Here is a 413,846-nt window from a genome sequence, read left to right as displayed (position 1 = left end):
AATATTTGTGAGTAGGTTTGGTCACCTAACAACAGAAAAAATATCAATGCGATTGAAAGAATCCAGAGAAGACTTACTAGGATGTTGCCAAGACTGAGTTACAGGAAAAGGTTAAATAGGTTTGGACTTTATTCCCTGGAGTGTAGATAATGAGGGGAGATTTGATAGAGGTATACAAAATTATGAGGGGTATAGATAAAGTAAATGCAAATCGTCTTTTTTCCACTGAGGTTAGGTGAGATACAAACCAGAGGACATGGTTTAAAAGTGAAAGGGGAAAATTTCCTCATACAGAGTGGTGGAAGTGCCAGCTGAACTGATGATTGTGGGCTCAATTTTAACATTTTAAGAAAAATTTGGACAGGTCAGTGGATGGAAGGTGTATGGAGGGATATGGATTGGGTGCAGGTCAAAGGCACTAGGCAGAATGATAGTTTGGCAGAGTCTAGAAGGGCCAAAGGGCAGTGCTGTAATGTTCTTTGATAAAAAAAATAAACTCTCCTTGTTTCTCCACCGACACTGAATGACCTCAACAACTCTTCACTTGTCAGGAAGGCTGAAGTGGACAAGGCTACTTGCCACCATTATGTCAAACTTCTATAGAAGTTTTATTGAGAGCATTCTGGCCAGCTGCATCACTGTGCAGTACAGTTCCTGCAGAGAAATGGATTGTAGGTCAATCCACAGGGCCATAAGAGTGCTGAGAGGATCAGTGGAGTCTCCCTCCCCTCCATTGATGTAATGTACCAGGATCTTGTCTGAAGAGGGCATGCAAAATCATTGAGGACCCCTTACGCCCTGCATACAGTACATTTCAGCTGCATCCTTCAGGGAAGAGATACAGGAGTATCAGAGCCCAGCACCACCAGGCTAAGGAAGAACTTCCTTCCATGGGCAGTGAGAATGGTAAACAACCAAAGGAACTGCTCACACTGACCATCCAAGACTCTCATATGAACAAACAAAACTATTTATTTATCTGTATGGATGAAATACATGTATTTTGTCTGTATGTGTGTTATGTTTGGTTGTATGACTGCATGTTTTGCACTGAGAACCGGAGAATGCTGATTTGTCGGGTTATACTTGGCTTGACCTGCATTTTATATGTTATTTCACATTTTTTGCTCCAACAATTTTTTTTATTTTCAATGCCTGAACATTGTTGAAATTTTACTGAAAGTCAACATGGGCTCCAAGGTGAATCTCACCTGGTCTCTTAACACCAGCTCCCTACCCAAGAAAGCCCAGCAGCACCTCTATTTCTTGCAAAAGATGAGGAAAGTTCATCTCCATCAGAGGATGTATTGAGAGCATCCTGTGCAACTGCATCACTAACTGGATTGGAAGCTGTACCACCTCGGTCCTGTGCAAGACTATGCAGAGGATAGTGAAGTCAGAGGAAAAGATCACTGGGGCTCTCTTCCTACCATGCAGGACATCTACAAACTCGATGCAACTGAAAGGCAATAAACATTGTGAAGGACACCCCTCATGTAAACTGTTTTCCCTTCTGCCATCTGATAGGAGGTACCATTGCATTTGGGCCCTTATGTCCAGATTGGGCAACATTTTTCCCCCAAGCATATTTATGTAAATATGCTCCATGGTCCTGAAGAAATGCTATCTTGTCTTTACCATGCGAGCAAAGCATGGTATGAATGATAAATAAAGGTGACTTGAACTTGACAACTTGAATTCAATTGAATGGGACCGATCAGCAACTCACTTCACCTTTGACCTTATAATCAACTTTAGATGATGTCTTGAGTGTGATGGTTGACATCTTACATCCACAGCTAAATTTATTTGTCTGAGACATTACCTTCACCACTTGGCAATTTGCCATAGATTTGTGCTAACCACAGGTTCACCATGGATTCTTTGTTCCCCATCAGATCAAATACTGCCTTGATGTCATGGAGAGTTATTTCCAGCTTGCCTCTGGTATTGCCCTTTTTGTTTATGCATGGATCAAGGCTGCAATGAGAATTGAAACCAAACTGTCGTGAGAAAAACCTAAACTGTGTTATTGAGCAAATGTTGCTCAGGGGCTTTGTTGACAACTTCTTTCATTTTGCTCATGATTTAGACTAGACTGGATCGTAATTAGTTGAATTGGATTACGTTTTTTTAATAGCACAATATAGCTGGCAACTTATCACTTTGTCAAGTAGATTCTAATATTGTAACTACAGCTTTATTAGAATATGGCTAATTCTGGAAGTCTCAGTGTTATCAACCATTTCTTGACATCATGTCACATGAATTAAATTAGCCCTGTCTTTGGCTCTCACATGTTGTGTTCCATTTTTACTGATGTTGAGGACTTTCATTCTCCAGTTGCGGTTTAACTCTCTACAATTGGAAGTAGTAGAACCACTGAGGTTTAATCGGATCCATCGATTCTGGAATCATGATGTCCTGTCTATCACCTGCTAATTTTGCTGGTTCAAATAGAAGTCAATCTTTGGCAAGCAGGCACCCCAGTTTTTGAAAGGCCAATGCTGCTTCTTGCATTCTGTTCTCCAACTTGCATTGAACTAGATTGGATCTCTGGCAAAATAGTCATGGTAGAGTGGAGATGTCCTGGTTACTGACTTTGGAGATGACGATGGAATATAATTATGCTGTTGCCAATAGCTCATTAAGCCAATGTTAAGGTGTCAGTATGTTTCTTTTCATACAAGTACAATGTATCAATGCACCAATATTCTTACTTGCTGCAGTCATAAATGTACAGAACCACCATCTACAATAGAATATATTAAATTATCTCAACATCCCAAGACAGAAAATAGATAATAAATAAGTAAAGGATATATAAAAGGATGAATAAATAAACATTCACAGTTGCAAATAATACAAGATTTTTAAAAAGGTGATGGTTCAGTCATGCAGACAGATCTTTTGGTGGTCCCAAGCTAGTTTATGGTTTGGGTTAGGATAGTATGGCAAGGTTCAAGAGCCTGTTAGCTGTTGGATAAAAACCATTTTTGGACCAAGAGGTGCTAGACTTCAGGCTTCTGTACTTTCTGACTGAATAGAATGTGGAGAAGAAATTGTGACCAGTGTGATGGGGGTCCTCTATGATGTTGCCTGCAGCACTTTATTTCGATATCTTCAATGGACAGGAGGTTAGTTCTTGTGATGGCTTGACTAAATTTGCCACTTTCTGCAGGCTTCAGCATTCCTAAGCACTTGAATCACAAACTGTGATACAATCAGTCAAAACACTTGTTGAAATGGCAAAATTCAAGATTAAATTTATTGCCATGTAATAAAAACAATGTCATATTCCATGAAACTGCTTTTGTCTGCTATAAGGTAGACAGATTCGCCATGGGCAGAAATTGCCTAAAACACCTCTTACAGTAACAGAAAGAGAAACAAAAGAGTGTTCCCCCTTCTCAAATGGGGAGGGGGGAATTTTCCCCATTTTCTGCTTCCCTGGGGTTGGGAACACCTTGTGGCCTGCTGCTGATCATAGGCCCTACCATCTTGGGTCCAGACCCTGAGGTCCTGGGATTTTTAATTAAACTACCGTCAGCTCCTTTAATGGGCCATTCAAAGCCAGCAGTCGGACTCTGCAATTAGACCCCACAGGAGTGCTGTGACTCCACTCCCCACTTTTCCATGGGCCTGCACCACCGGCATCCCTGCCTCTCCAGCAGCACGCCATTTGATGGAGCATTTTACAACATGCCAAATCACTTTAGCCTTCTTAGAAAGTGTGCCTTCTTCATGGTTGACTCGATGTTTTGGCTCAGAAAACGACCTCTGATATGTTCCATGAACTTGAAGGTACTAACCCTGATGGATATGTAGTTTTAAGCTACTTGATTTGTTCTGATGTTGTCCATTTTAGCGCAATGCTGATACGGTGTCATAGAGTGGAAGGGAGTATTTGCAATGAATGCAAGACATTATCTTTATGGCATTATCCTTCAGGGCTCAGCCAGCTCAATCAATGATGCTGCTACTGAGAAACTCAAGGTAATAGACATTGTCAACCTGATCCAGAATCCATTGTGTCATTGCTTCTCTTAGTGTTTTCCTGTGGTGCTGTTCAACATGGTGGAGTGTTAAGGAGGACAACAGGTGATACTCAAGGGGATCAATGGGATGATGACTCTCACAACCATTTCTTCATACAACTCTGTCCAGTAAAATAGTATGTACCCAGCGTTGTGATGGTTCATATGACAGTGTGATTCTATGATAATGACCATGTCAGCCTGTTGCATCTGCTGTCTCAAATTAAGCATCTGGTCCTGAGATTAGACTGAGAATTCTGGAATGGCAATTGGATTAGAAGTGACTTTCCTAAAGATAAATCCAAATCCTTGGTGGATATTGGGTGTTCATTGATTTTATTGTGTATTAATTTAGTTTGTGGTATGACTCAGTGGTTTCACAGGCCTTTTCAGAAGATAGTTATAATTTTATGTCTAAAATTACATCAAGGCAAGGACAGCAGTTTCCTTTCCAGAGGGGCATTAGTAAACCAAATGAGGTTTTCTGACAATCCTGTGTTTATATGGTTCACTGTTACTGAAATTGTTTTTTTTTAAATGTCATTTGATTTCTTCCTCATGATCAGTCGTGTCATTTGAATCTATGCCTTTAGATTAGAGGTATCATAGAAAGAGGTAACTGAATAAAAACAGAAAATGCTGAGTTGATGAGGCAGCTGCAGTGAAGCTAATGTTTCAGCCCATTGATTTTTTATCAGTTCTAAGTGTGTTTTCTATTTTTGTTTTCTATTTCCAGTATCTTTTCTATTTTGACTGAAGTAAAAGCATCTGCAGAAACATTCTTACACAGGGAGGGATTCAAATAATAGGGATTGAAAGTTTTAAGCTGTATTTGCAAATCACTTGGGAACTATTTAACAGGGTAGAAGGAAGGGGAGTAGTTGGAAAGTTGAAGAGATGAGTGGTGATTATTTTTCTAGTGGACACAATGGACAGAACAATCAGAGAGACAATGGAGAATGATGATGCTGTGTTGCAGCTTACAAGGCCCCAGATTCCAACCACTTGCTCCATAAAAAAGAAAATACCTCATGTCATTCTTAATTTTCTCATGTACCTTTGCTACTTCCTTACTCTCTAATATGCCTCTGTTTTCAATATGGTGGTGAAAGATAGTATGCTACAGTTGTGGTACTTGTGGGTATATATGCAAATCGATGTAAATTTGCCATATTACAAAGAATTAAATCACATCTAAGAACACCAGTAACTTTCTGTCATTGATGTCACCTGACTGGCCCAAGAATCCAAGGCATTACTTCTCCATTGAAGCTGAAATAGGGAGATGTATTTTTAAAACCATTTATTTAGATACAAATTATAAATTATAGATATAGACACATACATGGCACAAAGTTGCCCATTTTAATTACACATCAATTTCAAAAGTTTGATCATTAAGAAATAAAATTATTATTTGTAAACACAAAGATGAAGAAATTTTACACAAGTACTACCTTGTTGGTGAGAGCACCAGCCACTACGGCGACAAGGGAATTGGTTCTCACTGATCTATTTAAAGCAAAATTCATAGAGTGTAGCATTTTCTGGATCTATCTCCCACCCTGATATCCCTTGGGAATTCTACAAACTGACATGATTTGATAACTTCCTGGTGGCTTACATGCAGTATTAGAATAAGTGCAGATCAGGAGCCTGATGATGAAGATACCACTGCTAAAATTGGACAATGCCTGCAACACTGCTTTTCTCAGTCTCGTGCTGTTTAACCATAAGTTGTTACAACAATGACTGACTGGCTGCAAATTATATAGTCGATTAACAAGGTTTTAATCAGTGGAAAAGCAATTTCTTTCCTAATTGTCCAGCAAGATCCCATGTCAATCACCAGTAAGTACAGGCACCAGCCCCTTTGTTACAGGGGCTCCAGTGACAAAGAAAGTGTACTATATTTAAAATTTTTGTTCTTGATTATCCAAATAGTCCTTTGACATTGGATGTGGAGAAGGTTGAATTTGACTGTGATGATAGAATAGCTCATCAACATTCACTTTTGTATCACATTCATGAAAAACCACTACTTGGGCAAAGTGCAAGATGGTCTTTGATCCCAGTGAAACAATACCTCATCAAGGGATTTTGAAAATAGAAAGGAAGGGGAACTACTGTGAGGAAATTGACCCAAAAAAAAAGGCAAGATTTTATTGAACTATAACGACTACTCCATGCTCACTTCTACTCAGTAGAAAGTGGGGCACACTTCAGGAGTACATTCCTGCACTTACTTCAGATACCACATGGGGAGCAATTTGCAACCTGTTCCTTTCTCTTGAATCATTAACTTATATGAGCTGTGACTTCATTGCATGCCTGTTCTTGAAAGCAGGACAACAGAGGGATAGGAAAAAAAATAATTAAATCACCTGATGTTAATGATACTGATTCATATTCAACAAATCAGCTAACAGTGGTCATCAGATGGGGATGGAAGTTAATCTAGCAGTGTCATTTTGCCTGAATAGCCTATCTACATTAATTATTTAAGCTTTATAAGGCAAGTTGTATTTTGCATTTTGCACTGCAAAATTTAGCCTGGATAGTAAAATTCATCTGTGAATGTGTTTGCCAAGAGTCAACATCTTTGGGCAAGGAGGAGTTTCCTTAAAACACAAAAAAAAATTTAAAACAAAGTTTGTCATTCAAGTGACATATAACTATCCTATATCACATCCAGTTAGCGAGATGGCATCTTTGATAACTAGAGTATGTTACAGGTGGTAACATCAAATCTCAATTGAAATAATATATTTTGTATTAACCTACCATTGCATACTTCAGAATTACCTTTAAACATTGGACAGACAAGAGCTAAAGATCCTTTTTCCCTTGTTGGCATTAAAATTAAAATACACATCATCTTACTTAGTTGTGGGTTCATCACAATTTTTTGCCCTGATTTTATCATGGTCTGTCTTTGACCTTGATGCTGAATGGCTGATGGAATTTCAATTAGGAATGTACTTGCCTCTCAACATTTGGCTCCACTGAAACCCGTGTCAGGGAAGTGGGAAACTGTCAGGGGAGGAAAGAAAAAAGCGAGAAAAATGGAGAGCACACCAGTGACTATCCCTCTCAGCAACAGTTATGTTGTGTTGGATTCTGTTGAGGGAGATGACCAGACAGAAGATGACCACAGGCACCAGGTCAATGGCAATGAGCCTGGCAGAGTGGTGCAAAAGAAAAGGAAAAGGAGAAATGCAGTAGTTATTGGAGACTCCATTGTCAGGGGTACAGACAGGAGGTTCTGTGAGCCAGATAAGTATACCTGCATGGTGTGCTGCCTCCCTGGTGCAAGGGTACGAGATATCACAAATCAGGTCCAAAATATTCTGAGAGGAGAGGGAGAGCAGCCTGATGTCTTGGTACATGTGGGTACAAATGACATTGACAAGAAAAGGGAGGTGGTAATGAAAAGGGATTACAGTGAGCTGGGACAAAAGCTGAAAGACAGGAACGCTAAGGTGGTGATCTCGGGATTACTACCTGTTCCAAATGCAAGTGATGAAAAGAATGTAAGGATAAGGAAAATGAACGTGTGGCTGAGGTGCTGGTGTACAGGGCAAGAATTTGGCTTCTTGGATCATTGGGATCTCTTTTGGGGAAGGCATGATCTTTACAAGAGGGACGGGTTGCACCTAAATCCAAAAGGTGGCAACATTTTGGCAAATATGTTTGGTACAGCAGTGGGGCAAGGTTTAAACTAATTTGGCAGGGGTATGGGAACCAGAGTGATAGGGAAAAGGGTAGGGAAGATAAAGTAATGGCCAGGAAAAGTAAAATAGGAAAAGTAATATTGTGAGGAGAAAGTAAAAAAATCAGATGGTGAGGTGAGTTTTCGGGTCAATGATAGTCTTAAGAAAATTACAAAGAAAAATAATGGGCAGAAAAATCAAAAGAAAAGGTTACAGAAGTCACTAAATATTAAAAGGACAAAGAGCATAAGGGCACTTTATCTGAATGCCCGCAGTATTAGAAATAAGGTTAGTGAACTTGAGGCGCAAATCGGTACCCATGCCTATGATTTGGTAGCCATCACAGAAACATGGCTAAAGGTGACCCTAAATGGGAATTAAACTTTCAAGGGTATCAGGTGGTGCAAAGAGATGGACAGGATGGTAAGGGAGGTGGAGTTGCACTCTTAATCAAAGATGAGCTCCAGGCAGTAGTGAGGAATGATATAAGATCTAAAGAGCATAATGTTGAGTCCATTTGGGTAGAGATAAAGAATAACAAAGGGAAAAAATTATTGGTGGGTGTTATCTATCGCCCACTAAATAACAATAGTTTAGTGGCACAGGAAATAAATAGAGAGATAAGTGAGGCATGTAATAATGATACGGCAGTAGTCATGTGGGACTTTAACTTCCACAAAGATTGGGAAAATCAAGTTGGTCGTGGGAGTCTGGAAGAGGACTTCATAGAATGCATCCGCGATAGCTTTCTTGAGCAGCATGTTAAGGAACCAACAAGAGAAAATGCTCTCCTGGATCTAGTGTTGTGCAATGAGATAGGTAGAGTAAATGATGTAATTCAAGAGACCATCTGGGAAATAGCGATCATAGTATGATTGAATTTCTCATTCAGATGGAAGGGGAAATAGTTAGATCTAAAACTAATATATTATGCTTAAATAGGGGTGACTACCATAGGATGAGGGAGGAATTGGGCAGAGTGGACTGGGAGCACAGGCTAATTGATGAAACAGTTGAGGAACAGTGGAAGATTTTCAAAGAAATATTTTGTAATGCTCAACAAAAATATATTCCGGTCAGGAAAAAGGGCAGCAAGGGAGGGAAAAATCAACCATGGTTAACAAAGGAAATAAAGGAGAGTATAAAATTGAAGGCGCAGATGTACAAAGCTGCAAAGAGCAGTGGGAAACTGGAAGGCTGGGAAAACTTTAAGAGACAACAAGGGGTTACAAAGCTGGTAATAAGAAATGGGAAAAAAGATTATGAAAGTAAATTGGCACAAAATATAAAAACAGAAAGCAAAAAATTTTATAAATATATAAAACGGAAAAGGGTGGGCAGAGTTAACATTGAAGGATGAGAAAGAAAAACTGGTAGCAAAAAATGAGGAAATGGCCGAGGCATTGAACAAATATTTTGTGTCAGTCTTCACGGTGGAAGACACGTCCAGCATGCCCAAGTGTGGAGTTAAGGATGCGATAAAATAGTTGTTACAAAGGAAGTAGTGATGGAGAAACTAATGGGACTAAAGCCAGACAAATCACCTGGTCCTGATGATATGCATCCAAGGGTTCTGAAGGAAATGGCAGAAGTTATAGTTGATGCATTGGTGGTCATATACCAAAATTCCTTGGATTCTGGGCAGGTCCCGGCAGACTGAAAGACAGCAAGTGTCACGCCACTTTTTAAGAAGGGATGTAAGCAGAAGACTGGAAATTATCGGCCAATTAGCTTGATGTCTGTAGTTGGAAAAATGCTTGAAGCTGTCATTAAAGATGAAATAGTGAAACTTTTGGAACTTAAGGGTTCAATCAGGCAGACGCAGCATGGTTTTAGAAAGGGAAGATCTTGTTTGACAAACTTGTTAGGATTCTTTGAGGATATAATGGGTGCGGTGGATAGAGGGGAACAGGTTGATATTGTATATTTGGATTTCCAGAAAGCGTTTGATAAGGTGCCACACAAGAGACTTATCAGTAAGTTACAGGAAAGTGGAGTCCGGGGAAGTATATTGGCCTGGATTGAAAATTGGTTGTGTGACAGGAGGCAGAGAGTCAGGATAAATGGGAGTTTTTCAGGTTGGCAGAGAGTGGTAAGTGGGGTGCCGCAGGGGTCAGTGTTAGGCCCACAACTGTTCATCATTTACATTGATGACTTGGAGGAGGGGACAAAATGTGGTGTAGCCAAGTTTGCGGATGACACCAAATTGAGTGGAAGAGCAAATTGTAATGAGGATGTGGAGAGTCTGCAGAGGGATATAGTTAAGCTGGATGAGTGGGCAAAGGTCTGGCAGATGGAGTACAATGTTAGTAAGTGTGAGGTTATCCACTTTGGCAAGAAAAATAAAAGAGCTGAATATTATTTAAAGAGTGAAAAACTACAGCATGCTGTTGTGAAGAGGGACTTGGGAGTGCTTGTGCATGAATCGCAAAAAGTTAGGTTGCAGGTGCAGCAGGTTATTAAGAAGGCAAATGGAATGTTGGCCTTCATCGCTAGAGGAATTGAATTCAGGAGTAGGGAGGTAATGTTGCAACTGCATAAGGTACTGGTGAGACCGCACCTGGAGTACTGTGTCCAGTTCTGGTCTCCATATTTGAGGAAGGATATACTGGCTTTGGAGACGGTCCAGAGGAGGTTTACTACGTTGATCCCTGGGATGAAGGGGTTGACTTATGATGAAAGATTAAATCGTCTAGGATTGTATTCGCTCGAGTTCAGAAGAATGAGAGGAGATCTTATAGAAACATATAGGATTATGAAGGGTATGGATAGGATAGATGTAGGAAGGTTTTTTGAGCTGGCCGGGGAAACTAAAATGAGAGGACACAGTCTCAAGATTTGGGGGAGTAGATTTAGGACAGAGATAAGGAAAAATAGTTTTCCCCAGAGAGTAGTGAACGTTTGGAATTCTCTAACCAGGGAAGTGGTTGAGGCTGCCTCATTAAACATATTTAAAATTCGGTTAGATAAATTTTTACATGATCGAAGAATTAGAAGATATGGGGAGAAGGCAGGTAGGTGGAGTTAGGTCATAAATTAGATCAGCCATGATTGTATTGAATGGCGGAGCAGGCTCGATGGGCCATTTTTGGCCTACTCCTGTTCCTACTTCCTATGTTCCGATGAAACCAATAATACTCAGAAGAGATAGCTGGTGATTAATTTGAAAGAAAGTGGTGAAAAAGAGAAATGTTCCATTTTTTAAACTTGATTCAGAAAGTGTATGGAATGATTCAATGGAATAGAATATTCCTGAAGTTAACTCATGCTGTTTGGGTCAGAGTGTGAGAGATTTGCTACTTATCTATCTGACCTTAGAGTGCTATTCCCCAACTTTCATTGCCATTGCCTTTAAGAACCACAATATTTATTTTATTTAAAAGGTGCTTAGCATCTGCTTTTGAAAACAACATATACTATATAGTTTATAGCCTAGATGGCATGTCATAGTAAGAATATTGCAAAATCAGTAGACAAGCATATCCAATGCCTAGCAGAAACTCTTCATAGATATCCCAATTAAATAATTTTATGCACTGCAAAATGTTTGGAATAAAATTATGAAGATAAAAAGCATCTCAATGAAAAGCAGTTAAAAGACGACCTGACAAATAACTATTCCATATCACATCCAGTTAGCTGAATAGTGTATTTGATGACAAGAGTATATCACAGACTGACCACATAAAGTCACCAATTGAAATAATACACTTTGTAATTTAGAATAATTTTAGTAAACATTCAACTGTCTGTATTTTGTTTAAATAACATTTGGCTAATAATACTATAAGGCTTTAGCAGTGGCAATACATGCTTACATTTAGGAGAAAAAAATGATCTGGAATCGTTAAATAAAAAGCATAAATTTCAAGGAAAATACACTACAATTTATTTTTGCCTGTAAACCTTCCACATAGATGGTTCAACTTGATCTCAATGATTCCTCAATGTTAAAGGGCTGGATACTGGCACTCTTGTCTGTTTCTGTCCCAGAAAATGTGTGCAAGATTCCCTTAGTCCTGAAGAAAAAAAAATATATATTCAGAAAGAAATGATCATCATATACTCCCTTCAGCCCACATTGCATTTTAAATCACAGTAGCCTATATGCATTTTAAATCACAGTAGCCTATACCCTGATTGAAATAAACTGAACAGTAATGGCATGATTCCTAGAGTCCATAGACTAAGCTTCTTCAACTAATATATTAGAGATAGGACAGGAAGCAGCAGGTTAATAAAAGGCAGGCAAGAAAAGTATTAAAAACCAAATGCTGTAGGCATCTTGAGAATGCGCAATCCAAACTTTGTCAAAGCCTTGGTGCCAAACAAACAATACAAGTATATTGCTCATAATAAAAAAAATATTATTTAGCCCTATTTTAACCCAATCCACACATCTTAATTGGAGTCAACAGAGTATAAAATCTAGAAAATGTTAAGAAAAATATCTGAACCTTCCCCAGCATTTTGGCTTAAAACAGAAGTGTTGGGTAATTGAGTCATCTAAAGTAATTAATCTTTGCCATGTGCTGAGCCAAAGATAAACTGCCAAGGTTTTTTAAAAAATGTGAATACATCCAAAAAAGTTAAAAAAAACACTAAGGCATGTTACCTCTGTTCCAGATGTAGCTGCAGTTAGTTGTGTTCCTCTGGGAGTAAGGTTAAACATTGGGTTCAAATCAGACAGAATGGAAAATGGATGAAGAAAGGAATGGGGAGAATAATACGAATGGGAAGAAGAGAAACAAAATGAGCAGCAAAGGAGAGAGAAGAAAAGAGATTAAAGGGAGAAAGTGATCAGGGCGAAACTGGGAGAAACCTGGAGGGGTGATTGTGGAAGGTCAAGAGGGAATCCAAGAGGAGAGATGAGGATGAACAGTGATGCAAAGGGCAGAGGAAGGCAAGATAACAGGCAGTAATCTGATTCTCTTCCTTGTCTCAATTAGGCCGGAGAAAATGTGACATGGGTCAACAAAATAAACATCTTACTGGTATTGTAAAACTGTAAGAAGATGGCTGTGGATAAGAATTCATACCAGACAAGAGTGTAGTTGACTCTGTGCATGGATGGGAGGTAGATCAATTGCTTCCTTTCCAGGAAATGAAGAAAGCAGAGTTGGGAAATTTTAATGGACTGTAGGTTAGAATGCCATGACTCATTCATTGATTTTAATATGTTGAACACATTGTGACTCTTGGTGCTTGTTTCATTTGGCTTCATGCAGAAGTAGCCAATCATCTCCCAGTTTACCCTCCCTGTCCTTTCTCAATTTGTCATGCTCCACACAGATCACTCTCCAACTCCTTTTGTTATTTTTCTCAGCTTCCTAGGGTGATCAGTTAGTTTGTTGTTCCAATCAATATTTCAAAGTTTGGTAGAGAGAAGAAGAAAAAGGGAGGGACTGATGTTGAATGATGGAGTGGTTCAGACACTGCTCTTCCACTTCCAAGACTTGGACTCCATGCATCCAGACTGATATGGCAAAGGTTTTCTTTTCTGATGTAGAAATCTCCACATGAAGCAGAGCACAACAAACAAACAAAAAACAAAAAATAGCAGTTTTCTGGTGGTAGCCATTTGCTGGGCCACATCCAGTTAAGGCACAGGTAATACTGTACCCATGATATTTTCCTTCATTTTCCAACTGGAAAACGAGTGCCAAAGGACCAATGCTTAACCCACATTGGTCATAAGTTTGCATTTTAATTTGTACCAAAATGATAGTTCCCCACTCATGCTGAAGTACACTAAGCTCTGACAGAATGTACTCTCAGCTGCAGTACACTACATTCCAACACATTTTCTCTATCTGGGTTGTGTCACAACTGAAAAATCAGTGAAGCAGTGCCAACACAAGGCTGAAGCTGGAAGCCACAAAGACGCTACAGTTTTCTTTCTGGACTGTGTCCAGACCAATTTGCATCCTTAGTTAAGATTTAATGAATGTGTTCAATCTCAAAGAAGGCACTTTCCCCCCCCCCCCAAAGATACTTGCTTTCCCAGTTTAAAGTAACATTGCTTTAGCAAGTACCTAGAAAATCTTCTTTCAGTGATGCAAAAATGTATTACACAAATGTTGCTTTCAAAATTATTGAAAAGTCATCCTCTTTTCTGCAGTGGAACAGGTAATATCAAGAAGTGATTTGTTTACAAGCTGTAGAGTCTCCTTCTCGCCTTTGGGAATTTCAATCAACTATTCTTTGTTAGGGCACCAAGATTTGCCAAAGATTTTAATTAGTTAAAGTGGTACATGGTAGAGTTCTAAGCAACACAGATTAATAAAATCCCATATCTAAATCAATATGCAATTTAATTTGACTGACTTCAGACAGAAGAGCAAGGAGAAAATTCTATTATTGGTCTTAGTTTATTCAATTTGAAAAACCAAAGATTCTGGTTTTGACCATTAACCAGTGAATCCTGCTGAACAAGGAACTGACATGGAACTGGGAGTGAAGATGGGACTGAGTTAATATGTGAAGCTCACAGAGTGGAATAAAATACAGGAACAGTATTGTTTCCACTCCTTTCCCCTCTGTTTCCATCCTTTTTCTCTGTTTCATTAAACCTAAATGTCTTTATTTTTTCCAGGGCCTCAAGCAACTGGCTAAAAATCATCAAGGAAAATAAATGTTAAAAATTCAAGAGGAAATACTTTTTGCAATTTCCTCCATACAATCTGGTAAATCATCAGAACCTGATGGGTACACTGTGGAATTTTATAAATCCTTTTCCAAACTGCTTGTGCCCGGACTAGGTTCTGTGCTTAATGACTCATTTAAACAAGTAAATCTTCCAACATCTCTTAATGAACCTTGTATTTCTCTTATTCTGAAAAAGGGAAATGATCAATTTGAATGTGCTAGATACAAAGATTTTGACTAAAATATTGACCCATAGATTGGAGAATATTTTACCATTAATCATTTCTGAAGATCAAACCAGTTTTATTTTTATTTTAATATGGAACATTTATTGAATATTTTATATTTACCTCCCATTCCTGTTGCTGAATGTGTTCTTTCTTTAGATGTAGAGAAGGCTTTTGATTGGGTGGAATTTGGTTATTAAATTGCCACTTTGGAAAAATTTAATTATTATATTTATGTCCCAATGCCTCAATTCATACTATTTCACAACAATCAAAACCTTTTAATTTTCAACAGGGTACTTGTCAAGATTGCCTTTAAATCCATTACTTTTTGACTTGGTATTAGAACCTCTAGCAATTGCTCTTCATGAAAGTAGAGATTTTATAGGGATCCATAGGAATGCCATTCAACACAAGGTTTCCTTATATGCAGATGATCTTTTAACTTTTTGTATCGAATCCAGATGTTTCTTTACCAAACATATTAGCTTTGCTTTATCATATTAGTTATTTTTTCTGCATACAAGTTGAATCTGCATAAAAGTTAACTTTTACCTTTAAATGGTTTTATCCCAAGATATTCTAATTTTCCTTTTAAGATTGTGAAGGATCAATTTACCTATATTGGCATTACAATTACTAGGGGCTTTAAATATCATTTTAAGGACATTTTTTCTACTTTATTAAATCAGGTCAAATTATTGCTATTGAGATGGTCACCTTTATCTTTTTCCATGATAGGTTGCATCAATTTCATTAAAATGAATATTTTACCTAAATTTTTATATTTTTTCCAATTTTTACCAATTTTCATTCCCAAATCCTTTTTTTTTTGACTCATTGGATTTGATTATATCTTCCTACATATGGCAAGGAAAACGCCCCTGCTTAAATAAAGCTCATCTTCATAAAAGTTAAAAGGAACTGTGGACTGGCATTACCTAATTTTAGATTTTATTATTGGGAAGTCAATATATGTAATTTGCTTCTTTTGTTACCCTTCGATAATGTACTTGACCACCCTTCATGGGTAGAAATGGAACTAAGTTTTACTAAAAGTGCTTCTATGATGGCAGTTCTAGTGTCTTTTATTTTTAATCTTCTTTATATAAACTAACTGATTATCCAATAATTAGACATAGTTTGATTTACAACTTTCTCATAAAGGTTTAACACCTCTTATTTATAATAAATTATCTGATTTAAGTATAGTCTTGTTAGTTATAATCAAGAACGACTGGGAGCAGGATTTGAATCTTTCATTATCAGATGAGGTTTGGGATTTTATTTGTAATCTGTTTAATACAACCTCCTTTTGTTAATGACACTGTTTGTTACAATTTAAATGGTCCATGGAGTACATATGTCTCAAGTTAAATTGTCTCATTTTTATTCAGATATAAATCCTCAATATGACAAATATAAAATTGGTGAAGCTTCTTTGGCTCACATGTTCTGGACTTGCCCTAGTTTATAAAATTTTTGGAAGGATATTTTTAAAACATTATCAGTGATTCTCAAGTTTAAATTAGAACCTTGCCCTTTAATTGCTCTATTTGGGTCATTTCAAGATGATGACATATTATTGACTTCAACTCAAAACCAAATTTAATCCTTTATATCATTGATAGCCTGATGTGCAATTTTGATTAAATGGAAAGATAATACTCCACCTACACATACACAATGGTTAAGCACTATTATGTCTTGTTTTAGAAAAAATTAGATATGCCATCAAAGATTCAAATATTAACTTTCAAATGACATGGGGCCCATTTATGGACTATTATCACAATCTTAAGAATTAGGGTTGTTCTGAAACATTGCTGCTGTGCTGTCCATTTCCAAATAGTTGTCACTTGATTCCTACGTGTTAACTTTTAACCTTGCTTAGTGGTAGGGGATTTTGATTTTTTTCTTTTGGGTTTTTTTGTGTGATTAATTCTATTTTTTAATATGATTATGCTCTGGATTAATTTTTTATCATGAGAAGTCTTTTTAGTAATAATATGTTTTTCCCTTTTGAATCTTATAGCACAATATATAACTGTACTGTTTAAATATTTATAATGTATAATATAAACACCAATTTTAAAAAAAGAAAAAAAAAGGATAAAATAATAGGGCTGATGAACAGGCCTCCTGTATAGCCGCAGCAGAGGTGAGGAGAACCTGATCCAAGGTGAACCCACACAACGCAGTGGGACCAGACAACATACATGTTCGGATTCTGAAGGACTGTGAAGACCATATGACGGACGTCTTCAGAGACATCTTCAACACCTCAATGCAGCAGTCTGTCATTCCCACAGGGTTCAAGACAGCCACCATCATCCTGGTACCCAAGAGGGCAACAACAGGTCTCAATGACTACTGCCCTGTGGCACTGACCTCAACCATTGTGAAATGCTTTGAGCATCTGGTGATGGAACACATCAATGCACACCTCCCAGGAGACACTAAACCTATTTAAATTTGCGGATAGAAGAAGCCATTCCACAGATTATGCTATAGCCTTGTCCCTTCTCTCTGTCCTGACCCACCTGGACAACAATGCCTCATATGCCAGGCTGCAGTTCATTGACTTCAGCTTGGCATTTAATATGATCGTTCCCCAGAGACTGGTGAAGAAGCTGTCCTTGCTGGAACTTGATTCTGGACTTCCTAACTGAAAGACCATGGTCTGTCCTGATTGTAGCAGAACATCCAGTACTGTCACGCTGTGTATTGGAACACCTCAGGCTGTGTACTCACCCGCTCCTGTTCATGCTACTCATCCACAACTGCATCCAACAGTGTCATCAATTTGCAGATGACACAACAGTAGTTGGCCTCATCAGTCCCTCTCCGGAGAAGAGGTGGAAAATCTCGTGAAATGGTGTGAGAGTAATAACCTGAGTTTCAACGTGGACAAGATGAAGGAGATAATCATATATTTCAGGAGGACCAGGAATGACCATCCTCCAATACACATCAACAACTCTATAGTAGTGAGAGTGGAGAGCACCAGAGAACTCCTTGAAGTTCACTTAACTGGTGACCTATCGTGGATGCTCAACATCTCCTTACTTACTCACTTGACAGAAGTTCAATTGATAGTGTCCTGGCCAGCTGCATCACCCTGTGGTGCAGTTTCTGCAGAGAAAGGGATCTGAGATCAATCCACAGGAACATAAGAGTGGCAGAGAGGATCACTGGAGTCTCCCTCCCCTCCATTGATGTATCTACCACGACCGTTGTCTGAAAAGGGCATGCAAAATCATTGAGGAACCCTTCCACCCAGTACACAGCATCTTTCAGCTGGTCCCATCAGGAAAAAGTATCAGAGCCACCACCACCAGGCTGAAGAACAGCTTCTTCCCACAGGCAGTGAGAATGCTGAACAACAAAAGGAACCATTCATTCTAACTATCCGAGACTCTCATATTCATGAATCGACATTTATTTATTTATTTATTTGTATTGACGAAATACTTGTCGTGCATATATATTGTCTGTGTGTATGTTATGACTGGTTGTATGTCTTTGGTTTTGCACCATGGACCGGAGATCGCTATTTCATCGTGCTGCACTTGTACAATCAAATGACAATAAACTTGTCTTGAATAGGTAAAAAATTACATAGGTTTAAAATGGTAAAATTAAATGTTCTCTGAAGTAGCACATAAACCTTTGGTGAAGATGGGATCAAATACTCAGCAGCAGAGTGTCTTGGTTGTGCTTTGCTCATAGCAGATATTTGAATAAAATTGTGTGAAACAGTAATAACGACACCCACTCATCATTGAGGTGACTCTCTTAAAGTGTCTCCTTTCTCTGCTCAGTCAATGACTTTATTTGCAAACTTTGGGGAGGGGCGAGGATTTATTATTTATAATGTTATTTTTTTGTCTTTTGGGCTGCTCCGTAGAGGGGGAGGAACTTGCAGATGCAGTCACGGATAACTGTTTTCAAAGAATGTGACTGAAAATAAAGTAAAATGCTTTAAGGTTAATATATTCATGCCAAGTGAAGTTGGTCCAGGATAGTACTTTTGCTTTTTGTCTTTTAAACTATTTATTCTTAATGTGGGTGCATTAGTTCATAGTTAGACTTTGTAAAAGTAAGTCTCAAGCAAATACACTAATCTGGCATCTGCCAATCCCCATAAATGTCACATACCAGGGGTTTTATTGAACTTCCTTTTTGGATTCACATGGTAAACACAAATTGGGAGTTTTTGCCAGTGGATTGTGTCCTCGAATCACTCCTTCCAAAGTAATAGCTCACAAGTCTGCAGAAAAAAAAACACACTCTGAAGGAGGAACTTCTCAGAACCTAAAAGAGGAAACAAGCACAAGGGTGATTTTTTGTTTTGTGCGTGTGGATGTAAAAAACTGAAATAAAAACTGGAAATGATGAAGATACTCACTTTGAAGATGTTGAATCCAGAAGGCTGTAATGTACTTTGCCAGAAGGTAAGATGCTGTGTTTGACGTCTGCACTGAGCCACCTGATCTCGAACAGCATGTTACTGACTTTTCACTCAATGCTGACTTCAGCAATTTCAAACCATGACCATGCCCAGCATTTTCTGTTTTCACTTCAGACTTACACATCCAGTTTTCCCAGTGCTGACAACTTCACCTCCTGTAGAGAGATCTCTTCCTCTCGTACCACCATCACCACCCTCTTTCAGTTTCCAGCACTATCTCTTCTTCCTTTCACTTCATTCATTGTTTCCACTCCTTTCCCCTCTGTTTCCATCCACTTTTCTCTGCTTCATTAAACCTAAATTTCTTTATTTTTCCCATGGCATCAACCTGAAACATGTTTTCTCACTTGGGCTCACTGCCTCCATTCAGACTGTATTCATCAATGTTATATGAAAATCAAGATATATTCCACATCCTAAAATACCCTAGTCTCTGACAAAACAAAGCAGCTCTCCCCATCATATTTACGCTCATTTTACACAAGGGAATTAATGAAATTCATTACATCAACCTGTTTAGTAGCTACTTATCTTGTAGAGTGACCTTGCTCTCTGATATGCTTATACAGCTTGGGCAATCTACAGCAGGCACCTCAAGGTACTGGGAAGTTACTACTGTCTACTGAAAAATCCTATGGAAAGAGAAGTGAACCAATTCAGTATCCTCTCCCAGGCCAACATCTGCAGCTTGGAATTTTGGTCACTCACTTGATTCTGTGAAGTTGGCCATTTCACTCACATGCTCCATACCAATCTCCCCATTCAAACCCTGTTATTGGATGACATTACCAGATTGTAGGTGCACACCTTAAAGCAATGAAACATCCTCACTGATTTCTAGAAGTCTTGGTCCAATCACCACTGAAAGTGAAAAAGGAGTATTTGTTAGGAATTGATAACCCAAGACCATGCACCAGAAGCACAATGAAGCCCCATGTAAGCAGTAAACCTTTTTCACAAGCTAATAATCCATCTGCCCTTTCAACACCTCTTGTCCCATCTGTGAAAGAAACTGTGGTTCCCATACTGTCCACATTTATTATTTTTTATTGAATTTTTTTTTAGTTACTCACAAAACCAGAGCAGAAGGACACCATGTATAATCGTGGTATTATCTATGGCCTTTAATGTGATCAGTAGGCCAATGGTTTTGGAACTGAACTACCAATCCCAGTTATTTGTGGGTAGCCAGGAAAGATGCCTTAGTCAAAATGAAATTAATGGAAACCATGGGAAAAGAGCCAAACTTCATATCCAATGGAGATATGACTGATGAAAATGGTCATCCAAGGATGGACATCAGTCGCAAGATATCTAGATATGAGTTCCTCAAACATCTGTGGTTTCGTGCATAATCTTTACTATGTCATGAGGTCTGTATGGAGCTCTTCTGAAACAATTTCGGAGTTCAGCATCATTAATAACACCTATACTGATCCAATTCAAACAGCCCAATTTGCTAAGGGATGAGTAATATTTCTCCAATGAACTTCAGTTTATGACTCTAGTCCAGAGTAGACTATCTGAAGTATGTGTATAGTATTGATTTCCTTTTTGAAGAAACTAGGTCAGATAAGTTTTACAAGATGCAGACCTAAAATGGGCAGGTTGATTACGAGGAAATGTAAGGCAAGCTTGGCTTCTATCTGGTGGAGATTACTTAATTGAAATATGCATGGTTTTTAAGTGTCAATAATAGGATGGATGTGGTAAAGATATTTTCCCTATGGAAGAATTTATTTAAAAATAAGGTGTTACCTATTGAAAGCCGAGACAAGATGTTTTTTCTGTCAGGAGGTTATTAATGTTTAGAGCTATCTTCCTGCAAGGATGATGATGTAGATCTTTCAGATTTTTAATGATAAGGAAAATAGATGATAAGCAAGTGGGTAAAAGAATACTGCATGGTGACAAGAATATGGAGATGTATTTACAATCGGATACAGAGTGAGCAAGAGGGGAGTGTAGTCCACATCTCCAATTTTATTTGTTCATCTGTTCTCTCCTGGTTTTCAACAGAAATACCATCAAGAACTCCCTTCATTGTCAACGTTCTCATTTCGGCACTGAATGTAATTAAACCTAGAAACATAGAATCACAGAACATTACAGCATAGAAAAAGGTCCTTTGACGTTCTTGTCTGTGCCAAACTATTTTTCTGCCTAGTTCTATTTGTACCCAGTCCATAGCCCTTCATAGACCTCTCATCCATGTACCTGTCAAAATTCACATTGACCACTTCAGCAGGCCGCTCATTCCACACTCCCACCACTCTCTGTGTGAAGTTCCCCTTAATGTTCCACCTAAACTTTTCCCTTTTCACCCTTAACCCATGTCCTCTCATTTGTATCCCACCTACACTCAATAGAAAAAGTCCATCTATATTTACTCTGTCAATAACCCACGTCATTTTAAATACCTCTATCAAATCTCCCCTCATTTTTCTACAATCCAGGAATAAAGTCCTAACTTGTTTAAACTTTCCCTGTAACTCAGTTCCTGCATCCAGGCAACATCCTAGTGCATCCTCTCTCTTCTCTTTCTATCTTATTGATATCTTTCCTGTAGTTAGATGACCAAAACTGCACACAATACTCCAAAATTAGCCTCACTAATGTCTTATACAACTTTACCATAACATCCCAATTCCTGTAGTCAATACTATGATTTATTAAAGCCAATATGCCAAAAGCTCTCTTTACAACCCTATCCACCTGTGACACCACTTTCAGGGAATTAAGTAACTGTTTTCCCAGATCCCTCTGTTCAACCTCACTCCTCAGTGCCCTACTATTCACTGAGTACATTCTTTCTTGGTCTGTCCTTCCAAAATGCCACACCTCACACTTATCTGCATTAAATGCTATCTGCCATTTTTCAACTCATTTTTCCAGCTGGTCCAGATCCCTCTATAAGTTACTGTCCACACCTCGGTTGTTGCTATCAGCAAACTTGCTGAACCAATTTACCACAATATCATCCAGATCACTAATATCGATGACAAACAACAATAGTTTCAGCATCAATCCCTGAGGCCTCCGGTCTGAGAAACAATAAGCCACCACCACTCTTTGGCTTCTCTTGTATAAACTTCTCCATTTTATTACCTCACCATAAATACCAAGCTTCTGAACCTTCCTTACTAACCTCCCATGTGCCAAAGGCCATGTAGACAACATCCATAGCCTTTCCTTCATCAACTTTTCTGGCAACTGCCTCAAAAAACTCTACGAGATTTGCTAAACATGACCTACCACGCACAAACCAAGTTGACTATTCCTAACCAGTCCTTAACTAACCAAATATTTATATATCTGATCTCTTAGAACACCCTTCAATAATTTACCTACAACTGATGTCAGGCTCACCTGCCAATAATTTCCAGAGTTACTTTCGGAGCTTTTTTTTTAAAAAACATCAGAACAACATGAGCTACCCTCCAATCATCGAGCACCACACCTGTGGCTAAGGACATTTTAAATATTTCTGCAAGAGGCCCCTACAATTTCTACATGAGCCTCCCTCAAGGTCCAATGTAACATCTTGTCAGGCCCTTATTTGCTCTAAGACAACAAACATCTTCTCTTTAATCTGTATAGGTTCCTTGACCTCTCTGCTTGTTTTCCGAACTTCTCTTTACTCTGTGCTAGTTTTCTGAGTAAATACATGCAAAAAAAAATGAAATCTTGTAGCAGCAGCTACACTGCTACTGGAAGAACACACAGTCAGACGGGTTGAGCTCAGTGAGCAGAAAAACTGGTTTATTGCTGGCTGCCAGGCTGGACTTATACTCCCAGCCCGGACCTGGCTGAGAACCACGCTGGGGGGCGCCGATGTCACTCGGGCATCACATGGTCCCCCAGCACGGGCTTTTGAGCCCGGTGCGGAGAAGGGGAAACCACCGATGGCGCCATTTTGGCCGGCTGCCCCGCCGCATGGATTACAAGCGGGGCCGGTTCGCCTGCCTCGTGGCATGCCACCACACAGCCCCCTCCCCAGAATCAGCACCAATGTCCTTTTTAGCTGGGCAGCCTCACTTCTTGGGCTGGGCCACAATCACTGATTCGGTGGGGTCAAGGTGAGCTGGCCTCAGCCTGTCCACAGTAAACAGCTCCCGCCTGTCCACAGTAAACAGTTCCCGCCTGCCACCGATGTCCAGTGTGAACGTAGACCCTGAATGCTGGACAACCCTGTATGGCCCCTCGTAAGGTCTCTGCAGGGGTGCCGCGGGCGGGTTCCACTGAATAAAAACTTACTCTGCGGAGTGCAGCTTGCTGGGTATGTAAGATAGCCGTGAGCTGTGTCTGGGCAGTGGTAGGGGTGCAAATGAGTCCAAGTGGGCCTGGAGGTGGGGAAGTAGCTCATGCGGTGACTACTGGGGTTTGTGAGGCATGTTGATGAACTCACCAGGCAGTGCCAGCAGTGCGCTGTAGACCAGCTCAGCTGATGATGCCTGCAGATCCTTCTTGGCCATTGAGCAGATGCCCAGGAGAACTCAAGGCAGTTCGTCCACCCAGTTGGGACCAGTGAGTCAAGGCATAAGTGCCGACTTAAGGCAGCAGTGCAGAAGCTCGACCAGTCCATTGGCCTGAGGGTGATAGGCCGTGGTGTGGTGTAGCTCTATCCCCAACCTGTTGGCAAGCTGTGCCCAGAGCACAGAGGTGAACTGGGCACCCCAATCACTGATGAAGTGATTCGGAATGCCAAACCGGGCGACCCAACCATGCAACAGCGCTCGGGATCAGGAGTTCATGGAGGCATCCGTCATTGGGATCACCTTGGGCTGAGTGGTGTGGTCTACCACCGTGAACAGGTAATGGTTGCCCCGGGAAACTGGTAAGGGCCCGAATATGTCCACATGAATGTGGCTGAACCATTCAAGGACGTGCTCAAACTCTTGCACGGGCGCCCTGGTGTGCCTGTGCACCTTGGACATCTGGCAATGGGTGCATGTTCTGGCCCAGCCCGCAATCTGCTTCTGCAGCCCATGCCAGACGAACCATTCTGCCACCATACAGACTGTGGACCTGATGAACGGATGCAAAAGGTCGTGGATGTGATGGAAGACTTGCCTGCACCCCTGCTGGGGTACCACTGGCCGCGGGGTGCCCATGGAGACATCACACAGGACGGTGCCTTCGGCACTAGGAGTCGGGAGGTCTCTGAACCGTAGGCCCGTGATGGCAGTCCTGAAGGCTTGCGTCTCCTCGTCGGACTTCTGGTCCCGGGCAAGCTGGTTGAAGTCGAGGCCAGATGTTAGCGCGCAGATGGCTGGTCGTGAGAATGCATCGGCGACCAGGTTGTGCTTCCCTGCCTTGTGCCGAATGTCGGTGGTAAACTCTGACACGAAGGAGAGGTGACGCTGCTGGTGGGCCGACCAGGGATTATTTGCCATCACGAGCACCTGAGTGAGGGGTTTATGGTCAGGGAAGATGGTAAAAGTCCTCCCCTCCAAGAAATGCAACACTGCCAGGTACATGCCCAGTAACTCATGGTCAAAGGCTCTATACTTGCACTCTGGTGGACGGAGAAGCCGGCTAAAGAATGCCAGTGGCTTCCATTGTCCATTCACCTGCTGCTTCAGGACGGCACCGACAGCTGTGGCAGAGGCATCGACGGAGAGCGACATATGCAGGTTGGTGTGCGGGTGGGCAAGCATGGTAGCCTTCATGAGGGCGTTCTTGGTGGCCTTGAATGCAATGAAGGCCTCTGGGGTCCAGGTGAGCGTTTTGTGCTTCGCTGTGATGAGGGCGAATAGTGGCTGTATGATGAGCGCAGCTCCTGGGATGAATCAGTTATAGAAGTTGACCATACCCGCAAACCCCTGCAGCCTCTTGAGGTTGTTCGGGCATGGGAACTCATTGATAGCAGCGAACTTCATAGCGGCGGGCATGGCTCCTTCAGCCGTGATGGTATGGCCCAGGAACTGCATGGACTCTTTCCCGAACTGGCACTTGGCAGGGTTGATGGTGAGGCCGAAGTCAGCAAGCCAGGAGAAGAGGGCGCGCAGGTGGGCCTCGTGTTGCGCCCGATCCCTGCTGGCAATGAGGATGTCGTCCAAGTAAATGAAGACGAATCCATGTCCACTGAGTTCATGAGGCGCTGGAAGGTCTGAGCTGCGTTCTTTAGCCCAAATGGCATACGAAGGAATTCAAAAAAGCCGAAGGGGGTGATGATGGCCGTCTTGGGTATGTCCTCATGATGCACCGGGATTTGGTGATGCCCGTGCACCAGGTCAACCTTGGAGAAAACCCTCGCACCGTGCAGGTTGGCCATAAAGTCCTGGATGTGAGGGATGGAGTAACGATCATGAACTGTTGCCTCGTTGAGCTGTCAATAGTCTCTGCAGGGGCGCCAGCCACCAGAGGATTTCGAGACCAGGTGGAGCGGCGAGGCCCATGGGCTGTCGGAGTGCCATATGATCCCCAGATCCAGCAGATGTGAAAACTCTTCCTTCGCCACCTGGAGCTTGTCAGGCAGGAGCCTGCATGGCTTGTCGTGAACAGGTGGACCTTGGATGGGGATGTGGTGGAACACCCCGTGGCGTGGTGAGGCAGCGGAGAACTGTGGCCTAAGGAGGGCCGGGAACTTGTCCAGGATTCGCTGGAACTTGTCTCTGGGTGTGCTGATCATGTCCATTTGTGGCTGCTCTGAGCAGGAGGTGTCAAGGCAAATAGCCTGGAAATTCTGGGCATCAACCAGGCACCCACCAGGAGGCCATGGGTGAGGAGGAAGTCGACACCCAGGATGATGGTTGGAAGGGACGAGACAGTGAACCTCCATGAGAACTTTTGCCGGCTGATCTGGAAATGGACTGTCTTGTTCCCATACGTCCGGATCTGTGTTGCGTTGGCCACACGGAGGGGGGGTCCTCTAGGTCGGTTCCTGGACTCGATGGCCATGGCCGGGATGACGCTGATCTTGGCCCCAGTGTCGATGAGTAAATGCTGGCCACTCACTGAGTCCCGCAGGTAGAGGAGGCTGTGTTCTTGGCCAGCCACCGCAGCCATTAACAGTCGCCGGCCTGCTCGTTTCCCTAGAACGAGCAGGAGTGACGACACTTCTGAGCCTTGGCTCCCCAGCACTGGTGGTAGAAGCAGAGGCCCGGTGCGGATGCCATGCCCCTGGTTATGCTCCAGGTGGCCCCTGCAGGGGCCAGGTGTTCCACTGCAGCGCTAGGGGCAGGCTTGGCATGGTCATGCCCGTGCCTCATGATGTGCTGGACCACAGAGCCCTCTGGGAATTGCTCAAGCCATAGCACTTGGGCCTTCTGAGCAACCTTCCTCAGGTTGGTAAAGCTCTCTTGGGCCAGTAATGGCCGGATGTCATTGGGCAGACGGTCGAGGAAAATTTGCTCAAAGAGTGGGCAGTTGGTGTGATCTCCCATGAGCACGAGCATTTCGTCCATCAGCTCCACCGGGGACAGGTCCCCCAAGGCGTCGAGGTCCAGCATCTGAGCAGCACACTGATGCCTGGATAGTCCGAGGGATCCGGTGAGCACTCGCTTGATGGTCCCGTATTTGTCTTCAGCGGGCGAGTGCTGAATGAGGTGCAGCACACGTTTGGCGGTGGCCTGGTTCAGGGCGGCGACCACATGGTAAAATTTGGAAGTGTCGGATGAAATTTGGCGGAGGTGAAACTGAGCCTCCGCGTGGCCGAGCCAGGTCTCCAGCTCCTGAACCCAGATGTCAGGCAGCTTGATGGCTATAGCACTGATCCCAGGTTCGCTCATGTTGGGTTTAAAGACATTTGAACCAGTCGGGGTCACCAATTGTTGCGGCAGCTACACTGCTACTGGAAGAACACACAACCAGATGGGTTGAGCTCAGTGAGCAGAAAAACTGGTTTATTGCTGGCTGCCGGGCTAGACTTATACTCCTAGCCCGGTGCTGGCTGAGAACCGCGCTGGGGGGTGCCGACGTCACTCAGGCGTCACGTGGTCCCCCAGCGCGGGCTTTTGAGCCCGGTGCTGAGAAGAAGGGGAAACCACTGATGGCGCCATTTTGGCTGGCTGCCCCGCCGCGTGGATTAAAAGCGGGGCTGGTTCGCCTGCCTAGTGGCATGCCACCACAATCTCTCCATTTCTTTTGGTTCCAAATATAGCTGAGCACTCTCGTCTTCTGGGGACCAATTTTGTACTTTATTATTCTTTTTCTCTTAATACATCTGTAGAAACCCTTTGAAATTTCCTTTACATTATCTGCTAAAGCAAACTCATCTTCATTTAGCCTTCCTGATTTATTTATTGTTTTTTCTTGCATTTTTTAATACTCTTCAAGAACATCTTTTGCTCCTTGTTGCCTATACCTACTATACACCTCTCTCTCTCTCTTCTTCCGAACTAGATCCCCAACATCCCTCAAGAAGCAAGGTTCTGTATGCCTGACCGGAACATATAAACTTTGTACTCAAAATTTCACCTGTGAAGGTCCTCCACTTACCATGCAAATCCTTCCCAGAAAACAACTTAACCCAATTCACACATTCTAGATCCTTCTTTTCATCATAATTTGCTTTTCTGCAGTTTAGTATCTCAATCCAATGACCAGACCTATCCTTCTTTATAATTAACTTGAAATTTTAGCGGCTCACCGGAGGCTAAATAGAACTGGTTGGGGAGGTTCCGAGTGACGTCATGACATCACAATGCAATGACGTCATTTGGAACGTTCGGGGTTTTCAAAAGTTGCGTGTAACTGTTTGAGAAAACGACTTTTACTGAACTTCAACTCGACCACATCTGATCATTTTCTTGTTCTTCATTTTGCACTGCAACACAGCTGTTACACTGGGGGCTCTGATGGGCCCAAACAGATTTTGGACCCAATATGGGCAACACAGCGGTTTCACTCAATCTGCATGTCTTTTCGACCACTCATCTTGAAGTTTGGTTCGGGCAGGCTGAGGTCCAGTTCCACATTCACAAGATATAAGTGGACACCACTATGTACTATCATGCAGTAAACGCCCTCGACCAGGACAGGGCCGGTTGAGTAGTTGATTTCTCAACAAGTATGAAGCCCTAAGAGCCCTCCTTCTCTGGATTTACAGTCTCTCATGACGTGAGCAAGCTGCATGGCTTCTCTAAATCGATGATTTGGGGCACCGTCCCCCTTTGGAGTTAATGAATGACATGTTGGCACTGCCAGATGGCCATAGACCTTGCTTGCTCTTTGAGTAGTTGTTTTTTAGAACATATGCCAGAAGACAGCCACCTCATGTTGGCTGATGAAGACTTTTATAACCCTCGAAACGTGGCCGCTCGTGCAGACATTCTGTGGTGTGCAAAAGAGCAAGGCCCACTGAAATTAGTGCTGCATCACAACCAAAGGCCCAGGCTCCGTGAGTTTTGGCAACGAGGGCATACGTTTCCCCAGACAAGCATGACTCCATGACAATAGCCTCAGAGGCTGGCCACCATAACAGTCTACTCTATGTCTGGGATGAACTCTCCCAGTGCAAATTTCTAGTTGGCATGGGTGCAGAGGTTAATGTCCTTCCTCCCTTGGGCTTTGACACCTGTACCAGGAGTGCGGGTCCGGCGCTCACTGCGATAAATAACAGTTCAATTCTTACATATGGCACACAAACTATACCCCTGAAATTCAGCGACAATGTTCACATGGAAGTTCATTCTTGCTGTTGTGTCCCGGTCATTGCTGGGTGCCGACTTCCTCAGAGCCCATTCACTGATGGTAGACTTAAAAGGGCACCTTTTAAGTGGACACCTTGGTGAACACCTTAGTGAACACCTCAACGTTTCAGACTTTCTGCCTTGGAAAAGCCGAACTACCTACTCCATATCTAGATGCCGTGGAGTACTCAACAACAAATTTGCCAAAATCCTTGTGGAGTTTATGGGCACTGCCACACTCAAACATGGGGTCACACACCACATTCTCACCCAAGGATCTCCTCTACATGCCCAACCGACACCTGCCACCCAATAAGTTGAGGCTTGCAAAACAAAAGTTCCACAAAATGGAGGAACTTGGAATCATGCGCAGGTCTGATAGCCTGTGGACTTCCCCATTCAATATGGTGCCCAAAGCCACAGGAGGCTGGAGACATTGTGGGGATTACAGGCATCTCAACGACGCTACCACTGCAGACTGAGGCCCTGTTCCCCACATACAAGACTTTACAGTTAATCTTTATGGGGCCAGGATATTTTTTTAAATTGATTGGTGTGCGGGTACCACCAAATACCTGTAAACCCAGAGGACGTGCCCAAGACCGCCATCATGACACCATTTGCCTCTGAATTTTTGAGAATGCCTTTTGGGCTCAAAAATGCTGCACAAGTATTCCAGCGACTGATGGACGCAGTGGACCGTGGTATGGACTTCCTTTTCATATACTTGGACAACATACTCATTGCCAGCCACTCCCACAAACAGCATCTGCAGCATCTGCATTTACTCAGCCACCGCCTACAGGAGTTCAGGCTAACTGTAAATCTTGCCAAATGCAAATTCAGACAGTCCTCTATCAAGTTCTTGGGACATCAGATCAGTAGACGGGGTGTCGTTCTAGCAAGGTGGAAGCCATCCTTGGACTCCCGAGGCCTGATACAATCAAAGGACTCCAGGAATTTGTGGGGATAGTCAATTTATTTAGTCACTTTCTACCCTCTGCATCTCATATTATGAAACCCCTCTTCAGCCTCATGTCCAGTGATGCCAAAGAACTCAAGCTGATAAAGGAGATGACGGTAGCATTCCAGCAGACCAAAGACACCCTAGCGAAGGCAACATTGCTGGTCTATCCACAAATGGATGCACAATTGCCTTGATGATAGACACTTCTGATGCGGCAATAGGCGAGGTCTTGGAACAGTATACCAATGGACAATGGAAGCCTCTAGCATTTTTTAGTGGGTACCTCCACCCTCAGGAAATACAGCACATTCGATAGGGAACTGCTGGTGCTGTATCTAGTGGCCAGATACTTCTGCTATTTTTTGGAAGGCAGAGACTTCATGGTTTTTTACTGACCACAAACCATTAATGTTTGCCTTCGCAAAGGCATCAGAACCCTGGTCAGCCCGCCAGGAATGCCACCCATCTTACGTATCCAAGTTTTCAACCAGGATTAAACACATCTCTGTAAGCGTTGGTTCAGTCATCACGTGCGTGGTGATGTCATAATCACCGTACGGCACCATCTTCCCAGGGCTTCCCCGCCACTTGATGTGTGCAGTCCTTACAATACTCAAGACACTTATTCAGAGCAGCAGCCCACCCTGCCAGTTGCATGATTGTCCATTTCTTTCACTTCCAATGAATGTGGCTGCGGTCAGAACACTCCAAGTCACGCAACCACACAATTCGGAGATGTTCCTAATTATTCATAGTTGACTCCGTCGGATACCTAGTACCCCTTCAGCCAGTTTCGAGCCAGTCTCCAGTAGTCCATAGCCTGGTGCAATTCTCTTGATAGCTGCCAATGACCACCCACCATCTTGGCCGCAGACCCCGCAGTTGTGGGATTTTAAATAAAATTATCGTCGGCTCCTTTAATGGGCCATTCAAAGCCTATACCGTCCTGACTAAACATTACCATAAGTGCAACAATGATTTGTAGAGAAGGCTACCACCATAAATAACTTCACTGGTAAACAAAGTCTGGGCAATAGAGTCAGCATTGACTACACACAGAAAACTAATATTTATCAATTCATAGAATCTCACTTTTGGCGATTGTCCCTTTTAAAATTGAAAATGATTTTTTCCTGTTAATTGTGATGACAATAATTGTTGATTTCTTTATTCATTCAACAGTTTGTTGTTCATTTGTTACCTCTATATTTATCCCAACTATTCCCTCCAGTAAACCATTCTACGTAATACCCCTGAGCTTATTAAATATCTTAGAGTAAATGAACCATTAGAGGGCAGTGATCACAATATCATTGAGTTCAATTTGAGATTTATCAAGGAGAAAATAAAATTAGATGGTTCAGTATTTCAGTGGAGTAAAGGGAGTTATAACGTCATAAGCGAGGAACCAGCCAAAGTAGATTGGAAGGAGGAACTAGTAGGGAAGACGGCAGAGCAGCAATGGATGGAGTTTCTCAAAGAATCGGGGAAGTGCAGGATAAATGCATATCTAAAAAGAGGAAATATTCAAATGGAAAAAAATCACAACTGGGCTGACTAAAGAAGTCAAAGCCTTCGTTTAAGCAAAAGAGAGAGCATACAGGCAAGCAAAAATTAGTGGAAAGATAGAGGATTGGGAATTTTTTTAAACTTACAGAAGGTAACTGGAAAAACTCATAAGATGAAGTATGAAAGTAGGCTAGCAAATAATATCAAAGAGGATACAAAAAGCTTCTTCTAGTACATAAAGAACAAAAGAGAGATGGGGGTAGATATAGGGCCACCAGAAAATGATGCCAGGGAAATAATAATGGGAGATGGCAGAGGAATTTATTGAGTCTTCACTGTGAAAAACACCAGCAGTGTGCCAGATGTCGAAGGGTATCAGGAAAGGGATGTGAGTGGAGTTACTATTGCAAGGGAGAAGTCGTTCAGAAAGCTGAATGTTCTCAGGGTGGGCAAGTCTCCCGGACCAGATGGATTGCACCCTTGCATCCTGAAAGGGCTAGCAGAAGAGATTGTAGAGGCATTGACAATGATCTTTCAGGAATCAATAGATTCCAACATTGTCTCAGAGGACTGGAAAATCACAAATGTCCCCGCACTATTCAAGAAGTGAGGAAGGCAGCAGAAAGGAAATTATAGGCTGGTTAGCCTGATGTCAGTGGTTGGGAAGATGTTGGAGTCCATTGTGAAAGATTAGGCATATGGCAGGAAAGGCAGAAAGGGAAAATCTTGCTTGACAAACCTACTGGAATTCTTTGAGGAAGTGACGAGCAGGCTGGATAAGGGAGATGTGTTTGGATTTTCAGAAAGCCTTTGACAAGGTACTGCATATAAGGCTACTTAATAAGATAAGAGCCCATATTATAACAGGAAACAAACTAGTGTGGGTAGAGCATTGGGTGATTAGCAGGAAGCAGAGAGTTGGAACATTAGGGTCATATTCTGATTGGCAGCCAGTTGTTTTGTGGTGTTCCACGTGAGTCGATGTTTGGGCTGCTTCTTTTTATGTTGTATATTGATGATTTGGATTAAGGAATTAAGGAATAAATGGTTTTGTGGCCAAGTTTGTGGATGACACGAAGGTAAGTGGTAGAGCAGCTGTGTGTTGAGGAAACAGAGAGGCTGCAGAAGGACTTTAACAGATTAGGAGAATAGGCAGAGAAGGGGAAAATGAAATATAATGTTGGAAAGTGTATAGTCATACACTTTGGTACAAAAACATAAGCTGGAGAACTATATTTTAAATGGGGGAAAAAAATTGAAAGTACCCAGATCCAAAGGGTCCTGGGAGTCCTCTGACAGGATAGCCTGAAGGTAATCTTTAATGATGAGACTGTGGTGAAGAAGGCAAATGTAATGCTGGCATTCATTTCAAGAGGAATAGAAAACAAAAGCAGGGATATGATGTTGTATCGTTACAAGACACTGGTGAGACTTCACTTGGAATGTCATGGTTAGTTTTGGGTTCCTCATTTAAGAAAAGATGTGCTGAACTTAGTGAGGTTCATGAGGATTATTCCAAGAATGAAAGGGTTATCATACGAGGAGCATTTGACATCATTTGGCCTGTATTCATTGGAATTTAGGAGAATGAGGGGGCGATCTCATTGAGACATTTTGAATGATGAATGGACAGAGGAGATGTAGAAAGGTTGTTTCCCATAGTGGGAGAGCCTTGGACAAGAGGGACAACTTCCAGATCGAAGGGCATCTGCTTAGAACAGAAATGTATAGAAATTTCTTCAGCCTGATGGTGATACATCTGTAGAATTTGTTACCACAGGTGGTTGTGGAAGTTAGGCCATTGGGTGTATTTAAGACAGAGACTGATAGGTTCATGATTAGCCAGAGAATCAAAGATTATGGGGAGAAGGCCAAGCAGTGGGGCTGGGCCGGAAAATGAATCAGCTCATGATTAAAGGTGGATGGGCTGAATAGCCTATTTCTGCTCTTGGCCTTCTGGTCTTATTTAGTGAACAATGGCTTAGTAGATCCTAAGTGGAAAAACAAGGTTGGACTGATTTTGCACATTTCAATATTATCTCAGACATAATTTAATAAATGCAATTTTTTAAAACTTATCATACAAGTCAAAACAAATTTCTACATCAACAAGCAAAAAAGCTTAATCAGCACTTGCACGCGAAAGGGGAGGATTGAATGGCATATTGTATTCTCCCACATGATTGATGAACCCATCTTGCATTGAGTCTCAAATGGAATGTTCAAGTGAATGACAAGATCAAGCTGGTAGATGCCATTAAGTCCCTCTACCTGTTTTTGAATCAATAAAGGATCATGTTATCATGAAATTATATGTTAGTAAAACCAGTAGGAGGAGCTATTCCTCAAAATCCTGAAATTCTTTTGGATATGACTAATTGAAAAGTTTATACCATTGTGGAACCCAGACCAGAAAATTCATGTACATGTTCAATTAGCTTTATTCCATTCAACACAAATGCATACAGGCACCACCTGCCCCTGTGACAGTGATTCCACATCCTCCACCTGCCCCTGTAACAGAGATTCTGTCGCCCTGACAGAATTCACAAATTACAATCAAAAATTTGAAATACAGAATAAAATTCACTATCACAAATATAGTGAAAATATATAGAAAAAAAAGTAAATAAATCAATACAAGATTTTCAATGCAATTGTACAAGTCCATGGCTGAGCTCCAAATCATCATCAACATGTAATGATTGAATGGAAAGAAGAGCCTGGCATCCACAAAACAATGGCCCTCTATGAACTGGCAGGACAACACAACATCCTGGAAAATGTGGGCCAAGATCCCACAAAAAAGCATCAATGAAGGCAGATATCAATAATGAAATTCACTCTTTGTTTCATTATATCAATGCAGATTTTGACATCTGAGATAAAGGGTGTATGATGACCTCAGACATGGGACAAAGGTCCTGGCTCATCAGATAGTAATGAATCATACATTTCCAAGAAATGGCTGACATACAGCAATTACCTCAAAATGTGTACTACAATACAGACATACAAAATCTCCATAGGATAAAGAAGACAACACGAGCATCCTCTCCCAGGCTAACATTTCCAGCAACGAGGTTCACATTACACTCAGTTGGGTCCAACACTGTTTATGTGCTGGACATCAGACTACTGTAAAGACACTCTATTCCAATGTCCCTCACAGCAAGAAGATAGAGTGTCCTTGAAAAAATGTAACATCCCCAGGCTCATGAATATGGCTCACTCAAAATGGAGACTTCAGGATAGCATTGAGAATGATTCATGCATCAGCACCAAAGTCCATTCAGTGAGACCACATCATGTCCACACTCCCCACTCCATCTATGGCAGATTCTATATTAGCCTCATCAGTACCCAGGGAATGGACAAAAGCAATTCACCACTAATCACAAGGGAATGTCCAAGCAGAAATCATTCAATGTATTTCTTCTCCCTGCAATTACACAGAGGAGAAATTATATTGCCTTATTATCTTCCACTATGGCTCAATTTCCTGAACTTTAAAGCTTTTCTCGTGTCTTTACTCCAGTCTACATTTAATAGGCTGTTGAAACAAGATATTTACATTACCCAATCACCATTTTCTGTTTCAACTTCAATTTTTAACAAGCCACACCTTACACTTTGGTCTTTCATCCAGATTGCTCAGTAATACCCGAGACTGTGATAACATAGAAGTTAAAGCACACAAAAAGCTGAGATACTTGCCATCCAGTAACCAGCTTTTGTCTTCCATTGACTTAAGCATTTCCAGCATCAGGTAAGTTGTTACATGATCTGGCTCCAAAACCTCTCAGTTCAGATAACCCAGTGGTTCTCACCCTTTTTCTTTCTACTCACATAGCACTTTAAGTATACCCTTTGGCATAAGTTCTTTTTGATTAGTAAGGGATTGCTTAAGGTGGTATGTGGGTGGAAAGAAAAAGTTTGAAAACCACTGTTTTAATCGTACCTAATTGACTCATTATGTGCATGGTTTCATAGCTCCAAAGGAAATGGGCCAATGACAATTTTTCTCAAGCAAAATATTTCAGTAACAATTGGGTCTAGAACAGTGGTTCTCAACCTTCCCTTCTCACTCACATACCACCTTAAGCAATCCTTTACTAATCACAGAGCACCGATGGCATAGGGATTACTTAAAGTGGTATGTGAGTGGAAAGAAAAAGGTTGACAACCACTGAGATAACCTTTTGGCAGGAGCCCAATTTCTGCAGGATATGAATAGAAAGGTTTAGTTTTAATGCAAAGGGGAAAAAACAAGCAGAAAGAAATTGGAATTTTGATTCATCAAAATCTAAGCAGCTGAGTCTTTGCAACATGTTACTTGGGAGAAAGTAATTTCAATTTATTGGGTGTGATCCCAGCTAATGTAGAGAATGGAGCATTACCATTGGCTTCAGGAACCATTGCTTGGTGCTCTCACCTTCCAGCATTTGAAAGAGATTGTTCCTTCCCTGCTCCAATCCTTAATCATTCCCAACATCTCGCTCTCTGACAAATGATATTTTCTTGTGCAAGTGTAGCAGTTTTAACACTTGCTATTTTTTCTCATTCCTGTTCTTCAACCTTTTCTTCATATGGGGACTTTTTTGGATGAGACAATAAGCTCCTAGTTTTCTTTTTAGTATTCAATATTCACACCTTCAGATTTTTTTTTATCTTTAAACACGAAAACAGAATCAAACTTTAACTTATCAATATTAACTTAAACAAGCCAACTTAAACCCCCCCCCCCTCTAATTCTACGCGCGCATGTATGTATTGTGTGTGTAAATTTAAAAAAGGTTCTTTGGTTCACAGTTCAATCTCACTTCTAAGTTCACTGGTTGCAGGCTAATTTTATACTGTGCACAGAATTTAACATGTATAAAGTTCACTAGGCTTTGGTGCTTGAAAGGTAAAGGTTTACCACTCAGGAAGGTTCTTGTAGGTTTGCAGAAAGAGATTTGTTGTTCCAGGATTCCCACAACTGAGGTACCACCATTAGTCACCTCAAATATCTTGCTGATGAAACTTTCCCCATCAGGGATCTCCAGATGATAACCTCTTTCTTTCAGGCTACTACAGAGTTCATTTCTGTTCCACTTATTCCAAGAGAAACATCAAACAGATAGTACTTCCAGCCATCTGCCACTCTGGAGCTTCTGTTTCAGTTCCAACAAACTTCTCCTGCCTAGTTACATAGTGTGTCTCTCTCATCTGAGATTCAAACTCCCAGCAGCATGTCCTTCTCTCTCTCTCACTTGCAAAAACCCTGACCCTCTCCAGCAAACTATAGGAGTTAATCTTCTGCTCCCATCTGTTGTTTAAGGTAAACAAGAACCTCTCAATGACTTTTGAGTGAGCACTTTGCAGAGAGGTCAAAAGCCTTGCAAAAAGGTCCAAAACAGACAACCTGACTCTGGTTGTTCTTCCAAGACAATAGTCTATTAATTTCAGGACATCATTTCAATTAGCACCTACCTGTAAAATCACTGAATATGAATTCTTCAGTATTTCAAATAAGATCTGTTTTAAAGTGTGTGTATGTATGTAACCTCTCATTTTTAACAATTTATCTCCCAAAAACATTCCTAAATATTCCATCACAATATTAACGGCAAAAGAATAACAAAGCAAAATGTAGGACCCATTTGGAACTACGTATATGGAGCCAGAAGGTACAGGTGAGGTTCAAAATCAAAACTGTTCAAAAAGAAAGTATTTAAACAGTAAATGGAACGTTGGATCTTTGTCCTAACATTGAATTTAAATGCAAGGATTAGGCAAGAACTGAGGTAGCTAGATAAAGAACGTGCATAGATTATTTCTAATGTTCTCTTCTATTTCAATCTTCTAATTGCTTTTAACATATGCAAAATGCATAGGAACATATGATAATAATGATAAAGTAAGTTAGTAATGAGTTACAAATATCCTATAACAGTGAACAATGTACATATGAATCCATATTATTAAATAATAAAAAAGGAAAGAGAAAAAAAATTCCTAAACTAAGAATCAAACCCCACCCTATGAGGGCTGCTGGCCAAGTTAAGGAGTCCACTACTAATAATAATAACAATGAGGTTAAAAAAAAAGACCAATAATCTCCAACTTTTGATAGTAATTGAGAAAAGGATCCCAAAGAGAAAGAAAGTTAAAATCCATTGCAGTAGTAGAACACCTAATTTTTTTCTATAGAATACATTTGAATGCCTTCTCCTGCTCAACAACACATCTTTACTATTCCTCTTCCTCATGTTTGCAAATAATGCAGCTGCTCTGGCTTCAGTTTAAAGAGAAGCAAGCCGCTCCAGTCCTAGATTTGATGGCTCATATGTTCCTGGCCAACATTCTCTCGGATTCAGAGCCATATATTGTTTTGTTTGCATCCACATAGACAACCATCAGAATGTAGGACCACATGAGATATTGAGTGGGCAGAATTGGCTGAGAAGCAACTGAGTCTCCACTTTTTGTCTGCATTTGTCATTAACCCTTTCATGGCTGTTTCATGGCTAATCTCTGCACATATCCAACAGTTAGTGGCATTAATACATACAGCTGTTCATGCTTCAGTTGACATTTCCCATCACCCCTAGAGCCTGTAATATTAGGCTTCAGCTGGTATCACTCTGCATCTGTTCAGAGTGAAGTCAGAACACCTTACATCAGATCAAATGTATTTTGCTTCTGTTTCAGAAGTATTTTCAGAACTGTTTATCAATACTTCCTGAGATGCAGTAAATCCACACAGATGAGCAAAAGCAGAACAGTTGTGTGGCCTCTAAATGGTCTCCATGTCTTCATTATCTGTTCTTTCTCATTTATGACATGTGAAGTACTAATATTTCTCACAAGGGCCCTGCCACGTTATGGGTATCAGGCTGGTGCACAGTCAACACAAGTCCAGTGATGCCTCCAAAGAGTTCTCCTCAACCTGAATATGGTCTGTCAGACCACTGAAGGCCCTATGGGAGAGTAAAGACATGATCTGAAACTGTCAAAAACAAAGGAGGAGAGTAGAGACAAGGGACAGCAGATGACAGAAGCTGGAGCAAAATAAAAGCACAAGGGTCAGCAGCTCAGATGGCACTTGTGGAGGCAAAAGGGTGGTTAATGTCAAGATCCTGTATCAAGAGAATAGGTCATTTAATCCATTGAGGATGCATCCTCATTCTCTGTGATTGTGGCTGATCTGGTATCAATTCCCAAATACTCCCATCATTAGGCACCTGGTCATTTTCACCCACAGCTGATATCAACATGAGGCATTGCATGGAATGTGTGGTCCTGAAGACTGTTAAGTCGGGTGGGAGGCCTCCTGCTTCAGAAACCACACAGGCTTGCTTGCTGCATACTTCCTGGGTGTCTGTCTCAGCAAATGCAGGGACATAGAGCTCCAAGGTGCTATGTATTTTCATTCTCAACAAGGGATAGAGATCTACAAGTGAGAAAAGTGACGTGAGATTATAATGAAGCATAATAAGAGTAAAACCCCTGGTGTCCAGCACATGGGGATTGGTAGATGCTGGATAAGTGAATTTTCCAATTGCTTGAGATTGCATGTTGCATGACTGGTGAACTATCGGTGAGGTGCGCCAATTTTAAACTCCTGTACTTTTAACCTATTTATTTTCTGCTATTTTTTGTCGGTTGCTTGAGGCTGCCAGTTGCTCGAATTCCAGATAACAGGGGTTTTACTGTATTGCAAAAATGTAATATTGTAAAGTAGAATTTTGATGATGGACAAAAGTAGGAATCTGTGAATATGCAGTCAGATAAAGGGATCAATGCACGAGTAAGGTGAATGTTGGAAGGAGTTATGTACTAGCTTGACTGTACTTAAAGGGCAGGGTGTTGTGGTTGGGAGAATGCACACAACAGGATGTTTATGAATATTGCCCAAACCACTCACATCTTTCTTTTACTGATAAGGTCATTAAACAACATTTGGCCTTGAGTTCACTATCATGGCAACACACTCCTACTGGTAATACCTCCGCAAACCTCCAGCCACACCTTCTTGGTGTCACTATAGCAGAAGGTGCCTCCAGTGTTATGACCACAGATTATCTAGTTGGCTGTTACCACACCAAAGCTCTTTTTTAAATATTTAATTTAAGAATTATAAAATTACATCAATGTATCTTTGGCTTGGCTTCGCGGACGAAGATTTATGGAGGGGGTAAAAAGTCCACGTCAGCTGCAGGCTCGTTTGTGGCTGACCAGTCCGATGCGGGACAGGCAGACACGATTGCAGCGGTTGCAAGGGAAAATTGGTTGGTTGGGGTTGGGTGTTGGGTTTTTCCTCCTTTGCCTTTTGTCAGTGAGGTGGGCTCTGCGGTCTTCTTCAAAGGAGGCTGCTGCCCGCCAAACTGTGAGGCGCCAAGATGCACGGTTTGAGGCGTTATCAGCCCACTGGCGGTGGTCAATGTGGCAGGCACCAAGAGATTTCTTTAGGCAGTCCTTGTACCTTTTCTTTGGTGCACCTCTGTCACGGTGGCCAGTGGAGAGCTCGCCATATAATACGATCTTGGGAAGGCGATGGTCCTCCATTCTGGAGACGTGACCCATCCAGCGCAGCTGGATCTTCAGCAGCGTGGACTCGATGCTGTCGACCTCTGCCATCTCGAGTACCTCGACGTTAGGGGTGTGAGCGCTCCAATGGATGTTGAGGATGGAGCGGAGACAACGCTGGTGGAAGCGTTCTAGGAGCCGTAGGTGGTGCCGGTAGAGGACCCATGATTCGGAGCCGAACAGGAGTGTGGGTATGACAACGGCTCTGTATACGCTTATCTTTGTGAGGTTTTTCAATTGGTTGTTTTTCCAGACTCTTTTGTGTAGTCTTCCAAAGGCGCTATTTGCCTTGGCGAGTCTGTTGTCTATCTCATTGTCGATCCTTGCATCTGATGAAATGGTGCAGCCGAGATAGGTAAACTGGTTGACCGTTTTGAGTTTTGTGTGCCCGATGGAGATGTGGGGGGGCTGGTAGTCATGGTGGGGAGCTGGCTGATGGAGGACCTCAGTTTTCTTCAGGCTGACTTCCAGGCCAAACATTTTGGCAGTTTCCGCAAAGCAGGACGTCAAGCGCTGAAGAGCTGGCTCTGAATGGGCAACTAAAGCGGCATCATCTGCAAAGAGTAGTTCACAGACAAGTTTCTCTTGTGTCTTGGTGTGAGCTTGCAGGCGCCTCAGATTGAAGAGACTGCCATCCGTGCGGTACCGGATGTAAACAGCGTCTTCATTGTTGGGGTCTTTCATGGCTTGGTTCAGCATCATGCTGAAGAAGATTGAAAAGAGGGTTGGTGCGAGAACACAGCCTTACCTCTCGCCATTGTTAATGGAGAAGGGTTCAAAGAGCTCATTGCTGTATCTGACCCGACCTTGTTGGTTTTTATGCAGTTGGATAATCATGTTGAGGAACTTTGGGGGACATCCGATGCGCTCTAGTATTTGCCAAAGCCCTTTCCTGCTCACGGTGTCGAAGGCTTTGGTGAGGTCAACAAAGGTGATGTAGAGTCCTTTGTTTTGTTCTCTGCACTTTTCTTGGAGCTGTCTGAGGGCAAAGACCATGTCAGTGGTTCCTCTGTTTGCGCGAAAGCCGCACTGTGATTCTGGGAGAATATTCTCAGCGACACTAGGTATTATTCTATTTAGTAGAATCCTAGCGAAGATTTTGCCTGCAATGGAGAGCAACGTGATTCCCCTGTAGTTTGAGCAGTCTGATTTCTCGCCTTTGTTTTTGTACAGGGTGATGATGGTGGCATCACGAAGATCCTGAGGCAGTTTACCTTGGTCCCAACAAAGCTTGAAAAACTCATGCAGTTTGGCATGCAGAGTTTTGCCGCCAGCCTTCCAGACTTCTGGGGGGATTCCATCCATACCTGCTGCTTTGCCACTTTTCAGTTGTTCGATTGCCTTATATGTCTCATCCAGGGTGGGAACCTCATCCAGCTCTAGCCTTAGGGGCTGTTGAGGGAGCTGGAGCAGGGCGGAATCTTGGACTGAGCGGTTGGTACTGAAAAGAGATTGGAAGTGTTCTGACCATCGGTTGAGGATGGAGATCTTGTCGCTGAGGAGGACTTTGCCGTCTGAGCTGCGCAGCGGGCTTACATATTCAATAAAACTACAAAACTATACATGTGGTATATATGTGTAACCTCCCCCCCCCCCACCTCCCTTCCTTCCACCCTCCACCCACTCTCCCCCTCAGAATATACTAAAAGAAGAGAGAAAAAAAAGTATATGAGAAAAAAAGAAAGACTGGAGAATGTCAAGAAAACATAAAATCTCAACACTAATAATGGAGCTGGGGGTTACTAACAGGATGGGCTTTCAGAGTGTCCCTCAAATTTTCAAACCAACATATTGTGAATATTGGCTCCATATTTTCAAAAAATATATATTTATTACACAAATTATAAGTTATCTTCTCAAATGGAATACAACTCTGTAGTTCAGCATGTCATCTCTCCTTCTCTAAATCTGTATCTGATTTCCAAGTAATAGCTATGAACATCTTAGAAACAGCTAAAGCAACTCAGAAAAATTCAATTTGATACATAATTTACCTCAATTTACGTCTAATCAGTTTAATATTACCCAACAAAAATAATATCTGATCCTGTGGGAGTTGAAACCCTATTATTTTCTCCAAATAATTCCCTACTTTTAACCAAAAAGGCTTTACAACAATTCCAAGTAGAATGCAAAAAAGAACCGACATCTAAAGTATTAATCTGATAATATTGGATTCAATTTTTTTTAAATTTTTGAGGAGTTCAGTATAATTTGATATAAAAAATTATATTGAACCAATCTATACCTAACATTAATAATTTTCTTTCCATAATTGCATCCAATCATTTTCATCTATTGATCTATTTAAATCAACCTCCCATCTTAATCTCGATTTATGCATTCCTAATTTGGGGGCTTCTTTTTGAAGTAGTTTATATATTAATGAAATAAACTTATTCAGACTGCAGTTACAAATCAATAATTCTAATTCATTCTGTCTTGGTAATATCAAACTAGGACCAAATTTATCAACCAAGAAAGCCTTAACTGATAATAACAAAAAAGGTATTATTTGGGACATTAAATGTATTCTTCATTTGTTCAAAGGTAATAAATCTGCCAGCTTCAAAACAATCTTCCATTTTCTTAATACCTATTTTACTTCAAATCCTCAAAAATTAATTATCCATAGAAAAAGGAAGAAGTCTATTCTTATATAAAGGCATTTTTTGAGAAATTAGACCTTTTTCACCTATTTCAGAATCTATTTTACTCCATAATTCAATCAAATGTTTCAGAACAGGCATATCTCTACTTCCTGGTAACAATTTTGAATTGCATTTATAAATAAAATCCTAAATACTATTTTCTCCTATTTTACTCAATTCTATTTTAACCCAAGATGGACTTTTATCTATATCAAACGTCACATTAATAAATTTCAATTGAGCTGCCTTCCAATAATTCTTAAAATGGGGAAGTTGCAAACATCCCAATTCAAACTTCCAAGTCAATTTTTCCAAAGAAACTCTCGCCATCCTTCCTTTCCATAAAAACTTCCTAATACTTAATACTTGAACATAAGTCCTTAAAATTTTTTGGGGGAAATCAAACAAGGAATTGACTGAAAAAGATATTGAACCTGTTATGTTTGACCTCACCCCACCCCTGCCATTGTAAATAATGACAGCCACAACGACAGTGCCAACTAACTCAATGCTTTACTAATTACATACTACAAGCATTACTACAAAGCATTCAGTATAAATAAGTTCCCCACATCATTGCATATACGTAATGGTGTCATATCCAACAGAACCCTTTGAAAAATATTCATCTTTATACAATTCACTCGACCTACCAAAGTTTTCCACCTATTCAAATCTTGTTTAATTTTATTGAGTAAAGGTAAATAATTCAGTTTATACAAATTATTTAAATCACAATCAACTTTAATCCCAAAATACTTAATTCCATCCTACGGCCACTGAAATTGAGCAAATTTTCAACTTTGAGTATTATCACCCTTAACCAGGGGCATAATTTCACTTTTGTCCTAATTAATCTTATAACAAAATATTTCACCATATTCTTCCAATCTCATATATATAATTGATGCAAAGAATGTATAGGGTCTGTCATATAAATGAAACCATCATCAGCAAATAAATTAATCTTATATTCCTCCTGATTATCCTTTATACCCTTAATCTTAGAATCTTGTCTTATTAATTCTGATAAAGGTTCTATTGCTAAAACAAACAAATCTGGTGATAAAGGATGTCTGTGTCTACTTGATCTAGGTAAATGAAAAGGAGAAGAAATTTGTCCATTTGTTACAACTTTAGCAGGGGAATTTTATATAAAGTTTGGACCCAATTAATAAATATAGATCTGGGGCATGGTCATGCTAATGAGCTGAGCAGGTGTTTTGAAAAGCTCTCCACAAAAAGTAATAAAAAGACAGTTTAAAAGCTGAAAAACCAGAATTTCATCATCAAATATGAATAAAACTAGTACTAAATGACCAAAGCAACAAAAAACAAAAACGGAAGAAGTAACAGTTCAGCCAGATGAGGAGCAACTCAGCAGGGGCCTTAGGTCTGACTAGAGCTAGTAGAGCTGGGGGGGTCAACCCAAGGTATAGCCTCCATCCTGAACATTCATTTTCTGAATGTGGAATCAGCAATGAGAGATATATCATAGAAGGCAACAAAAATTAAAGGAGTTGTGGAAAACTTGAATCAACGAATGAGCTGGACAAAACAAAAGACAGGCTGAAAGCACTGGAAGAAAAAGCAATAATATGGGACATAGAAAAGAAAGGATGGATGAACAAGATCCACCATATGGAAAATTTCAGCAGACGTAACAATGTAAGAATCATTGGACTGAGAGAAGGAATCGAGGGGAAGGATCCGATCCAGTGAGTTTCTTTGAAACATGGATCCCACAAATGCTGGGACAAAATAAGTTAAATGCAAAACTGCAAACTGAAAGGGCTCACCGGACACTCAGACTCAGAAGAATTGGGAACAGTGTCCGCGACCAGTCTGGTAAGACTTTTAAATTACTGGGAGAGAGATACGATCTTGGGAATAGCATATGAATATTTTTTAAAATAATAATGGTCCATTAGTGGTGGACAATGCAAAAATAATGTTTTTTCAGGACTTCAGCTCCACCTTGGTCAAACAAAGGAAGGCATTTGGTGAGGTAAAAAGACAACAGCGATCTAAAATATTTAAATATTCAATGATTTATCCTGCAGGAAACACATCTTACCAAATTGGAACATGATAAATGAAAAAAAGAATGGGTGGGACAAATAATATAATTTTCCTTTGGTTCAAAAGCAAGAGGAGAGGCTATTCTAATTAATACAAATTCACCAGTATTAATATAATCTTCTTACATACTGGAAGGTATGTAATAGCACATACAAAAATGTCCATGCTTCTCCATAAATTTATAAATATTTATGCCCCTAATTATGACTATGAAGCCTTTATGAAGGACATCTTCTTAAAAACAGCAGAGGGAAGACAAAATATATTAGTTGGAAGAGACTTCAATTTCTTCTTGGATCCAATATCAAATAAATAGGAAGAACAATAATGAGAGTGAAAGCAGCAAAAAAACACAATTTCAAAAATGAAAGATCAATGTATGGAGGCAATTAAATCCCACAGAGAGAGACTATTCTTTTTACTCAAGGGTTCATGACTCACATACAAGGATTGACTTATTCTTAATGTCTGACAAGTTAAAAAGTAAAGTGATAAAAACAGAGCATCTAGCAAGGCTTCTATCAGACCATTCTCCATTAATATTAACTATAGCAACAATGGAAAAGCAAGAGAATGTATACAGATGGCATCTCAATACTACATTGCTTAAAAGAACAGACTAGTGTTAATTTATAAAGAGGCAGATAGAAATATTTTGTGAAAGAAATCTGCTATCTACTAATAATAGTTTTCTGATATGTAATATGCTCAAAGCATATTAAAGGGGACAAATTATATCCTATACAAAGAATCTTAAGAGGGGACATATGGCAGAAGTAAACAGTTTGGAGAAGGACATTAAAGAATTAGAAAGAAAATCAAAGAGTAGGACAACAAGAATACAGATTACTGGAGAATAAAAAGTGAAGATATAATACAAAACAAACATATAGGACAGAAAAACCTATATTAAAAACTAAACAACAATACTATGAGATGGGTGAATGGGCACACAAAATTTTAGCTCGACAGATTAAAATAGAGGAGTCATCAACAATGATAAATGCTATAAAAACAGCAAAAGACACTCTAGTATATAAGCAAAAAGAAATTAATGACACTTTTAGACAATATTACACAAAACTATACAAATAGGAATTACTGGGAGAGGATAACAAAATGGAAGAACGTTTGCTAAATGTCAAACTTCCAAGGCTAGAAGAAAGAGAAAGGATAGAATTAGATACTCTCCTTCACAAGGGAAGAAATGGAAAAGGCTCTGTGCACCCTACAGACTAATAAATTACTGGGAGAGGATGGGTTTCCAGCTGAGTTTTACAGACAATTCAAAGAATTATTAATGCCCCTTTTAATGGATGTCCTGGACAGAGACCCTCCCTGAGTCATTCTCAACTGATATCCCTGTTAAATGCTGATTATAAGATACCAGCAAAAGCATTGGCTAATACTTGTCAAAACAGGACCAAGCAGGATTTGTTAAAGGAAGGCATCCCTCAAATAGTCTAGGAAGATTGTTTTAATACATTTGGCTAAATCTGAATGAAATCCAAGTATTACAGTCTCTTTAGATGCAGAAAAAGAATTCGACCTTTTGGAATGGCTCTTTTTAATTTAAAACTCTGGAAAATTTGGTGTAGGCAGAACATATATAAATTGGATAAAAAACTTTAAACCATAAACCACAAGCTAAAATAATAACAAATAATCAGATGTTGGTGGTGTTCCCCTTGAGCAGATCGAGCAAACAGGGATGCACCCTATCCCCAGCGCTTTTTATTTTAGTGAGTGAACCACTGGCGGAGATAATAAGAAGGATCCGGATATAAAGGGCTTCAAAGTCAGGCAAGAAGAACACAAAATCAGTCTATTCGCTGATGATGTGCTATTGTACCTATCAGAACTGGCTAAATCTTTGGAAAAATTACATAACACTAGAAAAATATGGAAGAATATCGGGCTACAAAATAAATATGGATCAAAGTGAGATAATGCCATGAACAAATTTTGAATATGAAAGATAACAAAAAGAAAGTAAATTTAAATGGAAGGCGGATGGAATAAATGATCTTGGAATAGCAACTGACAATAACTTGCAAAATTCATACAAACTAAATTATATTCCTCTTCTTGATAGAGGAGAGACCTACAGAATTGGAGAGACTTACCGATTACTTTGGTGGGAAGGGTTAGCTGCGTCAAAATGAAAGTGATGCCAAGAATGCAATATCTTTTTCAATCACTGTCTACTCTGTTAGATAAAAACTGTTTAAGCTACTAAACAACCATATTAGACAGTTCCTGGAATAATAAGGTACCAAGAATTGCATTATAAAAACTGACAAGGGACTTCAGGCTGGGAGGATTTAGACTTCCAAATTTAAAAAAATATTTTCTAGCTCCACAGGTTAGATTTTTCACAGCCTTCTTCACTGTAGACAACCCCCTGTCTTGGGTTCAAATGGGAAGGTACTCAATGGAGGAGGGGAAAATCAAAGGTCTTTTCATATATATTTAGAGAGAGAGAGAGAGAAAGAGAGTATCATATCACTAAAGAAAAAGACAGATAACCCCATTCTAATACATATGATTAGAACATGGCAAGAAATTAATGAATTCATAGGAAATAAAATAGGGATATCAATAAAAGCATCACTGTGTAAAAATGTGTTATTGCTTATGAACACGGGCAATAGAAAATTAAATTTGTGGTATAACAGAGATATAAGATATATTAAGGATTGTTGCACGAAAGGAACTCTTATGCCCTTTGAACAATTAAAACATAAATACGGAGTGGCCAATGAGACCTTCTTCTGTTTTATCCAGCTTAGATCATTCTTTTTTTTTTAATTTTTTATTTTTCACACCATAAATCACATTAACCATGGTACACACTTTTTCCTTTTCACACATATACAGTGCCATTTTCCCCCCCGCCCTCCCTCCTCCCATCCCACCCCCCCTACCTCCCCCCTCCCGTCCATTTAAGGTATACAATCTAGGATACATTAAACCAGTCAGATAATGTTGTCATTCAATAAAAATACACCAGAAATTCTACTGAGTCCATTCTTTTCATTTCCTTTTCCTTCCGTTAACTTAGGTAATGATTGTCCCCGGTAGGTTTTCGCTATTGTATTTAATGTAAGGCTCCCATATTTGTTCGAATATTTCAATATTATTTCTTAAACTATATGTTATTTTTTCTAATGGAATACATTTATTCATTTCTATATACCATTGTTGTATTTTCAAATTATCTTCCAATTTCCAGGTTGACATAATACATTTTTTTGCTACGGCTAGAGCTATCTTAACAAATCTTTTTTGTGCATCCTCCAAATCAATTCCAAATTCTTTGTTTTTTATGTTACTTAGGAGGAAGATCTCTGGATTCTTTGGTATATTGTTTTCTGCTATTTTATTTAATATCTGATTTAGATCTTCCCAAAATTTTTTTACTTTCTCACATGTCCAGATTGCATGAATTGTTGTTTCCATTTCTTTTTTACATCGAAAACATCTATCAGATACTGTTGGGTCCCATTTATTTAACTTTTGAGGTGTAATATATAGCCTGTGTTCCAGTTATATTGTATCATACGTAACCTCGTATTTATTGTATTTCTCATCGTTCTGGAGCATAACTTCTCCCATGTTTCCTTTTTTATCTTTATATTTAAATCTTGTTCCCATTTTTGTTTAGTTTTACCATTTGTTTCCTCATTCTCCTTTTCTTGCAGTTTAATATACATATTTGTTATAAATCTTTTGATTATCATTGTATCTGTAATCACATATTCAAGGTTACTTCCCTCTGGCAAACTCAAGCTGCTTCCTAATTTATCCTTCAAGTAGGATCTCAATTGGTAATATGCCAGCGCTGTATCTTGAGTTATATTGTACTTATCTTTCATTTGTTCAAAGGATAAGAATCTATTTCCTGAAAAACAATTTTCTATTCTTTTAATCCTTTTTTTTCCTATTCTCTAAAGGAAAGGTTATCTAAAAGGGAGTAACTTGTTTTGCGTCAATATTAGTTTTGGTAATTGATAATTTATTTTATTTCTTTCTACATGAATCTTCTTCCAAATATTGAGGAGATGATGTAATACTGGAGAACTTCTATGTTGTACCAATTTTTCATCCCATTTATATAATATGTGTTCAGGTATCTTTTCCCCTATTTTATCTAATTCTAATCTTGTCCAATCTGGCTTTTCCCTTGTTTGATAAAAATATGATAGGTATCTTAATTGTGCGACTCTATAATAATTTTTAAAGTTTGGCAGTTGTAAGCCTCCTTGTTTATACCATTCTGTTAATTTATCTAGTGCTATCCTCGGTTTCCCCCCTCTCCATAAAAATTTCCTTATTATTTTCTTTAACTCCTTGAAGAATTTCTCTGTCAGTTGTATTGGCAATGCCTGAAATAAGTAAAATATCCTTGGAAAAATGTTCATTTTAATACAGTTTATCCTTCCTATTAGTGTTAGTGGTAAATCTTTCCAATGCTCTAAATCGTCCTGTAATTTTTTCATTAGTGGATAATAATTGAGTTTATATAGTTGGCCGAGATTTTTGTTTATTTGTACACCTAGGTATCTTATTGCTTGCATTTGCCATCTAAATGGTGATTCCTTCTTAAATTTTGAGAAATCCGCATTATTCATAGGCATTGCTTCACTTTTATTTACGTTTATCTTGTAACCCGTCACTTCTCCATATTCCTTCAATTTCTTATATAATTCTTTTATTGATAGTTCTGGTTCTGTTAAGTACACTATAACATCATCCGCAAATAAACTGATTTTATATTCCTTGTCTTTTATTTTTATTCCTTTTATATTATTATCTGTTCTTATCAATTCTGCTAGTGGTTCTATAGCTAACGCAAACAATAAAGGTGATAGTGGGCATCCCTGCCATGTTGACCTGCTTAAGTTAAATTGCTTTGATACATGTCCATTTACTGTCACTTTCGCTAACGGTCCCTTTTATAATGCTTTAATCCAATTAATATACTTCTCCGGTAAACTGAATTTTTGCAATACTTTGAACAAATAATTCCATTCTACTCTGTCAAAGGTCTTCTCTGCGTCTAAAGCAACTGCTACTGTAGGTGCTTTATTCCCTTCTACTGCATGAATTAAGTTAATAAATTTACAAATATTGTCTGTTGTGCGTCTTTTTTTGATAAATCCAGTTTGGTCTAAATTTACCATTTTCGGTACATACTCTGCTAATCTGTTTGCTAATAGTTTAGCTATTATCTTATAATCTGTGTTAAGTAAAGATATTGGTCTATATGACGGTGGTGAGAGTGGATCTTTCCCTTGCTTTAGTATTACTGTAATTATTGCTGTTTTACATGAATCTGGTAAGCTTTGTGTTTTATCAATCTGGTTGATTGATAAAGGAGGGGCGGAATTAATAAGTCTTTAAATGTTTTGTAGAATTCTATTGGGAATCCATCTTCTCCTGGTGTCTTATTATTTGGTAATTTTTTTATTATCTCTTGTATTTCTACTATTCCAAATGGCTCTGTTAATTTATTTTGTTCCTCTATTTGTAGTTTTGGTAGATCAATTTTAGTCAGAAATTCATCTATTTTCCCTTCTTTCCCTTCGTTTTCAGTTCGGTATAATTGTTCATAGAATTCTCTAAAGTTTTCCTTAATTTCTTTTGGATTATATGTAATTTGTTTGTCTTTTTTCCTTGATGCCAATACCATTTTCTTAGCTTGTTCTGTCTTAAGCTGCCATGCTAGGATTTTGTGCGTTTTTTTCCCCAAGTTCATAATATTTCTGTTTTGTCTTCATTATATTCTTCTCCACCTTATATGTTTGTAGTGTTTCATATTTTATTTTTTTATCTGCCAATTCTCTTCTTTTAGTTGTATCTTCCTTCATTGCTAATTCTTTTTCTATATTTACTATTTCCCTTTCCAACTGCTCTGTTTCCTGTTTATAGTCCTTCTTCATCTTGGTTACATAACTTATTATTTGCCCTCTAATGAATGCTTTCATTGCATCCCATAGTATAAACTTATCTTCCACTGATTCCGTATTTATTTCAAAATAAATTTTTATTTGTTTTTCAATAAATTCTCTAAAATTCTGCCTTTTAAGTAACATGGGGTTTAATCTCCATCTATACATTCTTGGAGGGATATCCTCTAACTTTACTGTCAATATTAAGGGTGAATGGTCCGATAGTATTCTAGCTTTATATTCTGTTTTTCTTACTCTATCTTGCATACGAGCTGATAACAAAAATAGATCTATTCTTGAGTATGTTTTATGTCTAGCCGAGTAATATGAATATTCCTTTTCCTTTGGGTGTTGTTTCCTCCATATATCCAAAAGTTGCATTTCTTCCATCGATTTAATTATAAATTTGGTTACTTTGTTCTTTCTGTTAATTTTTTTCCCAGTTTTGTCCATATTTGAATCCAAATTCAGGTTGAAATCCCCTCCTAATAATATGTTCCCTTGCGTATCTGCTACCTTCAAAAAGATATCTTGCATAAACTTTTGATCTTCTTCGTTAGGTGAATATACATTGAGTAGATTCCAAAACTCCGAATATATCTGACATTTTATCATTACATATCTCCCTGCTGGATCTATTATTTCCTCTTCTATTTTAAATGGCACATTTTTACTAATTAATATAGCTACTCCTCTTGCTTTTGAATTATACGATGCTGCTGTTACGTGTCCTACCCAATCTCTCTTTAATTTCTTGTACTCCAATTCAGTTAAATGTGTTTCTTGCACAAATGCTATATCAATTTTTTCTTTTTTCAGTAAATTTAGCAGTTTCTTCCTTTTAATTTGGTTATGTATTCCATTAATATTTAAAGTCATATAGTTCAACGTAGCCATTTTATACTTTGTTTATCTTCCCTTTCCGTTTCTCCATCATCACCTTTCCTTCTTATCCAATTCTGCTTTCTTGTTTTGAACACTTTATAAGACAACATTTCTAAAACATCAAACATTTTCCTTATTCTCCTATTTAAAACTTCTTTAACCCCATTCTCCCCTCCCCCTCCTGAGTTGCCCTTTATCCCTTGTCGGGCAACCACATCTCCCCTCTCCATTTGGATTTGCGAATTCACTCGCAAACGTCAACTGATTTTGCAGTGACCGCAACTCCTCCCCACCCAGCCCCCCCCAGAAAAGATTTCACTTTTCATATGTAACAAAGGTCCCTCTTTTAGTTCCATCCTTATTCCCTTTATTCCATTTCCTTCCCTTATTAATTCTTGTCTATACTATCTATATTTTCCTCTAAATACGGATACATTCATGTATGCACATTATACATATACACACATATACCTCTTTACCCACATACATATAAATCGTGGTCATTTTTACTCTTATTACATACCTTCATCTCTCTGGTTGTTTTGTAGTTGTTCTGCAAATTTCCTTGCTTCCTCTGGATCCGAGAATAGTTTTTTTTTTCCCATAAGATCGTTTTCGATGTATTGAACTCCTTTCTCTTCTTCAGGAGTTGAAAACTTATGTGTCTTTTTAGTTCTCAGTCTTTTGTACTCTCGTTACACGTCTTCATCCCTCAGTCTATTTTGTAATTGTTCTGCAAATTTTCGTGCTTCCTCTGGATCTGAGAATAGTCTGTTTTGTTGTCCTGGAATAAATATTTTCAATACCGCTGGATGCTTTAGTATAAATTTATACCCTTTCTTCCATAAAATCGCCTTTGCTGTATTGAACTCCTTTCTCTTCTTCAGGAGTTCAAAACTTATATCTGGATAAATGAAGATTTTTTTGCCCTTTGTACTCCAGTGGCTTGTTGCCCTCTCTTACTTTTTCCATTGTCTTCTCCAGTACCTTTTCTCTTGTAGTATATCTTAGGAATTTTACTAAAATAGATCTTGGCCTTTGTTGTGGTTGTGGTTTAAAGGCCAAAGCTCTATGTGCCCTTTCTATTTCCATTTCTTGCTGTAGTTCTGGGCATCCTAGAATCCTGGGGATCCAATCTTTTATAAACTCCCTCATATTCTTGCCTTCTTCATCTTCCTTAAGGCCCACTATCTTTATGTTATTTCTTCTGTTATAATTTTCCATTATATCTATTTTCTGAGCTAACAGTTCTTGTGAATCTATAACTTTTTTATTAGATTCCTCTAATTTCTTTTTTAAGTCCTCTACCTCCATTTCTACTGCTGCTTCCCGCTCTTCCATCTTGTCCATTCTCTTTCCCATTTCTGTTAAGGTCATATCTATTTTATTCATTTTCTCTTCTGTATTGTTTATTCTTCTTCTTAAATCATTAAATTCTTGCGCTTGCCATTCTTTAAATGACTCCATGTATTCTTTAATAAGAGAAAGTATATCCTTTATCTTGCCTTTCCCTTCTTCTTCTATTTCACTGTATTCTTCCTCTTCTTCTTCCTCTGGGTTGGCCATCTGTTGTTTCTTTGTTGCCCTTTTCTTCTCTTCTTTCTTGTTTCCATTGTCTTCTGTGTTCTCTTCTTGCTGCAGGTGTTCTGCAGCTGTCGTTGCCGGCTGTGGAGATCGACTCCCCAGCTGGTCACCCCTCCCGTCGGTGTGTTTTTTTGCATGCGCGGTTGCGCACTTTTACTCGGCTCAGCGAGCCATTTTTGTAGTCCACTTTCTACCGACCTGAGGGAGCGGGTTTCTCTCTCCACCGCGGGCCTCTTCGAACAGGTAAGGCCTTCTCCTTTTTCTTCCGTTGTCTTCTCTTCCTCTCTTCTTACCGTTGATTTCGATTTTTCTTTTTTCGTCGCCATCTTCTTTCCACCTTTATACTCACTTTTCTTTAATTTTTATTTTTGTGCCTTTGTGTTTTCCTTTGTTTTTTCCGACTTTTCTGGAGAGGGCTGGAGTTCACCGGCCGGCCACTACTCCATCACGTGACTCCCCCAGCTTAGATCATTCTTAAGAGAAAGATGGGGACCAACATTGACCCGACCTGAAATTAGTGAAACTGAACAAATGGTCTGGAAGGAGAATAAACCCAAATTTAAAACAAAAATATACTATGCTCTCCAGAGCAAAAATATAAAACCAGGGTTGCAGAAGTCAAGGGAAAGATGGGAGTCGGTCTTCGGAGTAGTGATTTCAGAAAGAACCTGGTCAGATTAGTGTATGGACAGCATGACATCAATTATAAATGCAAGATATGGACTGGTTCAGTATAATTTTTTTTACACCAATTAAATCTTACCCCAGAAAAGTTAAACTGAAATTTCAGATGTGTTTCAGATGTGGGACTGAGACAGGAACTTTTCTACATGCCACATCATCGTGCATGATAGTGAGGCCATTTTGGCAAGAATTTGCAGAAAAATTAACCAGGATTTCTGGAGTGGCCTTCACAGGCGACCCAGAGTTATATCAACGAGGCAATTTTATGGAGCCTGAAAGAGACAAGCAAAACAAACACCATATTACATAATCCAAACGCAGTTCCAGCACTCTAGCATTTCTAAAACAATTTATTTCTAAACCAAACACAAAATTAAAGTTCTTATCACTGATATGCTCCTATATTTAAAGAGACTGATTCATTGCTTCAACTTTCACCACAGATGTCATATAGTACATTAAAGTTTTATCTAAACACAAACTTTCTCCACAAAATATTTAAAAACACTTATTCCACACATCTTCCAAACGTGGCATTTAAAATCACTAATTTCATAAACATGATTAAAATTGAAAAATATAGTTTTTATTAAAAATGTAATGCATCCCTTTTCTCTATAATCTCCTTTATATTTCTGTAATAAGGCAAAGAGGGATTAAAAATGAATTGTACAGATCCCAAAGAAAAAGAAAACTTTACCTGCAGAGAAATTGCATATTATTAGTCACCACAGCATTGAAGACACAGTTGATCTTATTGTGGTGTAAAAATCCTCATTTCTGGACCTCTTACTCAAAGTATACAGGCTCACGTCTCCTTAAAGCCACAGCAAACCCTGCAGTCACATGGAATCAATTGCACAGAGATGAAATTGTCAGTGTGTGTTGCAGTAATAACTGGCTGACTGTCTGGAGATGGAAGTAGCGCATGCGCTGTAGACTCTTCGCAGCAGTCCAGAACATTGGATCAGCTTTAAGGATCAATGTATTTGTTCCAGTTCAACAGGATAAAATCCAGAGGCAAGCAGTAAATTTGAAATTATTGCCTTGAAAATGAATCCATTCTTTGAGTTAAAATTGAAAGGCAACAGATTAATTAATAATATGAAGGGACAAATTTGACAGCCCCTTAAATATTAATATTAGAACAAAGGTTTAAAATTTGGGCTTTAAATCTTTCCTCCTTTCTCAAATCTCCAAGATCATGAAGCTTCTGTTGGATTGTTCAACTTCCTATGCTTTCAGTGCAAATACACTTTGCTAAAGATACAAGAAGGCCAAAATGGCTGGAGAAACTCGGCAACCAAAGGCAAATATCTATACCAAAAGTTTTGTGTCTGAGCTAACATCACAGCGTCTGCTAACTTTCTTATTTCAATACTAGGAGGCCATTTGGCAGGAGCATTACATGACTGTCTTTGTTTACAACTTGAATGAGAATGTAACATATGTTCCCCTTTTCTAATCAAAAGGCATGGCAACCAATTCATCTGCCAATTTTCCTGCTGCCAGATTTAAGACTGATCAAAAATTAAGCCTGGATTTGTGCAGAATGGTACTTTGATTGTGAGCCAGCAAAAGATCCCCCTTGAACCCATCCAAGTTGCATATTGTATTGATGAGGAAATATATTGTTATTCTTTTGTTGTCACTGAGCCTAGAACCTGGAACTTCCTACCCAAAGCTAATCCTGTTTGCTCTTATGTGGCCAGAATCCCTCTAAACTATTCCTAACCATGTACCTGACCAAATTTTTTAAATTGTAATTGTACCTTCCTCTATTTCCTCCTCAGGCAGCTTTTGCCACATACCCAACATGATGTGTTTAAAAATAAAGAACTTGCCTTTCAGATCCTTTTTAAATATTTCCCTGCACATCTTAAAAATATGCCTCTGGTTTGAGATCCCTCTAAACTAAGAAAAAGACTGTAATTATGTATGCTATCCATGTTCCTCATAATTTTAAAAAACTCCATAAGATCAGTCCTCAGCTTAGACTCCAAGGAAAACAGTTCCAACCTATCCAATCTCTCAAGATACTCAAGCTCTCCAGAGCATGCAACATCCTTGTGAATCCTTTCTGCACCCTCTTTAGCTAAATCAGACTAAATCATGAGAACATGGTGACCAAAGCTCCCAAGTGCTAAGTGTGGCACAGTCAATGACCATCCGAAGACACGAAGCAAATAGTCAGAGGTTTTATTAACCAGAAAACCTCGGCATGCCTCTATGTGCTGCTGGCTCAGGCCAAAGGCAGGTATGGATAGAGGAGACTAAGACTATCAGCCTTTATTAGGGATGTTATGGGGAGGAGCTACAGGGACAGAAGGCAGACCAGCCTTCCCAGTCCAGCAAGGTCATGCCTGCAATAACGTGTTCCATCACACTAAGCAAACAGCATTTTGTACATCAATGACATGATGTTGCAACTCGTGTACTCTGTCTGCCCTGACTAATAAAGGTAAGTGTGTTATAATGCCTTCTTCATCTCCCTGTCTACCTGTGCCACTACTCATATGTACCTTTACCCCTTAGTTCTGCAAATCACGCTTGGATCCATTATTTCCTGGCCTGGTTTAACTTTCCAAAATGAATCATTTTTCACTTGTCTGAGTAAATTCTAGCTGCCATTCATTTGCTCACTTTCCCAGTTCATCGATACCCTGTTCTAACCTTTGACTCCCTTCTTAGTTATGCCACCAATTTTGGTGTTTATCTGCAAATCATTGAAAGTAACCGGTCACGGTACTCCACGTAGGACTCTATGAGAGTTGAAAGTGCAGCTCAGACCATTACATAAACACCCCTCTCCTCCGTCAACTGCATTACATTGCCTTGACAAAACTTCCAACACATTAAAAGACTCATCTCATCACGACCACACTCACTTCAACCTTCTCCATAAGGAAGATCATTCATGAGTGTGAGATCATGCTCCAACTAAATTCAAAGATGGTTTCTTTCCTACCATTATCCATTTCCTAAATTTGCCTTACGCCAGTAAAATTATGTTGTCTTTGCTCACGCCCTGAAACTTCACTCTGTATTATGTTTTACTTGCTGTACTATGTATGATGACCTGGATAGCTTGTAAAACAAACTTTCGCACTGCAACTCTTGTGACAATAAATTTGAACTTGAATCATGCCTCCTACATTCTCATCCAGATCATTCATATACGTGACCAAGCAGCAGAGAACCCAGCATTAATCTCTGTGGCACACCACTGGTCACAGGCCTCCAATATGTAAAACAATCCTCCACTACCACCCTCAGCTTCCGACCACCAGGTCAAATGGCTAGCTCAACCTGAAACCCATATGTTCTAACCTTCTAGACCACCCTCCCATATAAGACCTCATCAAAGCTTCGTGCAGACAATGTCTACCTGCCCTGCTACCATCAATTCTCTCGATCTTCAGAAAATTCAGTCAAATTTGTGAGACATGACTTGCCACACACAAAGCTGTAACATCTCTCCCTAATCAATTCTTGTCTTTTCAAATGAAAGTAAACTTTCAAGTAAAGACCACAGACCGTCACTGACCTCAGTGGTGCTGGACAAGAACAGCCCTCACCAACTCACCCGCTGCATGATGGACATCTCCATGAACAACTAAATGACTGAATGCCTTTTTGATAGCAACCCTGTCCAATGTTACTCCCTTGAGGCAAAGCCAGTTGCCTACAAAGTCGCCATACCCTCAAAGTCTCACTCTGCAGAAATCCACAGCTACACTAAGGTGACGCAGAGCATGCGGGGTATGACATATAGAAACTTTAAGCTCCTCATTATGCCACAGCTCCACACTCTGGTGCTGATGGGGTTAGACTTCCAGTGCCACTTAAAGAGTGTCACTATGTAATATGACAATCCTTTCCTTCCCCTCATGGTCAGCAATCCACAGTTCCTCAACCAGCCGCTCTGTCCCTCCCTCATCCCCTCCTCCCCCACTGGCCCAACCAATGCGCAGTCTCTCTACCCTCTGTATCGACCCCCTGCTGCTGTTCACCAACCTCACCCCCAACAGTAAGCCAATTGCCACAAAAAGCAAGCAATACAATGAGGAGGACAGGTGTTTATAGAGGTACGATGACTCCTGGACGAGGGGATCATTGCGGCCTGCACCAGCCCCTGGAGAGCTCATGTAATGGTGGTCAAGGGTGGGGGTAAATGCAGAATGGTGATTGACTATAGTCAAACCATTAATCACTGCATGCAGCTGGATGCATACCCCCTCCCCCGCATCACAGATATGGTAAACCAAATTGTCCAGTATCATGTGTTCTCCACAATAGACCTGAAATCGACCTACCACCCTGAGGATTGCCAATTCACAGCTTTCAAGGTGGACAGCCACCTCTACCACTTCCTCAGGGTCTCCTTCGGTGTCATCAGTAATGTTTCCATCTTCCAACGGGAGATGGACTGGATGGTAGACCAAAATGACCTGCCCACTACCTTCCCATATCTGGATAACATCACAATCTGCAGCTACAACCTACAAGACCATGATGCAAACCTCCAGAAATTCCTCACCACCACCAAATGCCTGAATCTGACCAACAATAAGGAAATGTGTGTTTTCCAAGCTACCCATCTAGCGATCCTTGGCAGCGTCGTGGAGAATTGGGTCATTGGCTCTGACTTCATCTGCATTTGGCCTCTGCTGGACCTCCCCCTTCCCCACAGCCCCGAGGTTATGCCCAGTGGGTTCCAAATTATGCAGATAAAACATGTCCCCTTATCAGGTTCACTTCCTTCTCCCTTACAAATGAAGCCTCCTGCTGCATAAAGGAGGACATCATGAAAGCCACAATGTATGCGATGGATGAATCTGCCCCCTTCCAGGTGGAGAGTGATGCATCTGATTTCACCATGACCGCCACCATTAACCAGGCAGGCTGCCCCGTTGCCTTTTTCTCCCGCACCCTCCAGGGCCCTGGAGTCTGACACTCCATTATAGAGAAAGAGGCTCAGGCAATAGTTGAGGCAGTACGGCACTGGAGGCATTAGCTGGCCGGTAGATGTTTTACCCTGCTTACAGACCAATGGGCCATGGCATTCATGTTCAACAATAAACAGCAAGGTAAGATAAAGAACGATAAAATTTTGAGGTGGAGAATCAAGCAGGGTTCCTCATTTATGAGCAATGAGCTGCATCAATTCCTGCTGGCCAGGGGTAACGCCACAAGCAGGCCCATGAGTTATAACCCCCAAGGGAACGGTCAGGTAGAGGGAAGGCCATCCTCCTTGCCCTAAAGTCCAAGGGTCTGCTTGTCTTTCACTGGCAGGAGGTCCTTCCAGAGGCTCTCCATACTACTCGATCTCTGCAATGTACTGCCACTAATGCTACCCCCACCAAAGAATTTTCTCCTTCCCCAGGAAGTCTGCATTGGGGATCACACTACCCTCCTGGCTGACGACTCCAGAGCTGGTCCTGCTACAAAAACACATGAGGGGCCATAACTCTGACCCCCCTGGTTGAAAGGATTTAGTTCTTCCACATGAACCCCCAATACACATACGTGGCCTACCTGGATTAGCACGAGAAAATGGTTTCCATCGAGGTCCACGTGCATGCGGGGGACCCACCAAGCAGCACCTCACCACTTCCACGGACAAGCAATTCATACCAGTGCACCCTCCCCCAAACCAGTCACTCTGACTGAGCCATCATGCCCCCAGCAGGTCAATGCAGCACTGGAGGTCCAGGACGAGACAGCAGCCCCGGCGGCAACCCAACAACAGGCACTCTGCCGGTCAGCATGGAAGATCAAGCCACCGGACTGGCTTAACCAGTAAGACTTTGTGCCCCACGTCAACCCACAAACTAAATTAAAACGGGTGAATGTGGTGAACTGCTGTATTCCTGATTATCTGGTTCCGTCCCATTCTGTAACTGTCCCTATAGCACCTCCCTCTTTTGACCTTGTATAAAGCTTCTAACACCTTAACCCTTCCCCAGAAAGCCCAGGTCACAACACAGGATGAGGTGCCTGTCCATTGTGAATAACCTGTATATCAGTGACTCAGTCTCAACCTTTTGAGTTATTTACTGGGCGTCACTCTGATTACATCCAGGTACCATAGAAGTGCCATCACAACCCTGACCTTAACCCTGACACTTGGGAAGAACAAGCTTTATTTTCTCCAGGTGTCCGTTTGCATCAAGCTTTCTGATTGCATGAAAATGATTCAAGTTGTGCACAACAGGAGATGTCTGTTCTTTCTTGCTGATATCTAGCAGTCATACACTTGAAAAGTAAGTTTTGGGCTGCTTTCACTGCCTTACATGTTTGTCATCATTGCTCTAACTTCATTCTGTATATCTTGATGTAGATAGTTTGCTGTACCGGAACAATTTGACAGTTTCAAAATTTTCCATACAGATGAAAATGCCCAGCAAATGTCAAAGTTCTAAAGAGTCACCATTATTAGTGGCCTGCTCATCTTTCCAATGTGAATGTTGTGCAATATTCATGAAACAAATCGATTTTACTACTGCTCCCTTCTATCTTCAGTTTTCCTCAAATGGTTTTTGCATAAGTGGAATTTATGAAAATTTGTATGTTGGATACCTTTTATTTTTGAAACATACTTGGCCCAGTCTCCCATGATGCATTTATGTGGAGCAGCTGTGTTGTAGTTCTTAAGGGCCAAACTAACTTCCTTTGAATTCTTAAAACTATGAGGAAAGTGGCTTCATTTTTCCTCATTGTTTACCCCCAGGCAAAATACTGACAAGCAAAGCAAAATTTAGCATCCAATACAATCAACTGCTTCATCCAAAAATATTTTTGTACCAGCTATGATTAAAAATCTTGGCTTATTTGCCAAATATTTGTGAAAAAATATTTTTTAAGCTCACCACACAGCAATCCATCACTTGGAAAATCAATGGAGTTGGGGACGGAGAGGGGGGCGGGTGGTGTTGAGGGGGCTTTTGCAGTATGATCAGCAAAAGCATGTTTTAAAGGTCTGTTTAAAATAGTAACAGCAGGGAACCATAGAGCTTTACAGCACAGAAACCAGGCCCTCCAGCCAAACGATTATTCTGCCTCGTCCAACTGACCTGCACCAATTCTGTATCCATCCATACCCCTCCCACCTATGTTCCTGTCCAAATGTTTCTTCAATGTTAAAATTGAACCCACATTCACCACTTCAGCTGGCAGCTCATTCCACACTCCCACCTCTCCCTGTGTGAAGAAATTGCCCCCAATGTTCCCCCAAACTTCTCCCCTTCCATGTTTAAACCATCTCTGGTTTGTATCTCACCAAACTTCACCAGAAAATATATAACTTCAGTCGTGTTGTTTTCATCCTCTTTTAATTATCCAAATGAGGAAGAAATTCAAACTGTATTGGCAATCTGTACAGGGTTCTTGCTTCTGACTGTAATTTATTTAGCCCCTCTTCTATGGAATTGCAAATTAATCCATGGGAAGCTGATACTGATAACTCTCAGCCATCACAAGCAAGAACCTCGATGTCACTGCACCATTCTCTGATAGAGCCAACCAACAGTCATGTGACATACTATGAGATTATTCTAATATTTACCAATAATTGTGCAATGCTTAGCTTTGCAATAAGGCAGCACTGCATAATGCATACTCTCAAATACATAAGAAATTCAGAGTTACAGAGAAAGGTTTAAATAGGTTAGAGCTTTATTCCCTGGAGCATAAGAAGATTGTGGGGAAATTTGATAGAGGTATACAAAATTGCGAGGGGTATAGATAAATACAAGTAGGCTTTTCCCACTGAGGGTAGGTGAGATACAAGCCAGAGGACATGAGGGTGAAAGGGGCAAAGTTTAGGGGGAACCTCTTCACATAGAGAGTGGTAGGAGTGTGAAACAAGTATGGTGAACAGGCTCAATTTTCACATTTAAGAAAATTCTGGATGGGAGGGGTATAAAGGGCAATGGAGTGGGGGAAGGTCAGTGGGACAAGGCAGAATAATTATTTAGCACAGACTAGAAAGGCTGAAAGGCGTATTTTCTGTGTCTCAGGGTCATGGAGGATGGGGGAAAAAATGCCACTGACCTGCCCGCCTGGTTGAGAGTGGCGGCCAGCGTGAAGTCGGAGGCATCGCTTCCCATCTGGAAAGGGATGGATTCATCCATGGCATGGGGGAAAAAATGCCACTGGCCTGCCCGCCTGGTTGAGAGTGGCGGCCAATGTGAAGTCGGAGGCATTGCTTCCCACCTGGAAAGGGATGGATTCATCCATGGCATGCGTCATGGCTTTTGCGATGTCTCCTTTGATTTGGGTGAATGCAGCCCGGGCTTCTGCTAAAAAAGGAAAGGCTGTGGCTCTTACCAGGGGGTAGGTTTTATCGACGTAATTAGACACCCATCGGGTAGAGTACAAAACGAAACCCAGGCGCCTTTTGAGCACCTTGAGGTTGCATGGGACCAGGAGCTCCATGAGGGGACACATGCAGTCAGGGTTGGGGGCAATGACACCATGTGCCTCAATGCATCCAAGGAGAGCCAGGCGAGTAGTGCTAAACACACACTTCTCCTTATTGTAAGTCAAATTCAGGGACTCTGCTGTTCAGAGGAATTTAGCAAGATTGGAGCCATAGTCCTGCACATGGCTGCAGATGGTGACATTGTCCACGAAGGGGGAGTTAGTGGTATGCCAACTTTAGGTCAATATTTGAAAAGACCCTGTACTGAGCAATCTTATTGACCATGTCGGCGATCTAGGGCAGTGGGTATAAATCAGTTGATTGTCTGGCTGTAGTCGATTACTATTCAGGGCTTAGTTCCACCCTTGACCAGCATGACTTAGGCTGGAACTGTGGGCTATGATCCTCTCCGCCAGGAGTCGCTGTACCTCGGATTTAATAAATTACTGTCCTCAGTGCTATAGCACCTACTCTTTGTTGCAATGGGCTTGCAGTCCAGGGTCAGGTTCTCAAATAATGGTGAAGGGGGTACACAGAGGGTGGAGAGGCCGCAAGTGGGACTGGCCGGCTGGCCGGGAGGTGCAGTGGGTCGGGGGTTGTATACTGTTAATAGCAGTTGTGCTTCTCCAAATGCCACCGGGGACACTCCTGAACTGGCTCTGGAAGTCGAGGCCCAGAAGAATCGGCACGCAGAGCTGTGGCATTAAGAGTAAATAAAAGTTATCATAGTTCCCCCCCCCCCCCCCCGACTATTAATGATGCTACACAATATCCGTGGATTACTGCAGATTGGTCCGTAGCAGCCATCAAGGTGGTGCTGCTTGTGAGTCTAACCAAGAGAGAGAGTTTGCTGGATAAAACTCTCTGTGGTCCCACTGTCAAGAAGGCAGTTAGTTCCCTTCCTGTTTACCTCTATCTCCATCAATGAATGGGTGATCGGGTGGGGACTGCCTTGGTTAAGTATGATCAAAGCCAGGACTGGGTCATTGTCACTGTTGGAAGGGAGGCCCGGTCGGTAAGATGGCGGCCTCCATGTTGACCATGCAGTTGTCTCGGGCAAGAAGGAGGAAGACGGAGGTGACATCATCCACGAGGGAAAAGACGGCGGAAATGACCCACATGTAGAGGGCCTGTTCTTACTGGGGATCGCCTCAGCATTGCGCTGGGCTGAATCAAGAACTCTGGCCAGCTGAAATAATCTGTCCTTCTCGAGCAGGCACTGACAGATGTAGGCAAACCTCACCACAGACACAAAGTCATCCTGGACCAACTCTTCCACACACTGGGCTGCAGGCATGGGTGCCGACACAGCACTCCAGCAATCTCTCCCGAGGTTGTACAGGGCCCGAAGGAACTCGGCCATAGACTCCCCAGGCTGCTGCTTCTCAAGCCCAGGAGATACCGTGAGTACACCTCATTCACCCAGGGTTGGTAGAGGTGGTGGAGTTCAGCCATGGTCTCTGCATAGGATGTGCAGTTCCTGATTGCCTGGTACTGGTACGCTCAGTAGCCCACCCTCACCTATAGGACCCTAAGCCTCTTTTCATCTGAGTTCACCAGGCTTGCAGCAACCTCAAGGAAGTTGGAGAAGCAGGCTATTCAGCAGCTCCTGGTGCCTGAGGATCGATGTCTATCCTGTCGAGTCTCAGCAGATCGTCCATCCATATGGCAGGAATAATGTGTATTAAATTGATACGCTCTATCAATAACACCAAAGACTGAGTGAGGTGAACGATAGGCTTTAATACACATTAGATTGTAGTTGCCTCAACTCCATGTGCTCGAATGGAGAACAGGGGAACGGAGTTGACCTTTTTGGCCAGGTCACAAAGAGAGGAGTCACTAGGGAGTGAGTCATCTGTGGGCAGGCCAGCCACTCATACACAGCACATAATATACATATAACCACACACTAATTCTGGATCCTTGACAGTAATTTGTTCACCATTTGTGGTTGTCATTTGACTGCCAAGTTCTTCAGTTCTGGAACCCATTCCTTGGCCATCCACCTCTCTTTCAAGTTTAAGGTCTTCCTTTGTGATCAAAGCTTTTATGTGACTTAGACTGAATTTTACTTCTTAACACTCACATTCTAGTTCATTGGGAACTATCGGTTTAGCTGGACTGATTAATCCCTCTACTTTCGTCAGATTGACCAAAAATTGCCATTGAAACTAAATGTTTAAACTTTGATACAAATTACAAACTGAAAATAAAATTAAAAGTATTTTCCCTATCTCCAATTGCAATATTTAAAGTAATTACAACCTAGAAAACTTTAGTCTGTGTATTGTCATAGACATTCCATCTGTTCTCTCCACTCCTCCCCCTCTGCAACACAACCTGATTGTTTACTCACTTTCCCAATTCTGATAAAGGGTCCTTGTCCAGATACAAAATCTGTTTTTTTCTCCATTTATGCTGCTTGATTAGATGAGTGCTGTCTTTCTTTGTTTTTACCTAATATAGCCCAGGCGGTGCTCATCCAGAGCACTCTACAACTGAACCGGTACTTTTTTCATTGATGTTCCCAATGTAGTTTTCCAACTTCCCTCGTTTTCTGATTTCACTGTCTATTTGTAGTTGGGTTATTTTTATTATCTATTTCTTTTGTAATTCTATCAGTATCATGTTGCTTTTTCTCAGTCTTGACTTTATTTTTCAATTGTTTTCATTCTTTCTGCTGACCCCTAACAAGAGATTTTGACACAATGGTCTTCATAAATCAAAGAAAGAATTTGGGATGTTATGGTAAAGTTGGACAAGACATTGGTGAGGCCAAATTTGGAGTACTGTGTGCAGTTTTAGTCACCTAATTACAGGAAAGATAGCAATAAGACAGAAAGAGGAGATGACAAGGAAGTTTCAGGGACGTGAACAAAAGAGTTACATGGAAAGGTTAAAAAGGCTTTGACTTTATTACTCTGGAGTGTAGAAAAATTAGGGGAGATTTGATAGAGGTATACAAAATTATAATGGCTATATATAGAGTAAATGCATGCTGGTTTTTCCCACTGAGATTAGGAGAAATAAAAACCAGAGGACATGAGACAAGGGGAAAAGTTTGAAGGGGAACTTCTTCACACAGAGAGTGGTGGGAGAGTGGAACGAGCTGAGCTGCCGGATGAATTGGTAAATGTGGACTCAATTTTGGAATTTACGAAAATTTTGAACAGATACATGGATGGGAGGAATAAGGAGGGATATGGTCTGGGTGTAACTTAATGGAACTTGGCAGAATAATAGTTTGGCACAGACTAAATGGGCTGAAGGGCCTGTTTCTGGGCTGTAGTGCTATATGTTTTTATGGACCCTCTTTTTGACATTGTCATCCCTGTCCTTATTCTCTCATTCTCTCTTTCATCTTGCATTCCCCTTTTGCTTCTCCTCTACTCTACTGTTTGCCTTTTCTACTCTCTGACTTTTTTTTAGTCCTCTGCTCCCTCATTCCTGAATCCATTTTGTACTCAAAAAAATTCCCATATGTCCACAACTAATGAGGCGAATCTCACTTTCAGAACAGGGTGAAAACTACAAAATGTGTTCCCATATTCATGGATGGTGCATCAGGTGCATTACCCTTAATCTAAAAAAAATATACTAACAGTGTGCTGGGGTATTGGGGAGCAACGAAGAGTCTTCACCCTCTGATTATCAGTATAATTTAGTGTCAGTACACCCACTTTTGATCTCAAAGGTTACAGATTCAAGACCTTAGCTTATAATCTAAAATTAAGAACTGTAAAATTGAAGGAATTCTTCATTATTAGACATGCTACCTTTTGGAGGAGATACTAATTTTTTGCTGATTACCGTCCAGTCAGTCCTGCGATGGATCTCTTCTCTTACAGTCATATTCTCTCCAAGAGTAAATGTATTGTTGAAACTACCTGGGAAAACACATAAATAACAGTACATTTGGAATGTTTTAGAACAGAACAATTTGTTTAGAAAAGTATTCCAACAAGCATTTCTTAACTTTGGAACAAAGGATAAAAATGGGAAAATAAGAAAGAAAATCAAAGTATTTTGAAATTCTATTTATTTTATTTCCCTATGGCTTTAATTTTTTATTTCTTTTTGCCTCTTTGCATTCCTTTTTGATGTTTTCCATTTAATCTGAAAATTAGCCTTCATATGGTTGAGAAGGTTGCTGGCAAGACCACCATTTACGAGCCATTCTAAATTTCTATTAAGGATGCGATAGTGGTGGTGAGTTACCATTTGAACTGCTATGTCCAATGTATCGAATTATAAAACTTTGCAACATGGATGGAGGCTATTTGGCCTGCTGCACCAATACTACCTCTTTTGCATTAATTAAGTTGCTTAATTATTTCAATATAGACCTTGCCCAAATGGGAGTTACCCAGTCAGTATCATTCGGGATCTTTTGTCGGGACTTCCAGCATTTATTCCGTTCTTGAGTTACTCCGGTTCAGGCATCTGTTAAGCTCGCTTCTTTTTAATCTGTCACATTTTCCAGCCGATTTCCCTGACCTTTATTGTGATGCAAGCACATTCTCTAGTTGCAAGAGTATGGTGAGACCTTTTGTTTTCAGAATGTTGCCATCAGAGAGCAGCAGCAATCACCACCAAGAACACTTCTCGCAGCTACCATCAGCAAAGAGGTAGAGGTGCCACAAGACTCGCAGCAGCAGGTTCGCCAACAACTGCTATCCCTCTTCGATCAGACTCTGTGGTGGAACATGGTACTGCGGGGATGTCCTCACAGGCCTTCCTGTACCTGTAGCCTCTCCCCATAAGATCCCCTAAAGGCCAAGAGCCCTAGTCTCCCAACATGATCAATAAAGCCATTGACTGCCTGCTTCACGTCTGCGAATGGTCACTATTGGCGCCACAGCAACAGACTCGATCAGACTTATTGAAGGACTCTTACTTTTGCACTTGATCGATTTTTAAAAAACTCTCTATTGCACATTTCTTCATTTGTTTCCATGTGTAGTATCTTCTGGAGTACAGATATTTGTACTATCAATAAGAGGTCATTCTGCCTTGATTGAAAGGCGAAGAATCTCAGGGTCGTACGTGATGTGACAATCAATCTGAACTTTGAATCATAATTTCGTCCTTTCTCGGAATATTTTAACATTTTGAAAGGTTTGGAGTCCTCAAGCCTGACCAGAAGAAACCATGAATCATCTTTCAGAGAAACACACGTGGGCGAGGAAGCGTCCCAGTCGGATCCAGACAGAGCCAAGCTTGGCCGTGAAACCCGGCAATCATACGGCCCCGCCAACTGAGCTTAAAAAAAAGGGGGGTCTCTGCAAAGATCGCAACTTGGCACCGCTCATTGGAGAGAGAGAAGCCCCCGCAAAAATCATGATTGATTCACAGCAGTTGCAAAGTATCGTGCAAAGAGGCAGCGTTTGAAAAAAAGGTCGCGTTTCGCCGCATTCCTCACTCCAGGGAGGCAGAATGAGACCCGGAAGTTTTTTTTAGAAATATCACATGGCTATGAGCTTTAATAAAAACACAAAAATGGCGGCAGTCACATTGGGAGAGAGTATTTGCTGCGTCATAAAATAATATGCATGTAAACAAAGAGAGGAGAACGGGAGAGAGAGAGAGAGTCAGGGGAGCAGAGCCACGGGCGCCAGCGATACCAGAGCGCGGGCTCCAGGGACGGGGCGACCGCAGCTCCAGGGGGCTGGATGGGGTCTCGGGGGCGCCCCGTGCTTGAGCAAACAAGTCGGCGACTGCTCTCGGCAATTATGGCTTCCCCGTTTTGATTTCAGAGACGGTGTGATCCTTCGTGGAAGTTCCTTGTATTCCTCGCCGGAGCCCGTGAAATGTAATGTGATTCCTTGAAGTTAAATACCTTCTGCGTTCTATTCTGTAAACGGGATTTGATTGTATGTTGTTTTTATAGGTGTGTGGGTTGGAGAGTTTAAAAGGTATTTTTAATCCTGTTTGTTTTCCAAGGTTGGAACCCGCGTCCGAATCTAACTTGTTGACATGGAGGGTCGTGCATGGAGAGGAAGGGCGGGGGCAGCGGATTCTTCATTCCCTCCGTCTCTGCGAACATCGGCTCCTCCTCCTCCTCCTCGCCAAATATGTAGGCAATGCGTTTGCCACGGGAGAGTTACGTCTTTATGGTACGTATTAACGCGCTGATCAGAAATGCAATTCCTTTTTGATGTTTTCCATTTAATCTGAAAATTAGCCTTCATATGGTTGAGAAGGTTGCTGGCAAGACCACCGTTTACGAGCCATTCTAAATTTCTATTAAGGATGCGATAGTGGTGGTGAGTTACCAATTGAACTGCTGTGTCCAATGTATCGAATTATAAAACTTTGCAACATGGATGGAGGCTATTTGGCCTGCTGCACCAATACTACCCCAGAATAGACTCGATCGTTTAATCCCATTTCCCAGAGCTGTAACATTACACATTAACTGTGTTTCACTGCATGTTCGATTTTTGGTGTGGTGAAGGCTGCTGGACGGAAACCCGTGAATGACCAAAGAGGGCCAATTCTCGTTCTGTGCTGGGACCATGTGAGACTTGGTGGCATTCTCTCAAACTTGCCTTCCTTCTGGAACCCAGCAGTCTTAACATTTTGGAGGTGCTGCAGACTTAACTGATGAACTGCAGCCCTGGTCTGCTGGTGGTGGAGAATCCAAATAGGGACAAACTTCACCTTGATTTGTGTCTTTTGGATGATTTTGGAGAATCAATAAGTCATTTACCATAGTAGATACAACCAACACGATTTGTTTTATCCATTAAACTTATTGAACCAGTCCAGTTACTTTTCTAATAAATGATTACTGATACTTTAAAGGATCCAATGATAAATATTGGATTCTCTCCCCCCCCCCCCCCCCCAACTCAGTTTCCTCTCCCTTTCTGGCACTTCTGAACGTTTCTGGTGCCAATTTTAAACAGCATCTTTGGACATAGGAGCATTGTCAAATAAAATTCAGCAATAGAGGAGATATTGGGACTTGTGTCGGTTTTAAGAAATACATAGAGGGAGAAGAATTTGGTGGTTTTTAGAAAAAGAACTCCAAATATTACCATGTAGCTGAAAGAACATCTAAAATAATAGGGTAATGTATGAGAGATTAGATTTTTTTTAAAAAAGCAACATTTTAACAAAAGACAAATGCTGGAAGTCCTCCACCAGTCAAGCATTATCTATGGAAAGAAGAGCCAGGTAAAATTCCAGATTGAAGCCCATCAAGACTGAGGGAAAAAAAGAAAGCAAGTTTAAACTTTCATGGGGGGGGGGGGGGGGAAACAAAGAAAATGGATAGCAAAAGTGGGTGATGCATGAATGGAGTCAGAAAAGACAGCAGTTTTTGGAATGATTTTTTTACTAGAAGCCAGCTAGCACACTGTTGGATGGCTTCTGTATCAGCTGAACGAAGGGCAGGGGTGAGATTGGGTGATGTCACAGAAAGGCTCTGAATGTTGGATCAGAGCCACACAAAAGTGGCCCAAGAGCCTTTCTCAGTTATAAGCAATCAGAATTTTTTTAAAAATGCAACTGACCTCAGCCAATATCTAATCAGATATTCTCATAATTATTAGAGGTAAACAAGAAGACTTCAGATGCTGTAAAACTGGAGCAACATGCAAAGTGCTGGACGAACTCAGCCGGTCAGGCAGAATTCTTGGAAAGCAATAGATAGTGGACACTTCAGGCCAGAAGCTTCATCACGGAGAGCAAGAACTGGGTCGACGCCCTCAATCTTGTATTGAGCCATTATCTGATTTTTGCTCTTCTTGATGAAGAGTTTACAGATGCTCTCTGACCTGCTGATTTCCTCCAGAATTTTCCCTCTTTGACAACATGCACTTGTACAGCAACCATTGAAAGTCTAAATGTTTTGGGGAATCTGGCTATTGCTAAAAGGCTATCAAGAGGGAAGTAGTTAACTGTGTTCTGGAATTGGAACAGTCCTTTTGGTGAAGGTATCATGACACAATGTGAGAGTTTATTGTCATTTATGATAGTAGAGTGAACTGATCCACTGAAACTCTTAACTTGTGACTGAACAGATACGTGAAATGGGCAAACGGATACGTGAAATGGGCAAACGGATACGTGAAATGGGCAAACAGATACGTGAAATGGGCAAACAGATACGTGAAATGGGCAAACAGATACGTGAAATGGGCAAACGGATACGTGAAATGGGCAAACGGATACGTGAAATGGGCAAACGGATACGTGAAATGGGCAAACGGATACGTGAAATGGGCAAACAGATACGTGAAATGGGCAAACGGATACGTGAAATGGGCAAACGGATACGTGAAATGGGCAAACGGATACGTGAAATGGGCAAACGGATACGTGAAATGGGCAAACGGATACGTGAAATGGGCAAACGGATACGTGAAATGGGCAAACGGATACGTGAAATGGGCAAACAGATACGTGAAATGGGCAAACAGATACGTGAAATGGGCAAACAGATACGTGAAATGGGCAAACAGATACGTGAAATGGGCAAACAGATACGTGAAATGGGCAAACAGATACGTGAAATGGGCAAACAGATACGTGAAATGGGCAAACAGATACGTGAAATGGGCAAACAGATACGTGAAATGGGCAAACAGATACGTGAAATGGGCAAACAGATACGTGAAATGGGCAAACAGATACGTGAAATTAAATTAACCCAATGTTCCATAAGACAGAAAAAAGGATAACAAATATAAAAGGATAATTAAGTATTTCATAATTGCAGTTAATAAAAAAAAAAAGGTTTCATTAAAGCAGACTGATGTTTTGGAGGCCCCTGAGTACCTTAGGAACATAGCATAGTACAGACCCTTTGGCCCTCGATGTTGTACTGATTCATATATTCCTTAAAGTACTAAACTCTCCATACTGTATAACCCTTTTTTTGTCTTCAATCTATGTGCCTGTCTAAGGGCATATATGCCCCTAATGTTTCAGCCTCTACTACCATTCCTGGCAAGGCATTCCACACACCCACAATTCTTTGGATTTTGTATTTTAAAAACTTACCCTTGAGTCTCCCCTACACTTCCCTCTCTTCACTTTGTACATATGTCCTCTGGTGTTTGCTGTTCCTGCCTGGGACACTGGCATTGGCTGTCCATTCTATGCCTCTCATAATCATTTTTTTTTTAAATTTAGACATACAGCACTGTAACAGGCCATTTCAGCCCACAAATCCATGCCACCCAATTAACCAACACCCCTGGTGCATTTCTTGTCGATCTCTATTAAGTCTCCTCTCATCCTTCTACGCTCCAAAGAGAAAAGACCCTGCTCTGCTAACCTTGCCTCATAAGACTTGTTTTCAAATCCAGGTAACATCCTGGTAAATCTCCTCTGTCCCCTCTCTATAGCTTCCACATCCTTCATATAATGAGGTGATCAGAACTGAACACAATACTCAGTGATTTGTAGATTTTCAACATGACCTCTACTCTTGAACTCCATCCCCCTAATAATGAATCCCAGCATCCCATATGCCTTTTTAATTAACCCATCAACCTGTGCAACGATCTTGAGGAATGCATGGATTTGAATGCCAAGGTCCCTCTGTTCTTCCAAACTCTTGTAACAGACCATTATCCCTGTACTCAGCCTTCTGATTTGTCCTTCCAAAATGCATCACCTCGCACTTATCCGGATTGAACTCCATTTGACATTTCTCTGTGCAACTCTGAATTCTGTCTATATATTTTTTGAAAGTATTATTTTCCATATGCATCAAATAGAAAAATTAAGCATTCACCCAAAAATCCAATACATAAAAATAGAAACAAAATTTTATTTTTCTCCCCCTCCCCTCCCTTAACCCACCTCCTGGAATAGGAAAAAAAAGAAAAGAAGACTACCGCTTGGATATATATTTGTATATTGATCACTATTTATATTATTCTAACAAGATTATTTTATCTTCTAAATATTAATTGGGAGGAGCAGGAAATGTGGGTGACAAAGATGGACTTTTACCAATGAAATCCATATATGGTTGCCAAATCGCATAAAAATTCCCAAGTTAATTCCTTAAGCTATAAGTAATCCTTTCCCAAGGTATACAGTTTTGTATTTCAGGCTGTCACCTATCTGATCTAATAAAATTTTCCAATTTCCATGTTATTGCCACATGCTTCCTTGCTACTGTAATACTAATAAAATTTAATTTACCTGCCATTAAGCACCATCATTAAATCTCTTGTCCAACCATCCTCCCCCCTCTCCCATATTAACAACATGTATCTCAATACTCATAATTAATCCAAACAGAGAACAAAAATAAAAAAGACAGGAAAAACCCCTCCAGAGTTGCATGATGTTTTAAAGTCTCTGAAACCCTGATCTATCCAGTATGTGATCACAACCACATAGGTGCACATGATTCTGCAGTGGTTCGCTCCATATTCCCAACGAACTCACTCGAAATACTAAAAAATCCCATATTGCTTAATATTATACATTCTCATTTTGCTATAGATCTTTAAATATGTGTAGATCACTTATAGATTAAACTCTCTTCCCCATTTAAACTCTTGAATTTTTCCCAGTTACAGTTAATCTCCTAACAGATAATGTATTCACATGCCAACTACCACCTGTTCTTTATCAGGCAAAAAAATTGGTGTACACCTTTGCCTCATTCGGTTCCTTTTTTTAAAAAAAAAACTTATTTCTTCCCTCTGGGACAAAAACTTTCAGGACAAAGGCATAGCCTTTCTTGCATGCACATTTTTAGCTGCATTAAATTCTTTTCTCTTTTTAAAAAAATCAAAACATGTATCAGGATTTTAAAAAATCTTAATTCCCATAATATATCAAAAGGTGATTGTCTTTCTTTTCCCTGCTTTGCCGCCAGTTCCAAAATCTTCTCACCTACTTCATAACAAAGAAATTTAATCCATATAGGACGAGACCTTTGATCAGGCTGTAGCTTTGGTCTCGATGCTTGATGTGCTCTCTCGATCTCCAGGTCTCCTTGAAATTCAGCTGCCCCTAAAGATTCTGGTATCTAACGTTGTAGGAACTTATTCGTGCCTTGACCTTCATCACCTTTTTTTAAACCAGCAATCTTGATGTTGCTTCTTTTACTAAAATTTTCCAAAATGTCTATTTTATGCATTAACTCGTCTTTTGTAGCAACTGCTTTAGCTTGTACCTTCTGCATTTGTTCTTTAATATTTTGAATCTCAACTCACTTCCTTTAATTTTTTAATCTACTACTTCAAATCTTTTATCCACCTACTGCATTATTTTTTCAATTTTCTCTCCATTCTTGTTAACTTCAGTTAATATCACCATAGACTGTTGAAAAGTGTCCAAATTTTTTTTTCATTTAGAAATAGGCAAACAGAAATAGAAATTCCTTAGCTTTTCTTCTTCTCCTGCATCATAAGTCCATGTTCAAAATGTAATTCCTGTTCTTCTTGCTCTTCATCTGATCCAGTGGAGCTGGAAGCCTCTAAAACTTTTTAAAAATTGCCTCCTTTTAAGCGCAGAGCCACATCTTCACCTGATGTGTCAGGGGATAACTTGTAAAGCTATGTCCAAGGTCTCCCCAGCTCCAAGCTTGCCTCCCCTGGGTGGTACCTTCCAGACAGCTCCTTCTTCAAGATAAGCCTTTCTTCTTTATCTTGTTCTGCTTCTTGTATTGTTGAAACTGCTTTATCCTTCTTTGGTGGCATTTTGACTTCTACTCTTAACTTTTCAACACTTCTTACTTCTAGTTAATTTTTACAACTTTTTTTCCCAACTTTTTCGATGAGAGTAGGGATTCATACTCTAACCCCACATCATCACGTGGCATGCCCTCTATATCTTCTTGTAACCTTTGACAATCCTCAGCTCCATCCAAAAACTCCTCTGATCTTCATATCATCTGCAAACTTTCTTCATCCAGGTCATTTATAAAAATCACAAAGCTCAGAGGGCCCAGAACAGATCCACTAGTCAGAATATTTTCTTTTCACTACTATTCTCTGCTTTCTACCGGCAAGCCATTTTTTATCCACACAGCCAAGGTTCCATGGATCCCCTGCCTCATGACTTTCTGAACAAGTCTCTCATGGGGAACCTTGTGAAATGCCTTACTAAAATCCATGTAGACCACATCTACTGCTCTACCCTCATCAATTTCTTTTGTTACCTCAAAAAATGAGGCATGACTTTCTCTTGGGCAGGTTCATGAAAATGATAGCTGTTGGAAGGAAAACTTTTTGGACCTGGAGGTGCTGGGCTCCTGTACCTTCTGCCTGGAGGTGGCAGTGAGAAAAGATAGTAATCAGAGTGATTTAATATATTGGCTGCTCTTTAGATGTATTCAATGGATGGGAGGTTGGTGCCTGTTATGGACTTGGTTATAATTACCATCGCCAGCAGTCTTCTGCATTCCTGTGCACTTGAATTGGAGTTCCAAGGTTTGAACTTGGTGACAATTTCCAAGTCAGGAAATGGATAAGAACTTGTGAATGGCCTTCGTGTTGGAGATCCCAGGTTTGAGAGATATGTCAAATTATCTTTAAAAAATTCATAAAAACTATTTTCAATTTAAAAAAAAAATTAGCTAAAGGTGTAAGTCACTGAATCCATTTTGTAAATATACAGTCTTCAGCCAGGATACAGCTGTAGCGGAGGGAATTGCTCTTTAAGGTGGTGATTGGAATGCCAGATAAGCAGTGTTCTGTGAGTGGAAAGGTTTGAAATGCTTTAATATTGTTGGAACTGTAGTTATTCAAGAAGACAATATTTTGATCTCACCACTGATTTTCCTTGGAGGTGGGAGAAGGGAATTGACTTGCATGTTTCTGACTGGCTCTTGTCGCCACAGTATTTATATAGCTGGTCTAGTTTGGTTTTTCTCTGCTGACCCAAGGATTTTGATGGTGAAGGTCTTGCCAGTGATTTAAAATCTCTTGTTGTAATGTCATTTATAGGGTCATACCTATTGTTTTCAGTGGTTCTCAACCACTCATATACTACTTTAAGTAATCTCTATGCCGTCGGTGCTCTGTGATTAGTAAGGGATTGCTTAAGGTGGTATATGAGTGGGAAGGTTGAGAATCACTGCTCTAGACCCAATTGTTATTGAAATATTTTGCTTGAGAAAAATTGTCATTGGCCCATTTCCTTTGGAGTTATGAAACTGTGCACATAACAAGTCAATTGGGTATGATATTCAAACTTTTTCTTTCCACCCACATACCACCCTAAGCAATCCCTTGCATAGGAAATACTTAGTGGCACGTGAGTGGAAAGAAAAAGGTTGAGATTCTGTTTATGTGACTAATATGATGATAGATGTGAAGTTAGTTGATATTTGGTGAAGGTTTATCTCTATAGAGAAAGTTTTTTTTCATCTTTTTTTTCATGCTACAATTTTTTTTTAAGAATTGATTATTGTTTAAGAATTTTTGATAGATAATGTTACTAACTTTACTAATTTTTTATATTGAGTTAAATATATGTTTCATCTTAACTCTGTTAAATATATGCATTTAAGTTTGATTTAAATGTTTTTTAAGTCTGATATCTTAGTATTAATTACTTTTCTTTTTGTTAGTATTTTAATCGGTTATGTTTTTGTTTTTTTTGTAAGTGGGTTTTTTTTCTCACATATATTATTAACTATTAATTCTTCACTCTATTTTGGGGGGAAAAGGGGGGGTTGGACTAATTTGAGTTGGGTTATTAATGTGTAATAATTATTGGGGAGGGTATAGTTTATTTAGATTACTGATACTGTATTGTAATTTTATTATTTTATTCTTAATTTTTTTTAATGTAATCCTATATGTTATTCATGTTATAAAATTTTAAATAAAGTTTTAAAAAAAAAGGTTGAGATTCTACTAGTTTGCGTGTTCCTGCATGCAGGTATAATCTGCTTCATTTGCTGAAAAGTTGCAAAAGAATTGAACACCCAGGCTCTCAAAATCTTTACCATTATTTACAATGCTTAAATTATAAGTATGAAGAATACTTTCGATTTGACTGAATGACACCACCTCACAATCTAATGACTTTCAAAAATTGGAAGGATAAATGCAGCTAGCAAATCTCAAAACTTGAAAATGTATTCTCATTACTTCTTCTTTGGCTTGGCTTCGCGGACGAAGATTTATGGAGGGGGTAAAAAGTCCACGTCAGCTGCAGGCTCGTTTGTGGCTGACCAGTCCGATGCGGGACAGGCAGACACGATTGCAGCGGTTGCAAGGGAAAATTGGTTGGTTGGGGTTGGGTGTTGGGTTTTTCCTCCTTTGCCTTTTGTCAGTGAGGTGGGCTCTGCGGTCTTCTTCAAAGGAGGCTGCTGCCCGCCAAACTGTGAGGCGCCAAGATGCACGGTTTGAGGCGTTATCAGCCCACTGGCGGTGGTCAATGTGGCAGGCACCAAGAGATTTCTTTAGGCAGTCCTTGTACCTTTACTACTTTAGATTTAAATCCTGATACCCAATGTTGTAGCACCATAGGACTAAAGTTAGTGATATACATTAACTTAGAATCTTGATGTTGGGCAATAAATGCTGGCCTAGTTCATAATTTTGTTTTTTTTAATTGTCCTAAATATGTGGATGATTATTTAAAATGAGATTTGCGGAGCCAGGAACTAGTTAGGCTTTTTGGACAAATGGGATTGATGGTGATTGATTATTGTAAGCAGAACTTTGAATGCACTGGTGTTTACAATGAGGGGAGAATAAGAGGCAAAACTTTGTGTTTTAATAAAGAAAATTATGAAACCTTGATAATGGGTCAAGAAGTACAAGTTTTAAAAAAAATTGTGTGAAGGTACAATGCTGCATATTAGACTCATTTATGATTCTGTCATTAAATACGTGCCAATCCACAAAAATTGATGTGGATGGTCAAAGCACCAGTGGCTAACCAGCATGCATGAAAGTTGAGTCTGCATCTCTCAGATGGAAAGGGAGAGCAAAGAGTGGGTACCTGATATTCAACAGAATGGCTCTAATTTGCTTGGTGACAAAAGTGTTCTTAACCATTGTTTCCAATCTCCTTTAGTTGTTTGCAATTTACTTCAGTTGATTTTTGATTACACAGCATCAAAAAATGTAGGAATTCTCCTATTCTTCCTTTTCTCAAGAAGCCTGAGAATGGTGATCACCATTTTTGTAGTATGATATAAAAGTGACATCTCGCAGCTTTGTTCAATCGCCAATCATAATTTGAAGTAATACATTTCATCTTTTTTTTTTTACCCCTCTGGTTTGTTGATCGGTCTTGTAACATTGAGACAGAAAGCTTGTTATGGAGTTGCTGTCCTTTGTAGGATTTTTCAGTTCAATTTTCACAATATGAAAATTAAAAGATCAAGGTTGGGCTAAACTTTGGTTTGAAGGCCTTTGAAGAAAACGTTGCTCAATCTGAATTATTGCTTTCAGATTGACCTTCTCTTCCATCCTTTTTCAGCATTGGTGCTTTTAGGTTTGGACCTTTTTTGTCATTTGATAAAAAATTACCAATTAATTGTCAAATTGAAAGTTGAAGCAATTGCCTCTTTTTTTAAAAAAAGTAAAAATACCTGATTTTTGTCGGTTAATAACTGTAAAAGCCATGCTGAACTGAACCAGAATTGAAGATTAAACGTTCAAGAGTTCATTCTAAATGGGGGTGAGGCGAGGATTCTTTCAAAACAAAACTGAATGAGTATGCAAGAGAAAAATGAAAGATGGACAACTAAAAGGCTGAGATGGAGTAGACAAAATGAAAGTAAAAGTGTGTGGATACAAGTACCAGCACACACTAATTTCTCCAAATGCTACTGTGCGATACTTTTTAAGTAGCTGCACTCTCCACATTTTGAACCTTCAGATAGTGCCACTGGGGGCAAGTGAGTGACAGTATTGGCATTATATTCTTTAGTGTATATACAGTTACAAACCCCCCACCCCCCCCAGACTTTCTTAACTCCAGCCTTTTAGCCTAACATTGCTGGGAAATTAGGAACAGGATTCCCTTGGCTGTAAAGGTTCATCAAACCTCACAGAAAGGATTACTATTATCCACTAACATCAGTAAGCCTATTAGTTGATATCTTTTTTTTGTAATCAGTTGTGGATAAATAAATTGGAGACTTTACCCAGGGGTAACGTTTCTTTTTGGTTTTCCCCGAATTTAGAAGTGTTCTCCACTGCTTGTCTCCTCAGAATGTGATGAGGTCAGAATTTGCAGATTTATAAGATTGCTGATGAGAGGATATGCTCTATCGTGTTGGACTATTGACCTCCCTACTTTCTTTCCACTCTTTATTTTGAATGATCATTGCCTTTCTGGCATGTGGCCCAAGTGACCTGTTGCTCTGTGCATTGTTAGATCTTCAATTGCTGGAGCTGAAATTGCAACCATGATTAAATGCAAAGCAACCATGGGCTCGTTTTGTTTTTCATCCCTGCCCCAGGTCTACTCTCAAGCCACTGATAAAAACACATTGAGTATGAAAATGTGTAAGGTCAGAAAAATACCACTCTAATGAACATAAAAACCATGTTAAAATTGTGTTGTTTGATCAGCAGAGCTCCCAAGCAGGTTTATAATTAATTCAATAATTTTGTGTCCTGCAATCATTGCCAACTTCTGGGGCAGCAACCTTCTCCACAAAAGCAGTGTGCAAATGGAAGATAATCTCCTTTTATGATGTTTATGGAGGGATTTTAATTGGGTAAGGCCAGGAATAACAGAGCAGAGGGGTACGAGTTTAACATCTTACTCTAAAAACAGCAGCTCTGACAATGTAGTGTTCCTACAAGTCTGTGAACTGAAGCTTTGTCTCAAAGAAAAAAAATCGAAAAAAAAAATCTACTAGATGATTCCAGCAGTCTGGCTAATCTACATCTCAGACTTTGTTCGAGTTTGTTTGCAATAGAGCCAAGTACTCATTTGGTCTTTAAATCAGTTTCATCGGGGCAAATCTTTATAAATATCATTATTGAATGCCAGGATTTTACATATTTTAGCAAATACAAGCACATATTTTCCATCTAATGTCCCATATTGTTGGAGAAGCCCTGTTTAAATGTAACTTTTCTAACAAGCCAAAATTATGGCTGAAGAATCTGTATCTATGTTTGTAACCCTATAACTCCAATTATAACATTGTCACAAATTAAAAATTATCTGTTTCCTACTTGCACATATTATTGAGAACATCTTGTGGTTCTTTTGTAGTTGGAATTACTGAAGTAGCAAAAGTATAGATAATATATTTAAGTTATTAAAAGGATGATGTATATGATAACTTATAGGAAGTTGTTTACTAAAACATTGGAATACAACAGTGCATTAAATATTTGGCTCAGCATCTCCAACTTGAAGCTGTCTTGTGACCATGTGTGTTTGAATAAGGTCATCCCTCATTCTCATAAACTCCAGGAAATACAGACAAACCTTCTATCCTTTTTTAATTAAGGGAACTAAAATTATACAGTGTTCAAGGTGTGACCTCTCCAACACTGCACAACTGTAACAAAGCCAGTTTATTCTTAAACTCTATCCTTTCACAATAAATGCCAAAATGCTGTGAGCCTTCTTAAACTACTTGATGGACTTGCCTGCTGACTTTCTGTGGTTCATACATTAGAATATCAAGGTCCCTCTGAACTTTGCTCATTTGCAATTTCTCTTAATTGAAGTAATGATTCAACTTTAATAATTCCTGTAACTATTACTTCCTTCTTCTCAATAAATTCCATTTGCCAGGTTTTCGCCTCATCAGTCACAATTTCCTCATCATAAAACATGCCCTTCTGTCCATTTTATTTGACGCCATTTGAGGTAAACTTAAATTTCATTCCCTCCTCCAAGTCATTAACGTAAATAATAGTTAAGGGCCAAGAATCAATCAGTTGATACCTTGGATAGTCCAATCGTTAATAGTCCTTGAACTTAAAAGCTTGAGAGAGGAAAAACAAGGGAAGCAGACCCTTTGTCTGTGCTAAGCATCAACTACCCATTTACACTCATTAATCTTTTTTATTCTTCCTTTGTCTTTATCCAAATTGTTTTTGTGTGACGACCAGCATTCAATCTGCGCTAACGCAGTTCCTTCGAAATCTTGGGGTTTTTAATTTATGCACTAGTCTTATAGCACCTTGTCATATATCCTTTGGAAGTCTAATACAACAAGGTTCTCCTGTATTTATTTTCTCTGTTTATGATTTGTCTTTCATAAAACCATGTGATGAAACTATGTTTGATTATATTTGGCTTTGCTAAATAATTATTTTTTATGTCTTCTTCCCTTTTTGAATCAATTGTCTGTTTTCCAATTCTGAATTCAGTGAATCTTGAAACTTTTCAAACAGTAGTTACACTATTTCTGCAGCTACTTTCATTTGAAAGGATACAAAGTTAATCAACCCCAACTGGCTTATTGAAAATTGCTGACTGACTTTCACTAGCTTGCATTTCTCAATTACTTTGTAATTTTATCCTGTATAGTAGATTCATGTGATTTACTGGTAAGCTATCATCTTGCAATTTTTAATGTTGCTGACCATAATATTTCAGTTGAATCCTCAGGTTTTCTCTACTGATGTCCTTGTATCCACTTCATTGTGCTCTGATGTGTCTCCCATAAATTTCATTAGATTCAGTATAGTGTTTCCTTCAGTAATAACTACCATCTGTCGTACATCTCCCTCAAAATATTTTAAATTCTCTCATTCAGCCTCTAAGATTAGAGACCACATTTAATGTTTTGATGATTCCTTTGAAATTCATCACAAAAGAATAAAGTAAGAATGGTGCAAAGGATTATGGTTGTGTCACTTTTATTCTTTAAATTTGTGTAATTTATTATTGGACTTGGCTTGATAACATCTTGTATGCCCCTGTGTCAAAAAGTTGTGCCTTCAAGCCACAGTCCAAATTATTAAAGCGTATGATCTAGGTTGGCATGCCTTTGTAGAACTATGGAGTACAAAGCAAATATGCACTTGTTTCATTTTCAGTGGGCTAGGTTTAAATTATAGGTGACTTTTAACATTTTTTTATGTTACTGATTTTTTAAAAATCTTTCAAGTTTACTTTGAAATTGTGCTGGGTTAGATTCTTCTTTCTTCTTTCTTTGGCTTGGCTTCGCGGACGAAGATTTATGGAGGGGTAAATGTCCACATCAGCTGCAGGCTCGTTTGTGGCTGACAAGTCCGATGCGGGACAGGCAGACACGGTTGCAGCAGTTGCAGGGGAAAATTGGTGGGTTGGGGATGGGTGTTGGGTTTTTCCTCCTTTGTCTTTTGTCAGTAAGGTGGGCTCTGTGGTCTTCTTCCAAGGAGGTGGCTGCCCGCCGAACCGTGAGGTGCCAAGATGCACGGTTTAAGGCGAGATCAGCCCACTGGCGGAGGTCAATGTGGCAGGCACCAAGAGCTTTCTTTAGGCAGTCCTTGTACCTCTTCTTTGGTGCACCTCTGTCACAGTGGCCAGTGGAGAGCTCGCCATAGAACACGATCTTGGGGAGGCGATGGTCCTCCATTCTGGAGAAGTGACCTACCCAGCGCAGTTGGATCTTCAGCAGCGTGGATTCGATGCTGTCGGCCTCTGCCATCTCGAGTACTTCGGTGTTAGGGATGAAGTCGCTCCAATGAATGTTGAGGATGGAGCGGAGACAACGCTGGTGGATTAAACCTGCTCCAAAGATCCAGTCAACATCTAAGTACTTTAGTAAAATTAATCAAGTTCCACTCCTTTCCAAAAGAGGTACTGATATCACAGGAATGTGAACCACTTTACATATAGGATCACTCTCCCTTTCGGCTCTTTCAACATTGCCATCATGGTAATTTCTCGATTAAACCTTTAGTTCCTTTTCTTAATTTTTGCAGGACCTGATTCTTTTTCTGATCTCACTGGTTTTGATATGGAGTGGAACTTAATTTCAAGGAGAGCTATCTTTATCCAAATATTTATGTAAGGACTCCATAAACTTACCAAATGTCTTGAACTCTGGAATGGGACCATTTGATTCTCTTGCATATTTTGTGACTTTTGGTCTTGCTGTAGGTTGAAAATGGGTTCTAGTGCCTGCTTTCAGTTCACATTGATCTTTATTTGTTTTTCAATGTTGGCATTAATTTGTTTTCCATATTGCACAACTGTGCTTTTATAATTCTTATCTCTTTATTTAAATACATTTTGCATGGTCAGCAAGCACGTAAGAACAAGTATATTCCAGTCTGCTCTCTCGGTGAGGATCCCTTCCTCTGATCTATTTCCTTTCCATTTTTTAAAAAGCTTCAGCGATGTGTAACTCGCAAAATGTAGTTTAAATTCAATATGCAAGAAGGTATAAGCTGGTGCTGCACTTCAGTTTGATCAGCTGCTTAAGGTAGGTCACAGTATAATGTTTGTAAACATCCATTTTGCATAACCACAGTCTATACTTAGATGTGGTACAGTGCACCTTTATCGGTTGGTTGGGTAACTGACTTAAAACGTATGTATTGCTGAAAGTGAAACTATTCAAAACCAACAGGAAATGTCTTTTATATTGGCTGTATTTTTTTTTAATCCAAAATGTTCATTATTTTAAAATTCCAAAAGTTAATTTTATTTCAGGTATTGTCCCAAGATTATTGGAAGAAATTTATAGCAGACTAGCTACAATTTCTTTTCCCTTGGCTGTCAAGTATGCCTTACTTCAGATTTATGAGGGATGATGTCTCTGATATTCAGATGAGGTAGGAAGTTGCTTAAGAACTGAGTTCAGAGTGTGACTACTCATTCCATTTGGTATCCCATGCAAGCGCAGAAACTACTCATTTACTTCTTCAGATCCACTTCAGTTTTTGTCCTTGAGTCTTCTCCCATCATTCTACCTTAAGCCTCGGGGGGAAAACTCCATTTTTTTTGCTCAGTGTCAATCTAACTTATTAAATATGGTTTTGCTTTTAGTCACATCAAGCACCTGTCCACTTGCTTGCATGTTCCAATTTCTCTTCTTGTAAATAAATGGCACATACATTCCCTACAAACGATCCCTTATCAATGTTTTCTCTTCAATAAGGAACAACCTATCAATTTTGTTTGTTATCAAAGCTTTCATAATGTTAAGATCTACTCCTCAGGTTACCTCTTAGTGTTTCTCTAGAATTAAGGACAGAGCTTTACCTGAAGGTGTATATCCTGTCAGTTTTGTTAATAATCTGTTAGTTTCTCTGCCTTTCATACTCCCTTCCTATTTCCTTGTATAAGAATTGTTCACGATACTCCTGAAATGGTTTTGTAAATTTTAACAGGAATTAAAAGAAGACCTTTCTCCTGGCTAAAGTTTTCTCACCCTAGCGCATAGGAGGGTGGTTATGGCTTTGGAGATCATTCATCTCAGCTGCAGGAGTTCTTCAGGTCCATCTCCTTGGCCTAACCTTCCTCCAACACAACATCAGAAGTGGGCAAATCTAACAGGAGAGGGTTAAAACCTCTCTGTTGTATTCAATATAGAAGGCAATTCTTCTGAATTCCCTACTTCGTGGTCACCTTTGAACTGAAACTTTGCTGAGCCACCCGCATGCAAAACAGCAGCAAACAAAATTAAACGGTTGGGTAATTTATGGAGAGTGACTTAACTCTTATCTACCCAAAGCATTTCCACCATCTAAATGGCGCATAATGTGTATTTCTCCACTTGTTTAAATGAGTACAACTTGAGTTACCATTGGGGATTAAAAATGATCTGTCTTGTTTTAACATCCATAATCCTAAAACAACGCAAACCCATGACCTCCATTACCCAGTCCAACAACATGGAGGAGTGCCACCATCTGCAATCTCTTACCCGTCTCTCTCCCCCCCCCCCCCCCCCCCTGCACCCCGGCCCTTAAATTGAACACAGTAATTACTTGCAAGTGCATTGTTGTTCCTTCTTCATTGCTGAGACAAAATCCTGGAACTCCCCACCCTTGTCAGCAGTGATCACTATCTCCAGGGGAGTTGAAGATTATGATTATGACGTAGTGACCCCCTCATAAAAATGTGTATATGAATGCTGGCAAGGACAGGTGTCACTTTGCCAGTCCCATAGCCTTAAGTCCTCAAGTCTCACTTTCCATCTCGAGGAAAGCTGAGAGAAAATGAGGAGAAAACTTTTTTTAAACGAAGGGTGAACATCCTGAATTGAGGTCGATTCAACATTTGAGAGCCTGAAATTACCAGTTGCAGAAAGCAACTTCTTGAAATGTATAAATTTTACTAACTAAACCTTCAACTCTAATCATGAATTGTTTCTTTTTTCCAGCTTGAAACCATTGACAGCAACTGAATGCTCACAGTGACTGTCTGGCTGCCCTGGCTCAGTTATCACTGTGCTGATGCTGTCCGTTCTCAAGGTACAGTACTGTGATAACTGAAGGATGGCAGCCACCTGGACGTCAAGGCCCTTCCAAATATGTGAGCAGTACCTGATAAGGAGAAACATACTTTCAATTCACGAATTCTCCATCTGCAAAACTGCTGATAGATTATTTCATTTTTTTTTCCTTTCTGGAATTGAATAGAAAAGAATATTGGAAATTAAGAAGAGTTTGATTTCATCTAGTGAATGTTTTGCAATTACAAGTAGAACTGATGAAATTATGTGATTAAATAGTTTTTTTTAAATTCTTTATCGCAAAGTCTAATTCTGTTTGTGAATCCTTTTGTGGCAAATATGAACTTTATCCCTTGTCTGCTGGTTTTTAAAATCAGAATAAACAATTCTTTGTTGTGCAATTTACAACTTTTTAGAAGTACTTGTACTTTTTAGAAATTTACATGGTTCTTTCATTTACAATTTTGATTATCCTACATTTTCTATGATAATTTTAGAAGTGTAGTAATTATTATCCTCCTGCCAATAGGAATATTGTCGCAGCTGGAATTTCAGTCTCCTGTTTCAAGGAACTGTGTTTTAAACAGGTTTGGCAAGAAAATGGATTTCACTTCAGGAGCAAAATAAGAACATAAGCGTGTCTTCAATGTTTGTTTGATATTGTACGCAGAATTAGCATGAAATCTAGTGACCCTGGTTTGAGACTACTCTTGAAGCCCAACAATCTGTCAATTGTTCATCAAAATTCATACGATCCCAAAAAGACAAGTCAAGTGTTGATATTGAAAGTTATGATTGAGTAAAATTTTATTTTTATTATCAGTCCTTCAACAAAGCAGAAACATACCAAGGAAATCTCAGGATTAATTAGGAGTTCCTCTGAATTAAAAAAAAAAGAGACTGATGCATGACAACCTGAAGTGGCATACTCCGGGTTGGATGCTTGCAGCACGTTCAAGAAATTTGGACATAAAAGTGAGTTCAGAGATTGTTTAGGACATCGCAGGCAAAACCCTCCCCTCTATTGAGTACATCTACAGGGATCGCTGCTGACGGAGACCCTCACCTCCCAGCACACACTCTGTTCTTACTACTGCCTTCAGGAAAGAGTTACAAGTACTACAAGACTTGCCCCACCAGGTCCAGAAACAGCTGCTATCACTCAACCATCAGATTCCTCAACGACAAACTCAATCAGAGACTCATTTAAGTACTCTTGTGCACTTTATTGATTTTCTTTTTATCCTCTATTGTGCATTCAGTTTGTTTATATTTTTATGCTGTGTACAGTTTATTTTTTGCACCACTGTCATGAACTATATCAACAGCAATTGGCTTGTACCACAGTCAATGGTATTTTCAAAAATAATACTTTTTAATTATTAATAACATAACTTTATCTTAAACCCCACTATGTGCAAATGTAGAAATGTATCTGTGTTAAAACTCAAACCTTTACAGTTTAAGTTTGATTCTGAGAGATTAAAGTTCAGTCTCAGAAAGCTTTTCTGTTGAAACTCGAATCTTCACTATTGTTTAAAAACAATTATGGAGTAAGTGTGAGGCATTAGATTTCTTTAATCAATAATGAACTAGGTTGAAACATCAGACCTCTTTAAAATTCACAACTTTCTTTTGTAAAGTTGTCTTCAGAGCAATGCTTCTCCATCCAAATGATTTTTGTCTCTTGGAGATTTTGTGCTCCACATGAAGAATCTGTCCTCTTTTATAAAGAGACGGTGAAGTGGCTATTTTCTTGCACAATAATTTCACAAACCCAGACAAGGGTTAAATGAAGTGGCCATATGAAAATGGACCCAGTAGCATTCTGTTCTTTTTCCAGAGAGACAGCAAAGTGGTATTCCTTATTTCAAAACCCACTTATTCTGTGCTTCTCCTTTTTCCAGGAGTAACACACAACAGCCCCCTTTCTGGTTACTGTATCTTCATACCCAAAACTGTCCTCTTTTGTCAAAAAGACAGTAAAGTGGCTCTTTTTTATTGCCACTGATTTTGTGCATCTCCTATGATGAGGATAATACAATACGGAACAGCACCTCTTCCTCCCTCTCCCTCTTTCTCCCTGTTTTTCAAACCTGTCTTACAGGATGGTCAACTTCTTTTGGCTTTTAAAATGTATCTTCCAATAATATATTTGTCTCTGAAATGTCTCATCACATGACACGAGATATCATCACTGATTCTTTCATTTCTCCAAAAGCGTGAATCATGCCAGATGGCCCTTTTGAAGTTCATAATACCTTTGTCAAAAATGTGTTTGGACAGAGCCATCTGAGTTTCCATTTTAACAACATTTTTTTTTTAAAAAAAACAAGCAACAGTTGGCCTCCTTGAGCAACTAGCAGTTCTACTTAAATTTTTGTTTTTAATGAAGCAAACACTCCATTGTTCTCAGTATCTCAAGCACCATCAAAGCTTTTTATCTTCCTGCTTCAGCTGCAGAATTAACAGCTGTTTTGTCTCTGAAAATGTCATGTGTGTAAAGGTCTGTGATGTCTCTGTGACCTGGAATATGGCCTACAATTCCCTCACTAGAAATATATTTCATTCTATAACTTTACAAAGAATTATATATTTCATAACTAAAGATTTTAACTTTAAAGATTAATATTAACACAAATCTGTTACACTACTAACTATTGGTAATTCTGCTATGCCTGCAGGAAAAAAGAATCTCAAGGCCTGTTTCCGCTCCGTAAATGGTTATATGGTTGTATGTGACATGTATGTGCTCTGACAATAAATCTGAAATATGTATGTTTTCAGCAAGAATCAGCTTTGGCTCTGTCTTGAGAGGTGACTGAAGGTGGGAGGACAGCACAGGGTCATTGGGTGATACCCATGTGGAAAATCACTATTTATCTGTCTGGGCACAGCCATTGGTTGACTGTACCTGTAGCCCCTCCCACAGACTTGAATAAAGGTGACTGTCCCTCCGCCCCCTCAGTTTGGGACAGTCAACTAGCAGGAATGTGCCTTCATTCTATTGCAAATAAAAACTTATCAGTTTTCCTCAACCTCAGTGTTTTGGGTCATTGGTGCATCAATTTTATTTGCAATAGACTTGTCAATGGAGAAGCTCTTGAGACCAGAGAAACTGGAAATTGACCCTCCAATCCCTGAGGCATCTCCTAATTTTGAACTCAGTCTACGTTGTTTCAAAGTGTTCCTGTGGGCATCATCAGCCATCATTTGGTCGGAGAACAACAAATTACAGGTACTGCATTCCTGAGACAGGCCCCTGGTGTACTCTATCTAGGATGCTGCATTGCAACCAGAGGCAATGGACATATTGTAAGGTCAGTATCTAAGAAAGGTCTACGCCAGACATCTCTTGGTGAACTGAAAGTAGCATCTCAGGGAGTCAAATGCTGAGTACCTCTGGGTCTGACAAACCCTCAGACAGGCCTGTGAATGTAAGGCTGTGATTACCATTGAGTACACAGAGGACTTGATTAGTGATGCCTATGTCGCAAGCATCCGGTCCAATTATATCCACCAGAGACTACGAGAGCAAGGTGAGCTCAGTCTGCAGACGGCAGTCTAATTGGCAGGCACACTGGAGGTGGCCCTTCAGAACAGATAAACCTACTCAACCAATAGCACAGGCACCTCGTGATTGCCTGGGCGCCGCAAAGTTGGGACACGCCATTAACCTCACATTCTGCCACGGCAGCCGTACTCCGGATGCGCCTAACACTGCTACTGCCATGACCCGCTAGTGACTCAACCATAGGGCACTGTACTCAGTGATCACCTAAAATGCTACTTCAGTGGCCTGGGCAAGCACTCGAGGAAACACTGCCCAGCGAAAGACGTGATCTGCTCCAGCTGCAGGAAGAAAGGTCATTATGCTAAGGTGTGCAGATCAAAACCACCCCTTCCTTAGCAATGCCATGGGTGCCACCACCTTGGATGCTTCCATGACCGGGATCTAGTGGCGCCATCTTAGGCACATCTCAGAGATCCAGGAGCACTGTATGTGAGTCATAGGGGCTGCCATCTTGGCACCATTTTTGAGATCCAGCAGCACTGCATACGGGGCATAATCTTGGATGTTGCCATCTCCCAACTCCATACTTGAACTCTCTGATGCAACGACACTGGCTTCTATCACACTCAACCAGGGGAGTCCCCATCAACTCACCAGATCGATGATGGACATTCAGGTAAACAGCCACGAGACAAGTTGCCTGTTCGATAGTGAGACTATGGAGAGCTTCATCCACCCTGTCACAGTGCAGACCCACTCCCTCATTGTAAGGCTAGTAAACCAAAAAGTCCCCTTAGCCTCAAGGTCACATATGGTGGATGTCCATAGCTACTGTATAGTGACCCTATCTGTGTAGGGCACAGACTATAAAAACTTTAAACTTCTGGTGATGTCGCACTCTGTGCTGCCCTACTTCTGGGTCTGGACTTTCAATGTCTCCTTAAAAGCATGACGATGGAATACAATGGGCCCCATCCACTCCTCATTGTCTGTAACCAGCAGTTTTTAAATGGGCCATTGCATTCCATCGACCCTTCAGCCCCCTCCCCCATTGCACACAGCCAATAATCTGATTGCCCATCGCACATGACCTGTGAACTCTCCAGCCTCAAAATCACACCTCCATCACTGTTCACCAACCACACCCCCGCCTGTAAACCTGTCACCACCAAAGATGGGTGGTACAGTGCTGGGAACAGGGCCCTGATTAGGGCGGAAGTGGGGGGAAAAGCAGGATGGTCATTGACTACAGTCAGACCATTAACAGGTACACACAACTGGATGCATACACCCCTGTATATCAGATGTGGTGAACTAAACTGCACAGGGCCATGGCACATTAACTTAGCCCCAACAAATGATGCACCAGACTTGTTGCTGTGCTCCCACCAATGGCGACCACTGCATACAGGCATCACAAACTGTCCAAGACCCCATTTCTGCACTGCAGTCACAGCTGGCGCTATGATGGTCACAGTGGAAAACCAAACCGCCCCAAAGACTTCTCATTTTATCAACACTTCACTCCGCTGGACTCTCTTAAACTGTATGTATATATCTGGGCATACCCATTGGCTGGCTGTACCTGTGGCCTCTCCCACAGGCTCCTGAATAAAGGTGACTGTCTTTTAGCCCCCTCCTTAGTTTGGGACAGTCAACCAGCAGGGATCTGCCTTCATTCTATTGTGAATAAAAGCCTATCAGTTTTGCTCAACCTCAGTCTTTGGAGTCATTGATGGTGCATCAACCCATGTGGAGTTTACTCATCTCACTTATTGAATGGATCTTGCCTCCCTACTATATATCCTCCCAGTGCAGATACAATGTATGCAAGTCCAGGGTACAGATGCAAAGGAAGTCTTGCTGCAGCTTCCCAGTTAAATAAAGCACTAACAATTAAGTTTTATTAAGATGCCATGAAGAATAAAAGGAAAAAAAATTCATACAGTTGGTCATTTGTGCAAAATATGTGCTGCACTAGTGATTCAAGACAAGTTTATTGTCATCTGATTGTTTCTTCAGGTTGTACTTGAACAGAGTTCTCTGGTCCTCAGTGCAAAACATCAGGACACACAATCAGACATAAACACAGACATGTAGACAGACAATGCATATGCAGGACAAGTATTTCAGATAAATAAATAATTAAATGTTTTTTTTGTAGATTTGAATTTCGGATGGTTAGGGTGAGCAGTTCTTCTGGTCGTTCAGGATCTCATTGCCCGTGGGAAGAAACTGTTCCTCAGCCTGCTGGTGCTGGCTCCTGTATCTCTTCCCTGAAGAGAGCAGCTGAAGGATGCTGTGTGCTGGGTAGAAGGGGTCCTCAATGATTTTCTGTGCCCTTTTTAGACAATAATCCCGGTAGATCATGTTGGGGGGCGGGGGGAGTGACAGTCCAGTGATCATCTCTGCCATTCTTATGGTCCTGTGGATTGACCTCTGATCCATTTCTCTTCAGCCAACCAGGATACTCTTGATAGAGCTCCTATAGAAATTTGACAAAATAATGGCTGATAGCCTTGCCCACTTCAGTTCTTCTCAGGAAATGCAGTCACTGTTGCACCTTCCTGATAAGTGAGGAGATGTTGAGTGTCCATGATAGATCACTAGTTAAGTGAACTCCAAGGAAGTTGGTGCTTTCCACTCTCCTACAGAGTTGTTGATGTGTAGTGAAGGTTGGTCTGTGATGGAGATAAATTGGGAAATGTTTGTTCGTGTCGGTTACATACAAACACTTTAAAACAGATCTTATTTAAAATACTGGAGCTCTGCCCCATGCTAGACATATCGGCTCCACAGCTTTTGCAAGAGCTTTGAAGAGTGCTGAAGAGATTTCACTAATGGATTGTTGTTTACAAAAGGCAACAGATGAAAGATCTTGTTAGAGCTGCTTTCTGTCTGGAAGAGAGCTTGCTGTTCTAGGAGGATAATTTGGTTTTGCAAGCAGAGAGAATCAAACAGTTTTTCTCTCTGAGAGAGAGAGAGATCACTTCTACAGTGTTACAGCCAGTAACAGAAGCTGGGACTGGAACAGGACAAGCTGGCAAACTTGTGGGAATCCCATTTGGAAAACGGCCTGGTCAAAGCCCTTGTGGTTCATGCAAGAGGAGAGGAATGACTGTCTTATGTTTCACTTGGAATAAGAGAAACAAAAAGGAACTCTGTGGTGACCTGAAAGAAAGAGATTATCATCTGGAGAACCCTGATGGGGAAAGTTTCATCAGCAAGACACTGAAGTGAATGGTGGAAGTACATCAGTTGTGGATGTCCTTGAACAACAAATCACTCTCTGAAAACCAACAAGAATTTTCCTGAGTGGTAACCATTGACCTTTCAAGCACCAAAGCCCAATAAACTTTATAAATGTTAAATTCTGTGCACAGTATAAGAATTGTCTGCAACAAGTGAATTTGGAGGAATGAGAAGTGAGATTGGACTGTGAGCCAAAGAACTTTTCTGAACTTACACACACATTACACACACGGGCACTTAGAATTAGAAGGGGGTTAAGTTAATAGTAATAAGTTAAAATTTGATCCTGTTTTCATGTTTAAAGATAATTAAAAGCAACTTTTGTTTAAGTAACTACTTGTCGTGGTGAATATCTATTGCTGCTTGGATTTTGGGTCCTCTGGGCACCTTCCTGATTTTTCTGATCACCATGTTAATTTCCTTCGTCTTGTCCACGTTGAGACTCAGGTTGTTAATTTCACACCATTTTGCAAGATTTAACACCTCTGTATTGTGACTCATCATTGTTGAAGATGAGACTAACTACTGTTGTGTCATCTGCAAACTTGCTGACACTTGGAGCTGGAGCTAGTGATGCAGTCATGGGTCAGTAGCATGAATAGGAGTTGGATGAGCTCACAGCCCTGAGGTGCACTAGTGCTCAGCTTGACAGTGCTCAATATTCTGCTACTAACCTGGACAGATGGTGGTCTTTTCATTAAGAAGTCCAGGATCTAGTTACAGAGAGTGGTGTTGAGTCCCAACAAGGACAGCTTCTCCACCAGCCTCTGGGGAATGATAATGTTAAATGCTGGCATATGAGGCATTAATCTCCAGGTGGGCCAGGACGGACCATCACCAGACGCTTGAAGCATTTCATAATGGTGGAGGTCAGTGCCACAGGGCAGTCATCATTTGAGGCCTGTTATTCTCACCATCTGGGCCCATTCATCAGCAGGACACAGAGCTTTCTTTGGCATCATCCTGTCCTCATCAAACCATGCAATGATGGTGTTCAGTGTATCTGGAAGGGAGGCATTATTGTCCTTAACTCACAAGGTTGACTTGGGATCTGTTATAGTCTTGATCCCTTGCCTCATGCACCTCGTGTCGCCAGTGGATCTTTTCTGTGCACTCCCACTTTGCCTTGAGGATTTCAGCCCTGGCTGATCTCCACACAGAGCCCACCTCACTGACAAAAGGCAAAGGAGGAAAAACCCAACACCCAACCCCAACCAACCAATTTTCCCCTGCAGCCGCTGCAACCGTGTCTACCTGTCCCGCATCGGACTTGTCAGCCACAAACGAGCCTGCAGCTGACGTGGACTTTTACCCCCTCCATAAATCTTCGTCCGCGAAGCCAAGCCAAAGAAAGAAGCATGACCAATACAATTAATGTAAGATATAGATTGGATGTGTGCTTTAGAGCATGACCAGGTGGAATGTAAAAAGATTCCCATTTCTTCACTGAATCTAAAACATCCAAGACTACACCCTGTCCTTTAGGTAGCATCATGAGCTCTAAGAAGGGCCCAGATATCTGCATACTACTATGGTTTATGGATAGCCCTGGTTATGAAGTATTTTATCACAGTGATATCCTCATTGCACTTGCTGATACAGCCATTCACTGAGCTCATGTGCTCCTTTATGTTTACATGACAGTTGTAGGTGGCTGCCTCCTCCTCCAGCCCGTGGTCTCAAAGCAGTCTTGCAGAATTGCTGTGCCCCTCCCCCACCCTCTGCCACATCCTGATCTCCCTGTGAGATGACCTAGTTTGCTTTGCCAGCGGTTGTATGCTGGGGTTAGCAGGACGGATATGTGATCCAAGTAATCAAGGTGGAGGTGAGGTGCAGACTTGTATGCACCAGGGACGCTGGTATTCTCCTCCAGTGGCAAAGTTCACATGCTATTGAAACCGTGGTAAAACCATGGTGGACTTGTCTGTCTTTTTTTGAATAGTTTATTTTAATTTTATGGTCAGTATCAAGAAATAACAATTACTTAAATACATAAATTGAAATGAAAAAAATCAATGGTACAAGTTGTCCCTATCTCCAAACAGTCCTATCCCCCTCCACCCTGTGGTTAACCACTGTAATATATAATTATCTGGTCAAGCATACCTATTGGCTGGTTGTACCTGTAGCCCCTCGCCACAGACTCCTGTATAAAGGTGACTGTTACAAAGCCCCCTGCAACACAGTGCAGGACAACTGAACAGTAGGAATATGCTATGTTCTCAAGTGAATGAAAGGCTCCACAATAGTCTTCTGAGTGATACATCACCCCCTAAGTAAACCCCCAAAATAGATTAAAATAGAAGAAACAGAAAAGCAGGAAGAGAAGGAACTGTTGAGATCTGGAATCCACTTCAGAAGATCGAATTCCTTTTCTTTCCTAAATCTCAAGTAGGGGAAAGAACCAGGACATAGAACTCAGGAACAGAATAAGTATCCATAAATATTTAACCCTGCATTCTGCAAGCATGGCTGCCATACCTGCAAAAATATATTTCTTCCTTAGGTTATAAGTAATTTTAACCAGGGGAACATTCCATCGGGCTATGTCCAGAGGGGAATCAGACATCCAAGTAACCGCAATGACCTTCCTGATGACCCTGCCAATGAAATTTTAAGAAATTCTAATTGGACAGCCTCGTTTTGTGTCTTATGTCCACAGTATTTCCTAGAAGAAACAATTCTGGACTTTGTGGCAATAATCTGGTCTAATAAAATTCTTAAATTTTCACAAAAAGTCTTCATTTTAGAGCAGGGGTGTCAAACTCAAATTCACGGAGGACCAAAATTAAAAACTTGGACTAAGTCGAGGGCCGAACTAAATATTTATTGAAAATTTTCAACAACATTTGCATGTTTTCTCTTCTTTCAACATATGTAATGTTAAACTTTTTCTTATTAAAATAAATGTTTAATAATAGTTTTGGATAAACTCTTTCATTGTCATTGTCATTGGCCCATTTCCTTTGGAGTTCTGAAACTGTGCACATGACGAATCAATGAGGGATGATTAAAGCAGTGGTCTTCAAACTTTTCCTTCCCACCCACAGACCACCTTAAGCAATCCCTTACTAATCACAGAGCACCAATGGCACAGGGACGCGAGTGGAAAGAAAAAGGTTGAGAACTGTTGTATTGTGGTAACTCCACATCTGATTTGGTTAATTGTTAGGCAAGTGGTCAGAGAAGGACCCCCCCCCACCCCAAGAAAGGCTTAAATCACAGGAACAAAATAAGCTTCCGTCTCACTGTTCCCAATCTTACACACAGTCCTGATGTGGAATGTGGGGTCGCAGCTCCACGTTCACCTGAATTCAGGTGCTGTCTGTGTGGAGTTTGTACGCTCTCCCCTTGTCTTGGACCAACAGGTCAGTCACCTGACGAAGGCACCCGAACGCCCCATTGAAACGCCGGCGTCCGGGGCGGTGGAGGAATTGGCTGAGAAGAGCGCGTTGCTCCCACCCCCCACCCATGGTTGGAGAGGGATTAAACTGCGATCTCACGGCGCCGGGCTCGTCTCCAACAAAAGGAGCAGGAGGCAGGGTCCACCACGCACGGAGCGAGGGGGAAGGCATTGCCAACAAGACGTTCGGTCCGGCGTCGCCGCTGAAGTGCAGACCCAGCGAGGATGGTCCCCAACTCCAGCCATGTCTGTGTGTCCGGGAGCCGGGCTGGCTGAGTGCGGCGCTCCGATCCCCGGGATTCGAAACTCTGAGATCCCTCCACACCTCCGGCGTCTTCATTTTCACCTTCAGTGTGCATGCGCTATACTGGCGCGGAGGCCAGCGGGCCAACTCTAATATGTATTTAATATGATCTTGCGGGCCAAATATAATTATATTGCGGGCCAAATTTGGCCCGCGGGCCAGAGTTTGACATGTGTGCTTTAGAGCATGACCAGGTGGAATGTAAAAAGATTCCCATTTCTTCAATGAATCTAAAACATATATCCAATAATTTAGAATTTAATTTATGTAATTTCTGCTGGGTAAGATATAGCTGAAGCAAAATGTTATATTTCTCCAATCTATATCTTACATTAATTGAATTGGTCATGATTCTTTCTTTGGCTTGGCTTCGCGGATGAAGATTTATGGAGGGGGTAAAAAGTCCACGTCAGCTGCAGGCTTGTTTGTGGCTGACAAGTCCGATGCGAGACAGGCAGACACGGTTGCAGCGGCTGCAGGGGAAAATTGGTTGGTTGGGGTTGGGTGTTGGGTTTTTCCTCCTTTGCCTTTTGTCAGTGAGGTGGGCTCTGCGGTCTTCTTCAAAGGAGGTTGCTGCCCGCCAAACTGTGAGGCGCCAAGATGCACGGTTTGAGGCGATATCAGCCCACTGGCGGTGGTCAATGTGGCAGGCACCAAGAGATTTCTTTAGGCAGTCCTTGTACCTTTTCTTTGGTGCACCTCTGTCACGGTGGCCAGTGGAGAGCTTGCCATATAACACGATCTTGGGAAGGCGATGGTCCTCCATTCTGGAGACATGACCCACCCAGCGCAGCTGGATCTTCAGCAGCATGGACTCGATGCTGTCGACCTCTGCCATCTCGAGTACTTCGACGTTAGGTATGAAGTCGCTCCAATGGATGTTGAGGATGGAGCGGAGACAACGCTGGTGGAAGCGTTCTAGGAGCCGTAGGTGATGCCGGTAGAGGACCCATGATTCGGAGCCGAACAGGAGTGTGGGTATGACAACGGCTCTGTATACGCTTATCTTTGTGAGGTTTTTCAGTTGGTTGTTTTTCCAGACTCTTTTGTGTAGTCTTCCAAAGGCGCTATTTGCCTTGGCGAGTCTGTTGTCTATCTCATTGTCGATCCTTGCATCTGATGAAATGGTGCAGCCGAGATAGGTAAACTGGTTGACCGTTTTGAGTTTTGTGTTTCCGATGGAGATGTGGGGGTGCTGGTAGTCATGGTGGGGAGCTGGCTGATGGAGGACCTCAGTTTTCTTTAGGCTGACTTCCAGGCCAAACATTTTGGCAGTTTCTGCAAAGCAGGACGTCAAGCGCTGAAGAGCTGGCTCTGAATGGGCAACTAAAGCGGCATCGTCTGCAAAGAGTAGTTCACGGACAAGTTTCTCTTGTGTCTTGGTGTGATCTTGCAGGCGCCTCAGATTGAAGAGACTGCCATCCGTGCGGTACCGGATGTAAACAGCGTCTTCATTGTTGGGGTCTTTCATGGCTTGGCCTAGCGCGGAATGCCACACTGACCACCGGCTGGTTCGCTGCAAGTTCAACCTTCACTTCAAGCCAAAGCCCAGGAACAGTAAAGCCCCCAGAAAGAGGTTCAATGTTGGAAACCTGCAGTCAGACGAAGTGAGAGGAAACTTCCAGGCAACTTCAAAGCAAAGCTCGACGATGCAACCCGCCTCACGGACCCGTCCCTGAAACCCTCTGGGATCATTTGAAGACTACCATACTGCAATCCACTGAAGAGGTACTGGGCTTCTCCTCCAGGAAAAACAAGGACTGGTTTGACGAAAACAGCCAGGAAATCCAGGAGCTGCTGGCAAAGAAGCGAGCTGCCCACCAGGCTCACCTTACAAAGCCGTCCTGTCCAGAGAAGAAACAAGCCTTCCGTCTCGCATGCAGCCATCTTCAGCGCAAACTCCGGGAGATCCAAAATGATTGGTGGACTAGCCTCGCCAAACGAACCCAGCTCAGCGCGGACATTGGCGACTTCAGGGGTTTCTACGAGGCTCTAAAGGCTGTGTACGGCCCCTCACCCCAAGTCCAAAGCCCGCTGCGCAGCTCAGACGGCAAAGTCCTCCTCAGCGACAAGATCTCCATCCTCAACCAATGGTCAGAACACTTCCAATCTCTTTTCAGTGCCAACCGCTCAGTCCAAGATTCCACCCTGCTCCAGCTCCCTCAACAGCCCCTAAGGCTAGAGCTGGATGAGGTCCTCACCCTGGATGAGACATATAAGGCAATCGAACAACTGAAAAGTGGCAAAGCAGCAGGTATGGATGGAATCCCCCCAGAGGTCTGGAAGGCTGGCGGCAAAACTCTGCATGCCAAACTGCATGAGTTTTTCAAGCTTTGTTGGGACCAAGGAAAACTGCCTCAGGATCTTCGTGATGCCACCATCATCACCCTGTACAAAAACAAAGGCGAGAAATCAGACTGCTCAAACTACAGGGGAATCACGCTGCTCTCCATTGCAGGCAAAATCTTCGCTAGGATTCTACTAAATAGAATAATACCTAGTGTCGCCGAGAATATTCTCCCAGAATCACAGTGCGGCTTTCGCGCAAACAGAGGAACTACTGACATGGTCTTTGCCCTCAGACAGCTCCAAGAAAAGTGCAGAGAACAAAACAAAGGACTCTACATCACCTTTGTTGACCTCACCAAAGCCTTCGACACCATGAGCAGGAAAGGGCTTTGGCAAATACTAGAGCGCATCGGATGTCCCCCAAAGTTCCTCAACATGATTATCCAACTGCACGAAAACCAACAAGGTCGGGTCAGATACAGCAATGAGCTCTCTGAACCCTTCTCCATTAACAATGGCGTGAAGCAAGGCTGTGTTCTCGCACCAACCCTCTTTTCAATCTTCAATGATTGGTCATGCAGTCCTGGCATAAATCAGACTGGTTCTTATCACTAATACTAATATTCAAGTCTGATTCCCATCTTTGTTTTGATTTATATAGCTCCCGCTTGAAGTAAGGAATACATTGCAAATGTAAACTTGTGTTCCCCTTTCAAACCAGAATCTCCATTTCACTGCCCTCTGGTAACATCATTGTTGGTCCTAATTCATTTCTGGAAAAAAAAAACTCTTAATTGAAAGTAGCCGAAAATTGTGTTGTTAAAAATATTATATGTATTTTTTAACTGCTCAAATTACATTAGTTGCCCTTGCACATAACAATCTTCCACATACCTTATCCCTTTACGGGACCATGTAAGTAGAATGTTATTATCCATTGTTAAAGGAATGAATCTATTTTGAATCAAGGGCATTTTTGGAGATATTTTTCTCTCTGTACAAATTAAGTTATTAAATTTGTACCAAATATTCAAAATATGCTTTGTTAAAGGTACTTTTCCTTCCACCAGAATTAGATTTAATATCCCATTTATATACAAGATCTTCTGTTAATCTCTTTCAGACTTTGTGCAGTTCAATCTCCACCTATGAAGACTTGTCTCTTCTACCAAAGAGGGAAGTGACAAATTTTTTCTGGGCTGCCCAATAGTAATATTTAAAATTTGAGAGTTGTGACCTCCCCCCCCCCCCCCCACCCCCCACAATGTAATATTTCTGAGTTATTTATTCTACGGAGACTCTGATTAACTTACCTTTCCAAAGAAACATCTTAACTAATTTATTCAGATATTGAAAAAACTTCTGGGTAATGGTATTGGAAGAGTCTGAAAGAGGTAATGTGCATGTGGGAATATATTCATTTTAATACAGTTAACTCTTCCAATCAAAGTTATAAGAAGAATTATCTATTTATTTAAATGTTCTTCAACTTTTTTAAGCAAGGGGAGGTAATTCATTTTATATAAATTTTTCAAGTCATTATCTGTTTTGATCCCCAAATACTTAATTCCATTCTTCGGCCATCTAGATTACATATTTCTTTGACAATTTTTATTATCCCCATTAATTAATGGCATAATCTCATGTTTATCCCAAGTTATTTACTCAAAGACCCTTCCATAATCTTTCAGTTGTAAATGCAACCTTTGCAAAGAAGTTTCCGGTTCTCTCAGATATATTAATACATCATCTACAAAGAGACAGATTTTATGTTCATCTTGGTCAACCCTGATCCCCTTAATGTCTGGATCCTGTCAAACAGTTTCCAGCAAAAGTTCTATAGCTAACACAAAAAGAGCCAGAAATAATGGACATCCTTGTCTGCTTGATCTGGACAGAGGGAATGCAGGAGATACTTGCCAATTTGTCACAACTCTGTCCTTAGGTTCATTATATAGGGCTCAAATCCAATTTATAGAGTTTTGACGTTATCTAAATCTTTCCAGCATTTTAAATAAAAATCCACTCCTGTCTATCAAAAGCCTTTTCTGCATCCAAAGCAACTGCCACACTTGAGTCTCTGCTTTTCTGGTCCAAATGAATTATACTAAGCAATCTGGTTACATTGTCTACTGATTGCCTTTTCTTAACAAACCCTGTTTGATCCTTATTTATCAATTTTGACAAATATTTTGCCAATCTGTTCACCAAAGCTTTGGCTCATATTTTATAGTCCGCATTCAACAAAGAAATTTGTTAATATGATAACGGTTTTGATGGATCTCTTTCTTTTCTGGGAATTACTGTTATTATTGTAGTTGAGAAAGAATTGTGAAAAATAATCATTTATTAATATCTTCTTGAGACTCCCGATTTATATAATTTGTAATAAAATAATTTGAAGGCCTCATTAATTTCCTGTGGGTTATAAGAGATTCTATTGGCTTCTGTTTAAATTGCATGAATTGTTTTAGAAACCAGCTGTTTTCATTTGCCAAGAAAGAACCTTCTGAGCTCTCTCTCCCTGCTAATAGAACCTTTGTTTTGTTCTCATTATTGCTTTCTTTATATTGTAAGTTTGTAATATATTTGAGCTTTTTATTAATAAGTACTTTTTGCTTCTGTTCTGAGCTCCTCAACTGCAGGTCCTTCTCCAAATGATGTATCTCTTGTTTCAATTTATCTACTCCCCTCATGTATTTTTTAAATTCTAGCGGTATAACTAATTATTTGACCCCCTTAAATAAGCATTTAAAATATCCCATATAGTAAATTTATTGGCAGTAGAATGACAGTTAGTCTCACAGAAGATTCAATATGTCTTCTTATAAAGTCACAAAACTCAGATCTTCTAAACAACAATGGATATAAAACACCATCAATATATACCATATCCTGCTGTATATTCTAATTGTATAGTATTTAATAATAGAGGAGAATGGTCTGACAAGACTTTCACCTTGTAGAGCATGTCGAAAGAATCAAAGGCTTATTGATCCAAACCAAGGCTTCTATTAACTAGAAAACTGGAGCATATCACATGTAGGTCGACCAGTCAGAATGACCTAGTCTGGTTAGGAGCAATCCTTTAAGACCTGCCAGTAAGCGTGGCTATGCTATCAGCCAATCACAGACATCCTACACTACAATCTGTACATATATACATTGATGATAGAATCTGTACTATCACATTCACCCCTTCTTTGAGAAATGATCACGGGGTGGATGGAGGACTGTGAAAAAAAAAGAAAAAAGGGCCCGGTGGACGTTAGGGGCTGTATCGATCAGGGGGCCAGACCATCCAGCGTGACCGCTGTGGTGCCGGGAATGGGATCACTGGAGTCGTGTCGCTGGCAGACTCATCGGGTGCGGCCACTGCTTCGCTCAATTCCCTAGTGGCATTGTCGACTGGCCTGAGCTGGTGGGGTAGTGCTAGTCCCTCTGTTCAAGCACATCACCTGGGGAAGAAGGATTTGGGGGAGGTTGGGTTGGAAGCACTGCTGCACCTGATCCGGCTTGGGCTAGGTCCCTTACCGAGACTGTGTCCTCCCGCCCATCTGGATACTCAATGTAGGCATAATGCAGGTTTGTATGGAACAGAGTCACTTGGTCAACCAAGGGGTCATTCTTTGAGTACCGGATGTGGCGTCACAGGAGGACCGACCCATGAACCGTGAGCCACACTGGTATGGTTGTTCCCGATTTGGATTTCCTCAGGAAAGAGAACATCCTTTCATGGGAGATGGCATTGGTTGTGGTGCATAGGAGGGAGCAGATGGAGTTTAGGGCACTAGTAAGCATGTCCTGCCAGCGAGAGGTGGGGAGACCTTTGGACTGGAGGGCAAGTGTAACCACTTTCCAGACAGTGGCATTCTCTCTTTCGACCTGCCCATTACCATGTGGGTTACAGCTGGTGGTCCTGCTTGAAGCATTACCACGCTCCAGAAGGTACTGCCGCAGCTCCGCACTCATAAATGAGGACCCCCTGTCACTGTGGATGTAACTGGGGTACCCGAAGATGGCGAAGATGCTGTGTAGAGCCTCTATGACTGAGGAGGCAATCATGTCCGAGCAGGGCACAGCGAACAGGAAGCGGGAGTACTCGTCGATGGCCGTAAGGATGTAGGTATTATGGTTGGTCGACGGTAGGGGCCCCTTGAAGTCCACACTGAAATTCTCAAAGGGGCGGGTGGCTTTGATGACTTGGGTGTTCTCCAGATGGAAGAAGTGGGGCTTGCACTCAACACACACCGGGCAAGGGAGTATTGGCTAATTCCAGTGTATAGTTAGCGTAATCCAGACGCGAGAAGATCAGGGCATGAATAACCCTTTTGAGGTCCTTGAGAGGTACATTTTTATTTTAACAAGGCAGAGCTGGAAAAACCTAGGCTTTACCATGGAGTTGACCTTTTGGTCAAATTTGAAGGCAGGGTCAAATAGCAGCCCAAGGGATTTAATGTGTGGTTTAATAAGAGTGGGTAGATTACCTACAGGGCAACATCATGGTGAAGCCTAGGTTTTTCCAGCTCCGCACTATTGTTAAAATAAAAATGTACCTCTCAAGGACCTCAAAAGGGTTATTCATGCCCTTATCTGCTCGTGTCTGGATTACGCTAACTATACATTGGAATTAGCCAGTCCTCCCTAACCTGCTTCCAATTGGTTCAGAATGCCACTGCTAGGGTCCTGGCAGGTGCCAAAAAGAGGGACCCATATCACTCCATTTCTGGCTTCCCTCCAATGGCTGTCGGTGCAGCTCAGAATCAATTTCAAGCTGCTACTATTTATATATATGAGGCCCTCAATAATCTTACTGCTCTCCCCTTCCCCCCCCATTTATCTCGATCTGCTTATGCCCTGTGCTCCCAAGCAGCTCAGATCAGCTACCGCAGTACATCTGACTGTTTCACCCACTAAGCGCACACAAAGGGGAGACCGGGTCTTTGTGGTTGTGGCCCCCAAACTGTGGAACAGCATTCCCCTGACCATTAAACTTGCCCCCTTCCTCAACTGCTTTAAATCCATGTTAGTGTTTAACATCTGAAATCCTTTGTGCATTCCTAACCTCAGACATCACTGCACTACTCACTGCAATTATGGTCTAATTATAACGTCTTAATACGTTGTTCTGTAAATAGTTGGTTTGTACAGCACTTTGGTCAATGCAAGTTGAAAAAAATGTGCTATATAAATAAAGAATTTGAACTTCCATCTTCGTTATTTTAAAATATTATCAAGATTTTTATTTGTATTTTTCTTTTTTCTCCCCAAAGCTTTTAAATCGTCATCTACATTATGTCTAGACTTAACCTTCTTTTCTTTTTTCTTCTCCATTGCCGTGCCAACCTCTTCTTTTTCTTCTTCTGAAGTTAATTCCTCCGAATTCTCATCGGAGTCACCATTTTGTGACAACTCCTCTTCCTCGATTAGTTCGGACTTATTTTAGTTGATCTGTTGAATCGCATAATTATGCGCCTGTACGTTGAGTTAAGGGTTTCCCCTGTAATTTCTTCCATCACAACACCATTGACATCACAGTTCTGGGACCAGGAAGAGATGTATCCAATTGGGAGGTAGGGCAAACTTCATCCCCAGGCTTCTTACTGTGAGTGGGCCTTTGCTCCCTTGTACTTTCCTCCTGCTGACGTGTTCCAGAGGCCGCCAGGCGCAGCTTGTCTTATTTCATCCCATTAAAAAATAGGTTCAGACATTGTTTAGGCAAAAAAAGTTGTAAAAAAATATATATTAAATCTTTTTACAAATTCCAGGAGGGCTGATTCCCCCCACCCACCACGGACTTAGCTATCTATGTTGATATTTGCAGCCTTCTGTGTTCCTGGGCATTCAGGTTTCCAAGCCAAGCCTTGAAGAAACCAGTCATTATACCTGAAGAGGTTTGAGAGAGTATTCACTAATCTGTCCAAACATTTCAATCATTTGTGTGCCATCTTCACATGCATTGATGTGCTCTCCCTAGGAGAGATCCCCTGATGTGTGGATTCCTAGAAACCTGAAAACACTGATCTTTCTCTCTGTCCCTTCAATGAAGACTAGTGAATGGTCCATTAGTCTCACCTTCCTGATTACCACAGTCTTGATGACAATAAGAGAAAGATTATTGTTCTTGGACCACATTACCAGATACAATTATGATATTCAAAAGACATTTTGACAGCTATATTGAAGAGTTAAGAAGGAAATGAGCCAAAAGCAGGCAAATGTAATCTGTCCAGAATGCCATCTTGGGCTGAAGAGACATACAGCATGTGTCAGGCACTTTGACGACAGACTTTTGCGTTGAAAAAAAAACCAAAGATAGGATTCATGCTGAAATTATTTGCCAGATAGGATAATTTTAAATATTTGTTTATATTTTTAATGGAAGCAAAGGATTTAACATCTAATTAGTGCTTTGTAAATTAATTTTGTAAATACTTATCTGAAAACCTTTCAGGACCAATAAACTAAATAATTAAAAAATTAAAGTGTTAGTGAAATAATCACCGGGGCACATTGGTTTCAGATTCAATTCAAACCAGTAAGGATGAAAAGACATCCAATCGTAAATGTATTGAGATTGTAGATATGCCACAGCTCCACTCTCAGATGTCACAATGAGAAACAGCCAATAATCAATTTCCATTTATCTAGTTGCATTTAACACAGAAAGGAAAACACCAAAAAAAAAGTTTATTTGGGTTTTGAACTTGTGAATTTTGAGGCTTTTCCAATTGTCTGTAGATTGGTGACAGAAGATTGCAAGGCTGACTGTCATTGTGACAGATGATAAGGATGGGATTATATGAGAAAGGTTCGGTGTTAGAATGCACAGCCTTCCCATAATGGCCTCGATTCTGAAGGAGATTGGAGTCCTTTGTGCTACCTGACTTGCCTGAAGTTCTCAGAGTTGCCTGAATAACTCAGAGAGGAGATCAAAAATGCTGATTATGTGCTTTAATTGTTTTTCCACCAATACTACATTTAGAGATTCTAATCTTAGTATCTATTTGGTAACAATGCATTTATTGTATATTATAGTATAAGATGCTTTGTTTTGATGGTAACTTCCACCCTGACCTCAAATTCACTTGGTCCATCTCTAGTAACACTCTCCCTTTTCTTGATCTCTTTGTCTCCATCTCAGAGACAAATTCTTGACAACATTTACAACGCCAACTCCCACAGATATCGCAACACCACCTCTTCACACCCTGTCCCCAATAAAGATTCCATTCCTTTCTCTCATCTGCTCCCAGGACGAGGTCTTCCATGCCAGATCCTTCGAGATGTCCTCCTCCTTCAAACAATGTGGCTTCCCCTCTACCTGCATCAACTCTACCCTCACCCTCACCCTCCACTAGCTGCACATCTGTCTAGATAGACCCTTCCTCCCCCATACGAAACAAGGAGGATATAAGCACAATGCAAAGCACCAAAAAACAGAACAAGAGAAATTCAACAGGTCGTGCAGCATCCAGAATGGTGTAATATAACGCCACATAACACTCCAGGAATGTTGAAAATCAGACAGAAGCCTGGGTAAAAAGGAGGGGGGAGAAGAGGGGAAGAACACGACTAAATTTCGGGATTTTTTTTTGTTCATAGCATGGTAACAAGTGGTGTTTCTTAAATAACTTTATTAAAGGCGGCACCCATAATATAGAAATCGTTCGGACAGTATTAGAATACTGGGTGTAGTTCAAAGACCAAAAAAAAAGATCCAATCAAGTGACTGATTCGATTCCGTGCATAATTGTCAGCAGGAAATGATATCTGCAAATGCAAGTCGTGCAAGGTAAGTGAGTCGTGGATTTATTGCATCTGGGAACTTTGTTACTTCAGCTGATCCGGATTCCGGCTGTGTGAAATCGATGGAGAGGCCATCGTTTGTAAGTTAACATGATCACTTATAACTTAACCCAGTTACATTGGGAACGTTTCAAATACGGGAATAGTTGATGGGAATAGTTGTATTTTCGGGCTCCACCGTTAATTAAAAGTAATAATATTTCTCATAGAGATATTCAGCTACTTTCTCGCAATCAGATGGGAAACAAGCCTCGTTCTTATGGCCGAATCAGATCACATCTTTAAATGTTTAGAATTTCTCAATGTTACCTTCTGGGAAGTGTTATCTGTGCAATGAAGTGGGCAGTATGCTCTCACCACGGGGATGGCCCACAGATCGTTCCCTTTCGACCCAGTCAAAAGGCGTAGTAAGATCATGAGGTTGTATCAGTTAATTCATTGGAGGTGAAACAGATTACACTCGGGATTTTCAAATGTGAAAACCGAACGGACTACTGCTTTAAAAATGTCGAAGTTTGAAGGAATTGTCGCAAGCCTTTTAAATCAAACGCATGTTTCAAAGCTTGCCTCTGCTAGTTCAAAGCTGGTCACAGACAACACTCGCTGTTTGCAGCGAATGGGAGAAATGACCACCTCGGTGCAAGATGCGACGGACCTTGCATCTGACTTCCCGTAAAGTTAATTTGGATAAATGCACTCCGCCTCCGCGCTTTGATCCAGGAACCTACATTTGACGTGAAATTGTTCAGTAAGGAATACTTGGCGAACATTCAAGTTTCTGTCCGTGTAGTGGAAATCCAGTATTGTCTTTGTCGCCGATTTCTCTTCTCCAGAAGGCCAAATATGATGGGAAATGTACCAATCGGCAAGGAGTATTGTCGGTAAATATCCGCAACCTACGTTTTCTGGTACTTGTGTTTGCGCAACCGTTTCTATTCATTGCGGAAGTTTCACCTCTTGTGTCCTGACAAACTTTCTGCTTCGTTTTATTTCTCTGCATGGGGCTTGGTGTCCTCGGTCGGGTTTTCCCACAGCAGGAAAGCTTAGAATAGATGATCTCCACAACGTAGATAGGACATTTTTTATTTCAATAATACACTGCAGCCATTGTTTTTTTTTTTTGGGGGGGGGGGGGGAAGTATATAACTATATGGGGAAGGAAAGAAGACTTCACAATTTTGTATTGAACTTCAGCCCAATTGCAAAATGTATAATCACAATTGAGAAGTGGCATATGGATAGTTAAAGATACTGTTGATGAATAATGTTAGTTGTGATACCCAAGATAAAAAGGCTGGTCTTTAACATATTAACAAACCAATAAAAGTTTGCAGATGATTGATGCAATCTTATTAAAGAGGATAGGTCATTTTCCGAACACACATCATGAATAGTGGTGCACCATATTCTGACTTCTGACTTCACAAGGTCCATGGCTCCCATTTTTTTTTTGTTTTAATCAAATTCTACTGCATACTTCATAATATGCTAAATTAAATGGTAATTGTTTTAAAATGTAGAATATGTGCTGGAAAGATTGTAGCCAAATAACATCGGGCTTCATTGTTTTGTTTTGGCTAGTTCATTTAATCATCTCTAGTTGCAGGAACAAAAAAAAATCTTCAAACCGTCGACAAATAGAATTTAACTCCATATTTCATTTTAGCTTCACAGATCATGCACATTATGCTGACTACAGAAAATCTAGAGAAATACAAAAGCTGCAGATGCTGGAGTCTTGAGCAAATAAAGAATTTGGAGGCACTCAGCAGGTTTTATAGCATGAGTAGAAATTTTCAGTCAACATTTTGGGTTTGAACCCTTCATCAAGACTAAGAAAGAAAAGGGTGAAAATCCACTGTTCATATCTCTTTTCCTACTTCTGTACCTATTTAATTTTTTTCTCTTTCTTTCCCCATCCTCCCTTCCTAGTAATTTCTCCCTCTACCTGTCTCTCCACTTCTAATGCCTTATTTCCCATACTCTGTGACCTCTTGGCCCTCCCAGCTTCTTTCCTCCTTTAAATATGTAATTTCACCTATTCTATCTTCACCTTGAACGAAGGTTCACACTGAGACATTGACTGGCCATTTCTAGCCACGGATGTTTTCTGAACTGCTGAATCCCTTCAGCAATCTTTTGTTCCCATTAGAAAAACTAACTGATTTAAGATGAAACAAAATGGATGTTGATCTGAATTCATGATAATTACTTTTGTTTAATTTTGGTCTGTTTGAACATCAGTTCGCATAACCATTCATTACCAAGTGATGATCTATTTGTAAGCACTTGTTGGCCTCTTAATATGAGACATTAGATATCTGTGTGAACCATTCTCATTTCCTCTTTTATAAAACAACATTTTCATAGAAACTAATTACTTAATCACAATCCTTAAATGGCAGGTATGGCATTGATCAATAAGAATGCCATTTAGCTGGAAAGGGTGCAGAAAGATTCACAAAGTGGTTATTGGGACTAGAGAACTTGAGTTGCAAGAAGAGTCAAGATAAGCTTTTTTTTCCCCTGAAGTGTTCGAAGCTGAAGGGGTGACCTCTATAGAGGTATCTGAAAGCACGAGGGTCATCCATAAAGTGAATGATCATCACTTTTCAAAGGGGAGGAGAGTCTAAAACAAGAGGGCATCAAGGACCTAACAAGCACAGCTGATACAGTGCAATAGGTGGGTATAGAATACTTGGAATTCAAAAAGGCATTTGAATAAGATGCCACACAAAAGACTTCTTCATAAGATAAGCATGTATGATGATGGGAGTAACCTATTATCATGGAGAGAAGACTGGTTAATCAGTAGAAGGCAGAGAGCTGGGATGAATGTGTGTTATTCTGGTTGGCAATTAGTGTGCTATAGTTAATGAGCCCATTATAAATTATTTGGAGTGGCAATTGAGGCTAGTGTTTCTAAGTTTGCCAATGAGACTAAGTTCTGTGGAAAAATAAATTGTGTTGAGGACATGGAGTCTGCAAAAAGATGGATTATGTGAGTGGGCAAGGGTCTAGCAGTTAGTACATGTGAGGTCATCCATTTTTGAGGAAAAACTGCTAAATCTGACTATTATTTAAACAATGAAAAGTTGGAGCATGCTATTGTGCAGAGAAACCTGGGAGTGCTTGAACATGAATTGCAAAAAAATAGTTTGCAGGTAATCAAGAAGATAAATGAGATGCAAGCCTTCATTGCTGGAGGTATTGAATTTAAGAACGGGGTTCTATTGTAATTCTGCAGGGTACTGGTAAGGCTTTGAGCTGATAAAGTTTGCCGTGTAATCAATCCAGTTGACATCTTGCAAATAGTGCAGCATGTGAGACACAGTACAGAAGTGCAAAGTTACAGAGAGAGATCAGATGGTATAGAACAAATGTAATATTTTACTATTGTGAGATTCATTCAGGAGTCTGATGACAGCAGGAAAGAAACCACCCTTGAATCTAATGGTGGATGATCTCACACTTGTGAATCCCTTCCTGATGGAAGGGGATGAAGAGTGTATGGTGGGGTGGGAGTAAAAAAAAACAAAACATGCTGGCTGTTTTTCCAGGGCAATGGAAGTTTGGATACAATCATGATGGCTTGAGCCATGTTCACAGCCCTCTGCAGTTCCTTGCAGATTTGGGTTGACTAGTTCCCATGCCACTCCTTGAGAAACCCTGATAGGATACTTTCAATGGTGCATCTTAAGAAGTTGTTAATGGATGCAGGTGACAGTCTTCTGAGAAAATAAAGGTGCTGGTGTGCATTTGTGGCTGTTGCATCAAAGTGGATGGAACAGGTTTACCCTTGGAACTTGAAGCTCTCTGCGATGCCAAATTTCCAGAGTCTTCTGAGAAAATAAGGGTGCTGGTGCACATTTGTGGCTGTTGCATCAAAGTGGATGGAACAGGTTTATCCTTGGAACTTGAAACTCTCTGCGATGCCCACCTCAGCCATGCTGATGCAGACTTTGTAACAAGCTCTGCTCCTTTTATGGAAAACTTTAACCACCTCCTTGGTCTTGCTGATATTGAGGAAAAGGTTGTTGAAAAGTCACTCATCCCTCTATCTCTCTTCTGTACTCTGACTCATCATTGTTCGAGATCCTGCCCTTGACAGTGGTATCATCTGCACATTTGGACGATGGAACTATGTGTGATTCTGGTCTCCTTGTAGTAGAAAGGATATACCAGTTTTGAAATGGTGCAATGGAGATTCACCAGGTTGATTCTAAAATGAGGGGGTTAGGTTATGCGGAGAGATTGAGTAGACTACATCCATTCATATCCAAGTTTAGAAGGATGAAGGGGATCTTATCAAAACATCAAAAATCAAGAAAGGAATAGCTTAAAAAAAAGCAAAGAGAGAGAGGTAGATGAGACTAGATCTAGGGGACTTAGCTTAAGTATTCAGGAGAGTAGATGTAAGACACAGATGAGGAGGAGTTGCTTCTCCCAGAGAGCAGTAGATCTATGGAATTATCTGTACAGTGAAGCAGTAGAGGCTTTCAGACACAGATATATTAATTTTTGAATAGTGGGGAATTAAGGAGTTATGAAAAAAATGGTGATTAAGTGGAGTTTGAGTCTATGGCCAGATCTGCCTGTCCTTTATGTACAGATCAGACCTTCCCAGAAGAGGTCCCAATTATCCACAGATCTGAACCCTGCCTCCTACACGAAATCTTAAGCCACACATTCATCTGCTACAACTTCCTATTCCAACCCATTCTGGCATGTGGCACAGGCAGCAATCCCAAGATTACCAACCTTGAGGTTCTGCTTTTTAATTTCTTTCCTAACTCACTCTACTCCCCCTTCAGGACCTCATCACTACTCCTAGCCATGTCATTGGTCCCCACAACATCTGGCTGTTCACCCTCCCCCTCCAGAATGCTGTGAACTCGATCAGAGATGTCTCTGACCCTGGCACCTCGAAGGCCATGTACCATGCTGGAGGCTCGATCTCACTCACAGGACCTCCTAGCCAATTGCCTAACCAACAAGTCTCCAATTACCATAGCTCTCCTCTTCTCCCCCTTCACTTCTGAGCTGAGGGCCCAGCCTCTGTGCCAGAGATGTGACCACTACAGCTTGTACCTGATAGATCGTCTGCCCTCAACAGTATACTTATTGTTGAGGGAAATGGCCACAGGGGTGCTCTGCACTGTCTGCCCATTCCCCTTCCCTCTCCTAACAGTCACCCAGTTACCTGCCTCCTGACATTTGGGGGTGACTGTCTCCCTGAAGCTCCTCTCTTTCACCATCTTTGCCTCCCGAATGGTCTGGCACTCATCCACCTCCTGAACTCTGTCTTCCAGGAGCGGCAGCTGGATGCACCTCTTGCAGGTGTAGTCCTCAGGAACAATTGTGCTGTCCCAGATTTCCTACATGATTCACTTGAAGCACTCCACTCCCCTACCTGCGGTGTCCATTAACTCTTCAAAATACAAAGACAAATATCTTACTTGGTCTTACCATGCTGGAAACAAGGTTGTCCTCAGATAAGACCAGGATGGCAGGGCAGGAGTGTATTAGAATAGTTGTCCAAAAGTAACAAAGGCACAAGTAAGGGTTGAATTGAATTATGATAATGAGGTGATGTGAATATATGATCTAAAGCTTGTCTCAGGATCACATATCAAACAGGTGTAAGGACAAAATACAGAGTAAGGCAACGGAGGGCGTGACAAGGACTGAAGATGATGGCTCAGTTATTTGGAATTTCAGTGGATGAAATATCTGGGCATTTTTTAATTGTATTTCAGGTGTGCATTTTGGAAAGTGAAAGGTAATTTGGGGGTGAAGTTGAAGTAGCTGTCGTCGGCATGCAAATTGTGGTTTTTTTTTTGTTAACGAAATTGGTCAGGAACTATCTGTCCTTGGGGGCGGGTGGAAATAGTAAGGCACTTGCGATTGGAGTGCAGAAAGAGCGGAGGAAGGCGAGGATGTCGGCGGAGAGAGTTTGGAAGATCTTGTGTGTGTGGGGATGGGAAACACACCTCAAAACTCGTGAACGAGCGGGTTCCTTTGGAAAACCGAAGGGTTTCTGCCGTTGCTTGGAAAGTACTGAACCAGAGTGATTGGTGGTGTCTGTCATGATGTTTGATGAAACACCCAGTTTCTTTGCAGCCATTCAATAAAATGCACCTGGATTTCTAATGGATGAACGCGTGTGATTATAAAAGGTTTAGGGAGGGGCATGCTAACTGACTTGGGGCTCTCGAATGCCGCTGTCGCCTTTGATGGAGATGAGGCCCAATCGATACCTAAGAAAATGCAGTGACAGTCAGCGTGGTGCAGTCGGAGTCATTGCGGAGTTCCCCCTTCGCTCGTCCCCTTCCCTTCTGCGTGCGCCACCCCGGTCCCGCACCACCGCTCAGGGGCGAACCAATTCCCCCCCCCCCAAAAAAAAACCCCGGCAGAAATGCTGCAAGGATTCCGCATTCTCACAGTAGCCATATGGGGTAAAGCTGGTGATAGAACTTTATCATCTCCTTAGGACGCTGCGAGACCTGCTGAGTTACTCCAGCGCGTCTATTTTTTAACTGCAATCACAGCGTCTGCCGACTTTCCTATTTCATTTTAACCAGTTACAAGCACACATTCCAAAACGCTCGGAGTCGTTCGCTTACTTGAAGTTCTCGATAATTTTTCTGCTGGCCTTCGTGAGGGCAGACTGTGAATGCACCCATGCCTATTTGAACCAAAGCTTCAGGCGAAACTACAATGCCCAGGGTTCTTTGCGAGTCGCGGGGGCTTTGATCGGAGGAGCGACGGTCACGTGCTTTTGCCGGATTCGGCTCCTCCCGCTGTCAATCAGAGCGATTCCGGGATTGCCGACCAAGTGCAGCGAGGTGGAAGTGTTGGTCGTGTTGGGAAGTTTCACCAGTCAACGCAAACCAGTAAGAATAAGCGAGGAGTCGGCAAGGCCGTCCTCACACTTCTTTGTCCAAGGGGCAAAAACTGTAGGGGTTCACTGGATATTTTCCGAGGAGAATGATGAGATAAAAACGAACAGCCTTTCAACAAGGAAGTGGTGAGTAATGCGAAAGAGTCGAATTGAGTTAATTGGTATCGTTTACTAAATGGGAGCGTAATTGCAGCATTTTATTTCTTCAGATACGTACCACGCATTGAAAATTGTAATGGATAATGGAAAATACCAGGGGTGACATCAATTATGTCCAGATCGTCGCGATTCCAATTATTTTAAAAAGGAAGGGATTGTTTTCAGACGTCAACGGGATTTCCCCACTCCCGCCCCCCACCCCCCCCAACCCTGTTCGCCACCCAAAAGCATAGCACTGTCGGTGTGGAGAATATTTATCCATTTATTAAATTCTTTGGATGGTATCTTGCCCAAGATACCATTTTCAATGAAATTTGAAGGGGCCCGAGAGACTGGGAAATGGATTTCCCCCTTCATCCTATTTCGCAGAGAGCAGGAATCCAAGTCTGTTGATCGGAAAGATCAAGGCATCCGCACCAAGTGTTTCCATGTTGAAAGAAGGGATCGGTGACATCCTTTTTATTTCAACCTCTAACTGCCTGTGACTCCTCCAACAGTCATATGACCATAACATCTTTGGCACCTGTAGGTATAACAAGTGGCGATCAGTAACCTTGCTTAGAGAGAGGTCAGCAGGTTCGAAATCAAGGAAAGGGTAAAGAAGAGTTAAATTAGTATTTGGGGAGTTTTTTTTCAGAGCTTATGGTTTATTCTTTAAAAAAAAGTAACAATGGTGCACAATCAAACTCAAACCGAGTGATTAAAGTCTTTAATAACATAATAGCATGCTGCTGGTTCAGTTCCAAGGCAGGTATGGAGGGGGGGGGGGGGGGGGGAGAGAGAGACGAGACACGGGAGTCTCAGCATTTATTGGGAAATCTTATGGGAAGGAATTACAGGGTCAGAGGTGGGCCAGCCTGAACAGTATGGTAATGTCATTCATGCTCCACCACATTCACCCCTTTTTAAGTTCAAGTCCGGCAGGGTGAAGTGTGACAGAGTCCATCGTTACAGTTCATGTAGTCTTTTACAGTTCACAGATCCAGTTGGTCCGGAGGCTTTGGCTGCTGCTGTGATCACCTCAGGACCAGCTGTGGAGTTGACGGTTCCTGCGGGCTGTTGATATTCAGTGGGCTGAATATCCAGGGGCTGAACTGTTGTTAGTCCAAACTGGTTCAGGGGGTGTGAGTGTTTTTGGGGTTCAGTTAATGGTTGTTGTCAGAAATAAAACTTCTCACACATGAGTCTCTTTAAAACTGATGACACGACAAGCTTTATTTACAAGTCTGCAGAGTTGGACTCAACTGGCTTCTCACCAGTTAAGCCCCGATACATGCAGTGCATTGATTTTTATACCCTTATTGTTTGCCCTTCCCCTTCTTATTAATACTGTTTTAATTGGTTAGTATTGCAAAAGCATTCTAAGTATAACTGCATTTTTAATTATCACGTTCGTTACGTACGCTGCGAACTCTACATACACTAAATTCTGTTTCTCACCCTTCTTATCAATCTTTTGTCTCCTGCATGTCTCTCACTATGACCATGAAAAGATATGTTTAAAAAAACATATCCAGCTGAACCTTTTGTCCTTGGCTGCTAGTAAGCTCCCTGTCCGTTCTGGCTTCCCTTTTTATGATTAATCATCACATTTTAACTTAAGCCATTTTAACCTAAATTCTCTATATATAACAATCCACCCCTTTCTCTCTTTAAAATGTGTGTATTATATATATATGAATGGGGATTTTAACTCGGGGAAGAGAAACGTTTCATGATAAATTAATCTCGTGCTGAAGTAAAATTCTAACGGGGTCTCCCATCCCCCTGGTTGCATAGCCTGTTGGACCATGGAAATCACCAGGCTGCGTAGACAGGGAATAATACAGGGCAAAATAAGTAGGAGGAATAAAATACCTCCGATTACCCACAATAAGGTACGCCACCAGGTTCCTCCAAACCATTTGTCCATCCAATTTAATTTTGCAAAAGGATGCCAGGTTTGAACAGGTACATGGGACAAAGTACGAATATTATCAGCGATTTTTCGAATGGCTTGGCCATTATCATCAATCTGTAAGCAGCAGTTAGTCAAATTAAGCTTTCCACATACACCTCCTTCCGTTGCTAGGAGATAGTCTAGGGCCAGACGGTTCTGATATATAGCAGAGCGCATTTGACCTTGCTGGGATGCAAGTAATTGCAGGGCTAGAGCTGTTTGATTTGTAACAATTTCAAGGACTGCTTGCAAGCGAATAATGCGATTTAACATATAAATAGGAGTACGATAACCCCAGGATCCATCTTGAGCCCATGTAGCGGGACCATAATATTGAATTATGCGTTCTGGAGGCCAATCATCTCCCCATTGTCCCAAATGTACCGTGCTAGAGCGGGGCTGACGGTGTAATGTATCAAAAACCTTCACTCCTAATTTATGACCGTGATCGTGGGGTAGGAGGAAAAATTCTGGGCGGATTATTCCTAGGAAACAAGTTCCACTCCACTGTAAGGGGAGACGAGTATAAGCTTTATTACCACATACCCAGAATAATCCATTTGGGGATACTCCATACCCCCTTTCCCAAACTCTTTTAAGAACAGGGTTTGACTGGTATGGTCCTGTGATGGTGGAACTGGTACAATTCCAAAACTGAATACTGCTATTAGACAGGGGTAGGCAATTAGTTTTAAAAACAGTGGATAAGAACCAAGTCAGGGGTTTAGGAAACCAAGTGAAAATACCAGGCGAAATGCGAATCCATACAGCCTTGCAGGGACTTTTTCCTACTGGGTATTTGCCGGTTCGTGAGAGACAATAAAAACCAGAGGGGATGTTAGAGAGAGACCAAGTTTCTCTTGATCTCGTTCGGTTAGTTGTCCATATTCGGGAAATCATGGTCAATGAATTGAGGGACTCCCCCCACCAAGGCCATTGCTCTGACATCCGTGGACCCCCGCAGACCCAACAATTGGTTACATTAAAAGTTCCTGCAATTTTAGTTGCAAGATCTACAAAAAGGTTATCTCCCCCAACTGCATGACCGAAACTTTCATGGTTATTTGGATGGACTCGAACTAAGTCCGGCTGTCTTAAAGGGGCAGGCACTTTCGAGTGTGGAGTGGAACTTTTCATTGGAATAGTACGCTGGTGTATGCAAAACCAGAGTCCATCAGGGCATGGTGGGCCTGAGTCACCCTTCCAACCGTTAAGAGGGAAAGGAGTGGTATTAGGAATCTGTATATAATGACCCATATTATTTCCTTCTTTTTCCACACAAGGGGTATATGGATGTTGGGTGGTATTTTCTGCCCAGCATTTCTCAGGAACTGAGGTATGGGAAATAAAATTACCCTCCTTTCTTCCCCAAATGTGGTCCTGAAACAGGACCACTGTGTCTCTGCATTTCTTACATTTCACACCTGATAAAGACATAGGCAAACTAAGAAAAATCAAAGAACATAACAATAACATTGTGAATCAAGTCTTTCTGCGAAATCGCAAGGTAAGAGGTTTTTCTCCAGGAACACAAGTCCAATCTGAGTTCGTATCAGGGTCCTGAGGCGCCTCTACAGGTCCCTTAAATCTGGATGCATGCGTCCACCCCTTCTCTCTTGTTCGTGCTGCAGCCTCTGTAGTTAAGAGAACTTGGTATGGACCTTCCCACTGGGGCTGGAGTTTTTCAGTTTTCCAGGTCTTGATGAGAATCCAGTCTCCTGGTTCCACTTTGTGTAAAGAAAAGTCTAGAGGCGGTGTTTGTGCCAATAGTCCTCTCTTTTGTAAATCTGTAAGAGAGCGTGACAGTGCCTGTAAATAGTTCCTAACAAATATATCCCCTTCCCCCAAGGTGGGACACCCCTCAACTGTACTCCAGAAGGGAAGCCCAAACATCATTTCATAAGGGGACAATCCTACATCTTTTCGTGGGGCAGTACGAATTCTCAATAAAGCCAGGGGCAGACACTTTATCCAAGGCATTTTAGTTTCCACCATTAACTTTGTCAATTGGATTTTTAGTGTTCCATTCATACGTTCGACCTTACCTGAGCTTTGTGGATGCCAAAGGGTATGTAATTTCCAAGAGACCTGTAATGCATCACAAATCAATTGCTGGATTTTTGAAGAAAAATGTGGACCCCTGTCTGAGTCTATAGAATCCATTATACTATATCTGGGGATTATCTGCTCTAGGAGGAGGCGAGCTACTGTAGAGGCTGTAGCATTTACTGTTGGGAAGGCTTCCACCCATCGGGTAAAGTGATCTATTACCACCAATAGATACTTCCATCTTTGGACTTGAGGTAACTCTGTGAAGTCGATCTGGATACGTTGAAAAGGGCGTATGGCTAATGGTTGACCTCCCATGGTCCCTGTTCTCATTACCTTCTTATTAATTTTTGTGCATAGGTGACAATTCTGCACCTCCTGTTGGGCCAAGGTGTAGATTCCCTTACACACATATTCTCGAAGCACTGTGTCACATAAGGCTTGGGTGCCCCAGTGGCTCTGATGATGCAGGTGTTTTAAAATATTGCGAGTTATTTCTTTATTTAGAACCATTCTTCCATCTGGTGTCTTCCATGTTCCATCAGGCAGCTGGCTTGCGCCCAGCTGAGCCATGTCCTTTTCTTCCTTAGCAGTGAAAATGGGAGCCTTCTTTATGCCTTGTCTTATTGGGATTAAGGTCAGCAAACGGACTTCTTGTTGCATGGCTGCCCTTTTGGCTTCTTCATCAGCCAGTCTGTTTCCAATTGCTGTCGGGGTATCTCCCCTCTGATGGCTTGGTATGTAGACCACTGCTATTTCCTGGGGTAATGTCAAGGCTTCTAAAGTCAGAGTAATCATCTGTTCATGTGCCAATTCCTTTCCTCTTGATGTAATTAGACCACGCTCCTTCCAGATCTTACCAAAGGTATGCACTACCCCGTATGTGTATTTGGAATCAGTGTAAATCGTTCCAATTTTCTTTGCCAGTATTCTGAGGGCTCTCTGCAAGGCATATAGTTCACAGGATTGTGCTGACCAGCTTCCGGGTAGTCTCGTGGATTCTACTACTTTCCAAGTATTTCCTTCTATTATAGCATACCCACTTCTTCTCATTCCGTCAACACATCTGGCGGAGCCGTCAATGTAGAATTCATATCCTTCTCCCAGCGGAGCATCGCAAAGGTCTTCTCGGGTCTTGGTCTGAAGATCTGTCAACTCGACACAGTCGTGCTCCACCTCTCTCTCTGTTTCACTGCCGTATAAAAACTGAGCTGGGTTGCAGCTATTAATCTTTGCAAACTGTAGATCTTCTCCGACCATTAAAATGGTTTCATACTTTAATATGCGAGAGTCAGTCAGCCATCGATGGGCAGTTTGTGTTAATAAAACACTCACAGAATGGGAGGTGTACACAGTCATCTTTCCTCCAAAAGTAAGTTTACGTGCTTCCTCTACCAACAGAGCAGCAGCCGCTACTCCCTGGATACACGTCGGCCATCCGCGAGACACTGGGTCCATCATTTTGGAAAGGAAAGCCACTGGGTGTCGCTGACCGCCTTTTTCCTGTGTTAAAACTCCCACAGCTGTTCCTTGGTTATGAGTGACAAATAGCTGGAAGGGCTGTTTTAAAGAGGGCAGAGTGAGTACTGGGGCTCGTGTCAGGCGATGCTTCAAGTCCTCAAACCATCCCTCCTCCTCCTGGGTCCATTTCAATGGATATTCATTTTCATTTGTCAGCTTTTTATACATAAACTTCACCAAAGCTGAGTATTCCTCTATCCATAACCTACAGTAACCTAAGAGTCCCAGGAATTGTCTTATTTCCTTCTTATTACGGGGTAACGGCATTCTAGTGATTCCCGCAATCCGTTCAGGGGTAATCCGTTTCTGTCCTTTACTTATCTGGTGTCCCAGATATACCACAGTTCTCTCAACGAACTGTAACTTGTTCCTGGACATCCGTAGACCCTTTTCCCCCAGATAATTCAAGAGTCTAATTGTATCTCCCCTCATTTCTTGTTCCTTGGGTCCTGATAATAGTAAATCGTCCACATACTGCATTAGTTGGGAATCATCAGATTGTGGATAGTCCGCCAGGATTTGTTCTAGCATTTGTCCAAACAGGTTCGGAGATTCAGTGAACCCTTGGGGCAATACAGTCCACCGAAGCTGTCTCCGTCTACCTGTCCATGGATTTTCCCATTCAAACGCAAACATATCTCTACTTTCCTCTTCTAATGGACACGTCCAGAAGGCATCCTTCAAGTCGATAACACTAAACCACTCATGGTCTGGGGGAATCCGACTCATAATAGTATAGGGATTAGGCACCACTGGGTGGCGGGTCTGAACAATAGCATTCAAACTTCTTAGATCCTGAACTAGGCGATAGGATCCATCTGACTTTTTCACTGGGAGTATAGGGGTGTTATAAGGTGACATGCATTCTTCTAATAGTCCGTCTCGTATTAGAGTCTCAATTACCGGCTGTAGCCCTTTTCTCCCTTCCAAAGAAATAGGATACTGACGTTTCCTTACCGGCTGATGACCTGGTATTAATGTGACATGTAAAGGTGGGATGTCCAGACCTCCTCGATTTCCCTCCTTATACCAGACTCTCTCGTCAATCTGCCGTTCATCCTCTTCCTTTAAAGCACAGAGGTGGACTCGCACTTCTCCGTCCACAGGGAGAGCACCCAAACCTAGGAGAGCCTGTAAGTCCCTTCCTAGGAGGTTAAATCCAGCCGACGGTAACAACAAGAGGTCTTGTACCCCTTCTCTTTCTTCCAGTTTCACTGTTACTTGGGGAATTATTGATACCATTCTGGGAGCTCCTTCTATCCCAGAAATTGTCAAATTACTTTTTACAGGCTCAGTTCCGATTGGCACAGTTATTACACTACTTCGTTCCGCTCCTGTGTCCACCATAAACACCACCTCTTCTCCCTTGGGACCAATTTTTAGTTTTACCAGGGGTTCCCTCTTATACTCGGTCCCTAACATTTGGAACCCCTGACCCCCCTAATCTTCTTCCATAAGTTCGAGGGCACGCAATTGTATCGGGGGCATTCCCTCTTAAAGTGTCCTTCCTCATTGCAGTAATAGCACTTAACGAACCTCCGGGGTCTTCCCTCTCTTGGATATCTTGGATTGTTTAGAGGAAGGTTTTGTTTTCTTTCCCCTCTGGATTCGGCATTCATCTGTCGGATAGTCTGTACCATAACCTTTGTCGCCCTCTTTTGATCTTCTTCTCTCTGCACATATACTTTTTGCGCCTTTTTTAACAGGTCGCTTAGGGGTTTTTCGCTCCAGTCCTCCTCCTTTTCTAGTTTCTTTCTAATGTCCTGCCATGATTTGGAAACAAATTCAATTCGAATAAGCTGTTCACCCATTGGTGTACTAGGGTCCACGCCCGCATACTGTTGGACATTCTTTCTCACCCTCTCCAAAAAATCAGTAGGGGACTCGTCTTTCCCCTGGTGGTTCCCAAATGCCTTGGTGAAATTGTGACCCTTTGGCACAGCCTCCCGTATCCCTTTAATTGTCCACTCTCTATATTGTCTCATACTTGCCAATCCCTCGGGTGTTCGTTTGTCCCACCTGGGTTCTTTTAAGGGATATTTTTGTTCATGGGGTCTGGGGTCCCCAGGTTGTTCATATTCCCACATGAGGAGGGCAGCCCGTCGAATCATCTGCCTCTCCTGGGGTGAGAATAATGTTCCCATTATTGCCTGCATCTCTTCCCACGTATATGTGTTTGGTCCCAGGAATTGGTCAAGCTGTTCAGCCAGTCCTATAGGATCTTCCAATAACTTTTTCATTTCTTTCTTAAATCCCCGCACCTCTGTACTAGTTAGGGGAACATTCACATATCCCGTTCCCCCTCCCGGTCCTCCCATAGGAACTTCCCTCAGGGGATTTAGGCTTATTGAAAACTTTGATGGTCCTGGACCAGTCTGGGATCTTGTCCAGGGTCGGTTTACCGGTGGAAGTTTAGGGTCCGACTCCCTTAATTCATCCTTTTTTTCCAGATTCATCACCTTTCCCCTCCGGTAATGAGCTTTCCTCGGGCGCAGTAGGCACCGGGGGAATATAAGGAGGGGGAAGGTTGTCCAGAGGTTCCCACTTCTTTTCTCCCGCTACCCTCAATTTAAAACATTTTGTTAAGGATCCTGGCCAGGGAACCCAACAAAATGCATATGCTGACTCTTCTTGATTCACCTTTGGTCTCGAATTTACATATATGTTTAATGCTTGTCTAACCCAATCCTCATCAGATCCAAATTTCGGCCACCAGACCGAGGAACCTTTAATAGGTTTTTTCGACCAAAGGAGACAATATTGGACCATCTTTTTCTTGTTTTTGTCTCGATATCTTTTACTATCCCAATTTTCAAACATTCTCCCCAAAGGGCTGTCAAGGGGAACTCCCAGGAATTGTCCTGAATTTTCAGACGAGCCCTTAGATTTTGATCCTCCCATTTTCCCACCTAGATCTGTTTATCGTTGCTGAGGACCCTCTCGTTCTGGACCCTACTCCCTTCTTCTCAGACGCCTCGTCGGAGGTACTGTCCCTCCTTCGGTTACTGCTGAGGTTTCCCTGGGGTTGACCCCTCTCTTCTCGGCACTTCGTCAGAGGTGCTGTCCCTCCTTCAGTTACCGCCGAGGTTTCCCTGGGGTCTATCCTAGAGTCCCACGACAGGGTCCTCACGCCACGACAAAAGCTCTATACCTGATCTATTACGTTAGGTTTTTTTTTTATCCAAACTGGTGTATCCCGTTACACCTGTTACCCAATCCCCACACCACAATCGTAAGTCGTCACTTACCGGTGTCTTCCCGGGGATTGAACCGTCACCCTTCTCCTCTCCGTCTTGTCGTGTCACCTTGTCCGGATACCACTCGCTCAAGCCGCCCGAAGCGACGAGCAAGGGACTAGGAGCCGCTGAACTCAGCGGGGTGCACCACCTCCGATGTCCCTCTTCTCGCCTCCCCTCACGGCCGGAGTGTAAATCCCGGACGAGCCCCCATTTGTCAGAAATAAAACTTCTCACACATGAGTCTCTTTAAAACTGATGACACGACAAGCTTTATTTACAAGTCTGCAGAGTTGGACTCAACTGGCTTCTCACCAGTTAAGCCCCGATACATACAGTGCATTGATTTTTATACCCTTATTGTTTGCCCTTCCCCTTCTTATTAATACTGTTTTAATTGGTTAGTATTGCAAAAGCATTCTAAGTATAACTGCATTTTTAATTATCACGTTCGTTACGTACGCTGCGAACTCTACATACACTAAATTCTGTTTCTCACCCTTCTTATCAATCTTTTGTCTCCTGCACGTCTCTCACTATGACCATGAAAAGATATGTTTAAAAAAACATATCCAGCTGAACCTTTTGTCCTTGGCTGCTAGTAAGCTCCCTGTCCGTTCTGGCTTCCCTTTTTATGATTAATCATCACATTTTAACTTAAGCCATTTTAACCTAAATTCTCTATATATAACAGTTGTCGGGATGGTAAGGGAGGAGGCCTGGGTGGTGGTGGGTTCAAGTACTCATTTTTCAGCAAGATACAAGGGTATCTGGTCAATAGTGGGGGCTCTCTTATGCACCTCTGCTGACAGAGGTCCCAGATGGATACTGTGTCTTTCTGTCTATCCTAGTACTGCACCTGGTCATATTGGGGGTTCACATGCAGGAGGTGTACCTCCTTAACCAGCGGATCTGACTTGTGATTCCTAAATGCCTGCGGAGTAGCACTAGCCCTGGATCATCAGCCAGACCAGCAGTATGATTCCCAAAGCCAACCTCCTGGGGAAGGAGAACAGTTTTTCATGTGGGGTAGCATTTGTAGCTGTACACAGCAGGAACCTGGTGGCATGTAGTGGTTCTGGAAGGAACTCTTGCCACTGGGAGATGTGCCTTCCTTTTGACTTGAGGGCCAAGAGTATTGCCCTCCAAATTGTGCCATTCTCCCTTTCCATCTGCCCATTCCTGCGGGGATTGCAGCTGTGGTCCTGCTTGTGGCTGTGCCCTTGGTCAGGAAGTATTGGTGCAACTCCTCTCTCATGAGTGAGGATCCCCGATCACTATGAATGTAACTGGGATATCCAAACAAGATGAAGAGGCTGTGGAGGGCTTTATTGACCGTGGGAATAGCATGAGTACTCAACCATGATATTAAGGAAGTACACATTCTGATTCATGGAGGGAAGGGAACCCTTGAAGTCCATACTGAGATGTTAAAGGGGCGAGTGGCCTTGATCAGTTGAGGCTTCTCTGGCTATTAGAAATGCAGCTTGTACTCAGCACAGACCAAGCATTTATGGGTCAGCCCCCAATATCCTCAACTGAATAGGTAGTGGGCCCTTCACAATGTGATAGAGCCTGGTGACCCCGGGGTGGTGGAGAGCTTGGAGGCAATCTGCCTGTACCCTGGGATGGGGTTTTGGATGGCTCATTGAGCTTCGCAGGCTGGTACAAGATCTCATAATTATAGATGGACAGTTCATTTCTCCACATCATGATCTTGTGGTTTTTGATCTTCCCTTGCTGTTTATTATTAAATATAAATGTGACAGCTCTGGTCCATCAGCAGGGTGAACGGTCTGCCGGCCAGATAGTCCCTTCAATGTCACACAGCTTCCACTATGGCCTGGGCCTCCTCCTCGATGGCTGAGTGCTTGAGTTCAGGGCCCTGAAGCATCCGGGAGAAGAACACTATGGGCCTGCCTGCTTGGTTCAGTGTGGCGTCTAGGGCAAAGTCAGAAGCATCACTCTTTACCTGGAAAGGGATGGATTCATCGCCACCTTGCCAATCTCATCTTTAATGCCCTTGAAGGCCTTTTGGGCCTCTGCCGACGGGGAAAATGTGATGGTCTTCACTAGGGGGTGGGCCTCGTCCACATAATGACCACCCATTAAGCATAGTACAAAAAGATCCCCAGGCACCTTTTCAAGGCCTTGAGGTTTTGGGGTAGTGGGAGTTCCAGGAAGGGGTGCATACGGTCAGGATTGGGGGCAACGGCACCACGTTCCACCATGTACCCTAGTATCACCATATGGGAAGTGACGAACATGCACTTCTGGTTATATGTCAAGTTCAGGGCTCTGACCATGGTGAGGAATTTCCACAGGTTTGCATCGTGTTCCTTCTGGTTATGTCCAAATATGGAAATGTTGCTTTCAGTTTATGGTCATCCACCATGCGGTCCATCTCCCTCAGGAACATGGAGGCTCCATTTGTGAGGACGAATGGGACCCAAAGGAAATTGTAGAGGTGGTCATTAGCTTCAAGCGCTGTGACCTCTGGGTGGGTCAGGATTTGGTGGTACATTAACTTGAGGTTCATGGTGGAGAAGACCTGGTACTGGATGATCTCGTTCACCATGTCTGCTATGCAGAGGAGAGGGTAGGCATCCAATAAAGTGAACCGGTTGATGGTCTGGCCCTAAACACTTGTGCTCTCCAGGGGCTTTGCTGGGTTCGATCGTGCCTTCAGCTAGCAGTTGGTTTACTTCTGCTTTTTTAAATTCTCTGTCCCCGGGGCTGTATCGCCTACTTTTTGTGGTGACCAGTTTTCAGTTAGGGGTGAGATTCTCAAATGGTGGGTGGGAAGGGTGGCATGAAGGGTCCCAGAGGGTGACCAGATGGCAGGTCATACACCCTGGGTGGTGATATGGTGTCTGATTGGCTGTGTTTGGAGAGATGGGTGGGCTATCCAGAAAATGAGTGGAGGATGGGGCCCACCAAACGACATCAACACACTATTTAGCTGGCATTGGAAGTCCAAACCCAGTATGACTGGTGTGCAGAGATGGGGCATGATGAAAAGTTTGAAGTTTTTGTAATTTGTAGCCCTCACAGTTCAGGTCACTGTGCAGTGCCCATGGATTTCAGTGGAGTGGGATTTTGACGCTAGCGATACTTTACACTTTGCAGGGGACACTGTGAGGGAATAGTGCCCAGGTGTATGAAACTTTCAGTGCTCCCCGTGTCGAATAGGCAGCCTATGGGGCAACCATTTACCTCTATGTCCATCGTGGATTGGGCCAGCTGGTGTGGTCTGTTCTGGTCCGGAACGATTGAGGCCAGACTTGGTTCATTCTCCGAGTCGCTGATGCTGTAATGCTGAGGTGATGGCTGACCCCATAGATCTCACGCGGTGGGGTCTGGAAGATGTCAGTGAGGTCGACCTGTGTCGCCTTACTCCTTTTCCCGCTGTTTGGATCTCTGCTACCGGAAATGATGCTGGAAGTTGGTCATTCCAAGATGGCGATGAGCATCATGACCCGCACACATCACTGTAGAGGAAGGTTTGGATTGGCAAACTTTAATATAGTGACCTTTCCTCTTGCAGTTCAAGCAGTTCATGCTTTGGGCCGGAATGTTCTTTTGAGAGTGCTGAGACTGGCCGCAGTAATTGCACCTCACGTGCTCAGCTGTGGCAGCAGCTGTTGGGGACCCTGAGTCCCATGATGCTGGTGCGTGTGCTTCCCCACTTAGCAGCTGTGTCACCTCTGCATTTTCTGGGCTGTTTTGAGTGATTGTGCCAGATGCATGACTTCCTGTTGCCCTTCTCCAGGAGTCTCTCTCAGATATTGTTTGAAGAAAACCAGCCACGGATGAGTTACTCTTGGTAGACGGCAGCCATCATATCTTCGCACCCACAGGCTCATCCCAGTTCCCGCATGGCCCTCACAAAGTCATCAACAAGCTCACCTGGCGTCAGGTGACCAGAAGGTTTATTTTCAGCAGAACTTCCAGTTTCTGCTTCTGAAGTCATAAGAATATTTTGGTAATTCCCAAATTGCAAGTTCTGAATTCCCCCCCCCCCCCCGCTGATGATGGAAATATTTTCTCTGGACTCTTCTTTCACAGTATCTTTGAATGAGGGTGAGTTGCTTCCAATTTCATTCTTATGAATGTCAGATGTACTTTTAACTGCTGCTTTTTTACGATGGCTACAATATGGAATTAATTGATGAGCAAATTCTTACCTCAATGACAAGGAGGCCTCTGTTACGTAGGCTTAACATGCGCACAAACATTTCAGAATCTCCCACCTCCAACTACTTCTTCGTGAACATTTCCCCCTCTTTTTGTTCCAAGAGCTCTGCTCCCTTTCACTCACCAATTTGTCTCTGAATTCTTCCCTTACTTTCCCTTGATCCCACAAGTGCAGCTAAGCTATTAGGTCTTTTTTTTTGTGCCACCTTTGTTGCCTGCTCTGAAGGGCAAGCTCTCATTGACGACACTTCGACAGTCATTAGAGCTCCCATGTAAGAAAAAAGTCAGTCTCTTAATTATTGCACCAAATTATGAATGTTTCATTTTGATTTGTAACCAGAGGATAGTTCACTAATCTGCTTGCCTTGATAGATTCTTAACTCCATCAGAGGACTGTTCATTAAAGGAACTGCAAGATTGCACCAAAATGTTACATCACAGAGGAAAGGGGTTGAGAATGAATTTTGGGTATGGATTAGCATAAATTTGGCAGCTGGTGCTTTGGCACTCAGAATAGTCACTTGAAACAGATGTAAATAGTTTGATAAATGGAGCTCAGTTTTTGCCATACCTACAGCAGTGTGACTAACACTACTAAACAATGAAAGGTATCCCCAAAAAAGGAATGTTTTGTATGTTGTCAGAAGAAGAGTAGCTTTCACAACTCCTACAGCAACATTGTAAACCTCTGATAACTTGGGTCATATGGTCTTGATCATGTGAATCATAAAAAGGTCAAGTGAGTTTTCCAGGACCTCCTGCTGTTTGTTGTGTTACAACAGCATTATGACCTTCACTGTTATAATTGCTTCATTGCTTTAAAATATACAGATATGTTGTTGTTCATGGCAAGCAAGAGGATATATAATTGTAATTGAAAAATTATTAGAATTGCAGCTACCTGTACAACTCAAATCTCACTGCAATCTTTTGTATTTTATTTATGATTAAATTTAACTATTTTTAGATTGTGGGTGGGATAATTTGTGCTATCAAAGTATTTGAATAAGATCAGAGTAGTTTCCGAAGTACTGTATATAACATGGCTTATTATAAATCCAAGGTAGCTCGCTTTCAACCAGAGTAGCCAAGTAGGCTCCCCTATCATAAATTTTCCATAGTCCCATTCTACAATCTTATTATCATCTCCCAGCATAATCAAGGAGCAAAATTTTAATCCTTCACATTATTTCAAAAGGTCGTCTGCTATAGGCTATGATTAAGGTGACATTTCTCTCATTTTTCTGATTTGAGTGGCATTCCATTGATGTTGATGAGATGATACTTGTAGAAAATTATGCAATTTAAGCGTGTAAATTTAATATAAGTAGGCTTTTAATGATAACATTCTTTGTAGTCATGGAGCTCAGTGTTGCAAAGTTTTCCTCCCATTTGGAAACAATAAAAATCTGTCATCTAGACAGAGTCCAAGGAGTGCTACACAGTCAGCAATATGGTCATTCAGATGAATTGCAAATTTGGGTTCTTTCTTCCCTCTTGAAAAGATACTTTTCACCACTGTTTAAAGAAGAGCAGTCTTTACATTATCCAAGTCTATATGCATCTCTAAATGAATTGACAAGTACAGCATAAGAGTAGTCCTTTCAACTCTATGCCTAACTATTATTCTACCTGGTCCCACTGACCTGCATCTGGACCATACCTCTCCCATATATGTACCTATCAAAATTTTTCTTAAATGTAAAAGTTGAGCCTGCATTTATCAATTCACTTTATCAATTCATTCCACACTCTCACCACTCTCTGCATCAAGAAGTTCCCCTTTCACCCTTAACCCCTCTGATGTCCCCTTTAAACTTTTCCCCTCTCACATTCTACCTGGTACAGTGAGGTTTGTTCCATAAGCAGTCTCATCTACATATACCAAGTTGAAGGGCAAGAGAATGATTAGAAAATACAAGGTTGCAATGGTTAAAAAAAAAGCAAGGGCAGCATGAGAACACTGTTGTGAAGTTTATTCAGAAGCCAGATTGCTGCAGGAAAGAAATGGTCTTTAAGCTTGATGGTGCACAATTTCACACTCTTGAGATTTGAAATTGAGTTTATAATTGCCTTTACTTCAATTTCAATTCAACTGTTGCATGCTGTATAATTCAGTTGTTCCTCAAGTGTGTCACTGAGAGTCAGCAGATAAACTAATCAGTTGGGTCTTCAGTGATCAATCTGTCTCTTTTCTAATGAAATTAACAGTGAGATTTCCAGTTCAAGATTTGTGGTTGTGTTCATCTCTGCACCAGAAACTAGTCGGGGGTGGGGGGGGTGGGGGGCGGTGGGGGGGGGGGGTGGTGGTGGGAAGAAACCAAAATGGAAGACAGCAGTGAATGGTGCTTGAGCATTGAGAAATGGTGAAATAAATCAAGTTGGACTTTTTGGAACCTGTGAGATTGAACAATGAAGAGGTGAAGGAGAATAAATAGTTATGTCATTTTTGAGGGCTTAAAAATTGCTTCCTCACCAGAAGGATTTTTTTCCAGCTATGACATCTGACTTTGGACTGAGACGATCAAATATCTCCATGCCAAGCTACTCACCGGAAGATCACTTCTTCACTTAGCTTAATAGTCTTCTTGGGATTTCTAATTTAATGTAGTTTGTTCTAAAGTATCCAACAGAATAAAGGGGTATTCTATGATGAGTGTAAACAAAACCAAGAAGAGGTCACTTGCATCTTCTTGCTTTCTGGGCTTGTTCATTTATTCTTCAAAGAAAGAAATTGAGAGCATCAGGGATTACGGATGGTGAACAGTGAGAGAGAATCCCGCAGAACTCCTTTCGGAGAGCAAAGGATCATTTGAAACAAACACATTAAATACAAATTCTATCTATTCTTGTGTCCACAAAGTATAATTTGCATAATGCTAATAAACTGAAAAAATTCCTGTTTATCAGTATGAGGCTAAAGTTGCAGAAATCCAAGGATCCTTCAGCCTGATAGTAGTAAAACACGAAAGTCTGCAGACACTGTGACTGAAGTGAAAACACAATGCTGAAGAAACCGACAGGTTGAACGTAACCAACATTTCAAGCTTGAGCCCTTTATCAGGGTACGATAATAACCATGTTCACACACAGTAGATTAAGAATGGAAAAAGTCCAGCAGGATGAACTACTTAGTGAAAATCATAGAATAGGTCAGAAGAGGTACTGATCAAACTTAATAAGCAATGGGTTTTCATGATAAAACTTAGTGACAGAAACTTAGTGGGGATAGTTTGTCCTTTCAAACTGGAAAGGTTTCTTGGAGATGATCTTCATTTTGAGGATAGATAAAAGTTAACCTGGAATATAATTTACATTAAAGTTGGGCACTGAATTCCATTTTGGGATGTACCATCACACTTTTTTTTTGCACTGAATGAATGGTTTGAAATAAATGTGGATGAGTCATAAAAGCAAAGCCATAAGAATCAATGTGGCTGAAGTTTGGTTGAGTTTTAGGATCTTGATGGCTGGATGAAGCAAGATGGATTTAAGTGTATTTTTTGCCCATAATTATCTAGGAAATCCCTAAGAAGCCATTGATTGTTTGGTGCCTATCTACTTGCTTCAATTGTGAGAGTAGTGAAGGCATTGGAAATTTGATTGTGGTCAAGATTGCTTGGGACCTGGTCTTGCATTGCAATATTTTTTTCATTTATTCATTTGAATGATGTGATTGCTTTCAAGGTCCATCCATAATTGCCTTTGAGATGGTCAAGATGGTGGTCATTGCTCTGAACTATTACACTCTTCTGAAGTAGATATTGCAATTCTGTGTGATTTTTGAAAGGAACTTGCAATTGGTTGTGCTCTCATATGTTTGCCGCCATTGTTATGATGGTGAAGCTTTGGGAGGAGCTTTTAGCTTGAGCTAGGTAAGGAACTGTTGAGCAGAACATAGTAAAGGATGGAACTAGACTGCCAGATCCTTGGGCTTAGTATCCCCATGGTATTCAAGATACTTTTTGGGACTGGATTATGTCATTTGTGTCTGATCTAGAAAGAAAATAATTGATTCTGGCTTTGGAGTGGCATGGTTGTCATAGTGTAATGCCTTTACAGTGCCAGTGATCGGTACAAGGGTTCGAATCCCACACTGTATGTTCTCCCCATGTCTGCCTGGGTTTACCCCAGGGTGCTCCGGTTTCCTCCCATCATTTGAAACTTACAGGGAGTGTAGGTTATTTGGGTTGAAAATTGGACAGCACAGACTCATCGGCTGAAATGGCCTGTTACTGTGCTGTATGACTAAATTAAAAAAAAATAATAATTTGGACGTGAAGTTCCAGTGTTCTATTTTATACTGCATATTAATGTTTATATGGCTTTCTCTTAACTCTAATACTGAAAGAACTGACCCCTTAGTTCAAGATTTCAAAAATATGAGCTTGAGATCTTTTCCACATGGTGTGGTTTGAGCTGAACAATATTTTATATTCATCTGACATGCACAAAAAAAAATAGGTTAAGGGAACATAAAAATTAATAGGAGCAGTCCCTTTGACTCCTCAAACCTGTTCTGCTGTTCAACAAAAACTTGGCTGATTTCCTATTATTATCCTGCCTTATCCTTATATTCTGTGAATAGGCAGAAGTACACTGATTGACTCTGCCTCCACAGCTCTGCATCGTAAAGAATTCCAAAGATTTATTCTGCTCTTGAACAAAGCAATTTCTCCTTATCCCAGTCCTCAATGGCCTACTGCTTATTCTGAGGCTATGACCCCACTGGACTCCAGAGATGGGGAATCGACCTTCATCCTAGCATGCTCTAAGAATTTTCAATGAGATGACTTTTCATTCTTCTAAACCCAGAGAATGTGACCCAAGCCCACCTCATCTCTCCTTGTATTGTGTACCACAATCCTATTACCTCGGAGGTGAACTTTCTCTATTGTAATATGACCTTTTGTTTTAGTTAAGGTGACCAAATCTCGGCAAAACCCTGTTTATCTGTAGTAAGAATTGTCACTGGAATTTTGATCAGTTGCTGCAAAGCTGTATGTACAGGTGAAGCAGTTGCTGAATGATGGATCTCATATACTCAGATTGCTCCTGTTCATATTATTGTGGCTGAGTTTTTAAGATCATAAACCACATCCCAAAACAACTAAATTGCTTCCAGATGGAGGCAAACAAGAAAATCTTCAGAGGCTGGGGTCTAGTGCTGCACAGAACCGTTCCAGAGAAATTTAGTAGTTAAAAAATAAAAGACAGCAATATTTTAACCAAAGTTCTTCACCAGGAATGTGGGGAGGGGGAAGGAGAAAGGGAGAGGAAGGAGAAAGGGAGAGGAAGGAGAAAGGGAGAGGAAGGAGAAAGGGAGAGGAAGGAGAAAGGGAGAGGAAGGAGAAAGGGAGAGGAAGGAGAAAGGGAGAGGAAGGAGAAAGGGAGAGGAAGGAGAAAGGGAGAGGAAGGAGAAAGGGAGAGGAAGGAGAAAGGGAGAGGAAGGAGAAAGGGAGAGGAAGGAGAAAGGGAGAGGAAGGAGAAAGGGAGAGGAAGGAGAAAGGGAGAGGAAGGAGAAAGGGAGAGGAAGGAGAAAGGGAGAGGAAGGAGAAAGGGAGAGGAAGGAGAAAGGGAGAGGAAGGAGAAAGGGAGAGGAAGGAGAAAGGGAGAGGAAGGAGAAAGGGAGAGGAAGGAGAAAGGGAGAGGAAGGAGAAAGGGAGAGGAAGGAGAAAGGGAGAGGAAGGAGAAAGGGAGAGGAAGGAGAAAGGGAGAGGAAGGAGAAAGGGAGAGGAAGGAGAAAGGGAGAGGAAGGAGAAAGGGAGAGGAAGGAGAAAGGGAGAGGAAGGAGAAAGGGAGAGGAAGGAGAAAGGGAGAGGAAGGAGAAAGGGAGAGGAAGGAGAAAGGGAGAGGAAGGAGAAAGGGAGAGGAAGGAGAAAGGGAGAGGAAGGAGAAAGGGAGAGGAAGGAGAAAGGGAGAGGAAGGAGAAAGGGAGAGGAAGGAGAAAGGGAGAGGAAGGAGAAAGGGAGAGGAAGGAGAAAGGGAGAGGAAGGAGAAAGGGAGAGGAAGGAGAAAGGGAGAGGAAGGAGAAAGGGAGAGGAAGGAGAAAGGGAGAGGAAGGAGAAAGGGAGAGGAAGGAGAAAGGGAGAGGAAGGAGAAAGGGAGAGAAATATAGGCTCAAAGAGCAAGAGGTAATGGGTAGAAACAGTGGGAGGGTAGAAGAGAAAAAAATCTGAAATATGATAAGGGGAGAGGGCAGAGGGCTAAGAAGGATAGCCACTGATAAGAGAAAGGATGGGGAAGTAGAAAGGAGCTGGGGGTAGGTAGAGAGAGAGAATCTGGGAGAAGGGGGTATGGAAATTGGAGATTGATATCTGATTGAAATACCGAGATGGAATGCAAGGTGTTGTTTCTCCAATTTGCAGGGAGCTTCAATTTGGCTGTGCATGAGGCCATGGACAGACATGTTAGTGTGGCAATGGCATGTGCAATCAAAGTGGATGACCACATGGAGGTCCTTGCTGTTTCAGCAGACAGAGTGAAGGTGCTCAACGAAATGATCTCTTAGTTTGTGCCCAGTCTCCCTGATGTGGGGACCACTGGATGCAGTAATTGATTCTGATAGATTTACAAGTGAAGTTTGGTACAGATTTGGCCATGAGCAGCAGAATTTAGGATTGAAGATTACAGAGAGTTAACTCAATGAGGCTTTCTACATGGCATTGGAATAAACAAGCCTAAATAAAAAAAAAAGTATGGAAGAGGTTTCAGCAAGAGATGAGTTGAAGTGAGAGATGATGTTCTGGATGCGCAAGTCGGCGACTTAAAATGGATTGGGTTGGGTCAGTGTGCATCTTTTTTTAAAAAATACGGAACGCTTCACAAATTTGTGTGTCATTCTTGTGCAGTGGCCATGCTAATCTTCTCTGTATCGTTCCTATTTTAGTATATGTGCTGCCAAAGCGAGCACAGTGTGTATCTTGTTGTCAAATGTGACACCAATGTTTCAAACTCTCCTGTTCAGTTTTGGAAAATTCTCAAAGAAGATTGAATAGTTAACTAAGTAATTTGTTTATTGAGGAACCAAAGCTAAAGGTTTTGAACTCACCAATGTTTATTTGTCGGAGATTTCTGGTCACTCAGTACTGATAACTTGGATGGAGTGCAGGGACCAAGAAGTGATTCTGAGGAGAAATCTGGTACCTTTGAGTTTAGACAATGTTGATGTGGAGAAGTTCTAGATGAGGTACGAGGAAACTATGGCAAGCAGGGTGAAAACTAATCCAAAAGAGTTCTACAAATATGTTAATGGTAAAAGGAAAGCTAGAGACAAAATTGGTCCCTTAGAAAATCAGAGTGGAAAACCGTGTGTGGAGCCTAGAGAAATGGGGGAGATATTGAACAGTTTCTTTTCTTCGGTATTCACTAAGGAGAAGGATATTGGGAGATGTGAGATAAAAAAAGCAAATTGGGTAAATATGGGGAATATAGAGATTACAAAAGGTGTAGTTTTAGGGCTTTTGAAGAATATAAAGGTGGATAAGTCTCCGGGACCAGACGGGATCTTCCCCAGGACATTGAAAGAAGTGAAGGAGGAAATAGCAGAGGCTCTGGCGGTAATTTTCCAAATGTCATTAGATATGGGGATAGTGCCGGAGGATTGGCGCATTGCGCATGTGGTTCCGTTATTTAAAAAGGGTTCAAGGAGGAAGCCTGGCAACTATCGGCCTGTAAGTTTGACATCTGTGGTAGGTAAATTAATGGAGAAAATTCTTAGAGATAGTACTTATAAACATCTGGATAGACAGGGTCTGATCAGGAGCACTCAACATTGATTTGTGGGAGGAAGGTCATGTTTGACCAATCTGATTGAATTTTTTGAAGAGGTGACTAGGAATGTGGATGAGGGTAGCAAAGTGGATGTTGTCTATATGGACTTCAGTAAGGCCTTCAATAAGGTACCACATGGAAGGTTAGTTAGGAAGGTGCAGTCTTTAGGTATAAATTTTGAGATAGTCAAATGGATTGAACATTGGCTGAAAGGGAGAGGCCAGAGAGTGGTAGTGGATAATTGTCTGTCAGGTTGGAGGCCGGTGACCAGTGGTGTGCCTCAAGGATCTGTATTGGGCCCATTGTTGTTTGTTATATACATTAATGATCTAGATGATGGGGTGGTGAATTGGATTAGTAAATATGCAGACAATACTAAGATAGGTGGAATAGTGGATAATGAAGAAGGATTTCAAGGATTGCAGAGGGATTTGGGCTGCTTAGAAAAGTGGACTGAAAAATGGCAGATGGAATTTAATGCTGATAAGTGTGAGGTGCTTCATTTTGGTAAGAAGAATCAGAATAGGACATACGTCGTAAATGGGAGAGCATTGATGAATACAGAAGAGCAGAAAGATTTAGGAGTAACGGTACATCGTTCCCTGAAGGTAGAAACTCACGTGAATAGGGTGGTGAAGAAGGCTTTTAGTATGCTGGCCTTTATCAATCATTGCATGGAATATAGGAGTTGGGAGGTGATGTTGAGACTGTATAAGACGTTGGTGCGGCCTAATTTGGAGTTCTGTGTTCAGTTCTGGTCACCTAATTATAGGAAGGATATAAACAGAGTGGAGAGAGTGCAGAGAAGGTTTACCAGAATGTTACCTGGGTTTAAGCATCTAGAGTATAGGGAGAGATTGGACAGATTAGGTCTTTATTCTTTGGAGCGTAGAAGGTTGAGAGGGGATTTGATAGAAGTATTTAAGATTATGAAAGGGATAGACAGAGTGGATGTGGATAGACTATTTCCGTTAAGAGGAGGAAAGATTAAAACAAGAGGACATGAGTTAAGAATTAAGGGGCAGAGGTTTAGAGGTAACATGAGGGGGAACTTCTTTACTCAGAGAGTGGTAGACGTGTGGAATGAGCTTCCGGGAGAAATAGTGGCGGCGGAGTCAATTGTATTATTTAAGAAAAAGTTGGACAGGTATATGGATGAGAAGAAGATGGAGGGTTATGGGCATTGTGCAGGGAGGTGGGACTAGAAAGGGGTGTTTGGTTCGGTGTGGACTAGAAGGGCCTAATGGCCTGTTTCCGTGTTGTAATTGTTATGAAAGAGGCTTTATGAAAGGAATAGGAGGGTATCACTGATAAATCCTTGAGGGTCATCAGATAAAATTGTACATGCATGGGCAGAGAGGTCATTGTGGACAATATGTGATGATGAATATACAGATAAGAAAGAAGCCAAGTGAATATAGTCTCACCAAGCTGGATAACGGTGGAGAGGTTTTGGAGAAAGATTCTGTGTTAAAGCAAGCTGACTGGTTACTAAGGATAGATTAGCTTTGTCATGATCACTTAGGTTGTCGTATATGATTCCACTTCCGTACAGCTTTCTTCATAAAGTGGTGCATCAGATTCTTTTAAACTTTGTTTCCACATTTAATACATTTTTAATCTCTACCTCACTGATCAATAAATTATTTGATTCTAGAATGTGGAAGTATTTGCTCTATGAAAAAGCTGTTGTCGACTTCTATTTCTAAAGAGATTCACATTCATATCTCTCTGCATGTGACTCAGCCACAGCTGTGGATTATATCAACCTGTATGTTTGTTTCCTCTGAAGTTTCTTGAATGTTTACAAGAATCAAAGCAGAGCATTTTTTTTGTTTTCCAAACTTAGTTATCTGCATTATCAGTATCGATGTTAACAGTATCAGCATTGACTACAATTTACAATTTTATACAGTTTTCTGCAGAGTTCAAGTGCTTTTCATCTCCCTCCCTCTCCAACCCCCAGATTTAACACTTAACTAACCACAGTTACACGCAACATACAAGACATTCACAACAAAGGTATAAGATGTTTATCAGGGTTTTATGGGTTTGTCACTCAAGTGCGGCCAGTGCTCAGGCTGTTTTTTTTCTCTTGGCTTTTCCTGGTTGGGATGGGATGGAAACACCCCTCACCCCACCCCAAGAAGGTAGGGTGGTGAGGTGTGATGGTCCACAGTATAATCATGTTTCTATGGAATTTAAGTATGGTTGCCAAATTTTCAAAAAAGTGTTATCCTTTTCTCTTAAGTTGTAAGTAATTTTCTCCTTGGGAGCACAACTTTGCATTTCTGTGTTCCAGCACCCATTGCTAAGGTAGGAGTTGGATTTCCAGGTAACCGCTATGTACTTCTTGCCAATGCTGTCAATACAAATGGGATTTGAAATTTGGACAGATTCATTGTAGGTCTTGTGTCCATTATGTTTCCCAACAGGAATAATTCTGGGTCCTGTGGGAATTCTTTACCTATGATTTTTTTTTTCTAGACCTTTGCCTAGTTCCACCCAAAAGGGCCTCAACTTGGTACATGTCCAGGTTGCATGCACAAAGGTTTCTGTCTCAATGCCATATCTGAAGCATTGGTCTGATAATTCTGGTTTAAATCTGTTCATTTTTGGCAGCATCAGGTACAGTTGGTATAGAAAGTTGTATTGTACCAGCCTGTACTGACATAAGTCAGACCAGCACCACTCATCAATTGTTATTCCTCTGTCCGACTCCCACCTCTGCCTTGATTTATGAAGGTCTGGTTTGGGTCCTTCCACTTGGAGCAAGAAATACATTGCTGAGATGAACTTCTGTGTGTTCCCTCTTCGAATCATGGCCTCTATGTCATTGCACTCTGGTCGGGCCACAATTGGACCTAATTTGTCCTGCAGGAAAGATCTTATCTGAAGGTAGCAGTGGAATGTCTTATTTGACAAATCATATTTATTGCCTGAGTTGTTCAAATGGAATTAGTTGCCCCCGCTCGTAACAGTTCTCTACACACCTGATGCCATTATGACACCAGGAGACTAGATTTGGTTACCTACTGTCAATGTTATCAATCTATTTGGAGTCAGGGGTGTTTTTGAGAACAGCCCCCCCCCCCTTTAATTCTTAGATATTGGTTAATTTTATTCTAAATGAAGTTAATTTGTTTTAGTCTTGGGCTGCCTTTTTTCCTAGGTAACGATTTAGCATTCAATTTATAAATTAAGTCCTCTGTTACCTTCTCACCTACCGCATGCAGATCAATTTGTTCCCAAGATGGTACACTTCCCCTCTTCAAAGACTGAGGCAATGTATTTCAACATTGCTCAGTAGTATTTCTTGATGTCTGGCATTCATAATCTGCCCAGACTGTAATCCCAGGTCAATTTTTCCACAGAGACCCTGGCCACCTTTATATTCCATAAAAATGTTCTTATTCATGAGAGCAAATTTTAGAAGAATCCCCAGGGAAACGCCACGGGCAGTGTCTGAAGAGATACTGAAGTCTTGGCATCACATTCATTTTAACACAATTGACCCTGCCCACTAACGTTGTGGGCAGGGACATTAATCTACTTAAGTCCTCATCAATTCTCCCAAGCAAGGGGGTATCATTTTTATAAATATTCAAGTTATTATCTGTTCTGACTCCTAGATATTTAATCCTGTTTTGTGGATACTTTGAATAACTGTGTTCTTGGTATTTCTTAGTGGCATAATTTCACTCTTGTCCCAATTGATCATGTAGCTGGAGATCTTCCCATAGTCCTCCAGAGTGGAGCACATCTTGGACGAGTTTGTTGGATTTGTCAGATATATCAGCATGTCATCGGCAAATAAATTGATTTTGTGTTCTTCCTGGCCTACTCTGAAATCCTTGATGTTTGGATCCTGGTGAATGGCTTCAGCTATTTGCTCCATGGCGAGTACGAACAGGACTGGAGATAGCGGGCATCCTTGTCTACTTGATCTTGTAAGTGGGAAAGCTGGAGAAATTTGTCCATTGGTCACAATTTTGGCCTTGGATGCATGGTACAGTGTCTTTATCCAATTCATAAAAGTTGGCCCTAACCCCAACTTTTCCAGCACTTTGAATAAGAAATCCCACTCTAATCTGTCAAATGCTTTTTCCACATCCAGGGCCACAGCAAAACCTCTCTTGTTTCTAGTTTGTGCCAGATGCATTGTACTCAACAATCTGCCAATGTTATCTCCTGTCTTTTTGGCACAAAGCCCACTTGGTCTTTATTTATAAGTTCAAAGCATCCTGTGAGTTGCTGAGGATCCTTGAAGGGGCTGTAGCCTTATTATTTGGTATAGTTCATGTTTATTGTATGAAGGCCGTCATGTATCAGTTTTGATCAATTTTACAACTAACAAATATAAATAGTCTTAATAGAGAAAACAAAAGCTGAAGGTGCAGGAATTACCAGCAGGCAAAGAATTGCTGAAGGAGCTCAACAGGTCAGACAGCATCCATGGGTAGAAATGGTCAGTAAAATAACTTTAATCTGGTTATAGTATATTTTCTTGTTTGTTCACATGCCTGCCTGTGTTTATTTAATTTTCTCTCATTCACAATTCGAAATTTTATTTTATTTGTAAATCTTGCACCATGACTTTCTTTTAAATGTTGCTTCATATTTTATCCCTTTCCTTTTCTACATTAGTCCATTCCAATATAACAACCTTCCGACAATAAGGGTGGTATAATAAATGTGATATATTAATTCCAGCTCCAAAATCTACCATTGAACTGATCTACACCAATATTCTTTCATCTTGTTAAGTTGTAATCTCCCTTCCAGAATATGACCTATTTCTGTGATGTAGTTCCCTGAACATATTCTGATACTATTCATGCATGTACTTTGCTTGAAGGCCTGTTATTATATATTACCAAAGGCTTGAAGGGGTTTAAAGTTTGGCTCAAACTTCTGTCATTTGGGTCCAGACAGATGTACATTGGGATAAGAACATGTTTGGAGGAAACCGAATCCTGCTACATTTTTCTCCACAACTGCCATCTCCACGGTCAATATCCTAAGGTCATTTGACTCTAAATGGGCTGATTCCAGGAGGTTCGGCAATTGAATTAATTAATTCATTAGTTAATCAACAGGAGCTTCTTTCACAATATTTTTAGATGAGTAATGAGCAAAAAAAAATGCACTAACTGTTTGACAATAAATATGGTCAAAGGATGTGTGGCAGAACCTGAGACAGAAACTCACTGGTGTTCCAAAGCTGCAGTGGTACATCACACTTCCTCTTCTTTCCAAAGAAACCACTTCGTGTTCAGTGCAACTGGAAAGTACTGGTAATTGTGTTCTTTTACTAAAATAAAATGCCATGGGAGAAATGTTGCTGGGAGGAAGTTGATTTGTACGTTTTAAATGATGACCCAAAGTTTTGCATCTTTTTCTCCTGTATTTTATTTTGTCTCTGCTTCAAATGTGACAATTCGATCATTATAGGATTATCTATTTTTTTCACATTCTTGGATTGTGTCTGAGATGAGCATCTGCTTTCAAACATTGTGATGAAATAAAGTGTGGTCCAATTGCCCTGGCAGTTTGGATTTCAGAATTTCTTATTGGAAGTATAGTTGGTTGAATTGAGTATAAGCAGAGTTTAAAGAATTAAAGAATCTGTGGAGAAGATTACCATTGAGAGTTTTCATTGATCTTTACACAAAGAACAAGCAAACATCAGACATGAGAAGAACCTCTCCCTTCAACATATACACTTAATCTTGTGCTTTTATGCTCCTTCAGTTCTCGCTCATGATTCTGCCTCTTCTGTCACACGTGTTGCCAGGATGTTGTAATTTATTTGTTAGAAAAATGTTCATACTACTGTATACACAGTTCTGTACCATGATATTGCAACACGCTGCTGTGAAATGTGTTGCATAAAAGGTCTTTTTGAAATGCTCACGTTACTGAAGTATGTTACCAAACTCAATTACCAAATGGCTGTGTCTGGTGGAAAGAGACGCACATTAGCCTGCTTTACATGATCCAGCATAGATGCTCTTCAGGGCAATCTTATCCTGGGTTTCATCAATTTTGTCCCCTCAAAGGACATGAGGAAAGCCAGGCTTTTCCCAACAGTGGCAGAAGTTCAACTTTACCGAGAGGGCTCCAGTTGCAAGGAAAGCAGCGAGGAAAATTATAAGGGAGAGTTTAAGAAAATGAGTAGGTTGAAAGTACCCAGACAAAACACATTAACTTCCCAAAATCCAGAGGGCTAAATGGAACAGGTGTGAGTATTTGGGTAGTCGAGTAGAAACCATAATGGCGGAGAATCTGAAACCCCACTCTGTAAGGGGTTGGGGGTGTGGGGAAGAGAGCTAGCCTGCTTTGCTCTCCCTTTTTTGTGGGGAAGGTGGTGAATTATTTCCCCAGATAAACGGCTGAATGTACCTATGTCCTGCAGAGTTGTGGACTTCTCATGGCGTTGGATGGACAATGCAGTCAATAGTACAGCTTTGTCACCATTGCTTTGTTGTTGTAATATTATGAAGATGGCTATAAATGTAGCAGTGAGGGTAGGGTGAGTGCAGTGCAGGTTCTCTCTCTGGTGCACATAAACTGCCGATGATTACTGGACTCTTATCCTATTTTGCAATCGCTTTCGCCCCCCCCCCCACCACCCCGCCAACGACCTGTGCAGCTTTGAGAGAGACTCATTCATGAAGGACGTGATGCTGAAAATAAGATGAAAGAAAAACTTGTACAGTCAAATAATGTTCTTTCAATATTGTTTTTTTTCTCAGAATCAAGAGGTTAAAATACTATGAATTTGTTTAAGTTTCATTCCTTGTATTTATAATCGAGCTATTATGGAATTCTAATGCTTGCATGATGCATTACAGTAAACATCTGAGAAGTTCAGATGGTAAAGGCTTACTCATAGCTTCCATGGTTTACCATAAATCTAAGAGGATTTTAGATTTGGATCAAGCACAATTTAAAAAAAAATCAGCAAATAGGCTATCAACCCCTCAAGTCAAAACCCCATTCAATACAATCACGGGTGATCAATGTTGGCTGCAACTCCTCTTCCATGCCATTTACCTGTAACTTTCAATTCCCCAATCTTTGAAATATATTATTTATTTTCATGTTAACCATATAGAATGACCTGGCCTTCACATTTCAGAGATTCACTACCATCTGAGAGAAGAAATGCCTGCACTTCAGTTTCAAATGACTGCCCCCTTATTTTGTAGCAATGTCCCTCGTTTGCGGCTCTTCCTCTGGCTAAAAACATCTCAACATCTGCCCTATCAAGCTATCTTAGGATCTTGTATGCTTGAATAAGGTCACCTCGCATTTGTCGGAGCTCCAGAGGACCGCAGCAGCAATAGAAATTCACCAAGACAAATGGTTACTTAAACAAAAGTTTTATTCCTGTAATCTGGAGTGTTTACAAGATAGTTAACATCATTCAGTTTTGATTTAACTACATACAGTCCAGAAAATTTAGCTCTCAAGGATTGTCATGTGTTAGGAACAAAATTAACACTTCCTGTCTTAAAATTCCTCACTTGAGCTTTCCTGTCAAATAAACGCTTCATTTTACCCTGAGCCATTTCCAAATTCTCTATCTTTAAATTTAGAAACATAATCCAGCAAGTCCAACTATATATTCTCATTAACCAACTATTCTTTTAACAACATTAAAGGTCCTGATGTCCAAACCCAATGACTCCTGCACAGCTTCTCTTGCTGCAAATAACAGTAAATGAATACTTTTGTCTCAATCTTTCCCATTCTCCAGACAATAAATCCTCATCATATTTTTAAGAGTAGGATGAAATCTTTCCAAAGCTCCTCGAGTTTCAGGGTGGTACGCAGATGAAGTGATCGGTTTTATTCTCAACTCATAAATCAACTGTTGAAACAACCCAGACATAAAGTTAGATCCTTGATCACTCTGGATCTCTTTAGGTAATCCAAAAACTGTGAAAAATCTTTCCAAAGCCTTTATCACTGGTTTTGCTTTAATATTCCTTAATGGTATAGCTTCTGGAAATATCGTCGCTGTAGCATAATTGTTAACAAGTACTGATTCCCAGACTTAGTTTTAGGCAGGGGACCTACACAATCCACAATATCCCAAGTGAAAGGTTCCCCATCAACAGGAATAGGTTGCAATGGAGCTACTGGAGGCCCCCCAGTTAGGTTTCCCCACAACCTTACAAAGGTGACATGTCCGGCACCAATTTACAACATCCTTCCTCAAACCAGGCCAGAAAAATTGTCTCAAAATCTTATTCATGGTTTTATTTTTTTTTTACACGAAGATCACCACTCAAGGGTGTACTGTGGGCTAGATTTAAAATTTCATTCCAGTTCCACATTAAACCTCTGAAAAGGCTTACTTTTCTAAAATTTGTTTTTGTGAACCAGAGCCTAACCTTGCCGTTTACTGTCACCTCCCCACATTTCTCTCATCCTTTTAACTTCCTCAATTAATATCAATTCTTTCAATCTGTCAAAATCATTATTTACTCCTTTTGAGGCACACCAATGGTCAAAACACAGATTTTCCTAGAGCAAAATCCATACAAGATTGGTTCCATGCATTCACCAAACTCTTCAATTTTTGTCTATATGCTTCTGGAACCAACTGCTTGTTTAACAGTATCATAATTTCCCACTTGCTTTGTCGTCAAGCTAGAGTATGCAATTTGTGTTTTTTTTTCCCCTTCAATACACTTTGGAGCATAAGAGGCCATTTTTTTGGCCATCTTGAGCTCAGAGCAACCTTTTCAAAAAGATGAAAATATGTATCTATATCTCCCTCATCAAAAGGAGGAACTGGATTCACCTCTCTACTAGCCACAGGAGTTACAATCTCAGTTCTCTTACCTCCCTCCATCTCAATTTTTAACTTCTCTAATTGAAACTGTCTGTCCCTTTCAATCTTTTCCAAGTCATATTTTGTAAGTCTTTCATCATCAAACTTTCCCTCACCTCGATATTTCACTATAATCCTCTGTATTTGTATTTTCCTCATCCAATACATGACTTCAGTCAGCTTTAATTCCTTGGAAATAGCCATCAGTTCCTCTTTCCTCTTGTTCTGCAGCTCCGCAGGTGATGGTTGTGACAAAAATGTACTAACTTCCATTGCTGATGTTTTCCACACACACAAGCTTTAAATTAGTTTGGAAAAACCAATTAACTAATAAATCACAAAAATTACAAAAGTTTAAGATCCCAAAACTCCAATTTTCAATCCGAAAAGAGGAGTGCTCAAATGTTATGAGCCTAGAGGACCCCCAAAACCCAGCAGCAATAGAAATTCACCAAGACAAATGGTTACTTAAACAAAAGTTACTTTTAATTATCTTTAAACATGAAAACAGGATCAAATTTTAACTTATTACTATTAACTTAGCTGAACTTAACCCCCTTCTAATTCTAAGCACACGTGTATGTAATGTGTATAATAAGTTCAGAAATTTCTTTAATTCATAGTCCATTCACACTTCTCACTCCTCTAAGTTCACTGGTTGCAGGCAATTCTTAAATTGTGCACAGAATTTAATATTTATGAAGTTCAACAGGCTTTGTTGCTTGAAAGGTATACCACTCAGGAAGGTTCGTTTTGGTTTTCAGAGAGAGATTTGTTGCTCGTTGGACATCCACAACTGATTCCTTCACATCAGCCACTTCAGTGTCTTGCTGAAGAAACTTGCCCCATCAGGGTTTTCCAGATGATAACCTCTTTCTTTCAGGTCACCACAGAGTTCCTTTTGTTTCCCTTATTTCAAATGAAACATTATATAGCCAGTCCTCTCCTCTTGTATGGACCACAAGGGATTTAACCAGGCTGAACTAAGAATTCACAATCTGCCTTCAAAATGGGGTTTTCCACAAGTTTGCCAGCTTGTCCTGTTCCAGTCCCAGCTGCTGCTGCTGCTGAACTGTAGAACTGAATTCTCTCTCTCTCTCTTTCTCTCTCTCTCTCTCTCTCACAGAGAAAACCACATGACCCTCTTAGAACAGCCAACTGCACTCAGACAGACTGCGACTCTGGACCTAATCTTCCAAATTCATTCATCTGTTGCTTTCCAAAACAATAATCCATTACTCCACAGCATATCCAATTAACACCTACTTGTGAAGTCCTTATAGGCATTCTTCAACGTTTTTTCAAAGGCACCCGGAGGCTGGAATGTCTGGCTTGAGCAGAGCTCTGGCATTTTAAATGAGATCTGTTTTGAAATGTTTGTATGTGACCTACACTAAAAAACCTTCCACAGTTTATCTCCTTTAAAACGTATCTATAGAAAATATAATGTAATCTGTCACACAGTCAATATAGAACCAGTTTCTCTAGTGTTGTAATCGTACCCTCAGCACCTTCCCCTGTTGCTACAGGAAGTCTCACCCTTCCCCATAAACTGATCCCCATCACTTTCCCCTGTGGCAGCAGAAAGTGCAACATTTGTTCCCACGCTGCCTCCCTTACCACAGTTCAGGGCCCCAAACAGACCTTTCAAGTGAAGATCTTTTGTGTCCAATGCTTCCATTGTGCCCTTCTCTACATCTGATAGACTGAACGCAGACTGGGAGATCACTTCTCTGAACACCTTCTCTCTGTCTACACCAGTGACCGGGATCTCACAATAGCCAACTATTTCAATTCTGTGTCCAACTCTCATATTTACATGTCTATTCATGGCTTCATGTACTATCCCACCAAGACCACCTGTAAATTGGAGAACAACACTTGATTTTCTGTCTGGCTGCTCTCCAGCCAGATGGCATTAATATATTCTACTGTTTCCGCTAACCTATTCTCCATTATCCCTCCCTTCTCTTCCCCCTGTCTTCTTTCCCTTAGCTCTCCATCTCCTCTCTCTATTCACTGAGCCATCCCTCTTCCCCTTTCTTGCTGCTGTGCCCTCCTTCTCTTATCCACCTATTGCCTCCTCCCTTTGAGAGCGTGCTCCTCCCCCCATCTCTCCCCATGTAGCCTTTTTTTTGGACACCTATCAAGATTTTTCGACACCTTAATGAAGGGCTCAAGCCCAAAATGTTATTTCTCTTTATCTTTGCTATATCAAGTCCACTGTTTGACCTGCTGAGTTTCTACAGCTTTGTGTTTCCAATTATTTACAAACATAGTAATAGACCATTATGTATCCTGAAGGCTTGGATTTTTAAAAAAATATACAACACAGTAAGAGCTGATTCTGGCCATTTAAACCCGATTAATCTACTAACCCCATAGGTTTTGGAGAAAGGAGGAAACTGAAACACCCAGGGAAAACCCACGCATGCCATGGGGTGTACGTACAAACACCTAACAGACAGTGCTGGATTCGAACCTGAGTTGCTGGTGCTGTGATAGCATTCGCTAACTGTGCTGCCCACGGTTTGACTACCTACGTGCAGCATTACATGATTATAAATTCTGTAAGCATCTCATGATTCTACTTTTGTACAGAAGCCTGGGTATGGCTGGAAGGATATGTGCAGAGCAGAGAGTAGTCGTTGTGAACTAAAGCTGGTTTAGGAACAATATAAACCACTTGGATGGTTGGGGAGGAACAATGTATTTGATCTAACTGAAGTGGAGAAAAGTTGTTTAAAATAGTTTAAGTCCTTCCTGTTGATATTTTAATTAATATACAAAGGTGCTGGAAGAACTCGGCAGGTTCCATAGCCACCAAAGAAGGCAAAGATATATAAACCATGTTTCGGGTCTGCACCCTTCGTCAAGATATGAACAAAATGCAGGCAGGTGTCCGAAAAAAAGGTGATGGAGGAGGGAAAAAGGGGCAGGAGAGAAAGGAAAACGGGGCAGGGAGAGGAGCCCAGGCCAACAGCTAAGAGGTGGTCATTGATAGGATGGCAGTAGAGAAAAGCTGTGAATTGATTGGGAGAGGGGGGATTGCAGAGCTGAAGGAAAAAAGACAAAGGGATAGAAAGAGGAAAAGAGGGAGGAAAGGAGACATGGGGATAAGGGCAGGGAGAGACGGAGGGGGGTGTGATGATAATGCCATCTGGTTGGAGGGTGCCAAGACAGAATATGAGGTGTTATTCCTCCAATTTGCAGTTTGTCACAGTTGGCATAGGAATGGGGTGGGGAATTGAAATGGGTTGCTCTTGGGAGATTCCCACTACTGCAGCAGACAGAGCGAAGGCACTTAAGAAATGATCTCCCAGACTGCGTCCAGTCTCTCTGATGTAGATGAGGCCACAACAGGAACACCAGATACAGTAGATGACCCCGCAGTAGGGAACATCAGAAGTGTTGCTTCACTTGGAATGACTGTTTGGGGCCCTGAATGGTGGTGAGGGAGGAGGTGTGGTCACGTTTAGTATTTCCTGCAGTCACAAGGATAGGTACCAAGGGGGTGAATGGTGGGAGGGGAGGAGTGAACGAGGGAGTCACAGAGCAATCCCTATGGAAGGTGAAGTAGGGAAGATGGGTTTGGTGGTGGGATCACAATGTAGGTGGCAGAAATTACAAAGAATGATAGGTTAGATGAGGAGGCTGGTTGGGTGAGGACCGGGGGAATCCTGTCCTTGTTGCTCTTGGAGACAGAGGGGTCCAGGACAGAATTGCAAGAAATGGAGGATTTGTGGGTGAGGGCAGAGTCGATTGTGGTAGAGGGTAAGCCCCTCTTTTTGAAACAGGACGACATCTCCATGCGTGATCACCGAGATGTTCCATGAGAGCCCTCTCCAGAGTCACAATGATCCTCTGACATTCAAATAGTTGGAAAAAAAATTAGACAGTTTAAAAAATAATTACAAAATACATTCACACACAACATAACAAAATAAATTAGTTTGTAATTTAAAAATATTGAAAATTTAATTTGTGAATATAACCATATAGCAATTACAGCACAGAAACAGACCAACTTGGCCCTTCAGTCATTGAAAACATTTTCTCCCACCTAACTCCACTGACCTACATTCAACGCGTAACTCTCCATTCTCCAATTTCTCCTTAAATGTTAATATCGAACCTGCCTCTGCCACTTCATCTGGAAGCTCGTTCCACACACCCACTGCTCTGAATAAAGAAGTCCCCCCTCATGTTTCCTCTAAACTTTTGCCCCCTAACTCTCAACTCATGTCCTCGCATTTGTATCTTCCCCCTTTCTTAAAGGAAAAAGCTTCTCCACATCAACTCTATCTATACCCATAATAATTTTAAATACCTCAATCAAACCCCCTCTCAACCTTCTATGCTCCAAAGAATAAAGACCTAACTTATTTAACCTTTCCTTATAGCTTAGACCCTGCCATCCCAGCAGCATTCTAGTAAATCTTCTCTGCACTCTCTCCAATTTGTTGATATCTTTGTTGATATCTTTCCAATACCTTGGTGACCAAAACTGTACACAATATTCCAAGTTTGGCATCACCAATGCTTTGTAGAATTTTAACATAACATCCCAGTTCCTATACTCAATGCTCTGATTTATAAAGACCCACATACCATAAGCTTTCTTCACCACCCTATCCACATCTGACTTCACCTTCAGGGAACTAAGTACCATTATTCTAAGATCCCTCTTCTACTGCACTCTTCAACACCCTACCATTTACCATGTAGATCCTATTTTGAATAGTGCTACCAAAATTTAACACCTCACACTTGTCTGCATTAAACTCCATCTGCCATCTTTCAGCCCACTCTTCTAACTGGCCTAAATCCCTCTGCAAGCTTTGAAACCCTTCTTCACTATCTACAGTTCCAACTATCTTAGTATCATCTGCATACTTACTAATCCAATTTACCACCCCATCATCCACATCATTAATGTAAATGACAAATGGTAATGGACCTAATAGTGAACTCTGAGGCACACCATTGGTCACCGGCTTTCAATCTGACAAACAGTTAACTACCACTACTCTCTGGCATTTCCCATATAACCATTTTTGAAACCATTTTACTACTTCAATGTTGATACCTAATGAATCAAGCTTCCTAACTAATCTTCCCTGAGGATCCTTATCAAAGGCTTTAATAAGGTTTATATATACACAACATACACTGCTTTACCCTCATCAACTTTCCTAGTAAGCTCCTCAAAAAAATCGCTAAGGTTTGTCAAACATGATCTTCCCTCACAATCCATGTTGACTGTTCCTAATCAAACCCTGCCTATCCAAATATTTATATATACCATCTCTAAGACTACTTTCCATTAACTGACATCAAACTTACACAGCTCTAATTACTAGATTAATTCCTAGCTCCTTTTTTAAACATGAACTCCCCTCCATCTTCCAGCACCATTCCCGTTACTAATGACATTTTAAATATCTCCGTCAAAGCCCCTACTATTTCTACACTAACCTCCCTCAAGGTCCTAGAGAATATCTTGTTAGGGCCTGGAGACTTATCCACCTTTATTTTCCTTAAAAGCACCAGTATTTCCTCTTCTTTAATCATCATTCTTTCAATAACCTTCCTATTTATTTCCCTTACTTTTCACAGATCAATATCCTTACATCAATAAAGACACCTTTTAAATGTTGATGACTCCAATGAAATGAATGGCAGCGGGCAAAGATGTCAGATATAACGTATTTGACCTGTTAGCTCATCTTTTGAAAACTTCCTCCATTGGAAAACAACAAAATAGTTGGACAATATTTTCTTTTTCCTGTTTGTAGCATTGAATTCAAACTTGAAAGGTGTGGGTATATCATTCATATTTAATATGGCACTTTTGGCCCATGAACCCATGCTGCCCAAATACACCCAATTGACCTACAACCTTGGTATGTTTTGAACAGTCGGAGGAAACCAGAGCACCTAGAGAAAATCCTTGTATACACGGGGAGAGCATGCAAACTCCTTACAGACAGGACAGATTCAAACCCTGGGTGCTGGCACTGTAACAGCGATGCACTAACGACTACACTAACCATTTTGCAGTTGAAAACTGGTTGATTAGTTGAGGTAACGTGATGGAGAGGTAACAAAGAAAGAGAGATTTTGAATGGACTGGTGGGGGTAGGAAAGAAAATGATCAGGGATAGATTACCTGAAATTGAAAAGTTCCAATGTTTATTCCATTGGGGTACATAAAACATGAGTTAATAATGAGATACTACTCTGCTAGTTAGCATTGGACCTCACCACGGCAGAGGAGAAGGCCGTGAATGAACAGGTCAGTGTGGGAATGGAAGATAAAATTATGTGCAACTTGAAGCTTGCGTTACCAGCAGTTTTTCAAGGATGTGCTCGTTACAACTATGTAATGAATTTGATTGCAGTCTATGTCATCTGACCAAATTCAGCAATGCCATATCTGATAAATACTGAATGGGTGATGTTGATTTTGTGACCAATGCTAAAGGAATGGGACTTGTTTCTCACCTCCCTGACAACTTGCCAACAGACCTTTTGTTCTGATCAAATGTCAACTCCTTGAAAAAGAATGTCCCCACCTTGCTGGAGACAATTTACCTGCCTACCAAACTGAGAGGTTGTCATACAGTTGTGCTAGTTTTGACCCTACCACCATGCAACATGCTGAAGAGGATATCAGGAAGAACTTTTGTTGTGCCTGGGGAGGTCAGGAGACAAGGCAGTGGAAATGCCTTGTTCCCACCAACATCAACCAACAAATCTTGTGTGTTTCAACAAGTCGATGATTTGTAACCAAGGGAGAACATGTGTAAGTCTTGAATGTGAGTCGCCAATTAATTGAAACTTTTGCTCAAGAACTTGCACTCTTATCTAATAGATATTGTGGTCAATAATCAGTAGTTCTCTCTTCTATTGAGGACATCTACAGGGAATGCAGTAGCAATCATCAAGGATCCACACCACCCAACACACTCTCTGTTCTCACTGCTGCCATCAGGAAAGAGGTATAGGTGCCACAAGACTCGCACCACCAGGTTCAGGAACAGCTGCTACCCCTCCACCATCAGACTCCTCAATGACAAACTCAATTAGGGACTCATTTAAGGACTCCTATTTGAGCATGTTATTGATTTTTTTAAAATTTCTCTGTATTGCCCAGTTAGTTTGTTTACATGCATTATCTGTTAATAGTATTTTATTTGTTTACAATGTGTAGAGTTTTTTTTGGACTGCCAATAAGTGGTAATTCTACCTCGTTGGAATGGAAAATGGTACTTGAGCCCCATGGTACTCTGGTATGACAAATTCCATTTCTAAAAATTACTATTCTCCTTGTTTCTTTGAGTGGGATTCACAGGGTGAAGTTAGATTTGCATTTTTTTTAAAAATAATCTGCTCAGATTGTGACAAGAGTGTCAAAGAAATAATATTTGTGGGGCCTTCAAAAATATAGAGTACTCAATCAGTCTGATATGAACTGGAATTTTAATTGAATTCACTGAGGAGAAATCTCACACTCTTGAGTGGATTGTTTATTTATTTGCCTTTCCCAATATGATTTGCACTGACTTCAGTGGAGAATGAAGTTTAGACTGGTCAATTTTTTCTTCTTTGGCTTGGCTTCGCGGATGAAGATTGATGGAGGGGTAAAGTCCACGTCAGCTGCAGGCTCGTTTGTGGCTGACAAGTCCGATGCGGGACAGGCAAATAATTGTATCAATTAAGGTTCCTCCATTAGATTCCAAAATAATTCATTAAACCAGGTACTTCATTGTTTCTGTTGTATTAAATAATTTCATAATTTTCCTTTTTTTATGTAGGATCTAAGTGAAAGTGCACCTGTGCCATGGACTTCTGTTTGAAAAAAAGAAAGTCATATAAATTACAGGCGCATTTGACAACTCTCAGTAAAGGCATGGAAGTCTTTATGTATGTAACCAATTCATCTATTACCTGTCATGATGGTGAGCACATTGCTGAAGAGTTGTGCATTGAAGCTGCCAAGAAATGTGGTAAGTTTATTGAGATATTTATTTTATTTTTTGGAATAAGCTTTATTTCAAGAACATATGAATATGGATTTTTTTTTGCGTATTTTATCTACATAACAATAAATGAAATATTGAATCGTGAACATAGGAAAATAGTAAATGATCTCCTAGTTCATTACCACCGTCATGATGTCCCAACACTTCTTTTGTGATCTCCTGGAAGTGATGAGAAAATCACCATATTTTAAGCCCAGGATCATTATGAAGGGATAAAACTACAAAATTCTTGTACAGCCTCTTGAAAATCTAGATCTGCCTGCTTCTGATTTGTCCATAACTCTATTGTAGATAATCTTTTGCTCATTTGGAAAGTGAACAACCATATCTGCAACTCTCAAAATTGGTTGCTTTCCTTTTCAGTAGAAACAGGCAGTGTTAGAATTGCTTTTCCACTTAGTTTGAACATTTATCAGTACTGTTTGGGTACTACATAAAATCAGTTAATACCCCAGAGATTTGAAGTTGATACTCAATATTACATGTTACTTTTAAAAAAATTTTTGAGTGGACTCATGATTAAAAAAAAAATAGACGGGCATTTCTCTCGGTTATAAATTGAATATTCCTCAATTATAAATTCGAAAGCAAAGATTTTTTAGCAAGTGTGAATGGAGTTTGATCTGGAACAGACTGATCTGAGCTTATAAAAAGACACAAGAATCTGTACCTGGGCGCTACATGCTGATTACATCACCCTGTTGTTTCCACATGCATTTACTGGCTTAAGATTCATAGGGGCCTACATATTTTTAACTTGGGTCAAAAAAAATCACTGTTTAGGTCAGACAGCAACATGAACATAGAGTGTAGGGGAAACAGGAAGAAAAGCTATATATTCAGTGGCAATAACTTGATTCAGATTGTGAACATGACTGGCAAAGTGTTGGATAGTTGTAAAACACAAAAGTCTTCAGGCACTGTGATTGAAGTAAAAAAAACAATGCTGGAGAAACTCCAGATGGTCAAACTATGTATTTTAAATAGCAATGATGACTATACATAACCAATGTTTTGTGCTTGAGCATTTTATCAAAATATGAGCAAAATGGGGGGACATCGTGATGATGTGGAGTTAGGACATTAAATCCTGACCCTCCAGAAAATCTGGCAAAAGTACTTAAAAAGTAATTAAACGTATAAAAACTCTTACATCTCTGAATACTTCTACTTACAACTATGGGGAGAAAGAAAAAATCTGCTGGCGACCAACCTGCACACTGCAAAAAAGGCAAGAAAACACGGGTAACGAGGCCTGCACAGACTCTGGAGCTGGGAACTTGCGCCTCAGCTGTCCCTGAGACGAGTGGGGACCCTCCACTACTGCAACAAAGTGCATCGTGCCCGGTCAAACGGGATGATGACGTTGAAGATGATGAATTTGGAAGTACGACTGGAAGTAGGACAGGTCCGTCCAAATCAGCGTCAGAGTCAGAAAGTTCCTCTTCAGAATGTGACCAAGGAGAATATGAAGACCTGGAAGAAACAGAATCTACTATCCCCAAGGAAGTGAGTAACGTGAATTTATTTAAAGAGCTTAGAAGTATGAAAGCTGAAATGAAAACCGATAAGTAAGGTAAATGAAACTATGAACAAGATGAAGAAACTAAGCATGAAGTTAATAAGATGTGAAACAAGTAAGGATAGAATATCCCATATGGAAAATAATGAGACTGCTTTGAAGAAGTAATATTAAAATTGTGGGGTTAAAAGAGTGGGTGAAACAACAAGATATGCCACAATTTTTTCAACAATGGATTCCAGAAATATTGGGCCAAGAAATATTTGTGGGAGAAATTGAAAAGTCCCACAGAGCCCTTCAGCGAAAACCACCTCCAAAACAAAATCAGCGTTTAGTGTTGATAAAACTCCTGCATTATCAGGATAGAGAAATAGCTGCACAGAAAGCTCAGCAGAGACAAGGACCACTTGAATGTCAAAGGAGCTAAATTTTATTCCACCGGATATCAGTGAAGATTTTTTAAAAAGGAAAGTATTCAATCCTGTTTATATAATAAAAAAATTATGGGAGAAAAGATATCTATGACACCCTGCGAACTTGAAATTTTTTCTGCCAAATGGACAAAGCAAGTTCTTTGTAAACTATCTGTAAATGGAGGAATTTGTAGGAAGCTTTCCAAATCTGCAGTCGGGATGAAGACCTTGAGGACTAAATATGATGCTTACTTTTCATGATAACCCTGTATAAATGAACAGGAGTTAAATTATGGCTATGTTTTTTTTAAATAAATGTACTATAAATCTCAGAATGGTGGGGAGAGGGAGAGGAGGGTGCTAACCACTGATTTATGTGTGTATCTATGACTTCGGTCACAGCCCCCACAAGGGAGGGTGGTATTGTTGCTTCTAAAAGTAACGCGAGATGGTTTTTTTTTGTAGTATTCTATTTAGTAGTGCACTTTCTTTGTATTTTTATTTTTCCTTTTTATCTTTGGATTGTCGGGGAGGTGGGTGCTGAGGGGGAACACAGTACAATTATCTATACAGTTGAGTAGTGGGGGTTTGTGGGAAAATAGAGTGCTAAAATAAAATGTAATAAGTAAATTGATCAAACTTAAATTTTAATATTAATGAGATCATCAAATGGAAGAAAATACCTGCATATATTAAAAAGATGGGTGTAGATATAACTTTTTTTTGTAAGAAACACATTTAATAGAAAAGGAACAATTAAAATTGAACAGTGTGGTATCTTCTTCATTCAATTCGAAATAGAGGAGTAGCAATTTTATTGAATAAAAATCTTCCAATAGATATCAAACATATTGAAACAGATCCAGCAGGTAGGTTTATAATGGTTCATTGTCAAATATATTCTGAACTATGGACTCTGTTGAATATCTATGCACCTTACATGGACGATGAGACGTTTATACAGGAAACTTTCCTAAATTTAGCAAACACATACGAAAATGTAGTGGTAGGTGGAGATTTCAAATTTTTGTTTGGACCCATTGTTATATAAGTTTTCAAGAGGAACAAATAGAAGTAGAGCAGCCAAAATAACTCTGACCTTAATGAAAGACTTGAATATAGTAGCTATAAGGCGAAGGTTACCTCCTTTTGATAGGGATTACTCTTTTTATTCAAACTGACATGATTCATATTCCAGAATAGATTTTTTTTAAACTTTCAGTACAGCTTCAGGATAGAGTACTTCAGGTGGATTTTAAAGATATACTTTTGTCTGACCAATCACCATTATTGTTACAGATTTTTAAAAAAATTATTAATCATAATAAATCATATAATAAAAATACAAGTAAATGCACATTGTAACAGATTCAAATACCTGATAAAAAGAAATCAATTTATTTCTTTTTTTGGCTTGGCTTCGCGGACGAAGATTTATGGAGGGGGTAAAAAGTCCACGTCAGCTGCAGGCTCGTTTGTGGCTGACAAGTCCGATGCGGGACAGGCAGACACGGTTGCAGCGGTTGCAGGGGAAAATTGGTTGGTTGGGGTTGGGTGTTGGGTTTTTCCTCCTTTGCCTTTTGTCAGTGAGGTGGGCTCTGCGGTCTTCTTCAAAGGAGGTTGCCGCCCGCCAAACTGTGAGGCGCCAAGATGCATGGTTTGAGGCGTTATCAGCCCATTGGCGGTGGTCAATGTGGCAGGCACCAAGAGATTTCTTTAGGCAGTCCTTGTACCTTTTCTTTGGTGCACCTCTGTCACGGTGGCCAGTGGAGAGCTCGCCATATAACACGATCTTGGGAAGGCGATGGTCCTCCATTCTGGAGACGTGACCCATCCAGCGCAGCTGGATCTTCAGCAGCGTGGACTCGATGCTGTCGACCTCTGCCATCTCGAGTACTTCGACGTTAGGGATGAAAGCGCTCCAATGGATGTTGAGGATGGAGCGGAGACAACGCTGGTGGAAGCGTTCTAGGAGCCATAGGTGGTGCCGGTAGAGGACCCATGATTCGGAGCCGAACAGGAGTGTGGGTATGACAACGGCTCTGTATACGCTTATCTTTGTGAGGTTTTTCAGTTGGTTGTTTTTCCAGACTCTTTTGTGTAGTCTTCCAAAGGCGCTATTTGCCTTGGCGAGTCTGTTGTCTATCTCATTGTCGATCCTTGCATCTGATGAAATGGTGCAGCCGAGATAGGTAAACTGGTTGACCGTTTTGAGTTTTGTGTGCCCGATGGAGATGTGGGGGGGCTGGTAGTCATGGTGGGGAGCTGGCTGATGGAGGACCTCCGTTTTCTTCAGGCTGACTTCCAGGCCAAACATTTTGGCAGTTTCCGCAAAGCAGGACGTCAAGCGCTGAAGAGCTGGCTCTGAATGGGCATCTAAAGCGGCATCGTCTGCAAAGAGTAGTTCACGGACAAGTTTCTCTTGTGTCTTGGTGTGAGCTTGCAGGCGCCTCAGATTGAAGAGACTGCCATCCGTGCGGTACCGGATGTAAACAGCGTCTTCATTGTTGGGGTCTTTCATGGCTTGGTTCAGCATCATGCTGAAGAAGATTGAAAAGAGGGTTGGTGCGAGAACACAGCCTTGCTTCACGCCTTTGTTAATGGAGAAGGGTTCAGAGAGCTCATTGCTGTATCTGACCCGACCTTGTTGGTTTTCATGCAGTTGGATAATCATGTTGAGGAACTTTGGGGGACATCCGATGCGCTCTAGTATTTGCCAAAGCCCTTTCCTGCTCACGGTGTTGAAGGCTTTGGTGAGGTCAACAAAGGTGATGTAGAGTCCTTTGTTTTGTTCTCTGCACTTTTTTGGAGCTGTCTGAGGGCAAAGACCATGTCAGTAGTTCCTCTGTTTGCGCAAAAGCCGCACTGTGATTCTGGGAGAATATTCTTGGCGACGCTAGGTATTATTCTATTTAGTAGAATCCTAGCGAAGATTTTGCCTGCAATGGAGAGCAACGTGATTCCCCTGTAGTTTGAGCAGTCTGATTTCTCGCCTTTGTTTTTGTACAGGGTGATGATGGTGGCATCACGAAGATCCTGAGGCAGTTTTCCTTGTTCCCAACAAAGCTTGAAAAACTCATGCAGTTTGGCATGCAGAGTTTTGCCGCCAGTCTTCCAGACCTCTGGGGGGATTCCATCCATACCTGCTGCTTTGCCACTTTTCAGTTGTTCGATTGCCTTATATGTCTCATCCAGGGTGAGAACCTCATCCAGCTCTAGCCTTAGGGGCTGTTGAGGGAGCTGGAGCAGGGCGGAATCTTGGACTGAGCGGTTGGCACTGAAAAGAGATTGGAAGTATTCTGACCATCGGTTGAGGATGGAGATCTTGTCGCTGAGGAGGACTTTGCCGTCTGAGCTGCGCAGCGGGCTTTGGACTTGGGGTGAGGGGCCGTACACAGCCTTTAGAGCCTTGTAGAAACCCCTGATGTCGCCAATGTCCGCGCTAAGCTGGGTTCGTTTGGCGAGGCTAGTCCACCACTCATTTTGGATCTCCCGGAGTTTGCGCTGAAGATGGCTGCATGCGCGATGGAAGGCTTGTTTCTTCTCTGGACAGAATGGCTTTGTAAGGTGAGCCTGGTGGGCAGCTCGCTTCTTTGCCAGCAGCTCCTGGATTTCCTGGCTGTTTTCGTCAAACCAGTCCTTGTTTTGCCTGGAGGAGAAGCCCAGTACCTCTTCAGTGGATTGCAGTATGGTAGTCTTCAATTGATCCCAGAGGGTTTCAGGGGACGGGTCCGTGAGGCGGGTTGCATCGTCGAGCTTTGCTTTGAGGTTTGCCTGGAAGTTTCCTCTCGCTTCGTCTGACTGCAGGTTTCCAACATTGAACCTCTTTCTGGGGGCTTTATTGTTCCTGGGCTTTGGCTTGAAGTGAAGGTTGAGCTTACAGCGAACCAGCCGGTGGTCAGTGTGGCATTCCGCGCTAGGCATGACCCTGGTGTGGAGCACATCTCATTTGTCACTTTCTCGCACCAGGATGTAGTCCATCTATAAATATCAATTTATAGATGGAGATTAAATAGTTTACTTTTTGAAAAGATCAGATTTTTGTGCTTTTGTAAGAGAGCAAGTTCAACTATTTTGTGTCCTGAATTTACATTCAGTAACAGATATGTTTGTGGTTTGGGATGCTTATTTAACAGGACAAATAATAAGTTTTACCTCTAAAATAAAGAAGGACTATATGAGTGAACTGGATAAATTACAAAAGGAAATTACAGATGTGGAAAAAGATGTACATGTTCAAAGGTCAGAGGTTAGGAAGTGGTTGCTAATCAATAAAATGTTTCACTACAATACCTTGCAGAGCTATAGAACAAAAAAAGCAATAATTAGAATTAAACAAAGATATTATGAATTAGTGAGAGATTACACAAGGTACTAGAGTGGCAATTGAAAGCAGAACAAATTTCCAGATCTATAAATGCCATTTGCAAAGATTCTAATAATATTAGTTCCAGATTTTTTATTCAAAACTATATAGTTCAGAATTTTTAAAGGATGACAATATAATTGATAGAATCTATCTCAAAAACATCTATGTGTGTTTTCTCTGAAAGAATAGTCAGAGCTGAATTCCTCCATTGATCAGTTAGAAATTAAAGAAGTGATTAATACATTGCAGAACAATAAGACCCAGGGGGAAGATGGTTTCCCTGCTGAATTTTACAAGAAACTTAAAGAATTGTTACTTTTATTTGTGGATATGATACACCAAGCCTCAGTAATTCATACTTGCTTGAATCTTTTCATACTGCAATAATTACGGTACAGGTACACGATCCTTTATTCGGACATCTAAAATCCGGAAAGTTCTAAAATGTGGCAAGCTGGGACCGGGGGTTGGGGGAGGCAGCTGAAGGACCGGCGGCCAGGTGGGGAGGCGGCTGGGGGGGGAGGCGGCTGTGGGGGGGGAGGCGGCTGGGGGGGGGGAGGCGGCTGGGGGGGGGAGGCGGCTGGGGGGGGGGAGGCGGCTGGGGGGGGGAGGCGGCTGGGGGGGGAGGCGGATGGGGGGGCGGAGGCGGCTGGGGGGGCGGAGGCGGCTGGGGGGGCAGGCGGCTGGGGGGGCAGGCGGCTGGGGGGGCAGGCGGCTGGGGGGGCAGGCGGCTGGGGGGGCAGGCGGCTGGGGGGGCAGGCGGCTGGGGGGGCAGGCGGCTGGGGGGGCAGGCGGCTGGGGGGGCAGGCGGCTGGGGGGGCAGGCGGCTGGGGGGGCAGGCGGCTGGGGGGGCAGGCGGCTGGGGGGGCAGGCGGCTGGGGGGGCAGGCGGCTGGGGGGGCAGGCGGCTGGGGGGGCAGGCGGCTGGGGGGGCAGGCGGCTGGGGGGGCAGGCGGCTGGGGGGGCAGGCGGCTGGGGCCGCAGGCGGCTGGGGGGGCAGGCGGCTGGGGCCGCACTCGGGGGAGGCGGCTGGGGGACTGTTGATTGGGGGGGCAGCCGAGGGTCCGCGGTTGGGGGAGATGGCTAGGCGACTGGAGGGGGGTGGGGGTGGATACGGCAGCACAATTTGGGTGGGCTTTTCGAAATCTGGAAAAATCCAAAATTCGGAACACACTGTCTCCCAAGGGTTCCGGATAAAGGTTCGTGTACCTGTAGTACCAAAAAAGGGCCAATATCTTTATTGAATGCAGATTATAAAATTGTTGCAAAAGTTTTGGCTAATAGAATAGATTATTTCCTAAGTGAATAAATGTGGATCACACAGGTTTTGTTTAAAAGAGACTACCTGCTGATAATAGGCATCCCTTGAAGAGATTTCATAGTTTTGTATTGGACAGCAGTAAAATACAAAAGATGACTGATTTATTGCCATCTCAATCTGTCCTTCAATAAGATGGTGAGTCCCTCAATGAACTCCAGGATGTTGAGCGAGTTTTCGTTATCATAAAGGAATGGAGAACATGTGCTGAGTCAGAATGGTTTGTGCCTTGTAGATAATTGTGTTCTTGAACACATGATGACTTTATATTTCCAAGTTGTGGAGGCTCTTAGTGTAAGAAATTCTGCCAATAGCCCTGATAAGAAGGGCAAAGAATATAATTGGCTTTGGATGGACTGAGGAATGGAACCAGGCATCATAGGTTGAATTATAACTGTTTATGTGCTTGTGACAAATTATTTGAATGCAGAAATTAATATTACATTCTTTACCCAATTTCATTTCATGGTTAAGGTACTGTATCATTGTTTTTCTTTTTCCAGGCATATCTCCCTTGTGCCAGAATCTCTTTGCGTTGTATGATGCAAATAAAAAACTCTGGTTTTCTCCAAATCACATTTTCAAAGTTGATGAGGAAACAGCCCTGAGTGTACATTATCGGATGAGGTAAGATTTAATTTTTTTTGGAAATGCTGCTTATACATTTGAAAAATGCAACAGGGATACGCATTCCATCAAATTTCCATGGGAATGTGTTTTTCTTTCTCCACCAATGTGTTGCTTTTCTGAAACTCATGTTTGGCCATTTGATGTGAGCTTAATTTGTTTTCATGTTCGTGGTCTGGGGCATTGCTATTCCAATCCCTAACTTCACATGAGAAGATGGCAGTGAATTACTGGCTTGAACAGCTGAAGATCCTCCTACAGTAGAGAGACATGATTATATAATCTGGAGTGAAAAACAAAGTGCTGGAAGCACTCAGTGAGTGATGATTACGAATTTATTGTCATACACATGGTACAAATATACATATCAACCAAAATGCTCATGCTGAAGCTGTAAAGGATCTTGTAAGCAAAAATATAATGCAGTAAAACCCTGTATCTAGCACCAGGTGGACACCAGATAAGTGAGTTTTCCATTTGCTTGAGACTGCGTGTAACGTTAATGGAGAGCTAACGGCGAGGCACGCCAATTTAAGCTTCCATACCTTTTCCCCATTTATTTTCTGCAATTTCTTTTTGCCGGTGCTTGAGGCTGCCAGTTGCATGAATAACGGGGGTTTTTCTATAGTAAACATGAAATTGAATTAAGAGACAACGAGACAGTAAATATTCATGGTAATCCTAGTGCAAAAAAAGTGACATACAATTGTGTAGACAGTCCTTTTGCGCTGCCAGAGCACGCCAATGATTAGTGTACCAAGTGATGGATTTGGGTACGTTTACTACCTTCTGCAGCCTTCTACATGCCTGGGTCAAACCAGCTTGTAATGCTAAACCAGGCTGTGATGCAATTAGCAATCCACAGTTAACCTGTAAGTTTGATAGAATATTTGACCACGTACCAAATCTCCTCAGGCTGCTTAGAAAGCAGAGGCATGGTGTGCCACCTTCACGGTTGCCTGATGTTACAAAGGGACATTAATAAAGGATGCAAGGCTGGGCTGGAAAGTGGCAGATGAAGTTTCACCCAGAATAGTGTGAAGAGGTTCATTTTGGCTGGTCAATTTTGAAGGCAGAATACAATGTGAGCACCGTGGATCAACTGAGAAATCTTGGGGTCTGTGGCCATAGGACACTCCAAGATGCTGCACAGGATGATAGTGTATGGTGTACAGTATCTTGACCTCCATTAACTATGGGATCAAGTTCAAGAACTGTAAGCTAATGTTGCAGCCGTACATGACCTTGGTTAGACTCCATTTGGAATATTGTGTTCAGTTCTGGTCACCTAATTACAGAAAAGATGTGGATATTATAGAAAGGATGCAAAAGGAGATTAACAGTTATGTTGTCTAGATTGAAGAGCATGCCTTATGAGGAGAGATCGAGTGAACTTTGTTCTTTCCTCCTTGGAAGGAGGGTGAGGAATGACATGATGGAAGATGATGAGAGATGTTGATCATGTGGATGGCCAGAGGCTTTTTCCCGATGCCAACATGAGGGGACATAATTTAAGGTGCTTGGGTGGAAGTACAGAGGGTATGTAAGAGGTAGGTTCTTCACACAGAGTGCTGGATGTACAGAATGCAGTGCCAGTAATGGTGGTGGAGGCAGGCACAATGGATCTTTTAAGAGAGAATTGTGTGGAACTGAGAAAAATAGAGGGTTATGCAGTGGGGAAATTCTAGGTGGTTGCTATAGGTTATTAGATCAGTACAACTGAGGGGTGAAGGGCCTGTACTGTGCTATAGATTTATATGTTCTGTAAATTTAAGGTGAGGGAGGAGAGATTTAATCGGAGCTTGCGGGTAACATTTTTTTTTTTTACACACAGAGTGGTGGATGTACAAGCTGCCAGAGGAGGTTGTTGTGGCAGGTACTTTTGCAATGTTTAAGAAAAATTTGGACAGATACATGGATAGGATGAGTTTAGAGGAATATGAACACATAAAGGACACTGTTTGACCTGCTGAGTTTCTCCAACATTGTAAGGCAAAGGTTAAAATACATAACCGATGTTTTACGCTTGAGCCCTTGTATTTTTACCTTTGCAATATAAAGGACATTGTCAGACCTGCTGAGTTCCTCCAGCATTGTGTGTTTTTACTTCAACCACATTGTCTACAGATTTTCGTGTTTTACTTCTTAAGCGGAATAAGAGTCAAATGCAAGCTGATAGTACTAGTATGTTGGACATTTTGAGTGACATGGGGAAGGTGGGCCAAATGGCCTGTTGTTTGACTCTTAAGACAATGCATAAATTTCATTGACGGCATCATAAGTTTTGATATGATTTATTTCTCAGATTCCTGCATTGAGCACTGAAGGAATTCAAAAGTTAAATAGGGGAATTTTACACCTAGTAACTTCTGCTCTTGGGAAACTTTAGCACATTTAGATTTTGTGCAAAGAGTTTAGTTTTAGTTAGTATTACCACTAAGCAGAAAATTTATATTTGCCAGAATAGTTAATTGTGGAAGAAGCGAGAATTGGTAATTAGCCTTCAATATTTCCACCTGTGTGAATTTTTAAAATGGAAACTGTCTGAAAACTAAGCAGAATTATGGAAAAATTCCCCAGATACTGTTCAATGTGTAATGCAATATTTTCTATCACAACCAAAGTAGAGACCAGACTTGAGCTCAATCCATAAAGAGGTGGTCCTTTGGACATTTCTGCTGATGCTATTAGCTTTTGTTCATTTTTTTGATCTTATAATTATCATTCTTAACAATTCTGCATGTTTGAAGGGAAAAAAAATTCAAATAATTTTGTTAATTCAAGTAAATAATAACCTCATGAATGAGAGTGAATTTGGAGTCTAGTAAGATGCCCTCAAGTTTTATATAACTAAAAGGAATTAATTTTAGTAATATGAAATATAACAAAGACCATAAACATAGCAGATATCTTTGGCTTGGCTTCGCGGACGAAGATTTATGGAGGGGGTAAAAAGTCCACGTCAGCTGCAGGCTCGTTTGTGGCTGACAAGTCCGATGCGGGACAGGCAGACACGATTGCAGCGGTTGCAAGGGAAAATTGGTTGGTTGGGGTTGGGTGTTGGGTTTTTCCTCCTTTGCCTTTTGTCAGTGAGGTGGGCTCTGCGGTCTTCTTCAAAGGAGGTTGCTGCCCGCCAAACTGTGAGGCGCCAAGATGCACGGTTTGAGGCGTTATCAGCCCACTGGCGGTGGTCAATGTGGCAGGCACCAAGAGCTTTCTTTAGGCAGTCCTTGTACCTTTTCTTTGGTGCACCTCTGTCACGGTGGCCAGTGGAGAGCTCGCCATATAACACGATCTTGGGAAGGCGATGGTCCTCCATTCTGGAGACGTGACCCATCCAGCGCAGCTGGATCTTCAGCAGCGTGGACTCGATGCTGTCGACCTCTGCCATCTCGAGTACTTCGACGTTAGGGGTGTAAGCGCTCCAATGGATGTTGAGGATGGAGCGGAGACAACGCTGGTGGAAGCGTTCTAGGAGCCGTAGGTGGTGCCGGTAGAGGACCCATGATTCGGAGCCGAACAGGAGTGTGGGTATGACAACGGCTCTGTATACGCTTATCTTTGTGAGGTTTTTCAGTTGGTTGTTTTTCCAGACACTTTTGTGTAGTCTTCCAAAGGCGCTATTTGCCTTGGCGAGTCTGTTGTCTATCTCATTGTCGATCCTTGCATCTGATGAAATGGTGCAGCCGAGATAGGTAAACTGGTTGACCGTTTTGAGTTTTGTGTGCCCGATGGAGATGTGGGGGGGCTGGTAGTCATGGTGGGGAGCTGGCTGATGGAGGACCTCCGTTTTCTTCAGGCTGACTTCCAGGCCAAACATTTTGGCAGTTTCCGCAAAGCAGGACGTCAAGCGCTGAAGAGCTGGCTCTGAATGGGCAACTAAAGCGGCATCATCTGCAAAGAGTAGTTCACGGACAAGTTTCTCTTGTGTCTTGGTGTGAGCTTGCAGGCGCCTCAGATTGAAGAGACTGCCATCCGTGCGGTACCAGATGTAAACAGCGTCTTCATTGTTGGGGTCTTTCATGGCTTGGTTCAGCATCATGCTGAAGAAGATTGAAAAGAGGGTTGGTGCGAGAACACAGCCTTGCTTCACGCCATTGTTAATGGAGAAGGGTTCAGAGAGCTCATTGCTGTATCTGACCCGTCCTTGTTGGTTTTCGTGCAGATATAATAGTGTGTTTATTGGCATATACATTGTACAATGCATCCAAATTCTTGCTGGAGCCAAACAATGAAAAAAAGCTACACTAAAGTACTATACATTAAATTAAATATAGATAAAAAATATAAAGGGTGGATAACGTTAACAGAGCAAGAAAAAAAAGTGTCGTTACAATTTTGCTGGGATTTATTTGTGGTGATGGAGCAGTCCATGGTTAGCATAAGAAGTGGAGATAGATTCTGGAAATAAAATGTTCTTGAACCTAGAGATGGTAGATTCTGGAAATAAAATGTTCTTGAACCTAGAGATGGTAGTCTTCAGAGTCTTTCAGTAAGAAATTGGAATTTGTATTGTTAGCTCCTTTTGTTTAGGGCAATTAAAAATCCTTTAGAGCTCCAAAATATAATTGGTTGTAGCTGAGCATAAGAGGTGCATCAAAAATCGTGTCATTTTGGAGAGGGTGCTTGCCTGGAACCTGGAAGAAGGTACAGCTGGAAAACCCAAGACAAGCTCATTTATATCAAAACATAAAAATCAATTTCTGAGTTCCCTGATGCTCAATGGTACTGAGTCTTGGAGCACGAGGGCCTGGGTCTGGTTGCCAGCCTTTGATACCTTGCACAAATTCAGCCACATGCTGACTTATTGAAGAATGCTTTCTTAATATACCCCAAGATCTTCGAGCTTAGGAAAGATTTGAAGAAAGCTGCCATCCTGAAAGATCTTGTTTATAATTTGTATGGATGTGTGTGAAGAAATGCAGTTTAACAAGTAGCTAAGTATGTGCCAACCTTTTTTCCCCTGAAGAAAAGTAGCTGGTTTCTGTGCTTCTGTTTACAGCTCCACTGTTGACTGTGGCTAATAAAAGAAAAATGGGCAAAGTCAAATTTCCCTCTTGCTTGCCAGGCAGTCATTTTTACTGAAAAACTTAAAAGATTTTACCTCCGTGATTAAAAATATGCTCACTGATGCTGCTGTTCAAAGGAATCTTCCACCAGCGTTGTCTCCGCTCCATCCTCAACATTCATTGGAGCGACTTCATCTCCAACATCGAAGTGATGGCAGAGACCGACAGCATTGAATCCACGCTTCTGAAGATCCAACTGCGCTGGGTAGGTCACGTCTCCAGAATGGAGGACCATCGCCTTCCCAAGATCGTGTTATATGGCGAGCTCTCCACTGGCCACCGAGACAGAGGTGCACCGAAGAAGAGGTACAAGGACTGCCTAAAGAAAGCTCTTGGTGCCTGCCACATTGACCATCGCCAGTGGGCTGATATCGCCTCAAACAGTGCATCTTGGCGCCTCACAGTTCGGCGGGCAGCAACCTCCTTTGAAGAAGACCGCAAAGCCCACCTCACTGTCAATAGACAAAGGAGGAAAAACCCAACACCCATCCCCAACCAACCAATTTTCCCTTGCAACCGCTGCAACCGTGTCTGCCTGTCCCGCATCGGACTTGTCAGCCACAAACGAGCCTGCAGCTGACGTGGACATTACCCCTCCATAAATCTTCATCCGCGAAGCCAAGCCAAAGAAGAAGAAAGACAACAGCTTGACCAAGAAGATTAACTCCTGTTGCTTGCTGGAGAAGGTCAGGGGTTTTGCAAGTGAGAGAGTCACATGGGCTTTCTGGCAGTTGGAGAGAGAGAGAAGGGTGAAATAAGCTCTCTCAGCCAGTGTGTGTGTGACACTGAAAGCAGCTGAACAGTGCAAGCCAAGAAACTTGTTGGAATTGAAACAGAAAGCTCTAAAGTGGCAGATGGCTGGAAGTGCTATCTGCCTGATGTTTCTCTTGGAATAAGGGGAATAGAAAGGGACTCTGTGGTAGCCTGAAAGAAATAGGTTATCATCTGGAGAACCCTGATGGGGCAAGTTTCATCAGCGAGACATTGAGGTGACTAATGGTGGTACCTCAGTTGTGGAAATCCTGGAACAACAAATCTCTCTCTGCAAACCCTACAAGAACCTTCCTGAGCGGTAAACATTTACCTTTTGAGCGCCAAAGCATGGTGAACTTTATACATGTTAAATTCTGTGCACATAATAAGAATTGCCTACAACCAGTGAACTCGGGAGAATGTGAAGTGAGATTGAACTGTGAACCAAAGAACTTTTCTTACATTTACACACACATCATATACGTGTGCTTAGAATTAGAAGGAGGTTATGTTGGGTTTAGTTAAGTTAATAGAGATAAGTTAAAGTTTAATTCTGTTTTCATGTTTAAAGATCATTAAAACATTTTTTGTTTAAGTAACTACTTGTCTTGGTAAATGCCTATTGCTACTGCGTTTTGGGATCCTTTGGGCTCGTAACAATAGGCATGGCTGAGGTAAGGTGAACCCACACAAGGCAGTAGGACCAGACAACCTACTCTGTTGGGTACTGAATCCTCTGCAAACCAACTGACGGAGGACCTTGCGGACATCTCCAATATGGCATTACAGCCGTACATTGTCCCTTTAGGTTTCAAGGCAGCCACTAATATCCCGGTACCAAAGAGGGCAACAATATCAGGCATCAACAACTACCGGCCGTGGCAATGACCTTCACCATTATGAATTCTTCAGGTGTCTGGTGATGGAATGCATCAAAAGGTATCTCCCAGAGACACTTAACCCATTTCAATTTACCTACAGAAAGAACCGTTTCACTGACAGTGCTATAGGCTTGACCCTCCACTCCATCTTGACCCACCTCAAGAATAATGCCTCAAATGCCAGGCTGCTGTTTGTTGACGAGCGACAATCATACCCGAGGCTGGTGGAGAAGGTGTCCTCACTCGAATTCAAAACAACTTTCTGTAATTGGATTCTGGATTTCCAAACAGAAAGAACATAATTTGTCTGGGTTAGTAGCAGAATGTCAACACTGTCACACTGAGCAATGGTGCATTTCAGGGTTGTGTGCTCAGCCCATTCCTGTTTGTGCTACTGAACTCACAAATGCAATATCAGATCAGCTCCAACAGAGTCATCATGCTTGCAGATGGCATGACAGTAGTTGGCCTCATCAGCAACAGCGATGAGTTGGATTACAGAGAAGAGGTGGAAAATCCCGTCAATTTGCATGAAAGTAACAAGTCTCAAAGTGGACAAGACAAAGGAGGTGATTGTAGACTTCAGAAGGACCAGGAGCGACCACCTTCCACTACATTTTAATAGATTGGTACAGGAGAGGGTAGAGAGCGCCAAGTTCCTCAGAGTCCACTTAAGATGTTACCTATCCTGGACACACAACGTCTCCTCGCTTGTCAAGGAGGCACAAAAGTGGCTACACTTCCTGAGAAGACTGAAGCAGGCAAGACTACCGGCCACCATTCTATCAACTTTCTACAGGGATTCCATCCAGAGTGTCCTGGCCAGCTGCATCACAATGTGATATGGTTGCTGTAGACCAGTGGTTTTCAATCTGCCCCCCCTAAACCTACATTCCACATAGAGCAATCCTTATGCAATAATTGCTCAGTGATTGGTAAAGAATTGGTTAAGGTGGGATGTGAGTGGGAAGGGAAGGTTGAGAATCACTGCTCTGGACCCAATTGTTCCTGAAATATTTTGCTTGAGAAAAATTGCCATTGGCCCATTTCCTTTGGAGTTATGAAATAGTACACATAACTAATCAATTAGGTATGATTAAAACAGTTGTTTTCAAACCTTTTTCTTTCCACTCACTTACCACCTTAAGCAATCTCTTACTAATCAGAACACTTATAGCATTGGGATTGCTTGAGGTGAAATGTGAGTTTAGGGGGCAGTGTGAAGAACACTGCTGTCGAGCATTGGATTGGAAGTCAATTCACTGGACCATAAAAGTAGCAGAGAGGATTACTGGGGTCTTCCTTCTCCTCCCCCCCCCCCCCACCCCACCCCACAATATCAATCTGATTTCACTGGTGTTACAAAGTAACAACCTTCTCAATTTTGTTAGGGTCTAAAGAGACTTTGTTAGCACAAAGAGAGGAACAGCAATAGCAACAATTCACCAGACCGTGGTAAATTCAAAATACCAGTTTATATTAAAGTATAATAACATGACATTTTTTCCTTATCTCTAACTTAAGCTCTACTTTAAACCCCCACTATGTGTAATGTAAATGTGTATTAAAGTCCCAAACTCTGAAAAGTCAATTTTAAAACTTAAGCATCATTTTGGTCTTGCTTGAAGGTCTCAAATTTTCAGGTCAGAAATAATTATAAAGCACTTTTAAGCATTATATTTTCAGATCTCTTTAAACTCACATCTTGATAAGCTGTCTTTCAGAGATACTCTTCAAACAGGAGTAACCATCTTTTGGCACAAATGAGAAGTGGTCTTACTTGTTTAAAAACCACTTGCATTGTATCTCCTCTGAATAGGATAATATAAGTTCTGTCTTTCCGGTCAAGTTTCCTGTCTTTAATTTTCTTCCATGACGAGGCTGCACTCTTTATTTTAAAAAGAGCAGTCAGAAAGTGACTTATTCCAAACCCATTTATTCTGCGTTCCCCTTTTTCAGGAGTAACGCAGGTGGCATTTTCCTCCTCTGCATGAAATATTGCTACTTTCATTCCTGTCTCAACAGGATGGTGAGTTCCCTTAAACTGACCTCTATCTTGGATTTCAATAATATATTTCTAGCAAATCTCTCATGTCACATGGTATGTGACATCAGTTCTGTCTTTGAAGTTCATAATGTCTTTTCACACTGATGTTCACTAATGCCACCGTGATGTCTGCCCACATGGACACAACATGGTTGTGCATTTACACAGGTGTTTCTGAGATAACACCTATTGTTTTCAGTATCTCAATAACCATCATAAATTCTTTTATCTCTTGGCTTCAACTTCAGTCAGCAGCTATTCCAACTTTAAAACTGGCTTCTGTGGTCAATGGTGTTTAAAATGAAAATGTGTTTGTTGATGCTGAAGCCAAGGACCAGCTACAAAGAACCATGTGTGTCAGTAGAATGTAAATGAGCCCTGTCCACCCAAACTTACTTTTACTAAGATACATATAGGAAATACTTTTAACAGGCTAAAGATTAATATTGACACAGATCCATTACACTGGGGTCATGGTTTAAAGAAGGCTTGTAAGATCAGGGAGGATCCTTACCAACCTGCATGCAATATTTTCCAGCTACTCCAGTGAGGAAAGAGATAAAGTATTAGAGCCAGAATCACCAAGCTGAGGGCCAGTTTTATCCCATGAGTAATGAGACGGCTGAATGACAGAGGAACTGCTGAAACAATACTATTAATAATATTTATTATAAATGGATGTATACAGGTATATGCATGTACGTGTCTGTATGTGTGTTTGCACTGTAGATTGAAGAATGCTGTTTCATCAAAGTATAATCAGAATGCAAATGAACTTGAACGGTTCACACAATGAGAGTTGAAATGCTGTTGAAGCACAACAGTAGGTTTGTTTTTAAAGTTGGAAATGTAAATTGCCTGAATCATTTGCGATACACTTTATGCTGGTATACCGGCCAATGGAACATGATTAGCATAGACTGGAATATAATGCAATAGAATAGAATACAATAAGCACATACAATTAAAAAAACACAATAAACCATGAACGATAAGACCACAATATTCTAAAATAAATTGTTTTTTAAAAAAATACAAGTGCAGCACTGCTCAACACTGTGAATTGGTATTTAACATTTTCATGGCTTCATTTAAAAAGCTCTTTTTAAGTCTGGTAGCTCTTGAGCGAAGGCTCCTATAATGTCTGCCCGATAATTCAAGCTTAGGGTGTGTTGCATCTTTAATGATATTCCTCTCCCTGTCCAAATAGCATCCCCATAGATAGATTTGATGGTAGCCAATTGCATTCCAACAATCCATTGGGCAGTTTTCACTACCCATTGTCTTGTGCAGAACAATTCCCGTACCACATCAATATACTATATATCAGCACATTCTCAATAGTACATCTATAGAAATCCAACAGCATTCTGGGGCTGAGGTGTAACATCCTCATACATCTCAAAAAAAATAAAGATGTTGTTGTGCCTTTTTGATCAATGTTGAAGGGAGCCCAATAATCCAGAAACCTGAAGCCCTCCCTCATTATCCTCCGATTTCTAACCTCACTAGCTTGTGGTGCCGTTAGCAATCCTGAGATCACTTCCCTGGAGGTCCTGTACTTCAGACTAGCACCTATCCTTGCAGGATATCCTCAACTTACTACCCACATCATTGGTCACTACATGGTCCATAGCATCTAGCTGCTCACCCTTTCTCTTGTGAATGCCATGAACTTGATCTAGATATCTCAGACCCTGGCACCAGGGAGGCAGCATACTATCTGGGATACTCGATCTCTTCCACAGAGCCCCTTATCTGTCCCCAGAGCTATGGAATCCCCTATCACTACAGCTCACCTCCTCTCCTCCCTTCCCTTCTAAGCCACAGGACCAGAATCTGTTCCAGAGACCTGGTCTCTGTGGCTTGTCCCTGGTAGGTAATTCCACCCCCCCCCCCTCCCAACAGTATCCAAAATTGTATACTTGTTATGGCAGGGGATGGCCATAAGGGTGCCCTGCAATGCCTGCCAGTTCCCTTTCCCTTTCCTGACTGTTACCCATCTACCCTCCTCCTGCCTCCTCAGTATGATAGTGTCCCTGTAACTCCAGTCTATCACTCCCTCAGCCTTCCGAATGATCCATAATTCATCCAACTCCAGCTCCAATTCCTTAACTCAGTTTGTCAGGAGCTGCAGCTGGATGCACTTCTCACAGGTGAAGTAATCAGGGATACTGTTGACTTCCCTGATGACCCACATTTTGCAAGGGGAGCATTCCCCTGCCTTGGCTGCCATTCCCACTGATCATTACTAAATGAAAAAAAAATGTAAAAATGCCTTCCCTTACCGCTACCTACCTACTGAAATTTTTTTTGTTCCTTTTTTGACTTCAACTCCAACTATTCCTCACCGAAGCCTGTTGAGCCAAAGACTTACTCCAATGATGACCACTCTCTCTTTTGTCTTCAGCTGTTGAACTCTATTGTCCAATGAACTGCTATCTGCTCAGTGTCTCCTTTTTCAACTCCTTTGTTTTCACCTGTTGACCTCAATTGTCCAATCTTGCATGATGATATAAACAAGATACTTGAAGTAGTGGTCTCTGAGTTTTCCTGATGCCCCAATTAATAACAAACTGAAGATTGCTGAATTGTACCTGTTGATTGATAACTGAAAATTAAATAAAAATTGTGTTGATATTCATGGAATCTGGTTTCCAGATTTAAAAACTCTGCCCATTGCTCTGTGTGTCTCAACTCTGGAGGATCCATCTGTGCGTCATTACTATACATTGACCAACCAAACTCCCCTTCTTCAGGTTCTTCTTTGGGAACTGGCATGGATCCAATGAAAATGAACAACCTGTCTGGAGACATACTCCTGCACGAAAACAAAAGAATATTTGTGATTCCCACAATACAGAAAATGGAACTCCTCTCTTGGATGCAAATTCATTGGAATATCTATTTGCTCAGGTATGAGTTTTGTTTAATAGTTTGGATTTTGAGCTTTACAAAAACCCATGGTTCATCATCTAAAATGAGGAATTTGTTTCAAGTTTTTCAATTCTCTTTGAGCATATTAGGTTTGCCTATGCTGCTCCAGTGGGCTGAAACAAGATTTGCAGGGGGGATGGGAACCAGAGTGCCAGAGGCGTGGAGGACGGAAAAGATGATGTGAAAATTGCTTGCACCGTTATAAGTCAATGGGCTGTATGTGGTGGAAATATTCTCAGGTGCATCAATTTCAATGTAAAGAGTTCTGTAGAAAGGGCAGACGAGCTTATAGCATGGATTGGCATGTGCAATTATGACATTATGGCCATTAGTGAAACTTGGTTGCAGGAGGAGAAGGACTGGCAGCTCGATCTTCTGGGCTTCAGTTGCTTTAGACGCGATAGAATGGCAGACCTGAGGGATCGTCTAGTGAGGCTATATGGGTGAAGCTGAAGAACAGGAAAGTTATGTGCACGCACAAAGGGTTGTATTATAGACCATCCAATAGTCAACAAGAATTGGAGGAGCAAATCTGTAGCGAGATAGCAGACAGCTGCAGGAAACATAAGGTTGTGATAATAGGAGATTTTATATTTCCACATTTTGACTGCGACTCCCATACTGTAAAAGGGCTGATGGCTTGGAGTTTGTCAAATGTGCTCAGGAAAGTTTTCCAAATCAATATATAGAGGTACCAACTAGAGAGAAGGCAATACAGGAGCCCCTTTCAGGGAATGAGACCGGACAGGTGACAGAAGTATGTGTCAAGTACATTTGGGTGTAGTGATGATAATGCCATTAGTTTTAAGTTAATTATGGAGAAGGATAGGTCTGGGCCTTGGGTTGAGATTCTAAAATGAAGAAAGGTCAATTTTGAGGAAATGAGAAAGGAGCCAGAATGTGTGAATTGGGATATTGTTTTCAGGTAAGGATGTGCGAGGTAAGTGGAGGACCTTCAAAGGTGAAATTTTGAGAGCACAGAGTTTGTATATTCCTGTCAGAATTAAAGACAAGGTTAGCAGGTAAAGGGAACCTTGTTTTTTAAAAAAAAAATTCACACAGTGAACCATATCAATCAAAATACATACAAACATTTTCCTCTTAAATATACACAGTGGCATTTTCTCCCCTTTTTCCCCCCCCCCTTCCCACCCCACTCCAAACCCATTAAACGTTCAACATGTACAATCTTTTCTTTCTTTGGCTTGGCTTCGCGGACGAAGATTTATGGAGGGGGTAAAAGTCCACGTCAGCTGCAGGCTCGTTTGTGGCTGACAAATACAATAAAACCATTAAACAATGTCATCACACAATGAAAATAAACAAGAATTGTGTCATCTACTTTTACACACTGGGTCAGTTCATTTTGTCTTCTTCTCCTTCTATCATTTTAGGGGGTGGAGGTCCGCGATAGGCCCTCTCTGTTATGCTCCATGTACGGTTCCCAAATTTGTTCAAATAATGTGACTTTATTTTTTTAATTATTTGTTATTTTTTTCCAATGGAATACCTTTATTCATTTCCATGTACCATTGATGTACTCTTAGGCTCTCTTCTGATTTCCAAGTTGACATTATACATATTTTTGCTACAGCTAAGGTTATCATAATAAATTTTTTTGTGCTTCATCCAGTTTGAGGCCTAATTCTTTACTTCTTATATTACTTAGAAGAAAGATCTCTGGATTTTTTGGTATGTTGCTTTTTGTGATTTTATTTAATACCTGATTTAGATCTTCCCAAAACTTTTTCACTTTCTCACAAGCCCAAATTGCATGTACTGTTGTTCCCATTTCCTTCTTACAGCGAAAACATCTCTCTGATAATGTTGGATCCCATTTTTTTAACTTTTGGGGCGTGATATATAACCTGTGTAGCCAATTATACTGTATCATGCGTAACCTTGTGTTTATTATATTCTTCATAGATCCAGAACATAACTTTTCCCATGTTTAAATCCTTTTCCCACTTTTGTTTAGGTTTATAGCTTATTTCATCATTTTCCTTCTCTTGTAGCTTGATGTACATTTTCGTTATAAATCTTTATTATCATCGTTTCTGTAATCACATATTCAAAGCTGCTTCCTTCTGGTAATCTCAGTCTGTTTCCCAATTTATCCTTTAAGTAGGCTTTCAGTTGATGGTATGCAAACATTGTACCATGAATTATTCCATATTTGTACTTCATTTGTTCAAATGTTAATAAATTATTTCCCAAAAAACAATTTTCTATTCTTTTAATTCCTTTTCTCTCCCACTCTCTAAAGGAAAGGTTATCTATTGTAAAAGGGATTAGCTGATTTTGCGTCAATAATACTTTTGGTAGTTGGTAATTTGTTTTGAGTCAATTTTGCAGTACTGGTGAGCTTTTATATTGCACCAGCTTTTCATCCCACTTATAAAGTATATGTTCCGGTCGGTACCTTCTCCCCTATTTTATCTAGTTCTATCTTAGTCCAATCTGGTTTTTCCCTTGTCTGATAAAAATCTGATAAATACCTTAATTGTGCTGCTGCTCTATAATAATTTTTTAAGTTTGGTGACTGCAAACCACCTTGTTTGTACCACTCTGTTAATTTATTTAACGCTGTCCTCGGTTTCCCCCCTTTCCATAAAAATTTCCTTATTATTCTTTTTCGTTCATTGAAGAATTTCTCTGTTAAGGGAACTGGTAACAATTGAAATCAGTATTGTATCCTTGGGAAGACATTCATTTTAATGCAATTTACCCTTCCTATCAACGTTAGTGGTAATTCTTTCCAATGTTCTAAGTCTTCCTTTAGTTTCTTCATTAATGGCTGATAATTTAATTTGTACAGGTGGCTTAAATTATTATCTAATCTAATACCTAGGTGTCAGATTGCTTGTGTTTGCCATTGAAATGGCAATTCTTTTAAAAATTCTGTATAATCCACATTACTTATTGGCATCGCTTCACTTTTATTTGCGTTGATCTTGTACCCTGATATTTCTCCATATTCTTTCAATTTCTTATGTAGTTCTTTTATTGATATTTCTGGTTCTGTTAAGTATACTATGGTGTCATCTGCAAATAAACTGATTTTATACTAGTTCTGCCAATGGTTCTATTGCTAAAGCAAACAGTGAGGGAGATGGTGGACATCCCTGCCTAGTTGACCTACTTAATTTAAATTGGTTCGATACATATCCATTTACTGTCACCTTCACCAATGGTCCATTATATAATGCTTTAATCCAATTAATATATTTTTCTGGTAGATTGAACCTCGGTAATACTTTGAATAAATAATTCCATTCTACCCTGTCAAAGGCTTTTTCTGCGCCTAAAGCAAGTTGGCATCTTATTTCCTTGAACTGCATGAGTTAAATTAATAAATTTACAGACATTATCTGCTGTTTGTCTTTTAATAAATCCAGTTTGATCTTGTTTTACTATTTTTGGTACACAGTCGGCCAGTCTGTTTGCTAATAATTTTGCTATTATCTTATAATCTGAATTCAGTAGAGATATTGGTCTATATGATGCTGGTGTTAGTGGATCCTTCCCCGTCTATGGTATTACTGTAATTATTGCTGTCTTACATGAATCTGGCAAGTTTTGTGTTTCTTCTATCTGGTTCATTACTTCCAGGAAAGGAGGAATTAATAACTCTTTAAATGTTTTACAGAATTCTATTGGGAATCCATCCTCTCCAGGTGTTTTATTGTTCGGTAGCTTTTTTAATATATCCTGTATTTCCTCTATTTCAAATGGCTTTATCAGCTTGTTTTGCTCCTCTTGCAATTGTGACAGTTCAATTTTAGCTAAAAATGCTTCTATTTTGTCTTCATTCCCCTCGTTCTCAGTTTGGTATAATTGTTCATAAAATACCTTAAAGTTCTCATTAACCTCCATTGGATTATATGTAATTTATTTGTCCTTTTTCCTTGATGCCAATACAATTCTTTTAGCTTGTTCTGTTTTAAATTGCCAGGCTAATATTTTGTGTGTTTTTTCTCCTAGCTCATAATACTTTTGCTTTATTTTCATTATGTTCTTCTCCACCTTAAATGTTTGTAATGTTTCATATTTTATTTTTTTGTTCACCATTTCTCTTTTTATTGAATCGTCCCTTGTTGCTAGTTCTTTTTCTGTACTTACTATCTCCCTTTCCAACTGTTCTATTTCCTGATTGTAGTCCTTTTTTATCTTAGTTACATAACTTATTATCTGCCCTCTAATGAAGGCTTTCATTGCATCCCATAATATAAATTTGTCTTTCACTGATTCCGGATTTATTTCAGAGTACATTTCAATTTGAGGTTCAATAAATTCTCTAAATTCCTGTCTTTTAAGTAGCATGTTTAATCTCCATCTATATGTTCTTGGTGGGATATCCTCCAATTCTATTGCTAATAACAGGGGTGAGTGATCAGATAGCAATCTAGCTTTATATTCAGTTTTCCTAACTCTCCTTTGAATATGGGCTGACAACAAAAACATATCAATCCTTGAGTATGTTTTATGGCTACTTGAATAATATGAGTATTCCTTCTCTCTTGGGTGCTGCCTCCTCCATATATCCATAAGTTTCATTTCCTTCATTGATTTATCCATAAATTTGGCCACTTTGTTCTTTTTGCTAGTCTTTTGTCCAGTTTTATCCAATATTGGATCCAAATTAAGGTTAAAATCCCCTCCTATCAATATATTCCCCTGTGTATCTACAATCTTCAAAAAAAAATCTTGCATTAACTTTTGATCCTCTTCATTAGGTGCATATATATTGAGCAAATTCCAGAGTTCTGAATATATCTGACACTTTATCATTACATACCTCCCTGCTGGATCTATTATTTCCTCCTCTATTTTGATTGGTACATTCTTATTTATTAATATAGCTACACCTCTGGCTTTTGAATTACATGATGCTGCCGCTACGTGTCCTACCCAGTCTCTCCTTAATTTATTATGTTCCACTTCAGTTAGATGTGTTTCCTGCACAAATGCTATGTCTATTTTTTTCTTTTTTCAGGAAATTTAATAGCCTTTTTCATTTAATTTGGTTATGTATTCCATTAATATTTATAGTCATATAGTTCAACATGGCCATCTCATAATTTGTTTACACCTCATTTCCACTTCTTCACCACCACCTTCCCCCTTTTCCCCATTTTCATCTCTCAGTTTTCCCTTTTGGAACTCAATGTATGACAACACTTTTAAAACATAAAATACTTCAACAACTCCCAAATCCAAAATTCCCTTAACCCCAAATGTCAACCCCCCTCTCTGAGTTTCCCCTTGTCCCTTGCTGGGCAACCACAACTCCCTTCTCCATTTGGATTGCGAACCCGCTCGCAAGGGTCAATTGAATTCGCAGTGACTGTTATTCTCTCCCACCCAACCCCTTCCAGAAAAGACTTTTATCTTCACATATAACAAAGCTCACCCTCTTTCACCCCCCTTACTTCCTCCTTTCTTCCCTTTTCTGGTTCTTATACATTATTTTTACATCTTTATATGTAGTTTGTCATCGTTTTTCGTTATTGTAACATCTCTTCAACTCTCCTTCTGTTCTGCAAATTCTCATGCTTTCTCCGGATCCGAGAACAGTCTGTTTTGCTCCCCCGGGATAAATATTTTAAGCACAGCTGGATATCTTAACATAAATTTATAGCCTTTTTTCCATAGGATCAATTTTGCTGTGTTAAACTCCTTCCTCTTCTTTAGGAGTTCAACACTTATGTATGGGTAAAAAAATATTTTTTGACCCTTATATTCCAATGGCTTGTTGTCTTCTCAAATTTTATTCCTTGCCCTCTCCAGTATATTTTCTCTTGTCGTGTATCTCAGAAATTTTACTAAAACGGAGCTTGGTTTTTGTTGTGTCTGTGGTTTTGGGGCTAGTGTTCTGTGTGCCCATTCTATTTCCATTCCTTCCTGTATTTCTGGCATTCCCAGGACCTTTGGGATCCATTCTTTTATAAATTCTTTCATATTTGTGCCTTCTTCATCTTCCTTTATGCCCACTATCTTTATGTTGTTTCACCTACTATAGTTTTCCATTATATCCATCTTCTGAGCTAACAACTCTTGTGACTCTTTAACTTTTTTGTCACTTTCTTCCAATTTTCTTCTTAAATCATTCATTTCCATTTCTACAGCCGTTTCTCGTTCTTCCACATTTTCTAATCTTTTCCCTATTTCTGTCATGACCAGCTCTATTCTATTCACTTTTTCTTCTGAACTTTTCATTTCACTAAATTCTAATGCCAACCATTCTTTTAATGCTCTCATTTGTTCTTGAAATTCTTTAAAATTTATATACTGTCCATCTATTTTACCTTCTATTTCTCTGTGCAGAGTTTGCTCTTCTTCTTCCTCTTCTGTGTCTGCACCTGTGTTTGTTTCTTCTACTTCTCTTCCTTGTATCTGTGTCTCTTCTGACTTTCTTGTTGAGCTGCTTGCCTCACTTTGGTGGGCATCTTCTTGCATGGCTTCTTGCTGTTGGTCCTCTTCTTCTGGGCTAGTCATCTGTTGAGCCTCCTGGTGCTGTTCTTCTTTCCTATCACTCCCTTTCCTGTCACTTTCCTCTTCTTCCAGCTGAGAGCCCTGATGTCGGGCATCCCTCAGCTGGTCGCACTGCGTTATTTCGCTCCTCAGCTGGGCCCCCCTCCCGTCGATGTTCTCTTTTTCCTTAGTGAGGACATTGCTCATGCGTGACCTCTGCGGGGTCGTCACCAACTCTTTTCTCCACGACAGCTCCCTGTTTCTTCATGTACGTAAGGCCTTCTCCTTTTTCTTCCGCTGTCTTTTCTTCTTTTTTTCCCGTTGTTTTTACTTTTTCCTTCTTGGGTGCCATTTTCTTTCTTTTCTCCACAACTTTATCTTTTATTTGTTATGTTTTGTGTTTCTTGAACTTTGTATTTTCTTTACTTTATTTCTTCTTTTCTGGAGAGGGCTGGTATTCTCCTACCGGCCATACTCCATCACGTGATTCCTCAGGAACTTTGGTTTTTGAGGGATATTGGGGATCTTGTTCAGAAGAAGAGAGCGGTGTATAACAGGTATAGGCAACATGGAACAAATAAAGTTCTTGAGGAGTGTAAAAATGCAAGAAAAAAAGAGAAAGAAATCAGAAAGGCTAAAACAAGACATGAGGTTGCTTTGGCAGACAATGTGGAGGAAAGTCCTAAGGGTTTCTAGAGATATATTAAGAGGAAAAGGATGGTAAAGGACAAAATTGGTCCCCTTGAAGATCAATGTGGTCAGTTATGTATAGAGCCAAAAGAGATGAGGGAAATCTTAATATTTTTGCATCAGTATTTACTCAGGAAACTGGCACAGAGTCAAGGGATCTTGGAACTTAAAGAGGAGGAGGTCTAAAAGCAAATAAGGGTGGATAAATCTTTAGGGTATGACAAGATATTCCCTTGGACCTTGAGGGAGGCTGCTATAGAAAATGTAGGGGCTCTGGTAGAAATATTTACAATGGCCTTAGCTATGAGTGTGATGCTGGAGGATTGAAGGGGTAGTTCATGATGTTCCATTGTTTAAAAAAGACTCCAAAAATAACCCTGAAAATTATAGGCCAGTGAGCATGACATCAGTGGTAGGTAAATTATTGGAAGGTGTTTTAAGAGATCAGATATACAATTATTTGGATAGCTACATGGCTTTGTGGTAAATTGGATCAGCAAGTTTGCAGATGACACTAAAATTGGAGGTGTTGTGGACAGTGAAGGTTTTCAAAACTTGCAGAGGGATATGGACCAGTTGGAAAAATGAGCTGAAAAATGGCAGATAGAATTTAATGCAGACAAGTGTGAGGTGTTGCATTTTGGAAGGACAAATAAAAAAAAAACGAACATGGTAAATGGTAGGGCACCGAGAACAGAGGGATCTGGGAATACAGATGCATAATTTCCTGAAAGTGGTGTCACAGGTGGATAGAGTTGTAAAGAGAACTTTTGGCATATTGGCCTTCATAAATCATAGTATTGAGTACAGGAATTGGGATGTTATGGTAAAGTTGTATAAGGCATTGGTGAGGCCAAATTTGGAGTATTGTGTTCAGTTTTGGTTACCTAACTACAGGAAAAATATAAATAAGATGAAAAGAGTGTAGAGAAGATTTACTAGGATGTTGCCTGGACTTCAGGAACTGAGTTACACAGAAAAGTCAAACAGGTTAGAACTTTATTCCTGGATTGTAGAAAAATGAGGGGAGATTTGATAGAGGTATTTAAAATTATGAGGGTGATAGAGTAAATGTAGATTGGCTTTTTCCACTGAGGGTGGGTGAGATACAAACCAGAGGACATGGGTTAAGAGTGAAAAGGGAAAAGTTTTTTTGGGGGGAGGGGGATCTTCTTCACACAGTGAATGGTGGGCATGTGGAACGAGCTTCCAGCTGAGTGGTGAATGCAGGCTCAATTTAACATTTAAGAAGAATTTGGACAGATACATGGATGGGAGAGGTATGGAGAGCTATGGACTGGATGCAGCTCGGAGGGGCAGGGCAAAAAAAAATGGTTCAGCACAGGTGAGAAGAGGCCTATTTCTGTGCTGTAATATTCTTTGGTTCTAATTGTTCTTGATATGCCTGAACCAACAATACCTTGAATTTGTGTGTGTGGAAGGGGCGGCGGTGTTTTGTGTTGGTGGTGTGTGCACTCTTAAGAGATTAGAACCCTTTATTCACTTGATACACTGAGGGTACTTGGTCACAAACTATTTTCTTAGTTTGATGAAAACAATTAATTAATCTTCATGTTTATTCATGACAATTCCTAATATTTTCTGCCAGCTTCAACAGCTTTAATCACTAGACACATGTTCCCCTCCTCCCTTTTCTCTTCAGTTAAAATTGTTCCTTTGCAACTCCCTAGTCTGCATCCAACCCTGCATCCCACTCCATGTGGTATGTAGCTTTCCCATGCAACTGCAACAAGTGTAATTCTTTCCATCTTATTGGAATCCAAATATTCTTTCCAGGTAAAACACTTCTACCCCTTCCATTCTCGTGTATTGCATTTGGTGTTGACACAGGAGAAATCAAATACAGATTGAGTAATCACTTTGCACATGCACTCTGTGTCAGGAATGACCTTGAACTTCCATTTAGTTGCCTGCTATTTTATTTCATCATCTCACTGCGACTCAAATTTGTTTGCCTATGACCTTCTGCTAATTACTGAATTCTAGCATTAAGTCGATAAAGAACATCTCATAATTATTCTGATAATGTTGCAGCCATCTGAATTGAGTATTACAGACTTCAGCTTTAGATAACATGCTCTCTCTTCCTGTTTAACATTTCTGCTTGTCATTCTTTTCTCTTCTCCTCTTGATACACTCTATCAATTACTCCAAAGACTGAGAGGGAGACAATAGGCTTTATTACACTTTAGATTGTAGCAGGCCTGACTCTATGCGCTCAAATGGATGGATAGGGAGGTTGACCGTTATGGCCAGGTCACAAAGGGAGGAGCTACTGGGGAGTGAGTCATCAGTGGCGGGCCCAGCCACTCATACACAGCACAGTGTATAGATATCGTCACATTCACCCCTCTTTAAAAAACAGAACCCCGCTGAGTTAAAGTCCTAAAGTTCAGCCAGTCAGTGGTTTCCTCTGCCTCTGTGTCCCACGCAGCTCCACCAGTGGTGTACTGGTCGGTTCTGTTGCCGGTCATGTATCTTGAGGCTGGGGGGAGTAGGGCTGTTTCTATTGGAGGTAGGGTTCGATTGTCTGTGGGGGCGGTCATGGTGGTCAGAGCAGCTATAAAGGTGTCCAGGGCACGTGGTATGTGTGCACGGGATGTGTCACTACCCTGCACCGTGTCCCTGAAGCAGGTGATGTAGGTGCAGTTGGTGGCAGGGTTGGGGGCTGGATGTGTGTCTATGGCACGCACCAGGTCCCGGACAGGGACTGCATCCTCTTGGCCGTCGGGATACAGCATGTAGGTGTATTGTGGCCGTGCATAAGCTACACCTCTTCGACCAACAGGTCGGTCTTATGGCCCCTCTTGTGATTCCGCAGCAGGATGGGTCCTGGAGATGAGAGCCAGGGTGGCAGTATGGTTCCGGTCACTGTCTTCCTGGGGAAGGAAAACATGCATTCATGTGGAGTCATGTTGGTAGCGGTGCATAGGAGGGATCGGAAGGCATGGAGTGCTTCTGGCAGGTCTTCCTGCCAGTGGGACACTGCCAAGCCTTTTGACTTAAGGTCGGAGGACCACCTTCCAAACAGAGGCTTTTTCTTTCTCCACCTGGCCATTCCCCCTGGGGTTGTAGCTTGTTGTCCTACTGGTGGCTATGCCTCTAGCCAATAGGTACTGCCACAGCTTGTTGCTCATGAAAGAGGATCCCCAGTCACTATGGATATAGTTTGGGTACCTGAAAAGGATGAATATGCTGCAGAGTGCCCTGATGACAGTGGGTGTGATCATGTCGGGGCAGGGGATGGCAAAGCGGAATTTGGAGAACTCGTCTATGACGTTGAGGAAATAGACATTCCTATTGGACGAGGGCAGGGCACCCTTGAAATCAATATTGAGTTGTTCAAAGGGGCGTATGGCTTTGATGCGGTGTGCCTTGTTTGACCGAAGAAGTGCAGTTTACATTCCACGCAGATCCGACAGTGTCTGGTCAGGGACCTGACATCCACAATTGAGTACAGGAGGTTCCGAGCTTTTATGAAGTGGAACAATCTCATGACTCCAGGGTGGCAGAGGTCGTTGTGGAAGGACTGGAGGCAGCCAAGTGATAGGGCATCTGGGGGGGTGGGGTGGGGTTGTTGAGTTTGCCTGGATGGTACAGAATATCATAGTGGAGAGTTCAATCCTCCACCTCAGGATTTTATCATTCTTAATTTATAACCATTTACGTAGCGGAAACTAGAACAACTCCACTAGCTCAAACCTCCTGCTCTCCGCCAATAACCCTCCAACCCCTTCACCTCCATGCGCACATCCAACTTTATCTTAAATGACAGAAGGGACCCTGCTGCAACTATCTCATTCGGAAGATCATTCCATTCAGCCACCACTCGCTGAGTGAAAAAGCATCCTCTAATATTTCTCCTAAAGTTTTTCCCCCTTACCCTTAACTCATGCCCCTTTGTTCCAACCTCCCCTGCCCTCAGGGGAAAGAGTCTGTTTATGTCTAGTCTATCTATTCCTTTCATAATTTTAAATACCTCTATCAAGTCCCATCTCAGTTGTCTACGTTCCAATGAATAAAGTCCCAGTCTCCTTAATTTCCTTAATCTCTCCCTGTAATCCAGATGCTCTAAGCTAGGCAACATCCTTGTAAACCTTCTCTGCACCCTCTCCACCTTATCTATACTTTCTATAATTTGAAGACCAGAACTAAGCACAGTACTCCAAACCTGGCCTCACCAATGCCTTAAACAGCTGCAGCATCACCTCCCAGCTCCTATACTCTATACTATGATTTATGAAGGCCAGCATGCCATATGCCTTCTTAACCACCCTGTCTACATGGGAATCCATCTTCAGTGAACTCTGTACCATAACTCCCAGGTCCCTCTGCTCCTTTGTGTGCCTCAATGCCCTCCCCTTAACTGTATATGTCCTATTCTGGTTATCTTTACTGAAATGCAACACCTCACACTTGTCAACATTGAATTCCATCTGCCATCTTTCAGCCCACTCTTCCAAACAAACCAAATCCTTCTGTAATCCAAGAAAATCTACCTCACTATCAACCACTCCATCTATTTTCATATCATCTGCATATTTGCTTACCAAGTTAACCACACCCTCCTCTAAATCATTAATATAAATGATAAACAACAAGGGACCCAGCACCGATCCCTGTGGCACCTCACATGTAACAGCTTTCCAACCTGACAGACAATTGTCCACCATAATTCTCTGCTGTTTATCTCCCAGCCACCTCTGAACCCATGTCACAATCTCTCTACTAATTCCTTGTGACTGAACCTTCCTTATTAACCTGCCATGCGGAACCTTATCAAAAGCCTTACTAAAATCCAAATAGATCACACCCATCGTTCTACCTTCATCCACCTTTTTATTCACTTCCTCAAAAAACTCAAAAAGGTTCGTCAAACATGACTTTCCTTTTACAAACCCATGCTGGGTGCCCCTAATCAATCCCTGCCTATCCAGATATGCGTATATGCTATCTCGAAGAATACCCTCCATAACCTTCCCTACCACCGAAGTCAAACTTTTTGGCCAATAATTACTTGGCTTACACCTACTGTCTGTTTTGAACAATAGAACTACATTTGCAACCTTCCAATCCTGTGGTACCACCCCCTCCTCCAGTGATCTTTGAAAAATCACTGTCGGTGCCCTCACTATTTGTTGGCTGACCTCCCTTAAAGTCCTGGGAAAAATTCCATCAAGACCAGGAGACTTATCCACCTTAGTTGACCCAAGAAGCTCCAAAACCCTCGCTTTACTAATCCCTATCCTCTCCATAACTAAGCCCTTTGCCTTTCTTATCTTGTATAGCCCAATTTCCCTTTCCCTCGTGAATACAGATGATAAAAAATTTTCAGTATTTCTCCCATCTCATACGGTTCCTGACATAGTTCACTGATCCCATCATCCAGTGGACCTATTCTATCCTTAACCCTCCTTTTACTGTTCACATATCTGTAAAAATCCTTAGGTTTCACATTTGCCTTATTAGCTATGGACACCTCATACTTTCTTTTTGCCTTTCTAATTTCCCTCTTAAGGTTCTTCCTGCAGTCTAAGTAACGTCCATACATCTCCTCAATCCCCTGTTTTTTTAATATTTGGTACAGGCCTCCCTCTTGTCCCGAACCTACTTCTTAATTTCACCAGTAAACCACGACTCCCTCGAACCTTTAGTCTTCTCTTTTGGCCTGACTGGAACTTAAAGATCCTGTACTCTCAAAATCTCACCCCTAAATTTCCTCTACATTCTTTCCGGCAAAAAGATCAGTCCACACAACTCTCTGGAAATCCCTTCTCATTTCTCAAAATCTGAACTTCCCCCAATCGAAGACCTTCAACCTCGGACCCGACCTATCCCTTTCTATCATTAAGCTAAAGCTAATGGACCCATGATCACTGAATCCGAGGTTCTCTCCAATGCTTACCTCCGTCACCTGCCCCATTGCATTCCCAAACAACAGATCTAACACCGCTCCCCTCTAGTTGGCGTCTCAACATATTGCTGCAAAAAGCAATCCTGAACACAATGCATAAATACTAAGTCATCCTACCCTTTTACTGACTGCATTTCCCAATCTATGTTTGGAAAATTGAAATCCCCAACCAACACCACCCTATTTCTATTGCACATCTCACCTATTTCCTTGCACATTTGCTCTTCTAGTTCCCTTTCCCCATTTGGAGGCCTATAATATACCCCTATAATAGTAACTTCACCCTTCTTATTTTTCAGCTCTACCCACACTGCCTCCCTCGACAAGCCCTCCAGTCTATCTTGCCTCAGCACTGCTGTAATATCCTCCCTGACAAGTAATGCCACTCCTCCCCCTCTTAATCCACCAACTCTGTCACATCTAAAGCAGAAAAATCCTGGAACATGCAACTACCTTCCTTAAACCACGTTTCGCTAATGGCCACAACATCATAATGCCACGTGTCAATCCATACCTTTAGCTCATCCAGCTTCCTTACGCTCCTCGCATGAAAATAAATACATCTCAGGGATCTCCTACATCGTACCTTCTGCATAACCTCCTCTCTACCATTCTCACAATTTTCTCTCCATCTTTTTACTACTTCCTGCTTTTCCTCCCTCAAATTATTTAAACTTGTCTCTTTCCTTAGCCTACAAATGTTCTCCCTGCTGTCTTGCCTAACTTGAAACCCTGTCCCCAACCATACTAGTTTAAGCCCTCCCCCCTCCCCCTGCCCGACAGCCCTATCAAATGCCCCCGCTAGGAGACTGGACCCTCTGGGATTAAGATGTAACCCATCATTATGGTATAGGTCCCATCTTCCCCATTTTTCCCCACAGTTTGTGTTGAGCATGAAGGCGACAGCTCTTTGGCCTGTCAGCAGGGTAAATCTTTTCCCGGCCAGGTAGTGACGCCAGTGCCGTACTGCCTCAACGATCGCCTGTGCCTCCTTCTCGACGGAGGAGTGTCAAGTTTCGGGGCCATGGAGGGTGCAGAAGAATAATGCCACTGGTCTGCCCACCTGGTTGAGTGTGGCGGCCAGCACAAAGTCAGAGGCATCTCATTCCACTTGGAATGGGATGGATTCATCCACTTGTTGCATCATGGCTTTAGCGATGACTCCCTTGATTTGGTTTAATGCAGCCTAGGCTTCTGCCGATAAAGGGAAGTTTGTGGATCTTACCAGGGGTAGGCTTTGTTGGCATAATTGGGCACTCATTTGGCATAGTAACCTCACATTGAGGTTGTGAGGGATGGGGAGCTCCATAAGGGGATGCATGGGTCAGGGTCGGGGACAATGACACCATGTGCCATGATGCATCCAAGTATGACTTCCTTGTTGTAAGTCAAATTGGGAGACTTGGCTGTATGGAGGAATTTTGAAAGGTTTGCATCATGGTCCTGCTGGTCGTAGCCGCAGATGGTGACATTATCCAGGTAGGGGGAAGTGGCTGTCAGTTTATGCCATCTTACATCTCCCTCTGGAACATAGAAGCCGTTCGTGACTCCGAAGGGCACTCAGAGGAAGTGGTAGAGCCTGTCATCTGCTTTGAATGCAGTATATTGGCAGTCCCCTGGGTGAAGGGGGAGTTGGTGGTACGCTGACTTCAGGTCAATCATGGAGAACACCCTATACTGAGCAATCTTATTGACCATATCGGTGATCCGGGGAAGGGGATCTAGCTGCGTTAATCAGTTGATCGTCTGGCTGTAGTCAATAACCATTTGGGGTTTACTTCTGCCCCTGACCACCACGACTTGGGTTCTCCATGGGCTCGAATTGTGGGCTACAGCCCCCTCCATCAGGAGTCGCTGCACCTCGGACTTTATAAATGCCCCGTCTTCAGCACTATAGCGCCTGCTTTTTGTCACGATGGGCCTGCAGTCCAGTTCAGGTTCTCAAATAATGACGGAGGGGGTATGCAGAGGATGGAGAGGCCGCAGGCGGGGGCTGACTGCTGTGGGGGGGGGGTGGCTATGAGTCGGGGGTTGTATATTGTTAAGGTTGTTTGTGGTCCTCTGAACGCCATAGTCACGCTCCTAAACTGGCTCTGGACGCCGAGGCCCAGAACGATCGGCGCACAGAGCTGTGGCATCACAAGCAAATTAAAGTTATCATAACGTTGCCCCTCCCCCCCACCATTAACGATGCTACACAATACCCGTGGATCTCAGTGGATTGGTCCTTTGCGGCCATAGAAATGGTGCTGCTCATAGGTCTAACAGAGAGAGAAAGAAAGTTTATGGACTGTGTCCGCGCGAATAAAGCTCTCTGGGCTCCCACTGTCAAAGTTTTTGCAAAGGCAATTAGAGTCTGGACTGTCTGTCTCCATTTATCTTAATCTCCACATCGTGTAGGCGATTGGGTGAGGACTGTCTTGGTTCAGTAACACGGAGGCCAGGATTGTATCGTCGTTGCTGTTGGAGGCAGTCGTTAAGATGGTAGTCTCCATGTTGAGCACATGGTCGTACCAGGTGAGGAGAAGGAAGAAGGTCGAAGGCAGAAGTGGCATTGAATAAGATGGCGATTCCTAGATTGCGCACACGGACGAGCCATTTGGGTCCGGAAGCAGCATCACGGTTGATGGCCTACCCCCACGGGTGCATGCAGCACTACTCACTTGGGTGAGTTTTGACTTGCAGACGCACTGGTAATGTCCTTTCTTCGCAAATCCTGAACAGGCAGCTTCCTTTGCCGGGCAGAGTCATCAGAGGTGCTTTAGCTGGCCGCAGTAGTGGCGCTCAGATGTCCTATCGGCGGTGGTGTCATGGCCTGATTGCACATAGGCAGTCTGTGATGCCAGGTCCCAAAATGACAGCGCCCGCAGCCCACATGTGGAGGGCCTGTTCTTACTGGCAGTGATCACCTCAGTGTTACACTGGGCAGAATCGAGAGTCTAGCGAGCTGGAAGGCCCTCTTCAGAGGTAGCTTGTCCTCCTCAAGCAGTCACTGATGGATGTAGTCAGACCTCGCCCTGGATATGCAGGCATCCCGGACCAACTCCTCCATACACTGGGCTGCAGGTACGGGGGCCAGCAGTCTCTCCCTAGGTCGTACAGGGCCCGAAGGAACTTGTCCCTAGGCTGCTGTTTCCTCGAGGCCAGCACGTTTCATGGGCACACCACGTTCACCCAGGATCAGTAGAGGTTGTGGAGTTCAGCCATGGCCTCTTGGTAGGTTATGCTTCGCCTGGTACGTTCGGTGGCCAGGTACTCTTGCTTACAAGACCTTGAGTCACTTCTCATCTGAGTCCACCAGGCTTGTTGCGACTTTGAGAAAGTTTGAGAAACAGACGATCCACTATTCGTACTGCTCACAGCTCCAGGTGCCTGTGGATCGATTTCTAGCATGTTGGATCTCAGCAACTGGTCCATCCTGTATGGAAAACTAAAGTGTATTAAATTGGTATGCTCTATCAATGACCCCAAAGACTGAGGGGGAGACGATGGGCTTTAATACATTTTAGATTGTAGCTGGCCTGACTCCATGTGTTTGAATGAATTGATGAGGGGAGGCAGGTCAACCTTTATGTCCAGGTCACAAGGGGAGGAGCTACTGAGGAGCGAGCCATCAGAGGGCAGGTCAGCCACTCATATACAGCAGTATCTACATATCACCACGCCTCTCTGTGTGCATCATATAGCCTGCAGAATATGCTAGAACCACATCCACAATAAATTTCACAACCATAGTACCTTATCCATGTCCGTTTATAGTATCATACACTGAGATCTCCCACAAATTGGAGGAACAACACCTCTTAATCCGTCAGGGCACTGTCCAAACAGAAGGCATTAACCCTGATTTCTCTGGTTTCTATTTACCCCACCCCTGTCTCTCTTTCCCTTCCAGCTCCTCACCTCTTGTCTCTGTCTTTCCCTGTCCCCATCTCCTTTTCTCCAGCTCTGATCTGCATTCACAGAGCTACCCCCTCTCTGATCAATTCACAGCTTTTCTCACCTGTCCTCCAATCTATATCCATCTCTGGCCTCTTGACTCTGGGTCTGTTGTCCTGTCCCTATTCCCTCCTACCCCTACCTGCTTTTTGCTCATTCCATGACAAAGGGCACAAGCCTGAAACATTGGTTATATATCTTTGCCTCCTAAGGTCTCTGTGGGATCCGCTGAGTCTCTCCGATTCAACTCAATCTAAAAGTTTGCTGACAACAGCACCACCACTGTTGGCTGAATAACTGGAAGTAATGAGTCAGAACACAAAATGGAGATTGAGAGCCCTGTTGGGTAGTGGCAGACAACAATGTTGTTCTCAACATCACCAAGACCAAAGAGTTTATTGTTGATTTTAAAAAGGAGAGGCCACTTTTAAACAATATTAAAACTAACACATCCCTCTCTTTCTGAGGTCTGAAGAAGGGTCCCTTATCTGAAACATTACATGGATGCATCCTGACCTACAAAGTTTGTCCAGTATTCTACACACATAAATCTATCCTGCTGGGCAAGTACCACCAAGTGCACCTCATTACACAGACTTAGAAACATAAAGCAAACAATGGGAAGCTGGAGAGACCCAACATGTCAGGCAGCATCCATGGGTAGGAAGAGTTGGTCAATGTTTTAGGTCAGGACTCTATCTGGAATCTGGATAAAGGGTCCCAACCCGAAACATTGGCTGACCATGGAAACTGCCTGACCCACTGAGTCTCATTGTTTGCTCCAGATTCTCGCACCTGCAGTTTCTTTTGAAACCTAAAGTGCAAATAACTGTCCCCATTGAGCTATTTTCACTCTTCTCATCACAGACATGTCTTTTCTCTGCCGTTGTTCTACACTTTTGTTTTTTTTTTTAAATCTTCCTTCCTACTGAAACCTAACTGTCATCTCTCTTTCTCAGTTTTGACAAAAGTTTTGGCAAAATGGTGGCTATTTCTCCTTCCTCAGAGGCTGGTTTCCCTGTTTTTCTTTTCTCCAACATTATCCATCTTTGTTTCAGATTTACCACATCTTTAGTTTTCTTTTGATTTTTAATTCTTAACGTCTGACTCCTTTAGTCCTACCATTCAGTTGTTTACTACAGAAATAAGAATATGGAGAACTTGCATATTCCAGTGTATCAGTTCAACTTATAATATTTTAGTAGCATTTGTTCAACATTAAAATTGGTAGGCTTTTGGAGAGCGATGATCCTCTGGGTAAAATTTAGAAAGTAAGCCTGATAAAATGCCATTTTCTTTTGAAAAGTTATGATCGTTTTCTTTCTTCAGGGGCAATATGATTTGATTAAAGGTCTGGCACCTGTTCGAGATCCTATAAATGATAACGAGTTTCACGAAATAGAGAATGAGTGTCTGGGAATGGCTGTACTTGCCATGACACACCAGTCCCTTAATCGGAAAATCCCGCTTCAAGAGATCTCCAAGGAAATGAGGTAAGATTGTGGAATTGTTGAAATAGAAGAATGGTCATTTTTGAATATAATTTGTGATGTGGCATCACCTTTTAGTGATTTGTTTTCCCAATTGTTCTAAACAAATGCAATATTGTTAAAAGTTGGAAAATGTTATGACGGTGAATAAGTTCTCTTTTTGTAATTAACTGGAATCTCTTTTGTCCATCTTTGCTGTAAATGCTTCAGTTTTTTCAGCAATCATTCCCCCACTGATGGCCACCTCTCTTAAACCATGCTATTCAAACCCTTCTTTCCTCAGCTTGTTGAGTGACAATGACAATCTAATTGCCAATTTCTGCATTAGCTTTGCAATTGATACTAGGAATTTGAACAATGTTTTCACACACTCTATCCACAAAACCTTATTTTGCTCATGACAGGTTGCTTCATACTATGTAAGGTTTTCTCCGCTCATACCAGTCAGTTGATTGCCAGCAGATGACTGACAACTTGGAAGGATGAAGGAACATCAATTTCCCAATATGTCCACCAGTTACAAGGCCACAGCAGGTGTCAAACAAAGCTATTCATTACAATGGTTTTGGTTTACGGCAGACATCAAGGGACCTAACTCTCTGTTTTACTTGTGTTCACAACCGCCGAGAGATATCTGTAAGCTATTTGCAAGCCAACAAATTAATTTTAACTTCCATCCTTTAAGATTACAATGTCAGAATCAGGATTTATTGTCATTAACAAGTCATGAAGTTCGGTGTTTGCAGCAGAATCATGGTGCAAACATACATATTACAAAATTACTATAAAAATAAAATAACAATAACAATGATAGTGGATGAAAGGTAAGGCAGTATCTTTGATTCATTGATTATTCTGGAACCTGATGGCAGCGGGGAAGAAGCTGTCCTTGTACCACTGAGTGCTCGACTTTAGGCTCATGTACCTTTTACCCGATGGTAGCAGAATGAAGAGGGCATGGCTGGATGGTGGGGGTCTTTGAGGATAGAGGCTGCTTTTGTAGACACTGCCTCAATAGTTAACAACCCTCTGGAGTTTATTCTTGTCCTGAGAGTTGGCATCTCCATACCAGACAGTGATGCAACCTGCCAGAATGCTCTCCAAAGTACACCTGTAGAAGTTTACGAGAGTCTTCGATGTCATACCAAATCTCCCCAGACACCTCACAAAGTATAGGTGCTGGTGAGCCTTCTTTGTGACTGCATCAACATGGAAGCTCCAGGACAGAAATTTGGAGATGTTAACACCCAGGAATTTGAAGTTCTTGACTCTCTCCACGACTGAGCCCTTGATGAGGACTGGGTTGCGTTCCCCTGATTTCCTCCTGAAGTCCAGAATCATCTCCTTGGTTTTGCTGAGATTGAGAGCAAGGTGATTGTTGTTACACCACTCAACGAGTTGATCTATCTCCTTCCTGTACACTTGCTCATTGTTATTTGTGATTCTGCCAACATCTATGGTGTCATTGGGAAACTTACAGATGGCATTGGAATTGTGCCTGGCCACACAGTCATGGGTGTATAACGAATATTAAATTATTAAAGCCAGAACCCTAGCAAGTTCATCTCTGCTGACATATTCTCTTGGATTAATTTGCATGAATACCCTGTGATATAAAGCACACTTTAGCTGTTTTCATGGAGAGAAATTGAAGAACAGATGGGGAAGATGACATTCTCCGATTGCCACCTCCCTCATTTCATGCTATTCAAACTCTTTATTTAAACCCTTCAGAAATAAACTGCTGTGTAGTTTAGATATCTAAAATAAAGTTAAAAAAAAGTAGGGAATCTTCAAGATTTCAGACAGCATCCACCAAGAAGGCAACAAGATTACTGTTTCAGGACAGTAACCAGAACTGGTTAAAGTTAGTGATATTTTAAGATAAGCAGAACGACACATCGAGGAGAAGAGAAAAGGGAAGATAGGAAGAAAGGAACAATGCAAGACAGAAGGGAGTGGTGCGCTATCTCTTATCATGCAGGAGCACTTGTAACAGATGGGATTAATGAATTGTGGCATTACTTGATTCCTTTATCTGGGGATGCCGACTGACTTCTGAAAATAAAATCAGAACAAATTTTGTAATACTGGCTTTCACGCTGGTTTAATAGAAACATTGTTTGAATCTGTTATTCTTGAGTCCTCATATTTGTTTAATGAATAAGGGAAAAAGATAAATTGATAAGTTAGCCATTAGCTGTTACCCACAGCATCCCAAGATGCAATATCATTCAAGTATCAGTCCTCTAGGGAGAGCAAAAATCTATTTCTTCAGACAGCTATATTGACCAACACGTATCAAGTGTTTTCAGCCTGCCCATCAATCTTTCTCTCTGATAATGGAGAAGGTAAAGAACATTTATGCCCTTATTGGATTTGTTTTCCATTGGAGAGTTGCAAGATCTTAGTTGTGTTTACCTATTATCTGAGTGAATATTTAACTTAACAGAAAAATCGAAACTACCTGATTTACAGGGAAAGATTCTTAATTATGAGCAAAGGTTACAAGTGCTGGAAAGTTAAACTCTTAATTATGAAGATAAATTGGGGTGAAAATTTGAAATAATTGTTGCAGTTTAATCAATGGAAAGTACAGTAGTTCTGTAATTTTTTTTAACCTGACCATTAGTTTGTTATTCCTCAGTTCAGAAATTTTGGTGTTGGGCCTGCAGAGGATCAAACTAAAAACAGGGAGGGCTGATTGACATCCTTGCTCTTTGTGCTTATCCAAGTTCTATTGCAGAAAAGTTTGAAGTGATGCTTATTTTGGAAGTTAAGCCAGGTTAGAGCATTTACAATGAATGACAGAGCTCTGGAAAATTTTATTGAACAGTGGGAGCTTGGGGTACAAATTCATTACCAAAAATGAAGCTGTTTGGCAAGGAGAGGAAAAAAGAACTCCTTAATCAAAGCAATAAATTACTTTATTAGTCAACACTTCTGCATTCATATCAAATCAAAGATTCTGAAAATAATTCATAAAAGGTCCCCACAGGGTTTGAAAATTTAAATTCAAATCAGAAATTGAGCATCTAATCTTCTCTAAATGTAAACATGGCGTGACATCATGTAGCCATTGAGCGTGAGTCAGTGGAACAATGTCTTTGCATCTGATCAGCACTGTCCGCCTAGCCATGAGAAGTAAAAGCTAATGCATGCAATTCAGATGCCATTGGAGTTATGCCACTCTCTCCAACAATACCAAACAAGGCAGTTAAAGGATTAGGCTTAAAATTAAATTTTAAAAAGTACAGAAAAAGTTTGAAATACTTCTTATCAGTATTTCTCAAGGCTCTGGCATGAAGCATCTCCGTTGTTGCATCTATCACAATGAGGAGATACATCCACATAAAAATGAGATGATTTGACTTTGGACATGTGGGCTCTATGGATTACTTTATATGGTAGGAGAGAGTGACAAGCACATAAAGATGAGGTATTAACCAATTTAAAAATTACAAGTTTCTTCAGAGATGAAAAGTTGTAGGTCTTGTTCCCAGGCTTCTTAAATTTTATCTAAAGGAGCCTCTCTTATTCCCAACGACATGCCATAAATGTTAGATATTGAACTGTTATAAAAAGATTGTAAATTAAAAATTATATCTATTAAATTCTTATCAGTGCTCATAGGAAATGTATGTAACTGAGATCATAAAAAATCTCTAATCTGTAAATAACGAAAAAATGAGTATTTGGTGATCTATATTTAATTGACTGTTCAAAAAAAGCAAGACTTCCTTTGATAAATAAACCTTTAAAACATTTAATACCTAATCTATAACATTCTTTAAAAGCTACGTCAATCATGGAAGGTTTAAAGAAATAATTAGAAAAAAATAGGACTAGAATCAGAAAATCTCAATAAGCCAAAATGTTTTCTAAATTGTATCCAGGTCCTCAAAGTATGTTTGACCACTGGGTTATCAGTTAATTTATTTAAAGATATAGGAAGTGAGGATCTGAGAAGGGAAATGATCACATTTTTTATAACCGAATTAGATTCCAAAGACACCCATATTCGACAGTCCTCATGGTTAAGATAATATGACCAACATGTAAGATTTGGTATATTGACTGCCCAATAATAGAACCTAAGGTTTGGTAAAGCTAAACCTTGGTTCTTTTTAAGTTTTTGTAAATATACTTTGTTTAGGCTAGATGTAAGCATGCATTGTCAGTAATAAGAATTGTACACTTTGTAAGTTATATGGATGACAAAAAATCTGGATTATGTTGATAGACAATATTTTATGATATGTTCATGGTGACTGCTGGCCTTGCTTAAGATATAATTATGGTATTTAAATTGTGCAGCATTCTTGAGCTCAGCCATTTGCTTTTGTATCTGCAGTAAGAGCTTGCAAGCTCCAACAATGTCTTGTTGCATTAACAATCTGACATGATGTCTTGCCATGGCAGATAGTTTAGTCTTCTATACACATTCCTTGCATTCACCCCATGTACAGGAACAGGGTTAGGTGATTTAGCACTCCAGCCAGTTAATGTAACCATTACACATCTTGTGTACTGGAATACATTCATTTATTACCGAACAAAATCATCAACTTGATGAATGCAAGTGATATTTCTTTAATCTCCAGATCCTATTGTGAAATAGATGTGAAAACACATATTTGGAAGGTCCAAACCAAAATACTCTGTAGAGAGATCAATATAATATTTTGAGGTTTGAACTGGGAAACAAGTGAGAAATTGCCAGTGATACTGGGGGTACAATGGACTGGATTCTGTCCAGGGTTATGTGCATCCATCTTATCTCTGTAAACACAGCCATTTTACAGAGTTGTTTGTGCACATACCAAATGTAAAATGGAGAAGAGTGAAATCGATAGAATGTATAGTCAATCTACTTCCACAGTTTACTGCCCAGTCCCAGGCTAATGCTAAATATACATTTATTGAACCTGCAGTAGATTTCAATTCACCGTGCTTACAATATAACTGTATCATGTTTAACTGCTTTTTCTCTTTTTATTCCATGTCTATTGTTTTCTTGTGTGATTTAAAAAAAAAAGATTTCAGCCACGTAAAGCAGTAAAATTGAAGCTGTCGATCAGCACCATACTCGGAAAATTCCAAAGGTGTGGTTAAGAGTACGGCTACAAAAGACAAAGTATTAGGTTCCAAATAGGAATCAAGTCACAGCAAACTTCCCCTCAATCAGTGCTTACTTCTTCTAGCTTTATAGCAAAACTCATTCCTGATCTCACAACCTCTTTTTATAGTATTTTGCTATAGTAATTATAAGGCAGTCTCCAGGATTGTTCTCATATTTTTTTCTTTATTGTAGTGAGGCCTTTCAAAACCATGATGTATAAACTTGAAGGAGGCATCCTTAATTCTGTCTTCACAAAGTGCAACATAACTTATTTCACAGATATATTAAGAGAACAAAGTGAGACAGAGGAACTTAAGGAAAGCTATGAATGGGGCAAAAGGCTGATATCTCTGGGGCCTGATGATCTGCATCCCCAAGTATTCAAGGATGTGGTACTGCAAATGGTCCATGCATTAATGGTCATCCTTAAATTCTTCACCCTCTGGAGTGGGTTCTTTCAGATTAAAGGGTGGCAAACAAAACCCTGCTGTTTTATAAAGGAGAAATGGAAAAACTGAATTGGAGACAAGTAAATAAAAACTTCTGGAGAAACTAGATGCATTAGAAATGACACAAAGCTGGGGAGAGCTATCTGAGCAGTGAGAATGAAACAAAGTTACAATTGAAATCAACAAGTTGAGTGAATGGAAAAATACATGGCAGATATAAAATGGTTAGCGTAACGCAATGTTGTAACTGCTAGTGATTGGGACTGGGGTTCGAATCTAGCGCTCTCTATAAGGAGTTTGTACGTTCTCCCTGTGTTTGCATGGGTTTCCTCCTAGTGCTCCAGTTTCCTCCAACTATTCAAACATACCGAGGGTTGTAGTTAATTGGGTGTAATTGTGTGGCATGGGCTCATGGGCCAAAAGGGCCTGTTACTGTACTGTATGTACATATGTCTATGTATGTCTAAATCTGAGGTTATCCACTTGGGTTTGTGACAGATTGTTATATTTTATATTGTAGCGGCAGCTACTCTGCTCCTGCAATAACACACACACAACCAGACGGGTTGAGCTCAGTGAGCAGACTAGTTTATTGCAGGCTGCTGGGCTGCACTTATACTCCCAGCCCGGACCTGGCTGAGAACTGTGCTGGAGGGTGCTGATGTCACATGGTCCCCCAGCGCAGGTTTCTGAGCCCTGTGCTGGAAGGAAGGGAAACCCCCGACCACGCCATTTTGGTCGGCTGCCCCGCCGCGTGGCTTACAACCGGGACCGGTTCGCCTGCCTCGTGGTGAGCCGCCACAATATAATGTATAGATATGTTTTTGGAGGAGATAGATTGTGGGGTTTTTAGTTAGGTCACACACAGATACAAGCACTTCAAAACAGATCTCATTTAAAATGCAAGAGCTTGACTCAAGCCAGACAGTCCAGACTCCGAGTGCCTTTGCAAAAACTTTGAAGAATGCCTATAAGGACTTCACAAGTAGGTGTTAATTGGACATGCTGTGGAGTGATGGGTTATAGTTTTGGAAAGCAACAGATGAACGGACTCAGAAGATTGGGTCCGATGGTGCAGTCTGTTTGAATGCAGTTTGCTGTTCTGAGAAGGTTGTGGTTTTGCAAGCAGAGAGAGTCAAACAGGTTTTTCTCTGAGTGTGACAGAGAGAAAGAGAGAGACTGCTGGTTTTCTGCAGTGACTTTTGGAAGGTTGTTTGAAACCCCATTTATTGAAGGCGGGTTGTGAGTTCTTAGTTCATCCTGTTCAAAACTCTTGTGGTCTTTACAAGAGGAGATGGCTGGCTGTATAATGTTTTACCTGAGATGAGGGAAACAGAAAAGGAACTCTGTGGGGACCTGAAAGAAAGAGGTTATCATCTGGAAAACACTGGGGTAAGTTTCTTCAGCAAGACACTGAAGTGGCTAATCGGAAGGGATCAGTTGTGTGTGTCCAACAAGCAATAAATCTCTCTCTGAAAACCGACAAAAACCTTCATGAGTGCTAACCATTTACCTTTCAAGCACCAAAGCCTGGTGAAGATTCATAAATGTTAAATTCTGTGCACAGTATAAGAATTGCCTGATACCAGTGAACTTGGAGGAGTGAGAAGTGAGATTGGATGGTGAATCAAGGAACATTTCTGAACTGACTCACACATTACATACACATGTGCTTAGAATTAGAATGGGGTTAAGTTAGTAGTAATAAGAAAGTTTGATCCTGTTTTTATTTTTAAAGAAAATTAAAAGTATCTTTTGTTTAAGTAACCATTTGTCTTGGTGAATTTCTATTGCTGTTGGGTTTTGGGGTCCTCTGGGCCTGTCACAGGTTCTAAACGTGTCGGCCTTCAGTGCCAAAAGATTAGTGTGCAGGAGCTAGGACATTGATTACTCTTATGTAGGGAGAGCAATACAGGTTTACTAGACTGATTTCTGCAATGATAGGATGAATTTACAAAACGAAGTTGGGTTTGTTAGGGGTATATTCACTGAGTTTAGAAGTATGAGAGAGATTTCAGGGAAATCTACCAAATTCTATTAGACAGACCAAATGGATGTTCCCAATGGCTGGAGAGCCCAGAACCAGGAGTCACTGTCTCAGGATACAGTGTCTGGTGTTTAGAACTGGTATCTGGTGAAATTCTTCACCAGAGAAAGGCAGAGGTGAGTTTTTAACTTCAGGTATGCACCGCTTAATATCTGTTTGGGCAATGTCCAACTGCATATACGTTCATGGTCACATAATTATTCAGTTACCGCAAGCGAGTGACAGGTAAAATAGATGGGGGAGAGCCAGTGGATGTGGTGTATCTGGACTTCCAAAAGGCCTTCGATAAGGTCCCGCATAAACGACTGGCTTCCAAAATCAAGGCTCATGGGATTGGGGGCAAAGTATTGATGTGGATTGAGAACTGGCTGGCAGGTAGAAGACAGAGAGTTGGGATAAATGGCTCGTTTTCTGAGTGGCAGGCGGTGACCAGTGGGGTGCCACAGGGATCTGTACTGGGACCCCAGCTGTTCACAATTTACATTAATGATCTGGATGAGGGGATTGGATGTAATATCTCCAAATTTGCAGATGACACTAAGCTAGGAGGGGTTGTGTGCATGGAAGAGGGGGTCAGGAAGCTCCAGTGTGATTTGGATAAATTGAGGGACTGGGCAGATACATGGCAAATGCACTACAATGTGGATAAATGTGAGGTTATCCACTTTGGTAATACAAACCGGAGGGCAGATTACTATTTGAATGGCAATAGATTAAGAGATGGGAAGTGCAGAGAGACCTAGGGTTACTTGTACATCAGTTTCTGAAGGCGAGCATGCAGGTACAGCAGGCGGTTAAAAAGGCAAATGGTATGTTGGCCTTCATATCAAGAGGGTTTGAGTATAGGAACAAGGATACCTTACTGCAGCTGTACAGGGCCTTGGTGAGACCCCACCTGGAGTATTGTGTGCAGTTTTGGTCACCTTATCTAAGGAAGGATGTTCTTGCAATGGAGGGAGTGCAGAGGCGATTCACCAGGCTGATACCTGGAGTGGCAGGAATGACTTATGAGGAAAGATTGCGCAAATTGGGATTGTACTCGCTGGAGTTTAGAAGATTGAGAGGGGATCTCATAGAGACATATAAAATTCTGGCAGGACTGGACAGAATGGATGCAGATGGGATGTTTCCAATGATGGGAAAATCCAGAACCTGGGGCCATGGTTTGAGGCAAACCTCAAACCATTTAGGACCGAGATGAGGAGGAATTTCTTTACCCAGAGGGTGGTGAATCTGTGGAATTCATTGCCACAGAGGGCAGTAGAGGCAGGTTCATTAAATATATTTAAGAGGGAATTAGATCTATTTCTTCAGTATAAGGGTATTAAAGGTTACGGAGAGAAGGCGGGGACGGGGTACTGAACTTTAAGATCAGCCATGATCTCGTTGAATGGCGGAGCAGGCTCGAAGGGCCGAATGACCTACTCCTGCTCCTATCTTCTATGTTTCTATTTTTCTACGAGTCCGCAGCAATTTAAAAAAGCGATTGCTACCTATAGGAAATTGTATACTGTATAACCAAAATGGTCTGACTGGCCTGCTCTCTCCCCACAGCCCTGTATCAGTCCCAACTAATCCCACTGCCCTGCACTCTCCCCACACTGATTCAGCTGCCCTGCTCTCTCCCCACAGCCCCGTGTCAGTCCCCACACTGATCCCACTGCATTGCTCTCTGCCCAATGCCCCCTGTCAGTCCCCACACTGATTCCTACTTACAAATAAAAAGTTTACAGGTACACTGCAGTATCCCATATAGCTTTGTTAAGTATATAATATGGTGTTTGCACAATGTCCACAATGCAGAACGCCCAAATTCACAGAACATATCGTGGGCGTTAAGTGGCACATAGCTGTATTCTCAACAAGGATTCTGACCAACATTGTGGCTCGGTTAGTAAAACTGCATCCTTGCAGCTCCAGCAACCTAGGTGCAACCCTCACCTCCAGTGCTGTCTGCATATAGTTTGCATGTTCTTCCTGAAACCATGTGGGTTTCCCCTGGGTGCTCTGGTTTTGTCTCACGTCCCAAAGACATGGTTAATTGACCATAGTAATTTGTCCCTTGTGTGTAAGTGAATAGTGAAACCTATTTGATGGGAATATGTTGAAAATAATAGGATTAATGTAAATAGGTGCCTGATGCTAGTGCAAATGTATTTCATACTGTTTAACTCAAGATATATTTCTTAATAGTAGCAGGATCAAAGGATATGGGAGAAGGCAAGAATAGAGTAGGGAAATGGATAATCTGCAATGATCATATATGGTGGAGCAGAGATGGGTGGCCTACTTTTGCTCCTATTTTCTATGATATCTGTAATACCAGAGACTGTTGATTGCCAGTGCAAATTTCATAATCTGGTCTTCTGCATTATTCAGTAAAGGTACAGGAACAAGGTGGTGTGAGGGAGAGTGAAAGGTGTTGCAGCAATGCAGGTGTGAAATGGTTGTGGGGTTACCAAACAAAGTTGGCAATATCGTAAAGGATTTCTATCACTTCACTACAAAAGCAGTGGCAATGGTTCTGGCAATACAGTGACATTAAACCTCATGGAACAATGAAATCATAAATGGATGAGAGGAAATAATGTAGCACATTTGAAAATTAATAGAACTGTTCACTCAAGTCAATGAAAGCAAAAAGACAGTGGAGGCACAATAATTACAATTAATCCATTGCTGAAAGATGATCAAGTTCAAAGAATCATGTTGTTGTAAAGTAACATTTTCTTGGTTTCTTTCAGTTACAAGAATTACATCCCTGAGACACTGAATTTGAGCATCAAACGGCGAAACATCTTGACCAGGTGTCGAATCAACAACGTCTTTAAAAATTTCTTGAAAGAGTTCAACAATAAAACAGTGAGTGATAGTAACGTGTCACCTCATGACCTCAAAGTCAAATATTTGGCCACCCTGGAATCCTTGACAAAGAATTTTGGGGCTGAAATATTTAAGCCAATAAGCCTGTTGATCTCAATGGAAAATGAACGCGTGATGAACAGCTTTGAGCCCATTGAGAAGGAACGGAAGGAGAAAGAACATGAAGTGATAATAACGGGAAGTATGGGAATTAAGTGGAGACGTATACCAAAAGAGGTAAGTCATTATTGTCTCCTCCTCTCAAAATATTATTTCCTGTTAAAGAGAGCTGTTATGGAACACATCAGAATATTCAACCAGGGAGCCAACCTGAATGCTGCCCACACTAATGAGTTTTACAAAGTAGCGATGGGAACAGATATCTTCTCTTCTTTTGTGGTTGAGAAGTTTTTTTTAAAAATAGCTTCTCCAATTTCAATTGATGTGACTCATTCTCGGGATCAAATCTTTTTTTAAAAATCTGCATTTGTTTATTATGCACTTGCCATTATTTGCAGCAAAAGACCCATGAAGCTTCTGCATGAGATGTTATTGAGTGCAGAACAAATCAAGTCATTCTTTTTAATTTTTTTTATTGAGTTTAACAAAAACCCTTTGCCTAAGGTATATTAATGATATCAAATCATATATATATGTCACATATCAATTGAAAATGAGAAGCACAACCATAATTATTCCATGTTTCATTCAGGACATCAAATTTTACAATTATAATAATTAAACAATTAAATCATAACTTGTGCTGTGTCCAAAAATAATATTGAATACAAACATTATACAAATACAGTTTCCTTATATAAGATATTTTAGACTTCTCTGATGTGATCATATTGTTCTGTGATATGATCGTGACCTATAGTTAAACCCCGCCCCCCCTTTACTTGTTTGTCTTAATAATAAAAAGGTTAAAAAAATTTAAATCAAGTCCAATCAAGTCAAATTTATTGTCATCTGATTGTACAAGTACAACCCAACAAAACAGCATTCGCCAGTCCTCGGTGCAAAACATGCAAACACTCAAGCATACAGACAAATAAAAAATATGCAGGATAAGTATTATATATATCTGTAAAAATAAATAAATATTGTTTTGTACAAATGACAGTCTCGGGTGGTTAGTGTGAGCAGTTCCTTTAATCATTCAGCTTCTTCCATGGGAAGAAGCTGTTCCTTAGCCTGGTGCTGCTGGCTCTCATACTCCTGTATCTCTTCCCCGACAAAAGCAGCTGCAAGACAGTGTGTATAGGATGGAAGGGGTCCTCAGTGATTTTGCATGCCCCCTTCAGACAACAATCCCTGTAGATCATGATATTGGGGTGGGGAGTGGGCGGCAGGGAGATTCCAGTGATCCTTGCTACCTCTCTCATGGTCTTGTGGATTGACCTCCGATCCATTTTGTGGGATGTAGTTCCAGGTTCATTTACCAGTTGATAATATGTTTTTATTCACTATGGTTGCTGTTACGCAGTCTCAGAGTTGTACAGCATGGAAATGTTCCCTTTGGGCCATCATGTCCATATAACCATATAACAATTAAAGTACGGAAACAGGCCATCCCGGCCCTTCTAGTCCGCACCGATTTATGTGAAACTCCACTAATTCCACCTACCTGCTCCCTGCCCATAACCCTCCTACCCCCTCACATCCATGTATTCATCCAACCTCCTCTTAAATGACAAAACTCAAGTTCTCCTTCCAGACAATCTGTGGCTCCATCAAGATCTTTCATCTGTTGCTTTTTGTAAACAACAATCCATTAGTGAAGTCTCTTGGGCCCTCTTCAAAGCTCTTGCAAAGGCTGAGTTGATGACTTTTTTTGCCTCCTTCCCCATACTAGTTCCACATTATTTTATGCCTTGGCTGTTTAAGCATTAATTTAAGTGTCTCTTAAATATAGTGATCGCATATGACTCCACAACCTCTCCTGACATTTACTTCCAGATATCAACCAGTTTCCGTGCTTTTGAAAAAAAAAATCTCTCCAAATCCCCTGTCAAAGCTCTTTCCTGTCTCCTTGAATGTATGTCACCTTGTTTGTGTTAGCCCTCCCATAGGAAAGATTATGGCAATCTACCCTCTCAATGCCTCTTAATTTATAATGAGCCTCTATCTAGGGACATCAAGCTCAGTCTATCCAATCATCTAATCTCTTCCCATTGGCTCAAACCAGGCAAAGTCATGGAGAATCTCCTCTGCGCTCTTTCCAGTGCAACCATAACCTTCCTGCAGTGAGGTAAATAGAATTAATTGTAATATTCCACGTGCGGTCTAACCAGTGTTAGATTGTTACATACCATCACAATTTTTGTACACTATGGTATATGCTTTCTTCACCATCTTGACCACTTGAGTTGCAACTTTCAGGGAACTGTATACTTGAGCTCCAAAGTCACTCTGTTCATTTAATATTCTATGGTCCCCTTGCATTAACTGGTTATGTCCAACTTCTACTTGACTTGCCAAAATGCATAATCTTGCACTTGTCAAAATTAAGTTCCATCTGCTCACATTTGTCCATCTGCTAACGCTTGCCTCCTGTTCTCCTTCATGGATTTGCTTTCCCCATTTCTTCTGTACCAGCTTTTATCAGAGCTGCAACTGCTATTAGATCTTGCAGGAACTTGAGTTTAACACTGTTAATGCTGGATAATCCATTGCAGTATTGATTATATGAAGATTAAGTTTACCCAAAAATAAAGAACTCCACTTATTTACTGAGAATCAATAAATGAATAAAGAAACTGCACTCATAATTACAAAGATAATTATATGTATAATCACAACTTTCTGTAATATTCATGCTGAAATCCTGGATATTACTATTTTTGTAGGTCTTTGCTTTCCTGAGCAATATAAGACTCCGTTTTGGAGAATCTATGAATCAATAAATAGACCATGAAATCTTCCTGGGCTGTGATTGTGAAAAAAGTGTTGGATGGAAGAGTGTAGCCTGTGAAGCTAATTTGGTCATGGAAGAAAAAAAAGTAATTGGAACAAAGTTTATTAGCTGTTATATTTTTATTAGATTTCAACAAGTTCATCCAACGATCTGTTACCTTTCCCTGAAACAAAACGTTGACTACCCATTTCTCTCAATGGATGTTGCTTCATCCCTGAGCCAGTCCATCCTTTCAATATTCATGCAGATTTCAGATTTATTGTCAGAGTACATACATTTCATCACACCCAACCCTGAGATTCTTTTTTTTACTGTGGGTGAGGCAGAATTACTACTTATTGGCAGTGCAAAAAAAAAACTGATTCAACGTACACAAGTAAACAAATAAACAAACTGTGCAATACAGAGAGAGACAGACAGACAGAAATCAATAAAGTGCAAAAAATAAGAGTCCTTAAATCCTTGATTGACTTTGTCATTGAGTCTGATGGTGGAGGGGTAGCAGCTGTTCCTCAACCTGATGGTGTGAATCTTGTGGCACCTATACCTCTTTCCTGATGACAGCAAGAAGAATGGAGCATGTACTGGGTAGAGTGGATCCTTGATGATTTCTACTGCTCTCCAAAGGCAGCATTCCTTGAAGATGTTCTTGATGGTGGGGAGGGTTTTACGTGATGTCCTAGGCTGTGTCCACTGCATTTTGCAGGGCTTTACACTCAAAGGCGTTGGTGTCCCCATACCAGACCATGATGCAGCCAGTCAGCACACATTCCACCACACATCTGTAGAAATTTGTCAGGGTTTCCAATGTCATGCCAAATCTCCGCAAACTCCTGACATAATAATATTTAATACGAAAATTATACAAATAATACATGTACAATTTCCTTATACAAGATATTTTAGACTTCTCTGATTGTTCTGTGATATGATCGAGATCTATAGTTTGAAGCCCCCCCCCCCACCACCACCCCAGCAGAGGTGCTGACATGCTTTGTGTGTTGGGATCAAGAAAGATCAGTCACCTTTGTTCAAATTTGCACTGTAGTTTCATCCATTTCCTGTTTTCTGAAATGTATTGACTCCTAGTTAAGCAATGCCTCAGTTGTATTTCTTATCCTAGTTTTAAATCATTCCTCTTTATCAGTCATTTGCAGCCCGACCAAGACTATGCTACGTTCTTATTCTGGCCTCTTGTTATTCTTGAACTTATTTCCACAAGGAACTTATCTCTATTTTATTAGCTTTGTGAGGTGTTTTCTAAAACCAACCTCGTCATTTGCCAAGTATCCCTTTCATGGCTTTACATTTAAGGGCATTGGTGTTCCCACACCAAACCATGATGCTTTTGTTTGTTTGGTAATGCTCGTGAAATATTGCACCATTCAGAATAATATATAGAAAGAAGTTTTTTTATTTTTTTGGTGTTGTGGGATGAATGAAGAATTATTTTACTGGAGCTCAATTAGGAAGAAAATTAAAATTGTCAAGAGGTGATATTATAAAATGATGTGTTCAACACAAAACTAGAGATGATGAGTGGGGGTTGAAATAAAAATTTGTCACAATGTTGATAGCATATTCTAAAGATTGCATGGAATTTAATTTTAAGAATATGTATACCTGTCAGCTTTCCTAAATATTGCTACTGTCTGTCTGTCTGTCTGTCTGTCTGTCTGTATGAGATGCATTTTGGTCTTCACTTATTGTCACTGCCTCTCAGTTAAACTGTGGCAAAGATTACAATTTTAATACCCATTCCTGATCCCTCCATCTTTTATTTATTCTCATCAAGAAACTAAAGTAACATTTTGTTCCAGTCTTTGGAACCCGATATCAAGTTCGTGAAATACAGATTGTAACCACTGACGCCCAGCTTCTCAGAGTATCTCAGTTTTATTTTTGTTTTATTTAAAATTGACAATGTCCACAATATTTTTGTTATATTTTATGTGCACCCATTTTTCAGGTTAATTCATAGTGAATGTTTTGCTATCTAGAAAGATGGATGCAGGTTGGGCCATGGATTAAATTCTTACCTCTTAGAGACTTAGCATTTTTCATGAGAGATGACCCCACAAACCAGATATTTTTCAATAATATTTCAATTGAAAAGGAAAACGTTAATTGTGTGTGGAAAAAAAAAAGACCATCAATTACTGTTGAAGACCTTGTAGTCTTTTGTAGAAAGTGTAAACTTCCAATAGCAACTGTCGTAGGAGAAAGTAGTCCAAGGGAACTTTATTATTTGTAGGCTACTTAGTTTCTTGGTGCATGTTGTTTGCAAGATACCATTATTGAGGAAGTGGCAGTTTATTTTTTTTATGGAAACCACTTCCTCTGTACTTGTAAAATGTTTCTCATAAGTGAGTTTGTGTGTGTATGAGAGAGAGAGAGAGAGAGAGAGAGAGAGAGGTACCACATTAATAAAAATATTTGTGAAAAATAATTACAGGTATCTTTATTATAAATTGGTTAAAAGTGGGCCAAATTTCTGTGGATGAACTGATCCTCTAAGAATTTCAGAGCTCTGGTTTTAACTTGATGCATGTAGTGTTTGGAAGATTTAGGTTGGGCGATAAATTTAGACGCTGTTCAACTCTACAGTTTTTTTTAAGGCAAGGGAGCAGAGAGTGTAAATTGGATATCTTCCTGAATGAATTGTTTGCCCACAAGACTTGTAAGGTTCATGCCAGGGTTCCTGTGTAGTTTTATCTTACGCAACAGAAGTTAACGGAAAGCTTCAAATAATTCAAAACAATCCCTGTGGGTAGCTGCTAACACAGCCACAAATGGTATGCAAGCAGATACAGGCTTTGTAATCTGATATCTATCCACTAAAATTTGAAATAAAGAATGCACATATCAGTGGTACATGCTCCTCTTGAATTCTTTTGTTTATATATTCCACGATTGATTTCCTTTTTTAAAAAAACAGGAGTCTCAGAATTTCCAGCGTTGTTTAAATCGGCGGTCAAAAGTCATGCCCCTGGTCACTCCTTCCAAATATACTGGTTGGTTCACATGGAAATTCCATCTCTACAGAGCACAGGACGGAGGCAAATGCATCCTGTATTAGCCACCCCCCCCCCCCCTTTCATTTACACTTTTTAACCATAATTTTTGTTAGAATCAACATTAACCAGGAGCTTAACCAGAAACTGGGCTCAGGTGTGGTCTAACGGAGTTCTGTTTTCTTCCTTTGATTATGTCGCTTTCCTCTTGCATTGTAGACAGGCTAGTTGGCAGGTTAATTGTTTACTCTCGATTACCAGCAGAATAGCAGTTGGCAGGAAAATTGGGTGGGGATATTAAGTTGCTGGACAGATGAAAGAAAACTGGCTACAAGCAAATAAGTGAAGGAGTAGAGTTGCTCCATGAGCTAGCTTAAACTCCACCCGTCATGGGGTTTCTGAAATGGTTGAAAGTTATAAAGACCTGTTGCGTATTGGTCGAAGGTGATTATCATGTCTAACTCATAAGACTAGTAATTGGAAAAAGCAATTTAAATTTTGGACATTTTTGTACAACACAGTGGTGTGATCAAATTAAATCAAGTACATAATTCTGGTCGCTGTTTTGCAAGTTGATCAGATATTAAAAGTAGAAAAGAGTGATGAACATGGGACCTTGCTTAAAAATTTGTGGCTCAGAAAAGCAGGATTGTTTGCTCTGAAAAGGAATGGCTTATGGAAAATTCAATTTGAGTTTGAGATTTTTATAGGATGGCTAAACTGAATCCCAAAAATATGTTTATAATTTATATTTGGGAAGAAGCTTCACATGTAAAAGGAAAACGTATGGAGATTTTAAATTTAAATGCTTTGTACAGAGGATGATGAATGTATGGAATTGATCACCTGCAGAATCAGTAGGGACATTATATGGGAGAAAACAAAAGGAGAATTTTTTTGGTCAGCATTCTTTGAAGTGTACAATCTAATTTTAAATGAAGCTTGCCAATACTGTAACATTTTGAAGGCTCTTCAAAATCATTAACTGATAATTAAGAGATACATGATGCTGGAATCTGGAGCAATGGCAGTGGAACTTAAGTTTCTCCTTTTTGCTCTATTAAAGTCTGCAATAGGTTTGAAAGAGAAAAGTAAATTTAAGAAGACCAAGAACAGGAGCAAAAGCAGTAAAACTGGTGAAACCAAAGGTGACCACAGCCAGAAATGGATTCTATTTTCTGATTTCTACGAGATCACACACATCACTATAAAGGACTCTACAGTCATTATCAACAAACAAGACAACAAAAAGCTGGTTAGTTATTTCATGATCCAAGTTTCCTCCTTGTTTTATTGACTTGCTGGGTTCTCGTTTGTTGATTTCACATTCAGATTCTATCCTTTCTTTGGACAGCATTCAGTCTTGTAAGTTTTCTTGAAGGATCACTGAACATGATCTTGAGCAGGGGTCAGCAAACTTTTTAAATCATGGAATCCTTGATCTCGCTTTGACCCCCAAACATACAAAATAAATAAATAAATATTAGCGATGATAAATTTCTCTACAGCCTAGACATTTATTGACCCCTTGGATAGTCCCATCGACACCCAGAGGTCAATATAGACCAATTTGCTGACCCCTGATCTGGAGCAAGCAAAAATCAAATGAGCTATTGAGGGATATGGTGCAAAGAGAGTAAAATGATCTTGAAGTACAAACTAGCCACGGTCTCATTCAATGGTAGGAGGATCTGGGGTAACCTGCTGACCTATTTTGGTTCTACGTTCGTGTGTTATTTGCCTGTCAAGTTCTTCTACAGTTACATTTTGCAGAGCAGTAGAACCTTTTATTTTCAGAGCACAGTATGCAATGAATTACTATCAAGCCTATTTTTCTGCATTATATGATCTTAGAATTGCACATGAAATATTTTAATCACTTTAAATGAGTAATCCCCAAAATATTTTCATAACCAAATCTGATAAATTTAAAGTCAAGAGGAGATAATTAGTCATTTTTACTATTTCATGGCACTGAAGTTGAAGTTGGTCTAAATTGGGCCTTGAAAACATTTTCCTTAATTTTATAGATTATTGACCACTCCTGAATCAGTTGCTTAAAGTTCTTGCTAATCTTCCAAGCAACATCATCCTGACCTTCTGAAGCATGCACATGGCTCTGATTCCACTTATACATGAATGGCTTTCTACATCAGGACACTTCCACTTCATCTGACATCAACCCCTCATTTCATATTTCAGTTCATAATAAGATGCAGACTCCTTTTTAGAAGATTGGCTAGGAAGGGAGTCTCAATTGATAATTTTTTTTAATAGCTTGCCTGCAGGTATTGATTCAGTCTAGCTAGCTTTGGATAATTCACTTGCACCATTCTTCTTTAGCTGGCTCAGTATATTAGTAGAAATCACTGCAGAGCTGTTCAAGTTCAATCTTACATCTATTAAATAGGATCACAATTTATTTTACTTTTTGAAAACCATTTAAACTGCAATATATGAATGGACTGATGTCTTCATTGAAATAGCATGGAAACGTTTGAAATATGTGTCAAGCATTTCAAGATTCCTTTATTGTCATGTGATAGTACAGAACATATATGACACAAAATTTCCTTCTGTAATTAGAGAAGCAAAAAAAAAAATCCTTTCAGAGTTCCTGTGTCGTGGATTCCCCTCTAGCACTCAGATTCCTGTTTGATTAATTGGCAACACGAGCTCCAGATCCAAACCTTCGACGTGATTAGGAAGCTGACAGCTCTCAAGGCCGTCCAGGAGCCCTTTTTACTCTCATTATCCTCACGAATCCCGGATCTCTGCTCGTCTCTAGCAGTCCAATGTGAGTCCCCTGACCGCAAGTTGCCCGCAGCCTGTTTGGGTCCCTCAGCCACTGAGCCCTTTGCTGGCTCACTGCTATGATCACCTTCCCTGTTGGGTCATCTTTTCTGTGACTCCTTCTCAACAGTGGGGGGAAGGGGGGGTTCTTCCCATTTCTGGTGTCTTGCATCAATCCAATGCTCCCCAGAGTCTGCAGCCCTTTATGGTTGTTGCGGACCACAGACCTCCATCTTGAGCACAGGCCTCTATGGTCGCAGGATTTTACTTATAAACCCTGTTGGCTCCTTTAACAAGCTGTTTAACACCTGTACGGAGCCCCTGGCGGTTGAACCCTTTGGAGTAGTGCTATGCCTCCACTCTCCTGTGCTTGCACCTGCAGCTTTGGCAGCGCCACCATTTTTTATGTCCATTCCACCAATGATTCTGACACCAACCTTAATGGTGTAAGACATCTTAATCACGACCTGGAAGCTCATCACAGAAAAAATTGAATGCCGACAAGTATAACTACGAATATTTCTTTGTCTATAGGTGAACGCTTGGTCAACCTTTGCAGATGCCTTACAAAGGACCTTTTAGGATACTCAGACAAACTAGGTTGACCTGCATTTTGGACATTGGAGGGAAGCCACAGTCTTTCACTATTGACAGGCTTAAACCAGCTCATGTGGGCAAGTCTTCCCCGCTGCAGCAGACAACAGTCCGTCGCAGAGGTCGATCACCTAAAATACAGACAAACCTTTCTGCTGGTTCTGGGGCGGGTGGGGGGGGGGGGGGGGGAGCCATGTTGCAGTGCTATGGTGGCACTACATCTCCCAGAAGGCATGAAACCAGCTATGTGACGTCAGTGCGTGTCGGGTGTGTGATTTGGGATTTGAAAAGGTTGCTCAGGTTATGAAGAGTAAATCCGTTTGATTCCCTTGAAAAATGCCTTGTGTTATTTCATTGTGTCCTCTGTGATTCCAGTGGCCACAACATACTTTTAAAATTGTTTTCTACTGTTCATCATAATAGAATTTACTTTGCTATTTAACTTTATGGTAATAATTAGATGTGCTAGCAGTTTATAGAAGGAAATAAGTCAATGACTGTTTGAAAATTTGTTTCTGTCGTGTCTATTTTTGTGTTTTAGGAGCTGAAACTGTCCTGCTACGATGAAGCACTTTCCATGGTTTCTTTGATTGATGGTTACTTCCGCTTGACTGTAGATGCCCACCACTATCTGTGCACTGAAGTAGCTCCGCCTTTAGTAGTGCACAACATTAAATATGGCTGCCATGGGCCAATACGGTAAATTGAAAATGATGTACTTAATAAATACTTCTATCTACATCTTTTGTACAAGAGAAGCAAAACGATTCTGTCTAAAGTACAAAATCTTGTGGTTGCCAAAAGAAAGATATTGATGTTCAATCTGTATATCACCACTAAAGTCAATAACAATAGATCTCTAACTTTTTCTCTGTGACAGTTTCCAACATTTTCTAGCTCTATTTGATTGCAATCAGAGCTCATTGAACTCTATCGTTGTAAAGTATTTTTGGAGGTTTTAAAACCAAGCTTGGCATAATTGTTAATTTATTGTGATGTCAGACATTTTGTTTTAAATGGCCTTCTCAGTGATGAATATCCCAGAACCAGTAATAGTGGGATCTCTTTAGTTCCCTGTGCATGAGGCATTTTTCTCTTTTGCCTGGACAATGACCCAGGCACTTCTTCAGTCAGGGTTTATTCATGAGCACTTTTAATGAAGGTCACTACACACCAAGATCCCAATGTGCTGAGTACACAATGTTGCTCTGAATTGTGGGTATTAAATCCAAGGAAACCAGGCAGGAGTTCACCATTCATTCCCTTTGTCCTGTCTGTAATTTGGTACATGGCTGAAGTGTTCCTGAACTCATTGTCTCACCATCCTTTTAAATCCCTATCCACCAAAATTTCATCAATCACATCTTGAAGGTGTCCAGGAAGTTTGTTTCTAGCACAGTTAGTGTAGAGGGGTTAGCGCAACGCCATGACAGTGCCAGAAACCTGGGTTCAAATCTGCTGCTATCAGGAGTTTGTATGTTCTCCCCATGTCCGGGTGCTCCGGTTTCCTCTCACATTTCAAACATGGATGAGGTTGGTATATTATTGGTTACATGAGTATAATTAGGCAGTGTGGTGGGTTACTGGGCCTGAAGGGCCTGTTATCATGCTGCATCTCTAAATTAAAAAAAATTAACATCAGCTGTTTGCTTCTGTTGCACTGCCTAACTATTTTATCCCAGTGTTTCAGAGAACCAAGCTCAGTACAGAATATTACATGTAATTTTCATTTCTAGAATGTTTAGCTAATTATAAAATCTGAACTGGTTTGATCAATTTTTTCACCAGATGAAATTTATTGGCAAGATTCATCTGAAAATAGGCTGACATCCATCTGGTTTAAGCCTTAAGCCATGTCGGTATTTCATTGTGGCAAATGATTTTCTCAATTCTAGTTGTGATTCTTGTTTCCTATAGTTATAAATTCTGTTTCACATGCAAAGTGAATGGGAATAAATTGTATTGACAGAACCTTTGCCACCAAAAATGTCTCTGGCTGCTTCATGGAAAGATGTCAGGAATGGAGAATGGGGCTTTAATAGTTTTAGATAGGTAGTTTTAGAAGAGTTCAGTGAAATATGAGTGCAGTTAAATGTTCAATCTTTTAAAAGGTGAAACAAATATGAACAATTCATACAATAGGAAAGCCAAAGAGGTAAGAAAGGCTAAAGGAGCTGTCACAAAACTTGGGATGAACCAATGTAATGAATTGAAAAAAATGGTTGAAGTTTGAGATTATGAAGATTTTTAAATGTGAGTGGAGATGATGTTGGTCAGAGGTTGGAGGGGTTGGGGTCCTGGAATCGGTTACAAGTGACCTAGCATAGGACCATCCTAAACTTGTACAAATGGAACTTTCTGGAATGAGTATGACAAGAAAGGAGACCTTTAGATTAATCAAGGTGATTAAAAATACTCGTGAAGGATGTAGAAACAAAGGAGTGGTGGAAGGCAACTTTACAGAGAGAAGGAACTAAGCTATGTTTGCGCTTCTCTGTTCAAAATTGAGCTGGATACAATATCTACAAGGGCTCTCTCACTTCAGAAACTTATGTGGTCCTTAATGGTAATTATACTGTTCATTTCAATTGTGTTTTCTTGTAACTCAGATAGCAACACTATAAAAAGAAAAATGGTACATATTTTCCCAATCTTTGACTTTAATCCTTTGTCAGTCTTAAAATTTCCTGAAGCTCTGAATGTAATTAAGTTTCCCTCTTAAATTTAATAGACAGTTGTCTTTTTGCTTGTTTTCTTCTTGTCAGAACTGAATATGCTATCAACAAATTAAAGCACGAAGGCAATGAGGATGGTATGTATGTGTTGAGATGGAGTTGCACAGATTTCAATCACATCCTCATGACAGTTGCCTGCAGTGGACCCTCTGAGGTAACTATTAAGAATATTTTTGAACAATATATTTCTGATGGTTCTTTAAATCTCATTGTTGCAAAGGACATCCGCAGTGATCAATTTTTGTATGAAGGTCAGATTCTTGGTTATACAGGGGGGTTGGGGAATATCTTTTTTTCCAAACTCACAGAGACATAATTTTTTTATTGAGATCAGCAATTGTTCTTAAATCACATCTTCAAGCAGGAGTCTCTGTTCAGCTCACTGGCCTTCCATACCATCAACTTTAAAAAAGGTAAAGCAGCTGTCTGGTTATATTTTCAAATATTTGCAAATAGTTGGTGAGGCCACAGAGAGTAATCATTTTGAAGTTCGCTTTTACTTGAATGCAAATGGGTGCTTATCCTTCTGTGGAATTGCTTCTTCCAGGTGATTTTATGCAGTTAATAACATTCCAAGTTGGTGGTTATTTATTTAAGAATCATACCATCACAAAACCATTTCACAACCATACAAGGCAGACTAAAAACATTTCCAGATACACATTGTAACATTTAGTCATTTAACTGTCTTAAGTTGGCATACCTTGCACCCACTTGTTTGCTGGGCTAGAATCACCAGCCAAAAGGTTTGTCAGCACAGCTTAAGGTAAGTGACCAGAGGGTACAGGCTGAAGGTGAGATGGGAGAAATTTAAAGGGGTGGTGAAGAGCAGAATTTTCCTCACAAAGCGTGGTGGTTATCTGGAATGAGCTGGTTGAGGCAGATACAATTATAACATTTGGATGAGAGGAGATTTAATAGAGGCATAGATAGGGTGGACACCCAGCACCTTTTTCCAGGGCAGGAATAGCAAATGCAAGAGGACATCTGTACAAAGTAAAAGGAGGAAAGTTCAGGGGAGATACCAGGAGCAAGTTTTTTAAACAGAGAATTGTGGGTTCCTGGAATGCCTTGGCAGGGGTGGTGGAGGAGGTTGAAAAATTAGGGGCATTTAAAAGCTCTTAGACAGTCACATGGATGAAAGAAAATTGGAGGGTTACGAGGTAGGAAGGGTTTAGTATTTTCTGGTAGGAATATATAGGTCAGCACAACATTGTGGGCCAACACTGTGCTGCTATGTGTTATGTAAGAGAATTTTCTTTTGAAATTGAGGATGGAAGAACGTTATTTTAGCTTACATTAGTTGCAGCTGAACACAAGTAAAATTAGCAAACAATTGAATAATTTTTTTCCAACTGGTTTCTATAACCTGTAGTTCAATGTACTTGTCAGTATTAACACAGAGCTCAAGCTCGGGAAAGATTGGAAACCTTGATTGAATCGAGTCTATTTAAAGAGTGCTGGTGTGGTGCATAAAAATCTTCCATCCAGCTAATCACATGTCACTGCCCAATTTATCCAGAAGAGAGCATTGGGCAGCATTGGATTTGCTCTTCATCTCTCTCTTGTTATTAATACTATTAAGGAGTACCTGTACTGCTTCCTGGAGGAAACGTGCTAATTTTGATTGCAATAAATATTGATTTCACTGGAGCTAAAATGATAAGATCAAGCACATTCCCATTGTGCACTTCATCCTACTTCTCTAAAGTAACTGATGGCCACCACTTACTGCAGGGAATTAACAGACATCTTGCTCTAAATTTCTAAGATTCGCAATTGTTTTCCCGTAGTGCTTTGACTTCTGTGATCGAGGGAGTGGTGCCAAAATTCCAAAACAATACAAAAACTTTCAGATTGAAGTAAGCAAGACTTCTGGGTACAGACTGCATGGCTCCGACAGTTACTTCACAAACCTCCGGGAACTTATGAATCATCTCAAAGGACAGATTCTCAAAACCGAGGACATCAGCTTCCAACTCAAAACCTGCTGCCCACCAAAACCGCAAGGTAAGATTATTGAGAGCTGCTGAGCTTTTAACTTGAGAAGCCTCAGAGGAAGTGCCCATGCCCCATGCGCATTGAGGTTAGAACGAGCAGAAGGGAAACTGAAAGAAATCAGGGGGTAGTCTGCTGGTGAGGAGGTTTACAAAACCTTTATTTTTACAAGAACGGAAGATTAGATAGCTAAGCCAAGATCTGGGATGGAATATGCAAAGTGTCTATTGGCTAGAAATTCATTCTTGATTGGGAATGCTATCTCAATGTACATTAGTGGATGCTTGTTAAATCTGCTCCAAATTCCTATTCCTTGGAAGTGAAGTGGAGCAATAATCCCCACTGTTTTGTGTCTATCAAGCAATTAATTGTGATTGGACACTCCATTATTAGAAGGGGGCAGTGCTAAGATGGTGGCTGAAGGTAGAGCTGAAACCATTGTATTCGATGCCTTCCTTTCATTGTACTTTTGCCTTAAACTCTTTTAATGTGCAAGTGGGAAATGAGCATGCTCACACCCTTTACTTTATTTTATCCCCACCATTCTCTTTCCTCCACAACTCTACCTGTGTAGTCTCTTCTTGTCTTTGTGTTTGAGATTGTAAGTTGACCTGTTCATCAGCGAGGAGAGAATGTTAAAGATGTGGATTGGATGGTAGGTCATGTAGTTCCATTGTTTAAAAAAGGTGCTAGGAGTAAATCTAGTAATTATAGGCCTGTAAGTTTGACATCACTGGTGGGAAAGTTAATGGAAAATATTCTTAGAGATGGTATATATAAATATTTTGGTGGGAAGGGTTTGATTAGAAACAGTCAATGTGGATTGATGAGGGTAAGGCAACGGTAAGACTTTAGTAAGGCCTTTGATAAAGTTCCTCGGGAAGGTTAGTTATGAAGGTTCAATCATTAGGTAATAGCATTGAAGTAGTAAAATGGATTTAACAATGGTTGAATGGGAAATGCCAGAGAGTAGTGGTAGATAGCTGTCAGATTGGAAGGCGGTGACTAATGATGTGCCTCAGGGTTCAGTATTGTGTACATTACTGTTTCTCATATGCATTAACGATCTGGATGATGGGGTGGTAAATTGGATTAGTAAATATGCAGATGATACTAATATTGGTGGAGCTGTGGATAGTGAAGAAGGGTTTCAAAGCTTGCAGAGGGATTTAGGCCATTTAGAAGGGTGGGCTGAAAGATGGCAGATGGAGTTTAATGCAGATAAGTGTGAGGTGTTACATTTTGGTAGGGCTAATCAAAATAGGATCTACATGGTGAATGGTAGGGCATTGAAGAGTGCAGTAGAACAGAGGGATCTAAGAATAATGGTACATAGTTCCCTGAAGGTGAAGTCAGATGTGAATAGGGTGGTGAAGAAAGCTTTATAATTCAGAGCATTGAGTATATGAGGCTGGAATGTTGTTAAAATTGTATGAGGCATTGGTGAGGCCAAATTTGGAATATTGTGTAGTTTTGGTCACCAAAATATGGGAAAGATATCAACAAATTGGAGAGAGTGCAGAAAAGATTTACTAGAATGTTGCCGGGGTTACAGGATCTAAGTTATAGGGAAAGGTTAAATAAGTTAGGTCTTTATTCTTTGGAGCATAGAAGGTTGAGAGGGGATTTGATTGGGGTATTTAAAATTATTAGGGGTATAGATGGAGTTGACGTGGAGAGGCTTTTTCCTTTAAGAAAGGGGAGATACAAACAAGAGAACATGAGCTGAGAGTTAGGGGGCAAAAGTTTAGAGGAAATATGAGGGGTGGGAGAACTTCTTTATTCAGAGAGTGATGGGTGTGTGGAACGAGCTTCTGGATGAAGTGGTGGAGGCAGGCTCAATATTAGCATTTAAGAAGTTGGATATGTATATGGATGGGAAAGGAATGGAAGTTTACAGGTTAAGTATAGGTCAGTGGGGTTAGGTGGGAGAAAGTGTTCAGCATGGACTAGAAGGGCCAAGTTGGCATGTGTGTGTGTATATGTGTGTGTATGTTGCTGCTTGATTTCACCACCTGATTCAAGGCAAGATCTGTGCATGATTGAGGCCCATTCTTTCCAGCATAGAAGTGATGGCCAAGTACATCCATAAACCTGTGGGCTGAGTGTGGTCTGATGTATTGTTGCAGGGCTGTTGTGGTTGCATCTACTGCTGCACCAGCCACTTCCAGCCAAAATCTGGGTGCTTTAGTGTGAGTTCTGACTGAAGCTAAGCAGTCAGCTTACTGCCATGCAGACTTGGATCTTCCAGGAGTAGACTTCCATCTTCCATAGTAGTCTAGTTATCTCTGCAACAGATTACTTGGTTGTTTATCTCTTTCCCCTGGGCTATGGTAGTGGATCCATGGAGTACAAGCCTGCTTTTGTACTTTAGTCCTTGTAACTCTAACAGTCCCCATCTATGGCCTGGTTCCCAACTCGATTATTGCTGTCCATACTGAGATGATGTATCCTGGAGTCAGAGTTTCTGAGCCCAGGGGCTGATCACAGGTCACCTGTAGTTCCTCACCCCCCCCCTCCCCCCACCACCACCACAACCACTGAGGAGACTGCATGGGAGGGCCAGGACTCACAAGGACATGGCAAAGACTGTTCAAAAAAAGAATGCACAATGTGAATTTTTTTTCATGCCATTTGACATGATTTCACTCAGAATCCTCATTTCTAAAATGTATTTTGTGTTGACCATTTACTTTTGTTCGTGACAGGGAAGGTTAGGACTCTGGAACTACAGCTAAATGGGGAAGTCATAGACTTTGCCTCTCTCTGGTCCACCAATTCCACAAGGGCCGACATCCTGCTCTTTCCACCCTATCCTCTTGGCATCGGCTTCTCTTCTCTGCATTCCCAGACTTTATGAAGGATTCCAGCCCAAAACATCAACCATTCTTTATCTCCCACTGATGCTGCTTGACCCTCCAACAGATTGTGTTTAGCTTCAGATTCCAGCATCTGCAGTCTCCTTGTGTCCTTAAAGGCTATTATTATTGTGTTTGGCTGTTCAGGTTGTGGGTTCTTCTTCATCAACCACTTCTTCCCTGATATTCAGTGATAATGACTGGTCTCCAGCTGTAAGTTATGAGACTGACTCTCCCTGAAACAAGAATGTTGTTGTAGCAGGCCACTGGTTTGTGGTCTCATGTTTTATGAAAGCATCTTGCACACACGCAACTTCAAACTGTAGCTGTGAGTTATGACAATCTAGTGGATTTTCCTTGATGCACCAAAGCTCCCTTTAATTTGCTCCTTGATATACAGATAGAACAGTGGATTGCTTCAAAGGAAGCAAGAATACTAGATAGTCACAGATTCATACAGTGGAAATGAGGCCTGCATCCCACCAAATGAGCACTATCAAAAACCATTTACAGTCATCTCTTTTTATTTTATTTTCCTTGCATTCCCATCAATTCCCCCCCCCCCATCCCCCCACAGATTCTACTACTCACTTTTATTTGGGAAAATGTACAGTAGCCAACTAACCTCCAAACTTGCAGGTATTGTGGATGTGGAAGAAAATGGGAGCATCCACAGGAAAGCCAGAGAAAACACAGGCAGCACCAGAAGGAAGCACTGAGCCCGGGTCATTGGAGCTGAGAGGCAACAGGCCTACCAGCTGCATCACTTGTGGGAATGGAGTCCTTGCTCGGGTAAAGTGTGGCATACTGCTCATGGGAAAGCCTGCTGACGTTTGGCAACTCTTTACTCCACTGGCTAGATTTTGTCAAGAGAGAATAAAACAAAATCACCTCTGAATAAAGCACCACATTGGCAAAGAAGAGTTAACTGTATGGTGTTGTTGCAAGGTATTGCAAATAACCCCAGCTCAAAACAGGACAGTGCCAGATGTATGGATGTAAACAAGAAGTCTGCAGATTCTTTCTCCCCATCCCCCTTGCTTTCCCTTATCTCTCTGCCCCCTCACCTCCTCCTCTTTCCCCTCCCCCACCCACCCACCTCACCTTCCCTTCACCCACGGTTTCCTTCCTGTATTCACCACCCCTTTCCTTTCCTCCTCCTGTCAGAGTGCAGCTTTCTCAGCCCTCTGCCCCTTCCCAATCACCTCTCAGATCCTTTTACTTCCCCCTCCCACCTGCATTCACGTATCTCCTACAAGCCTGTGTTCCTCAACCTCCTTCCCACCCTCTTGGCCACTGCCAAATTCTTAGTATTCCTAATGAAAGGTTCTTGCCCAAAATGACAACTCTCTGTTTCTTTCCATGGATGCTGCCTGGCCTGCTGAGTTCCTCGAGGACTTTATGTATAGCACCAGATGCATGAATATTTATTGTTGCTGTCACTTTCACAGCCACAGGCTGTGGTCGCTGACGTGTTTTGAAATTGCCACCAGCTACAACATCTGGTAAATTTTGCTGAGGCTGCCCTTAGTGGGGCAGAGAAATTGTCAGGTCGTCGTACTCTTTCCACAGCCAGGTGAATGAGGCCTCATTCTGAGCGTCCTTCTACCCCTTCTTTGCAGTTTGCCCCTCTTTGTGCTGCAGTTGCCCATTCATCAGTCAACATCATTTTTTCTCAGAGAGGTTCACAAATAAGGGTAATTGGTTATGCAGAATCTTGTGATTCAGTATTTGCTGATTGCGCAGATGATGAATATTATTGGTTGATCCAAGTCCTTGTGTGGGAGCTTATGAAGCTCATTAGTTGTTGATCCCTTGCATGAAAGTGTAGTGAATGACCTGATCTGACTTTGCATATCTTCAGCTGGTGTTCAAAGTATTTGTTAACACCTCTACTAGGAAGGCATCGGATATAGTTTGTGCCTTGAATGTACATTGTATACAGTTAAATGGCATTTTGGAACCCAAAGGATGCTTCAGTTATATTTGGAGCCCAATCTCTCACCTTAGTTTATCCAGTACCATCTATGTGAATTCTCAAAAAGCCTACAAATACAATAAACGTAAAGAATGGCGGAGCAGGCTTGATGGGCCGGATGGCCTGCTCCTGCTCCTATTTCTTGTGTTCTGATGACATACAGAAGATACAGCACAGATTTTCTCTCGTCAGAAATCTTAAACTGATTCGGCATCTTATTCATACGTTGCACTATACCTATTGGAAGCTGTAATACAGGCACCATAACTCGCAAAGCCAAACGACACAATTAAGAATAGGCAGGAAAATATATTTAAGAAAGTGTATTATTCTAATCAACGAAAGCAATTTTACATGAGCTTTGGTCATGTCTTGTGGATTAAATAATACCTTATGATTGTGATGAACAAGGTTACATTTTTCTCAAGTTAAATATTTTAATATAAAATATGTTCTTCCTTTCTTTACATGTTTATTGTAGAAGGAAGTTTCTTATCAAAACATCTTGTTTTGATTGACCTTTAGGTGTGAATGGTGTGATTTTGTTTTCTCTCTGCAGACCATACTAAGCTCAACCTTGTTTGAGACTATGTTGGAGGAGTATTTGGAGAGTACATATCAATAAATACTCTTTACCCTTTAAACCCGAAACTCTAGAAATCATTTTAACAAGGAACTTTACATCTATTTTATTGAAATCCTTGTTGTCCTATTATCCCATTCCACCTTTTCATGTGAAAGATTTGAGACAAAATTAATTGGAGCAAGGACAGAGTTAATGTGGTCTTACTTTGTTTATCAGCTTTCTGTTCCCTGATTGACCGAAGGAACAACCTGCTTACAGACCGGAATTTAGAATTAGAATTTATTGTCATATAATCAAGTCACAAATTCAGTGTTTTGCGGCAGCGTCAAAGTCCAAACATTCATATAAACCACCGACAACAATAATTTTTAAAAATTGTGCATGACAAGTCAGGCAATGTCTTTGGTTTATAAATTATTCAGGAATCTGATGGCAGTGGGGAAGAAGCTGTCCTTGTGCTGCTGAGTGCTCGATTTTAGGCTCCTGGACCTTTTTCTTTAGTTGATGATATCTGTCTTTACAACTTAAAAAAAAAAGTTAGGATTAGGGTTCTCAACAAATAGATTGAAGTCTGTAAATTTGTCAAGATTTGATTTACCTGTTTAAACATCTCTTAACAGCTTCACTTTTTGCTCACTTTCACACATGGAGCAAACATCTGCCAATAGAAAACTATCACTTGGTGCTAAGTTGCTAAATTGATTTATCAATAAATAATTTGTAGCATGCATGTAGACTTGTGCACTGACAACCTGTAAAGCCACCACATATGAGCCTTTCCTCTTTTGAACCCACATATACACACGCCTACGAGCTGCTAAAACTTACCTATGTAGTACAACATGTACACCCACGCAGTCCCCGTAACAAGCCGACACTACTTTTTGAACTTTTCAGCTTTTAACAGATATTTTCTTTAAAAATCTAAGAAAAATTATTGACTTGCTCATTGGATATGCTGTTATTATTGTTCGAGGAGTAACTACAGTTTATGAAGTTTCTTTAATTTGAACTGACTAGTTTTTAATTTATTCAATGGAATCAAAGTATGCATTTCTATTTCTGCTATTATCTTTTCAGACCCTTGAATTTTGTCTGATATTTTGTTAGATTGTGACTGAATTCTGCCTCAACTCATTCTCTTTTTGATATCACTGAATAGTGTGTTGGTCTTAGATTTCAACATTTAATTGATGCAGAGTTGAGGCACATTTCTGAATTGCCATCACTCATTGTGGACAAAGAATTTGTTGATTTCACTCGTAAATCACAAAGCTCCATGGATGTAGAATCCCTCATCAAAAAAAAATTAGGTTTTAAATATATCAATATTTAACTTCCTAACATTTTAACTTTTTTTAACATTTTTTTTAAACACTTGACCTGCTGAGTTTCTCCAGCTTTGTGTTTTTACTTCAATCACAGTGTCTGAAGATTTTCGTGTTTTACTTCTGACTAGTGCACCATTCTCCTCGAGGCATGCCTACACTGAAGAAGTTCTCCTTTGCTCTTTGAAGGGAGTTCTGTGGGATTCTCTCTCACTGCTCCCCATCTATAATCCCTGCTGCTAGCACACTGCTTGACCTGCTAAGTTTCTCCAGCTTTGTGTTTTTACTTTAAATTAAGACCCCTAGGGGTTGAGATCGACCTAATGTATAGGGTTGAGATCCCTTAACGTAGAATGTGACTATCCATACAATTGATTCATAATTTATCTCCTTTGTCTTCTGGCCTGCTTGAGATAAGAAACAATTACCATTATGTTTTTTGTTTCAATTACTTTCTATGCCTCCGATTTTATATTTTGGTCGAAGTGTTACTGAACAAATACTTCCTTTGCTTCTCCATAGTTCCTGATCATTTGATGTAAAGAGAAGTAGCAGTTTGTTGTTGTTGAATCCAGAGTTAAACCTTATTCCTCTCCACCATGAGCTAACACCGTTTTGTAGACTGATCTGTTTCTGCTTTCTTGTAACTTCCTGATTCCTCCACAATTTACTGTGTCTCTGAACTTGGTGCCATTTTCAAATCTGTACACAATAGTTACTAGGGGTTTACAAATTGGATTGTAACATGATAACTACCTGTGTACAGGCCAATTGGTGGGTAGATTTTAAAAAAAATTTCACAGGTAGGCAAACCATCTCAGAGGTGGATTGTTGACCCATGTACATGCACCGTGTAGCTGCTGCTGGTCAATTTGTTAGCGATCAATGGCTTCCCAGGTAGAAAATTAAGTCAGTGCTTGCATCCAATGGCTATCTTCCTTACCCATAATCCACCACGCCACTGGAATGCCAGAGCAGTTCCCGCAGCATGGGGGAATTGTGGGTAAGAAAGACAGCTCATTGCTCCTGCCCCAACTCCATTCCCTGCCAGCCTACTCTGCTCCCTGCTGGCCTGACAGCGTTTGCCCACTGGCCTGGAAAGCGTTCTCCCCCGGCCCCGACTCTGCGTTCCTCCCCCGGCCCCAACAGTGCTCTGCCCCTTGCCCCCGGCCCGATTCCACACCCGCCCCAGCTACTTACCTTTGGAGGCCAACGCAAGGAACAGGGGGCTCCATGCGGGACCTCCGACGATGCGGTGAGTGCATGACTTGTCACTTACTGCCTCACCAGAGGGGCGGGAGTGTCCTTAAATTGTCCAGTCGCCATTTGACCGGGCAAATTAGGGTCCAGTGTGTAAGGGCTGCAGGGGCTTACTACACAGGTAGGATACATGGTTCGCGAGCACCCCCAATTTGTAAATGCCTACTGACTCCAGTGAGTTCCCACTTTCTCCTTCCTTGCATTTTGCAGTGATGGTTGATTTTCAGGTTCTGGTCCACTTCTTGTATTTTTTCCTCTGATTGTAAAATAAAACAGAACACATTTAAAGCATTTAGTTATTATCTATTAAATTATCGATTGAATCTATCCATAATCCACTGTGATACTATTCTCAAATTCTACTTAATTTCATTTTCCAGTACCTTCCATGCTCAAACTCATTTTTAGTGATTTTTTTTCCTCCTCAGGCTTGACCTCTTTTAGGAGTATTAAACAAGTCTTTGCCACTCATGTTGCCTCACCTGACATCCATTTTCTCTTGGTCTTCAACCCATCACAGAAACCTCTTTGTTCACCACACATCTCTACAATTTAAAATATGCTTCATTTCTAATACTTTCCAATTCTGATACGTTCAATCTGCCTCCCTCTTCACACATGCTACTTGATGAACCTTTTGCAACAGTTTTATTATTACCTTCATTGCTTATACCATTCCCAGAGTATGTATGAATTAAGATCCCCCGTTGTAACCATATTTGCCTGATCTCTGTATTTACACATTCATTTTTACTATTGCTATTAGCTGAGGGAATATGCAAAGTCTTGCTTAATCCACCTAAAATGTCCAGGGGAGCTGTCAATAGAGGTTGAAATGAAAACCCTCAGAGAGCATGAAAAAACAAGAACATAGAGAGTACTGGAAATCTGAAATAAAGTAGAGTCTGAGAATAGTAACATCCGGTGGATTGTTGCACAGACATGATGTCACAAGTGGAAAATATTGGGCTCTGACACTCTTTTGGTGCTGGGAAGATGCCAAATGGAGCTGGGTCCCAAGTCTTCAGCATCAGCTGCAGCTGGAGTCAGTGACGGCGACTCCATTCTCAACATCGGGTGTGGTGCCGTTTGGATTGAAGACATCACCTTGGGCTCCTGGGCAAGATCGGGGACCGCAGTCGGGGACCGGCAACAGCGCTGGGAGTTTCAGGGACCAGTGGCGGCATTGGGGAGGTGTTGGGGACTGGCAGCAGTGGCGGGGAAATGTGGGGACCAGCGGCAGCCGTGAGGAGGTGGTCTTCTTTTGTAAGTAGAGATCAAGTTTTTTTTGGGTAATGTTAGGTCTGCTTTGTTCATGAATGAGTGAGACAAACACCAGGCTGAGTCGAAATCAGGGTTCTTTGTTCTTTATTACCGGATTGTAACACTTGCGACTAACAATGTTAGTCGGAGAATGCATTCTGCCGTTATCAGCAAAATGGTGATTTTTTTTATACCCTTGGATACATGCTTAGAATATCATCATATCATTACTTGTCCAATGACTAAAACTGTTGCTATCCTTTCCCTGCTAGCTTCCTGCCTCTCAATCCATCAATGTCTCTCTTATCTTGTAAGTACAAGGATGCATTCACATCTTGTTACAGCCCTGTACAGGGTAACTCCTTACACATTCCCATCTCATGATGTTTTACCTTACAGTAAGTACTAAACATTATTTCACGTGAATTTTCCACTTGTGGCATCATATTGGCAATTCAAGAAGCCTGTCATTGTTTGTGTTGCTGTTTACTGCTGATACAAGTTTTCTGCTGATGCCCACTGAGTTGCTTAGTTCCATTGTTCCAAGATGCGGAAAAAACCCAACACCAAAAAAACGACTGGTCCCAAACATTTCAGATAAGGAGAACTCGACCTGCTCCTACATTTCCTTTTAAACGCATGTTACAAGATAGGCTTTTTGAAACACTGGTTTGTTTGTCTTGTAGTAAGTTGAAAACAAAGTTTTCCCAGTGCAAGCTGGGCTGATGGTAAACACGTACTGTAAATAAAATCCATTTATTTCCTGCTATAGAAATCTCAAATCTGTTGGTGATGACAAAAAGCTGGTCTAAGATTTCACAGATGGCTGCAAACAGCTACAACTTTTGTCAATTAAGCTTCCATCGAATCCACAAGGAGGAGATATGTCAGGTGGGTTGTTCAACACTCTTTTCTCTCATTACAGACCTGCATTGTGGTTTAGGGTCAATGAGATCTGACACGTTTCATTGTCTTCCTTATTTGTGTGCCCAGTTGGTAAATGTTGGCATTTTTGATGTTAAGCATTAGAAGTAGCCATTCTCAAAAAGTGCATGAAACCCTTTCCTCAGAGTGTGATACCGATTGTATTAGAGGTAGTACCAATGACTGCCTTTAATATTCTTCAAGGATCTGTATATCAATGATGATGGGATTTTACAATAAGACGGCTTCACAAATCTTGGGAGAGAAAGTCACATGATTCATTTATTAATGGCATAAAGATCCACCTGTGTGGATGATACCATTTAATTACAATGAGGTTAATAGAGTGAGCAAATGAACAAATTTCTGGCACATTGATTTCAATCAATATAAATATGAAATTGGGCTCATTTTGGGCCTAACGAGGAAAGAACAAAGTGCTCTCAACGCCATGAAAGGCTGGAACTGATGGAAGTTATCAGAAGCTTGGCTGGGTGGGAGAGGAAAGGGGAAGGCTCCAATCCATGCATTCAGTTCAATGTTGTGAACAAGTATAGAAAATAATCAAAGTTATTAGAGTGCTGCCTAAAGAACACGGGGTAAAAGTTATGATGCAGCAGTACCAGACCGTGGTTAGACTGCATCTGCAACATTGAAGATGTTTCTTCTAAGCCTGCCCCTCTTCCAGTGTTGGAGTTTAATGCATTCGCATCTGGTTTCATGACGATGTTAGCTTATTTGTATTAAGCACTAACTTAGTAAAACATATTGTGCTTGGCTGAAATCAGCTAATTCAGTGTGAAATGGGTGATGAAATGGGAAAAATCTGTCTCACTGTCATGGGAATCTACAAGGCTTTGACCTGACTATTGCACATTTATTGGTGCAGTGTAACAGAAGGGAGAAATTTAGCAGAAGGGAAATGCAACCCAGCTTCCCACTGTGAGGTGCTGCTTTGTTTATAAACCCAGCACAACATGGTGACTTCAGTTTTTCTGCTTCCTGATTTGTTTCCACTTCCCAATTTAGTTTTATTGCCATGAGGCAACAACAAAGTCTAATACAGTGCCTTTTTAAATGACTTGTACCTACCAGAATGAACACCTTGGAAGAGGAACCAGAACAAATATTTATTCTGGGACACTGAATTACAAGGATGATGATGAGGAGAATGGAAACTCCTACAATACAAAAGACATCCGAGTAGTCCTCAAAATCCTTGATCCCAGTCACAGGGACATCTCTCTGGTAAGCTAGAAAAGTGTAGCACAGCAGTAACATGTATGAATTTTTTTTAAAACTGGAATTTGGTTTACTTAGAGTTGTACATTGTGGAAACAGGTCCTTTGATCCAACTTGCCAACACTAACCAAAATGTCCCACCACATTAGCCAAATTGCCTGCATTTGGCCCATATCCCTCTAAGCTTATCCCATCCATGTATCCATCAAAAACTTTGTTAAAATTGCATGGTACTTGCCTCAGGCTCCTCCTCTGGCAGCCTGTTCCATATGCACTCCATTCTCTGTGTATTTTTTAAAAAAAAAAGTAAACCCTGCCCCCACCCTCATCTTAAACTCTTTCAAGGTCCATTATTGATTTTCCTAATCTATTTCCTCTCACAATTTGTGTATCTCCAGGAGATTACACTTCATGCTCCTGCACTCTCCGAGGAATAAAGCCCTAGCCTGTTCAACTTCTCCCTATAGCTCAGGCCCCCGAGTCCTCGTAACATCCTTATAGATCTTCTCTGCCCTGTTTCCAAATGACATTTTTGCTGCAGACCATTGACTCTGAATGACTAAGTGAACTGCTCAAACTAACCAGGGCCATTGATAAAACAATTTTTAAACATTTTTATATATGCATGTAAGTACTGCATATGTATGTGTGTATGTCTGGTTGTGTATTTGCATTTTTTTCCTCTAGGACCAGAGAATGCTGTTTCGTCAGGTGGCATTTGTACAATTGGATGATAGTAAACTTTAAGCTGAACCAAAATTGAACACACTATTCCAAAAAATGCCTCACCAATCTCTTACTTAACATAAAATGCTATGACTGATGAAGATCACTCTAACTACCTGTGATTCCACTTTCCAGGTGCTACATACTCCTTTATCCCACTGCTCTGTAACACTCCCCAGAACCCATATTTAACCTCTCAAAATGCAACACCTCACATTTCTCTGTATTAAATACCATCAACCATTCTTTTGCCCATGTGCCCAACCAATAAGATCTTGCTGCAGTTTTGTCTAGGCAAGGCTGCAGACTGCCCAGGATTTTAAGTGCAAGGTATGCATGGTGTGCATGGCAAATTGACCTGATCCATTCTGTGATTGTCTTAAATAAAAATATTGGTGAACTTGCAATCTTAAAATTTTCCTGCTATTTTCCAAATGAGTGAGATCACACTTGGAATATTGTGTTAAGTTCTGGTCACCTCTTTATAGGAAGGATATGGAAGCTATGGAGAGGGTGCAGAGGAGATTTGCCAGGGTGTTGTCTGGATTGGAAAATAAAACCTATGAGGCATGGTTAGCAGACCTGGGAATTTTCTCTTTGGCGCATAGAAGGATGAGAGGAGACCTGATAGAGGTCTAAATGCTTACAAGAGGCATAGACAGGGTGGACAACCATTGCCTTTTTAATCAAGGCAGGAATTGCAAACACCAGAGAACATATGTAAAAAGTGAAGGGAGGGATGTTTAGACGAGACATCAGGGGTAAGCTTTTTTTTCCACACAGAGAGTTGTGAGTGCCTCGAATGCCTTGCCAGGATGGTGGTGGAGGTTGAAACATTAGGAGGGGCATTTAATAGGCACATGGATGGAAGAAAAATAGAGAATTATGGGGTAGGGTGGGTTTAATAATTTTTTAAGGAATATATGGGTCAGCAGAACATTGAGGGTCGAAGGGCCTGTACTGTGCTGTAATGTTCTATGTTCTCATTCAGACAACATACTCTCCTCACTAATTGCCAAACTCTCAGTCCCTTACGTATCAAATCGAAGTAGGAAAGCCGAACCCATTCATCCCTTTCACCTCCAACAGCCCCCGTATAATGGGTTTATAATAGTGAAGTAAATTTGAGTTTAAGTGTAAAACGATACTGAGGTGCCTGCAGAAAATCAGTCAGCCCTGAGATATTGAAATTAACCAGGATACTTCAGTCTTGGATTGTGTACCAATGAAGCAAATGTTATTCTTTTCGAAGGCTTTTTTTGAAACTGCCAGTATGATGAGGCAAGTCTCTCATAAGCACATTGTGCTCTTGCACGGAGTTTGCGTTCGAGATCTGGAAAGTAAGTAACATTTTTTACAACTTATCTGGGTGACATAATATCCCAATTGGGTTTGAAAATTCATTTGAATCCACTCGAGACTGATGAAAACAAAGTTTGAATGATCTTCACTTTAGTGGTATAATAGGGCACATAGAAAGACTGACAACCGATGAGTCCTCCAAACAATTTCATGCTGCCGATTTCACGGAAATCTTAGCTGGCTTGTTAAAATCTACTACCCAAAAACCCTTTGTATTTAGATACAGATTTTAATAAACGCAGCTTTAAAAAAAAGTACCTCTTTTATTTTGTTAATGATCAGCAAAATATGGGATTTTATATGAACATCATAGCTGATGTAATACTGCAAAACAAATGGAGGTACAAATGGAGTTGCAGAGCAGCAGATTCAGATTTTAAATGTTCTTGGTATTCTGCAAGAACCAATGAGACCATGCAACAAAGAAGCAGAATTTGGCCATTCGTCCCATCGAGTCTGCTCTGCCATTGTCATCATGGCTGATGTCATTTTCCTCTCGACCCTTTTCTCCTGCCTTGGATACCCTTACTGAAAACCTATCAACCTCTGCTTCTAATCTGCCCAATGGCGGCCTGTACAACCATCTGTGGCAATGAACGCCACAAATTCACTCCCGCTGGCTGAATATTTTTTTCCTCATCTCTCTTCTGAAGGGATTCCTTTTCCTCCTGAGGCTGTGCCTCTCGGCTTTGTTTCTCTCACTACTGGAATTATCTCTCTATTCATTCTTTTTTAAAAATATTTCATTTAATATTCCATACATGCAGTAACTAAAAATATTATGATACTAAAGATATCAAAAAATAACAAATTGATTACATACATGGTCTTTTCACGCCAACCCAACCCCCCCACCCCACACAAAAAAAATAGGTCTAAAAGGAAAAGAAAAGAGAAAGGGGAAAAAAAAACCATCTTTGGTTTGCAGAGAGAGATGTTGTGCAGTACAAATCATCAGTGGGAACATAAACAGACAGAGAATTCCACGGGTCTCGAGGGATAAGAAGGAGATCAATACAAATTTAAACCCATTATTTGAGTATACAGGCGCTAAATTTGTACTCTCTGTCCATTCTCTTCAGGACTTTCAATATTCAGTAGGTTTCAATGAGATCCTCCCTATTCTTCCAAACTCCAGTGAGTGCAGGACCAGAGCCAACAAATGCTCCTCACATGACAACCTTCTCAGTTCCAGGATCATTCTCTCTAACTGCTCACAATGCTCCCTTATAAAGCTTCAAAACTATGTCCTTGTTTTTATATTATAGCCCTCTCAAAATGAATGCTGACATTGCATTTGCCTTTGTCTTTACAAGTTAACCTTGCAGGAATCCTATACTTGGATTCCTAATTCCCATTTAGTAAATAATGTACTTCTTTATTCCTTCTACCAAGTGAATGACTATATATTTCCCTATGCTGTATTCCATCTGCCACTTTGCCCATTCTTTCAACCTGTACAGCTCGAGTTTCCTCAACACTACCTGCCCTTACACCTATCTTCTCACACTTGCCACAGACCCTTCAATTCCACCATTTAAATCATCTACATACAATGTGAAAAGTAGTGGACCCAACACCAACTCCTGTGGAACACCACTAATTATCAGTAGCCAGCTGGAAAAGGCCCTATTTATTCCCATTCTTTGCCTTGCCACAGTCAGATCGATCTTCCACCTATGCTCATACCTTTCCTGTAACAAAATGGGCTCCTCTCATGTTGAGCAGCCTCTTGTCAAAGATGCTCTTAAAATCCAAGTAAACAACATCCACTGACTTTACTTTGTTTCTCCCATTTGTTTCTTCTTCGAAGAATCCCAATGTCAGGCAAGATCTCCCCTGAAGGAAACCATGTGTTTTTTTTTTGGCCTATTTTATCATGTGCTTTCAAGTTACTAAAAATATCATCCTTAAAAATAGGCTCTAGAATTTTGCTAACCACTGAAGTTAGACTAAACAACTAAACAGTCTTTTGTCTTGCCCTTCTCAGAGTGGAGTGACATTTGCAATTTTCCAATCCTCTGGAACCATTTCTGATTCTAGCTTTTCTTGAAAGATCAGCACTAATGCTTCACAATCTCTTTCAGAATCATGTGGTTAGTCCATCCAGTCCCAGTGACTTGCCCACTTTTAGCCTGTTCAGCTTCTCCAGCACCTTCTCCTTGGTAATGGCTAGTACATTCTGTCCCCGACTCTCAAAATTGTCATGTCACTGGAGTCTTCAACAACTCTTGCAAATTACTTATTCAGTTCATTCTCCATTTCTTTGTTCCCCATTATTACTTCTCCAGCATTTTTTTTCCAGTAATAAGATGTCTGTTCTTGCCTCTCTTTTACCTTGTATATCTGGGAAAAAAAAATCTTCTTTTATGTTGCTGGCCTACTCACCTTCATCTTTACTCCCCTTATTGCTTTTTTTCAGTTGGCTTCTGTTGATCTTTAAAAGTGACCCAATTCTTTGGTGGTTTCCCACTAATTGTTTTCAATACTGGATGTCCTCTCTTGCTTTTATGCTGTCCCTTGCCAGCTACTCTCCCTGTAGAATGCTGCTGCTACTACTTTGGGATGAAACGATCTTGCATTTTCTAAATTATTCCCAGAATCTCCTGCTACTGCTGCTTTACTGTCTTCCCTACTCAACCATAAGCTGTGCTTTAAAGCCATATTGTCAGCATTTTACAAATTCCACCTCTTGGTTTCCATTGCCAACCTGATTTTCCCCAATTGAAGTCCACTGTAACATATTGTCTTGGGTAAACTTATACCTCTCATTTTGTTCGTTTTAGATTGATCACAGTGTTTGAGCTACCGAAAGAAAATAGACACACACACACTGAGAGCAGTTCAGATTATACAAATGTTTATTACAAATTCAAAAGCTGATTTCAAACAACAATATGCGAGCCCTTCCCAACTATACTTGGACTGGTCCCAACTGCCGAAGTGAGGCAACGACTGCACACTTGTAGTAGGTTGTCAGGGCGCCGGTAGCAGCTTCTCCACCTCCCCCAACCGGGACGTTGGCTGGACTCTAGAAGTTCTTCTTGCTGAGAGATGTTGCCACCTCTTGGAGAGTCTCAAACTTCAGCAGCGGGACCATGGCTTATATTACCCAAAAACTGCTTACCCAAGCACCTATTCCCAGCACAGCAAGAAAGATAAGCGAGCAAGCTAGCATGCTAGGCTTCTATCGAATAACATAATTTTCAGCTTATCACTTTGAATACAATGGTTTAATTTGCATCAAGGCTAGGCCTCTGACAGTCTGTGACCAAAACAAGCAGGAAGATTAAATGTTCTTGGTACACAGATGTCCTTTCGTCAGATAGCTGCATCTCTGGCCCCTCGTTGGAATTTAGCTTATGTCTGCTGATTCTAAAAAACAAGCAGGTTCTCAGCCTTGTAGAAGCAAAGGCCGCAAAAGTAAAAAACACGGTTAGAATCTTCCATTACACATTTGCCTTTCTTACATACCTTCCCTATTGTAATTTACACCCTACATCCTGGCTGCTCTATGGAAGCCTGTATATAACTCGTAACCCAGTCTTTTTATCTTTGCAGTTTCTCAACTTTGCCTGCAAGGATTCTACATCTTTTTTTTCCTTTTTGCTCAGATTTTATTTTATTTTAAAAACCAACAGGGCCTCCCCACCCCCTCTGCCCATCTGTCTGTCTTTTCGATAGGACGTGTATCCTTGGATATTTGGCTTCCATCTGTGAACCAACTTCAGACACATCTCCATTATGCCCACAACATCACCCCTGCCAACTTTTAACTGCTCCTCTACCTTGTTTTGGACAGTACATGCATTTAAATACAACACCTATTTCTCCGTGTTGCCCGAGGTTAAATTCTTATCCTTTTCTAAACTGATTGTCCAAATTTTATTCTGGAAAAGTCAATAACATTTCCTGTGCCCTCATTCCATTTATCTATATCCATACTTTTCCGGTCTGAGAACCTACCTCCGTACTATTTAGTTCAAAACCCTTTCCACAGCCCTAATTTGATCTGATGGGGCGGCACAGTTGGCGTAGCCGTTAGCGCAGCGCCTTTACAGTGCCAGTGATTGGAACTGAGGTTTGAATCCCACACTATCTGTAAGGAGTTTGTACGTTCTCTCTATGTCTCCGTAGGTTTTCCCAGGGCCTGTGGTTTCCTCCCACTGTTCGAAACGTACTGGGGTGTAGATGTAAATTGGGCAGCATGGGCTTGTGGGCCAAAATGGTTTTTTGCCATATAGTATGTCTAATTTTTTTTAATTGATTATGTGCTAGATAGTAAAGTTCTAGCTCCTCTATCAAAAGAAATAAGGAAGGATAAATGGAGTATATCGAAAGTCATAGACAGACTTTGAAGGCTGACCCTGCTGCAGTAGTTAATTTTGAATGATTGACAGGTAATTGATAACAATCCATTCATATGATTTATTCCAAGAATAAATCGATGTTTTGAACTTTGCCATTTGCGAAGTTGATTTATTTTTGTGATCACCTGTTTTGGCCTGAGCCCTTCTTTTTGGTATACCATACCTTGGATGAAGGGTTTAGACCCACAACATTGGTTACCCTTTACTTTCTATAGATGCTGCGTGACCTCCTGAGTTCTATTTCTCAGCAAGGATACCTTGATATCCATAATGGCTCCTGAAGCTTCTTCTGAACAAAATAAGGATATCGTGCTTAACCTTGAGGGAAAGAAACTTGCCATGTCTTGGAGGCCCATCAGTAAAAGTTGTATTATTTACTTCATGGTGTTTAACGTATCAAATACATATGATCATTGATATCACTACGTAATTTTAGCTGGCTAATGGCAGCTGGGCACCAAAATAGTGCTTGAATAAAGTTTGCCATTGGCTTTCATGCCATTATTGATGATAAATTTAATGGTGTTATATTCATGTCACATTCTCAACTTGTTAATTCCCAGACTACCCCCCCCCCCCACTTCATCAAAAGTAAACAAGGGATGGATATGAGCAAATGAATCTTTAGAATTATGTGCCAATTCAAATAAAGTTGTTTCCTTTTATAATTATATTTCTAATCAAGAGGGAGGTCAAACAAGGCAAGGATGAAGATGCAAATAAAAACTGCAATTTTTTCCCCTAGATATCATGGTTGAAGAATTGGTTGAATTTGGACCACTTGATTTGTTCATGCATCGAAAGCATGAACATATTTCAAACTCCACACCTTGGAAATTTCTTGTTGCTAAACAGTTGGCAAGTGCATTGAGTTATCTGGTAAGGCATCAGTGTTAATGTATGTGTGCTTGATTAATATGTAAATTAAATAAAGGGAAAGTACTGTTCAAATAACTAATGTCAGATGGAACAGTGTTGGTGACGGTGAGTGGTGTACTTTGAATAAAATAAAATATCTTTAGTGGTAGAAATTGGAGTATTGTGGAAGTACAGAGAGGAAAACGGTGGCGCTGCCGCTGGTGCAGACCCACGGAGAGGAGATACAGTGCTCCCGCAGGATCCAAAAGTTCATTCAACTGTCCTCAGCTCCACACAGGCTTTGAATGGCTTGTTAAAGGAGGTGACAGTAGTTTTATTTAAAATTCTGCCACTGTGGGGTCCATGGCAAAGCTGGCGGTGCCTATAATCAGCAGACTGCAGGGAAGCTGAGGTCTGGCGCAGGGCACAAGAAAATGGGGTTTCCTTCTCCCCCCCCTCCCCCCCCCCGGTTTGAGAAGAAGAAGCAGAGGGTGTGGCCCATGAGATGGTGACCATGGTGGTGGGCCAGTGAGGGGACTCTGCAGCTGAATGACACACATGCAGCAGGTTGCTGGCAACTCGAGTCGAGGAACCCACATAGGCTGCAGACTACTGGAGACTGGCTCAAAACTGGCTGAAGGGGTACTAGGTCTTGGAACCGGAATGTGATGGGGTGCTGAAGAGTTCCTGATTGTGTCGGTGTTTTGGATCTGGAGCTCGGTTTGCCAACGGTTTTGACTGGACTCTGTGTGGTTGTGGAAGCACTGGAAGCGAATCTACAGATACTCCGTAACTCTGGGGGAGCTCTCTTTAGCATCTCCATCTCTGACTGTAAGAGGTACAATTCAGGCAATTTCTGCTGATGGCAAATCTGTCTGCCTTACAACAGGTAAAATCAATTTTGTGTAATTTTATTACATGACAATACATTGAATCTTGACTTTGGGGTTTCATATTTTCAAAATGTTAAAAATTCAGGTATCATAGACCATTGCAAAACCTAATATATTAATTGATATTGTGTCAGGAGGATCAGAATCAGGGGTGCATTGCTGCCGGAGTTCATTGGAGCACCACTCCAGCACCTCTTGGGGCCACTCCAGGCAACTCGTAGGATGGCTCTGGCACCTAAAAAATCAGTATATGCATATTATTGTGATTGATATGTATGTAAAATCAATGCAGAAAGCATGTACAGTGCTGTTTTGGCTTCCACATCAATATCTATTAACTATTTAGCAATAACTATTTTTAATGTTTAAATAATTTACAGTTCAACTTGGAAACAAACTGTTGGTAACTGATAATGAGTTTATTGTCATGTACAGGTACACGATCTTTTATCAGGAACCCTTGGTGGACAGTGTGTTCTGAATTTCGGATTTTTCTGGATTTCGGAAAGCTCACCTGAATTGTGCTGCCGTATCCACCCCACCCCCTTCCAGTCGCTTGACCATCTCCTCCGGCTGCTCGGCTGTCTCCATGCGCCGGCCATCTCTCTCCCCACTTACCGGATTTTAGATGTCCGGATAAATGATTGTGTACCTGTGCAATGTACATATGAACTGCATTTTCTTGCTGCAGTGAATAGGTATTAGAAGACTTTGTTATGGAATTATGATTCCCTATAACCATTTCAAGAGAATAAGCTGAAGAAATATTTCTACATCAAGTGTTACATTGCTGTTCCAGTATAACTAAGACTTGTAATGAAATAGTTGGCAGGGGTTAGCTGCAGTTGAGAAATTTTGAACGATAAAGGACAAATCAATTATGTAGGATGAAAGATGGTAATATTTTTTACATGGATTAAGAAGGTAAATGTGGATTTAAGGTTTCCCGAACTAGTATGCCTAGAACCAAATGGTATTATCTCAAAATAAGGTCAGAATAAATTTCTTCATCCAGAAGGTGGTAAAGCTTGGAAATCTCCACCAAAGAGAATTCTGGAGTCATGGTTGCTGAGTGTACTCAGATTTGATGGATTAATAGATATTACTGGAGTTGGTTAGTGCAGGAAAAGTGAGATGAGGTAAAGCATCAGCCATCATCCTATTGCAGGCATAAGGGGCATATGCTACTATAGCTTCTAATTCTTTAGTATAACAGTCTGTTAGGAAGAGAATGCCCATAGGAACACAAGGATAAACCTCCATTTAGAATTGATGTAGGGGAAAATGGTAAAAATTGGAAGGCTGTTTAACAAAATGCACTCAGCTTTGGTAGTAGATAGTTGAACTAATGGGGTGGAATACATCAGTACAATTTCATTGACATGGTTGCTTTCAAGTGTCAAAACTGTAATAGTAATAGATGGTGTGGCATAATTAAGTAAAAACAGAAATACAATACTTATACACTGACAAAGCCAAAATGACAGAAGTAGCAAGGAAGAGTGTTTACGAGGTGGTTTTTGATTGTTTGCACACATTGCAAGTGTAACTACTATTTAAAAACACCAGGAAGAGTGAAAACAGGGAACTTGTGACTAAATAAATGGATGGGAGAGGTCTGGAGGGTTATGGAATGGGTGCAGGTCAATGGGACTAGAGAAATGATGTTTCAGCACAGACTAGAAGGGCCAAATGGCCTGTTTTCTGCGCTATGGTGGTAGCGCAGAATATTATTAAGGAAATGTCAACTGGGCTCTTGTAAATAATAATAGGATTGGATAGTTGAAGTGGAATTATGAAGTGAAAATCATGCTTTGAGATTGTAGAGAATTATTTAAGAGCAAACAATTTGAATTTTTGGAAGATCATTGACAAAGTGCCTCACAAATAATTCAGGAATATTAGAGCATACTTTATTGGTCTTCATCAACTAGCATTGATTGAGCATAGATTAATAGACAAGATACAGAACAGGAAAGAATGAGACATTTTTGAGTTGGTAGGTTGTGGACACAAGAGGTTAATCTATCCAAGGTTACTATCATAATGCTTGGTGGGTCATGGTGCAGCCTATAATTGTGTGGGTATATTGGTGCAGATACTCGCAAACCAAGTGGTATTTTTTTGAGAATTTTTTTTAAAGCAGAATTGATAATTAATTTGGTGAGGCTTAAGTGATGAGGGATAAATTATTTAAGGTGTAATAGGCTAAGCTGCTTTTTCTACTTTCATGATCTTTTACTTGATTTTCAAACCACCAAGAAAAATTGACTAGTGCATTTCGATATCAAGTATGGAACTAACATGAATCAATTTCATGAACAGGAGGACAAGAATTTAGTGCATGGAAACGTATGTACAAAAAATATTTTGCTGGCAAGAAGAGGTATTGAAAATGATGGTGGTCCATTCATCAAATTGAGTGATCCAGGTGTTCCTATATCAGTGCTGTCCAGAGAAGGTAACATTACCAGAATTTTGGTACTTTTTTAAAAAAAAAAGTATTTTTTAATGTGCATTTTTAGCTTAAATTAACAATGGAAAATCAATCCCTGATAATAAATTTCTGTCTTTACCTGTGAGATAAAAGCTCGTGAGCTCTGGATTGGAGTTGGGAAGGGGGTGGGGGATGTGAGTAATACAAATGTCAGTGGAGTCGGTCGAGTTCTATGGTGTGACAAACTCTGAGATGATAGATTCCGGTGGGTGACAATCTGGCATTGTGACAAGTATAGAAGTAGCATGGATGGGCCAATTTCTAGACTATGACCAGACTCAAACATAGATGGGTTTAGGAGGAAGATGCCAAATCCCATGTGTCTGTAGATAAGGCAAAGACATGATCCTGTAATCAAATGTATCCTCTATTAGGCCGAACAAAAAAAAATGATTACTCAATGCACATTTGCTCTGAAATCATTCCTTATAATTCTTTAGTTTGGAATAGGTCATTACCTACCTCCTGCTGCAATGCCACTCATATAACCATTACAGTACGGAAACATGCCATCTCGGCCCTTCTAGTCTGCACCGATTTAAGTGAACTTCTCTAGTCTCATCTACCCACTCTCTGTCCATAACCCTCCAATCCCCACTCATCCAACCTTAAGTGACAAAGTTGACTCCGCTGCATCCGCCTCTTCTGGAAGGTCATTCCACTCTCTGAGTGAAGAAGCTTCCTCTCATGTTACTTCTAAACTTTTGCCCCTTAACTTGTGACCCTTCGTTCCAATCTCACCTGCCCTCAAGGATGTGTATTACGCTCTCCATTTCAGGCAGCATCCATGGAGAGAAATAGATCATTGACATTTGGGGTCAAAACCCTGCTTCAGAAGTCCTGAAATGTTTGTCTATTTCCCTCATGGATGCTGCCTGACTGCTGAGTTCCACCAAGAGTTTTTTTTGTTCTAGATTTCATTATTCAGTATCTTCCCCACTTGTTTATTAGCTTATTTCTTGCTGTTACAGAACGTGTTGAGCGCATTCCTTGGATTGCACCGGAATGTGTCGAAGACTCTAGTAACCTGAGCATTGCTATAGACAAGTGGAGTTTTGGTACCACACTGTGGGCTATCTGTTATAATGGAGAGGTGCCTCTAAAAGATCGCAGCCTGGCAGAGGTATTTTAATTGTGAATAACCTCTCACTGCTTTTTTCTCATTTTCAAAATATGTCAGTTCCTCTTACCTTCCTGTTGTCAAGGATCTTTGTTATTCATTTGTCCGCATTTAGAATGTAACGAATACAATGGAATGTAAATATGCCCACCAACCTCTGGTTTCAAAATTATAATTTTTTTAGTTAGCATATGAAATTCCTCATCCAAGATGAGGGTTGAGCTCAATTAAGAAACAAGTATTTTTTTGATTTATGATTGCTCAGTTTAGTTGATTTTGTGTTGTTTAATTTTCCAGTAAGATTTAAACAGTTGATAGGATTCAATTTCTTTTCACTCTTGTAATTGGAATGATGTCCTTGATCTGTCCCTCTGATACAATAATATATTTTTAAAAATGCACGGTAAAGCTTTTGGAATGTATTCTGCATCTTTATCACTTAATAATTCGGGAGGTTATTGTTTGACTATGATATTTTGATACTGGGATGTGAATTTGAATTGTCTTGCCTGATTCTGGTATGGGCATTGTGTCCCAGGAGGTCAATATTCAAAGGGATATTTTCCTCATGCATATTTGTTATTTAGCTGTAAGTATGATAATAAAAATTGTAATACTAATCGACTTCTAATCCTCAGGTTAAACAAAGTATGAGATGAAAATCTCATCATGGCAACTGAGGGATTTGTGTTCCATGTAATTAATTGTAACTGAAATAAAATATCCATCAATGACAATGAAACTACCAGATTGTTTAAAAAATTGCTAAAAATGTTTAGAAAAAAATCTGCTGTCCTTTTTGGTCTGCCTATCTATGCGACTCAAGATCAACAGAAGAGTGGTTCGGTAATAACCTGTGTCCAAAAGAGTCCATTACATTATGGCATATGTTTGTAATGCAGTAAACATTTTTTTGCTCAGTTCATGAGATCCTCACCTGTTCTTTGCCGTCCTGCCCTTCCTCCCCATGAAATTTATCTTTTTAAATCTCAAAACTGGGATCACTGATTATATTTCATTTTATATCCAACATTTGGCTTGATCCTTGTAATCTGTATATTATAATATGATCTGTTTCCTTGATATAGAAAGAAAGATTCTATGAAGCTCGATGTAAACTAACACCTCCATCCTCCTGTAAGGAATTGGTTGAACTAATGCAACAGTGCATGACATACAACCCACCTGAGCGACCATTCTTCAGGGCCATCATGAGAGAGATCAATAAACTGCAAGAGCAGAGTAAGAAATTACAGTGTCCGGAAGATTTTGAGTTTTTTTTTCATAAAAAGAAGTGTTTCTCTAAACAATGGTTCAAACTTTTGCAGCTGTCTTCCATTAGCCAGCTATGGGCAGATTTATATTGTGTACACTTGCGCCACCTTTGGAGGCCTGTTCATTTTCATGCTGTTGACAGTTGTATTGAGACGAGTGAACACTCCTGTTTCTAGCTTGGAGCAAAGGAGGAAGATTTTAAAAAATAACGATCCTTTATCTGTGCAAGTGAATAAGCATTATTAAAACAGAATTAATTTAAATAATACTTTGTTCTTGTAACTTTTATCTTGACCATGTGCAGAATTACTCATCTTTGGTAATTGCTATAGAGACATGATAATTATTGGGACAATTTGGGTGGAAACACAGACAATGGAATGTGTAGTTTTTAAACATGGCCAAGAAACTGAGCATTACCTTGAGAAGGTTACTCAGTAGCTGTTCACACTGTCTGAAAGATATTTAAGAAAAGAAAGACTTGGCAGAAATTATGTTTTATTTTTAATTAGATCCAAATATAGTTCCAGAAGATAAACCCAATGCGGAAATTGATCCAACACATTTTGAGAAAAGATTCCTCCGAAGAATACGGGATCTTGGTGAGGTAAATCTCTGAATTTGTCTTTACTTACCTAATCATGTACTTATTTTTTAAAATTGTTGAGAAAATGAATAAAGGTTGAAAGGTGCAGAAGAAAATCAACAAGTTTGACCAGGGTGGAAAATGGAGTGTCTTGGGGTATTTCTGATTCCAAGTCTGTGCATCTTTCCCCTGATCCCTTGCAACTGCAGGAGGTGGAAAAATTGTCTTTCCACCTGAGCACCCTCCAAATGAGGCAAAGATTCACATGCACCTTCTCCACTGTATTCAATAGTCACTTTAAGATGCGTCATCTAGAATGTAATATTGGAATGGTATTCAAGGAAAAAAATTGCAGAAAAGAGTCGGTCATGAAAAAAAAGTGATATGGCAGGAGTGAACTTAGTGTGTGAAGCACAAAAGCCATTTGATTCTTCAATCCTTTTGATGATATATACTATAGACAAACTAACATTGAAAACAACAGCAAAAGTAGAATATCCATGTTTAGTCAAAACAAAGCATGGGTTTAAATGACAGGACTTATTTTTAAATTGAAACAGATTAGAAAATTATACAACAGGTTAGACAGCATCTGTGAAAAGAAAAACAGTTAATGTTTCAAGTTAAAAATCCTTCAGATCTGAAAAAAGAGCTTTGAACTGAAATATATGTTTTGCTTTCTAGAGAAATATGCCCTTCATCCCATGTTTCTGTGCTGGCCTTGTGTACGAATTCAGTTCTCCACCTGTAGCTTTGAGTATTTTTTTTAATTAATTTGTCTTAGCTTGATGTCTACTCAGTCTTGATCTGCCCTCAGGCAGGACAAATTAATCCTATGTCAAGTGAAATTCTAAGATTTTTGTGTGACCTGACTTCCAATCAATGTTAAAGAATTAAAAGTTAGTAAATTACTTCAAATTTAATAACTTCTGGTTATTTGGGGAATTTAGAAGAAAACTTCCCCATCGTGTGTTTTAGCCTCATTTATAGGTCAAGGGTCAGAAAGACCTGGCATTATTTTAACTGCTGATTGGCCATTTCAATTGGCAGTGAGACCAGGACATCTCATATGAAGAATGTAACTAAGAAAAAGGAATGAAATAGAGAAGTTAAAGTGTGATTGATGCTTTATGAACAGGCCAGTCAAGAACTGGAACCTGGCTGCCCACAGGCTTTGACTGGATTCATTAGGTTGGGTCTGGAAAGAGATTGCAAGTCCTTGGTGCATGTTAGAGCAGACTACCTTCTTGCAATTCAAAGGTGTGCATGCCACTCCCAGGATAAGATGCCCCAGGCACTTGAGCTGACAGAGAACACAAGAAAATTGAAGTTGTGTGGTGGCCCTGAGACAGCAAAGTCCAATGATAGTTACCAAACTGATGGAGTTCTTGACCTAAGCCTGCAAAACTTTGGCTCAGTGTTGTTTTTGAATTGGGTCACGTACTGAAAAAAATACATATACTCAACAGAGATTGGGTTCCAGGTAGCCTTTAATGTTCTACCTGGCTCATTCTCCCTCAAGAACTGAGCACATAGAAAACTAGTACAGATTTGAACTCTGTGGATGCACCAATCAAGTTCATTTACATTTTTGTTTATCATTTATAAGGGCCATTTTGGAAAGGTTGAGCTCTGCCGTTATGATCCGGAGGGAGACAATACCGGAGAACTTGTTGCTGTCAAATCATTGAAACCAGAAAGCAGTGAAGAACATAAAGCAGATCTCAAACGAGAAGTTGAAATTTTAAAGACTCTCTATCATGAAAATATTGTTAAGTATAAAGGAATATGTACAGAAGAAGGTAATTCCCTATTTCTTAACGATAATTTTTAAAAAAAATCTGAGGTGTTGGAATTAACCATATGATTTTTATATTATCTCAAGCTTGTGGTTCTTTTAAAAAAAATTATTTAATTGTTTGCATCATTACAGGAAAAAAATGAATAAAACAATCAAATATCCACCCCCCTCTTTCAAAAGTAAGAAAAGGAAAGAAACACCTAGCATTGAATATACAATAATATTAGCATAGGCGATCATTAATTGTTATTAAAAATTACTCATTAAGAAGAGTGGATAAGATAGAAGAGCTGGATGGAAAATTATCCATAAACGGTTTCCAAATACTATAAAAATTTTCAACTCGATTCCTTAAACTATATGTAATTTTTTGCAGATTTGCATCTCATTATACCATCTAGTTAATAACACTTCTCTATCACCTTTCCACGATATTGCGACACATTCCTTTGCAGTTGCTATTCCAAAACTTAAACATTTTCTTGATATTTGTCCTATTTCAACTTTATATCCTTTTCATAAATATCTCCAAGTAAAAATATTCTTGGATCCTTTGGTATCTTTATCTTTATAATTTTCCCTAATAATAAACTCGGTTCATTTCAAAACCTTCCCACTTTTTCAAAAGACCACACTGAATGCAAAAAAGTCCCTATTTCTTTCACACATCGAAAACATTTATTTGAATAATTAGGATGAAGCCCATTGAACTTATGTGGAGAATAAGCTTGTGATTCTTCTAAAGGCTCACTTGATAAATGTAGTGGAATGATTTGGTGGTTACTACTATGGACATGAAATTGTCCAGCTTCAGTCACCGATTCATTCAGTTATCTAGGAAAGATTAAGGATTATACAGTTTGTTTTCAGAGTGACCTTGCAAAGAACCTATTGACATTAATTCTATGTACTGGCACTGGCCTTTTATGCTTTGGTGTGAGTACCTGTTTCTACCAACTGCTGGGGCAGCATGCTTCAGATTTCAACAACCCTCTCTGTGAAAAAGAAATTCTCCTTCGATCCCCTTTCCAACTCTCTATACCTTCTGTTTTTAGACACCTCTACATAGAGAAAAGTTTCCTCCTATTTATCTAATCTATGTCCCTCATTCAGGTACCTCCACTCCAAGTAAAAAAACCTAGTCTCTTAGAATGAAATGCTCCATCTCAAGGAACCTTGTGTTGAAATTTACGTGAACTTTTTCCAGTCCAATCTCACCCCACAGCACGCTGAGCTGAACTATAAAGAATTCCAGCTTTGGTCGAACATTGTTTTTGCTTTTCCTTCATTCTGTGCCCTGGATGATGAAGGCAAATATCCCAGATGCTTTTTTTAACCACCCTATTTTCAGAGTCACACAGCATGGCACAGACCTCTCAGTCCAACTATTCTATGCTGATCAAGTTGGTATTTTGGTCCATATCCTTCTAAACCTTTCCTATTTAAGAAATAGGAGCAGGAGTAGGCCATCTGGCCTGTCATGCCTGCTCCACCATTCAATGAGATCACGGATGATCTGATGATCAGCTCATCTTCACCTACCTGCCTTTTCCCATACTGTGTAAAAATCTATCCAACCTTGTCTTAAATATATTTACTGAGTTGGTCTCCACAGCTTCAAAAGGCAGTGAATTTCAGATTCACCACTCTTTGGGAAAAGCAGTTCCTCCTCATCTCTGTCTTAAATCTTGAGGCTATGACCACTAGTTCTAATATATCTCTCCAAATGTCTTTTGAATATCATAATTGTATCCTTGTCTTCTAGCAGCTCCTTCCAAAAATAGACTCCCCTCCAAGTAAAAAAAGGTTGTCACTCTTGAATGTCTCTCATTAAACCTCTGCCCTCCAGTTCCAGAATCAACTACCTGGAAAATAGTGTGAGCATTAACATTCTCCATCTCCTTCATTTTCTAAGCCCCAATAAGGGCACCACTCAATCGAGGGAATAAAGACCCAACTTCTCTCCACAACTCATGCCCTCCAGTCGTGATAACCTGGTGAATCTCCTCTGCACCCCTTCCAACTTAAATAATCACACTTCCATTGTATGAAAATCATTAATGGATAACAAACTGTGCACGATACTGGTCACGGGCTTCCAATCACAAAAAACAATCCAACACCATCACCTGCTGTTACAAACCTAATGTTGGATTAAGTTTACCAACTTGCACTAGAGTCCATGGACTGTTTTCCTTTGGACCAGTTTCTCAATATGAACTTGTCAAAGTTACCTCTTCAAAATTTTCAAATACCTTAGTCACATAAGACCTCGCTCTCACAAAACCATGCTGAATGAATATATTTGGAAGAAAATATTAATCCTGCACCTCAATTTTTTTTCCAATACTAATATTAGCAGAGATCAGAACTACCTTATCACCAACATTGCTTTCTAATATTCTTGTTGAATGCTTTGGAATATTATCACTTTAGAGGCAAGTTGTTATCAATGAAATAGAAACATCAGCTAGACTCTGAATATTGAGTGAATTTGGGTGAGTGAAGAATTGAACTCTGATGCAATGCAGCTCAAGGACAAACATTTTCTCTTGATTTTGGTAGGGGTGAAATTCTGCTCAGTATCTCAACATCAGTCATTAGGTACCGAACAGCAGAAAATGTCAGGAAAATTTCTGCTCCAGTGCCAGTGTAAAAATGCCCAGACAGAATTTTTAATGTAAATTCCATCCTCCAATTTTTCCATTCATACCCCCACACATTTTTACAGAGCAGCAGCAGAGTAAGGAACAGGCCCAGTGAATATGACATTCCACCTCCGACAACCTCCACAACACAGAAAGGCTGTGTAAATGACCACATCAGGACACACCGAAGTTGGAATTTTTTTCAGAATAATTTGGAAGTATTGTGTTTTGTTTTAAAACAAGTTGAAAATTATACAGGAGGTGTTAGGAAGGTGAAGGGTTGTTTTATGATTAGATTGCTGTGACTAGTGGTGCTTATACTGTTATTTACATCAATGACAGAGGTATTATTAGTAGGTTTGCAGATGACATGACAATCGGGGCTGGTGTTCATGATCGTAGGTGACAGGATGATACCGATCAGTTACTGAGATGAGCAGAGCAATGTCAGATGCAACTTAATCATATTATGTGTGAGGTGATGCACTTTGGGAGAATAAATATGAGTAGGACATAATGGAGGATAAATAAGAGAAGATAAGATTCTGAGAACTAATGACAGTGTACAAGTCCAAGGATCCTTGAAGGTGGCAGCATGGGTTTATAAGGTGAAAGCAGCAAAGAAGGCTACACACCAAGTTTTACCCGCATGGGTCCCAGCAATGCCTGCTTTTGTTGAATAGGTTAAGTAAACTATGCTAAAAGCCTACACAGGGAAGGTCCTCAACTCTTCCTCAGTTTCATTGATGACCACTTTGGTGCTGCCTTATGCACCCATGATGAGTTCGTTGATTTTATCCACTTAGCTGTCAACTTCCATCCTGATCTCAAATTCACCTGGTCCATTTTTAGCAACACTCTCTCCTTTCTCAGGAGACAAAGCCTCAACAGACATTTTCTACAAAGCTATTAACTCCCACAGCTACCTTCACACCCTGTTCCCTGTAAGGATACCATTCCTTTCTCACAATTTGTCCAACTCTGTCGCATCTGCACCCAGGATGAGGTTTTCCATGCGAGGTCATCTAAGATATTCCACTAAAAATAAAGGCAGTAAGAGAGGGAAGAGCCAGCCTTGTTTAACTAAGGAAATAAAAGGAAGTAGAACATTAAAAGCTCGTGTATAAAGTAGTCAAGAGTAGTAGGAAACTGAAAGATTGGGAAAACTTTAAAAGGCAACAAAGGGTCATGAAAGTAAATTAGCACAAAATATAAAAAGATAGCAAAAAATGTTACAACTATACAAAATGGAAGAGGATAGCTGGAGTCAACATAGGACCCTTGGAAGATGAGAAAGGGAGATTGACCTTAGCCATAGATGGGATCCATATGGGTCTATCTATCATCTATGCATTGCCAGACTGAGACCACCCACAAGTTAGAAGAACAATGCCTGGGCACTCTCCAACTGCATGGCATTAACAATGACTTCTCAGGTTTCTGTTAGCCCCACCCATCTCTCCCCTTCCCCTATACCTATTTCTCCTTTCCTCTAACTCTGTTTCTCTCTTTTTCCTCCAGCTTCTCCTATCCATGTCTACATCAATTTTTGTCTCTTGGCCTGCACTCCTCCCCCTGCCTGCTTTTTTGCACATATCTTGAAGAAAGGCTGAGGCCCAAAATGTTGGTTATATATCTTTACCTCCTATGGACACTGTGAGATCTGCTGAGTTCCTACAGCATTTTTGTGTTTTTACACCAAGCTCTGAGGAAGTAGCCTAGATCAGATAGGTACTGGGTGAACAGCACGGATAAGGTAATAGAAGGTCCTGAATGGAACAGTAAGGCTAAATATCTTTAAACTAAAACAATGAACATTTGATACTGTAAATTATATTTATCCACAACAAATTGACAACTTTGTACCTTATTACATTTTTAAGCATAAAATTTGCATTGTCCTAGTCAGGTGTTATGCTCCCAAATGTCTTAGTTTTGTTCAAAAAATATGAAAAGAAAACAGAATTAATTGGGCCAATAAAACAATGCAGATGTTACAATGCTGCCAGTGAAGGACTCATTTTAACTTGGACAACAATTTAGCAGGCAAGTAGACAATGGAGTGGGTCCATTTTGTGATTTTACAGTACTGATTTAGCAGTGGTTGTGTTACAACTGACCTTGGAGGATCTCCTGCAATTACATTTTAAAAATTGGGTCTTCAACGTCAATGGCACCCTGTCACATTTTAAGCAGACATGAGTTAATATGTTGCAGCTTCACCGCCACATAAATCCATGTTATTTAAAGCAAACAATGATTCAAGACTAATCAAAACTATCCTTCGCAAGAACAAGAGCACCAAGATCAGTTTTAGAATCACCAAAAAATGGTAACTACACAAATATCTAGCCTTGTCATTTATAGTGATTATGGCTGATTTTATACAGATTCAAGTTCCATACTCTGATTTCTAAAAGGTCTAAAATGAAATTTTGCCTATTTGGATTCTCTCCTTTCAGAACATTAACACAAGTGTGTAGTAGCTCAGACTGCATTGGTACAAAAAGAAACACAGTTGGTATAGCGGTTACACCACCAGCGATTGGGACCGGAGTTCAAATCTCATACTGTCTGTCAGGAGTTTGTACGTTCTCCCCGTGTCTGCATGGGTCCTGCCCCCCCCCCCACCATTTGAAATGTACAGGGGTTGTAGGTTGCTGTGCTGTATGTCTAAAATGTTTGTGGTTGATAGCAACCTGGAACCTGCAATTGTGTTGATATTTGCACCAGAAACACCATCTTTTACTCCAGGGATTCTGCATGACCTGATCATTACAAATTATTTACTTTCATGCAGGCTATTTCTTTTCTAATGCACAGGATTCTGCTCAAGCCCAGAATTTAAAAACATCTTTGTCCTCATACCTTGATCAAGTGGCCGCTACCACATGGTTGTTTCTTAACGTTGCCATGGTTTTGGTCGCATTTGTCTTGAATACTAGCTGCATAATTAAGGATCTGAGCTAGAGGATATAAATATAAAGCTTGTGAGGTCACACATACCAATGTGGTTTCATATTTTATGACTGGTCTGTGCATATTTATTCGGCATTACTCCTGGGATTACAGGCTGTCGGAATAGATACCTCCTGTACTATTTCAGAGAATTAACCTCATATTTTCACAATCAGCTGGACACTTAAAATTTACTTGAGCCAAGGAACGATGAGGTACAATCTTTAAAGCAAAGAATAAGCTTTCCAAATAAACATTCCTAGTGTAAGATTTCGTAAACATCCATTGCTTTACCTTTTAAATTGTGCCATGGCGAAAGTCATACTTGAATAATATTGGCTGTAAGATCTCTTTCCTTGTGTCTAATTTGGTGGAATGAAGAGGAAAAGCTGACCTTTTCAATAGGAGGCTGAATCATTCATGGAGGTGGATTTAGGAGACAAAGCAACACATTAAATGGACCAATTGTCTCTTCTTGACCTACCTGTAGGCAAAACTTTAAACTATATTTTCTTTGGTTTTCCAGGTGGAAAGGGGATGAAGCTGATCATGGAATATCTTCCTTCTGGAAGCCTTAAAGAATATCTGCCTCGACATAAACTAAAAGTGAATTTAAAGAGTCAAATTAACTATGCATTACAGATATGCAAAGTAAGTGATCATAATATAGATGATGTCAGTAACTACTTTGGCTATATTATTGGTCCAGATAGTTGACTGTACCTGGACAAAATAATACATTCCCATTAGAATTCTAATGAGTAGAAGTTCATTTTCTTTAGTGCTTTGGCATTTGCTGAAATCTTTCTCCTAAACCCACCCAGCATCCTTCCTTTGTGATAGTGGATGTAGAAGGCATCTTAATCTTGTTAACCTGTCTTTATTCAACAACCACAATTATTTACTATCAAGCATAATATAACCATATAACAGTTTATGGCATGGAAACAGGCCATTTCGGCCCTTCAAGTCCACGCTGGTTCACTCAAACAACTCCACTAGATCCCCCCACCTATTCTCTGCCCATAACCCTCCTACCCATGTATATATCCAGCCTCCTCTTAAAAGAAAGAATTGACTTTGCCTCAACTATTTCCTCTGGAAGATTATTCCATTCACACACCACTCTCTGAGTGAAGAAGCATCCTCTGATGTTTCTCCTAAAATTTTGCCCCCTCACTCTCAACTTATGTCCTCTTGTTTCAACCTCCCCTGCTCTCAGGAGGAAGAGTCTACTTGTCTATCTATTCCCTTCATAATTTTAAACACCTCTATCAAATCCCCTCTCAACCGTCTACATTCCAAGGAATAAAGTCCTAACCTCTTCAATCTTTCTCTGTACTCTAGGTATTTTAAGCTAGGCAACAACCTGATAAATCTTCTCTGCACCCTCTCCACCTTATCTATATCCTTCCTATAATTTGGAGACCAGAACTGAACACAATACTCCAAATAATAGGAAAGATAATGGGAGCACAACCTCTCCCTATGTCTAATTCTCCTACCCATCTGCTCAAGCATTTAAAAAAATGAGGCATGAAACTTTTTCCACTTGTCCTTATGGACATGAGTGCAGGAGCCAGCACAAACAGGATGTGATATATTTTACAATATCTAAATATTTTAACGTGTATACAATAAATAAATGTAAATATAAAAATAAACAAAAATTTACATACATTTATTTTGAACACTTTTAAATATTTAGATAATGTAAAATATATCTCATTATAAAGCAGCTACAGTAAAGGTCTTAAAATCCAGACTTCTTGGGGATTGGGTCAGTTCAGATTTTCCAGATTCTAGGACAATACTTTTAAAATTCAAATTTAAGCAGAATAAAGAAGAGATGGACAGGTAAATTTTGATAGGGCTATGAGCCCAGAGGACCCCCAAAACCCAGCAGCAATAGAAATTCACAAAGACAAATGGTTACTTAAACAAAAGTTGCTTTTAATTTTCTTTAAACATAAAAACAGGATCAAACTTTAACATTACTATTAACTTAACCCCCTTCTAATTCTAAGCACACGTATGTAATGTGTATATGTTTGGGAAAATTCTTTGCTTTAATAGTCCAATCATTCACTTCTCCATATTAACAGGTATCAGGCAATTCTTACATTTATGAATATTCATAAATGAAGATTATGAAGCTTGACAGTAAAATGGTTACCGCTCAGGAAGGTTCTTATTGGTTTCAGAGGGAGATTTGTTGCTTGTGGGACACACACACAATCTGATTTCCTCCGATCAGCCACTTCAATGTCTTGCTGAAGAAACTTGCCCCATCATCGGTTTTCCAAATGATAACCTCTTCTTCTAGGTCACCACAGAGTTCCTCTTGTTTCCCTTATTTCAGGAGAAAGACTTTAGCCAGCCATTTCCTCTTGTAAGGACTACGGGGTTTTCAACAAGTCTACCATGTTGCAGCCTTAATTGCAGAACTGACTTCCCTCTCTATCAGAAGAAACCTGTTTATCCTTCCTCTCTCTGCTTGTAAAAACCAAACCCAATCCTTGAAAGATCTTATCAGCCTCTACCTGTACATTATTCCATTTCTACCTATTTTGAAGTTCCTTCCAAAGCAGTTCCATTGTCTTTTGCAAAGCCACTGGTGCCTGAATGTCTGGCTTCAGCAGAGCTCTTGCATTTTAAATGAGATGTGAAGTATAAGTATCTGTGAAGTGACCTACACTAAATCCCCACAATCTATCTCTTTTAAAAACACACACACACACATATATATATATATATATATATATATATATTATAATCCATAACAATAGTTTATTAACAAAACATTTTTTATTAAAAAAAGTACAAAAAAGACAAATAATATTTATTCATTCATTTCCTCAATTTCTGTGAATCTGTGGTGTTTATGCATGCACGCAGACAAAAGCCCACTAAATTTTAAAAGTTTGGGAGTATGTGAAGTTCAGATGGTCCAGATTTCTGGATTTTTACTGCGTCTTGAAACAATTCTCCTCACTGAAATACAAAAGACACAAATCTTATAAATTATGTAATCAAGGAAGTTGATTAAACCTTACATAAAAGAAGATGGTTGGAATTCAAACATCCCAACTGAATTAATTCCTCAAGCTTGTATCCTAATATCAACCATCTCCAGCTGCTTCATCAATATTCAGGCATGGGCTTAGTGGTGGCAAGTAACATTCATGCCAAAGTGCTAGGCAATGACCATCTCTGACATTCAGTAAATATCATTGTTAAGCATCCCCATCATCAACACCACCAATTGGAATCTCACCTGGACCAGTTGCAAAATTTGGCAAGAGCATGTCAGAAGATGGGTAGATTGCAGTGAGCACTCCACCTTTTGTCTTTCCATTAATCAGGAATCCTTTCCACTTGCATGAATGAAACATCAACAACTTAAGACAAAGCCAATTACTTGATTTGGGATCCTATGAAGTGCCTAAAACATTTATTCCTTCCACCATCAATATATAATGTGTGCAATGTGTACCATCTTTTATCTTCCAAACTCACAACCTGTACTATCAGAAAGAACAAGGACACAGCAGCCACACAGAAAGACCATCACAAATTCCTTTAAAACTGCACACCAATCCTGGAACTCCCACCCCAAGAGTATCAAGGTGGTCACTTACAGAATAATTTATGCAGTTTAAAAAAAAATCATTCTGGGATGATTACATATAAATAAATGACTCTTTTAAATAATTTTATTCTCAATTATATCAATCAGATTCAATTCATGATTAAAATAAGATTAATATATTTTTTTTTATCTCCGATATACCTAATTTGAATGCTGAAGAGCAAAAAGATTTGAATTCTTTTTTTTAGCAAAGGAGGTAATGAGTTCGTTAGAAAATAGCAAGTCACTGGGGGAAGATAGGTTTCCTATAGAATTTTATAAAAATTTAAGAATCTTTTGATACCTCCATTATGCTGATTATAAAATATTAGCTAAAGTGTTAGCAAATAGATTGATAAAATATCTACCGAAGTTAATAGATATGGATCAAACTGAATTTGTTAAAAATAGGAAATCTACAGATAATGTGGCAAAGTTGATTAGTTTAATACATTTAGTTCAAAAAAGAGGTGATTTAAGTGTTGCAGTAGCTTTAAATGCAGAAAAAGGATTTGATAGATTAGAATGGGATTTTATTTTTAAAATCTTAGAGAAATTTAGGTTAGGGTTAATATTTATTGATTGGATTAAAATAATATAAAAGAACACTACTGTGAAAGTAGTCTCTAATGGTCAAATTTCAACAACTTTTCGATTGACGAGATCAGACAAGGTTATCCACTATCGCCTGCTTTTTTGAACCCTTTGCTGAATTAATAAAATAGATTAATAAAATAAAGGGTATTAAAGTGAATCAGGAAGGACACAAAATAAGTTTGTTTGCGGATGATGTTTTGATTTATTTAACAGACCCATTAAATTTATTGCGCCAACTTAAATTTAGATTAAAAGAATGTGGAAAAGTATCTGGTTATAAAATTAACTGGGGAAAAAATGAAATTATGCCTTTAGTAAAAGGGGAGTATGCAAATTGTACAAGGTAGTTGATTTTAAGTGGGCAGATGTGGGAATAAAATATTTAGGTATTTGGGTGGAAGCTGAATTAGAAAATGTATTTAAATTAAATCATTCTCCATTATTTTAAACAAAAAAGGAAGATTTGGAAAGATGGAATATGTTACCTATTATTTTAATAAGTAGAGTATAAGTGTGTAAAGATGAATGTTTTTCCTAGAATACAGTATCTTTTTCAATCAATTCCTATTCCTCAAAATTAAATGCTTGTGTTATGAAATTTTTATGGAAAGGAAAGATGGCATGAGTTTCTTTGGATAAATTTACTTGGATTTATGATTTAGGATGTTTGCAGCTCCCTAATTTTATGAATTATTATAAAGTTGCATTTTGTTAATGTAATGTGTGATTTAAATAAAATTCCAGCTTAGGTATATAGAATTTAGTAAAATAGGGGAACCAAACGTACAAGATTTTATTTATAAATGGAATTTAATGTTGTTAACAATGAATATTGAAGCATTTAAATGAGGTTGATAGTCTGGAAAAACACCATTATTTCAGAATAGATTAATTCAGTTTTCCATGGGAAATAAATTTTTAAAGATTTGGAAGTGTCAGGGAATTAAGATAGATGTTCTTTTGAAGCAAGGAAATTTATTTATTTTAATAGAATGAAAAAACGAGATTTTGTTATTATAGCTTGCAATATCCAAGTTACCCCAAGGTCTCATAATTCTTTGATAACATAACTCAATGTTTCTCTATAAAGTTATGACATTTTTACATGAAAATTACGGTCAAGAGCCATTATTATCAGTAGTGACGGAATTAAAATTATTGTTACATAATGGAAATATAAAGAAAGCCCGGAAAATAGAGCTTCATAATCTAGACAAAGATTGGAAGTAGATTTGAATAAACAAATAGATGAACGAGATTGGATTGGGATATGTAGATAAAATATGAAAAGTACAATAAATGTGAAGGAGCAATATAATTTTATTCATCAGTTATATTTAACACCATATAAATTAAACAAAATCGAATCAGACCCTTTTGGATTTTATGTTTTGGATGTGGACAGGAAATTGGTATGTTTTTGCATGCTACTTGCAATGTTCTAAAGTTAAATCTTTTTGGTTAGAAATGGTAAATTATTGAAACAAATAATGGGGATTAAATTCCCACAGGATCCAATGTTATTTTTATTGAGTGATATTAAGAATATTGAACCTAGGATGGCAGCAAGGGGCTTGTAGGATGACCCAAGAGCTCCCCAAGGAAAAGAGAATGAAGGATAGATACAAGAAGATCCCCCAAAATAAAAGGACCCCAAAAAGAAGAAAGAGTGAGGAGGGAAAGAAAAAAGATGGGAAAAAGAACAGAGAAATAGGATGGAGGAAGAGACTCTCAGACTCGTGGAGAGGTCGACCTGGGACCTAGTGGGACATCAGCAGTGCCAATGGAGCCCCGTAGCTTCCTGAGGGAATGAGACTCACCGAGGAGGGAAAGACAGCCAGGTCGACATGAGCGTATTCGTGGGAAAAGAACAGAGGAGGAGCTGACGGTGGTAAGATCGCTGTCAGGCTTGGGAGATGCAGAGGCCAAGTCGACAGCGATGCGGGCAGCAACGGGAGCACTGTTGGGAACAAGCGGTTCGGGGATCCAAGGTCGGGGGAACCAAACCGAGGAGAAGTGGGTGGCAATGGGAGTGCTGTTGGGCGTGGATCAAAGTCGAGGGGGAGTCAGCGGCGACGCAGGCAGCAACGGAGAGAAAGACCCCGTGGACTGGAAGAAAAAGTCATGTTGTAGACATGTTAAGGCCACTCCAATCAACAGGCATGAAGAGGTCAGGTCCAAGGTGTTAGAGGGCAGTCGAGGTGTCAGGCTTGGAGGACTCCAGGAGTAGCATGGCCAGCGGGGATTTTGCAGGATGGCCTGGAGTCAGAAAACAAGGAAGAGCAAGGGAGGTGAAAGACAGATAAAGTGGGCAGAGGACCTGATGTCCTTTACCAGAGAGATACTGGAGGCCATTGGCCAGATAAAAAGAACTTTGAAGACACTGGTGGCAGGGCAGGGGGCAATCAAAGAAAGGCTGGAAAACCTGACAGAAAGGGTATCTGAAACGGAAGAGAGAGTTAAGAGAGGAAACAAAATGGATGCATGGGAAAGGGATAGGGTAGAATTTGAGAAGATAGATAACTTAGAAAACACTAGCAGGAAGAATAGTGGGGTGAAGGAGGGGAGAGACATGGTGGAGTATCTTAAAAAAAAATTGGATCCCAGATACACTGGGGAGGGAACAAATTGGAAATAATCTAAGAATAGATTGAGCCCACCAGTCTCTTGTGCCCCCCCCCCCCCTCACCTGGAGCCAAACTAATGGCGATGTTCTATCCTGGTAAGGCTCCTTCACTACCAGGATAGAGAGAAGATTTTATGTGCGGCAGAGGAGGGGTTGGTGGAATGTGAGGGGGAGAAGGTTTTATTCTACCCGGACGCAAGTACAGTGCTATTGAAACTCAGGAGGGAATTTGACCCAGTTAAAAAGAGCCTTAAACAAAAAGGAATTTAGTTTACCCTCCTTCACCCATCAACGCTGAAGATAGTAAGGACTGGAGGGGGAAAGAAAAGGTTATTCCAGCATGGCTTAATTTCTAATTGTCCTCAAAGATGAAAGTAAGTGTCCACATTTAAAAAAAAAATATTTATTAGTTCAAAACCACACAATAAACAACATAATTCAAAACAATACAAATGGTATATAAAAGAAAAATAAGAACCACCCCTCCTTCCCCTTACAAAAGAAGAAAGAAAAAATGAGTAGGAACAATCCAAGAGACCCTCAAAAGGAGTGCCTATTACTTTAATAGACTGAGACCTTAAGGAGAAGGGAATATCAGAGCTTCACTTAAATATTAATCCCCATATTTTCCCCATATTTGTCTCTTAAATTATCAGTAGTTTTCTTAAGTTGTATAGAACTCTGAACTTCAGCAGACAATTTTTCTATACCCAAGTCAGTATCAGACTTCCAAGTTATGGCAATACATTTTCTTGCTATTGAAAGCAATTTGAACAAACTTCTTTTGATACATATTCAATTTCATCTTGGGTTTAATATTCTTTTTGAATATTTTAATTTTCATAGACTCATCAAACAAACATTATAATCTTTTTTAGTATTCATGTAACATACTGAGTCTGTATTTATCTCCCACCCTGATACAACTGAAAGTACCGTCAATTAAATTACCTTGATAGCAAAACAAAAAACAACCTATATAGTCCCCCCCCCTCCCAATTTATCTTTGCTACTGGTGCCAATCCCCATTTTAAGATGTGACCAATGCACCCATCTCCCTTTCCTTGACCTCCCTGTATTCATTCTTATTTCTAATATACATTCATCTTTAAACATTATCATTATGAAAAAAAACATATCCCCTCGTATTCCTAACAATTACAATATTTACAGTCCATCTTTCCCCTGATTCCCTCTTTCCACCTTATTTACATTTAATCCTGAAGTGGTGGCAGGGTTCTTACAAAGTTCTTTGCCTCCCTTGGATCCCCCAAACAAAATGACATTTTCAGCAATATCAATTTATTTTAACAATTTGGGCAATTGAGAGAGTATGGGAAGGATAAGAATGCACCTGTTGTAGAAGACAAGAAAAAGAAAGTGAATCCAAAGGGTTTTAATCCCTTTGAGGACAAGTTGAAAACAGGTTAGGTTGATGCCTGCCAGAATGTCATCATTGCCCAAGTTGATTGTACCATTCAAAGGAATAAATTAGAGACGATGGTCAACATACAAGCTTCCATAAAACTGAGGCGGTATTTGCTTGAATAAAATTGAAAACTTGTCATTTCAGGGAATGGAATACCTTGGATCTCTGCAGTATGTTCACAGAGATTTGGCTGCAAGAAATGTTCTTGTGGAAAATGAAAACAGAGTAAAAATTGGAGATTTTGGACTGACAAAAGCCATCCAGACCAACAAGGAGTACTATAAAGTGCAAGATGATTTGGATAGTCCTGTGTTTTGGTGAGATTTGGAGTATTTGCTTTTGCACATCAAGATGGACTGATTTGCTTAGAATTTCTTGAGACTTTGCACAGGGATGAAAATTTCACAGGCAGAATCAACATCTAATGATGTTAGCTCCCCAGTAATATCAAACATTGCAATCACTTCTGTAGCACAATGCTAGATTCGACAAGAACATCAGAAATAAAACCAGAGTAAGTAATTTGGCTCTTTAACCTTTAACCATTCCCTCAAGACCACAGGCAGTTTTTCTTTTTTTTTGTTTAAAAACCTCAGTGCCACTTCCCTACCATATCTGCTGAAACTAAAAACATTACAACTGAGTCTCCACAGTCCTGTAGTGGAATTCAAAAGATTAACTAACCTCTGCACAAATAATTGTCTACCCATCTCTGCCCTGAATGGCTAACCATTGGATGGTTTGACACCTGGTTCAAGATACCCACAGCCAGGGGAAACAGAAATTCCATAACTATCTTTAAATACAAAATGAGATCTTCTTATTCTTCTATACAAGCTCAGTCTGCTTAATTTCTACTCATATGATAAACCCAGCATTCCTACAAATCAGCCTCATTTTCTGAATTTCTATTCCTTAGATTGAGGGAAATGGCACCTACAAACAATATTCTGGATGCACTCTCCCTTGGGCACCATATAATTGGATTGCCTAGTGCTGTCCTGCAGTACGACCAGTATGCAGTTTGCCTTTCTTGATGTTTGATGTACCTATGTGTCAACATTCCATAATACTTGTATCAAAACACCAAGGACCCTCTGAGAACCAATCATTTTTAAACACTAATAGATTTTCCAAATTATATTCCATCTGGAATATACTTGTGCATTCACTTAATCTGTCAGAATCCCCTTGAAGTTCCTGCATAGTCTGCAAAATCCACACAAACATCTAGCTTTTATCTGCAGTAAATTAGATATATTAGACTTGAAACCCTTCCCCCATCCAAATTATTGAGGTTAACTGGTGCCGCAGCACAAGTTCCATAAGTTTGCCCACTGAAAGGTTGCACAGGTAAACCCAAGTTCAGTTGTCAGATTACAGGTTACTAGATGTTGTTTCTGGAAGAAAAGCTGGTGTTTTTTCCTGCCAAGACATTAGTTCATTTTTTTTGGGTACTTTTCTCATGTATTCTTGTTTGCTTTAAATTGTATGAGATGTCCATCTTTTACTGATTTCCAAAAGTGCTGGATATCTATTGTATTAAGGCACAAGAAGAGACCTTTCAGCCCATTGTATCCTTGGCAGCTCCCATCAAAGCAATCTTGCAAAACCCAGAGTCATGCACCTTATTCAGATGCCCATCAGCTCCCTTAAGATTATTTTGTCATTTGCCAACACCAAGTTATAGTTTACCACAATCAATTCTTGCCTGAATACACAAGTGGAAAATGGAGTATCTGGCAGAAGTCCACAGGGTTGTGGAGAGAATGTTCAAATCTGCTGCACCACCTGCTACTGATACACACAATCGTACAGATCATGGGAGGCCATTGGTGCATATTATGACTCACATATCAACCCTTCCCACATTTATTAATTAAAACTGATCATTCTTTGTTCCATACTTTCCCAATACATGTTTGTGTTGTCTTCAGTAGTTACTGTACAAGACAATAAAATTTCTTACCATAAAATTGAAGGTTCTCACAACAAAGCTCTAATTCTAATAGATGAGAGTTCTTTATTATCTTCATCAACCATTTTGCTGTTAAACTTTCTTGTTATACACCAAGGACTTGATTCCCTACAAAAAGAATAATCCGTAAACAATTACTGTTATGCCATTTGCCCATAGACATATTATGTACGTCAAGTCTTCATTTGGAGGATGATAAAAGTACAGCTAATATTCAACAATTATGTAATATTTTTAAGTGAAATGTCCATGTTATACATTGGGATAGCGGTGGGGGGTGCAGGGAAGAGATCAACGGCCTCAACAAATTTGCCTGAGAACACCATTACTAAAATGAATGGGTGGGAAAATGTACCCAATGGTATGTGCATTTTATAAATTGAAAATCAAAGAATGCCATTTGAGAATGATCGTTTCAGTTCCAATTTAAAAGTGAAAGCAAGCTTACCAGTTTCCACTCACCTATAATGTAACAAATTCAATGCAAATGGATCTGTTTCTACAGGTATGCACCAGAATGCTTGATACACTGTAAATTCTACATTGCATCAGATGTGTGGTCCTTTGGTGTTACTTTGTATGAACTGATGACATTTTGTGAGTCTGAACACAGTCCAATGAATGTAAGTTCTTGTCTCTCCCAGCAATTCCAGTTAGATCTGTATTTGCCTTCTTTTTACAATTTCTAAAATTGCCCATTTTTTTCTTACATTCTTAAAAGATGTTCCTGAAATTGATTGGACCAACTCAAGGTCAGATGACTGTCACAAGACTTGTACGTGTTCTTGAAGAAGGCAAGCGTTTGCCCTGCCCAGCGCAATGCCCTGAGGAGGTAAAATGCTCATTTAAGTAATACATATTTTATTTCCACTCTAATCTGAACAATGCACAATTTTGAGTTTAAACATTTGACAAAAATCTCATAATTAAAAACTATTCAATTTGAATTTTCATTGGAAAATCAGGTTATTGTTGAGGATTCATTAAAAGGTAACATGCAGATGCTGTGATTGTAGTGCAATGCTCAAAAATGTTGGATAAACGAACATTCAAGATGTCCACCTTCTTCAACAAACATGGCTTCCCCTCTACTGCCATCAACTCAGCCCTCACCCACATCTCTTCTATTTCCATCACATCTACCAAGACGCAACAATGATGGGATTCCCTTTGTCTTCAATTTCAAGGTTAAATTGAATGTCAGGGTACATAGATGATATCACATACAACCATGAGATTCTTTTTCCTATGGGTCAGGCAGAATTTCTACTTATAAGTAGTGTAAAATGTACTCAAGGAAAATGATTTGTATACAAAGGAGAGACAATGTCATCAAAAAATCAATGTAAGCAAATAGACTGTGCAAATACCGATAAATAAACCTACCACCCCACCAGCATCCTCAATTTCCATTATCTACAACATAATCTGACCAACAGACATACCTTTCCTTCTCCACTTTCTACAGGCGCCACCTCATCTACTCATCTCTTCTAATCACCTCCTCAGTACCTCTCCACCTTCCTCACCACCATTTGGGGGCCCAAACAGTCTTTCCAAGTAAACCAACACTTCACTCCAAGTATCACCTTCTGCATCCAGTGCTCCAGCTGTGGCCTCCTCTACTTCGGAGACTGGTTGCAGGCCTGGGGGATCATTTCATTGAGTCCCTTCATACTGTCCACTGCAATAAAGGGAGCCTTGCAGTGTCCAACTATTTCAATTCCAATGCCAAAATGTCTGTCCATGAATGTCATCCACTGCCAAACTGTGGCCACCCTCAAAATGGAGGAACAACCCCAATATTCCATCAGGGTACTCTCCAACCAAATGGCATTAACATCGACCTCTCCAGTTTCTGTTAGGCCCCTCCCCTTTCCCATTGTCCCTCTTGCTCTTTCCTCCAGCTCTCCATTCACACACTCCTCCCCTGATCAATTCTCACCTAACCTCCTTCCCTCTCCATTCAGAGCTACCCATCACTTCTCAACTTTTTTTTCTCTTCTGCCCTCCCAATCATATCCACCAAATACCTTTTGCCTGCTGGCTTGTGCTCGTACCCTCACCTGCTCATACTTTGACAAAAGGTTCAGCCTGAAACCTTGGTTATATCACTTTTCTTCCTACGAACGTTACGTGATTTTCTGACCTTCACCAGCACTTCTGCATATTGTGCAATATGCAGATAATGCAAGAAGGCAAACTGTACACGAGCTGTTATTGGAAGAGGAATTGAGTAAAAGACTAGCGATGCCTTTCTCCAATGATATCTCCACAGCAGATTGAAAATGTTATTTTATTAAAGAAAGCAAGGGATAATGTCAATGCAGGAAGGGAAGTCTGAAACATAACATCAGCTGTGTCCTTTCCGAATTGCACTATGGCTCACACCAGCCACTATTTGTGGGTCTTTAAATATTCCCTGTCTTATTGTATGCTACTCATTGGAAGGTTCTATTCACATGAATGTAAGCAGCATTTTCAACCTGGGATAGAGTGATAGTTCCCGAGGCAGAGAGAAATCTGAGGTACATTCTATAAAATGTGGTATAAAATTTCCTCATGGAAAAATAAAATCCCAACTTTTGTTTCAAGAACTTGCAGCATAAAACATGGAGTTATCAAAGAATGTGTCCTCTCACCCCCACAGAGGTTTCTAGTGCTTCATGTGCGCTCTTGTTAAAGAATGAGAGGAGATCTTATAGAAACATAGGATTATGAAGGGCATGGATAGGATAGGTGTAGGAAGGTTTTTTGAGCTGGCTGGGGAAACTAAAACCAGAGGACACAGTCTCAAGATTCGGGGGAGTAGATTTAGGACAGAGATGAGGAAAAATAGTTTTTCCCAGAGAGTAGTGAATGTTTGGAATTCTCTAACCAGGCAAGTGGTTGAGGCTGCCTCATTAAACATATTTAAAATTCGGTTAGATAAATTTTTACATGATAGAGGAATTAGAGGAGAAGGCAGGTAGGTCATAAATTAGATCAGCCATGATCATATTGAATGGCGGAGCAGGCTCGATGGCCATTTTTGGCTTACTCCTGTTCCTCTATTTATTGTTAGTAAAGCCTTTCACTCCTGTACTCAAATCTCATTGCTAATTCATTCTACAGCTGCTTGTTAGCTTTCAGTGATTTGTATACAAGGACACCAAAGTCTCTTCATTTTTTTTTTAAATTCTGCTTTTCTGTCCCAATGTTGTTAACCTCACATTTTTCCAAATTCTGCTCTATTTGCATATTTTCATCCACTCTCTCAGCTGTCTTGAAATCTCTTACCATCTCCCTCACAATCCTACCTACTTTATTAACATCAGGCAATTTAGAAATGAGATAGAAAGGATAGTAAGAAAATTCAAGTTGAATTACTTTAATCTATTGTCCTCGATCTGTATTGCAAACCATGGTTGTGTATGAGTGCCGGATTGGCTTGACAAGTACATTACACAGAGCAGAGAAGTTTGACATTACTTATTCATTGTTATTGTTCTCGTACCTAGGTTTATTGCCATATGAAGAAGTGCTGGGAACATAATCCAAGTAACAGAACCACATTTGAAAATCTTGTGAATGTATTTGAGTCTTTGCTTCAACGCGCATGAATTTAACTAAATGGGCCTGCACAGAAATTGATTGTATTTTTTTTTTAAGAACTCAAGAAACTGCAACCAGTTTAAGTAAATTTAAATATGCAACTGTCTATATTCCATCTGTGTAAATACTTATTACTATGTTCTGTGATTAAATGGGAACTTTCAGAAAGGCAATATGTAACTTTATTCTTGGAAAGATCAAACCTATCCAGCAATGACATTTAGCTTTATGAAACTTCAATTGGACAAATTGTTCTTTAACCTTGCAATTCAAATTTCTCCACAAAGATGCCAGACTATAAATTTTGTAAATAGTATTAATAATTAAAGGATTTGGATGACTTTCTGAAAAGGCAGCCATGGTTACCTTTTAGTATAGATGGGAGAGAACAGGACTCCAGTGAAGACCATCCTTCAGATGAGAAAATAAACAACCTTCATTATAGTGGATGTTTCTATATTAAAATTGTTAGTGATTTATCCATGTGAATTGCAGAATATTATTGACTTCACAAATATAAAAATTATTAACATCAGCTAATTGTGAGCACTTGATGTATCTAAATTGCTATTTGTTTCCAGCACTGACTTCAGTGCAGCCAATCAAAGGGCTTAATGTGCAAGTAAATACAATTTGTTTTTGCATTAATTAGTATCTACATTTTATATTTTGTAATATAACAAAACCAATAAATCTATTTCTACTTCAAAGCTTCTGCATAATTTTATTTTAAAATTTTCAAGGATAGAATAAGTCATTTCAAATCAAGTGGAAAGTGTGATTTGTAGCTTGGACACATTAAAGTGATTACTTACTTTATATTTACGATGGAAATTTAACAATAGGAAAAATTAATTTGGTATGTGATTTGACATTCAACTTCAATGTTAATGAGTGGAATAAGAAAATAAAACAGAACATTTAAAATGTAAAATTCTTCATTGTAAAGAATTTCAGAACCAGCAAGCTTTGTGAAAAAAAAGGATTCGAATCTTTATACCATATCTCAAATCAATTCTGCACATGACACAAATTTAAGAGCAAAACCCTTAATCCCAAATGTTTCAATCATCTTGAAAGCAATGATTGTATGTCTGTTTTGTGCACTCATCAGGTATCCCAACAGGGTTTCCCTGGATAACTCTTCGAATGGGGGTGGCATGCAGTGGATAAATAGGAATCTCTCCAATGCCATTCAATTTCCTAAATATCTTTATTCCTGATCCAAGCCCCACTACACTGCCATGCACTTCTAAAGCCATAGACTTCATGGTTCAAAGCAGTTTTACTTGCTTTTGAATCCTATCCATGAATCACACTGAGATCCAGACTAATTTACAAAATGAAAGTTTTTTTTAGGAAGACAAGGTTAAAAATACAGGTATCTCACATACAAGCATAAAATCTGAAAAAGTCCCCATCACTACTGAACAGAAACAATAAAGAAGCCATCTTCTGAGTCTACAAAATAAATTGGAGAGGCTCTCCCTTGATTCACTACTGCAGCCAAAGTTGTTTGTGGAAGTAGCCTGCTGATTAGTTCAGAAATCAATAACCATACTTACCTCACTAACTTTAAATGTTTTTAATGTCATGAAGCTACAATTTAAATGCAGCAAAAAGTAGCTCGTGAATCACAAGATTTAAGGAATTGAGAACATTTCAACAGAAGAATACAAATCTCAATGAAACTTGATTAAATTTTAAGGCAGTAGATCAACTGAAACCAGATCTTGTGTTCTGGGGAAGTACGACCAAACAACTTCCACCGTTCTTTTCAAATTAAAAGTAATGATCCAAATTGCAGTAAACATTACCTTGTTTGTTTTTCACAAACTGCTCTACTAGACCTACCTTGTTACACCAATCTGTTTTTGGGAAGAAAATATTAACTTTACTTTATTTACATTTTATGTCGTCAGCTCCACGGAAATGCATAGTCAAATTTTTTTAAAAATGATCGAGACATGAAGTTGTGTGAAATTACAACAAATCTAGGAATAAGAAGACGACCAGTAACCTTAGCAGAAGATCTGGGCATTCTAAAGACATATAGCCCTGCAAAGCCTCCCTCTCTGGACATGCCTAAAATGAGAGCACTATTCCACTTACCAGACACTTAGAATTGTACTATTAGGACCTTTGGCTAAATCAAGTTCTGTCAAAGGAACATTGACACAAAAAGACAACAGTTTTAATAGACAAAGTATATCGCAAGAACCAATAAGGAAGGGTTTAAAAAAAAAACAACCCAACATCATTATGAGTCTTTGGAGTAACTCAACAAGACACTGACTGCTATCACTAATGTTACAAATAGTTTAAAAGTTCGTTGACATGATTTGTAAAATCATGTCATTTAAACTGCAGGTAGACCCCACTTACAGTAGAGTTCGGTTCTGGGACTCGCATTCAAAATAGAAATTATTGTAAGTCGGAGTCAGGGTCTGCATATACAAATTTAACAGTCTTAAGCATTCCTGGAATAAGGAATTAAAAAAATAATTGAAAACAGAGTAGAGACACAGGTAGGCTTGGGGGTTGGGACCTTGGATGCGCGAGCGGCCGGGGAGAGGTCACTGAAAACCTTTATTCACGTGTTGCCATTTGATCCTCAAGGCCATGGGAACTGAGAACTCTGTGTGCAGCTCGCTGGAGGGAGATGCTCTCAACATCCGTCTCTTTCCTGCCACCTGATCTACCCCCCCCCCACATTTTTTTTTAGGGGGGGGTTAGGAAGCGAGTAGGATGAACTTTCTCTTGGCCCTCTCCTTCACTCACCATCTTCTCCTCTCGGCACCAGGTAACTAGGGTAGATCATAACTACAGGTAGACCCGACTTACTTTTATTCAAAACAGATTCTAATCATTGTAACTTCAAAATATTATAAGTCAGAACATCGTAAGATGGGGATCTATCTACAAAATGTTATAAATAATTGTCAAAGCAGGATTTATTTTTAAAAATGCCAACTAGTTTCATATCATTTTCCTTAACTGCCATCAAGCCCAGAAATTAACCCTATTTCATATGTAGAAGAGCATGCCTTCAATATCAGATGTAGACATAGAAGTGAAACTAATACTCACAGCTAAATCCATGTGCTAGAAGATGCATGCTTGGGATGAAGACTCACCGGTCTTTATCTATAGGATGAGAATCAAGCTCTTCACATCCAATTTTGAACGGCAGTGGACAATTTGACAGCTAAAAGGAACACCTCCATTCTTCATGATGATGGAGCCCAGCAAACAAGTGACAATGGATGAAGTATTGCAACAAGTTAGTGAGATGAGTGGATGAACATTCAATGCATCATCCCAATATCAGAAAAGCAGGTCTTCAGTGAATTCAATGCTCTATACAAGTTAGCAAGAAATAATTATTTGAGACTTAGACCCTGGTAGCATTCTAGATGTCACGCTGAAGACTATACCCCAAAATTAGTTGCATCTTATGAGAAACAAAATCCAATTCAACAAAAAATTTGAAAAACTGCCCTGCCTGCAAAAAAGGACAAATCCTGTCCATACAATTGCCATTATACCTTTGATTTACTTATTTATTAAAAGAGGAATCTCAGATAGTTGTTGAAAATTCTGTGGAAATTGCATTAGTTACCCAGGTAAATGCACAAGCTGTGATTATTTTGCACACACCTTCACTTAGTGTTGTCCACACACAATGGAAAGTGTGTGGTGAGAGAGATTATAAAGATTACAGAGGAAGTATTTGATCTTTCTTTTGGCACAAGCTGGTGAGAGAATTTAATGAAGCATTCAAAATTAAAGTTAAATCAAATGAAAGATCAGCTCAAACTATTTTGAAATATAACTTCACCTGATATGTGGAAATTTGAGGGAGTAAAGCACCAGATACATTGGATATTCTGATAAATAATATGATTTTGTGAGACACATGTCTCACAAAAGATCATTAAAACAACTTTTGTTTAAGTAACTACTTGTCTTGGTGAATATCTATTTGGGGTCCCTTGGGCTAGTAACAGTATGAATTCGAAATGTTCCCTCCTCACTGATGATCAACACAGGCGCACCTCAAGGATGCATGCTTAGCCCACTGCTCTACTCACTCTACATGCTTGACTGTATGGCCAGGCACAATTCCAATGCTCTCTATAATTTTGTCAATGACACCATGGCTGTCGACAGAATCATAAACGGCAATGGGGAAGCATACAGGAGGGAGATAGATCAGCTAGTTTAGTGGTGTCACAACCTTGCACTCAACGTTAGCAAAACCAAGATGATTGTGGACTTCTGGAGAGCATGAACCAGTCCTTATTGAAGGCTCAGTAGTGGAGAGGGTCAAGAACTCGAATTGTTGGGTGTCAACATATCTGACACAACTGTCCTGGAGCCTCTAAGTCAATCCAATCACAAGGAAGGCTCACCAGCGGCTATACTTTGTGACATGTTCATGACAATAGATTTTGATTTTGAGATAGATTAAAATGGTCAAAGTCTAACCACTGAGCTATCAGAGCAATACCGTTGGGCTAACTGCATCATCTGAGCAGCCCAAAGCAGACTTTATATCAGAAGGGCAAGCCTTAAAATGTTTAAATGCATAAAGAAATAGACCTTGAGTAGTTGAACAGAACTATGGTAAAAAACAGAATTAGGAAGGTGCCACCATGCAAGCTATTTATTTCAATATGTGGAGGTAATGACAAACTGAAAGGTAACTATTTTCAAAGGGCATGTGAAAAGCATCAACTTGAATGGCACGTTATTCATCCCTGACTTGATACCCTCATCTGCGGGATAATGACATTACCTGCAAAAGATTTACATCCTGTGACAATGATCATTCTACTTGGTGTTTAAATATCTTAAAAGAAGTACACCTGAAAAATAACCTCGACTGGGTTGTTACTTCTGGATTATCATTGCTGGTTAACACTACCTCATACAGGGTAGGATATATGTCTTTTACAAACTGAATTTAAAACTACTGATGCTAGCTGAAAGCAGTTTCAATAAACAAGATGAAATTTTCGAGGAGGAAGTGCAATAACTCCGACTGTTAAACATGTTAAACTGCTGATTGATCCTGGGTCCTGATAAAGCTGATCGAGTCAATCTTGTTAAGTATGATAAAAAACTGATTGAGTTAACTGATTGAAAGATTCATCAGACACTTCCAATTGAAAGATTCACTTAATGAGGAATGGAGAAACAGTCAGGCCTGCTTTTTTGTTTTCCATTGTATAAATATGAACCACTGAAATTTAGAGTTCTGATTGTGGTTTAGGCTACTGCAGGATTTCCATTATATCATGTTAATAAACTCTTGAAGCGAACCTCAAAGTTAATTTCTGAGACATTTGTGGATGATAAACCCTTCATTGAGATAAATAAGATTGCAGGATGTTACTACTCAAGCGGAAGTAGAATTTTTAAAACATAATTGAGATACAACTGGATAGCAGATAGCGCTTCAACTGAGACTAGGAGTTTCTGATCGTTGTTAAATTCACCCAGATAGGCAGATTGAATTAATTCTCCTTATCCACTTCCTCTGGAACAATAAGGCTTCACTTGCATCAAAGACGTCAATTCAGTAACTGCAATATGGGTATCAAAGATGACATCTTATGAATCTTGTCCAGGTCATTCAACAAGTTGGAAAATATCATACATTTATGAACGTATATATAAGTACTAACAGGATACCTAGCATGGCCTGGGAAATAAAACACTCAGTTGTTGACTACATAGTTGAAACAAAATACTCACAAAATTTCATGGTAATTTTGCATAATTTTTTTTTAAAACACATTTATATTCTTTGTAACAGATTCACAGTTCAAACAAAGTTGATTTCTGGCAAAACATACAAACAATTCTCAGCTAAGGGCTTCATAATAAACATTTTTAGTTTTTCCTCCTGGTGCATTTACATAGACAGTTTGGGCTTCCGACACATGAACATCCAACATAGAGCTGCCCATGGGAAAAGCAGGGCTCTTTCAATTGCAGTCCAATACCTTCAACATCTGACCTTGGGATTTGTTGATGGACATGGCAAAACTCAGGCATATGGGAAATTGAAGTCTCTTGAACTCAAACGGCATATCAGTGGGAATGATGGGAAATCTCGGAATGAGTACGTCTCCTTTGCATATCCAGAAAGTATAGCCGCCTCAATAACATGGGGCAAAAGCTTCTTATCAGTCAGTCTTGTTCCATTGTACAGGTGTGGTGGATCCAAGTTATGATCGGTGCTCCTACTTTTTGAGTGAGTCAATAAGGTTCCAGTGAATTTTGAAACTCCATCTCTTTTTGACCCTTTGAGTCTGATCAGGAACAGTGTCAACGGACTTGTAGCTGTGTGTTGATGGCATCGACAACATTGTTCTTAGGAGCTAATATTGCTCTTTCACACAGCCAGCTGTAATTCTAGTATTTTTCAGAAAAGTCTGGTAAGACCTTTGCTTTCAGCTCATCAACAGATTGGTCGATTGTTCCTTGTGCACCTAATTTGATTTTGCCATTGCCAAGCAGCAGCATTTTCAATGGCTGTGGAGGCTCAGCCAGTAGTGATATAAGTTTTCCCATTGGAACAACATATTGATGGCATTTCACCTTTCCACTTTGCTCCACAATCTTGGCATACCTGACATGAAACCAATTATAACTGCATGAATGGAAGAATACTCAATGTCAACTGAGTAACTGACACCACATTTAGCAGGTTGGCTGTAGTAAATGGTGCTGCCCTTCGGCTGGTGGCTTTTGTTCGCATTGCTTGTTCTTCCTCAGTTTCCTGCTCTTTGTTTGTCTAGAGGCCTAACCACTGAGACAGGCCCGGTACTGCTGTTCTGTTTCCTGCTGCCTGTTCCTTACATATTTGGAAGCATCAACAGTGAGGTGAGATTGATGTTCCTCTTCTGTCTCTTGCTTTCTTCTTTATCTAACTTTATGGGCTAGTGAAAAGCTTCTGCCAATGTTGCTTTGCTTTTTTGGGTCCATATTGAACTGGGTTTTTATTCTGAATGTACACTGATGCACAGCACTGTAACTGATCGAGGAGTTCCTGGTGGAAGTTCAATTTTTCTTTTTGAACTTCATATGAACTTAAAGGTTAAAATCAACGTGGTCATGATATTCAGCATCAAGTGCAACCCCTATTGAATCTTCTTGGACATTTCTAGAGTGATTTGCATGGAGAACATTCAAACAAACATAGATGCACAAATATACGTTAGATTTTATGTACGCATGTGTGTCTCCTGATTTCTACATCAATAATTAAAGTTTGAAAGCTATAAGAGCAGAGACGTGTTATGAACCCAGAGGACCCCAAAACCCAGCAGCAACAGATAGTCACCAAGGTAAATGGTCACTTAAACAAAAGTTGCTTTTAATTATCTTTAAACATGAACACACAATCACACTTTAACATATCACTATTAACTAACCTAACTTAACCCCCTTCTAATTCTAAGTGCACGTGTGTGTAATGTGTGTATGGTTCAGAAATGTTCTTTGGTTCACAGTCCAATCACACCTCATTCCTCCATGTTCATTGGTTGCAGGCAATTCTTATACTGTGCACAGAATTTAACATTTATAAAGTTCGCCAGGCTTTGGTGCTTGAAAAGTAGATGGTTACTGTTCAGGAAGGTTCTTAACGGTTTTCAGAGAGACATTTGTTGTACATTTACTTCCATCAGCCACTTCAGTGTCTTGCTGAATAAACTTGCCCCGTCAGGGTTCTCCAGATGACAACCTTTCTTTTAGGTCACCACAGAGTTCCTTCTTGTTTGCCTTATTCCAAGTGAAACATTAGACAGCCAGTCCTTTCCTCTTGCATGAACCACAAGGCCATCTTCCAAATGGGGCTTGACAGCTTGTCCTGTTCCAGTCCCAGCTTCAGTTACTGGTTGTAGCACTGTAGAGGTGATCTGTGTGTGTGTGTGTGTGTGTGTGTGTGTGTGTGTGTGTGTGTGTGTGTGTGTGTGTGTGTGTGTGTGTGTGTCTCTCGCTCTCTCTCTCTCTGAGAGAAAATCTGTTTGACTCCCTCTGCTTGCAAAACCACATGATCCTCTTAAAACATCTCCAGACAATCTGCAGTTCCAATGAAATCTTTCACCTGTCGTCTTTTGTAAACAACAATCCATTAGTGAAGTCTCTTAAGCACTCTTCAAAAGCTCTTGTAAAAGCTGTGGAACCGTTATGTCTAGCATTAGCAGAGCTCCAGTATTTCAAATAAGATCTGTTTTAAAGTGTTTGTAGGCAACCTACTCTAACAAACCTTTCCCAATTTATCTCCCCAAAACATATCTATATGCTCTGTCACACAAGTAATCAACATTACACATTTGCAAGGCATAAGAGATCTTCAAATGAAATTGATCAAAATTGGATGGCAAGGTTAACATACCTGTTAGCGCAATGTTGTTGATATGCCAATGACCCATGTTTGAATCCAGTGCTGTCTATAAGGTGTTTGTACACTCTCTGCATGTCTGCGTGGATTTTCTTCAGATGCTCCGGTTTTCTCCCACCCATCAAGTCTTACAGGGTTGCAGGACAATTGGGTGCAATTGCTTGAGGGCTTGTGAGCTGGAAGGGCCTGTCGCCGTGCTGAATGTCTAAATTTAAAGTTATAATTCATGGCACAAGTGCCTCGCAAAAAAATAATATTGCAAAACAAATTCATACAGGAACCTCCACAAATTTATCTGCCCGTATCAAGATCAGTTTCTGTAACCATCATCATTTTTGGCATCAGTTGAGAATGTTAAAAAGAAGTAAACAATGAACCCAAAATCACTTACTCCAAAAATCACTTGTGCCTTAAACATCTTTGTCATTGCAAGAGGAATGCAAATACATCAATGACAGGACTGCTTCTATCATATTTATTTATCAATTGAGAAATATATCTAACTATTCGGACATGACATCAGTGAGACTTAAAAATAATGGCATTTCTGACCTGTATTATAGAGATAGAGTTTTATTTCTTGAAAATTGAATTTGTCACAGCAATTTCAGTTTTCCCCTTTGGAAACAAACTGAGATGGATCATGATGGCTTCAGAGGAACATGTAGGGCCCTATCTCATGTTGCACCACAAAGATAGTGCCTTGGAAATACAAAGAGAACCAAAAAGATGAATTTTCTAAGACTCTTAAATTCATCTACTAAAACAAAAAAGGTCAAAGGAGAAATGAAAAATTATTCAGACTTTTACTTTGTTTTACCTTCAAACAGAAAGAAAATAAACCTACTGTTTATGATTCAATTGCAGTGAAATTGCTCCTGTTTTTGTTTTGCCTGGTCAAAGACAACAACCTTCTTGAGTGGATTGCAATACAGTCCCCAAACAATTCCAGTTCACCATCGAGCAATCACATGAATAAACAATACAGTATTAAAAATTGCCTCATAATAATTACTCGATAAATAAAACAAATCTTCAAAATCATCAGAAAAAAACCACACCCCATTGAGGGAATAAAAATATTAGCATTTTCAGTGATATATACTGTCTTACACAAAAATGAATCTCTTTGCTTTGGTCAGTGGAGGCAGTATACACTGTATAGTGTTGATATAAAGACAAATACATCAGGTATACAATTTAGTTAGTGCAGTCAGAAACCAAGTGCTTCATTCATAGTTAAAGCTAATATTCATGTACATTGAAATACACTGCAACACTTGTGAACTATTTTTTTTAAAAGTAGTGCAATTCAACAATTAATTATAAGAGTGTCTGATGTGAAATGATTGGAGGACAAAAATGATTAGGGTGGAGGTAGTGGAAGGGATTCATATTTATCTTTTCATCACCTTTTTCCCTCCCTTACCCAAAAACCTTAAAACCTTGTATAGAGAAAAATTTATATAATAATGAACTGCTTCAAATTCAATAATTGAGATATGTTAAGCTAGTTTCATTCTGTAATAAGCTAAAATTTGAAACCAGCTTGTGCAGCTAGATACAAACAATTAAACCAGGACAGTTTGCATCAGGCAATGAACCAAAATACATACTAATCTGTTCTCAATCTGCTTCACAGATGCAGTAGTCAAAAGTTTTTTTTTTAAAAAGAACTCTATTTTAACAAATAAAATGTAAAGAAATCTCTAAAACTTAATTTAAAATTCAACTTTCTAAACAAAAATGAACTGGGTAGTTTCACATTTAAAAGAATGTTCCAGCATCAAGCAAAAAGAGCAGTGTTAGTAATGGTGAATTCAAGTCAAAATATTCTCTTCTTCTTGTAATAGGAATCAGCATAATGACCACCCAGGCCTTGCGAATGTTGCCCAATGTAGTTGCCATCTGGACTGACTTCTGGAGAAGGCAGGAGATAGGTAGATGCACGTTTCTGGCCAGACACTGGAGACTTAAGAAAAACAGAGCTTCGTCTAAATTCAAGCAAAAAAACATCAAAACCATCATTGTAATGGTTTCCACTATTTTTTCCTTGGAAAACCAGCATATTGAATTGTACTTAAGAATATGAACCAAAGTTTCAGATTTAATTTTACACCTCTATTAACAATAATTCCAGCTTTGGAGAAAGGGAAAGGAAATAAAGGATCTAAGGGGTTAAGAAGAACAAGCAACATGTTTCCATTTCAAATAATTACCAGTCTAAATTGTAAAATGAGCATTTCAAAAATAATTTAAAATAAGATCTCATCAGATTAGGAGAATCGGAAGAGTATAACTGTACTCCTAAACTCACAAACTACAAGAAGCTTTTTATGCAATGTCATGTGTGGTGACTTGCTGTACACTCATTTATCTGGCTCTACCCTGTTCCGTGACTGTACCTGTGGCTCGTCCCTCTTGACCCTGGATAAAGGCCCCAATACCATAACCCCTCCCAAGAAAGCCTGGGTCACAGCACAGGATGACCTTCAAGTTTATTGTAAATAAAAGCCTACTGTTCTGCAACTCCAGGCTTTCAAGTTATTGATAGACCATCAGTTTGTATTTATTGTCTTTTTAATTAAGTGTACTAATGTAGCTGTTTTGTTCAGTTATTTTTGTAGATTATTTTGTAGATTTAAAAAAAAATAAAGTACTTGTTCAGCTACAAAGAGTACAAATTTTAGTTCCTATGTACATTAGATACAACTAATAAGTTCATTACCATTATCAAGCCACTGGCATGTTCAGTGTGTGGTCCTTATCGTTTGTTCCTCAGACAACAGGGCAAAAATTCATCGACTGAGACCTGCACTGGAAAACCTGGATGTTCTTGAACAGAAACTTTGTTCTGATGAGTGCAAGATTGCAGAGCACAGAAACCAGATGAACTCAGAGCAGAAGTGTACTTTATTAAGATTTTCCACTTTACAGGAAGAAGTGAATCTGTTGCATTGTTCAAGTGAACCGGCATGGACTTGAAGGGCCGACATGGCCTGTTTCCACGCCGTAAACAGTTATATGGTTATATAGTTATATGGTTAATTCCAAGCCATTTTATGTGTTAAAGATGTACTTAATAAATACTTATGCACAATTATTAAAAATTGATATAAATTACAAACAGCAATGGGCCCAGCACTGAACTCTGTGGTTCTCAGGCTTTTCGCTGCAGCCTTTCACAACATTTGTCACCCTCCAGCCTTCTGGTACCAAAAATGGCAGGCCTGCAGGAGCTCCTGCAACAGCAGCACTGCCACTGGTAGGGATCTGGGGAGACAGGGAGCAGAGAAACCATGTGCTATCTAAGGGTCCTACTATCCAGTACTACTACTGCCCCCAGATGGTGGCCCCTGTGTTGGGCAGCAGCTATGAGGGATTGCAGTATCTGGGTGAATAGCTGACTGGTGCAGGGCACCAGTAGCAGGAAGAACACACCCCTTCCCCCAACCTCCATTGAGAAGCAGAGGAGATGACCCCAAGGACAGTGTCCACAGTGGCAGACCTGCTAAGGGCTCTGCGGCTAAAGGACACACACAGGAGATGAGCTATTGATGACTTGAGGGCAAAAGACTTGCACTGGGCTGCAAACTGCTGGAGACTAGCTGATGTGAATCAGGTACTGGAAGATCGTAAGACATACGAGCAGAAATAGATTATTCAGCCCATTGAGCTGTCCTGCCATTTAGTCATGTTGATTCATTTTCCCACTCAGCTCCATTGCCTGGCTTTCTCTTCATAATCTTTGATGCCCTGGTTAATCAAGAACCTATCAATCCCTGCCTTAAATACACCAATGATCTGGCCTTCTTGATGGCATGTAGCAACAAATTCCACCCTCCAGCTGGAGAATTTCCTCCACATTTCTATTCTAAACCTATGCCCTTCTTCTGCAGCCTTCCCTGATGTTTGGACACTACCTGCTCCTTCATTTACCCTTGCATCATCTGAAAACTTGGCCACAAACCCATTCATTCCATCATTAAATCATTACTGTACAACACTGGGGTTGGTGATGGCCCCAACACCAAGCCAATTGGAACACCACTAGCAACTGGCAGCCAACGAGAATATGATACCTATCAATCAGCCAATGCTCTTCCTAGGCTAGTAAGTTTCCTGTTATATCACGGGCTCTTATCTTATTAAGTAGTCTCATGTCCAGCACCTTATTAAGCACCTTCTGAAAATCCAAATACACTGCATTGCCTTTATCTATCCTGCATGTCACTTCTTCAAAAATTCCAAAGGGTGTGTCAAGCAAGATTTTCCCTTAAGGAAACCATGCTGGCTTTAGTCTATCTTATCATGTGCCTCCAAGTACTCCTTAATCTCATCCTTGACAATTGACTCCAACATTTTCCCAACCACTGACATCAGGCTAACTCGTCTCTATTGAACTGGGATTCAAGAATGCAATAAGGGCTCTCTCATCATGTTGGAGGTTTGGATCTGTGCTCAGGTTTGAACTGAACTGGAGTCTTGTGCGGCTGCAGAGGCTACGGAAGCGCTGAAGGTGAATCGACAGACATTCAGTGACTCTGAGGGGATTCTCTTTTGCTTCTCTTTCTCTGGCTGTAAGAGGTGCCAGAAAATGCTAATGGTGAACGTTTGCCTGCCTTATGGCAGACTAATTGCAATGTTTTGTAATCTTGCATTTCTGTTTTATTACATGACAAAAAATTTTCTCTGATCTGATCTTAATGACAAGTCAAAAATCTTATCCAAGACACCAGCAATTTGCTTTCCCACAGTGTCCTTGGATATATCTGACCAGGCTCAGGAGATTTGTCTATTTTAATATGCAACAGGACCTTAAGCACCCCTTTAACTGTAATACAGACTATTCTTAATACAATTGATTGCCCCAATTTCCCTCATTCTCGTATCTTTTTCGACATTAAAAAATAAAAAAGTACTAATTGAGAGGATCTTGCCCATCTCCTGTGGCTCCACACAGATTTGATCACATTGATTCCCGAGGATTAACCTTTTCCTGTTATGTACTTATAAAATCTTTCGGAATTATCCTTAATGTTATTTGCCAGAGCTATCTCCTGTTCCCTTTTTGTCCACCTGATTTTCTGTTGTAACTTGCTCTTCAGTTCCTATAGCTCCTTGACACTTTTTTTCAAACTTTATTTAAAAGATAATAAAAGCATAGCATACAGTCTACTAACAATCAAAAATTAATTTTACAGAAATATATATATAAAAAAACAACAACCCAACAAAAAAAAAATCCCACCCACCCACCCCATCAGCCAGCTCCCTTAAGGGGAGCCAAAAATGTGAATTATAGAAAAAATATTATGTATTAATAGCAATTCAAAGTATATCTAAATGCATATACTCCAAATATGGAAATCATTTATCAACAAAGAAAGAATAGTTATCATGTAAATTATAAGTAATTTTTTCCATAACAATACAAGCTTTCAATTCATTATGCCAAAATGCTATTTTAATCTCTACTATCTTTCCAGGTACTAGCTACACATTTACGTGCTACTGATAGCACTAAACGTACAAAAGCAATTTTAATTTTTTCCAGCCCCATTCCTCTCAGAGAAACCATATCGCCCAACAAAAAAATCATTGGATCTAATGGTCATTTAAAGTTATATAATTTTTCCAAAACTACCTTAATTCCTTGCCAAAATGGTTGAACTTTAACACAAGACCAAACAGCATGTAGCTCCTTGACATCAGTTGCTTATGCTTGCCCCATGCCTCCTTCTTGCACTTGACTATTCAGAATTTCCCTTGCCATCCAAGATTCCCAATGCTTGCACATCTGACTCTTCACTCTAACTGGAACATGTATGTCCAGGAGCCTATCAATACACTTTTAAAAACATCCCATTGCATTGGGAAGGGTTGTGGCTGTCAGGTGATAGCAATGCCCCCTACCTAGTCAGAGGACACACCAGCTGTCAATCAAGGTTTGGTTCCGCTCCACCCATTAATGCACACCTTGCCTTTGGCACCATGTAAATTACCTGGACTGGATTCTCCAGCCTGCCTGTACTTAGTCTTGGGCCATTGGACTAATCCTCCTAACAACCTGGGCTGGACCCTCCAGCACTATAAAGGTGCAGTATGTTCTTTGTTCTCTCCTTTTGCCAGCTTGGGACCACCCTGCTTCACTCCAGGCCTAGAAATGTGGAAAGGCGCTGGAGAAACTGTTGGTAAGATGTGTACTATTAAAAGGATTGGGAGAGTTTAATTAGTGTCCCTTGTACCATAGAGCCGTGCTTGCACTGAGTCAAGGGGTGGTGGCCATTGTAGTGATTTTTTTCCTTGAGCAATGTATGCACGTTTGTGGTGTGTGTGTGTGTGTGTGTGTGTGTGTGTGTGTGTGTGTGTGTGTGTGTGTGTGTGTGTGTGTGTGTGTGTGTGTGTGTATATTTTGTTCATGATTAATTGTCTGCTATTACTTTCCCACTGCTGCTGCATCTGTTAACATTTCCACACGTCTTCTGTAAATAATATCCTTCCCCATCAAAACAGTGCCCAGAATCCTTGCCTTTGAGACCTACCAAGCCTGTTTCTTCACTCACAACACCCATTTTCCAAATTTCATCAAACAACCTGTCTTACACCTTCAAAGTCCTATTGTTGTAGTCACTGTAGATTTAGATAAGCTATTTACAATTGGATTGTAGCCCTTATTTTGAAAGCACTTTTTTTGAAAACCTTTCTCTCAACCGATTTTGAAACTTTCAATGATCCATAGAGAGAGGCCAATTTCACAGAACTTTTTAATCTCCTATGAGAATTGTACAGGGATTTCAACTTGCAGCTGGAGCAATCTGACATCCACATATCCAGTCAACAGGGAGACAAAGCAGATAATGCTTCTAAGCTTTGGGGTTCTGGGTTTGATCCTGAGATCAGGTGGTGCTGTGGGGAGCTTGGACTTTCTCCTTGTGACCACGTAGTTTCTGCCAGATGCCACGATTTCTTCCCATCTCCCAAGGACATGCTTGTGGGCTACCTGGGCACTGTAAATTATCCCTCAGTGTGTATAAGTAGCAAAAGAAATCATGTTTCCTGGGATTGTCTGTTACTGACTGGAAGGCAAGATAAAGACCAGTGGGCAGGTAAGTGGAACTGAGTCAATGGCCAGATTACAGCTTGTTGAATGGCGAAGCAGGCTTGATGGACCAGATGGCTTACCCTTGCTCCTATTTCTAATGTTCTTATGACCACATTCTGAAAGCTAGAAGCAGCAGAACAATGTATTTATCCAAGCCACTCAACAGACTGAACATTACAGACGTGCAATCCACATGTTAATTTTCACTTGGGCACCAGAGTCACTCTGGCAATTAACCAATATCCAGTGTTACCCAAAAATACTGTCCAAATTACTAGTGTCAAATTAAAATAGGCTTTAATGCTCTTAGTTTGTTAGCTTGCCACGGCAAATTCACAAAATTAAATATTTGTAAATCTGCTATATTCTATTGGTCATTATTCATGAAATGCTTTGGAATGTTTTGCTAAAAAAAAGTGCCTAAAGAATAGAATCCAAAGAAAAACTTCAGAGGTTTAAATAAAAACAAAGAAAGGGGACTCTTGATTCTAAAATAATTAATCAGATTTTACTTTTAATCTATTTGTCTCCTCTTTAAGGGAAGACACACATTTGTATTTATAAAAGATTTGACTGTAAATTGATTTTAAAATTTGCCAACTATAAGGATGTAGTAAATGAAGCAGCTACATTGCACAAAGCAAGTTCATTCCACCACACGATCAGTTTTATTGATGTTGATGGAATTGATCAGAGAATACAGGCCATTTGGCCAAATTTTCAATGCCGACCAACTTAGCATTATGGGCTCATCCCATTTGCCTGCATTTCATCCATATCCTTCTAAACCCTTCCTATCCACATCTCTCTCTCAATGCCTTTCATATTTCAGAATTGTCCTCTGTAGTTTCATCTGGCAGATGATTCCAGCAACGTGAAAATGTTGCCCCCAAGGTCCCTCTTAAATCTTTATCTTCTCATCTTAAACCTGTCTTCTAGTTCCAGGATTGTGTACTCTGGGAAAAAAAGATGGTGAGCATCGACTTAATCCATCCCTCATTTTATAAACCCTTCAGCCTCCGACACTGCAGGGTTTAATGATACAGCCTAATTCTCCCTGTAACTCAAGCAATCCAGTCCCAGCAACATCCTGGCAAATCTTCTTGTCTCCAAATCCAAGTTATTGATATATTTCCTATAGTTACACAACCAAGTGTGGTCTCACCAATGCCTTGTATGGCTTCAACACCAAGTCCCAAAGTTTGTACTTAATACCCTCCCCAAAGAAGGTAAAGGCTGTTTTCACTTCCTTTTCCCTTGAGTCATCATAGTTGGAACTATACATCTATTCCCGGTCTCCAATACCTTTCTGGGCCTTCCCATTTACTGTGCAAGTTCTACCCTGGTTTGACCTGCCAAAGTGCACACCTCACAAATGTCAATGTTAAATTCCATTTGTCATTCTTTGGTCCACCTTCTCAAATGATCCAGATCTTGTTGTAATCTTTGATTTCCTACTTCACTATCCACTACATAATCCATCTATCACTTGCCACTGGCTATCTTGCCAGTTTATACTGCCTAACACTTGTTTACTAACTCAGTTGTGATAAAGTGTATCAACCTAAAGTATCAATCATCCCTTTGCAGATGCTGCATAGTGTGCAGAGTTATTCCAGCAGCATGTTTGCTACTCCAAATTCCAGTATCTGCAATCTTGCATACTATACGAAAATCCCCATTATCTGGAACTCAATCAACCGTAAACTCAAACAACTGGCAAAAAAAAATCCAAGGAAATAAATATATAAATTAAAATAAATAAAAATAAAAAAAGTTTTAAATTAAAGTTGTAAAAAAGTTTAAAATTATAAAAGTAAATGCTCTTCCAAGCAACATATAACCCATTGGGAGTAAACATTCAGTCAGTGGAGCATCCCAGTCATGCCCTGCCCACAGCAGCTGTTTGAATAAAGTTGCGTTTTAATAAAATGGTGGCGCCCAGGATGAAGAGTTGGTGATGCCACTCACCACTGGGGTGATTCTCCCAAAATGTCTCCCTATCCCTGCTTCGTAATTCGATATTTTTTATTAGTATTAGCTATATTAGTCAAGTTTTATTTGTAAACTTTGGGGAGGGGGTCTCAATTATGATGAAAGCACAATAACGTTACAGCATCAGCAAATGAGATTCAAATTTAAATTTTGTTACGTTACGGGAATTACTTTATTAAAATGAACTTTTCATAATTAAAGACTATAATATTGATTTTCTTTCCCAAATTACTTTACAGTTAGCACTGTCTTTTGTCTTTTAAATGGTGTATTCTTGATACAGGTGTATTGGTAAGGCATTGTCAGAGTGAGCTTCAGTCATCCGGAAGATTTGTATTTCTGTGATTCCTGTAGGTGCTGGAAAATGAAGATTTTACTGTATAATGCGATTAATATGCATTATATTTGACAAAATAAACTTAAAATACACCATACAGGAACTCTCGTTGACAGTCTAGCACTCAATTCATTGACACAATTACTGATATTCCATCATTGCAACCTGAACAGCAAGCATAACTTAACACGCCTAAGAATGTTTAGTGCCCTTGCACTAATAATAGCCAAGATCTACATTTATACCTTTAAACCAATCAACTGGAATGGAAGTTTACCTTGAAATTAGTCCTCATATTGCCCAATGGTGCTGGACCCAGGATTCCATCCCCCGGGGCAAGTGATTGCTGTGTTGGAGATGAAGGATCCTGCTTAAGGGAAAAACATGCATCAATGTTTCCTCCTTGCTATTTTCTGTTTTTCCCCTCCCTCCAAAAGCAGCCATGTTACCGTGATTTATAATGATCTTATCAATAGAGCAATAAATCTGCAAAAGAGAATATAAGCAAGATGCTTGTAGCCTAATCTGTGTATTTCCACCAAACTTACACCTTCTTCCTCACCAAACAACTACCTTTTTACCTTAAGCCCCTTTCACACTTGTAAGTGATCCAGGAATTAACAGCAAAGTCAGCTCAACGCTGGTGTCAGATGATTTAGAAGTTTTAGAACTTCAGCATAGCTACTGTTGGCTCAAAAATGGTGAAGCTGTTCTTCTTTCTCTGTCGTTCTGGCTTTCTCTTTTCGGCGCCATCTCCTGGTTCTTCCTTGATACTTTATCCTCTTTTTCTTGTGCTTCGTATTTGTTGAACTGAGCTTTTTTCTGACATTTTTTTCTTTTCTCGGAAGAGGGCTGGTAAAAATGGTGAAGCTGTTCATGCTGCTGTAACAGCAGTGCTGCCACTGGTGTGAACCTGGGAGAGTGGACAGCAAAGATAGAAGCGCTGTTCCAAATACTTCAACCGCCTGGTCCTAATGCCAGCAACTCCATACAGATGTATACTGGCCTGTTAGAGGACAGTGTTTTTGAACTTGAAAAAATCCTCCAACACCAGTAAGAGCCCAAGATGATGGCATCTGTGCTCGGCAGTGGTTGCAGAGTGGTACAGAGCACGAGAAATCAGATGAACACCCCCTGCTCCCTTGCCCATTACTTTATTGGAAAAAAATACTCGTAACAAAGCAGCTTAATCATGAATATTGGTTAGGCACACGTAGATCGGTTTTGTCCCTACAATGGAGTTACGATTATTGACAAAGCAGCTGTGGATGTTTGGCTGGAGCATTGAATCATAAAAGTGCATAAAGAACAAGACAATTTAGCCCAGACTCACACACAAAACTATTAATGTAAACCCACTTTCCAATTTAGCCCAGAACCCTGGAATCATCAGTACCTAGTTTTAAAAAATGTCAGTGTTAAGAGTCTTACTACATGAAAACAGGCCCATGCTGAAAAATGTGCCATCCCACTTGCCCATATTAGGACTATAACCCACCAGCTCATTCCATATATCCACCAACCTGTGAGCGAAGAACTATCCCCTCACATTCATTTTAAATTCCACACCCCTCACAGTTATGCCCTTGGATCTTAGATCCTCCTACTCCAGGAAACAGACTGTTACTATTTATCTCATCTATACTCCTCATGATTTTATAGACTTCAATAAGATCCCCTCTCAATCTCCTTTGGTCTAAGAAAACAGACTTACCCTTTTCAGTTTCTCAGGATAATTCAACTTCCATAATCCTGGTAACAATTCATATACTCCCTCTATACTGCTTCCAACTTTATATTGTTTCTTTAGTTCAGCTCAGCAACCAAAACTGCATACAATATTCCAAGTGTAACTTCACCAACATCTTATATAGCTTCAACACGACTGATGAAGGCAAGATCCCAATTGCTATTTTCACTACTCTATCTGTGCTGCCATCTTTAAAGAGCTAGTGTAGTGCTATCAATTAGACCCAACAGACTAGAAGTTGAGATTAATGGGCTTTAATCACTATAAACTTAGTAATATCTTACATGGTGTTGGCCCAATTCCAAGGCAGTACTGAGGAACGGGATTGGGTGATACTGCCTTTATTAGGAATCCTGGAGTGGGGAGGAGTTACAGTATTAGGGATGGGCCAACAGGTCAATGACTGTAATATAGTGTTCCACCCATTGTTTTGAAACAAAGTCTGGCAGGGTGAAGTGTCAGAGTTCATTCAGAGTCTATTTACAGGTTCAGTCTCTCCGGTGGTTTCGTCCGTTACAGTGCTGGCTGTGATGTTGCTGAGAACTCCTGGATGGTGTTCTGTGTGGCGGGCTGAGATTCGCATGGCTGAACAGAATCAGTTGGGGCTGGTTCATGCGGGGGGGGGGGAAGGAAGCAGTGCAGCTGGTGCCAATGTTGGGGTCATCTCTGGTAGTCGTGGGGATGGGTGCTGCTTGGTTGGTTCAGAGAGCACCTCAGTTGCGGGGGCTCCTACATATGCCAGGTTCCGGACAGAGACAGTGTTTCTTTGCCCATCCTGGTACTGCATGTAGGCATACTGGGGGTTAGCGTGGAGAAGGTGGACATTCTTGACCACAGGATCTGCTTTGTGGGTCCTGGTGTGTCTCCAGAGTAGCACAGGTCCTGTAGTCATCAGCCAGACTGGTAGAGTTTTTCCAATCACCAATCTCCTGTGGAAGGAGAATTTTTCAAGTGGGGACATATTTATCATTGTACAGAGGAGGGACCTTGTAGCATGGAGCACCTCTGGTAGGACCTTTTGCCTCTGGGAGATGGGCAGCCCTTTTGACTTGAGGGCCAGGAGGACTGCCCTCAAAATGGTGCTGTTCTCCCTTTCCACCTGGCAATTCCCTCAGGAACTATAGCTGGTGGTCCTACTTGTGGCTATGCCTTTGGCTAGCAGGTATTGGCGCAACTTCTTGCTCATAAATGAGGACACCTGGTCACCGTGGATGTAATTCAGGTATCGAAGAGTGTGAAGAGGTTACACAGGGACAATGACTGTGGCCGTAGTCATATCTGGGCAGGGGATGGTGAACAGGAATCATGGGTGTTTATCAATAATGTTGAGAAAATACATGCTCTGATTAGTGGAGGGGAGGGGGGGACCCTTGAAGTTCATGCTTAGACGTTCGAAGGGGCAGGTAGTCCTGATCAGGTAGCCTTGATCAGGTGAGCTTTCTCCGGCCGGTAGAGTGTGGCTTGCACTCTGCGCAGACTGGGCAGCTGCTGGTCAGCTCCATGATGTCCTCAACTGAGTACGGGAGATTATGTGCTCTCACAAAATGATAGAGCCTAGTAACCCCAGGATGGTAGAGGCTGTTCTGTTGAGCTTGGAGGCAATCTGCTTGTGCGTTGGTGCAGGTATCCCAGGACAGGGCATTGCGAGGTTTGTTGAGCTTCCTGGGCTCGTACAAAATCTCGTAGTTGTAGGTAGACAGTTCAATTCTCCAGAATCTTCTTGTTCTTAATTTTTCCTCGCTGTTTGTTGTTAAACATAAATGCTGCATGCTGGTCAGCCAACAGCATGAACAGTTTGCCAGCTAGGTAATGCCTCCAGTGACGCACAGCTTCCACTATGACCTGGACCTCTTTCTTAATGGCTGAGTGCTGGAGTTTGGAGACCTGGAGGGTATGTGAGGAAAATGCCACTGACCTGCCCACCTGGTTCAGCATGGCAGTCAGGGCAAAGTTGGACGCATTGCTCTCCAACTGGAATGGGATGGATTCGTCTATGGCATTCATTGCCACCTTGGCAATCTCACGTTTGATTGCCACTCGGGCTTCTGCCGACGGGGGAAAAGTAGTTTTTTTTTTAAACTGGGGGTGAGCTTTGTCTGCATAATTTGGGATCTGTTGTGCATAGAATGAAAAGAATCCCAACCACTTTTCAAGGCCTTGAGGTTATGGGGGAGTGGGAGTTCCAGCAAGGGCCACATTCGCTCAGGTCCAATGACTCCATTTTCCACCACGCACCCTAGCATAACCAGATGTGAATGTGGAACATGCATTTTCTTGTGGTTATATGTGAGAATTAAGGCTTTTGTGGCCTGGAGGAATTTTTAGAGATTAGCATCATGGTCCTGCAGGTCATGGTCACGTTGTCCAGTTAGGGGAATGTGGCTTTCAGTTGGTCCACTATTTGGTCCATTCCCTCTGGAAGACTGAAACTCCATTCATGATTCCAAAGAGGTCCCTAAGGAAATAGTAGAAGAGGCCGACAACCTTTAACGTCGTGTATAGGCTGTCCTCTGGCCATATCGTGAGCTGGTGATAGGCCGACTTGAGGTCAATGGTGGAGAAGACCCAGTATTGAGCAATCTCATTCACCATGCGAGGGAGGGGTTAGCCGTCCAAGAGAGTAAACCAGTTGATGGTCTAGCTGTCGTCTATGACCATCCTGTGCTTCTCTCTGCTCTTTATTACCACTACCTGCACTCTCCAAGGGCTGGCACTGGGCTCTCTGCCAGGAGTTGCTTAACCTCAGCTTTGATAAAGGCTCAGTCCTGGGACTGCATCACCTATACTTAGTTGCCACAGGCTTACAGTCGGGAGTGAGGTTTTCGGGGGGTGTGGGGGGGGCAGTAGGACCTGGAGGGTTGTGAGCAGTGGGTGGTGTTCAGGTTGCTGGGTGGCTGCGTTCGGAGAGATGAAAGGGTGTTTCAGCAATTGGTTATTATGGACAGTGAGGGAGGGGTGGGGCCCATCATATTATATCAGAACACTTTTAAGTTGGCACTGGAAGCCCCAGTATGACCGGTGCACAGAGTTGTGGCTTCACGAGTAATTAAAAATTCTAGTAATTGGTACAACCCATGGTTAGCATTACTGTGCAGCTCCCTCTGATTTTGGTCGAATGGGACATGGAGGCAAACAAGAATTTACACTGGACAGGGGTCACTGTGAGGGAGCAGTGCTGCACAGTACCCGGGTGTATGAAACTTTTGGTGCTTCCCGTGTCGAACAAGCAGTTCGTAATGCAGCCATTTACCTCAATGTCCATGGTGGACCTTGTTAATTGATGTGGGCTGCTCTGGTCCAAAATGATGGATGCCATCGTCAGTTCGTTGTCTGACTCGCTGCAACTTTATGTGCGGGCCGGCGGCCTCCAAGTTGTCTGTCCCAAAGATGGTTTTCACGTGGTTGCTGCCAGAAGTGACATTGTCCCTGGCCATTGTGCTCGACACCCTGCCACGCGGTTTTCCGCGACCAGAAGTGGACCCAGAAGTGATGCGGTTCAAGATGGTGATGGTTGCTATTCGCATGCGGTGCTGCAAGGGTAATGTCTGGACCTATATACCCTTGCATAGTGTCCTTTTCTTCTGCAGCTGGAACAGGTCGTGCTTCTGGCATGGGTGCTTTGTCTGGCCACAGTAATAGCACTTCGGATGCTCGGCGATAGCGACTGCTGTTTGGGACCCCACATCTCAAGATGGTGGCACTCAAACTCCCCATGTGACGGCTGCTGGTGGAGTAAGCCTCCGTGTTCTGTTGGGCCATCTCTAGTGCCTTGGCGAGATCAGCCACGTCCTCCAGAGTCCAATTGCCTTCTCCAAGAGCCTTTGCCTGATATGATCAGACCTAAGACTGGCCACGCAGGCATCCCTAATCAGATCCTCCTGGTAGACGGCTGCTGTAACATTGTGCAGCCACAAACTCTCCCCAGCTCCCACAAGGCTCGAATATTTTTGTCAACGGACTCACCAAGTGCTTGTCGACGGCTCCCCGGGTGGTATCTGGCAAAAATTACATTCTTTGAGGCCAAGCATTGCTTTTGCAGGAGCCCCATGGCAGCTGAGTAATACTCACAGTTTCTAATTATCTGGAAAATGCAGTAGCCGACATGTGTAAACAGCAGGTCTCTCCTAGTGACCTCTTCCCAAATGTTGTGTCGCCTCAAAGGTGTTTAGGCAATGCAGCCACTAATCAAATTTTATGGAGGCCTCTGGACCCTTGGGATTTGTGTCCAGCTTCTCTACTTGAATAGCCTTATCCATCGCATGTAGGTATAATGATTAAATTGTAGCACTATCAATTAGACCTGACAGACCAGAAGTCAAGATTAAATAAGCTTTAATCACTTACAGCCATATCTTATATGCTGTTGGCCCAATTCCAAGGCAGTACTGAAGGAGGGGATTGGGCAATACCTCCTTTATTAGGAATCAGGGGTGGGCCAACCAGTACAATGACTGTAATAGTGTTCCACCACAGCTAGGTACCTGCACCCCTTGTCCCACTGCTCCATAACACTCGAGGGGTGCCGTTAACATAACAAATCTTGCCCTCATTCATCTTACCCAAATGTAGCATCTCATATTACTGAGTTCAACTGCAACCACCATTCCTTCTCTCAGTTTCCCATCTAATCTGGATCTCATTGCAAACCCAAGTATCCTTCTTCACTGTCCACCGTAGCACCTTTCCATAAAGATCCTTGTCCAAATGAATTATGTACATTTTAAAAAGCAAAGTTCCTGATTCTAAACTAAGGCATTCCTCTGGCCATGATCTGAAAAATTGCCCTCCACAACCACTCTATAACTCCCATCACTAAACTATTTTAAAAAAAATTAGTTAGCCAACTATTCTGTGTGCCTTAACCTTCAAAACCTACCTACCACGTGGGACCTTATCAAACACTTTTCTCAAAATCCAAACATCAACTACCTTGCCATCATCTACCTTCTTTGTCTCCTCTTCAAAAAAATTCTATTCACAAATCCATGCCTGGCTCTGCATAATTTTCCCCTGCCCATCCAAATGTTGATGGAATATCTCTCAGAATCCTCTCCAGAAGTCTTCCCATCACTGATATCAGACTAACAGCTAAGAGGTTACCCCGATTATCCTTGCAGCCCTTTTCAAAAACAGCACATTTTCCCCATCCTCCGGAACTTCTGTCCTCAGTAATGAGTTAAAAATATCCCACGATTTCTTTCCTGCCTTCAAACAATGTTCTTGGCTACAAGGATTCTGCACCCAGAGATTTATCTACCTTGACAAGATTCAAGACCACTAACACCTCTTAACGACTGATGCAGACATATCCCAGGCTATCTTCCGTTACCTCCCTCTGCTCAACAGTAAACAAATTCGCAAAACATTTAATTAAGATCTTCCCCATCTCCTCAGATTCTAGCCTTGCAATACTTAGAGGGAGTAATTCTTTCCTTCAAGATCCTTTTGTCCTTAATATTCTTAAAATCTTTTAGGATTTTCCCTTGCACTGATGCCAAAGCCTTCTCAAAACCTCTACAACCCTTCTTATTTCCTGCATTCCTGATATTCCTCAACAATTCCTTAATTCTGTATTTGACACATGCCTTCTTTTTCTTTCTGATCTGTGCCTCTGTATTGTATCTTTTGTTGACCAGGGTTCTGAAAGCTTGCCATTCATGCCCTTTATCCCACTGGGAACATGTTTGTCTTGGATGTTTCTTATTACACTGATAAAAGCCTCCCGTTTGGCAGTCATGCTTTAAGTTTCTAACATCTGTTTCCAGTCAACTGTTGCAAACTCCCACCTAAATGTAAGCATCTTATTTGGTCTTGTTTCAATTTAGGATTCTCACTTGAGGACCAGTGTTATACTTTTCCATATCCATCTTAAAGCTGGCCACTGGTCTTAAATGCCTTTGATTTCTGATTTCAATTTATTGTCAGAATACATACATGACATCACATACAACCCCGAGATTCTCTTTCTTGCAGGCGAAGCAGAATTACCACTTATTGGCAGTGCAAAAAAAAAATGACTCAACATGCATATGTAAACAAATAAAGAAATGTAAACAAACTGCAAAACAGAGAGGAAAAATCAATTATGTGTAAAAGTTTTTGAATAAGTCCCTGATTGAGTTTATTTGATGAAGGAGTCTGATGGTGGAGGGGTAGCAGCTGTTACTGAACCTGGTGATGTGAGTCTTGTGGCACCTATACTTCTGATAGGAGTAGTGAGAACAGAGCTGAATGCTGTGGATCCTTGATGATTGCTGCTGCTCTCCGATGCAGCGTTCTTGTAGATGTTCTCCATAGTGGGGAGGGGTTTGTCTGTGATGTCCTGGGTGTGTCCACCATCTTATGGAGGTCTTTACGCTAAGAGATATTGGTATCCCGATACCATGCACATTTTCCACCACACATTTTCCAGGTTTTCTGATGTCATACCAAACCTCCGCAAACTCCTGAGTAAGTAGAAGGCCTGATGCGCTTTCATAATGTCATTTGTGTGTTGGGTCCTGGAAAGATCCTCTGAGATAACGACTCCCAAGAACTTAAATCTGCTCACCCTCTCCACATCTGACTCCACTACCTTTCTGACACCCAATAACAAAGTTAAAAATATCCTATATTACCATCCATCCTTCTATCAATAACATTGAATGTATCCTGTAGAAATTCCCCTCTCTGCTCAGAGAACAAGATTTGCCTCATTTATTAGTCTCATTTTACAACATGAAAAATAAATGTCCCCTTCCAAAGGTCACTCATTAATTAAACCTGCACAACCTTAAATATTTGTTGTATACTTTTGCTATCACATCCTCCTTTTTAATGTTTCAACCAGAAATATACCCAATATCTTTGACCAGAGGAATGGAAATTATGGATTTTTTTTTCTTATTTTCTTTGTGACTTGGTGAGCAAGTGCCTAGTTTTCCTTCTAATAATCTTGGTTTTTATAGCTGTCACCAAAAGAGAATGCCGAATGAATAAAGTGGTAATTTGCAGTCTGTTATTTTCGTATGTACAGTTATTATTGATCTAGGTTTGCGACTCTAAATTAACTCAAAGTTCCTTTGCTCCCGCTTTAGAATCTCATCAGCTTCAGATGAGATTCCCTAAATCCCAGTAACATTGGTCAAATTTGATCGCACGTGGAATTAAATCACCAAACATGGATATTCATACAGCTATGTGGAATTCAAAATTTCAATCAAGAAATTACTTTTAATGAGTCCATTTACAACATCAACATAAAAAAGGTACCTAAGCATTTTTTTTCACCTTACCATATGAAATTGGCTTGTTTGTACACTTTTAGGAAAGTAGGACTGACTTCCAGTGTAATGCGAAGGCATCAGATGCACAGACATACTGTTATCCACATTGGCAGATGCTTGCTGTAAAGAAAAATTAAAGTGAATTCTTTAATTGATTATTTTTTTGGAAAGTCAATCTAACCCAAAGTATGTCACATTTTGAAGGATCAAAACCAAAACTTAGTTTTTTCAATTAACAACTTCTTTAATTGTAAAATATTGAATTGTTGCTTAAACATCTAACAAAATCCTTCACAACTTGCACATTTTAAATATTTTTTTTTAAATGGCAGCACACGTGGTTGCAGAGGCCACTTTGGCTCCTCACACCAGTGAAATCCCCAACCCATTATTACATTCTATGATTGGGAAATATGAAATATGAACCGGATTTTCAAATTAGCAGATTAAATTGGTAAGATTCTGAGAAGCAAGGAAATCAGACTGCAGCAAACCGCAGACTGGATCGCGGGAGACGCATGTGAGGCCATTGGAAGCGCTGCTGTAGAAGGCAAAAGCATGCAAAATGGGCTGGCATCAGGGTTAGACTGAAAGAACTGTGCTCCTGATGATCTTACTCTCAAATGTACGATCACTGGAAAAGAAAATGGACTACCTGAGGCTCCATCTGAACCAGAGGGAACTGTGATGATTACAAAAACATGGCTCCAGGATACCATTCCAGATGAAACGATCCAGCTTGATGGCCTTATATCCTTGAGGGAAGATAGACGCTACTGCTTCTGGCAAGACTCAAGGAGGGGCATTTACATCAGTAAGAAATGGTGCACAAATGTCTCTGTAGCGAAGTCCTTCTGCTCAGCATTGATAGATCACTTAATGGTAAAATGCACACAGTTCTATCTGTCCAGGGAATTCTCAGCAAAGCTGATTGCTGCAGTCAACATTCCACCTTCAGCTCATGAGGGCAAAGCTATGAAGGAGCTTTACAGGGCCATCTGCAAAGCCCAAACATTCCACCTTGATGGTGCTATGATTGTTAATGGTGATGTCAGTCACACAAATCTGAAAAGGCCTCCCTTCTGGACAGACTGAACATCTTCAATGCATGGTTTGATGAGAAGGACAGGATGATGCCGAAGAAAGCTTTGTGTCCCCCTGATTGATGGGCCCCCTGCATAGGAGTAGCTGAGGTGAGGAGAACCCTATCTAAGGTGAACCCACACAAGGCAGCAGGACCAGACAACATACCTGGTTGGGTACTGAAGGACTGCACAGACCAATTGATGGAGGTCTTTACGGTCATCTTCAACACCTCACTGCAACAGTCCAATGTTCCCACAGGTTCAAGACATCCACAATCATCCCAGTACTCAAAAGGGTGATAATAACAGGCCTCACTGATTACTGCCTTGTGGCACTAACCTGCATAATTATGAAATGCTTCATGTGTCTAGCGATGGAACACTTCAAAGCACACCTCCCAGAGTCACTAGACCCATTTCAATTTGCCCATAAGTGAAACTGTTCCACACATTATACTATAGTCTTGTTCCTCCACTCCATCCTGATCCACCTGGAGAATGACGCCTCATATGCCAGCCTGCTGTTCATCAACTTCAGCTCGGTGTTTAATACGATTATTCCCCAGAGGTTGGTGGAGAAGCAGTCCTCGGTGGGACATAGGACCCCCTCCTCTGTATATGAATTCTGATCTTCCTAACGGAAAGAGAACAGTCCGTCTGGTTCAGTAGCAGAGCATTGAGCACCGTCAAACTCAGTACTGGCACACCTCACGGCTGTGTTTAGCCCACTCTTGTTCACACTTCTGCATCGCCAGATTCAGTTCTAACAGTGTCATCAAGTTTGCAGGTGACATGACAGTCATCGACCTCATCAGCAACAACAGAATCGCACTAGAGAGAAGAGGTGGAAAATCTTGTGATGTGGTGCCTCAACGTAGACAAGACAAAGGGGATGATAGAAGACTTCTGGAGAACAGGAATGACCACCCTCCACTACGCATTAATAATTCTGCAGCGGAGAGTGAAAAATACCAAGTTCCTTGGAGTTCACTTAACTCATGACCTATCATGGACACATATCTAACTTGACAGGAAGGCGCAACAGTGACTGCACTTCCTGAGAAGACTGAAGTGTGCAAGGCTACCATCCACCATTATGTCAACCTTCAACAAGAGCTCTATCGAGAGTGTCCTGGCCGAATGCACCACATTGTGGTACAATTGGTACGGAAAAATGGATCGGAGGTCAATCTGCAGGACCATAAGATTGGCAGAGTGGATCACTGGACCCTCTCCACCCACCAATCGACGTGATCTGTCAGGATCATTGTCTGAAAAGGGTGTAGCAAATCACTGAGGATCCTTTCCATTCACACACAGCATCTTTCAGCTGCTCCTGCCAGGTAACATACAGGAGTATCAGTATGAGGGTTGAGGAACAGCTTCTTGCCACGAACAGCTCACAATAAGCATCTGAGACCCTAATACTTACTAAACCATATTTATTTATTTGTATACACGAATATTTGTCCTGCATATGTATTATATGTCTGGTTGTGTGCCTGCGTGTTTTGCACCAAGGACCGGAGAACATTGTTTCTTCAGGCTGTACTTGTGCATCAGATGACAAAAAATGTGACAAACTTGATGCCCTCTTAAAAAAGGGTACTCTAACAACAGGTTTTGGAGAAAGCTGTACTTCGAGAAACCTTGCATTTCTACAATTAGTAGTGCCTGCTGAAGCATTTTCACAAACATAACTAAACTGCAGTGGCTGAAGCAGAAATGTGCCAGATGTAGAGACAAATAAATAATCAAGAAGAGGCCACTCTACTCTTCAAGCCTGCTCTGACATTAAATAAACATTTGATCTGATTGTAATCTCAATTTCCCATGTCTATCAATCCCTGGTAACCTTTCATTCTCCTATATTCAGGAATCCAAATTTGCCTTTAAATAATATTCAAACACTCTCCTGCCATTATTGGACACACGATTCCATGACCCTCAAAAATTAATATTATAAACTTTTCCATTTACTTGCTGCACTGTAAGACTAACCTTATGTAAATTATGCTCTGGGACAATATTTCTCAATCTGTATTTCATTGGGAGGAGTCACTTGATGGAGTAGTGGCCAGTAGGGTAAAACCAGCCCTCTCCAGGAAAAAAGCCAAGAAAAGACAAAATTCAACAAACATGAAATATAAGAAATAGAAGATAAAGTTGCAGAGAAGAGAAAGAAGATGGCACCCAAGAAGGAAAAAGTAAAAACAACGGGGAAAAAAAGAAAAGTCACCGGAAAATAAAGAAGAAGGCCTTACCTGCACGAAAGAACAGGGAGCCGTGGTGGCGAAGAACGTTCGTTCACCACGGTTGGTGCCAGCCCTCGGAGTCGCGACCCCCGACCGCTGGACTGCAAAAGTGGCTCTCTGAGCCAAACAAAAATGTGCGACTCCGCATGCGCGACCAGCTGAGGGACGCCCGACACCAAGGCTCTCAGGTGGAAGATGAGGAAGGCGGCAGGAGAGGGAGTGAGGTACCAGGTGAGAAAGAAAGTTGACAGGGTTAACAGCAAGAGGCCCAGCAAGAAGAGACCTGACAAAGTAATACAAGCAACTCACCAGGAAAATCAGGAGACAGATACAAAGAAGAGAAGAAGAAGACACAAACACAGGTACAGACACAGAAGAAGAGGAAGAAGACCAAGATCTTCAGAGAAATAGAAGGTAAAACAGATGGACAGAATATAGATAAAGCTTTTTTTGAAGAACAAATTAGAGCATTAAAAGAATGGCTGTCATTAGAATTTAGTGCAATTAAGAGAAAAATGAAAAGAACAGAAGATAAAATGCAAAGATTAGAAGGAGCCATGACAGAAATAAGGAAAAGAGTAGAAAATGTGGAAGAATGAGAAACGGCTGTAGAAATTGAAGTAAACCACTTAAGAGGAAAATTGGAAGAAAGTGACAAAAGATTAAAGAGACACGAGTTGTTATCTCAGAAAATTAATATGTTGGAAAATTATAGTAGGCAAAACAACATAAAAATAGTGGGCCTGAAGGAGGGTGAAGAAGGCGCAGACATGAAGGGATTTATAAAAGAATGGATCTCGAAGGTCCTGGGAATGACAGAAATGCAGGAAGAAATGGAAATAGGAAGGGCTCACAGACCACTAGCTCCAAAACCGCAGACACATCAAAAACCAACATCTATCTTAGTAAAATTTTTGATACATCTTTCTTTGGCTTGGCTTCGCGGACGAAAATCTATGGAGGGGCAAATGTCCACATCAGCTGCAGGCTCGTTTGTGGCCGACAAGTCCGATGCGGGACAGGCAGACATGGTTGCAGCGGTTGCAGGGGAAAATTTGTTGGTTGGGGTTGGGTGTTGGGTTTTTCCTCCTTTGTCTTTTGTCAGTGAGGTGGGCTCTGCGGTCTTCTTCAAAGGAGGTTGCTGCCCGCCGAACTGTGAGGCGCCAAGATGCACGGTTTGAGGCGATGTCAGCCCACTGGCGGTGGTCAATGTGGCAGGCACCAAGAGATTTCTTTAGGCAGTCCTTGTACCTCTTCTTTGGTGCACCTCTGACACGATGGCCAATGGAGAGCTCGCCATATAACACGATCTTGGGAAGGCGATGGTCCTCCATTCTGGAGACGTGACCTACCCAGCGCTGTTGGATTTTCAACAGCGTGGATTCGATGCAGTCGGCCTCTGCCATCTCGAGTACTTCGATGTTAGGGATGAAGTCGCTCCAATGAATGTTGAGGATGGAGCGGAGACAACGCTGGTGGAAGCGTTCTAGGAGCCGTAGGTGATGCCGGTAGAGGACCCATGATTCAGAGCCGAACAGGAGTGTGGGTATGACAACGGCTCTGTATACGCTTATCTTTGTGAGGTTTTTCAGTTGGTTGTTTTTCCAGACTCTTTTGTGTAGTCTTCCAAAGGCGCTATTTGCCTTGGCGAGTCTGTTGTCTATCTTGTTGTCGATCCTTGCATTTGATGAAATGGTGCAGCCGAGATAGGTAAACTGGTTGACCATTTTGAGTTTTGTGTGCCCGATGGAGATGTGGGGGGGGCTGGTAGTCATGGTGGGGAGCTGGCTGATGGAGGACCTCAGTTTTCTTCAGGCTGACTTCCAGGCCAAACATTTTGGCATTTTCCGCAAAACAGGACGTCAAGCGCTGATGAGCTGGCTCTGAATGGGCATCTAAAGCGGCATCGTCTGCAAAGAGTAGTTCACGGACAAGTTGCTCTTGTGTCTTGGTGTGAGCTTGATGGCGCCTCAGATTGAAGAGACTGCCATCCGTGTGGTACTGGATGTAAACAGTGTCTTCATTGTTGAGGTCTTTCATGGCTTGTTTCAGCATCATGCTGAAGAAGATTGAAAAGAGGGTTGGTGCGAGAATGCAGCCTTGCTTCACGCCATTGTTAATGGAGAAGGGTTCAGAGAGCTCATTGCTGTATCTGACCTGACCTTGTTGGTTTTCGTGCAGTTGGATAACCATGTTGAGGAACTTTGGGGGGCATCCGAGGCGCTCTAGTATTTGCCAAAGCCCTTTCCTGCTCTTGAAGGCTTTGGTGAGGTCAACAAAGGTGATGTAGAGTCCTTTGTTTTGTTCTCTGCACTTTTCTTGGAGCTGTCTGAGGGCAAAGACCATGTCAGTAGTTCCTCTGTTTGCGCGAAAGCCGCACTGTGATTCTGGGAGAACATTCTCAGCGACACTAGGTATTATTCTATTTAGGAGAATCCTAGCGAAGATTTTGCCTGCAATGGAGAGCAGCGTGATTCCCCTGTAGTTTGAGCAGTCTGATTTCTCGCCTTTGTTTTTGTACAGGGTGATTATGATGGCATCACGAAGGTCCTGAGGCATTTTCCTTGGTCCCAGCAAAGCTTGAAAAACTCATGCTGTTTGGCATGCAGAGTTTTGCCGCCAGCCTTCCAGACCTCTGGGGGGATTCCATCCATACCTGCTGCTTTGCCACTTTTCAGTTGTTCAATTGCCTTATATGTGTCCCGAGTGAGGACCTCATCCAGGTCTAGCCTTAGGGGCTGTTGAGGGAGCTGGAGCAGGGCAGAATCTTGGACTGAGCGGTTGGCACTGAAAAGAAATTGGAAGTGTTCTGACCATCGGTTGAGGATGGAGATCTTGTCGATGAGGAGGACTTTGCCGTCTGAGCTGCGCAGCGGGCTTTGGACTTGGGGTGAGGGGCCGTACACAGCCTTTAGAGCCTCGTAAAAACCCCTGAAGTCGCCAATGTCCGCGCTGAGCTGGATTCGTTTGGCGAGGCTAGTCCACCACTCATTTTGGATCTCCCGGAGTTTGCGCTGAAGATGGCTGCATACGCGATGGAAGGCTTGTTTCTTCTCTGGCCAGGATGGCTTTGTAAGGTGAGCCTAGTGGGCAGCTCGCTTCTTCGCCAACAGCTCCTGGATTTCCTGGCTTTTTTCGTCAAACCGGTCCTTCTCCTAGAGGAGAAGCCCAGTACCTCTTCAGTGGATTGCAGTATGGTAGTCTTCAGCTGATCCCAGAGGGTTTCAGGGGATGAGTCCGTGAGGCGGATTGCATCCTCGAGCTTTGCTTTGAGGTTTGCCTGGAAGTTTCCTCTCGCTTCGTCTGACTGCAGGTTTCCAACATTGAACCTCTTTCTGGGGGCTTTACTGTTCCTGGGCTTTGGCTTGAAGTGAAGGTTGAGCTTGCAGCGAACCAGCCGGTGGTCAGTGTGGCATTCCGCGCTCGGCATGACCCTGGTGTGGAGCTCATCTCATTTGTCTCTTTCTCGCACCAGGACGTAGTCCAGGAGGTGCCAGTATTTGGATCGGGGATACATCCAGGTAGTCTTCAGGCTGTCCTGAATGACAAGCCGCTGTTCAGCGCAGAGCTCCAACAGGAGGCGCCATTTTTGTCGTTGCACTTGCCGACACCATGCTTTCCCAGGATTCCTGGCCAGGTTTTTGAGTCTTCGCCGACGCGAGCGTTGAAGTCGCCTAGGATGACAACCTTATCGGCTGTAGGGGTGTGTTGAATGAGGTTGCGCAGGTCAGTGTAGAACTTGTCCTTTTCTGCTGATTCCGCCTGGAGGGTTGGAGCATAGACACTGATGAGGGTGATGCGACGCTTCTTTTGAAGGGGGAGTCGCATGGACATGATCCGGTCCGAGTGGCCTGTCGGGAGGTTTTCGAGTTTGGAGGCAATGGAGTTCTTGACCATGAAGCCTACACCAGATAGGCGTCGTTCATCCATAGGCTTGCCAGACCAGTAGAGTGTGTAGCCCGCGCCTTGTTCTTGGAGGCTGCCTACATCTGCAAGGCGGACTTCACTGAGAGCGGCTATGTCGATGTCAAGTCTGAGTTCATGTGCAATGAGGGCAGACTGACGTTCAGGTCTGTCGGCCTTGTCTAGCATGGTTCTGATGTTCCAGCATGCTAGCTTGAGTTTGTGAGCATATTTTGAGGGGGAGGACATGGAGGGGGAGGACGTGGAGGGGGAGGACGTGGAGGGGGAGGACGTGGAGGGGGAGGACGTGGAGGGGGAGGACGTGGAGGGGGAGGACGTGGACCTGTCCTCGGGCCTGCGCAAAGGAGCTTTTAGGTGGAGTGCAGTGCGCGCAGTACTGGCCCCACCCTTTACACCCATGGTTCGTGTGCCGTGGCCAAGCAAGCTGGGACGTGGCAGCGAGGTCCTTGGGTCGTAGGTTTTATATCGGAGTGGCCTTCTCCTATGCAGGTTTCTTACCCGGGATGGAGGGGCCTGCCTCCCCTCCTAGGTCGGACCATACTGCCTGGACCAGGGCTGAGGCAGCCGCTGCTTTCCCTGTGCCCGGACCGGGGCCGCCGCCTTCTACTTTCTGCCCGGACCGGGGCCTCTGCCTGTCTCAATCGACCGAGGCCGGGGCCGCCACCTCCCCTTCGCTCTTGCCCGGATCGGGGCCGCCGCCGCCTACCCTCTGCCCGGACCGGGGGCCGGGGCCGCCGCTGTTTTCCCTGTGCCCGGACCGGGGCCGCTGCCTCCTTCTTTCTACCCGGACCGGGGCCTCCGCCTGCCTCACTCAACCGAGGCCGGGGCCGCTGCCTCCCCTTCGCTCTTGCTCTTGCCTGGATCGGGGCCGCTCCCTGCCTCACTTGACCGAGGCCGGGGCCGCCGCCTCCCCTTCGCTCTCGACCGAGGCCAGGGCCGCCACCTCCCCTTCGCTCTTGCCCGGATCAGGGCCGCCGCAGCCTACCCTCTGCCTGGACCGGGGCCGGGGCCGCCGCTGCTTTCCCTGTGCCTGGACTGGGGCCGCTGCCTCCTTCTTTCTGCCCGGACCAGGGCCTCCGCCTGCCTCACTCAACCGAGGCCAGGGCTGCCGCCTCCCCTTCGCTCTTGCTCTTGCCCGGATATATATGACAAGAGAAAATATACTGGAGCGGGCAAGGAATAAAATTAGAGACGATAACAAGCCATTGGAATACAAGGGTCAAAAAATATTTTTTTTACCCAGACATAAGTTCTGAACTCTTAAAAAAGAGGAAGGAGTTTAATACAGCAAAATTGCTCCTATGGAAAAAAGGTTATAAATTCATGTTAAGGCATCCAGCTGTGCTTAAAATATTTATACCCGGGGAGCAAAATAGACTGTTCTCAGATCCAGAGGAAACACAAGAATTTGCAGAGCGTTTGCAGGACAGAAGGAGAGATGTAATAAGAATGAAGAACGGCGATAAAGTATATATAAAGATGTAAAAACAATGTATATGTAAAGAACTAAAGAGGGAAAACAAAAGGGAAGGAAGTAAGGGGGAAAAAAAGGGAAAGCTTTGTTATATGTGTAAAAAAAAAAGTTTTCTGGGGGGGAGGGTTAGAGAGAAGAAAATAACCATCATTGCGAAATCAGTTGATGCAAACAAGATTGCGATCCAAATGGAAAGGGAAGTTGTGGTTGCCCGGCAAGGGATAAGGGGCAACTCAGAGAGGGGGGGGGGCATATGGGGTTAAGGTAATATTGGGTGTGGGAATTGTTGGAGTATTTTCTGTTTTAAATGTGTTGTCATACATTGAGTTTAAAAAGGGAAAATTAAGAGATGAAAATGGGGAAAAGGGGGATGGTGGTGGTAAGGAAGTGGAAATGAGGTGTAAACAAGATATAAGATGGCCATGTTGAACTATATGACTATAAACATTAATGGAATACATAACCAAATTAAAAGGAAGAGGCTATTAAATTTACTGAAAAAAGAAAAAATAGATACAACATTTGTGCAGGAAACGCATCTAACTGAAGTGGAACATAACAAATTAAAGAGAGACTGGGTAGGACACATAGCGGCAGCATCATATAATTCAAAAGCTAGAGGTGTAGCCATATTAATTAATAAAAATGTACCAATCAAAATAGAGGAGGAAATAATAGATCCTCCAGGGAGGTATGTTATGATAAAGTGTCAGATACACTCAGAATTTTGGAATTTGCTCAATATATATGCACCTAATGAGGAGGATCAAAAGTTTATGCAGTTTTTTTGAAGATTGTAGATACACAGGGAAATATATTGATAGGAGGGGATTTTAACCTTAATTTGGATCTAATGTTGGATAAAACTGGACAAAAGACAAGCAAAAAGAATAAAGTAGCCAAATTTATGGATAAATCAATGCAGGAAATGAAACTTATGGATATATGGAAGAGGCAGCACCCAAGAGAGAAGGAATATTCATATTATTCGAATAGGCATAAAACATACTCAAGGATTGATATGTTTTTGTTGTCGGCCCAAATTCAAGGGAGAATTAGAAAAACTGAGTATAAAGCTAGACTACTATTTGGTCATTCACCCCTGTTATTAGCAATAGAACTGGAGGACATCCCACCAAGAACATATAGTTGGAGGTTAAACTCCATGCTATTTAAAAGGCAGGAATTTAGTTTATTGAATGTCAAATTAAAACATATTTTGAAATAAACACAGAATCAGCTAAAGACATATTATGGGACGCAATGAAAGCCTTCATTAGAGGGAAGATAATAAGTTATGTAAATAAGATGAAAAAGGACTACAATTGGGAAAAAGAGCAGTTGGAAAGGGAGATAGTAAGTACAGAAAAGAAACTAGTAAAAAGGGATGATAAAACGAAGAGAATTGGCGGACAAAAAAATAAAATATGAAACATTACAAAGTACAAGGTGGAGAAGAACATAATGAAAATAAAGCAAAAGTATTACAAATATTATGAAATGAGAGAAAAAAAACATATAAAATATTAGCCTGGCAACTTAAAACAGAACAAGCTAAAAGAACGATACTGGCATCAAGGAAAAAGGACAAACAAATTACATATAACCCAATAGAGATTAATGAAAACTTTAAGGAATTTTATGAACAATTATACCAAACTGAGAACGAGGGGAAAGATGATAAAATAGAAGAGTTTTTAGCTAAAGTTGAACTGCTGAAATTGCAAGAAGAGGATCAAAACAAACTGATAAAACCATTTGACATAGAGGAAGTATAGGAAATATTTAAAAAGCTGCCAAACAATAAAAGACCAGGAGAGGAAGGATTTCCAATAGAATTTTATAAAACATTTAAAGAGTTATTAATTCTTCCTCTCCTGGAAGTAATGAACCAGATAGAAGAAACACAAAACTTGCCAGATTCATGTAAGACAGCAATAATTGCAGTAATACCAAAGACGGGGTAGGATCCATTAACACCAGCATCATATAGACCAATATCTCTACTTAACTCAAGATAATAGCAAAATTATTAGCAAACAGATTGGCCGATTGTGTACCAAAAATAGTAAAACAAGATCAAACTGGATTTATTAAGAAAAGACGAACAGCGGATAATGTCTGTAAACTTATTAATCTAGTTCATGCAGTTCAAGGAAATAAGAAGCCAACAGTGGCTGTTGCTTTAGACATAGAAAAAGCCTTTGACAGAGTAGAATGGAAATATTTATTTAAAGTACTACAGAGGTTCAATCTACCAGAAAAATATATCAATTGGATTAAAGCATTGTATAATGGACCATTGGCGAAGGTAACAGTAAATGGATATGTATCAAACCAATTTAAATTAAGTAGGTCAACTAGACAGGGATATCCATTATCCCCCTCATTGTTTGCCTTAGCAATAGAACCATTGGCAGAACTGATAAGAACAGAAAATAAAATAAAAAGGGATAAAAATAAAGGAGTATAAAATCAGCTTATTTGCAGATGACATCATAGTATACCTAACAGAACCAGAAATATCAACAAACGAATTTCATAAGAAATTGAAGGAATATGGAGAAATATTGGGGTACAAGATCAACGCAAATAAAAGTGAAGCGATGCCAATGAGTAACGCGGATTATACAGAATTTTAAAAAGAATCACCATTTAAATGGCAAGCAGAAGCAATCTGATACCTAGGTATTAGATTAGATAATAATTTAAGCCACCTGTACAAACTAAATTATCAGCCACTAATAAAGAAATTGCAGGAAGACTTAGAATATTGGAAAGAATTACCGCTAACGTTGCTAGGGAGGGTAAACTGCATTAAAATGAATGTTTTCCCAAGGATACAATACTTATTGCCAATTCCCTTAACAGAGAAATTCTTTAATGAACTAAAGAGAATAATAAGGAAATTCTTGTGGAAAGGGGGGAAACCAAGGGTAGCGTTAGATAAATTAACAGAGAGGTATAACCAAGGTGGTTTGCAGTTACCAAACTTTAAAAATTATAGAGCTGCACAATTAAGGTATTTATCAGATTTTTACCAGACAAGGGAAAAACCAGACTGGACTAAGATAGAACTAGATAAAATAGGGGAGAAGGTACCGGAACATATACTTTATAAGTGGGATGAAAAACTGGCGCAATATAAAAGCTCATCAGTATTGCATCATTTACATAATATATGGAAGAAGATTCACGTAGAAAGGAAAAAAAAACTAATTACCAAATACCAAAATTGTTATTGACACAAAACCCACTAATCCCTTTTACAATATATAACCTTTCCTTTAGAGAATGGGAGAGAAAAGTAATCAAAAAAATAGAAAATTGTTTTTTGAGAAATAATTTATCAACATTTGAACAGTTGAAGTGCAAATATGGAATAACTCATGGTACAATGTTTGCATATCATCAATTGAAAGCTTATTTAAAGAATAAATTGGGAAACAGACTGAGATTTCCAGAAGGAAGCAGCTTTGAATATGTGATTACAGACACAATGATAATTAAAAGATTTATAACGAACGAACATGTACATTAAGCTGCAAGATAAGGAAAATTATGAAATAAGCTATAAACCTAATCAAGTGGGAAAAGGATTTAAACATAAAGATAAAAAATGAAACATGGGAAAAGTTATGTTCTGGAACTATGAAGAATACAATAAACACAAGGTTACACATGATACAGTATAATTGGTCACACAGGTTATATATCACGCCTCAAAATTAAAAGAATGGGTTCCAACATTATCAGATAGATGTTTTCGCTGTAAGAAGGTAATGGGAACAACAGTACATGCAATTTGGGCATGTACGAAAGTGAAAATGTTTTGGGAAGATCTAAATCAGATATTAAATAAAATCACAAAACAAAACATACCAAAAAATCCAGAGATCTTTCTTCTAAGTAATACAAGAAGAATTAGGCCTCAAACTGGATGAAGTGCAAAAAAGATTTATTATGATAGCCTTAGCTGTAGCAAAAAAATGTATAATGTCAACTTGGAAAATGGAAGAGAGCCTGAGAATACAGCAATGGCACATGGAAATGAATAAATGTATTCCATTGGAAAAAATAGCATATAATTTAAAAAATAAAGTCATATTATTTGAACAAATTTAGAACCCATACATGGAACATAACAGAGAGGGCTTGCCTCAGACCTCCATCCCCTAAAATGATAAGAAGACAAAACGACTTAATGACACATTTTTTTTGTTTATTTTTCATTGTGTGAGGACATTGTTTTATGGTTTTATTGTATTGTATTGTATATGTTGAATATTTATTGGTTTTGGAAGGGGGGAGGGAGGGTAGGGGGGAAAAAAGGGAGAAAATGCCACTGTGTATATTTAATGAGAAAAGTTTGTATATATTTTGATTGATATGGTTCACAGTGTGAAAAATAAAAAATTATTTTTAAAAAATCTGTACTTCATGGACCACTGCTGATCTGTGTTTGTGATATGCTCATTTGTTTGTTGCCATGGCAATATGACTGATATAATATACAAATAATATATAAGACAAGGTGGCAAATTAGATAACAAAATATAAACATTCTCAAAAATATTGCAAAAAATTTCTGTTGGAGAGAGCTGATGAGCAGCATTGTCCTCCACACACCCCCTCTCCCCCATTATTGGTTTTCCATGGGTATATTATTTGTGAATTGTGGTAAGAAATCCACAAAAGGTGATCTTTTGGGAATAGAAATCACTGCTATAGGACACTGCTATAGATCTTAAGTGAATTTATTTTTCCTGTCAAAATTGATTTCTGCATTTTCCACATCATACTTTATTTGCATATGAAGTCAGTATAATGAGGAATATGCAGAATTAACCCATCCGTATATCTTTGCAACTTTTTAACTGCTCATTTAACTCATGTATATGCTTTGATAGCCATCTCTTCCTTATTTATATTGAAGACATGAATGTTCAAAGTTCCTCCTCCTATGACCACCAATTATTTAATAGTCCACAATCGTGAATTAGTGTGTTAGGACTGAAATTTTAACGAGATAAAATAACTCAGTCTCATCACAAGCTGCTTCTATTAGTTAGCATGTGCAGTGCTTTGTAGCTTTACCAACTTAAGATGTTGATTTGTAAACATTTGGTGCAACTTCTGGGCAATGTATACAGCAAAGGCCAAAGTTCTGGAGACATTTGCTCCAGAAACTAGCTATGTTTTTAGACACATGCCAGTACAACACTGGCATCTATTCAGATTGCTCATGTTTATCATATTTTTATACAGAACAAAAATACACCTTGACTAGTTACTGTTTCATAGCCAATTCTCAAATCTTAAAATGATGGAAAGCAATTCAAGTACTATGCAGCATCACCCACTGAAATTAGTTTGGGTTCAAGTAGACAACTCCCAAGCTCAATGCAGCTTTAGTTTAAATAATCACAAATTCATGAGGTGAAAGGTGATAATAACTGTCCATGAAATCAAAGTACCATTAAGCAGGCCAAGTAAAATTGGTCATGGAAAACGTGAAAACTTTTCCAGTGACTATCTTTGAATCTTGCAAAAAGGAGGGTGGTTGCTGGCAACAAATCAGCTCTACTCTGGAACATTGTATTCAGTAATGAGAATATGAAATTTGGAGGATTCAGTAATTGGGATGGAGAAAATCTAGAACAAATGAGCACTGGAAAGGAGAATACTTTTAATGGTTTAAAGGCAGATAAAATATCCAAGGCCTGCTGAATCATTTTCCAGCCTGCAATGAGAAACAGACAAGAAGTCTGACTGACACATTTGATGCTTTTCAAATTAAAAGTTATACTTGTGTAAATAAATCACACCTCACCTATGGTCTATTATAGAAACACTACGAATAGGATTGCAGAAATATGAGCAGAAAGATAACTCACAAACTCATAGCTTTGGAAATGCTGGGGAAAAAATTATAAACAGAAGATGAAGGCTTTTCTAAAACTGCCAGTTGAAGTTGGATGGAATGTTTAGTTGAGTAGGGGAAGGAGGGAAGAGGAAAGAAAATCTTCTTGTTAACAAACAATGATAAATACAAATAAATTGCTGTACTGCTCCACGAATATGGACTTCTTCGTTTTCCATTGTACAAGGGATGTTAAAGATACTGCAAGTGTTCTCTTTGTTTTTCTTAAAGTGCATGGTCTAAGCCACTGTCACTTTATTATGCAGCTCCAATGCTCAAATAGTATCTCCTCAATAACCAATAAAATTGTGGCCTTGAGCTTAAACTTCAGTTTTTAAGCTCTATATACGGAATCTTATGTTCTATTTTGTTCCATTTCCACAAATGTTAAATAGAAGCTGCAACATTACCCAGATCAGTCAGTTCCTTACAAAGGACATTTACCACAATACTTAACTGGCTACAAGATGTAATAATAGTAACCATTTGGCAGCAAATTGAAGCCAGGTGATAAATGAAAGGAACAAGAAATAAGAAAACATTCCAACAAAATTATTTTTTTTAAAAATGCACCAACTCTCGATATAACTGCTCTTCTAGTAGTTTACTTCATGCCAGTTGGCAGCCATAGAGGATTAAACTTCAACAAGGGACTTTTGCTTCTTGAATGTCATTTATTTACTATTTTTCCTGCTTGTAGGAAGAGTATACATTTTTATAACAATGCACTAAGTGTAACATAGGGGATGCAAGACAGCAGAGAAGATTCCATGTAAATCTATTCACTGATGATGTGTTATTGTACTTAGCAGAACCAGCTAAATCTTTGGAAAAATTACACATAACACTTGAAAAATACAGAAGATTATCAAGCTACAAAATAAATATGGATAAAAGTGAGATAATGCCATGAACAAATTTTGAATATGAAAGATAACAAAAAAAGAAGTAAATTTAAATGGAAGGCAGATGGAATAAAATATCTTGGAATAGCAACTGACAATAACTTGCAAAATCTGTACAAACTAAACTATGTTCCTCTTCTTGGGAAGATAGAAAGAGACCTACAGAAATGGAGAGACTTGCCGATTACTTTGCCAAGACTACAATACCTTTTTCAATTGCTGTCTATCCGGTACCTAAAAACTTTTTTAAGCTACTAAACAACCATATTAGACAGTTCCTATGGAATAATAAGGTACCAAGAATTGCAATGGAAAAACTGACATGGGACTATGGGCTGGGAGGACTTAGATGTCCAGATTTCAAAAAATATTACCTAGCTGCACAAGCTAGATTTCTCTCAGCCTTCTTCACTGAAGTGAAACCCCACCACCCCAATCTTGAGTTCAAATGGGAATATACTCAATGAGGCAAAGGACTTCATCTATAAATGGAGTGTCAACGTACTAAAAAAAAGACAGATAACCCAATTCTAATAGATATGAATAGAATGTGGCAAGAAATAGGAAAAATGTAGAGATATCAATAAAAGCACCATTGTGTAAAAATGTGTTATTGCCTATGAACATGGGCATAAAATATTAAATTCGTGGTATGACAAAGGTATAAGCTATATTAAGGACTGTGACACAGAACGAACTCTATGTCCTTTGAACAATTAAAACACAAAATACAGAGTAGCCAATGGAATCTTCTTCGGTTTTCTCCAGCTTCGATCATTCTTAAGAGAAAGATGGGGACCAATATTGACCCCATCTGAAATTAGTGAAACTGAACGATGGGGAATACATCCAAATTTGTAACAAAAATGTACTATGTTCTCCAGAGTGAAAGTGCAAAACCAGTGTTGCAGAGGTCAAGGGAAAGGTGGGAGTCGGAATTGGGTGTGGTGATTTCAGAAAGAAGCTGGTCAGATTAATGGAAGGACAGCATGACATCAATTATAAATTCAAGATATGGACTCGTTCAGCATAATCTTTTTTTACACCAATTATATCTTTTCCTACAAAAGTTAAACAGATCAAAAGCAAAAATTTCAGTGATGTGTTTCAGATGTGGGACTGAGACAGGAACTTTTTGTACATGCATGAAAGTGACGGGATACATGGGAATTGATCAAGAGTCGCATCAGGTCATGTTTGGCACCAAACTTTGATGAACAGATGTCATCTACCAAAAAAAGTGCTTGTTTTTGGAATCCTGGATAAAGGTTAGGCATCCGTACCTATCAATCTCTGCCTTAAATATACCCAATGACTAGGTCTCCATAGCCATCCATGATAGCAAGTTCCAGAGGTTCACCACTCTCTAACCAAAGAAATTCCTCTGCATCGCTGTTTTAAATCGGCACCCTTCAATTCTGAACATACACATATAGAAATAGACATACACATACAGCACGGTAACAGGCCATTTCTACCCACGAGTGTGTGCCACCCAATTAACTTACTCACCTAGTATATTTTGAACGGTCGGAGGAAATTGTAGTCCCGGGGGAAACCCACACAGACACGGGGAAAACATAAACTCCTTACAGACAGCACAGGATTCAAACCCCAGTCCTGATCGCTTCTGCTGTAAAGGCATTGGACTAATCAATATGCCAACCGTGCCACGCTAAAGTTGTACATCTGAAGTTGTGTTCTCTTGTCCTAGACTCCTTACCACATCTACTCTGTCCAGGCCTTTCAAAATTCAAAATGCTTCTACGAGATCCTTGCTCATTCTTTTTTTTAATTTAAATTAAGTATTTTCAATGAACATGGAGTTATAAAACAAACAAAATCAAACATTACAGGTATATACAAAATACCAAAAATACCAAAGCCAAATTATGTTAAGAATCAACACTATCACAATTATCAAATTCTGCAAAATTACACACCATGCCATTCATTAAAAGAAAAGTAGGAAACAGAAAAAAAAGATAAAGACCCCCTTCCCCAAAGGAAAAGGGAAAAAAAGGGATAATTCTCCCATATGATGTGACAAAAATAATCTGTTTTCCACAAACATGAATTACATACAGATGAAACATTACTTGTTTCATCCAAAGCTTACTTCCTCCCTTAAGGGATAAATGTCTTGACATAAACATCATTAGGGATACTGGAGATAGTGGTATTGGAGATGAGAGGGGGGGGAATCATCAAAGGTAAACCCCCATGTATCTTAAATACAGTTTCCATATTCTTAAAAACATAATTTCTGAGGTGGTAAGTAATTTTCTCCAGGAAAATTCAATTATGCATTTCAGACTTCCAGTGGGTCAGACTCAGTTGGGAATCAGGTTTCCAAGTAATGGCTGTGCATTTCCTGGCCACTGTTAAAGCGAGTTTAACAAATTACAATTAATATTTCAACAGCTTCATTTTAGGTCTTATATCTGCTAATTTTCCCAATATAAACAATTCTGGCACCTAAGGGCATCAAATTCCTGTAATTTGTTCCAGGAGATTCCCCAAATCTTCCCAGAAGGATCTCAACTTAGGGCATAGCAAAAAAGTCGCTATATCTTCACCGCATCGAAAACAATTGGATAATTCAGATTTCAATTTATTTAATTTATGCAGAGTCAGGCACAGCTGATGCAAAAAATTATATTGCACCAACCTATACCTTATATCAATTGTATTGCTATCCCCTCTCATTCTTCTGAACGCCAAGAAGTACAGACAACACCGTATAGCACAATGCTGTTACAGCACCAGCGATCGACACCGGAGTTCAAATACCATGCTGTCTGTAAGGAGTTTGTATGTTCTCTCCTTGTCTGCTTGGGTTTCCTTCGGAATGTATTGGAGTTTGTAGATCAATTGGGTGTAATTAGGCAGCATGGGCTCATGTGCCGTAAAGACCCCTTTTACTGTCCTGTGTCTAAATTTAAAATTTAAATATTAGTCAGGCTTTATCTGTAAAGGGGGAAAAGGGATTAAATAAATATGACGTCATTTTTAGTCTTTCAGCTGACTCCATGGAGAGGGAGGAACTTGTATATGCAGCAATGGTTAAATGTTTTTAAAGAATGTGACTGAAAATAAAGTAAAATGCTGTAAGGTTTATATATTAATGCATGTGAAGTTTGTTCATTGCAGGTATAGTACAGTATTTTTGTCTTTTTAACTATTTTTAATTTCAAATTAGGCATTGTAGTGAGTCTCAAGCATCCAGAAAACTCCCTTATCCTGCATCTACCAATCCCCGTAGGTGCCATATACCAGGATTTTACTGTATATAACATCCCCTTTGTCTAGCCTGCTTGTGATTCCTCAAAAAAATTGCAGTAGGGTTGTCAGGTAAGATTTTTCCTTCAGGAAACCATGCTGACCTTGGTCTATCTAGTCATGCACATCGAGGTTCTCTGTAATTTCATCTTAGAACATTAGTCAAGAAACTCAAAACGGAAATCGGAAAACTAGCATAAAAAGAAACTGTGACAAGACAAAAAGGAAAAGAAGTATCTTTTCAATGGAAAGAAACTAAAATGCAATAGTCTACAATTTCATATAAATAATTTCAATGTAAAACCAGGAAATGATGTACTTTGAAATGCAGTTTGATGGGTGAACGTGGGCCACAGCTGCATATTTCATTGCCATGATAGTTCGCAGCTGATTTTCTCATGAGTGTTGAATATGTTGATCAGAGAAATCTTAGCCATTACAAATTGTCTTAGCATTAAGTTAGGAAGAGACAGAAAAATGTCAAAACTGCCCTTGTGTGAACCTCAGGAAATTTAATCAGATATATGCACCTCTCCCCAATCAGACAAACATATTGGCAACTGTTTCTATTTCAGCTCATGCATGAAGAATGGAAATTTCTAGGTAAAGACCAAGGAAGGCTAATTCTGCCTCTGTAAGCAAAATACAAGATACAGATTGAGCACTCCTTAGCTGAAAATCCAAAATGCTCCAAAATATGAAACTTCATAAGCGCTGACATGATGCCACAAGTGGAAAATTCCACACCTGACCTCACTTGCCTACGTGGGGCTTTGACATTCTGTTGGCACCAGTTTGTTACCAACCATCTTGCCAGAGCTTTGTGTTTTTTTGCTTATTCTCTGTTCTGAAGTACAAAGGTATTGTTGAAAATGACTGATGGTGAAATAACCGAAAGGGTTCTGAATCAAGGAAAGTACAAAACATTATTTTCATGTGACATCTGAAATTCGTCACGTAAATTGCCATGTATGAGTGTAACATGACCAGCAACATTCTTTCTCTTTGGCTTGGCTTCGCGGACGAAGATTTATGGAGGGGGTAAAAGTCCACGTCAGCTGCAGGCTCGTTTGTGGCTGACAAGTCCGATGCGGGACAGGCAGACACGGTTGCAGCGGCTGCAGGGGAAAATTGGTTGGTTGGGGTTGGGTGTTGGGTTTTTTCTCCTTTGCCTTTTGTCAGTGAGGTGGGCTCTGCGGTCTTCTTCAAAGGAGGTTGCTGCCCGCCAAACTGTGAGGCGCCAAGATGCACGGTTTGAGGCGATATCAGCCCACTGGCAGTGGTCAATGTGGCAGGCACCAAGAGATTTCTTTAGGCAGTCCTTGTACCTTTTCTTTGGTGCACCTCTGTCACGGTGGCCAGTGGAGAGCTCGCCATATAACACGATCTTGGGAAGGCGATGGTCCTCCATTCTGGAGGCGTGACCCATCCAGCGCAGCTGGATCTTCAGCAGCGTGGACTCGATGCTGTCGACCTCTACCATCTCGAGTACTTCGACGTTAGGGATGAAAGCGCTCCAATGGATGTTGAGGATGGAGCGGAGACAACGCTGGTGGAAGCGTTCTAGGAGCCGTAGGTGATGCCGGTAGAGGACCCATGATTCGGAGCCGACATTATTGCATTGAAAAATAGTGTACTATAATCTTTTAATTAAAACATAGCATTGTAGGTGGAGACTGAAAGCCTGTTGTTGTTTGTTGTTGTTTAACAGATGATACAGGTATTCTCCTGATGCTACGGTGTTGCTTTGTTACTTTAAACATGTTATTCCAAAATCTGAAAAAATCCGAAAGCTGAAACACTTCTGGTTCCATGTAGATAAGGGGTACTCAACCTATATTTTCTTCTGCTGCTGTGAAAACCTCTCTCAGCAACTGTCTACTTTTGAAGGAAGTGAACAAAAGAAGAGCTGAAAATTGTACAACTTCTTGCATTTATAGTACCTTCCATGAACTCTGGAAATCCAATTTATTTTTCAGTTTATGAGGTGCTGTTGTAGTATAGGAAATGCACAAAATTTGCAAATAGCAGCTAATGTAATAACAAGCATATGCCATTTTAACAATGTTGACCAAATGACAAATACTTGCCAGGACAGCAAGTGCAATTGCTGTGCTTTTTTGAAATAGTGACTTGCCTGAAGATATGTTCTCATTGTTTTATATTTTCATGTTTCATTAAATAATCTTGCACTCAGTGAATGTCATCTTTGAAATGGGAATTGAAACAACATTTTAATTCAAAAGGCAAAAATGCTAACACCTGGGACAAAGTCAACTCAAGTATTTGATAATACTAATTTTAAAAGATTGTGAGATTTGTTTTAAACAGAGCTGGAGCTGTGAAATTATTCTGCTTATTTTAGGATAAATTCCAAAAGATTATTCTTTCTTGACATTGAACATTTTCACAGTCCCTTAAATAACTTCTTTTGGGTATTGGATGCCAAACCAATATATCACTTTCCAATATGCCATTTTTTAAAATTATGGAGTTGATTCTGCGTTTGGCTGGACTTTGCAGGAGATTTTGTTGGATTTAAAGGTTTATCGCAGATAAACCCTCTCCTAAGCTTAAGTAGCCACATTGCAGAATTGAAGTGTGTTCTTAAATAATTACAATGGAGCATATTGTATCAACAGTGAAGAACTGAACATAATTAATTTCTGCCTTGAACCCAGTGGGGCAGCGCTGCTCTGGCATCAGCACCTCCTTGTTGCTGTTTTTAGTGAGCTCCAGCACCTAAAAAATTAGCACTGCATCTCTACTTGAACCACAATATCACAGTAAAATAGCTACATGAGACCAAACTGAAATTTCACTTGCCTTGCATTTTTCATTTCCACTCTCTGGAACAAAGGCCTCAGAGGAGCTTTGTGAGGGAATAGAGCTCTGGTACTTCGGTTGCATGGTATCCTACCAAAATATAAACACATTCATGATTTATTTCATAATGTAACAAAGTTTTATTATCAAAAAGTAATTGTTAACAAATGTAGTTTAAAAAATCAGCAAACATTATTGATAAGATTAAGAAAGCAGAAGTGAAAAAGACAACTGGAATTCATTTAAATCAATTCAATGAAGCTTGCACCTAATTCCCCATAATTTAAACATCTTCTAACAATATGAACCATATGTGTGATTCTCTCTCATTCATCACTCAGGTGCCTTGCCATTCAGAGTGGGGAATCACGTCTCTTCATCCGTCACGATCTCTGACCCTCCATGTTGTAGTTGTTGCCTCCCCTGTTCTCCTTCAGTGAAGGCTCCATCTTTGAGCTGAGACCATAGTTGATGTTGAGTTCATGATTATACATGGGAAAAATACTGAAGTAGTTTCCGGTTGCCGCCTTCAGTTTCTGAGTTTAAACTGGATGGGTAACCCTGGCCACTGATCAACAGATTCATCTGCCCAGTGTTTTCAGTTTTACAAAATTCCAATTTGTAGAATCTGCTTGTAAAAACCATCCACCATCTGAAATCCATGGCATCACATGACCCTGATTGGGAGGCTAAACAGGAACTACACCTTGCCCAAGGGTAACCTGTAGGCTGTCGGACACCTCCTTTTGCTGAGCAATTGTGCAGCACTGACACCGAATATCACACACACACACATGTATGTACATAATTTTAAAAAATTTTAAAATGCAGCAAGAAAAGGTTAACACCGATAGAGTTGAAAGCTCTTTTTCACAGAACTTGCAGGATTTTCAACATTTACTGAGTATCACATTTGATAATGAAACAATGTTGAAAAATGGAACTCTTTGGCCACGTAAGAATGCATTTTATATGGGTTTTTAAAAAATACTTTTCCTTTGAACAAATTTCAGCCAATTTGTCTGTGGCACATTGATCAGCTTGTGTTACACTTGCATTTTGTAAATAAAGTAATTATGATTTGTAATTGTAATCAAAATTTGTGAATTACACAAGTTGGTCATTCCACATAAATCTTTGGAAACATTAACCTCTCTCTTCCAGAATGCATCCTTTAACCACAGATAGGAAATGCACATTTAGATCTCAAAGGATTCTCTATCCTGATCTGACTGATGATCTGAGCTTTCTTGCCACCTTCTTCATTCTTTGAAACTAAATGTTAATGCAAAATACTTCCAGAATTTATTTTAAAAAGCCTATTTAATTGTCCTTATTTGCACATGTAATTCCTTGGAGCACAATGTTATCTGGGAGCCACTGTATGCACAAGACATTATACAATATTTTCCATACCCAAGTATGACAGACTTGAATAGGTTCTGTTTAGCACAATTATTTTTGAAGAAATGTACATCCAAATCACCATCAAACATTCAAGCAATGACTATAGGCTTAGAATGATAGGAAAACCAGTCAGATTATACACAATAATACAGATGGCAATTTGTGACACTACCTGTGTATATTCCCCATACTGAGAATAGCAGTGAAATGTACGTCGTGAAGTAGTTGTCTGTGGCTTTTCTGACAGTGCATGTGCTCTGGAAATGGCTGGAATCAACAAAGGTTCCAGAACAGCACCATGCTTTTTTGCATTTCCAACTGAAAGGATTTAAAAAAGGGTTTAAAATTAGTTCAGAAAGGTTTAAACAAGTCACAAAGGAAAAATACTGCAGATGATAAAATATGGAATAAAACACAATTACTAGAAATTGTGTTTTATGAAGTTCACCAGGCTTTGGTGCTTGAAAGGTAAATGGTTACCGCTCAGGAAGGTTCTTGTCGATTTTCAGAGAGAGATTTGTTGCTCGTTGGACCCACACAAACTGATTCCCTCCGATCAATCATTTCAGTGTCTTAGCGAAGAAACTTGCCCCATCAGGGTTTTCCAGTTTATAACCCCTTTCTTTCAGGTCACCACAGAGTTTGTTTTTATTTCCCTTATTTCAAGTGAAACATTATACAGCCAGCCATCTCCTCTTATATGGTCCACAAGGGCTTCAAAATAGGGTTTTCCCACAGCTTGCCAGCTTATCATGCTCCAGTCCCACCTGCTGATGCTGAACTGTCCAAATGAATTCTCTCTCTCTTACACAGAGAAAAGCCTGTTTGACTCTCTCTGTTTGCAAAACCACATGACCTTCCTAGAACAGAAAACTGCATTCAGATACACTGTGGCACCCAACCCAATCTTCTGAGTCAATTTATTGCTGCTTTCCAAAGCAATAATCCATTAATCCTCAGCATGTCCAATTAACACCAACATTGAAGAATGCCTATGGAGACTTCACAAGGTTTTGTAAAGGCACTTGGAGCCTGGACTGTCTGGTTTGAGCAGAGCACTGACCTTTCAAATGAGATCTGTTTTGAAATGTTTGCATCTGTATGTGACCCAACTAAAAACTACACAATCTATCTCCTTTAAAAATATCTATATACAACATAAAATATAACATTACCGTCGCACTTTCCCCCCAGAAAGGAATTTTAACTTGAGTTAAAATTCATTTATAACTAAATTGACTTTAAACTCACTAAAGTGACAACAATACACAATATATAACATGTAATAACAATGTAACCCAATGTTGAGAATATATTTTTCTATACATGATTAATTTTAACATCTTGACAAACAATCTGCTATCATATTATTTGTTCCTCTGGTATGATTAATTTGCAATTATATTCTTGCAATATTAAACTCCAGTTTAACAATCTTCTATATTTATTTTTAATTTTATTCAAAAACACCAGAGGATTGTGGTCAGTAAATATCACAATCGGTTCAAGAGAGATACCGAGAGATACATCAAAATTCTGCAGAGCAAGTATTGGAGGCAAAAGTTTCTTCTCGATAGTGGAATCATCCTTTGTTACAGCACATGCAGGATATATCTCACAATCCTCCTCAACATCATCCTTACTAGGCTTATCTGTTAATCTCAAAACTGACCTAAATTTATCCTCTGCCAAATAATTCCCTAATAAAAATAAGACACCCTGCATGTGTAATTTTGAAATAACTCCTACTACAACAAATCCTTTAACTTATTCTGAATTCAGCACTATGTTGTGAAGAGATATAAACTCTACCTCACCTCCAACATTTTTAATCAAAGTCGTTCCCCCTGTGTCAGTCTTTTGATCAAGAGTTAAAACACTGTCCCTCCTTTACTGAAACCAAGCCCTCTGACACAAAAGGTTTGAAAATATCCATAACACCCTTACCAGGTTTAGAACATCTGCCCTCCTTAAATTCAACTGTCTGAATGCATACTTCTGGTAAAACCTCCTTTTCTAATTTCTTTTTCAACACTAGACAATTTGCAATAAAATGACCAGGTTTCTTATAAAAATGACATACAAATCCAGAAGTTCTGTCCTTTCCCACCTTACCTTCATTTTTTCTCTTAACATTCTCGCCAGACTTAATTTCAGGCTTACTAGTCTGCTCCACATTAACCTTCTGAACAGGTTTACTAATCTGTTCCACATTAACCCTCTGAAAGGGCTCTCTATTCTGAAATTTGTTTTTGTGAATCAGGGAATATTCATCCCCTAACTTTGCTGTTTGCTGTCACGTCCCCATGTCTCTCTCATCAAGGTATAATTTAATCTCATTTAGAACACACCTTTTAATTTCCTCAAATAATATCAAATCTTTCAACCTGTCAAAATCATTATTTATTCCTTTTGAGGCCACCAATGGTCAAAAGAAACAGATTTTAGTATTACTTTCAATGTGATGTTCAAAGGATTTCATGAATGTCAAATATTGCAATGGATCTCCATTAAAAACTGGAATTTCCTTCTTAAGTAAACCATATGAACCTTATTGCTGGCTAACATAGCAGAAATTTCATTTTGTTTTGCTATGAGTGATAATATATTGTCTTGTTCACAATGGTTTTTCACTGGTTGTCTTGTTGTGAATTGAGCATACAGAACTTGAACTGGTGCCATAGATGTAGGACCTTAAATTTTAAGATATGGCATTGATGAGGATCTTTGGTACATAAATGATGGCACTGGTGGAGATCCTTGACTTGCTACTCGTTCTTCAGCAACATGAAGAGACATCAATATTTGAGTATGATCAACTTGCATGGTTGAATGTTTTTAAAATACTCTCGTTTCAGGAAGATTCATATATTGTGCGCTCGGAAGAGATTGAATGTCGCTAGCCATTTCAACAGGGTTGGTCATTGACAGATGAGCACTAGTAGCACCACCTGTGGCTCCTTGCCCGAGTATATTTGTTTCTTGTGGCTGCGGTACCCATTGATCTTTGGATATTTCACTTTGAGTGATAAATCTTGCAGAAGCCTAAGCTAATGTTTTTACTTTAACCATATTCATAGCATATTATTCCTCAAAATCTAGTTTTTAATCTTTTCTCTCTCCAATAATATTTTTTGATTTTCTTGCTGGAATTGTTGTTTCTTGATTTCAGCTTCTTGTCTTAGTTTTTGATTCTTCATTTCAGCATCCTTATCTTCTAAAGCATGTCTTTTCTCCAACCACTCACGTTGTGTATAGATAGTAGCCAAGTCTGCTTGCGCCTTAGCATGCATAGCTGATATGCTTGAAGCACATAAGCACATGTACTTGCTCTAGATACCTTTTGAAGATCTTCCTACGCTCACAACCCTGGAAATACTATTATCAGGATTCATATATGAACTTTCAGATACTGCTGATTGAGTCTCTATCTTCAGCATTTCACTCGGTACAGTAACAGTGGGGGCTTTGCAACGTACATTCATGTTTCAGTTCCATTAACCTTTAAGTCAGCTAGTGAAGTCTGCAGTGCCTTATCGGAGTCTTCTTCTTGGTTGGTAGTTGAAGCCGCTTTTTCAATAGTGGCAAGCTCCAATCTCCTGCCAAGCAATGTCAGTCTGCCTTGCTGGCTTAACTCATGACCAAACAGTTCTTTGAGAGGAACTGTTCGCTCAAGGTCTTTAGCCCGACGAGGCTTCTTCTCCTCCATCTTGGGTTCTTCACACTGCAGCCTGTCTTCTCAGTTCCTGGGAACTGTAAACAAATTTGTACCTTGCTGAACAAATTTGTACCATTCTTTGGCTGAATTGTCTCTGTGTTCTGCACACAAGCTATATTATCTTATGTTTATAACTTTTAAGAAAACATTCTTCTGGGCTTCCTGTCTGATTCTGCAAACCACTAGCTCTTAACTCTCCAAGGTTACAGGTATCTGCAGTCAGACAGAGATGTTCTCATGGAGGCTTCTGGAATATTCTAACAGAAATTGAGTTCTTTCAGACAAATTTTACGAGCCTTTTTCCCAAACAAAGTTCCCAATTATTAATTTTCTTTCCAAGTTCCAGTATTTCCCAATTTCAAAACATGTAATCTTCAAGGAAACGTGAGCGATGATATTCCAAATTACTATCTTATTAATCCAATAAACCAAATTTTTTAGATGAAGCTTTAAGTAGCTTTAATTCAATGATAAAGCAAATAAACATTTTGCATAACTTCGCATTGAGATTTTCATAACGATGAATAAACAAAGCATTTACTGTATAATGATATAACAATATTGAACTTTAAACAGATGTAAGAAATAGACGAAATTAAGATGAATTCAAAAAGTATCTCAAGCTCATGTCCCGTTCATAATTCTTTGAAGAATGAGATGCAAGCTGTAACTCTGCTCTGATATTATGACATATGATGTCATAGTCACTATGGTAAGACTACAAACAATAATTTTTCTTAAAGGGATAGGCCCAAAATTAACTACAAATCAACACACAAGGTTTTAACCTTTATATACAACTCCTCATATTACTCACCACGTAAATTCAGACTTGGCAGAAGATTGCAAAACTTTGGTATTTTCATATCATTTGGTGGCACACCTAGTAATGATGTTTGGTTGCCCACTGTTTCATTCTATACAAAAGCAAGATTTTGCATTAACAGTTTTATTTTCTTTCATTAAATATATTCTCGAAAACGTGTTGTTTAAAGAAAAATTATTTCTTTTATCTTCATGGAACAGTAAGGGACTAAATAACAATGGCCGAAGCCAGTGATTTTGGAAAATAATGCAGAACACAAGCAAGTGTTTCCAAGAACTGGTGTGCAAACCTGGATAATGATGGAACTCCCTATTTATTTATTTATAGATCTTCAAAGGGGAGCTAACTATTATAAAGATGAAATACTTATAACAGGTCAATTTATTTTATTCCTCTTAATCTTTTGCACTTTAAATGTTTTAATTTTTAATATATATATTATATATTTAGATTTTTTTTCAAATATGTCAGGGACACAATTTGTTACAAAGCTTTAGATCAGACACTATTGTTTTGTAATAAAACAGAACTGTTATATTACACAAAATTGTCTTTATTCTGCCATAAGGCAGACAAAGATTTTTCATTAGCATGACCCAATGCCCCTTACAGTAAAAGGAACCAAAAGAGAATTCCCTCAGTCACAAAATTAGAATCCTCTCCCCCAGCCTATCAAATCAAAGCTTTTCAAGGTGACATCTCAGCCTTAAACTATCCAGGGCTTAGTTATCGCTGAGACCTTGTCATATATTTTATCACTCTTCATTGACTACAGTTTGACCTTCAATACCATTATTCCTTCAGTGCTGGTCAAGAAGCTACAAACTCGAGGCCTCCGTACCTCCCTCAGCAACTGTATCTTTGACTTTCTCATCAGAAGATCACAGTTGGTGTGAGTTGGAAAGAAAGTCTTGTCCTCATTGATTATCAACACAGGCACACCCAAGGATTCGTGCTTAGCCCACTGCTCTACTCATTATACACACGACTGTGTGGCCAGGTAAATTCCAATGCTATCTACAAGTTTGCAGATGACACGACAGCATTGGGAGGACACAAATGGCAATAAGGAGGCATACAGGAGGGAGATAAATCAGCTCGTTGAATGGTCTAACGACAACAACCATGTGTTCAATGTTAGCAAAACTAAGGAGATGACTGTGGACTTCAGAAGGAAGTCAGGAGAACATGACCTAGTCCTCATCAAGGGCTTAGTAATGGAGAGGGTCAAAAACTACAAATTTCTGGGTGTCAACATCTCCAAGGATCTATCCACATTGATGCAATCACAAAGAACGCTCACCAACGCCTATACTTTATGAAGTGTCTTAGAGGAGATTCGGTATGTCACCGTAAACTTGGAAATTTCTTCAGGCATATTGTGAAGAGCATCCTGGCTAATAATGGAGTTGTCAACTCTCAGGACAAGAAAAAAAATCTCCAGAGGGTTGTTAACTTGGCCTGCGACATCACAGGCACCAGACTTCATTCCATCAAGGACATCTTCATGAGGCGGTGTCTTAAGAAAGCAGCCTCTATCCTCCAAGAACCCCATCACTCTCTTTTCTCTACTACCAATGGGGAAAAAATGTACAGGAGCCTAAAGATGGCACTTAATGGCACAAAGACAGCTTCTTCCCTGCTGCCATCAGATTCCTGAATAATTAATGAACCAAAGATAATGCGTGCACTATTATTTTAATTTTTAAAATTTATAGTAATGTTGTAAGATGGTTATAAATGAATGTTTGCCCTATGATGTTGCTGCAAAACACCAAATTTCATCACTTGTTCATGACAATAAATTCTGATGCATCATTGGTTACTCTGAGATTAGAGACCATAATTCAACTGGACCACATCTCCATCAGAGGCTGACATGGGGATGGAGGAGCAAGCTTTGAAGCTCTGCTGAACTGCACACCATTCAGACCAACACATTTAAGGATAACTAAAATGTGTTCATAATCTTGAACATGGCAGTGACTGACTGGAAGATCAAACATAAGGTTTCTTTCAACTAAAGCCAACTCCATTGCAGTAGAATCTCCATTATATGGCAGATTGTGGATGTTGGATAAGCAAATTTTCTGCATTAAGAATACATTGTTTAAAAGACAAAAATCAGTGCGAAATGTAAATCAATTTGGAAAAAAAGTAGTCTTTAATTATGTAAAGTTCACTTCAAACAGGTAATTCCCATTATCTAACAAAATTGAAATTTGAACCCAAATAGCTGGCGCTGCAGAAGTGATGCATGAGCCACCACGCTAACCATGCCGCTGTCATAATTAACCCCCCGCCAATATCAAGCATGTATTTTTTACCTACCATATATGTCGGCATTTAGGACGATCCTCTAAAACTTAAAAATGTCGCCTCAAAATCAAGGGTCATCTTTTACCCCAGGTCTAAAATCCAAACTTTGACAGTGAAGTCTCAGTGAAGTTCTCCCTCCTCCTCCATACCTTATCCCCATCTTGCTGGTTCAGATTCAAGTATCCTCGTGAGGGCCTCGTGACATCTTCCTTGCGTTGACAACCCAAGTCATCTCAACACAAATGTCCCAGTCAGGCCCTCAGCACATCTTCCTTGCACTAACAACCTGACTCACCTCCATCCAAGTGTCCTGGTCAGGCCCTTGGCTCACCTTCACATTGACAACCTGGCTCACCACCACGCAAGTGGTCACAGCAAAATTAATGCATGCACATTGAGGGGCACTGCTAGTTCAGCGGGGCAAACCTGCATGTGTCCGACAAAGTCTCAGTGCTCCATCTACCTAACCTTACTTATTTGAATTTTTGGTCGTTATTGTCTCGATTTTTTTGCTGGTTATTTGAGTTTTGGGTTGATTGAATTTTGGATAATGAGGATTTTACTCTACTTCCTTGCCCCTGGGCACCATATTTTACTGGATTTCAACAATACCATAAAAACTTTGCACTTTGACCAAATGATCATTTGTGAACTTAAAACACTGATGTCAAACAGGCTATATCACAGTTGGTAAGATTGGAAATACAATATAACTCCTGATTATCCAAAATGGTCAGGACCAGGCCCAAGTCGGATAAACATTTTTTTCTGATAACTGGTCATTTTTAAAAACAGCCCAGTAGCAACAGCAAATCACTTGTAACAGTGTTTAAACAACAACAAACAACAAGAGAAGGTTTTTTAAGCATTAAAATGTTTAATTCTCACCAAAAAATGCTAGCCACTGCCGATCACTGACACCTCCCCACCAAGATCCCACTGCTGCCGGGAGCCCAAGGTTCCCACTCCAGCCAGAAGCCCAATATCCCCAGTCCAGCCAGGACCCCAACATCCCTGCTGCTACCTGGGAGGCCACTTTCCTTGATGATGCCAGGGAAAGGGATTCTTCTGACTACTTGTGGCTGGGAGACAATGGCACTCAGTTTGAGGGGGAGAGTTGGAGAGAGAGGGAGGGAGTTACCTGAAACAAGGATAACTGTCGTTCTAATTTCATGTCAGGGGAATTTTTTTCCAACTTGTGAGGTCAGTTCAGCTCCGAAAAAATTTTGGATAAATAAGATTTTGGAGAATTCGATTTCAGATAATCAGAGTTTTACTGTACATGCATCTATGATCTTTCCAGTTTAGATCCCGGAACAATGCTAGTGAACAAAATATGATTAGTGGTCCTCTGAATACTGTCAATAAGAAAACAAGAAGCTCCAATAGCTTAGTGGTTAGAGCACTGGTTTTGTAAACCAGGGGTTATAAGTTCATTCCTCACTGAGGCCTCATTTCAGTGAGGGATGCTGGACAAACTGGCAACTCTATCTTCCTTATGGAAGACAAAGTTAAAGAATTTCATGTACGTTACATTCAAAAATGTAGTATTACATTCCAATAATGGAACCTTTACCTTTACAAAAGCATTGTTATGTTAAATAAATGGTTAAAATATACAAGTCCTTAAACAACTTTTTTTCCTTCAGAGGACATTGCTTGCAATGTCTGGATTTGGACCCCAAGGTCCCTCTTTTCCTCCACTGTTAAGCATCCTACCATTATCCATATACACTGCCTTCAAGTTGGTCCTTCCAAAATGCATCACCTCACACTTGTCAGGATTGAACTCCATCTGCCACTTGTCCGCTCAACTCTGCATCCTTTCAATATCCTGATTGAATCCTGATTCAATACCCTGACAACCTTCAATACTATCCAAGACATTTACTATTGGCTCTCAATTCCATCTAACCGAATGGAATTGGAGCTCAATAAGAATCACAGACTGCCCTAACTGAAAGGCATTAACGACCAAATGATTATGTAGTTGCCTCGCTTCATCATATTATGACACTTACCGAATGCTACTGCTTCCTCCTCCTGCTGTCAGTTTTTCATGTCCCAACTCAGTACTTATTGTGCTGTAGTTAGCAAGATATTTTTAAACAACTCATTAAGTCATGAAATAATCTTCAGTTTCATTATATTATTTATATTTAGTTTAGGCATAAACTATTTCCAAAAGTTTCAACGTTTATCGATGACAGCGCCAACGACCTGGGTTCAAATTGAACAGGGTCTGCGAGGAATTTGTACATTCTCCCGTGACCTGCATAGGTTTTCCTCTCAATCTCCAAAATGTACGGGATTGTAGGTTAATTGGGTATAATTGGGCGGCATGGGTCTCAATGGCCGAAATCAGCTTTTTCTGTGTTGCAAATAAAATTTAAATATAAAAAACAAATTTAAAGAAAATGAGATATATTTATTCATATAATTATTGCTGCATTTACTTACAATACCTCCTTTTTTTGGGTATATTTCCAAGGACATCCAAAATCACAAAAACAAAATGAAAGTTATTCAATAATTTTGAGAGTTGGAGTCACTCCTCTTTCACTTGGGATACTATCATGGTCTTCATGTCAAAATGTAGTTATTCAAAACTAGCAAGATTTGTTAGAACACATTAAAAGAAACATACAGCATATCCTAAAGAATTCCAACCTTAATTTTCCACAGGAACAGAGAGAAAATTGTTATGAAACTGGAAGGATGATATATAACAAAATGCTTACCCAAAAAGTCCCATTCAGAGGAGTTGACTGAGTTTGCTGCTTTTGGTGGCAGGTTAAAAAGTTGCCCATATCAAAATTGGGAATGCTTTGAAGATGAGCCTGGCTAATAGAAGCAGAAAGTGGAGAGGACCCCATCACCATATTTGGCTTTTCAAAGGGAGCTTTCTGCTCAGTTGTATATTGCCATATTGACCTCTGATTTGACCAAAATGGTAAAGTCCCCACTGGAGGCTGAGCAGCTGCTTTAGCAAATTCAGCAGTAAATGCAGGAACTGGAATACCTGTGGCAAAATAACAATTGCTGATTGAAGAATATTTATTTTTAAAATGTATTTTAAAGCAATTATGAGCATTTTAAATATACATTTTTTAAAAGATACATATTTCTTTTAATGGGAAACAATGCAATAAAGCAATATATTTCATCAGAAGGTTCACTATTATCCAAGAGGATGGTTAATGCAAGGCATATCACATTCAAACTTAAAAGATACTCAGAGATTTGGTTAATCTTGTGCAAGAGGAGCTGTCTTTTTAATCGCATCTTTTATTTACAAATACAGCGAGATTTCTGATAATGGCAGAATCATTATATTAATGACAGCCTTCAAAGAACAAAAAATATTACAGCACAGTGCAGGACCTTTAGCCCAAAATGTTGTGCCTATATATACCTACCAAAAAAAAAAAATGAAATCCTCACAACCTCAGAACCCTCTATTTTTCATTAGGAAAGCAACCCAAGAGACTCTTAAATGCTCCTATTGCAAGGCATTCCAGGCAACCATAAACATCTGTGTAAAAAAAATCTATCCCTGATGGCTCCCCTAAATTTTCCTCCCTTTTCTTTTTACAGATGTCCTCTGGTGTTTGCTACTCCTGCCCTGGGGAAAAAAGTGCTGTCCACCTTATCAGTGCCTCTCATAATCTTGTAGACCTCTAAGTCACTTCTCATCCTTCTTCACTACACAGAGAAAAGTCCTAGCTCTACTGATTTTGACACACAAGATACATTTTCCAGTCCAAGCCACATCCTGGTGAATCTCTTCTGCACCCTCTCCAAAACTTCTACATCCTTCCTGTAACGAAGTGACCAGAATTGAATACAATATTTTCAGTGTAGTCTCACCAGAGTTTTATAGAGCTGCAATATTACCCCATTACTCCTGAACTCAACCCCCAACTAATGAAGCCCAGTATACCATAGGCTTTCTTTAACTATCCTTTCCAAGCTGTGCAAAAATCTTGAGAAATCTCTGGATTTGGACCCCAAGGTCCCTCTTTCCTCCACTGTTAAACATCCTACCATTAACCATATACAGTGCCTTCAAGTTGGCCCTTCCAAAATGCATCACCTCGCACTTATCCGGATTGAACTCCATTTGCCACTTGTCTGCTCAACTCTGCATCCTTTCAATATCCTGATGCAACCCCTGACAACCTTCAACACTATCCACAACACCTCCAACCTTCATACCAACCACAAATTTACTGATCCATTTATGACTTTTTCATCCAAGTCATTTTTAAAAATCACAAAGAACTGGGGTCCTAGAACTGATCCCTGCAGAACTCCACTAGTCACTTACCTCCAAGCAGAATGCTACTACAACTACTTCTCTCTGCTTTCCACAGGCAAGCAAATTCTGAATCCATACAGCCAAAGTTCCAAGGATCCCATGGATTATGATTTTCAGAACAAGTCTCCCTTGTCAAATGCCTCAGTAAAATCCATATACACATCTATTCGCCCAACTATTGAATCCCCAATAGCTCTCCTCTACATCCCCCTTCCACTGGGTAAGAGACTTGACCACTATGACTTGTCCCTGCTAGATAATTCCTCTAACAGTATTCAAAATGGTATACTTACTGTTGAGGAGAACAGCCACAGAGGTGCTTTGCTGCCTATTCCCCTTCTCTCTCCTAACAGTCACCCAGTTACCTGCCTCTTGCTAGAAGAGTGTTTGAAGATCTAAATATCATGAGTGTTTCTGAGACAATACAGTAGTGACAGCTGACACCTCAAAGCATAGAGTCATACAGCATAGAAACAAACCATTCAGCCCACCACATTTACACTAGCCAGAAAACAGCAGAGGAAAAAAACCATCACAAAATTTCTCCTAATCTACTAACAGAAGAAGTGAACCAATATTGCATCTTTTCCCAGGCAGACATCTCCAACATTAAAGCCCAAATTAAACACAGCCAGCTTTGAAGACCAGATTACATCCTTGACACCAGATTCCCAAAAACAGGTATTCTATTCCAAGTCCAATCAGAGCAAAACCAGATGGAAGGAGGAAAAGCCATTGGTGGTGATTTTTTAAAAATAACTAATATCCCCACTAATTTGTAGAAAACCCCGGTCCATGATTAGCACGAGAACCTGGATTTCATCGCTGGGAAAACACAGAAATCAAGCAACGAGCAATGTAAGGGTTGCTTCACCTCCCAAATTACCCACGCTTAACCTAATTATAGCAGGAACTACCAGCCCCACAATGTCCTAATCTGTCACCTCTGGATTGGAATAGGGATCATTGCAGATGATCAATAAAAAAGCATCAATTACTTGAATAAGCATAACATCTAATAACCCATAACTGCTGTTGAGAAAGCTAAGTCAGTGACAGTTGTGGAGGAGGAAAGAGAAAGGCTTCAGAGGGGTATAATTATCGAGCCATAGAGCACAGAAAAGGCCCTTTGGCTCAACTTGTCCATGCTGATATTCTGGGCTAGTCCCTGTGTTTGGCCCAATTCTTCTTATCTATGTCTGCCCAAATGTCTTTTTTTTATTGAAATTGTACCCATTTCTATTAGCTTTCTCAGGCAGCTCATTCCAGTAATTCCCCAATGATTGTAATATAGCAGTTCCAGGTCCTCATTTCATTCATTAAGCAGTAAAAATTTTTCAATTGTTCAAAGTAATTTCTCAGCTGTGACACCCAAATGCTTTCAATTTACCCTTCGATAATTCTGTCAAAATCCCTTTCCCTGGAATCGTTGTCATAGTTGATGCAAGTCCTGTAGCTCCCTGAGGTAATACAGAAGGGTCTCCAAGTAAACTGGACTTCTGGAAATCAAAAGTCATGATAATCAATAAATATTTAATACATTCCTGATTTTTTAAAATTCTACCTCTAAAGGAATCAACATGTACCCTGGTGTGCCAACAATCTCAGAGCAATTTTCCTGTGGTCACTCTTTATGCACATCCATATAGCAGCGCTGCCGGAGCTGCTTAATGGCAGCCCTGTCACTGGCGTGGATCTGGGAGAGCTCCGATAGGTTCAGCCACCCAGTCCCAATGTTGTCGGCTCTGATCTGTTGATCGATCTGTTAGAGGTGATGACATGTCTGTGCCCAAGAAGGAAGCGCCTGTGCTGGCAGTGGCCGTGAAAGGATCCAGTCTCCGAGTATGCAGCAGACCAGAAATGGGAAGAACACCTCTCATGGAGAAGTAGAAACAAAGGAGACAACCCTACAGGGAAGGTGACCACAGTAGCAAACCAGCGAGGAACTCAGCACCTAAGGAACCCTCAGAGGCTGCAAGCAACATGTGGGACCTGCATGGGCTGCAGGCTGATGGAGACTGGCTTACTGGAACTAGATATCTAAGCTGGATTCAAGAGGGGGCTGAGGGCAAGAAGGACTCCCGAAGAGCCTCCAGAGCACCGAATGCTTCGTGATCACTTCGGTGGTTTGGACCTGGAGCTTGGGATGCCGATGGATTGAACAGGAGTCTGTGTGGCTGCGGGAAGCTGGAGGGGAATCCATGGAAACTAAGTCTCTGAAGGGACTCTCTTTTCCTTTTCTGTCATACTGTAAGGGGGTACTGGGTAACACTAATGGTAAATCTTTGACTGCCCTATGGAAGGCTGAAGGCAATTTCATGTAATATTACATATTTTGTACTATTACATGATAATAAAAGAACCTTGACTTATGAGTTTGTCCATTCTGCAGCATTAGATCAGAACCAGCAATTTATTTACTTTAAATCCACTTTTGAAAAGTTATGGCAATCAGAAACACAAACATTGTACATACAAGTTTTCCCTGTCCCAAAATAATGGTATTGGTGGTGAGATCCAAAAACTTCAAAACCTCTATTAATGATTAGGATAAGGAAACCGTGCAGTATATCCATTAAAATTGATGAGAAAGTGAGGAAACAACAATCATGGAGGAGGATAGAGAATGGCTTCATGGGAGTATCCAAGGGCAAAATGGAATATGTATGAAAGACGAAAGTCTCTGAAGAAGGGCTCAGGCTTGAAATGTCAGCAATTATTTTTGCTTTCTTTGGATGCTGAGTTCCTCCAGCATTTTGGTGTGTGTTTTACTACAAATGGAATTTGCTGCCATGGGCAACTGCATATGTCAGGTTATTGGGTGTGTTTAAGGCAGAGATTGGCGGCCATCTGAATAGTCAGGGTATCAGAGGTTATGGGGAGAAGGTAGGGGAATGGAGCTGAGTGGGAGAAGCTATGATGGAATGTCGGAGCGGTTTTGATAAGTCAAATGGTCTACTTCTGCTTCTACATCTTGGGGTCATATGGTGAGAACCTAATGGAAAAATTAAGCCATCACTTTTCATATTTTTTCATATAAAGAGTGAAAGGAATTGGTAAAGGCGCCTTGGTGCTCTTATCCACAAACTATGAATTTAATGAGTACATACAAGTAGTATTTAGGAAAGGAAGTGGCAAGGTGAACTTCAGATTTATTGTCAGTGTACATAGATGGTACCACACATACATCCCTGAGATTCTTTTTCAAGCAGGTGAGGCAGAATCACCTGGTAGTGTTTTAAAAAAAAGTAATCAACGTACACATGTAAACTGTAACAGCACTGATTTACCCAGTTTACACACAAGAATACACTGCTCACTTTTTTCAGCACAAAATGGAGTCAACTTACTTTATTCTCTTCAGACACAACACTGCATTCTTCTCACCCCAAACACCACCAGGCCAAACCCACCTGACCTTCTCATTGGCTTACCGCCACACAAGTGAGCTTGATGCTTTCACTCTCCTCCTTCTGCATCCAAGATCCATCACCTGTATGCTGACTGCTTAATTAACCTGTGCATGCGTGGTATTACTCCCATGCATTGCTTTAGATACATCATCAACGGCGACTGGCAATGTTCCCGACGCAGGTAAGTATGCAACCACGACAAGACAAACAAAAAAGAAACTGACTGTGTAATACAGAGAGAAAATAATTAATAAAGTGAAAAAAGTGAGTCTTTAAACGAATGAGTTTGTTGTTGAGGAGTCTGATGGTGGAGGGGTAGCAGCTGTTCCTGAACCAGGTGGTGGGGGTCTTGTGGCACCTATATTTCTTTCCTGATGGTAGCAGCAAGAACACAGCATGTGCTGAGTGATGTGGATCTTTAATGATTGCTGCTTCTCTCCATCAGCCGGGTTCCTGCAGATGTTCTCAATGGTGGGGTTTTGCCCGTGATGTCTTGGGCTGTATCCACAACCTATTGCAGGGGTCTACACTCAGGGGTATTGATGTCCCAATACCAGACAACAATTCAGCCAATCAGCACAAGTCCCACAACACATCTGTAGAAATTTGCCAGAGTTTCTGTTGTCATACCAAAATCCACAAACTTCTGAGGAAGTGGAGGCTTGACATGTTTTCTTCACAATGCTATCAGTGAGTTGGGTCTAGGAAAGATCCTCCAAGATAGTAACTCCCAAGAACTTATTACTCACCTCTCCATTTCTGATCCCTCAATGATCTCTGGTTGTATACCTCTGGTTTTCCCTTCCTTAAGTCAACAATCAGCTCCTTGGTTTTTGATGACACTATGTGTGAGGTTGTTATTGGTGCACCATACAGCTAAGTTTTTAATCTATCTCCCGTATGTTGACTCATCGCCCCTTTTTATACAACCAATTACCATGGTATTGTCAGCAAATTTGTGGTGTTGTCGTAGCATGCCACACAATCATAGGTGTATAGTGAGTAGAGCAGGAGGCTAAGAACGCACCCCTGTGGTGTTCCAGTACTGATGGAGATTGTGGAAATGTTCTTACCAATCCTCACTGATTGTGGTCTGGAGGTGAGGAAGAGCAAGACAATTTGAACAGAAGAGTAATAATACCTTAAAGCACACATGTCAAATTCTGACCCGCGGGCATATAATTATATTTGGCCCGCAAGATCATTTCAAAAATGTATTAGAGGTGGCCCGCTGGCCGCCGCACCAGTATAGCGCATGCAGAGTAATACAACAAATCCCAGAATGCATTGGCGTCAGCCTGCTAATCGCCCCCACCTCCTCTGTTTACGTTGCAGGGTCTCACCGTGGACTCTGGTTTTGGGGCCTGGCCGGTGTCAGGGGAAGCCAAGGCCGCTTCCCAGCGCCCGGAACCAGAGGCCTCGGGCCTGACCTCGCCAGGACCGTTGCCCAATCCCCCTCCCTGCCGCAGGCCGATCCGCGACTCACGGTGACAGGGCCGCTGATCCGCCGAGATGCCTCCCTGCAGCGAGAGCTGATGCCCCCGCACTGTCGTTGTCCAACCCGATCGCCCGCAAACCCCGCCCTCTCACACACAGGCCTGAGTAAGGATTATGAACTTTAATCTCAGGATAAAACGATCTTCCAATAGTTTCATGTCACAGTGATAAATATATTCCTGGTTAAAAATGGTCCTGCACCTGAATACAAGCTCATTAGGCATAAAACTTGAAAAGTGTGTAAATCAAAGGATGGAAAAAGGGCATGGCAAATAACCCTGCTAGAGTTCATGCCCACAATCAGTCACCCATTTGATTGTTTCAGGAATCATGTTATTCTTCCACATTCTCAATAGCCCTCAAATTTTACTATTCGACAGCACACTAGCAACATTTGACAAATCCTCTATAGAGAAATATTATTTATTGAATATTTTAGTTCTCATTTGTTAATGCTTCTGGAAAGAGTTTATCCAAAACTATTATTAAACATTTATTTTAATAAGAAAAAGTTTAACATTACATATGTTGAAAGAAGAGAAAACATGCAGATGTTGTTGAAAATTTTCAATAAATATTTAGTTCTGCCCTCGACTTAGTCAAAGTTTTTAATTTTGGCCCTCCGTGAATTTGAGTTTGACACCCCTGCCTTAAAGCAACATTTTTGGATCCAAGCCTGACTTTTTTTTGTAATATTTTATTCTACATTTAAATATATTTAACAATCAACAATCATTCCAAATAAAAAACATCAAGAGAATTCCTTCCTCCACCCCTACCCCTATATTAAACATAGAAAGAATGAAGAAAAATTCAAAAAGGCATCCCATTGTCAGTGCATACTGTAAAACATATGGAGACATGATAATACCACAGTATTAAAATCTTTAAAGAGATCTACTGGCTAGTCAGTACCAATCGTAACCCTATATTGGGACCAGTGAGGTACCTACATGCTCTAAATAAGGGTGCCAGATTTTTAGGAGATTGTTTGTGGGATGCAGCTATTCATCTTGAAGACCACCTATCCATGAGTAGATGGGAGTCAGTCTTCTATGTTACTGCTATGCACTTCCAAGCCTGACTTCAACTAAAGTATAGTGCACAAGTTTTGTCTCCCCACTGAAGAATATACATGTAATAGAGGAAATTTCACAAATCTCCACCTAAATGATTACTGGAATATTTGTTGGGGGGGGGGGGGGTGCTGGGATAGGGTGGTGTGGTGTGATTATGTCATGAGGGTGATGCAAATTGTCCTGTGAGGTAAGATTAAATAGACTGATATATAATTTCTCAACTTAAATATGAGGGTTTGTATCTACAAATTCTTACCTGGTAGAGGTAGGGATGAGAAATTTAAAAATTCACAACGAGGACAGTGAAGAAAGACTGCAGTGAGCCAGTCATGGGGTATATCAAAAAGATCAGAGGTAAAAGATCAGCCATTACCTAAGCAAATGATGAAGCAGATATAAAGTATTAAATGTCTGCTCTTGCCTTTTTAAAAATTTTAAATCAGAGCAACACCTCTGTTACAAATTAAGTGTTAAGTTATTCAGTGTGGGTTAAAAATAGGAGGTGCATATTTATGGTGCATAACATAACATTAGGAATAAATCCTTTGAATTAACTAGAAGACAACTCCTGCTTCAAGTGCTTAACACAACAGATTCTAAAAATTGAAATTATAAATGTTGCCCCTTCAAATACGATAAAAAATTATTATTTAGTGAGTTAGTTATGTGCATAACACCATTTTAGAAAGTAATTAATAATTTTCAGTTAAAGCCATTCACAATACTATCCGACAATGGTATTTAAGGCAAATGTTATTCCTTCCCCCCCCTCCCCAAACCAATTAAAGAACCTAATAAAATATAAACCTTGCTAACTTCAAATGTTTCTGAATGATTATTTTTAAGTAACATAATTTGGAATTAAAAATCTAAAGGCTTGAGATCCAAACATGCTAGTTTTGGAAAATTCTATTTAATGTCATCCAAATGATCACAAGATGGATTCCTGGAATTTTGGAGAAGAAACTTTTTCAAATGAAATTGAATTGAAAAGGGCTCATAGAGCTTTATGTTGGAAACCATAGCCAATCAACCACATAGAGCCATATTGATTAAACGTCTGTGATATACGAGCCCAGAGGACCCCAAAACCAGCAGCAATATATATTCACCAAGAAAAATGGTGACTTAAACAAAAGATGCTTTTAATTATCTTTGAACATGAAAACAGAATCACACTTTAACTTATCACTATTAATTAACTAACCTAACTTAACCCCCTTCTAATTCTAAGTGCAGGTGTGTGTAATGTGTGTGTAGGTTCAGAAAAGTTCTTTGGTTCACAGTCCAATCTCACTTCTCATTCCTCCAAGTTCACTGGTTGCAGGCAATTCTTATACTGTGCACAGAATTTAACATTTATAAAGTTCGCCGGGCTTTAGTGTATTAAAAGGTAAATGGTTACCACTTAGGAAGGTTCTTGTTGGTTTTCAGAGAGAAATTTGTTGTTCCAGGACCTCCAGAGCTGATTCCTTTTTAATCAGCCACTACAGTGTTCTGCTGAAGAAACTTGCCCCCTCAGGGTTCTCCACATGATAACATCTTTCTTTCAGGTCACCACAGAGTGCCTTTTTGTTTTTCTTATTCTAAGTGAAACATTAGAAAGCCAGTCCTCTCCTCTTGCATGAACATAAAGGGCTTTGACCAGGCTAAACTAAGCACTCACAACCCATCTTCAAAATAGGTTTTTCACAATCTTGTCAACTTGTCCTGTTCTAGTTCCTCCTGCTGACTTTAACACTGTAGAACTGATCTGTGTGTGTCTCTCTCTCTTTCTCTCTCTCACACACACACAGCCTGTTTTACTTTCTCTGCTTACAAAACCACATGATCCTCTTAGAACAGCAAGTTCCCTTCCAGACAGAATGTGGCTCCAACGAGCTCTTTCATCTGTTGTTTTTTTTTGTAAACAACAATCCATTAGAGAAGTCTCTTGGGCACTCTCCAAAGCTTTTGCAAAGGATCTGACATGTCTAGCATTAGCAGAGCTCCAGTATTTTAAATAAGATCTGTTTTAAAATGTTTGTATGTGACCTTCACTCACAATACTTGCCCCAATTTATCTCACAAAAACATATCTATATTCCGTCACAAGACAAAAAAAAATTTTAAGATTGGCAGTTCAGAAAGCAAGGCAGAATGTGGGAGCAATGGTTATTGATGGAAATAAACATTTTTTATGTGGATTTAGTAAAGCAGTGGTGGATAAAAGGAAAGAATTCAATCCAATGAAGGTGAAAGGCTGCAAGTTTACTTTTAGATACTAGCTATGTTGAAGGTGTTTTTGGTGAATGAATGACCCAAGTTCTTTATGAATGAAGAAGAAGCACAAAGATTTGCAGAATCACATCCTACTATTAAGGAAGAACAGCAAAAATTATTGACTTTAAGTTCTCAGCAAGAAATTTAAAGAGAGGTGCTGCAGATCCAAACTACACTGAAGAAAGTTGTGCTGAGGCAGATTGCAAGTTGTCAAAGAGTCTCAGTTGGTGCTGGAATCTGAGATGAAAAAATCTTTAATTGATGATGATCAAGTTAATTTGGACCTTGAAGCGACAGGCAATTTATTATTTCCTAATGTGTAATTCATTAATTTTTCCCATGGTGGGGTGCAGTTGGATCTTCTTCATTGCTTGCCTGAACCATTATGTGGCAGCTGCCATGACCCACATGGTGGAGGGAAATAGTGCTGTTATATTTTTATTCAGCACTTTTTTTTTTAAAAAGTTTTTAAAAGTATTAATTTTCTTGCTTGGTTTTTTATGGGTTTTTCTTTTTTTTAATAACTCTTTTTCTAATTTCTTTTTAAGCAACAGAGATGCACACAGGATTTTGTTTGAGGTGATAAAAAGACCTGGGATAACGGGATTGGAAGAGATTTTGATTTGGGATAATTGATGATAAAAAATATTTTTTGGTTTGTTTTAATGTTAATGGGATAAATAGCAAAATTAAGAGGAAAAGAATATTAAGATATAAAAAGATGAAGGTTGATATTGCAGAAAAATTTGACAGAAAAAGAACATTCTAAATTAAGAAGCGATTGGGTTGGCCAAGTCATCGCTTCATCTTTTAATTCTAAAGCAAGAGGCTGCTATATTAATTTTTAAAAATTACCAGAAATTTTTTTGATACTACATAGATCCTGTGGGGACATATGTTTTGATTAATTTTCAGATTTATTCCAAAATGTGGACACTTATGAATATTTATGCACCAAATGTAGATGAAGATTTTATAAAGAATACTTTTTTAAAAACTCTTAGTGGAATTGCAGGAAGAGGTTTTAAAAGGAGATATTAATTGTTGTCTTGATCCATTATTGGATATATCAATTAAAATGGCAATAAGAGTGAAAACGGCGAAGGCTATATTAAGTTTTATGAAGCAATTAAATTAGTTGATATTTGACGAAAGTTGTATCCTAGAGAAAGAGACATGATTCTTATTCGAGAACAGATTTTGTTTTAATTATTATCGGCACAGTTACAAGGAAGGATTACTGAAGTTGAGTATAAAGCAAGAATACTTTCTGATAATTCGCCATTTTTATTAATATGTTCAACTTTAGAGGAAGGAAAAATACCCTAAAGATGGAAGTTTAATACTGCCTTATTAAAAAGAGTAGATTTTTGTGATTTTATAAGAGAGCAAATTCAATTATTTTTAGAAGCTAATTTTAATTCACTAGATAATAAAAATATTATTTGGGATGCATTAAAAGCATATATGAGGTCAAATAATAGTTACTCAGATAAAATTATTAAAAGTTCTCCAAAATAATCCTTCTGAAGAAAAGAAGAAACAATTAAGTAATTAAAATTTTCAATAAATTTTAATAATACAATATTATAGCACAGAAAAATTAATTCAAAGAACTCAACAGAAATATTATGAATTAGGAGAAAGAGCTCATAAAGTTTTAGCATGGCAATTGAAAGCTGAACAGACATCTAGTCATTAATGCAGTTAAAAATCTTTCAGGATATAAATGATATATTGATGTATTCATGGAATTTTATTCTGAATCAGTACATGATGAAAATAAGATTGATAAGTTTTCATCTCAAATTACTTTACCTAGTCCAAATGATGGGGAACAGAAAGATTTGAAATGTAGTATTTACTGTAAGGAAAATTAGTGAGGAAATGAGTTCATTGCAAAATAATAAATCGGCAAAAGACAGATTTTCTGTAGAATTTTATGAAATTTAAATATATTTTAATATCTCCATTTATAGAGGTGCTAAATTATGCTATGAAGGTACATTATCTGCTGGAATCCTTTTTAATGGCCTTTATTACAGTAATTCTGAAAAAAGTATTCTAATGAAACCATTATTAGGTGTCAATTACAAAATATTAGTTTAAACATTAGCAAATAGATTGGCAAAATATTTACCAAAATTAATACATATGGATCAAACTGGATTTGTTAAAGGTTGTAAATCTGCAGATAATGTAGCAAGGGTTCTTAATTTAATACATTTGGTTCAAAAAAAAGAGACCTAAATGTAGCAGTTACTTTGGATGCTGAAAAGGCATGTGACCAATTAGAACAGTATTTCCTCTTTAAAGTTTTAGAGAAATGTAAATTGGGTTCAATTTTTATAGATTGGGTTAGAACGATGTATAAAAAACCTATTCCAAAGTGGTGACAAATGGAGAGATTTCAACATCTTTGGAATTAATGAGATCAAGTAAACAAGGTTCTCCATTGTCTCCATCTTTATTTGTTTTAGCAATAGAACCATTCGCTGAATTAATAAGACAAGATTCAAAGATTGTTGGTATTAAGGTAAAACAAGAAGAATATAAAATAAATTTATTTGCAAATGATGTTTTGATTTATTTAACAGGTCCCTTAAATTCTTTGCAACAACTTAAAATTAGAATATGGAGCTATATCAGGATATAAAATAAATTGGGAGAAGAGTGAGATTATGTCTTCAGTTAATGGATATTATCAGAAATGTCAGGAAGTAATTGAATCCAGAATGGCCAGATCTTGGAATAAAATATTTAGGAATTCGTGTGCAATCAGATTTGACAAACATATTTAAATGAAATTATTTATTTTTATTAAAGAAAATTAAGGAAGATTTGGAAAAATGGAATATGTTCCCTATTACTTTGAATGGTAGAGTAAATTGTATTATGATGAATGTTTTTCATCGAATAGAATATTTATTCGAATTGATTCCAATTTCAATTTTTCCAAAAAAATTTAAGGAATTAAATGTTTGGGTTAGAAAATTTTTCTGGAAAGGGAAAATGGCTAGGGTTTATTTGTAGAAATTGACGTGGAAATATGATTTAGGAGGTTTACAGCTCCATTATTTTATGAATTATTATAAAGCAGGACAGTTGAGATTTATTAACGTATGAATTAAATAATGTTTCACCATGGCTATATATAGAACTTGATTAAAAAAATAGGAGAAACTGATCCACAACACTTTATGTATAAATGGAATGCAAGATTGTTAATAGCAAATAAAGAAACACCCATGATTAAACATTTAATTGAACTTTGGAATAAAATTGATAAAGAGATTGGACTATATTCAGACTTGTGCTTTAGACGTGGACAAGAAGTTGGTACTTTTTTTTACATTCGATTTGGCAGCGTTCCACAGTTAAACCTTTTTGGCTTGATTTGGGTAATTTATTGGAATTGTTATGAGCCCAAAGGACCCCAAAACCCAGCAGCAATAGGTACTCACCATGACAAATGGTTACTTAAATAAAAGTTGTTTTTAATTATCTTTAAACAGAATCAAACTTCAACTTATCTCTATTAATTTAACTAACCCAAATTAACCCCCTTCTAATTCTAAGTGCATGTGTTTGATGTGTGCGTAAATTTAACAGAAGATCTTTGGCTCACAGTTCAATCTCACTTCTCATTCTTCCAAGTTCACTGGTTGCAGGCAATTCTTATACTGCGCACAGAATTTAACATGTATAAAGTTCACCAGGCTTTGATGCTCGAAAGGTAAATGTTTACTGCTCAGGAAGGTTCTTTGGAGGTTTACAGAGAGATATTTGTTGTTCCAGGATTTCCACAACTGAGATACCACCATTAGTGGCCTCAATATCTTGTTGATTAAACTTGCCCCATCAGGGTTCTCCAGATGATAACCTCTTTCTTTCAGGCTACTACAGAGTTCCTTTCTGTTCCACTTATTCCAAGAGAAACATCAGACAGATAGCACTTCCAGCCATCTGCCACTCTGGAGCTTTCTGTTTCAATTCCAACAAGCTTCCTGCTTGCTTCAGCTGTGACTGTTCAGTCTCTCCCTCTCTCTTCATCTGAGACTGCTAGAAAGCCCATGTGACACTCTCACTTGCCACAAAACCCCCACCATCTCCAGCAAACAATTGGTGTTCGTCTTTTGCTCCCATCTGTTGTTTTAGGTAAACAAACTTCTCAGGAGTGACCTTTTCGTGCACTTTGCAGAAAGGACAGAAGCCTCGTAAAAATGTTCAACACAAACGACCTTACTCCAGTCGATTCATTTTATGACATCATTTCAATGAGCAGCTATTTGTGAAATGTGCCTAGCATTCTCCATAGTTTCTGTAAAGTCCATTGAATATGAATTCTTCAGTATTTCAAATAAGATCTGTTTTAAAATATGTATATGTATGTAACCTACTCTAATTTTACCAAATTCTCCCAATATTTATCTACATTACAGAATTAATAACTGGAGTAAGATTCCCACAGGATTCAATGTTATTTTTACTGGGAGATGTTAGAGGAATTAAACCCAAACTAAAATTGGATATGTATCAAATAAAAATTGTTTAAATTGCTTTGGCAATAGCTAGAAAACATATTGCTGTAACTTGGAAGTCAGATACTGATTTGAGTATGGACAAATGGCATGCAGAAGTTCGGAGTTGTATTCCACTTGAGAAAATTACTTACAATTTAAGATATACCGTACTTTTTGTGAAATATAGAGCCCATATTTATAAACTGTTGGTATTAAAATTTAGATGAATCTCAAATATTCCTTTTCTTCTATTGGTCTCTATGAATAAATAAATAAATAAATAAATAAATTGATAAATATATATATATATATTAAGTTTGAAGGTATTGGAGAGGGGTGGGGGGGGATTAAAAGGTAGTTTTTCTTTCTTATATTTTTTTCCTTTTTTGCATAAAATATCACATGTATTTGGATTAAGTTTGAACATTGTGATGTTTGTTAAGTGATTTTACATTAAATAAAATTATAAAAAACACAAATGATCGCAAGAAATATTGATGTAGTACCAACAAGAGCAATTTAAGTACTGTACAAAGTTCCTCATTAAAGTATCTCATGGATGGTAGAAAAGGGTTAAGAATCATGATTTCCAGATGTACTGAGTTTAACAATCTACTGTCATCATTCTACTTTTTTGCAAGAGGTTCTATTTAGCCTTCAGCTTCAGAAAACTACAACCAATCTAATCACTGAACAAAATTTGAAATTTCTTTTATTGTATTATTGTGGTGATCCAATGTATTTGTTACTGCAACACAAATGTTTTGAAAAACTGAGGCTTCAATGTCACTAAAACCAAGGAGTTGATTATGGACTTTAGAAAGGGAAAACCAGAGGTTTTCAGTGGTGGAGAGGCTGAGCAAATTTAAATTCCTGGGAGATACCATCTCAGGGGACCTTTCTGGACCCAACAAAAGCATGTCTGTGCCTCTACTTTCTCAGGAGTTTAGAAGATGAAGCTGAAATGAAGAATCAGCAAGAAGAATTTAAAAAAAAGATAATTGAAGAGAGAAAAGGAAAAAACTAGATCTAGAGGAATAATATGCTATGAATATGGCCAAAGTAAAAGCATTAGCTCAGGATTCTGAAAGATCTATCACTCAAAGTGAAATACCCAAAGGGCTAGCACGTAACATTCCAGATCAATGGGTACCTCAGCCACAAGAAATGAGTAGAATCGAGCAAGGAGCCATGGATGGTGCTACTAGTGCACAAATGTCAATGACCAATTCTGTGGAAAGGGCTAGCGACATTCAATCTCTTCCAAGTGCACAATTTATGAATCTTCCCGAAAGAAGAGCATTTCAAAAAGGTTCAATCATGCGAGTTGATCATACGCAACAATTGATACCTTTTTGTGTTGCTGAACAACCAGCAACAAGTCAAGGATCTCCACTTACAAACCAAGAATCCCCATCAATGTCATGAGATACAGCTCAAGGTCCTACACCGATGGCACCAGTTCTAGTTCCGATTGCTCCATTCACAACAAGACAACCGGTTGCAAGCCATGGTAGACAAGTCAATGTCACTCATAGCAAAACAAAATGAAATTTCTGCTATGTTAGTGCAGAAATAACAAAGTTCATATGGTTTACTGAAGGAAATTTCAGTTTTCAATGGAGATCCATTACAATATCTGATGTTCATGAAATCCTTTGAACATCACATTGAAAGTAATACTAAAAACACTAAAGATTGTCTGTATTACCTGGAACATTATACTAGAGGACAAGTGAAGGAGTTAGTCAAAAATTGCCAATATATGGATCCAGACCAAGGTTTTAAAAGGGCAAAAGAATTACTGCTTCATCATTATGGTGATGAGCATAAAACCGCAAGGACCCACATAGACGAGATTCTTTCTTGGCCAGTAATAAAATTAAAGGAAACCAAAGCTTTACAAGCATATGCACTCTTTCTGAGAGTATGTTGCAATGCAATGGAGAGCAGTGTACATTGCAAGAGCTGAATTTGCTTGCTAATTTGTCAATTATTATCAGGAATTATGCAGAGCTTAAGATGCTTCCCGGAAGGGACACCACTTTTGAGGATGTTGTACAATTCTTGGAATGGCATGTATATGTTTATACCATACCAGCACTTGGAAATATTAAGGGTACTAAAGATGTAAAGTAATCTCAATCATCGTCTCAACAGAAATCAAAGGGAAGTACCTTTGTTACTGCTGTGTCAGATGCCAGCACAAAAAAGAACAAGGAAACAAAGGAAAAAGAAGATCAGACTGTTCAGGAAAGCTGTTTGTATTGTAAAGATAAGCATGCTTTAGAAAAATTTTCACAATTGGAGAAAAAGTCATATGGCGAGAAATTAACCTTTTTAAAGAAGAATGGAATAGTTTAGGTTGTTTGTGTAAAGGACACATCAACAAAATGTAATAAGCGACTCAGTTGTGATCATATCCAGTTTAAAACATCCCAAGTTACTGCATACTCAACGAAGTAAAGTTGAGAAAGTCAAACAATCTGAATCCAAGACTAAAAACACAGTCAAAGAGAATGTCTCAGCTTCAGTTCAGATTAACAGTCTTATTGGTGCTGGTAACAAAGCTCTCTCAATAGCTCCTGTGCAGGTTAAAGCTAAAAAAAAAAAGGAAGCTTAATACTGAAGACCTATGCATTTATTGATCCAGGAAGTACCACATCATTTTATACTATTGAATTAATTAATAAACTTAATCTTCATGGTAAAAGATCACAAATCTTGTTGAAGACAATGAATGATCAAAGGAACATTGAAACTATAGTTTCAGGTTTACAGATTGCTGGATTGAATAACAATGAATTTTGCGATCTTCCAAGTGTATATACTCAAAAGACTATGCCAGTGAATAAGGAGAATATTCCCGATCAGGATGATATCAAGCAATGGAATCATCTAAGAGATGTTTGCTTACCTAAGATTGATGCTAAAATCGAGATGTTAACTGGATTAGATGTGAAACCTCTAAAAGTAATAAGGAGTTAAAATGACGGACCTTATGCCTTGAGAACATTGCTTGCGTGGACAATTAATGGACCATTAGGAGGAAAAATAAATAATGATCAGGAGTCGTCAAATGTAAATGCCAACAGAATTTCAGTTGTCAAAATAAATGATCTATGGGTACAACAGATTAAAATTGATTTCCATGAATGACTCACAGATATTCAAGAACCATCAAGGGAGATTAAGCAGTTTCCGGATTTAGTTTCAAATTCTGTTAAAAATGTTGATGGTCATTACTGTATATCATTACCTTTGAAGAAAAGGGAAATTTGTAGGCCTGATAATAAAAGAATTGCAGAACAGCATATGCTGAATTTGAAGAGAAAATTCAAGAGAAATTCTTTCTTTCATTTAGAATATACCAACTTCATGCTGAACAAGATAAACAAAGGTTTTGTGAAAAAGGTATCAGAAGATAACTTGGAACATAAGGATGGTACAAAATGGTATTAACCTCATCATGGAGTTATGTATCCACAAAAGGAGAAACAATGTGTAGTATTTGATTGTAGAGCATCACTTCAAGGAGTTCCATTGAATTCTCAACTTTTACAAGGTCCAGACCTAACCAGTACTTTAATAGGCATTCTGATAAGATTTTGTAAAGAGCCTATTGTGATTGCAGCAGATATTGAAGTGATGTTTCATCAAGTGAAAGTGCCATCAGAAGTTTATGATTTACTATGATTTTTATGGTGCCCTAATGGAGATTACAATAAAGATATGACTGAATACAGAATGACAGTCGATTTATTTGGAGCAACTTCGTCACCCAGTTGTGCAAATTTTGCTCTCAGGAAATGTGCTGAAGATAATGAAGAGCAATTTAGTTCTCAAACTATAAACATCATCAGAAATAATTTTTATGTTGATGATCATCTTACTTCAGTTGTTTCAGAAAAAGAAGCAATAGATCTTTATCATGAGTTAAAAGACATCTATAATAAAGGTTTCTTCCTTATGAAATGGATTAGCAACACATGAAATATGTTGGTTGCTATTCCTGAGGGAGAAAGAGCAAAGGAGATAAAACACCTTGACTTGGATTGTGACATTCTACCTGTTGAAAGAATTCCAGGACTGCAATAGTGAGTTCAATCTGATGTTTTCAAATTCAGAATTGTTTTGAAAGAACGACCTTTAACAAGAAGAGGTATTCTTTTGATTGTAAGCTCAATATACGATCCTTTGGGAATATTGGCACCGGTAGTATTAATAGCCAAGAAAATTCTGCAAGAATTATGCAGAAGAAAATTTGGATGGGATGAAACTATACCAGATTCCGACGCACAAGATTGGATGTTAGAAAGTTTTGAAGTCAACAGATGTTTTAAACCTACAGACTTTGGAATTGTCACATTTTCTCAGTTACACCATTTTGCTGATGCAAGCGAAGGTTGTTATGGTACTGTCAGTTACTTAGTACTGTGAAATAACCAAGAGCAAGTACATTGTGGATTTGTAATGGGAAAAGCCAGAGTGGCTCCATTAAAGCCAGTTACCATACCTCGGATCGAATTGACTGCCGGTACTATGGCAAGCAAAATTGACACTGTGTTAGGAAGAGAATTACAGATAGAGTTAGTAGATTCTATGTTTTGGTCTGATAGCACATCAGTGCTTAAATATATTAATAACAAATCCATGAGGTTTCGTACCTTTGTGACTAACAAGAGTTAATGAAGTCGAGAAAGGTTTGCATGCTAATCAATGGAGATATGTTAAAACAGTGGATAATCCAGCTGATATGGCTTCACAAGGATCAAAAGTTCAATAGTTTCTGAAAAGAGCCAACACTTGGGTGTTTGTTCCCCAATTTCTTTTGCAATCTCAAGACGATTGGCATCAAAATCCAGAGGAGTTAAAAGAATTTTCAGTGGGGGATCCAGAAATCCAAAACACTAATGTGAATACTATTCAAATATCTAAAGAGAATGATCCAATTATTTGATTAATTTACTATTATTCTTCATGGTTTCATTTGAAAATGGCAGTAGCATGGATTCTTAGATTAAAAACTATGTTTTTAAATTGCATCAAAAAAGTGAATCTGAAGTCTCGAAAGAGCTGTTACTTAACAGTTTGAGTGGGTGAATGCTGAATTGGAGATAATTCATTTTTGTCAGAAAAAGGCATTTGATAATGAGATATCAAAATTGAAGAAGAATCTGAATGTTACAAAAGCAAGTTGTGTTTACAAGCTAAATCCTATTCTTGTATTGAGAGTAGGAGGAAGATTAGAAAAAGCAAAAATGCCAGAAGAAGTGAAACATCCAATTATATTAACTAAGAAATTTCATTTTTCTGAATTGATTGTTCGACATATACATGAAAAAACAGGTCATGGTGGTTGTAATCACGTGTTGTTAGAATTACGCCAGAAATATTGGATACTTGGTGCCTCAAAATTGATCAAAAGAATTATATCAAAATGTGTTAATTGTCGATGTGCAATCCACATTTACAAACGTGGGAGTTGATTATTTTGGTCCTTTGCAAATAAAATGAAGAAGTGTTGAAAAATGATACGAGCTATTTTCACTTGTTTGACTACAAGAGCAATTCAAATTGAAGTAGCATCATCACTTGACACAGACTCTTATCAATGTTCTTCGATGTTTTATTGCCAGACGTGGTCAAGTAAAAGAATTACGTTCTGATAATGGATCTAACTTTACAGGAGCTCGATTAGAGTTAAGAAAAGCAATTCAAAATTGGAATCAACATCAAATTCATGATGCATTACTTCAAAAGGAAATTATGGATATTTAACCCACCTACAGGATCATTAATCCTTTAACACCTCCAGGTCAATTTCAGAAAGAGATATTTATGCAAGACACAGATGAAAACAAGAGCAGTTTATTGCAGATTTATTTTGGAAAAGATCGGTTAAAGAATATCTTACATTATTACAAGACAGACAAAAATGGTTCAAAGCTAAATGCAATTTTGTATGCGGAGATATTGTAATTATCATGGGCGACGCTGCACCAAGAAATTGTTGGTTGCTGGGGAAAATTATGGATACAGTTCTGTACAAAAAAGGTTTCATTCAGCAAGTGTGGATTAAAACCAAGACTGGTTATTTAAATTGACCTATTACTAAAATCTGTCTTTTACAAGAAGCAGAAAATTTTGATTTCTAATCTTATATTTACCATATTTACTTTTGTACCTGTAATAGTAATTATTATATATTAGTCATTAATGTCCATTAAAATAACTAGGGGCCGAAATGTAAAGCTTAAAACCTTGTGTTTTTGCTTTTTGTTAATTTTGTGCACTATCCCTTTAATAAAAATTGTTGTTTGTAGTGTAATCATAGTTATTATGACATCATATATAATATCCAAGCAGACCGAGAGTCTGTATGTCATTCTTCGAAGAATCATTACAGAGATGTAAGCCTTAGATACTTCTGTTTTAATTCATCTTATCTAATCTTAATTCATCTTATTTTATTTCTTTTATATCTGTTTAAAGTTGAATATCGTTATCATTATACAGTATGTATGAAAATCTTAATGCAAGGATATGCAAAATGTTTATTCATTTTATCAATGAATTAAAGCAACTTACAGCTGCAACTACGAAGTTTGATTTATTGAATTAATAAGATAGTAATTCGGAACATCGTCACTTACGTTTCTTTGAAGATGACACGTTTTGAAATTGGGAAATACTAGAACTTGGAAAATGTTTTCTATACAGATTCTGTCTACTCCAGAGGCTTTGTTACTCAATGTTATTTTTAGTTTTTGACTGAGTTGGATTTTTCCAGAGTTTTCCTTTTGTTTCAGATCTAACAGCTTTATATTCCATTTGTGTTCACTTTAATTGCAGAGGTCGACAGCATCGAGTCCACGCTGCTGAAGATCCAGCTGCGCTGGATGGGTCACGTCTCCAGAATGGAGGACCATCGCCTTCCCAAGATCGTGTTATATGGCGAGCTCTCCACTGGTCACCGTGACAGAGGTGCACCAAAGAAAAGGTACAAGGACTGCCTAAAGAAATCTCTTGGTGCCTGCCACATTGACCACTGCCAGTGGGCTGATATCGCCTCAAACCGTGCATCTTGGCGCCTCACAGTTTGGCGGGCAGCAACCTCCTTTGAAGAAGACCGCAGAGCCTACCTCACTGACAAAAGGCAAAGGAGGAAAAACCCAACACCCAACCCCAACCCACCAATTTTCCCCTGCAACCGCTGCAATCGTGTCTGCCTGTCCCGCATCGGACTTGTCAGCCACAAACGAGCCTGCAGCTGACGTGGACTTTTTACCCCCTCCATAAATCTTCGTCCGCGAAGCCAAGCCAAAGAAGAATTGCCCTAATTCACTTATTAATGAAAGTAATTCTGGCCTTACACCTCCCACTATTCATTCATTCCCCCAACTTTGCTGCAACTTAACATTTGTTTTTTCATTTTCCCAGTTTTCCATAGAACACTACAGCATAGTACAGGCCCTTCAGCCCTTGATGTTGTGCCGATCTATACATTTCTACCAAAAAAACCTTTCTACCTCATAACCCTCCAACCTGATACATAAATTGCTCTTTCCACCAATGCTACCTGCTGAGCATTTCCAACATCTACTATTTTCATTTTAGATTTTCAGCACCTGGAGCTTTTTTTATTTTCACATAACAAATACAAATCTAGTTAAGAAGTTGAGGCGGTATTAATACATCTCAATTATCACTCACCTTGTTGACTGCTGGATTCTCTTTGTTCGAAAGCAGTTGTTGTCCCACCTGCATTCGCAGAAGATTCTGAAACAAAACATTCCCCAACACAGCATTGTAATGTAGTAAATTCATTTGTTAAAATGCAAGTTGTGCTATTATGTCAATCAATCATCCACACAAAAAGGTTACTTGAGCAAAAAGCATTCACAGAATATTTTACTCTTTATCAGACAGCAAGATAAATGAATACAATTGTTTCTACAGATGACCAAATGCACATTTATAGGTTTCAGCAGTTCTTTGTACAAGACAAGAGCTACAAACATTTCAGTAAACAGAGCTTCTGTTGAAACAACTTAGCTTTTTTCCATCAGTGAGGCCAATAGAACAATCTAAAAGGAGAGCTAATAATTTTGAAAAATGAACATCAAGTAATCAAATTTTTGGAGAGCTCAATTAGAAAGTGTATAAGGAAAGAAAAACTTAAAATTTAAATATACCACACGGTAACAGGCCCTTCTGGAATTTTCTTTTGACTTTCACGACCATTCAATAGAAAAAAAACAATTTTGACATTTATGTCAAATGATGAAGACTTTAAAATTGCTTCAACATTTGCAATACTGAGAAGATTATTGACAAAAATCTTTCCAAGTCACAATGTTCCAGCTCATTTTGCATATTTGTGATTTAGAATAGAAATAAATAATTAAGTTTACTCTGGACAACATTAGATTTGTTCATGTATAATTTTCAGTATCACTACACAAGTTCTTCCAGATGAAGAGCTTGGAAGGGACTCAAACTCTACAGGTTTTTTCAAAAAATAAAGACCCATACAAATACAAATTGTTCTTTGGAGGTTTGATAATCTGGCTATTAATTATCAATTCAGGACATACTGAACAACCAAAGTTGGTTGATGTGGAGAGGGCAAGAGAAAAAAAGACCTTAACTGCAGTTGGTAAATGATGATTTGGTCAAACTGGAGCTTATAATGGCTCTCTGGTGTATGATTTATCCAAATGAATGTACTTCAGAAAGAATGATTTCAAATCAGCTACCTGTTGGGCTTGATTTATTTGAAGCAGTGCTGCAGTCAATACAGGATTTGGCAAAACTGACAGGCCACAAGTATTTCCCAGCATACCTTAAAGGAACAAACCAGATTTGAAAACAATCTGAAGAAACAATTTGCATATGCAATATTTATTTCAATATTTTAATTAGATTGTTCTATTCATTAGCATTATCCATAAATCAGAAGGCTGATTCACCATATCATACAGTCTAACTCACTATTTAAATGCTGAATCTTGATGTTTGAACATTATCTTCCTTGAGTGTATGCAAAACACCATAGCAATAAGCTAGAGCAAAAATCAAGAGCAATTTTGAAGCCAAAGACAACATACCCCTACATCAAGACTCCAAGAGTAAGCTTAATTTTTGAATCTCAACCAAAATGTTCACTGACTGATCCACCGATGCCCTTCAGCCTCTGTCCAATCAAAATTCCAACATCTGTTCCCCTTGATCCAAGCTTCTAGCTTGAAAATTCTTGCATCAAAAAAAAAACTCTACAAAAATTACAGTTATTGTGGTATCTGCCTGCTTTTTGATGAACGGCTCAGGCCAAAATGTTGGTTACCCTTTACTTCCTACAGATGCTGTGTGACCTTCTGTATTCTGCAGAAAGTACCAAGGCCATCAATGGAACCAACCTCCCAGCCAATGAAGACATTTATTTAAGGATCTGTCTTAAGAAGTTATGAAACACCATAAAGGATCCCTATCAGCCAAGCCACAAACTCTTCTCACTGCTACCCTCAGGCAGAAGGTACAGAAGTCTGCAGTCCAATGCCACAAGGTTCAAAAAGTGTTCCTCCTTGTCCTCCCCCCCCCCCCCCCCCACAAAAGAGCTATCAAACATTTGCACCTCCTTGAACTCTTTCAACCATAAATTACTCTGGGACCACCAAAAAACTAACTGAAACATATTTTTTGGCATTAACTGTTATTGTGAATATTTATTTATCCTTTTATACTTGTTTCTTTTTCTGAATCATTATGATTATTCATTTCATACTAATTCTGTTGGTGTATTTTGCACAGCTGTGTGGCTGTACCATGAATGAATTTTGGTGCATCTGTACATTGCATGACAATATATGACAATAAGCTCTCCTATCATGTATCAGAACAAGCACCAAGTGCATCCAAGAGGAACCCACACATATTATGATGGAGATGGTAGAGGAACAAAAAAATGAGTATTTCACATCTTCACTGTGGAAGATCCTAGCAGTGTGTCAGATGTCAAAAGGTATCATGGAAGGGAAGTGAGTGCAGTTATTTCCTACATTTCAAGGAGGAAGGTGCTCAGAAAGCTGAATGGTCTAAAGCACACATGTCAAACTCAGGCCCGCGGGCCAAATTTGGCCCGTGATATAATTATATTTGGCCCGCAAGATCATATCAAATATGTATTAGAGCTGGCCCGCTGGCCGCCGCGCCAGTATAGCGCATGCACAGCTAATACTACAAATCCCAGAATGCTTTGCAAATGCATTGGCACTGGCCCGTCAGCCCGCTAATCGCCCCCACCTCCTCTCTTTACTTTCATTAGCATCTGCGACCTGTCGCCCAACTCACATGTAATAAACCCCTTACGGAAAATGGCCAAACGAAAGACAGAAAACAGGACCTTTCAAGACAGGTGAGAGGGAGACTATATGTTCATCATTTTAAAAGACAAATCTATTTGTCATTGAAGAAAGTTGTTATTTTTTTGACTTGTTGGCTTGTGAAAAAAAATACATTTAAAAGGAGCTTAAAGGCTATAGAGAAATATTATTTATTGAATATTTTATTTCTCATTTGTTAATGCTTCTTCTGGAAAGAGTTTAACCAAAACTATTATTAAACATTTATTTTAATAAGAAAAAGTTTAACATTACATATGTTGAAACAAAAGAAAACATGCAGATGTTGTTGAAAATTTTCAATAAATATTTAGTTTGGCCCACGACTTAGTCCAAGTTTTTAATTTTGACCCTCTGTGAATTTGAGTTTGACACCCCTGGTCTAAAGGGTGAATAAGCCTCCTGGACCAGATGAATTGCACCCTTGGGTCCTGAAAGAGATAGAGATCAAGATTTTGGAAGCATTGGTAATAATCTTTCAGGAATTAACGGATTCTGGCATGGTCCCAGAGGACAGAAAAATCGTTAATGTCACCACTCTAATTGGGGGTAGGGGATGGTGGGGAGGAGGAAAAGGCAAAAGAAAGTAAATTATTGACTGGTTAGCCTGACATCAGTGGTTGGGAAAATGTTGGAGTTGATTGTAAAGGATGAGGTTACTGAGTACTTGGAAACGTGACAAAAAGGATAGGCCAACCCCAATGTGGTTTCCTGACAAACCTATTGGAATTCTTTGAGGAGGTGGCAAGCAGGTTGAATAACAGAGATGCAGTGGATACTATGTATTTGGATCTTCAGAAGGCATTTGACAAGGTACTGCACGTGAGGCTACTTAACAAGATAAGAGCCTATGGTATAACAGGAAATGTTATAGAGCATTGACTGATTGGCAAGAAGCAGAGTTGGAATACATGGATCATATTCTGACTGGCTGATAGTTGCGTTCCACAGGGATTAGTGTGGGGGTCGCTCCTTTTTTGTTGTATATTATTTGGATAATGGATTGAATGGCTTTGTGCCCAGGTTTGTGAATAATACAAACGTAGGTGGAGGAGCAGATAGTGTAGAGGGAACATAGAGGCTCGATAAGGACTTAGACAGGTTAGAAGAAGGGGCAGAGAAGTAGCAAATGAAATATAATGCTGGAAAGTGTTCTGACATGCACTTAGGGAGAAAAAATAAACAGGCAGACTTTTTTTAAATGGGGAGAAAATTGAAAATACCCAGATGCAAAGGTATCTGGAAGTTCTCATACTAGATAGCCTGAAGGTATGTTGATATAATGGTGAAGAAGGCAAATGCAATGCTGGCATCCATTCTGTGAGAAATAAAATACAAGAGCTGGAATGTGATGATGAGACTTTATAAGGCACTGGTGAGATATGACTTGAAGTATTATCAGCAGTTTTGGGCTCCTCGTTTAAAAGATGTGCTGTAGTTGGAAAGGGTTCAAAGACAATTCAAGAATTTAAAGGGTTATATGAGGAGCGTTTGACAGCTCTTGACTTGCATTTGTTAAAATTTAGAATGGGGGGGAATCTCATTGAAACATTTTGAATGTTGAAAGGCTTGGACAGAGTAGTGTAATTGGTAGTATACAAGACCCCCCATTTTTCCCTTAAAAAAAAACCACAAACCCCCCCCCCCCGGTCTAATATGTGAAGGTGGCATTTTGGAGAAACATGGTTATGCCACTTGGGCCTGGTATCAGGGAGGAAGAGATTCTCCCACTGTCTGCCCAGTATTGCCGCCTGGCCCCAGTATCAGGGAGGGAAGGATCTCCTGCTGTTTGCCCGGAATTGCCGCCAGGGTCCAGTATCTGGGAGGTAGTGGTCCCTCCAAAGCCACCACTTGAAGGCCACCTCCGAGTGCCACCCCGTCCAAACACTAACTCCCCTGAGCTCCACTGCCCCTACCCCCTCCAAGCAAGCACTATCACTGCAGCTGCCGCTATTTTAGACATAGAAGGAACACATACCTGTTTATTCTAATGTTCGCTCTCAATGAAACAATGCCAAACACAACATGCTCGCCCGTAAATACACTAAAACATGGACCTGCTTACCTGTAAATACATAAAATTTACACCAAAAAAATTTAAATTCTTAATATTAATATTCCCTGCTGAAATGGGAGGGAACAGCTTCAGGATTGAAAAGCATCTGCTTAGAACAGAAAAGCATAAAGCCAGGGGGTGATAAGTTTGTGGAATTTGTTGCCACAAGCAGTTACGAAGGTCAGGTCACTGGGTGTATTTAAGACAAAAGATTGAAAGGTTTTTTTTGATTAGCTAAGGCATCAAAGGTCATGGGGAGAACACCGGGCAGTGGAGCTAAGTGGGAATATGGATCACTCATGATTAAATCGTGGGGAAGACTCAAAGGGCTGAATAGTCTATTTCTGCTCCTATGATTTGTGGTCTTATTATTAAAATAGTGACGGAACATACGGTTTCATCTAGCATTTCACAATTCTACTTCAGCTATTTGAACTGAATCCTATTTTTGTTTTACAGTTGCAGTTTTCCACATGTTCCAATTTCATCTTTTTCCTCATTTCTGCACTTGACCAAACCTGTTAGATTATATTTCCTATTTATAATGACGCTGGCTAATATGCTAAGCATTTTTAACATCTATTTTTATACCAAAGAAATTACATGTTTTTGCACGCATTATAAGTACTTCAGGACCAGTAATTTTGGCACTGCTAAGTCAGTTAGTTGGACTTCTATCCATCACCTTCTATCCCTAGAACTATGCTATTCATCCAGTCTTGCATCCCAGCCCTTCAAGCCTACACCACCATTCAATCTAATCATGGTCGGTTGTATGATGTCAGTACCCTCTTCCTGCTTTTTCTCCAGCGTCCCTCAATTCCTTTAGCCACAAGGACCACATGCAACTTCCTTTTAAATTTATCTAACAAACTGGCTTAAACTTTCTGTAGTAGGAAGGTCACATCTCTCTGAAGAGAAGTTTCTCATCTCAGTCCCAAATTACGTACTCCTTACCCTAAAGAATTTGACCCGTTGATCTGAACCCCCAACATCAAGATCATTCTTCCTGCATCTGCCCTAATTTTGTCAGAATTTTTCATGTTTCAATGAGATTCCTTAGTTTATTCAGTCTTTCTTCATGCCTCCGTCCTGACTTCCTAGAAATCAGTCCGGTAAACCTTCGATACACTCCCTCGAATGAATCCAAATAACCTCCTCCTATATCTCTCTGATCCACACAATTTAACACTCCAACCTGATGCATGTTTTCAGTCAGTAAGATTTATATTCTAAGATCCCACACTGGAGGATTATGGCATGATATCAGGCTACAAAGTCAATATAGAAAAAAAATCATAACACTGAATACACTTGACTATAAAGGATATCAAAGAAATAGTAAATTCAGATGACAGACAAGGTGTTAAATATCTAGAAATCAAGATTGACAGTAACCTGAAAAACTTAAACAAACTTATCTACCTCCCTATGATGGAAAAGATTGAAGGTGACTTAAGATGGAGGTACGTTCCCATCACTTTAATGGGGAGAGTTAGTTGTGTAAAAATGAAGGTGATGCCAAGACTCCAATACCACTTCCAATCTCTACCCATTCTTTAAAATGCTAAATGGTAATATAAGGACACTTACTTGGAATGCGAAAGTACCCAGAATATCTTTAGAAAAATTGACATGGGACTACAGCTGGGGGGGGGGTTTAAATGTTACCTGATTTTTAAAAAATATTATCTAGCAGCTCATTTGAGGTTCTTCTCATCCTTCTTTGAAGAGGGGGAACCATCCCCCTCTTCAAATGGGTGCAAATGGGATTGCATGCAATTGGGGAGAAGACAGCAAAGGATTTTATATATAAATGGGATACCAAGTTAATAGCAAAAAAAAACCAGAGAACCCCATATTAAGGCATATGATTACTATTTGGCACGAGATCAATGAGTGTGTTGGAGAGAGAGTAGGTATATTGCCAAAGGTGCCACTGACCCAGAATGAAATGATGCCCATGAATTTGGGCAATAAAATCTTGGAAATCTGGCATCAGCAGGGAATCCAATACATTGAAGACTGCTATGAAAGGAGACAGCTTATGTCCTTCAGGCAGCTAAAAGGTAAATACGATTTTGTGGTAAATGGAATCACAGTGGGCACGACAAAATAACCACACAAACGCATTTACTCTTCATCACCCACGCAACCTTTTAAAATCCAGAATCACGCACTCGTCACATGGCTGGTTTGATGCCTCCTGAGAGCTGAAGTCCCGCCATAGAGTCGCTATATGGCCCCCCAGAACCGGCAGAAAGGTTTGTCTGTATTTTAGGTTGTCAACCTCTGCAACGGACTGTTGGCTGCTGCAGGGGGAAGACTTGTCCACATGAGCTGGTTTAGCCTGTCAATAGTGAAAGACTGTGGCTTCCCACCAATGTCCAAAATACAGATCCACCTAGTTGTCTGAGTATCCTATAGGGTCCTTCGTAGGGCATTTGTAAAGGTTGAGCAAGTGTTTCCCCTTTGGACGAAGACATATACACAGTTTTTGAGATCTTTAGGCACAAAGGAAAAGTGTTCTCCATGTGACAAAGTGGTATAGGGGTCATTTTCCTACAGTCTCCTTTAGCCTGCTCAACAGTTCCTTAGGATCATCGTTGGAGTTGGAATGGTAGGGGACGAACTCCCCTGGAATCAAAAACAGTGCGCTGTATATGAGTTTCACACATGAAGGTTAGAGGTCCTCCTTTGGAGTTGTTCTAATGCCCAGGGCAGCTCATCAGCATAGTTTGGACCCTCTAACTGAGCCATCAAGGCTGACTTAAGATGAAATCTTTCCATCATTCCATTGGGCTGGGGATGATAGGCAAGCAAGCAAGCGAGACAAGGCCGTCCACAGCGAGGAAGTAAACTGTGGTTCTCTATTTGAAGTAACGTGCGCCAGTAAACCAAAACGAGACACCCAGGAACTGAGGAACGCCCGGGCACAAGTGTCTACAGTAGCATCCATCATAGGCACAGCCTCGGGTCACTGTGTAAACCTATTACTGTAAAAAGATAACAGTATCCTCTTGAAACAGGAAGCGGACCAACGATGTCCACAAGGACATAAGCAAAATGCTGAGTAACTGCTGGGAAGGACTGCAGAAGTGCCTTAGTATGCCGCAGAACTTTTGCTAGGCAAAGCAGGACCCCGCCATTTGTATAACCTTTTTTTTTTAAGACCATGCCACATGAACCTGTCCGAAACCATATGAACGGTCGATTTAATCAATGGATATGAGAGACCATACACAGAGTCGAATACTCGACATTTCCTTGATGCTAGTACTACTGGGTGTGGGGGTCCCATTGATGTATCACAGAGGAGTAATATGCCATTATCTCCAAACGGGACATCTTTCAATTGCAGGTTCAAGATTTCAGCCTGATAAGCATTCGTCTCATGGCCATGTTCTTGGACCACGGCCAAAGCTGTGTAGCTAATACCTTGATCTACTGACAAATCCTTGAGTGAAGCAGAGTAGGAAAGTGCATCAGCTACTTTTCCAGAAATATGCAGTATTTCTGTGGAGAATTCTGAAATTTATGATAATTGCCTTTGTTGTTGCACTGATCAGGGCTATGCGACTTTGGAAAATTCAAATCTTAAGTGCTTGTGGTCAATGTACATAGTAAAATTTCTGCCCTTCAAAAAAAATAATGGAAATGTCAAATGGACAAGTAAATGGACAAAAGCTCTTTATCAACAGCATTGTATTCCTTTCCTGCTTCACGAAGATAGCAGTTGAAAAATGCTAACAGTTTCCCTTGCCCTTTGACATACTGATGAAGTGCACTTCCTGTGGCCATACTGGAAGTGTTTGTAGAAAGGGCATAGTGGCATAGTGTTACGAGCCCAAAGGACCCCAAGACCCAGCAGCAATAGGCGTTCACCAAGATGTAGTTTTTAAACAACTTTAAACATGAAAATTGAATCAAACTTTAACTTATCTCTATACTTAACTAACCCAAATTAACCCCCTTCTAATTCAAAGCGCACGTGTATGTAATGTGTGTGTAAATTTTAAAAAAATTATTTGGTTCACAGTTCAATCTCACTTCTCCTTCTTCCAAGTTCTCTGGATGCAGGCAATTCTTATACTGTGCACAGAATTTAACATGTATAAAGTTCACCAAGCTTTGGTGCTCAAAAGGTAAATGTTTACCGCTCAGGAAGGTTCTTGTTGGGTTTGCAGAGAGAGAGCTTTGTTGTTCCAGGATTTCCACAACTGAGGTACCACCATTAGTCACCTCAATGTCTCACTGATGAAACTTGCCCCATCAGGGTTTTCCAGATGATAACCTCTTCAGGCTACCACAGAGTTCCTTTCTGTTGCTCTTATTCCAAGAGAAACTTCAGACAAATAGCACTTCCAGCCATCCATTGTTCTGGAACTTTCTGTTTCCAACCAGCTCTTCCTGGCTTGCACTGTTCAGCTCCTTTCAGTGTCAGACACACAAGCTGAGAGAGCTTATTGAGATTGGTCTCACCTCTCTCTCTCCAACTTAAGACTGCCAGGAAGCCCATGTGACTCTCTCACTTGCAAAACCCCCCACCTTCTTCAGCAAACCACAGGAGTTCTCCTCTTTTGGTAAAGCTGTTGCCTTAGTTAAACAAAACCCAGGAATTACCTTTCTGTGACCACACTGAAGGTACTTGCAGCCAGTTTGTCTCCTCCAAAACAATGGCTATTCATTTCATGACATCATTTCAATTAGCACCTACTTGTGAAATGTGCATTAATGTCTCCAAAGATCCTGCAATTTTACTGAATATGAATTCTTCAGTATTTCAAATAAGATCGGTTTTAAAATGTGTGTATGTAACCTATTATCTTACCAAATTCTCCCAATATTCATCCATTACACATAGTCAGCAAATGTTTTGTTTTCATGGAGGCATTCTTTCCCACTTCAGTCCAATGGATGGTTCTGGCATTTCTGGACAGTAAATCGAAAAGAGGCTTCATGATATGAGCTGCTCCTGGAAGAAAGCGATGGTAAAAATGTACCATTCCCTAGAATTTCTGTAGGCTTTTAACCGTAGCAGGTCTTGAATATTTGGTAATGGCCTCAACTTTGGATGGCAGCAGTCATGCCGTCCTGAGTAATCCTATGCCCCAAGAAATTAATAATTTCTTGTCCAAAGATGCATTTATCTGGATTGATGGTCAGTCCAAACTTTTGAAGACAAATAAAAAGTGTATAAAGATGTTCTAAATGTTCTTCCTTTGTCCCACTGGCCACTAAAATGTCATCAAGGTAAATGAAGAAATTGGTCATACCACGTCCTAAAGCAACCATCACCTATTGAAATGATTGAGCTGCATTCTTTAATCCCAATGGCATTCGTAAAAATTCAAACAACCCCAAATGGGGTAATTATGCTGTTTTTGGAACATCATCTGGCTCTACTGGTTCTTGGTGACATGTAAATTAGCCGAGAAATCCTGAATATGAGGTATCGGATAAAAATATAGAATGGTGGCGTAGTTAAGCCGTCTGTAATCTCCACAAGGTCGCCAACTTGCATTGTGTTTTTGGACCATATGTTATGGAGATGCCCAGGAACTGTCAGACCTATGAATTATGCCTAGTTCCATCTTGGAAAACTCTTCCTTAGGTAAGTCCATCTTCTCTGGAGGAAAGCTGTGCACTTTAGCATGGATAGGAGGCCCTTAGTACAAATGCGATGAGTAACACCATGCTTTGCAGTGGAAGCAGAAAATTCTAGAGTTGTAATCACAGGGAAATCTTCCAATGGCTTGGAGAATTCATCTACTGGTTTACTTAATGTTTGAAGGTGTAGAGCAGGAGTATATGCATCTGCCAGAGGGATAGTCTGAAAAGTAGTTCCATCTATTAGCCGACACCCTTTTAAGTCGATGAGGAATTAATGAGCCCAAAGAAAATCTGCACCAATCAAAGGGATACTGCTGCTATAATAAATGGCCTGGTGTAAAGATGATTTTCAAACTTGACATTCATCTTCCTGGTGCCAAAGGTCAGAATGTTGGAACTGTTAACTGCTCATAGTTGCAGGTCTGGGGTACGATGGTGTGAGTCAAAACTGGTGGGTGGAAATACAGTAACTTCTGATCCAGTGTCCACCAGGAATTTTCGCTGGGACAACTGGTCCCATACATACAGTAAACTTGCAGGTTTCTTGCCAACCGCCACAGCCCTCCCTGGCAGTTGGCCTGGGTGTTTCCCATAGACAAGCAAGGTGGAAAGCACTTGCGGGCATTTACCCCAACGCCTGTAGTAATAACATCAAAACAAGGTGTCTACAGGCTGCTTGCTTTTCTTCGGGCTTTGCCTGCTTGTAGAGTGTGACACGGGGTCAATATCAGAGGGATTAGTTGTGCAGACTTGTCTTTCCTTGCTGTACTTATTAGCTATCCATAGAATGTCTGCCTCTGCTGCTACAGCCCTTGGGTCTTCAAATGAACACTTGGAATAACAAGAGCCTAATATTATCTGGAATTCACTCTAAAAAGAGCTGCTCAAATAAAATATTGGGCCTTTCGCCAGCTGCATTTCATCCATTAGATCTGAAGGGATGCAGTCTCCCAACCAATTGAAATGTATTAGTTTGGCTGCCCTTTCCCTTAGAGACATACCATATACATGTAATAAAAGTGCTTTTAAAGTATCATACTTGCTGGTATGTGGTGGATCCCATAGGAAATCGCTGTTCCTCTTAGTGACAGCCTGGTCCAGGGCACTGACAAGATGGTAATAACGAGTGGTGTCCAATTCACTTTGCGAAGTTGAAACTGTGCTTCAGCCTGTTGGAACCACAGTTCAGGCTCAGCTGTCCAGAAAGGTGGTGGCTTCACAGCAACGGCTGCAGAGTCCATGTTTGTCCAAAATTATGTTTTTGGACTCATCAGGGTCACCAATTATGGCCACTGGAATCACAGTGGACATGATGAAAAAACAACACAAGACATTTTTAGAGTGAATCAAATAGATTTACTCTTCATCACTCACACAACCTTTTAAAAGCCAGAATCACGCGCTCAACACACACTGATATCATCACACACAGACATCACATGGTCACTTCGATGCCTCCCGTGAGTTGCAGTGCCACCATAGCGCCGTTACAATTTGCCTTATGGGACCTTTCACTGTTTTCTCCAGTTAAGATTGTTCCTAACTGAGAGCCCCAAGCAGGGGCTACACAGATCAAGGGAGAGATGGGAGTCGGACTTGGGCATCACAATTAGTGAGAAATTCTGGTCGGACTGGTGTAGAAACATTGTGACAGCAGTGATTGATTCTAGATACAGATTGGTTCAATACCTCACACCACAAAAGATCCATAAGGCAAAACCGGAGGTGTCAGAGATGTGCTTTAGGTGTTGGAGATGGAGGTGGGAACATTGTTCATGCAACTTGGTCCTGTGAAAAGGTTGGCCCATTTTGGCAGGATTTAGCTAATTAACCAAGTTAACAGGTGTAGGCTTTCTGCCGGACCTGATGTTATATCTTTTGGGGAACCTTATGGACATAAGCTATAAACTATCCAAATTCAATTTGTATTAGTTGCTTTGTCGGTAGCAAAAAAATGTATAGTAATGACTTGGAAGTCTGATTCCTCTCTCCTTATCAGTTGGTGGACTAGAGAAGCATAGCTGTATTCCCAAGAGAAAATAAAAACACACACATAATCTAAGAAACTGACAAGGCACCTTCGTTAGAATATGGTAACCATATTTGAAACACAAGGAAGTGCAACTGTAGCTGCACCCCAATGAAAATACCAATAGGTGGATTAATAAAGAAATGATATAAGGGAGTAGCTCCAATGTTTCTCCAGATCTGCAATGGAAGCACCAACGCTTCATCTAGTTTTTGTTTTGATGTTGTGGACGGTCTGATCATACAGGGTTGGTTTAAATTTTTCCTTTCAGGGTTTTTTAGGTGGGGGGTGGGAGAAGGAGAGGGAAACATCACATGTCTGTAATTAGTTGGTGGCTATTTGTATAGATATTGACAAAATGTATGATGTTTTCTTTTTTATTGATTGAAAAATGAAAAAATATTCAAAAAAAAATTATATTCCAAGATCATGCATTTTTATTTGATGCCTTGTAATCTCTCATCAGTACCTCATACTTGTGTTTATCCATAGATTATAACTACAAATGCAATCTCTTCAGCAGTCTTGAGGAAAACACATAACCTCAACCAATGCATCAGGAATGCAGCATTCAGGATTCATTTAGGGCTGAAGAGATTTACATATATCAGTTGATCATGCTTTCTCTTGACATTAATGTGCCTTCCCATACTCTCCATACCAGGGTTGCCAGATTTGGCACCAAATTTTTTTTTTTAAGTAGTAAAAAGCACCAACAGAACCAAAAAGAATCCTAAAAATCTTCCAAAACCCCGCCAAATGGCACTTTCTGCCACCAGCCAATTCAAGAAAATGTCTAATTTCTGCCATTTGCCACCAAAGGAGCCAAATCTGGGAATCCTCCTCCACACTTCAATGGCCTCTTATACCACATTGCCATAGTCAGATTGCTCATTCACTCAACAAGCTTTGTTTCCATCTTTCAAGCCAGAAATCCCCCTGTAAATAAATGATAAGAAAACTGCTGGAGGCCCTGAACCATTACCTCCTGGATCCTCATATATGCTTGTTTCAATCACATCTTAAATACTATTCACAGTTCAATTATTAAAATCTTAAATGAGACTCAAGGCTTCAAAATTACCTTGCAAAAAAAAAACTCACTTTTTTTGCCAGCATGCCCATTGAAGTATGGTCTCAGTAGCAACTGTAATACAGCAGGATTACTCAGGGGGTTCACGTACTGCAAAGGGTTGGGTTCAGGAAGTTGGTCCTTTCTGCTGTTTATCAACTTGAGAGAAGTTAATTCAGAGTTAGATTCCCAACTACTATAAAACTAAACATTTTGAAGTTTACATAGCAGTAAATTAGTTGCCACCATAGCACATTAATAAAATAGTTTACAGAACTTGCTGTAAGCAATGAATTTACAATTCATGAAAATATTAATGGAGAGTTAAATGAAGCATTAATCATTCCATTCAAAATAGCTCTTAGAATGCTACTAGTGGTTGGTAGTATCACACTTAATCCAGATTGCCACTTACATTATTCCCAAATCCACAAGCACATTGTTGCTCTATAAATTTAATTTCATAGGCCTCTCTGCTGAGGATGCCTATGAAGCAAGAGTGGCTCACGAGTAATGGTCTCAAGCATCAAATCTCAGGGCCTATCCTCAACTGGCCTGAACGTTTTTGATAGCTCATTCTTGTTTAAAGGACTTTGATCATAAACTAAGCATTTTTATTTCAAAATTAGCTATTTTAATGATGTAATTAAAAATAAATGTTTCTTAAACTTAACCTGATGGATTTTTTTTTAACTCTTGCACTTAAAGATCAAGTAAAATGTTAAAAATGTTGCCTGCACCTTGCTTTTCAAAGTCAGAGATCATTATGAAATGAACAATTATTCCATATGATTATTGTTTCTGCAATAAATCTGAGAGGTTCAATTCTAAATTATGCTGCCATCCAAACTCCAGGTTCTTGTTGACTAACTTGCATGCATGGAAGCTGTGAAAAATCTGATCCATGCACAGCAGCTCATCAGTGATATTCTATGGAATCAAATGATTAAAATATTAGTCTACTCCATTTGAGCAACAAATTGACATAAAACATTAACCTGTCAGTTAACCTTTGCTAAGTTGTCCAGCCAAAATAGAAATTTCAACTTTAGTTGGAACCAAAAATTATATGATGTTCCTCATATAGCAGGAGGTTTGAACTAGTGGAGTTCTTCTAATGAACTGGTGCGGACTTGAAAGGCTGACGTGGCCTGTTTCCGCTCTGTAAATGGTTATATGGTTAACTGCAAAATGCTAGATCCCAGCATTTCCATCTCTAATTATGGAAATGGTTAGTCACCATCAATCCACCTTTTCATTACTGCTAATTCCTACCATTTCCCAGAATGTTGATATCCTTAAGCCCAAAAGAATGAGCTTTAGAATGCAGCACTTTCCCACCATCTACTAAAGCACTGAGGTGAAACACATTCCCAATAAGGCTATCCTTCTATGACCATCAACTGAGTAAATCATGAAAGTCTGCAGATGCTGTGATTGTAGTAAAAACAACAAAATGCTGGAGGAACTCAGCTGGTCTTTGTAACTTCTATAGGAGATAGATGTGTTGCTGTCATTTCGGGCCTGAGTCCTTCAAGGAATAACCCAGTAGTAGGAAATCTCAGACAGTATTAGAATTCAGACAATGCTGGTTGGGGGAGGATCCAGACCAACAAGAGGTGTTAATTGGATATGATAAGGGATGAGGTCAGAATTCATCATGTTTGTGTGAAAGGAGACAGAATGGAGAGGCAGAGATGGAAAGGTGAAGGGGAAGGGGTAGTTTTAACAAAAGCCAGAGAAATCAATATTAATGCCATCTGGTTGGAGGGTGCGCAATCAGAAGATGAGATGATGTTCCTCCATTTTGTGGGTGGCCTCAGTCTAACAGTGATTCCATGGACAGACATGTCAGCAAGGAAATGGGATGGAGAATTGAAATGGTAGCCACTGGGAGATCCACACTAGTGCAGCGGACAGAGCCAAGGGGTCCAACAAAGTAGACTCCCAGTCTCTCCGACGTAGAGGAGTCTGCAACGAGAGCATCGGATGCAGTAGATGACCCCTGCAGATTCACAAGTGAAATGTTGCTTCACTTGGAAGGAGTGTTTGGCCTCAAATGGTCTTGAGGAAGGAGGTATGGGCACATGGAGCATCTCCTGTGGTAACAGGGGTAAGAAAAATAAAAGAGCTGAATATTATTTAAAGGGTGAAAAACTACAGCATGCTGTTGTGCAGAGGGACTTGGGAGTGCTTGTGCATGAATCGCAAAAAGTTAGGTTGCAGGTGCAGCAGGTTATTAAGAAGGCAAATGGAATGTTGGCCTTCATCGCTAGAGGAATTGAATTCAGGAGTAGGGAGGTAATGTTGCAACTGTATAAGGTACTGATGAGACCGCACCTGGAGTACTGTGTCCAGTTCTGGTCTCCATATTTGAGGAAGGATATAATGGCTTTGGAGACGGTCCAGAGGAGGTTTACTAGGTTGATCCCTGGGATAAAGTGGTTGACTTATGATGAAAGATTAAATCGTCTAGGATTGTATTCGCTTGAGTTCAGAAGAATGAGAGGAGATCTTATAGAAACATATAGGATTATGAAGGGTATGGATAGGATAGTTGTAGGAAGGTTTTTTGAGCTGGCCGGGGAAACTAAAATGAGAGGACACAGTCTCAAGATTCGGGGGAGTAGATTTAGGACAGAGATGAGGAAAAATAGTTTTTCCCAGAGAGTAGTGAATGTTTGGAATTCTCCAACCAGGGAAGTGGTTGAGGCTGCTTCATTAAACATATTTAAAATTTGGTTAGATAAATTTTTAAATGATAGAGGAATTAGGGGATATGGGGAGAAGGCAGGTAGGTGGAGTTAGGTCATAAATTAGATCAGCCTTGATCTTATTGAATGGCGGAGCAGGCTCGATGGGCCATTTTTGGCCTACTCCTGTTCCTACTTCCTATGTTTCTATGTAAGTCTCAAGGGAACAATTGGTGGGGAGGGAGGAGTGGACAAGGGAGTCAGAGAGGAAGTGGTCCCTGCAGAAGGTGGAGAGGAGAATATGTGTCTAATGGTGGGATCATGTAGTAAATGATGGAAATGGCGGTGGAGGATGTATTGGATGAGGAGGCTGCTGGGGTGGTAGGTGAGAATAAGAAGAATCCTGCCCTTGTTGCATGTGGAGGCAGAGGGGGCCAGAGCAGAGGATATGTGAGTGAGTGCCGAGTTGATGGTGCTAAAGGGAAAGTCACATTGTTTGAAGGAGGAGGACATACCTCATCCTGGGTCCAGATGCGATGGAGAGAGACGAATTGAGAGAATGAAATGGGAAAAGGTGTAGTTGAGGTAGCTGTGGGAGTTGGTGGAATATGTCTGTTGAGAATTTGGCTCCTGAGAGGGAGATAGATCAAGGAAAGGGAGAGATGGACTAAATGAATTTGAGGTCAGGGTAGAAGTTGGCAGCTAAGTGGATGAAGTCAATGACCTCATCATAGGTACATGAGGCAGCACCAAAGTAGTCATCAATTTCTTATTGAGTTGAGGGGCTTTGCCTGTGCAGGCTTGTAGCATGGATTGTTCCACGAAGCCAACAAAAAGGCAGGCATAGCTGAAGCCCATGAGGGTTCCCATGGCTATTCCTTTAACCTGGAAAAAGTGCGATGAGTCAAAGGAGAAATTATTGAGGGTGAGGACAAGTTCTGCCAACCAGAGAAGTGTGGTGGTGGAGGGGGGTCTGGTTGGTTCTATTATCCAAAATGAAACAAATGATTTTTAAGCCTTCAATATGGAGGATGGAGATGTATAGGGATTGGATATCCATGGTAAAAATGAGGAGATCGAGTTCAGGGAACTGGAAGTTATTGCACTGATGGAGGGCATGTGAAGTGTTTTAGATGTAGGTGGGGGGGGGGGAGAGACAGAGTTGAGGTAAGCGAGACCAATTTGGTGGGGCAGGAGCACACGGATACGATGAGTCTGCCAGGACATTTGGGTTTGTGGATCTTGGGTAGGAGGTAGACACAAGTTTTATGGGGTTGGGAAACAATAAGGCTGGAGGTCGTGTCGGGGAGGTGACCGGAAGTGATGAGATCAGAGATGGTGGAGGATACAATGATTTAATATTTTGGTGGGGTCCTGTTGGAGAGGTAAGTAAAAGGAGAGTTGTCGTCTGGCTTCAGCCAGATAAAGGTAGATGCGTCATACCACAACAGCGCCACCCTTGTCTGCAGGTTTGATGGTGAGGTTCAGATTGGTGTTAAGAGAATGGAGGTCCAGGCATTCCAAGTGGGTGAGGTTGGAATGAGTGAAGGGAGCAGTGAAGACAATACAGTCGATGTCATGGCGGCAATTGGAAATATAAAGGTCCCAAACAGGCAGAAGATCGGAATGAGGAACTGGAACATCAACCTTACTCCCCACTTTGATAGGACAAAAGAACTTATTATTATTGGGAGTTCCCAAAACAGCAAATGACTTCTGAACTTATGGCAGTCTATTTTCTGGGGTAAAAAGTAAATTAGGGTTTGATCTCACATTTTACATACTGCTGCCATCTTGGGAAAAAAACTGCCAACGAGATTCTCTTTGCTAGTTAGCACATTCCTCACTTCCACTGCAGTACAGAAGTCATTGCAGTGACAAAGTTAAGTTCGCTGCAGTGAAGTTAGAACCTTGTGCAAGTGACTTCCCACTCCAATGCAGAAAAGTGCTGGGAAAAACAGCAAGTCATGCTTTATCCAGAAACAGTAAAAGGCAGCCAATGTTTCAGGTCTGATCCCTTCTTCATTCTTGAAGGGCTCAGGCCCAAAATGTCAACTGCCTTTTCAATGGAAGTTGCATACCCTGCTGAGATTCGCCAGCTCTTTTGGGTATTGCATTAGAAACCAGCATCAGAAACCAGCATCTGCATATTTTCTTGTTGACTTTCCATTCAGTCATTAGTTTCATTGCCAAGTTCAGGAGTGAAGCTCAAGTTTCTATCTGGTCCTTCAACTTAACCACCAGCCATTACTGATGTTTGAAAAGATGCATTTATCTAGATGGAAGAGCTAAGTGAGGGTAAATGGTTTCTCCTTTATTATTTTAAAGATTATTTTAATTTAAATTCATGCTTTTATCTACTCAAATTTTTTTGGTATTTTCACAGATTTAAAACATTATTTTTAAAAATATGTTTAAATGACTGATAATCCGAGAGAAACAATTCAAAAGGCAATCACAGCTAGGGTAGGGCTTCATTATTCCACTATCCAGCTATTTAACATTTGTAACCTGTTCTAATTCACAAGATCAAAAGTGAATTGGACCAAAGATCATCTACTCTTCAACAGCCCTAGGTTCTGAACTTCTATTCGCACATGCCCAAACAAAATTTTGAGATTGTTCAATCCCTTCTTCCTGAAGAAATAGCATTAAGTTGAGAATACAAAGTATCTGCAAGTTCCACAACCACAACCTTATCATAATGAAATCTGCACTCACCATTCCCTTGACAAGTTGCATTATTCTATGGCAAGATATAATTAGTAAACTTACACAATGCCACAATTAGTATATAGAAGTATTCTAACAAAATTTAGAATTTGGAATAATGACAGTATTGTTTAAATCAATACATAGTATGCTTATTGTAAATAATATAAATGTATTTATTCTGCAATGAAACACAAAAGTTGCAGACACTATGATTGTTTAAAAAACACAGATGCTGAAGGAACTCAGCCAATCTCACTTCGTCCAAAGATATATGGCCAACTTTTCAGGCCTGAGCCCTTTGTCAAGGAATGACGGAAGGTGTTGGAGTGGGGGGTGGGGTGGGGTGGCGGGGAATGGGGTGAATCAGGAGGTGGAGGATAGTAAATATCCAAGGAAAAGAGAGGGAACGTGAAAGAGGTGAGAGAGAGAGAAAACACACAGAGGCTTGGCCACGTAGGCTGTCAGGGCCAGGGTGAGAGAGTTTATGTTGGGAGGCTCGGTCCTGTAGGGTATTGGGGCCAGGGTGAGAATTTGTGATGGAGACTCAGTCCTGAAAGCCACCGGGGCCAGGGTGGGAGTTTGCAACAGAGGCTCAGTCTTATGGGTTGTTGGGGCCAAGGTAGAGACCACCATTGGAGGTTGGTCCTGTGAACCACGAGGGTCAAGGTGGAGACCCACGTTGGAGGCTCAGAGGTTCCTACCTGCATCCAGCATCTCTGTGTTTTTAACTTATTATTTATACTGCAGTCTGGCTAATTTTATTGAATGTTTGATTTTTATCCAGCAATAGTTTGAAAAATTAGGCATAAGTTGGAGTTAATTATAAATGGACCTGATAGTATAATAATGGGAATGTTATATTGATGAAAATAAATTCAATGCACGTTTCTGTCACCTTAAGAAATATTGATTTATTATAGGCTAAGCATTCTCAAATGTTGAGAAAACTGTTCATGGCCTAAAAGTAAATCCATAAATTTAAATTTATCATACAGCACGGTAACAGGCCCTTTTGGCCTTCGAGCCCATGCTCTCCAAATATACCCAACTGGCCTATAACCTGGTACATTTTGAAGTGTGGGAGGAAACCCAAGCAGTCATGGGAAGAATGTACAATCTCCTTACAGACACCGCCAGATTTGAAGAGCACAACAGTCTTGAGCTAACCGCTAAACCTATATGATTCTACAATTCTACATCGGGGTCCCCAAACATTTTAGACCATCAACCCCTTCATGGAATATTTGATCCTTTGTCGACCCTCAGGCATGGAATCCTGGCACTGGATGGGGGGGGGGGAGTGGGCGTACCAGTGCTGTACAGGGGTTGGTGTGGTGGTGCTGGACAGGGGATGGGCGCTAACATAAATACCGTATATACTCAAATAATAGTTGATCCTGTATTAAAGTTAACCCCCCTATTTTTGGCCTCAGACGCTTGCCCATCCGTTCTCTCAATGGTCCAACTGTGGATCCTCACCCACCCCCCCCACCCCACACCTGCCCATCTGAACGTCTGACTGCAGATCCTTGCCCTGACATTCACCCATCCGAACTCCCGACCGTGGATCCTCGTCCTGATGACCACCCATATGAACTCCCAACCGTGGGTCCTCACCCTGATGCCATCTGCGCTACCGATGACCCAACCATGAACAAACCACCTGGTCCCAGCCATCCAATCTGCCGATGCCTTGAACGCAGGTACTCAAGAGGTCAAAAGTTTGTCCCATGTAAAAGTCTATCCCTGTTCTTTTTCCTGAAAAAGTGGTCCAAAAAATTTGACAATTACATGTGATAAAACAGAATACGTTCCTCTTTCCATCTTCCTCATTCAAAGGTTGAAATCAGATACAACATGACAGCCACCAAAGCCCACTCTCACGAGTGGCTGGCCAACACTGCCATTGGTGCTATTTTCAATTGACCCCCCCCCCCCCCCCAGCATTATCGACTCCCATTTAACCCCTTGGCACTTATCAAACCCTCAGAGGTCTCTTTGGAAATCCCTATGCTAAATCATAACACACATTTACCTCCTCCTTTAAAACATGTGAATGTTGAAATAAATTCAACGGACGAGATGTGATATTGAATTTTTTTTTAAATATACCAATAATCTAAAACACAAATGTGTCTTTATTACATTTCAATAATGTTAAATAGAGCAAAATACCTCACGACTGTTTGAAGCAACAAAGCATTTTGGGCAATTTAGAGATGCATGGCAGAAAAAAAGTGGAGTGTGAAAGATGGGATAAAGGAGCACAAAAATAGAGAAATGGGGGAAGGGGGAAAGCAATCCAGTTGGTTGTTTGAAAAAAAAAATCAAGCATTATACAATTTTTTTAAATACTTTAAAATTGAAATGATAACTCAATTGCACCCAAATACAAGAATGTACATCCAAAAGTTCAGGTTTGTATTCCAAATCTAAAAAAAACGAAACCAATTAGAGGCTTTTTTATATTCTAAGCTAATAATATTACAGAATTGTGAATATAGGTACTCCTCTACTTATGATGACAATCCCATTGCAAGTCAAAAACGAATACAAGTATACTTCGTATAACTCTGACCTCGCTGTATCAGTCCCCACACTGAACCCACTGCACTTTATCATTCTCAACACTGATCCCACTGCCCCGGTCTCTTTCCACTTTCCACGGGCCTGTATCAGTCACACATTGATCACAATGCCCAGCTCTACCCTGATAATGCTGTATCAGTCCCCACCCTGATCCCGCTCTCTTCCAAGAGTGCTGTATCAGTCCCCACACTAATCGCACTGTCCCGCTCTCTCCCAGTAGCACTGTATCAGTCCCTGCAAGCTTTCTGACTGAACTAAAAGTGATTAACCAAGGAGGCTACAAAGAATTTACCTTAGAGAAATTAGCAATATTTATTGGAAAAATCAATGATGCTTGCGATGACCTTACTTTAACATAATACATGAAAGTAAATAACCACAATCACACTATTGTACCACTGCAACTTTGAAAAATCATGTCGAACCATCATAAGTAGAGGAACATCTGTTGACCAATTCTTCCAGCTCTTTAGCTTAAATAGATCAATTCATTGTCCTCAGAAGAGATTTAAAATTCTGACTTACCAACCTCTGAGCAGCAATGAGTGCTGCCAGTGTACAGCGTCCTGGAGGTCCGGGAGCACAAAATGTAATATGGACATGGCTACCCCCAATAAGCATTCCATCAGTGGATTGTTGAACTAATTCAGTTTGTTCAGCAGACTTGTACTCCACCACAGCAAAAGAAGGATAGCTACTTGACCCTTGGGCAAGCTGACAAATTAAAGAAAAATAACCACATTAAAAAAATACTGGAACATCTCCCCATCATTCAATGTTTGGTGGACAGATGGAATTCCTCAGTGGATTTTAATCTTTTCTCAACCTTCCCAAATTGAATTTGATCAGTTTAGATGAAAGGTCCAGGGAAGAGAGGACGAAAGAGTGGAGAAATTTCTTGTGAGATTGAGGGAAAGGAGAAATTATTAAAGTGAAAAGGTACAATATAAAATAGTTAAAAACCCAGTGAACATATTGAAAACTTTAATAAACAATTTTACTCAATCATAAACCACAACACAAAAAGGTTGTGAAAAACAGGACTTCAGTTTGGAATATGCCTAGATATTAGCAGAATTTTGGAAATAAATTACCAGGAATCTGAAATAAAACTGCTTGCTACAGAACCAACAAAAAATATTTGAGATAATGCTTCAGAAAAAAATGCAGCTATTCTCTAGAAGTGTCCACTTACACAATGCTACAAGTCATTGGACTTCACTTCTTGGATCATTGGGCACCATTCTAAGTAAGGTGGGATCTACCGGTATTTAAGAGGGTTTGGTTGCCCCTGAACTGGTGCTGCAATTTGCTACTGCAACCTGGGAAGGTTCAAACTAGTCAGACAGCAGGGTGGAACCCAAAGCATCAGTGTTGCAGATGAAAAAGATGAGGCTTATTTAGATGTTAAAGTAGAAGTCGGAGAGCAAGGAAAGTTTGACAGACTTAACTGCATTAATTTTAATGCAAGAAGTCCGACAGGCAGGGCATTGGACAAAAATATTATAGACACAAGAAAAACATGGCTGAAATAGAGGCAGGAATAGCAGCACAATCTTCCAGTGCGAGTTTTACTTTGCAGGGAACAAAACTTGCAGTGAGTGCATGAGCCCTCAAAAGCACCAGTAAAAGTAGGTGTTAATTAATTGTAGCCAATAAAAGGAAGATAAGCATAAGTGGTGCATCCACTATGCGAGTTGCCCAGTGCAAGGATGGACTTGGAGGCTTTGGCTCAAAAGATTTTGGTGAGTGAAGGCAAAGGGAGTGGCACAGGTTTGGCAGTGTCAGCAGATTGTTAGGAGGCAAGGGTAAGAACAGGTAAGTAATTTGGATGCAACCATGCTGAGAGGAAGTGTCGAGGCTTTGTTTTGGAAGGTTCAGGTTAAGACAGGCAAGGCTTTTCCTTATTCAATAGAGAGTAGTGTCAATGGCAGCCAAAGCCAAGGATGTGGGAAATCAGTGACACCACCGAAGTCTTTGATGACTTCACCTGCGAGAAATGCATTCAGCTGCAGCTCTTTAGGGAATGTTTAATTTTTTTAAAATCTAGACATACAGTACTGCAACAACCAATTTGGCCCTACGAGCCTGTGCCGCCCAATTTAGATCCCATTAACCTACACCCTGGTATATTTTTGAAAGGAACAGGATAAACTCCGGATCATTTGGGAGGCAGAGGGGCTGTGACCTCAAAATTACTTCTTGCCATGTGCTAGCGAGGCCAGAAATAGGAGGATAAAGCAGCTTAATACACGATGAAGGAGATAGTTCAGGTCTTCAATTTTTATATCTCTGGCCTCTCTTCCAGGAAAGTGGGAATCTGTACCAGTAGGATAGTTTGCATTTGAGCTGGAGGGGAACCAATATCCTTGCAGGACAGTTTGCTAATGCTGCTCCATGGTGTTTAAATTATTTCAATGCAAGTATTGTAGGAAAGTCAGATAATCTTCGATTGTGAATCTGCAGTAGAATTATGACATTGTGACCATTAGAGATTCTTTACTTCAGGAAGGACATACCTAGCAGCTCAATTTTCTAAGGTTCCGTTGTTTTAGAAAAGATAGAGGAGGGAATGAAAGGGGAGGGGTAGCTTTACTAGTCAGAGGGCTCGTCTACTGATGCTATGGGGTGAAACTGAGAAATGAAAATTAAGTGACCATGTTAAAGCAACAGACCTCCCAATGGTCAGTGGGAATTGGAGGAGTATTTTTGTACAGAGAGAGCAACACAAGGTTGTGATAGTAGGTGATTTTAACTTTCCACATATGCTGTAAAAGGGATGAATGGGTTAGAGTTTGTCAAATGAGTTCAGAAAAGATTTCTAAATTAATATATAGTAAAACCCCATTATCCAGAATTCCAACAACTGGCAAAAAAAAATTGTGGAAAATAAATAAGTAAAAAATTTGGAAGTTTAGAATTGGTGCACCTCGCCAATCACACAACTCACAATCAACAACAAAAAAATTCACTTATCCAGCATCTAACAATCCCTATTGATGCTGGATGCCAGGAATTTCACGGTATACAAGTCCCAACTAGAGAGAGTACAATACAGGAACTAAAATCAGGGAGTGATGGAATTGAGTGCTAGGGAACATTTTGGATTTAGTGTTAATAATGCCACAAGTTTTAAGATAATTATGGAAAAGGATAGGTCTATTCCTTGATAGTAAAAACTTAAATATCCTGGAGGAACTTAGCAGGTCTCACAGCATTTATAGGAGGTGAAGATATATAAATTTACATATAGTATATATAATTTCAAGCCTGAGGCCTTAGCCAAGGCATCAGCAAAAAGCAGATAGGAGCCTGAATAAAAAGGCTGAGGCAGTAGAAAAGGCCAACTGTGATAATTGGACCATGCATAGGAAGGGTAGGGTGTGGCTCTATGAATGCAGGCAGAAAGAGAGTGGGGAATAGGAGGAACTGTAGAAAATCAGAAGTCAATGTTATTGCCATTTGAGTGGAGGTTGTCCAGATGGAATACGAGGTGTTGTTCCTCCAATTTCCAGGTGGCTTTAGTCTGGCAGTGCACGAGACCATCGACATTCAGGTTGGCTTGGGAATGAGGCAGAGAATTGAAATGGGTTGCCACTGGAAGATCCCTGCTATCATGGCAGACAGAGCAAAGCTGCTCCACGAAGAAATGTCACAGCCTGTGTCCAGTCTCTCCGATGCAAAAGAGACCACACGGGAGTACCTGATGCAGTAGAGGAAGATAGGGGAACACTATCGAGAGTTCAGTAGTGGAAAAGGTCAACAACTTTAAATTCCTGGTTATGAACATCTCCAAGAATCTACCCTGGAGCCTCAACGTGGATGCAATTACAAAGAAGGCCTGCCAGTGGCTACACTTCATGAGGTGTCTGAGGAGATTCAGTATGTCACTGAAGATGGTCATAAACTTCCACAGGTGTACTGTGGAGAGCATTCTGGTTGGTTGCATCACTGCCTGGTATGGAGGCTCAAACTCCCAGGACAAGAATGAACTCCAGAAGGTTGTTAACTCGACCTGCAACATCACAAGCCACAGACTTCACTCCATCAAGGACATCTACATGAGGCGGCGTCTTAAAAAGCAACTTCACTCTGCTACTATCGGGAAAAAGGTACAGGAGTCTAAAGATGAGCACTCAATGGCTCAAAGACAACTTCTTTCCCACTGTCAACAGATTCCTGAATCAACAAACCATAGACACTGCCTTACTTTTTGTGCACTATTATTTTGACTTTTTTTATAATAATGTTGTAAGATGGTTATAATATGAATGTTTCACGAGGATCCTGCCACAAAACACCGAAATTCATGACTTGTCCATGACAATAAATTCTGATTCTGAGATGATCCCTGCAGATTCACAAGTGTACTGTTGCTTCACTGTTTGGGTCCCCAAATGGTGGTGAGGGAGGAGGCTTTTTAATAGCATGACAAAGAAGACCAAAGCAGAACAGTAGACATCATCCACATGGACTTTATCAAGGCCTTTGATGAGCTTCCACATTATAGGCTTGACCAGAAGGTTAGATTACATGGAATCCAGGGTGATCTAGCCAAATGAATACAGATCAAATTGATGGTAGGAAATAGAAAATGTTTTCAGACTTGAGGCCTGTGACAAACGGTGTGTTGTAGGAATCAGTGTTGGGTCTACTCTGCATATTTATATTAATGATGTAGATGAGAATTTGGGTGGTGTAATAAGTAAGTTTGTGGATGATACTGAAATTGGTAGTATAGTGGACAATGAAGAAGGTTATCCAATATTACAACTGGATCTTGTTCAACTGAGTCAGTGGACCAAAGAAGAGCAGATGGAATTTAGTTCTGTTAAGTGCAAGTGGTTGCATTTTAGCAAGTCAAACTAGGGGAAGCTATGTACAGGTACATAGCTTACTATAAGTAGCGGTACAAGTAGACAGGGTAATGATGGCAGGATTTAACATAATTTAGCATGATCTCTCACCCTCTGAATTGTAGTTGTTGCCTCCCGTTTCTTTTTTTTTGTGAAAATTTTATTTATAATTTTTTCAAACTCAGACAATTCCAATAATTTACAGTTCAACAATTACATTCATCAAATATATTTACATTTCTTCTGCTGAGTCTTTTATCCACCCCTCCGCCCACAACAGAAAACAATAAAAAAACACAATAACCATTTAAATAAAGAAATTTAACTTACATGAAAAGACAAAAACGTTTATTTAACATATAAAAGAAACAAGACACCACTAACCAAGGCAAATAACAAATTAAAAACGAAGAAGAAAAGAAAAACACATCAACTACAGGGTCTGTCAGAGCTTAATGCCTGTCCTCCAGGTATCTTGACTTAGCCTGATTGGAATGGAAGAGGAAGGACAAGGTTTGGGGGCGGGGGCGTGAAGAGAGAGAGAGGGGGGCAGGCAGCAAAGCACAGTGGGTCGCACTATATCCTTGCGCCTATGTAATGCAGGTATGTTGCCAGATTTTGTCTCCTGTTTCTAACCATGATGTTAATGTTAATCCATCTATCAAGCTTCCTCATTGTATGAGTCTTAAATTGGTCAAGGCATTAAGTACATAGGATGAGGGGTGGGGAGGTGACCTTATACACAGGAATACAAAATCTGGATAGGAGTGTCTAAAACTAGAGGTTTAAAGATGAAAGATTTAAAAGGGATCGGGGTGAAATTTTTTCCGCAGTCTGGTGTGTATATGGAATGAGCTGACATAGGAAGTGGTAGAGGTGGGTTCAATTACAATATCTGAAAGGTAATTAGAAAGTTACATGGATAGGAAAAGGTTAGAAGGATTTTGGCCAAGTGTGACAAATTGGAATAACTTAGATGGGCAACATAGTCATGGACAAGTTGAGCCAAAGGGACAGTTTCCATGCTAATTAAATCCATGACTCAGAGGGCTCAGACACTTCAGATAATATAAATTATCAATGTAAATAAAGGTATTCTCAGAAACCAAAGTACTGAGCTGATCAGAAATGAAAGCTGTCTGGTTAAATAAAATAAAAATTAGACATTCAGGTCAACATTTGGAGATCCATGCTGGAATCAGGTGATGTGTCACAGAAGTTAGTTGCCACTCAAAATAAATCAGTCGTGCAAGAGAGATTTTTAGACTTTAAAAAAATCCTAACTTTCAATACCACATTTATCTGTACTACCTGATACAAGTTCAGCTTTGGTTAGTGGTGGGAGGATGAAGTTGTAGGAGGCAGGAATCAGAACATGGCAGCCATTTTGAGGGTACCCAAAATAAAGATATGTAAATACAGGTACTCATTTACAAAATATTTAAAAGACAACTTAATTCAAAAACTTTTGATTAAAATCTCAAAGAATTTGAAGTGCTCTGCTCCAAAGCAGGAGAGCAATAATCCAGTACAAATGTAATAGTCAATAAATAAACCTAAGAGTGAAATTTTAAATTAAGTAGTACTGTATTTGGAAAGACGTGGAACCACATTAAAATGTATGACACTAAATAACCAATGGCTAACATTTAAAAACAACTCTAAAAAAACTTGCATAAAATATACAACAACCCAAAAGGAAAAATAATTAATTCAAAATGAGCTGGAAATGTATGAATTGAGCAAATTTACAAATGAAGCAAAAGAGACCAAAAATGAGACAATAATCAAAGGAAAAATAAAAAGCTAACTGTAAAATTAGGAAAAGGTAACGTGGATTTCTTCACGATCAAGACAAAATAAGGGAAGGAAACAGAAATCAAAATAATAGTTTTCATCCATCTTTGTGGTTAGTGGTCAAGAATGAATGAAAAATAGAAATATGTAATTGTTTAAAAAAATTGAGAAAATAATAAACCAAAGGTTGATTAAATCCACAGGGATAATCTGCATCAAGACTTTGAAACAGGTTGCAACAGAAGTTGTGGATGCACTGGGTGTCATATTCCAAAATTCCAAAGTTCCTCAGACTGCAAGGTAGAAAATGCATCTCCAGTCGTTAAAAAAAATGGAGTGATGGGAAAATAATAAACCAGCAATTAACAGTGTGAATAATGCAGAAATTACAGGAGAAACAGGGAACTTGGGTAGAATCACAAAGATTTATGAAAGGGATATTATGCTTGGCAAATCTGACAGTTTTTTTTCCCCAGGGTGTATTTAACATAACAAATAGGAGGGGAAAACACAGTAAATGTAAAATATTGCATGGAGAAAGGTAATAAGGAGCTACATGAAACAAATATTGAACAAAGTTAAACTCCATTGTTTTGGGGAGTATTACACTGGTGGGAACTGAAAATGTGTTAATGTAGATATAAACAGGCAATTTTATGGCTGGAAAATTGAACCATTAGGGCGACACAGTGTTTAGACCTGCTGCCATATATAATTTATCCAAGGTTGCAGATAACATGAAGCTTCTGATGCAGACTGAATGGCAAGGAGAACAGAAGCTCCAAGGGGATCCAGACAGGATAAATGAAGAGGCAAAGACATTACAGATGGAACATATAGAAAAATGAATCATCACATCAAAAAAGCAGAATTTTTTTTAAATGACAAGCGATGCATGCGTGAGTCTTCGGTTGGCACATGTGTGGTCGGTTTGTGTAATGGAGTTCAGTTGGCTCATGCACAAGAGTTAAGCACCCTGATGATATTGAATTTGTGCCCTTAACTCTCGCGCATGCGTCAACTGAACTCCATTACACAAACCCACCACACATGTGCCAACCGAAGACTCACGCATGCACACAGGAATCAAGATTAACCCTAGGACACCAACTAACAATGTAAGTACATACATTTTCGCTCCGACATGCCCTGTATTCCTGTTATAATTTGTCAAATACCACACAAGCCACGTAAATTTTATATTTTTTCTTATATACATTTTTTAAAAATTTGGTCATGTATACAGATTAACGCAGTCAAGTACGTTGTAAGTTTGAGAGTACCTATACATCAAAGTGATACCAAAGTCAAACATCTGCCTTGACCTTATTAGATGATAAGGCAGGGATGAGAGCCAAATGTTTTCAATGTAAAATGATAAGTTGGGTCAGGGCCAAGTTACTCAAATACAAAATGGCTTAATCTCTTTGAATATTTGGTCAAAAGTACTTGTGCAGAAATTTTCCATCAAATAAGGGGTAAAGTGAAGAGTCTGATGCTTGGAAGAATGACATGTCAATGACTAATCTTGATTTCTATTATTCCCATTTGTAAATTCCTAACTGGCCTGGAAAAGATAACTCCTATATTAAAGTACATTTTATATCAATAAAAGGCAGATTGTGGAAGGTTACTAATTTCCATGGGATTGCTTTTCTGAAAATTAGATAAATGTTCTAATTAGATAATGGGCGATAGATAAGATGAAAGCAGCAGTGAAGGAAATGAAATGTTTAGAGAGCACCAAGACAGTGTGCAAAATGTCACATGTTATTATTCAATTCATGAAATTATATTGCACAGTTTAAAAATATTACAACCACTGAATTTAAAGTCAACAGTTCACAACATGAAAAAAATGCATAAGCATATTCCCTGATGGCTCCACATACCTGAAAAAAAACTGGTTTAAACATTTGGGAGAAAAGTTGCGTCAGCTCCTCTGCATCTTTATAGTCATAGGGTATTTTATCAATGCAAAGGCACTTTGAATGAAGGAAATCAGCTGACAGGTGATCGACATCTGTCCATTGCACATACAGAATGCAGGATTCCAGCTGTTTACCCATAAGTTCAGATTTAGCTCGAGCAGCAGAGTCCTTCTTCATGTATTCCACAAAACCATAACCTTTTGAATGTCCAGTAGTCTCATTATAAACTAGGAAGCATCGCTCCAAGTTTCCATAGAGGCGGACCAGCTCCTCAAAATGTTGCTGTGTATAGGAAAGTGGCAGCTGTGTAACGCAAAGCAAGCTATCTGTCGGTTGTAGCTGAACAGATATTTCTCTTCCCAGGAAATTGAACTTACGGAATTTTCGAATAGCATCCTGCGCTTGCTCTCCATTCAGCAAAGTCACAAAAGCTGAAAAAGGAAATCTCATTTAATCATATGATCAATTGTCTTCTTTGGTCTTAACTTTTCTTTAATTCCAACTTAATTGGTTGCAATTTATTTTATTTATCATTGAACTGTTACTCTCAACTGATAATTGTTCACATATCAGGAATGGTCAAACCACAGCTCACGAGCTAGATGCGACTCTCTGACATGAATGTGCGGATTGCAGAAGTATCTGGCTGTCTAGTATTAGTGGGCTTGGCTTGCGATCGCGTGATTGTGGCACATGTGGCTGTGTTATGGGCAGTGGAATTATCAGGGTGTAAGTATGACCAAGGTCATCCGCCTTCCTGTCTGAGCTCCTGACACACCAGCTGGCCGTACACTCTCCAGAACTCCTGACACACCAGCTGGCTGTAGCCCCCTCAGAACTCCTGACACACCAGCCTGCCTAGGCTCCCAATACCCCGGCCGCCCGCCCACAGCCCCCAGCCACATACCCTCCTGCAGCCCTCGGCCACGTGCCCTCCTGTAGCCCCAGGCCGTGCGCCTTCCAGAGTTCCTGACACCCCGGCCACCCACCATCCGGAGCTCCCGACACCCTGGCCGCCCACCCACTCAATCTCTCAACGTCCCGACTTTGGAATCTTGCCTTAACCCCAGACACCAATCCACCCATTGGAGCTCCTGATGACCCGGTCCCTGCTAGTCACCCATCCAAGTTCTTGGCGCCATGGTCAAAAGTTGTATGTGTGTAATAATCAACCCCCTAAACTTTATCCTAAAAAATGGACCTCAAAATTCAACTTTTATGCAAGCACTGTACACGTTGTGTACATTTTGATTATTGAAACCAATACAAATTAGCAGTTTAAAAACTACATACATGAACAAATATTACATAACATGTATTTCTTAATATTTATATATTTTTTGTATCAGAATGTGCGTGTAAGAGTACAAACATGTATGTAATTTTTTTCATGTCTTGCGGCTCTCAAACATCTGAAGTTTATCGTATGTGGTTCTTACCTTAAGCTAGTTTGGCCATCCTGACTTACATGCTACCTTTGGATCAAATACATAACTGTAGAAAAATAATCAGTGGTCTTTGATGAACAGGCCAAAATTTAATAAAACAAATCAAAAGACAGATATTTAATGAGGATAGGTGACAAACTGATTAACACACATTAATCAACTTGCAGTTAGTAAAAATGAATGAAAATTTATTCCCCATTTCTGCAATGGAACCTTCATGTATCAACTTCTTCGAGTTTGATATGTTGTTAGTTTCCCAGGATAAATACTCGTTTCCGTTGACTGCTTTCTCCTCAGAGCCAAAAAGTCTAATAAGCTGAAATGTAATATTCAGCTTTGTTTTCATTTAAACAGGCCTTCTACAATTAAGCAAAACTTCATTATGATTCTTTCAAATATCATCTTCGTTGTTAGCTGGACAATTTAGTTAGTTACCAATCATCAACATGAAAATGCCCAAGACTAATATTTGAATTCTAGATGTTCGTGCACATTTTATAACTTTTAAAGAGCAATTACAAATTTGTTCAAACTATACAATTTTTAACAACATCTGATAGTGTTCAAAATAAAGAACACTTTTTTTTAAATAAAACTAAAAATTCAAACTATTGCATTTGCCATCAAGGTTACAAGATCCCCAACATTCTAGACTGGGTATTGTTTGATCTCACCTTTTATGCTTTACAGTGCTGCATCATTTGGGGCTTTTAGCTTACACAGCACTGCCTAGTGTAAACAGAAACCACAAAAGATCAGCACACACACTAAAGATAAAATACAGAAAAAAGGCAGTATTATTTGAAGGAAATTGCTGATCAGTTGTGTTCAAAACAACATTTCAGTCGCATGCACTAATTTTAGTTGACAGCATTATGGCAAAAAAGGTAAAGATACTTCATACATGCACATAATATTGTAACTATTCAGTCACCAAAAAAATTCAATGAACAAAAACATAATAATTGCTTTTACAAACAAATACACTGATCAACATTCAACACATTTTTATTTGCTCTGCAAAAATGCAATTAACCATTTTCTCTGGATGGCACTTTGATGAAACCCTATTCCAATTTTTAAACCAAAAATAGACTTTATTCACAATAAATTATTTACAAAAGAAAATCATTCAGAGACTGTTTCCACCCTTACTTTCATATCCATACATTCCCATCTCTGTGCATTGTTATGTTCGATTCTATTTACATCATTACACCACTCTGGCACCTGTCGCTTCTCCTCCCTCTGAGGTTTGAGGGACTTTCCTTTGGCCTCAGCCCCTCAAAGCCTGGGAATGGAAGGACTCTAAACTGTGATCCTTCTCCACAGTGCTCCTGCATTAGCTGCAAGCCTCAGTGTGTCCCTCAATACATACTCCTGCAGCCTGGAATGTTCCAATCGGCAACATTTCCTCACCAACATATCCATGTGGTGAAAGACCAATAGGTTTCAAGCGGACAAAAAGTGTGACCTTTCATGGCCTTCCAGCAGTTCTGGATGTCTGATTCTGTGTACTTCTCAGGGAACAGCCCGTAAGTTAGAGAGTCTTCTATCACGCTGCTGCTGAGGATGAACTGCAACAAGGACCCTTGCATTCTTCTCTTATTCAGCAGAGGTGGGCGACTGTTTCCTCTCCAACACAATAATCTTGGGGACAATATGCATTGTTGTTGATGCACATCCATCGTGCACATGTGTGATATCTGATCAAAGGCCTTCTCCTGGTCGAAGATGAAGATGCAGGTGTCCACCCTACTGTCCTGCATTGGCAATACAAAGCTGTCAGAGATCTTTCTACCCGGAACCATGCAGGTTTGGTCTGGGTGGATTACCTTACCCAGAGCAGGATTGATTTGATTAGCAACAGCCTTGGACAGGATTTTGTAGTCAACTTTTAACAATGATATGGGACTCCAATTCCTGATATCCTCTTCCTCCCTCTTCTGTTTGAAAAATGAGGTATTGATGCACTTCTCCATGGAGTCTGATATATGCTGCCTGCCAGGAGCTTAATATTGTATACTTCCAGCAGATCCAGGTCCACCCTGTCCCACATTACAGTTGAGTGTTCTGGTGATGAGTCCTGTACATTTCTTATATTCAGCTGCATTTTAACCCTTCAGGATGTCACGCAAGAGACCAAGAGGTGCAGACTGTGCCAGTGCTAATCTTTGGCTTGGCTTCGCGGACGAAGATTTATGGAGGGGGTAAAAGTCCACGTCAGCTGCAGGCTCGTTTGTGGCTGACAAGTCCGATGCGGGACAGGCAGACACGGTTGCAGCGGCTGCAGGGGAAAATTGGTTGGTTGGAGTTGGGTGTTGGGTTTTTCCTCCTTTGCCTTTTGTCAAAGACCAAGAGGTGCAGACTGTGCCAGTGCTAATAAGCAGAGCACAAATCATTATGCTTGAAAAGGTGGTATTATTGAAAGGAACTTCAGTAAAGACTTTGTGCGAGTTCTGTCGGATCGGATTGTCAACTGTGTATGACTTAAAAAAAAACAAAAGGAATATATTTTTAACTTTTTTACTGAAAATGAAAGCCAGAAAAGTTTAAAGTTTCAGACAATTCTAAAAGGTGCCAGGTGTACAGAATTAGACAGTGTACTTATAAAGTGGTTTAAGCTGCCACATAATGAAGGTATAAGCATTTCTGGGGAGATGCTTATCGAGCAGGTCAAACTTCTTCAGAGAGAACTAAAGCTAGGCAACAACTGTGAATTTTCACAAGGATGGCCAGTCACTGTGCTGAATGCCAAAAACTAAATTAAACAATAAAAACCTTGTTTGGAAGCATTAATAGTCGTATTATTTCCTGTTTTAAGCTTTAATAACACACCAATATGTATGTGAAATAAGCTGACAAGACTAGGGGTTGGGTACTGTTGTAACCTAAAGGAGAATCCAATTTCTCGCAACTGTTAATGCAATTTTTATAAATTCTTTTTGATATAAATTTAGTTTCAATTTTGGTCTTATCCATGAAATAGTACCCAGTGAAAACAACATTGGATCCTGTGGGAATTTAACTCCTGTGACTCGTTCCAAAAAAATTCCTAACTCTATCCAAAATGGACGCAAGCAGCTTCATTGGCCTTCAACTAACTGTTCACGTATGCCGCTGACTGCCGCTTTGGAGGCATCTATGGTGAGGGCCATGGGGACGTCTAGCCAGGAGTGGACCAGGAGCATGGTTTTTGCAAGAGCGTCCTTGGCCAAGTCATCATTTCTTCTGTCCAAGCTACCCCTATAGTTTTGCCAGACATGAAGCCGGACAGGGGGTGCATGATCCAGGCCACTGAGGGGATAAAATGGTGGTAAAAATTCACCATCCCAACTAATTTCTACAGGCCCTTGACTCTGTTGGGCCTGGCGAATTTGCGAATGGCTTCTACTTTCTCTAGCAGGGTAAGAGCTCCATGACAGTCAATCTGGTGTCCCAAGAAGTCAATGGTGGGTAGGCCGAACTGGCACTTGGCAAGGTTGACAGCTAGGCTGTAGTTACTGAAGTGGCGGCAGGGTAGGCACAGTTGAGCAAGGTGTTCCTGCCAGGAGCGGCTGGCTACTGGATGTCATCCAGATAGATGAACAGGAAGTCCAGGTCCCGCCCTACTGCGTTCATGAGGCGTTGGAAGGACTGGGCTGCATCCTTGAGGCCGAACGGCATTCTAAGGAATTCGAAAAGGCTGAATGGGGTTATGATGGCTGTCTTTAGAATATCATCTAGGAAGACAGGGACTTGATCATACCCTTGCACCAGGTCTATCTTGAAAAGATGCGTGCCCTGTGCAGGTTGGCCGTGGAGTTCTGGATGTGCGGGACTGGGTACCTATCAGAAGTGGCCATTTCATTCAGCCTCCTGTAATCCCCACACGGCCTCCATCCTCCTGCAGATTCGAGCACCATATGGAGTGGAGAGGCCCATGGGTTGTCTGAACAGCGCACGATGTCCATCTCCTCCATTTTGTTAAACTCCTCCCTCATTAGTCGGAGCTTATCTGGTGGTAACCTGCATGCTTGGGCATGCAGGGGGTGTCCGAGTGGAAATGTGGTGCATCACGCTGTGTTTGGGGGCTGTCGTGGAAAACTGCAGCTGATGATGGATGGGAACTCCGATAACACGCTGGCAAATTCATTGTCTGAACATGTGACCGAGTCCAAGTGGAGGGCCACCAGCAAACATTGTGTGCGGAGGACGTCTGCACCCAACAATGGTTGTGACACAATGGTAAATGTCCATGTAAATCGGCTGGAACTGAATTGCAAAGAGGTAGTGTGTGTGCCATTGGTGTGGATGGTGCTGCTGTAGACTGCCGAGAGTTCTGGTCCAGCCCTTCTGATTCTGGTATCTTGGCTTGAGTTGGGGAGGTAGAGGAAGGACATTGATTTCTGCTCCAGTGGCAACTAGGAACCTGCACCCAGAGGGTTTGTCACAGACATACAGGAGACTATCCTGCTAACCAACCACGGTAACCATCAGCAACAGCTGGCCCTGTCATTTCCCTGGAACAAACATGGCGGTCGGCATCAGCGGACCCTGAAGCCCCACTTCCCATGGTAGAATCATCAAGACTCGGAGCCATTGTTGTCTTTTGCTGTGGGCATTGCTGACTTCACTGCTGGGGTGCAGGGTGGCTAGGCCTTGGGTCGTGATGCAGCACTAATTCCAATGCTTGTTTCGCTGTCCCTTTTTGTGCACCACAAGACGTTCAAGTGCACGGCCACCTTCTGTGGGTTGAAGAAATCCTCATTTGCTAGTAAGCGGCAGATGCGGCATCTGCTCAAAAAATATCTGTTTGAAGCATAGATATGGCTTATGGCCATCTGCCAGCGCCAGCATGTTACTCATTATGGCAAAAGGTGCGCGGTTGCCATGGCCATCCATATGCAACAACCACATGGCCCATTTGCGACGTGAGAGGCAACAGGTGCCGATCAACAGAAATTTGAGTGCCTTATACCTGCTGGCTTCCAGGGAATGCTGAAAAAAGTCTATTATTCAACCTGCGGTCTCTTGGTTGAGCACTGCTACCGTGTAGTAGTACCTGGTCTCATCAAAGACCATGTTCCTGACCTGGAACTGGGCCTATGTTGAAACTAGAAGAGGGGCTGAGCGGTCCAAAAGTTGGCAGTTTAAGCGAAACTGTATTTTGAAAGTCGAGTCGCTTGAGTTGTCCATGTTGCTGGAGTCGTTTGTGTCGGGTCCAAATGCTGTTGGACTGTTGGGGTCACCAATGGCTATTAGCCACTGCAAGTGAAAGAAACACACCAAGGCGAGTAGAGTTTCAAACCCATATGCTTAAAAGGTCCCTGCTGGTCCCAGTGCTCGGGAGGAGCTGCAGTAACATCTGCTTCCTGTCCATTGTTTTGCCTGCACTGAGAGCTTCTGAGTACGTCTCTGACTGTGGACTCGACCATGACTGCTGGCGCCAGTTCGCCTGTCGCATAGGAGAGCTGCCACAAAATGACAATTTTTAAAGTCAGCTTGGTACAGGTGTAGGAAGAGATGTTATAAGCTATAGATTTCTACACATCAGCTGTGCATGATTTTCTGGAACTGCAGCTCACTGGGTTGGAAGGTTCAAAATATGAAATCTTCAATTGTTGCAGTTTTCCCCGTGTCGTTCACAAAAGCCACAGCATGGACGATGGGGATTGCTTTCCCCGGTCTAGCATTAAGCTTTCTGAACACTGTTACAGCTGTATCAATAAAGGATGATGGATCCTTATTGCAACACAGATTTTCCCCCTGCAGATGCTGAAGAAACTTTGAGGTGTCAAGCAACCACCCACCACCAATTGACCAGCTTTACTGTTCTTGCAGATGTGACATTGGTATAACCAGTTCATCAAGTTCTTTGATGCATTTCTGGTCAGAGATTAGCAATAACACTAAAAGGTCAAAATGGAAGTAAAGGCACTCCCTGCTATACACTTCTTCAATCAACGCAAAATTCAGTTACTGTGATTTGGAAAACTGTGACCATTTCCTGTTTTATGTGTGTAATTATTCAGTTACCACGAGATCTATCTGGAAATCTCAAGTTCATATTCTTGCAACATTCGGTAAGGATAAAAGGAATTACATTATTATTTTCTTGGTTTAGTAAGGTAATGACTAAGGAACATTTGGATGAGATTTGGTTGAAACCAATGCTAATCTAGTTCTTGATCAAACTCTCACTCCACAGCCCTCTATCAGTCTCTCCCCTGACAGCACTGTAATGGCCCACACTGATCCTTCTGCCCCACTCTTTCCCCACAGCCCTTTATCATTTCCAACACTAATCCCACTGCTCCACTCTCTCCCCACAGTCCTGTATCAGTCCCCACTCCAATCCCACTGCCCCTGCAAGCTTTCTGACTGAACTAAGAGAAATGAATGACCAAGGAGGCTACAAAGAATTCACCTTGGATAAATTATCAATGTTTAATGGTCAAATATTTTTCTAAGAAATGGTTTAGTTATTATGTAATTGTGAAATAAATGAAAATTTTTATAATTATTTTTATTAACCTTAACAGTTTTAGCGTTTTAGCATTATATGTTTTTATAACATATTTTTATAAATCTTGATGGTCGATCTGAAAGGACGGGGATTCATTGTAATTATCCCCATTAATTCTATTAATCACAATGCAAATTCATCCTACGCTAGTATAAATTTGGAAGAATTAATTATATAAAGCAGAGTTTGCTTGTACTTAAGATGTTAAAAAGTGAGCATTTATTTAATGCCATTTGAGAGCAAAAATTATACTTTTCATCACCCAGTTTGGGGCCATTGTGTGCTGCAAAGACCACTTTAATTCAATTGAGTTGAACGTAATAACACATGAAATTGGAGTAGGGTACATGGTCTTGAGCTTGCTCTGGTATTCAATGAGATGCTTGATATAGATTCATTCACATTCTTAGCCGATTCCCAAGCAGAAGCAGGATAACAAAATTGTTATACAAGAAACCAAACCAATTTGAAGTAAAACAATCCTGTCAGTCCCACTGCTCTGCTTTCCACAGAGTCCAGCAAATAATCCTCGAGTACTGATTCAATTTTGAATTGGATAGAAAATACAGGATATAGCCACTGAGAGCAAAAAAGGCCTTTATTCATCCTCCCAAAATCTTCTTTGGCTTGGCTTCGCGGATGAAGATTTATGGAGGGGGTATATGTCCACGTCAGCTGCAGACTCGTTTGTGGCTGACAAGTCCGATGCGGGACAGGCAGACACGGTTGCAGGGGAAAATTGGTTGGTTGGGGTTGGGTTTTTCCTCCTTTGTCTTTTGTCAGTGAGGTGGGCTCTGCGGTCTTCTTCAAAGGAGGTTGCTGCCCGCTGAACTGTGAGGCGCCAAGATGCACGGTTTGAGGCGATATCAGCCCACTGGTGGTGGTCAATGTGGCAGGCACCAAGAGATTTCTTTAGGCAGTCCTTGTACCTTTTCTTTGGTGCACCTCTGTCATGGTGACCAGTGGAGAGCTCGCCATATAACACGATCTTGGGAAGGCGATAGTCCTCCATTCTGGAGACATGACCCACCCAGCGCAGCTGGACCTTCAGCAGCGTGGATTTGATGCTGTCGGCCTCTGCCATCTCGAGTACTTCGACGTTAGGGATGAAGGTGCTCCAATGAATGTTGAGGATGGAGCAGAGACAATGCTGGTGGAAGCCAGTGATGCCGGTAGAGGGCCCATGATTCGGAGACGAACAGGAGTGTGGGTATGACAACGGCTCTGTATACGCTTATCTTTGTGAGGTTTTTCAGTTGGTTGTTTTTCCAGACTCTTTTGTGTAGTCTTCCAAAGGCGCTATTTGCCTTGGCGAGTCTGTTGTCTATCTCATTGTCGATCCTTGCATCTGATGAAATGGTGCAGCCGAGAAAGGTAAACTGGTTGACCGTTTTGAGTTTTGTGTGCCCGATGGAGATGTGGGGGAGCTGGTAGTCATGGTGGTGAGCTGGCTGATGGAGGATCTCAGTTTTCTTCAGGATGACTTCCAGGCCAAACATTTTGGCAGTTTCCGCAAAACAGGACGTCAAGCGCTGAAGAGCTGGCTCTGAATGGGCAACTAAAGCGGCATCGTCTGCAAAGAGTAGTTCATGGACAAGTTTCTCTTGTGTCTTGGCGTGAGCTTGCAGGCGCCTCAGATTGAAGAGACTGCCATCCGTGCGGTACCGGATGTAAACAGTGTCTTCATTGTTGAGGTCTTTCATGGCTTGGTTCAGCATCATGCTGAAGAAGATTGAAGAGAGGGTTGGTGCGAGAACACAGCCTTGCTTCACGCCATTGTTAATGGAGAAGGGTTAAGAGAGCTCATTGCTGTATCTGACCCGACCTTGTTGGTTTTCGTGCAGTTGGATAACCATGTTGAGGAACTTTGGGGGGCATCCGATGCTCTCTAGTATTTGCCAAAGCCCTTTCCTGCTCACGGTGTCGAAGGCTTTGGTGAGGTCAACAAAGGTGATGTAGAGTCCTTTATTTTGTTCTCTGCACTTTTCTTGGAGCTGTCTGAGGGCAAAGACCATGTCAGTAGTTCCTCTGCGTGAAAGCCACACTGTGATTCTGGGAGAATATTCTCGGCGACACTAGGTATTATTCTATTTAGGAGAATCCTAGCGAAGATTTTGCCTGCAATGGAGAGTAGCGTGATTCCCCTGTAGTTTGAACAGTCTGATTTCTCACCTTTGTTTTTGTACAGGGTGATGATGATGGCATCACGAAGGTCCTGAGGCAGTTTTCCTTGGTCCCAACAAAGCTTGAAAAACTCATGCAGTTTGACATGCAGAGTTTTGCTGCCAGCCTTTCAGACCTCTGGGGGGATTCCATCCATACCTGCTGCTTTGCCACTTTTCAGTTGTTCAGTGATTCTATTCACGTTGAGAAAATATTTGCAGAAGTAACCTTAAGGTACAGCTTCACAAGAACGAACACATCAAGCTTCCTGTGCACATCAGCTTATCACATTTTTGTTTTTCTGTCAAATCCATAATTTTTCCTACATAATACAGGTACATGTTCCTTTATCCGGACATCTAAAATATGGCATGCTCAAAAATCCGGCAAGTGGGGAGAAAGACAACAGTGCAAGTCGGGCAGGCAGGAGACCAGCAGCATGACGGAAGGGGATGAGGGTGGATACTGCAGCACAATTTGGGTGGGCTTAAATCTGGCTTTCCTTAATCCGGAAAAATTCAAAATTCGGAACACACTGTCCCCCAAAGGTTCTGGATAAAGGATTGTGTACCTGTACTTTATTTATCACATCTTATATTCCATAGATGCCAATGTTGCAGTTGCACACCTAAGAACAATAATGGAATCTCTTGCTTTTTGTGCCATGTAATCAATATCATGTGCTTCCTAGGTTATTTGTCAGATCAAGGGAAAGTAACTGAATGCTGTTATTTATCAGAAAATATCCAGAATTAGACCTCTATTCCAACCCTAATAATTTTTGCTTACCCATTCCTTTGTTCTTATCCACATAGCAGTATTTCAATTCATAATCTTTCAGCAATTCATGTACTTCCTGAAAGACGAAAAATAAAATTAGCCACATTTGTCAAACATGTTCTGATCATAACAAAATAATGATTAAATGAATAAAGCAATGTGTTTCATTATCAGATAATTTTCATAAAGTTATCAGAGAAATTCAAATCATAAATGAAGTCACTCTAATTTATACGATAATAAATAATATTTAAATGGAGACTATGGAGCCCCAATTCTAAACACAGCATTCTCAGTTTGGCCTCAAAAGTCAAACATCTGAAGCTCAGGGCATGTCATGTGATTACGTGGGGTTAGAATGCAAATCCCTACTCTCAAAAAAGTTGAAAAAGTTAAGGAAAATAGAAGAAAGTAGTATTTGAAGATTTAAAGAATTATTTAAAATGCCACCGAAGAAAGAAAAACCAGCTGTAGTAGCATAAGAAACGGAGCAAGAAAAAGATCAAGAAGAGGCCTACCTTGAGGAAGGATCCAGGAGCTGAGCATAAGGTACTGGCCAAGGGAGACAAGCCAAGAGCTGGAGAGATCTTGGACATTGCTGCGCAGGGTCTCTCCCAACAATGGCCGCCTGCTACGGGTGAAGAAGTGACTTTGTGCATGCGCGATTCCTTGCGCATGCACAGAGTACAAAAAAAAAGGCTCAAAAGTCTTCTAGGTCCAGTGGACAGGAAAAAGAGCAAGAAAAACACTCTGAACAAGTATTTATGGACAGAATGATGGGGGAAAAGAGACATTTATTTCTACAGCTGATCCTAAGAATTACATGGATAATTTCCAGCAATCTATGTTGTTATTAACGGAAGAAGTTAAGAAATGTGGAGAGAATAAAGCTGAAAATAAGAATTTTATAAGGAAAGTGGAAAAAAATGATCCAGCAGGTGGACAAAAGATTTGAAGTTATGGATGAAAAAATTCAAGGAAATTAATTTGAAATTCAAGGTATTAAGGAACAAATGAAGATGGTAGAAACTGAAGCAGCTGCAACAAAAGAACATTTAACAAAAAAATGACATTTTATAATATTTCAGCAGAAGGAATAACAAAGATCGTTGGACTTTAAGAACAGGAAATCAAGAGGTTTTTAGTGTTGAATTCCGGAAACTTTGAGAGTAACTGAACTCCAAGGAGACATTGAGAATGAGAGAGCATTTAGAGCACTTAAGACCAAAGCCACAACCAGATCAGTGACCTTGTCCAATACTTGTTAAATTTCTTTGTTATGAATTAAGAGAGATCTTGGAACTGGTGGATAAACAAGCAAAAAAAAGAGGCAATTACCTTTAGTTTATAATGGGAGTAAGATTTTCTTTTATCCTGATACAAGTTTTGATTTGTTAAAAAAGAGAAAGGAATTTAATGCATTTAAAAATGTAATGTGGAAAAAGGGTTGTGCCTTTGTCTTGAGGTATCTGGCAATTTTAAAAGTTTTTGTCCCAGATGGAATGAGGCAAAGGTGTATGCTGATTCTTTGCCAGAAAGAGAGAGGCAGGTGGCTGTTGATATTTGAAATGTGAGTGTGAGAGTTAAGATGTAACTGAAAATTTCAAGAGAGTTTAATTGGGAGGAAGGTGTTAACCTACAACTGATGTTTAAAAAGATTCTTGAATGTATAAGAATGAATAGTCATTATGCAACGGGGGGGTATGTATTGTATTTCAAGTGGGTTAGTTGGGAAAATAGAGCTGACTACTGAGGAATCATGCGAACAAGTGTGGTTTTTACCACAACCCATATAGATCAGGGAGTTAAAGCCATTGAAACATCATGCATCTTGGGGGGTTGGGGTGGGGGGAGAGAATATCTTCTTTTTTGCTGTTTTTTCTATGTTGTTTCTTTCTTCTTCTTGTTGTACACCTAGATTAATTAAAAATACCTGATGTGTGGCAAACATTGTGAAAGTGGGAAGAGTGGGAGAAGGTGGATGGATGGACAAAGGATTTTATGGAGGTAACTGATGGCAGGGAAATTAAATTTTGCAAGTATTAATATAAATGGAATACAGAATAAAATAACATGGAAAAAAAATTACTAATATATACAAAAAAAAGTAGATATAATTTATTTGGCAAGAAACTCATTTGACAGAAAAGGAGCATCAAAAGTTGAAAAGAGATTGGGTTGGATTGGTATTGGCATCTTTATTTAATTCAAAAGCTAGAGTTGTGGCAATATTAATACATAAAAATTTACCAATTAGAATATTAAATGTTACTATAGATATAGTGGAAGGTATGTAATGGCTACTTATCAAATCTATTCAGAATATTGGACTTTATTGAATGCAGATGATGGAAAATTTATACAAGACATATTTCTGCAATTAACAAGTGCACAAAGGAAAATATTAGTAGGAGGAGATTTCAATTTTACTTTAGATCTAAAGTTAGATAGATTAAATAGTAAAATTATAAAAAGTAGCTAAGATTGCTATAGATTTAATGAAAAATATTATTTGGAGAATAACTCATCAAGTGATAGACACTATTCTTTTTATTCTTTTTGACATAAAACATATTAATGTATTGACATGTTTATAGTCTCCACTGGGTTGCAAGCTAGAGTTCAAACAGTAGAATATCAAGCGAGAGTTTTATTTAATCATTCAGCTTTAATTTTGTCAATTCCATTGAAGGACAAACAAAATATAGGTTATAGATGGAGACTTAATACAATATTACTAGAGAAAATATTTTTGTGTTTTTATGAGGCAAGAGATAAAATATTTTCTAGAAACTAATGAAAATTCAGTAATGAATAATTTTATTATATAGGATTCCATGAAGGCATATTTAAGAGGTCAAATAACAAGTTATACATCTAAGATAAAGAAAGAACACATGAAAGAGGTAGACCAATTGGTAAAGGAAATATTACATTGAGAGAAGGAAGTACACATTCAAAAAATGAAGAGAAAAAAAGATTATTGGAATCAAAAAAAATTAAAATTTAATACAATACAAACTTTTTGAGTAGAAAGAGATATAATGAAAACGGGACAGAAATATTATGAACTAGGTGAAAGAGCACACAAAGTATTAGCATGGCAATTAAAAGTTGAATAAGTATCAAGAACAATAGGTGCAATGAAGGTGGAAACTGGCCAAATCACCTATAAGATGCAAGAAATAAATGATAATTTTAGAAATATTTATAAAAAATTCTATCAATCAGAATCTCTGAAAGATGAAAAAAAGAGATACATTTATCACCTATGTTAAATAAGGAAGAAAAATTAGTTATCTAAACCCTTTTCAGTGATAGAAGTGTATGAGACTCTGATGTCATTACAGAATAATAAAGCCCCAAAAGAAGATGGTTTTCCTCCAGTTTTATAAAGAATTTAAGGAATTGTTAACTCTTGTATTATTGAAAGTATCAGATCAAATGAGAGAATCACACGATCTGCCAGAATCTTTTAAAACAGCATTAATAAGCCATTACAAAAAAGGAAAGATCCTTTACAACCTTCCTCTTATAGATCTATATTGTTAGTAAATACAGATTGTAAAATTGTACCTAAATTATTAGCTAATAGAATAACTAAATATTTACCAAAATTAATAAATATGGATTAAACAGGTTTTATTAAAAATAGATCTGTAGATAATATAGTTAAATTTATGAGTTTATTAAGTGTAGCACAAAAAGAAAAAAAACCAGCAGTAGTGGTTGCATGAGACACAGAAAAAGCATTTGACAGACTAGAATGGGACTTTTTATTTAAGGTGTTAAGTACATTTGGAATTCTGACTGTTTTTATAGATTGGATAAAAGCATTATATAATCAACCAAAAGCAAAAGTGGTCGCAAATAGGCAAATATCAAAGTTTTTCTTATTAGAGAGATCATCTTGGCAAGGATGCCCATTATCACCATTTTTATTTGCTTTGGTCATAGGATCTTTGGCAGAAATAATTAGAAAGACAATGAGATTAAAGGTTTCATGATAGACAATAAATAACATAAAATTAGTTTATTTGCAAATGATGTTATAGTCTATTTAACAAAATCAGAAATATCATTGTACAAATTCAATGCAAGATTAGTAGAATATGGTTTAGTGTCAGGTTATAAAGTGAATGTTGATAAGAGTGAAGTGATGCCTATGGTTGATATAGATTCTTCTTTGGCTTGGCTTCGCGGACGAAGATTTATGGAGGGGGTAAAAAGTCCACGTCAGCTGCAGGCTCGTTTGTGGCTGACAAGTCCGATGCGGGACAGGCAGACACGATTGCAGCGGTTGCAGGGGAAAATTGGTTGGTTGGGGTTGGGTGTTTCCTCCTTTGCCTTTTGTCAGTGAGGTGGGCTCTGCGGTCTTCTTCAAAGGAGGTTGCTGCCCGCCAAACTGTGAGGCGCCAAGATGCACGGTGATATAGATTATACACAAGGTTAAAACAAAAAAGACAAAATTAAAATGGCAAAAAGCAATTAAATATTTAGGAATAAAAATAGATTTTTAAAAATGGAAAGATTTGCCAAAAACTTTAATAAGATGGGTAAATTGTGTCAAGATTAACATTTTTACAAGAATACAGTATTTATTTCAATTAGTACCCATCCCTATACCAGAGAAACTTTTCCAAGAGCTAAATAAAAATATTTAAAAATTTATTTGGAGAGAAAATGCCAAGATTGATTTGTAAATTTGAACAAGGCGGATTAAGATTACCATATTTTAAAAATTATTACAAAGCAGCGCAATTAAGATTCTTGTCCTCCTGTTATCAAATTGGAGAAAAAGCAGAGTGGGTTCATATTGAAATGAATAAAATAGGAGAAATCAAACTGGAGTATTTTTTGTATAAATGGAATAACGAGTTATTGAAAAAGAAAACAGAGGTACCAATATTAAAGCATTTGCTTAAGGTATGGAATGGAATTCATATGGAAAGAGCAATTAAAAATTATCAAATACCAAAGATGTTGTTAAAACAAAATCAGCTTATTAATTTTACTTTGAATAATCCTTTTTTTAATATTTGGTATAGTAAAGAAATACAGAGAATGAAAGATTGTTTTTAGGTTCCTTTTTTTAATGACTTTTGAACAAATGAAAGAGAAATATGAAAAAACAAATAATACAATTTTTTCATACCATCAACTTAAAATATATTTAAAAGGGAAATAAGTTACAAGTTTAAAACTGCCAGAACAGAATCAATTTGAATATTTAATTACAGATACATTTATTGAGAAATTTATTACAAATATGTATAAAAAATTTCAAGATACTATGGGGAAAAATATTAAATATACAAATTCAAGAAGTTTGGTCAAGATTTTGCCAAGAGAGTGTAACAAATACAATTAATGTTAGATATCAAATGGTACCGTATAATTTCCTACATCAATTGGGTTATACTCCATATAAATCAAAAGAATTAAACTCAAATTATTCTGATAAATGTTTTTGATGTAATAAGGAAGTAACGACCTTTGTACATTCAGTTTGACCCTGTGTTAAAGTGGAAAAATTTTGGAAAGATTTGAGTATATTATTAAGACAAATTATGAAAATAAAAATAGAAAAGGATCAGAGAATATTTTTACTTGGTAATATATGAATAAGATCTGAAATTGAAGTTGGATAAATATCAATAAAAATTTCTTAATATAGCAATAGCGGTAGCAAAAATAGTGTAGTAGTGACGTGGAAAACAGAAAATTTTATAATGATGAACAGAAAACTGTATTTTGAAATACAAAACTGCATACTATTAGAAAAAATTACTTGTAATTTAAGGAATCAGATGGGGAAATTTTTATAAGATTTGAGAAACTTGTATGGAATTTGTTAATTAAAAACCCATCCACATCACCCTCTCCTCTCAATCAATAATCAGGAGATACAATAGTTATATCAAGAGAATATGATTAATATATAGTCTAGGTGTTTTATTTTCTTTTCCTCCTTGGGGAGAGGGGGAGGGGGTTTTGGGGGTAAAATATACAAAATGTTTTGTCTCATCTTGTATTGAATAATACTGTATTATCTATATATAATTGAATAATTGTTTGGTGTTGATTTAGGTGATAAATAAAATTATCCAAAAAAATTGGAAATCAACTATATTATCATCTGACTTTACAAGTAGAAACCGATGAAACAACATTTTCTGGTCCTTGCGCAGAAACATGCAAACTTACAAGCAAAACAAATGCTATATATAATGAGTGCCCTTAATAAGGTTAGGAACAGACACTTTTCCCCCCCATTATTTGCCCCTGTGCTCCAGTTTTAAATTTGTAATCAAACAATTCACATGTAATTAAAGTGCACATTCAAGATTTTATTCAAGGTTATTTGTACATTTTCGTTTGACCATGAAGAAATTACAGCACTTTTTATATAGTCCCCTCAATTGGATTTAAATCAGGTGACTGATTTGACCATACAAGAATTTCCCAGTTTTTAAGCTTTGAAAAAACTCCTTTGTTGCTTCAGCAGTATGTTTGGGATCACTGTCTTGCTGTAGAATGAAACAGCGTCCAATAAGTTTGGAGGCATTTGCCTGAATTTGAACAGATGCTTTTATACAACTCAGAATTCATTTTGCAACTGCCATCAACCAAGCCATAACACCCCCACCACCATGTTTCACAGATCAGATGGTATGTTTTGCATCTTGGACAGTTCCTTTATACCTCCACACTTTGGTCTTGCAATCACTTTGATACCAGTAAATCTTATACTTATCTCTCCACAAGACCATTTTTCCAGAATTCTGCAGGCTTTTTAAAATACTGTACTTATCTGGCCATCCTTTTTCTGTGGCTAGTTAATAGTTTGAATCTTGCAGTGTAGCTTCTGCATTTCTGTTCATAAAGTCTTCTGCAGACAGTAGTTATTGCTGAAGAGTGTTTCTAATCTGTCTGATAGGTGTTTGGGGATTTTCCTTCATTCTGATGAGAATTTTTCTGTCAACAGTGATTACTGAGCACACCAGTATGCTTTTTCTATTTAACGATGTTCCAAACAATTGATTTTGGTCATCTTGTTTGGGTTATGTCTCTGTTTTATTCTTGTTTTTCAGCCTCATTATGGCTTATTTAACTTTTACTGACACAACTCTGGTCTTCATGTTGAAAAATGGCAACCACAAACTCCAAAGGCGATCAAAAGTTTAGAAGCAAGCCTAGCTTCTTATACCTGCACTAATGAAGCAACTAAACATCTGTGAAGCCAAATGTCCCAAACATTATGGTGCCCTGAAATTGGGGAACTATGTATAATAAACCAAAATGTATATAAACAACAATAGAACAATGAAGTACAATTCAGGCCCTTCAACTCTCGATGCTGTGCCGACCCATATATTCCTTAAAAAAATATTAAACCCTCTCTACCCTGAAATCCTCTTTTTTTTCATCCACATGTCTGTCAAAAAGTCTCTTAAATGCTCCAAATATTTTAGCCAGCACCTTGGCTAGGCATTCCAGGTACCCATTCTCCCCTAAACCTTCCTCCCTTCACTTTGTACATATGTCCTCTGGTGTTTGCTGTTCCTGCCCTGGGAAAAAAGTGCTGGCTATCCACCCTATCTATGCCTCTCATAATCTTACAGACCTCTATTAAAGCTTCTCTCATCCTTTTACACTCCAAAGAGTTGTCCCAGTTTTGCTAACCATGCCTCAAAAGACTTATTTTCCAATGCAGGAAATATCCTGGTAAATCTCTTCTGCACCCTCTCATAGCCTCCACATTCTTCTTGTAATGAGATGACCAGAATGAACACAATATTATGTGTGGTCTCACCAGAGATTTGTAGAGTTGCAAAATGACCTCTTGACTCTCACCTATTAATGAAGCCCAACATTCCATAGGCCTTCTTAACTGTCCTATCAACCTGCGCATCGATCTTGAGGGATGTATGGATTTGGACCCCAAGGTCCCTCTGTTCATCCTTTCTTCTTCTTCTTTGGCTTGGCTTCATGGACGAAGATTTATGGAGGGGTATGTCCACGTCTGCTGCAGGCTCGTTGGTGACTGACAAGTCCGTTGCGGGACAGGCAGGCACGGTTGCAGCAGTTGCAAGGGAAAATTGGTTGGTTGGGGTTGGGTTTTTCCTCCTTTGTCTTTTGTCAGTGAGGTGGGCTCTGCGGTCTTCTTCAAAGGAGGTTGCTGCCCGCCGAACTGTGAGGCGCCAAGATGCACGGTTGGAGGCGATATCAGCCCACTGGCGGTGGTCAATGTGGCAGGCATCAAGAGATTTCTTTAACCAGTCCTTGTACCTCTTCTTTGATGCACCTCTGTCTTGGTGGCCAGTGGAGAGCTCGCCATAGAACACGATCTTGGGAAGGCGATGGTCCTCCATTCTGGAGACGTGACCTACCCAGCGCAGTTGGATCTTCAGCAGCATGGATTCGATGCTTGCGGACTCTGCCAGCTCAAGTACTTCGATGTTGGTGATGAAGTCACTCCAATGAATGTTGAGGATGGAGCGGAGACAGCACTGATGGAAGCGTTCTAGGAGCCGTAGGTGATGCCGGTAGAGGACCCATGATTCGGAGCCGAACAGGAGCGTGGGTATGACAACGGCTCTGTACACACTGATCTTTGTGTGTTTCTTCAGGTGGTTGTTTTTCCAGACTCTTTTGTGTAGTCTTCCAAAGGCACTATTTGCCTTGGCGAGTCTGTTGTCTATCTCATTGTCGATCCTTGCATCAGATGAAATGGTGCAGCCGAGGTAGGTAAACTGGTTGACCGTTTTGAGTTCTGTGTGCCCGATGGAGATATGGGGGGGTCTGGTAGTCATGGTGGAGAGCTGGCTGATGGAGGACCTCAGTTTTCTTCAGGCTGACTTCCAGGCCAAACATTTTGGCAGTTTCCGCAAAACAGGACGTCATCCACTCTCTTAAGTAACTGACCTCCCTAGTAACCCTGTACTCAGCCTTCTGGTATGTCCTTCCAAAATGCTTCACCTCACACTTAACTGGATTGAACTCCATCTGCCACATTTCCACCCAAGTTTGCATCAAGTCTATATCCCTTTGTAACCTATGACAACCTTGAGCACCACCCACAACTCCTCCAACTTTTGTATCATCTGCAAATATACTGATCCGCCTCTTCATCTAGGTCACTTATAAAGATCACAAAGAGCAGGGATCTCAGCATAGATCCTTTCAGAAGTCCATTAGTCACTGACCTCCAAGCAAAATACTTTCCTTCCACTACTACTCTCTGCTTTCTACAGGTAAGCCATTTTTTTTTAATCCACACAGCCAAAGTTCCATGAATCCCATGCCTCATGACTTTCTGAACAAGTCTCTCATGGGTGTTCTTGTTAAATGCCTTACTAAAATCTATACAGATCACATCTGCCAACCTACCCTCATCAATTTCCTTTGTTACCTCCTCAAAGAAAACTCAATTAGGCTCACTTAGCAATCCTAATATTTTTAAGAAGATCCAACAATTCCTCTATCTCAACACTGCCCAGCACACAAGGTTGTTCTAATCCAGGTCCGTTTCTCTTGTGAACCATGAACCAAAGTATTCATTTAGGACTTATAACAGGCCCAAAGGACTCAAAAGCACCAACAGAAATTCACCAAGACAATGGCTACTTAAACAAAACTGATTTTATTTTCTTAATACATAATAATAAGATCAATCCTTATTACTATTAACTTAACCTAAATTAACCCCTTCTAATTCTAAGTGCATGTGTATGCAATGTTTGTGTGATCAGGAAAGTTCTTTTTCCCTGTCCAATCATTAACTTCTCCAAGTTCACTGGTATCAGGCAGTCTTCCATACTGTGCACAGAATTGAACAGATATTACATTCACCAAGCTCTGATGCTTTAACTCAGTGGTTCTCAACCTTTTTCTTTCTACTCACATACCACTTCAAGTAATCCCTATGCCACTGGTGCTCTGTGATTAGTAAAGGACTGCTTAAGGTGGTATGTGAGTGGGAAGGGAAAGATGAGAATCGCTGCTCTAGACCCAATTGTTACTGAAATATTTTGCTTAGGAAAAATTGTCATTGGCCCATTTTAGCCAATTTCCTTTGAAGTTATGAAATCTTGCACATAAGGAGTTAATTAGGTACAATTAAAACAGTGGTTTTCAAACTTTTTCTTTCCACCCACATTACCACCTTAAGCAATCCCTTACTAATCACAGAGCACCTATGGCATAGGGAATATTTGAAGTGGTATGTGAGTGCAAACAAAAAGGTTGAGAACTACTGATTTAACTTAAGTTGTTACCACTCATGAAGGTTTTGTTGGTTTCAAATAGATATCTGTTGTTTGTTGGACACCCAAATTGATCTCCTTCAATCAGCAACTAAAGTGTCTTACCAAAGAAGCTTGCCCCTTCTTGGGTTTTTCAAAAAGATAACCTCTTCTTCCAGGTTACCACAAGGAGTTCTTCTTTTCCCCCATTTCAAGACAAACACAATAACCAGCCACAACCTCTGCAATTGACTACAAAGATTTAGAATAGACTGAACTCAGAAATCAAAACCGGACTTGAAATGGGATCTTGCAGCAGGTCTGCCAACTTCCAGCCTTCCCCACAAACGGCTGCAGAATACTCTCCCAAACAATGGACATTTTCTCTGTTTGGACAACAAACTTCAACCAGAATAGCAGCAAAATATTTCTCATTTCTTCAGCCTGGACACTGTTCAAACATGCTGGTGAAACTTACGAGCACTTCCCATTGTCTCTGTAAAACCAACTATAGGCACAAAATCTACCCTTGCAAAACTCTTGCATGGCAAATGAGATGTTTGTTTGTGAATGTGACCCAATAATAAACTGCACAATCTTACCCTTTTGACATCTACTTTATCATGATTTTATTAACTTATTCTGCAACCACCTCTGGAACCTCCTCCTCCACCAGGCACATGTTGCCTTCTTTATCATTCCCATCTTCATTCTCCACATTTTTCTGTTCTTCACATACACATAGAATGCCTTTGGGTTCTCTTTAATCCTAAATGCCAGGGCTTGCTTATGTCCCCTTTGTGCTCTCCCAAGTCCTTTCTTAAGATCCTTCCTAACTAACATATACTTCTCACAAGCTCTTCTTGTTTCCTGCTTTCTATATCTAATCTATGCTTCTATTTTTCTTGACTAATTGCCTCACTTGTTTCATCAATCACGGTTCCCTTTTCTTCCAATCTTTTCCTTGTTCCAATGGGACAAACCTATCCTGAACCCAGCACAAGAGGTCCCTAAATTTCCTCCACATTAGTTCTGTACTACCACCTTTGAACATCTGTTTCCAATTTATTCTCCCTAGTTCCTGTCTCATCCCATCATAATTAGCCCTTCTCCAATTAAACACTTTCCCATTTTGTCTGTTTTTATCCTTGTCTATAACTATGCTAAAACTCAGGGAGCTGTGGTTACTCTTACCAAAATGCTCTACCACCAAGGGGTCAACCTATAACCAGGTTCATTACCCAGGATTAGATCCAGTGTGGCCTCTTCTCTCATCAGCTGGTCCATATACTGTGTCAGGAATCCTTCTTGAACATACCTGACCAATTCATTCCCATCTATCCCTCTTGCAGTCAAGAAATGTCAGTCAATATTAGCAAAATTGAAGTCTCCCATAATAACAACCTTGTATTTATTGCACCATTCCAAATTCTGCCTGCTTGTCTGCTCCTTGGTGTCCCAAGGGCTATCTGGGAGGCCTATAGACTTCCTATTTCTAATTTCCCCCCATACCATTTCAGTAGACACTCCCTCAGCAGTGTCCTCCCTTTCTGTAGCCACGACACTATCCCTGACCATTAACGCTACTACCTCCCTCCCCATACCTCCCATCCTATTCCTTTTAAAACACCTAAATCCTGGTACTTGCATCAATCAATCTTGCCCTTCCTCTAGCCAAGTCTCCTTAATGACTGCAACCTTGAGTAAAATCTGGAATGTGCACTTTAATCATATGTGAATTGCTTGATTACAAATTGAAAATTGTGGAGCATAGCGGAAAATAAAGAAAAAGTTTCTTTGTCCCAAACATTATGGAGGGCACTGTACATATATAGATTTAAATAAATATTGTTAAATAAATACTGCAGTCTCAGAGGGTTATAAGAAGTTAATCAGATGTTCAGCAGTATCACTTCTGATGGGAAGCAGTTCCTCAGCCTGGTGGTTCTGGCTCTGACACCCTGTATCTCTTTCCCAATGGGAGTAGCTGGGAGATGTTGCATGCAAGGTAATAGGGGTCCTCAACAATTTTGAGTCCTTTTCAGACAACAGTCTTGGTAATATTACATTTTTTTTTGGGGGGGAGGGAGATCCTATGGATTGACCTCCGATCCACTGTTCTACAGCAAATGTACCTCAATTATGCAGCCAGCCAATACGCTCTTGATAGAGCTACTGTAGAAAGTTGATAGGATGGCTGCCTCAGTATTCTAAGGAAGGCAGTTGCTGTTATGCCTTCCTGACAAGTCAAGAGATGTTATGTATCCCAGATAGGTCAATTCTTAAATGAACTCCGAGGAACTTGGTGTTCTCCACCACCAAGCCAGTAACATTAAGTGAAGAGTGGTTGTCCCTGATCCAACTGAAATCCACAATCATCTCATTTGTCTTGACTACATTGAGACTCAGGTTGTTATTCTCACACCATTTCACAAGATTTTCCACCTCTTCTCTGTAGTGCAATTTATTCATTGTTACTGATGAGACCAACTACTGCCATATTATATGCAAACTTGATGACTCTGCTGGAGCTCGATCTGTCACTGCAATCGTGGATTCAGTAACATGAACAGCAGCAGACTGAGTGCACAGCCCAGTTCCTGGCATGACGGTGCTTAATGTTTAGCTGCTGATCCGGACAGACTGTGGTCTTTCCATTAGAAAGTCCAGAAATGTTACAAAGAAGGGGTGTCCAGTGATAACAAGGACAGCTTATCCACCAGCCTCTGGGAAATGATTGTATTAAACACCAAGCTGAAGTCGATGCACAGCAGCCTACTGTATGAGGCGTCATTCTCTAGGTAGGTCAGGACGGAGTGGAAGGCATTGTCAATGGAATGTTTCTGTCTGTAGGTGAATTGAAATAGGTTTAGTGTCCATGGGAGGTGCGCTTTGATGCGTTCCATTCCCAGACGTGAAATAATAATGAATAAGACCCTTAGAAATGCTGAGAATACTGGAATTTTTTTTAAAAAGCTTGTTGAAATTCAGTGCCTAGAGAGGTGAAAGGTTAGTAGTACTGGGTTTAGGGCAGTAATTTTCAACCTTTTTCTTTCCACTCATATACCACTTTAGTAATCTCTGAAATTAGTAGGGGATTGCTTAAGGTGGTATGTGAGTGGGAAGGGAAGGTTGAGAATCACTGTTCTAGACCCAATTGTTACTAAAATATTTTGCTTGAGAAAAATTGTCATTAGCCCATTTCCTTTGGAGTTCCACTCACACACCACCTTAACCAATCCCTTACTAATCACAGAGCACCTTTGGCATAAGGAATACTTAAAGTGATATGTGAGTGGAAAGAAAAAGGTTGACAACCACTGGTTTAGGGCCTTTCAGACTGGTACTAACTGGAGTGAACAACCTTGCTGTGCCCAAGGAGGGAGTCAAAGCAGAGTGTGTAGGAATACAAGAAGAGATGTGGCGTCCTGAGGTTTTTGTTGAGTCTGAATTATGTAGACTGTCCGTTTGTTTTAACAACATTTTTCAACCTTGATTTGTAATCATGGAGACTGTAGGCTTAGGGGATGAGGTGGGGTTTGCTGCTTGTCCTACATGTAATGCTTTACTTGGAGTATGCTATAATTTTAGATCACACAAGTTTGTGACTGATGTAACCTTTTTCTAACTTGCTTGAATGTATAAATACTTGATCCATCCCTTTGTTGGGCAGAGATCCTAGGAGACTGCTTCAAGCGTAATAGCAGAAGAAAGGGCTCTCAGGAACCTGCTACCTAATAAAGTGTTAATCCATAGATTTTGGTGTGCTGTGCCTGTTTGCATCGGAAGCGACGAAAACCAGAACCACAGACTTTCACAGCATTTCATAATGGTGGAGGTCAGTGTCACTGGGCAGCAGTCATTGAAGGCCGTTACTGTTGCCCTCTTTAAATGAGGGTGGGGATCTTTAAACGCACAGAGATGATGGACTGCTGCAGTGACATGATGAAGATGCCCTAATGACTCAGTTCTTCAGTACCCCAACAGTCTGGGTTCTGGTCCAGCTGCCTTGTGTGGGCTCATTTTGGATAGGGTTATCCTCACCTCAGTCGCAGCTATGTAGGGGGCACGTTCATCAGAGGGACATGGAGCTTTCTTTGGCATCAACCTGTTCTTCTTGTCCTACCCTGCATAGATGTTCAGTCTGCCTGGAAGGGAGGCATCATTGTCTTTGACTCAAGGTTCTCCTGTGGTCTGTTCCAGTTTTGATCCCTTGCCACATGCACATGGTTATCATGTGATTTGTTCTAGTTTTGATCCTTTGCCACATGCACCTCATGTTGTAGTGTTGCACAGCTGTCAATGAATATTCTGTGCATTTCCATGCTTTGCCTTCTGGATTGCATGGGAGAGTTCACCTTAGTGTCTTCTCGTCTCCTGCCCTGAAGCATCACAAGCTTTGAAAAGTGCCCAGACCTCTGCATTAGCCCTCGTAATGAAGCATTTTTAAAAATATTTATTTTATTTACATTTTTTTTTTAAAGCCAAGCATGCAATCAACAAGAAAAAAAATATTTCAAATACAGAAAAGAATTAGTGATCTTATGATACATGATGATTATTGGTGGTGAAGCATTTGATCTCAGTGACATCTGATATAGCCAGTCACTGAGCTCGTGTATTCCTTCATGTTAATGTGACCATCGTAGGTGGCCACCTCCCTAAGACAGCTCTAGTCTGTGGACTCAAAACAGACCTGTAGTGCTGCTCTGCGCCCCCCCCCACCCCCCAACCAAATGTTTGGATCTCCCTGTAAATTGGCTTCGTTCGTTTTGCCAGCCATCTATGTGGTGGGACTAATAGGTCTGATTATATGATTCAAGTATCCAAGGTTGAGGTGAGGGGCAGCCTGTATGCTCCAGGGACACTGGTGAACACCAAATCCAGGGTGTTCTCTCCTCTGGTGGCCAAGTTGACTTGCTGTTGAAACGATGGTTGAACTGATTTAATGATGGCATGGATGAAGTCGCCGGTTACAATCATGGCACGTCCGGGTGCGATGCTTTGCTTCACTTTCTTTAGCAAAAGGCGAAACGTTAACTGCAGTAATCAGCATGGCCGCAAATTCCTTGGGCAGGTAGAAGGGTCTGCATTTCACCACCAGGTACTCTATCTCTGCTGAACAGAAGCTCTTTACAAGAGACGTTTGTGTACCTGTTCTCATTGATGTAAATGCATAGACCCCCTTCCTTGAGCTGAAAGACGTAAGACCATCTAGCTGGATTGCCGAGTCTGTAATAGAGACTTGGAGCCATGTTTCTGTAACAACCAGAGCACAGCAGCCTTGCAGTTCTGTCTGGATCACATGCAGTCTCAGGTAAACAATTTTCTTCTCCAGTGACCTCACATTTCCAAGTAAGATTGTCGGGAGCACAGGTCTGAAGGAGTTAATTCTTAGTTTAACTCCAACACTGGCCAGCACAGCACTTCCAAGGGCCTCCTTTGTGTCTCCAGTGATCTGCTCCACAGTTTACTGAAGACTGGCTCTCTTACTTCAGCAAGTTAAAACCTGGAGCTAGAGGTATACAACATTTCACATGTTAAATTTCAACGAGGTGGCAATGAAGACTATTTATTAATTAATTTACTTTTCTAAATGTTTAATGTTTTAGTGTGTCATCTTATATACAAGGATATTCAAAAATAAATAAGTTCTCCCAAATAAGACATTACCAAATTAGCATAGAGCTATAGTATAGCAAGAATGTATTACAAATGCAAACATAATGGGTGATTAGGAATTGGATAGCTATTTGGCAATTAGTAGATGTTGATGCCATCCTATTCACTCACCAAGGTAATGAGACTAGTTAAAGTTCAAGTTTATTTATCATCCTAATGCAACAGTACAACCCAATGAAAAAAGTGTAAACATGATACATATACAAAGAACATATATACATGTTTTATATAGATATATTTAAAAAATAATTATAAATAGTAGAATCATGGGGAGTTGTTTTAGCAGTCTCCATCTGGTTCATATTAAATGTTCTGTTCAATTATTTAAACATTCCTTATGTTGAATGTAGCACAAATTGGTCGAAATACATTATATTTACTGGAAAATCTGGCTTCAGTTTTGAAAAAAATTGCATTCAGGACCTCTTATTCAGAGATATTTGGCTCTTGGGTTTAAGTACACACAAGTCCGCATACAAGACAACAGTCATCAGATTTAGCTTCTCTGGATTTTTTTTGGAAAAGACATTCGATTTAAAACAGTTGTGAACATATTAGCATTAATGGTGAAACAAAGGAAACAGTTGGAATGAACATTTTTTTTCAGTTTTTAATCATCAACTAGGTCCTAGACTATTCAGTTATTCTCATTTTAATGATTTCTGTGAACAGGCTGAAACATGCTCAAATTTGCTGTTGAAGTTAGGTAGGAAAGCAAGGTACAAGGAGTTAACAAAATAACGGAATACGTCAAGTAAACAGGCAAGATAGAAGACAGTTTATTACAGAGGAAATTGTGGAATTATTCACTTTAGTAAAAAAAAGTTATTTTTCACTTTTTTTCAAAAAAATTGTTGTTGAACTCTTATCATATCAGAAGATTGGCAAAGACCTAAATGGCACAAGGTACATACATGAAATTCCATTAAGCTGTGGTTCAAGTCATATTAAGTAGAGGTCAGATTTGTGTGACCAAGGGCAATGAAGAATTAAAACTTCTCAGTAATCAGAAGCCAAGTCATACCTACAGATTGAACAAGGGTGTTCAACTCATCCAATCAATATTTGGTATTCCCAGTTTGGAAAGGTTCCATCATAAACAGCAAACATATTTCCTTAATTCAAAGCAATCATGATAGCATTTTGCAGTAATGTTTTGGCTAATGAAAATGAACTAGGGTGATGTGGAGAGAATGGTCACCTGAGGATACAAAACAGAATTTAATGATGGCAATATGCACAATGTGGCAGTAATAGCTGTAAGTGTGGAAGCTTAATAGAAGGAAAGAAATTCAAGGACAGCCAACCCGTTTTTTTGAGAAGCTGGAGTTAGCGCAAAAGTAGAACAAAATAAGGAGGCAATTCTCTCATTGTAAGAAAATACATTCAATTTTTCATGATCTTGCACAAATCGGAGATTAAAAAAAGCAAATTTAGATTTCTTTGCACCATTTACTTCTAGGGTGGAGTTCATGCTTTGCAATTATTTGCATCACTGACAATAATTATTAGCAAACTCCTTCAACAGATGTAAAAGTTGATGTCAGCCAAATGTATTTCCCCACAGGAATGCTGAATGGAAGGTTTGATTGGCTAATGCTCTCCATCAACCAACATACCACACAACTTGTGTTAATATACAATGAATATGCTCCATAACAATAAGCCCCTAGAACTTTAGTACATCCTTTTTTCATTAAAGAAATACAAAATATTGTTGTTTACCCAAAATTAGCATATCATTGGTTTGTTGGGAATGAGCACCCAAATAACAGTGAGCAAAGAATTTTTTGGGTCTTAAAAATGTTAAATTAAATTTTAATTTGTTTAAATTAAATTTAAATTTATTTAAAATATTTAAATTTAAATTTAGACGTATAGCATGGTAATAGACCATTTTGGCCCAAAGTCTGTCCCGTCCAATTTACACCCAATTACGTTATGAACTGTAGGAGGAAACCGGAGACCTCAAGGAAAACCCACACAGACAGGGAGAACGTACCAACTCCTTACAGACAGCGTGGGATATGAACCATGGTCCCGATCACTGGCGATGTAAAGGCGTTACACTATTTTGCTAAATTAGTTTGTTGTTTCTTCAATTTGCAGGTGATCAACAATGCATGAGATATTGGACACACGTCTGCATGGGAATGGGACAGGGAATTGAAATGGGTTGTCAATGGGAGATCCCTGTAATTCCAGAGGACAGAGCTAAGGTGCTGAATGAAGCGATCACCCAGGCTGCATTCAGTCTTTCCGATGTAGAGGAGACTACAACGGGAGCACCGGATGCAGTAAATGACACCTGCAGATTCACAAGTGTTCCTTCACTACCATTTGGGGCCCCACAGGGTTAAATGCCAAGGGGGAAATTGGTGAGAATGGACTAGTGGGCAAGGGAGTCACGGAGGGAAAGGTCCCTGCAGAAGAGGGAGAGGGGAAGATGTGTCTAGTGACAGAAATGGCAGAGGATGATTTGTTGGATGTGGAGGATAGTGGTGTGAGGGTGGAAGGTAATGGAGGATCTACCAGTGGGTGCCAAGTTGATGGTAAGAGAGGAAGTCACTTTTTTGAAAAAAAAAGGTCATTTTGGTTTATCTCTCATGGAAAATCTTCATCCCGATAACAAATGTGGAGATGGAGGAATTGAGATTAGATGTTGAGGTAGCTGTGAGAGTTGGCAGGTTTGTAGAATATGTCTGTCGAGAGTTTGTCTCCCAAGATAGAGACAGAGAGATAGATAATGGGGAAAGTGCTGCTAGAGGTAGACCAAGTGAATTTGAGGTCAGGGTAGAAGTTGGCAACAAAGTCGACAAGGTCATCATGCATAAGGTATAAACAAAGTAGTTGTCCATGAAGTGGAGGAAGAGTTGATGAACTTTGCTTGTGTAAGCTTGTAACATGGATTGCTCCACTTCAACAAAAAGCCAGGCATTGCTTGAGCCCATGTGAGTACCCAAGGCTACCCCCTTGACTTGAAGAAAGTGGGATAAATCACAAGAGAAGTTATTGAGGGTGAGGACAAGTTCTACCAGCAGTAGTGGTGCAGGAGGACTGGTTGAGTGTTGTTGAAGAAACTAAGGGCGTTGAGGCCTTAGTATGGGGGATGGAGGTGTATAGGGGATGGGTATCCATGGTGAAGATGAGGAGGTTGAGTTCAGGGAACTGGAAGTTGTTAAGTGATGGAGGGCATGTGAAGTATGGACTAGATCTCACTTTCCAAAAAGAGTTTCCCAATTTACCAGCTGATTTACACTGTTAGAACTATTAATCAACAGTAGTACAGGTATACCCAACTTTATGAATACTCGCTTTACGCAAATTTGCTTTTAAGAAGAAACTGTGGTCGCTTTTACAAAAGGATTTCTGCTTTTATGATAAAGAAGCCGGGGGGCAGTCAAAACTCACTGTCTTCCGATTCTGGTAAGTGAATCTACACTGTACGTACATTATTTCTACTTTATAGGCTGTGTATTTATCATATAATTCCTGCTTTTACTATATATTAGTGTTATTTTAGGTTTTTTTTAGGACATGAGTTAAGAATTAAGGGGCAGAGGTTTAGAGGTAACATGAGGGGGAACTTCTTTACTCAGAGAGTGGTAGCCGTGTGGAATGAGCTTCCGGGAGAAATAGTGGCGGCGGAGTCAATTGTATTATTTAAGAAAAGGTTGGACAGGTATATGGATGAGAAGAAGATGGAGGGTTATGGGCATTGTACAGGGAGGTGGGACTAGAAAGGGGTGTTTGGTTCTGTGCGGACTAGAAGGGCCTAATGGCCTGTTTCCGTGCTGTAATTGTTATGTTATGTGTTATTTGGTATGATTTAATAGGTTATTGTTTGGGTCTGGGAATGCTCAAAAATTTACCCCATAGAAATTAATAGTAATCATTTCTTTGCTTTATGCCATTTCAGCTTACAAAAGGTTCTGTAAGAACTCTCTTGTGTCATAGTCAATTTTAAAGCAACTTATTTTGATGCCCCAGAAAAGCTGATTCCAGTTTCTTCTTCTGTTAAGTACATACAAATCAAATGTAAATTTTACTGATATTAATACATTGGTTGAACAGTGGTTCTCAACCTTTTTCTTTCCACTCATATACCACTTTACCTATCCCATTGGTGCTGTGATTAGTAAGGAATTGCTTAAGGTAGTATGTGAGTGGGAAGGGAAGAATGAGAATCACTGCTCTAGACCCAATTGTTACTGAAATATTTTGCTTAAGAAAAATTGTCATTGGACCATTTTCTTTCCACCCACATACCACCATAAGCAATCCCTTACTAATCACAGAGCACCTATGGCATAGGGAATGCTTAGTGGTAAGAAAACGATTGAGAACCACTGCATTAGAATTTCCAGTCTCTACCTCAGTCTGATCCATTGGTACCAAAGCATTAATTATCCTCTGAAAATTTATTCTAGATAAAAACACAAGAGACTGTAGGCGCCAAAAAAAAAATGCCAAGAGAATTCAATGTTGAGCAACATTTGGGGAGGAAAAAAGGATGGTTGACATCTCAGGTAGAAACCCTGCATCAGGACATCCCTTTGCCTCCACAGATTATTCATAATATTTCAATTGGAGCATTTAGTCAAGTTTATTGTCATCTGATTGCACAAGTACAACCTGACAAAACAGTGTTCTCCGATCCTCAGTACAAAACACACAGACACTCAACCACACAACACACATACAGACAAACAATACATATGCAGGACAAGTATTCATATACCTGTATATACAAATAAATAGTTTCAGGAATATGAGAATCTTGAAGGATTACTGTGAACAGTTCATTTGGTCAATTACCATTCTCATTGCCCATGGGAAGAAGCTGTTCCTCAGCCAGATGGTGCTGGTTTTGATATTCCTGTATCTCTTCCCTGAAGGGAGTAGCTGAATGGTCTTATCTCCTTCAGAGCAGACAGAGAAATCTTTTTCTCCCCAGAAAGCAAAACCACCAGTCCAGAAAATTATACAATTATTCAAGATATACTACTTATACAGACAAATAATTGAAGACATTTTTGATTGTGACGGAGATTTGGACATGGTCACGTTCAGACTCAACTGCAATGCTACAATGACTCAGTAACTTTGCAGAATTTGCTCTTTAAAGCTCCCAGTCTTGGCCTGGATGTATCACATTTGCCTCAGCTTGCAAATATTCTGCAAAATAGTTTTGAGCATTTGGGATGAAACATTCCACAGCAAGTTAGAAGTGTTTTTTCAAAGCAATGTTTACATTTTCAACAGATAAAACCTAAACCAATTTAATATAGTCACAGTGTTCCTTGCTTTATTCACTTCAATCAATTTTCTCTCTTCCTGAATCCAAACTACATCTTACTTCTCTGAAACTCATTTGGTTTGGTGAAGGATAATGAAAGTACACAATCTTGAAAATCATCCAACTATGGAGGTTATCTGGAGGGGTAATCAAGAAGAAATAAAAGCTTAAATGGCAAATTCTTGGAAGCAAAGCACCTCTCTACAGTCTTCAAAAAGGCCCATCATCAACAAAGCCAGTTTATTGGCTTTCCAGCTGATTGGAAGAGATACTTGCAAATTTTTATAACTTAAGGTTGGTGGAAATGACACAAAGATTGGTGGTGTTGTGGACAGTGAGGTAGATTACCGTAGATTAAAAGGTGATTTAGGAAGGCTGGAGGTGTGGGCTGAGAAATGGCTGATGGAATTTAATACAGATAAATGTGAGGTACTGCATTTTGGAAAGGCAAATTTAAATAGGTCATATACATTGAATGGTAGACAATTGACGAGTGCAGAGCAACAAAGGGATTTAGGAGTTATGGTAAATAGTACCCTCAAGGCTGATACTCAGGTAGATGGTGTGGTGAAGAAGGCATTTGGAATGTTGGCCTTCATAAATCGGAGTTTTGAATTCAAGAGTAGGGAGGTTATGATGAAATTGTACAAGGCATTGGTGAGGCCAAATTTGGAGTACTGTGTACAGTTTTGGTCACCAAATTATAGGAAAGATATAAACAAAATAGAGAGAGTGCAGAGAAGGTTCATGAGAATGTTGACAGGATTGCAGGGTCTGAGTTACAGGGAAAGGTTGTGCAGACTGGGGCTTTTTTCTCTAGAGCGTAGAAGATTGAGAGGGGACTTGATAGAGGTGTTTAAGATTTTAAAAGGGACAGACAGAGTAAATGTGGATAGGCTTTTTCAATTAAGAAAGGGGGAGATTCAAACTAGAGGACATGGTTTAAGATTGAAGGGGGAAAATTATAAGGGTAACATGAGGGGAAATTTCTTTACGCAGAGGGTGGTGGGGATGTGGAATGAGCTTCCGGCAGACGTGGTCGAGGCGGGATCATTGGTTACATTTAAGGAAAGACTGGATCGTTACATGGATAGGAGGGGACTAGAGGGGTATGGACCGGGTGCTGGTCAGTGGGACTAGGAGGGTGGGGATTTGCTACGGTATGGACTAGTAGGGCCGAACTGGCCTGTTCTGTGCTGTAAGTGGTTACCTGACAAGAAGTTACCTGACTGATTGGATTTTTATTACCATAAACACAAGGCACATCTCACATTTTTGACCCAAGACTGAGCTTATTCGGGGGGGGGGGGTTATGGCATTGTCGCCTTTATTAGGGGAATGAAGGGGGAGAAGATACAGGTACCATCAGCAAGGGGGCGGGCTAGCCATACACATACAAATAGTATTAACAGTGGTTCCACCACACTCACTCCCCCTTTTAAAAGAAGTCCAGATGGAAGATGGAGACTCCATTGATGATCCTGAAGGGGACCCTCAAAGTGGTAGAGGTGGCCATCCACCTTGAATGCAGTATATTGGCAGTCCTCCAGGCTTATAGGGATGCCAACTTTAAGTCAATGGTGGAAAATACCCAATATTGGGAGATTTTGTTTACCATGTCAATTATGTAGGGGAGGGGGTACGTTCAGTTGTGTAAACCCATCAAAATAACCTGCCTGTATTCGACAACCATTTGGTGTTTTTTTTTTTACTGTATTCAACAACCATTTGGTGTTTTTACCCCTCTCTTAACCACCACTACCTCAGCTCTCCAAAGGCTGGTACTGGGTTAGATGATCCCCTCGGTCAGGAGCCGTCTCACCTCTGATTTAATAAAGGCCATGTCCCCAGTGCTGTATCGCCTACTCTTGGTGGTGATGGGCTTATAGTCAGGGATGAGGTTGGTGAACAGAAGTGGGGGGGGGAAATCCGGAGGATGGAGAGCCCACAAGTCGCAAGTGGTGAGCGGATCGCGGGTTGGACACATTCGCGGGGGGCGGGGGGGGAAGAGGGCAGGCGGTTTAAAAACTGTTGGTTGCAGACTGTGGGGGGGGGGGGGGAATGGGGCCCATCATATTCCAAGGTGATGCTCTAAGGTGGCTGAAATTCCAACTCCAATAGTATGGCCACGTAGAGTATCACAAGGAGTTTTAAATTTTTGTACTCTGCGTCACGCACAGTGGATCTCTGCCAAGTGGGACTTACAGACCATGGAGTCTCTAATTCACTGGTCTCACCGTGAGGGAGTAACGCTGCACTGTGTCATGCTCCCAGTATCGAACAAGCAGCTCATCTTGCGCCCATTTACTTCTATGTCCATCGCTAACCTGATGAGCTGATGAGGGAGGCTTTGGTTGAGCATGGCTGAAGCCAGAGTAGCGTCACTGTCTGATTTGCTGTACTGGCTCATGGTCTGAGAAGATGGTGGCCCCCATGGAGTGCGCGTGGTGCTGTTGTTGTTCGTCAGAAGTGGTGGCAGCAGCCCCACTGCCCGCATATGGTGCTGCTTGGTTTAGAAGGTTGTTTGGATTTGCATACCTTTGTGTAGCGTCCCTTCTTCCCACAGCCGGAACAGACCACATCCTTCACCAGGCAGCACTTCCTGGGATGCTTCTGCTGGCTGCAGAAGTAACACTTCCAGTGCTTGCCAGTGGTCGTAGTCAGGTTGGGACGTGGGGCGGCCTGCGATCCCGTGTCCCAAGATGGTGGCACCCATGTTCCCCACACATAAGCTGCGTTAAAGGTTGAGAAAGAGTCCACATTGCAAAAGGCTACTTCCAGAGTTTCAGCTAGTTTGATGGCTTTCTGCAGCTTCATCTCACCCTGTTCTAGCAGTCATTGGCAAATGTAATCCAATCTGGTGTCTGCTACACAGGCATCTTGGATCAGCTCCTCAGTGTACTCTTCTGCTGATATGGCCAGCCGCAGGCCCGTCCGAGGTCTTACAGGACCCAAAAGTAATCATCGATCAACTTCCCGAATTGCTGCTTACACGTGGCTAGGATGTGCCTGGTGTAGACTTCAATCACCTGGGCCAGATATTGGCCTTTCGGAACGTCCATTGCTTCAGTGTGTGTCTCGCAGACTCTGACCATCGGGTAAATGCGGTGCCTTACCTATGAGAACAGTAAGTGCAGCTTCTCTGCATCAGATTGGACGATCACACAAGAGGCCTGCAGAAACACATTAAAACAGCGTAGCCAGAGTTCGAATTTGTCGGATGCTTCTGGTGATAGCAGGTTGATTTCCAGCCTCTCTGGTCTCAGCATCTTGTCTATTCCAAAAAATTTATGGTAATAAAATTGATGCGCTCTCAATAACTCCAAAAACTAGAAGTTACCTGACTGATGGGCTTTTATTACCATAAACAGAAAGCATGTCTCATGTTGCTCACCCAAGACCCAAGCTTGTTCTGGGGAGGGGTTATGGCACTGCCACCTTTATTAGGGGAATCAAGGGGGAGAAGCTACAGGTTCAATCAGCAAGGGATGGGCCAGCCATACACATACAAACAGTATTAACAGTGGTTCCACCATATAAGGGTTCCCAGTTTGAAAACGGACAAACCTAAATAGCTTCATCAGAGACACTGACCACTCAAGCATTGAAGACATCTAATTTAGGCAAAGACAGTGAACAAGATCCCCATCACCCTGGGAGCAATCTCTTCTCACTGCTATCTTCAGCTATTAAGCTCTCGAACCTCTCTCCACATGCAACCCTAATCCTAAACTACACATGTAAAAGTCAACCTTGGCCACCCGCAGTTCGGAGATCCCAGTGCCTCGTACATGAACTCACACCTCAGCCTCACCTTCCCACGCATCAGAGCTCTCCTCAACATTCCAACATGGACTCTCATCTCAGCCCTGGCCACCCACCCATCGGCACTCCTGACACTACAACGTGGACTCTCACCTCAGCCCTGGCTGCCCACCCATCTGAGCTACCTATGCCTTGAATGTGGACTCTCACCTCAGCCACCAGCAGGCCACTTCCGATGCCTCAAACATTGATTTGCACCTCAGCCCTGGCTGCCCACCCATCAGAGCTCCAAAGATGGACTCTCACCTCAGCCCCAGCTGCCCGCCCATCAGAGCTCCCAATACCTCAGAATCAAATAAGTTAGCACAATTTCCATTAAATCTAGAATGATTTGTATTTGTTTTTATGCCAAGTCAATAAAGAATTTCCAGTATCCTGTAACACTCCAAAAGTTTCATCATGACTAACGTATTGCTAGTTATATAAGAATCCTTAATAAATTCTGTAACATCTTTATGAATCAGATCTAACTTATTTATTAACCCATGGGAGAATCTGAACTTTACACTTCCACTTCAAAATTAACCCAACGTACTAGAATTTTAAAAAAACCTAAAATCTTGACTGTTTTTCCTTTTATCAGTTACTGCCAGCATCACCTACGGCTCCTAGAACGCTTCCACCAGCGTTGTCTCCGCTCCATCCTCAACATCCATTGGAGCACTTTCATCCCTAACGTCGAAGTACTCGAGATGGCACAGGTCGACAGCATCGAGTCCACGCTACTGAAGATCCAGCTGCGCTGGGTGGGTCACGTCTCCAGAATGGAGGACCATCGCCTTCCCAAGATCGTGTTATATGGCGAGCTCTCCACTGGCCACCGTGACAGAGGTGCACCAAAGAAAAGGTACAAGGACTGCCTAAAGAAATCTCTTGGTGCCTGCCACATTGACCACCGGCAGTGGGCTGATATCGCCTCAAACCGTGCATCTTGAAGCCTCACAGTTTGGCGGGCAGCAACCTCCTTTGAAGAAGACCGCAGAGCCCACCTCACTGACAAAAGGCAAAGGAGGAAAAACCCAACACCCAACCCCAACCAACCAATTTTCCCTTGCAGCCGCTGCAACCGTGTCTGCCTGTCCCGCATCGGACTTGTCAGCCACAAACGAGTCTGCAGCTGACGTGGACTTTTACCCCCTCCATAAATCTTCGTCCGCGAAGCCAAGCCAAAGAAAAAAAATAGACATCCAACATTTTTTGCATTTTCTTTCAGATTTCCATTATTTGCATTTTTTTGTATTAAACTACAACTACCTTCCATCAAAACATCTCAGGGATTTGGGGGCAAGGTCACTATTATGCAATAAAATAAAATCTCTTGCCATCTCGATTCAAGCTGAGGGATATCAAAGCTGCTGTCCTATTTAAGGTCTGGCTAGACTTGGAAAAGGTTACCACAAGAAGTTCAATTCAAATAGTAAAGCAATGCAATATGATTTAACTGTATTTATAAAATAGCAGATCTGACTTCATCTCACAACATTTCATGCAAGTCCACCGCATGGAATATTCAGCAAGAATATCTGGTTCAGGTAACATTTCTACTCTTAGAGTCTGGCTTTGTAACTAGCTAATGGGAATTGTGGAGGCATCAGTAGCAAACAGTTTTCAGGAGGCTTAGCGCCGCATTACATTTCATCTATAGGCATTTTCAGATGGCCAATTGCCGTGCTTGTAAAGCCGCATATTTTGGCAATATGCGGCTGCTGGGAGGCCACGTGAATGTGCAGGAGGCGCCTGCAAGGCGAACTTTGTAACCCTCCTCCAAGAGGGATAATCGCCGCAGCACAGTTGCCTCCCCAGCCATCTGAATGCAGACACCTAAAAGCAGCTGCATTCAAGATGACAGTCAGCTGGCGAGCGCCTGACAGCTCTTCTCCCAGCTGCACCTTCCCCTGGCACAGGACATTGGGGCAGGGACAGCTGCCTGGGATGTCAGCGAGGGGACTGCAGGTCTGGAAGGGCTGGCAAGGGAGTAAGGGAGTGGGGTGGTCTCTGGGGAAGTATGGGTGAGTACGGAGCTGGGAACCCAGGGATACTGCATCCGTGTCCTTGCTTTCCTCTGCCAAGGCTCAAGCACGCCGACACTAATCTTGTTACTGGCGCTCGAGTCGGGTACTGGCATTGTTTCAGCCAGCTCCCTTCTCCCCCGCCGGCTGCTCCAGCCCCTGTACTCCCCCGCCGGCCGCCCCAGCCCCCGTACTCCCCCGCCGGCCGCCCCAGCCCCCGTACTCCCCCGCCGGCCGCCCCAGCCCCCGTACTCCCCCGCCGGCCGCCCCAGCCCCCGTACTCCCCCGCCGGCCGCTCCAGCCCCCGTACTCCCCCGCCGGCCGCTCCAGCCCCCGTACTCCCCCGCCGGCCGCTCCAGCCACCGTATTCCCCCGCCGGTCGCTCCAGCTCCCATACTTCCTCACCGGACGCTCCAGCCTCCTTCTCCCCCGCCGGTGGAATGTCCCTGCGCTTATAGCCTGCACTGGCTGTCCCAGCTGACAGACAGCCATCCTAACTTGACAGCCCAAGTGACAGGAGCCAGAGTGCGCTCAGATGCGCAATCCCCGGTGCAGCTGTCCCTTCAGGTGACCAGCGCTGCACTTTTAGCGCTGCCACCTAAATGACAATTCAAAGGGCCGCTTCCTCCTCAGGTGCATTCTTAGCGGAGAATCCACCTGAAAAAGCCTTTACGTATCCAATTCATCCAGACAACAGCAGTCCAAATATAGTATAGTTCTGGACAACCTTAAACACTCCCTTTAATTTGACGATTAAAATTTAAAAAACGATTGTATCTACTTTTCTAACATTAGTTTTACTTGATTCTTTGCTTTCATCTCATCTTATTGCAGATCCTAGGCATCACTGCTCATGGCATTAACATTTTCAGTTCAAAAGTTATCATTGACATGGAGAGGGAGAGAAAGGGGGGAAGGGATAGAGGGGGGAGGGGGCGGGGGCAGGGGGGGCGGGGGGAGAAAGGGGGGGGAGGAGGGGGAGGAGGGGGAGGAGGGGGGAGGGAGGGGGAGAGGGAGGGGGAGAGGGAGGGGGAGGGGGAGGGGGAGGGGGAGGGGGAGAGGAGGGGAGGAGGGGGGAGGGAGGGGGAGGAGGGAGGGGGAGGGGGAGGGGGGAGGGAGGGGGGGAAGGGATAGAGGGGGAGGGGGGTGAAAGGGGGGGGAGAAGGGGGGGGAGGAGGGGGAGGGGGAGGGAGAGGAGGGGAGGAGGGGGAGAGGGAGGGGGAGAGGGAGGGGGAGGAGGGGGGAGGAGGGGGGAGGAGGGGGGGGAGGGGGGGGAGGGGGGGGAGGGGGGGAAGTGAGGGGGTTAGCCTCCGCGCTGCCCTCCTTCCCTGGGAACGGTACCTGGCTGCCGCTGTCTGAGCGCAAGTTCTTTACCAAAATTTTCCTCCTGTTGCTTAATTCTTTGCGAGTTCTCTGCAGCCGGCGCTCAATTTCCTGAGGTGCTAGGGCTGGCAGCTCCCCCGTCATTCCCGCCGCTGGCTTCCATTGCGGCCGCACAGAAGCGCCGCCGGGCATCGCCGCCGCCTTCGGATGACAGTGCGCCGCCATTTTGGTGGGATAGCCGTTGTCAATTGGAACGATCGCGAGCGTCGGGCCGGTTAACAAAGGGCTCAGAGACCGCCACCTCGAGGGCAGAGCGCCGCCTGCTGCTCTGGTACGTTGAGAGTTGGGGAGCGCCGCCTACTATTGAGTGCAAGGGCAGAACTCCGCCCGACGCTCGAACGGACCTGCAAGGCCGGAGCGCCGCCTGCTGTGGGAATCTGGTCCTGCAAGGCCAGAGTGTCGCCCGCACTGGAAAGAATAGCAGGATCAGCAATTTATTGCCCATGAGAAGGTCATGGTGAGCTACCGTTTTGAACCAGGGTGCATAACATCATAAGACATGTAAGCAGAAATTGGCTATTCAGCCCATCAGGTTTCCCCGCCATTCAATCATGACAATACACGCAGGAGGAGACATTCGGCCCTTCATGGCCATTCTCTGTGATCATGAACTGATCCATTTTCCCACCCATTTAATGTTGTAGGGTTGGGAGTACCTTAGCAGGATACCAAGAACGGATAAGCAGGAGACATTCAGGCTACTCAACCAACTCTACAACTTAAGTTCATTACTGATCGCTGTCTCCTCATATGGTGGGAAGGAATATTAGCTTCCTGGTCTTGGATATTGTCAAGTTTCTTATTTAGTGATGAAACTTCATGCATGTTGGCCAGTGGCATTTATTCTAATACACTCTTAACATGTACTGTTCATCTTGCCCCATCTTGAGCCAAGTCAACTTCTTCACGATACCTATTGGACGGGCCCATCTCAGTGGGAATCCCCCCTCCCCCAAGATGGTGGCAACGTGACTGCAGCTCCCTAGATTCCAAGTCCACATGACCTTAAGCATGTAGCTGTGCATAATGTCTGAGGCACTGGAACCTGCAGACAAGCACCAGAGTGTTTGAGGGATCTACTGCAGCCTGAAAAATTTACTGGTGGTGACTCTAGGCTGAGGCACGTCCATTGCAGAGTTCCTGACGGCTAACGTGAGCACCTGGAATGTTGGCATGAGGCTTGGAGGACTGTGGTGTGGCCTGGTGTGAAGGCCGGGGTGGCCCGGCCTGGGGCCGGGACGACTGATGTATAACTGTGGCGACTGAGGAGGAGCCCAGGGTTTGTCGCTGCGCAAAGTTGGCAGACGTGCTCGAGGGGATGCCTCGCTGAGTTTACGGAGCTGAATTGTGGACTGTTTATGGGGCTGGGACTTCTCCACGTTGGTGGGGCGCTCCTGAGAGGCTGTGTTGCCGAGGCTGCCTCTGAGACACCGAGGTGCCTGAGTACCAGAGAACGTAAACTGAGAGACTCCCTACCGAGGGCTGCTGCAGTTTTATGGTGTTAGTGTTGGTTTCTAGTCAAAGTAATGGTGGCACAGATTTTTGAACTGTTTATGTATAATAAATTTAGTTTAGCTTGTGATTTAAGTAATTTTATGTAATGTTTTGAGTCTAAAGTCTATACTGTGTTTAGTCTAAAGTGTCTTGTGTTTTACTCCAATGATACATCGGGGTCTCCAAGAGTGTTATCTCATTTTTTTACTGCTGCTCATTATAATTGCGGCAGAAATGATGATAAGCTTCGAATTTGTATTAATTCCCTTGACCTCAGATAAAAGTCTTGGCCTCGCTTTTGACATGGTTCTCAATGGAGCCCAGATAGTTTTGGCTTGTAGGGCACGGGGCTAAATCAGTCGCTGCCCACGTGCGCTAAATAAAATAATATTCAATTCAATGGTAAGTCTCATCCCAGTTGATACTTTGATCAAGCACTTCTGTGGCTTGAATATTGCTAACAACTCATCATCCATGCCAGAATTTTGTTCAGCTCTTGCTACATTTAGCTATAGGCTGGTTCATTTACGGAGGAGCTGCACATGGGATTGAACAATATGTTATCAGAAAAAAAAATCTCACTTTTGACCTTGTGATGGAAGCAACATTATTGAAAAAGCAGCTGAGTTTAGGCCACATGGTTATTTTATGGAATTCCTGTCATCATGTCCATGGGCTAAAATGATGTCCACTGGACAGCCACAACCATCTATCTTCCTTTGTGCAAGAAATGTCGAGATGTTTTTCCTCTTGATGCCCATTGTTAATTATATCCAAGTTCCTTGATGTTCCACCTCATATGGTGCCCTTGATGCCAATGGCCATCCTTTTATCATTTCTCTGATCTACATTTGTGCCAAACCTATGATAGGGTCCAAGATCAAGATAACATATAAACACCCTCAGAAGACTGGAGTCACATGTCCCCTCTGTCCTTCAGCAACTTCTGCAGGTGTACTGTCAAAAGCACACTCACTGGACAGTATGGAAGCTGCTCTGCTCAAGATCAGATGAAACTATGTGGAGTAGTGAATGCAGCTCACAACATTAACACAAACTCCGTCCCCTTCATCTACATCTCCCACTGCCTGGAACAGCAGCCAACATACTGGAAGTGCCACCTCACCATCGACATGTTCTCTTTTTTCCTCTCCTCCCATTGGGGAGATGGCCTAACAGTGTGAAAATGCTTCTAACTTTATTGAGTCTTTCCACATAAGCTAACCCCCTCATTTCTCGAATCCATCTGGTGAACCTCTTCTGCACCATCTCCAAATACAATATACCTTTCCTTATGCACGGAGGCTAGAAATGCACACATTACTCCAGTCAAACCTCATCTGTGTCGGCTATAATTGCAGCACAGTCTTCTTTTTCTTAAATTCAATCTCTCTGGCTATGAAGGACCATGTCCCATTTATCCTCTTGAGTGCCTGCTGTCCCAACACACTAACTTTTTGTAATTCATGAACAAGCACTCCTAGGTCTCTGCACAATAGCACTGAGCATTTTTTAACCATTTAAATATTAGTTGAATATATTTTTCCTTCAAAAAAGTGGATGACCTCATATTTATTAACATTGTCTCCATCTGCCAAATCCTTGCCGACTCACTTAATCTCTCTCTCTCTCTGCAGACTTTATGTCAACAGTTTTGCTTTTCCACTCAATTTAGTGTCAGAAGCAACCTTAGAGAAGCTACATTTGGTCCCCTCCTCCAAATCATTTGCGTGTATTGTGAACAGTTGTTAGCCCAGCACTGATCCCTGCAGCACCCACTAACTGCCTATTGCCAACAATTGTCTGCAAGTATCACATTGGCCTCATCAGTTGAAGTGGAAGAAAGTCTGAGGGGCTGTGAAACTAGTACAAAATGTACTAATGAAATGTGGTTGTGCTGAGAGCTTCGCCCTGACCACTGCTGCAGTCTTCAGCTAATATTTGGGAAGTCTTGAGCCACACTTTTCAGACATCGAATGCTAGCTCACCACACTCATCTGTAGAATGGGTTTGGCTCAATGTTTATAGCCTGTACACACCTGAAATTGTCTAATCTCGGAAGCTAAGCAGGCTCAGGCCTGATCATTACTTGGAGGGGAGACCGTCTCGGAACACCAGGTACTGTAGGTTTCTGTGAGGGGTGCTGGACAAAGTGGTGACTCTCTATTTGCCTTATGATTGACAAAAGTTAAAGAATTTCATGTATGTTACATTCTAAATATTATGTGACAATAATGGAGCCTTTACCTATACCCTATTCTGTATATCTGATGAAATAAACAAGCAAAGCTTTGACAAAATGATCATCAGGTCAAGCATGTAATTTGTTGTAAAAAGTCTCACAGCTCAAATT

The 413,846-nt window shown here is 40.5% G+C and overlaps 3 protein-coding genes, 1 long non-coding RNA gene and 1 other non-coding gene across 9 annotated transcripts; 2 read left to right on the top strand and 3 right to left on the bottom strand.

The window, feature by feature from the left end:
* Positions 1-5,325: 5,325 nt before the first annotated feature.
* LOC138763712 (uncharacterized) lies at positions 5,326-27,705 on the bottom strand. 2 transcript variants are annotated; one of them, XR_011357741.1, is made up of 4 exons: positions 27,542-27,705; positions 19,037-19,960; positions 18,787-18,898; positions 5,326-11,769 (listed from the first exon to the last, which is right to left on the bottom strand). It is a non-coding gene; the product is annotated as an uncharacterized lncRNA (long non-coding RNA). The 2 variants fall into 2 exon arrangements; XR_011357740.1 differs by having other exon boundaries at positions 19,907-19,960.
* Positions 27,706-67,564: 39,859 nt separating this feature from the next.
* On the top strand, positions 67,565-87,154 carry LOC138763711 (golgin subfamily A member 6-like protein 7). Of its 2 annotated transcripts, none has more exons than XR_011357739.1 (3): positions 67,565-67,864; positions 67,996-68,168; positions 84,290-87,154. XR_011357739.1 is itself a non-coding variant. In XM_069938346.1 (3 exons), the coding sequence occupies exons 2-3, from the start codon at positions 68,136-68,138 to the stop codon at positions 70,740-70,742; spliced, it is 693 nt and encodes a 230-aa protein (XP_069794447.1). In that variant the 5' UTR covers positions 67,565-67,864; positions 67,996-68,135; the 3' UTR covers positions 70,743-73,261. The 2 variants fall into 2 exon arrangements, 1 of the variants encoding a protein (XP_069794447.1); XM_069938346.1 differs by lacking the exon at positions 84,290-87,154 and adding an exon at positions 70,083-73,261.
* Positions 87,155-104,927: 17,773 nt separating this feature from the next.
* Positions 104,928-259,701, top strand: jak1 (Janus kinase 1). 3 transcript variants are annotated; one of them, XM_069938345.1, is made up of 24 exons: positions 104,928-105,012; positions 149,379-149,570; positions 157,731-157,854; positions 169,364-169,520; positions 187,909-188,072; positions 198,432-198,786; positions 205,550-205,738; positions 208,412-208,569; positions 210,636-210,759; positions 212,399-212,615; positions 222,649-222,767; positions 223,896-224,048; positions 226,021-226,108; positions 231,246-231,379; positions 234,577-234,712; positions 235,720-235,871; positions 236,957-237,110; positions 237,656-237,750; positions 239,339-239,531; positions 245,663-245,787; positions 253,564-253,736; positions 255,903-256,020; positions 256,119-256,229; positions 258,898-259,701. In XM_069938345.1, exons 2-24 carry the CDS (start codon positions 149,405-149,407, stop codon positions 258,997-258,999), a joined length of 3,507 nt encoding a protein of 1,168 aa, XP_069794446.1. In that variant the 5' UTR covers positions 104,928-105,012; positions 149,379-149,404; the 3' UTR covers positions 259,000-259,701. The 3 variants fall into 3 exon arrangements, with proteins under 3 accessions (XP_069794446.1, XP_069794445.1, XP_069794444.1); XM_069938344.1 differs by lacking the exon at positions 104,928-105,012 and adding an exon at positions 105,281-105,813; XM_069938343.1 differs by lacking the exon at positions 104,928-105,012 and adding an exon at positions 111,740-111,962.
* Positions 131,744-131,850, bottom strand: LOC138765585 (U6 spliceosomal RNA). The gene has a single exon (XR_011358581.1). It is a non-coding gene; the product is annotated as a U6 spliceosomal RNA (small nuclear RNA).
* Positions 247,926-410,306, bottom strand: raver2 (ribonucleoprotein, PTB-binding 2). The gene is made up of 17 exons (XM_069942360.1): positions 409,958-410,306; positions 381,564-381,630; positions 370,617-371,086; positions 362,597-362,785; positions 354,107-354,233; positions 341,664-341,749; positions 340,618-340,683; positions 321,518-321,626; positions 318,548-318,828; positions 313,479-313,578; positions 309,116-309,261; positions 307,537-307,626; positions 285,872-285,982; positions 277,125-277,214; positions 255,860-269,382; positions 255,389-255,505; positions 247,926-248,130 (listed from the first exon to the last, which is right to left on the bottom strand). The coding sequence occupies exons 1-15, from the start codon at positions 410,162-410,164 to the stop codon at positions 269,236-269,238; spliced, it is 2,286 nt and encodes a 761-aa protein (XP_069798461.1). The 5' UTR covers positions 410,165-410,306; the 3' UTR covers positions 247,926-248,130; positions 255,389-255,505; positions 255,860-269,235.
* Between the last annotated feature and the right edge of the window lie 3,540 nt (positions 410,307-413,846).

This window comes from Narcine bancroftii, chromosome 5 (genome assembly GCF_036971445.1).
Source record: "Narcine bancroftii isolate sNarBan1 chromosome 5, sNarBan1.hap1, whole genome shotgun sequence".
NCBI classification, from domain to species: domain Eukaryota; kingdom Metazoa; phylum Chordata; class Chondrichthyes; order Torpediniformes; family Narcinidae; genus Narcine; species Narcine bancroftii.
Note: the sequence above shows the minus strand (reverse complement) of the source record. Positions and strands in the feature narration are given on the sequence as shown.

Excerpts from the sequence above, each read along its gene's own strand:
- raver2 (XM_069942360.1), bottom strand. The coding sequence starts at position 410,164 with ATGGCGGCGCACTGTCATCCGAAGGCGGCGGCGATGCCCGGCGGCGCT. Across the intron at positions 321,627-340,617 it reads AGAATCCAGCAGTCAACAAG|AAGTCCAGTTTACTTGGAGA; the intron begins GTGAGTGATAAT and ends TTTGATTTCCAG. Across the intron at positions 277,215-285,871 it reads AAACAAGCCAATTTCATATG|GATCCTTCATCTCCAACACA; the intron begins GTAAGGTGAAAA and ends TCCCTTAAGCAG.
- jak1 (XM_069938345.1), top strand. The coding sequence starts at position 149,405 with ATGGACTTCTGTTTGAAAAAAAGAAAGTCATATAAATTACAGGCGCAT. Across the intron at positions 237,111-237,655 it reads CAATAAACTGCAAGAGCAGA|ATCCAAATATAGTTCCAGAA; the intron begins GTAAGAAATTAC and ends ATTTTTAATTAG. Across the intron at positions 239,532-245,662 it reads AGGAATATGTACAGAAGAAG|GTGGAAAGGGGATGAAGCTG; the intron begins GTAATTCCCTAT and ends TTGGTTTTCCAG.
- LOC138763711 (XM_069938346.1), top strand. The coding sequence starts at position 68,136 with ATGCGTTTGCCACGGGAGAGTTACGTCTTTATG. Across the intron at positions 68,169-70,082 it reads GGGAGAGTTACGTCTTTATG|ATACGTGAAATGGGCAAACG; the intron begins GTACGTATTAAC and ends GTGACTGAACAG.